The sequence below is a fragment of the Mus musculus genome, chromosome 5, assembly GCF_000001635.26.
Source record: "Mus musculus strain C57BL/6J chromosome 5, GRCm38.p6 C57BL/6J".
Taxonomy (NCBI): domain Eukaryota; kingdom Metazoa; phylum Chordata; class Mammalia; order Rodentia; family Muridae; genus Mus; species Mus musculus.
The window spans coordinates 25222618-25799333 of NC_000071.6; the positions used below are offsets into that span (position 1 = coordinate 25222618).

Genomic DNA, 576716 nt, shown 5'->3' on the forward strand with positions numbered 1-576716 from the left:
TTAATATAGATACCCGTCAATGTAAAGCAGCATTAATGGACCAACTACCAAAACCTTACCATTCTGTTTGATCTGCTAAATTTCCTCACATTCTCTCCAAGAAAAAGTCGTCCCCTCATCTAAGCTTCTCTCTGGAGTGAACTTCACTAAGGCCCTATGGGACAGAGCTCAGCTCCACACTGGGCGGGGAGGAGCCCGGGCCTCGTGACGCCAGGCCGCGGGCGGTGACGTCATCCTCGGAGGCGAGGGCGTGCGTGCGGTGACGCGTGCCGTGACGCGAGGGCTCCGCAAGGCTGCGTGTCGTGGGCCGCGTCGCGCGCCGCGGCTCGTGCGGCTCGGCCCGGGCTGTGGCGGGAGCGGAGATGCCGCAGCCCGTGCCCTGGAGCGCCGCTATCCCGGCCTGCGGGTGTCGCGGTGAGTAGCCGGCCCGCGGCGCTTGACCCCGCGCGGCCTACGTCGGCGCCTGAGCGTGGGCTGCGGCCTGAAGGGACGCGGCTGCTGGAGCAGGCTTGGTGGCCTGGGAGGCCAGAGCTGCTTCCGGATTCAACAGCAGTGATGGGTACTGCGCATGGCCGTTCTCTCGGTGGCCGTAACCTCCAGCCAGTGTTGTGATTTACTAGAAAAAAATACCGATTTTATCTTTATTGCTGTTATTACGGTCAGGATTTAGACCGCGTCGGTACAGGAGGCTGGAAGACAGAAAGGATGCATGTTTCTTTGCAGTATGCTTGTTAAAAAAATTACCTTTTATGGTTTTCGTACACCCCAAACTAGTGCTTTAAATATAAATATAGGAAGACCCGCCACCTGTCTGTCAGATCTTGTCCTTTTACTTTGAGAGCCATCATGTTGGTTGGTTGCTTATCTTCAAACAAAAAATGAGACCCTGGAGACGCTTTCTAGTCCGTGGGCCCAACAAAACAGTTACTTCAAACTTATTTCTTCTTTTATTTGAAATAATGCTTTAAGAAAAACAGGAAGTAAGCCTTTCTTACCCTCAGCATGTGCCTGCCACGGAGCTCTGCAACTGAAATGTCACCATACCGTAGTCTATAGTTTTCATTTGATGGCCCTGGAATCAAATCTCTAACATTTCTGTGCTGTTTCTTGCCAGGTTTCTTAACAATTTTATATTACTATTTTTCTTGTGAAGTATAATTAACATGAAGTTTATTGATTATTTTACTAGTATAGTTGAATGGCATCGGGTACATTCACAGTGTTGTCTTAACAGGCAGTGCCATATATTTCCAAAATCAATCACTCAGGACAGACATTATAACATAGGGCAGGGACTCCTGCTCTTCTTCAGTCTCTCAGTTTACCTGGTTTAGATACTTCATTTGAATTGGAATCCATGGTCTTTCCTTTATCTGTATCTGTTTGAGGCTATTCTTGGTTGTCAACTTGACAACCAAAAATGGCTAGACACAACTGTGAGAGATTTTTGCTGAATTAAATCATTTGAAGTGGGGAGAGCATTTCTAATCTGTATCTTTGAGGTGGGAAGATCCACCTTTAATCTAAGGCCACACCTTCTGCTGGCAGCCTTTACAAAGGCTATGGAATAAGGAAGCCCCCTCTTTGCCTGCTTGCTCTCACCCATACTTGAAAGTCCATATTCCTTCACTGGCATTAGAGCCTGTTTGTATGCTGGATTCCAGTGTATGCTGAAGAACAGCCGAGACTTCCAGCTTTGTGGATGAGCAACTAGATTCTTGGACTTGACATCAGTAGACGGCCATTGTTGGACTTGCGGGAGTACTCTAATAAATCCCCCCTCTCTCTATATGGAGAAATCCATTCTATAATTTCTGTTACTCTAGAGAATCCTGGCAAATAGTTTCTCTGCTTTCTGTCTTTGGAATGTCTATGGAAGGTTTGAATTGCTTAGTTCGTGTTTGAAAAGCACTGACTGCTGAGTCTGATGGCTCCACTTGTCTGGCTTGGTCTCCAGTGACCTTTATGGCCTTTCATATTGCTTGTCAGCACATCTTCTGGATGTACCTTGGAACCCTTCTTCTTTTTTTTTTTTTAATTTTTTACTAGGTATTTAGCTCATTTACATTTCCAATGCTATCCCAAAAGTCCCCCATACCCACCCACTCCCCCTTTTTGGCCCTGGCATTCCCCTCTACTGGGGCATATAAAGTTTGCAAGTCCAACGGGCCTCTTTTTCCAGTGATGGCCGCTTAGGTCATCTTTTGATACATATGCAGCTAAAGACAAGAGCTCCAGGGTACTGGTTAGTTCATAATGTTGTTCCACCTATAGGGTTGCAGATCTCTTTAGCTCCTTGGGTAATTTCTCTAGCTCCTCCATTGGGGGCCCTGTGTTCCATCCTTGGAACCCTTCGGAAGTCTTTTCCTAGGTTCTTCTCCAAAGTTCCCAGTGTCCCAGAGGATCTGTTCAGTATCTGTTCTCTGCACCTGCTCTTCCTTTGTTACGTAAACCTGCTCTGCATTGGTTTCTCTGTAGCTTCAGCTACAGTTCCCGTGTGTCTTAAGTTTCTGTGTGAAGCCTGGGTTCCAATGTGAAGGCATTGCCCTATCTTCAATGTACCAGCTCACCTCTGACCCTTGTTCTGGGTCATCAAGACTTGAAAGCTTGGTGCTATAGCCTCTTCTTCCTTAGGTGACGCCATTCATGCTGACCAGTATAGGTAGTTAGTTGGTCTTTGTTTTACCTTCCCCACTCAGTTTCACAGCCCAAGGTCAAGCCAAGATGGCTTCTCCTTGTGATTGTTGTCATTAACTCCTTGATTCTAAACATTTTCTCCCTCTATCCTAAACCGTTTTGTACACAGCTGTCAGGACTTCTTCCCTAAGCTGGGTAGTAGAATTGCATAAAGACACTAGCTAGCGATTTTCATCCCACTTCCCAATAGGGTCTCACTCTGTAGCCCAGGCTGGCCCGAACTGTTGTCACATTCTTCCTGCTACAGCTTCCCAAGTGCTGGGGTTGTAAATGTGAACTACCAAGTCCAGTTCATTCCTGACACGTTTATTCTTAGTGGCAGAGCTCCAGTCTGTTTTCCTACAATTAAACTTCCACTAGCTTTAAAGCCCTTACAATTCACTGACCTGTAAGTCTTTCAGGTGAGGCTAGGAATATGGCTCAGTGGTTAAGAGGAAGTGGTGTTCTTGCAGAGAAACCTAGTTCAATTCCCAGTACCCATGTTGGTGACTTGACACTGCTTGTGGGTCAGACACCTCTGGACTCTGCAGACCGTGTGTGTGTGTGTGTGTGTGTGTGTGTGTGTGTGTATGTGTATAATTAAAAATAAAAGTAAATCTAAAATAAAAATGTTTGGGTAATCTGCTTCATTTTACCAAATCCCTGAACCTACTCATGATATTTTAAAAGGCTGCTGTGTTATTCAGAGGTCTTCAGAGAGGTGGAGCCAGGGGAATGTGCCCCTATGTACACACATGTGCATACACACAGTTATGTTCAAGAATTCTTAGGGCAATGCAAAATTCATTAGCAGTTCCTTACTGAGAAGGTAGGTGGGACTTTTTTAATGCTAGCATTTTAGGAAGTAAATGTTCATGCAACTTTTTTTTTTTAATTAAGGATTTTGTTTTGTAGTAATTGTAGACTCACGTGCAATTACAAGAAATATGAGAGGGACTATATATGCTTTACTGTGTTTGAAAGACCCCGAGAGGAGCCCCTCGCTCAGGCCTCGGGATAATAGCGGACCCCCAAGAACTCACAAGAGACCAAGCTTGATGCAAACCACATGAGGCTTTATTTGGGGAAAGCCAGAGCTTTGGGGACGACTCATATCCCACGCAGGGGTAGAGGAGTCGACCTCGAGGGGAAGGGGTCCCAGTTTTTATAAGCCCTCAGGGGGGAAAGGAGAAGGGGGGAGTAGGGGATTTCCAGATCTAAACAATGTCTATTCTCAAGAAATGGGTATGGGAGGGGTACAAGGAAAGAGTCTGGTGCAGGTGTAGCAACTCAGGATTGGCCCGGCTGTGGTTGCTGGGGAGATTTTCTGACTCTGTCTTAGCAACCAATATCACAAACACCTGGCAGTGAGGTGCAGCAGTGGGCACACACATGGGTTCAAGGAACCGTCAGAACATTGGCAGGCACACGGGTTCAAGGAGTGGCCAGAGCATTGTGCACCTCTATTTTTCTAAATCAGTGAAGCTACTTCTACTAACAATGAAATCTATTTTGCCAATTTCAGGGTTTCTGTGACCTTTTACATTCTGTCAGGATCTTTCATGTTCTGCTCAGTATTATTATGTAAAACTGTAGCATAACATAGCTACAGTATTGGTGTTGGTATAGTTAGTGGTCTGTTGCTACCGTGATTCCATACTCACTTGGCCTCTTTAAGAATTCTCTGATCCCTGTATCCCTAACCTCTGGCAGTCACTAATCTTTCTTTCATCTGCACAGTTTCATCATATCAAGAGTGTTATATAAGGTAATCATCAAGTGTATAATCTTGAGGGATTGGACTTGCTCATTCAGCCAGTCAGTCCAATCTTTTAGTTGGAAAAATGCCAGTGTAGAGTTTTAGCATCACCAACTAGAAAAGGAAAACTTGTTGAGGACTGACTTGTGCCTTATAGGGCTACATAGTATCCCTGGTCATTGCCAACTGTAATGTGACAACCAAAAACGGTTCCCAGGTATTGCAAAAGTCCCTGGGAGTGGCACATTGCTTTTCCAGATGCTGTGTGTTTCCCTAGCCCTTTGCTGGAGGATCACTGGAGTTACAGAATGAAGAGTAGACCTGGAGCTTAGGAGACAGGTCATGGCAGCACAGTTCTCTCTCCTGCACTGTGCACACTCTTCCACACTCAGCTGAGTATTCTGCTGTTCAAGTCCACACTCGCAAAGGTACAATGAAACCTGCATGGCTTTCCGTGGAAAAGTTAGTAAGGAAGACACAGTTGATACATTCAGACATAAAATGGACTAGAATCTGTGGTCTCTTACTCTGTGGACAAGAGTTAGCTAAAGGCCAGATTGTATATACGTTGTATATACCTACCCTCTGAGTCAAAGAGTTGAGCTGTGCAGACTTGAGAACAGTCATTCCATCAGGACTTACTGATTATTACGTCCCTTCTCGCAGGGGTAGAACAGCCAGGAGACCGCCACCTGAGTTTCTGGTTGCTGTAGACTATTGTAAGGGAAGGGACTCCATTTCTGCAGCAGTGGGAAAGCCATCACACTTCGTAACCCTCATTTGTGCTCTGTAAGGAACCCTAACAGATTCACTGGCTCCCAAGAGTGAATGCTGGTGGAATCGTGCCTCAGTTTGTCTTTGGGACCTTAGTAGGGAGGGAGAAAAATTATTGGCTCATATTTTCTTTTTAAAAAGCATTTTATTATGAAAAGTTCTAGACACTAAAAATCAACATTTGAAATCTTTAATGGTTCTTTTCATCTCTAGGCATTCATTTTTTATCTTGTGGATTAATTGAGTAATTTCAGATAGCATATGATTTTAGCAGGATAAAATCACCTCTACTTTAATGACCCCCTTCTTAAGCTATTATTTAATGTTGGAGTAGCTTTAGATTTACAGAAATTGTGATAATATGAAGCATTCCTGTGTGCTGTAATAGTTCCAGTGAAATGTGTATTGCTCCCAGGCAGCTGTAGACGCTCTACTGCCGTTTGTTCTCAGGCTGCTGCACCTGCTTACTGTCCTGCCTGTCTGTGTGGCTGAGGACTGCTGTTGCTGAGTGAAGAGCCATTGTCAGAGGATGCACTAGCAGTGACCAGCACTGCCTGGCCTGGCTCACTAACCTGCCAGCTCCTAAGCCTCGTACTTTAAGCTATTTTGCTGACGTGTATCCCTGGTTTCCTGATTTGTTGTTTTTTTTTTTTTAATTACTTTTTTCTTGTTTTGCTTTATTTTTGGTGTAAGTTTGTTTTCCTCTTAGCAGCATTACTTAGTATGTTTCTTCTGCATCTGAGCTATGTTAGTATTGTAGTACTTGTATCCTTTTTGGCTTAAAGAATGTTTTTAATAAGCTGAGCAGCTTTGAACTCTGTGTTCTACTGCTATGATGGCTATTCCTGGTTGTCAGCTGGACTACATCTGGAGTGTATTACAATCCAGAAATGGAGGACACACCTGTGAAACTGATCTTGAGGCTGGAAGACACAGGCTTCTGACCTGGATCTTGACATGGAGATATTGAGGCATAGCGGCCATGAAAAGTTGAGGCCCAGGCAAGGTAGTACATACCCTTAATCCCAGGAGATTGAGGCAAGAAGATCTCTGAGTTCAAGGTCAGCCTGAGACAAAGCAACTTCCAGGTGTGGTGATGCACACCTTTAATCTGGGCCACACCTTCTGCTGGAGGCCTCCGTAAGGACAATGGAAGAAGGAAGCTCTTTAACTCCTTGCACTTACTTGCCAGCACATCTGTTGGAATCTACTTCTTTAGGAGTCCAGCTCATATAGAAGACCAGCTGAAACAAATAGCCTTTTGGGACGGAGCAACTACTAGATTCTTGGGCTACCCATTGTTGGGTTAGTTGGGCTCTAAGTCATTACCATAAATTCTCTTAGTATAGTATATGGAGATTCATAAGTTCTATGACTCTAGAGAACCCTAAAACAACTGCCTTAGACTTCTGAATGCTGGGACTGTCAGCAGAGGCAGGGACCGAGGAGTCCTTGAGAGAGTTTTGTTGAGGTGATGCTGAAGTATTTGACATTGAAGAAGAGAATTTTGGGACAACCGAGCATGAAGCATAGGTGGGATTTATTCAGATTTATTATCATTTGTTCTCTTTCTTTCTAAAACAGGTTGGTCTTAGAAAGTTCGATAGCCTAGGTTGGTCTCAAACCTGCTGTGTAGCCAAAGATGACCTTTAACCTCTGATTCTCTCGTCTCCACCTCCCAAGTGATAGAGTGATAGGCATGCACCTCTATCTCTGATAAGAAGGACTTAACGTTGATGCACGGGCCTTACGGAAAACAGGATGCTTCCTATGTGGATGTGGGTGTCTTATGGGAGAGCCCCATGTGAGCGTCTTGGGCATAGCTGTGATTTGGGTGCCTTCTGAAGAAGACTCCCTGCAGCCCAGGCTGCCTGTGCTCATGTGCAGTCCATGTGTCTCATCCTTCCCACAGCACACTGGTCCTCTTCTCTTTCAGTAAATGAGATCCTGGAGTGAGACAGCCATTTCTGAGGTGTGCCTGACTGTATGTTAAGGTGATAAGATTAAAAGCATAGGTCAAAGGCGTGTAGGTCACAGAATTCAGAGTTGAAGGTTTGCAATCTTTGTGTGAGAATCTCAGAAAATAGAGTTTTATAGCTGAGACAGAAAGAAAGTTTAACTCGACAGTCATACATGTTTTGATTGTAAACATGATCTCTTGTTATTATAACACTTTTAAAAATAAACTTCTTATTTGTTTGGTAAAATTAGTTGAATTTTTACTTTTTTAAAAAAAAGATTTTTTTAATTACTATTATTCGGTGTATCTCCATGTGAATGTGTGAGTGCAGGTGCTGAGGAGACAAGTTAGATCTGTTAGAACTGTCTGACATTGGTCCTGGGACTCAAACTTGAGTCCTCTAGAAGAACAGCAAATGTTCTTTTAACTGCTAGCTTCACCTTAGCCCTTAGCATTCTTTTCTTCCTTCTTTCTGATTTATCTTTCTTTTATGTGTATGAGTATTTTGCCTGTATGTATGCTGGCATACCACATGTGTGCAGTGCCCATAAAGACTAAAAGGTGTTGAATCCCCTGTAACAGGGCTTAGAAATGGTTGTTAGCCACTATATGGATGCTGGGAACTAAACCCAGTTTCTCTGCAAGAGCAGCAAGTTGCTCTTGATGGCTGCTCCATTTCTCCAACCTCCATTTTGACATTCTTATTTGGAATACCTCATTAAAAAGGATTACTGCCTCAGTATATGAAGCCTTCACAGCTGTGTCAAAGGTTTTGCCTCTTCGTAGATAAAAGGCTTCAGTTAGATGGGAAGTGAGGGCTGCTCTCCCCTCATGTCTCCATCTTTATCTTGCCTCAGGATCATAATTTGCCATCATGCCCTGCTTGTTTTCTGTGAAGAGATTCACGAATACTGAAAGACCCCACCATAAGGCTTAGCAAGCTAGCTGCAGTAACGCCATTTTGCAAGGCATGAAAAAGTACCAGAGCTGGGTTCTCAAAAGTTACAAGGAAGTTCAGTTATAGATTAACAGTTAAAGATCAAGGCTGAATAGCACTGGGACAGGGGCCGAACAGGATATCGGTGGTCAAGCACCTGGGCCCCGGCTCAGGGCCAAGAACAGATGGTTCTCAGATAAAGCGGAACCAGCAACAGACACAGAAGCCCCGATAGACGTCAGTGTTAGCAGAACTAGCTTCACTGATTTAGAAAAATAGAGGTGCACAGTGCTCTGGTCACTCCTTGAACCTGTGTGTCTGCCAATGTTCTGACCAGATATGTGCCCATTGCTGAACCTTCATTAGACTCTTTCCTTGTACCCCTCCCCTACCCATTTCTTGAAAATAGACATTGTTTAGATCTAAAAAGTCCCACCTCAGTTTCCCCAAATGACCGGGAAGTACCCCAAACCTTATTCGAACTAACCAACCAGCTCGCTTCTCGCTTCTGTAACCGCGCTTTTTGCTCCCCAGCCCTAGCCCTATAAAAAGGGTAAAAACTCCACACTCGGCGCGCCAGTCCTCCGATAGACTGAGTCGCCCGGGTACCCGTGTTCCCAATAAAGCCTCTTGCTGTTTACATCCGAATCGTGGACTCGCTGATCCTTGGGAGGGTCTCCTCAGATTGATTGACTGCCCACCTGGGGGGTCTTTCATTTGGAGGTCCCACCGAGATCAGGAGACCCCTGCCCAGGGACCACCGACCCCCGCCGGGAGGTAAGCTGGCCAGCGGTCGTTTCGTGTCTGTCTCTGTCTCCGTGCGTGTTTGTGCCGGCATCTAATGTTTGCGCCTGCGTCTGTACTAGTTGGCTAACTAGATCTGTATCTGGCGGTTCCGCGGAAGAACTGACGAGTTCGTATTCCCGGCCGCAGCCCCTGGGAGACGTCCCAGCGGCCTCGGGGGCCCGTTTTGTGGCCCATTCTGTATCAGTTAACCTACCCGAGTCGGACTTTTTGGAGCTCCGCCACTGTACGTGGCTTTGTTGGGGGACGAGAGACAGAGACACTTCCCGCCCCCGTCTGGATTTTTGCTTTCGGTTTTACGCCGAAACCGCGCTGCGCGTCTGATTTGTTTTATTGCTCTTTTGTTCTTCGTTAGTTTTTTCTGTCTTTAAGTGTTTTCAAGATCATGGGACAGACCGTAACTACCCCTCTGAGTCTAACCTTGCAGCACTGGGGAGATGTCCAGCGCATTGCATCCAACCAGTCTGTGGATGTCAGGAAGAGGCGCTGGATTACCTTCTGTTCCGCCGAATGGCCAACTTTCAATGTAGGATGGCCTCAGGATGGTACTTTCAATTTAAGTATTATCTCTCAGGTTAAGTCTAGAGTGTTTTGTCCTGGTCCCCACGGACACCCGGATCAGGTCCCATATATCGTTACCTGGGAGGCACTTGCCTATGACCCCCCTCCGTGGGTCAAACCGTTTGTTTCTCCTAAACCTCCTCCCTTGCCGACAGCTCCCGTCCTCCCGCCCGGTCCTTCTGCGCAACCTCCGTCCCGATCTGCCCTTTACCCTGCCCTTACCCCCTCTATAAAGTCCAAACCTCCTAAGCCCCAGGTTCTCCCTGATAGCGGCGGACCTCTCATTGACCTTCTCACAGAGGACCCCCCGCCGTACGGAGCACAACCTTCCTCCTCTGCCAGAGAGAACGATGAAGAAGAGGCGGCCACCACCTCCGAGGTTTCCCCCCCTTCTCCCATGGCGTCTCGACTGCGGGGAAGGAGAGACCCTCCCGCAGCGGACTCCACCTCCTCCCAGGCATTCCCACTCCGTATGGGGGGAGATGGCCAGCTTCAGTACTGGCCGTTTTCCTCCTCTGACTTATATAATTGGAAAAATAATAACCCTTCCTTTTCTGAAGATCCAGGTAAATTGACGGCCTTGATTGAGTCCGTCCTCATCACCCACCAGCCCACCTGGGACGACTGTCAGCAGTTGTTGGGGACCCTGCTGACCGGAGAAGAAAAGCAGCGGGTGCTCCTAGAGGCTAGAAAGGCAGTCCGGGGCAATGATGGACGCCCCACTCAGTTGCCTAATGAAATCAATGCTGCCTTTCCCCTTGAGCGCCCTGATTGGGATTACACCACTACAGAAGGTAGGAACCACCTAGTCCTCTATCGCCAGTTGCTCTTAGCGGGTCTCCAAAACGCGGGCAGAAGCCCCACCAATTTGGCCAAGGTAAAAGGGATAACCCAGGGACCTAATGAGTCTCCCTCAGCCTTTTTAGAGAGACTCAAGGAGGCCTATCGCAGGTACACTCCTTATGACCCTGAGGACCCAGGGCAAGAAACCAATGTGTCTATGTCATTCATCTGGCAGTCTGCCCCGGATATCGGGCGAAAGTTAGAGCGGTTAGAAGATTTAAAGAGCAAGACCTTAGGAGACTTAGTGAGGGAAGCTGAAAAGATCTTTAATAAACGAGAAACCCCGGAAGAAAGAGAGGAACGTATCAGGAGAGAAACAGAGGAAAAAGAAAAACGCCGTAGGGCAGAGGATGAGCAGAAAGAGAAAGAAAGGGACCGCAGAAGACATAGAGAGATGAGCAAGCTCTTGGCCACTGTAGTTATTGGTCAGAGACAGGATAGACAAGGGGGAGAGCGGAAGAGGCCCCAACTTGATAAGGATCAATGCGCCTACTGCAAAGAAAAGGGACACTGGGCTAAAGACTGCCCAAAGAAGCCACGAGGGCCCCGAGGACCGAGGCCCCAGACCTCCCTCCTGACCTTAGGTGACTAGAGAGGTCAGGGTCAGGAGCCCCCCCCTGAACCCAGGATAACCCTCAAAGTCGGGGGGCAACCCGTCACCTTCCTGGTAGATACTGGGGCCCAACACTCCGTGCTGACCCAAAATCCTGGACCCCTAAGTGACAAGTCTGCCTGGGTCCAAGGGGCTACTGGAGGAAAGCGGTATCGCTGGACCACGGATCGCAAAGTGCATCTAGCTACCGGTAAGGTCACCCACTCTTTCCTCCATGTACCAGACTGCCCCTATCCTCTGCTAGGAAGAAATTTGCTGACTAAACTAAAAGCCCAAATCCACTTTGAGGGATCAGGAGCTCAGGTTGTGGGACCAATGGGACAGCCCCTGCAAGTGCTGACCCTAAACATAGAAGATGAGTATCGGCTACATGAGACCTCAAAAGAGCCGGATGTTTCTCTAGGGTCCACATGGCTTTCTGATTTTCCCCAGGCCTGGGCGGAAACCGGGGGCATGGGACTGGCAGTTCGCCAAGCTCCTCTGATCATACCTCTGAAGGCAACCTCTACCCCCGTGTCCATAAAACAATACCCCATGTCACAAGAAGCCAGACTGGGGATCAAGCCCCACATACAGAGACTGTTGGACCAGGGAATACTGGTACCCTGCCAGTCCCCCTGGAACACGCCCCTGCTACCCGTTAAGAAACCAGGGACTAATGATTACAGGCCTGTCCAAGATCTGAGAGAAGTCAACAAGCGGGTGGAAGACATCCACCCCACCGTGCCCAACCCTTACAACCTCTTGAGCGGGCTCCCACCGTCCCACCAGTGGTACACTGTGCTTGACTTAAAGGATGCCTTTTTCTGCCTGAGACTCCACCCCACCAGTCAGCCTCTCTTCGCCTTTGAGTGGAGAGACCCAGAGATGGGAATCTCAGGACAATTAACCTGGACCAGACTCCCACAGGGTTTCAAAAACAGTCCCACCCTGTTTGATGAGGCACTGCACAGAGACCTAGCAGGCTTCCGGATCCAGCACCCAGACTTGATCCTGCTACAGTACGTGGATGACTTACTGCTGGCCGCCACTTCTGAGCTCGACTGCCAACAAGGTACTCGGGCCCTGTTACAAACCCTAGGGGACCTCGGGTATCGGGCCTCGGCCAAGAAAGCCCAAATTTGCCAGAAACAGGTCAAGTATCTGGGGTATCTTCTAAAAGAGGGTCAGAGATGGCTGACTGAGGCCAGAAAAGAGACTGTGATGGGGCAGCCTATTCCGAAGACCCCTCGACAACTAAGGGAGTTCCTAGGGACGGCAGGCTTCTGTCGCCTCTGGATCCCTGGGTTTGCAGAAATGGCAGCCCCCTTGTACCCTCTCACCAAAACGGGGACTCTGTTTAATTGGGGCCCAGACCAGCAAAAGGCCTATCAAGAAATCAAACAGGCTCTTCTAACTGCCCCAGCCCTGGGGTTGCCAGATTTGACTAAGCCCTTTGAACTCTTTGTCGACGAAAAGCAGGGCTACGCCAAAGGCGTCCTAACGCAAAAACTGGGACCTTGGCGTCGGCCGGTGGCCTACCTGTCCAAAAAGCTAGACCCAGTGGCAGCTGGGTGGCCCCCTTGCCTACGGATGGTAGCAGCCATTGCCGTTCTGACAAAGGATGCAGGCAAGCTAACTATGGGACAGCCGCTAGTCATTCTGGCCCCCCATGCGGTAAAAGCACTGGTCAAACAACCCCCTGACCGCTGGCTATCCAATGCTCGCATGACCCACTATCAGGCAATGCTCCTAGATACGGACCGAGTTCAGTTCGGACTGGTGGTAGCCTTAAACCCGGCCACGTTGCTCCCCTTGCCGGGAAAAGAGACCCCCCACGACTGCCTCGAGATCTTGGCTGAGACACACGGCACCAGACCGGACCTCACGGACCAGCCCCTCCCAAATGCCGACCACACCTGGTATACAGATGGAAGCAGCTTCCTGCAGGAGGGGCAACGTAAGGCTGGAGCAGCGGTGACCACCGAGACCGAGGTAATCTGGGCCAAGGCGTTGCCAGCCGGGACATCCGCCCAGCGAGCTGAACTAATAGCACTCACCCAGGCCCTAAAGATGGCAGAAGGTAAGAAGCTAAATGTTTATACTGATAGCCGCTATGCCTTTGCTACCGCCCATGTCCATGGAGAAATATATAGGAGACGTGGGTTGCTCACCTCAGAAGGCAAGGAGATCAAGAACAAGGGCGAAATCTTGGCCTTACTGAAAGCTCTCTTTCTGCCCAAAAGACTCAGTATAATTCACTGCCCAGGACATCAGAAAGGCAATAGTGCTGAAGCTAAAGGCAACCGAATGGCGGACCAGGCAGCCCGGGAAGCAGCCATGGGGACTGACACAAAGGCCTCCTCACTTCTCATAGAGACCTCAACCCCGTACACTCCAGACTTCTTCCATTATACTGAAACAGATATAAAGAACCTACGAGAGTTGGGAGCCACATATGATAGAGAGAAAAAATATTGGGTCCTGCAAGGTAAACCTGTGATGCCTGACCAGTTCACCTTTGAATTATTAGACTTCCTTCACCAGCTCACCCACCTTAGCTATCAGAAGATGAGGGCACTTCTAGACAGAAAAGAAAGCCCCTATTACATGCTAAATAAAGATAAGATCCTCCACGAGGTGGCGGAATCATGCCAAGCCTGTGTCCAAGTAAATGCCAGTAAAGCTAAGGTCGGTCCCGGGGTGCGAGTAAGAGGACATCGACCAGGCACCCATTGGGAAATTGACTTTACTGAAGTAAGGCCCGGACTGTATGGGCATAAGTATCTTCTGGTGTTTGTGGACACGTTCTCTGGCTGGGTGGAAGCCTTCCCAACCAAGCATGAGACTGCCAAAGTTGTGACCAAAAAGCTTCTAGAAGAAATATTTCCAAGGTTTAGAATGCCCCAAGTATTGGGGACTGATAATGGGCCTGCCTTCGTCTCCCAGGTAAGTCAGTCGGTGGCCAAGCTACTGGGGATTGATTGGAAACTACATTGTGCTTACAGACCCCAGAGTTCAGGTCAGGTAGAAAGAATGAATAGGACAATCAAGGAGACTTTGACCAAATTAACGCTTGCAACTGGCACTAGAGACTGGGTACTCCTACTTCCCTTGGCCCTCTACCGAGCCCGCAACACTCCGGGCCCCCATGGACTCACTCCGTATGAAATCCTGTATGGGGCGCCCCCGCCCCTTGTTAATTTCCATGATCCTGAAATGTCAAAGTTTACTAATAGCCCCTCTCTCCAAGCTCACTTACAGGCCCTCCAAGCAGTACAACGAGAGGTCTGGAAGCCTCTGGCCGCTGCCTATCAGGACCAACAAGACCAGCCTGTGATACCACACCCCTTCCGTGTCGGCGACACCGTGTGGGTACGCCGGCACCAGACTAAGAACTTGGAACCTCGCTGAAAAGGACCCTACACCGTCCTGCTGACCACCCCCACCGCTCTCAAAGTAGACGGCATCGCTGCGTGGATCCACGCCGCTCACGTAAAAGCGGCGACAACCCCTCCGGCCGGAACAGCATCAGGACCGACATGGAAGGTCCAGCGTTCTCAAAACCCCTTAAAGATAAGATTAACCCGTGGGCCCCCCTGATAGTCCTGGGGATCTTAATAAGGGCAGGAGTATCAGTACCACATGACAGCCCTCATCAGGTCTTCAATGTTACTTGGAGAGTTACCAACTTAATGACAGGACAAACAGCTAATGCTACCTCCCTCCTGGGGACAATGACCGATGCCTTTCCCAAACTGTACTTTGACTTGTGCGATTTAATAGGGGACGACTGGGATGAGACTGGACTCGGGTGTCGCACTCCCGGGGAAAAAAAAAGGGCAAGAACATTTGACTTCTATGTTTGCCCCGGGCATACTGTATCAACAGGGTGTGGAGGCCCGAGAGAGGGCTACTGTGGCAAATGGGGCTGTGAGACCACTGGACAGGCATACTGGAAGCCATCATCATCATGGGACCTAATTTCCCTTAAGCGAGGAAACACCCCTCGGAATCAGGGCCCCTGTTATGATTCCTCAGCGGTCTCCAGTGGCATCCAGGGTGCCACACCGGGGGGTCGATGCAATCCCCTAGTCCTAGAATTCACTGACGCGGGTAAAAAGGCCAGCTGGGATGGCCCCAAAGTATGGGGACTAAGACTGTACCGATCCACAGGAACCGACCCGGTGACCCGGTTCTCTTTGACCCGCCAGGTCCTCAATATAGGGCCCCGCATCCCCATTGGGCCTAATCCCGTGATCACTGACCAGTTACCCCCCTCCCGACCCGTGCAGATCATGCTCCCCAGGCCTCCTCAGCCTTCCCCTACAGGCGCAGCCTCTATACAACCTGGGACGGGAGACAGACTGCTGAACCTGGTAGATGGAGCCTACCAAGCACTCAACCTCACCAGTCCTGACAAAACCCAAGAGTGCTGGTTGTGTCTGGTATCGGGACCCCCCTATTACGAAGGGGTTGCCGTCCTAGGTACCTACTCCAACCATACCTCTGCCCCAGCTAACTGCTCCGTGGCCTCCCAACACAAGCTGACCCTGTCCGAAGTAACCGGACAGGGACTCTGCGTAGGAGCAGTTCCCAAAACCCATCAGGCCCTGTGTAATACCACCCAGAATACAAGCGACGGGTCCTACTATCTGGCTGCTCCCGCCGGGACCATTTGGGCTTGCAACACCGGGCTCACTCCCTGCCTATCTACTACTGTACTCAACCTCACCACCGATTACTGTGTCCTGGTTGAGCTCTGGCCAAAGGTGACCTACCACTCCCCTGGTTATGTTTATGGCCAGTTTGAGAGAAAAACCAAATATAAAAGAGAGCCGGTGTCATTAACTCTGGCCCTGCTGTTGGGAGGACTTACTATGGGCGGCATAGCCTCAGCAGCTTCATGCACTGCACTGACTGGAGTCAGTGCCCTAGAAAAGTCTCTGACCTCGTTGTCTGAGGTGGTCCTACAGAACCGGAGAGGATTAGATCTACTGTTCCTAAAAAAAGGAAGATTATGTGCTGCCCTAAAAGAAGAATGCTGTTTCTACGCGGACCACACTGGCGTAGTGAGAGATAGCATGGCAAAGCTAAGAGAAAGGTTAAACCAGAGACAAAAATTGTTCGAATCAGGACAAGGGTGGTTTGAGGGACTGTTTAACAGGTCCCCATGGTTCACGACCTTGATATCCACCATTATGGGCCCCTTGATAATACTCTTATTAATCCTACTCTTCGGACCCTGTATTCTCAACCGCTTGGTCCAGTTTGTAAAAGACAGAATTTCGGTGGTGCAGGCCCTGGTTCTGACCCAACAGTATCACCAACTCAAATCAATAGGTCCAGAAAAAGTGGAATCACGTGAATAAAAGATTTTATTCAGTTTCCAGAAAGAGGGGGGAATGAAAGACCCCACCATAAGGCTTAGCAAGCTAGCTGCAGTAACGCCATTTTGCAAGGCATGAAAAAGTACCAGAGCTGGGTTCTCAAAAGTTACAAGGAAGTTCAGTTATAGATTAACAGTTAAAGATCAAGGCTGAATAGCACTGGGACAGGGGCCGAACAGGATATCGGTGGTCAAGCACCTGGGCCCCGGCTCAGGGCCAAGAACAGATGGTTCTCAGATAAAGCGGAACCAGCAACAGACACAGAAGCCCCGATAGACGTCAGTGTTAGCAGAACTAGCTTCACTGATTTAGAAAAATAGAGGTGCACAGTGCTCTGGTCACTCCTTGAACCTGTGTGTCTGCCAATGTTCTGACCAGATATGTGCCCATTGCTGAACCTTCATTAGACTCTTTCCTTGTACCCCTCCCCTACCCATTTCTTGAAAATAGACATTGTTTAGATCTAAAAAGTCCCACCTCAGTTTCCCCAAATGACCGGGAAGTACCCCAAACCTTATTCGAACTAACCAACCAGCTCGCTTCTCGCTTCTGTAACCGCGCTTTTTGCTCCCCAGCCCTAGCCCTATAAAAAGGGTAAAAACTCCACACTCGGCGCGCCAGTCCTCCGATAGACTGAGTCGCCCGGGTACCCGTGTTCCCAATAAAGCCTCTTGCTGTTTACATCCGAATCGTGGACTCGCTGATCCTTGGGAGGGTCTCCTCAGATTGATTGACTGCCCACCTGGGGGGTCTTTCAATACTAGCGGGTGTCGGGCTCTTCCTAGGGAACGTTTGATGTCGGGAGTTGAATTTGCTTGGACCCTTTCCTACTCGGGTACTCTCCTTACTGCAGCTAGAAATGTACTCCATGTGTTCGTTCTTTTAGTTTTCCAGCACAGGTAAGGGCAAAGGGAATACTGTGTCTGGCATGCTGTCGTCACATGGCGATTTCACAGGCTGTGAGCACTGCACAGCTGTAAACTGTAACTGTATTTACTTGAATAGCCGAGTTCAGATGGAGCATGTCTCTTTTATGGAAATGGCTGAGAAATGCATGCTCTTTGACAGTTTGTATAACACGTATACTGATACAGAAAACAGCAGGAACTACTGAAAGGTAAGTTCTTAACATTTAAAGAGACATTTTAAACTTCATTAAGCATTAAGGGAATTTTGTACTGAGAAAACAGAAGGCTTCTCTCCTTAGACAGGTTCATCTCATTTGCCATGTGCTACAGGGTGTAGATTGTCCAGCCATGGATTCAGGTAGACACTCAGAGGAGACACGCTCTCTGATCCTCCACTGAGAGAGAATGTGCTTAGTGTTTGCATTTCCTCAAACCTTACACATTAATGAGAATAAAATCTCCATCTTTCCCTTCAGGGTGGCTGTAACATTGTTTTCTTTGTACATTTTGAGCTAGGAATCCCCTTTGTATTGAAGAATAGAAAATTACTGGCCTCTTGTGAAAACATGAATTTTTTACCTCGGAGCCCACCCCCTCCCATCTAGAGATTGTTCCCAGAACACTCCTAAACTTTTCACCCCAAAACTCCTCACCCTAAAGTTCGAACCCTCCCAACTAAAAACTGTTCCAAGAACATTTTTGAGATAAAGGCCTCCTAGAACAACCTCAAAATGAACCAGGTACTCCTTAGTTACGTAGGTTCCTTGATAGGACATGACTCCTTAGTTACGTAGATTCCTTTGGCAGAACTCCCTAGTGATGTAAACTTGTACTTTCCCTGCCCAGTTCTCCCCCTTTGAGTTTTACTATATAAGCCTGTAAAAAATTTTTGCTGACCGTCGAGACTCCTCTACCCTGTGCTAAGGTGTATGAGTTTCGACCCCAGAGCTCTGTGTGCTTCCATGTTGCTGCTTTATTTCGACCCCAGAGCTCTGGTCTGTGTGCTTTCATGTTGCTGCCTTATTAAATCTTGCCTTCTACATTTTATGTATGGTCTCAGTGTCTTCTTGGGTACGCGGCTGTCCCGGGACTTGAGTGTCTGAGTGAGGGTCTCCCCTCGAGGGTCTTTCAGTATCTGGGAGTAGGGAACGACTGTTGTATTCCATTGAACCCTTCAAATTCAATAGACTGCTGATTCTTCTTCAAGGGTTTTCTTACACTATGGAAAGTTATTTTCTAGCCTCACTTGTTAAGTGATTGCATATACTTTATAGAAAGGGTTTGAAATAAAGACAAGAACAGATAGAATTAGCAAAGATGCCACTAACCAGAGTCTGTTAATGTGATTTCCTGATAACTGCCAGTAGCAGTTGTTAACAGCAGTATGGAGATTAAAAATAGGCATCAGGATGTATATCATAAAGTAATACTGGGCAAGTTCCAAAGTTATCTTAAATATTTTCTTGTTTATCTATCTTCTAGGTTCTTTTTTGTTTGTTTGTTTGTTTGTTTGTTTGTTTTTTGAGACAGGGTTTCTCTGTATAGCCCTGGCTGTCCTGGAACTCACTCTGTAGACCAGGCTGGTCTCAAACTCAGAAATCCTCCTGCCTCTGCCTCCCAAGTGCTGGTATTAAAGGTGTGCGCCACCACCACCTGGCTTATTTTCTAGGTTCTTAAGGACAGGAGTGAGATGGCCAAGCATGCAGCACCCTCCTGGTAGCTTTTCCTTTAGAATTATTAAGTGATTCTTTTTAGAAGAAGATGTTAGGTTATTTGGTATGTTTTTATGCTGTGAACTCACGTAGGTGAGAGTTTAACAGGCAAATTCAGGTATATATACTTAAATTGTTACTTAATAAAATTGTCATTTTATTAAGATACACTTTTCTCCCTTCTGGATTCGACAGGAGTTGCAAGCAAGGGAAGATGGTGTGTAGGGTCTTGACCCTCTGCTGCCCTAAGTCTGCTTTCCTTTCTTACTTTCATCGTGGGCAGTGAGGCTAGAAACAACTCAGTTACCCTGTTTGTGGCTTGCTGTGCCCTGGGTTTTCACTGTTTCTTTAATCTCCCTGCTTTGGTCTTGCTTTTTTTTCTGAGGAATTTGTTTGGTTACAGCTTCATTTTTTTTTTCCTACAATGATTTGTGTATTTGAATATTTTTGTTTTGTTTATTGAGACAGGGTTTCTCTGTGTAGCTTGGCTGTCCTGGAACTCAGAGATCTGTCCTGCCTCTGCCTCCTGAGTGCTGGACGTATACACTGCCACACCCAGCTTCGAGTTTGAATTCATTTAGAATTTGGGTCAGTTAGACGACATTGTATTTTCATTCTGGTAGAAGGAGAGAACAGATTCCTCCAAGTTGTCCTCTGATCGCTCTCTCTCTCTCTCTTTCTTCTTTCTGTCTCTCTTTTTCTTTTTTCCTCTGATATGCATGCCATGCCATGCCATGTCATGTCATGTCATGTCATGTGAGAGTACATACACCATACACATTAATGTTGTAGGATTAACTTATTTTTGCTAAAAAGAAAGAACAAAAAAAAGCTGAATTATTGATCTCTAAATAAACTTTCAACCTGAAAAATTATGGAGAAAAACTGCCCTTTAAAGCAATGCAGTGGTATGTTTTTAAAATTATAAACAGATGTGTATAAGTACTGCCCTATAGCTGACACTTGTGTCCTATGCACAAGGGCCATTTGGTGTTATTTTTAATTGTTCTCCATCTTAATTTTGGAGACATAGTCCTCACTGAACCTGGAGCGCTCTGATTGATTGGGCTGGGCACCAGCGAGTTCCAGGGATCTGTCTGCCTTTCTCTGCTTTACCTAGCTGCAATTGTGTAGGACCACACCCTGCACAGTGACCAGGATCCAAACTGTGTCTGCATGCCTTCTCAGTGGACACTGACTGTGTCCGCATGCCTTCTCAGTGGACACTGACTGTGTCCGCATGCCTTCTCAGTGGACACTGACTGTGTCCGCATGCCTTCTCAGTGGACACTGACTGTGTCCGCATGCCTTCTCAGTGGACACTGACTGTGTCCGCATGCCTTCTCAGTGGACACTGATTCTCATTACCCCACACGCATCTGCTCACACTCTGCTGGTGTCTAAGATTTCACATTGAACAGAATCTAAATGTCCCTTAACTTTTTGAGCAGAAATATGCTTTTAAAAACTATCCAGGCAAGTAGTTATTGTTACCACAAGGCACCGATCGACATTTGGGTTTGAGAAGATGGAAGGATCCCTCTGTTCTGGGGTCTTACTTATGCTTCTGTGGGTGAGGTCTTTATAACAACATTGCTTATATTGTGGATATTCTGTTTATTGAGATGCTGTCAGCTCACAGATCTGGAATTACCATTCTGTTTGCAGCTTCTCATTTCCCAACCGCTTTCCTCAGTACTCTTTCACCCACTCAGGCACCCTGAATCACCAGTCTGGCCACGTGTTTATCCTAGTTCCTCCTCACCTCACACCTTCCTGCCTGGCTTTCATTTGCGATCCTTCCACTGTGATCATGCTATGTGTACTTTGCTCACTTCCTCCTCTTCTGTCTGAAAGCAGCCACCAAACCAGTGAAAGAAAGTTGCAGACTCAAACTGACTTCTTCATGGCGGAGCCTGTCAACCCTTCAACACTGACGTCCAGTTGTGACCGTTTTGGCTTTATTAGTCATTTACATTTTCACTGTAAAGTTTCTCACTGGTTGGTTGGCTTGGCATTAATTGACCTTACATATCTGCTTTGACCAAACTTCCCTTTAAATATGTTCAGCCTTGCGGGCTGGAGAGATGGCTCAGCGGTTAAGAGCACTGACTGCTCTTCCGAAGGCCCTGAGTTCAGATCCCAGCAACCACATGGTGGCTCACAACCATCTGTAATGAGATCTGACTCCCTATTCTGGAGTGTCTGAAGACAGCTACAGTGTAGTTACATATAATAAATATGTATGTACATATTACAGTGTAATTACATATAATAAATAAATTTAAAAAAACTGTTCAGCCTTGGACATTGAAGCCAGTAGAAGAAATAACAAAGATACAAAGCAAAGACTGTTACATGTACGCTGGACTTGTCATTTGTCAGAATAAATTAGATTAGAATTTCAGGTTTTCTGTTGGTTGCTTTAATGTCTAATAGCAGGCATGTGCTTGCTATGTACCTTTTCATATTTGATTGTTGATCTGTTTAAAACTGGCATCTCTGTTGCTTTTAAGCACTGTTATGCCTAGTTATAGAAATAGTTAATTTTATAAATGTCTCTCATGTACAGTGATTTGCCACCTATAATATGTTCTCAGTAATACTGTGGCTAAGGGAAATAGCAGCTGCTTACCAGAGTAGAGTAAATGCAGAGGCATTTTAGTGTTTGTGATCTGGGCTGATTTGGCTGTGAGCATGGAGCTCTGTGAAGATTCTGACAGTGTTCAACAAGTCCTACAGGTGAGCTCTTTGGATGGAAAACCTTTTCAGTCTTCAGGCAACCAAGAGGGGGAAAAAGGAATCAAAAATGAAATTGTGAATGAAATGGAAAGAACTTTCCTGTTTTCACCACAGAGACCGTTATTTAATATTAAGAATGTCGGGCTCCTTGAGTTGTCACTTGTACTTTGCCAGTAATAAATATGGCTATTGATCAGGGTCCTTTTTTTACTGTTGTTGAATAAGGTGGTCATGATTTCATGCAGACTGTTAGGTATTGTTTAACTCAAATTAGTAGTGATATGTTTAGAAATTCCTAGCATTTTGGCAAGCATACTGACAGTTGTCCTACACAGTCTTTCATTCATTTCAACAAATACTTATTAAATATTTTCTGTATGCCAGATGCTGCTCAGGAGACACTGCCAGGAATCAACATACCAAAGGCTCTTGCTCTAATCTTTCTTGTCTTTCATTATAGAATTGCTGAAGGTGATAAGCTAGATGAAGAATTAGCTGTGTGTATGTGTATAGGAAGACCAGGTGTGCTATTCAGTGTCTGAGTTGTGCTTTAAGGTACGTGCCCTAGAGATGGCACCTTACTGAGAAGGCCATACCAAAGGGGGAGTAAACAGGTAAAGGAGGCAGCTATGAAATCACCGAGGAAAAGAATTCCAGACAGTACACAGTCCTTAAGAGTATGATTGATGTACCTACTGACATGGATGGGAATTTATATCTAGGCCAAAACAAATGTCAACTGCCTTGATTTTGATATCAGGGTGTTAAAAGCCTCTGAAAGTGAGTGGAGAATTTCTCTGTAGACAGCCACATCATACTAAGGCCATCTTCATGAAAGGGTAGGTGTAATGGCTATTCCTGGTTGTCAATTTGACTATATCTGGAATGAACTACAATCCAGAATTGAAAGGCTCACCAGTGACCTTAATCTGGAGGCTGGGAGATAGAAGTTTCTGACCTGGATCTTGGTATGGAGATCTTGAGGCATAGTGGCTATGGATTCCAGAAAATTAAGACAGGGAGATCTCAGAGTTCAAGGTCATCTGGGATTAAAGGTGTGGTGTCACACACCTTTAATCTGGGCTACACCTTCTGCTGGAGACCTACATAAGGACATTAGAAGAAGGAAGTCTCTCTCCTTTGCCTGCTTGTCTGGTGAGACTGGGCAACTGCTAGATCTTTGTGCTTCCATTCACAGCTGCTGCTGACCATTGTTGGGAGTTGGACTGCAGACTATAAGTCATCATTAAATTCCTTTACTACCCATAAGTTCTGTGACTCTAGAGAACCTTGACTAATACAGTAGGTTTTTGAAAATGCAAAACTATCTCTTGTGTTTTGCAAATTGTATCTTGGGTATTCTAAGTTTCTGGGCTAATATCCACTTATCAGTGAGTGCATATCATGTGTGTTCTTTTATGATTGGGTTACCTCACTAAGGATGATATTCTCCAGATCCATCCATTTGCCTACGAATTTCATAAATTCATTGTTTTTAATAGCTGAGTAGTATTCCATTGTGTAAATGTACCACATTTTCTGTATCCATTCCTCTGTTGAGGGACATCTGGGTTCTTTCCAGCTTCTGGCTATTATAAATAAGGCTGCTAAAAACTATCTCAATAATGCAAGTTATTGTCATTGCTCCTGGCTAACTTTTAGAACTTGAGTGATGCCCTATTGCTCAAGACAGTACATTTTTGAGTCATAGAACATGGAGAAATCAGCTGGTACTGACCTGGAAACTTTATCCCACTGGCTAGCTTTCATAAAAGTGTTGAAGCTGCTTTATGTGCTATTGAAAAAAAAGAGGAAGGCCTGGCGTGGCTTGAGGAAAACCATCTTTAAACGTCAGTTTTGCTACATAGCTGGTGTGGGTCAAAGCAACATGCCTATGGCCTGACTTCAGCATCCCATGGCCTTCTGAACACGTTGTACTTTTGTTTTTATTGCTGTTTGCTTGTTAGTTGCCTGCCCCTGAGCCAAGATATTAGGCAGTTAAAATATCTTTCTTAGTTGAAACTCAGTGTTTGTCTTAAAGGTCGCTACTCTGCTTTCCCATGATGCAAATCTGTGACTTGTTTTTCCCGGTAAAGCCTTCTCGAACTTTCTTCCAGAATGTTTTCTTGCGCCTGCATTTTTCCCGTACGTATTTAGTTTAAAAGGTACTCCTGGCTGACAGCGGCTCATCAGTCCTTCACAGCCATTCATTTTCAGCATCCTCTTCTTAGTATTGCCATTTTACTTCAGCTTTGAATTACTTTTGTTTTTAACTTGATTTGTGAACTGTCTAGTAGTTCTTGTTTGGCAAATAATTTAGAAACAGAGCTGTTTACCATCTAGGTTGAGGGCATAATCTTGTTCAAGCAATTTATGGTTCACTCATTAACTTGCTTGGTCTGTTTTTTAGGGGGTGATTTTAATTGACTATAGAAATAAGTAATTTATAAGTTGTATCTCATGCAGACTCCATAAATTCATGGCCTTTTAAAAGGTATCATTTCCTTGTCCTTAGCTCACATGTACTATTTTCTGTGTGCTGCTGTTTGTTATGATAGTTGGTTCTGGCTTCGTTTTACATGAAATCCTAAGGAGAGAGAAAAATAGAATTACTAAAACTCTATTTGACATAACTGTTAGAACTAGAATAGGCTCTGGGATAGGTGAAGCCTTTGAATAGAAAGTAGGATTATCCTTTTCAAGTTGTTTATGGGGGTTTTGTTGGCTGTGTTTGAGGTTTTTGAGGAAGTGTATTTGCTTTTAGTTTTGAACTAAGGTCTGAGTTATAGGCCAGTCTTGGAATCCACTGGTTGTAGACCAGGAACTCAGAGTGTCATCTTGCCTCAGCCTCTCAAGTGCTGGGGCTATAGACACGAGACAACATTCCTGCTGTCTTGAATACATGGCCTGCGATGGGACATGCAGTACTTGTACTCCCTTCCTGAAAGTTAGAGCTCAAAACAGTGACCAGACTGAAAGCAGCCCAGAGCAAAGGGGAAGGAGTGTTCATTAACCAGCAGGCAAACATGTCAGCTATTTTGTTCTTCTAAATGTTAACACATTCTGTATTTTTTAAATCTCTGTTAACAATGGGTAGGGTGGTTTGGGAATCGGTGAGTGCATTCAGTAGCTGATTGAGGAGTGTTCTAGGTCTAACATGGCTATCTTTCTTTTTTAGGAAACTGAAAATGGCCTTTGAGCTATGCTAGGTCTATAATGGGAAGCATCACAGTTCGATATTTTTGTTATGGGTGCCTTTTTACATCTGCTACCTGGACAGTTCTGCTTTTCATTTATTTTAACTTCAGTGAAGTGACTCAGCCCCTTAGGAATGTGCCCATCAAGGGGTCTGGGCCCCACGGGCCATTTCCCAAAAAATTCTACCCACGTTTCACTCGAGGTCCAGGTCGGGTATTAGATCCACAGTTCAAAGCAAACAGAATCGACCGTTTGATGAATAATCACATTGAAGATCCAGATAAAGGCCTCTCAAAATCTTCCTCTGAACTAGGTAAGTAATCAGGTCTGTACTTTTTAAATTGTGTGACACCTAAGACTAGAAGTGTGCCATTGTTCCCATAAGTAACAGAGTTGTAATTAAATCTGTACTGGAGCTGCTGACAGGGAAGATGGTTGAGCTCTGAACCCAGAGATCATAGGCGACCCCCCCAACCCCACACCCCAGTTTTTTGAGTTGGGGTTTCTCTGTGCAGCCCTGGCAGTCCTGGAACTTACTCTGTAGACCAGATTGGTCTCAAACTCAGAGATCCTGCCTGCTTCTGCCTCCCCACTGCTGGAATTAAAGGTATGGGCTACCACTGCCTGCCATAGGAACCCTTTTTATATAAAAGCTTATGTGTAAATTTTTGTGGGGCATGGGTATAAAACTGGAGACTACTGTGGTTAATTGGGATGAAATAATCTATTGCTTTTATGGAACATTTTCAGTATTTTTCCTCCGGTCACAGATAAATTTGTCTTGTGATTGTAATAAGATGTTAATTCATTTTTGTTAATTCATTTACTTGGATTTTTTTTTTTTTTTTGAGACATGGTTTGTCTGTGCAGCCCTGGCTGTCCTGGAACTCACTCTGTAGACCAGGCTGGCCTCGAACTCAGAAATCCGCCTGCCTCTGCCTCCCAAGTGCCGGGATTAAAGGCGTGCGCTACCACGCTCCCCACTTTTTTTTTTTTTTTTTTTTTTGCGATAGGGTCTATGTATACCTAGCTGGCCTGGAACTCACCCTGTGGTCCAGGAGAGTAATCTACCTGCCTCTGTCTGAGTGCTGGGGTTAAAGGTATGTGTGTCAACGCATACAATGTTCTTAGCGTAATGGTTTGAGCAGGTATTCAGGGTTCAGGCACACTTGGTGTGCATTAGATTGATAAGTATCTGATGTTGGCCTCAGCTTACTCATTTAAAGCCTGAACCTACAGTCAAGTTGAAAACTGTGGTTGTGTAGTGTGATGATAATGGTGAAGCCAAGGCTCTGGGGAGACCATCGTATCGCAGTGGGTGGTGTGATCATCTTTTTTCAGAGTAACTTCACTCTCTTTCAGGTATGATTTTCAATGAACGTGATCAGGAATTGAGAGACCTGGGCTACCAGAAGCACGCCTTTAATATGCTCATTAGTAACCGCTTGGGATACCACAGAGACGTGCCGGACACCAGGAATGCAGAGTACGCTCCTTATTTCTTCCCTTTCTAAATCTTTTTCTTCTTCAGTTTTGGAGACAGGGTTTCTCTGTGTAGCCTTGGTTTTTCTAGTAGATTAAGATTATTATTTTTCTGTATATATTAATACTGGAGATTAATATGGCAGCAATTAGTTCTTGACCAGCTTTTCCCCCAAGTAACCACACAGAGACCTTTTAATATTTCCAAGCGTTGGGCCTTAGCTGGGCAGACAGACATTCAGCTAGCTCACCTCAGCTAAGCGGAGCCTAGCTCCATCCAGCCATGTGGCTGTGCCTTCCAGGCTGTGGTTATGCCCATCTTCTCCCGTGTGCCTCCTGGCAAAAGGCCTTCCTTCTTATTCTTAGAGCTCCAGTCTCTCTCTTAGGAAGTTCCGACTTCTACTTCTCCCGTGTGCCTCCTGGCAAAAGGCCTTCCTTCTTATTCTTAGAGCTCCTGTCTCTCTCTTAGGAAGTTCCGACTTCTACTTCCTGCCCAGCTAATTGGCCATTATTATTGGCTTTTTATTAAAGTCAATCAGAGAATGCTTTGGATAGGTTAGGAAGGACAGAGACAATTTCACACAGTATACCCCAACACTTGCTCTGTAGACCAGACTAGCCTGGAACTCAGAGATCTACCTGCCTCTGTCTCCTGAGTGCTAGGATTAAAGGTGTGCACCACCATTGCTAGACTGGAGTTTATTCTTTAAGTTGATAACTGTTGTTGGTCAAAGCCACTTATCAAGAAGTTACTATGTCCATGAAAGCTCTTATATCGTCTAAGAATTCAGTTTTCTTAAATCCTTTTTACACTATTGGGTAAAAACTAAAAATTTTGTTGAAGACAACGTTTTCTTACTGTGTTTCCATTGTAAAACCTCATTGAGAGGCTGCACTAACCTAGCACTGCACAGGCAGTGACTTCACCACCTCATTAACTTCTCCACCCAAAGGAAGAAACCACGCCTAAAGGTAAAATCATTAACATAATGTAAAGCAAAGAGTAAACCAGTGCTTTCTAAATGCTTAAACGTCACTATAATGTAAGATAGAAGCTGAACAAGGTAGCAAGAAATTACCTAAGACATTTGCTTCATAAAATACCAGCTTTTCTTGTTTTGATTGTTAAAGGTGTAGGAGGAAGTCCTACCCGACTGACCTGCCAACTGCTAGCATTGTCATCTGTTTCTACAATGAAGCCTTTTCTGCCTTACTGCGGACTGTGCACAGTGTTGTGGACCGCACACCGGCCCACCTTCTTCATGAGATCATCCTTGTGGATGACAGCAGTGACTTTGGTAAGTGATGCTAGGAATGGTCACCGTTCATGGGCTCTTACTCACTGTGTGATGAAGCGACAGCTGGGCTACAGTCTATCCATTGCTATAGGATGATTTTGTAATCTGTCTACAGTGTTATTCAAATATGCCCTGGGGGAATTTCCCTTTGGTTTGCTTTAAAAATGTCCATTATGAATGAAGCTCCAATTCATAGGAGCTTAAGAAGACTTCCACTTGCCCTTCACCCAGTTTCCCGTGTTGGTTGTGTTTCCTACTTAGAGTACAGTGTAAAAAGCAGAGCTCCATAGTGGACAAGTGACAGTTTATCTTTCATGAGTGCTGTTAGCACCAGCACAGCCCTGAGAAATACACTGCACCGCCCAGCAGCCCCTGGTACTCCCCTTAGAGCTGTACTCTGCCTTTGTGCCCCTGAAATCCTTCCCTGGCATCTGGTAACCTCTGATTTTTGTCATTTCAAAAGTGTGATGCAAATGGATATGCAGGTTGTCCCCTTTTCAGATTGGCACTTTTGACATGGTACAGTGTGGTAAACCACACTGTAGAGTAAGTCTGCTACACCAGTTATTTCCAGACTAGAGTGAGCAGCATTCAGAAAGCTATTAGATGTTACCTGAATGCCAGTTTTCTGAGACTCACTATGTATTTTAGGCATCTTTTTTTTAACTGTAGATTTTTGCAAAGAAAAGTTTTATACTGTTTTACCCCTGTTTAGCTCTCAGCTTCCTTCAAGGTGGGTGGGATCCATTTTTACAGAGACGGAGATACAAAAATAAGTGACCTAGCTGGGTGTAGTGGTACATACCTTTAATCCCAGCACTCTGGAGGCAGAGGCAGGCACATCTCTCAGTTCAGGGCCAGCCTGGTCTACTAAGTTCCAGGACAGCCAGGGCTACACAGAGAAACCCTGTCTCAAAAACAAATAAAACAAACAAAAGAAGAAAAGAAGGAAAGAACGAATGAAAGAAAGAGACTTCCCAGAACCTAATTTGAATAGTAGAGTTAAGATTATGCCTAGTCGCCTGGCTTCCAGCTGTTTCCCTTTAGCACAGCACTGCAGGCACAGTGATGGGTGGCCCAGAGAGGCATTTTCCATGTACTCAGCATCATTGGACCGTCTACAGCACTAGCAGAGCTGTACACTTAGGGGCTGATGAGCGAGCACAGCACTCATGAGACCTGGGTAAATAGAGAAACTTTATGGGCAAAATTTTAGAAAAGTTCATAGACACCAAAACTTACCATTTTTGTTTGTTTTGGGTTTTGAGGCAGGGTCTCTTTTTATAGTCCTGGCTGTCCTAGAATTTGCCACACAGACCAGGCTGGCCTTGAACTTACAGAGATCTGCCTGCCTCTGCAACCCTAGTACAAGGGTTAAAGGTGTGTACCAGCACACTCAGCTTGTAAAGACAAGAACATCTTTTTTATAGTCTAGGTTGGCCTCAAGTGGCTTTCAGGGCACTTGAACTTACAACAGTCCTCCTGTCTCAGCCTTGAGTGCTGGGATTGCAGGCAAGAACCTTCACATTTGACTTCATTTCAAACATTTTCTATGGAAATATACGTCTAAGGCTGCAGTTCCTCATGGCTGGGCTCCAGCTTTGCTCCTGGTTTCTCTTCCACAGAGGGGACTAGGATGCTTTATAGTGAGGCCATCTAACACATTTCTTTGATCATGTGTAGATTTTGGCACACATGGCAGATCCATTAGAAATAGAAGATGCTTGCTGTATGTCTTGTGTGGTGTAATAATGGAACTGTCCATTTTAGATGATTTAAAAGGAGAACTGGATGAGTACATCCAAAGATACCTGCCTGCAAAAGTCAAGGTCATAAGAAATATGAAGCGCGAGGGATTGATCCGAGGACGAATGATCGGAGCAGCCCACGCTACAGGTATATCCACGCTGTGGCTCTGTGGTGCTGGGCACCTACAGAGGTACACAGAAAGCCATACAAGACGAGCTACTGTTCTGTTGCTTCGAAGAGACACCATGTACAAGGCAACTTAGAAAAGAAAGCATTTAATTTAGGGCTTATGACTTTAGAGGGTTAGGCCATGCGTGACAGCAAGCAGGCAGACATGGCACTGTAGCAGTAGCTGAGAACTTAATCTGATCCTCAAGAAAGAGGCAAAGACACAGCTAACGAGGCCTGCCGGGGGCCTTTGAAACCTCAGAGCCCACCTCTAATAACACACCTTCTCTGACAAGGCTGTACCCCCAATCCTTCTTAAACAGCTCCACCACTGGGGACCAAACAGTCAAACATGAGCCAGTGGGAACCACTCTCATTCACACCCCCACACCACATTTTCATTGGCTGTTGCCCAAAGGAATGAAGAAGAGTTCTGTCTGAAACGATTTTATAACTGCCTTGCTGCCCCAAAGCACAGAGTACAGAGATCGCTGCTTGAACCCTCACTGGCCTTTTTCTGTAGTGGCCTCTCAGTTAATTATTGGCCTCTCAAACAGGTTTCTTATCTTGCTTGCTTACATAAGTAGAAAAGTCCAAGCCAACATGTAACTGAACTTTTAAAAATTAAATATAGAAACACTTAATCTCCAAACTACTTGACTTGAATTATGCTAATAACTGTTAGTGTGGAGTGCACATCTCTGGAGTCAGTATCAGGATTCCACTTGGTAAATCAGATTGATTCCCACACTGGTCCTGGGAGGTGTTCAAGCTTCCATCATCCACCATATGCTAATCTCTCCCTGAAAAGCAAAGAACAGGTGCAGCCTTCTGCAGAAGTCACACGAGTGACTGCCTTTCGTTCCTTTTGGTTTCTTTGATTTGGTTCCAGGCTGGCTTCATTCTTGCTCGATAGCTGAGCCGGTCTTTACCTGTGGCTCCTGCTTCTGCCGGTGCTGGGATCACAGGCGTGCACCACCACGCCTGGCTGCATCACTTCCTTCCATACTTACCTAGAAAGACAGGGGTGGAAGATTGCCATTGCTGACTTCCTCTTATTGATTATGATAAGTTACTCATGGACATATCAGAAATCATGAGGGCAGTTTGACAAGTCCTTACTGGAGTGGGTCCCTCATAGTGGTGTCACTTACTTCCTGCTGTAAGCGTCTCTGTTTCAGAGTCCCCACCCCCCCTCCACAGCCCAGTTGAGTACTGGGCACTGCCAGTCCACTGTAGCATGGCCTGTTTTACTTGCTGGGCTTAGTTGGGACTTCACTTTGGGAATTTTGTCTTTTTCTCTAAAAACCTACCAAGACCTGAAGCAGCAGGCATTAAGGAGAACAGCCTTTCTGCATCCAGTGCCTGGGTCTGCATCTCCAGGGTTTCAGCCAAAGACTGAGGAAGTTGGCCCTGCTGGGTCATTAGAGATGGTGAGCAAAAGACAGCCGAGGAGCCTTGGGAACTATGCTGTTGGCTCCGTTCAGCTATGGCATAGGATTTGCCAGGGTCAAGCCGGTGTGAGGTCACTACTGCCTGTTTGGTGTGGCCAAGTGGAATCTTACTGCATTCAGTTAATTAACTTGTCCTCATGGAAAAAGCAGTCCTCCCAGGGTTAGGGAAGCTTTGAAGACAGTTCTTGTTATGGAAGCCCTGACCTCATTTCCTGTTGAGCATGGCTGGTGCTCAGGAGGATGCCTTCTCCTGCATTAGGTAGCAGCTGGATGTTATGTGTCCTCATTTAAGTGGACAAACAGGCAACTATGTGACTAATTTGCTGTTATCACTGAAAACTTTGGGGTATTTTTGTCAATAATCAATGTTTTGAGAAGTCCTGTCAAATCTATTTTTTTTTCAAGAAAGGGTTTCTCTGTATAGCTCTGGCTGTCCTGGAACTCACTTTGTAGACCAAGGCTGGCCTCAAACTCAGAAATCCGCCTGCCTTTGCCTCCCGAGTGCTGGGATTAAAGGTGTGCGCCACCAAGCCCGGCCTGTCAAATGTATTTTGATGCTGCTCTCTGGTAACATTTCAGGTTTCTCAAGGAAATTTGGAGTTATTCAAACCAACAGTTTTTAACCTTGCTCACATTTATCAAAACTCAAAGAGAACAAGATGAAGTTTTTATCATTTATATCTTGCTAATGGACTCCTTTGAGCCCTGTGGGAAGTGGTGAGAAGGGAGCTGGAGGTAGCACATGGAGAAACCCAGGGAAAGGTAAAGTGTATGGAAGGCAGCCCACTGGGATTGGCACAGCAGCTGGAATTCCACCCTGCAGGCCTCATCCTCTTTCCAGAAAGCATAGTGTAGTGGTCACCAGTTCTCAGTGACACTGAGCCATCGGTGACAGTAATGGTCTCTAAGGCAAGAATGAACTAAATAGATACATTGAGTAAAATGACTAATAAAAGTGGACTCTGCACAGCTGGCCACTGTCCCTGCACCAGAACACTTTGGGTCTGCCTGTCAATAGAAGAGCCTCCTGAGTTGCCTGACAGCTTGTTGGGGCCGTGCATGTAGTTTGTGCCCTCTCTGAGGAAAGTGTACATTTCAGAAAAAACTCTTGGCCATAGGACTTCCCCTGAACCCTGTTGGCAGTGCAGAGGGTGGTTTCTTGGTGGGGGTGGTCATGGTGGCCATCCATAGCCTGTATATAACATGTCCACCCACGTTGGTCAGCTGTACTTTGGTCAAGTGTGAAGCGTCACTCTTGTATCTTCTCCCTTCACCTCTGCAGGAGAAGTCCTGGTGTTCCTGGACAGCCACTGTGAAGTGAATGTGATGTGGTTACAGCCCCTGCTGGCCATTATCCTTGAGGACCCACACACAGTGGTGTGCCCCGTGATTGACATCATCAGTGCAGACACACTCGCTTACAGCTCATCCCCAGTAGTTCGGGGAGGTTTCAACTGGGGGCTGCACTTCAAGTGGGATCTAGTTCCCGTATCTGAGCTGGGAGGCCCTGACGGCGCCACGGCCCCAATAAGGTAAGAGCAGTTGGAAGAATCCCACTAGCCTTTCTTTAGAAAAGAACAGTATATTAAAGAAAAGTGATTCTTAGTAAGGGGCAAAGGAATGACTAAATTTACCCAGCAAAAACAATTTTAAGTCTGGCAGTGGCGATGCACACCTTTAATCCCAGCACTTAGGAGGCAGAGACAGTCAAATCTATGAGTTTGAGGCCAGCCTGGTGTATACAGCATTACAAAAGAGACCCTGTCTCAAAACCACAACACATTTTGGTTTTGGTTTTTTGTTTGTTTGATACAGGGTTTCTCTGAGTAATAGCTCTGACTGTCCTAGATCTCACTCTGTAGACCAGTCTGGCCTCCAAGTCAGGTCATCTGCCCCTGCCTCTCGAGTGGTGCTGGGATTAAAGGTGTGCACCACCGCACCTGGCCCAGTGAGGTTTCTTACGTGGTGTAGGTTTGTATGAGCCCAGGCAAGAATCAGTCACTGTCAGTTGCCTGTGAGTGCTGTGTAGCTGGTAGGGGCCGTGAATAGGTAACTGTTGTCTGGGGTACTGTGGGCTCTGTGTGCTGTGGTCTGTATCACTCATCTCCAGGTCATCACCAGAGGCTGCAGAGATCTGCATCTGAGACCACAAGTGTATTAGATTCCAAATGTTTTTTTTTGCATTTTAGAATATTTGCATCCCTGTGATTGGATATTCAAGATGAGACCCAAGGCGTACTGCAGTAAACTTGTGCTTTCACACACTTTCTCAACAAGAAGTCACATCTGTCTTTTTTGTTTTTGTTTTTGTTTTTTAATTTTTTCCTATAATATATTTTGGTCATATTCTTTCTCTTCAACTCCTCCCAGATACCTCCTTACCCACCCAACATCATATTCTTTCATAAAAAATAAACACACACAAAAAAACAAAGCACACATGAAAATACACACACATACCCAAAGAATCTGTTTTGTGTTGGCCAATTATTCCAGTGCCTGGGGCCTGCTTTGGGTGTGGTTGATATACCAAGTGTCACTCCATTGATGAAAACTTGCCTTTCCCTGACAACTGTCAATTACAAATACTGTCTTGACTGTCTTATTTTTGATTCCTTTGAAAGTCCTTTTTAAAAAGCGTTTTCCAGATATTTATAAGTAGGTTTTGTTGTTTTAAAGACAGATGGGGCTCATGTCATGTAACTGCCGTACCTGGTTTATGTAATACTGGGGACTGAAACTAGAGATTTCTGCCTGCTGTAAACTCCCTTACCAGCTAAGCCCCATCCAAGCCCATGTGTAAATGTTTCTAAGAGCATCTACTTTTCTCCCAAGCTTTCAGTCTTGCCTTCTGTCTTGAGTGTATTGAATAGTTACTTTGAAGTCCGTTTGATACCTTCATAATTAAAACTTCTTTACGTCTCCACATTATTGTGGGCTGTTTCTCTTTTCTGTGATTTAGCTCCCGCATTGCGTGATTCCTCGTCTGTCTGTCCTTTTGCTAGACATTCTGGAGTCCTTGCTGAGTGTGCTGCCTCTCTTCTATAGGCTCACCAGGATTCCTGAACTCCAGAGCAAGGGCTCAGAAGCCTGGAAGTTGGGATTAAGCCTTTAGGTAGTGTCTGCTGCAGCTTTTCTTATTGCAAGACAGCCGCAATCTAAGCTTTAATGGCATTGTCCTTTGCTGGCAAGCTGCTGTGGGGGATGGAGGAACCCTCATGTATTTTAGCAGTTATCAGCATCCCTGGCCTAGAGCAGATGTTAGCACTAGCCTCCACCCCACCCACATGCCAGGCACAATGACTAAATATGTAGAGTTCTGAAAATGCTCTAACATTACAGATGTCACCGCTGGCACAGCCATCCACTTTGAGAGCCACTCCTGATGTCTGTCTTACTCAAAAGTTTGAGATTTTTTTGTGGTAGGTCCTGGAGTCAATTTTTGTTCCCCTCTACCAGGCCCTCAAAAGGAATTATAGTCATTGCCTTTGGTTCCTTTCAAAGTCAATTACAGTAAGAAAGGTACCTCAATACTTAGAACATAACCTTATGCCAGATACCTCATATAGCCTCAGCAATCCAGAAAATTCCAGTGTGTAACCCAGCCTCTTCCCTATTAGACGACCATGTTTCTTTCTTATCTGTTATCCTCTGTTGTTACCTCTTTTGTAATGACAGCTAATCTTCTGTGCCCCAGAGTCTCAGGGACTTTGTAAATAGTTGGTAACTGGTCCTATTGAATGAGCACAGGCTGTGGTTCTTTTCTAGGTCACCTACAATGGCTGGAGGCTTGTTTGCCATGAACAGACAGTATTTCAATGATCTTGGACAGTATGACAGTGGCATGGATATCTGGGGAGGAGAAAATCTGGAAATCTCATTTCGGGTAATTTTGATTTTGTGTGTGATCTGTTCCTAAATTGCTTGTAGTAGAATCTGATAGCAGTTCAAGGGCAGAGAGAGCAGGTGGGCCCCGCAAACCACTCTGAATCTGTAAGCATGGCTGTTTGTAATTTAGAAACATACCACAGTTTTTCTCCATAACCTTTCAGGTTGAACGCTTATATAGAAATCAGTAGTTCAGCTTTCTTTCCTAGCAAAAGTAAGTGAATCTCACAAACGTTAAGTATGTATTCACATGACATGGCATGACATGACATGACATGGCATGCATATGGAGGTCAGAGGACAGTTTGCAGGAAATCGTTCTCTGCTTCTACCACGTAGGTCTTGGGGATTGAGTCTAAGTTGTAAGACTTTTCTGCACGTGCCGCCCTGTCTCTCAGCCCTGGAACCAAGTTCTTACGCGTGTGCTCTTGTGCCCATGTGGAAGCACAGTGGATAGGAGCTGCCCTCTCCTTCTGCCATGTGGGTCCTAGGGATTGAACCTGAGTCACGAGGCTTGGTGGCAAGCCGTTTTACTCACTGAGCCCTCTTGCCAGCCTTAGAATCAAGTTCTTTTGAATTTAATCACTCTGTATAGTTTATGTTAAAAATATTTTTGCTGGGGAGCTGGCTCAGTGGTCAGAGCACTTACCCTGCAAGGAAGCGTAAAGGAGTCTGGATCCCCACAGCCAAGGTAAACGCCAGGCTGGGCTGGCTCCTCACTGTAACTGGAGCCTTGGGAAGCAGAGCAAGCCGGCTAGTGCGAGCCGCCAGACAGGGGAGCTGGGTGTGACTGAGACCCTGCAGCAAAGGTATGAGGCAGAAGAGAGACAAAGGAACCACCCCTTCCCCAGATATAATTTTTATTTAGTTTACGTAAACGGGTGTTTTGTATGCGCGTATATCTGCACACCAGAAGAGGGCATCAGATCCCATTAAAGGTTGTGAGCCACCCATTTGGTTGCTGGAAATTGAACTTAAGACCTCCGGAAGAGCAGCCAGTGCGCTTAACTGCTAAGCTACCTCTCCATCCCAAGGTTCCCAGTATTCTTAGGCCTCAGTGTTCACTCTCATGTATGGCATGCGCATTTGTAAGTTCAGATGTTCCTTGTCCTTAAATCCTTAAGAGCAACCAAAGATGATAACATTTTTAATTTCAGAAGGACCTAATTTGTAGGTGCCCCCCACTTTATATCTAGTAAGATAAGCATCTGTAAGCTGCATAGCCACCATTCATAAAGGGTCAGTCATGAAGATGTGCGCTGCTTCGGTCTGACAGCCATCCTGTTTGCTTCTGGCTAGATCTGGATGTGTGGCGGCAAGCTCTTCATCCTCCCTTGCTCAAGAGTAGGACACATTTTCCGAAAAAGGCGACCGTACGGATCTCCGGAAGGCCAGGACACCATGACACACAACTCCCTGAGACTGGCACATGTCTGGCTGGATGAGTACAAGGTGAGTGAGTCTGGCCATTGCTTTGCTGGTGCCTTCCTGCCTCTCTTGCCTGAGTCTCCTTGGCTGACCTTCGCTGCTAGGCTGTTCCTCTCTGGGCTTCTTCTCACCAGGATTCCCTCAGGTTTGGTTTTCACTCTTTTTGACATTACAAGCATCGGAAGCAGTTCTGTGTGTGTTCTGGACCTCACTGATCGCTCAGCGTTGCTTTCCCGTTTCTATACTACCTCCTACAGCTTTGTTTTCTCTGCAGCCTCTTTATCATGATTTACATGTCAATTTTGGAGCATTCTGTCACACCAGAAAGAAACGCTGTACGCTTTAGGTGTCACCTCTGTCCACAGCCCTAGACAATGGCGTATCTGTCTCCTGGCTCCCTCCACAGTCTCTGATACAGCTTTCACATGTTTGTACCCTTTCCTGTGGCTTTCACTGAGCACTTGTGTTTAGCCTGGCCTGGGTTGCAGCTGTTCTCGGCACTTCACTACTTCCTATTGCTCAGGGATACTCTGTCCACCATTTTATGGGTATTTGGGTTGCTTCCATGGATGTTTGTTTGTTCGTTTGTTCATTCTCATCCTCTCTCTCTCTCCCTCTTCCCTCTCTCTCCCACTCTCTCTCTGGTTTTTTGAGATAGAGTTGATTGGAGCCTTGGTTGTCCTGAAACTTGCTTTGTAGACCAGGCTAGCCTCAAACTCCCAGCGACTCACCTGCTTCTGCTTCCTGAGTGCTGGGATTTACCATGAACAGGTTGCTGTGATTCGTTGTGTGCAGTTGCTATTGTCATTGGTCTCCATCTCCATCCTTCAGCCTTCACGTTCATACATGCACAAGCATACCTGGCTAAGTACCTGAGCTCTGGCTTTGGAAACAAAGCTGACTAGGGGAATGTAATCTGCAGCCCTAGAAGGTAAATGGCAGCAGATGCCCAGGCCTTGACGTGCTGAGGAGGAGGAAGCTGGGCTCCAAGCATGCCAAGGCTGTTTGTCTCCTCCCTCTCCTAACCCAGAGCTCTGTGGAACTCAGCTCCTTGTATATTATTATTCTCTTGTCATGGAAGTTGCCAAAATGGAGAGTAGAAGGCCTTTGTTATGTGGGTTTGAGCAGGGGGACCTTGAGAGAGAGAGAGCTCTGTCAATGATCCATGCCACATTTCCTTGGGCGCTCTAGTGTCAGCTCATCGGATGGCTCCTTTTTCCTCCCTGATGCTGATTTTCCCAGGCAGCAGTGTGAGCAGAGTGCTGCGCTGTACTGCTCTCCAGGAGCGCTGCATATGACACCCGGCAGCATCTTCTCAAATCGACCCCAGTCATGGAAATGATCAAATTCCACTCTCAAGTAAAAGATTGGAAGAAAAAAAAGTCTTCAGGACTTGGTCGCCTCTAGTCCCAGTAGAGACAGATGATGTTAAGGCCAACCTTGTCTACATAGTGAGTTTTAGTTCAGCCAGGGATATACAGTGAGTCCCGGTTTCAGAAGCAACACACAATAAAAGCCGTTATAAGCTGTAAGTGTGCCACTAGGTGAAGTGTATCAGTGTTTGGAAAGACTGCAGAGCCGTAGACCAGCGTTTCCAAGTGACTAGTACGTGTTTTCTAAGTCTTGCACGTGTAAGAAGATCATCCAAAGAGAACACAAAGCCAAATGTGCATTTCACTGGTATGATTCTTTTTTTTTTTTAAACATTTATTTATTTATTATATGTAAGTATACTGCAGCTTTCTTCAGACACCCCAGAAGAGGGAGTCAGATCTCCTTACGGGTGGTTATGAGCCACCATGTGGTTGCTGGGACTTGAACTCGGGACCTTCAGAAGAGCAGTCAGGTGCTCTTACCCGCTGAGCCATCTCACCAGCCCTACTGGTATGATTCTTTTTTTTTTTTTGGTTTTTCGAGACAGGGTTTCTCTGTATAGCCCTGGCTGTCCTGGAACTCACTCTGTAGACTTTGTAGACCAGGCTGGCCTCAAACTCAGAAATCTGCCTGCCTCTGCTTCCTAAGTGCTGGGACTAAAGGCGTGCGCCCCCACGCCCGGCTTGGTATGATTCTTATTTACTGTGGTAACTATGAGTTATAAGTTAGGCGTGCTGCTGTGTGGTGGTGATCCCAGTGCTGGGGTGGCTGAAGCAGGACTATTAATTAGAAGCCAGTCTAAGCTGCATGTTTGCACTGTTCAAAAAAAAAAAACTACAAAAAACTGTTATTGTATTAAATATTTAATGCAAGAATAACTACAATTACTTGTAATAGGAATTTAAAAATATTTCTTCTGTCTCAACTACATTTTCTCATGAGGCTGTATTTTTAAAACAGTGAGATGGCTCAGTGGCTAAAGTGCTTGCTGTTCAAGTCCTGAGTCTTACCTAAAGGTGGAGAGAGCCAGCCCCACAGAATTGTACTGACGGCCACACATTCTCCAAGGCACGCGGCCCACATCACCATAATAGCACTTTCTGATTAAAACAACACGGCAACAGGGTGATGCATGTGAGCCACCTAATAAAAACCACAAGGTTTTGTATTGAGAAAGAGTTTCTCTTAATTAAAAACCTAAAACTACATTGAGGTCTTTTATTTTTTATTTTGGTTCGTGGTGATGTTTTTGAGAGTCTAGACTGGCGTGCAGCTCCCTCGGGAGAGCAGGCTGGTTTTGAAGTCACAGAGATATGCCTACTCAGCCTCTCTAGTGCTGAGGTTAAAGGGGTGCGCAGCCATGCCTGGCTCAGTTTTAATTGTTAACAAGGTCAGGATACATAGCTAAGGATCCTGAATCAACTCATGTTGAGAGTAGGAGATTAGACGCTAGAGTTTGCCAGTCACTCATCTGATACATAGTCTGCTGACTTAGAGTTTCCCATTGTCTTCTGTGAAACGGAATTTATTGAGTTTATGTTATGGTAGTGACATTAAGAAAACCCAGGACTCCTCACTGAATATATATTTCTAGCAAATTTCATTCTCTTTTAAACCTAGGAGCAATATTTTTCCTTAAGACCTGATTTGAAGAACAAAAGCTTCGGGAATATCAGTGAGCGTGTTGAATTGAGGAAGAAACTGGGCTGTCAGTCATTCAAGTGGTATTTGGATAATATTTACCCTGAGATGCAGATACCTGGCCCGAATGCCAAACCTCAGCAGCCCGTTCTCATCAACAGAGGACCCAAGCGCCCCAGAGTCCTGCAGCGTGGAAGGGTGAGCTGGCAGTCTTGAGGGCTCCCTGGGGAGGAGGGGCAGGGAGAGATTGGGGTGCTGTGATAGTAGAAATGGAATGTTCTCTTTGGGGCCTTCTTTCTGCTTGAGTAGAAAAGCTTAGAGATCTTAAACGTGTTTGCGGTTTTCACTAAGGGCAAGGGCCTTACTTACCTGTGCTCCCTGCCTTGGAGGGACTGAGACCTTTTGTAGGTTGTGCTGTCTTCCAAGAGCAGAGACACAATCGGGAACACAGGCAGTGTGAGGCCCGAAGGACCCTTCCCAGGGATAAGCAGGAATGCAGCAGCTGTTCCTGTCGAGACTCAGCTCTTGGAGCCGACTGCAGACAGAGACTGAGGCGACAGTTCATCAGTGTGACCTGTAGTAAGGTTTCACACCAGCACATGGCACTCCTGAGGTTAGCAGAAGGCACACCAGACCCTTTCAGTCAAGTTTACAGCTTAGGGGGCTGCCCTCTAAGTTACATTGTCTAAGTCATTTCTAAAACTGGCTTTCTGGAGGCTGGGGAGATGGCTCAGTTGATAAAGCACTTTGTAGCCCAGTGTGGGGATCAGAGTTTCGGATCTTTAGGACCCATGTAGACACTGGGCAGGTGTGGTGGTCTACTTGTAATCCCAGTGCTTGGAAGGCAGAGACAGGATCCTTAGAACAAACCCAGCTGATGAGCTCTGGGTCTGGGAGACCCTGTGTGTGCCTCAGTGACCAAGGTGGTGGTAGGGAATCTTGCATGAGCATGCACACACAAAGGTGTGCTCGTCCACACCTGTGCAGACAGCACACACACTGCTGTTCTTATCTCCCTCTTTAACTTCCTAAGGGCATAGCTCCCAGCTTTTGTATTTTAGGAGAACTGAGCCTAGTACTTTTCTCCTCATTTATAAAGCCCCAGACAACTATCTAGGAGTTTACTGGGTGTTCTAAGAAAAGGCAAATATTTTGTGCCCATATAGTTGATAACCTTTCCAGCATAGAGCTTTCCAGATCAGCATGTACATAGGGTTTTGTTCTTTAGTCCAGGCTGTCCACATATTCATGATCTCCTGCCTCAGCTCCATGACTGCTTGAATGACAGGCCCAACTCACCATGCTTGGCTTTATTTCTTCATCTTCATCTTAGTGCTGCGTGGGTGCTTTCCTGGGACTGTGGACAGCACTTCCCACTCTGCCTGCATGGGAGGGAGTCCCAAGGGCACTGTCTTCTTTTGCAGCTCTACCACTTGCAGACCAACAAATGCCTGGTGGCCCAGGGCCGCTCCAGCCAGAAAGGAGGCCTAGTGCTGCTTAAGACCTGTGACTACGGAGACCCAACTCAGGTGGGTCACACCTCCCCGTGCACAGTCACCCGGGGGAAGGGAGCACCGTCCTGAAGGTTAGAGATCCTTGACAATGGCTGCAATGCCACTAGTGGTTAAGTGGCAAGGGAAGTGCTCTTCTTCAAACCTTAAAGTCCTCAATAGATGAACCAGAGTCAGATTTTTCTGACCAGTTTATGGCTTTTAGGGGACACCACAACAGAATTTTGATTCATTTCATCCACTTAATTTCACTTAGTTTGTCTTTTTAATATTAAAATGTAAGCAGATAATTTATTTTGATTTGTTACTGTTCAGGCTGGCAGCATAACCTAACAGTGATTTAGACCACAGGCGCTGTCAGGACTGGCCTGTGATGGCCATTCCATTTTAGAGTTAGCATTGGTATCACATAGGAATAGAAGGAAACACTTGGCCATTTGATAAGTAGAATGTATACCTGGATATTTCTAGAATAGACTGCTTAAGAAAAATGGTTAGAGCACACACACATGGGGCAGTCAGTTTTTGACTCATGTATGGAACTGAGGATAGCAGGTGTCTTTCCCCACTGAGCCAGACCAGGCACGAGTTAACTGGTTAAATGTGCTTTGTTGTTACACTGATACTGCTGCTCCTTGCATAATAAACAGTGCAGTTCCTTGGCTGTACTGGCTTCAGGTGGCCAGTGCAGGGCCTGAAGCAAGACTGGGTGTTCTAGCACCTGCTGCAGAGTGTCTCACTGAAAAATACTTACCCTGTTTGAGGCTGGAGCCTGAAACCAAGAGCATTTGCATTTACATCCAAGGGAAACCCTGCTTCAGGGTGACCCAGGTAAAATCCATCATCTTGCAACAGACATTGCTACCTGAAATGGGGTGTGGCACTCTGCAGAAGGTCTGGGCTAGAACAGCTTATGCACACCACTACCCAGCAGATGGGCAGTGGTAAAACATCAGCTTGTCATGGTCTTGCCCACACCTCCTGAGCTCTCTGATGCTTTACAGGGCTGTGACCAGACTCTAAAACTGGAAACAATTTACAATGATGTGATCACTTAAATTCAGTTAAATCAGTGGGCCACTGCCTGGGTTCCTTTGGAATAACACTGTGTTAAGGTGGCCGAGAAGAGAAAGAGGAGTGGCTTGCTTTGGCCTCAGTTTTGGAGGGCTCTGATCATGGCTGATGTTCACGTGTGTGATGTCATGAGGCCACAGCAAAGGGGGCAGTTGTGGAAGCAAATGACAGAGGAAGCTCTTCAAGGCCTGTTCAAGAGTGAAAGGGAGAGAAGGGCAGCACTTCAAGGACTCCCTAGTGACCCAGGGGCAGAAGGCCTCCTTCACCTCCCAATTGACTGAGATGGTTGCGGTGGTGCTGGGGCCGACCAGTGTGTCTGCTTGTGGAGACTACACGGAACACACTGAAGCCTTATCCAGGCCGCTGCAGTACCTAAAGCAGCACTTGTTCTTTAAAGTAATTTTTTTGCTTTTCTTACTAGGTCTGGATTTATAATGAAGACCATGAATTGATTTTAAACAACCTCCTTTGCCTTGACATGTCAGAAACTCGCTCATCGGATCCACCCCGACTCATGAAGTGCCATGGGTCAGGAGGATCCCAGCAGTGGACCTTTGGGGTGAGAAGCTTGCTTATAAACAAGGTTCCTTGTTTATAAGGAGGACAGGAACCTGGGCTTTATCTAGTCCTGATGTTCCTGCATCTTCCCTGCATGCTACAAGAATATTTGTTTTTACATAAAAGCAAGTCCTTTTTCTTTCCCCTTCAGAAGAACAACCGGCTGTACCAAGTGTCCGTTGGGCAGTGCCTGAGAGTTATGGACCTGATGGATCAGAAGGGCTACGTTGGCATGGCGATCTGCGATGGCTCCTCCTCTCAACAGTGGCGTCTAGAAGGTTAAAGGTGGGCCCTGGCTGGACACAACATAATTCACCTGGTTTTGTCATGCCTGCCATAAATCAAGGTGCTTTAAGGTTGCTGACTGCAGCAGACAAGAACCTTGGTGGAGGGCGACCATCTCAGGAGCGCCACTGGGATTTGGGTTTACTTCCGAGCTGCTGTTAAGGGATTCTTGTTTATCCAGGGAAAACAGAAAATAATTCTAAAGAGTTGGGTCTACAGAGTATAAACCCAGGAAGTAGGCATTTGTATTCATATTTATGTTTTTCGCATTCTCCCTTGGAGATGGAATTGTTTCTGTCCAATCAGGAACTTGTCACAATTTCCTTTCATAGAGGACTTCATAAGAGATTTTTTTCTATTTCTATCATGCCTAATGTTCCAAATAGATTTTAAAAACTGGTTGAGTGCATATTACTTTTAGCTTCAGAAGATATCATGTATATTTAAGAGGCATTTAACTATTATAAATTATTTTGATGACTTAATATTGTCTGTCTACATTAAATAAAGGATCTTTTTGATCATTTAACTAGGATGTTTGACTCTTCTATCTCTGTCTTGCTTTGGGGCCAGCCTATTGTCTGGATGACTTGGGAATATAGCTGATGGCCTGTTAAGCTAGACAGCAGTTGCAAACTTCAGGAAGTGGCAGTTCCTTAGCTTGACCTGAGTGAATTTGGATACACCAGTTTGCCTGTGAAACTCTCTTTTCAAACTCCTAAGTGGAAAGATCTTAGAGAAAAATCTCCCTGTTGTAGACTTCAAAGGTCAGCTGGTCCATTTAGGAAACAAAAGGCAAGAAGTGGATTTAAACCCAGCAGTGACCACATTGAATGCCGTGTTACTGAACACAGGAGTGGGTTCCTTCAGAAGAGTGGATAGAAAGGCAAGAGCAACTGCAGCTCCGACAGAAAGGAATGGATGGGCAGGCGTTACTGTGAATGGACATAATCCACATATCTGCGTGATGGAGCTGTGTTAACATGGAGGTTTCAGCAGGGAGTGCTATTAGAGGTAGAAAGGGGTCTTTCATCCACAAGAAATAATCCCAAACATTTCTATAGCTAACAGCTTCCAAATACATGCTGCCAGAACTAGAAATTCCAACAAACATATCTGCCTACAATTACGGTGAGACATTTCAGCATGCCTTTTAAAACCTGACAGACACCTTGACAATACATACTATTGCTAAGTTGACCTGGTTGGGAAACACTCCACTCAACACCAGAACCCATGTTCTCATGTATGTCAGGTCCACGTATGTCTATGTCAGGTAAACTACAGTCCAAAGTATCAAATAAAAATCAACTATAAGACCTCTAGATAGTTTGAAACTGATCCACTTCCACTTGTGGGTAGAAGACAAATGAAAAAGGTGGTTGAAAACAGCCGAGTGTATGATATGCTAACAAATTCCTTGGACAATTGAGATTAAATCTTAAAATCCTATCTTAGATAGAAAAAAGTACATTTGAAGCTCAAGGTAGAAGTAAATATGAAATGTCAGAACAGAAATGAAATAGGAAACAAAATTATTCATATAGCAAGCTGGCTTGCCAGTGCAATTGATAGTCCTCTAGTTAAGATGAGACTTGGTGGGATCAGGAACGAGTGGCAAGCAGCCCGAGGGCAGAGCAGAGTGCAGCCCTGGAGAGGTGGGCAAGCCTTACACACACAACCACACTATTCCTGCTGCTCAGCCAAGGGGCTCAGAAACACTGAGGGCAGCACTTAAGATGTCCACAGCAGCTTTCATTTATTATCCAAAGTGGAAAAAAAGTGGCAAGAACAGTTTGGCAGGATATGGTAACTCAGCAAAAACGCTGCCTGGAGAATGAAGAGAGGTAGGAAGAGCTTGTCACCAGACCTCTGAGCCAGGAAGAACAGCACAGTATATATCCACCAAAGGGCTTCGTGAGACCCTCTGAAGAGTGTGGGAAATAATCCAAGGGTCCTCACCAGATGACAGTGTCCACTCCTGTGCGCTCAGTTTAGGCTTCTTTGACATAACCTTCCACAGCACCAGTGGGACAGATGATCCACCAGCCGCCAGCTCATACAAGTGTGCTCATTTGTGTAGAGTTCTGGCAGACAGCTTATTTGTTGTACATGGAGCTAACCATTACCTATGAAGTTAAAAGTTTAGTCTACATAAAAGTGTTGGTAGGAGGAGGGGAGAGCTGGAAGTGGAAGGAGAAGTCCTCAGCCTGGGCTGGAGAGATGGCTTAGCAGTTAAGAGCACTGACTGCTCTTCTGAAGGTCTTGAGTTCAAATCCCAGCAACATGGTCCGTAATGATATCTGATGCCCTCTTCTGGAGTGTCTGAAGACAGCTACAGTGTACTTGCATATAATAAATAAACAAATCTTTAAAAAAATTAGTCCTCAGCCTAAGAAAGGACATTTATAGGTAACCTCATGCATATGAGAGTTTTGTACAGAAGGCAGGATCCCTGTCTTCTGTCTCAACTCGGGAGCCTTTTGCTTCGGACCCTAGCCAGGACAGTCCAGCAAGAAGTCAGGCATGGACTTGAGAAATGAAGCAAGAAAAGTGTCTTCATCTGCAGAATGTGACCAAGTACGGAGAAAAATAGGAAGTCTTCCACAAACTGTCCCTGGTCACAGTGCTGAAATTTCACTATGTTTCAAACCCAACAAAACAATGCATACCCAGCTATCCATTTTGTCATTTGCAAGTGAAATATTTAGGTCAGGCAGCATGGTGGCATTCACCTTTAATCCCAGCACTGGGGAGGCAGCGGCAGACAGATCTTGAGATCACTGCTACCCTGTCTATACAATACGTTTCAGGCTAGCTGGGACTGTAGAATGAGACAATATATAAAAACACGGATTCCTCCAACCTCCTCCCCAAACAAAACCACCTCACCAACCAATATTTAATCCACTACTTGAAATAAACAACACATTATTATAAAATTGGCTTCTCTTTCAGGATTTCACCCAGCTGTAGCCTGATATGGTACCTGGTGTGTGTATCCACATGAGGCTTCCCCTCCACCCTCCACACACTGGGAGCACACACAGGCCACCACACTCACCTGTTCACTGATGCCAAGCACCCTGCCTGCTGAGCCTCCCTGATGCCAAATCTGGAAGAACTGGTTCCATCTGAACAAAACTGGACCTTATTCCCTCTATCCTCCACTGAACCTGAACTCATTTCAAGACCAAACTTGAACTTAGTCAAGACAGATCTAAACATAAAAGGTAAAATGAAAAAAGGAAGAAAATGCAGAGGACTGCCGTGACACCGGAGTAGACAAGGATTTGCCAAACAATACAAAATAGTTACACAATGGGACTTAAGTTCCTGTTTAAGACAGAATGAGAAGGTGGAAAAGTCTGAGACATGTATTTGGTGTATATACAACATTTGAAAGCTAACAGTTCAATCCCCAGTTTTGTATATACAGTTCATCGTACAAAAAGGTGCTCAGAGTTAGTCTCTGATGCCACTTTACATGCATTAACAAGAAACGTAGAGACTGTGACACAGGCTACAGAGTAAGGCTTAGGCCTACCCACCAATACTCACAGGAACCAAAGCAACCAGCAAATAAGAACGTGACAGGATAAGAGACAATATTACGCGTGGTGGCGCACGCCTTTAATCCCAGCACTCGGGAGGCAGAGGCAGGTGGATTTCTGAGTTCGAGGCCAGCCTGGTCTACAGAGTGAGTTCCAGGACAGCCAGAGCTATACAGAGAAAACTTGTCTCGAAAAACCAAAAAAAAAAAAAAAAAAAAAAAAAAAAAGAGAGAGAGCAAGCTAATATCACATTAAAAGAAAGAACGTAAGTTAACTTCACTGGAGGTGAGGCAGAAGCATACCACAGCTAAAGCATTCAACTATGACTAGAAAGGCAAGAGACAGATTGGATTCCCACAGCCTCCCTCAAGCGTAGTCCCACTGACTAGGAGACCTCCCAGTGGCACCAAATCATTTGTTTGTTTTTTTTTTTTTGAGACAGGGTTTCTCTGTGTAGCCCTGGCTGTCCTGGAACTCACTCTGTAGACCAGGCTGGCCTCGAACTCAGAAATCCTCCTGCCTCTGCCTCCCAAGTGCTGGGATTAAAGGTGTGCGCCACCACCACCCGGATTTTTTTTTTTTTTTTTTTTAACCATATTCCAAGTAGCACCAGACTGGGCCAGAATCTCCTACACATGGGTCCAGGCAGCAGCTTTCTTCAGACACAGGGTACTGAGGACCGAAGGACAGCAGTTCTAAGAGACAGGTGAGATGTCTTTTCATACAAAATTCAGCCCAGAGCCTAGGGGCAGATGGGTGGGGTGGCTTTGAGGAAAGTGAGTCCTGGCTGTGGCTTCCACAGGGACACTGGGCTGAATGTACTGCTAGCCTCCTGTGCGTCAGTCTTAGAAGCAGTATTTGGGAAACGGTCATCATACTGGGTGATTTGTAAGAGTCCAGAAGGAGAAAGCAGGAGAGCTGGGGAGAGGTGGTGGTAGTGGGTACTGAATGGCTCAGGAGTTTGTGACCGAAGCTGGGCATACCTCCCAAGAGGAATTTTTAAGACTGCTGGTAAAAGTTCCATTGAGGAAAAGGAAGCAGGGTACTTATGGCTGGCTGTGTTTTGTGGTTAGCATTAAACCGAGTTTAAAGAATTCTCTAGAAAATAGTTTTCCAAAACTTGAATCCTGTTCTTCAGAAAAAAAAAAAAAAAACCTTTAAAAATCAGCCCAAGAATGCTGCACAAGGAGATGCAGATGCGTGTACAGGTCTGGTAAGACCTGCCTGCAAACCACGTACAAGCTTAGCAACCAAGATGGGGCAGCAGACAGGGCTGGAAATAAACCAGAGAATGAGATGAAGTGCGGAGAAGCCAGATTCCATCTTAGAAGGGCAATCCCAAGGCTTCACCATGGTGCTAGGCTCCCCAGCTGATGGCAGGCTTGGGTCCAGAACACTCAGAAGCCGCAAGCACTGCCAGTGGCTCATGTGGCGAGGGGGTCATCCTGCTTCACCTGTCTGGTATCCTCAGTACTCAAGCAAAAAGTTGGATACTGCCTTGTCAGATGAGGGGAGGCTTATCCCAGGAAAGCAAGGGTTAGCGACACATTAAAGAACAGTGGCCAACACTCAGTATAAGGAACTTAAAAAGTGAGCCAAAGTGAAACTAACCTGGTGTTTCCAGTAGAGACAGATGCTGGGCTCATTGTACCCCAGTACAAGGTGCCAAGTGTGCAACCAAAAAATTACACGTAGCTGACCAGCTTGGAGCTGCAGTCTTAGGGCTGCTCCTGTTTTCATGAGTCACTGTGAGCATTCAAAGCTGGAACTCAGGTGGCCATGGAGGATAGCAATGCAGGCCTGTGGACAGATGCTGGCACCGTGCAGTCTTCTGGGTACATCCTCTCCCATGCTCTCTCTGCCTGTATTTAAGTGACTAGACTTTCTTTCCCTTTCTGGCCTTGAGTCAGCACTGTTCTAGTAAAACAAAGGCATTCCTTCCTTCCCTCAGCATCTGATGGTGAATGTGCATTTGGAGGCAGAAAGGATATATGGCATCAGGCAGGAGCTCTGAACCCTCCACATGGAGAAAAAGAAAAAGAAGGGGCTTCTGGGGATTTTTTTTTTTTTGAGACAGGGTTTCTTTTTTTTTTTTTTGGTTTTTCGAGATAGGGTTTCTCTGTGTAGCCCTGGCTGTTCTGGAACTCACTCTGTAGACCAGGCTGGCTTCGAACTCGAGACAGGGTTTCTGTGTGTAGCTGTTGTCCTGGAACTTATTCTGTAGACCAGGTTGGCCTTGAACTGAGAGATCCACCTGCCTCTGCCTCCCAAGTGCTGAGATTAAAGGAATTTTGATTGTTAATAGCGTTCTTCATTCCTAAGAGAGGGTCTTGTTTACATTTATGTAGCCCAGGATAGTCTTAAATTCATAATCCCCCTGCTTCACAGAGGATTCAAGGTGTGCCACATTGCCTGCCTCTTAGCAGCTATTCAATCTGACAGATCTCTACCATACAGAGGAAAACAGAAAAGTAGCTTAAAGGAGGGAAAATGAAACAAAACCAAAACCTGTCTAGGTGGCCTGGCAGCAGCACACACCTGTTGTCCTGGCTTCTGAGGAGACAGATGAGGAGGTGAAAAGGCTGCCTGGGCTTGGGCAGCACAGTGAGACGTCATCTCAGACACAAACCAATGCACAGAGTTTAAACAAGCAAATAAACATGAAGAATGATCTTTAATCTGCTGTACTCCACCCTAATACAAGTTCTCTTCCATATTTCACTGCGGGAGGGGAGCCCACAGCCAGGGAGCATGGCTGAATTTACATCCAAATGTCTAGACTAGCAATTCTGAAAGATACCAAGCAGAACCAAACTCCAAACATGACCACAGCCCACAGAGAACACAGTGCACATTCTATAGATGTAAAATATTTTATTTGTAAATGGTGATCTTCTAAATCTGTGTCCACAAATTCCAAAACCCATAACACTCTGTATACTTCAAAAAATTCAATTTTTGCCAACATTAGATACTATTATACAGAACAGAAAACAACCAAACTCGGCAGGACAAATACTGGTAGGATGTCAGAGTATTGTACAAGAGAAGAAAAATATTCAAGAAACAAATTTCATACAGCTATTTATCAAGAGAAAAATATATACAATTGATTTATTCTGTAAGATAAAAATACATCATGCCATATACATTACAAGCTGAGAGCTGAGTCACTGAATGTACCCACAGCTCACAGTCCACTCGAATTGTGCACACAAAAACTTCATTTTATACTTAGCCTGTGAAGTGTCAGTACCAGAATTTTTAAGTACAAAATAAAAAGCTAACCTGGTTCAAATGCTGATTAAGTTTCTACAAGCAAACACAAAACAGTGTGGTTTTTTTTTATTAAAGAAATGTAAACAAACAAGTTCATACAAACACATTTTAAAATTACATCTTCGAAAAACCCTATTGCCAGAGTCCTGCAGCTGGGAGCATAATCACACCTCTCTTTCTCCCCATCTCTCTTTTTTTTTTCTTTTTCAAATTTTTATGTTAAATAGAAGGCTAAGGAGTTGGGTTAGGTCCCTGCTACATGACTCTATGTTTACATGATTCTGTGAGGTTGGAAACAAAGTTCTAATCAAAACTACTTTTGCTGAAGAAAAAATTCAGCCTCCATTTGGGTTGTGTTTAAGCCGTTATTCACAGTTATCACAAATTGTAAGCACAAAAAAACCTGACTGAAGAAGTAGGGATGCAACAATATAATATGAAACATTAGTTTAAATCGCCAACAGCTATAAAAGTTGTAGTTGTAGCACACGCGCTGCTGTCAGAAGTTAGGTGTAGAAAACAAGCACTAAGAGACAGTTTCCAAAAAGCCCAGGAATACCGGGGCAAAATTTTGGTTATTACATAATTATAATGGCATATTTAATAACACAAAATTATATTGTAACATCCCTACCACGGTTATAAGCACCCGAGCTGCTGCAGCGCCTGGTAGCATTTGGTCAATAACTATTTTTATACTGTTTTTCTCAAAATATTTACATATTTGTACAAAGTAACAGGGTTTGTTAGTTCTGCAGGTAACAGCAGCAGCTTGGCTTTCTTCTAACTTTTATTTAAAAATAGCTTCATTCACTTATTCAATAATAAATACAAAAAGTTTCTCTTATTTTACAGAAATCAAAAACTACAATAAACTGACTCATGGAATCAAGTATTCAAATGTATTTAGTGCAAGTTATTATCCCTTAGCTCTATCCCTAAGGAAGTCATCTCAGTACATTCCTTGATCAGTGGTGTCCACTTTAGTTAAACTGAGGGCCTGCCCCTGTCAGTAAGGCGTGGCCAGCACTCTGGACAGCCCCCTTCGCTGGTGATTTCAGTCTTACATTCATAGGAAGGCCCCCACCCTGGGGCAGGGCAGCCACCGGCTCTTTGCCCCAGTAAAAGTTTCTCCTTAGTGAGACTAACAAAACATAACAAAACAAAACCCACCCACAAGGAAACAAAAGGAAGGAAAGAAGAAAGAAAAAAGAAAAAAAAAGTGCTGGACCATTCTGTGACTCTGCTGACCTCAGTGTGCAGCAAGGCAGCCTAGCCGGCTCCTCTGTGCTGAGCATCCTTCAGACAAGGCTGAGGAATCAGAGCTCCCAGAAGCTGTTTCTTAAAAAGTCAGAAAACAAAAATATCTTTCTGTCTGCAAAATCCAATGAAGTGTTGAATCGCCTCTTCCTAGGGACGAGCCACCCGGTGAGATAGCAAGGAATGCATTCAGTTCATCCACTTCCGGCAGTTCACCGCTCCACAGTGACACGGAATCTTGTGCTGGTCATCTTCAAAGTCAAACTTATAATCATAGCAGAGCTGCCCATGGCAAACAGACAGTGTGAGACAGGGCAGTGCCCCGTTCTATCCTCTATTTCAAAACCAGCAAGCAAAACAGACACAAGCCAAAGCAACACTGAGTTTGTTTAGGTCCCATAGAACCTTGAGGCGGTGGGGTATCCCAGAGGCAAGTGAAACTACTGTTGTGGGGTGGTGATCTGGTGTGCCGAGCCTCTGACTTCTCATAGTGTCCTCTCCACCACTTTGGGTAAGATGAGGACCAGTACTCCCTCAAACCGTAGATGGCTCCTTGGTTTGGACAGAGATGAACCTGCCCTTGTCAACATCATGGCTTTCCCCTTGTCCACCTTTTCCTCTGAAGAACCTGCCTCTATTCAAAGATCCTATAGCTAACTAGAATTTGTCACCATAGAGAGATAGAACACTGCAAATCTACCATAAAAGTGATTGGGGCTATGTCCAAATCCCCGTCATTGTTTTTACTACCAACATCTGTACTTGGCCTAACATCTTTGTGACTATAACATAGAGTTTACATTGTTAATGTTTACCTCCACCAATCCCAAACCTGTCTTTAGACAGCATCTAGAACCTACCGATACCTCATGTCTCACCAATTAATGCACAAATTGAGGACTTTCTTTGGTCCTGTGGTGGCAAAAGTCAATCCCATCTTAAACTCAGTGGAACACGATGGAGTTCAGGGTGTCCTGAATCTGGTTTTTAACCATGGCTCAGGGTAAGCTAGTGTTCCCCTTAGAGAAAAAGCTGTTTGGATCAGCATTCAATGGCTGTAGAATTCTTACTCAAACTCCAGGCCACCCAACTGGGTGGCTGGAAAGCAGCATGACTCCCTCCAAGTAAGCTTTACACCCTGTTCCCTCGACCCCATAAAGCCAAGGGAGGGCAAACAGTCAATCTCTGGGTCTTTCCAACTCAAACATCAGCCACTATCTGGAAGACTGCACAGGGAGCAAAAAACTTGCAGCCACTGTGGAGCAGCTGCATTGGGAAAAGAATGCACTGCCTTCTGTTAGGTGTTTGCTGAGTAATAACAGGATTGGCAACTCTAGAGGATGCATACAAGATGACACTCAGGGGAGATACTAGGCTGCTCGGCAGGCCCTGTCCTAGTCACATAAGGATGTTCTTAATTTTAAAGGTAAGTTCTACAAAGACCAAGTAAATAGATGTGGTCTCACACTGTCTACACAAGACTAGAGCTTCATCACAGTGGGCACATCCAGGCTTCCTGACACAGCAGACTTCCCAAGAGCTTTGTATTGGACACTAACTCCAGATTTAGAGCACTACATTCAAGGTGCTGATGCCATGTGTGAAAGCCAGAGCTGGGACACGTAAATAGGACAATTAAGGATAATAACCTGAAGAGCTAGACCAAAGTCATCTCTGTGAGATACTAAGAAACAAATGTCTCGTCCTACATAAAACATTTTAAAGACAAAACAAAAACATACTATATATATATATGAATGATGTGAAATTTTCTAAGTGTGCATATGAGCAGGAACATATAGCTCCCCAAATTTGTGCCTACAGTCCTTGCAATAATATATCATGTGAATATATCAAGTCCCTGTGATTGCCAGAACTTTGACAGGAACCATCTTGAAAGGAGCTTATCAGACTGTCCAGATTAAGGGACAAAGAAAGGAGGATGCTAAGCTACTTGGTACTATATGGTGGGTTTCATGTGGCTTTATGATCTACTACAAGGAAGAAGCCGGCATTTGAATGTCTGAAGTAAGATAAACAGACGGCAAAGCCCTGGGTTGAGGCTGAGACTCTAAGAGTGATGTGATGGAAGCCGCAGTCAGGAACTGCCACACCCTGGTACAGATCTCAGCAAGCCCTTCCCCTACTTACCTCTTCTCCTTTCTGTATCCTCCGGTTGGAGCTGATGATAATCTTGTGTCCTCTCTCAAAGGTCACGACTTCAGCCACACAGTTAGGGGCACAGGAGTGGTTGATGTATCTGTGGGACACATCAGAAAACTCAGTGTGAAAACAATGAAGAGCTTCCCCTGTACAGAGGAAACTATGGCTGCTTCTCTGGATGCGTTAACAAAGCAAGTATAAAGCTCCGCTGCCCCTCCCCGAGCAAAGCCCTCTGGGCCACAGTCTCCTTCCTGCCTCACCTTGCAGGCCCTCCTGTGAGTGTGGCGTCAATCACGTGGTCATTGTCCATGCGGAACATGTACACACCCCGGTTCTAAAGAGAAGGCAGGTAGTCAGTCATCGGTGTGGTCTGAATGACTTCCCCTCACGTTCAGTCTGTGCTGGGAGCACCCTGGTCACATTCCTGGGCACCCTACCAGACACAGCTGATGCATTTGCGGTGTGTCCCACTGGCTGCCTGTGCTCAGTTTATACAGTACCTGAGACTCATAAAGCTTCTCCTTCCGGTTTGCAACCTCATTTCGAATAATTGTTCCAATGTACTCGATGACCATAGTGTGTTTTTCAATGTCTCTAGCAGCATACAGGCCCAGTCCCTAAGTGGAAGGAAAAAGGATTGTAAGTAAACATTGCAATATCCCCGACAGACCTTTAGTCTCTTCATCAAAATGCACTGCCCTTGCAGTCTTATGAAAAGCCATATTTAAGGTTTAGTTAAAAACCCTAACAACACAGCTCCTTTCAGCTTTAGCACATTACACTGTTCCCGTGTCCTTTTCTACACTGTCTTTCGGCCTGGCTTACTGCGATGACAGTGTAAGTGTTAACTGTCCTTGGATGACTGCAACTTGGATGTCCTTCCCTTCACTCTGGAAAGACACCACAGGAAGGACCTCATTACAGGCGGCCCTTAGCACTGATCATCCCTCCCACCAGCACAGCAAGCTAAGCTGCCCACTAGCGACTCCCTACACCAGCAACAGTAAGTGGATTAAGACAATCTCTACAAGTGCTATGTGGCTCGGGTGGGCAGCTGCACTCTCCACTATGCCTGCTCAATTACCACCAAGCCCCACACAGTAAGCATCCAATACAATAGGAAGAGGGAGAGGAACTATAAGGAGTATGACTACTACAAAGTTGTTTCAGATTTGACTGAGTTTCCTAGAAATAGCAGAATACAGCAAAACAGAAAACATTACTTTGTTCTAGTATCAGGAAAGGTGGGAACAATTCAGTTTTTGAAGTTCTTCCCAATAAAAAAATTCTGAGGTGAGAGAAATGTACAGGATACATTCCCAGCTCTTTTTAAATGTTTTGAAATAAGATCTCACTAAGTTGTTCAGGCAGTCCTTAAATTTGTGATCCTTCTGCCTCAGCCTCCTGAATGGCTGGGATGACAAAAAACCTGTTCAGTTGAACACACTGAAGCCTTATTTGGCAGCTTAGACTGTCCACACCAGTGCCTGGTAAATCTATACTATCTTAGAGGTGGCAGTAAACACAGATGTGGGGAAATACTTTTAAAAAAGCAAATAAATACAATGTTCACAGATAATCTGCATTTTATTGCCCTAATCTGGGTTTGTGCTTTCAATTCTGACCAGGGAAGAAACTATGGTGAAAAGGAGGGATGAAAATCAAGTCCTCCACTCATGGAATCTGCCAGAGGCTTCTCACTAGAGCGCATAGTAAGTCAACTGTGCCGGCATGTTTGCTGGTTCCAGGTGTGACTCAGATGTGAACAAATCAGAACATAAAAACAATGTGAGTGCACATCAGTGCCATCTGGGCCAGCGTAACAAGCACTCCAAACTGTGTCTGAGAACCTATGGCATGGTAATAGCAATGGCTGCAAAGGATATTGTATGCAAAATAGCATTACAATTATTGGCTGTATAATAAAATAAAGTTAAAAAAATGGAAGTTCATTGTATAGATAAAATACTAGAAGAACACAACCTAAGTGTGTATACAGAAATGATACAAACTTGTATGCTTGTCTATATAAATCCAACCAAACAAAAAAGCCAAAAAAAAAAAAAACAAAAAAAACTTTGTAAGAAAAAAAGATACTGGAGTTCTGATGGGCATGTTTCATACTGGAAGACACCTAACCCTGCAAGCTAGTACAAACTGAAATATGGACAAAGGTCATAAAACATATAATTTTCAAAAAGGCAAGTCCAAAGGCCAGTCATGAGAAGACAGCTTCACCAGCAGTCAGTGTCAGAGGCTGGAGAGATGGCTCTGTGGTTAAACTGCTTCTTTCTGTTCCAGGGGAACTGAGTTCAGTCAGCTTACAAAGCATACAGCAGCTTACAAAGCCTTTGACTCAGCTCCAGGGACCCAATGCTCTCTTTTGGCCTCTGTGGACATGCATTTTCACACAGGGTGCATATTCACATGCAGACATAAATATAAACGAGAATATATTCTTTGAGAAAGATCTCAGTGTCAGAGTATACCTACGAAGCTGACAACTGTAAAAAGGTGAGAACACCTCCTACACAAGAGAAAACCAGAATAGAGTCCCAGACTTCAGGAGGAAGCCAGCAATTACGGCCTTTTGGGAAAATATGTTATTAAAAGAAAAAGTAAATATAGTTTTAGATAGAAGCTTTACTTTTTCGATTATGCTCCATAAAACTACAACTATCAGGATGGATACAAGACTATTCCTATGGGACACTGATGGCACGGCATCTGCTGTGAGACCGCCAATGGCCGTGCAACGATGGGATTGCACTTCATCACTGTGAAGCATCACACAACGTACTGAGAATGTGATGGGAGACTCAGGTAATGCGAGCTCTGTGTTCCTGGGGGAAAGTGAGCATAGATAATATGATTCTATTTTCATAAATGTGTCCATGCATGTGTCCCTAAGATATAAAAACTACCACCATTACCACAATCACTGAAGACAGGAATGGTGAGAGGACATGACAGAAAGCCGAAACTCTCAAAGACCACTCAGGAGTGTCAGTGAAGACAATGCTCACTGCAAAAGCCTGGCAGCCTGAGGGCAAACACGCATGGCAAGGAGAACACTGCCTCCTGGAACTGTCCTCCACCTACGCATGTGCATGTGTATGTATGTACAGTAACAACAATTAAAAAATGGCTCAGTGGTTAAGAACACTGACTGTTCTTCCAAAGGTCCCGAGTTCAAATCCCAGCAACCACATGGAGGCTCACAACCATCCATAATGAGATCTGATGTCCTCTTCTGGTGTGTCTGAAAACAGCAACAGTGTACTTACACATAATAATAAATAAATCTTTGGGCCGGAGTGAGCGGGGCCGGAGCGAGCAGAGGTCTTGAGTTCAATTCCTAGCAACCACATGGTATAGCTCACAACCATCAGTACAGCTACAGTGTACTCATATACATAAAATAAATAACTCTTTAAAAATAATGATTGAGGTTAATTATAAGCTGAAGACATAGTCAAGATCCCACTAAAAGCATTCCTCATGAGTGGAAACAGGCACAGAATGAGCAAGCTCTAATATCTAAAAGGCAAGTGAGGAGAGAAGCAACTGGAAGTAGCAGAGACAGGGCCCTAACATGTCCACAGAATCTGACAGAGGGTCACCTCAGAGAAAAAGGCTGTGAAACAAGACGAAACAAAGTGATCAAGAGCGAAGGGCTTGTAACTGGTTGTTAAAATGTATAAGAAAGATCATCCAGGTAAAGTAGAAGACATTTCAGAAGAGCAAAACAAGGAAACCATAAAGAAGGCAGCTGTCCACCTAGGTCATGACACTGGCTGAACTCCTTCAGAGCTGGGTCTCTGGAGGTGGGCAGGCTCCTGGTCTGTCAACCTCAGAACATTTTTTCCTTCCAGCCCCTGCTCCCAGGATGTTGACTCTGAGACTACCTATTAATAAATACCTTGCCCACAAGCTTAGCTCATTCCCCAACTAGCTTGTAGCTTCTTTAACCCATTCAAACTATTCTATGTCTACCACATGGGTCGTTACCTCTCCTCAGTCCCAGCCTGCTTCTTCCTCAATGTTTCCCCCAGCATCTCACTCCAATCTCTTTGTAATCTCTCCCTGCATCTCCTTTTATTCACTCACTACTTGCCAGAATCCTCTGCCTTCCTGCCATTATCCCACCTCCTATTTCCTGCCTCAGCTCATTGGCCATCATCATCACAGGTGATGCTCAACCTGAAGTCACAGTGCTGCAGACTAAAAGGATTCATCAAGAGAAAAAATGATAAAGAGAGCCTGATGCCAGGCACGTTTGCAAACTGTCTAAGAACAAGATTCTTAAAGCGACCGGTTAGGAGGAAAGCCATTGTACTAAACTTGTAAGAATTGTGATTGTTGATCTAATTTTTACTGTACGTACAAACTGGTTTCCAGGAGGGGCTGGAACTTGGAAGAGGATGGGGTGAAGTAACAGAATTTTATCGCAGGGTAGATCTGAAAATACTGAGGCTGATTTAGGGACGGATAGACACTATTTAACAACATGAGTGTGGGGACTGGAGAATCTGACAAAGTAAGAGCTTTACAGTTCCAGTCTTTGACAGGAGAGTTTCTGATTAGACAGACACACATCAACATTAAGACCACAACTGAAGACTACAGGTTCAATTTTAAATGCTTTGTCAATGGGCAGCCTTACATGTAAATACTTGTACTGGCTGGTTTTGTGTCAACTTGACACAGGCTGGAGTTATCACAGAGAAAGGAGCTTCAGTTGAGGAAATGCCTCCATGAGATCCAGCTGTAAGGCATTTTCTCAATTAGTGATCAAGGTGTGAAGGCCCCTTGTAGGTGGGACCATCCCTGGGCTGGTAGTCTTGGGTTCTATAAGAGAGCAGGCTGAGCAAGCCAGGGGAAGCAAGCCAGTAAAGAAAATCCCTCCATGGCCTCTGCATCAGCTCCTGCTTCCTGACCTGCTTGAGTTCCAGTCCTGACTTCCTTCCTTAGTGATGGACAGCAGTTTAGAGGTGTAAGCTGAATAAATCCTTTCCTCCCCAACCTGCTTCTTGGTCATGATGTTTGTGCAGGAATAGAAACCTGGACTAAGACAATACTCCTAGAATGTCTATCAGAAATGTTCAATGATTTCACAAAAAGGCAGTGCTAAAAAGATATAGCTTCCAAATCCAAAATGGCACATGAATTTATCCAATGTTGTTGAAGACCTCTGTCTTCAACCCTGATCTGACCCAGCTTGCTCTATCTTCAAGTGCTGGCATTCATTTTAACTTTTAGCTCAGTGCATGCAAAATCCAGTGCAGCCTGTTTCTCCACAGCCTTTAACATGATATAAAGATGTGGATTCCCAAGGCCTGCTTTCTACTTGAGGTTCAGCACCAAGTTCTAAGGCTACAAACTAGAGTCCTCATGTGAAAACCTGACAAGGTGGAACACAACTCTCAAAGCATGATTCCAGGGTTGGGATTAACTCAAATCACAGTACCACAAAAATAAACAAAGAAACAAATAAGCAAACAGACCTGATTCTCTCTCTGCGCCCAATGTGCAGTAGCTTTTCCTACTGGACATCAGCATCTTGAGACCTAACTCAACTTCCTTCCTTACCTGGATCCGAGATCGGGCCAGATACACATTAGATTTCCATTCAGTCTTCATTCTCCGGTACTGTGATGACTTGGAGTGGACAAACTGCTTACTGTAGGGTGCATTCAGCTCTCCAGTGACTGTGCTCTGAAATGACTTTGAAGTGCTGGTGCTATTCAAGGTGTGAGGCCTACAGATGACAATGTACCAACAGGACAATAAAAGGACAACTGAAGATACCTCTGAATAATGTGAAAGCCACGCCAATTAAAAGCCTTACTGACAGACACAGAAAGCTGCCTAGCAGAGACACAGAGCATCTTCTGAAGTTGTCAGGCACATACACAGCCAGAGACAGCAGGGTTTGTAAGCAGCAGACAAATCAAGCACAAACCCCACTAAGGTGCCTAGAAACCCTGGGCTGTACTATGTGAAGATGAAACAAGATACCTTAACACAAACCTCTTGACATGGGCGCTCATTTTAGGTTCAGAACGGGCACAACCTGTGGGGTTCACGGCAAGGGGAAGCTCCATGAGAGGATTACGGCCATATCGGAAGGTATAATTTTCACATGCCTCAACCCCAGGAAGCTAAAGAAAGGAGAAAGAGACACAAAATGGTAACTCATCTGGCCAAGGATATAATTTTCAGCCAGGCCCAGGGTGAAAACAATTTAGATATTTTTTGCCCCCACAGTCAGTGACCTATTTAATAATGAGGCTACACTCATAACTATTTGAATATTGTATAAATCCAATTTCAAAACAAAACTTGGTAAGCCCAGGCCACCTTTTCTTGAGGAGATTAACTCTTCCTGCATTAAGAATTCCTGCATGTGAGAGTTCTGATGTTTCAGTTTACAGACAGGAAGAGGTGGTCACAATGTAATAATGACTGTCTGGATGTCTAGAACTCAGAGCAGCTGGGGGTCATCTCAGTGGTTTAGTTTCTGGATCTCTTCTCCCTTCTGTACAATGTGATCATGACACAAAGCTGTCACTCACTGTTCCAGCAGTTTTGGTGGTAAATTAAGGTCTACTTGAAAGTAACTGAGATGTTCAAAGTTTCCTTTATATTTATTTTTTAAATTATTTTTCCATTTACTCCTGCATGTGTTTGTGTAGAGAAAGGGCGAGTGTTCCAGTGTATACATGAGTGCTGTGTGAGCCTTTGGAGACTAGAGGATGAGCCGTTGGACCTGGCTCTTTACGTCCACCATACTGGACTTATTAGGCTGCCAGGCTTAGTGGTAGTGCCTTTACATGCTGAGCCACCTCACCAGCTTGGTCTTCTTTTCTTTTTGTAGCTTGAAGAATCCCACCTAGCCCTCAGGCTTTCAAGGCCAGCATTGTACCACTCAACTAGAGCCTTAACGCTCTTCTTACTTTTTAACAATTCTGAGATAAGAGTCTCAGCAGGTTGCCCAGACTGATGTCTACTTAGATATCTACTTCCACCTCCTAAGTGTCTGAGATTACAGGCCTTCATCTCCAGGTCTGGCTCTAGAACATAGTTCTAGTGAATACATTTCTTTATTGTTCCATTTGACAAATGCACCTACACTCAGAGAAGATACTAGTCAGTACTGCTGCAGTGGGACCACCCACCCCTAGGACAAGGGCAAGAGAAAATCAAGAAAAGTTAAGAAAAGGGGAAAAAAATCTGCAAAAAAAACCAGGACTTCAGCAGGTCAGGGGCATCTCCTCAGACACATGGTTAAACAGGACAGATGACACTAGCTGTCCTCTGAGAAACTTGATACTAAGCTTGCCAACTGATCACCCACACTCAAGTTCCATGTCCTGGAAAGTAGGAAGGTTTCTATAGTAGCACTGTGAACATGCTGGATTAGAAAACAAGCCCATGTTAGACTATAACCGGGACACTTACTGATTCAGCTATCCGTGCTACTGCAGAGACAGTCAGGCCAAACAGGTCTTCTCCTTTCAAATACGCAGGGAAAAGCTGCAGCATTTCAGATTTTTTTCTCACACAAGCCACAGGCTCCAAAATTTTATCCCAAACATCTACATATGAACAAAAAAAATAATTTTTACGATGAATTTCCTTTCAGCTAAACAAAAAGAAGGACCGGGCACAGTACAAAACCAAGAGAGGATAAAGAAGAGTCACTCACAAAGACCTACTAGCTTTTAAATAAAATCTGGGCAGCAATGTAACAAACACGTTTGTCAAATGGCAGCAACTTATTTCAAAGACTTGATGATATCTGGGGGAAAATAATGCCACCATAAGGACATCAAACAGTAAACATGAAAGAAATTAGTGAATTTAATTGGATATGGAACAAAAGAAAATACACTATTAGAAAGGAATAATTCAATTAGCAAGGGCTACAGATAGGCATTCCCCCAGTTGAGAATTAAAATACAGACTGGGTAGTTTCTTTGGAAATACCTTTGGACTGCTCCATATGTTTTTAAAAACTATGAAAACATTTAAAAAGCAGCTCTTTAGTACTTTCTACATCAGTAAACATGAAAATAAAAATGCCCAGTAGTACAAAATGAAGTTTGTAATTCCCAGCTTTAAATCCAAGCTGAATAGGACAAAATCATGCAATGCTTTGGATTTGGTCCCTGCTTTCTGCTTCTGACCTTGAAGGGAGTTCCAAGGTATCACTTCTCTTCCTCAAGACTCTGCAGAATAGAATATAGAATCTGCAGAGCAAACAAGGTGCACTAACACAGCATCCAATAAGGTGTACTAACACAGAGGTTTAAGATTTGCACCGACAAGTAAAGGTTCTTCATGAAACCATCACATACAAAACAGAGACACTGACATGGAACACCACCCACTGGCCTGACAACAGCACACAAGTGATCCTACCTTTAGGTGATGAATCACTTAAGACCAGGTCCTCATGGCCTTGCTCTACAATCCTGATGACAAACACAGGCCGCCCATCTTTCTCCTCAATGGAGCACAGGTACCGGCAGCGTCGGTTGGCATAGCGGGTGCTCCAGTATAACCGGCTGGCTTCATAGCCCACTGGGAAGAGTGCTTTCGGAGAGTGGAATGCTTGCATCTGTTGTGGAAGCAGCTGGCCAATGGTGTGGAAGATGAGGCTCCCAACACGAAAGGTATGGTCCCGCTCTCCCCGCTGCACGATACTAGCAATCTGCCGCACCTCATCTCGTTGCACATAGACCCTCCTGAAGACTGCAAAGTAACTTAACTGTTGCTCGTGGATTCCCTTTGGTTTGTGCATGGGGCAAAGCATTGTTTTGTCCTTAAAAAACATGCATTGTGCTTTAGTGGCGCAAGTAAAATGATAAATGTTGGTACATCGGAATCTGTGACATCCACTGGTGGCACCTGTCTTATGACAGAAGACACACTTCATTTGTAGTCCTCTCCTCAGCGCTAGCTCCACATTTATTAAGGCACCAGCCTGTGTTTCATAAACCTCTGTAGACCACAGAGCACAGTTCAGGTGGACCCAGAGGTCCAGGTCCAGGTTGAGCAGCCGTGCTGGCCCATCTGTCAGCCCGTCCCCTTCCTCATGACAAAAGCAGCACTTCCGACAGTCTTTGGGCACAGGGTCAGGTTTAAGACAAGTGCCCAATTTCTTTAGAAACTCATCTATTTCATCCTCACAAGGTGGCTTAAAGGTCCCCTTGGGGATGACAATATGAATGCTCCATTTCTTCCACTTCATTCCTCTCCACTTTTTATTCAGTGGTCTACAGTCTTCAAGCCCAACAGGAACAGTCCTCAGCCGAGGCTTTAACTTGACCGTTACCTTAAGCTCATCAGGCTTGGACTCGACTTTGGCTGCTTCAAAGGCTGGAGGGAAGGATATGGGAGGTGATGCAGGAGGGGAAACCTTTTCCTGGAACTGAGGGAGACAGTGCACATCCAAAGTGGAGATGTTGTTGCTATACTGGTGAAATGCTTTGGAAGGCTCCTTCATAGGGGACTGTGGCAGTGACGGAAGGGATTCCTGGGCAGCAAAAAGAAATCATGAGAAAAGGGAAGGATTCACTTGCCAGTAAAGCAAGTCTACTGATGGAGAGAAGCTTAATAGTCTATGACTTAAGGGGCAGGCACAGATGAGTAAATGTTTAGGCATAGCAAGTTGACCTTGAACACTGAGAATGGTTATTTTGCAATAACAGAAGCTGATAAAGGTAAAGGGCAAGGCTCCCGTGCCTCTCTTATACACAGTCACAATCTGGAGACGATTCTCTTAAACTTTCTTGGGAGACCTCCCCTTCCCCAATCAATGATTTCAGGAGATCTAATTCAATTTGTACAACAGATCTATTCAATTGTACAACAGATAATATACAACAGAGCACAGCAGCATCACCCACACAGGGGTTCGTCTCTACATCTTGAATGTTAGCCTTGGGCTTTATCAATTGCCATGAGAAACAGAGAAGAAAGGAGTGCCCTGTCAGCAAGCGAGTCACCTGAACACTCCGAGCCTCTCAGCTACGACCAGGTACTTCAGGAGAACAGTACCAGCACCTCTCAGCTTTGGGATAGACTGTCATGCCTCTGCTCATATGCTCATCCTGAAAGGTGGCTCAGGATTAAATCCAGAGTGGGCCACCCCATGCATTATTTTAAGAAACTACATGAGGAAAACCCATACTCTCTAAGAATAAATTTTAATTAAAAACCTAAATTTGTTTGTCAATTTGAATTTTACTATACCAGGGACTAATACACGTCGTAAGTGTTTTGTTTGGTGAGTACTATTTTGTGAAAGGCATATTAATGAAATCACATTGAAGCAGTGAGTGACAACTGGCAGCTTTACAGGAAAATTTTTCCTTCAAAATACATCATTAAAAATGCATCATGTGAACAACTCCATTGTTAGCCATACTGACACAATCTGCATGCGACTCCACAGAAAGCTGGACATGCACACGATGACTTCTCTTACAATTAAAGAATACACATAATTTTCTTTTTTACAAACCTTCCCAACTGACCAATAAAACAAAACTATTAATATTTAATGAGTTGTTCGTAATTAGTATAATGTAAGATCTGAGTACCAATTCTCTATTTAATTTCACACTCTTAAAATGTAGTTGAGCTAGGGGCTGGAAAGATGGCTCAGCAGTTAAGAGTACTTGCTGCTCTTCCAGGTTCCCAGCACTCATGTAGTAGCTTATAACTAGTTGTTACTTCAGTTCCAAGGGATCCAATGCCCTCTTCTGCCCTCAAGAGACACCCGTACACAAGACATACACACATACTACACACACACACATATATATGTGTGTAAATAAAATTAAAACTAAAAAAACTTTTAAAAAGTTTTTTCTTTAAAAAAATAATCTATATGTGACAGCATAAAGTTGAAATCCTAGCACTCTGAAGTCTGAAACTTTTAAATTTTTTTTTATTTTCTCAAAATAAAAACAAGATAGATACACAGACATTCCTGTGTGCGTGTGCGTGCATGTATGCATGCATGTGGTGGTAGTGGGGTGTCAACTCAGATTAAGGCAGAAGGATTATGAGTGAAAGGCAGCTCAGTGAGACCTCAATAGTAAACACTAAAAGAGGCATAGGATATAACTTAGTGGTAAAGTAGTTGGCTAGCATGTATTGGGTCCTACATTCAACCCTCAATGCCACTAAATAAATAAATGCGTGTTAAAATGTAACTTGAAACTTTCTACTTTTTTGTCAAATAGGGTATTTAGTAGGGAAAAATATAGCTGAAGGCTATATCAGGCTTGTCTGTCAATTTGAGCACCATCTTACTAGTGTTTTCCTATAGGACTCTTGAGGAGGGGACTGTAGCCCCAAGGCAGAAATCCCTCAATATACTTTGGTTACTTTACCTTGTTGTCTGAGTTTTTTGCTTGTGCAGCTGATGAATAAAGAATAAAGCAGTTATTACTACAAAAGACAATATCCTTTTCCATCCTTTTGGTGTTCTCTCGGGAACCCTGAAAAGCAAAGGGAAATGTGTGGGACCTCAGTAAGACACATGCTAATTAAACTAGTACCCTGTGGACTGCTAATCTTAGGTGACATTCAAAAGTGAGTGCTCTATATCCTCCAACTGTGAAGACACTGTCCCAATATTCACCCTATGATAATTTTCCACCTAAAAACCAATGCAAAGCTGGGCATGATGGTGCATGGCTTTAATCCCGGCACTTTGGAGGCAAAGGAAGGTAGATCTCTGTGAGTTGAAGGCCAGCCTGGCCTAGGACAGCCAGGGCTAAATAGAGACACAAATAGTTTAGAAGGGGAAAAAAAAAAAAAAGAAAAAACAACAACAAAAAAAAAAAACCCCAGAAACTACACTGTCCATATCTTACTGTATTCTAAAAATGAACAATTTAGTAGTCTGCTATAGCTGTTTGGTTTGAAGCTGAGCCCATCTACTACATGCTTGTCTATCATATCCCATGAAGCACTTTGTCTTGATGCAGAAGTCACTGGCAAAAACAGAAGTAGGACGAGGTCATGGGAAGAATAGTAAAGTACCTTGTTCACAAAGGTCAGATCCTTGCATGACTTCCGCACACCACTTCCAAGAATAACCACCTTACAGTGGCAGCACCACTGTGGTCGGAGCGACGCACCTTCTGCTGGACCATGACTAGAGTCTTTATACCCAGAAAGACCTAAGGAGTGGACTTTTGTTAGCAATTAAAACTGACCAAAGATACAGGTAGCACACAATAGAAAATGAAACTATGTAATCGATTACAACATGGATTACTTACTTTATATTTTTTTGCTTTAATAAAAATTTTCTAAGCTCTAGTGGCAGGGAATCTAATATTTGACAATGAAGTTCAAATAAAGGAAAACACCCACTCCCAAACAGCTGAAAAAGGAGGCTAGCACTAAAGAATCAAACAAAAGCAAAGCACCAAGATCCTCAAATATGTACAGTGCATCAAGAGAGCACAGATCCACTTCCTGACAGGTAAGCTGATACTGCAAGTTCTATGGGAAATAAAGAGCAATGAGTACAAATAACTTATGCGATTTACAGCATCAGAGAGAAGTGAAAGCCAAGGTATACTGTGAACAAGGCCCAAGGGCTCAGAAGAGCAAGTCTACACTGAGGGAATCTCCTGGGGTAGAGGGGTGGAGGTCAAGGCAGAAAATGGCAGGAGAAACAAGAAAGAGGCAGCCAACAGGTAAGATTACAAAGACTTTAATATAGGCAAAAAACTTTAATATAGGCAACTTTCAAAAAGAGTTCAAAGATGAGAAACAGCCAGATTCTAGTATAAGCTTAGGGAAGACAAAAATATGGCAAAGAATCCAGGGATGAGGAGGCAGTGAGGTACAAGGCTGGCACATAAGATGCCAGTGAGCAGAAGGAAAGCAACTTCATGGCAGGTGTAAGGAAGATGTGCTGATTCTCAGAATGGGCACCCAGGCATTCCTGTGGGAAGAAATACGCCCTACAGAGGATGTGCAAAGGCCGGAGGTAGTGTATGCAATAGCAGCTAAACAGAACAGAACAACAATGCACTATCTATGGCTTCATCTGTACCACATGGAGCAGGCTAGTTGGGGCAAGTGGCTCAGGGGTCTGCAAGCTGAACAGCTTGAACAGAGAGTTAGACTCAGTCTTGTTGCCATAGGCCAGAGCATAGAAATGCACATCACACCACAGAAAACAACAGCCAGAGCAAGTCAACTTAGCAAAGACTACACACCAACACATTGTTAAAAAGTAAATCAAAATTTTAGAATGAGCAGGCTTAACTTTTTAACAGAGAATGGATTTGGGATTAACAAAAAGCTCACCATTGCTTGTTGGAGGAAATGGTACATTAGGTTGCTTCAACCGGTAAGAGGTTGCTAATCTGGGAGGATTTGCAGATCCTGGTGGAGGCCCACGAAGAAGCAAATGCTGCCGATACTCCAAACTTGGGTTTACTCTGTGGCTACTGACCAAACCCATGGGTGGAACATCTGGAGCATTACTAACCTCATAGCTGTTAGGAATTCTCACGTGAAGAAGGTCAGAAAACGCAGCAACAACGCTGCTAATGTTCTAAAACAAAAAGTAAATACCATGTTACTCACCTAGAAGAAGAGTGCATCACTTAGGATAATGCTATCTTCATGATACAGTACAAAAGAACCCAAATACTTTTATATAAACTTCAATAAATTTATTTTCATGAAGTAATATACAAAGCCTTCATAAACAGAAATCTTCAGAGTTCCAACTGGCACTGGGATCTATACACAGTAAACGAGCTATTCTAGTTACCTCAGTATCTGTAGGCCTAAAGCTATGATCACAGGAAATGAGTAGGCCTAGCTCTGGCTAAAAGGCCAATACGGTCTTCAACAGTGCAGCTAAGGCTCTATCTGCTGACAACTAAAAGATTTTTATATATATACATACATATATATATATGTATGTGCACACACACACACACACACACATATATAAATTAAACTGTAAGTTTGATCTCCAATAAAATATCTTTATAAAACTTGGGAGTTTTTAAAACAAATAAATCTTTGATAGATCATTAGTGCTGTTGGCATAAGATGCCTGGAGAAAGTTTCTATCGCTTTTGTAGACTCTATTATTGACTATGGTTTTCTCTCACTCACTCTCTTTTGTTTTGTTTCAAGACACAGTTTCTCCGTGTAGCCCTGGCTGTCCTGGAACTCACTCTATAGACCAGGCTGGCCTCGAACTTGGAAATCTGTCTCTGCCTCCCAAGTGCTGGGAGTAAAGGCCTGTGCCACCACTGCCAGCTTGACTATGGTTTTCTAATGGTTAACTTTTATTTTTATTTTTTCATGAGTGTAAACTAGTGTTTATTAAGGGCATGGGGAGAGGAGTTGAGAGGTTAGTAGAGGCAGAGAAAGGCGGGGGGGGGGGGGTGGAGAGGCCTGCCATGAGCAAGTGGAGAGAGAAGGAGGAAGGGAATGGGTAGAGAGTAGGAACAACAGGAAGGTCTCCACTCTCTTGCAGGAAGGTTGCAAGAGCGGAGCAAGATAGCAAGAGCAATGTTTAACTTTTATAACGTGGACAGTTGTGGAAATGCTTTTTTTCTAAAATTCTCCAAAGCACACACCCTTTTACAAGAGCACATGAACTCTCAGCTCCAGTTTTTGCTTAGCTGAGACCCAAATAAACCTCATACTGAATAGTACAACCTGGATGTCTGGAGCAACTCCCTTTCCTTCTCTGTTCTGCTCCCTGAAATGTTTCCTTGTAAATCACTGACAGAAGTTTAAAAATGGCACACAGTGCACAGCGTAAGTGATGCCGTCCTTTACCTCAGCAGCTGTAGGATGCAGAGTGATCGCTACAGATATAAGACCCGATCTGGGACCATTTGGGGATGAACCAAAAGGTGAAGTAAAAAATAAAGTGCCTGGCTCAGTTTTGATGTCATTTCTTCTTGATTCTGAATCTGAAAGGGGAGAAAAGAATATTCAGAGCTCTCAAAGTCAAAATATTTACAATAGTAACTTGTTAGATTAAGCCAAACGTACTTTTCCCGGATATGCTGGGAAGAATGGGGATGATGGGGGACGGCACAGGTTCTGGAGGCTCCTCTTTCACCAGTGACAGATCTGGGTACTTGTTCACCTCCACACCAACCACACTCTCAGGAGAAGAGGAGGGGACGAAACTATCGGGAGTGTCCCGGTCACCATAGTGGTCCTGTATCCTGAAAGAGGAGGAGCACATGCATCACAATGCACAATTCCACTGGGACTTCTCACCAGCCCCACACATGGTACCACAGCAACGTCCTCTCGACAACAGCAACAACAAAACAGCAAATGGAGCAGTTATTATGCTGCTATGAAAACATAGTAAATGGGCTGACCTATAAAACAGTACAAATGGCTATTCTTTCGAAAGAGCTGTAGATTGAAATGTAAAGACCTCCGAGAGGGAAGTACTCCAGACTCCGCCATAGCACGAGAAACTGACACCTCTGAGATGAAGAGGGAGGCTGTGCTGACTGGTCCAAGTTTATATTCAAGTCAGCCTCCATGGAGCCACAGATACATCTATTCTGTCGCAGCTGCGTATAGTGGCAAGATGAGAGAAAACACAGCAACGGTGGTGGTGTTGGCACTTAATTCTCTTAACTAATAAGCAGTGAAAAACAAAGAAGGGAACAGACCCCCATTGTTTCAGTCAAGGCTCTAGTTCACTAGAGAGATGGTGAGACCTCAAGCTACAGTTTCGGAACATGGCTGTGGACCTTCTATCTTCTGTTTCTCCTGCTCACATTGAAGGAGACCTGGAAAAAGTTGCTAGTCCAGGGATTAAACAGACACCTGTGCTAGATCACCATATGTGCACTCACAAGCTGGAAAGAGCTTCATTCTATTGACATAGCTAGGAATTCTTAACTGTAAGGTAAGAGAGAAAGAAGACCCTATATTCCAAACCCCAAGTGAACTTCCATGTCGTTACAGAAACATCTATCCTGTTGCTGCTGTGTACAGTGACAAGTTTCCCCATTAATAAATTAAGAGACTTAGATTAAATGGACATCTCAGAACAGAGGGAGTTACCATATTTTCCACAAAGGAATAAAATTCTAAAGAAGTTCATACATACTATTAACTAGTTGGATAGCAAATATATCTAATAAGGGAAGCTGATTCTCCCAGTAAGATTCTTGAGGGCAAAGAACTAATAGAAATCAGTGGTGAGCTTCCTGTAGCTTAGAGCTATTCTTGTCCATGATACCTCTGGTATCTATGATGGCTGATCTCTCATTTTCGATGTCTGTAAGTATCAATAAATCCAAGAAATCACACAAAGAGTTTAGAAAATAAAACCTCTGAAATATTTTATGTAGACATTTTCCCATAACCATTAATGTCTATTTGATTATTATGATATATATACTGCTTAAATTATATAAGGCTTTAAAAATTCACAAACTAATTTCACTTCAATAGTAACAATGCATTGGACAGTTAATATTCAAGAGCACTTTATACCTTAAATGCCTTTAAATACTATTGTCAAATTCTAAGCACATTTTTAAAAGAATCAACCTCTAGAGCTCCCTGGTACTAAATCACCAACCAAAGAAAACACATGGTAGGATTTGTGGCTCTAGCTGCATATGTAGCAGAGGATGGCCTAAGTCGGTCATCAATGGGAGGAGAGGCCCTTGCTCCTGTGAAGGTTCTATGTCCCAGTATAGGGGACTGCCAGGGCCAGGAAACGGGAGTGGGTGGGTTGGGGAGCAGCGGGAGGGGATAGGAGATTTTCGGAGGGGAAACTAGGAAAGGGGATAACATTTGAAATGTAAATAAAGAAAATATCTAATAAAAAAATAAAATGAAAAAAAAATCCAAACCAAACCAAACCAAGCAACCAATTTGTAAAAAGTAGCTTCTGATGCTGGGAGAAATGGTTCAGTGGTTGAAAGCATGGGCTGCTCTTGCAGAGGACCGAGGTTCAATTCCCAGTGCACAGGGTGGAACATCAATTGCAGAAATCCAATGTTCTATAGTATAGGCTTCTGTGGACACCAGGTATGTGGTGCTCAGATACATATGCAGGCAACACACATGTATGCGCACGCAGGCATGCATGCGCACATTTAAAAAGTGGTTTCTACCTTAATTCTTCATGATTATTATGAGGCGGTGTTGGAAGTGAGGCAGGAACATCCACAGTCTTCGGGCCTTGAGCAATAGCTCGAGCCAGCAAGTCATCCTGAGGTCTGAAAGGCAGCTGAAATGGCTTCGGTCCTAAAGCTCTGGCAACTGCAAGAGCAAACAAATAGAATCAAAGTATGTAGAACAGAGTAGATACAGAGGGAACAGTTCAGTTCTGCAGACACTTCAGTATACACATAGCTTTCAAAGGTAGATACTTCAGAGCTGTAAGATTTGGATGCTATTGTCATACCTTCATGGCTCACCAACACGCCAGCTTTTCCAGCAAGTTCTTCAGTCGTTGCAAAACCATTTGCCATCTTCTGGCAAGCCATAGGAGGTGGTGTAGGAGGAAGAGAGGCAGGGGGTGTTGGAGGATTACTTAAATTATTCTGCTGCAGGAGACCAAAAAATTTTAAATTATATGCTACTGAGCAAATATGCATTGACCTTGCTAAAACCTAATTCTGAGAATTTTTAGCACAAGGAAGCAAGGCTACAGGAAACATAATCTAGAGGCATCTCCAGTTCCAAATGCACAAGAACAAAAATATATATACACAGGGCCACGAGGTTATCAAATACAATGCTGTTACCCATTTGCCTACTTGGCCCAGCTTGAGCATTCAGCTTTGAAATGAAGAACCTAATTTTTGTTATACTTAATTTTGTATAATTGTTCTCAAGTTTCATCATTAAAATAACCAATAAAAAGCAGTTTTAAAATTGACTAAGTTGCAAAAAGTAGTTAAACGTTCCTTTTTTCTATTTTTATTAAAATATGAAAATACAGCATTTGTCTTTAACCTAATTTACATCTCAGATATGAGAACCTGGACTGTCCAAGATCTCTAAAAGAAGCAAAAAGAAAAAAAATAAGACTAAAGTTATCAAATATACTAACAAATACAGTTCACTTTCAGTTCTCTCTCTCTCAGCCTTACATATGCCACTGTTTGTCATTTATGGCTTGGTCTCCCCAAGGACTGCTGGAATCACCTGTAGTAACTACACAGAATACTGTAGTGCAAGGGGAGGTTACAAGAGTAACACTGACAAGCAGCCTGAACTGAGGAAGGCTAGCTGAAGAACAGGGCCGTAAGTACAGCAAAGGGAACTTGGAGACAATTATCTTAAGAACAAAACAAAAGCCACCAGGAAAACAGACACTCACATATTTCTCAAAATAATTGTTTTGTATAGGACAGATGCAAAGTGAAGTAATCTTATGTTATCATAAAAATATTTAAAACGTAGTATTACCTTGACTAACTTATGCTATTTTGGTAACCTAAGAATTAGTGCATAATTTCAATTAGCACCTAAATTATTTAATGAAATATATTAAAGTTTTTAAAATTCATTTTCCAAGGTAAAAGCTAACCATACATTTTAGTCCCACTATGTACCGTCAATTCAATTCATTTTAAGAGTTAACAAAGGTTACAAGGAAAAGTGTGTTTCCTTTACTATAGAAAGGATATAATGGATATTTTCTACCATTTGCATTCTCATCTCTTGAAAATTTGAAGCATACATGTTAGAAATACTTGACCAGATATATTTTTAATCTTTTAGCTGAATCTAAGTTTCAGTGTATCTTGGAGACTTTATGTAAACTAGATGCAAAGCTAAGCCATACTCCCCAGTTGTGGGATGCTCTCCAATCTGAGGCAAGGCAGCACCCTGGCAAAGAGACATACCTTGTAGATCAACTGAGAATAGTAGTCTGAGACCCCTTCAAGGGCGGCACTGCCAAAAGTTCCTAGAAGTCGAGTCCCACTATTAAATTGGCCACTGCCATAAGGAAGAAAGTGCGCAAAGTTCACTCCAATGATCGGTTCCATTAGAGGGAGCAGAGAGAGCTGCTATTAAAAAACACATTTAAAAGTAATGTACATGATTAACAAACATGGAAGTGTTTCTGGGCTTTCTAAGACCTGAAGTCAAATAAGGATTGTGAAAAATAAGACTTAAAAATCTCAAGATTCAAAATGCTGGAAACTACAGAAATCTCTGGGATATACATCAAATAAGTTTTATTCCCTCTGTTAAAGAGATGCCATCATGTGCCTCATAAGAAAAACATGCTCTTTATTTTTGCTCAGTAAGAACCAGGGTAAGAATGGAGGCCAAGCACCACCAATGGGAACAGAGATGGGGAGGTGTGTCCCTCTCCATTTTTGCTTGCAATGAGCTATGAGAGTTTAAAATGAGAGTCCATGGCTGCATTTCTTTGGGTTCAGAGTCACAAGAAAAGGGGGATACAAAGGTTCCTGGTGTTGAGGCTGCTCCATCTGAACATATGTAAATCTTGACTGACCATCACCTACCAATCCACCTACTAGAATGTAAATCTCCAATGCCAATAGGATAAAGTGTGGGTTTGCTAGCAAACAGAGTCTATTAGGTTCCTTGTCCTTTCTCCCTATTTTAATTAGAAACTAATTGTAATAAGGTGAAAATCTCCATTTCCTAGGATTGAAAAGGCAACACTTGCTCTCTCCCCTCCTGGAAGTGGCAAGGGCTGTTCTGACAGCTCACCTGTTTCAAGTGGGTGAAGGAGTCAGAGCTGGAGTACATAGCCTGCTTTTCCTCTTCATCCTTCTTCCTTTTCTTTGAGCGAGGTGCTGCTTTTTCCCCCGTCCTTTGAGTCCGTTTGCTTCGCTGTTTCTTGTTTTCACTTGCTCCATCTGTTTTTGGCAACTGGCTGTTGCCACCTCCAAAACCACCTTGCATTTGAGCCCCCAAAGTTTGCTAATGTAATTGGAAAGGTTAAGAAGTAAGTAACTTCCCACATGTTTGATTCTTAGTTCATGCTAGACCAGCTCCAACTTGTGACTCATATTTCTAACATGGCATCCCAATTTAAAGGGGGGAAGTTACAGAATGAAGTTGTTTTCTGAAAATAACTGTTCCCTCTTCCCTCTGCATTAAGGTATATTAAAATATGAAAAATAGCGCCAGTCTCAGCAACCAGGAGATTGCAGAACTAGAAACAAGAATGAAGTATAGCTCCTCACTATCTAAGCTGAGACCAGGGAAGCACCATGCCAGATGAACGAGCAGCTTCTGAGCTGTGTTTTTGGCAATTTATTTCCCCTCCCCCCATAGGAACTAAGACCTGTTGCAATCTGAGATGTGAAGCTAATTCACAGGTTCCAGGAACATCTTAAGCTCATGCACCAGAGGTAAGAAAAGAGCAGCTAGAAAGCTCGAAGACGTCATACTGGCCCCTCAAACTAGTGTCAAAATCTATGCTTGAATGAAAAACGTAATGGCTACGTACACAGATAATAGCAAATTAATTTTTCCTTTGCTTTTAAAAATGATTTATTTATTTAATGTGTTTGAATATCTTGTCTATGTGAATACAATGTATAGACACCATATGCATGCCTGGTGCCTGTGAAAATCAGAAAAGAGCACTGAATCCTCTCAAACTGGAGCTACAAATGGTTATAAGCCACTATGAGAGGCCCTCTGCAAGAATCATTAATTCTCTTAACCATTAAGCCATCTCTGCTCTAGGTCCCTTCCTTTCCTTTTGCTTTCATGGTCACAAAGATGTAAGAGTAATACAGGCCTTGAAAAAGGTTTTATCTAAGTCCAGAAGTACCAATATCAAAACACAGGAATATTTTTCACGCTTTCTTATTTCTAAAACTATTATTAATGGTTTGCTAAGAACAAGTATAATTGAAAAACTTAGTGAAACCATTTAACTTTTAAGTGTTTTGAAAATTAGATTTTCTGATTGTTATAAAAACATCACATGGGTGGCAAATTATAAAGGAAAACAGGGTAATAATTTTAGCCTATGAACCATGTGGTCTGTGTGAACTATGGGTTCTGATACAGTACTGCAAAAACAGCTGTATAATTTTTATAAATGAGTTGGCCATGGTCCAATACAACTTTTAAAATTCATGAACAAATTTAAATTTCATATAACTTCATTTATTAATAATTACTACTACTTTTTCTTCTTAGCTCATACAAAGGGAGGAAGTTGAAGTAGGCTTATATTGCCTCTGCCTGGGTAGAACCCTGATTCTCCAAGAGCAGTATCAGAGCAACACAGCAGCTCCTGGGACTGATTAGAAATGCAGATTCCCTGGTCCAGCCTACACAATGAACCAGCAATGTCTGTCTTAACAGGCTCACCAGATGACTATCAGCAGGCCTACAGCACTGAGTCACCAGGGCAATCTCGCTGAACAGTGCGTTCTGATTTAGGAACACAGCAGCACAAACAAATCTGGTATGCTCTCAAACCACCCGGGGACCATGGATGCTGATGTCCTTAAAGACATGCAACTTTTGTAATTGGCTTATGAAAGACTGAGCAGGCAAGCATGTTAAGTTTGCATAACTCAGCCACTTTAGACGCTTTACAGATAGTATCTCTAACTTTTATAATTATTCTACAAAGTAAATCCAGCTATGTTTCAAAAGACGAGTATAAAAGATCACAAAAGATTTTGAATTTTTTGTTTACTAGTTTGTGTAAAAGTTTCACTTTGTAGCTCAGACTGCCCTTGACCCTGCAGCAATCTTCCTGCCTCAAGTTCCTGAGTGCTGAGATTACAGGCAGGTACCACCATGCACAGCTTCAAATGGTTTGTTGTTTTAATCACAAGGATCAAGAGCATACACCTCATGCTCATTCTAATCTCTTAGCTTCTGCTTTCTATACTTGACACGTGCCTGCTTCCCTGTGCCATTAAATAGTCTTGAATAACACAAATTGTAGTATGGACATGCTGATGGTAGTTCTTATGTGAGTCAAGCCCCCGCAACTAAGAGGTGAACGCATGGGCATCCACACATCTGTGGTTGGTCAAGTTCAGGAAGCTCATTACAAGATTTCAGAACTAAGTTTCACAAAGAAAAAGACATTAGAAAAGGATAGGAGAAAAGAAAGAGTTGCAGCACATGGGGCACAGAGGGCACTGTGGGCACAGGGCTGAGGGCATTCAGTATTCCCAGACACAAAACACCCTGGAGTCATCAGCCAAGGACTGGACCTGGAGAGCATATTGTAACAACTAGAAAAACACAACCACAAGATGCACTGTTTGCATGCACGAGACTCTCAAAGATTAAAGAGGAAGAAGAGACCATAACTGCCAATTAGACAAAAGTAACAACTGCGAGAATGCTCAATCTCTACTGAACGACAGGAGACAACAGAAGAGAGGAGAGCCAACACTTGCAAAACAACAAGTCTCATTATTCTTAAAATTGCAAACTTAGACAAGTAAAACTCTACTGTACTTCAATTACAATGTAAAAATTATAAAACCAAACTGAGCAGCACCCCAGGGAAGCTGTGTGAATGCACTAATAACCACTGATACTTATGAAAGACAAGGAGCAAAGCAACAAGCAGACCTATTCAAAAGGCAGAGAAACTCCTGGTTGTGAAACATCTTAATTAGGTTCACTGAAATGGGGGTCACTCTGTATTCAAAGTGTGTATTTAAAACTGTCTATAAATACAAATGGAAAGAAAATCCAATGTTAACACTTAAAATGGGTAGAATATCGATACATAGAAAACTACAAAGATGGAAATAGTATCCACATCTAAAATCATGTTATTTTTCTGACACAGTAAGTTCCCAATAAGAGACATCCCTGAGAGTACTCAAGGAAAGTAAGACAAGTACAGGAGCTGTCTTCTAAATTTTAGAGAGGCTAATAGAAATTATGCACTTATTTATAATAAAGATTCACACATACTTCCTTTGCTATAGTTAGTCCAACTTGGTTATGATAACCAGCTGAAAGGCACACATAATGATTCATGTTTACTTTATATAACAAGCAAATGAGTCACTCATATATTTTGTAAATATAAGTAAAAACAGGGTTCTACAGAAATAAAAACAAAACAAAACAAAAAACCATGATTCTTTGCACAAGAAAGTTTAAAATTAGAAATTTGTTGATACTAATCTACTGCGATAGCTTAAAAACAGATACAGCTGTTTTCACAACTGACACTTACCAATCCTTCTGCTGGACTCTGCTTCTCAATCAGTTTACCATCCTTTGTAGAACTTTCATCTGAAGATAAAGTGCCCTCAGGTTTCTGAGTTAGAAGGGAAGAGGCCTTCTTATTTTTTAACAAGTGCTTCAATAGCTCATTTCCTGTATCTCCTTTGGTAGTAGGGGTTCCGACAGGATGGGAAGGACACTGTATTGAGGAGACAGGACCAGCTACAATGTCTTTGATCTTATTACCAGTTTTCTCTTCCACTTTGGTATCCTCCTGACTTGGCTGTGTCTCAGCCTTTTCCAACTTTATTTCTTCAGTTTTGTTAGGGGTTTCCACGGAAGGCTTGTCTGCCTCTGCATTCACATGTGTTTGTTGATTTGAAGTTTCTTTTATGAATTCACTGTTGGGAAGTTTGTTTTCTGACTCTATGCAAGGCTGGCCTGCTGACACATTTGGAGTGGGTACAGGCACTGGCTCCACCGGCTCCTGTTGTCTTTGCTGAGGGAGCTCACTGGGTGAGCTCACCGCAGGAGTGGAGGTAGTTTCTGAGAGGCCTGGGGTTAGTGGAGCAGCGCAGTCAGAGTGGGGAGTTGACGGTGCTTTGCCGGATTCTGCATCATCATCTTTTTTCTTTTTTCTTGTTCTTTTCTTTTTCCCCTTTTCTTCTGGAATTATGTCAGAATATAACTGAATGAGAGACTGGCTGGATCCTGAATAATTCTGTCCCTGTGTTACAGCAGGGTCTTGGCCACAAGGGACATTGCTATTAGCTACTGGAGACGTTCCTGGTAAAATTGGTGTGAATGGAGGCCTCAGTGGAGACTGCTGAAAGCTGGACCCAGGAAGATTTCCATGTCCCGGCTTAACAGAATGAAAGTTTGGGCTCCCACCAGAAGCAGATGGTGAATCTGGAACAAAGGAGGGAGGCCCTACCTGCCTTTGCTCATTGGTTTGCATGAAAGTTTGGTTTGGGGGTGAGTTAACAGACCCTTGTTGGACATTCTGCTGCTGTAAAACTGGCCCTATTTGTTGCTGGTGTTGTGGAGACTGCTGAAGGGGTCGTGGAGGTTGCAAAAAGTCACAAGGTCTGTCAGAACCATAGAATGGCATCTGGGAAACAGGTGTCCTGTTGGCTAGCTCAGCACCCATCAGACAATGCTGCTCCATCTCCATCCGCTGCTGCAGAGCTCTCTGTCTGTCTACTTCTTGCATCAGTTGAACTCGCTGTCTTTCCTGCTGTTCTCGTAAGCGTTCCTTCCTCTCTCGCTCTTGAAAACTTTCACTGAAAGGATTGTTGTCATCAAATTCCACTCGAGGTGGTGGTCCATTCTGTGGATTTGCACTTGACACTGTCCCTGGGGCTGGTGTACAAGTTTTTAAAGATAGTTGGGCAATTGGGGGCTGAATTCTAGGAGGATTAAGGGGGAGGTGAGCAGAAGCACTGTTAGATTGCCATCCAGGTAAACTGGGCATTCTCGCAGGGCTGGTATGCCCTGAGATGACTGCTGTGTGCTGCTGGTGCTGAAGCTGCTGTGGCACCATGGGAAAGTTGGGTTGGCTCATGGTAAGTGAAGTGGCACCTGGAACTAGAGGTGGCTGGGGCTGAACCCCTGGCATGAGGATGGGAGGGGCTAGGGCACACTGTTGCTGCTGCTGCTGCTGTTTGATCCGATAATCTTCAATCAGCTCAGCATGCTCTTTCTGTTGTTTCCGAATCTGAAACAATGAAGTAATAATTACTCACACATATACAAGGTAGGCACCACACCAAAACACTGGCAGGTAATTTTTGGCCTATGAGCTGAATTGGATCCCTGGGGCCCACATAGCAGAGGCAGACAGCTAACTCCTAAAACTTGCGACCACATGTGTACTGTGGAACATCTGAGCATGTGCACACAAACAAAAATGTTAATTTTTTTCTTGTAAAAGTTCTTTGCATATTAAATATCCACAAAAGTTCAAGCATGAAAGTCACATGCTATTTAAACTATAACACATCTAGCAGTAAAATAAAAAAAAAAAGACAGTTATGTGTGATGCCAAGGAAGTGACACGAATTCACAAAGTTGGAATAACTGATATCTGTAACTAAGACTATAACCATTTAGTAAGATGCCATTTCTTATATACACAAAATGACACATTTTAAAAGAATTTTTAGCACACATGACATTCCCTCTCTTAGACTAAAAAGATTGACAAAACTTACAAAACCCTAAATTTGATTGGGGACACATTCAAATTATAATTTCTGAAAATGCCTAAGCTCTGAACCTCTTGTCTACTTGTAGCATTACTATTCGGAGTTCTTTATAACTTACAACTTAAAACAAAGGGAAAGTTTAAGTTCTGGTGTACAATTCTATGAATTATTAGCACACAGATAAATTAGTCATATAATCAAGAAAATGTTCCAGTATAAAAAAGTTCCCCATGTCTACTCTTTAGAATCAAAAACCCTCTTCCTGTCTTCCTCATAGTTACTGCTAATCTCTGTAACTGTCATTTCAATGTTAATTAAGTTATTGGAAATGACCCCTCTTTGCTCAATGTAATACTCTCAAAATACAAGCTGTATTCATGTACCAGCAGTTTTATTATTGCTATGTATTTTTTCTGATCAAAAACAGGTGCATCAAACTTTATTTAATTGTCTTTGGTGGGACGTGGTACCTTTTTTCCTTGTCCCTCCTTGAGATGGAATTCACTGTGATACATATGCTGGTAATTATACTCGTGAACCTCAGCCTTTTCTCATAGCTAGGATAACAATGAGGTGCCCCTGTTCCCAGCCTATCTTAGTTTTGGATGACACTGGATAAAGCTACTATAAACATTCATGAATAAGCATTTATAAGAGCTCTAAGGCAATAATTCATTTAGGGAAATAACTATAATTGAGTTCTGAACTCATCTTGCACAGTTCATTTTAAACTCTTTTTTTACAGTGACTTTAAAGCTTTATAACTTTTTGGCCTTCGTGGATTCATATTTTGGAAATAAGCCCCCTTTCAAGGTATTCCAAGTTTCTTTCCTCCCTCTTTTCTTTTGTGAAACTATTCTGAAGGCACTCAGAGGGAACTTGGTCTCTCAGCCATGCTAGGCAAGCACTGTGCCACTGAACTACAGATCTTACCTTCATTTCAGTGGTGATTCTTAAGAGCAAAGTAAGAAATAAACATAGAAATATGCTATAACAAAGACTGACAGAGTGATTCAAATGCTATAACTGAACTTTCATTAAAAATTAGAGACCAAAGGATGAAGGAAAGATAAAACATGGAGGTAACCAAATACTTGCCAGATCTGATTCTTGTTTCAACACTATCTCTGTGAGTCTTATCTTCAAGAAAGCCTTAGTTTAGCAAATGATGTGAGAGCATGTGTACTGCAATGATTTAATTTTTTCTTTTGTTCTTAACAAGCAAATTAACAAACAAAACAAAAAACCCAAAATAAAAAAAGACAGGGTCTAACTGTGTATCTCTAGCTATCCTAGAACTCACTGTTTAGACATGGATTGCCTGAAACTCATAGAGGTCTCTGCCTCCTAAGTGCTAAGGTGGTGCAGTGTTTTACTAGTAGTAAGGAGACAATCCAATCATTCCAGGGTCACAGAGAGTATATAAAACAGTTCTGACCCGGAGTTGTGAGAGTCAGTCTCTTCAGTGGCAGCAAGCATCACTCAGTCAGGAATAGGCAGCCACTCCCTCAGTTATTAAGAGGTCTTCCTAGAGGAGTGTAATTTGCATGCTATTTAATAGCAGAAACCCAAACCCTGAGGCCCACTAATACAGCTCTTCGGCTGCAGATGGCTTCCACTTTACAAACCTGTCTATTACCTGCTCAAGCTGTTTCTGAACCATGCTCTGCTGCTCAGTAACATGCTTGAGTTGCTCTGCGTCCTCTTCTGGGAACTCCCGCCCTGCCTTCTTGGCTGTGCGCTGTTTAGCTGAAAGAGCCTTCTTAGATTTTCTGTGTGCACCAATTTGTTCTTCGAGATACTTCTGCTGCATCTGAAGCAGCTGCTGAGTCTCCTGTAGCCATTCTTCATACTGCTTACGCTGAGAGTCATCTGAGGGAAGAACCAAAATTCAAGTGTGTTAATTTTTCTAGGTAGTCCAAGATTATTAAAAGTTAAGCAAATTCATTTGTAAGAAGACAATTTTATTGTGAATATTTTAAAGAAAAATTGAAAACAAAATTCTAATTATTAGAGTCCTTTATAACTATGAAGTATCAGCTTCTAGAAAATTGTATTTACTCAAGAAAGCCAGAGAATGCTCAATTAAAACACTAGTTAACTTAATGCTTGTAAGTTCTGCAACTCCAATCTTCCAAAAGAACCATCAAATTATCTAATCCATAAACCAAACTGTTTAAAAATGTTGTATTTTATTAATTCAATTGTACAGACTGAAGAGGCAAGGAAAATATATCCCAGTAACATCAAGAGCATGGATTACGTAGTCATTTGTAATCAGTCATGCTGATTTCAGTCATGCTGATTTCTCTAAGTTTACAAAGTCTTCCCTACATCTTTGTAGTGGAGGAAAAAGGAAACAGGGAGATGAAACCCAGAAAACTCTAAAAAGAAGCACTTGGAGGTCTACATTTTATAAAGAAAATATATTAAGTTTAAAACACTGGTAACTTCCATTAATTTTGTAATTTCTAAGTCTACAGGGGGAAGTGATAGCTAAGCAAGCAAAGCCTTCTCATCTGTCCTGGACGGATTATATCTTATATCTCTCCCCATTACATCTTATCGTACACTGAGATCCCGTCCTTGTTCTCCCAGAGCACATTATTCCATTGATGCCAAGTCCCCAAAAAAGGTTAGCTCAGGTAGTAAAAAATTGAGTATTCCTTTTTGACTATAAAACAAAGAAAAACACAATCCTAGAAGGACATTAGCTGAAAATAACATCAATGATAACAGAATATTGCCATACATTAAGATCCAACCAAATCCAATGGGCACAATACAGCCAGAAAAAGCCAGTTGGTCATAGTAGTTTACTTATTTTTAATACAAATGTGTATTCAAATTATGATCATAATTGATGCGGGGGAATTTCAAAAGGTTAGACTTTGGGTTTGTTCCTAAACCCAGAAGTTCCAGTATATGTATGAAGGTGCAATCTAGTGCACTAAATTTGAAGGGCTTTTGTCAAGAACAGGCTTTTTCACAAGGTTTCAGAAGTTCTGCTTCTGGTAGAATGAGACCTACCGCAAGGAAAGCCTTTCTGGTTTCTGGAACCAGGAGAGCAGAGGTGAGCAAAATGAAAGATAATGGTGAAAAAAGTTAGCTAAACAGTCTGAAGATTTCAGAAAGGTTCAGTTTGAGGGAACGTTAAATGCTATCCTGAACCACCTTGGGACCCCTAAGGACAGCTAGAAGGGTTCAGTGGCCTCTTGCACACTTGACCTTCACACCATGCTACAACCCAGCTTTTAAATATATTCCCTTTGTTTTTCCCCATTTAGTGTCCTCGTTATAGGCAGACTGTCATGAAAGCAAACATGGTTTAATGCTATATTGGGAAAGAGGTAAATCTATTTTAAAAAAACAACAATGTTGAAGAAAATAGGGAAGATGGTTTTCCTGTATTAAAGTATTTATTTCTAACTAGTTCCTCATGCACAGCGGAAAAAAGCAATGAAAACACATGCCTTGCTGTAAAGATGCCTAGGACAGTGACCTCTGATAGGAGAGGTATCATCTACACTAATTCCGAGCTTCAAAACAACACAAATATAGTCAAACAAGCAATCCCCAGAAAACAGGTAACTTATTAGATTTATACTTACTGACAAAGCCTGGACCAAAATTTGGAGGATTAGGCCTAGAAATCTGATGTGTTATACTGCCATCCTAAAATAAGTAAAATTTACAAATATGTTTAATTCCATACTTCAACTTAAGGGGGGGAAAAACTTCAAAATGAAGGAAAAAAAATGAAAAAAAAATTCATTTTATTCATAAACACATGTTCTACATTCACTAAACTATACTATATCACAAAAAGCTAATTATAACAAGAATTAATATAGTATACATATAAAAGAAAATGCACTCATTATAATGTTAGTCTTGTGTACTAATAATATGCCTTGCTTCTTTCATGGTGTTTGGATAGCTGATAATTTCACAATTTCCTGGCCAGAACCTGATAAATAGAATCTTTGATTCAAATTCCGTTAGACATGAGCTATTATGTTCAACAGCCAGAATATGGCATGTTCAGCCCTATAGTAAGTACTGCAGGGAAGCTGATGCAGCATTTGATAGAGCACAGTTAAAAAGCTCAAGAACTTGCTCAAAGTGCACACTGAATTCACAGTCAAACTGAGAACTTAGAAAACTCAGCTACAACACTTAAGCCTTTCCAGTATATCAAAGGGTGTTTATATTCTTAATAGGGAAAAAGCATAAATTATCTGTATAGTAAATATAAATGATAACTGGCAGAATATAAGATAATTCCCAAAGCACACAGATCAAGGTACCCCCCTATACCAGGCAAACATATGTTTTAAAAATCAACATAGAAAATAGCACATGAAAAGAGTTACTGTTTCCAGACTTCATAACATGAACATAGCATCAATGTTTAAACTTGAGCTCATTATAGATGCTCAATATTAAAAAAAAATCATCTCAAGGAATAATTATACCTAATAGAATGATTACAGACATTTTCCACTACTGTTTCCAATAATTATACATTTTAAATGTGATGGATTAATTCCAATTAGCAGGATATGAAATGTCTTTCGAGAGTTAGAAATGAATATAAAGCCAGAGCACTTCGCTTCCTTCCAAGTGACTTTCTATCATTAACGTGTGCAAGTCCTTTGCAGAAATTCTCGTCTTTAAATCTGTCTTTATTTTACACAGCAACAACACATCTTTATTTCACTGTGTTGCCAGAAGATCAGCTCCTATTCCTTTCTAGGAGGGGCTTCATTATGATTTGGGTTTGGTAAGACATAGTAGGTCCATGTGTCTTCCATAAACCAGTGATTCGAGCAGCATTACCTGAGCTACAGCTTGTGGCACTAGGGTCTGGCCGTCATTGTTTTGTGTTCCAGCCACTGATGGGCCCATGAAGGGGAATCTGTAAAGAAAAGCGCACAGCATCAACTGATGAGCTCAGAACAAATCACACAGGTACCTAACACTCCTCTCTTCCAGGGGAGAGAAGAGTAACACTGGAGACTTCCGACAACTGGCTTCTGGATGCTCAACAGACCTCTTCTCAGTATGCACTCAGTACCTTCCCATTACTATGGATGACCGCTCAGAATGGGTAGGCCACTATCTTCATAGGGACCAGTAAAGCTGCATAAAAAGCCAGCTAAACTATTGCAGAGCTTGGGCCCTCATAGGTTTCAGAAAAATAATTTTTATGATACGTTTACAGTGAAAAATCTAGCTTCAATACACAAACAAGGAAGTTTTTTTTCCTAGTTGCAATCTTTATTAAAAATGGATAGACTAAGCTTGTTATTTCATGAGAAGTTGATGGAAGAGGAATGCCACAAGTTCGGGACCAGCCTGAGCTACATAAGAGTTTCAAGCCAACTTGGACTATAGACTAAGACATTGGGGGTGAGAATAAGGGGTACTACTTAGCTCTTTTATAGTCTAAAACAAAAATATCTCAAATAATTCCACAATTCTTGTACGCATTTGTATATAATGATTATACCAAATTAAAAAAAAATGAAACTAGTGATTAATCTCTATAGTTAAATCCATTTGGTGAAACCTTATTAATTCTAATTAAACTAGTAACTGGTATAGAATCATTATGGCTTATTTGAAAACATGTCTGTCTTATTAAGCCACTGAATGCTTTAACATATTAAGATATACATAGGAAAAAATTTTTTAAAAAAGATATACATTGAACACAATTTCAAAATAGATCCAAAAATATTATAAAGAAGCATTTAAATGTTATTAGACTTTAGAGTGTATACTTGTGATTTTTTTTTCCCTCAGAAGTTTGATTCATTAATCTCCCTTCTCCCTACTACAGCTCTGGTACAAAATAATCCCAATCCGATTAATGCTTGCTCTCTGCCATCATCATGTAACACACTACACTAATCTCAGAAGGCACTACCTTAGTTCTGCAAAGAACTCAGAATGGTCTCCAGTACACTTAGCATGTGGCTGATAAAGCATTGCATGTCTAATGAGCACAGACACTTATGTTGAACATATATGAGATGCTGAGAGTTCTGATTCTGAGGCCCATGAAAACAATTAAGGATCAAACAAAATCTAGCATTTCCTTGACTCTGAGTATCAAGTTAAAATACAGTATTATTTATTATTTATCACAGTATTATTTATTAATACTATACTCTCACCAGTAGGAAACATGATTTTCCTACAAGTGTTGCACATTCATAGTAGGTAATTACCAATCTTTACCTTGTTATAAAATATAAAACTTAGAGCTAAGTTTGTTAATGCATTATGATACACACATATCAAGAATATAATCAGAGATTATTAACTATGTTACAAATGTGGTCTATTTCTTTTTGAATTTGTATTTTTATTACCTGTATATCTGAAAAGAATTTCAAAGGTTTCATGGTTTTAAGGTTAAAAAGGCTTATGCCATAAAGTTACCTTGAGGGAAGAACAGTGCTAATAAATCCAGCTAGGTAGTAAAAATCTTTACAAATCACTATCTTTACTTTGACATCAAAAATGTGTCTTAATCATACTCAGTGTATTACACAGTTCCCTAAAGCCTATGTCTATATCTTCAACTTATACAATTCTATATTAAATTCTACAATCATTTGCACTCCCTATTATAATTTTTCAACAAGATCATCACAATAAATTGAGATCAGAAATCAGAAACAGCAATACAACACAAAGATCATTCAAGGTACTTGTCAAAAATACAAGCATTCAGACACCATTCCTAGAAAATCCCATTCACTAGGTCTGTAGAAAGGTATAGAAACTGCATTTAAAAGTGTAGTGATGGGGGCACACAAATAATCCTTAAGTTAGAAAGTGATCAAGATTCAGCACTTCACTGGGGTACACAGCCACTGTAACTTAACGATTACTCATCTCTAATATCTCTCTTGAACACACAATTTCCATTTTTCTGTTAGATGTTAAAATTATCCAACTATCCCAGTCTCAGTATCCAAATGTTCCATAAATTACTGTTTTGCCTTTTCTAATTCAAAGTCATGTTGGGACAATTTCATTTCAGAGCTAAATTGATAATTTCCTTAACCACTGAAATTCTTGAATGAAAATCTTAGGCTAACACTTCTTTAAATAAAAAAGTAAACACACACAAACAGTTTGGATTTCCTCACTGACCAAGTCAGTCTTCCTAATGTTTGAGTGGTATATTATTCTGTTTATTTTCCCTAAAATGAAAGGAAATTAATTCCCTGCATTCAGCTGAATTGAAATACTCTTTACAACCAGAAGGTAGGCTTTTGAGGAGCTCTAAGAAGTAGGGGTGTTTTTATGTACATCTACATGCCAGGAAGAAAAAAAAAGCACTTCTACCTACCTGCTCATCACCATTGGTGGCATGCCCAGACTGTTCTGTGCCATCACTTTATTTATGCCTTTAAGGGCTACCATTTTCGCTTTCATTATAGGATCTGTAATAGCATCAAAATCTAAAGAAGAAATGTATTTTGACATTACTTACTTCATAATTTAAGTTCATGGCTCAAGATATATGAAGTGGTAAAATTAAGTATCACAATTACATAATTTATAAATTCTTATACCTTATTCAAGAATCATTATATGTTTCTACACCACATAAGGGAATCTAGAAATGGTAGCTGCATTTTAGGTGTCTATAACTGAAGCATACTTTAAAACAAGTCTGTCAGTCTACAGGGGATCACAACAGTGATGTTCAGCAACGAGAGTCCCAGTGGCTCAAACCTTCACAGTGCCAATTAGAATGATCTTTTTTAGTAATGGACTGAAAGGAATGAGAATTTACAGTTATTTCCAATACTAAAGAATCCCTCTAAATTAGTTATCAGTTTTTAAAAGAAATAAAAAACTACCAATATCTCCAGGATATACCTACAAAATAAAAGTATGAGGATAGTGAGAGCATCTCTTTGCATACATATAAGTGGGAAAAAAGAGTCAAATAATGGAATTTGTACCACATGTTGATACAATGCTTTTTGTTATTAGTTAGAAAAAAATACTCCTCAGATATATGCCTGCTGACTTAATTCTTCTAGGCAAAGCACTGAAGTGTTTGGGTTACATGGACTTGTGTTTTTATTAAAACTAATAAAACAACAAAAATAAGTTGAAAGATGTGTCTGTGGGGGATTAAAAAAAAAACCCTAAAATGCAAAAAACCTTTACCAAACACTTGTGCACAAAAGAACAAGAAACTTTATTTCTATCATAATTTCCTTACATTTATTTCTCATAACAATTGGCAGATAAAACTAAAACCACCATCAACACCATATAAAGCAGAACTGAGTGAGGTAACAATTCAAGGTTATCTTAATTTTGACTGACCTGGAAGGAATCTAAAATTCATCTTTTCATTGTAAAGACCCGAGAAGACAGAAAATTCTCAGATTACACTGATCCAAATGTAATCTCAATAATGAAAATTTACAAGCATGCTGCATGTACTCAGATGCCCCCAGTAACTTATTTTGAGACAGAAGGAATTTCCTACCAATGTTAGGGAAGAATGGTTCTGACCGCTGACGAATCATGGCTTGCATTTGTCTTTGCTGTTGCTGCTCCTGCCTCTCTTGATCCAAAAGATCTTGTAGAAGCAGAGGCTGTTCCTCTAGAAGGAGGGGCCTCTCTCTGTTCTGCTGGGCTAATGTTTGAGGAATCATGAGCTGCTGCGGTCCAGACATGGTGCTGGACTGATTCGTGAGAGGCACAGTTTGATTTGTAGGTTTCCCTGTCCCTAAATTATGGTTCACTGATGATTGGCCCTGAATGAATCCTGGATTTACTGGCACACCCTGAGAAAAAGCATGGTTTATCCTAGGGACCACTGTTACATTAGAATTCACGGTATTATCCAAAAGAGGGCTAGGTGGTACTATTAAAGTAGGAGGCAAACTTGACCCATGAGTGGATGGTGAGATGGGCAGACTTGGTGGGGAGGACCCTGAAGGCCTAATGTCTGAATCATCACACTTCTCATTAGAAAGTAAACTCGAGAGAACTGGAGTCGATCCTGTTATGTCACAGGAGTTCATCACATCCCGAGCAGGCAGAGGAGTGGACCCTTGAATGGCACTGACAACAGGCCCAGCATTCTCCTGGTTACATCTTTTCTCAAGCATATCTTGATCAGTAGTCAATAGAGCAGTCTTTCCTCTGTCACTGTGATTGGTCTGAGCAGAAGCAGCCTGTGAGCACGCAGTATCCGCATCACCTCTACTGTCATCATGGTTCTTAATCTCACTCTGTATTTCTTCTTTAGAGTAGGGAGACAGGGCTTCTGTCTTTATCTCACTGCTAACACTGGACTTTCTCTGTGGCAAATCCTTATCTTCAAGAACCATAGTTTTGTCTCCTTGATCCCTTGTTTTTGGTTCAACAGATGCACACTGATTATCTAGCTTATCATCAATTGGAACATTAAGGTCTAATTCTTCATTGAACATGCTTTTTTTATCCCCTAAGTCAAGTTCTGGATCTGTGTATGCAATGATATCAAATTCACCTGACCTTAGGAGGTCATCCAGGTTAGGGTCATTAGTTTCCAAATTGTCTAAAGTGTCCAGGTCATCACCCTTGCCATCCTCTGTGTCTAAATTTAAATTTTCTAGATCTTCATCATCCAAATCTTTGACTTCAACCCCCTCAAGATCTTTCACATCCAGTTCTTTCACAGAAGGATCATCAGAGTCTAGTTTTTCTTCCAGGCCAGCAGAAGACTGACCAGCTATCTCTAAGTTATCTGGTGATGTTTCAGCTGGGGTAGATGTTGACAAAGGTGCCTCAGAAAATTCACCACTTAAAGGATGATTTAGGGGCCTCATGACAATAGAAGATTGGTGAGCAGGATGACCTTGCTCTTGCTGAGAAGGTGGGACCTGCTCTAAATTTGGATGCACAGGTAGCTGATTGGATAGACACTGGGAAGGCTGTCTTATGGGGTCTGTGTGTCTAGGGCCAGGAAAATCAGGTCTGGGAAGGAAATTTCCATGCCTTGGATGTGAAGGTGACTCTATAACACTGCTAGGAGAAGCAGCAAATGGCAACCGTGACCTTCCATCAGGGGCTCTATGCCTCAACTCAATAAATGCCTGGCCTAGTATATTATGTTGCTGAACTGGCAGACCCTGTGGTGGGAAATGCTGAGGAAGCCCAACTGGATTATTTAATGGTGGGTTATTTGAAGGTCTAGGCATTTCCATAGACATTGGTCTTCTTATGTGTGGAGGAATTCCAGATCCTTGTATTTGCTGAGGCACATGGAAGCGATCTTGGCTTGGCATGGGACCATGGCCAGCTCCTGGAAATCCAAATCTAAAAGCCAGAAAGAACCAACAAATAATTAAGAATGATAATTTAGAATTGAGATGAGAAAAGTAAAAGAAGTATTAAGTTACTCTACAGATTATAAAAAAAAAAACTGTTAGTAAGCTCAATGATAGTGAAAATAGGAGTTGGAAGAGAAAAACATGATATCAAAATACATTATACACACGTACACACTATATATACACACACACATAAACAACACTTTATTTATTTATTTTATTATTATTATTATTATTTTTTTTTTTTTTTGGTTTTTCGAGGCAGGGTTTCTCTGTATAGCCCTGGCTGTCCTGGAGCTCACTTTGTAGACCAGGCTGGCCTCGAACTCAGAAATCCGCCTGCCTCTGCCTCCTGAGTGCCGGGATTAAAGGCGTGTGCCACCACACCCGGCTATTTTTTTTTTTAAATAGACAAAACTAAAAGTGTTTGCCCTGTAAATGATCTGAGTATGACTCTCAGAACACATAAAGGAGAGAATTTACTCTACAAAGTTGGTCTCTAGCTACCACGTGTGTTTTGTGGCTCACACACTCAAGTAGAAAATTTCGAAAGAAAATGAAAGTCAGACAGACACTGCCTGGACTTGTGGCTTAGCCACTAAGTACTTACTGAACAAGCGCAACAACTACATTTTATATACCCTGTACACATGCACACAAGCCAAGCATGATGGTGATGGCTATAATCCTAGTGGGGTGGAAAGGGAGACAACAGCATCCTTAGGATTGACTGAAAAGCTAGCCTTGCCACATCAGTGAGTTCTAAGTTGAATGAGAGATCTTATTCCCCAAAAATATAGGGTAAAAAACAATAGAAGAAGACACTCAGCATCTACCTCTTACCTTGCACATGTATATACACATCCTATACAGACACACAAATTTTTTAAAGTGCACAAAACAGCAATGGGTATAAACTACAACTAAGGTGGAATAAAAAAGGAACAGAATATAACAGACATAGGTGTAAGATTAAACTGTGTGTCCTCTAAAAAGCACACGTTAAAGATTATTCTCCTTATAAGAATAGTAAGAGTGCCTTGATCATACATGTTGGCCCACCCTACAACCCAACTGTATCAGTCTCTAAAAGGAGGCATCTTTCCAATCTGCAACTCTCTACAAACATCTTACAATTCAACTAAATTGAATAAAATGCATCATTATCATCTAACATATTATTTTAAAGAATAAAATGTATCATCATCTAACATATCATATGAAACTTCATTAGGATTTAATAGCTACATTTTGGAAGCTATGATTGGGCAGGTAAGATTATGATGTCAGAGCTAGAGAAAGTACCCAAGGAGTTAAAGGGGTCTGCAACCCTATAGGAGGATCAACAATATGAACTAACCAGTACCCCCAGAACTGTGTCTCTAGTTGCATATGTAGCAGAGGATAACCTAGTCGGCCATCAATGGGAGAAGAGGCTCTTGATTTTGTGAAGACTATATGCCCCAATAGAGGGGAATGCCGGGGCCAGGAAGCCGGAGTGGGTGGGTTGGGGAGCAGGGAGGTGGGAGGGTATAGGGGACTTTCAGGATAGCATTTGAAATGTAAATGAAGAAAATATCTAAGGCAGGCGGATTTCTGAGTTTGAGGCTAGCCTGGTCTACAAAGTGAGTTCCAGGATGGCCAGGGCTACACAGAGAAACCCTGTCTCAAAAAACAAAAAAAACAAAACAAACAAACAAAAAAACAAAAAGAAGGAAAAAAGAAGAAAAACCATAACAATTTCTTGCCAAATAGTAATGGTATTTGTCCAGTTCCTTCTTCCAATATTAACTTAAATATAGCAGAAAATTAAAAGCATTACCTGAATCCATGAGGCCTCATGCCCATACCAGCAACCTCTGGAGGATAGGGTCCACGCTGATCTTTGGGGAAAACTGCATATCTAGGTCCTAGTGGAGGGATAACAGGTGATCGAGTGCTCCCAGGATAGGGAGGTGGAGGTCGAGTGAAAGCCTGGTTGATGCTCTCTGGCTGCCAGTGTGGAAGGGGCACTGGGTGAGGTACTACTGCTGTATCCTGAGGCCCCTTCTCCTGGCGACTAGCAATCTTCTTCTGCTGTTGTTGCTGGAGAATGATTTCACGCAGTTTCTGCCGCTAAATGAAAACAAAATTGCTGGGATTTATAATTAAACATTTTTTTAAACTCTTAACATTTCCATTATGTGACTACATTCACATTTAAAATTTCAAAGTTGTTTTAAAGCTTCATTTAACCATTAAACACACAAACAAAAAATTACAACAAAAACTGGTGATTTGGATCTTTTTCCATGACCGAACAACTACCATTAAAGTAAGAGTTTTTATATTTAAAGATCTTCCAAAAAATTCATGAAGAATAAAATTAGATCCAGGTTAAATCTAAGAGGTGTTAATTTTACCATTTTCACTTTTTCCTTGTATTTAATAAACTCTACAGAATAACTTAAGAAGAACTTTAATGTATGTGTAAATTACCATATGACTTAATGAGGAGCTTCCACAGATAATATATTTAAAACATTTGAAAACACTGCAGCATTTACCTGTCTCAGTTTCTCTGTGTCAGCTTGAGACATGTTTACAGTGTTCTGTGTATCAGTTCCTCCTGAGGTTGGCACGGGTCCAGGAAGCTGGGAGACACTGGAGAACTGCTGCCCTTGGGAGCTTACAGGAAGGTTTGAAGACGTGCTAAAGTTTCCCTCTGACCCAGGAACTGGACGGTCAACAAGATCGTGAACAACTTGACTAGTTCCGAAAGACTCAGAATGAGGCCTGGGAGTCACTGGAGGCTGATCATATGGATCACGAACAGCAGATGAGGAAGCATGAGTGAATGTGTCTATACGGCCAGGCCCAGGTGGCCTGGGAGTCTGGGAGCATGTATCAGGTGGCCTTATCAAAGGGCCAGGTAAACCTGGTACTCGGTTTTGTGCTGCTTGCAAAAAAGGATCCTGGTTTGGCATGAGGGCTGGTCTTGCACTGGAGGGCCTAGTAAAACCCTCTGAAGTCCTTGGCCTTGGTACTGCTGGTGGCTGAGAATAGGGAACAGAAATTCCAGGTCTTGGAGGCCCAAGATGATGAGTATATGGATCAGTGTGTCTCTGATTTGCCACAGATGAAACAAACATGTCTGTCTGTGGAGAAGGCCTGGGGGTAGGTGGCTGCTGACTATATGGATCAATAGTGTTAGGCCGGGGAGTACCAGGAGGTTGGGAATAAGGATCTGGATTGGATCGAGCTGTTCCTGAGGTTTGGGAATAAGAATCTATAAGAGGGCGTGGAGTTCCTGGGGGTTGTGAATATGGGTCCTGAGATGCTGACCTTGATATGGTTCCAGGCTGAGGAAAAGCCCTTGAAGCATGAGTAAAAGATTCAGTCATTGCTGGGTGTGGAGTTAGGGGAGGGTGGCTATATGGATCATTTGACTGACTATGAGAAAAATTATCTACTGGCCTTGGTGTCAAGGCAGGCCTTTCATAAGGGTCAACAGAGAGTCGTCTTGATGTCTGTGACACAGATCCATATGGATCCTGAGATGGAGGAGGGTGCAGTGGGGTCTTAAAAGGCCCATTACCCAATGGGGCAGGTGTCAATGACGGTCCTGCATAGGGATCAGGTAGCCGTTGCCTTTGAAAGGCATCTGTTCTAGGAGATGGTTTAGTAAAGTGATCACTGGTTCCAGTTGTTAGAGGACCTTTTGTACTTTGTTCTGAAATCACAGGGGACCTAGGCAGGCTAAAAGGTTTTGAAAACTGATCTGTCATCATGGGCCTAGGTGTATCTGGAGGCTTTGCATAGGGGTCACTGTTTGTCATGGAGGAAGCACATAAGTCTCTGGCTGGGGATGGCCTTGTGGCTGATGTTTCATTCATATGAATGGGCCTAGGTACTGAAGATAAAGGCACACAGTTTTCCACTGGTGTAACAGAATTTCTTCTTGGAAAACTATGTCCACCAGGAGGTGGTCTAGGAGTACCAACCATTTTTGCATAAGGATCCACTGGAGATGGTGGTCTGGAATGGGATGATCCAGGTGAGAACATCTGTGGAGAAGGTGGCTGAGAATTCTGGGACTGAGAAAGACTTTCCTGAACAGGTATACGGGATGGGGTTGAAGGAGGGGGTGGAGGTTGTGGTTTGACAAACACACCATCTGAAGGTGTGGAAGCAGGGGTACCAGGCAGGTGTTTGGAGAATAGGTCTTTATGGAATGTCTGTGCAGGAGACACATTCCCATTGCCAGCCTGAGGTGTCAAGGGACTCTGTGCTCCACTACTTGGAGTATCTGAACCAGGTGCTACCAGAAGGTGCTGAGAAGCAAGCTGCTGCTGCTGCTGTTGCTGCTGCTGCTGCTGCTGCTGCTGCTGCTCATTCTTCACTTGTTCCAGCTTCTGTGTGGCTTCAATTTTAGCTTGTTGCTTACTTTTCTGACGCATTTGCTGTTAAGATAAGAAAAAAAAGAACATATATCACAGAAAGTTAATCAAGTGATGTCAGTAGGTAGCAGATTATGTCCTATTGATGCCTATAGAAGTATATTATGAACAATATTTCAATAAGTATCTAAAGCCAATTTGAGTATATACATTACCAAAAAGAGAAATCTATTTCACCACTTATCAAATTCTATTAAGAGATACATTCTAAAATGATATAACTACCTCCCTTCCCCCAAAATCAAAAATGCAATTTATAAAGCAAATCATCCGAGATGAGATGAGACTGGGTGTGTTCAGGGTAGTATGGCCCCAGACAAGAACAATGAGACAACAACAGGAAATCAAATGGAAACAAATTAGGAAGGAAGAAGATAGTATATATAAGTGATCCCCAAAATCCCAGAAGAGAACTCCTATATCTTATAAACAACTTTAGAAAAATGGCAGGATATAAAATTAAAATCAAATAAATCAGTAGCCTTCCTTTATATAAATGATAAACAGGCTGAGAAAGAAATTAGAGAAACAACTCCCTTCACAATAGTCATAAATAATATAAAATATCTTGGTGTAACTCTTACCAAGCAAGTGAAAGATCTGTATGACAACTTCAAATCCCTGAAGAAAGAAATTGAAGATGACCTCAGAAGATGGAAAGATCTCCCATGCTCATGGATTGGTAGGATTAACATAGTAAAAATGACCATCTTACCAAAAGCAATCTACAGATTCAATGCAAGCCCTATCAAAATTTCAACATAATTCTTCACAGACATGGAAAGAATAATTCTCAACTTCATATGGAAAAAAAATCCAGGATAGTCAAAAAATTTCTGAAAAATAAAATATCTTCTGGGGAATCACCATCCCTGACCTCACCTGACCTCAAGTTGTACTATAAAGCAACAGTGATAAAGACACAGACAGACTTATCAATGGAATAGAATCAATGGAATTAAATGGAAAATCCAAAAACAAACGCACACACGTATGAACACTTTGATCTTTGACAAAGAAGTGGAAAACATACAGTGGGAAAAAAAAGCATCTTCAGTGAATGGTGCTGGTCTAATTGGTGGTCGTATGTAGAAGAACAAAAATAGGTCCATATTTATCACCCTGCACAAAGCTTAAGTCCAAGTGGATCAAGGACCTCAACAAAAACTAGAAACACTGAATCGAATAGAAGAGAAAATGGGAAAGAGCCTGGAACTCATTGGCACAGGGGGAAATTTCCTGAACAGAATACCAGTGGTTCAGGCTCTAAGATCAACAATTGATAAATAAGACCTCATGAAACTCAAAAGCTTCTGTAAGATAAAGGACACTGTCAATAGAACAGATCAGTAACCTACAGATTGGGAAAAAATCTTCACTAGCCCCACATCTGATAAAGGGCTAATATCCAAAATATATAAAGAACTTAAGAACTAACCTCCAAAAAACCAAATAACCCAATTTAAAAATGGGGTACAAAACAAGAATTTACAACAGAAAAGAAGTGTTTAGAGAAATGTTCAAAGTCCTTAGTCATCAGAGAAATGCAAATCAAAACGACCCTCAGATTTCACCTCACACCAATCAGAATGGCTAAGATCAAAAGCTCAGGTGACACCACATGTCTGTGAGGATGTGGAAAATTCCTCCCATTGCTGCTATGATTATAAGCTGGCACAACAACTCTGGAAATTAATCTGGAGCTTCCTCAGAAAATTGGAAATAGTTCTACCTGAAGACCCAGCTATATCAATCTTGAGCATATATCCAAAAGATGCCCACCATACCACAAGGACACATGATCCACTATGTTTATGGTAGCCTTATTTGTAATAACCAGAAACTGGAAACAACCCAGATGTCCCTCAAACAAAGAATTGACACAGAAAATGTGGTTCATTTACACAATGGAATACTATTCAGCTATTAAAAACAAGGACATCACGAATTTTTCAGGCAAATGGATGGAACTAGAAAATATCCCCTGAGTGAGGTAACCCAGACACAAAAGGATATGCATGGTATAAACTCCCTGATAAGAGGAAATTAGCCACAAAGTACAGAATACCTAGGATATAACCCAAAGACCATAAGAAGTTTAACAAGCAGAAAGGTACAAGTGAGGATGCTATAATCCCATTTAGAAGAGGGAAGAAAATAATCACAGAGGCAGAGGGAGGGAGGGACCTGGATAGAAGAAAGGGGAGTGGAAAGAGGGAACAGGATCAGGTATGATGGGTGAGGGGAAGTGGGAGAGGAGAGAAGCCCAGAGGGCCAGGAGAATAAATGAAAATATACAGCCTCAGGGGGTTGGAGGTGGGTGGACCCTCTAGAAAGTACCAGACCTGGAAGACACTCTCAGGATTCAATAGGGGTGACATTAGCCCAAATGCCCAACAATGGGGAGAGGAAACTCAGAGTCCACTCCAGTAGACAGACAGAGCCTCAAGTGGAGGGACTGGGTCACAAACCTACAATAAAAATGTCTGACGCAGAATTGTCTAAAAGGGACAAAAATGGAGAAGAGGCCGAAGGAAAGATGGCTCAATGGCTGGCCAAACTTGGGATCTATTTCATGGGGGTTGGGAGGAGCACTAAGGCCTGACACTGATGCTATGATGTGCTTATATAGCCTGGCATGGCTTTTCTCTGAGAGGCCCAACAAGCAGCTGACTGAGACAAATCAGATACTTACACCCAACCATTGTACTGAAGTAGGTGGCCCTTATGAATCAGGGGAAGGATTGAAGGAGATGAAGGGGAGGGTGACCCCATAGGAAGACCAGAAGTCTCAACTAACCCAGAACTAACTCCAGGGAGCTCCCAGAGACTGAGGCACCAAGCAGCAAGCATGGGCTGGTCCACGACTCCTGGCACATATATAGCAGAGGACTGCCTGGTCTGGCCTCAGTGGTAGAAGATGTGCCTAATCCTGGAAAGACTTGAAGCCCCAGGGAAGGAGGAAGTCTAGCAGGGGTTGGGGCTGGGGAGTAACCTCTTGGAGGCTAGGGGGAGGAGGAATGGAATGAGGAACTGAGAAAGGCAGGACTGGAGGCAGGCAACAGCTGGAATTTAAGAAAATAAAGTGATAAAAAAAAAATCATCCAAAATTCCAATACCTGTCTAAACTTCCATTCCTGTTCATGCTCTGATTCTCTCTGCTTTAAAGGATCTTTAAAAAGATCCGAATCGATGCGTGAGCTGGGATCGATGCTGTCTTGCTGTTGTTGCCTCTTCATAGAATCGTTTGACATCTGAACTTTATTTATGCGTAAAGCAGCCCTGTTATCTCTGGCTTTTTGCTTTAACAAAAAGAAAAATAAAATAATGTCCTATTTTTAAACTATAAAACTTGTGTTAAATATTTGAAGCATCACTCTTGAAAACTTACTGACTCTGCTAAAAAGGGACCTGGACAGTAACCAACCTTCTATACAGTGCATGCTACTAACAGGTAAAGACATTTCTATATATGTACTTGAATTACTGCAAGAAATCACATATACATACACACATATATATATGTGTATGTATGTATGTATGTATGTATGTATGTATGTATGTATGTGTATATATATATATATATTTTACACATCAAACACATCATTAGGATATGGAAGAATTAGATGTCCCTCAATTTAAATAAGAAAATAGCAAACTGATCCCCAAACTAAAAAAGCTGAGCCGGGCATGGTGGCACACGCCTTTAATCCCAGCACTCGGGAGGCAGAGGCAGGCTGATTTCTGAGTTTGAGACCAGCCTGGTCTACAGAGTGAGTTCCAGGACAGCCAGGACTACACAGAGAAACCCTATTTTGAAAAACCAAAAAAAAAAAAAAAAAAAAGCTGGAAATCTGAAGCTTACCATCAAGGCAAATTAGAAAAAAATATTGTATCATTACAAAATTTAAGGTAAAACAAACCATAAAACTATCCTTCACCGCCACCGCCCCCCCATTAGCTCTACTCAGAGTTATCATTATAGCTGAAAAATTGGTGCATGGAAGGTCAGGTAAACAGCAATAGCATTTTTCACAACAACAAGGCTTTAAGGCTTCAGGCCCATCTCCTTACAAGAAAATGATTCGCTATCTGAATTATGAATTCTGTACTCATTTCAAACTATGGTGGTATTTCAGAACTCTCTCACATACACAAAAAGAAAACCAATCTCATCTTCAATAGCAGTACTTACTACCTGTTAAGAGATAATACAATCTCAAGGTGAGATGAATTAACTGAAACCTTAAACACTCTGATCTGTTACATAACTTTAAAAATGATATGTTCTTTAGTGAAATGAGTTATTTATATAACTTAAAGCTAACTGCTAGTTTTTTTAAGTTTTAACAAGTATTTTCTTTTCATTACCTAATAAAAATAAGTTTCAAATATTGTGCTTAAAGATCTAACACATAGGAATTATTTAAATACCACATATGGTGCTCTTTCCTGAGAGCTGGCTTTTCTCCACAACTTGGCAATTTGTTTCACTCGAGTAGTCCAATCTACAAAAGCACAGAAGACACACTTTCAGAAAGATGGTTATGCAGAGTTGTAATAAAAACTACTTATGAACTGCTTATCATCTTATTCAGATCATATTTTAAGACAAAACAGGTTGAGTATCAATAATATGAAAATCAGAAATCTGAAATGACCTAAAATTCAAAATGTTTTGAGTTCTGAATGAAATCACAACTGGTGATTTAGTCTTAATCTAAACAAGGCACAATCAAAACACTACAATGTATAAGATATAGATGAAACAAATGAAGAACTTGCTTGGCCTTGGATAACATGTCTAAGACAGTTCCATAACGGGGAATGGAGAAAGAGGTGGCATGGTGGTTAAGATCAGTGGCTGCTCTTCCAGAGCATCCAGGTGTGAGCCCTAGCATCCACATGGAGGCTCATAACCATCTGTAACTATAATTCAATAGGCTCCAATGCCCTATCCAGCTGTTCTGTGTTAACCAGGCTTGGAGGGGAAGGGTTCGTGATCTCCCATGGCTAACTGATGACTTCTAGAGAAAGGAGAGTCAATTTTCCTTAGGGGTATGACCCCTAGGAGGTACTCCATGTTCCAGTAGATAGGTTTTCCTTATTCTAGGGAGAGATGAAGTATCCACGCGCTGGTCTTCCTTCTTGATTTTCTTGTGTTTTGGAAGTTGTATCTTGGGTATTCTAAGTTTCTGGGCTAATATCCACTTATCAGTGAGTGCATATCAAATGACTTCTTTTATGATTGGGTTACCTCACTCAGGATGATATCCTCCAGATATATCCACTTGCCCAAGAATTTCATAAATTCATTGTTTTTAATAGCTGAGTAGTATTCCATTGTGTAATGTACCACATTTTCTGTATCCATTCCTCTGTTGAGGAACATCTGGGTTCTTTCTAGCTTCTGGCTATTATAAATAGGGCTGCTATGAACATGGAGCATGTATCCTTATTACCAGTTGGAACATCTTCTAGGTATATGCCCAGGAGAGGTACTGCTGGATCTAGCGGTAGTACTATGCCCAGTTTTCTGAGGAACGGCCAGACTGATTTCCAGAGTGGTTGTACAAGCTTGCAATCCCACCAACAATGGAGGAGTGTTGTTCTTTCTCCACATTCTCGCCAGCATCTGCTGTCACCTGAATTTTTGATCTTAGCCATTCTGACTGGTGTGAGGATGAATCTCAGGGTTGTTTTGATTTGCATTTCCCTGATGATTAAGGATGTTGAACATTCTTTCAAGTGCTTCTCAGCCCTTTGGTATTCCTCAGTTGAGAATTCTTTGTTTAGCTCTGTACCCCATTTTTTAATGGGGTTATTTGAATTTCTGGAGTCCAGCTTCTTGAGCTCATTGTATATATTGGATATTAGTCCCCTATCAGATTTAGGATTGGTAAAAATTCTTTCCCAATATGTTGGTGGCCTTTTTGTCTTATTGACAGTGTCTTCTGCCTTACAGAAGCTTTGCAATTTTATGAGGTCCCATTTGTCGACTTTTGATCTTACAGCAAAGGCCATTGCTATTCTGTTTAGGAACTTTTCCTCACTTTCTCCTCTATAAATTTTAGTGTCTCTGGTTTTATATGGAGTTCTTTGATCCACTTAGACTTGAGCTTTGTACAAGGAGATAAGAATGGATCGATTCACATTCTTCTACATGATAACTGCCAGTTGTGCCAGCACCATTTGTTGAAAATGCTGTCTTTTTTCCACTGGATGGTTTTAGCTCCCTTGTCAAGATCAAGTGACCATAGTTGTGTGGGTTCATTTCTAGGTTTTCAATTCCATTCCACTGATCTACCTGTCTGTTGCTGTACCAGTACCATGCAGTTTTTAGCACAATTGCTCTGTAGTACAGCTTGAGATCAGGCATGGTGATTCCCCCAGAGGTTCCTTTATTGTTGAGAATAGCTTTGCTATCCTAGGTGTTTTGTTATTCCAGATGAATTTGCAAATTGCCCTTTCTAACACAGTGAAGAACTGAGTTGGAATTTTGATGGGGATTGCATTGAATCTGTAGATTGCTTTCGGGCAGGATAGCTATTTTAACTATATTAATCCCGCCAATCCATGAGCATGGGAGATCTTTCCGTCTTCTGAGATCTTCTTCAATTTCTTTCTTCAGAGACTTGAAGTTTTTGTCATACAGATCTTTCACTTCCTTAGTTAGAGTCACACCAAGGTATTTTATATTATTTGTGACTATTGTGAAGGGTGTTGTTTCCCTAATTTCTTTCTCATCCTGTTTATCCTTTGTGTAGAGAAAGGCCACTGATTTGTTTGAGTTAATTTTATATCCAGCTACTGTGCTGAAGCTGTTTATCAGGCTTAGGAGTTCTCTGGTGGACTTTTTAGGGTCACTTATATATACTATCATATCATCTGCAAAAAGTGATATTTTGACTTCTTCCTTTCCAATTTGTATCCCCTTGATCTCCTTTTGTTGTCGAATTGCTCTGGCTAGGACTTCAAGTACTATATTGAATAGGTAGGGAGAAAGTGGACATCCTTATCTAGTCCCTGATTTTAGTGGGATTGCTTCCAGCTTCTCTCCATTTACTTTGATGTTGGCTACTGGTTTGCTGTAGATTGCTTTTATTATGTTTAGGTATGGACCTTGAATTCCTGATCTTTTCATGACTTTTATCATGAAGGGGTGTTGGATTTTGTCAAATGCTTTCTCAGCATCTAATGAGATGATCATGTGATTTTTGTCTTTGAGTTTGTTTATATAGTAGATTACGTTGATGGATTTCTGTATATTAAACCATCCCTTCAAACCTGGGATGAAGCCTACTTGGTCATGATGGATGATGGTTTTGATGTGTTCTTGGATTCGGTTTGTGAGGATTTTATTGTATTTTTGCATCGATATTAATAAGGGAAATTGGTCTGAAGTTCTCTTTCTTTGTTGGATCTTTGTGTGGTTTAGGTATCAGAGTAATTGTGGCTTCATAGAATGAATTGGGTAGAGTACCTTCTGTTTCTATTTTGTGGAATAGTTTGAGTAGAGTTGGAATTAGGTCTTCTTTGAAGGTCTGATAGAACTCTGCACTAAACCCATCTGAGGACAGGAAGATCTTGAGGTCAGCCTGGTTTACAAAAGTGAGTTCCAGGAAAGCCTGGGCTACATACAGAGAAACCCTGTCTCAAAAAAGCCAAAACAAACAAAAACAACAACACTTTCTAGTATACATTTCAAAACAAAGGCACAGATGGCATTGAGGAGAAATTGAATAAAATCATAGGTATTTTAACATATCCACTACTAACCTGGGAATTCTTCCTTTAAATTGGGGAAATTAATATTTGTGTAGAGAACTGGTGCTACTGTTGCCATCTCACCAAGAGCCTCCTCTTTCTCCCACTTCAATGTGCTCCTCTGTGCATTTGACAGGGTGTCATTTTCTCCTTCCATACTTGGAGTTGTTGGTGCCCAGGAGCTGTTAGGATCACTTGCAATTGCATTAAATGCTGGACTTTTATCCCTGGAAAAATAACAAAACACTTTCACTTTATAAACAAAGTAACTTTCTATGCTCAAGTACTACTCTACTTAGGATTTGTTTCAAAATAGCTTTAAATATGCTTGATGTCCATAAGTAAAATTTGTAGTAAATATAACAAATACTAATATCATGCATAATAATTTAAAAGACTAAGAAAGAACAAGGGGTAGTATAATTCATTTCCATAGAAAGTTTAAATACCTGACATCAGTATAAGGGGATTGTGCTATAGCAGGGAAAGTCCCCAATCCACTTCCAGGAGGCAAAGAATTATGTGGAAGGTGAGGACTGGGTCCAATAAGGCCATTCATGAGTGGCATCCGGGAAAAAACATCTTAAGGAAGGAAAAACAATCATTTATTTTTCAAAGTATTCATAAGTGACAAGTGGCTCAAATATTTCTAAATAAAACCTTTTATTTTAAAGTAATACTTTTTTCAGTGATATACTATAAAATACAGATTAAAGGGTGATGTGGTTAGGTAAAAAGTTTTAAAATGTGGTCTCTAACAATCATACTTCACTAAATATAGTATATTATATAAACATTTTTACAGTCCAACAGCTCTAAGTTTTAATTCCAAATCTGGAACTGAAGCAGAACTGATTTCTATTTCAACTTGTAAAATGGAGGTAAAATGTACAGTGATTAGAGTAATGTCTATTTAGCTCTCAGGACATAAACTTCCTGGTAAGCTACTAAGTACACATTGTTACAAAAATAATGAGTTATAGTTTTGCCCTCTCACTACTTGAATTTCCAGCTTCCACAAACATTTTCAACTCTCTTTCCAAATACTTTATCATCTTCTTTTTTATAACATTAGGCAAATGACAGAATTACTTGTGCCCTCCATCTAGTGTGTCATTACTGTGATCATCCACACATGTAAACTATGTAAAATAAGCCGTCTTTTCCCAGCCTGGAGAGAGGTGCAGGAGCTGGATCTCATCTTCTAAAATGTGGATTCCAGGACTGAATTCAGACAGAGCTTTACTCACTTAGCCGCCTTATACACCTTTAAAGGTACTAAATGAAAGCTAGACAGATGGCTCAGTAGTTGAGAGCACTACCTGCTCTTGCCCATCACCCACATGTCAGCTCACAAGTATCCTTAACTCCAGCTCCAGGGGATCTGACACCCTCACACTAACATATATGCAGGCAAAACACCAACACACATAGATATCTAGACAGACAGACAGGCAGGCAGGTAGGCAGGCAGGCAAGGAGACTTAGATGCCTTTCAGATAATTAGGATAAATAAAAGGTTGGTGGAAAAACATGCTCACCATGTGGCTATCTATCAGCAATGCTACATTTAAGTCCACCATGCTTGGTGCTTTTACTATGTGCTAAGTACTGCTTTGTGAAGTCTTGCATGTATTAACTCTGTAGCTTCACACAAAAAACAAACAAAAAACCAAAAACAAAACAAAACAAAAACATAGAAAATGTAGAAAAGATTTTCAAGCTTACACGAGTAACCTTGAAAGTAATCTCTCCTTTGCTACTTAAGTAATTAATTTTAGAGAGAGGTACTTGCTAGATAGCCCAGATTAGTCAGGGCAAAAAAGGAAAAATATAAGCCTGGTAGTAGTGGTGCACATCTTTGATACTCCAGCACTCAGGAAGCAGAAGCAGTTGGATCTCTGAATTCGAGGCCAACATGGTCTACAGAGCAAGCTCCAGTACAGCCAGACTACACAGAGGAAACCCTGTCTCAAAAAACAAACAAAACAAACAAGCAAACAACAATAAAAACATAAATGTGAAAAAGACAGCAAGGAACATGTAATCATAGGCCTAATGTAAGTCAGATGGGTTAAGCACAGACTTACTTCTATTTCAGTAAATACCTCAGGATTCTATATTCAGCTAATATAATTCTTTAAGGAAAAAAAATCTCATAATTATAGTTTGTAACACTAGAAACTATAGTTTGTAACACTAGAAAAATAGCATGCACTCTTTTATCTATGGAGTTGACTAATTGCAACTGCCTATAAATCAGAATGAGGTGTGTGTAGTCTATGTCTACCAAAATAAAAGCCATGTATTTCACACACACACATAGAATGGTAGAAGGAGGAAAGTATCCCTTTGAATATGGTTTTAATGCAGCCTGTGAGAAATATTGACTAATATATTTGTTAATTGATTTCATTTTATTCTTTCTCTTCCATGCATTCAATAGATAACTATTTATTTTTCATGTATACATGTGTACACTTCTGTGTGGATGCATGTGTGCATATGCATGTGCATATACATGTACATACAAAATGTGGAACCCAAAGATGTCCAATACCTACCTGAATTGCTCTATATTTTATTTATTGAATAAGGGTCTCTCCCTGAACCCAGAGTAAACAAATTCAGCCTAGTTTAGACAACAGGCTTCCTCTGGTAACAGTCCCCTGAACCCTGGCTGGCTCCACCTAGTTTTGCTTCCCAAGGGCTGAGAATAAAGGTGGGCCTTGTGGCCCACCATACCTCCTTAGCTATTATGTGGGGACTGTCTGTCTGAACTCTGGTCCTTATACTTGTATGGCAACTGCTTAATCCACTGGCCCATCCTTCTAGCCCCATTATTACAACTCTTATTTTCAAATTGATCTCCAATATTGACAATAGAATCCTACCCAAACATAACTTATCACATCATTTTATCATCATGTATCTTTCTTGGCGCGGAGAAGCATGGATAAAAAAGGCTAACTTAATTGCCTCTGGTCAGTATTCACAGATGTCAACAACCTAGCACTAATATCTACTTCTACTTTGATCTTCATAGGCACTATCTACCAACCTCACCTCTTCATTGTTTGTTAGAAAAAAAATGAAAGTTGTCCTTCTTGAATATCTGTCAGATGACCACACTTTACCTTTAAATTAGAACTTCTACGATTTCAAACATGAACACTGAAATCTCGCTGCTTTATGCAACTCTGCTTCAATTATTCTTCTCTATAAGTCAATGATATTCTTAAAATCTGCACTCTTAACAGTACAGGCTATAGGCTCAGAAGGGTGTTCAACCTTTTGTCTTAAATTACCTAACCGTGCTCAGTTATCTTTTAAATCATCTCAAAACTTTTTTTTAAATAAGATTGCACAAGAAGTTGTGTAATGCTCTAATAACCAAGGTTTTCATGAACTAGTATATTTGTAACTGATTTTATCTCCAAAATATGTACTTTCAACCATAAAATACATGAAGAAAAATTTTATATATTCATCAGAAAAATACTGAAGAATTCTTAATTATTTAAAAAGCATGAAAAACCACTTGTGTGATGGTTCTCAGCCATCCCAATACTGTGACCCTCTAATACACTCCTCATGTTGTGGTAACTCCCAACCACAAAATTATTTTCACTGCTACTTCATAACTGTAATTTTGCTACTGTACTAAGAATCATAATGTAAATATTTTTAGAGATAGAGGTTTCCCAAAGGGGGTGGGGACCACAAGTTGAGAAATAGTAGATTAAAGCAAAAAGCAGTTATTGCAAGTGTTTTACACAAATGTAAATTAAATGTTTATTATGGCAAACCTCAAGGTAGATTTGCGTTTAATAACTAAACTGGTCAAAATTCAAGCATTTCCAGTATTTATGCTATGCAATTTTTTTGTGTACAAAAAAAAAAGGATAGTAAAGAGAATTTATTTGTCAAATTTAATTTCATATGAAAAGCGGTAAAAGTTTATAAAGGTAACATTGAATTGCACAATTCAGTGCACTAAATCACTAACAAAGGACACACAGATGTTATCCCTTTCCATTATTAACACATACATTTCTGTAGAATCCTAAACTCCTTTGTTGGGGAGTTGATATCTAGAGGGCTAAACCTCTCTTTCAAATACTCCTATAAATCTTATTTTTGATTATTGTATTTTAGCCTTTGAAAGAGGAAAAAAACTGAAGTCTTGAACCTATGTTTTACTGCAAATTGTTACTAGTAGGGTAAAAGAACTTTGGGCAAACAAAACGAGCAAATTTCAAAAAAAAAAAAAAATTCAGGAATTTAACAATGGGCAAAAGCCACTGCTCGACTCTGAACTTAGGTTCTGTGGTGAGCAGGACTAGTGTTCAGTCTCTGAGGAGATCATAACCACCCCAGAAAGCATTTATATCTGTGCCACATACTACAAATGAAAGCACGTTTCACCTCTGAGCAAGTAACAGTAAAACGGAGTCCAGATGCATTGAGTACTGTTGTTGAATGGAGGGCATGGTCACCCTTGCGGATGAGCAGAATGAAAAGTGAGCTCTGGTGGGCCTGTGGTAAGAAGAGAGACCAGGCCCCCTTACAATCTCTCAAGATGAATCATGGGAGTTAGCCAATTTCATGGAGTGTGACTAGAGTGATTTTTCAATCATTACAAAAGTTTTTTTTTTCATATAAGTTTGTATACGTGGCTCTGTGTGTGTGTGTGTGTGTGTGTGTGAGAGAGAGAGAGAGAGAGAGAGAGAGAGAGAGAGATGCTGACACTGGGAGATATATCAAATAGTAAAGAGCTTGAAGAGCATAGAAACCTAGGCCTGGAGGCAGTGAGGGTGAGAAGGCTGAGGGAATAAATAAAGTTACTGCTTGTTGCCAATTCTCAGCACCTGAGTTAGATCCCCAAGACGGAATGACGAAAGGAATTAACCTATTCTTGCAAGCTGTCCTGTTTTCCACATGTGCACTAGAATGTATGTGTCCAAACAGCTATAAACACACATAATATACATTTTAAAAAGTTAATGGGACCTTGAAAATGGGCCACAGTAAGACGGTTCAGTGGGTAGAAGCCCTTCTGGCCAAGCTGGATAGCCTAAGTGATTCTCCGAGAATCATGGCAGCCTTGATTCCTGGACATTACCTTCTGACTTCCATGTGCATATCAGGGTGTAAATGCATAGCATATACAAAAACATTTTTGCTTGTGCACACACACAAGCTTGAGCACATATATCCTACACATTCACTAATAAGTAAATAAAGTTGGGCACTGTGGCACTCTCCAAAAAGTAGGTAACTCTTGAAGAACACTGCATGAGATTGACCTTGAATGCACATTGTCACACACACCTGCAAATATACATACAAATAAAATCATGCTTAGAAAGTAATAGAATACCCTGATTGTGCATTGGCAATAGCTGTGGTGGAGGGGGAGGCTGTGGTAATGGAGCTGGCTGAGTGGTAGCAGGGCTAAGTACAGCAGTAAACAAGTCTTCAACATCCTTTCCTCCAAGCTCTAAGTAAAATAATCACAGAAATAACATGAAGATTATTAAGGTCATTCTAAGGGGAATGCCATTTTTTATAAAGTAAAACAAGAGAATAAAAACATACCTGGAATTTTATATAACTTTCCAAGAATTGCTCCTAAAATAAAAGGAATATTAATGATTACCTATTCAATATGACTTATAAAATATCATTTAATTAATAGAAAAATAATTAAAGCAAGTCCAAACACAAAATTGCATGCAAAAAGCTTTGAAAGTCATATTTACTCAAGTCTTTTAGAAAGCCTAGATGTAGGGTAAGTATTTTACCATCTGTGACCATTTTGTCTAGCTCAGGACTGAGGATCCCATCTAGCTGCTCTTCAGTTAATGGCCGTGAACTCTGACTGACACCTGGCTGAGGCAATGAGGAGGCATCAGCAGTAGTGGGGCCGATATCTAAAAGAACAAGTTAAATAGATGCAAAGGTGAGTCCAGAACATGCACAGAATGGACAATAGTGCCTATATACTATATTTACAACACTGTGATGTAAATGAAGCCGGTACTTCTAAGATTCTGGTAGTACTTTCAATAGGCCATTACTAAATTTAGCTACAATGTACCTATAAGTTTATATGATACCCAAAGTTATCTTTTCATCAAAAAGATAACTTTTAACAAATTAAACTCCTGTAAGAGGCCATTTCATGAATAACTTCTCTAACATGGAAAATAGCAGTATCATTGTGCACGTGTGAAACAGGAATGAAAGTTTCAGTAAAAATTAATTCAAAGAGGTACACACAGTATTAAAGCTTAATAATCTTTTAAAACTAATTTCAACTACAAGTTATTTTTAAATATTTTATAGCTAAATTCTAAAAATATAAATTATGTTCATCACCTTATAACATCTAGTAACAGTAGCCTATTATCTACTTTTTCATATTTTCTTAATACCATTAGTCTTAAATTTTAGTCTGTTTTTATTTAATCTTGTATTAGAAACTATTATTCAGGTAATTTGTAAACTACTATACTATGCAATATGTAAGACTAAAACCATTCATTAAAATGATTAAGGAAGTCATTGAGAGCACTATGCTTTAGCTGTACACAGAAAGGAAAGTCAAGTCTGGATTAGTGACACATTAGCACTGCTAATAACCACACATGCACCTCAAGCTGCTCCAGCTGAGACACTACTAACAAAGATCACTACTTCTACTCAGAGCCATCCACTGCTCAGTTCTTACCCAAAGGGAAGGGTGAGCTCCCAACCTGGAAAGTGCATAAATCAAGACCTACAAGACCCAAACCAAATAAAATGGTTGATTACCACAGAAGTGGGAAGGAAGGGAAAACACACAAAAAGAGAAAGTGCAGCAAGACCTTTAAGGCAACATGCCTTAAATCTGATGCAATTAGAAAGGTGACAGAAATGAGCCAACTTGCTATCTCCCCTCCTCAAGCCAGACACTCAATGAAGAACTGGCTTCTTTGACACAGTCCACCAAAAAAAAAAGAAAAAAGGAAAAAAAAAAAAAAAGAAAAAGAAAAAGAAGAAAGAAAAACACCAAACCCACTAGTGTTACTAGAAAAAATAAACGTGTTCCACATCCATACACCTTCGCAAATCACAGAACAGAAATCAGGCAAACAGTATTCATGTATACCTGAATGATCAACTGATTTTGCAAGATCATCTGAGATTATTCCAAGAATGTCATCATCTGTGTTTAAGACTTCAGAAATATCAGCTAATGGGTCATCAGCAGTACCTAGATATAGTAAGTATATAAAAATTAAGTATTTTCCTAGACACAAAATTCTAAAATGTCCTAAGCATCTAGACTACAGCAGCAGCTGAGGCAAGTGGCACTGGTAAAATTAAGACCATAATGACTTGAAAGAATTAAAAGCAAAGGTACTTATATTTTGATTAACAAAACATTAAAAATCCAGATTTTGTTTTCAAGGCTGATGTATTTTGACAAAATGAAATAAAAAATGAAGACTTTAATAAAAATAAAATCAAAATCTTATAAAATAAAAAGCAACTCATTACTTAAGTGACACAACTAAGAATGATATCTAGAAAAAACAGGACAATTTAAAAACATGAAAAACAAACAGTATTTTGAAATTTCTAGTAACACACAAGCCAGTTTCTTCACTAAAACTAATTCTTTTTCTGTTTGTTTGAATATTTATTACTAGTTCACTAAAAGACTGTCTTAATACCAAGGAACTGAGTCTACTGACATTGTCCAAGCCACTGGAACAAGATGGAACTGTTAACAAATGACTTGGATGTACTCTCAGGGCTCACTTTCTCAAAAATAACAATGAGGTAGGAATAAGTCAGGCCCTGAGGGACCTATTTGAAAATACGCAGAAAAAAAAAAATTTCCAGAAATGACTGGCCACAAATAGATTTTGTTACATTCCGTTTTTGCAGTCTTCACTTAATTTTTGTTAACATGCAAAATTATGATTTTCACTGTAACATTTTCATATATGTGTATTATGCTTTGCACACATCAAAAATGTATTATGTGCTCATGTCACTGCCCCACCAGCTGGCACTTTCTGTCTCCATCTTCTCCCTTATGCTGTCTATGTACATGCATCATACAGACACAATTGTATGAGCAATATTCAATCTAGTTCCACAAGAGAAAACACAATGTATTTGTTATCTCTCCTTAGTTTTAGACTCCTTTCTAGCCCTACATAAACCCCACCTACTTTCCTGTCATATACATGCATGCGTTGTTTAAATGAAAATGCTGGACTGAGAAACAGAAGTGAGATTTGTTTTTCACTCTCTGGTGTTATTTTGCTTAATATGATTTCCAGTTTCATTTATTCTCCATTATATGTATGTGAATGCATACCTGCATCTCTTTTATGTTTTCTTTATACTGTCAGCATCTGTTGATGGACATTTGCCTACTTCTGCATCTTTGGTATTATGAGACTACATTAACATGAATGCGCAAGTTCTTTCCGGTATACACTGAGTAGAGGCATAGTTGGATCCTATACTAGTTTTGCGTTTCTGCACAAACCCCCATGATGATTTCCATAGTAGTTGGACTAGTTCCCATTTCTGCCAGCAGTCTCTAGTTCCACTTCTACTATATCCTTGTCAGAGAACGCTGCTGTTTTCTTAAACACAGTCATTCTGACTAGAAACAGGTGGAATCTCAGCATACATCAATCTGCATTTCTGGCTCTACCTCTCATTTTATGAGACAGGGTCTCATTGGTACCTTTTGCTGTCCTGGAACTTCTATATAAACCAGTCTGCCCTTGAACTCACAGAGATCTGCTTGCCTCTACATTCTCTAGTGCTGGGTTAAATAGCTGTGCCAACATACTCAGCTAATTTGCATTTTATAGATGGATAAGGATGGTGAACATTTTTCATGTACTTATTGATCACTGATATTTTTTAGTTTGGAAACGAAGTCATTTCCCTGTTGATTGGGGGGTGGGGTTATTTTTAGTGTTTAGTTCTTTATGGAGTCTCTATGTTAATTCCATCAGATACACAGCTGACAGTGATTTTCTCCAACTCTACTATTTCCTCACTCTACTGGGCGTTTCCTATTCTGTGAAGATCCATTTTTATTTCACACAGTACTACTTGTCAATATAGATTTTCTGTGTTATTAGTGTCATTTTTCAAAACTTCCTTGCTTATGCCTCTATAAAGTATCTTCCTAGTAGCAGACCATTTCAAGTCATACAGTAAGTTGTTTGATCAACTTTTTTTTTTTTTTTTTTTTTTTTTTTTTTTTTTTTTTGGTTTTTTGAGACAGGGCTTCTCTGTGTAGCCCTGGCTGTCCTGGAACTCACTTTGTAGACCAGGCTGGCCTCGAACTCAGAAATCCGCCTGCCTCTGCCTCCTGAGTGCTGGGACTAGAGGTGTGCGCCACCACGCCCAGCGTTTGATCCACTTTTAAGTGATTTTTCTACAGTACAAGTTGAAAATTGAGTTTCATTTTCTACACACAAATACACAGATTTCCCAGCATTATTTGTTAAAAATGTTTTCTTCCACATTGTTTTTTTGGACAATTGTCACAACTCAGGTAATTGTATTTGAAGGGGTTGTCTGGATGCTGTTTTCCTTTCTGCTGTTGAACGTGACTAAGTTTTGTGCCAAGATCTTATTTCTGTTGCTCTGGCTCCACAGAGCTGGATCTGGTACTGTGGTGCTGGGTAGCTCCACGTCAGCACTGTTGTGCCTGCTGTGTTGACTGAGCTGCTGATTCGGAGGCTTTGTGCTTTTAGCTGATTTCTTTCCTAATCTTGGAAGAACTGCCCTGGGGCTTTATTAAACAACGCAAAGGTCTACAGACTTTTGGGAGTTAAGGACATTTTCACAATATTAATTCTGTTCATCTATGAACATAAGATATCTTTCCTTTTACTGGTGTCTTCACCAGTGTCTTTCTTCACTGTAAAGGTCCTTTATCTCCTTACTAGGCTGATACCTGTGTATTTTTGTTTTAATTTATTGTGATCAGGACTAACTAGATTCCTGACTTACTTCTCAGAAAATTTGTTATTAGTAAATAGAAAAGCTACTGATTGTTGTGTGTAGATTTTGTTTTCTGATACTTTGCTTAATGTATCAAATCTAAAGCCTTTTAGTAAAGGATTTAATTAATGATGAATAACATTTTTCCTATTTCTGATTGTTTTTATTTATCTTTGTTTCTCTACTTAACATTTCAAGCATTATATTGAATAAAACGTGGAGACAGCACGTACTCTTACCTGCTACCTACTTCAGATGGACTGCTTTCAATTTAGCAAATATAGTATGTTTACTAGTTTTCCTATTAAAACCTTATAATGTTGAGGTCTGTTCCATGTTTAGTATCTTCATGATTAAGGAATCATAAAGAGATGTTGAACTTTGCTTTCTATGGTATGTTTAAGTTGCCAATGTTCTATTGATTTGAGAGGTGCTGGTGCATATCTTTAATGCCAAAACTTGGGAGGCAGAAGCAGGAGATCTTTTTGAGTTTGAGGCCAGCCTGGTCTACAAAGTGAGTTACAGGACAGCCAGGATTACATAGAGAAACTCTCTCTTGAAAACCAACACCACCACAAAAAAACAAAACAAAACAAAAACAAAAACAAACCACTTTTATCATCACTAATTTGGTTGGGTACTTTGGATCGTCTCCCTCTTGTTTCTGATTTGGTTAAGTCTGTCTGTGCTCTCTCTTCTTAAAAAATTACATTTAGCATAGGGGAAGAGGGGACCATGGACATGTCTCAGTGTGAGGAGAGCAGAGGGAAGCTTGCAGGAATTGGATCTCTCCACCAACGATATGGCTCTTAGGAATCAAACTAGAGTTATCAGCTTAGCAACAAGCAAAGGTAAGAGAATCTCTAGAGCTGGAGGCCAGCCTGGGCAGTCTACATAGTTAGTTATGGATCAGCCAGAGCTACATACTGACATTCAAAACAAAATAAAGCCATCTACATTTAGGGTTACTATTGAGAGGAGTTTTTTAATTCAATTAATTCTGCCAAATGTTTTCCTGACTGGTCCCATTGTTGGTTCTTATTTTTCCATTATTTAGAGACCTTAAAACAAAGGACAAAGACCTAAATAAAACAAAGACAGTGAAGGAACATGGAAATCTGCTATAAAGGTTGTGGGAAGAGAGCACTTGCTGATATAGAAGTACATGAAGGAATGAAGGTAGCAGATACTGCAAGCCTGGGCAGTTCTCAAAAACGTGGTGAAGATTAGGCTGTGACGGTTCAGGGGAAGTATAGGGATACTGAAAGACATAAGCAAAACAACGGGGAGGAAAAGGTGCGTGGAAGCCACTAGAAGTCTGCAGATCATGTGCAGTGTGATCAAGAGGTAATACAAGTTACCACTGCATGGTAGAAAAGGTGAAGTAGTTGAAGTTGACTTTGGGAGTCAACCGATGGATAAGTGGAAAATGTGAAAAATGAAAAGAGGATTGATTATTCTAAGGATTTTTAACCTAATCAAGTAGTAAAACAGTGGAGCTCTTAGTCAGGTTTTCACTCTTAATTACCTTAGCAACTCAGCTAAAGACATTTAAAAATGTTAAGCTTTCAAGTCTAATTTAACAAAGGTAAAATATTTTTTAATGGCATAAAAATAACACTTTAGGAGCTAGATTGATGGCCTAGTGATTAAGAGCATGTTTTTTTCACTTGCAAGGGACCCACGTACAGTTCCTAGTACCCACATGGCAGCTAACAACCAACTTAGTAACTCCAGTTCCAGAAGATCCAATGGCCTCTTCTGGCCTCTGTAAGCAGTACATACACATGGTGAACAAAACATACAAGCAGGTAAAACATCTACATACATAAAAGTAAATAAATCTTGAAAATATCTACATACATATATAGAAGTATATATACACACACACATACATATATATATATATACACACACTTCATGGGGCTAGGAGATGATTAAGAACACTTGACTCTTGTACTAGTCTGAAGCTTGCTTATTGGTGGCTGCCAATAAGCCCTGGGGGTTGGTTTAAGGTGGGGAGTCTTCCTATCTCCACCTTCCCATGCTGGGATTACAAGCATCTATAACAATACCAAATTCTTTGACATGGGTTCTAGAATCAAAATCAGGGCCTTTAGCTTATAGGGCACTACTTAATGAATAAGCTCTTTTGTTTGTTTTAAAGTAATGAAATTCTAATTTATAAAATTATATCATAAATTTTTACAAGTCCATCCCTAGGACCAGAGATGGTTCAGCAGGTAAAAACACTGGCTGCTGCTCTTCAAAGAGACCAGGTTCAATTCCTAGCATCCAAGTGAAAGCTCACATGCATTTTAGTCTCGAGGGATTTGCGCTCTCTTCTGGCCTCCATAGACATCACTTGCAAACACAATGCACAGTTCAGTTAAAACATCCAAACACATAAAATAAAAATAACATTTTTTTTTAAACAAGAAAAGTGCATCCTTGTCTGATGGCTGAATAGGCTACATGAAATAAAATATTCAAAAAGGCATTTAACTTTTCATATAAAGGCAAAACGTAGCTCAACTGAAAAGAAAATAATTTAAACTTTGAAATGAGTGCTATTCTCATCTTCTAAGTTCTGCTTTACTGAAAATTATCACATCTTAAGAAGTTTTGTGGAAAAAACACTTGCATCAAAACCTGCCCCATCACCTTATCAGACGTTATCCTCACAAAATGCAAGGGCAAGTAACTTCAATTTAACTCTTCACGTGTCATAATATTTATAAAATATACTTTGAAATACTCAGTAATTATACAATGCCAAAAACATATGAAGTGAGTACTTAAAAAAACCTAAGATATTTTTTTGTTTGAACTTGGTAAGACTAAACAACAACAACAACAACAACAAAACGCTGTATCTTTCCATCCTTCTTTATTAATGATGATGTAGAATTGTTGTTTGTGTGCCTATGAGAAGGAAGATTGCCTGCATATATTTCAAGGAAATCAAATAAAAAGTAAAAGTTTGCATAGGTATCTAGGACAGCCCTAGAGACACAAAGCTCTTTGGGTACTCAAGTACATGAAATCAGTACTTGAATTTCCAGATGTAAAAGTTACAGCACAAGAAAGTTAGCTGTGTTTCATGACTGGACAATGCTGGGTACAAAAAGCTTTAACCTAATACCTAAAGCCATTATTCAGTACACTATTATTTAAGACTTCTTTCTAAAAAGAGTGTATAAAATTAAAGATCAACAAGCGGCAAAAGTATGCCACGATAATATCACACTATAATTGATAAATATCTAGAAGAAAAGACAAACGCTGTACTCATAACTCTTACAAATCCAACAAAGCTCTTAGAACCTCTTGATAAAATACTTAAACACATGTGTCTCCTTTCTTTCTCTCACTTTATTTCTTTCTTAACGAGGCCAGGATCTCATGCTCCACAGATTGCCTCTGAACTCATAACATAATAGAGTACACCTTGAACTTGATTCTCCTGATTCCTTTTCTCAAAAGGAATACAGTTTATGAGGTGCTGGGGAGCAAACTCAAAGCTTCATGCATGACAGCCAAAGATTCTACTAATTGAACTGCATCTTCACCCTCCTTCATAACTATTTTTTTTAAAAACACTGTACAAGCAAATGTGTGTGTGTGTGTGTGTGTGTGTGTGTGTGTGTGTGTGTGTGTGCGCATATGCTTGTGAAGAGTGGAGGACAACCTCAGGTGAGCTCACCAATTAAGCTAGAATGGCTATACAGCAATACACAGGGAGCCTCCTGCTTCTACTTCCTCAGTTCTGGGATTACAAGTAAACACTACCACATCTGGCATTTTTATATGGGTTCTCAGGATAAAACTCAGGTCCTGTCACTGCAACACAAGTTCTATTCCTACAAAGTCATCCCCCAGCTCTCTCTCTCTCTCCTGACTTCTAATAGTCACTCCATTTACTACATTTACATGGTGGTTCTCAACCAGGAGCAACTTCGTTCAACAATGATGTAAGAATAACTGGAGATATACATTTATATATTTAGGGTTTTCAGAGACAAAGTCTCATTGTGTAGCTCTGACTACCCTAGAACTAACTACATAGACCAGGCTGGCTTGAACTCACAGACAGCTGCCTGCCTCTGTCTCCCAAGACCTGGTATTAAAGGCATGCACCACTATGGCCAGCTAGAAGACATGTTTGATAGTCATGATCTCATGCAGTCATAGGTGATGATAAATATAGTGGCAAGGCACTGGAGCCCCTTTTTATAACAAAGTGTCAGTAATGAGAAACTGTATGTAGACATACTACTACATCTACAAACAATTCCTGACTGTCGGCATTCATTTTGCAGTTTTTGACACATTAGAATTTCTTTGGGTTTTATGACTAATCCTGTTCTTGATAAAGTATAAACTGAAAGTTTTCTCTCACAACTACTGATTTGGTGATTATTACACGAGTAGGTTAATTTGGCAAGTCTTATATAACTTTCCATTAAAAAAGGCTACATTTACTGAATATAAATTATACTTTAATAAAGTTGATTTGAATAAAGCATGAGGGAGGTCAAACAGAAGTATTTAATTTGGCAAGTCTTATATAACTTTCCACTAAAAAAGGCTACATTTACTGAATATAAATTATATTTTAATAAAGTTGATTTGAATAAAGCATGAGGTCAAACAGAAGTATTTATATGAGTGTTATAGTAACTAGAAAGTAATGGCATGTGGCATAAGGAAAATACCTGTGAATTAATCTACATACCCTGAGTTCCAGGTTTTGCTGAAGTAGAAGATGAACTCAGTAGCGGATCTGAGGAAGGATCCAAGAAACCTGTTTTAAATGAAAGCTGAGCTGCATCTTCTGACAGATTATCTACACTCAGCTTGTTTTGTCTGCTGGTATCTAGAAGATCTTTTCCAAAAAATGCTTCCTAAACAAAGATGAACACATAAAAAAATTATTAGTTCTAAATGCTATAAAGCTAACATCATCTTGTCATGATTTTGACAAGAAAATGTTTGCATTTAACAACATAAAAACTGAATATAGAAATACACCAAGATTCTGTCAATTCTGTATACATTGTGTTAAATTAAATTTGATAGATTTCTCAAAAACCAAATTAAACAAATAAAAATGTAATTGTGTTGAATGTGTTTCAAGAAACTGCAAAATAATTCTATGTTTGGAGACTCATCTACAATCACATTTTAAAACTCACGCACAGTGTCACTGGTTCTTTAACTCATAGCACAGGCAGTTTCATGACTGTTATCAGTATTTGTGGATTATCTACTACGAATACCACAAGATTCTGATCCACTACTGTAGGATCTGCACAGCTCCAGTGTCTGCAGTAATCATGCTGCAGCATACAGCCACATCAGAGGACTGGACTGATACTATGAATCCGAGAAACTTTAGACCATGCATGAACATTTGCAAGCTACGAAAGGCTGCTTGCTTTTATTTCATCTACTCAGATGAGCACTAGACAGGACAGTGCTTCAAAGTGAGTTCTTCGAACTCCTCAGAACAGAGATCAACAGAGAAAACAAATGGAGGACCTCAGGACTCCCCTTCATTTGCTTCAACCCAGAAACCCTGAATTAGGATATTTTCTACTCTGTGACCTTTCTAGATAAAGAACTTCAGAGAGTTTGCAAGAGCTAGTATCATTTATCATTTACTTGCCACACACACATAAAGAGAAGGTTCACAGGTACTTTTTTCCCCATAACACTTTAAGTAAAAGTGGCACCAATCCATAGAAGGTAGGTGGATAGATATTCATGCTACAAAAGGAAATGGGGCAGTAGGTTGCTGTTGCTTACAGCACTGGAGGTAGAAGCTGGAAGTTGAAACTCAGACCTCATAAATGTTAGGTAAAATCCCTAAGGTATATCCACAAACCCAAATGCAGATTTTTAGAAGGACTAGTGAGATAACACAGCAGATAAAAGCATTTGCCACGAAGCATGGCAACCTCAATTCAATTCCTAGGAATTACACAGTGGAAGAAGGAACTGACTTCTGTAAGTTGTCCTGTTTCTACATGTATGCCGGGGATACACAAGTACATGGACACTCATGGACATGCACAAGCACACATACACACAATAAACAAGTATTTCGAAGCATATAGACACATATTAACAAAGAAAGGTTCTGAAGAAGGTTGAAAGATAGGTTCAACAAAATGTGCAAATGAAGACTTCTGTAAGAATATAAAATATACAAAATTTCTGAGGTGGCAAAAAACATATAGAAAATGTTTGTGGCTGGTTTTATGTCAACTTGATACATGATACAGCCATTTTGAAAGAAGTAACCTTAATTGAGAAAATTATCCCAGCCCCACCAAATTGGTCTACAGACAAGCCTTTGGTGTATTTCCTTGACGGACTGATACGGGAGAGCCCATATCACGGAGAGAAGGGCCACACAGTGGCACTCCCAGTAGCCTTGAGTGCTATAAAAAGACAAGTTGAACAAGCCATGGACTATAAGCCAGTAAGTAGCACCGGGATGCTTCTGCTTTGGCTCTTGCCCATATGCTCCTGCACTGACTTCCCTGAGCAACGCAGTGTGACCTGAGGCTTAAGCTGAAATGAACTCTTTCCTCCCCAGCTTGTTTCTGGTTATGGTGTTTCATTAAAGCAACAAAAACCCTAACTAGAACAATGTTAATGGTCCTAATTTTAGAAAGGAAATGGGAGGGATGAAAAGTAGACTAAGTAGTGAAAATGCTCACTGCACTACTGTGTAGAACTGAAAAAGAATCCCTAAAATCCATGAAATACCAGCAAAATAGCACATGTCAGCAATCCCAGAGTTCCTATGTCAAGATGGAAAGCAGAGACGGGAGAATCCTCATGTGCTCATGAGCCAGCTAGTAAGTTACACAAAGTTAAAACAGTAGACAAGAAGCACCTGTCTTAAACAATATGCAAGGTCAGGACCAGCATCTGAAATGGTCCTCTGACCTCTCTCTATTCTAATGCCAATGGTGTGTGTATATGTATCTGTCTGTTTGTCCCTCTCCTCTCCTCTCCCCTCCTCTCCCCTTTCTCCCCTCCCCCCCTCTCTCTCTCACACACACACACACACACTGGACTGAATGAAGTCTGCCAGAGATCTTATATCTTACTCAAAATTTTCAGATTTTTTAGAATGAATAAGCTATCCCACTATCAAAATAGTATTTGAAAATCTACAAGGCTACAATCTATAATAATGAAGAATGCTGAAGACTATAAAATGTATTTGATATTTGGATATCAATCGCTGGTATAGTCTCTTAAGTATAAACTTCAACAACAAGATTGCCATTAATAATACTTTTAATGACTCATCATGACTTTAATATTTATCTATAATATTCAGATGAATCTCGTAAGTTTTTAAGCTTTAGAGTTTATATTACAGAGAAGTGTCATTTGAGCTCAGGCCTGAATGATAAGAATGTTCCAGCCATGTAAAGAGTAGAGAGATCCGTGAAGAAATAAACTTGATAATAAACTTGACATGGCTGATGAACGGAGAAAAGTGAACCACGGGAAGAACAAAAGAAGGAGTCAGAAGGGATACTTAGGGTCATGCAGAGTGTGATTTAGAGATTAGACTTTATTCTCAGACGAGTGGGATGAGCAGAGAAGTGACTGAGTTCTATCTTATGAGAAGATCACGCTTGGTCTGGATTATGGCTCAGCGGTAGAGCATTCATCTACTCTGCATTCATGCAGACGGCTTGGGTCTGATCCCAGCATGGGAAAGGAACCCACATCTCCTGGTGAAGAACAGGTTGTGAAGTGTTGAAGAAACAGAAGCTACTGCCATGCCCCTCTGCAGTGATTCTATTTGGGTGACTCTAGTGAAGGGAAGAAGTAGTTGAACTTTAGATTTTGTCTTTTTAAAGATCTTCTGGATGTGCTAATGAGTTTGACTGTATGAGAGAGGCAGGAAGATAAGTGAAAGGAATTTGTGGTAGATACTCATCTGAGTATCTATAATATTCAGATGAATTTGGTAAGTTTTTAAGCTTTAGAATTTATATTAAAGAGAAGCTTGATATGGTTTTCATCTAGACATTATTAGTGACTTCAAGAATGAACTATGACCATAAGAGTACAGTAGGCTAGGGGCCCTTACAGACACATGATTATAAATACATGTGGTGCATATGTAGATCTAAGAGACAACTTGTAGAAGTCGGTTTCCTCCTTCCCCACTGTGGTTCCAGGAACCAAAGTCAAGTCATCAAAACTAAAAACAAGAAGAGCATTTACCTGCTAAGCCATCTCACCAGATTAAGGTTCAATTTTTCTTAGAAGTTCCTTTAAAACCAGACATATTAGCTCTTGACTGTAATTCTAACACTACAGAGATAGAGATAAGAAGATAAGGATCATCCTTGGCTATATATCAGTCAATTTGAGGCCCATCCAGGCTACATTAAAACTATCTTTAAAAATAAAATGCAAGAATTAATTAAACAAACAGCACACACACACAAAATGAAAAACAAAGAAACATATAAACAAAAATGCAAAGAAGGAAAGAATGACCAAGTTATTTACATGCTCTTTTGCAAACAACTCGCTTCCAAATTCTGATGGTCAGCTAAAGGAGCTTCCTAAATATGGATTTCATGTAACAAAAAGATCTATTGAAGGAACAGACCATCTTCTCAGTAAATCCAAAAGAATGTCAAGTGTGCCTTCTATTATGGTTATTAAAAATTAAGGAACCTAGTTCATTGATATGTCACCTGTCTATATTTGAAAGCTAACACAGAGCTGGAAATGGAGAGATGGATCAGTGGCTAAGAGAACTTTCTGCTCTTCCAAAAAGTCCCAACATCAATATGGCGGCTCACAACTGTATGGAACTCTAGTTCCGGGAAATCAAATGCCCTCTTCCTCTCTGTGGTACACAGACACAGAGGCAAAACACCCATCGACATGAAATAAAAAAAAAAAAATTAGCATTTTACTTTATCGTGTTAAAAACACACAATTAAGCTCTTTTTGTTATTATTGTTGTCAAATTGTTAGGACATTTTAAAATGCAGGCTTAGTGGTTAGGGATGTACTTCAGTTAGTAGAGTGCATGCCAAGATGCATAAAACCCAGGGTTCGAAGACTAGCAAGGTAACAAGAGACTCTACCTGTACGAATGAATGAGAGGTTTTCTTGTAATAGAGGATTACTTCATCCATTTTGAAAAACAGATTAGAGAAATATATATATTATTTAAAGGGCCAACTGATTTAAAAAAAAAAAAAAGTCCAGAGCCAGGTATACTGGTGCATATCTTTTATTCTCATCACTCAGAGGACAGAGGCAGACAGATCTCTGTGAACTCAATGGCCAGCCTAGCCTAAATAGAAAGCTCTGGGTAAGCCAGGGATTCATAGTGAGGCCCTGGAGAAAGAGAAAGATCAGAGGAAAAGGAGAGGAGAAGGCAGGCAAAGAGCAAAGAAGGGCATAAAGACAATCCCCCCAAAGAGGAGTATTTTTTCTTTCCTGAGGAGATGATTCTGAGTAAAATGCTTGTTACTGCATGAGAATCTAGGTTTTCTAGGTACCAAAGTTAAAGCAACAGGGTATATAACTCAGGGCTGAGTGGATATAGGAGAGTGAGCAGAGATAGGTAGATTCCTGAGGCTCATGGCAAGCCAGAGAGGCCAAAAGAATGAGTGACCTCTATGGTGAATGATGAGACTCTATGGCAAAGAAAGAGATGGTATGTTGTGAGATGGCACAGCAGGTAAAGCATTTGCTGTATAACCATGAAAACCAGATTCCACAGTGGAAGAAGAGAACTAACTCCCAAAAGCTGTTGTCTGACATCAATGTTTATACCTTAGTAGACACCCACATACACAGAAATAATAATAAATAAAAGACCGGAAAGTATTTATTAAAGGAAGAGATCAGATGTTAATTTCTAAACACATATGCACAAGCTTCCTTGCTTACTTATCTCTAACACAGACCTAAAGGCTAAGCTCTCTAACTAGCATTCAGCCAGTAAGATACTAGTTAGTAGTCTAGGGACTGAGGAGACAGTTCAGTAGCTAAAGTGCTTGCTGTCAAACATGAAGATCTAAGTTCAACCCTTGGGATCCATGTTAACAATTCTGGTGGCCAATGCTTGTAAATCTAGTGCTGAGATTACGCCATGGCCCTACTGGCCAACTATCCCAGCACAATCACTGAACCCCAAATCACAATGAAAAAAAAATTAAAGGAGGACAGGTTTGGACCAACCTTGAGGTTGATCTTTGACCTCTACTTACAGTAAATGTGTGTTCACATCTACACTTCTACATACATACAAAAAATGAATGTCAGTAACCTAATTACTAAAGAAGAAAACTAAGCAAGTTATGTGGTAATTAAAAATGTATTTTATGCCGGTCATGGTGGCCCACACCTTTAATCCCAGCGCTTGGGAGGCAGAGGCAGGTGGATTTCTGAGTTCGAGGCCAGCCTGGACTACAGAGTGAGTTCCAGGACAGCCAGGGCTACAGAGAAACCCTGTCTTGGAAAAAAAAAAAGTATTTTATAAGGCAAAAGATTTATATAAGATCTGAAGATTCTTTGGTTTATTTGACTTAGTTCTCTCACTAATTGTGGTAAGCAATTATTGAAGTGATGATTTTGGGCTACTGAGAACTTTTTCAATAAAATTAAATGCAATAAATTCTATTGATAAATGGAAATATCAATAGGAGCTGGCTTGCGCATGTGCACATATATGGATGATTTTAAGTAGTATTTCCCATCCTGAAAGTATCATTGTTATGGCCAACAGCACACTTAGCAGTATGAACATGAAGATCTAAGTTCATCCCTTAGAATCCATGTTCAAAAAAGTAAGAAAGCATAATATTTATAAAGAGAGAGAGAGATAACATATTTTCTAAAGCTGGAACATAGCTCAGTGAACTATAACTGCCTGTGGCTACATGGTTCTGGCACTGATCCCTAGGACTGCACATATGCATATACATATATACACATATACATATGAATATATACACATGCCTTCACGAGAAAGAAATATCAAAGCACACCAAGAACAAAACAGATATTCATTCTTAGATGGAGCCTGGTAAATGTCATTTATAGGAATCAGTGAACAATTATACAGAATGAGTAGGATGTTAACAAAAACAAGCAGTTAAAAAAACCTCAATACATTTCCTAAGTTTGCAAACCACATAATAAATATAAAGCAAAATATTACTTGTAAATAAGCAGGAAAGGTTTCTTCAAGCTTATTTTTCCTTTTTCGGTATCTCTTCTTTATTTTGTCAGTGTTCTCAGCAACAGAAACAGGCTCATCAACTAGGGTATCTGGTAACTGCTCCCTCCAGCCTGAAATAAGAGCCATGTTTATAAATATGTGGTACTTGCTTTCTAGAAAAATACAGTAATTTCATAGCTTACCAGCATGCATAGTTATGTATAAACAAATAAGCTCTTACATTGTACAAAGATCTTAAAGCACATTTCTAAGTTTTGAACATCTTTAAAATTCTATTTCTTACCTCTCTAGTATTAGTAAAATTCCTACAATTCCTACAATTGTTTTGGGGGGACTTAGGGTCTGGGGTGGTGAAAAGTCTCATTAGGTAGCCCAGGCTGACCTGGAACTCATTCATAGACCTGGCTGGCCTTGAATTCAGAGATCTACTTACTTCTGTCTTCCAAGTGGTGGGATTAAAAATTGGAGGCTTGGCTCCAATTGTTTCAAAATAGCTAGCATTTGCATGCAAAGTAAAAACATGACTTGATAAACAGTATATTTACAAATTTCATAGGATGAAAACACCAGATATTCAGAACTATGAGGAGATGGCTACTCACAAGCTCCTAAAGAAAATTCAGTGGATATGGATAGCACATTTTCTTTTAACAGCTAAAGCCAGTTTGTTAAAGAAGTACAGCCACACCAACTCAATAGATCACCCCGCAGGATAAACAGCAAGTAGTTATCACATCATGGAATTTGTTTTTTAGCTTTTCTACCAAACATCAAACACTTCTCCTGAGAACTCAAAAGAAAAAGAAACAATGGCTGAGAGTTTGTTGCAATAAAACAAAACAAAAAACACCCCTGAGTCTGTGTAACACAGGAAGATGAAACTGCTTGAAGATCTAGGATTTTAGCTAAAGTAGCTCTAGGAAAGTAGGACCTCAGCTTGAAAGTAAGAGCTGAAAATTTCTGAAAGAAAACATCTTCAATTAAGTTCTTAAAATTTCTAAACTACCCTATGTACACCAAACATCATTGACTAACCCCTGTGAAAGCATGAACCAAAATGAATCTTCACTTCATTAAAGGGGGAGAAAAAAGATCTAAACAGAAAATGAGCCCCTCCCCACAAAAGGACTTTCTAGAGGAGAAATAATTAAATAAGCAAATAATGTATGCCCTCCACCTAGTAGACGATTAAATAATAAAGCAGACGCAGAGATTGGCAAAATCTTCAAACAATTTATATTCCAAATCAATTACATGAAGAAATAAACAATAGCTGAAAGCAGATAGTCTAATATGAATATAAAATAAACATCAAAAAGTTAACAGAAGAGTAAGAAACAATATTTGAAATTTAAAAATTCAATGAATGAATTTGCTTTAGTTTTACTAGGCATAAATGAAAATACTGAACTAAAAACCAAGTCTAAAATTTTTTCTAAATACTTGAAAACAGAGAAATTCTTTAAGTATTCTTAAACCCATATTAGGTTATATCAAAAATAAGTCTTCCTAAATTAAAAAAAAGTCATTAAGGTTTCAAAAAAGTACTAACTTGCATATGAAGGATGTTTTAAGGCATGCTGTGTTATGCATGCTGGAGGACTTTTTGGTTTTGGTTTTTCAAGACAGGCTTCTAATACATTTACGTAGCAGTGACTGACATGAAACTCCCTCCATACACCAGGCTGGCCTTGAACTCAGATCTGCCTGCTTTTGCCTCCTGAGAGCCAGAATTAAAGGCATGTACCACCGCTGCCTGGCCAGAGCACTCAAACTTATACAAAGGGCTATCTTAAACAAAGACTTAGCTTTCTTAAGCAAGGTTAACAAAATGTACCAATGTATTTATAAAATATAATAAAATAGATTTGTTGGGCAATTAAATAGCCTGTAAGTTTGATCGTATATTAGGTCAATAAGGCAGGTAAAGAGAGGCCTTTGCTAAAGTAGGCAGAGAGTATCTGATACAACTGAGTGAGTTAATTCTTCTACTCTTCTAATATAGCACAGGAAGCATCTAACAGAGTGAGTGGTAAGGCCTTAAAATGTCAAAGCAAAGGTGAGGAGCGTAGACCATCATAGAATGTGAGCTTAGCACCAAAGCAATAAAGGGAATGTGGGGAAATGGCATGTGTGTGTTAAGTGTGGCACTGGCAAGGCTGAGGCAGTATATTAGTTTGAGGTAGCCGTGGCCCATGTAGGGAAATCGCCACGAGGCTGAACTAAAAGACCAGACTCTATCTTTTCCTCCCTCCCTCCCTCCTTCACTCTCTCTCCTCCCAACAAACCCAAAACAAAAACAAAAAACTCAAAAGACTATATTTTATTAGATTGAAACCATAATGCTGCATGTAGCATTATTATGGTAGCGACCACTCATTCCAACGGAGTATCAATCCCAAGGAGTTAAACCAAAGAAAATTGGCACATACCATCATCTCTGCTAGGTAACTGCTCAGAAATAGAGCCGGAAGAATCTTTTCTAACCACAGATCTTTTGGCTTTTCCTTGTCCTGTTCGACTTCTTTGTCGTACCATAAATCCACCAATACCTATATAAAACAGAAAGTGCACAAGTGATAAATAATTCTAGAATTCTCTAGTACAAAGAATGACTTTGTCTTTAATGGTGAAGTTTTTTCAAAATTCAATTGTATGTTTAATATAAATTAATAATCTCTTTTCATGTGTATGAGTATATGTATGCAGGTCTGAGTCTATGTGTAGAGGCATGGGTGTGTATGGGTGTGTGTGTGTGTGTGTGTGTGTGTGGATGGGTGTGCATGTATGTGTGTGGAGGCCAGAAACTGGCCCTGGATCTTATCCTTGATCTCTCTCTACCTTATACACTGCAGCAGAGTATGTCACAGGATTCAAAATGATATCATGAATAATTAAGTTCCTTTAAAAATTTCCAGATCATTTTTATGTATGTGTATTTGTGTGCTTATGTAAATTTATATGAGTTATGTTAGTAACCCTTGTCTCTGACTCCTTAATAAATGGATTATAGTACATGGTGACCCGACTAGTTTTTATATGGGTGCCGAGTACTTAAACTTTGCTCAGTCTTATGCTTCCATAGCAAGCACTTTACCTGCTGAGCAATCCCTATATCCTTGCATCTCATTTTTGTGCAAAGTAGAGAAGGCTGGAAGTAAAAATAAATGTCAAAACCAGTGTTATTATATCAAACATGAAATACAACTTGCCAGTATATGGAAAGAACTACTTAGATTTCCTGTTCTAGACAAGATCAAATTAAAAACCAAATAAAACAATAGAGCTTGAATATTAAGGAGCTGATACGTCTCTTTCCCTTCCATAATTGTTAAGTTACACTTCCTGAGAACAGCACAGCAGACCAGCATGCACGGTGAGAATGAAAACTGAACTAAAATACACTAACCCTCATTGATCAATATGATTTCAGTGGTGCTGCCTAGCCTTCCCATGTGAGAAAGGCCAGAAGTCACATGATACACGAAGCTAGGAACACAGAATTCTACTAACTCAACTCAGGTAAGTCATTTTACTTTACAGTACTGTAATCCATTAACTGTCAAATAGCTATAATACATAGTAGCTCTTCCCATATCATAAATATAAGCAAAATGAAATTGGTAAAATGCTTAGCAAATTTTACAGCACCAAATCTCATAAGCTTTTGTTGTGATCTTCTTGTCCAGTAAATTGCTTTATAATGCCCCCAAATAAAGGGATGTGGATGTCACCCACATGTGATAGATAAAGCAGCTTAGACAGAAAACATCATTCTAAAAGATGATGTTCTAAAAGAAATATGCTCCACCTAAAAGCACAAATATACTTGGAAACATAATAATTAAAAAGACATAATATCAGAGCTATTCACTAAGAGTCCTGAAGAACACAAATGCAAAATTCTGACAGAGATTGCATTAATCTAATGCTTTATGACTAAAAACAGACATCAATAAATGTGGCCTACAACTTTTGGTGAGAGACTTCAATACCTTTTTTTAAAATAATGAAAAATGCTTTTTTTTCTACCAATGAAATATACCAGAGAAGAAAGATTTACGGGCAGAGAGGTGGGTCAGTGGTTATAAATCTTATAATTCTTGCAGAGGACTTGAGTGTGGTTCCCAGCACGTACATGGCATCTCATAGTTCTAACTCCAGTTTTACAATCTCGGGTACACTCGCTCACATAAGCTCACACATACACATAAATAAAAAAATGAACTAAAAAAATGAGAATGGTATCAACTGCACTAGAGATTCAATAAGACAGAAGAACCTTGTTTTGTTCACATTTAAGCCTATATAATTACTGAAATAAAAACATAAAACTATTCAAAATGAACGCTTAAAAGAGGATTGATGAAGAACATTATTTATGTTCAACCTTTAAAGCGACTGATGAAGAAAATACATGAATTGCTTTAAAAGCTGAACATAAATAAAAACCAACTAATAAATGGTTAACATTTGGGATAATGATTTATTGTCAAGTAGTTACACTTTCAATGTAAAGGATCCATCAGTCCCATGTAAGATGCTAAACATAGCCCCAATTATAAGTCATCATTATTATTGTTCCAAATGTTATTATTGGTAAATTAGCAAAAGTTTTGTTATACTGAATTATCTACCTCGGGGCCTAGAGAGATGGCTTAGCAACTAAGAACACTGGCTGCTCTTCTGAAGGATCCTAACAGTTCGCAGCACCCACATGGCTTCCAGGGTATCTGACACCCTCTTATGGCCTCTGTGGACAGTAGGCATTCACATGATGCATTTACATACACACAAACAAAACACTAATACACATTTCAGTAGGGGTAGGGGGAGAAACAGAGACAGACAGACCGAGAGAGAGACTAGTTGGTATACTCTACCTGGTCTGTATGGTTTTCTTTTCCTCTTTTTTATGGCATCTGTTCCTTCTATTCCCTTAGTTTCATCATCTCCAGCTTCCCGCTCAGGACTAGATTCAGATTTTCCATCACAATCCATAAGTTCTCCTTCTAGAAAATGTAAATATACAAAGAAACTGCATATTCTATCAAATACAGAAAACTTAAAAACTACAAAAGAAAACAAAACAACAACAACAACAAAAAAAAAAAAAACCAAGCAAAGTAAAACATCACCAAGCCATTCTAATAACCTGCACTGAGAGTGGCTGAGAAGTAAAGAGAAGACAGTAGGTGCCCAAGGATGGGGTGGGAATCATCCTGCCTGTGTTGTGTTCCCAGGGAGTGTGTGTGGCATAATGACCCAGGCTCAGGCAGCCAAATCTCTGAGTTCAAAACCAACACAGTCTACACAACTAGTTCCTGGGTTGCCAGGGCTACACAGAGAAGCCCAGTAAGAGGGAGGAAACAAAGAACTCAAAAGGATCACTTTCTTGTTTATTTTAGTTTGTTTTTGTTTTTAGTAATCTTTGTGTTTAACATCAAGAATTAAGACTCAAGATTTAGCCAGGAAGTGGTGGAGCACACCTTTAATCCCAGCACTTGGGAGACAGAAACAGGTGTATTTCTGAGTTTGAGGCCAGCCTGGTCTAAAAAGTGAGTTCCAGGACAGTCAGGGCTACACAGAGAAAACCTGTCTCGAAAAACCAAACCAAACAAACAAACAAAAAGATTCAAGATTTATGTAGTTAGTCTACTGATAAGACTTCAAATTTTGTCATATAATATTCATTTAATAAATACCCCCAAGTGATAAAACATGATTAAAAATGATTATGGCTTTATTTCTGAGTAAAATGAAAATAATCACTCCAAAATAAACACACCAAATGTAGTCATCTTGGAAATAAACATAAATTGTGTTATATTTAATGTTGCTATTAAAACTCTTTGTTACATCACAATTTCAGATAGAAAAACCTATTCTATTCCGATCAAAGAAAATGTTTATAAATCAACAGTTTACAAAGTTTAGAGGATGGCTTATGCTGACAAATCAGCAAACTGAAAAGAATCGCTCTGAATGACCTACCTTATAAGCTACACAATCATACTGCTCTTAGAGATTTCAATCACAAGTCATTCCATATGAGAAAATATGCATACACAAATCTAAGAACACTCAGAGAGGAAGTGTCCCAAGAAAATTAATGAGCATTACCTCGACTATCATCCATTTCACCATCTCTTGAATGTTCTGACTGGATGTCTGGAGGGGTCTGAAGGACAGCCACACTATTCTGATTTATAATCTTCAATTTCAGTTTTGGTTTTGTGCGTTTTCTCCTGGGAGCTGTGACTGTGAGGCTCTGTAGCTGACTCATCCCTGACTCGGTCAGACACACACCATCCTGGGTGTAGGTCTTAGGGGGGTCTAAGATTACAAACCCAAGGACACACATTGAAGCTTTCATTTTAAACTGACTGATAAGTTGATTAATATTCCAAAATCTACACGGCAAAAAGATACAACTATATACTTATTCAGCAATTATCTACAAAATGCACAAACTGAAGATGTTCAGTGACACTGAAAACACTGATAACTTTTTAGGACTACAGGAATGTATGTTAACAAAAAAGGGGGTGGGTTTACTGAAAGCATCTTGGCTTCCATGAACATGGGAAGAAGATCCTGGAGCTAAAGCTGCTGCTGCAGCCACTCAAATAATAAGCTTTCTCCCAGTGAAGTCCAAAACGTAAATAAGAGAAATGAATATACTTCAGAAGCCCATTTGGAAAACCAGTATCAATTTGACCACCTACAAAGAGTGTTAAACACTGTAAAAACCTGCATCCTTAAGTACAATGATATACATGTATTCAAACCCATTAATACACTGTTTTGTGTTCTAGCTTAAAATACTAATAAGATCATAAATTCTGAAGATAACTTTTAATGTGAAAACTTGTTTATTAAAATAATTTCAATATAATCCAAATGTTTTTATATCCAAATATTGTAAAAATATTGGTTAAAGGATAAATCTATCATAAAATGTCATGTCATCATTCTAAGTTATCAGAGAACAAATTGTAAAATATTAATTAGTACTAAATGAGTGCTTAGTTAAACAGGCTTTCTTTTTCTCCTTACTGACAACTAAGCAAGCACAATACCCAGCTGAAGTGAAGGCAAGCAAGATACTAACAGTTAATCCAAAGAGCTATTATTTTCATTATTTCCTGAAACTTATAGGAATACTACTTCATCAAAATGGGATATGAACATTTTATATATTAATTCTTGATATTAACATCAGACAATTCACTTAATTTAATTTAAGCATCAAGTCAGTTGTTTAAGAATTAAAAGAAAAACATTTCCAATTTTACCTAGCTCTTTCACTTTTGTGACGATCTGTGCCACAAGAGAAGAGTCGCAGCAGTCTGAGGAAGGCACTGAACAGAAAAAGAACCAATCAGGAAATGTTTGAGAAAAAAAGACTTATACAGAATTAATTTTCAGTTGCTGTACATGTATCATTCAACAAATGTATGAATACAACAGGATGTTAGTTCTTAATGCGGGGCGGGGAGGTGGGGAGAGCGTTTGTGTATGCCAACCAAATAGTGTACCCAGGTGCTCCATCCCAACCCCAAAAGCAGCTCTTAGTTTTTCAAAGGCATTATTTCATGATTTAATTTTCAAGTGCTTTTTGAGACAAGGTGTCACTATGTCGCTGAGCCTGGCCTGGTATGCACTGTAATACAGACTAGCTCAGCTTCACCATCCTGCTGCCTCGGCATCACCAAGCACTCAGATTACTGGTACCCACTATTATCCTCAGCTTCCAAAACAAGAACAAAACAAGGAGCACTGAGAAGAAAACCAGCAGAGACTGAATGGGGGATTTCTAAATACAATAATCCAAGAGGTTAAACCTTGAGAGCAAAATTATATTTTACATCTAATTTGCATATGCTTCATTTTTTCATTATACAACCATTTAAATAAAGTTTGGATAGGAAGTATATTATAGTACAAAACAACTTCTTTTTTTTTATTTTGATGAATATCTAATTTAAAAATATTTATAACATGATAATCAGGATATACATATAAGTGTGTGTATATATTTGTGTCTATATATATGCATATATACACACACACACACACACACACACACATATATAATTCTTTTTTTTTTTTCGTATTTTCAACAATTACATTTCCAATGCTATCCCAAAAGTCTCCCATACCCTCCCCTCCACTCCCCTATCCACCCATTCCCACTTTTGGTCCTGGCATTCCCCTGTACTGGGGCATATAAAGTTTACGTGTCCAATGGGCCTCTCTTTCCAGTGATGGCCGACTAGGCGATCTTTTGATACACAAAACAACTTCTATCTCACAAATCAAGGAGACACAGGGCAGCAAAACTCACAGTTTATGTTACTATCTTACCATTAGACACAGGCATATAGGGTCTGCACATGCTACAATCAAAACCAATGTCTGCTACATTTTCCACTTCCTCCTCAGTATTTAAGTTTTGACAAACTGCATGCATCCACCTAAAACAAAACACATTTACACATTTAAAAGAAGTGAGTATGCTTGAAACTGAACTCCTTTTAAAATCGTAACAGGAGATGACAGTCCTCAAACCTAAAGCCCCAAGTCTCAAATGTCCCCTTTTCCCCCTAACTATGACTATTAACCCACAAGATCCATCCTTGCTCTGATAAGTCAAGAAAAAGGAATGAGAATAAACACTAAGGAGAAAGCATATGCATGCTGTTAGGAGGACAGCATCCAATGGTGAGCAAATGCTGAAAGACAAAGATAGCAATGCAGCTAGTCAGATCAGGCAAGAATACAGAAGAGTACAATTAAAATTGTGTGTGTGAGAGTGCCACCCACTGCATCTACCGAGCAACAGATGTGCTGCATGTCAAGGAAGAGGACCTTGCTTTAGAGCAGTTTGTAGCCGATTGCTACAAAAACTACACAACTTACTTACAAATAATCCTGCACCACCAATGAGTCAAAGGTGACACTGTACATTCAGTGCTAAACTGCTAACAATACTGATAGAAAAACAACAGAAGCAGTCTGCACATACTAGTTAGGAAGATCAAGATCTTAAGTTTTAGGGGCGAAATAGTGAGAAAAAAGAAGAATGTAGGGAGAATATTTTTAGAATCTACCAAAAGACTGAGAAATTCTCCACAAAAATGTGTATGTGCAAACACTAATTATGTATCTGATTTCAAGGGACTGATAAATCACCAAAAGACCCCCAATTGAAAGCCTGAAGTGTCTAAAATTTAAAAATTTAAATAGTAAAGTAGTCCGGAAGCTTCTAATAGACTAAAAATCTAGAAAGCAAAGTTTTGTTCCCTAAATTTATAATCCAGCAAAGTAATTTTCTAAGGTTTGTTACTACCTTTGAGAAACCTGCTTTAAAGATAGCAAAGGAGGTTAAGGGGCGCAGTACCTATCACACTGTCTACACTGCAGAATGAGGTCCTCTTCTCTGTAGTTCCGACAGCAGACAGGGCAGGAAGACAGGCTGGCACAAGGAGCACACTGTGTGTAATTGTTCTGCCATTCACATCTCAAACCTGCAGATGTTGCTCCACAGTGTCTGCACCAAACACACCTGAAACCCAAAGCCCAGTGAAAGTATCAAGTTTATTTTCGTATTAAAGTGTAAAAATCTGAGAAGCTACAAGTGCACAGAATGAGAACAGAAGTTCAGAACTTGAAAGACTGACAAAGTAACATGAATCCTAGGGTACCATTTGCATTTCCAGCCTCCTTTGGGAACTGTCTGCAATGGAGGGTCTAGGCAGTAGGTATGATAGCTTATGTCACAGTCATCACATAGCAAGAGTCTTCCAGGGTCAGTTGCCTTCCCACAGGCCTCACACACAGTGCACTCAAGACATCTCCAACCTTTGCTAAGAACCACTTTAGTGATCTGGAAAAAGAAAATAAAACCCATGTGATTGCTTTATGTATTTAACTTAGAATCATTTTTGTTTAACTAGAACATTGCATGAATTTCCACTGTGCGTGAATGCATACATGCATACATACATGCATACATACATGCATACATACATGCATGCATACAGAACAGGAGCAGGTAAACATTACTATGCCCAAATACTTAATAGGACAGACACCACATCTGCACACTTTTAGGCACCCACCTGATTAACATAACCATTTGAGTCATACTTCTCAATGCTTCAGATTTAATTCCATTATTTTTACACATATAATGATTGGATTTTAAAGTTGAATAAGCTGCCCTACTACTATTGACAGGATTTTAAACAACAGCAATGAAATCTTTATACATGGTATGTCTATGAATGGGATTAAATGCTTCTGGGTTACAGTATGGCTTTTCTACTAAATAAGCTACCAAACAGTTTCTCTGCAATCAATTGTTTCCCTACCAAAAAGGGGGGAAATTATCATAACAAAATACTAAAATTTTATGGTCCTTCAGGAATTTTAGGTCATAAGGCTGGCACTTACATAGCTCATCTTTACTCATTTATTTCTGTCTGAAAGACCTGAATCGGCAGGATTTTTGAGACTCTCTACATCCCTAATAAAATTCTCAAAGAAGCTATACCATGAAAAATTAATGTGAGGAAATAAACTTTTCCTTTTTTGTTCTGTTTTGTTTTTGTTTTTTAAGACAGGGTTTCTCTGTGCAAATGGACCAGATAAGCCTGAAACTCAAGATATCCTCCTGCCTCTGCCTCCCAAGTGCTGGGGTCACAGGTGTGTATCAGCACTGTCCTGCATGGGATCAACTTCAAAAGCATATATTTCCCAGTGACAACAGAATAGGAAACAGGAAAGGTATATAGAGAAAAGAACTATGAGATCTCAGATCATGAGGAATGAGAAAGCCTAAAAACTACTGAGAAAGAAACAGAATTCATTTAAAAGGAATTGATGTCTATAAGAATGTCTTTATTTGTTGCAAAAGTACAAAGGTTCATAAGCACAAAACTTTCCATCTACCCCAAACGTTAAAATACAGTCGTACGATATCCATTCTTATGCAGACAACTACTAAGCATAATAGCTAACCTAGCTACGTGAGTCATTAAGTAAAAAGGCAGACTGTCAGTCACACACATGAGGAAGAAATTTAGCTCAGCTAGAAATATATGGAATGGAGTAAGAATATGTTCCAAGAAAAGGGCAAAGGACTGTGTGCAGGCAAGTTAAGGATGTGCAAGGGACCACATGTCAGATGCTGTGGGCAGATTAGAGCAAGGCAATACAGAACACTACCCCAGGGAAATGGCATTTGAGAAATTAATCTGATAGGATGGTGTATGTGCAGTGGGCTAAAAACAAACAATAAAATAAGAATAGAGAGTTACTCATGATTATGGTCTTCTTGCTATTAAAAACCCAGAAAAGACAAAAGCCACATTTCCTTACTTAGAATTACAGTGAACATTTTCTGCATGATAGCCAGTATTTTTCTGCATCAACTGTCCAGTGACACACTACCATAAAATGTAATAGGAAGGAAGGAATTATATACCTGAATTTACAAACCTGAATGTGATTATTCAGAGTAATGAGTCAGCAATGTCAGACACTGCTCAAGCTGTGACACCAGCTTACTACTTAGAACTAGAGAATGACCCACAAAATAAGACCCGTGAAAAGAGTAAATGAATGCTACAGATATAGAGCTTAATAAGACTGAGGTTTTGATGTTTAAACACATCTCCTTATTACCTTGATTAACATATTAATTTCATCTAAATGTCTGAAATTACCAAATTATAATATATTATTTACCATATGAAGGGCCCAGAAGAAAAGCAGAGTGGAATAGTACAGTAAACTGCATGGTAACCACAAAAAGCTCATAGACCAGGGACTATCTAGAGCAGCTCTGCCAAGTGCTCCTCAGGTCAGAGCCACTTTCAGAGCCCTGCTGCTGCTAAGAGCTAATTTGTTGAATATACCTTAATTTATTCACAGTTGTACAGTATTTTAGAGACCGTATGACATAAATTGACATCACCATAGTAACATTAAACAAATAATGTTTCTATTTTTTTGTATTTTAAAATATTCCATTTTGATTTATAAAATAGTAAGTGTTCTATAGCTGCAACCCATACAAACAACAACACACTCTATCTCTTTGAAGAGCATTACTTAGGGGTTTTAGATCTAAATATATGAGAATATCAACTTCAGAATAAAGGCTCTTTGGAAAGATTAAAAAGTTCCATGGTTAATCTACAATAATTGCTATTGCCACAATAAAAAATAAGCCTGGAAGATGTGCCTTGACTATTTCTCCATATACCTTTGTTTCTTTATTACTGTGTGTGCATATCCATCTGTGACTATGTACACATGTGCACCGATGGAAGTCAAGGGATGGGGCACCCTCACAAATCAGCTCTCTCTTTAAACCTTTATGTGGATTCCAGGGTTGAACTCAGGCATCTCACCATCACCTTTTGTTTCTCCAATTAGTAGGACTTTATATAGTATTATGTTCTGTCCAAAATAATTATCAATACTACAAAAGACACCACACATAGCTAGAAAAGCATGTATTTAAATGCTACCTGACTGTAATTAGCTAATAATAGGTTGGGTTTTATTTTTTTAATGCTTTTTTTTAAAGATGTATTGATTTATTATGTATACAGTGTTTTGCCTTCATATATGCCTGCATGCCAGAAGAGTGCACCAGATCACATTATAGATGGTTATGAGTCACCTGTGGTTGCTGGGAATTGAACTCAGGACCTCTAAAGAGCAGTCACTGCTCTTAATATCTGAGCCATCTTTCCAGCCCCCTATTTTATATTCTTTATATAAGTTCAATTAGTTTAGTTGAAAATGGAGGGGCTGGAGAGATGGCTCAGTAGTTAAGAGCACCGACTGCTCTTCCAAAGGTCCTGAGTTCAAATCTCAGCAACCACATGGTGGCTCACAACCATCCATAATGAGATCTGATGTCCTCTTCTGGTGCATCTGAAGACAGCTACAGTGTACTTAGATATAATAATAAAAAAATCTTTGGGGAGTGGGGAGGGTATGGGGGACTTTTGGGATAGCATTGGAAATGTAAATGAGGAAAATACCTAATAAAAAAATTGCAAAAAAAAAGAAGAAAAAAGAAAAGAAAATGGAAATGGAAATGGATGGGTTACTTAAAAGAAATCCACAGAAGTTCTGGGTAATATCTCTAAATCTTAGCTTTCCTCCAAAAACTGCTATCATGGTAGTCAAGGGAAATGGCTATATTAAGACATCATTGGGTTCATAAAACTTTACAATCACATCTTGAAAGGAATCATATTTGATTTCTTCAATAGTTTTCTGGAGTCAAATCTCAACACATTTGAATATGAAGACACATGAAGAAATAGTTTCTCCTATGCATGTATAACTTTTTTTAAACTGGCATTAAATAATTTGGGATTTAAATGTTTTGATTCTGCATGAAATATATAGTACTAACATTGTTCTTTAGATATAAGGAGAAAATGTATGTGAAGAAGGGCTGAGGAACCTAAATGTGGGAGAGACATGGGCAGTCACACGAATATAGTCAAGAACAACAGAATGAAGTAAACTAACCTCTCAGTATATAATTATAAAATAAACTGTTTTAAGAGTAAATATCTACATTTTATGCCTTTCCAATACACTGCCAGGATAATTTGCATAAATCAAGAACACAGATTTTTAGGAACTAATTTATCGGAGTAACACTTAGAAACAGTATTAAAAGTACTAAAATACTGCCACATATGCATAATAAGAACAAATACTTGATTTAAATATTGGCATATTATATATAATAGATAATTAGTCTTAAGAACTGAGACAACCATATTAGTGATAAAACAAAATAAAAACTCATATGCCTCTGCTAGGACTAGGAATATAGTTTGAAGGGCAAAGACCCTGGGCACCATGCCTGGTAATCTAAAGCGATCCCTAAGACCCACATAGATGGTTAAAAAAAAGAGAGAGAGAGAAAACTGTTGGGCAGTGGTGGCCCACGCCTTTAATCCCAGCACTTGGGAGACAGAGACAGGCAGATTTCTGAGTTCGAGGCCAGCCTAGTCTATAGCATGAGATCCAGGACATCCAGGGCTATACAGAGAAACTCTGTCTCAAAAAACGAAGAGAGAGAAGAGAAGAGAAGAGAAGAGAAGAGAAGAGAAGAGAAGAGAAGAGAAGAGAAGAGAAGAGAAGAGAAGAGAAGAAGAAAAACTCCTACAAGTTATTCTTTGACTTCCAAATATCCACATGCACATGTTCAGAGACACACAAACATGCATGCACACGCACACATACATATGCATGCATATACAAAGGCACACATGCACATAAGTAAATAAATTCTTTATTAAAAATACTTTAACTCATTTAATCTAAGCACATTTACCTTAATACTGACACAGTATGGATGGTAACATTGACCACACTGTGAACAGGCAAGTAATCTTCCTTCTGCTCCTTGGCCGAAACTGCCACAAACTACACACATATCCTGAAAATTAATAACATGTAAAGCTATTTTAAATTGCAGATAGTGCTAAGATCACACAGATTTTAAAAATATATTCTTAATTAGCATAGTATTATAGTCTAACTGGATGATATCTAGGCAGATGGTATAGATTAAAATGAAGAAGAATTGAAAAACAGAAAATTTAAGTTCAAACCTGCTGCAAAGTGAACTTGTCACTACTAGAAAACAAAACAACTGTATTGTGCATAGAGTTTTCTTCTTCATCTTTATTTGATGAAATATCTGCAGCAGACACCTACAAAAAGCAAAAACACCGAACATCAAGCTATGTTACTCACTTGTAGTACTTACTTTTAAATACTAACTTAACTGAAAATTCTTATCCAAATACAGATTTTGTCCATGTCTAGACTAACAATTCTACATAGCATTAATTGAGAAATACTTTGACTCATAGTCAGACATGGTGGTGTACATCAATAATCATTGCACTAAGAATCCTGAGGCAGGAGGATTACCTTGAGACTAGCCTGATTACACAGCAAGTCCCTGTTTCTAAAAATTACGTCATGATCATTTTTTTTTTAACTCACACAGTGATTACTTTAGATGTACAAGTGCCAAAAATAAGGTCAAATGAAAACCTTAAAGTCTGTCTTCAGTAATAATTATACAGAAATTCTAATCATGAAACTATAAATTTATAGCATATGTAAATATATGCATATCACTTTTAGTGCCACTTGAGAACAGCAATGTGATTAGTTGAAACTAGAATATACTATAATACACATAGGAGTCATCAAAGACTCAGTACCAGACTCAGAAGAATATAAAAATAGCTAGTTATCAACCTTATATACATTACATGAGAATATGGTAATGATTCAAATATAGGAGTCATAAGGCACATTAAAATTAACTTTCTTAGTTCACTATAAGTTTTTAAATGTAGCTCCCAGAGAGTTTTAAATTGCATATGTGGTTCCTACTCATTGCTACTAAATGCGACTACTTTAGAATATTATTATCATTGGTTTATCAAAATGACAGTATTAGTAGAACAATTACCAACCGAGGGTGCTCATTTCTGAATTTAATTATATTTCACCAAATCAACTAGGCAGGCACCATGCCCACACAAAAGCTCTGATTTAGATGGAGCAATAGGGAACCAGGAGGCCAATCCTAAAATACTAAAATATGATCCTCTGCCCTTAAAAAACTAGAACCTACACTGAACATGCTATAGTCAAGGTCAAAACATATATACTAAAATACTTTTATTGGGGAATGGCTAAAATTTTAACTAAAAATATATTACTGTAACATTTTCAATTTAAATCAGATTTAATCAATAGTATTAATGCGATGTTATGGTCATGGCATAATTAACAGCAATTTAATGTCTTAACAACTGCTGATGACTACAGCTACAGGGGAAACCATTAAGCAACCTAATATTTAATCCTGAGGCATGACCAAAACTTTTGAAACATTTAAACATGTGAACTGGCATCAACCTGCATCAGTCCCAAGTGCTAGGACTACAGACATGAGCCACAAGAAATTCAGAGCAGTCATGCAATGAAGAAAAGGGCTAAAAGAGAAGCTGGGAACCAGAGGACTTCAGCGATTCCTGGGAGACTGGAAGAGCTCGAGGTCTTCAATACCTTGATTGTAACTTGATTGTGGTTTTCAAGGGCTAAAGTATGCATGCATGTGTCAAATATATGTACCCTATATCAATTATGTCTCAAAAGTCTATTTTGAGTTTGACTGTTTTGAGACAGGGTCCCACTATGTAGTCCCTGCTAGCCTGTAACTCACTTGTAAATAAAGTAGACCACAAATTCAATGCTTGAGGCCTCTCAGGTGCTGTGATAAAGGGTGTGAACCACCATGCCCAGAAATAAATCAGTTTTCAATTTACTTCATATAAAACACAAAGGACCAGAATCCCAGTTTTCTTGGTTCTGGTTAGTAGTAAAACTGAGTGATTTCATGCTTTTTGAACTTAAAATGGCATTTTAGAAAGTGAAAAAACAGTATTTCAGTTAAATAATAAAGGTTCTAATAAAGTATTTGCCAATATTATACACACACACATATATACATATATATACACACACATATAGATATGTGTGTGTCTGTGAGTGTGTGTGTGTGTGTATTCTGTTGCTGTCTGTCTGTTTCTTACGTTTTGGCATCCTGGAACCTGGAACTCTCTATATAGATGAGGCCAGCTTTCAACTCAGAGATCTGTCAGCCTCTGCCTACTGAACGCAGAGATTAGACTGCAAAAGCACAGCCAAATCACATATATTTTTCAATGCACAATTAAGAGAAACCTTAAAACGTGTCAATCAGTATTTCTCAATCCAAAATAGTCATAAAATCTTGGACATCGCTGGAATCTGTATTCATCTACAGCCTTTCTCAGGCATTTTTTTTCTATAGGTCTCTTAATATAGCAATTGTAATAAAAAAAATGAGGGTTGAAGAAATGATGGCTCAGTACATAAGACTACATACTATTCTTGCAGAGGACATGAATTTAATTCTCAGCAGCCATGTAAAATGGCTCACAACCACTTGTAACTCCAGTTCCAGAATTTATGATGTCACATTCTGAATTCCCAGTGCACCAGGCACACACATACAAAAAGAAAAATATGTAAAGAATAACCAAGATACAGTTCTCAGAACTCAAAAAGCTCAACAAGCTGAAGTGCCCAAGTAAGGACACCTCAGTCCCACTTAGGAGAGTAAAGAAAGCAATCACAAGTTGGGAGGGAGGGAAAGACCTGGGAGGGAAGTAGTGGGAGGGAAAGGGAAACCCTGATCTGGTATTGGGTGAGGGAAAGGACTGAAGCCCTGAGGGCCAACAGAAAGAATGGAAACAGGCAACTTCAGGTTGGGAGCATCCCCCAGAATGCACCAGAGACCTGGGAGGTAGGAGATTCCCAGGACTCAAAGAAAGGGACCTTAGATGAAACATAGAGCCCACCTCCAGCAGGAAGACAGGATATCAAGTGAGAGATGGGGTTGCCATCCCACAGTCACATCTCTGACCCATAAATGTTCCTGTCTGAAAGGACTACAGGGATGGAAATAGAGAAGAAGCTGAGGAAAAGAAAGTCCAGCGACAGGCCCAAAATGGGATCCAGCTCAAGGGGATGTCCCAAGGCCTGACACTATTACTGAGGTTATGGAGAGCTCACAAAAAAAAAAGGATCTATTGTGTCTGCCCTCCAAAAGACCCAACAAGCAGCTAAAAGAGTCAGAGGCAGATATTTGCACCCAACCTATGGACAGAAACAGCTGACCCCTGTTGTTGAATTAGGGAAGGCTGAAAGAAGCTGAGAAGGGCGATCCTGCAGGAGGACCAGCCGTCTTAATTAATCTGGACCACCCCAATATCTCTCAAATACTGGATCACCAAACAGACAGCATATACCAGCTGTTATGAGGCTCCCAACACACATACAATAGAGGACTGCTGGGTATGCGTTCATTCAGAGATGATGCACCTAACCCTCAAGAGACTGGAGGCCCCAGGGAGTTTAGAGGTCAGGTGGAGTGGGAGCAACCACGTGGGGAAGAAGTATGGGAGGTGAGCAGATGGAGGGTGGGTGGAGGTACGGGGTGGGGAATGGAATACGGAGTGTAAAAAATAAATTAAAAATAAAATAAAATTAAAAAAAATATATTCATATACATGAAATGAAATAAATATGACATTTAAAAAGGAATCCAATAATAGTATATTTTTAATTAAAAAAAAAGAAAACACACTAAAAATTCACTCTTGTAGAAGGTTTGCATATAAAAAGATATCAAAGAAGAAAGAAAGAGAAGGAAGGTAAATCAGAAAACGAAAGGACCTAAGCAGACTTCCAAAATAAAACACATTTTATCAAGCAGAGACACAGTAAGATGTAAAGGGATGAGACTACTCCTGGGACTCTTAGGATGGAAACAACTTGTTACAAATGAGAGTATCACCATTAATTGCTACTGGAATAATAAGAGCAAAAGTCTCACCCCAGGTAATACAACAGCTCCAATTCCACTCTTTAGTTTAGACCTGCCTCTGCCACCTCGTCCTGACAGCCCAGCACCACGAGGCCTCCGCTTTCCTGGAAATCCAGACCCTCGGCCCTGCATAACAGATACAGAAGTTAACATTTCATAAAAGCCCAAAAGAACTTTTAAATCCAGATATATCAGTGAAATAAAACATTTTATTAAGTATTACACAAATATTTATCTTTTTATATAATTAGATGATACATATTAATAGAGCAGACTTACTATTTCTATCTTATATATGTATCCATAATTTAGAAATAAAACTACTTAAAGCTTTAGAATCAGTGTTGCATCTATCACCATGAGTGCTTCCTATCAGCCGGCCTTTCCCACTATTTTTGACTTCCTTACTACTTTATTCTAGGTGTTTAGAGTAACTATCCTTACACAGACATGTACAGACTCTCTTCAGTACAAAATGGTTATCAAGAAAAACTATATCCTTGGAGAGGAGAGTAACAGGAACATTTACTGAGCACTTAGCATGCATTGATTTGAGCAATATTTCTTCTCAACAAACCCTCAGGGTATCTCCACTTTAAGGATAATTGTTCTGAGGGTAACAAGTGTAAGTGACTTCTTAAGGTCCTCAGTTAGCAAGTGGCCCACCATCCTTGGTTGTTTATTCTTTATTCTGAAATATTACAAGGTAGCAAAGTTTATTTTTACTTCTGTAAAGTGGCATTCTTCATATCATGAAAATGTGATCAGTACCCTTTATTATTCAATAGCTCTCACATGAATTGAACATATCTAATTCATTTTAACATAGTATTTAAAAGTACTTGAAGATCTTAATAAAATTGGCATAATGACAAAATAATAAACCTTAAAAATAATGTTTGAAATGGGAATAACTTATCTATATCTTCACTAACATAAGAAAAAGTCATTCAGGAAAATCTGCTAAAATTCCTGAGATCTTAAGCTGTAGGCACCAACCAATATTGGTCATATTCAGATTTATTGCTGACTGGAAAAAAGTTTGCATCTTAGAAGCAACTTAAAAACTGACTTAGAAGAAGTCAGGAAAAAATTTTTTTCTTCCTTATAACAGATGAAAAAGTATGCCACCTTTTCACCTGATGGCCTTCATCCATTTCATAAACTGAGCCCACTTCCTACTGAGTAGAACAGGCTCAGGGTCAAAACTCTATGTTTATGTCGGGAGACTAAAGACATCACATGAATAAAGGGAAGGGACTTGGGCTTTCCCCTTCAGTTTAATTAAGTGCAAACACCTTCCAGCTCCAAGCTGCCTCTCCTTGTATTCTCACCCTGTTCTTTGGGTCCCTTGAGAGTCCTTAGCTCTGAACAAAGGATAAACAGGGTAGGACTGCACTGGACAAGTTGCTTTCAATAGGAATACAAGGGTGGCTTGTGGCAAGGAGGATTATGGGGAAGAGTTAAAGGTATAATTAAAAATTAGGGCTGGTGAGATGGCTCAGTGGTTAAGAGCACCGACTGCTCTTCCAAAGGTCCTGAGTTCAAATCCTAGCAACCACATGGTGACTCACAACCATCCGTAACAAAAATCTGATGCCCTCTTCTGGAGTGTCTAAAGACAGCTATAGTGTACACACATATAATAAATAAATAAATAAATAAATAAATAAATAAATAAATCTTTTAAAAAATTAGGATTACAATAATCTCTTAGTTCATTTCCCCTAACATCCATAGGTACAGACTGATAGTAAGTGAAAATTGGCAGCATTTGCTACAAAAGCATTTTTTAAAATCATGGTTTATTTTCTTAAATTTGGTATAGTGGCACATGGCTGTAATTCCAGCACTTGGGAATCTGGGGCAGAAGGATTTAAATAGAATTCAAGGCCAGGTTGGGCTACATAATGAAACCAATCTCTAATCAATCATCTAATTAAAATGAATTAACTAAAGTTATGCCACATTACCTTAGATGGCTACAGTTATCTGGATAAGAATAAATGTGCCCTTCCAATTTTAATAGAAATTAAGAAAATATACTCTGAAAGTTTTCTGAAACCTTTCACTAGTCTAACTTAAATAGCTCTATCCTAGAAACAACTAAATAGAGAGGATAAGGGAAAATCACCTTCTTCAGTCAATAAAGTATTCTGACTTTGAGATTATTTTTTGAACTTTTCCTGCTTCAAACCATTTCACACTACTTAACATTAAGAACTGAGAGAGCATCATTAGCTCATAACATGGGAACATTCTGTGACTATGAGGTGAACATGCACAATGAAGCTTCCTGACACTGTAGTACATTTCCTCTGTCTGTATGTAATCGATTCAATTTATGATACAATAAATGAGCAAGTCCCAAATTACACCTTATTCTATGTGACAAGAATTTTCTCTTCAAAGAAATACTTATAACAACAACAACAAAAGAAAATCATTCAAAGAAAATCAATTAAAAATATATCTTTAAATGCTACAGTTTAACTTCCTCCTCATTAAAATCTTTAAAAGAAAAATGTTAAAAAGTGGCTCTGGAAGCTGAATCTTAGAAAAGGTTTAATATTTAACACCCAATAGAACAAAACAAACCAGAAAGAAATGATACATGAGTGTAAATGCAGTTTTATTTACCACTTTGATGCTCCAAATGGCACTGCCAGAAAGCTGCCTGGGTTTAAAAATTTCCCGGCCTTCTGAAGTGTCTGGGGCCCAGGAAGGCGGGCTCACTGTGTTATGGTTACTCCAAGCCCCCTAGGGTATGGCAGGTGAGAAAATAGATGTATAAAACTCAGCAACATAAAAGATCAAAGCCAGCAACTAAAACATTTTAGGACGGCAAAAGTAAATGCAAAGGTATGGAAAATTAGGACAAATTGCTTTAAGTTTGGGAAAATAAACATCACCTAAAGTGACTTTAACTCAAATGTTTGCGAGCATAATTTACATTAAATATTTAAGTAGAAAAATCATACAATAAGGTGAAATAAAAATCAAGGTTCATATAGCATGACTCATGAACTATAACTACAGTACAAAAATAAATGTAAAAGTCAGTCACGGTCCAAGAATTAATACTAGAAGAAAACACTCAGGGATTATACTCATCTAACAAGTATGTCTGTACCAAAACAGGGGAAGAGACAACTTTAGAGAGTGTTGTATTCATTAGTATAAACACTCAAACCAGCAGGCTAAAAGACATGCTCAGATGAGGGCATGGATGTTGGATGATTTTTATTGATGTGAATGATATCTTAAGAGTAAGTATACCCAAGGAATTAATTTGAATAGTTAAGAGATTATTAAAGCAAATTGTCCTAATTTGCAAATTAAAAGACTAAGACACCTAATATACAAGAACCAATGTCTCATAGTTAAAATAAAATGAAGGCATTTTACTTCCAAGGAACCACACTGAGCAATCTCAACTAATCGATGAAGCTAAATGAAGAGCAAGAACAATGTTTATTCCACCAATGTAATAGTTTAAAGAAAAACAGAAGAAATGTCAAACAACAAAGACCTTATTTTGAGTAAAGCAATTTAAGAATCTGTATGATTATTTTACCAGTTAAATGACAAAATCTTAAAACAAGATATATTGTACTTACCATGTGTCTAGAACATTATCAAACTAGTAAGAATACCAGTAATAACAAAAATGCAATCAGCAATTTAAACAACCAAAAATAAGAGATTGACCACCAACTCACAATGAAGAGACAGTAACAGTTAATGATGTTTAGAGGGGAAAAAAATTAAGAAACAGAAAGGAAAAACTAATTGTACTTCTAACTCAAACTAAGCAGCCACACGTCTTGAGGCCAGCACCATCACCAGCCTCTATCTGTGTCTTACTGTGAGTCACTTCCCTAACCACACTTTACCCAAGTGCAGTTAACAAGGACACAAACTTCTCAGCATCACTCCTGCTCACTGCAGCACTTCTCATGGCATCTGGGTCTGTGCCACCATCCCTGCATTAGTCAAGGGGCCATAGGAGGTCCATGTTGCTCAAAGTTCATTCTCTGTTCTCATTTTCCTCAGGACAGTTGTAGTAGTACACCTCCCTCCATGATTAGTTCCCTCCATTTCCTATGCAAGCTCTTCCTCATTCACTCCTAAAGCCCTCATATTTCCTAGGAACCGAAGCCTAAATCCTAAACACTATTTACAGTGAACGTTTGAAATAGCATATTGGAAACAGTTCTACATTCATTTTCTAGTTCTAGCTTTTTCTAACATCTTCAAGGAAGTATTTAATTTTTTTCTATTTCCTTAATACATCCATCTTTTTAAGAAAAATAAACTTCTATAGAGGTTTGAATGGGAATGGCTCCTGTAGGCCCAGAAACGTATGCTGAGCATTTGGTATCTAGTTGGTTAAAGTGCTTGGGAAGGACTAGGAAATATGGCTGAGAAGGAGGAGGTGTGTCACTGGGGGATAAGGTTTTCAAAAGATTTGCACCATTCCCAGTTGCTCTCTCTGACTCAGCTTGTGGATTAAGATGCAAGCACTCAGCTACTGCCCCAGTGCCATGTCTGCCTGACTGCTCTCATGTTCTCAACCATCATGCTCATGGACTCTAACCCACTGAAACTATAAACCTCAAATAAACCCTTTCTTGTATAAACTGCCTTGGTCATGGTGCTTTCTCAAAACATCAGGAAAGTAACTAGACAACCTCTAACAGGTGTCACAACCAAAATCTCTCCTATAGTTGGTTTGTTTGCTAGTCTTTCTCAGTTTTATAATGGCATCTAGTCTTCTGGTCAAAAACATGTTCTCTGCCCTTCTGATCTGTTTTCTATCGACCCTTCCACTCAAATCATTAGCAAACTTAGAAGAATTGATCTCATTTGTCTCTGGCCATTACATTCCCCTCAGCACTTCCACTGTCAGCATCCAAGTCCTGCCTGCCACTGTCTTGTACACCATCTGCTCTAACAGCCAGGTATTTCTGCTTCCTTCCACCCCGTTACAGTCTCCTCAAGACTTTCTCTACCCAGCAGCTAGATTAATTCTAAGAAATATAAATCTCACCTAACAAGAAACTAACCTATTTTGAACCCTCTGATTGTGCCTCAATTCACTTAAAAGGCAAACCTTTCCAGCTGCTCCCCAACCCCCACACACCATATATATTTTCTCCTTGTCTGTGCAATCTTCCTGCCCTTCAAACATACTGTACTATCAACAGTCAGAGCCCAACTGACACAGCTACTTCCCCCTTCCAATCCCAAAAACTGGATGGCTGCTTCTAACCCTTCAGGTAAGGCCGTGGGTACCTCCTTGTCAGAAGGTCTTCACCTAGCACCATAAGTGAGCCTGTATTCCTTACTGGATCTGTAGGCTTCTCTGGTTATAGCACTGAGATCCTCTGCACCCTATCATTCTATTCAGCGGTGAAGTATAGGCAAGCTTCTAGCTCAGCCTAGTCGTCACTACTTCCACTCCCTTTCACTAGAGATAATTCCTTAATGCACACATTGCATACCTACTATAAATTATCATAAAAAGTAAAACTTCAAGATAAAAATAATGTTAAATTTTTTCATAAATAAGAATTTTCTGGTGATTATGTTTTATTCATCATAATTTACATTAGTTTTGATGCCAAAATTGTATCCCATTTCAAATAGTATTTACATTTCATATAACATGGATGAACAAATTAAAGAGCTTACAAAACCAAGAAAATCTGGGTGTCAATACAGGAATAATTAGGAAACTACTTGGCTGCTATGAAGAATTTATATAATAAAAACTTGATAGTTGCCTAATGAATTTTAATAAGTGTATAATCATAGGGCATAAGAAGATAGATTATATTCAATTTTAAAAGGAACTAATGAAAAATCATGTATGTATTCTGACAAAGAAAAAAATTACCTAATATATCTTTAGACCTTAAAACTGAAAATACTGTTGTAATTGTCAAAATTCAGTTATGCATCATCCTTTAGACCCCAGCTTTGAAGAATAAGAACTTAACATACAGCACTGAGAAGAGGTGAGCTGCCACTGACAGATACATGCTTGCCTTCTGCATTATGTTCTGCCTACAGGTATCATCACTGCAACTACCTGGATTGGACTATAAGCACAAGAACAGGTTATGGGGTTTTTTTCCCCTATTTTTGTTCTTTATTGTGTCAAGTGTTCTGTTCAACAACTACTAAGCACTATTTTTCTCTTCCATTATATTTTTGCATGCATGTGGGCATGAAATAATTCATCAATAAACATTGCACTGTACAATCAAACACACTAAGCTCATCCAGTTGTCCCAAATCTTAGATTTCCTTACCTCCAAAAAAAAAAAAAAAACCTAATCCACAATACAATGCTACTACTATTAAGCTATCTACAACTAGAATAAATAGCAATAGTCCAAATATAAAACATTAAGGAACTGAAAATTGAGAAGAACTACATAGAACCCAGCTGCTTTGAAATCCAATAGAGATTATGGATAATCTGCAACAAAGATTGAACTGGCTACAAAGAATACAAAAATTATAAATATATAATGTAGGTATTTACAGGGCTGTATGATAGAAAAGGGGGACAATGATAAGTGGAAATAATATTATGTCCAGCTTTCTATTTAAAGTCAATCTAATCTCAGCTTTAGGAGGCTGTAAAAGTAAGACAAGAATACTCCAAGTTTGAGGACAGTGTAGGCTCTAGAGTACCTTACCACCCACTTACCTCCAAAAAGGGAAGAGAAGAAAGCAAAGAAAAGAGAAAAACAAATACAGTAAATCAACACTATTGCCAGGTGACTCAAGGGATGAACAACCAGAGAGGGTGTGGAACGTCACAGGCAAGTTCACACTTCTAAATAATAAAAGTTGCCAGATGTCTTTTGGTAAACATACTTGCTCAATTATGCAGATGATATTATAACAATACCTTGTCCTTATGACTTATAGCAGTCTTTTTACATAAAACACCTGTTCTCTCTCTAAAAACCCAAGGTCAGCCTCAAGTGGTCTCACAGCCTTTAATTCTGCATTGGAAAGAAGATGGAGAAGGATCTATCAGTTGAATGCCAGCCTGGTCTACATAGTACACTCCAGGCCAGGAAGGGTTATAGCATGAGATCCTATTTCAAAGAAAGAACAATAAAGCCCAATTCTAATCAGATTAAGAAATTAGACATGATTGTGATTGATAAGGCACTGTTAGAGTAAAGTCACCCAGTTTAGTATTCAATAGTTTCTGAATACAATTATGGCTGCTTTAGCCAAGATTGAGGGAATAGCTTTAGAACCAGCACAAGGAAACAAAAAGTTTGGTGTTTCTAGTTTGCATGTGCCTTCAGCTCAGCATTGCAAAGGGCTTTATACATATACATGCAACACACACACTTTTGAAAAAATGATTTAAGATTACTGTTATTTCAGAATTTATAAACTAAAGCAGACAAGTACATGCCTATAACCCCAGCACTTAGGAAGCAGAAGCAGGGCAGGATGATAACCCTAAGCTCAAGGGCAGCTCTGGCTATACAGAAAGATCCTGAATCAAGAAGCAATTTTAAAAACCAAGAAAAACCAAGCAAAGGACTGTGGGATGTGAAAAATAAAACAGGCTGAAAGGTAAACAGGCAAGGGATTTGAGCAATTAGAATCTTTCCATCCTACTTCCCACAACTTCCTAAAAAGCTTTTCCCAGAGTATTCTGTTCAGCACATTACAAAACTAACAAACAAAGCAGAGCAAAGAAAGCAAAGCATCCATCTCTATCCCAGTCAAACGGGAGCCTCAGAGGCTGTTTCAGTTAGCCTAGGGTGGAGCATGACATAATGCTGGAGACTCACATCCGTAATCCCATCAGTCTTGAGGCTAGAGGTGGAATAGAAGGAGTTGCAGGCCAACATGGGCAATAGTCAGAATTCCTCCCACAACTGTTTATACTGTTTATAATGCAGTATCTTCACAGGATGCAAAACCATAGGAACCAATATGAGACAGAGAACTATATAACTGTTATACAGCTAACTTAACAAAACAACATGAAGATAGGAGGTAGAAGGAAGTAGTTTGTGAAGAGGAAAAAAAAGCCTCATGGGATGATAGAAGCTAAATGACAAACAACATATTTAAGACACACAAAGACATGGAAACACACACACACAGGGCGAAGGGCAAGCACAATGTCCTGAGTTTGATCACTGGCACTCTCTGACCTATATGAACAGATAGAAAGACACACACTACTGTTCACTGAAAACGTCTTTCCCATAGAGCAAGAGCTAGTCCCTTTGCCTTTGGTGTAATTTAACTTTAAAAAATAAAAAATACATAGGATTTATTCAGGAGACAAATCAGTAAAAGCAGATTTTTTTATAATGCCTTTACAGCTCCAAAGTTAACTGTTTAATATTAATATATTACCACTATTGAAAAGTCAAGTAATTACTGGGATCAACTTAAATTATAAGACTTACAATTCCAAGCAAATACTACAAACTAAGTTCATCCCTACTGTTTGATATCAGAAAGCAGCCATTATGTAGAACAACAAATAATTCTAAGCAGGATTATCTTAATTTTAGTAGTCTCACTTTAATGTACTTAGAAAGAACTGTAATTCACCCCTAAAATATAGAATCTATATTACTTGAGAACAATGACAAAGCCCAACAAAGAAAAGCAGCTTAGACTCCTAGCACAGGGAAGGCTCAGAGTAGGATGGTCAATCCACAGGGGTCTGAGCCCTACAGTAAGAGCTCTGGAAGCACACAGTGTGCAATTCAGGTCAGAGTGTCTACCTATCACATTCAAGAGGTGTCCCTTACATGCTGTAGAACAGCAGCACATTTTAAGACTGTTTTATTTAAGATTACTGAAGTAAATCCTATCTTGAAAAATAATTTTACAAAAGACAGCATTTATATACAGAAACAAACATCAAAATGAGAAACTATTCAGCATAAAATTTCTATTTGTGAGGTTAATATAATACATATATGTCAACAATAAATGTATTGCAGGGAAAGTAAATGTTATTACCATAGACATAATCTTACACTGTGTTTTTAAAGTTCTAAGATTACTTTGGAACTAAAACCATCTTTAAAATTGTTTTCTATAGATACTATAATCAAATAGATCATATTTTTATATCCTGAAGTTTAATAAATTACATTCTCAGTTAAGAGCATATTTTTTTAAATAATGCACTCCTTCCCAAACAGAAACATTAAAACTGAGTTCTATGGATGAAAAGTCAACCAAAGCTAAATGTATCCTTCCCATTTTAAATGATATCTGCAATATCTTTTCTGTCATCATTAACATCACCCTACCTGTTTGGACCGGGGTCTACCAGGAGAAAATTTTCTTTTGGTAATAGCTGGTTTACCCATGCCAATTTTTGGAGTGACTGAGATGTATGTTGTTGGCATGATGCTTCCAGCAGCAGAGTTGAAAGCTGGAGGGTAACCGTGCAGCATGTCACATGAAGGCAAGTCTGAACAAAGTGTGGAGGAAGAAGACACATCTGCCTTGTTCAGGTCAGTTGCTGAAGAGAATGTTGATTCTTCCTCAGCTGGTAACTCTACATATTTGTCTCCTTGGCATGAACTATCTTTGTCACAACTGTCAACAGCAAGAGTCATTTCAAAATCCACACATCCTGTGGAGAATTCAGAATTTTCCTTCTGTTCCATTTCTTCTTGTACTCTTTCTGTCAACAATGGTTCCTTACAAGATAAGGACCTTTCGCTGTGTGGGGACAGTAAGGCTTCTGGTGCAGCAGTCTCAGGAGCTGATTTTGGAGGGCTTAGTTCTTTAGATGCCACCTCAGAGTCCTCTGACAGCAGCAGGTCCTCTTGTGGCACAATGGTTTGGTGTGGAAGGACTTCGATGTTTTCTGTCACTTCCATTCTGTCTTCATTTTGATCTTCCTCACAAACATGTCGCCCTTTAGAAAGCATTTCCGTTTTCTCAGTATCAACCTCATGAGCAATCTCATTTGCCAAATCAGGATTCATTTTATTGTCAGATGATTCTACAAAATTTACAATATGGGTGGCATTAACTAACATGCAAATTACAAAATGTCTAATCATAAACATGATTATCTGGTTAAACTACAACTTTGAAGGTATTCAAGAAACAAAATTATTGAAGTAATTAAAGCAAAAATTCCAAATGATTTGTGAATTAAAATAAATTGTGGGCCTTTTAAGAACACGGCTTTGTAAGATCCTTAAAGTAAGTAATTTCTGGTTAAAAACAAAACAAAACAAAACAAAGAGAAGAGACTCAACTAATATATTTATATTATACCCATATGACACATTTATAGTTTAAGCACCTACAGACTAAAAATAATGCATGGAAAGTTAAACTTTTTAAAGCTAGTTTTAAAAAAAAATCAACAATACTAAGTGAAGTGGCAGACTTTGAAAAGGGAAACTACATTAGAACATAAAGGTAATCTGTCCACGCAGCTGTGACACTGCTTCTGGCTTCTGATAGGATTTCTGCCACACTAGGGATCCCTCTGATTATTACCTACACACGTTAACCTAGCCAAGACACGGCCTGGATTATAATACTTGTTTATCCTCATTATCACTACCTTAAATGCCAATCTTGACTAATCTATTAATATGTCAAACACTGAAGTATGTATGACTGGTAAACTTTAAATCAGACTTCTAATTTATTAAAGCTAGTTGTGGTGTCACATGTCTTTAATCCAGCACTTGGGAGACAAAAACAAGCAAATCTCTAAGAGTTCAAAACCAACCTGACCTACACAGTAAGCTCTAGGGCAGCCAAGGCTACAGAGTGAACCCTGTCTCAAAACACAAACAAACAAATGAACAAAATTTAGCCTGGTCTGATGACAGGCTATGAATGAAGATGAAAGAAAAACTTCAAGTAATAGATCTGTTATACTAAATGTCCAGATCATAAATCCTTCTTAGACAACCAATTCATTGTGACTCTAGCTGAAAAAAGTTTCTTGGCAACTATCTTATAACCCAATTAAATTGCACAATCTGAACATATAGCTTACCAGAAGTAATGAGACCAACTGTGTCAGGGCTTTCTAGTGGATTACTTTTCTGGGGCTCTTCAGTGTACACTTGAACTGCTAGCAATAAACAACATATTACAGGAACCTTTAAGTAAGAAGTCAACATTTCTCTAATACCACTGTCTCTACAGTAACTGAATGAGTTTTACTATAAAATGCCAATTTCCAAAACGAGCACAAACATACTTATTATATTAGTAAGATACAATTTAGTAAGATACAATTAGGAATCTGATATAACTTATTTTATCCAGTTAAATCTGTATAATGTATAAATTTCCATGAGTTGTAAAATGTGACATTAAACATCTTAAAAAACTCCAAGACGTTATGTATTCAAATTATGTAATTTAATACAAAAGTTCATCTACAAAAGAAAAAATTTAGAACAGCTCATAATTTAATAAGCAATTTCCTCAAATATAAAAGTTTACTAATTATACAAATTCAGTAAAGCTATTATCAATATTGTAAAAACTTAGTTGAAACATCTTTAAAATACCCTCAAAAAGCACTACTGAGATAACTTAATATAATAAAATTTCCAAAATCTTTGCAAGAAATACCTAATCTATAATAAATTTATTCACAATTATAAGAAGATAATAGATTACTTTTTAATGAAAATTACTTGTTCCCTAAACAAAGTTCATATTTATTAACAAGATTAGATTACAACCGAATATGGATATGCCAAAGGTGATTATTTTTTTCCTAAGCATCCCCTCTGTACTACTGAGTCACATCTCCAGGTCTTACAATGCTCCTCTTTAAACAATTTCCAAGAAGATATTTACATACTACCTATTTTCTTCAAAACTATAGTCTTACCATCTGGAACAATTCCAGGTCTGCACTGGTGATCACTGACATCTTTATTTACTGTCTGCTCCAGAAATACCACTTCATCTTCAGTACCTTCAATTTCCATTCCACTGGCATAATCTTAACAAAAAACAATTCATTTTTTCTACCTCAGCACAAGTTTTTTGCTTCCTCTGATAAATTATTAGAAGCAATGCAGATTTGACTTTGTTAATCACAAGCATATATATTTACAGTTTCAAATGTGAACATTATAAAGCATTACAAGTTTGAGTGTGTGAATATTTAAAAGAAGCTTCACAGGTTTTAGATGTGACTACTACATTTATGATCCAAGCGCTTGGAGGCTAATGCAGAAAGTGAATGAGTTCAAGGTTAACATGGACTACACAGTGAGACTTTTTCAAATACAAAAGAGGAAGGAGAGTTGTGTGAAATTGAAAATACAATGGGATTTGATACAAAAACTTCATTATAAATTAAGGAAACTAATCAATATATTGCTTTAAAAAGTATACACACACTTTATTTTTTTTTTACCTGTAGGTAGTTCAGGCATCTCCACTTCATTCCCTGGATGTAAGGGATCTATCTCAGCTCCTAAGTGTTTACAATACATGCAGATATAGTCTTCTTTGAGCTGAGAATCCAATTCCTGATCAGTTGGTTTGTCACATTCTAAGTGAACCCATCTGCAGTGATAAGTATATTTAAATAAAAGCCTCTAATTTAAAGCCAAATTAGTACCTGGGGAAAGTGAAGTCAATTGCTTAAAAAAAGAGAATGATTGAGATGAGATTAAAGATGAGAAAAAGACACCATTGTATACACCAGCAAGATTTTGCTGAAAGGACCCTGATATAGCTGTCTCTTGTGAGGCTATGCCAGTGCCTGGTAAACACAGAAGTGGATGCTCACAGTCAGCTATTGGATGGATCACAGGGCCCCCAATGGAGGAGCTAGAGAAAGTACCCACGGAGCTAAAGGGATCTGCAACCCTATAGGTGGGACAACAATATGAACTAACCAGTACCCCCCAGAGCTGTGTCTCTAGCTGCATATGTAGCAGAAGATGGCCTAGTCGGCCATCAGTGGAAAAAGAGGCCCCTTGGTCTTGCAAATTATATATACCCCAGTACAGGGGAACGCCAGAGCCAAGAAGTGGGAGTGGGTGGGTAGGGGAGTGGGGGTAAGGGTATGGGGGACTTTTGGGATAGCATTTGAAATGTAAAATAAGAAAATACATAATTTTAAAAAAAGATGAGAAAAAGATGGCTATCTGGGTTAGAAACTGCCAAAGGATTTCAAAAAGATGATGACACTTAAGGACATAATTACAGTGTCATTGACATATTTTTCCTTCCTTATTTTTAAACTACCTTCTCTTGAATTTTTATCCTAGTACTCATTTTTGATCTTGCCTGTTCTTATCTATTGCCTATCTGCTTCTTTATGTCTATCAGATTCATTAAAATTAACACTAAAAATTTGCTGGGTATTTGTGAAGCATGCTTTTAATCCCAACCCTTGGGAGGCAAAGGTTGGAAGAACTCTAAAAGTCTGAGGCCAGCTTGGTCTACACATCGAGATCTAGGCCACAGTGAATCTCTTTCCCCCCTCCCCCCAATAAAGGCATATTTCTAACCTACAACAGCACTCTAGAAAAGGGGCTGCATGAAAGACAAAAGGCTAGAAGCTTAACAACACAGTAGAGCAACTGTTCACAAGAAGCAAAGAATCAACAAAGCAATTCAATGGAGCAGCTGTGCCTTCTTACCTCTTACACATATTACAGTGCAGCATATCTTTCTGTAACTCTGGATGGTAACACTTTCCACAAAAAGGACATAAATTATCCTGCTGTTGATAACAAGTGTCACATATCAAACAGTTGTGGTGCCACTGAGTACTAGATCGTGTGCCACATTCTATACAGATTCTGCAATTCTAGACCAAGAAAAGTAAAAACATAAAAGATATTATACATTTGTTAATTGCAGCTCTGATGTAAATATTTTGGAAATGAACAAAATCTTTGTAGATTATTCATTACTTGTCACATCAATTTATTTTTGAAAAAGCAATTTGTCTTGAATGGTGAATCATCTCATACAAACTGCACTGAAACCTTGAGAAAGTTTTAAATAGAGATTAAAGATTCTCAGGAAAGCAAACACGTAAGAAAGAAACCACAAACATTAACAAGCCAAATTTCAAGGATAAAATATAATCTAGAAACAAGGTAGCAGTCAGTCTACCAGGGCAGACACACAACGAAAACTGATTTTCCTTCTCCCTGAAGTCAGCAATTGCCAATAGCTCTTCAGCTCGGATGAGAGATAGTAATTCTACTTCTAAAAATTTATGTGGCAATTTCTCTCAATAATTCAGACATCTACATGTGCACAAAGTTACATACTTCTGGAGCATTCTGTAATGAAAGACTTCATGACAGCTCCTCTACATGTTGGGTTTTTTGTCTGGATTAATGTTGTGCAGGTCTTGTGCATGCTGTAAAAACTGCTGTTAGTTCATATAATATACTCTGCTGTATGTGGAAAACCTTGTAGCTGACTTAAATCTTTTACCCCAGGCCGGGCATGGTGGCCACGCCTTTAATCCCAGCACTCGGGAGGCAGGGGCAGATGGATTTCTGAGTTCGAGGCCAGCCTGGTCTACAAAGTGAGTTCCAGGACAGCCAGGGCTATACAGAGAAACACTGTCTCGAAAAACCAAAAAACAAAACAAAACAAAACAAAACAAAAATCCAAACCAACTAACAAAAAAAAAAAAAACACTTTTACCCCTCTTCCCAGGCTTGGGAGAAGAGGGTAATAAGCATAAAGCTTGTTGGGAAAAAGAGAACCTGGACTATAAAGAAAAAACTAGTTAAGGCACTGTTGGTTCAAAGAACAGAGCATACTTCTTCTGCATGCTAGACCCAGAATAAAAATCAGAAAGAAGCCAGACTCTATTTTAGTCCCCAGATTCAGATGACCACGGAAAGAAATACACGGAAAGCTGAGAAACGAAAGCTAAGTGTGGCAGATCCACTGGAGCTGACTAAAAGCCAGTGAAAGGCCATAGATCCAGGAACTTATGAGATGTACAAGTTAGTCTCTACTTAAGAAAGAGGACACAAAGCTGAATGTATAAGGAAGTAGAGAGGATCCAGAAGGAATTGGAGAAGTGGAGGAAATGTGATTGTAATACATTGTATGAAATTCTCAAAGCATCTTAACAGAGGAGAAGGGAGAGACCAGGGAGTAATTTCAGCAAGACATGGCTCCTTATCTTACCACTGTGCATGGCAAAATGCTGCTGCTGCATTATTCCATTTACTCCTTGTTAGCTTTGGAACTAAAACAGCCAGGACTACACAATGAGATTGTCTCAAAGTAAATCTTTTCCATGGCCAAAAGAACTATTACAAGTCAAAAGACAAACTGACAAACTAATAAAAACATGTACATCAAACAATACATGATAATAGCCTGTATTTCTCTAAGAACTCTCAAAAGTGCCAAAACGTTTACTAACAGACCAAATACAGAGGTAAAAATTGACTCTTAAAGATGAACAAATAATTTAAGAAATGATCATGTTCACTCATCCGCTACCATGTGAGGCAAACATGCAACAGCTGCATCCCTGGCACAGCTGCTGCAGCAGCTCTCTCAGTTTTGGCACGGCAAAATGCACAAATCAAAACTAGACACACATACAATCCACAGGTAGTAATTCTACTTCTAAATATTTATGTGGCAATTTCTCTCAATAATTCAGACATCTGCATGTGCACAAGGTTACATACTTCTGGAGCATTTGTATTATGAAACACTGGAAACCTCTTGACTAACAAAGCACAAGAAACTGGTCAAATAAACTGCAGCATAAAAATACAGCAATCTCTGAATTGATATAATTTCTATGTTAAAAAACTACAAAGAACTGACTGAAGAATTTCCAATATTTTTACATAAAAGGGGCATATGCAAGCAATGTCTATAATGTGCTTTTAGTGTAAAAAGAGGAAGTAAGAAAACACAAATGAAGGATAAGCCTAGAAAACAATGATGTAGGCTACTTACAAGAGATTAGGAGAACCAAGGAACAAGTTCTAAGAAGAAAGTAGTGACAGTTCTCTCAATAGACATTTGGTAAAAGTTTTGGCTTTTGGAAAGAATGTTAAAATCTTATATACTATTTTTGTAAAAATCTGAAAGAAAAGAAAGAGGAATAAAACCCAAACAACTCATTTTTAATGAGAGACTAAATGAAAGCATATATGATCTTGAATTCAGAGTTCTTACAATGACAGAAAATCTTTACAAAAGAAGAAAGCAAAAAAAAAAAAAAAAACAGGATGAATCAGAAAGACATACAAGGGCAGTACTCCCCACTGTGTGTACATGTGAGTAAATACTCATGATCATGTAAATCTATGCACACATGCCCCTTTCTAACTTCATCTGCTCAAAGCAAAATATTCATATGGTCTTAAAGGTGTCTCTGCCCCTACCGTTGGGTTATTAGATATAAAAAATAACATAAAGGATGGAGGGTGTTAACCAGGCAATTTCTACGGAGACGGAGACGCATCAGTGCATCCTGCTACTCTAGCAATCTAAACACAGGAAATAACAAAGACAAAAGGAAGACATTTCTATGTTGCAGATGAGAGGGTCAGGGAGAAGGGCTGAGGGTCAAAAGACAAGGGCTTCAGAAAAATCTTCAGATTAAAGGAAGCAAACAAAAGAGATCCAATAAGCAAGTAGACTCTCTAATATTAATGGAACCTGGAACCTACTTGGGAAAGGAGAGTATTTTATGTGACATTAATTCACGCAGCAGAAATAAAATAGAGGGTAACACAGATAAACTACTATACTGACATAAGTTTCTGGAGTCACAGAAATACTGTTTATGGAAAAATATTCATTTAGGGGACAACATGTCCAGCAAGAATATTTTTTATATTCTTGTATACTGAAATATCCAAATCTGAAAGGGCATTATGTAGGTAACTTAACTGTCAAAAGCTGAATGCAGAATGCAGTTCCTTTGCAGAAATCAATCAGATGGTAAAAGAAAGGTATAGACAGAATCAGATAATCAGAGAGAGCACCTGACATTTTCTTCTCAAAAATGTTAACAGCCGTGGGGGTGCACACCTTTAATCCCAGCACTCGGGAGGCAGATGCAGAGACAGAGGTAGGCGGATTTCTGAGTGCAAGGCCAGCCTGGTCTACAAAGTGAGTTCCAGGACAGCCAGGGCTACACAGAGAAACCCTGTCACGGGGGAAAAAAAAGAGAGAGAGAGAGAAAGAGAGAGAAAAAAAAAAGAAGGAAAAAAAATGTTAACAACAGCCGAATCCCAGTTGAATGGGCAGCATGATGCTTCCAATTTGTCATTTAAAATAATTATCAAGTAACTTTTTAAAGAAATGTATAATATATAAGCAGAAAATTCTTAAAAAAAAAAAAACAGGGAAAGATACTCATCTAAATTCTGGCATACAGCAGATTAGAGGAATGCCCTTGTTCTGTTCTAGTAGAATGCACCTCTTCTAGATTAGAACCCCCTAAAAGGAACAGCCACTTGCCTTGGTGAGGCCATACACAATGAACCTTCTAATGTTAAACACATGAACAGATTATAACTAAAAACTATAGAGAATGTTTAAAAAAAAATAGTATCATGAGTTGCTCATCTTTCAAACAGCCCAGAGAATAAACCTCCCAAGAAAAACTGTGACAGCAATGAGGGTGTGTATTGTAGTGGCAGAGTGCTTTCTGTTATGTGTAAAATCTCCCAGATTCAATCCCCAACAATTAAAAAAAAAAAAACAGCTAAATTATTATTAGCTTTTATGCTGATTGTCATGCATAGGCTCTTAAAAGAACCCATCCTGCTGGGAAGCAGTGGCACACACCTCTGATATCAACACTCAGAGGCACAGGCAGGCAGATCTCAGGGAGTTTGATGCCAGCCTGGTCTACAGAGCAAGTTCAAGGACAGCCAGAGCTACACAGAGAAACCCTGTCCCTGATCCCTATATATCCAGTGGTACACTCAGCAGTACCTCAAGTAACTGTCATGCTAGATGAGGATGGCAGAACATGATAGGGATCAAATCTAGGAGAATGGGGCAAAAATAAATTTGAGAAGGGGGGAACATTACACAGAAAATTTATTAAGATAATGAAAACAACAAAGAAGATAATATTTGATAGCAAGAAACAAAAATTATGTAGTTGTTACTAGGTCTAGAAAGAAAACAAAGAACTAAATATACATAGGTAAATATTTAAAATATTAGAAATAAAACAACAAAAACACTTCTCCCCAAGGCTCAGTGACAAAAAATGTTTCAGCCATAACTAATCAATACAGAGCCACTGTCAGGTTCTGAAAATAAATCATAAGAATTACCAAAAAGTAAAGATCCAAAAGTCCTCTCAAACAAAGAGAATGAAAATTAAATTCAAAAGTAAATACAAATAAATGATTAAATGACGTGTGTGTATGAGAAATGAAGAGAGTATAGATTGACACAGAGAGAGGAAAAGAGTGGACACGGAGAGAGAGGGGAGTGTACACACGGCCGGGGGTGGGGTGGGGGTGGGGGCAGACACACAGAGAGGGGAGGAGTGTGAACACACACAGAGAGCTGGGAGAGAGCTGACACAGAGAGACAGGGAGGAAATGGAGACATGCAGAGAGAGAGGGAGAGAGAGTCAAAACAAACACAAGCACAGAGAGAGGGGAGAAGAGGAAGAGGGAGGGAGGGAGGGAGGGAGGGAGGGAGGGAGGGAGAGAAGGAAGGAGGAAGGGAGGGAGGGGAAACGCAGCAGGCTACACCCTGGAATAGATGCTCCCCTCCCACTGTCATGTGGGTTCTGGGGATTGAACACAGGTCACCATGGTTGCAATGCAAGTGCCTTTACCCACTAATTCACCTGATAAGCCTTGAAAAAAGTGTTTCTAGAGTATAAAGTCTGTGATAGGGTAAAAAAGGTTCTTTCAAAAAAAATTGAATTTTTTTTAAATAGGTAAACAAAGATTCAAAAACAAAAAAAACTTCAAGTGTTGTACACTTGGAATTTACAGAAAGATATAAATTCTTTCTTTCTTAACATGTAACACAAGCTGACCTTGAACTGGTGGTTCTCCTGCCTCATGCAAGCACATTATCCCCATGTTAGGTAAAACGTATTTTGGCAATGAAAATATAATAATAAGGTTTATAACTTAATTTAATCAAGCAAAAGAAGCTAACATTTTGATTTTTACTAATCTAAACAGCTAAGTACTAAGTCATTTAAAATGTACATCAAAAATGTACAGAACCAGAAGGCTGTAGAATAAAATGCTAACGAATCACACTCAGTTGGTAAACAGGATACCTGCTCAAGTTACCAGGTAAAGGCCCAAAGGGAGCAGAGGTAGAGGTGGTGGGCAATTAACAGCGTTAGGAGTTTTACACTAATAAAACACTGAGCCAATCTGTTTGCTAAGGTAAAGCCAAACATGCATGTATAGTTAAGGGAGGGAAACACAAGAAGAAATTGATAAAACCAATAAAAGTGATTAATTTTATTAATTTTTTAATCTGTTAATCAAAATATGCAGTAAAGGGATTTTATCTATCAAGAAAGTAACAAACACACAGTGTTAAAAGCTACTATTACAAGTGTGTAAGCATTTGCTTAAAAGCCAAAAACCACCCCACAGGCCTGCAATCCCAGAATTCAAAAAGCAGTGGTAACCTGTAGCTTTACCAGCAAGTTCTAGACCAGCCAGAACTACATACAACAAAAACCCTACACCAACTAAATTCTGAGTAAAGTAAAAGTATAAACATACTACAGTACATTAGAGGTCAGGTTTACACAGTTACAAATTGGCTTGGGGTAACCAAAGTTTTAATCAAAGGTAAATTGATAACCTTAAATATTCTGTTTCCATCAGAAAGGAAAGAAAATAAATTTTGAATTCACCTTTGTATTTCAGAAAGGCTGTAAGGCAAGTAGAGGCATGTAGTGAAGGTCAAAGTATAAATATTCCATGCCGTGTGTTTTTCTCCTTAACTGAACCACCAAGAGAACACGGAAGAGGCTGGAACCCTCAGACTCCATCTCCCAGGTAGCCACAGATGAGTGGAGTTACTAAAAGCATCTTGTTCTCTGGGTGATGAGCCCTTCTGTTCACACTACACTGCTCACATCTCAACATTTTCTGCTACTACCTAATAGCGTTCACCGGGGCTCTCTAGACCATTAGATAGAACGCAGCCTCCAACGCTGCCCAACGCGAGAGCTGTTTCCCCTGTGCTTCCTTTACCACACTTATGGCCTGAGCGGCACCCTCAGCCTTCTTGTCTTCTGAAGTGTGAAAAGCACTAGAAGCAGTTCCAAAGTGGGCACAGGTCCAAAGAGGTCTGCTCAAGGCAGCTCAGTGTCTTGCTCCCACAGGCCACTGCTCCCTCTCCAGCTCTGTGTGGTGGAGCCCAGAACATTCACCACCCCAGCAACCCTGTGCCTTCAATTTCAGGTGCTGCCTCCATAGCGTCACTTCATCCCCTACACAGGAAAACCGCCAGAGACACGATACGCTGGACAATAAAGCAAGGAGCAGAGAAACAATAAGGCCTTTCTTAGTGGGCCAACAGGCCAAGAACATGTGGCTGCAGGAAAATCACAGAAGACAGCTCAACCAAACCAAATCAAAAAACAAAAACCTAAGAACTGGAAATTTTTACAGAAACATTAAAGTTAGTCGGCATCATGGTACACCTGTGATCCCTGAAGCAGAAGCTGAGGCAGCAGAAACACTAAGCCAAACTGAGCTCCCAAAGGAAGATCCTGGAGGAAACGGAGGGAGGGAAAAATACTAAAGGGGAGATATAATAATCAAAATTAAAATAAAATGCAATGACTAATGTCAGGAATGCCACAATGCAGACTAACTACTATGCCTGCATATTTATGTTAATCCTGAGTGCTGTCAAAGATGTAAGAAATAAGTTTTGTTGTTGTTGTTTTAAATCATGACATAAAGATGTCTCCACCTCTGGATAACACAGAATATGTACCACTGCAGTGTCATAATCTTCATATCATACTCCTGTACTGCACATACCTGCTCACAGCAAGTAAACTGCAAACAGCACATCAACAAACTTCAGTGCAGAACTGTGAAAAGATAGCTTGATAGGCCATTTGTTACAGATTTCATTATTTAATGGAATGAATTTGAGAACAGCTTTTATAGAGTTGTTACAGACTTAAGTCTAACAGGCCCATTTTAAACTTCGTCTAGCTTGCTCCTGATGAAGTGCTGTGTCACAGATGTTAATGAACACAAATTTTGTTGCTTGAAAAGAATTAGTACAGCTCATATAAATAAGATTAAATGACCCTTGATGGAGCTCATGGTAACTGCAAGGAACCCAACACTGGCATCTGCATCTCCAGAAGGCCTCCAGTCAGACTGAGACTAAGAGATCAAACTCAATAAAAAAAATGTGTGATATATGTCAGTCATCTTGGTTTGTTTCTGGGAACAGCAGATTGTTGCAGTTGACAGAACAAAACATAGCACTGAATGGGAACCCTGGCCCATAATCAATGAGATGAGTGCCCACTGTTTCAATTATTGTCCATGATGGAAAACCATGTTGTGCTTGGAAAAATCACCAGAGTTTCAGTTTCCTCATATGTAGAATGACCCTACTTCAGAAGGTAAGTTCTTTCATAAAACATCATACAAAAAGTTAGTTGATAAAAATCATACCATATTTTCGTACCTGTCCCAATTTATAAACAACCCAAATGTTTGCCAATAGATAGTTTAGTAAAAACAGAAAAGGAGAAATAAAGGAGTGTGTGTGTCTAAAAACAATTATATTGGGTCAAAAAGGGTCCCCCTCCTAAAGAATATAAACTATTTAAAAGCATTCCTACAAACTTCTAGAGCGTAAACAGTAATGAATAATGAGAAAAGCAAAGCTACCTGGGAAATAAGAGAAGAATGTGCAAAATCAAGAAAAGCTTTCCAAGAGGCGTCAGGAAGCCTTTTCAGATAATGAAAAGGGTGTACTCCCATGATGGCTCCATAGTAAAATGCTTGTGTCAAATTACAGACTTTTAAAATATGCAGCTTCTATATATCAATTATATATCAAGAAAATTTAAAAGCTGTTCTTGTAGGAATGATGATAATAGATTTGAACAGGAATATGGTGTCAGTTCTCTATGCAATACATATAGAGGATATCTAAAAACAAATTAGGAAATCACTTACTTTGCATTTCCAGCCATTGGTTGGCACTGATTTCATAACAGGTTGAAGACAAAAAGTATGGTACCCTTTGTCACATGTATCACATACCAGCATCTTGCTATCTTCTCCCGATTGTCTAAAAAATAAGATAGCATTATCTTTAAACTTTTGCGTTCTCATAAATATGCATGAAAACAATCCTAAAACTTGCACAATCCATAAACACAGTGTCTCTTTTGTGTATAGAATATTAAAGAGACTACCCACTTCATGAATCCAGAAAGATCATGCTACTTAAAGCTTTCTCCTATGGTTAGCGTCCCTTCGTCACTGTAGACTCCTACAGAGGAGGAGGTGGTACAGCAAAACTCTCTCATCATAACATTTTGGGAGTGGGGGGGGGGGGGTTATGGGGACTTTTGGTATAGCATTGGAAATGTAAATGAGCTAAATACCTAATAAAAAATGGAAAAAAAAACCCTAATACTCATCCTTTAGGGGGAACTACAACTGCTAGTGATGCCGTGTTGGCAGGGTGAACTGGAAAGACAACTGCACATAACCAAAGAGGACCAAGCCCAATGTCAGACCTTCCATTTGTATATATACTGCTATTTTCTAACCTATACCACCCTGAATCCAGACTTCAGGTATAAAGTGAGAAAAAAGATCATCAAAGACTACTGAGTCCCAAACAGTGTACTGGTTCAAAACCTTAGAATGTCCTTTAAACAGTACGTGCTAAATATTTTAAGAAAAATGGGCCTTAAAAAAAAGAGAAGAAAAAAACAAACAAAAAACAGGGGCTAGAGAGAGATGGGATCCGATGCGCTCTTCTGGTATGTCTGAATACCTCTGATCACCTGGACCTCATCAGCCCCTTTTCACCCCAAGGGTTTTATACACACCATCCCACACTGGTGATGGGGATGATAATAATGATAATCATCATCATCATCAGGGCTGACAAGATGGCTCAGCAGGTAAAAGCACTTGCTGCAAAGCTTGATCACCTGAGTTCAATCCCTGGTGCCCAAAGAAATAAAAGGATAGAACCAACTCCACAGCAGTACAGTAATGCCCTCTACTACACACACACGCACACGCACACGCACACGCACACCCAGTGAGACGGGGGTGGAGGAGGGAGAGGGAGAGAGGGAGAGTTTGTGCATGCTGGCCACTATTGCTAATAAATGAAATTCTAAACAATTAATAAAAAGAAAAAATATTGTCATGAGTTAGAATTCAAAGACTTTCTCTAAACACTGTTTTGCACCAAAACTGGGTACTTGCTCTGCAAAATAGTCTCTCTTGATACTTAGCAACTTATTTCTGATTCTCAGATACTAAGAATTTAAAAAATATGAAAATTAATGGACTCTTTTTGAAATTTATGAATCAAACCCAAGTAAACAAGCAAGATGTATCTCCAAGGCCTCCAGTGGTTACTCAGTTTAACAAACTCTACCATGTTTTACCTTTAAGCACTTCCACTACATGAATAAGCTGGAGGCCATTCCTCTCACACCTCTTCTCAAGAGACAATAAATACACATACGAATTATCAAGTAAATGTTAACTGATCTTCTTAGATTTTAGCAAAGTATGAAAGCAAACAGTTTGATTTACTTTGTGATTCTGATTCTGACTGTTCTTCTGAAATAACCTGTAAATTAGACTTTCCAGAGCAACTTTAGGCTTTACTTTTGCCTAGTTAAAAAATGCTGTGTTTGCAACCATTTATGTATCACTAAAGATGCACTCTCAAAATGCTACACTAACTATATACTTGCGGTGAGAGAATTACAGGAGAGTGGAGAAATGGCCAAGGGATGAAATACAATAGATGAGAAAGTATAGCTCCAGATGCTTAATTTCCACACCATGCTTTGTTTGAACTATACGGAATAGAATCTACTTAGAAGATGAACATCAAGATTGTAGCAAGACAGTAGTCAGTAGAAATTGACCATCCTAGATTTGGAGGCTCAATGTTTATAACTTATTTCTACAGTTACTGCTTCATTATCCTATTAATTCCTCTCAATAAAAATTTTTTTCTAGTCTTTATTTTAAAATATCATTTATTAATAAAGTGTTAGCACAGTGAGTTTTGTTTAGATATGCTTCAAAATAATAGAAAAGTTAGTAAATGCTAGTAGACATACATGGTGAAATTAGTGTGACTATAGCTTACAGTATAAAGAACCTTCATTATAGCTCATAAACTTTTAATACGTAACAGCAGGTCTCACTGAGACTCAACACATACCCTTGAGTTGGAATGAGAAACTTACTTGCAGTTCTGGCACACTTTGCACTCAGGACACTGCCAACCAGCACGCTTTAGTGGAGTAACAGCTATATCCAGGCACATCCCATGGTAGTGCTGACCACAAGTGGTACAAAAGAACTGATCTAAAAGATCTCCCGGGCTGTCACACACTGCACAGTTTGCATCTTCCTTTGCTAAAATTAACAGCAAAACAATAAAATTGTATTATAATTTAATATTTTTCTAACTTAACAGTTTAAAATTACTTGAAGGGAATTTACATGAAATCTCTCAGACATTCGAAGTTATCCACATTTTGCCAAGTCAGAATGAGGTTTCACTTAAAACACTCTAATGTATTATAATTAAAGTATAACCATATGAAATTTAATCACGTAATTTTGCAAGTATTTTTGCTGATGCTCTGTACATGCATTAGAAAGAACAAAACAAGGAACTAGGAGGGGGAAATCAACACAGACACTTGTAGTATTAAAATTAAGTATTTTATTCATATTAAATTCTTGTAAACTTAAAATCAAAAATACAAAATAACAATGTTAATATCAATTAGATTAATGTTTTTCTTAATTGAAAACAGACTATTCCAACAAACTTAGGGGTTTTCTTAATACTAGAAAATATCTTATGTATAACATTATTGCTAGAAGACATATATATACACATATATATGTAACACATACATATATATGTATGTATATACATACACACACATGAATACAATTCATAGACTAATTATATACTCAACCAGTTACAAAACCATTAAAATCAACATACTTATAGATAACACCCATGACTAAAATGGATTATGACAAGGGTTTACTATATAAAACAAAACAAAAAAAGAATAAATTGTGCTTTCAGCCAATATACAACTAAACTTATGCACATTATAATATAAAAAGAGAAACAAGGAATTCTAAAAGCATACCCATGCTAATAATGTAGATCTTCTATTATAACAAGTTTAACAGATCAATGTCTCCTATTTTGTCCAAAGTTGGGCCAGTCCAACCTAATCCACTCAGCTAAAAGTACTTTCTACCTTTGCAAATCAAGCATCGTGAAAACTAAGTGGTAATCTATTCCTATTACATACATTAGAAGTCAAGAACATCTTCCTGTTGAGGGTTATAATAAATAGATTTTGTAAATCATAGCAGTCTCTGTAATACAGACTTAATTGTTTTAACAGTCTTTTAAAAATGTGAGGACAATTCCTAGAATAGAGGAAATACAAAAGAAGTCCAGGGGTCTGGACGGCAGGCTGCACCTTACAGAAAGTCTAGCTACATAACCGCCTCATACCTGAAGCCACCTTAGAAAGGTTACAAAAACAAAATCACATGAAATCCAATAGTTACGTTTTAGACTGCATCTTATTAACATTTAGCAAACTGTACAAGGCTCATCACTCTTACATTTACACTACCCTTTCCACGGCAACTCCTCAGCTTCTCCTTACGGTTCCTACAGCATATGGTAGGGGCCTGTACCTCCTTTGTATGACTTTGAATACTGGAAATCTTAGAACCCATCTTCATCTTTCCATACAAATTCTGCAACATTTCTGCTGCGCATGTAAAAACTCCTTTGATGTTCATTAAATGCTGATGCTCTAAAATCTGTATTATCATCCATACACTTTCATAAAACTCAACCATTTATTATCAAGCCTTATGCAGCTCAACTCCAAATGTTTTAAAAAATACTAAAACTCAACACTTCTAAAATAAAATTTATTCCTTTTTCTAAAAAAAGAATGGGGGGAAAAAAAACCAGAAATTTTAATATCCTTTTGCTAACAACATCTCCCTATCCTAGGACACTTCACCAGATCCAAATTCTTTCTATTAAATTATCTATATACTTTTCTTTGGATTTTACAGTTTAGCCCATAATAGTTTCTTAGTATTACAATAGCTTCTAAGTAAACTCAACCCTCCTTATGATTCTATTCTCTCTAAAACATCACCTGGATACGCAAAGCACAATTTCAAAATCTTAGTGTAATCATTATGTTCTCTTAAATTAAGAATTAATCAAGAGGGCCAGCAGGATGGCGTAACCATCAAAGGTGCTTGCTGCTCAGATTGGCTGATGTAACTTCAATTTTTGAAGCCCAGAAAAGAGAGAACCAACCACAGCACAAATATTCTCCTGGCTCCTCTCTCTCTCTCTCTCTCTCTCTCTCTCTCTCTCTCTCTCTCTCTCACACACACACACACACACACACACACACACACAAACACACACACACCACACACAAACACACACCCCTACACGAATGCCACACATACACATGCACATAAAATAAACATTAACTTTTTAAAAGAGCCAATCAATGGATCTAGAGATGATGGCATATGACTGTAATCTCAGCACATAGAGGTGGAAGCAAAAGAAGCAAGACTCCATGATTGGCCTCATCTGCACAGCTAAGGCAGAGTCAGTTTGAACTACATAAAACACTTCCTTATAAACTGTAACAGGGGTACCACAATTTATACACACACATGTTGGGAACAAAAAAAGGGGAGGGGGCCTGGGGAAGGGAAAAGGCCCACACCCCACCAGTTTTCCCTATCCTCTGGTCTGTCAGGAGTGGGAGAGCTGCCATACACTTTCCACTCATCCCTGGGTGGGCATTCCTCTATCCCACTCTTCAGAGGGTGGCCAAGGGGCAGCCCTACCTGGGATTCCTGGAGCTACCTTGCTAAAGCCCAGGGTTATAGGAGAGAGGGATGAGGGAAGAGGTTCCCAACACCTGCGAGGGTGCGCACAGCCTTGATGAGCAGAGACTCTCTATGGTTTTAGAGCTTTACTGTGGAAATGCAGGGAGAAAGAGAGAAGGTAGTGGGGAGGCTAAAGAGAAAGAGAGAGTAAGAGAGAGGAGAGGAGAAGACAAAGAGAAAGGAGAGAGGAGAGAAGACAAAGAGAGAGGAGAGAGGGGATGAGAGTGAGGGGTAAGAAGCAAGAGAGACAAGTAAGAGATCAAGGTAGGGCTGAACAGCCCTTTCTATGGTCTTCACTGTTGCTAGGTAACTGGGGAGTTGTTTAGCCTGAAGGTCAGAAGCTTGGGCCATTGGCTATGTAACTACTGACCATGCTTCTCTTGTGGGGGCTGTTGGGGGCGGTAACTTAGGCAGGAGCCAGAGTTCCAGGAGCATAAGGGAGCGCCTACAGTGTCATGTAGGTGAATTATCACCACCACTCTCAGGGTTCAGACCTCAGCTCAACTGGAGACCAGCCTATAGCCCAATGCCCCCCACACACACACACACACAAACAGATAAATCTCAATACCTCCTCCTTTTTAATCTAAAAGAAAAGATGGAATTTAACTTAATGTTCCTTTTCCCTGTATACTTTGAAGAAACTTCTATTAAATAACTACAACACAATAGTGTAAAGCCTTGAAAAGATAGGGAGCTTATCTTTTCTGCTTTGTACATCCAATAACCCAAAATAAATCAAGTCTTAGTCAAATGTATTTTAAGATGAAGGCTCACTTTTCAAATTACTTTTAAGTGATTAAATTTGTCAGGCACTTTAAATAAGTGATTATTTTAAAAATAGAAGTGTAGTAGTAATCTCATTTTTAATGGAAGATAAGGTATTTTCCTTAATATTAAGAAAGTGCTAGAGTCCGCAGCTGTGGCAGCAGCACAAGTCATTGGTGGATAAGCTTTTAGGAAGTTTCTTCCGCTCTTTGACAGAGTATTGGTGGGAAGGGGTGCCGCCAAAATGTAACCAAAGGTGGCATTATGCTTCCAGAAAAGGCTCAAGGAAAAGTGTTGCAAGCAACAGTCATGGAGGAAAGGGCGGAGAGATTGAGCCTGTCAGTGTGAAAGTTGGAGATAAAGTTCTTCTCCCAGAATATGGAAGCACCAAAGTAGTTCTAGACAACAAGGATTATTTCTTATTTAGAGATAGTGACATTCTTGGAAAGTATGTCGACTGAAATCACTGTTGAAATGGTGTCACGTGAGGATTCCCATTCCACTGATGCCTGAACTATTTCATCGTGTAAATAATTTCCATGCCTCCCTTTTATAACAACCAGATGATGCCTAAACTGACAAAAAAAAGTGCTAGTATGCACCCATAAATAATTGCCCTTTTAAAAGTGAATCTTTGATTTTTGTCTCTTTACTTTTTTTTTAAATTGGGAAGCAATTGACATCAGATATTAATTTTAGCTTGATACTGGGTTTTCAAAATACTGATTAAAAATCTGTAAAACTGCCTAGCATTTGATATTCTACAGCTCTAACTTGGCACAGTAGATACTGACTGCCAGATACGTATAGTCCAAATTGAGATGTACACTAGGTATAAAATGCATATGGAATTCTAAAATCACAGTAGGAAAACAAATCAAGTATCTAAAACTTTTGTATTGATTACATGTTGAAATACTGGTATTTTTAAAGAAGGTAAATAAAATAATACATGCTATTAAGTATACTAAAATTATTTATATTGCTCACATTACATTTCTATCACCAACACAATACTATACACTCAAACTCACAGATCTCACTATTTAAGAGAGTGCTGCTTATTTTACACTATTTTCTCAGTAACTCCTTCATGACCATCTTTAAAAAAAAAAAATCAAGACTACAATGTTAGCAAAAAGCAGTATGAAAAATAAATGCACAGCCATTCATGGCTTTCACACATATGCTACGGGTACAAACCTAAATTCTTGGAGCTCTCTGACCTTTCTTCTCAGTATCCTGGATAACATCCATAATTTACTTGTTCTTCAGGGGATTACTTGATAGGCAAACCACAAGAAAGAAGGCAAATGGTATTGTCATATCTGCAGCTTGGGGTTGGGGTGAAGATGGGCAACAGACATGACAGAAAAACGGATTGCCACTGATTAGCCAGTCTACCCAACCTGTAAGTTCCTGATTCAGTGAGAGACTTGTCTCAAAAGATAAGGTAAAGATCAATGGTGGAAGACAACCACATCAATCTCTAGCCTCCACTATGCAAATATGCCCACATCCTCAAATCCATGGGGGCGCATGTGGCAGGTGATTGTTAAACATTTACAGAGCAGTGTTTAAGATTTCCAGGTTTTATGCCTGTGATTTAAAGAGAAGGAAAGAAAAGGAAAGGAAAGGAAAGGAAAGGAAAGGAAAGGAAAGGAAAGGAAAGGAAAGGAAAGGAAAGGAAAGGAAAGGAAAGGAAAGGAAAGGAAAGACAAGCCTTGCCTTGCAGGGTATGTTTATACTACCAGGCTGCTACTTTGACACAATGTTTTACTATTTTCTCTATAACAGGTAGTGTCCACTTCTCTTTTACTCCCAGTATGGAGTGAAATCCTAAAGTAATACTATGAACCAGATTAAATACTCACATTTTATTTCCTTATATTAATTTTTGGAATGGTCACCAAGTGGGAATTTTGGGAAAGGGGGAGTACCACCCTCACTTACCAATGCTCTCATACTGCTACAATCTATACTTCCCTTGCCAAATTTCCATACTTTGGAAGAAGACACAGAACCAATGACCTCAGTATTCCTCTTAACTTTACGTGCCAGCATGATCTCTCATCATCACAATGTTAATGACAAGTTATGTCATCAGTTCTTATAGTTCGTAATTTTACATGCTGACTGAACTCCAGCAGTATACATAAAGAACGTGATCATCAAAAGAAACAATGGCACAATTACTTAAATTTCTAAAAAATAATTAACTACATAAATAATCTCATAGCAATAACTGTTTACTTTTCTCTTTAATAGGCATAATGCAAAACATTATTAAAATTTTAAATCAGTTATTAGTTTAAACATAATTTGAAATTAAGAGTTTGCTTAGCTATAATTTAAGTCTGTATAGTAAATAAATGCATGATTATATTATAAATAAAATATAACTCTGACTATAGATAAAATTAGGTACAAAACAATGATAAAAAAGTGAGTCAATGATCATGTTAATCTAGCTATCTGGAATTACTCTAGTTAAGCCTGAAGTAGCTATATTTGTATTTCTTAAACCTCAAAAGATAGAAAAAAACATGTCTTAAAAACATGGTTAAATACATGCACAGAGATAGGCATGAATTAAAAGATTAATAAATACATTGGTAAGATGTACATAAAAGTTAACAGGCAAGAAGTCATGTAGGAGAGAATGACTAAATAACCATGAAGCCTTCAGAAAGTGAAGTGTGCATGCTCTTCAGCTAGCAAATGACTCAACAGGTAAAAACCCTTGCTGTGCAAAGCCTGGCAACAGAATTCAACTCTGGAACCCATCTAAAGATAAAATTTAAAAATCTGACTCTCACACATCATATGCACACATACCTGACATATATACAACATAAACTAAAATTTTCTAAGCAAAATATTGCAACAATAGCAAAAATCCAGATCTTTGGTTAGTGATAAAGTAAAAAGAAATTATAATGTTCTGTGCTCATTAAAACTCAAACATGAACATTTTCTTACTATAAAACACTAGTGGAAAAGAAAGCAAAAAGCAGCACTGCATATTAGAGATAAGCAAGATGGATGGGCTGTGAAGCAGCACTAGAGATGTCTGTCCCACAACCAGGTATAGAGAGTCCCTGAACAAAATGCCAGCAAGTATGTGATGCTCCTAGAGATAATATTCTCACGAACACTGGAATCAACTTTGCATCCCCCCACTGACAGTAAAAGATACTGATCTCCATACACTCAAACTCACTCTACAACAGCTCCTAGATCTCACTGTTGAAGAGAGTGCTGCTTATTTTACACTATTTTCTCAGTAACTCCTTCATGACCATCTTTTCAAAGAAACACAGCAATGTGAGGTGAAAGACTACAATATTAGCAAAAAGCACTATGAAAAATAAATGCACTATTCAACTATTAAGTGAATTGTTCTTTTCTTTAGAAATGTTAAAAAATACTGTATCCTCTCAGTATGTCTTCTAAAATGGTTTAAAACTGTTTTTTAAACATAAGAATTTAAAATATGCAAATGCTGAATTTTAGAGAAAATAACCATTTTTAAAATTAATACCGGTAAAATTACTGGTCATAGCTTTCCACTCAAAACCACACAATAAACCAGGTTTAGTGGCACGTGTCTATAAGAGCAGCACTTGGAAGGCAGAAGCAAGCAGGTCACCTTTGAGGGTTAGGATAGCCAGAGCTACACAGTGAGACGCTGAGGAGAGAGGGACAGGGGAGACCCACTAGGACTGCATAATATCTTCTGGATATCAATTTCTTCTTTCAGCTTTTGTTTTTTGTTTCGATTTCTTTCCCCGTTTTCTTTTTTAGCCCTGGCTGTCCTGGAACTCACTCTGTAGACTATCCAGACTGGCTTAAAACTTAAGATCCGCCTGCCTTGGCCTCTCACACACTGAGATTGAGAATTTCATAGTATTCCCTTTTAATACAAGTAAAGTAACTCTCCAAATTCACATGCAAACTTACATCTTTCAGGAGCTTGGTCGATGTGTTCTGGACAGAGAAGGAAGAAGTGACTAAAGTCCTGAAAGGTGCCAGCCCCTGCAGCACATGGGTAATGGTACATCTGGGTACACTTCTCTTCACAGCATTTGATAGTGGCTCCAAGGTGTTTGCAAAATGCACATCGCTGGAAAGAGAAAAAAAATGACTTTTCAAAACTTTGAGGAGGGGTAAGAAGACATGAAGAAATATATGTACCTTACTAATAAAACAATCTGTGAAAAAAAAAGATGCAAAAACACCAATAAAATACTCTCAAGCCAAGTATAGGAATGCATCAAAAAACATCATCCACTATGGTAAAGTAGGCTTCATCTCAGGGATGCGAGGATGGTTCAATATACAAAAATCCATAAAAGTCTTGGAGAAATCAGGGATATAAGTGTATACCTAAAGACAATAAAGTATACAGCAAGCCAACAGTCAACATCAAATTAAATGGAAAGAAACTTAAAATAATTCTACTAAAATCAAGTACAAGGTTGTCCACTCTCTCCCTATCTATTCAACATAGTACTTAAAGTCCTAGCTAGAGCAATAAGACAACTAAAGGAGATCAAGGGGCTACAAACTGGAAAGGAAGAATTCGAGGTATTACTATTTGAGATATGATATGGTAGTACACATAAGTAACACTAAAAAGCCTACCAAAGAACTACAGCTGACAAACACATTCAGCAAAGTGGCTGGATATAAAATTAACTCAAAGAAATCAGTAGCCCTCGTGTACACAAACAATAAACAGGCTGAGAAAGAAATTAGGGAGACAACACCCTTTATAATGTAATATATCACAAATAATATAAAATATCTTGGTGTAACTAACTGAGCAAGTGAAAGACTTGTATGACAAAACTACAAGTCTCTGAAGAAAGAAACTGAGGAAATAACAGAAGGTGGAAAAATTTCCCCTGCTCTAGGATCAGAAATCAACCAAATAGAAACAAAGAACAATACAAAGAATCAACAAAACCAAAAGCTGATTCTTTCAGAGAATCAACAAGATAAACCCCTAGCCAAACAAACTAAAGGACTCAGAGACAGTATCCAAATTCACAAAGAAAGAAATGAAAAGGGAAACAAATCAACAGAAATGGAGGAAACTCAAAAAATCTGCAGATCCTACTACAAAAGCCTATACTCGACAAAACTGGAAAATCTAGATGAAATAGATGGTTTTCTAGACAGATACCACGTACCAAAGTTATATCACAAGCAGGTAAACTATCTCAATAGGCCCATACTCCATAAGGAAATAGAAGAAGTCAATAAAAACCTCCCAACCAAAAAAGGCCCAAGGCCAGACAGATTTTGTGCAGATTTCTACCAGACCTTCAAAGAAGTTCTAATGCCAATATTCATCAAACTATTCCATAAAATAGAAACAGAAAGAACACTACCTAGTTCATTCTATGAATCCACAATTACTCTAATACCTAAACCACACAAAGACACAACCAAAAAAGGAAGTTCAAACCAATATCGCTTATGAATATCAATGCAAGACACAACCAAAAAAGAGAAGTTCAGACTAATATTGCTTATGAATATCAACACAAAAATAAAAACTAAATGAACTTCTTGAAAACTGAATAGAAGAACACATCAAAACCATCATTCATCACGATGAAGCAGGCTTCATTCCAGGGATGCAACACTGGTTTATATATGAAAATCCACTAATATAATCTACTATATAAACAAACTCAAAGACAAAAATCACATGATCATCTCCTTAGATGCAAAAAAAGCATTTGACAAAATAAGACACCCCTTCATGTTAAAAGTATTAGAGAAATCAGGAATTCAAGGCCCATACCTAAACATAATAAAAACAGTTTACTGCAAACCAACAGCCGATATCAAATTAAACAAGAGAGATACTTGAAGCAATCCCACTAAAATCGGGGACAAGACATGGATGTCCACTCTCCCCATATCTATTCAATATATTATTCAAAGTTCTAGCTAGACCAATAAGACAACAAAAAGAGATCAAAGAAATACAAATTGACAAAGAAGAAATAAAGGTATCACTATTTACAGATGACATAATAGTATATATAAGCGACCACAAAAATTCTACCAGAGAACTTCTCCAGCGGATAAATAACTTCAGTAAATTCTTCCTTTATACAAATGATAAACAGGCTGAGAAAGAAATTAGGGAAACAACTCCCTTCACAATAGCCACAAATAATATAAAATATCTTAGGGGTACCTCTAACCAAATAAGTGAAAGACCTGTATGACAATAACTTCAAGTCTCTCAAGAAAGAAACTAAAGAAGATCTCAGAAAATGGAGAGATCTTCCATGCTCATGGATTGGTACTATTAACATAGTAAAAATGCCCATCCTACCAAAAGCAATCTACAGACTTGATGCAATCCCCATCAAAATCCCAACACAATTCTTCAAAGACATGGAAAGAGCAATTCTCAAATTCATCTAGAGAAGGCAAAAATACCTAGAATAGTGAAAACAATTCTTAACAATAGAAGAATGGCTGGGGGAATCACTATCTCTGACCTCAACCACACACTTATGGACACTTGATCTTTGACAAAGAAGCCAAAAATAAAGAATGGAAATAAGAAAGCATCTTCAATAAATAGTGCCGGCTGTATGTAGAAAAAATGAAAATAGACCCATATTTGTCACCTTGCACAAAGCTCAAGTCCAAGTGGATCAAGGACCTCAACATAAAACCAGATACGCTGAATCTAATAGAAGAGAAAGTGGGAAAGAGACTGGAACTCATTGGCACAGGGGTAAAATCTTCTAAATAGGAACTCCAGTGGTTCACACTGTAAGATCAAGAATGGATAAATGGGACCTCATGAAACTTGAAAGCGTCTGTAAGGCAAAGGACACTGTCAATAGGACAAATCAGCAACCAGGAGACTGGGGAAAAAAAATCTTCACTAACCCCACATCCAATAGTGGGCTAATATCCAAAATATATAAAGAACTCAAGAAACTAACCACCAAAAAACCAAAGAACCCAATCAAAAAATGGGGTATAGAGCTAAACTGAGAATTCACAACAGAGGAATCTTGAATGGCTGAAAAGCACTTAAAGAAATTGTTTAAAGTCCTTGGTGATCAGAGAAATGCAAATCAAAACAACCCTGAAATTACACCTTACACCAATCAGAATGGCTAAGATCAAAACCTCAGGTGACAACACATGTTAGAGAGGATGTGGAGAAAGAGGAACACTCCTCCACTGCTGGTGGAATTGCAAACTGGTACAACCACTCTGGAGATCAATCTGGAGGTTCCTCAGAAAATTGGAAATAGATCTACCTGAAGAACCAGCAATATCACTCTTGGGAATATACCCAAAAGATGCCCCATCATGCCACAAGGGCACATGTCCTATTATGTTCACAGCAGCCTTGTTTGTGATAGCCAGAAACTGGAAACAACCCAGATGTCCCACAACGGAAGAATGGATACAGAAAATGTGGTTCATTTACACAATGGAATGGTATTCAACTATTAAGAATGAGGACATCCTGAGTTTTGCATAAAAATGGATGGAACTAGAAAATATCATCCTGAGTGAGGTAACTCAGACCCAATAGGACATGCATGTACTCACTAATAAGTGGATATTAGCAAAGAAAAAAAAAAAGTACAGAACTCAAAAGTCAATAAGCTGAAGGGCCCAAGTGAGCACACCTCAGTCCCACTTAGGAGGGAGAGGAAAGCAATCACAAGGGGGGGGGGGGAAGAAAGGGAGGGAGGGAGCTGGGTAGGAAAAGGGACAGGAAGGGGAAAGGGGGATATGATGAGGTATTGGAGGGGGAAAACAGGAGTGAAGCCCTGAAGGCCAGAGTAAAGAATGGAAACAGGCAACCTTGGGGGGTGGGAGATAGGGGAACCCTCTAGAATGTACCAGAGATGAGGGAGGTGAGAGACTCTCGGGACTCAAAGGGAGGGACCTTAGATGAAATCCTCTACAGTGGGGAGAGAGAACTTGTAGAGTTCACCTCCAGTAGAAAATGGGGCATCAAGTGGAGGGCTGTGGTTGCCACCCCACAGTCAAAAACTCTGACCTATACTTGTTCCTGTCTGAAAAAACTTCAGGGACAAAAATGGAGAACAGACTGAAGGAAAGGAGGTCCAGTGACAGGCCCAAATTTGGATCCAGCTCAAGGGGAGGCTCCAAGACCTTACTGATTCTGAGGTGTGCTTGCAGACAAGAGCCTAGCATGGCTGCCTTGCAAGAGGCCAAACAAGCAGCTAAAAGAGTCAGATGCAGAAGTCAAGGACACCTGTGGTCAAATTAGGGAAAAGCTGGAAGAAGCTGAGGAGGAGAGCAACCCCCATGGGAAGACCAGAAGTCTCAACTAACCTGGACCCCCAAGATCTCTGAGATACTGAGCCACCAACCAGGCAGCATACACCAGCTGATATGAGGCCCCGGACACATATACAGCAGAGGACTGCCTGGTCCTCAGTGAGAGAAGAAGCACCTAACCCTTGAGGCCCCAGAGAGTGGGGAGATCTGGAAGGGTGGGGGTTGGAGGGGACATCCTCATGGAGACAGGTGAGGAGGAATGGGATGAGAAACTGTCATAGGGTGGGTCAGGAGGGGGAATAAGGACTGGACTGTTAAAAAAAAAAGAAAAGAAAAAGATTAATGAATGATGAAAGAAAGAAAGAAAGAAAGAAAGAAAGAAAGAAAGAAAGAAAGAGAGAGAGAAAGAGAGAGAGAAAGAAAGGAAGGGGAGAGAGAGAGAGAGAGAAAGAGAGAGAGAGAGAGAGAGAGAGGGAAAGCAAGAGAAAGAAACAGAACACAAAAACCAAAAGCACAGAAGGCTTTCCATGCTTACTAATAACAACAATGAATGGAACTATATTAAGGTCATTACTCAAAAGCCTTAAACTGGCCAGATGAAATGATTGAATGAATAAATGAATGAGCAGGACTCTGATGGATGTGTACCACACAATTAACTAATTTTACTGGTAAAGAATCACATAAAATGAAAAGGAGTGTGAAACAAAGCTAAACCTCACGAGCAAAGAGAAACCTGATGGAGTAACACTCACCTATCACCTCAGATAATAAGAAGTATAAGGAAAAGCCAAGGGTTAGGGAAGTCTGGTGGATGAAGTGCTGGCTGTGCAAGTCTGAGGACCAGAGTTTGCACCCTTGGGACCCACATCAAAGCTGAGTGGGCTTGGAGACCAGCCAAGCAATGAAAGCAGAGGATCCCAAGAGCAGCCTGATGAGCTAGATTAGCAGCATCCGTGCACTCTGGGCCCACCTGATGTCAACCTCTGGCCTGCACACATGTACACATACATACACTAACACACATAAATACACTCATATCACATATACAAGTAAAGGGATTAAAAGAGAGACTAAGAAGGGCAGTATAGGCCAGAGAACTGAACATGTATATTCTAGGATCAACCACTTGCCAGGTCACAAATCAAATCTCAATAATTTTTTTAAACTACAATTATATGCTGTATCTTTCTTAAAGAAGAACAGGAAAAACCATGGAAAACATCCAAGTACATGGAATTATATAGTGGTAATAAGTGAGTAATGGAAGACACTAAAAGGAAATTAAATTATTGAAACAAATGAAAATTAAAATAAAATTTGTGTGAGACAGAAAATGCAGTACTAATAGAGAGGTTAGCGGTCCTGAGTACATACACCACAAAACCAGAACCACAAAATCAAGGAGATGGAGAAATAGGTCTTGCTTATGGAGAGAACCCAAATTCAGTTCCCAGCAATCACTTTAGGTGGCTTACAACCGCTATATAACTCCAGCTCCAAAGTAGCAAATGTGCAATGTGCTCTTCTGGCCTCTACAAGCACCTTCATACTCATGGCAGAGACAGACAGACAGACACACACACAGAGAGACAGAAACAGAGAGATAGAGACCAGGTGGAGGAAAAGAGAGATCTCAAATAAAAAATTTGATAATGTACTTCAAATTGACAAGGGGGAAAAAAACAACTGAAAAGTAAAAAGTAAAAATTCTAACAAAAAACAGATAAGCAAACAAAAGTAAGTCCAATGAAACAGTGCGTACTTTTTAAAGATAAAGACAGCTGAAAACTACTAGAGACAATGACTATTTAAAAAGAGAGAAGATGCCAGGAGTAGTGCATACAACTTTTAGTCCCAGCACTCAGGAGGCAGAAGCACTCAGACCTAACTGTCATGCATTAGACCTCTACTTTAATTTGGTTTGGTTTGACCTGGGTTGTTTTTTTTTTTTTTTTTTTTTTGTCTTCTTTTTTTGAGACAGGGTTTCTCTGTGTTACCTTGGTTGTCCTGGAAATCTCTGTATAGACCAGGCTGGACTCAAACTTATACATCAGTCTTCCTCAGCCTCCCAGGTGCTAGAATTAAAGGCATGGGCCACATTTGTGGGTTTTTTTGTTTTGTTGTTGTTATTGTTTTCTTTTGTTTTGTTTAAGGTCAAGACAATGAAAAACTGAAAAACTTCAACTGTAATTAGTAATATGCTAAAAAGGAATTCAAAGTGTGGATCTCTGCAGAATCAATTCCACTGCAGTAACTTTACATAACATGAAAATAAGTTGGTATGGTGTTATTTACCTCCACTCGAAATTTTATTTTTAGACCCTAATATTTGAAGTTCATAGAATTTTCCTATTGTGAAATGTTACCCACCTTTTCATTTTCTTTAAATATTTAAAAATATAAATGCCAGTAGCTATTGAGCCAAAGGACAGAATTTAAAAAGAAGCCATAGTTTGTTATTCCGAGAGTTCACAAACAAAAGTATTTGTTGAGGGTGGCAGGAGAAGGCTGATGGCTAAACAAAGGCCTTTGCGATAAGCCTTGAGTTTAATCCTCTGGGCTCTGTGTGGTATAAAGAGAGAACCAATTCCTGCAAGTTGTCCTTTGACCATCACACCCACACACTTGCTAGTGAGTAAACACTTGCATACACATGCACAAGTAAATAATAAATGCATGCACTCATGCACAGACAGGCAGTGAGATAGACAGACAGATAAATGCAATTTTAAAATGTTAAGTCTTATTATAATAGGTCTGAGGTTACTTTTGTCTTTCCTCTCCTTAGATGCCCTAAATCTCTTTTCAACATTCAGAATTTCCATCTCTCCGTTTTGTTTTGTTTGTCTAATATACTGAAAAATGCCTCAAGGTAAAATGATGGTAATATTTGTCCTACCTATGTATTGCTCAGGCTACAATATGGTTGGGAGTATGGAGGGTGTCTATATTGTCTGAAAGTAATTTATAGTTTTAAGAGAAGAGATATACTCCCTTATCCACCACAGTCATAATCTAGCTATCCAAGTATGATCACACTAAGCAAGGTACGTAAACTTTTCAGATGCTGACAACTTATACAATTAAATGTAACATCCAATTTCTAAACCAAGCGTTCTGGCTTAGAAGGAGGAGGGTATTAAGAGATGCTCAGGGTGGAAGGCAGGCCATTCATATACTAGATAAGCATTTGCAACTGAACTATAACCTAGTCCCCTTTCCACTTTTAATTTTGATATGGGAGTTCACTAAGTTGATTGTTAAACTGGCTTTGAATTCACTCTGAAGCCAAACTGGGCCTGATTTTGCAACCTTCCTACCTTAGTCTCCTCAGTAAATAGAGCTATAAGACTGTGTCACCACACTATTCTTAAATTGACAATTACTCATACCATTCAATAATTTGAGTCTATACTTCTGAAAGCCTTACTTATTGAAACACAGTTCCTATAGTCAAAGTCTCTAGCTTTCATGTTATTTTCAAAGATCTATGTCACTTCTCCATTTACTTATCCAAAAGTAAAAGGAATTTATAGATGACAGGAAAGATCTCGTGGGGAGGGGGCTGCCTTCACAGATGGGAGGTAGCTGTTGTACTTATACTTGTGAGCATTAAAGGTGCACCAAAACAAAGGGGAAACTTTTAAAAACACAGACTATACGTTACTTTGGGATATTGCTAAAAAGGTTAAATGAACTGACAAATGGAATGAACAAAAATATTTTCACCAACATACTGAACATACTTCTTCCATATTGCGAAAATTTATATTAGTTTGCTCTTTTAAAGTCACTACGTGTACTAGGCAGTGATGGTGCAGGCTTTTTAACACCAGCACGCGGGAGATAGAGGGAGGTGGATCTCTGAGTTCAAGGCCAGCATGGTCTACAGAGCAAGTTCCTGGTCATTCAGTGCTACAAAAAGGAACCTGGTCTCATAAAACAATAAATAAATAAAAGCCACTACATAAAGCTGGGCATAGAGGCAAACACCTTTAATCCTAACACTTGGGAAACAGAAGCAGGGGGACTTCTGTGAGTTCAAGAAGATGGATGGATGGATGGATAACCACATGAACACATAAATATAGTTAGGATCCCCATTTCAAAAATTGATCTCTTTTTATTTAAATGTGAAATAAGTTTTAAGCTAACTGAAAAATAAACTTGGTATAAATTAGCAATTTGATGAGCATTTTCTATTATAGTACTCATTTAATAAATAATTCTCACAAGTGAAATTTTACACTGGAAAATATTTAGAAGATTGTAGGACAGGGCTAAGGATGTTTCAAGTCTGGATTCTATCCTCAGCACCGTACAAATACTGAAAAGGTACAGGCACAGGATCAGATATTCAAGATCATTCTCTACTACATATTAAACTCTAAAAAACAAAATGAAACCAGAACAAGCAAGAAGGAGGAGGATGAAAGAAGAGGAGGAGGAAGGAGGAGGAGGAGGAGGAGGGAGGAGGAGGGAGGAGGAGGAGGGGGGAGGAGGAGGAGTCCTCATTTAAATACTTGTTTCTTCTACTTACTTCTGTGCTCCCTGAGACAACAGCTTTGTCCACGTTTACTAATAATGGTTCTTCCATTTGGCATATTCCCAGTGACCACTCTACACATCGATGATGAGCCCAGCAAGTGCCTAAAAGTAAGAAAATGAACAATTTAATAAACACTAAAGGTATTAATGCAACTTGGTGGGAGTGGTTCATGATTCTAATCTCAGTGCTCAGGAAGCTGAAGTAGGAGGTTCCATTCAAAGTCTACCAGTGCTATAGTTATGAGTTCAAGGCTAATGGGGACTACAGAAGAATAATTATCTCAAAAAACAAAGATGTGCAAAAATACAATGTATCCTCATGTGATTCCATTAAAGTAGCCTTTCTCCAACTGACCCTTACTGTGACTTGGGGGTGAGACTAGCTAATTGGGAACCTCTCGGGAATGCAAAATTACAGGGCATAATTAAGACCCACTAAATCAACATTTCTTGTAGTGCAGCCCAGTAATCTTTGCTTTAACAAGCCTTCTGGTGATTCTGACGTACACAGATGTTTGTAAATTAGTAATTACTTCTTCCACAAGCAAAAGTCCCTTAGTTGTTTTATTTAAATACTATTCTATTTACTGTCCTTACATAAAAAGAAAAGAACTGTTTAATACGAAGCTAATGACGGGGGGGGGGGGGGGGGGGGGGGGGGGGTATTTTCCAGGCAAGAACAACCATCTGATTGAATTCTCCGTTGGACAACACTTGGCCTACCATCAACCATCAGTTCAACTACAGCAACTGACTCAATTCCCACTAGAACCACATTCTGTGAATCACCACACTGTTGCAGTAAGTAAACCACTTGAAGCAAAGACCTGAATTTCACACCCACTGATAAAAGGCCTGGCCTAAAATGCTCCCTATGTTTTCACCAGGCTCTTTAAAGCTTTTCTTTCTTTCAACTGTCAAATACCTATGGCAATCAAATGCTTAGTCAAACAAACTTATGACACATTTTGTAAGTGTCCTGCTTGCATGATCCTACTTATTTCTAGAATTTACCACTGAATAAGCACCAAGTATAAATGCTTCCAGAATCAAATGGAAGCTGTTACAGAAGAGAGGTCCCTACCTGTGGAATCAAATAAGGCTTGGACATCAATGGCATCTGGAAGGCCAACCAGACTGAGTTCATCCCATAACTTGCCCGCCTGGTCCTCACAGGCTGTCTGGGTGCTTACACTTACACAAGAAACGGCACTCTGCTGGGGAGGTCGTTCTCTAAAAACAAAATTAAGAAAGATAAAAACTGTAAAAGGTAACTAAAAAAATCATTTTATTTTATAATAATGAGTACAAAGTATGTCAAATAAGCTTTAATTACTAGGTTACAGCCACAAAAATTTCAAGAATTCATCTGTTCTTGTTATTCACAATATTAAAGTGGGTGTTACATTATTTTATGTAAGCAAGAGTTTAAAGGGCTCTCTCAATCATAGGAAATATAACAATTATAGTTATAAATTCATTTTTCCATTGAAAACTAACTCATTCTATCCAGGAACCATGTTTTAACAAATACAATGAAAATTTTTTTCAGTTTTACATATAAAGCATATGAGGACATTTTAACATGCATTATCTTAACACAAAGCTGGCAGGTAACCAAACGTACAGACTATTTCCCAGGAAAAATGAAGAGCCATTTGAGTGTAAACAGGGAGGAAAAAAGGGAATGTGTGAACTGTAGCTTTCTCATGATCCTGATGTGTCAGCAGCTGGTCATGAATGATGCTGAGTAATCTCAAGACTGCACCTCACTAAGTAAAAGGAAAACAGGCCCTAGAGGCATGGGGAATAAGAAAGATAGTATATAAGAGATAAAAGTGAATAACAAAGTTGAATTAATTGTTTACCACATGGAAGATTTGAGGTCTGGCAAACAACAACACTTTGGCTATTACCTAATAATTAAATAATAAATACATTTAAATAATAAAGACATTTCTTATATTCAACATTAAATATGTAAAGTAAAATAATTACCACTACAATATCTCTCAAATAATCTAATGCTTAAGCTCGTGGAATTTTTTATTTAATCACTACTGGATATAATACTAAACCTTTTATACCTCAAATTATTGGAAGAAAAAAGTATTACCATAGTTCAATAGGTACATTTAATTATCAAATATATTTAAAATAACTGGTAATTTCAGCTTAGTTTTAGAAATACATTAAGATACTAAAAATACTGTGCTAACTTTAAAATCTCATTTTTGTGAATGTCTACGGGAAATTCTTTTTGATCTCCATTTCTACAAATACATTCTTCATTGCTATCGTTATTTTATTGGGAGAAAGAAAGGTTAAAGTAAACTCCACATTGTGTTTAGCATATTTTAATCACAAGAGCAAACTGAACAACAAACAAAATCAGTGGGATGACCAAATAGTCTATCACTAATCAGTTTCTAACCAAAAGCTCAGTCAAATTCAGCATTCAAGTGTGAAATAGGTTTTATGTGTATGACATATCAGATGTCTGTATCAACTCTAAGGATGACAGCAGATCTTTTAGGGAAGAGATCAAAGGAAGCCAGTTGAGAGTTGGAGAGATGGCTAAGCAGCTAAGAGCACATACTACTCTTACAGAGGACCTGAGTTCAGTTCCCAAAAATCCAGTATCAAGTACTGTATGATTACCTCTGCTCTCCAAGCAGACACATAGCAACACACAATTAAAAATAACAATTTTAAAAAGAGAAGCCAATTGAAATACACACAAAATTTCAAGCTATAAAGATCGTATGCCCCAGTACAGGGGAATGCCAGGGCCAGGAAGCAGGAGTGGGTGGGTTGAGGAGCAGGGCAGGGAGAGGGTATAGGGGACTTTTGGGATAGCATTTGAAATGTAAATGAAGAAAATATCTAATAAAAAATAAAAAGCCCTAAATGAACTAAGAAGAATCATACTAAAAACTATTTTTATCAAATATGCTTGAAGCCAGGATCAGGAACCCACATATTTAATCCAGCACTTGAAAACAAAGGCAGATGGAGCTTTTTGAGTTTGAGGACAGCCTGGTCTACACAGAGTTTCAGACAAGCCTATGCTACATAGTAAAACCTTTTAACTAAAAAACAAAAACAAGAAGATGAAAATTAATTAGCTATTTATACTTCATTAGTAGCATACATTTATAAATATTTAAAATCATTACTAAAGTAAACCATCTCCCCTTACAAGATTGCCAAATATTCTCAGTATATACTAATAAACTTATCATTATTTAATAATGAGTACCAATTACATACAACTTTTGTTAAGCTACATCTATTTTTATAAAATTATCCAATCTCTTAATTTTTATTAAAAATTAATGGAAAATCATTTATAAGTAATGAAACCCAATTCCATTTTCCACATAAGAATATTATAATTGTCTTTATCCAAGACAGAACATAGAACTATTAAGATATAGCCTGACCTACTCCACTCTATTTGCTAACTACTGATTATAAGCTTGCTGAACTTTTGGTGATATTAACATGTGAGAATTAAGGTGAAAGCAAAAATAAAGTTCTTATGCATGATCTAGCTTCAAAGTAAAAAAAAAAGTCATAACTATAAATACAATGCTTATAAGTTTTCTTAAATAATTCTAATATCAAATTCGTTGAAACTTTATTACTTTCCACTTCAAATCTTCAAATATCAGCACAACAGTGCTATATAGTCACTTAAATTTCCATAAAAGACAAGAGACTTTTGGAAAATTGCACCGTCACTCTCAAAGTATAGGATTCTACAGCTAAATTATTCTTTTAATTATTTGTGTATTGTGTGTATGCTGAGTGTGTATGCACACAAGTGTATGAGAACTTGTGTAACTCCAAAGAGGGCATTGGAATCCCTGGAACCACCACATGGACACTGGTTTTTTTTAAAGTAGGGTGTGTGTGTGTGTGTGTGTGTACACGTACACTTGTGTATACATGTGTGAAGGTACCCGCAGAAGTTTAGAAGAGGGAGTAGATACCTTCAAATTCCTTACTGGTGGCATTGAACCATTTAACCAGAATACAGAGAAACAAAATCTGGTCCTCTACAAATATCAGTAAGTATTTTATCTGCTGAGATATTTCTCTAGCCTCTTAAGCTAAATTAATTTTAATATTTTTTTCAATTACGAATACTTCTATTTCCTTAACTATCAAGTTCACATATTAAAATGTCCTTAATACATGACTAGAAAACAAACAAACAAAAACACTCTAAAAGCACACTCCACAAGAGTTTTAGGTAACTACAACATGTCTATGAATAAATACATATGCATACACATAGCTATGTAAACTTTTTTTAAAGATATCTTCAATGATAGGAATGGAAAAGAAAGAAAGGCAAATAGGGAGGTAACATAATTATATTTTAATCAAGTTATAGACCAGCTCAATACACTCCAAAACACATGTATTCATAAACTGAGAATGAAAAAAATAAATGACAAAATGAATGAATGGCAAGAGGGCTATGAATAGAGCCAGCAATTCTGGTGTGGGTACAATATTGCATTCTTACAAGTAAAAGCTGGTAGGCATGAAGGAAAGGAAAAACTACTTTGGTATATTTTATCTTTCTTGCATTTGAAAATTCCATGAGCACTCCCCTAGTATCTTTATTTCATTTTTCTTCCAGGGTTTAACTTTTGTCGCCATACTAATTTTGATAGGTAAGAAGAATGTAGAATAAAATGACTGAACAAATAACCGTTTGTTGGGTTAATGGTAAATCAGCAAGTACTGCATGGATGTGTCAAACACAATAAAAGTTTGTTCAATTATAAACTGATAAGATCCAAAATAAGTTAGAGGTCAAAACGGCTTACTTTCTCTGTCCTCTTTGTTTTCGTGGAGCGTAGTTCTGTATTTTCTCACAGGTCCCACTACTGTTGTCATCAATGTCCTTGTTAGAAGGTTGATCTTTCCAAGGTAAGGTAAGTCCAGGTGTTACTCTGAATTGTTTCAAGTCTCCTTGTCCTAAGGAACTTTTCTCTCCACAATAACAAAAAGCGCAGAGCTGTTCACTGGTGAGGAAGATAGTGGGGGAGAAAAGTAACTTTATGCAATGACCTTGGTTAATTTTTAAACTTAGTTTCTAACTATATTTCCATAATCTATACTATGAGAATAACCAAAATAAATAACAACTATATATTTGCAATTCTACTTTTCTATAGTATAATTTCTTTCAAGATTTATTTTTAATTCACATGAAGATATCTGCAGGTTTCCATGGATGTCAGAAAGGGGTACTGGATCTCCTGGAGCTGGAGTTACAGGCAACTATAAACCGTCCAACATTGATATTGGGTATTGAACCGGGGTCCTCTGGAAGAGCAGCAAGAGGTATTAACCATTGAACCACCTTTGTAGGCCCTTTGGGGTGCTTTTAATCATTTACTTATTATTGTAGGACTAAGGTTCAAACCCTGAGCTTTAAATACATGATACACAAGTGTTCTAGCACTAAACTAACCCCAAATACCACAAGACTATTTAAAACTCTGAGGATCGAGGGTAGATTCTCATGTATGAACAGTATTATGAGTGAGCCATTGTCTTTGCCTTCTACCTTGTTGAAGATAAGGTTTCTGGCATATTTCCTAGTGTGTGCACCAGGTTAACTGTCTACCAGTTCCAAACGGTGTCCTGTCTCCATCCCCCATAGGAGAACTGGGATAACAGAATGCTGTGTGACAACATCTAGATGTATGGGTTCTGGTGATTCAAACTTAGGTCCTGACACATGCGTGACAAGCACTCTACTCATTCAGCCACTCCAAGATAAAACCTAAGTATTAAAGCTAAGTATCCATCTCAAAAGGAAATCTAGATATTAAATCTGACAACCACATTCTTGGGCTCTGTAAAACCTATGCTAACAATATTTATTTACTACTTTATAAACATCCTTTATGCATGTTATATGTACCAGTATATATAAAGAAAAATAAAAGTTTAGTAAATTTTTGAGTTATTAATGAATTGGGGGACTCAGGAGACAATCTGGATTAAATAGGAAGAAAATAAAGATTGTGTGGTTAGTTTCTATGAGGATGTTATAGCAGATACATGCCATTATCTATCTGTCCAGCAAACTATCTCATAAAGAGTAAGCCATGATGTGAACTTTTTGTGAATTAAGAGCTTCAGTTTAAAAATGTAAAGATATATTAACTGCAATAGACATACAATACTACTGAACAAAATTAAACTACAGGGGACAAGTGAAAATGTAGAAATGGGAATATTCTGCGCTATCTGCTCAAATCTTGAGTCTATTCAATTTAAAAAGAAACTATTACACTTAATAAGAGACCTTGCACATCTTCTCTTCTATGATATTCTTCTTATACTAAATATGCATGGGTGGATACAACCAACCAACCAACCAACCAACCAACCAACACACACACACACACACACACACACACACACACACACACACACACACACACACACGTTTATGTGATGGAGAGGATCTCAGTGTATAGCCATTGCTGGCCTGAATTCACTATATAGATTCTGCCTCCTGGTCCCAGGATTAAAGGTGTGTTCCACCACATCTAGTCACACTTGTACTTTTTAATAAAGGCAAACATTCTAAAACATATGGACCTGCAAAATCTAATATATCAGAAATGATCAGTATTATACAAATAGGAGTCCTTTAATACAAACTAAAGTATATAAAAAAATGATAATAAAACATAATGAAAACTTTGTAAAATGAAGCTAAAATTCTAATCAAAAGAGCAGTTATTCACTTACAGAAATTAAAACTTTAGATGTTGATAATTTAAGTTTTCTGTAAAAGAGGTCGCCTGAATTTAAATGAAGACAATGACAAAAAATTAAAAGAAAAAAAATTAGGATCTGGAAAGATGGTTCAGTGGTTATAAGTATTTATTGTTCTTGAATTTAGTTGCTAACACCCATATAGTATATCACAACCATCCACTGCAAAAACACAGTAACACACACACAAACACACAAACCACGTGCATAAAATAAAAAATGTTTAAAAGAAACAGATTGTGGTGATACAATGGAAATTAATGAAATAAAGATGTCAAATAAAAAAAAAACCTGAACCCAATTACTCAAAAATATCTCTGGGAAGGACTGGAGAGATGGCTCAGCATTTAAGAGTGTTGATTGCTCTTTCTGAGGTCCTGAGTTCAATTCCCAACAACCACATGGTGGCTCACAACCATCTGAAGAGAGCAAAAGTATACTCACATACATAAAATACATTAATAAATCTTTTTTTAAAAAACTCTTCAAGGGGCTGGCGAGATGGCTCAGTGGTTAAGAGCGTCGACTGCTCTTCCGAAGGTCCTGAGTTCAAATCCCAGCAACCACATGGTGGCTCACAACCATCCGTAATGAAATCTAATGCCCTCTTTTGGAGTATCTGAGGACAGCTACAGTGTACTTACATATAATAAATAAACAAATCTTAAAAAAAAAACTTTGAGAACAAAGTTGGCAAAGTGCAAATTAATTTCCTTTAATAAAGGAAACAACTATACAGACAACAAAAAATAATGGTTATTCTTGCTACTTCTTTTTAATATAATGGCAGAAATACTAAGCTAACTTAACTTGGCAAGGGAAATAAATAAAAAGCATCTTTTAAGAAGAGAAGTAAAATTATTTATATTTGCTGATGATAAAACCTAATTAATATGCATATTCAAAACTCTTGAAGGCTCTACCCAAAAACTGTTAGAACTGAATATTGTCTATTGTCAAGTTACAGGACACAAAATCAACATACAAAAACCTGCATTTCTGTATGCTAATAAGCCAGTTGAAAAATCAGAAAATAATCTCCATCACAAAAGCCAATAAATAAATAGCTTATGTAAATTTAGATGAGTAATAGATTTATAGAGTTGGAACTACATACATGTAAAGAAAAAAATCTTAATCTAAAAAACTAAGTTAAAAAGCAAATACAGTACACACGCCTATAATCCTAGCCCTCAGCAAATTGAAGCTGGAGAGTTACAAGTACTAAGCTGGCATGGTCTAACAAGATCCTGAAGCAAGATGACAAAGTAGAGAGAAGAAAATAAAGCTAAATCGGATCCTCTTACTTCAAAGCACATCACAAAGAGATTATAAAACTATGTCACCAATGGAACAAGATAGGAATCTAGGAAATAAAGCCACACATTTACTAACAGTCTATGTTTGCCAGAAATGGCAAGAGTACACAATAAAGAAACAGGTAGTTTTCAATGATTAGTGTTAGGAAAACTGGAGAACCATATATAGAGAAATAAAACCCTTGTCTAATACCCCATGCAAAATTCAACTCAAAATTGATTAGACTTCATAATGAGATCTAAAATTAGTAAAACATAATACTATTTTTTTAATTCAAGACAGGATCTCTTTGGGTAGGCCCTTCTGTCCTAGAATTTGCTCTGTGGACCAAGTTGGCCTCAATCTCAAGAACTCTACCTGCCTCTGCCTCTGCCTGTGATTTAAGGCATAGGGTACCACTGCCTGACAAAGTACTTTTATTTTGAAAATATTTAAACCTCTCAAAATATTGGTGGAAAGTGAACTAAGGATAAAACAAATACTGGATACTCTTCACCTAGGTTCACACTAGAGTTAAAGAATTCAGAAGTTATTACAGTAAGAAGGTGGTCGAGGAGGATGCTCTCACAAAATAATAACTCCTGTGACAGATGACACAAAGCGTCCAAGAACTAAGGCAGAAGGTGGATAAAGTGTCTTCACAAACCATGGCAGTTAAACCTGAGGACAGACCATGCCTTACAGACTATCTTACTGAATCAAAAGGGACCTCGAATGCTAAATATAACTAAAAATTCACATTTAAATAGAGTAGCCATTAAACTTAGTGAAGACCAGATATGACTTAGATTTGATACTTTTTACAACTAAATAAGACTATGGAAAGATAATGAGAAAGAGAAAGGAAGTAAGAAGATAATTAAAGTCTCATAAAGACAACGGCTTCAACCAAGTAGGCCAAGTCAAGAGGACAGGAAATTGTGGGTTAATCAAGTATGAACTATGAAGAAGATACAAATCACAGATCAACCCATAAGCAACCAGATAAATATTGGTATTATTTGTTGAAAAGGAGAGCAGAGGAAGAGGTGGAATAAAGAGTAGTCTGTGGCCCTCTAAAAAGGTGAATGAGGTATCTAACACATGTCTATATGGAAATGTTAACTGGGAAGACAGCAGAATTTGGATTTTAGGAATTAAGCCTCACTAGAAATATGAATTTGTGGCTCATAAAGACACAAGCAAAGCTTACAGCTGTCAGATTAGATGCCCTTCCCTGAGAATTAAAGAAAGGTAGAGGCAGACATACTTAACAACCCTCAAAACACAGAAGAGGAGGAGCAGCTTCATAAGATTTTATAGAGGATAAAAAGAAAAGGGAGGAATACTAAAAGCAAAATAATGAAAACAAAACATTTTAAAAGGCTGAGAACATTCAATTATCTAATATTTTCATAGTCTTATTCAGGACTTCATAATAGAACTTGAAAAATATAAGCCATGAAAGTTGAACTACATACTAATAGGTTGTAATACCCCAACTTTAATTATACTTTTTTCTTATCATAAATAAAAAACAACTTTCATCCAGCAGTGGTAGTGCATGCCTTTAATCTCAGCACTAGGGATGCAGAGCAAGGCAGATCTCTTGAGTTCGAGGCTATCCTGGGCTAACACAGCCTTGTCTACAGAGAGCGTTCCTGACCATCCAAGCTTAGGGAAGAAAACAAAACAAAACAAAAAGAAAAGAAAACTCACTTTTACCATTGTTATTTATTTATTTATTTTGTGTGTGCAGCACATATGCACACATCACAGTCAGAAGACGTTCTACTGCAGTCAATTCTTTCTTTTGACCAAGTGGGTCCTGAGAATAAAACCTGAGTCATCAAGCTTAACAGCAAGTGCCTTTATCTTCTGAGCCATCTCACCAGCACCACTTCTTTACACAGTTTTTACAATTTTTGTTTGTTTGTTTATTGTGAATGGGGAGGTATCCTTTCTTAAAGAATGAAGAGGGGTAAGATTACAAGTGTGTTAAGTGTGTACATATCAGAAATTCCTTTCTTAAGGTTCCCATCAACTTTTTTAAAACGTGTTTAAGCATTTTATCTACATGTGTGCCTAGGTATCCACAGAGGACAGAATGTCCTAAAACTAGAGTTGCAGTTTCAGTCACCATGTTAATGCTAGGAACCAAACCTGGTTCCTCTGATAAAACTGTCTCTTGGCCCCCGCCCCCCAAACTTAATTCTTACTTTAGGAGCTCTTGGCTACTTCTTCAGTCAGGAAGCATACTGCCATCCAGATGCTCATCTAGAGTGACTAGAGCACTATCCTAGCATACTCCCTGCTATCCAGTCACCAAAGTCCATAGCATAGTCAACATCTGTGCCAACATCACACAGGGGTGTCAAACATAAGGTGACTAAAATGATAAAGTCCCACCCAGGTCCAAGCCCTGTCTCCAGTCAGTATACCACCCTTTCCCCTGTCGGTGTCTCTAGTCCAGTTCTAACCTGATTTTGGCTTCTACGCCAACAGAGACCAGGGAGTTTGCAGATTCCTCAGACACAGACCGCTGAAGAGCTGAGACTGGCTGTTTGCTGCTATCCACTTCTGTTTCAGCATCCTCTTCCACAGATTGTTCTTTGATTTCTGCTTCACAGTAAACAAGAGGATATAAAGAGTCATTTTGAGTTCAATTACTGAAAATTTTACCTACAAAGAATATATAATAATGGAAAAAATAAAACAAATGACAACACTTCAAAAATATGAAAAGTCCATATACATAATTAGTGTCAGTTTGCTAATGCAAAACAGTCATCAGCATCATGTAAGCCGTGGCTCACTGTGCCTTGAGGTCAACGTACAATTGACTTAGAGAAGGTTCACATTAGAAATAACTGTTTAGAACCTTATCTTCAGGATTGGAACAGTTGATCTATACAATAAGTGTATTTTGATGTGGTTCATTTTTTAAGTTTCTTCAGGTTTTGTAAATTGAGACTATTAATCTTATATAAATGTTATGCATCCTAGTCACTTTTAAAAGCTAAATACTTGAACAGACAGCTCCTTGATTCTGCTGTCTTTTAAAATTCTCCTCAGGACTCTAACTCCAGAAACTGTATACATACTTTCTTGGAAGCATTCCTGTGAGACTTTTAATATGCATGGTTGTTTTGACTGTATGCATGCAGTGACCTTGGAAGCCAGAGGAGGAGCTAGATATCCTAGATTGTAGATACAGATGGCTGTGACCTACTATGTGGGAATTAAACCCAGGTCCTCTGCAAGAGCCAAATGTTCTTAACTCTTTAGCTATCTCTCCAGGCCCTGTGAAGCTTTTAAAACACCTCTACCCCCAAAATGACTTTTCTCTTTAAAAACAGAAGATGTCTATTGTCTGTCATACTGCATTATCAGATTAAAGAGATATTCCTCCTCCGCCAAAGCTCCTGACACAATTCCCCATTAAACAAATCCTTGTTTTCTAATTGGAAATTTATTTAGACCTTTCTACACAGTCCCCGAGTGAAAAAACAAACCTGTAGACCATGTCTCAAGTATCAATTTAATGACCTGATGGCTACTTAAATATTATATTAAAGGCATTTCTCATTAATTCATCTGTCAAACTGTTTCACCATAGGTTTCATAAAATTATCCATGAGGATCAAATGATTTGAGTCAGACAAGGTGTCACATGCCTGTAAACCACAGTTCTTGAGAGGCTAAGAGCACAATCTTTAATTCATGGTGAATTCCAGGACAGCCTATACTATATAAACTTCACCAGAAAGTAGGAGGAGGAAGGGGGAGGGAGAGGAGAGGCAAGGAAAGTAGAGGAGGGGAGGGGACGGGAGGGACAAACAGACATGAATGAATGAATAAAATATCTAATAATCTAATGTCTCCTCAGTTTATGTCTTTGACTCGCAAATGCAAACACAAGCTTCTAGCTGAAAAGTTTAATTATTATCCAGGTTTCAGCAATCTCCTCTGGGTCTAATAACCTTTAAGCCTACATATACGGTATTACCTTCTTCTCACCAATATCTGAGATCATGCTTTACAATACTCTAGACATGGCCATCTTAGCATACTTGAAACTTCATCTCATACCTCTCACACCAGTATTTCAATTTTACTTTTATTATTTTTTTGAATATCACCTAAAGTCAACATGAATTTTAGTAAAGTATTTGGAAGAGAAAAATGAATATAAATTCTAACAAAATTAGTGATATGAAGTAACAACAGACTGTATTTTCATAGTTCAAACATCACTGTGCCTTTTCAATGATGGAAACAGAAAAAATGGCCATATTTTATAAGACTTATCAATCAAGGTATTCTGACTACCCTACAGACAAATTTTGTTTAAAAAAAAGCATCCAATCAACAAAATGTGTATTCATATCAAATATAAAGAGATTAACAATGCAATGATCACAGTGAAATTATACATTTCTATGTGATAACTGAACCCATGACTAGATGAATACATCACAAATGAGAAAATACATGCACCCTCAAATAAATACATAGACTGAAAGTATGTTAAGAGCTTGAAAGATGTACAAGATAAAAAAGCATAATGTCCTGTCCACACAAAAATTATCATTTTGTGCTCATTCTCATAGCTTTAAGTGGGTTCATAACTGGATCAACTAGAGACCCTCTACACAGACAGCTAAGCATGGCAGTTGCTTAGCAAGTCACAAGACTGGAAGCAACTGTGCCATTTCTCTACCACTAAAAGAAAACAATCTGCTCTTGATAAAATTGTATTTCTCTTTCCCATGGACTTAAACGGACCTAACAGCTAACCCAAGCCACAAAGCAATGAGAGCTCTAAGTGGCAAAGAACAAGGATGGAAGAAATCTGGGCTCGTAAGCAACCACAGAGACCAATGAAATCTTATCAAACACAACCTTTCATGAGCAACACACAAAATGAAGGTCAGGTAAGCTATCTTGGTGGATAAAGGCCTTGATGTGCAAACTTGATAACCTAAGTTCAAATCCCACATGGATGGAACCCAAGATGAGAAGAGAAAACAGATCTCAACAAGAGCATACTGTGGGACCAAAGAGGGAGAGAGGGAGGAAAGGGGGAGGAAGGGATGGAGAGAGGGGAAAAGGGTAGATCTTTTTTTCATACTTTGAGAGAAAATTCATTGTATATAACCTACTGCTATATTTTTGGAGTTTCTATCACAACAGTTCAATTCAAACTCTAACACAGAAATTATTATCAAGAATGGGGAACTGATATAACAAAAAAAAACTTTAAAATTTTTTAAATGGTTTATCATGAAACATTAACAATGAGATATTAAAAAGAAAGCAGCTAGTCCTTTTTATGCTGCCATCAATATGTGATGCGACCAGAACCTAAGTAGTGACTTAGAAAGCCAACACTAACCTCAGAACTTTAGAGAGATACCTAGAAGTCAGAAGTTACTTTATGTTGCCTGCTCTCCTCAGTTTTCCCAATAAGAGAGAAAAGAATCCCATTCTTTTAGCAACTCTCTGCATCTGTATTATATGCAAAATACTAAACAATGACATAATTCTTCAATCTGTGGGATATACTTAGTGCACATATTCTTCGGGGTGTGAAGAAGTAAAGCTGAGAGGAGTGTACACATAAAATGGGCACAAGGACAATGCTTTAGAAGCTGCAAATATGAAAGAATTTACCCTGTGGGTAGGTTTGCTTATCTTTAAGAAATAGATTCAGGCTGGGCAGGGGTGGCACACGCCTTTAATCCCAGCACTTGGGAGGCAGAGGCAGGTGGATTTTTGAGTTCGAGGCCAGCCTGGTCTACAAAATGAGTTCCAGGATAGCCAGGGCTACACAGAGAAACCCTGTCTCAAAAAAACCAAAGAAGAGGGGGAGGGGGAGGGGGAGGGGGAGGGGGAGGGGGAGGGGGAGGGGGAGGAGGAGGAGGAGGAGGAGGAGGAGGAGGAGGAGGAGAAGAAGAAGAAGAAGAAATAATAATAATAATAATAATAATAATAATAATAATAATAGATTCAGAACCAGTTCTAATCAACAATGTTAGCAATCAAGGCTAGCTCTGTGTGTCCTCTTTCCCAGGCCAATGGCTCTATCCAGGATCCTAACATGGACTTGCTAAAGAAAATGAAGGACTGCTAAACGTGGGTTTTATTCCTGATTAGATTTTTCTGGTTTGACTTTTTATTTTTAATCAATAAAAAGAAATTTTCTAACTGCTTCCTAGAAAGCAAAACCTCCAATCACAAACCATAACAATAGGTTCCCCTAAATGTTTCTATCTTACACTCTTCCTGTGTAGAGTGAGTTAGATCTTACTATCTGCCCCACTCAAGGCAGGATGCCACACACTCTGTGACCAGTATTCTTCTCCTAGTCCTACTCTTCAAAAATTGTCAGTTTGGCAGTAAGAAGTGAAACATGCCATGGTAGTTGGGATGATATCAACTAAAGATTAAACCTGTGATCTCATTCAGAGCACAACTGGATAAATGACTGTGAAGATCAGTGATAACTTATGAAATATTCCAGCCAGCATTTGTATAATGGATAAACCAGACACTAGCTCATTTAATTGGCCACTTTTTACTTTTCATAGGGTTTTAAATGTTCAGTTACATGCAGTCCAATTTGTAAAAGACAGAACTAACAATTTTCATGTCTGAAACTGAAGAAACAGAAAGGAGAATTTTCATATCTGAAACTGGGGGCGGGGGGGAGAACATGAACAATGTCTCAGCCTGTAAAGCCCTGCTAAACAAGAATTAAAACTTGAAGTCAGATCTCAAGAATCCACATCAAAAGCCTATAATCCCATCATTTGGGAAGCAGAAATAAGAAGATCCCTGGAGCTCATAGCCAATTGGTTGTCTGATTTAAACTGACCCTGTCTCAAAAATCAATGTGTGGGTGTGCCAGGTTAGTGATGCATGTCTTTAAGCCAGTCTGCTCTACAAACTGAGTTCCAGGACAACAAGAGCTACATAGTGAAACTCTATCTCAAAAAGACAAGATAAAAAACCAGGGACCAAGTATGGTGGCACACATACTTTAATCAAAGCACTTAGGAAGCAAAGGCACATGATCTCTTTGAGCTGAAGGCCGGCTTGGTCTGCATTAGGAGTTCCAAGACAGCCAGAGCTACACAGTGAAAATCAGCAAGCAAACAAGTAAACCAATGTAGCCATCAACAGAGTAAACCACTGGACATCAACCCCCTGTGTATATCAATCATTACCTCCTATGGACACAGTTGTTGCCCATGGATGGATACAGTCACCTCCTACAACGGTTAGTTTTAATTATCAATTTGATACAACCTATAATCATCTGGAAAAAGTCTTGATGAGGAATTATCTAGACCAGGTTGGCCTGTGGCCTTATAGGTAGGGGATTATCTTATTTAACTGTCCATTGTATTAAGTACCATTCCCTAGAGAGAAGAAAAATAGCTGAGGTGCTAGAGAGATGGTTCGGTGGTTAAGAGCATACCGCATCAAAACATGGCAACTCGCAACCACCTATAACTCCCATGCTGGGGCCTAGCAAACACAGAAGTGGATGCTCACAGTCAGCTATTGGATGGATCACAGGGCCCCCAATGGAGGAGCTAGAGAAAGTACCCAAGGAGCTAAAGTGAACTGCAACTCTATAGGTGGAACAACAATATGAACTAACCAGTTCCCCGGAGCTCTTGACTCTAGCTGCATATGTATCAAAAGATGGCCTAGTCGGCCATCACTGGAAAGAGAGGCTCATTGGACTTGCAAACTTTATATGCCCCAGTACAGGGGAACGCCAGGGCCAAAAAGAGGGAGTGGGTGGGTAGGGGAGTGGGGGGGTGGGTATGGGGGACTTTTGGGATAGCATTGGAAATGTAAATGAGGAAAATACCTAATAAAAAATTAAAAAAATATATAACTCCCATTCCAGGGAGTTTTTTCGACTTTTGAGGACACGGGGCATGTATGTGCTACATAGACTTACATGCAGACAAACTATGCATTCACATAAAATAAAAATAAATGATCTTTAAATACAAGTAAGCCAAATCATTAATGAAAAATATATTTCTAAAAAAATAAGAAAGCTGTGAGCAAGCAAACAAGGATACACTCTTTCTTTGCTCCTGATTGTGGATACAATGTCTACACAAAGCTCATGCTCTAGCCTTGACTATCCTAAAACAACAGACAGTAAGTTGGAATTGTGAGTCAAATAAATCCTCTTCTTCCCTACGTTGTCCTTAGTCGGGGTATTATCCCAACAACAGAAATGAAGCCAGACACTTCCCAACTTTAAACCCAGCCTAAATAAAAATACTCAGTTCCACTTAGTCACAAAATTCTCTATAGCCAAAAGGGGAGGAGGGAGCGCCTAATTAATTTTCTAGCCACTAGGTGGCACATGTGCCATGTAACTAGACTACAGTAGAACCTAATTCCCAATAAGGAAGCTTCTAAAAGAACTTAAGTATCTATACTTCATGAAATATCACTGGTTATATGGCATTTAGGAGATACAAAGAAAATTAAATCTGACCTCTAACTTCATGTACTTATACATCATTTCAACCCTTTAACACCACCACAACTCTTGATGAACCCTAAAGAATTAGGTTTAAGACAAGAGAAAGTTTAAGTCAACAATGGCTTAAAAATCTAATCATCCACAACAGACAGACATCTTTAACTCAGCCATGGACCATAGGACCATGACAAGTTAATGAACTTTGGTTTGTTTTCAAAATCAAATAGATAATGCCTCCTAAAATAAAGCTATCCTTCAGATCAAAAAATATAATGCATGAATCCAAGTGTAAACATGAAGTTGTTATTAAGTATGAGTACACAGTTGCTATTCTGGCTGTACACATTCACGCAGTATGGTCTATATAGTCTTGCTCATCTCACCTACAGCTTATCTTCCTCATGTATACTAAACAGCTACTCAATGAATTGTACCTGTGGCTCTTGATGTACGACCACAAATTATCTAAAAATAGTTTAGGGTGTAACAGAAAGAACACTCCTGACTTCTTTGTGCTAAGAAGTTAACACTTCATTTCTTTTTAAAAAATAATTTAATTTTTATGTTTATGAATACACTGTAGCTGTCTTCAGACACACAGAAGAGGCATCAGATCTCATTAAAGATGGTTGTGAGCCACCATGCAGTTGCTAAGAATTGAACTCAGGACCTCCAGAAGAGCAGCCAGTGCTTTCAACCACTGTGAGCCATCTCTTTAGCTCCATATTTCATTTCTTTATACCAACTATTTATAACAAGATTATAACTACATACAATATACTGTATACAAATAAAGTAGATACCTAGTCTTCATAAATCTCTCTCAGGGGGCTGGAGAGATGGCTCAGCGGTTAAGAGCATTTACTGCTCTTCTGAAGATCCTGAGTTCAAATCCCAGCAACCACATGGTGGCCCACAACCATCCATAGTGAGATATGGTGCCCTCTTCTGGGTTGTCTGAAGACAGCTACAGTGTACTTACATATAATTAATAAATAAATCTTTAAAATCAATCAATCAATCAATCAATCTCTTTCAGAAAGAGAAAATGGTAGCAGGAACAGTAACTGACATGACAGAAGTATGCTTATTTAAGCTGGGAATGTAGCTTGGTTAATATAGTATTTGCCTAGCATACAGAAAGCATTGTATTTAATCCTTAGCACCATACTAAACCAGCCATGCTTATTGCCCCAGCACTCAGGAGGGAGAGTGAATTTGAGCCTAGCCTACGGCCCTATCTTTTAAAAGAAAAAAAGGAAAAACCATGGGGGTGGGGGGAGTGTGCTGGGGGGAGGGGGTCATGCATGGAGACTGGAGAGATTGGTCAGAGGTTAAAGCAAAAGCTTCCAACCACCTGTCACTCCAACTCTGGGAGATCCAGTGCCTCTGTCATCTGATGGCAAATACACTCATGTCCACATACTCAAACACAGATAACACAAACACATATAATAATTAAAAATAAAATAATCATAATGGGCAATAATAGCATATGCCTTTAATCCCAGTATTCTAGAGGCAGAGGCAGGTGGATCTCTATCAGTTTGAGGCCAGTATGGCCTATGTAGTGAATTCCAGGACAGCCAACACTACATAAAGGAAACACTGTTTAAAAAAAAATTTAAATAAGATAAATTTTAGTATGTGCATAGTATAATGAGGTTAAAGGAAGAAGTAGATAGTGTGCTTAATAAGAGCAGAAGCCCAATGATATGAAAATTGACTAGCAGATCTCTGACTCCCCACTTTTAAAAAAAGGAGCAGTCTCTGCCAGAGGATATTCATTTTAAAAATAAGGATCAAGAGGCTCAGTCAGCAATGTGATCATCATGCCAGCATGGATTCAGATGGCGAGTACCCACAAAAAAAAGCTAGGGGTTCACCATCTGTACATCCAGAACCAGGAGGGAAGTGACAAGTAGACTCCTAGAGAGAATAGACACTCAACACAGAAAAATGACTGTCTTCAGCTGCACTAAAACTAATTAATTGTTAAGGAATTCCTTAAAAAGTGAAATGAAGAGCAGCTGAAGAAGATAACTGGCACTGACTTTAGATTTCCACGTGTACTTTACTGTGCAAGAGCACACACTAACCCCACATATATATGTACACACCCTTATAAACACATATCTTCCCATATGACAAAGAATCAAGTCTCAAAGTTGAGCTTCAAAGCCTGGGTTTGTTTGTACACTTTTTCACTGCAGGCACCCTCTAACACGAATTTTGTTAACAAGATTATTGGGACTGCTTTCTGAGGAATCATTTTTGTACTATAAAAACTAAAATAAATACTGAAAATACAAGTTTTACTCTCATTCTTTAAGTACTATCAAATAAGAGAAAACACCTAAGTTAAAGGAAATAAAACACTTTTACTTCAACCAGTTACAAAATAATTTCCTTAAAAAGCAAAAAAATTCTTACGCCAGGTGTGGTGGTACATACCCATAAACTAAGGAAGTCAACGCTAGATTGGACTATATAACAAGTCTGGGCCTTCCTGGCTTAAACCATAAAACCTGAATGAAGTCTACAAATGTATTCAACAAATTCACAGACATTAGAGCATATTTGACTATAAATGCCTCTTATAAAATACATCAGAGTTCAAGCATGCCCTCCCTCACCACACTATACAGTACATTACTGGAAAGCATCCTACTTTGTAATGAATTTTAAAGACTGACTTAATCAGAGGTCCTAGATTCTGGGTAGAAAAGAACATATCTTTATTTTTAATAACCTCCAAATATTGAAATTAAAAAAAAAAAGAAGAATACGAGCTGTGAGAAAGAAAATATAAACTGAGAAGACTGTTGCCACTGTCTAGCCTAATTTGCAGAATTGTAAAAACTTCTTGAGCGGGGCAGTGGTGGCGCACTTAATCCCAGCACTTGGGAGGCAGAGGCAGGTGGATTTCTGAGTTCGAGGCCAGCCTGATCTACAGAGTGAGTTCCAGGACAGCCAGGGCTACACAGAGAAACCCTGTCTCAAAAAACAACAACAACAACAACAACAAAAAATCTTTAGAACACTCAGCAATTTAGGACTACATAAAGGGACAGTATCTCAAATGCAAAATGTGTAAGTAAATGTTTTTAAAACTCTTGATTAATCTACAGTTAGAGGTTTGCTCATTGCATTATGTATTTGCATGTGTGTATTTCACAAGTGAAATAATTGTCAACACTGATACAAAAGCAGGAAAGAACTTTACCACAATAGAAGGTTTAAGCTGAACTTGGAAGGGATTAGGAAGATGACTCAGTGGACAAAGTGTTTATTAGGCAAACATGAGGACTGGAATTTGGATCCACAGGTCCTATTTAGCATTCAGGTAGTCATGGCCATCATATATGCAAACAAGCACACTTATAGGTGTGCATGATTACACATGTGTGCACACACAGACACATGCACACAGTTTTGTATTAATACACAGTCTATAGGAAAACCAGCAATGGGGGCTATATGACATGCTAAGAGAAAATAAAATGTTCAATTAAAAGAGCTAGCTGTAAAAGATGGCAAAGCATGCAATACTGCTAATTGGGAGGCTGAGAGAAGAGAGATCTTGCCTCCCAAAGTGGAGAAAAATAAACAAACAAACAAAACCATAAAAGGCAAAGGACAGCATCATCAGTTACAGCCAGAATTGCTATGGGTCTAGAAAGATAGCTGAGTAAGGTTAAGAGACTTAAGAATCTTTGCATACGACTAAAGTTCAGCTACCAGCACCAATGTTGGGTGACTCACAACCACCAACATAACACCAGCTCAAAAGAGGGATCTGATGTCTCTGGTGTCTTGTGTACATACTGACACAGACACACATACACATAATTAAAAATAAAATTAATCACTTCTCGGCCTTTTGTCTAAGATTAAGTGTAAAAATAAAATTAATTATTGAAAGACGAATCACTTTCATCATATTTAATATAAATGTACTAGTTGTCAAATGGATTAAGAACATGAGCCAACTATATAGTGCTAAGAACAAACCTACTTTGAAAAAACACATGTAAATTAATAGTAAATAAGTGAAGAACTATATCCTATACCCACAGTATACTGCTGATGAGAAGGCAAAATGGTACAGACACTTGACACTACATGGGGTATTTACAAAACTAAACAATTCCAATCATATAATCCAACAATTATGCTACTTAATATTTATCCAAATTGGTTTAAAATATGGCCACACCAAAAACCAAAATTCTAAAACAAAATATGTTGTCTGTAGGTCTATGTGGTAAACCTTTGAAATTATCAATAGGTGGATGATTTAACAGTGAAAGATTATTTAGTGACAGAACAGTCATCGAGACATGCACTGTACATAACAATTTCAAGCCAAAGAAAGCTAAAGCAAAAAGACTGCCTTGAGTTTGAGGCCAGTGTCAGGTATGTAATAAGTCCCAGGCCAGCCTGGGCTATGGAATAAACCATTCCCACAGAAAACATGGGGGGGGGGGCAGGGATGGAGAGGGAAAGGGAGGAAGAGAGAGTGAGACCATAACATATCATAATATATGATAGCCATGTTAGATGCTCAGTGCCTTATTTACCAGCATGCACAACAGGTGGCTCACAGTCACCTGTATATAACTCTAGCTTCAGATAATCTAACCCATTCTTCTAGCCTCTGAAGGTACTCATACACATGGCACATGCACATATGTACACATACACACCGACACACCCACACTTTAAAAATCTAAGGTAAATTATAAACATAACAGACATTTGCATATTATACCATCCATCACCTCTAGAATACACATTCATTGTCTCTAGGACAGACCATGTCCCAAAACAAGCATCAGAAAACAGAAAAAATAAAATAAATAAATAAGGGTGTAGCATGAATTTTCCTTACTACAGTGGAATAAAGCTTAAAATAAATAAAAAAGAAAATTTACAAGTTATTTACAATGAAAATTTAAATTTTTCTTGAGACAATGAAAACAGCAGAGAAAAACCTAGTGGGTTCAGCAAAAGAACTAAGAGAGATTTGTAGCAACCAGTACCTCCCCATCACCAGAAGAAAAAGAGAAACAAAAAACTAATTAGGGTATTCATGTTACTAGAAACAAGCAAACAAGCAGAACAAATCAAACCCCAAGATAGAAGGAAACAAACCCAGACATCAGAGCATAAAATAATAAAATAGAGACAAGAAAGAGAAGGGAATTGGTGGGGGGGGGGGAGGAAGTAGAGAATGGGGAGGAGGAAGGCTGCAGGCTCATTGGCCCCCACCACCAGGACAGGCAGGGGAGAAAACAAGAGTAGGAATGTTGCCACAGCTGACAGGCCTGGTGAGTACAGCTGAGTATAAGTACAACTAGATTCCATCCAAAAAAGACATACGAATGCAAAGAAGGGGAGAGGGATGGGGGGGGGGAGGAGAGGGGAGGGGAGGGGAGGGAATCAAAGGAATCAAAGAATATAGAACAAGAAATGAAAACAGATATATTACACAGCTGACAGCAGAAAAAAACATTACTAGGACTATTAAGAACAACTTCATGGGGGAAAGAAACCTAAACATATAGTCGGCTAAAAGTGAACCATGATAGAATATCACAACAGATCAATAGTAAAAATTAAATGTTTCTCAATCAGGGAAAAAAAAAATCTATCAAGGCCTAGAACCAAACTTTTAAAATAAAACAAGTATCAATTTTTTTGAAATTACTTATCAATTCTAAATGGGGGAGGGGGGGATTCTTCTAGGTTCCTTTTATCAGACTTCAATTGCCCTGTTTTTTAAAAAAGTATGGATAAGAAACATTAGCATACAAGGCACTACAAGTCAATATCACTAAAAAGCATACATACAACATTTCTCAAAGGTGGGTGAAGGTGACCCATGCCGTTGATCCATATAAAGGGTACTGTGATCCTTAACATCTATGCACCAAACACAAGAGCACCCAAGTTCATAGAGGAAACACTGCTTCAGCTTAAATCAGCTTAAATGACCCTCACACAGTGATAGTGACAAAAATTAAAGGAAATGCCACAGCTAAATGACATTATAAACCAAATGGTCCTAAGAAATATTTACAGAACATTTCACCCAAACTCAAAAGAATATACCTTCTTCTTCTTAGCACCTCCAAAATTGACCGCATACTTGGACACAAAGCAAATCTCAACAGATACAAGAAAACAAAATAATCCCCTGTGTCCTATCCCGACAACATAGATTAATGCCAGATATAAAAAACAGAAAAATTACAAACTCGTGGAAAATGAACAATTCATCACTGAATGAAAAATGGGTCCGGACAAAAGTTAATAAAGTTAGTAACTTTCTAGAATTGGATGAAAATGAAAGCAAAACATGGCCCGTGTTATGGGACACAATTAACTGCCTACATAGAAAGAGAGCGACATCTGGTTTTAGTAGTTTAATAGTACATCTGAAAGGCCTAAAACAAAAAAGAAATAACACCCAAAAGGAGTAGATGGCAAGAAATAGTCAAATTTGGGACTGATTCAATAAAATTGGAACAAATAAAAAAATCAATATAAAGAATCAATAAAACAAAAAGTTGGTTCTTTGAGAAAACCAGTAAGACCACCACACCCCTAGCAAAATTAATTAAAAGGTGGAGAGAAGATCCACATTAACAAATTAGAGACAAAAGATCAGACCTAATAACAGACACTGAGGAAATCCAGAGAATCATAAAGATACATTTTAAAAACCTGTACTCTACCAAATTGGAAAATCTATTTGAAAAATAAATAATTTCTCAATATATATACTACCTAAAATTTTTGAATAAAATCAGGTAAGCAATTGTTTAAATTGCTATAATCCTTTGTTAAATATAAGCTGTAATTAAACCTACCAACCAAAAAGAACCCAGGGTCAGGTAGCTTTTGGCAGAGACTTCTATCAGTATTTCAAAAAAGAGTTACCCCAATATGCCTCAAATTATTTAACAACAACAACAAAAATCCTTTTATGAGGACCCAGTAACTGCCTAAACCACATAAAGAACCTAGAAAGAATGAGAATTATACAATGATTTTTCATAATTAAACATAGATGTGAAAATTCCCAATAAAATACTTGCAAACTGAATCCAAGAACACAGCCAAAAGATCATCTACCATGATCAAGCAGGTTTCATCCCTGCAATACAGGAATGATTAAACATATGCAAATCAATATATACTCACCATATAAAAACTAACTGGAATACTCTCTCCATACCTACTGAATCCAGTACTTGAAGTCTTAGGGAGAGCAATAAGAAACTGAAGGAGATAAAAAGGATATAAATAGAAGGAAAGAATTGAAAGTATCTTTATTGTAGATGATATGAATAGTGTACTTTAAGTGACCCTAAAAGTTCTACCAGGAAACACCCATAACTGATTAAACACGTAAATAGCAGGATAAAAAAATTTCACTAACAAAAATTAGTAGCCTTCCTATGTACAAATGACAAACAGACAGAAAAAGAAATCAGGGAAACACCTTTCACAATAGCTTCAAATAATATAAAATATCAGTAACTCTAACCAACCAAGTGAAAGATTTGTATGATAAAAACTTTAAGACACTGGAGAAAGAAATTGAAGAAAAGACTATCAGAGAATAGATGTCCCATGTTCCCATGTATTGGTGTGATTAATAAAGTAAAAGCTATCCTACCAAAAACAATGAACAAATACAATGCAACCTCCATTAAAACCCAATGCAATCCTTCACAGAACTTGAAAGAACAAATTTCAGCTTCAAATGGAAACACAAAAAAATCCCAGGATAGCTAAAACGTTCCTGAATAACAGAATAACTGCAGGAGGTATCACCATGCCCCATCTAAAACTGTACTTTTATAGTAGTAAAAACATCATGGCACAAAAAAGAGACAAGTCGATCTATGGAATAGAACTAAACAACCAGAAATAAGTACACACCTATGGACAACTGATTTCTGATAAAGAAACCAGAAGAAAACACTGAAAATAAGACAGCATCTTTAGCAGATGGTACTGGTCGAATTAGGTGGCTGCATGTAGAAGAACGCAAATAGATCTACTCATTACACTGCAGAAAACTCAGCTACAGACAGATTAAATAACTCAACATAAATATCTTCAATAAATGGTGCTGGTCTAACTGGCTGGATGAATGTAGAAAAATGAAAATAGACCCATATTTGTCACCTTGCACAAAGTTCAAGTCCAAGTGGATCAAGGACCACAACATAAAACCAGATACACTGAATCTAATAGAAGAGAAAGTGGGAAAGAGACTGGAACTCATTGGCACAGGGGGAAATCTTCTAAATAGGAACTCCAGTGGCTCACACTCTAAGATCAAGAATGGATAAATGGGATCTCATGAAACTCGAAAGCTTCTGTAAGGCAAAGGACATACATATTCAATAGGACAAATCAGCAACCTACAAATTGGGAAAAAAAATCTTCACTAACCCCACATCCAATAGAGGGCTAATATCCAAAATATATAAAGAACTCAAGAAACTAACCACCAAAAAACCAAACAACCCAATCAAAACATGGGGTATAGAGCTAAACTGAGAATTCACATCAGAGGAATCTTGAATGGCTGAAAAGCACTTAAAGAAATTGTTTAAAGTCTTTGGTGATCAGAGAAATGCAAATCAAAACAACCCTGAAATTACACCTTACACCAATCAGACTGGCTAAGATCAAAACATCAGGTGACAGCAGATGCTGGTGAGTATGTGGAGAAAGCAATCCTCCACTGCTGGTGGGATTGCAAACTAGTACAACCACTCTGGAAATCAATCTGGAGATTCCTCAGAAAATTGGAAATAGATCTACCTGAAGACCTAGATATACCACTCCTGGGAATATACCCAAAAGATGCCCTACCATGCCACAAGGGCACATGTTCTATTATGTTCATAGAAGCCTTGTTTGTGATAGCCAGAAACTGGAAACAACCTAGATGTCCCCTAGATCAATGGATACAGAAAATGTGGTTCATTTACACAATTAAATACTACTCAGCTATTAAGAACGAGGACATCCTGAGTTTTGCGTGAAAATGGATGGAACTAGAAAATATCACCCTGAGTGAGGTAACTCAGTCCCAAAAGGACATGCATGGTATATACTCACTAATAAATGGATATTAGCAAAGAAAAAAAAAAGTCAGAACTCAAAAAGGTCAATAAGCTGAAGGGCCCAAGTGAGGACACCTCAGTCCCACTTAGGAGGGAGAGGAAAGCAATCACAAGGGGAGAGGGAGGGAGGGACCTAGGTGGGAAAGTGGACAGGGGTGCAGAGTTGGGGGGGTGCTGATTTAGTATTGGGTGGGGGAAAAGGACTGAAGCCCTGAGGTCCAGCAAAAAGAATGGAAACAGGCAACCTCAGGAGGTAGGAGATTGGAGGGACCCTCCAAAATGCACCAGAGACCTGGGAGGTGAGACTCCCAGGACTCAAAGGGAGGGATCTTAAATGAAATGCCCAATAGTAGAGCCCACCTCCAAAAAAAAAAGACAGGGCATCAAGTGAGAGAGGGAATTGCCATCCCACAGTCAAAACTCTGACCCATAAATGTTTCTGTCTGAAAGAACTGCAGGGATGGAAATGGAGAGGATCTTGAGGAAAAGAAGATCCAGCAGCAGGACCAAAGTGGGATCCAGCTCAAGGGGAAGTCCTAAGGCCTGACACTATTACTGAGGCTATGGAGCACTCACAAAAGGGGGCCTATCATTACTGCCCTCTGAGAGACCCAACAAGCAGCTTAAAGAGTCAGATGCAGCTATTTGCACCCAACCAATGGACAGAAGCATCTGACCCCTGTTGTTGAATTAGGAAATGCTGAAAGAAGCTCAGGAGAAGGGCAACCCTGTAGGGTTGCTCTAGCACTTTCGATTAAACTGAACCCCCAAGATCACTCAAACACTGGATCACCAACCAGGCAGCATACACCAGCTGATATGAGGCCCCCAACACATATGCAACAGAGGACTGCTGGGTCTGGGTTCAGTCAGAGAAGATACACCTAACCCTCAAGAGACTGGATGCCCAGGGGAATTTAGAGGAATGGTGGGGTCAGGAGTGGGGACATCCTCTTGAAGATAGGGGGCCGGGAGGAGTTATGGGATGCTGAACAGTCAAGAGAGTGGACCAGGAGGGTAATAAAATCTAGAGTATAAAAAAATTTAAAAATATTATTTAAAAAATACACTGAATCTGACAGAAGAGAAAGTGGGGAATAGTCTTGAACTCATTAGCATAGGAACAAAACAATAGTACAGGTAGTAAGAGCATAATTAATAAATGGGACCTCATGAAACTGAAAAACTTCTGAATGGCAAAGGATACTGTCAGTCAGACAAAGTGGGTAGCCTAAGGAACAGGGAAAAAATTTTACCAACTCCATGTCCAATAGAGATCTAATTTCCAAAATATATAAAGAACTTAAAAAAAAACAAAAAACAACAGATCTCATGTAAACAAATAACAATTTTTAAAATGTCATACAGATCTAAACAGAAAATTCTCAAAGGAAAAACTCGAATAGCTGAGAAACACTAAAAGAAACACACATAGTTATCAGGGAAATGCAAATCAAAATTACTTTGATATTTCATTTTACTCCAATCATGATAGCTAAGATCAATAAAAACAAAATGATTATCATGCATGGAGAGTAAGGGCAAACACTCCTCCATTGCTGGTGAGAATGCAAAGTTGTGCCGCCATGATGAAAATCAGGGTTGGGTTTCTCAGGAAGACAGGAATTGATCTACCTCAAGATCCAGCTATACATTTTTAGGTGTATACCCAAAGGATGCTTCATCCTACCACAAAGACACTTACTTGCTTAACCAGTCATTTCTGCTTCATTCATAATAGCCAGAAATTGGAAAAAACCTAGATTTCTATCAATGGATGAATGGATAAAGAAAATGTGGTACATTTACTCAATTGAGTATGATTTTTTTTTAGAAAAGAAATATGTATTTGTTTTATTGACATCAGGCATAAACTTATGTTAAACAAGTAAACCCAGTGAATAGCACCATGGTTAAGACTCTAGCTAGCCTGTTTTACCAAAACACCTTACAATTTAGTAAGTCAACAAGGGATAAAATGTCTTACATCTGTGATCCCTAAATACAAAAAAAAAAAAGATTGGATAACTAACCCTGCATAGTTATAAATCTGATTTGTTCTACTACAACCAGACCACACACACAACGGGTTCTGCATATATACTAGAATGAATGACAAAGTCTTAAAAAGCTGTAAGAAATACATTTCTAAACTAGAGAAGCTACAAAAAAAAAAGGATATGGAAAAAAACTAAACCCAAGACTTCCCTCTTATGTTCAAAGAAACAGACTTTCAGTAAAAATATATACAATATTTACAGACAAATACATTGCATAAGTTTTCTTAAAAATTGAGGCTGTTCAGTTTTGTAACTAATTAGTGAACCTTAAGTCAAGTACTATTTGGCCATCACTAGGCTAATAAACTTAAGAATCATCCAAACCAAGCCAAAGTAGACAGGTCTAAAAGTCCTGAGCACTTGGACTTTGTCAAGAAGCATACCCTGGACTGCTCAGAGGGTGCCTCCCTTCACATTCTTGTACAGCACTGCAGCTTCTAGTCATTGTTTGGTGACCTGTAGGTTACCAAATCCATTTTACACAAGTCACCAATGTGGTTAATTAGGGCTTCTCTCTCAACACTCTAAACACAGTAATGGATATTTATTGAACTCTGTGATTCGCCTGATGACTGGCCCCTCTTCCATCTCTAGACACAGATATCAAACCTTTCCATCCACCACTTTCATTCATTCTAGAAGTCCTCCTCCATGGCATCTCAAACTTTGCTGAGAGGGAACTCTGCTTCATTCAGACAGTGACTCCTCCAGAGGGTGCACTTTTCCCATGTATTTATTCTTGTTAGCGACAATCCTGTAGCGAATTTCTTTTTGCTATGTTGCTACAGTAGAACTGGGCAGCTTCAAGTCCACCTTCATAAATACATGTTTCAGATGCATGTAGTTTGGTGGCTGGAGTTTTAAGAGTCCCCTACTGCACTCACAAGGATATCTTTTCAGATGTGCCAGAACAGCCCCTACTCCAGTAACACCCACAAAAGCCAGCAGCGTATTTCTGATGCCGCCTTCTAGGTCCTGTGCGTGGAAGAACTCCACAAACCCATCCCAGCCTCTTTGTTTGACAAGCGAGTCCCATTTCGGCCTTACAAGGATCTGTGATACTTTCTGCTAATGGTTCAATGCAACTTTCTTGGTTTATGCTCTTTAAGTGTTTGGCCACAAAGGCACCAAAAGAAATGAGTATGAATTGGTAGTTTGGGTTTTTTTTAAATGTGATCATAAAATTCACAGGTAGTAAATGGTGAGAAGCTAGAAGCAATCCCACTAAAACCAGGGATTAGACAAGGCTGTCCACTCTCTCCCTACCTATTCAACATTGTACTTGAAGTCCTAGGCAGAGCAATTAGACAACAAAAGGAGATCAAGGGGATACAAATTGGAAAGGAAGAAGTCAAAATATCACTTTTTGCAGATGATATGATAGTATATATAAGTGACCCTAAAAATTCCACCAGAGAACTCCTAAGCCTGATAAACAGCTTCAATGAAGTAGCTGGATATAAAATTAACTCAAACAAGTCAATGGCTTTCTGTACACAAGGGATAAACAGGCTGAGAAAGATATTAGGGAAACACCACCCTTCTCAATAGTCACAAATAATATAAAATACCTTGGCGTGACTCTAAGGAAGTGAAAAATCTGTATGATAAGAACTTAAGTCTCTGAAGAAAGAAATTAAAGAAGATCTTAGAAGATGGAAAGATCTCCCATGCTCATGGATTGGCAGGATCAATATAGTAAAAATGGCTATCTTGCCAAAAGCAATCTACAGATTCAATGCAATCCCCATCAAAATTCCAACTCAATTCTTCAACGAACTACAAAGGGCAATCAGCAGATTCATCTGGAATAACAAAAAACCTAGGATAGCAAAAACTCTTCTCAAGGATAAAAGAACCTCTGGTGGAATCACCATGCCTGACCTAAAGCTGTACTACAGAGCAATTGTGATAAAAACTGCACGGTACTGGTATAATGACAGACAAGTAGACCAATGGAATAGAATTGAAGACCCAGAGATGAGCCCACACACCTATGGTCACTTGATCTTTGACAAGGGAGCTAAAACCATCCAGTGGAAAAAAAGACAGCATTTTCAACAAATGAGCTGGAACAACTGGCGGTTATCATGTAGAAGAATGCGAATTGATCCATTCCTATCTCCTTATACTAAGGTCAAATCTAAGTGGATTGAGGAACTCCACATGAAACCAGAGACACTGAAACTTATAGAGGAGAAAGTAGGGAAAAACCTCGAAGATATGGGTACAGGGGGAAAATTCCTGAATAGAACAGCAATGGCTTGTGCTGTAAGATGGAGAATCGATAAATGGGACCTCATAAAGTTGCAAAGCTTCTGCAGTGCAAAAGACACCGTCAATAAGACAAAAAGACCACCAACAGATTGGGAAAGGATCTTTACCTATCCTAAATCAGATAGGGGACTAATATCCAATATATATAAAGAACTCAAGAAGGTGGACTCCAGAAAATCAAGTAACCCCACTAAAAAATGGGGCTCAGAGCTGAACAAAGAATTCTCACCTGAGGAATACCGAATGGCAGAGAAGCACCTGAAAAAATGTTCAACATCCTTAATCATCAGGGAAATGCAAATCAAAACAACCCTGAGATTCCACCTCACACCAGTCAGAATGGCTAAGATCAAAAATTCAGGTGACAGCAGATGCTGGCGAGGATGTGGAGAAAGAGGAACACTCCTCCATTGTTGGTGGGATTGCAAGCTTGTACAACCACTCTAGAAATCAGTCTGGTGGTTCCTCAGAAAATTGGACATAGTACTACCTGAGAATCCCACAATACCTCTCCTGGGCATATATCCAGAAGATGTTCCAATGGGTAACAAGGACACATGTTCCACTATGTTCATAGCAGCCTTATTAATAATAGACAGAAGCTGAAAAGAACCCAGATGCCCCTCAACAGAGGAATGGATACAGAAAATGTGGTACATGTACACAATGGAGTACTACTCAGCTATTAAAAAGAATGAATTTATGAAATTCCTAGGCAAATGGATGGACCTGGAGGGCATCACCCTGAGTAACCCAATCACAAAGTAACTCACACAATATGTACTCACTGATAAGTGGATATTAGCCCAGAAACTTAGGATACCCAAGATATAAGATACAATTTGCTAAACACATGAAACTCAAGAAAAGAACAAAGTGTGGACACTTTGCCCCTTCTTAGAATTGGGAACAAAACACCCATGGAAGGAGTTACAGAGACAAAGTTTGGAGCTGAGAGGAAAGGATGGACCATCTAGAGAGTGCCATATCCGAGGATCCATCCCATAATCAGCTTCCAAACGCTGACACCATTGCATACACTAGCAAGATTTTGCTGAAAGGACCCAGATAGAGCTGTCTCTTGTGAGACTATGCCGGGGCCTAGCAAACACAGAAGTGGATGCTCACAGTCAGCTACTGGATGGATCACAGGGCCCCCAATGGAGGAGCTAGATGGATCTGCATCCCTATAGGTGGAACAACATTATGAACTAACCAGTACCCCCAGAGCTCATGTCTCTAGCTGCATATGTATCAAAAAAATGGCCTAGTCGTCCATCACTGGAAAGAGAGGCCCATTAGACTTGCAAACTTTATATGCCCCAGTACAGGGGAATGCCAGGGCCAAAAAGTGGGAATGGGGGGGGGGGGGGATGGGGGACTTTTGGGATAGCATTGGAAATGTAATTGAGGAAAATACCTAATAAAAAATATATATATATATAATTCACAGGTAAGTTGACAAGAGAAAATAATCATCTTGAGTGAAATTACTCATACCTAAAAAGACAAATAGTCACTTATATGTCGATGCTAGCCGTTAAATCACTGATATAAGCAAGCTTCAATCTGTATAGCCGGGAGGGGGGGGGGATACTCTGCAGGAAAGGGAAATTGAATACATATTTATGGATGGGTAGGGAAGAGATTGGAACAGGATGATCAAATAAAAAGAAGTAAAGGAAGGGAAGGAGGGACAGATAAAGCCAAAAGCCATTTGAGAAATTGTATGAAACTTAATACAGTAGACGCTTCTTACACACACACACACACACACACACACACACACACACACACACACGTCAGGGCTTTAAAAAAAAAATTACAGGACCTTAGTTTGCCTTTAATTCCACCACTAGGTGGCAGAGGCACGCAAATCTCTGTTATTTCCAGGCCAGAGAGAGCTACATAGTGAAACCCTATATCAAAAAAAAAAAAAAAAAAAAAAAAAAAAAAAAAAAAATTACAAGTACTTTGTGTATATATTACAGCTTCTATGAGCAAGTGTGTAGTGTCTGCACTCTCCATCTATGTGCATTTCTTTTGCTCTTTCTTAGGCTTTTTCTTGTTTGGCTGTTTTGTTCTATTCCGATTTGTTTGCTTTGTTTTATTTTATTGCTATTCTTTAGAGGCTTGTTTGTAATTCTGAGAGATAGAAAGCTTGAAGATTAGGTATGAGAGGGGAGATGGGAAGGAACTGATAGAAGCAGGGGGAAGGGAAAACATAATATATTGCATGAAAAAAATCTATTATACTTTTTAAAAAAACAACATAGCTCAAATTGATCAACACATCAATTGAATGCAATTTTCTATCAAAATATGAACAATTTTCTTCAAGGAACAAGAAAAGTTAATAACAAAATATATAAGGAAAGACCAGGCATGGTGGTGCATGCTTCAAACCAAAGTAGAGTCAGGTATATCTCTATGAATTTGCCCCTAGTCTGGTACCCATAGGGAGCTCCAGGCCACACGGGGCTATATATGAGGCCCTGACTCAATAAATGAATGCCTTCAGAAGGTAAAACAATCCTGAAACTGTGGAAAAGCAGATAGGGGTATAGAGGGATAGGGACACATGACCTAGAAGAACTATAATACCTGACTTTAAAATATACAACTCGTAGGTAGGGTGTAATTCAGAACTTGAGAGGGATGGAACTAATACTGTAAGTTCTAGACCAAACTGAGCTATAAACAGTATCTCCTCACACACAAACTTTTTAAAAAAAAGGAAAGGAAAGGAAAGGAAAGGAAAGGAAAGGAAAGGAAAGGAAAGGAAAGGAAAGGAAAGGAAAGGAAAGGAAAGGAAGATGCTCCACAAAGTGAGCATGCAATGCAGAAGAAATAAAGCAGGCCCCTAATTCTAAACATGTACAGTTGGGTCATATCATTCCATAAAACCCAAAACTTTGTAACTATTAAAAGTGCAGAAGCGCTTCAAAAATCACCCCTCATCACAAAGACATCTTTAGATATGGAAAGCCCATGGGGAGGAGGGGGGAAAGAAGACACCAAGAACAACTAAAGCAAAAACTTAACTAATAAGGTTTCTAAGAAAATCTGTCCAAGAAAGGAAACCATCAACAAGATGAACAACCTGCAGAATGGGAAGTGAAGTACAAATTATTCATTAATAAGTGATATACTTGCAACATATGTAAGACATTCAACTCAAAAGCAAGAAGAGGGTGTGTTATATGACAGAGAATGTCTAAGAAAATATCTCATCATAGAAGTAAAAACCAAAACCACAAAATGTCATCTCATCCTCCCAAGTAGCTATAAAAAATAATAAGACAAAAATGACTGGTGTTAAGATAAAAGACTGTCCTCATATGCGCTGATAGTAAGAATGTAAATTAGCCCACTTAAGACTGGAGAGATGGGTCTTCCAGTCTGGACTGGTGCCCTGAGTAGACCTTGGGCACTAATTCTGTAGCCAGTCCCACAACTCCCAGAGAAGACCCACTCCCAGGAGCTCTTACACGCCCAGGACCACAGGACCACAGGACCATAGGATCCCTGGATCCCAGAATCCCAGGAGTTTTGCCACACCAGGATCTCAGGGTCCCAGAGGTAGCTTGACTCCCAGGAGCTCTGACACACCCAGGATCTCAGGATCACAGAATCACAGAGACAGCTGAACTCTGAGGAGTTCTGACACAACCAGGATCACAGGAAAGACAGACTTCAGTCAGATATAGCAAAGGCAGGTAGCACTAGAGATAATCAGATGGTGGAGGCAAGCATAAGAACATCAGCAACAGAAACCAAGGTTACTTGGCATCAACTTGGCAAAACTCTGATTTAAAAATCACATCTCATGATGATGATAGAGGATTTTAAGAAGGACGTAAATCACTCCCTTAAAAAAATACAAGAGAACACAGGTAAACAGCTAGAAGCCCTTAAAGAGGAAACACAAAAATCCTTTAAAGAATTACAGGAAAACACAATCAAACAGGCGAAGGAAATGAGCAAAACCATCCAAAATCTAAAAATAGAAATAGACACAATAAAGAAATCACAAAGGGAGACAGACAACCCTGGAGTTAGAAAACATAGGAAAGAGATCAGGAGTCATAGATGCAAGAATCACCAACACATACACGAGAGAATCTCAGATGCATAGAAAAGAATGACACAATATCAAAGAAAATGCAAAAAGCCAAAAGCTCCTAACCCAAAACATCCAGAAAATGCAGGCCACAACAAAAAGATCAAACGAAAAGGTAAGGCTAATAGAAGAGAACAAAGATTCCCAACTTAAAGGGCCAGTAAATATCTTCAACAAAATTATAGAAGAAAACTTTCCTAACCTGAAGAAAAGAGATGCCCATGAACATACAAAGAAGCCTATAGAAGCCCCAATAGATTGGACCTGAAAAGAAATTCCTCCAATCACATAATAATCAAAACACCAAATACACTAAACAAAGAAAGAATATTAAAAGCAGTAAGGGGGAAAGGTCAAGTAACATACAAAGGCAGGCCTATTAGAATTACACCAGAGACTATGAAAGCTAGAAGATCCTGGACAGACGTTATACAGACCCTAAGAGAATACAAATGCCAGCCTAGGCTACTATACCCAGCAAAACTCTCAATTAGCATAGATTACCTAACCCTAAACTTAACCCTGATTTTTTTTTTGGGGGGGGGGGGAGAACCGAGTTCTGGGTGCACTTCCTACAGCTCAAGATATTTCATGACAAAACCAAATTTACATATCTTTCCATAAATCCATCCCTAAAAAGGATAATAGATAGAAAACTCCAACACAAGGAAGAAAGCTACACCTTAGAAAAAAAGAAGAAAGTAATCTTTCAACAAACCCAAAAGAAGATAGGCACACAAAGATAATCCTACCTCTAACAACAAAAATAACAGGAAGTAACAATCACTTTCCCTTGGTATCTCTTAACATCAATGAACTTAATTCCCAAAAAAATGACACAGACTAATAGACTGGATAAGTAAACAGGACCCAGCATTTTAATGCATACAGGAAACGCACCTCAGTGACAAAGATAGACACCACCTCAGAGTAAAGGGCTAGAAAACAATTTCCAAGCAAATGGTCCCAAGAAACAAGCTGGAGTAGCCAGCCGTTTTAATACCAAATAAAATCGACTTTCAACCAAAAGTTATCAAAAAAGATAAGGAAGGACTCTTCATATTTGTCAAAGGAAAAATCTTCAATTCTGAACATCGATGCTCCAAAATTCAAGGGCAACCACATTCATAAAAGAAACTTTACTAAAGCTCAAAGCACACATTGCACCCCACACAATAATAATAAGGAGACTTCAATGCCCCACTTTCAGCAATGGACAGATCATGGGAACATAAACTAAACAGAGACACGGTGAAACTAACAGAAGTTATGAACCAAATGGATCTAACAGACATTTACAGAACATTTCATCGTAAAGCAAAAGAATGTACCTTCTTCTCAGACCTCATGGTACCTTCTCCAAAACTGACCATATAATCAGTCACAAAACAGGCCTCAACAGATACAAGAAGATTCACATAATCCCATGCACCCTATCAGATCACCATGGACTAAGGCTGGTCTTAAATACCAACAAAAACAATGGAAGACACGCATACACATAGAATCTGGTTGCTCTACTCAATGATGACTTGGTCAAGGAAAAAATAAAGAAAGAAATTAAAGACATTTTAGAATTTAATGAAAATGAAGACATGTCATACCAAAATTTATGGGACACAATGAAAGCAGTGGTAAGAGGAAAACTAATAGCTCTAAGTGCCTCCAAAAAGAAACTGGAGAGAGCTTACACTATCAGCTTGAAGGCACACCTGAAAGCTCTAGAACAAAAAGAAACAAATACACCCAAGAGGAGTAGAAGGCAGGAAATAATCAAACTTGGGGCTGAAATCAACCAGATAGAAACAAAAGAACTATACAAAGAATCAACCAAACCAGGAGCTGGTTCTTTGAGAAAATCAACAAGCTAGATAAACCCTTAGCCAGACTAACCAGAGGGCACAGAAACAGTATTATATTTAATGAAATCAGAAATGAAAAGGAGATATAACTATGAAATATATCTTAAAATAACTATTCTGTTTGTTGAATATTAACAGTTGAAAATATTAAAATCATGTTCTACACACACACACACACACACACACACACACACACAAAGACTGGAGAGATGGCTCAGCAGTTAAGAACGCCGACTGCTCTAATCCCCAGTACCACAGGGAAACTTATCTATCACCCATTTCAGGAGATCCAACACCCTCTTCTGACCTCTGAGGGCAACAGGCTTATACAACGTACACTTACATACATGGAGGCAAAATATTTATAAACATAAAATAAAAATCAATAAATCTTGAAAAATAGTTCAGTTATTATAGAAAACCTAAGTAATGTTCCTGAAGGGGGAGGGGGGAGCCACATGGTAGGGCAGTGGTGGCGCATGCCTTTGATCCCAGCACTTGGGAGGCAGAGATGGATCTCTATGATTACAGGCCAACCTGATCTACAGAATTAATTCCAGGTCAGCAAGGCTACACTGAGAAACATTTTCTTGAAACACTGAGACAGGGAAGGAGGGAACGTGGGAGAGAGGGAGGTAAGGAGGGGGCACACCAGCCTCATGCAGTTGCAAATGCCCAATCCCATATCTCTATAGTTCTAATACTGACATCAAGGATCACTTGACCCTAAGTGCCTGTGCAACAAAGCAAAAATCCTGTATTTCAAATAAAAATAAGTATATCGATCAACAGAATTATAAATAGAATAACCATATAATCCAGCAAACCCATTATTGGGTATATATCCAAATTAAATTAAATTAATACATAGAAAAGGTATCTATTCTGTTATTTTAATAAGAATACAATCCACAAATAGCAAAAAGAATCAGCCAATGAGTAATAAACAGATATACATATAAAATGGAATAGTATAGAAATAAGAATAAAAAATAAAGATCAATGATAAATGTTTCAATGGTTAAGAGCAATGGTTGCTCTTGCAGAGACTTAGGTTCAGTTCCTAATACCTACACAGGGGGTTACAACCATTTCCAATTCCAGTTCTAGAGAACCCAATACCTTCTTCTGGACTCCACAGGCACTGCACTGGTACCCAAACATACACACAGGGAGAGCATCTGTACATGCATAATAAAACTTCTTTTAAATAAAAACAAACTAGCCAGCCATGGCTGTGACTCTAGCTCTCAAGACGGGAAGACAACAGGATCACAAGTTTAAGGCCAATCTTAGCTATATAGTGACCTGAAGCTAACCAAGACTATAGAGCTAGACCCTGTAACAGAAAAAAATATTATTCCATCTCCAGAAATGTGTGTGGAAATGGATAATACTATGTGAACTAGTATATAAGTCAAAAACATTAAAAAAAAATACCCAATTTAAAAAGAAGAGAGAGAAAGACATGATTTATTCTTCCTTTCATTCCCCCTGAATTTCAGCATCATCTGTCTACAGCTTTTTTTTAATTAGGTATTTTCTTCATTTACATTTCCAATGCTATCCTAAAAGTCCCCCATACCCTCCCCCCCACTCCCCTACCCACCCACTCCCACTTCGTGGCCCTGGCGTTCCCCTGTACTGGGGCATATAAAGTTTGCATGACCAACAGACCTCTCTTTCTAGTGATGGCCGACTAGGCCATCTTTTGATACATATGCAGCTAGAGTCAAGAGCTCCGGGGTACTGGTTAGTTCATAATGTTGTTCCACCTATAGGGTTGCAGATCCCTTTAGCTCCTTGGCTACTTTCTCTAGCTCCTCCATTGGGGGCCCTGTGATCCATCCAAAAGCTGACTGTGAGCATCCACTTCTGTGTTTGCTAGGCCCCGGCATAGTCTCACAAGAGACAGCTATATCAGGGTCCTTTAAGCAAAATCTTGTTAGTGTGTGCAATGGTGTCAGCATTTGGAGGCTGATTATGGGATGGATCCCCGGATACGGCAGTCTCTAGATGGTCAATCCTTTTGCCTCAGCTCCAAACTTTGTCTCTGTAACTCCTTCCATGGGTGATTGTTCCCAATTCTAAGAAGGGGCAAAGTGTCCACACTTTGTTCTTCGTTCTTCTTGAGTTTCATGTGTTTTGAAATTGTATCTTATATCTTGGGAGCTTGCTGCCAAGTCTGATCCCCACAGTTCATATAGAAGGAGAAAACTTCCCAAGTTGTACACACACACACACACACACACACACACGCACGCACGCAGGCACGCAAGCACGCACGCAATAACTTTTCTTAAAAAAGATAAAGTAGGGATGGAGATATGGCTCCGTGGTTAAGAGCACTGACTGTTCTTCCAGAGGATCCAAGTTTGATGGCCAAAACAGCCACACTAAAACAGACATCTACCTATAACTCCAGTACCAGGAAATCCACCACCCTCTTCTGATTTCCTTGGCTACCCTGTGCACACACATATATATGCAGGCAAATCTCATACAAACACAAAAATTTTTTTTAGAAAAGATGAAGTAACCTTTCAATTTTTTCTAAGAAACTTTATGAGATTATTTATACATCAAGATAATACTCAGGCTGGAGAGATGGCTCAGCAATTAAGAGCACTGACTGCTCTTCCAGAGGTCCTGAGTTCAATTCCCAGCAACCACATGGTAGCTCACAACCATCTATAATAGCATTCGATGCCCTCTTCTGGTGTGTCTGAAGACAGGTACAATGACTCATAAAAATAAAATAAATAAATCTTTTAAAAAAAAAAAAGGATAATACTCATCTTGGTGAACAGCAAAGAGCAGAATGCTGTCCAGGTGTCACACACACGTGGGAAGCACAGCTGGCAGACTACCCAGTCATCTTCTACTCAGGCCATGAGGCCAACAACTTACTAAATCATGAATTTGTTGGATTTTGGAATGATTTTTGGTATTTTACTTATCTACTCTTGTGGGTACACAATGCATACCTGTATGTTAAGATATCGGAAGGCTGAGTACACAGAAGTTTACAGATTAACCCAGGACTTCATAATACCATTCACTAATGAAGCATTTTCCTCTATATTCATATTAAACAAAGCAGATTAAACATATACTTAATGGTTCACAAGTCAGAAATATACTAAAGACATAAAAAAATTGTATTTGTTTCAATAAAAGACATTCATGTATACAAAATAATTCAAACTAAATAAGCACTCAAGGGAAAAACTGAGAAAGCAACCTTAGTTTTTCACTCTATCAATACACATCAAATAATTTAAGCAGATGGATGACTTGAGAGTTTCATATACAGACAAATGCTAACACAGACATTTCTATACAAACGCTATGTATAGTGTATAAATAAGTACAGATGATTATTTTGTCAAAACTCTCATCAAAATCCAATACCTGTCTCCACAATATTTTCTGTTTCCGTCGTCTCCAGTCCATCCATGCTGTCCTCATCTTCCACTGTAGATTTTCCTCTACTTCGAGGCCTACAGCAAGAAATTAACTAATTAATTAAGCACATAAAATCAAATTATAAAATTTTTGCTTGGTTGTTTTTTGAGACACTCTCACATATAACCCAGCCTGGCTTTGGACTCCTAATATTGCTTCCTCCTCCTCCTCCTAACTACTGAGATGTGCACCATGGACTATCACACCCAGATAAATGTTGAATTTTAAGACTTAGATCTAAATACCATATAAAGCATACTTGGCAAATACAGCAAATAACATTTGAGCTTTCTCTTGCATAATAACACATTAAGTAATAAAAATTATTTTCTTCCTTAAAGCCTGAATGTAAGGACAAACCCATGTTAATAAATATCTTAAGTTTGGAACTACTAATTCAGGATTTTGCTTCTTTAAAGTGACATTTTCCAAAACTCCCTCTATATCCATTATTAGCTTTTGTATTTCTAATAAGTTATTTACAAAGTTCAGACTCTTAAAAGGCTGTAGTCTACATTTAGTAAAATTTAAAAGTGATACCTGAAAATTCCATTTACTAAAAGCTTATGTGATTGGGCCAGCAAGATCATTCAATGGGTAAGGGTACTTGCCTCCAACCCTGAGGACCTGAGTCAACTCCTGGGGACCCACATGTTAAAAGGAACAAAAGAACCCTGCAAGCTGTTCTCTGACTCCTACATGTGCACATGAATACATAGAACCACAGAAATAAGTCAAGTGTAATTTTTTTAAAAATTAAGTAGATTTAAAAGAAAAACAAAAACAAAAAGTGGCCAGACTTGGTAGTTCAAACCTTCATTTAATCCCAGCTCTCAGTTAGATCTTTATGAGCGTAAGGTCAGCCTAGTCTACACAGCAAATTCTAGGGCTACATAATGTGACCCAAATTTCTTCCTTAATTAATTAGTTAGTTAATTTTATCAGTATAATAATATAGAATAGAAAAGATGAGAGCAATCAATACAGCTTAGTAGTAGAGAATTTATCTAACATAAACAAGGTCCCAGGTTTAATCACCAACAGAAAAAATAATTATTTAATTAAGATCTGAAAGAGCTGCTCAGTGGACATCTTATTCATCAACTGCAACAAATACCATGGTTTTCTTCTGTTTTTAATTCAGAGCCAAAAACTAACACTTCATTTACAAAAAACAAACAAACAAACAAAAAAAACACACAAACTTGATTCCATCCAAGCACTCTTTTAGGTATATTTATTAGCCTTTGATCAATGGTGGTTCTCAATGGTAGGGAGCAGAGTTGATTTCTCCCAGAAATTATCTGGCAATGTCTGAACATGTTGTTTGTTGCCCCAATATGGAGTGCAGAAGCTACTCAACTCAGTCAGTAGAGTCTGGTAGTGCTGCTAAACACACTACAACACAGGAGGTGCCTCTGCCAAGAAATCAGCTAGTTCACCAGGTCAACAGTTTAGAGAACAGGGTCTAGTCTCTTGTCTATATGCAGCAACTACTAAATATATGAGTTCCATTTTTCACTTTATTTTTATGATAAAATAGAAACTATAAAATATTAAAAGATATTTAGGGCCTGAGTTCAGTTCCCAGCACCTACATTAGGAATCACACAATCTGATACACTCTTCTGGTTTCTGTGGGGATCCACACACAGTGGCATAAACACATAGACCCATACACACACGTATGAATTTTCTTAATCACAAGAAATATAAAGGTCTATTGTTCAAAAGAAATGCTAAAGTGGACTAGACACTCCATGAGTCTTAAGATTTGGTTCAAGAAATAACCTCCTGGTATTTTAAGCTGAAAGCTTTAAGCAACATTTGATTGGTCCTTCTGACCTCTTCATAGTAGTACATTGCATTTTGCCTGTTCTTTGGGTGGAACTATCTCACACAGCAACGATTCCATTGTATTCCCAGTACAATCACCTGAAACTTTCCACTACCTGGCTTCTCTTGCAGAGTACCTATATCTATATCTCTCCTAAGCTATCTTACCAATTCTGCCTTTGATTTCAGTGGTCAAAATCCATAAAGGGTCAGGAAAAAAAACAGCTCAGAGGTTAATGGTCACAGTCACCAAGCCAGATGACCTGAGTTGAGTTGCTCACATGATGGAAGTAGAGAATCATCTGACCTCTACACATGCATAGTAGTACATACCCATGTGGCAACACAAATATTCTAAAAATGAGTAAAATGCAAGAAAAATCCCTAAAGTTATCTACAGCACAGCAAGGAAATACCCAACTCCCAAGTTTAACACCTAAGGCCCTTTTAAACAAATGATAAGTTTGGCTTTCCATCTCCCCCCACCCCATGTACCTCTGGAAGATCCTTCCCTCCTAGATGACTTATGAAACATAAAAATAACCATTTTAGATGGAAAAGATGAGGATGTTTTCCTAAAATTATACAGCTTCTACAATTTTCAAGATGAGTAAAAAAGATAATTTTCCCTTTGAAATGAAATCTGTAATGCCAAGTTTGGTCTGAATAAAAATGGACTTAGTTACCAGAGAGTGAATTGCTTTGCAAGAATTAGAAGGATTAGGAGATGTGGCCTTCTTGGAAGAGGTTCAAAAGCCCATGTAGGGCCCAGTCTCTCTCAACCTCTCCACCTGGAGAATGTAGTTCTCAGCTACTGCTCTAGCACCATGCATGCCACCACACTCCCTGTCATGACAATAATTGACTAACCCTCTGAAACTGTAAGCAAGCACAACTTAAATGCTTTCTTTTATAAGTGTTGCCGCCTTGGTCACAGTGTCTCTTCACAGCAAAGTAAACTGACTAAGTCACCAAAGCTTCATGTCTCTGGCATTGAAGGCTTGTTTCACCATACCAGACATTTATTCTTAGTAAGAACAGAAATTGCTATAATTATTCTTTAGTGATATTTGTCATTATTAAAAGTCATTAGAGAAGCTGGAGAAATGACTCAGCATTAAGAAGAGCACTAGATGCTCTTCCAGAGGGCCTAGGTTCAATTCCCAGAATCCACATGACAACTCACAACTGCCTATAACTCCCATTCCAGAGGATCCAGTACACTCACACAGACATACATGCAGGCAAAACATCAATGAACATACATACATACATACATACATACATAAAAACACCTTTTTAAAAGTCATTAGAATTTGTATAATCTTTGGCCCAGGAAGGCAAGATGAGAATTTATCATGAATAAATAATAAAGCAAACAAAGTCATTAAATGAAGGATTTTCATTTGAGCATTGTATTTGTATTGGTTTGAATGAGAAATGTCTCCTATAGACTTAAGCATCTGAAAAAGTCTCCAGGTAGTACTGTTAAAAACTTATTATTATTATTTTATATCTTTAAAAAAAAAGTGTAGCCTTATTGGAGGAGGTGTGTCACTGGAGGTGGCTTCGTGAGTTCAAAGACTGGCACAATATCGGGTTAGCTCTCAACTTTACACTTGTGGCACATGATGAGCTCTAGACTTCCTGCTCCAGCTACCAACCTTCCCCATCATGATGAATTCTAAGCCTCTAGAATAGTGGATCTCAGCCTTCTTATGTTGTGACCCTTTAGTACAGTTCCTCATGTTGGGTAACCTCCAACCATAAAATTATTTATTTTGCTGCTACTTAATAACTAGTTTTGCTGCTGTTGTTATAAAACATAATATAAATATCTGATATACAAACTCCAACGAGGTTGCATCCCACAATTGAGAACCACCACCACCCTAGAAGCATACACCAAGTAAATCCTTTCTTTTATAAATTGTCTTGGTCATGGTATTTTATCAGGGCAATAGGAAAGTAACTAATACAGTGTTAAGTTTCAAAAAATAGATATGAAAGACCTGCAAGATAGTCAAATGGTGAAGGTACCCATCACCAAGCCTGACAAGCCTGACAACTTCATTTTGATGTTTAGGAGGCACAGGGTAGAAGACAATCACCTCCAGCAAGTTATCCTCTGACCTCCCATGTGAGTACCATGGCTCATTTGCCCTCCCCACATACACAAAAAACAAATTAACTGGAATGTAATTTTCAAAATGATAGGGTACCAGCAGAGATTTCTCCCTGTCCACCAAGAAAAGACTATTCAGATGAATTATTTAATTATTTATTATGTTGATATTCAGCATCTACTAAAATCATATACAACTACAGTTAATAACATATAAATCTTTTATGACTATTCTCCCTATGTGAAGAGAAGCAACTTTTTCTGCATGTTTTCTACACACATACAGTGTGTGTGCTTATGTGAATAAACATACTGTGTGTGTGTGTGTGTGTGTGTGTGTGTAAAACATACCAAGTAAAACCCTAACATAACGGTAATAATGTTTTCCTTGGACTTGCAAAGTGGATCAGTTGATTAAAGGTCTTTTGCACTAATATCAACAATCTGAACTTGATCCCCAGGATCCGTATATTAAAGAAAACCAATTCTAACAAACTGTCCTCTTACCTCCATGTGTGCCCTAACAGGCATGTAGGCATGCATGCGCACTCACACTCACACACACACAGTCAGGAAGTAAAATTTATCTGTGCATCTATGGAAGTATTCTAGAGTGGGGACAGAGGGGCACACTGGGTTAAATCATGGTATCTTTCAAAGGCTTACTGGGGAAATAAAAGTCCAGGGGCCTACGTGCCCCTTTTACTGCATCTATCACTTCTGCCACCTGCTGGCATTAGACTCCACCTTCTGAGGCCTTTCTTTCAACCAGGACTGAAGACTCTTCCAAGCTTTCTCCCAAGCTATGGTTAGGGACTTCTAGGTCTAAGTCATTCAGTTGTCTAGACTTGGAAAATGGTTCTTGACTCTCCGGTCTACAGATTATCACTGTTGTATTAGACCAATCCAATATAGTTTCTATTAATATGTATTATGTATACTGATTATACTGATTCCGTTCATCCAAAGAAGAACCTATCTAAACCTATGAGCATTCTAAAATATCAAACTACCTCCTAAGAATCAAACATTGTCATTAGCTACATTGAGGACTCTCTCACGTCATTAGTTACACAGTTACTAAACCAGAAACCCTAGAAAAAAAAATGATGAGAGAAAATGATGGCCAAGGATGAGAGACTTGCTCTAGAGCAGAGGGGATTCTATGAAACATGCTAAGTATAGACTGAGGTGGAAAGATAGTTTAAAAGTGTGTGTGTGTGTGTGTGTGTGTGTGTGTGTGTGTGTGTGTGTGTGTGTGTTTTAAGTGTATGTGAATTAGAGAAGATGAATGCGTAAGCTTGATGTTTTCTTCTTACTAGAAACGTAACTTTATTTAAGATGGGAGGAAAGTATTGAGGATATTGTGCAAGCTAAACAAATGATCAGTAAAGAGCCACAACCCCAGTTCCTAAAAACAAATGAAATTTCTCCCTGATATATTCTGCCTCATCTGTTGAAAAGGGATAATGGTATCTATCTCATTAACACATGTCTATTACTACAGTTTAGTATTCAGTAGTTACCTACACTTATATAAATTTTTATTCCTATTAGTATGGTAACATAAAAAACATTGATACTAAGACAACAACAGAGTCTCCTTAACAATCAATGCTTTTTTTGTTTGTTTTTTTAAAGGTTCATAATTGTGTGCCTTTATGTATGCTTGTGTACCTCTGGCATGGTGCCCAGAAAGGTCAGAAAAGGACATAGGATCTGCTGGAAATGATGTTACAGATGGTTGTGAAGCATCATGTGGGCAGCAGAAATCAAACCCAGATAGATCCTCTTTAAGAGCAACAAGTGCTCGCTAGGCCAGCTATCCATTCCCAAGTCACTTTTTAAACAACCTCAGTTCAAGCCCTGCCAGTGGTCCAACATTAAAAAATAATAAAATTTAAGATTATAGAAGGCATAAAGGGAAGAGAAAGAAATGAGAGAGGAAGGGGAACACCAAAGAAAATGAAGTCTGTATAGATAGTTTAAAGAAAGAAAGAAAGAAAGAAAGAAAGAAAGAAAGAAAGAAAGAAAGAAAGAAAACCACTTCAGTCCTGCCAGCCTCCCCCCCGGCCCCCCCCCCCCCGCGCCCCAACACACACAATCATGTTTAGTTAGTGTACAGGTTGCTGTGGAGGCCAGAGGCATCTGATGCCCCTGGAGCTGTGATCCATTGGTACTAGGATTTGAACCCAGGTTCTCTACAAGAGCAGTACACAGCCTTATCCGTGAGCCACCTCTCTAGCCCAGTACATTACTTCTTACATCACACTTAAATATTGCAACGTCTTTCCCCAACCTTCAAAACTAAATCAAAACTATTCCTTAGACTGACTTAAAATCCATACTACTTCTACAGTTTCATCTCTTGTCTGGTACCAGGCTTGCTAAACTCCTGGTAAATTTTATTCCTTCCATTACAAACTCACTCACGCCCCTCTCACCCAGTCCCAAGATGGCAGACCTATTGGTAAGGCCGGAGAGCAGACTGCCTGCCTGAAGAAACTACAAGAGCAAGAAAGATATACAGCAAAAAGTGGAGTTTCATAAAAGGATGGAGAAAGAGGTGTCTGGTTTCATCCAGGACAGTGAACAGATCAAGAAAAAGTTTCAGCCTATGAACAAGAAAGAGAGAGTGGAGCATACTACATGATGTGGTAGAGGTAGCTGGCCTCACATCCTTCTCCTTTGGAGAAGATGATGACTGTCACTATACCATGATCTTCAAAAAAGGGTTTGCACCCTCAGATGAAGGGCTAGACTGCTACCGTCATAGAGAGGCATGGGACCCCCCCAGAAGGCTGAGGAGAAGCAGAAGCTAAGGAGTTAGCTCAGAAGCAGGAGGAAGATGCAGCGCAGCAGGGAACCACGGTTGTGAGTCTTCCAGCAACTACAGGACAAGTATTGGCAAAGGAGCAGCCAAAGATGCAGCCTACATGCTACAGGCCAACAAGACCTATGGCTGTGTGCCTGTGGCCAACAAGTGGGACACATGCTCCATAGAAGAGGCCATGAATGAGATCAGAGCCAAATAATGTCTGCAGCAGAGTGGGGAAGAGTTGTCAACTACCTCCTAGGCATCCTACCAACTTGCTTTAACCTCCAGCAAGGCAGGGGCACGGATGGACAAGGCTGCTATCAGGACCCATCCTGGAGCTCCATTTCTAAACTATGAGGTCCTGCCAGGTGCCACTCAGGCTGGAGGAGAAGTAGGTGCTTATCACTGCTGGAATCTGGATGTATGGTTAGAGAGAGAGAGAGAGAGAGAGAGAGAGAGAGAGAGAGAGAGAGAGAGAGAGAGAATGAATGTGTGAGTATACGTGAGTAAATGTGTGAGTGGGTATTTAATCTGCATTATTCTCTATTACCCTTGGAACTTTCTTCCCCATGGGCCTGGGGTTACTTTACATTGAATAGATACTGTTTGACAATGAGCCCGCTCCCCCCTCCCAAAAAAAAAAAACCTCACTCACGTGGTACAGCTTTTGCACAAGCTACTCCCTCTGCCTGCAAAGTACCTCTATTTCCTCCAATAATCCCTCAGCAATCAAATAGGTAGAAATCAAAACTATAATGCTTTTCTGACTTTTAAAATCCTTACTTTTTAAAGATAACATTCTCAATTACTTATAAGTAACACCATGCCTGGTTTGAAGTAATGCAAGAGGGCAGGTTGTGGTTGTTTTCTAAGGAGAAAAAGAAGGAACACCTGGAGCTGGATAAGTATGGAAGTGGGGAGAATCCAGGAGGGGATGGGGAAGGAGAAACTATGATCAGAATATATTGTATGAAATTTCAAATAAAAAAATAATTAGGGCTGGAGAGATATTCAGCGATTAAGAGAACCGACTGTTCTTCCAGAGGTCCTGAGTTCAATTCCCAGCAACTACATGGTAGCTCACAACTATGTCATAATGAAATCTTATACCCACTTCTAGTACACACGTGTACATGCAGTTATACATTAAATTTTTTAAAGCACACAAAAATATTAATTACATGCCTATAGTATCTATACTTCCTTCCAGCTTACCAGTGTACTAAAAATACAGTGCAAGATAAAACAAAATTCCTAAAACTAGGCCATTTTTTTGGTTTGTTTGTTTGTTTGTTTCCCCAACACAGTATAGGGTTTCCCTGGATGTTCTGAATTTCATTTCGCAGACCAGGTTGGCCTTGAATTCACAGTCACCTACCTCTGCAGTGCTGGGAATAAAGGGACATGCCCCCATGCCCGGTCACTGTACTTTCTAGTACATATGAAAATCTCTATGCAATACATCATTTACTTTCTTTAGAAAAAAAAAACTATTTTTCAATAATATATTTTATCAAAAGTAATAATAAATGAACTAAAGCTGGTGTGTGTTGTTGTTTTAGGTTAAGTGATGACAGGATAGGGGATTCGTTACATTATTCTCTACATACTTACATATAACCAACCATTTTTTTAAGATAGAAGAGTTTCTAAGAGTAAAGGGAAAAGGATATCCTTAGGAAGGAAGGTGGATAATTTTTAACAAGGATAAAGGAATCACCAGTGGAAAGTCTCATGAAAGAAATTATTGCAGCAAAAAGACCTTTGCTGAAAAGTATCAGCAGAATAAAGAACTCAGACAGAGCTTAGCGGAACTGTGTTAGTGCAGAGCCTCCAGTACATTAAAACACAAGTCCTATGAGAAGACTGCCTCGTTCAAATTCTGGCTCTACAACTCTCTGGAACTCTTTGTTGAAAAGGAAAACAGGAGTAACAACCTCCATTCAAAAGATTTCATAACAACTAAACGTGAAGATGCTTACACAGTTTTTCTAAAGTGCTGCTTCACCTAAGTTCTCATTGTCTTCATCTAGACTACAGACAGAACAGGCTCTCAAAGGCCAAGGAACTTGTGAACTCTCTTGGGCATTGCACAGATTACACTGACAGTCCAACTGGCTTTTTTTCCTCCTGGGCATACAGCTGATTAACATTTTTGTGAATTTCCCTTACATGTGATTGAGATGAAAGCACTACTGACAGGAGACTCTTATCCACTCACAGTACTTGTCCCAAACCTCCCTAGAATATGTAACTCCATCACCTCGTCTCTTCGTGGCAAAGTCAACACTTGAACCACCTTTTCACATTGAGTGTTGACATCAGAGATCAGGCCAAGTTCTACATGACTAAGTTAGTTACCTAGCATGGCTCCAACTAACAGTTTTCTTTGTGGATTCATCATAACAATCAACATTTTAAAGAAAGGGAAAATAACAAATTCAGGAATTAGCAAGGCATAGTACCACAGGCCTGTAATTCCAGCACAGACTCATACCAAGACACCAGAGTGGTCTACCTAACAAATTCCAAGCCAGTCGGGGTTACACATATAACCCATCTCAATAAGAAAAGAAGATCAAGGAGATTACTCAGTGAGTACAAGCACTTACTACATACACCTGACCAGTCTGATAATTCTCAGAGCCCATAAAAGTATCCCGTTAATCCAGGACTCCTATAGTGAAAGATAGGAAGTAGAAAAAGAGAATCACCCAGAAACTGGTTTATGTAGCTCAGCAGAAAAAAAACAAGAAACAAGGTGGAAGGCAAGAACATTGCCCAAAGTTATTCTCTGATTTGCATGTGTGACCCACACAAAATATTTTAAATATATGAATGACGGGGTCCCTAAAAAGCCATCGCTAGGCATGGATTTTACTACATAGACCAGAGAAGACAAAAAATTTTAAAGTAAAAGTAAAGGGGGGGAAAGGCAAGAAATGAAATAAACAACAACAACAAAACTACAGTCAAGCACGCAGTCATGCATGCACTGGGAGACTAAGGCAAGAAGACCACAAGACCATTCTGGGCTAAAGAGTGAACTCAAGGTGCACATGTGAATAGAGACAGTATTACAAGAGAATGTTTAGTACAATCCCACTTGTTTTGTTTAAATACCATTTTTAAAAAATTTTTATGTTATGTGCTCTGATGTTTTGCCTGCATGCATGTCTGTATGTCAGATCCCTTGGAACTACAGTTGTAAGCATCCATGTGTGTGCTGGGATTTGAACCTGAATCCTCCTGAAGAACAAGACCATGTTCTTAATTACTAAGCCATCTCTCTTAGCCCTCTTTGTCAGGTATGGTGTCATATATCTATAATCTCATGATTCCAGAGCTTGAGGAAGTAGTATGATAAATTTAAGGACATTTGAAGCTACACAGCAATACTGCTTCCCAAAAATAATATTGACCAAAAACAAAAAGCTAAAAACATTCTGTTGTAAAGTACTTGGCTGGCATGCATGAAATCCTGGGTTCTATCCCAGAAGCCACATAAAACTAAGCATAGTGGTCGATACATGTAATACCAGCAGTTAGCAGGAGTAACAACATAAATAGTAAAGACAAGCTCAGGATACATGAAATTCTTTCTCAAAAAATAAAAAAGCAAATACTCCTATGTACTCATGTTTCATTGCATACAGCATCTTATCTACAAGCCAGAAATGTGGAGACAGAATGATCAAATGATCACCACCGTACTTGTGATTTATACCATTTGTTAGTTTATGGTAAACGCACACAACATGTGTTAAAACACTTTAAAATAAGCCAGATGTGGTGGCATACATCTTTAATCCCAGCGCTGGAGGCAGAGACAGGTATATCTCAGAGTTCCAGGATAGACAGGGCTACACAGAGAAATAATAATTATTAAAAAAAAACTTTAAAGATATATGATTAATAATAATGTTAAATGATCAAAACCAAACTCCCAAACTCCTATATTATCATCTTGTGAAGTGAAACATCAAGGCTAAGGGAAAATATTAGGATGTTTTATAACGAACATATTATTTAATCAATCTCATTAAAGTGGATGTATTTATACTTAAGTAAATATATGTTTTAAATTCTCTTTTAGGATATTTTAATGTGTATGAGTACTTTGCTTACATGTGTATAGGCACACCATGTTCACGTCTGGTACTCAGGCTGGCCTTGAACTCAGAAATCCGCCTGCTCTGCCTCCCGAGTGCTGGAATTAAAGGCGTGCACCACCACGCCAGGCTAAAACCTGTCTCTCTTTAAGATGCTTTTCTGAAGCATTTTGTCCAGGCAACTCAAAAGAAGAAAAATGGTATCAGAAATACAGACAGTAAGTTTTTTTCTGAAAGATAGAAGCCCTAATGCTCAGGTACCCTTGGATGTAACTTTATTTAAAAATAGAGCTGCCTTTAAGGTAAAATGAAGTTAAAATGGACTTAAGATGTAGTCTGATGGGGCCGGGGAGCAGGGCTAGAGAGATAGCTCAAAGGTAAAAGTTATTTGTTGCTCTTGCAGAGGAACTGGGTTGGTTCAGTTCCCAGCACCAATATGGTGGTTCACAGCCATCCATTAACCTGGTTCGAGAGGATCCAACCTCTTCTGACCTTTATGGGCACCTAGCACAAAGCTAGTGCACATACATACATTCAGGCAAAACTCTATCTAACATAAATAAAATGAATAAATCTTATCTTTGTAAATTAACAACAACAAAGAAGAAGAGAAGAGAAAGAAAGAGAAAGAGAGAGAGAGAGAGAAAGAAAGAGAAAGAGAAAAAGAGAGAGAGAGAAAGAGAAAGAGAAAGAGAGAGAGAGAGAGAGAGAGAGAGAGAGAGAGAAAGAGAAAGAGAAAGAGAAAGAGAAAGAGAAAGAGAAAGAGAAAGAGAAAGAGAAAGAGAAAGAGAAAGAGAAAGAGAAAGAGAAAGAGAAAGAGAGAGAAGGAGTCTCAGGGCTGTTGAGGTGGTGGCTCAGCAGGTAAAGGCACTTGTTGCCAAACCTGTCAACAGGAGTGCAATACTCATGACCCACAGCATAGAAGGAGACAACCAACTCCCACAAATTATCCTCTGACTTCCATATAGGTGTGTGAGCATGAGCATGCATGCACACACACATACAAGTTTAACAAAATGACATCACAATTCAAACAAACAAACAAACACAAAAAAAGCAAGACCATGTCAACACACAGTAAGAATACAGCTAATCTGCAAACCAAACTGAAAAGCCTAAAAAGAATGAACTCAACTGATTTGGATTTTCAGCTTCCAATAGTGAAAGAAACAAAGAGGGAGGTTCTATTATTTTAAGTAGCTACTCTGTGGTAATTTGTTAGTACCACAAAGGAACTGGTGGAGGCAGAACTAAAAAGTACTCTGTTAGATACTTTCCTGAGGACTTGAGGTCTAAGTTCAGAAGTACACACCAATATGACGAGTAACCCTCATACTAAGAGGAAAATGGTCACTACAGAAACTACAAACAACCAATCGGGCATATGAGTTAGGGGGGTGGGGGGTAGTGAGGAGGGAGGGAGGGAAATCACAAGCACAGGGTAACAGACACTTAAGACTCCTCCCCATTTTCTATCAAGAAAATACAGGCCCAGAAAGTAAATGGCCATGGTCAGTTTGAAAGTGGAGCCAACTCTCTCAGATCCTTCCCACCTCTGATAGTTTAATCTTAACTAACAAACAAAACAAAAATAAGGAAGCTCAAAAGGAAAAACAAAAAACTTTTTTGATTCTGAGATATGGAAAAGTAGCTTTGGCTTTATTATTACTTATATAAATTCATCCAAATGGGTTCCTCCACATTTTGAGTGAGTCACTGTGGCATAACTAGTGAGGCCTTGTCTTGCAATAACACTAAAGGAGGAGACTTAAATTATATGGAAACGACTGAGGGGGCTATATATAGCACAGAGACTACTTCATACACATTCTAGTAACAGGGAATCCTCCAGAACTCCAACTTCTTATCTTATCAGCTCTTCAGTGGACTGGTCCATATCCAAAGACAAGTTAACTATTGCTCAATTCTGCTCCGTGTCTCCACTACACATATGCACTCTTGCACACACAGATGCACACCGTGATATTCGGTTAGCTTAAAACAAAAACAAACACCAGGAAAGAAACAAACCCCATGTCCCCCTCTGCCACTCCTGCCTAGCTTTCACATGGGCTCTGAAGACCTGGGCTCTGGGCCTCATACTTGCCCATCAGGCGTTGTATCCACTGAGGCATCTCTGCAGTCTCAACTGTAACTATGTAAGACAAAGTGTAATACAAGGGTAAAGAAAATAAAAACGTATAATGCCTTACATCTAGTCAATAGCAAAACTTCATTGAAAATAAAAGTCTTCCTGGGCTCAAGCCCCAACATTCAGATGAAGGGGAAGAAATCTTATTTATCATTATTATACTCTCTCCTCACCTGGAAAAACATTTCTCTGGGCAAATTGGTAAGAAAATAATACATTATATATAAGGCACATTAAACTGATCTCCCTCCAAATCCTCAATCAATCCTTCCAAAAAAAAAAAGAATTCTATGGGACTAGAGAGATAGCTCAGTGATTAAAGAACAGCTGCTGCCCTTCTAGACAATCCAAGTTCAGTTCCCAGCACCCACAACAACTGTCTGTATGTAAGTCTAGCTCAAGGACTTACAACACCTTCTGGCTTCCACTAGCATGTCTGTAACATATGAACATACATACATGGAACAAATAAGTAAGTCTTGGGGGTGGGAATTCCATATGAAAAAGGACATAAGTAAGTGGATATATTTTAAGTTGTGGAATATTGTAACTCTAGAAATTTTATGACATAAACCTAAATTAATTTTCTTAGATATGTGTTTTTAGCTGGACAGTGGCGTCTCACACCTTTAGCTCCAGCACTTGGGAGGCAGAGGTGGGTGAATAGCTGAGTTCGAGGCCAGCCTGGTCTACAGAATGAGTTCCAGGACAGCCAGGGCTACACAGAGAAACCCTGTCTAGCCTAACAGTGACAGTACACACCACTAATCTCAGCGCTCTGGAGGCAGATATGCGGGAACAGGCCAGCTTAGTCTGCAGAGAGTTTTCCAGGAGCGCCAAGGATACAAAGAGAAACCCTGTCTCAAAACAGCAGCAAACAACAAGCAAAAAAAAAAAAAGGACAGGACAGGACAGGAAAGCGTTTTTTAAGCTCACAACTCAGAAGTTAGAAGAAGTCTACCAGGTAAGTATACCAACGTGAATACTGTCTATGCACAACAGTGTCCAGAACAGGAAAAGCTTCAAAGTAGTCACTCAATTGAAGTCATGACCTATCATACAAATGTATTAGTGAGCTACATTATTTGAATAAGACAAAAGGATAACTTTAAACATTCTTTTTACTAAATTTCAGGTATTTCCTCTTGGCCCCACTTGTCCATTTACCATTCACCTGGTTAGTAATTATTAATAATCAATACCTATTCAAAGGTTAAAATGATGAGCTTCGGACCACTTCATTACTTTTCCCCTTACGTGTTTTAAAGGCATTGTGCTCAGTGTTCCATATGCATGACCATTAAATGCTCTAGGCTTAATGAACTTGTCCAAAATGTTCCATTCTGATACACATACAGATACATACCGTGTGTGTGTGTGTGTGTGTGTGTGTGTGTGTGTGTGTGTGTATCTAAATAATAATTATGAAAGATTATTTACAAGTCACCACAGAGTAATGGCCAACCCAACAAAAACCCACTTCATTATTAGTGACCCAATCACATATCCTCCTAGCTCATATTTTGTTCCTTGTTATAGAATACACCTCCCATATGAAGCTGATGTACACATTATGGCTTTCCCAGCCTCAGTTATACCTACTACATGGAAGCACGCCTAGTCGAGGCCCCACAAAGATCTGAGAGAAAAACTTATAAAGGCTTCAGTAAATGTTTATGTTCCAAATGAAAGAGGTATGTGAGCAATGCCATCTTTCTGACAATGACTGTTAATGCAAATCCTCTTTTTCCTCACACCCTCTATCAATAATATTCCATAAATCCTTAGAGCTGGTCCTGACAACATGAAGAATCACTTCAATATGCCTACTTCTCTCTTCCTCTAAACCCTCTCTCCTGGCTGCTTATGGTTCTCATAATAGTAAGCCTGCTTCTCCCGTATCCTCTCATTCTCTTCTCAACAAAGCTGTAGTATGAGCATTTTTTTTCCTCCTTTAGGGTGCTAAAGGTTGAACCCAAGGCCTCACCTATACCAGGCGCTCTGAAAGGAACATTTTAGGTCACTTCTCTGCTCAAAAGCTCCCACAGGCATCTCTTCCCACATAAAAGTTCTCCCAAGGTCCTACATGGCCTGACTCCCAATACTTTGCTTACTTGCCCTTTATCACACTGTTCAGTCCTGATGCCTCTTTTCAATTCAGTTCTATGAAAAACTCAAGCACAAGAGCCTTTTTGCATTCATTGCTCCCTATGCTAATCCCCCACATCCACACCAGCCTCTGCACTCTCACAGTCGTCCCTTTTAGATTCAGTCATCTTACTGAAACCTCCCTAATCAGCTTACTAACCCAATACTGCTCGCTGTTCTTATCCTGTCCACTACTTTATTATTTCAACAATAATTAACATTTCATACATAATGAAATGTTTACCTATGTTAGTTTGTCTTCTCCCTCATCCTCATCAAGTTCCATTATCTTGTTCTCTATTTCCCATGGTAACATTATATTTTTCATATATTATAGCTGCTGAATAAATTTATCTAGCAACCACCAATATGGTGAGAATGAAAGGAACCAGAAGGGGGAACATATCTAAGTCTGTGACAATTTCATATGCTACTGAATTATATCTGTGAGGAAAATTTCTACTTGTTGAAGCCATTTTTTTAATTAAGGTTTCTGACATTTGACAAGACCTGAATAAGAATGTGCAGGAAAATAAATACAAGTGAAATATGAACTAGTGGGGATGAAGTATGAAGTGTTTGTATAGTACCATGCACAAAGTCTTGTTTAATTCCCATCCTACAACCCAGAAAAGACTACTGTAGGGATGTAGCCCAGTGGTAGCATGCTTGTCTGGTATGCATGAAACACTGGGTTCTATCCCCACACCCTAAAAAACTGGGTATGGTGGTACATGCTTATAATCACAGTACTTGGAGAGTGGAGACAAAGACGGAGATATCACAGTAGGTAGGATGATAAGGAGCTTGCCTTTCAATTATTAAGAACCTAAGCTGAATCCTCAGAACTCACATTTTAAAAAAGAGGACATGGGGCCTGGTGATGGTAGCACACACCTGTGATCCCAGCCTGGTCTACAGGGCTACAAAAAGAAACCCATGAGGTCCTTTGAATATGCTTGACCCAGGGAGTGACACTATTTGGAGGTGTGCCCTTGTTGGAGAAAGTGTGTCATTATGAGTGTGGGCTTTGAGATCCTCCTCCTAGCTGCGTGGAAGCCAGTATTCTGCTAGCAGCCTTCAGATGAAGATGTAGACCTCTCATCATCTCCTGCACATTCCTGCCTGGATGCTGCCATGTTCCCACCTTGATGATAATAGACTGAACTTCTGCACCTGTATGCCATCCCTAATAAAATGGTTGCCTTATTCATGATGTCTATTCACAGCAGTAAAACTAACCAAAACACCTTGTGTCAGGGAAAAGGAAAGGAAAGGAACAGAACGGAAAAGAAAGGCTGAAGCAATGACTGAGTAGTTAAGGACTGAGTTCAGTTCTTAGCACCCACATTAGGTAGCTCACATCTTAAGTTCTTCTGGCCTCCACAGGTACCTACATGCATGCACACACAAACGTAAATGCGCGTGCACGAACACACACAAATAAATGTAAAGAAGGTAAAAATCAAATAGGGAAGGTGCTTACTTGTTAATACCAGCACTAGCAAGGGAGAACTGAGAAGAGCCCATTACTGCCTACCAAGGACTAGGGTTCCAGACATGTGTACACATGGTTTTTATATGAGAGCCAGGAATCTGAAGTCAAATCCTCAGGCACTTTACCAACTGAGCTATCTCCTTAGCCCCTTATGGTATTGTTATTGGTTTTGCTTGTATCAGGGTCTTCCTCTGTAGCCATCACTGACCTGGAACCCACAATCCTCTGTCAGCCTCTGCAGTACTAGAATAACAAGTATGCACTAACCACCACACACAGTTACGTTTTAATTTTACACATGAAATAATCATTCTATTACCCATATTCACTGCCAACAGCAAAGAAACAATAGTTTACTCTGACAACTGTTCACTCCTCCTAACCTCTGCAAGTCATCTTTATATGCATTTATCTGCCCACAACCCAGTAAATGATACTGTGATCCCATTTAAAGCTGAAAAAACCTGCTACATGATCTTATCAAATGGCTACTAAGCAGAAAGACTAGGATGAGAATCTGACTACCAATGCCAGATTGAAGTGGAAACTTAAGGTTCTTTGGAAAAGTCAATTGTGTCAGATGCTGTTTTGCTGGAGCAAACAAGTAAAGGAGTGTTTTCCTGAGTGGACACGGGTGAAAGGATGTTTTACTAAGACAGACTTGTAAAGAAAGGTTTGTTTCACTGAAGCAGACACAGGAGAGAGAATATTCTGCTAAAGCAAGAATGTGAAAGGACACATGAAGAAAGATTCTTTGTTAATGACAGATTCTTATTAGTCTGCCTTGCACTGCATAATTGAGCTCCATTTGTTGAGGCTCCATTGAGAGAAATGCACCAAAAACCTTCTGGTGGTGTCCTGAAGCTTCTTGCTTCCACATACTTGGGCTGATTGGCTAAGTGATGTCATCTAAGACGGATGCATGAGCTGAGGCAAGACTGGTGGAGCACATGTGATGTTTGGAGGGAGTATAAATAGGATTTAACAGACTGTCACTTCTTGGTCTTGCTTCTTTGCTGATCATCTCTTTGTTGAGAGAGACAAGGCAGAGAACTTCTCCTGGTGTCCCTGCTGGTCCAAATCCCTCCTGCTGACTTCTTGCCCATTCAGTTGAAGCCTGGCTGTTCTTGCTAGGCTGTGTCACCACTGCTACTGTCCCAACACTACTGAACTGGACTGCCAATATATCCGTGAAGCTGACAGTTTGTGAGTGGATCAAGGTGCTGCTGCTGACCTGTGAATTGAACTGCTGATTTCCTAACAATGCAGATGGGATTTGCTCCAACGAACCATTCCTAAACAGGTCCACTTCTCCCATATCATAATGACCTTTCTTTTCCACTACTTCTGGTGAGTGGTGGGCTAGAAGGAAGGTTAAAGCATTTAAGAACCACCATAATAAGTAGACACTGAAAAGAAATTAAAGCTACTCCACAGAAAAACATTGCCAGCCCACAAACATCGTTCTGTCAAAAATGAAGTGTTCTCCATCATGCTGCTTGTTCCACTTATGACCTTTGTCTTAAAAACACTTGTATTATCTATCTAACTATTTATTTTTGGGGGAGGAACAGATGTCATAGCACACATGTGGAGGTCAAAAAAAAAATTAAGGAAGTCAGTTCTCTCCTACCATGTGAGTGCCAGAACAATTCTGGTTGTCAGGATTGGCAGGGAGCACAAACCTCAGCCTCCTGTGTACTGGGATTGCAGGTGTGCATTCCTACCAATACCCTGTTTTGGGTTTTTTTTTTTTGGGGGGGGCCATGTGGAGAGGAGTATTAAAGACTGAAGTAGGTCCTTGTACACGTTAGGAAGAGCTCTCTCAATGAGCTACATTTCCAGCTTTCCATCTACATATTTTGACTATCATTTCATTTTAAACTTTTTTTTGTCAAGGTTTTTCTTTCAAAACTGCTGCTTGAATATTATTTGTTTTATGTCATGGCTCAAAAGTCTAACCAAAAAGTCATAAATGTTAAGGCCTGGTTAGATGGCTCAGTAGGTATGTGCACTTACTGTGCAAATATGGGGATATGAATGCAAATCCCCAGGACTCATGCAAAAAAGTGAGCATTTCTTCTCCTTCCCTCAGATGCTGCACACCATCCCTTACTCGGCTTCTCACCAGACTTTTGGAATCAAGCAATTCCTGGCCAAGAAACAAAAGCAAAATCATATTATTCCCCAATGGACTCATGTGAAAATTGATAATAGAGGTATAAGGAGAACCAAGCTCACATAATGGCATGACTGAGGAGCTCAACATTTTTAGCCTCTTTAAATTTGGGGTCTGGTTTGCTATTTATTTGTTCCACATGACCTCTAACTGGCTTGTTCAGTAGTAAAATACACAACAACAACAACAACAAAAACAGCTGGGCATGATCCCACAATGACTGTAACCCTAACAAAGAGGATCCTGGGAGCTCACGAGACATCCACCCTAGCTAACGTGGCAAGCTTCAGTGAGAGATCCTGTCTAAAAGGGAATACAGCAGAGTGTGAAAGAAGATACTTGACCTCTTGTTTGTTATTTGTTCCACATGACCTAATCAAAAAAGCAACTTGTCCACAGATGTGAAAAATGGCAATCAAAAAAGCAACTTTCAGGGCTGGAGAGATAGATGGCTCAGCAGTTAAGAGCACTGACTGCTCTTTCGAAAGTCCTGAGTTCAAATCCCAGCAACCACATGGTGGCTCACAACCATCTGTATTGAGATCTGATGCCCTCTTCTGGTGTGTCTGAAGACAGCTACAGTGCACTCACATACATTAAAATAAATAAATAAATAAATAAGTAAATCTTTTTGTTTGTTTGTTTGTTTGAGACAGGGCTTCTCTGTATAGCCCTGGCTGTCCTGGAACTCACTCTGTACACCAGGCTGGCCTTGAACTCAGAAATCCGCCTGCCTCTGCCTCCCGAGTGCTGGGACTAAAGGCGTGTGCCACCACGCCCGGCAAATAATTTTTTTTTAAAATAAGGGGGAAAAAAGCAACTTTCTTTTCCTCACCTAACCCATTAAAAATCTATTAGCAGATCTTATCATTGAACCCTTCCAAACATTTAAGATCATTTCTCTCCTTGACCACCACACTAACCCTACACTCGATCTACCAAATCAACTATTTCAACATCCCTACTAATCTACAAGGTTAAAATGCTCCAATAAGAGCAATTATATAACCAATTTCATAAATTGATGTCAAACATCCCAGTTCCTGGGGCTACAGAGGTGGCTCAAAGGCTAAGAGTATTTGCTGTTCTTCCAGAGGATTCAAGTTCTGTTCCCAGCATATATGTCAGGCAGTTAACACCACCTATTACTTCAGCTCCAAAGAATGGCACCTTCTCTGGCCTCTGCAGGCACCAGCACAAATGTGCTGGACAGTCAGGGAGACAAGTAAATAAAAATACAAATAAACTGTTTAGAAAAAAACAAACAACTTCTACTCATCCATGCAATCACATGATCAGTTCCCAGGCATGCAGCCATTGTATGGTCAGCTCCTCACCATCCAGGCCAAAAAAAAAAAAATCAGCTTATCATTATACATGCAATCACTGTATGAGGAGGACCCTGTGTACCTCCCAAATATGACTTCCTATAGTGCTCCTATTACAAAATAAAACTGGCTTTTTAAGACATGAGTGTCTCCTGAATATGGCACACCCACTCTGTTCTGTGGTCCTCACAATGAGCTACATGCTCTTATTAAATAAAATTACTCCCGACTGTGCTGAAGAGATGGTTCAGGGATTGAGAGCACTTACCGCTCTTGCAGAGGACTCTGGTTCAAATCCCAGCACCTACATGGAAGCTCACATCTATCTATAACTCCATTCCCAGGGGATCCAATGACCTTTTCTGACACCAGAGGATACCAGGCATGCAGATGGTGCACTTACATACATGTAAGCAAAACATTCATATACATAAAATAAACTGAAATAAAACTTCTCACAGCTACCTCATCCACCAGGAAATACAAGTTCAATGTCATCACACAACAAGCTTTTCTGAAATCTAACATTTATCAGATCACAAACGCTGTTAGTACATTACCATATGTACTTTTGCTTATAGAACTTACTATATCTGAAATTAAATTTGTTGTCTCTCAGCAATCAAATATTTTCTCCACAAAGACAGGTGCTAGAACCCCAAGTGTCTAAAATAATCTAGTAGATAAAAAGAGCTTACAACATAAAGCACTGTGACCTAAGTTTGATCTCTGAAAGTTGTCCTCTGATCTCCACTTGCATGCCATGGCACCACTCAGGCACCCAAACTATCTCTGTCACATACACATACATCACCCTATTACTATTACCACCACTACACACACACACACACACACACACACACACACGACAATTTTTTAATTTACTAAATAAAATAGCATAATCATTAGCTTAAGTGAGATTCAATTTTGTACCCTTGATCAAATTTTTTTACATGTACTGGTGTTTTGCCTGCGTGTGCACAATGTATGTGCACTGCCTGCAGATACCAGGAGACAGCCTTGTCTTATTCTACTGGAACAGAAGTTACAGTTATGAGTTGTCATGTGGATGCTGGGAATCAAACCTGGGTTCTTTGGGATAGCAGTGAGTAAACCATGAGCCATTTCTCCACAGCCCCACCTGGATACATTCTGAGAGACATGAGAGATGTTTTGATGGTTAGTGTTAACTGTTATCAACTTGACAGACTCTAGAATCACTGAAGAGATGGGCTTCTAGGAATACGAATGAGGGGTTATGCCAGTGATTGTGTTAACTGACGTAGAAAGACTTGCCCATTGTGGGTGATACCGTTCCCTAGATAAGGGATCCTGGACTCTAGTCTAAAGTATAGAGAGTAAAACTGAACAGGTTTATCCATCTCTGTTTCCTGATTGTGGATAATAAATGACAGGATGCTTCAGTCTCCTGCCTTGATTTCCCCACCAAGATGTAAAATATTATACACTAAAATAAGTACTTTCTCCATTAAACTGATTTAGTCAGGGTATTTTATTACAGCAATGGAACAGTAACTAAGATAGACATATATGAGCTAAAAATGGAAAGATGCTCAAATAACTGTGACATACAAAAGGAAGTAAAAAAGTTAATATATGCTACATTATCAAGTTAGAGTAGAATGAGTATTAGTATTCTTGTGTAAACACAAACAGAATAGGTATGGGGTATAGGCGTTTTAGATTTATCTCTAAGCTCTTTGAATATTTTAACAGGATATATTTTATTTATAACTCTTTTGCGATACTGTCCCTTATCTCCTATGTGTTGTAAACAAACAAACACACAAACAAGCAAAAAGTCCAATATGGTAGGTACTCAATTTTTGATTGTTTGTACTGTTTATGGTCCAAGCATGGAGCCTAGGGCTTCCTCAAATGAGAAAAGCACTGTACCACTGACTTTCCACCCTCAGCCCATTTCCTAAACATTGAGAATTTCTAAGCCTGCTGTTGTCATTTTTATGGCCTAACGTTCTGAAATGGTGGATAACTAAATCTCTAAAAGTTATTTATTTTTGATTGTAGGTGCTGAAAGAAAATTATCTGATATAAGTAGCAGATCAAAAATGCTAGCATGGTGCACTGCACTCGAGTCAGAGGCAGGTACAGTTCTGTGAATTTAAAACAAGCCTGGCCTACACAGGAAGAGTCAGTCAGGCCAACATAGTGAGACTGTCTCAAAAGACAATCAAACATTCATTTACCTTTTTTAAATAACAGACCATTTCAACAACAAAAGAAAAATCAAAGCTGGGCGTGGTGGCCCACGCCTTTAATCCCAGCTCTCAGGAGGCAGAGGCAGGAGGATTTCTGAGTTTGAGGCCAGTCTGGTCGACAGAGCCAGGACAGCCAGGGCTATACAGAGAAACCCTGTCTTGAAAAACAAAACAAAACAAATCAAATCAAATCAAGAAAAAGAAAAAAAAATTGTTTAAAAGTTTTGAGACTGTCTCAAAAAAAAAAAAAAAAAAAGGAAGCAAAGGAGGAGGCTGGGTATCATAGGATGTAGCATAATCATGATACTCAGAAGGCTGAGAGAAAGGAGCTGCCACCCAAAGTACACAGTTAAGTACCAGCACAACATAAAACCTTATCTTACAAACAAAAAAGAACATCTAGACAATGTTAAGAAATTTCAATTTAACAAGGTAAGACAAAAGTTATACAGTAAACCTATAAAGAGTATCATTTAGAGGGTAGAGCCCTCAAAGCAGGAGTTCCTGATCATTTTTGACAATATTTTAGGCTAGCTTCAGCAACAAGAGACTCTCATATAAGTAAGTGAATGAATAAATAATAAAAGGCTCCCTCAAAGGAACTTGAAGCTTTTAGGGATAACACATATCACCCCCAAAAGAGTGAATCACTATATATATCAGCCGGATGGTGGTGGTAGGTGGTGAGGCCAGCCTGATCTACAGAGCTAGTTCCAGGGCAGCCAGGGCTACACAGAGAAATCCTGCCTCCCCTGCCCCCCCCCCAAAACAAAAAACAAAAAAAATCATATTATTTGACTCTCCTATGAATAGTACATAAAAATGTTAAAATTATCCTCCAACTTTTAACAGTTAGTTAACTCAAAAATGAAATTAAGGAGTATAGTTGAGAATATGTTCTTATCAGCACTGTCAAATATAAATGGTGAGCCACATCTTTAATCCCAACAGAGGGATTAAATTGGGAGGCAGAGACAAAAGGACCTCTGTGAGTTCTAAATAGTGGGTGCCAGAACTATATAAAGAGGCCCTGTCTCAAAAACACACAGAAACAAAAAAACTAATAAGGAAATTTTAAAGAATTTTCTGCTTTCTTAGTTATGTTCAGCTTTTTCTTTTGTTTTTTCCTGATATATAAAGCAGTTTTTGTAGATAACAACTGGAGAATGGCTATACAGCAGCATGTGCTAAGATATTGTTTCTATTTATTTATTTTACATATTTATAGATGAGTGTTTTGCCTGGAATATATGCACGTGCACCATGTGTGTGCCTGGTGTCTTTGGAGATCAGACAATGACATCATATTTCCTAAAACACAATTGGTTGTTAGGTACCATATGGGTGCTGGGAATGAAACCTAGGTCCACTACAAGAGCAACAAATGAGCCATCTCTTCATCCCTGCTGAAGAGCAATATTCTATTAGTGGCAATAAAAATTTTTTTTTAAAAAAACATTGAAAAACACACTGTAATTATTTAATTCTGAGGGCTTGTTTGTTTGTTTAATCAATATCTGTAAACAAATGAGGGCAACTGTTCACAGGGAGAACAGGTTTACACTTTATCCACAAGCAGCCAATCACCTATGCCTGCCTTTCAGTCACAAGGGCACTTTTCTACTTATAAATATAACCAAAAAACTACACATGTGTGTGTCTCAAACTTTCCACAAAGGATAAAAGAGGGGCTAGAGAGATGGCTTAAGATGGGTTATGAGTGCTTGCTCCTTAAAGCCTAATGGCCTGAGTATAAATTCCCAACATCCACGTAAAAGTCAAGTATGGCTCCACACGCCATACCCCAAAATGGCTGGTAGGTGGATCCTGAGAGGGCAGTGGCCATCCAGCCTAGCCAAAAAGGACATATTACTTCTAGTTCAGTGAGAGACCTTGTGACAAGAAAATAAGATGTACAGCCACTGAAGAAGGTAACATCCTGCTCTAGCTTCTACATGAATGCATGTGTACACTGGCAACACTTAAATGCATGCCCACACCACATACAAAACCCAATAGATACAAACAAGTATAAAAGTATTTAATATGTTTGACACCTAAATGACTTTTTGTTACTGTTACCATTAAAGCATAGCAAATAAAAGTGATTCAGGGCCAGGCTGTGGTGGCGCAGGTCTTTAATCCCAGCAGTTGGGAGGCAGAGGCAGGTGGATTTCTGAGTTCGAGGCCAGCCTGGACTACAGAGTGGGTTCCAGGACAGCCAGAGCTACACAGAGAAACCCTGTCTCAGAAAAACCAATAATAATAAAATAAATAAGTAAATAATTTAAAAGTGATTCAGGATTCTATTGTCTGCCTGCCTGCCTGTCTGCCTAAGAAAAGGTTTAATATTAATATTTAATATTACTATTTAATATAACAATCTTTCTCTTTTAGACAGGGCCCCACATGGCACAGTCGGCCTCCAAACAACTGTTATAGTTAAGGATGACAGAATTTCTCATCCTCCTGTTTCTATGACTTTAGTGCTAGAATTTAGTGTCCTGTATGTCTTTGTTACTTTATATTTTATACAGGTTTAGAGTTGAAAATATGTATACAAGGTAACTCTACAACTGGGTATTGTGGTCCACATCTTCCATCTCAAGACAAAGGCAGATACTCAAGTTTCAGTTTTCCAGAGCTACATAGTGACACCCTGTCTCAAACACAAACAAAAGTAACTTTACAATTACAGTAATAATGATTTTATAACACATACACTTGCATTAGAAATAACAGTAATTTATTTAAGTATATATACTTTAGAGCTGAGGATATAGCTCAGTTGGTTCAGCACCTGCCTAACTTCACAAAGCCCTAGGTTCAATCCTCAGCAGGTATGAGGGCTCATACCAGAAATTCTAGCACTAAAGTCATAGAAACAGGAGGATGAGAAATTCTGTCATCCTTAACTATAACAGTTGTTTGGAGGCCGACTGTGCCATGTGGGGCCCTGTCTAAAAGAGGAAAGATTGTTATATTGAATAGTTACCAGAATTTTGGGGCTTTTTGTTTGTTGTTTTTAAAGATTTTATTATTATTATTATTATTATTATTATTATATCTAAGTACACTGTAGCTGTCTTCAGATGCACCAGAAGAGGGCATCAGATCTCATTACGGATGGTTGTGAGCCACCATGTGGTTGCTGGGATTTGAACTCAGGACCTTTGGAAGAGCAGTCAGTGCTCTTAACCACTGAGCCATCTCTCCAGCCGTTTGTTGTTATTGTTTTTAAAGGCAAGCTCTCACTTTTTTTTAAAAGGCTAGCCTGGAACTCCCGAGAAATCCAGTGTCTTCTGCCTCTGAATCCTGGGATTAAAGGGCCAGAAGCTGAGTAGTTACATTTTGAAACTGTCTTGTTAGAATACCTTGTTTCCAAATCAACAATGCATACATAGCACACACAGCATGCACTTCAGTTTCCTTTAGTTATACTTTCAGAAAAATGGCCAAGCTAAGTTTATGCATGTATGCATGTTTCAAGGTACAATAAAAAAAAAAATTGGGGGTGGTTCTTGGTTTTTTGGAGACAGGGCTTCTCTGTGTAGCCCTGGCTGTCCTGAAACTTGATCTGATCTGTAGATTAGGCTGGCCTCAAACTCAGAGATCCACCTGCCTCTACTTTCCAAGTACTAGGACTATGGGCATGTACCACCACCACTTTAAATTCATTTTTGTAAATAACATATTGCAAGGTTTTATATGGTGGAGAAATGTAACTAGTAAATCTGGAATAATAGTTCAGTTGTTCACGTGCTTGTCCAGTGGGGTAGTAGTGTGTCTGAAATCCCAAGGCTGCGAAAGCAGAGAGGAGGACCCCAGAGCTTGCTGGCCGGCCAGTCTAGCTAAATCACTGAGCTTCAGGTTCAGTACCTGTCTCAAAAATGAGGTAGAGAGGCTAGAAAAAGGATCAGTGAAGCAACTGACATACAAGTATTAGGACCTGAGTTAAAAACTCTAGAACCCATGTCAAAGTCAAGTACAACTGTTCATCTAGTAGATAGGAGACAGAATTCCTGGAAGCTCATGGGCCAGCTAGCTTAGTTTATTCAGAGCAAATAACAAATGAGATTCTGTCTCAAACAAAGTAGAAAGTTGTCCTCTACATGGGGGTATTCCCATATCTATACACATGTCCATATATACATGTGTACACACACACACACACACACACACACACACACACAACTAATGCCACCTGAGAACAGACTAACAGCCCTCTATATTGCCTCACAAATTTTACTGTAAAAGAGAATATATGGGGCTGGGAAGATGTCTCAGGGGTTAAGAGCACTGACTACTCTTCCAGAGGTCCTGAGTTCAATTCCCAGCAACCAAGTGGTGGCTCACAACCATCTGCAATGGGATCCAATGCTCTCTTCTGATGTGTCTGAAGACAGACAGCTACAGTGTACTCATAAATAAGAGATATAAATCTTAAAGAGAGAGAGTGTGTGTGTACATAGAGCATGAGAGGTGGCTCCGCTTAACAACACTTCCTATCCTGAGTTTGGGACCAGAGTGGTCTACATAGCAAGTTCCAGCATGTGGCAAACATTGAAACCCTGTCTACATACATACATACATACATACATACATACATTTCTAGTATCTATTGTGTTGGCTTTATAAAAATTTTTTAAATTTAAAAAATATTTTAAAAAGACACAAATCCTGGGACTAGGGATAGTTCACTTGGTGGACTGCTTAAAGCACTTGGGAGACACAAACAGGAGGCTCAAGAGAACTGTCTTTGTTATTGCAGTTTAACAGAACCAAATGCTCATCAGTAAAACTGCTGAAAATCCTTAAGCTTTTGATGATATAACTCAAAATGATATAACATTTTTATAAATGTTGTGTGACTGTGCTACATTACTATTTATGTTCTAAATAAATGTATACCTTTTGGGTCTTTTCACTTTATGTACCATGTATATACATTGTCTGTATAGCCAGAAGACGACCCTGGGATTAGCATTAAAGACAGTAGTGAACCTCCACGTGGGTGCTAGCAATCAAGCCCTGGTCCTCTGGAAAAACAGCAAGTGCTCTTGACTGCTGAGGCATCTCTCCAGCCCCAGAAGTACATATACACACATACCTCATCCATAATTGGAATTGAGGGCTGAACTTAGTGATGAATGCCTGTAATCCCAATAGCAATCAAAAGGTTGATGCATTAAGGTAACAAATTTTGATGCCAGCCTTGGCTAAACAATGAGTTCAAGGCCAGCATGGGATATATAAAACCATGTCTCAAAAAAAATTAAATAACCAGAAAGATTAATCACATAACCCAGCCAATCTAATACCACTTGAGAAGAAAACTTTCAGCATCATCTTCCAGCATAATAAGGCAGGCTCTCCATTAACTCCTACCAAGCTTGTCCCACAGCAGCAGCAGGAGCAGCAGCAACACAAGAAAAGATAAAACAGGCATGGCTTAACAGTTAGCAAAGTACTGGCTGCTCTTCCAGAGGACCCAGATTCAATTCCTAGCTCAGTAACTCCAGTTCCAGGGGATCTGGCATCTTCACACAGACATACATGCAGGCACATAAAAGTAAATAAAAATTTTAAATATATAAATAAAATGTTTGATAAATACATAGCTATTAAGACCCCTTTAATCCCTGCATCCAGAAGGCAGAGGCAGGAAGATCCTGAGTTCAAGTTCAGCTTAGTCTAAATATTCCAAGTTCCAAGTCAGCCAAGACTAAATAGAGAGACCCTGTCTCACAAAAACAAAAAATTTAAAATTTAAAAAGTCTCCTAGCAATGCTCTGACAAGTTACCCTACAGCTATGAGAATCCGAATACACATACAAGGGGCAGGGCACACGCGTGTGCACGAGCACACTCCACACTCGGAGAGGAAAGGGGAGGAAGAGAGAGGCAAAGGGAGTGAGGGAGGTTGGGAGGGAGAAAATAATAATAAGAAAGAGGAGGGGATAGATTGAAGGAAGCTCCATTAAAGAAAGTAGATCCGACAGACAACAGCCACCTAAAAAAAGTGGAATGGATTCCTCTAAAGCCCAGATCTGGAATCCTACTTCTAAGAAGCCAGCAGAGACTGCCTGCTTGGTTATTAACTCTTTGCTAACCATGTTCTTTCCCTCTCTGCTGTTTAAATCAAAACAAACCAAGAAGTGCAGCTTATGGTTTTATAATATTTAAACTAAAGAAGTTTGTTGGAAGTCCAGGACATTAAAAAAAAAAAAAAAAAAAAGGGAAACAACTACATCTTTCCATCATCTCGCTTCACCAAGTGAGCACTTTACTGAGCTTAACCCCTTCAGTAAATTCTTCCCAATCCACTATTATGAAGTGAGAAATTCAAAGTGATCTTTGATTTGTACCACAAACACCCCCGCTAGGGTTTTACTCTGCTACAGCAGACTCTTCCAGTTAACAGTGGAAGCTTTTCACTTTAAAAGTCTAAAATTCTATAACTAGCTTTTTCTTCTCCCTCTTATCTATAGATATTTATCATGTTGTTAAATAAAAGGTTTGGGGAAAAAAGCATACTTTTCCAAGCTTTAAAACAAACATCTACAACTACAACAATTATCCTTCTGTTCAATAAACAGTTTTTCCACCTTTCTTATCCTTAATGAAGCTGGCCAAATGTTTTATTGCTCCTAGCACTGATACCAAGAAAAAAGGGGGAAGGAAAAAGAAACCTGATATTGTCTGCTTTTGTTGCTCTAATATCTAATAAACTAGCTTAAATTATGACTTAAATAAAGTAATCATGTCTTATAGTACCAAATTCTTTTAAAATAAAGGAAAGTTTTAAAGATTTGGGGTCAGGCTCTAACCTCCCACGCATGCCAGGTAAGAATTGTCTTCATTTGGTGCAGGACTCTGAACCATCCAACCACTCAGAACCCTCACTCCTACAGACTATCATCACTTTCCACAAAAATATTCTCATCTAAAACATTGCAATTATCTCACAGAACTTCAGAATAATAAAATCCAAGGAGTTAAGATTTAAGACAAAACCAAGACAGCAAGCAGACTGCTATAGAGCCACTAACTGTACTGACAGATGCTTATAATACATAGAGAATAGGCCCAGGACAAACCAGGCTTTGAGTTATATGAAAGCCACTGCAAAAAAAAACAAAAAACAAAAAAAAACCTATTTTTATTATTATGAAAAAAATTAAAATGTCATCCCAAAGAAACATCTACAATGAACTGGGAAATTATTTTAATGTGTTCAGAAAACACAATGCAAAACTTTATACTCCTTCTTTCCATGTGACATAATCATTCTTAAATAAAAATAAAATCCTACAAGTTTGAATCAAAAGACTTTTTTCCTAGTTAAATAAATTTACACTAGTCATCTAAAACAAGTATATTACAAAAAAAAAAAGAAAGGTTTTAATAGAAATAGAAACTGGTGGTGGAGTGTGGTTACACATACCATTAATCCTAAAATTACCTAAGTAGAGGGGCAAGTGCATCTCTAGGTTCAAAACCAGCCTGGTTCTATCAATCGAGTTATGTCAGATCTTTTGCCTGAGCCATATAGTGAGATCCTATCCCTTTCAAAAAATAGAATACAATAAACATAAACACACACACACTTAGGTTGGAGAGATGGCATAGCAGTTAGTAAGGCTAACCCCCTGAAACTCCAATTCCAGGGCTTCCAACCTCCAACATCCTGTGGCCTCCACGAGTACCCAAAAATGTGTAACATATTCATTGCCTTCCTCCCCCCCCCACACACACACACACTTACTTAAACATTTTAGACTTTTAAAACTAGAATTTAGTAAAAATAATTCATATGAGAGCTCAGATAAAGGGACTTGCTATCAAAGCCTGATAAACCAAGTTCTGTTCTTGGGTCTCACATGGAAGAAAGAACCAACTCCCTAACCTCCATACAGATGTCCAATATACAATTAATAAAAAATAATTTTAAAAATCTCTATTAATAGACTTCCTCACACAATCACTTTGGTTTCATGGCATTCTCTATGACACAGATGAAGATGCTGCACAAGGGCATGTTCTGTATACCAGGATCTCGTCAGCAGCAAGATTAATGACTGCTGACCTTCACCACCTTCTCCCTTCTCACTCATGCCATGCATGGTTCCTTTCTCCTTCTCCTCCTCCTCCGCCAACAAACTTGCCCAAAATTCTCAATGTTACCTACAGACAAATAGTACAGACATCTTTAAGTAGATTAAGTCAAATACTTAGTGGAAACTTGAGGCTGTACTTAGCAACTAGAAACAGACAAGAAGAAAAGGAGAGTTACAGAAAAGCAGGGCACAGATGCTAGAAGCAATAAATAACATGTTTTATCTGTGACTTTCCAAACATTTAACTATTTTTTTTTAAATTAAAAGCATAAAATAATTAAAAGTTGGGCCAGTTAGGCAGCTCAACAATTAAAGGCACCTGTTTGTTGCCAAGCCTGAAACTTGAATTTAAACCCTGAAATCCACGTGGATGAAGGAAAGAACCAACTCCACCAAGTTGTCCTTGACCTCTACAAGTCCCCAACACACACAAATAAATTTTTAAAATTAAAAATTAATGAAAGTTAAAACTACATGTGTGTAGCCAGGCATGGTGGCGCATGCCTTTAATCCCAGCACTTGGGAGGCAGAGGCAGGCAAATTTCTAAGTTCGAGGCCAGCCTGGTCTACAAAGTGAGTTCCAGGTCAGCCTGGGCTATACAGAGAAACCCTGTCTCGAAAAAAAAAAAAAAAGAATATGTTTGTGTGTGTGTGTGTGTGTGTGTGTGTTCACATGTGTGTGTACATGTTATAGAAGAGCCTAAAGTTGGCAAGCAAGTCAACATAGAAACCAGAAGAGTAAAGGCAGTCAGACCTTTTGAGTTCCAAGCCTGTAGGTATTCTAATGTAAGGTCCCATTCTTTGAAAAGTTTAAAGGATTATTAAGAAAAAGAATTTCTCAATAAACTAGGAAACCATATTCATTAAAATACACACATTACAGGCAAATTGCCACTAATTTTGGTTGTCCGCCAGAACTAGACAGTAAGACCCTATTGCTGAAGATACCACATGTTCTGGTTGAAGAACAGTTTAAAAAAAGAAAGTTAGAGCTAATATCAAAGTTCCTTTTCTGCTGCACAGGCTACTAAGGAAGCACTGCCACCAAGTCTTCAGTCAGCTATGGCACCTGCATGCTATACTGCTACCCAAACATTATGGATGCACTCACTGGAATGGAGGTAAGCAAACGTTTTCTCATTGAATTTGAGGCCTGCTCCACATCTAGTACTATAAAATAAAGCCCATGATGGAAGAGATTAGAGGCCCTAATTGGGGGAGTGACTAATGTTTTGCTAAATGGACATGTTCTGTCAATCAATATGCCCTCTAAATATGCATGCTTGTGCTCACAAATAAATGCTGCTTTTAGCGTTCACCAGAGAAAACTTTTTGCAGTGATGAAGGCAAACTACCGAGACTCATAACCGATCAATGTGCAAAGAGGATAAATGACTACTGAATGATGTCACAAATGGAACATCTCTCTCTATTACCCCCTCCAAGGCTTAGGAAATATCAACGAAGACATTCCTGAGTAGAGGGAGTAGAGTGTTGTGGAACACTATCTTTCAAGCATGACATAGCAGTTGTACTCTTAACTCACAGCAGCTGTGTTAATTGAGCAAGACCTGCAGAAGACTGAGGTCTGTCAGCATCCTGCCATGGAGACAGGAAAAGCTCATGAGGTACACTCTTGCCCAGTGATCAGTTAATAGTTGCTGGGAAGCAGGGGGGGGGGGGGAAACCTTTTCTTTAGTGGTGTAACTCTACATTCATCTCTTGTAAGCAACTCTAATGAAATTAATTGAGTAATCAAAAAAAAATACATGACTATAGAAGAGGAATTAGGAAGAGGAAGGAAAAGATACTGGATCCATATGATAAAAATGTTACATGGATGTATGTTTGAAGTTGTCTTAGTCAGGGTTTCTATTCCTGCACAAACATCATGACCAAGAAGCAAGTTGGGGAGGAAAGGGTTTATTCAGCTTACACTTCCATACTGCTGTTCATCATCAAAGGAAGTCAGGACTGGAACTCAAGCAGGTCAGGAAGCAGGAGCTGATGCAGAGGCCATGGAGGGATGTTCTTTACTGGCTTGCCTCCCCTGGCTTGCTCAGCCTTCTCTCTTATAGAACCAAGACTACCAGCCCAGAGATGGTCCCACCCACAAGGGGCCTTTCCCCCTTCATCACTAATTAAGAAAATGCCTTACAGTTGGATCTCATGGAGGCATTTCCTCAACTGAAGCTCCTTTCTCTGTGATAACTCCAGCTGTGTCAAGTTGACACAAAACTAGCCAGTACAGAAGTGTCATAATGAAACTGGGCATATCTAACTCCACACCACTAAGGAGGCAGAGGCGGGTGGGATATCACTGTGAGTTTGAAACCAACCTGGTATACATGCACAGTAAGTTCCAGGTCAGCCAGGGCTACACAGAGAGAAACCCTGTCTCAATAAACTAAAAGGGAGGAGAGAAGGGGATGGGGAGAAAAGAAAAGGAAGGAAGGAAGGAAGGAAGGAAGGAAGGAAGGGAGAAGGGAGGAGGGAGGGAGGGAGGGAGGGAGGGAGGGAGGGAGGGAGGGAGGGAGAGAAGGAGGGAAGGAAAATGTCATGATGAAACATTATTATTAACTATGTGTATTTTTTTACATATACACACTCAGTGGGGCTGGAAAGATGATTCAGTGCTTAAGAGCACTAGCTGCTTCTCCAGAAAACCTGGGTTCAATTCTCAGCACCCACATGACAGCTCACAACTGTCTGTTTTAACTTTGTCGTAGCTGATCCAACAACCTCTTCTGGCCTCCAAGGGCACCAGTGATACACATAGTGCATAGGTATATATCCAGGCAAGAATGCCATGTTCAGGCAAAAGACTTATACATAAAAACAAAATTAAACTAAAATGTTTGCAGTATTAGGTATGGCAGTGCACACTTTAATCCCAGCACTCTGGAGGCAGAGACAGCAGATCTGTGAGAGTTCAAGGCCAGCGGGGTCTACAAAGTGAATTCCAAGACAGCCAGTGCTGCGTAATGAGACCCTGTCTCAAAAAAAAACTAAAAAAAGAAAAGTTCACCGAGATGGTTCTGCAGATAAAGCCTGAAGAACTTTGTTCAATCTCTGGGACCAACAAGGTGGACGAAGATAAAGGAATCCCAGGAGTTGTCCTACACACTAACATCAGCACGCACAAACACTGACCCACACATGGGCATGCTCACACAAAGTGAATGAACACAGTAACTTTTTTTAAAAAAAGATGAAGAAAAGTGGGCCAGAGAAATAGCTCAGTTTTCCTCTGACCTCCACGGATACAGTACTCCATGGGACATGTGCCCACACACGCAGCAAGCACAACACAATAATGAAAAGAAAACAACCAGAAAGGAAAGAGCTGAGAAAACAGATCAAAAGAACTGTTTCTCTATTAAGAGTAGCATAGAACATGGAAGCACACACCTTTAACCCCAGCACTAGAGAGGCAGAGGCAGGCTGATCTCTGTTGAGTTTGAGAGCAGACTGATCTACATAGTGAGTTCCAGGATAGGCAAGGCTACAAATAAACCCTGTCTCCAAAGAAGATAAAGATTATACATACATACATACATACATACATACATACATACATGTGTGTGTGTAGTTTGGTTTGGTTTTTCAAGACAGGGTTTCTCTGTGTAGCTCTGGCTGTCCTGGGACTCACTCTGTAGACCAGGCTGGCCTAGAACTCAGAAATTCCCCTATGTCTGCCTCTCAAGTGCTGGGATTAAAAGCATGCACCACCACTGCCCAGCTCTAGTTTATATTTTTAATAATTAAAAAAAAATCCTGGACATAGTGTTGCAGGTCTTTCTTTAATCCCAGCACTTGGGAGGCAGAGGTAGCTTGGGTCTACATAGTGAGTTCCAGAACAGCTAAAGATACACAGTAAGATCCTGTCTTGAAAATAAACAAATAAATAAGTAAGTAAGCAAGTGAGAAAATTTATATCACAGTACAATCCTAAATTAGGCTCATCCTTTAAAACTGAAAACACTAGGGACTGGGGAGTTGACTCAGCAGTTAAGAGCACTGTTTGCTCTTCTAGAGGTCCTGAATTCAGTTCCCAGAAACCACATGGTGGCTCACAACCATCTGTAATGGGATCTGATGTTCTCTTCTGGTGTGTCTGAAGACAGCTACAGCATACTCACATAAATAAAATAAATAAATAACTCTTTAAGAAAAAAGGAGGGGAAATTGAAACACTACTTTAACTGAAGTTCAAGTCACTCTTACCAGGTATCCACAGAGACCTTGAAAGATGTAGCCTATTCTGTATAGCCCTGGCTGTCCTGGAACTCACTTTGTAGACCAGGCTGGCCTGGAACTCAGAAATCCACCTGCCTCTGCCTCCCAAGTGCTGGGATTAAAGGCGTGTGCCACCACCGCCTGGCTAGATGTAGCCTATTCTTAACAGGTAGGGGAAAAAAATGCCCTGATCTGGATTAGAATCAACAAATATTAGGATTGGTAAATACAATGGGACTTCATAGACATTTGATTTAAAACTCTAGTAATAAGGAAAGTCTAAACAATTCTCCTAAACCCATCAATACATTCTTTGCTTTGCTTGTTTACCCACAGCAACAAAGGGTCATCAGTGAGATCACAAGACATCTGGTAAGCACACAGGCTACTGGCAATGTCTGCAGACACAACAGCTCCTGTCTATCCAGGAAGAAAGAGATAAGGAGCTCAACAGACAGGCAAGATGGCTCAGCAGGTAAAGAAAGGCTTGCCATCCAGCTTTATAATCTGTCCTTTCAATCCCCAGGACTCATGTGATGAAAAAGTACCAACTCCCACAAGAAAAAGAAATTTTAAGGAAAAGAGAACCAAGCATGGAGGCCAACACCTTTAATGCCAGCATACTGGAGGCTGAGGTAGGCAGATCTCTGTGAGGAAAAGAGGGAGAGGGAGAGGGAGAGGGAGAGGGAGAGGGAGAGGGAGAGGGAGAGGGAGAGGGAGAGGGAGAGGGAGAGGGAGAGGGAGAGGGAGAGGGAGAGGGAGAGGGAGAGGGAGAGGGAGAGGGAGAGGGAGAGGGAGAGGGAGAGGGAGAGGGAGAGGGAGAGGGGAGAGGGAGAGGGAGAGGGAGAGGGAGAGGGAGAGGGAGAGGGATGGAGAAAAGAGAAGAAAAGAAAAGATAAAAAGAGAAAGCGGGAGCGCCAACTGCAGCTAACTCCAGGGGTAAAGGGTTACTGAAGAGCTAGTAAGTAGACACTATAGAAAAGACATATGAGAAGTAAGAGCAATGTAGTCAAGGGTAAGTGAAGACAGTTCCTAATACAAGCCACCTCGGGAGAAATCCACACTTCATCAACAGGCTGCTGAGATGGTTCAGTGGTTAAGAGCAAGTGCTCAGGACCTTCTGGAAGGTCCTGAATTCAATTCCCAGCACCCACATGACAGCTCACAACTGTCTGATGCTGCCTTCTAGTGTGTAGATATATATAGACAGTGTGCCCATATACATAAAATACATAAATAAATTTTAAAGCACAAACCAAAGCAGTGCCCAAATCTTTTTAATTCCTAATGAGACTACTGAAACTGCAGTCGCCATGTAGAAGCTTATGATATGATCATCTTCCTCAGCTGGATCCTGATTTACTTCATAGTCTGTTCCAGGTCTCAAAATACTAGAACACACAGCTTTTTTAAGTATATTCATTTAAGTTATATTTTTTCAGGTAATTTTTTTTAGGATTTTATTTATTATCATTGCATATGTGCCTCTCTGTTTCACAACCTGCATATAAAGGTCACAGGACAACTTTGTGGAATTGGTTCTTTCCTTCCACCTTTATGTGGATTCCAGAGAACAAACTAGTTGCCAGCTTAGTGCCTTTATATAGAATCATCTCAATAACCCCTGTGTTATTTTTAAGTTATTATTTGTGGGGAGAAGGGTAAACAGTATGTATATGATGTGTGAGCCCACATGCCACAAGCATGTGTAGTCAGACTTCCAGGATCAGTTTGTTCCTTAAACTTGATGGGTTCCAAGGATCAATCTCAGATCACCAGGAACAAGCAATTTTATCCAATGAACCATCATCTTGCCAGCCCTAAATAAATCATGTGTAGGGGGTTGATTTTATTTTTGTTGGGGCGAGGAGGGTCAAGACAGGGTTTCTCTGTGTAGTCCTGGCTGTCCTGGAACTCAACTAGACCAGGCTGACCTCAAACTCACAGAGATCCACCTGCCTCTGACTCCCAAGGACTGGGATTAAAGGCATGTGCCACTATGCCTTGCTAAATATATTCATCAATATTTAAGGAACTGGTGTTTGTGAAATTTTAGGACACTTATCACCTTATCTCTATTCACTTTCAATATACTTTCCTGGGTAAAACAGTAAAAACGCACTCGTGTAAATCTATTAGCCACAATCTTTTTTTTGTTTTTTTGTTTTTTGGGGTTTTTTTTTTTGTTTTTTTGAGACAGGGTTACTCTGTATAGCCCTGGCTGTCCTGGAACTCAGAGATCCACCTGCCTCTGCCTCCCGAGTGCTGGGATACCCACAATCTTTTGAAATAGGACAATACCCATTAAAAGAAGAAAAAAACATGCACTCCAGGCTGGACAGATGCCTCAGCAGTTAAGAATACTGGCTGCTCTTCCTGAAGTCCTGAGTTCAATTCCCAACAATAATGGGACCGCTTCTGGCATCCAGGTGTGCATGCAGACAGGGCACTCAAATACATAAATAAAATTTTAGCTGGGCAGTGGTGGCACATGTCATTAGTCCCTACACTTGGGAGGTAGAGACAGGAAGATCTCTGAGTTCAAGGCCAGGCAGAGCTATACAGAGAAACCCTGTCTCAAAAAAACCAAGACATACAAATATACAAACAAACAGTGTCCTTTGATCATCTGTTGAGTGCTTTCCTAGGGAAAAAAGTAATAATGCTGTTCTTATTTCCTAAAATGTCTAGAACTCAGCTTTGAGGAAAAACAACGCACATCACCTGTACATCCAAGATGGACCTCATTCAGAACACTTTGATTTTAGAGTAAATTTACTTATCTAATGGGCAATGTATGGAGCCCTTCAAAGTTTTGGATATGCTTGGAGTAGAAGTCACTGACCTCTCTCAAACTGTAGAAAACTCATACATCTAGATTTATTTACACATTCTTCCTTGGAAAGAGAAGTATAAATAGAGAAACCTCTAACCCCCAAAAACATTTGGAGCCACATTTAACTGACACAAACTATGGTGATAAAATTCAAATCAAGTAATTTTCTTCTCTACCTGCTATTCTACTCTGGCGTATCTAATAAACAGATGAATTGCTTACTATATATCAGACACTATCCTAAGTACTTACAATTCCAACCTATGACAGGTGCTACTAACATTCTACTTAGCAGATGAAACAACCACAGCAAAGAAGTCATTTGGCCAAGACCAACACAGAAGGTCTGTCTGAAAAATGTAAAACTTCTCAAATTGAAATATGGCCATCTGCTTGTATATACACTTCCTACTTCTATTAACTATGTGTCTTTCTACTTAATGCTCACCTGAATCAGAAAAAGGAAAATCAAGTGATTTTATAGCCAAGGATCCATCTTCACAGGCTCAGTGGCTAAAACTTGTAATACAAGCACACACTAAATTCCATACCAATCTGAGTATAAGATCCTAGTAAAACCTAGGTTTTTAATTCATTTGGTGATCTGTCTCTCTCTCCCTCCCTTCCTCCCCCCCCACCTCTCTCTGGGGGAATGGGGTGGGGGTGATTACAAAACAGGATTCTTCTGTGTAGTCCTGGCTGTCCTGGAACCAGCTCTGTAGAACAGACTGGCCTCAAACTTAAAGGGATCCTCCTGCCTCTGCCTCCTGAATGCTAGGATTAAAGGCATGAGCCACTACCACCCAACTTAAATTACTTTTTTTTTAAAGTTCATCTTTCTAGTCTGACAACTATTAATACACAAAACTAGAATAATTTTGTTGCTGAAGCTGCCTTTTTTTTTTTAAGTGATACGGATTAAACATGGGGCCTTGCAATGCTTGGCAAACATTCTACCACTGAGCCCAAGCCATTAAAAACAAAAAACAAACAAACAAAAAAACATGAATTCAGCTTGGAATTTCTCCTGCCCCGGCCCTGCCTCATACTAAATTCACCATCTTGTCAAATCACTGACCTATCTGCTCAGCCCCTTGAAACAAAAACAAAGACAAAAACTTCCCTATTTTGAGGTAAGATCTCACTAAGTTGTGCAGTACAGGCTAGTTTTGAACTTGTGAACCAGATGGTGGTGGCACATGCCTTTAATGGGGGGGGGGGGGGGGCTGTTAAACAAAGGCAGGTTTGAGTTTGAAGCCAACCAGAGGTTTCAGGACAGCCATGGCTATACAGAGAAACCCTGTCTCTAAATAAATAAATAGAATAAAATAAATAAAAAACTCCTAGATTGGCTTGGGGCTTTTAAAATTAAATATCAAATAAGTATGCTGATGGCACGATCCTGTGCTACAAAAATCCTGGCAAATCTACAAAACTAACAGCATTAAGTGGGTTTTAATAAAATAAAAGAAACAAGATCCATAAACAAACAACTGCACTTTCTATATACTCACAATAGTTTATAAAGACACATTTTAAGAAGAATTAAGAAGCTGGGTGTAGTGGCACACACTTTTAACCCCAGTGTTCCAGAAGTAGAGGCAGGTGGATCTCTGTGATTTGGAGGCCAGCCTGAGACCAGGTTAGTCAATACCACAGTAAACTCCAAGACAGCCAGAGCTATGTAAAGAGACCTTGTCTCAAGAAAATAATAAGGGCCAGGCGGTGGTGGCGCACGCCTTTAATCCCAGCACTTGGGAGGCAGAGGCAGGCGGATTTCTGAGTTTGAGGCCAGCCTGGTCTACAAAGTGATTTCCAGGACAGCCAGGGCTACACAGAGAAACCCTGTCTTGAAAAACCAAAAAAAAAAAAAAAAAAAGAAAGAAAGAAAGAAAGAAAGAAAGTTCTGGCCTCCACAAGTAACAAGCAGGTACCTGGTACACAGACATACAGGCAGGTAAAATACTCATACATATGAAAAAAAAATCATTTTTAAAAATAGTATAAGAAGGAAGAGGAGCAAGAAGAGGAAGAAGGAGAATGAGAAGAAGAGGACAGAGAAGAGTAAGAAGGGGAAAAGGAAAAGGGAAAAAGAGAAAAGAAAAAAAGAAAAATCACACACAATGAGGACCAATCCAGTAGTGTACCTCTTTAATCCCGGGTAGACAGGTAGGCAGAACCCAATGCCTTCAAGGCCAGCCAGGGTTACACCGTGACCCAAAACAACAAAATCAAATGAAAACTATCTTTTTGCTTTTTGCTTTTCAACAGAGGGTTTTCCTGTAGTTCTGGCTGCCCTGGAACTCTCACCGTAAACCTGAGTAGGCTGGCCTCAAACTCAGAGATCCAGGAGAAGGGGCATCATTTCTCCTAATAGTATAGTAGCTGATAAATTGCCCATACTCAAAAATAGACATCTCACCCACACCTGTGCAAGCAAGTGACTACATTTTGTGACCACAAGATATGAAAGTAGGAAGAGTATTTGTTAAGAAGAAGGTGAGCGGGGCTGGAAAGATGGCTCAGCGGTTAAGAGCACTGAGTGCTCTTCCAAAGGTCCTGAGTTCAAATAACAGCAACCACATGGTGGCTCACAACCATCTGTAATGAGATCTGACGCCCTTTTCTGGTGTGTCTGAAGACAGCTACAATGTACTTATATATAATAATAAATAAACCTTTAAAAAAAGAAGGGAGCATGAACGGGGAATGAGATGAAAATAGAGTTTACTTAGGACACTGCTAAAGGAAAGGAAAGGAAAGGAAAGGAAAGGAAAGGAAAGGAAAGGAAAGGAAAGGAAAGGAAAGGAAAGGAAAGGAAAGGAAAGGAAGCAAAAACAGAAGTTACTTCAATAGGCTTTTTTTTCCTGTGCTAAAATCAAACTAAGCCCCTCATACGTGCTAAGCAAAGATCCATCACTTAGTATTAATAATCAAGCAGCAGAATCACTAGTTATGGTTTTACTGCCCCACCAAGATGATTTTTCTAACAGATATGTTTCTGCAGTTTAATATCCTCAATGACTCTCTATTGTCCATAGTTTAAAAAAAAAAAAAAAAGTAAAGCCCCAATTTGATCCCTTCCTTCTCCTTCCAATATAAGGACTGTGTTTATTTAAAACCCGGGGCCATGGCTAGATATGTCTTTGCAACTATGACTGTCCTAAAGCAGCTCCTTTACTTGTAAAACTAGGTCTGACAATTCTGCCATAGTGACTAAGTGTGGAAAGATGTGACTTCCAGAAAACACTACAAGTACCTATCAAACACCAGCCACATACCAGCTTCTCATTCCCCCACAGACCCATCACCCGGTTAGTTCTCTTCAGCAATATGTTGTCATTTAAGATTTCAGAGAGCCAGGTATGGTGGGTCATACCAGCATACTTGAGACTGAGGCAGGAGAATTTCATCACGATCACATTCAAGGCTGGCTGGACTACAGTGAGAAACCTTGCCTTTTTTTTTTTTTACCTTTTTATTGATTCTTGTGAATTTCACATCATGTACCGAAATCTCATTCATCTCCCCATTCCTCCAAATCTGACCTCCACCCTTGTAACCTCCTCGCAACAACATAGAACAAAAAGATAAAAAATGAAAATCTTAGGCCGGGCGTGGTGGCGCACACCTCCGCAGTTCATGGAGTAGATGCTGGGGTGGGTGGTAGCTGAGCTGATAGCCCACTAGGCCAACTCTCCCACTTTGCTCAGGAGAGGATGGGCAGGGCCTGCTTCCTTACCTGCAGCTGGCAAGGGACAAGACAACTCTCCCGTGCCAATGCCACCAGGGCCAGCTCCACAGGCATGAGACCTTTTCTTAAAAAAAATAGGAAAGGGGATAGGAGAACTTCCAGAAATAAGTATTTGGAAAGCAGAGGCAGGTGGAGCTCTGTATCAAGGTCAGCCTGGTCTACAACGTTGAGTTCCAGGACAGCCAGGGCTACACGGAGAAACCCTCTCTCAAAAAATAAAAATAAAAAAATAAAACAAAACAAAAAAATCATTAACAGGGCTAGAATCATGATGGGCTCAGCAGTTAAGAGCAATGGCTGCTTTCTCCAAGAGTCCTCAGTTCTTTGTGCTGTCTGCTACTTCGAGTCATTTTGTATTAGCAGACAACGAATTTCCACAGTGTGAGGAAGGACAGGTATTTTGTCTTATGCTGACCTCTCTGATACAGTGCTCCTTAGTTGACTTTTCCCAATATCTTCCCAGGGTGATTGACAAAAAAAAAAAAAAAAAAAAAAAAAAAAAAGTAAACTTGGCTAATAGTAACATATTTCTTCAGGAACATACTTAGGGGGAAAAAAAACCAGATTTACTTTATTTATTCTAGGCAGGGTCTCGCTATGATTCCCTGCCTGGCTTGGGGTCATGTAGACAGGATGTCCTCAATCTCACAGCAATCCTCCTCCCACCTTTGCCTCCAGGTGCTGGCATTACAGACCAGTGGCACCTAACTAGGAAAAAAAATAAGTCACCTATAATTTCACTATAATACACAGCAATTATAATATTTAACTCTTTCCTTCCACATGGTGGGGAAAGGGGGGGGGGGCTGAATCTCAACAATAAAACCTCTGTAATAGTCAAAACCCAGGTTTACAAGATGTCTCAGTAGGTAAAGGCACTTGCTACCAAGTGTCTGACCTGAGTCTGATACCTGGGACCCACATGGTAGGGAATGAACCAATGCCCACAAGTTGTCCTCTCTGTCATACCACACACATGCTGTATCACATGTATATCCAAACACATGCACAATAAATAAAATTGCTGGGCAGTGGTGGTGCACACCTTTAATCCTGCACTTGGGAGGCAGAGGCAAGAAGGATCTCTGAATTCAAGGCCAGCATGGTCTACAGAGTGAGTTCCAGGCCAGCCAGGGCAACACATATATAAAATAATTTTTTTTATTATAGTCCTAGCTTCCCTTACAGCCACATTGGCCATATGACCACTATGACTATATTCCACTTACAGGTTCAAGCTTAAACATAGGGTGCCTTTAAAATATTTTTTCTAATTTATTATGTGTCAGTATTTTACCTGCATGTGTGTATGTATACTACATGCATGCCTAGTACTCCTAAAGGTCAGACGAGGGCATCAGACGCTATGCAGCTGGAGTTATGGTGGTTATAAGTCACCTTGTAATGGGCAGAAATCTAATTTGGATCCTCTGCAATAATTAGTGCTCTTAACTGAGACACACACACACACACACATGCACACGCTCTCTCACTCTCGCTTTTTGAAACAGTTTTTCACTGTAGACCAGGCTTGGCCTTTAAGAACAGGAGATCCTCCTGCCACTGTCTCCTGAGTGCTAAGTTATCCACACAAACAGTTCTGTTTTAAATGGCATTTTAAAGGGTTAATGGTCTGTACTCTCCTCTACTCTTCTTCATGATGCTCTAGTGGGCATCATGGAATCTTAAAGTGCCATACCCTAGAAACACAAAGGAAGAGGGTCTCCAGTAGAGTGACTGCAGTGAAAAGGTACTTACTATTCACAAACTTAGCTCCTATCCTGCAAAATTTGATGTGAAAAAGAAATACATACTAGTTCAAGACTCTCATGTTCTAAAGTTTCTATTTTAAATGGGGGGAGGGTGGACTAGAGAGACAGACGCAAGCGATGGCATACATCTCTAAACCCAGTACTAAGGTGGCAGGGACAGGTGGGTCTCTGTGAGATCAAGGCCATGCTTATCTACATAATGCCCAGTTAAAACAAAGGCAGGTATTAGAGGGTGAAGGACTGACTAGCCCTTATTCACACACCCTGTAGGTGGCAACAGAACCAGAATAGAACCTAGACCTCCCAACAAAGTACAAATGGTTCACTCTATCACAGGTGCACAAGTCAAAAATGTAAAACCCTAACTTTTTTTGGGTATTCAAAATTCTTTTAGCTATTAGGAACTATCTAATTACAGACCAGTCTATAGTTGTGTGTGTAACTATTTGAAGGGAAGGAAGGGAAGGGCTTGAGACAGACTCTCATGTATTTAAGGCTGGCCTTCCTCATATTGGAGCTGTAGTACAGAATGACCTTGAACTTCTGATTCTCTTGCCTCCACCTCCCCAGTTGAGATTACAGTCACTGCACAACACGGGGCTTCATGCATCTTAGGCAAGCACTCTATTAACCAACCTAAAATCACAGTCCTGATAACAGCATTTTTTAAATACTAAACTCCTCAGTAATAATCCATCTCTACATCAAAATACCTTAGAAGTAAGGGTCAAAGTAGCAAGAAGCCTCATTTAACTATCTCAGGGAAAGACCTTTTAAAAACAGAGGTCATTATCATTTGTATCAGACATATTTTAGTCCCTTAATCCATAAAACCATCTCCTTTCATTATTTTTATTACATCTGCTTGTATCTGCTTATATACTTGTGTGTGTGTGTGTGTGTGTGTGTGTGTGCGTGCGCGCGCGCGTGCGCGCGCCAAAGTACATGTGTAGAGTTCTTTTTCTCTTTTTCTCCCTCTACCATGCGGATCCCCTGAATCAGACTTGGTAGTAAGCACTTTTTTACCCACTAAGTCATCTTACCAGCCTAGTGTACCATTATTACTATTACCTGTTGCTGCTAACAAACCATATTTATTCATAATTTCACAATTTTGGTTGGGTTCAGCTAGGTGGTGTCTCTACTCTTATTAGTGATTGCTTTTGTACTATATTAGACCAGAAAGTCAACTAGGACTTGAACCCTGCTGAGCCTCTGGAATAGTCAGTCTGGCAACCTCTCACTCTCCACAGATCTCCAGCAAAGTCTAACCCAACTCCTAGAACTGCAATTACTTAGGACTCCCAAAGTGAAAAAGAAAAAGCTGAACCCAAACCTAATCAAGTGTCATTACTACTGCCAAACAGGACTAGACAAGACACAACCATAGGGTACAACAAACAAATTGACTACATGGCCCAATGGGGTTACTAAGAACAGCAGAGACCATCTCTCCCTTTAGTACTATACAGATACCATCTTGGTGTGTATATAACCCCCACATACTTTAAGCTGGCCTCAAACTCACAGAAATCTGCCTGCCTCTGCTTCCCTAGCCCTGGGATTAAAGGCAAGTGCTACCAGCACCCAGCTACCATGGCATTTTTAGTACTATAGTTCTATAGTACAATTTGAGTTTGGGCATGGTGATACCTCTAGCAGGTTACTTCTGTTTTTGTTTTTGGTGCTATGTAGGACATCCCCAGTCTCAGTTCCCTCAAAAACAGCAAGATAGCCAAGGAGGCTTTTTAAGAAGGATCTGTCCACCTCTGCCTCCAGAGTACTGGGGTTAAAGGCATATGCCAACACATTCCAGCTCAGATTAAATATTCTTGCAAGTCACACCTAGCCTAGAGTGCTGGTGTTACAAAGTTTTAATATCAGCACTAAGGAAGAAGCAGGCAAATTTGAGGCTAGCCTAGTCTATATATTGAGTTTCAGGGCAGCCAGGGCTATATAGGTGGTGGTGGTGGTGATGATGGTGTCAATTTCAATATGCAATAATAGGTATATCATCTGATATAAGTCTAATTGGAGAAAAACACTGATACCATAACCAAATACTTCAACTTTAGTAGCACTAATTATGAAAGATTTAAGATTTCATGTGGTCACTTTTAAACATAATTTGATGGTTATATCAAAGATGAAATGCATTACAGTTTCAAAGCTATGTTGAGATGTAGCTCAATGCCACAATGCTTGTCTTCCATGCAATAATACTCTGGCATTGGGAAAAAAAAATCCAAGTAACAAGAAATAAAGGTCTTTAATCCCAGCACTCAGAAGGCAGAGGCAGGAGTTGGAGGCCATGCTGGTCTACAGATTGAGTTCTAGGAAAGGTAGAGAGTTACACAGGATTTTTAAACCCTGTCTCAAAAGAGAGAGAGAGAGAGAGAGAGAAAAGAGAAAGACATTTTTTGTTTTGTCCTATTTTTACTAGGCTCCACTAAAAGATAGGATTAAGAACAAAAACATATGGACTACAACGACAGTCAGACTACTTTGCTTCTAATGTAATAGGTTACAGTTAAACTTAGGAAGCAAACATTGCCAACTACAAAATATATAAGAAATGAAGCCAGCAAGATGGCTCAGTATGAACCAGGCGTAGTGGCACATGCCTTTAATCCCAGCACTCGGGAGGCAGAGGCAGGCAGATTTCTGAATTCAAGGCCAGCCTGGTCTACAGAGTGAGTTCCAGGACAGCCAGGTCTATAAGGAGAAACCCTGTCTTGAAAAACCAAAGAACCAAGGGGGGGGAGGGGAGTTTGAATTCCCAATTCCACTGTTGTTTAAACAAGAGCAGGGCCTCTTATAGCTCAGGCTAGCCTTGAACTTATTCCACATCTTCAGCTATAGCTCAGACTGAAATATTTATATATAAATAAATAAATAATAAAATATTATAATGTTTATTTATAAATAAATAAATAAATGATAAAATAAAATCATTTTTTGTGATAACATTACTAAATACAGAGCTTTCCTTGGGAGTTACTACTGTTCTTTATAATGAAAAACATTCAGTAAAAACCCTGCGTTGATCCTAACCTGATGGCACATGGCTTTAATGCCAGCACTTGGAAGGCAGAAGCAGGTGGATGGACTTGTATGAGTTATAGGTTATCCTGTCTATGTAGCAAGTTTCTAAGTCAGCCAGCGACAGTAAGTCCCTGAAGGGTGGTGAAACCCTGCCTCAACACTCTCTATATAAACACATCACACAAAGTCACACGAAAAATAAACTAATTTAAAAAATATTAATTACTGGTTTTTCCTCAAAAATTTTTAAAGTATTAACCTTTGCCAGGCATGGTGGCTGATAACTTTAATTCCAGCACTGGAGAAACAAAGGCAATAAATTCAAGGCCATCCAGGGCTATATAGTGAGACTCTGTCTCAAAAGCAAAACAAAACAAATTACTAACTTTTTTTAATTCAGGAAGTATATTACAAAGTGTATAAACCCTTCCAAACATTTTTCTATACACAAAATCAACACAAGTTTGAGCTTGTGTACTTTTTATAGGATAAAGTCAGCATTAAACTTATAACTTCACAGCTCCTAAAAAGGCCAACATACCAACAGGCAGCCTCCCACACTGGTTCACACAGATTTTTCTCTTTGTCTTGATTAAAAACTGTACAGTAGGGGTCAGAGGTATAGTTCAAGTGGAACTTTCTAAAATATGAGGCCTTGGGTGCATTCCCATCAGGAGAGGGGAAACTGCAACGCAGACCACTGCTTGTAAGTAGGTTCGGGTACATCATCACATCCTTAGTTACGTACGCTGAGCTATCCCTGAATACCATTCCTACATCCCCAGATACGTGTTGAGCATTTCTTCTATCCCCTAGCTATCCATCTATGCCAGAAACTTTTACACTCCTCGGTAGTGGTGAGGACTTCTTCCTTCTCTGCCACATCTCCAGTAAGCTGCCCTTTGCCTTTGCTGTGACATTGTAACAGCAGCACATATATTACTGCCTGCAGGTAGCATATCTCTTCATACTTTTTATCTTAGTGGTTTTTCTAAAATAGCCCTTATTAAATTACAGGTGGATCTCCCTGAGTTCCAGACCAGCCAAAGCTGTAAAACAACACTAAGGATGCAGGAGAGGACCAGGAGTTTGGGAACAGGCCTGGACTCTAGATCATCATCTCAAAACAATATGACTAAAACAAGAACAACCAAACGTTTTTACTCACCATTTTTTTTTTCCAAGGCAACCATCATTCAGGATCTAACTATGACTCTGTAGCACATCTGAAATGCCTTGATAACCCTAACTATACTACAACTTTATCTCACTCCCTATTATTAAGCCTCTGCCTCCATTCTCCAGAAAAACTCTTAACTTTCCTCTGAAATAAATATATTCATTCCCTTGCTCTCCCAAACACAGTCTCACTTTCTCATCACTCTACTTGGCTAAACCTCACCAACCCTTCAGGCTTTAATGCAAATACTACTTCTTGTAACCCTTCTAGGACTCCATGTAGCTGGTGACTTTTCTCTTACAGAGTTAACTGTTCATGATATTTTAGCATGTTCTGTAAGTGAGTGATATGTGTCCCCCTAAAAAAAGCTAAAATGTCAACAGAGTCAGATGTGTTGAACATGCCTGTAATTCTAGAAGTTGGGAGGCAGAGGCACATGACAACTTGAAGGCCAGCCTGGTATACAGGTCAAATTCCAATTACTGATAAAATGATAGTCTTTAAAAAAAAAAAAAGTGAGCAAGGGTCTGCAAGATGGCTCAACCAGTAAAGGTTGGCCATCTGATTTTGATTTGATCCCAAATCCCACATGGTAGAAGGAGAGAACCGAGAACCGATTCCTCCTAGTTGTGCTGAGAACTCTGTGTGTGTGTGTGTGTGTGTGTGTGTGTGTGTGTGTGTGTGTGTTGGCTCAGCAGCTAAGAACACTTGTTCTGCAAAGGACCAGAGTTTGGTTGCCAGCACTCACATGGTGACTCACAACAATCTATTAACAAGGGAGCTGATGCCTTCTTCTGACCTCCTCAGGCTCAGGCAGGCATGCATGTGGTGTAAACATGCACACAAATCTAAAAAGGTGTTTTTAATTTAAAAGTAAACAGAAAGCCTATGTCATCTCAAACTGTGTTTTATACAGCTCCTTCTGCCCATAGCAGCAATAGCAGAAGCAGTGAAACATCCTTTACATAAAGCCTTTCCTAACATATTAATACAGAAGAGCTGCGTCATGCCTGCTTCTCTAACCTGTGCTCTTAAGTCTTTCTCATTCTGCAAGAGATTTAGAAGTCCAATTTCAGGATGTAGAGATAGCTCATACTGAGAGAACCTGCTTCTCTTGCAGAAGGCAGAGGCAGACAGATCTCAGTAGTTTGAGCCCAGACTGGTCTACACAATGAGTTTCAGGCCAACCACAGATAAATAGCAAAACCCTGCCTCAAGAGATTAATTAATTTAAAGTAAAATTAAATAAATCTTAAAAAAAAAAAAAAAAACACTTCAGATTCTTCAGGAAGCTATGGCACACACCTTTGATCCCAGAACTTGGAAGGCAGAGGCAGGCAAATCTCTTGAAAATTCAAGGGCAGCCTGGTCTACAGAACAAGGTTTCAGGACAGCCAGTGCTACACAGAGAAATTCTGTCTCAGGAAAACACACACACACATACATACATACACACATACACACACACACACACACACACACACACACACTTCAGATTCCAAATTCATGATTGGTTTTCCTGCTAAATATTTCATACCCACTACCAGCACACATTGATATATGAGCCCACTGTTCAAAAAAAAATCATGCTTATTTTACTTGATAACTTTTTAAAACTTATCTTACCAAGAAATTCTAAAACTAGTTACTGGGTATAAACATGATAAAGAACATATTATAAGAGAAGGAAGGGATTAATTAGTTCACTAAAAACAACACAAAGAAATATTGGCTAAAGGCACTTTTCATCTCACTGGAACCTACTTGGTAGGTGAGCCTACTCCCAAGCTTGTCCTTTCACCTTCACAAATAAACCAAGGAATGCATAAGTCCACATCTATACACATCTGTGCACACACATATAAATAAATGCAAATGTAAAAAAAAAAAACCACATCCATTAGAAAGTTTATTCTGTGGCATCAACTTGTTGCCTAAGAGAGTCACAGATGAAAAGCCAAAACATGACACCCTCTCCAGTGCACTACACCCACCCCCTCCACCAGGAAAGCATACAGAGAGAGCTTCTAGTGCTCTGTGGGTTTTTAAAGGATGCCGCTTGCTTGCTTGCTTGCTTGCTTGCTTGCTTGCTTGCTTGCTTTGTTTTAAGACAAGGTTTCACTGTGTAACTGGTTGGCCCGGAACTTTGTTATGTAGACCATGCCTATCTAGAACCCAGAACTGTTCCATCTGCCTCTGTCTCCCAAGTGCTAGGATCAAAGGTGTGTACCACCACAATAAATTAAAGATATTATATGTATGAGTATTTGGCTAAATATATGTATGTTCGCCTTACAAACTGCCCAACATGGATGTGGGAACCAAATTCCTGTATCTGGAAGAGCAGTAAGTACTCTTAACCACAGAGCCATATCTCCAGTGCAATCTAGTGTTCTTCATGCCGAAAGACTGACCGTATTTATTTTGGAAGGTCAATGAAGTTCCAAGAAAGCTCCTTAGTTATAAGCTTTCATCGACTTAAAGGATATAAAGGCTGGACAGCCACCATCTAATCAAAGAAACCTGTAGCCCAGAGAATAACCTATAATTTTACAAAACAGAAAGCAGGTAATGCATCTTATATATAGTCTTGTAATCAATTTGTAACTCTGCAAGTTGACTACACATTGCATCACAGAATTAAGTGAATAAGTGGAAATTGTAATAAGTCATTTAAAAATGAGAAATTAAACTATATAGACACTTTTAGATTTGCATGGACATCTGTCTGTTAACCTAATATATTAACAAGCAATATGAAATTATGACTAAAAACATCATATTCTTAAATATTACATATTCCTAGGAATAAGTCAACAGTAAACTACAGTTACTGTTACAGTTACAGTTGGCCAAGTTAGAGAACAATCTCCCCAACAGGAAAGGGAGGCTGATAATCTTAGATCCAGTTTTCAATTAAATTAAAACACTTAAGAGCATCCTATGAACCAAAGATAGATAGGTGGAATGGATGGATGGATGGATGGATGGATATGATAGGATATATAGTATATATTATATACAAACCCCACTTACCTGCTAGCTTAAAAGTATTAAAAATTAAGAATTATTGTTTGCTTAGCATGGCTGTGCAGGCCTACAATGCGTGCTCTGGGAGGCTGAGGAAAGAATATTCAAATGCTAGGCCAGCTCAAGCTACATATTGAGTTCAAGGTCAGCCTAGGATATATAATAGGCTTTATCTCAAAAAAAAAAAAAAATGAGGGAGAAAGGGAGGGTTGGCTGGAAAGTAAAGAGTAGGATAGGGTAGGTCAAGATAGGAAAGGAAAGACTACAAATCGCTATCATATACATTACATACTTGCATAATCTCAAAAGGTATGAAAGTGATCTGGGGGACGTTTTATTCAGTAGTGAAGATCAATTGTCTATCACTTATTTCAAATTGGCAGGTATGAGAAATGTTAGAGAAAGAGTCCTGCAAATACAAAGTAACAACAGTTAACAGCTGCACTGCAAGACACCCTTGCAAGACACCATCCATGTTCCTATTTTTCTGTAACAGTGACACTCAGCTGTCTCTCCAATAACAGTAATTGCCCTCTGAAAAGTGATTCAGGGCACAAATTTGACTCAATAAGGGTTGAAGACAGTATCTCAGAAATCCTGTCTCTGCCACCTGCTGCTCCAACATTTTTGTTCACCCTGACATCAATTCTGATGACAAAAAATATGGCAGAACACTTCCTGGGCTTCATACAGAAGTCAGGTGTGGTAGTTAACACCTTCTTAATCCCAGTACGAAGTCTGTCAAGTCTGTAACATCCAAAGCCGGCCTGCTCTACAGAGTGGGTTCAGGACCACAGACAAACCCTCGTTTTCCTTTTTGTTTATGTTTTTGTTTATGTTTATGTTTTTTGTTTTTTAAAAGCAAAACTAACACACACACACACACACACACACACTTTCTCTCTCTCTCTCTCTCTCTTCAGGAAAAATTTCTTTTAACGTTAACAGAATTAGACCTGCACCCTATACTGTTTTACCATGGGGCAAAAACAGTGCCTCAAGTAAGGATTATGAACACTCAAAATAACTAAATAGTTTGAGTCTTTGCAGTTAAGAAGAAATTTCAAACAAATGTAAATTTCACTGTGAGTTACATTTGACATTTGTACAACAGGAAATTCCTGTGTGTGTGTGTGTGTGTGTGTGTGTGTGTGTGTGTGTATGTGTATATATATGAATATATATATGCTTTTTAAATCCTGCCTCAAAAAAGTAGTATCTTTTGTTCAAAATATTTGCTTTTCGATAGTTAATAATTTTAATATAATTAGATTTAATGTAAAACCCATTAACTACATACCCTATGCCTTTTAAATGTGATAAACAATAACAACAACAACAAAAATTCAGCTAGCCAAAACTATAAAGACTTAGCCGGGTGATTGTGGCGCACTCCTTTAATCCCAGCACTTGGGAGGCGGAGGCAGAGGCAGGCGGATTTCTGAGTTCAAGGCCAGCCTGGTCTACAGAGTGAGTTCCAGGACAGCCAGGGCTATAAGGAAAAACCCTGTCTCGAAAAACCAAAAAATAAAATAAAATAAACTATAAAGACTTGATTTGTTTACTTAATAAAAATTCAAACATAACAATCGGGCATGGAAGCATATGCACCTTTAATTCCAGCACTCGGGAAGCAGAGGCAGGCAGATCTCCATGAGTTCTTTGATTTCAAAGCCAACCTGGTCTACAAGTACCTGGCTAGCCAGAGCTACATAAAGAGAGCCTGTCTCAAACAAACAAACAAACAAACGATATTAGCTTTTGTTTCTTCAGTGCACTCTTTGCAATTCTACACTATTCATTTACTACAAACCTAAATCACATTTGTTACACATCAGTTTCACCTTCTGGGTCCTCACTAACTACAGGCTCTTTTCCTCATGGATACTAATATGGTGTAGAGATACACAATCAAAAACCTCTTTGCTTTCCATTTCACACATTAGTTTCCACTTACATGTTTCCAATACAATTAGAGATTCCACTCCCTTCAAACGTTTTCTAATTTTAAAGAATTTAAAAGTTAGAAGCTAATTACCACTACATTTTACTTCCTTGTAAAGAATTCTGTGTTGCTTTTCAAATCTAAAAAAAAAAAAAAAAAAAATCTAAAACAGAATTGGCCAGAGTGTTCTTAAGACTACACTGTCATTCTTTAGGAAAATGTTTAACTTCTCAAAAGGCCATTTTTTCTTCATTAATAGTGCTAAGAATTAAAATAATTAAGTGGCAATAACTTAAGTGAACCTTCCTCCCGGTTCAAAGGAGTTGCACTAATACACCTTAACTCATCTCAATGGGAAGCACACGGTGTGTGCTCAAGCATTTGCAAGTGCGTGACCCTAACAATGCAAAAATGAGCGCTTGTATGTCTACTCTCTCAAAAAAGAAGAATTAAATGCAAATATAAAACATTTACTTACCTCAAATTAAAGTATAGTAAGATTTTTTAATGTGTTTTGTTTTTTCAAGACAGGGAATTGTCTGTGTTGCCTTGTCTGTGTTGCCTTGTCTGTCCTGGAACTCCCTCTGTAGACCAATTGGCCTTGAACTCCACCTGCCTCTGCCTCCTGAGTGCTAGGCTTAAAAAGATCTTACAGGCCTGTGCCATCATGAACCCTCTTATGAGATGCAGATGTTTTTCAAACAGTGAAATGGGAATGAATCGAAGTAAACTTCTAATATGGCTTAATCCCATGTTGCTTTTTAAAACAGTATTTATGTCAAACTGACCAAGTCCAAAGTTACTCAAAACTCCACAAAACGTCTCCAAATTCCAGTCAAGGCAGGCATAATGTTATCTTATGCAGACCATCACCTTACAAAGTAACAGACAAAATAAACTCGCAACTTTGTATCACAAAGAAGCTAATGTAATAATGTATACATCCTCTATAAAGTGTTTCTCTCAAGATTTTTCACAGCTAGGTAAGAGCTGGCAGGTGATAAAATATACAGGCGACTAAAGGCCCTGGAACATTTAGTAGTAAAAAGATAGCAAACCCTCTCCACCACCCACCCCAAATACACTGTGTCAAGAGCTTAGTGGGTTCCGAGAGGCCAGGGTGCTTGCTTGCTATGGCTCAGTTAACACTATTTTTGCTGCAACCACCAGACACAACAAATGAATGCACGTAAACCAAACAAACAGCCTATCCATAAATGTGCTGACTTCTTCCTGCAAGTCCCAGCGCACCCTTCCACCGCCAACAGTTCAATGAGAATATCATACAATGAAATGAGTAAGCAACACACGCCATTCTGCAACTTTGAAAGACGGTCACCAATCTTCCGCAGCACCCCGAAGAGCCACTATTGCTGATCAACTAACTCATTGGCACTAAAACGGTTTCCTTAATTTTCAAGCCAAGTTGCCGAATAACCACTTTTTAAGACAACACTTCTTGCCCAGTTCATCCACCCGGCACAGTCCTCACGGACGCTCAAAAACAATCGAAAGCCATTGCCTGCCCAGCTGGAGTTGAAGTTACTCGTCCAGCGACGTTTAAAGCTGTCTCCCCTAAACAAAGTGCTCTGGGCCGTCAGCGCCGCGGAACCCGGCCGCGTTCCCGAAACTCCGACTCGCCCGCTTACACCTGGGCCCGTGCGATCCCGAGCGCCGGCTGCGGAGCCGGGCGGTGCGGTTCGGGGCGGTGGGGGATGGGGAGGACAGGCTCGAATGGCTTCCTAATGTATCATTAAGAAGCAAAAGCACCGGTCTGGGAGCAAGAAAAGTTAAAGGAGCCGCGAGCTGACAAAGAGCGCCGGCCGCCGCACCCGGACCACCCGGCCGCGGCGTTTGACAGCTCCGTCCCTGGCGCCCACAGCTTTGTGGCTCCGAGAGGCCGGGCCGGCAGCAAGCTGGGCGTGCTCGGCGGGGCGTGTGCGGACGCCGGGCTAGGCCCTGGGGAAGCCGCCGGGCGGTTCTCCCAGAAGCGAGGCCGAACTCCAAAGTAAAGTGCGCGGCGCGGCCGGCGGGACCTGCGCGGGCGCCGCCGAACCGGGCCGCGCCTGGGCCGCCCCGCCCCCACCGGGCCGGGGGCCTGACAGCTCCGGGCCGCGCCGCCGCTGGCCGCCCGCCTGGCTCCCTCGCGCTCAACTTACTTCTTTCTGGCTCTCTGGAAAGGGGAAGCGCCATCTTTGCGAGGCCGGCCCCGAGGTCTTTTGTCTGCGGCTGCGGGGCTCGGGGCCGGGGCTCCGGGCTCCTCGGGGGGTGCTGGCGGCGGCTGCTGCTGCTCCGCGCTCCGGTCCTCCTCCGACGACATCCTAGTCACCAGGAAAGACACATGGATCCCCGTCCTCCTCCTGGGGGGCTCCTCCCGCCGCAGCGGCCGCAGCCGCCGCCGCTGCTGCTGCTCGAGTTGCTCCTCCCCGGCTCAGCCTCTCGCATTTCCCGCAGCCCCGGGAGCAGCAGCAGCAGCAGCAGGTACCGGGAGAGGCGGCAACATGGAGCTAGCAGGACACGCACTCACACACATCGGCGCGGGCGCGCGCACTCGGCGCGCAGGGGCCGGCGGGGGGCGGCGGGCAAGCGGGCGGGGCGGGCGGGGCCGGCCGCGCGGGGCGGGGCGCCGCGGCCAAGGCTGGGGCCGGCGGGGCCGGGCCGGAGGGCGGCGCCGAGCGGGGCGGGGCGGGGCGCGACGCGAGGGGCGCGGGCCGGGGGCGGCCGCAGGGGTCTCCGCCCGGCCCCTCCCCCAGGCCGCCCGCGGCGGGAGGAGAAAGGGCCGCGGAGGGGGGCGGCGGGCCGGGCCGGGCCGGGGCGGGGCCAGCCACCCCTCCCCCGCGCCGTCAGCCCGTCAGGCCCACGCCGCGGCGAAGTTTTGACAGCTGCTCCAGTTGTTGTGGTGGGTTCCGGGGTGGTGCGAGCGCCGGCCCCTCGGTCGCGCGCTGGCGATCGCTCCCTCACACACTGCTCGCTCACGGCGTTCCCTGTGGCTAGCTCCCTCACGCTCGGTTCAACGCACGGCTAGCTCTCGCTCTTCCCTATCGTTTGCCCGCTCTCCGGCCGGCGCTTTGCTGCCTCACGCTCAGGATCGCTCCCTCACGCTAGCTTTCGGCCCCATCAAGCTTGGCTCCCTCACGCTGGGATCCCTCTCGCTCGCTCGCGAACGCTCCCCCACGCCCGCTCTCTCTCTGGGGGCAGCAAAGGAGGAAGTTTTGCGGCTGTGCGTTCACCACACAAACAACACACGCACACGGCAGTGGCCGTCGCGCGAGGCCTGCACCCGGGTCCCCCGGGGCGACCCGCACCACAGACCTCTCAAACTCGCCGCCGGCTCGCCCACACACAGGCGCCTCCCGCCCCCGCCCCCAGCGCGCTGCTGCCACTCACGGGGCTGAGTCCGCGCATGCGCCCCGCGCTACCCGGCCGCCGCCGCTGACCTCACCGCCCCTCCCCCGCCCGCTCTGACGCGGCGGTGGCTGCAACTCGGGCTCTGGCGGGCGCTAAGCTGCGGACCGGGCATCCGGGATCAGGGTCCAGCCCGGCCGGAGGAGGGGGGAGGGATCGATGTAAACACTCCGGAGCGTGCACCCGCGTGCGGTGCGCGCACGTGCGTCCGCGACCCCCTGCGGGCGTGGGCCGCTCCAGGCCTGGCGGAGTCCCACGTAGGCTTCCCTAGTGCGGCGCAACCGTGGCAGGACAACGTTAGATCCTAACTCCAGCTGTAGTTTCTCCGTCCGACGTCATGTTTTAAACACCGTGAGACCGGAGGCTGCCGTACAAAAAACCAAGCGGACAGGTTGAGTGGGAAAAAAATGTCTCTACACCGAGAGAAATGCATCAGCGTGAACGTTGTGTGTGCTCAAGATTTAAAAATGGAAATACTGCTAAGCTGTTTCCCATTAAAAAAAAAAAAACGATTCGTTAAAAATGGGGCCAGAATTGCCCAGGACGCCGCGTTTCGTTTGCACTATGGATTGCCTTGTAGGAGTGAGAAATAGTAGAGATGGGAAAACGGATCTGTGGAGCGGCGTGGAAGGCTTAGAGTAGCCTGTCAGGCGCTGAGCTGCTCGGAGCCTGGAATCCGAGCGCACTTTGCGATCAGTTCTTTCCATTCTCAACAGTTTCAATGCTGGGCAAAAAGAATACACTTGTTTCTAGAGGTCCTGTTCACCTTCCTGCCACCCAATAGCCAGGCTATTAACATTGAACTGGGCTTCGCATCTGGATCAAACTTTGATCGTCTAGTGCATATTATAGCTGTAATCATTTGTTTGTTTGTTTATTTGCAGTGGCTAAAGTTGAATCGTTGAATCATTTGAATTGATTGCAAGTTTAATCCCTTGCAGGCCTTTTCAGCTTTATTATATGTACAGTCAAAGGAAGCTTGGAGCAGGGAAGAAAGCTGCCATATGAAAGGTAAGCTACAAATTAAAAGGAGAGAGGAAATTGGGGTTTCTAGACAAATTAAATTACTTGTCGTTGTGGTATATTGAACCCAGAACTGCACACACAGCTAAGCTAACACTCCACCACTGAGTTTTATCCCTAGACGGAATCGTTTTTAAAGATTTTTTTTAAGAAATGTTTTTTGTTTGTATTCGTGTCCGCATGAGTTTATGTACACCATGTACGTGGAGATACCTGAGAAGGCCAGAAGGTGTTCAGTCCCCTAGATTGAGGTTACAGGCAATTGTGAGCTGCCATGTGGGCACTGGAAATCAACTCCAGTTTCCTGCAAGAACAGTGCTCTGAATCGCTAAGCCAGCTCTCCAGCCCCTGGACCTGGCTTTTAAATATAAACTTTTAAAATAAAGCCTTTTTCTTTTGATACTAGAATAAGAAAAGTATTCATCTAAAAAAATTAAACGTTATATTATTGTTGCTATGGTTAAAATAGAGGAATGGGCATGGAACCAGGTATAGTGGCCCATACCTTTAATACCAGGACTAGAAAGACAGGCAGATGGATCTCTATGAGTTTGGGGACAGCATGGTCTGCATAAGACAACCCAACCAAGACTACATAGTGAGACCCTGTCTTTCAAAAAAAAAAAAAATTAGGGCTATACATAATGAAACTTATGATACTTGGCTTCAGGTGTGTAGTTATTCATGTAATTCATAAATTAAGAGATGATAGAACTTAATAAAAAATTGTAAAATATAGCTCAAAATCAAATGGGCTTGATGATACAACCCTATAACCCAGTACTTGGGAGGAGGAAGCAGGAGGATGAGTAGTAGTTCAAAGACATTTCTCACTCTGTAGTGGAATGGAAGCCAGCCTAGGAAATGCATAGCACCCTATCTCAAAAATAATAATACAAAGACTGAAGAGATGGCTCAGCCCTTAAGATCCTGTACTGCTGGTGCAGAGGACCTGGGTTCCATTCCTAGAATCCAGATAAGGCAGTTCACAGTTACCTATGACACCAGTTCTGAAGGAATCTTTCTGCTGCTGTTGCACCTGTATTCATGTGCATAGACAGACACATACACATACAAACAAATCCTAGAAAGGTAAGAGGTAGGGGTGGGTGGCTAGTAAGCTCAGTGGCTAAGAGCATTGGCTGCTCTTCCAGAAGACCCAGGTTCAGTCTTGCCCATGGAGGCTCACTACTCTGTAACTTCAGTTCCACGGGATATGACACCATCTTCTCACCTCCGTGGACAGCAGACATGCACATGGTGCACAGACAAACATACCATAAATATACATTGTTTATTAAAGAGATTTAAAAATACAAGATTCAGCCGGGCAGTGGTGCACATACCTTTAATCCCAGCACTTGGGACACTGAGGCAGGTGGACCTCTGTGAGTTTGAGGTCAGCCCGGTTGGCAAAGCAAGTTTCTGGACAGCCAAGATTACAAACAAAAGAAAAAGAAAAAGCATAAACCACCAAAATATGGATGCTTTGCACAATTGAACTTAGTTCGTATTTTTGAAAACATGAAATATTCTACATTGTTTTTGGTATGTCATTTCTATTTTTGCATGTGTTGTATTAAATATAAACATTTTAGGGGAAAAGGAAAATTTTTATTAAATGAGTTTAAAAACACAAGATTGAGCCAGGCAGTGGCATACATACCCTTAATCCGAGTACTTAGGAGGCAGAGGCAGACAGATCTCTAAGTCTGAGGCCTCAAAGTGAAGCACCAGAAAGACTAGAGGGAAGCTCGATGTGGTGGTACCCATACAATCTTTCTGAACAACCAAGCCAGGTATAATAATGCATGCCTCTAATCCCAGGGCAGAGGCAGTCAGAGCTCTGTGAATTTGAGGCCATTCAGGGTTATATAGTGAAACCCTGTCCAAAAAAAAAAAAAAAAAAAAAAAAGTCTCCATTCTAATAAATATATTTTCATCTTTTTCTTTTTCCCATTTCTCTTTTTGAGATTGATCTCAAACTCACAGAACTCAAACATGACCTTTATGTACCATCATGCCTGTCCTAACAACGCATTATAATATATGTACTATTTTTAAAATGTAACAGATATAAAATAACTATAGCAGCCACCTCTAAAGAACTGCTGTGCAAAGGTCTTTTCATTTTCATACCACATTTTTCTAAAATATTGCACTCTTTCATGGCACAGCTAGTACTCTCTTAATCATACATAAATAAATATATACATATATTTTTTATGTGCTGGAGGATGAGGAAAAAACATTACTGGCAACACAGAAAAAAAAAATCTCAGGAAACAATAAGCAGGAGTGATTCTCCAAGAGTCTCACAGCGCAGGGACTCCATTCAAATTCATAATCCAGATCCCATCTTCCCAACTGATGATTGATAGATGCCACTGAGTGTCTTTGGTAAAGTGCAATTTGTTTTGCTTTTAGTGAATATGAAAGCATCCATACGGCTCTCTACAGGTCCACCATGACTGCTGTCCTGTTTTTCCTTGAAAGCTGAGTCTAAAGTTCCTTGAAGAACTCGTTACATTCCTTGTTTATCCTGGGTTTGTTTGCTTTGCAGTCAGTGCTGAGGACCAGACCAAGGGCTCTGTGCATGTTGGGCAACTGTCTACTGCTGAGCTCATATCTTTTTGTATTGATATGTTTACTGTTAAAGTTGCACTTTGCTAGGGATGTAGTTCAGTGGTAGAACCCTTACATAAGCCAAGGACATAAATTCATTCCCATCACTGGAGAAAAGATACGTTATGTGTATTACTTTGCATAAGATATGTCAGTAGGGTATACACATATGCCTATGTATGTACATTTTAAGGAAGAAGCAGAAGAAAATAGAGCATCTTCAAAAGGGAATGGATTGGAGACATTGCTCAGTGGTTAAGAGCACTGGCTGTTCGTGCAGAGAAATAGTGTGTGATCCATCACCCCCATGGCAGCTTGCAACTATCTTTTAACTCTAGATCTATGGGGTTCAATGCCCTCTTTTGGCCTCTGAGGGCACTAAGCATACCTTTGGTGCACAGACATACAAGTAGTCAAACACTTAGACACACAAAATTTTAAAATTCATAATCTTTTTTGTTCATAAGAGAGAGACAGGGTCTCATCGTGTAGCTCTTTTTTTTTTGTCCTAGAACTTGCTATGTAGACCAGATTGGCCTAAAATTCAGAGATCTGCCTGCTTTTACCTCCCAGAGCTGGGATTTAAGACAAGCACAACCACATGGTAAAATACCCTGCCTCCATCTTTGGCTTAAAAGCCATTTTATAGTAAAGACAAACTAGATTCATTTCTGTTTATGATTAAATCTTTGCTTCTCAAGGATTGGGCTATGTCCCACCTGTAACCTTAGCTCCAAAAGGTTCTGTAGTGCCTGTTCCAGGAAATGACAACCATGTCTTTGTTCAAAAAGTTGTTAACGACCATCTTGTAACACTCACTTTGTTTCAAAAGGTTGTATGCCTACCTGTTGTTATGCCCACTTTGCAATCATGTTTCTGTTTCAGGAAGTCATTCCGGCTAACCTGTTATGCTTGTGTTCTGTTCCTATAACCTCATCTATTTTGCCCTCCAAATCCCACATTTGAAACCCCCTACCCATGGACTATAAGACTTTGTCTTCCGCCAGGCGTGGTGGCGCATGCCTTTAATTGCAGCACTCCAGAGGCAGAGGCAGGCGGATTTCTGAGTTCCAGGCCAGCCTGGTCTACAAAGTAAAGACTTCGTCTTCCTCACATCCAGTGCTGACATCGTGAACCCTGTCTTACAGGGAGGCAGCCCATGTACACAAATAAAAAGGCTTGATTTAATTAATTGCTTGTTTTAATTAATTTGGTCATGATTATTTGAATGGCTGGTCTTTCTCCTCTATTCTTTAGGATTAACACATACCCAGTTTCATATAAACCTTTAAAGAGATGAGTAATAGAGTTAACCCTTATCTATAAATTTTGAATTTAGGGTACTGGAGAGATGGCTAAGCGGGTAAGAGGACTCCTCTTCCAGAGAACCCAGGTTTAATTCCCAGCACCCACATGACAGCTCACAACCATCTGTAACTCCAGAATCTGACAACCTCACACAGACAAAACACCAATGCACATAAAATAAAAATAAATTAAAATTATTTTTAAAAAGTTTTGAATTAATATTGTTTAATCCTGTGTACAAAACCATTTTTCCTACCAAGACAAATATGAAAAGAGCAGTAGGCAATTAAAAAATAAACATAGAAAAGCATACAAGTAGATGAAATATTTACATCTATTATATATAAAAACATAGTTTTAATGTAAGATTTGATAGAAGGGTCGAAGACATCCCAGCAGACAGCTCTAACAGAAAGGTAACCTGGAAACACTGCCAGCAAGCGCCCTACAGTAAAACAACAACGGATGACTAAGACAGGACGCGGTCTCGTTCTCTCCTCTCCCTCTCCCACATACTTTTCTAGGTTTATCTTTACAAACTCCAGAGACTGCTGAATCTTCATCTTCTCCTCTTGCTGTATCTTTGTCTTCTTTTCTCGTAGGAAACCAGGCTTGTTGGACTAAAGACCCTCAATGATCCATTATGACATACTTAATAGAGTCTGCAAAGCATGTTATTTCCAAAAAAATAAAAGGTCACATCCACAGGACATGACTTTTGGTTTTTTGAGACAGGGTTTCTCTGTATAGCCCTGGCTGCCCTGGAACTCACTCTGTAGACCAGGCTGGCCTCGAATTCAGAAATCCACCTGCCTCTGCCCCCTAAGTGCTGGGATTAAAGGCGTGCGCCACCACTGCCTAGCTAGGTCATAACTTTTGGAACCACACCAGTATAACCACCAAGCAACATCCTTCTTACCAGATCAAAATACATACTGTCAAGCGGGATAAGGGTATCGAAGTCCAGAGGCTGCACTGACCGCTTACCTATCTTTGCATACACTATATATAGTTAGAGAATGTGCCTAGCAGACTATCAATGCACAGGCTTCAGGGGTGCCTTGTTTTTTTGCTTTTGTTTTTTGTTTTTTTGAGATAGGATATTACATGTCCTAGCTTTCCTAAAACCCAGGTATCAACTGGCCTTAAACTTCAGTGCTTCAAACTCGAGGGCTTCCTACCTCTACCTCCTATGTGCTTAGTCCACAGGCCTGCCACCCTGGACCACATCTTTTGACATTAAAAAAAAATTATATCCAATCTATTTCTCAGAAGAACATCCCCTTCGAAATAAAATTGAGATATAACAGTTTTACAATTATTTTGACCTATGTAGAGACAGATACAACAAAATAAAACAAGAAAACAAGTTAAAATATAAGGTAGTTGGTAGAACGCTTGCTTCAAGTTCATGGACACTGGATCTGATTTCCCTCACCAAGTAAGTTCTTAAAACTCATTGGAGCCTGATTTAAGAAACTGACTTAGGAGTCAAAGACAAAGATCAGTCTTACCACTTTCTTCTGTGCTGTGCCTCACTGAGGAGAGGACTTTGTAAGGAAACTGTGTGGGGGTGGGGAGGGAGGCTAGGAGGGTGTATGATATAAATAGGGGCTGGAGAGATGGCTAAGTGTTTAAAGGCACTTGCTGCTCTTCCAGAGGACCTGAATTTGATTCTCAGGACCCATGCCAGACAAATTGCCACCTTCTGTAAGTCCGGCTCTAGGGCGTTGATACCATTGACCTCTCTGGGCATCTGTACTCCCATGCACATACCTACGTGCCGTGCAAACGTATGCACAGTTCACACATGGGTTTTTGAATTGTTTTGGTTTTTTTCCAGAGTTTTTCTGCATAACCCTAGCTGTCTTGGAACACACTCTGTAGACCAGACTGCCCTCAAATTTAAAGATCCTCCTAAGTGCTGGAATTAAAAGTGCACACATAATTTAAAATAATAAATAATTTTTAAAAATAAAATATAATAAATAAATAATAATAAATAATATAAATGAATAAATAAAATGAATAAATGATGAATAAAGTAAAATAATAAAAAATAATTTAAAATAATAAAAATCAAATCTTATGAAAACAACTAGGTTCTCTGAAGAAGAAGCAGAACTCACAACCCTCCCCCCCAAGTTAGTGTTTGGATTCCTTGGCCTAGCACAGAGTACCCCAGAAAGCCCCTCTGTCTTCCACTATTAAGCCAGCTTTGTGCTCCTCCAGACTTGGTCAATGGCTTTTGGTTCCAATCAGGCGATTCTGGCTCTCCTTGTCACCCTATGACCCTTTGCCTTTCACCTAACCAATCCCTTTTATCTAGTCTGCTGCCACTTAAGATGATGTTCACCCTTCACCTCTGTCTCCACAAGGATAGTCCTGTTCCTCTGGATGGGTGTAGAGCAAGGCATCCTGGTCTTTGTCTACTCTAAACCCCTTTTTGCCCAAGAAAGTGTGTATCTCTGGCTGGCCTGGAACTCACTGTATAGGCAGACTGGCCCTGAACTCACAGAGATCCACCTGCCTCTGCCTCTCTTAACCGCCTCTGGTTGTTTTTTGAAGCAATGTTACATTGTCTCCAGCTTCAAACTTGAAGCTAGGTTGTAACCAAGAATGGCCTTGAACTCTTGGTCCTTTTGTTTCTATCTTGCCAGTGCTGGGATTATAAACCTGTGCCACTCCCCAGACTACTATCTTAAAATGAAATTTTTTTTTTTAAAGTCAAATATTCTAACAGTGTAATACAAGTTGATACTTAATGCTGGGAAGACAGGTAGGAAAATGGTTAAACTCTTTGATTGCTGTAACTAAACCTCTTTTTTTTTTTTTTCCCACAAGAGAAGAGAATTTTGCACAGTAAAAACACTGCAATTTATAACATACTATAGTCTCCAGTGTGAAGTGTTTCAGTCAGCTTCCAATGGTGTGGCACTGCATGATGGCATGTGTAGAGTATGTCTCATGTTCTGTGTTCAAAAGCCCAGGCTGCAGTTCTCTGCCAGATATAGAACTGTCAGAAATGACTTGGGGCTAGAGGGGAGCCTCAGCAGTTAAGAATACTTGTTGCTCTTCCAGATGACCAGAGTTCAGTTCCCAGTCCCCACATCAGACAACTCACAACTATTTGAAACTCCAGCCTCAGGGGATCCGCCTTTTTGGACCTCCTCTGGCACACTTGTGTGTGTACATACACACATACACAAATGCATAAATACAAATAGAACATTTTAAAAGCAAATTCCTTGGATTCACTGCCCTTTAATTTTTTTTAATATTCCTTTTTAGTTAAAACTACATTGTGCATGGTGGTGGTAGCACACTCCTTTAATCCCAGCACTCAGGAGACAGAGGCAGGCAGATCTGAGTCCAAGGCCAACCTGGTCTACAGAGTGAGTTCCAGGACAGCAAAAGCTACACAGAGAAATCCTAGTTTGTTTGTTTGTTTGTTTGTGTGTTCTTTTGTTTGTTGGTTTGTTTGTTTGTTTTGGAGACAGGGTTTCTCTGTATAGCCCTGGCTGTCCTGGAACTCACTTTGTAAACCAGGCTGGCCTTGAACTCAGAAATCCACCTGCCTCTGCCTCCCAAGTGCTGGGATTAACGGCATGCACCACCACCGCCTGGCTGAGAAATCCTATTTTGAAAAAAAAAAAAATTATGAGTGTGGGAATTTTGCCTGCATGAGCCAAAAGACAGTGTCAGATTGTCTGGGAGCTGCTATGCAGGTGCTGACAATTGAACCCAAGTGTTCTGGAAGAGCAGCCAGTGCTTTTAACTGCTGAGCTAGCTCTCCATCCCCAAATCTTTGGTGTTTGTTGGCTTGCTTGCTTTTATTTTTTGAGAGAGGTTCTCTTGATGTAGTCCTGACTGTCCTCAACTTACTGGGCCTCTACCTTACAGAGATCCTCCTGCCTCTGCCTCTGCCTCTGCCTCTGCCCCTGAGTGCTGGAATTAAAGTCATGTGCCAACACTCATGGCCATGATTTAAAAAAACAAAATAAGCCGGGTGGTGGTGGCACACACCTTTAATCCCAGCACTTGGGAGGCAGAGGCAGGCGGACTTCTGAGTTCGAGGCCAGTCTGGTCTACAGAGTGAGTTCCAGGATAGCCAACGCTACACAGAAAAACCCTGTCTCGAAAATAAATAAATAAATAATAAAAAATAAAATCAGAACTAATCTTGGTTCTTTTTATATATTTTTTATTAGGTATTTTCCTCATTTACATTTCCAATGCTATCCCAAAAGTCCCCCATACCCTCCCCTACCCCCACTCCCCTACCCACCTACTCCCATTTTTTGGCCCTGGCGTTCCCCTGTACTGGGGCATATAAAGTTTGCAAGTCCAATGGGCCTCTCTTTCCAGTGATGGCCGACTCGGCCATCTTTTGATACATATGCAGTTAGAGTCAAGAGCTCCGGGGTACTGGTTAGGTCATATTGTTGTTCCACCTATAGGGTTGCAGATCCCTTTAGCTCCTTGGGTACTTTCTCTAGCTCCTCCATTGGGGGCCCTGTGATCCATCCAATAGCTGACTGTGAGCATCCACTTCTGTGTTTGCTAGGCCCCCTAATCTTGGTTCTTATATAATATTTCATTTGCTTTATGTGTATGCGTGTTTGGCCTATATACATGTATGTGATCCATGTGGGTACCTGAGGAGGTCAGAAGAGGGCATAAGATCCTGTGGAAAGGTGAGCTGCCATGTGGATGGTGGGAAAAGAACCAAGGTCTTCTAGAAGAGCAGTCAGTGCTCTTACTGCTGAGCCAACTCTCTGCACCCCGCCCCCCACCCTTTGATCTTCAGTTGTTACAGTTCAGAAACCTTTTACTCTTGCCATGTTCAGTTATATGATCCCATGTGGAGGACATAATCCACAAATTAAGAAGCTGGGGTCTGAGGATAGTGGGATGGCCCAGTGGGCCAAGGGACTTGAAACTGAAACTGACAGGCAATTCCTTATTGCCTCAGTAACATTCAGGAGGCTGTGTACCCGGTGTCACAGTTCAGAAGCCTGTTGCTAGCAGACTCTCCAAAATCATGAGGTCACACACCTGTAATTCCAGATCTCATGAGGCTGAGGCAGAGGAGTTTTGATCTCTAGGCCAGCCTGAACTACAGAGGAAGTATAAGGCCAGCCTGGGATACACAGGAGACCAGTAAAGAGCACTTGTTCAAAAAGAAAAAAGACAGGCATGAGTGGTACACACCTTTAATTATACAGTAGGGAGGAAGGGGTAAGTGAATCTGGGTAAGTTTAAAGATCAAACACTTAGCACACTTGTACACACCTTCAATCCAGCACTTTGGAGTTAGAGGCCAGAGATTAGAAGTTCACGGTTATCTTCAAATACCTAACAAATTGGAGGCCCATGCTATATGAGACTCTCAAAACTTAGAGAGAGAAGAGAGAAGGAAAAAAATGTAAGTTTTATGTTTTGGGTGTTTTGCCTACACTTATGTCTATGCAGCACATGTATGCCTGTGCTCTTGGAGACCAGAAAATGGCATAGGAGCCCTGGGAACTAGAGTCAGAGACAGTTGTGAGCCGCCACGTGTGTGCTGGGAACTTAGCCAGTCCTCTACGAGATCAGCAAGTATCATTAACTGTTGAGTCATCTGTCCAGCTCCAAGTAGGTTTGTTTGTTTGCTTGCTTGCTTGCTTATTTGATTAAAGGGGGGGGGGGAGATGGGGCTGAAGAGATGGCTCAGTGGTTAAGAGCATGTACTGCTCTTCCAGAGGACCTGAGTTCAATTCCCAGCAACCACATCAGGCAGCTTGCGACTGCCTCTAACTCAGCTCCAGAGGATCTGACACTGTTGACCTACAGGAACACCTGTATACACATATACATAGAGAGAGAAAGGAAGTCAAAATAGTTGCCCATGGACCAGCAAGATGGCTCAGTAGGTAAGAGTGCTTGCCTGAAAGCCTGATAACTTGAGTTCTCTCCAAAGCCCACATACTAGAAAGAAAGAACAAACTCTCAATTTCCCCAAGTTGTCTTCTGACCTTCACACACACCATGTATGTGTGCCTCCTCACACATAAAACAGAAAAATGTAAAAAAATATTGTTTAATATAGTAAATTTATATATTATATAACTATGTATAATTATATGTGTTTAATGTATATTTAATTTAAATATAGCATATCATATATAATGTATTATATATCATATATTTATATATTAAAACACTATATAGAACTTTACTACTATGTGTATACACACACACACATAGTAAAACACACATAATAAAGTTCTCATACTTACCTGGCTGGGGAAATACCATGATCTTAAATATCTTAAATTGGTTTTTCAGAGTGATGCTCATCCATTCAACTGGAGATATGCTGAATTCTGTGATTTCCCCAAATTCAAGAAATTCAACTGCATTATTTGTAATAATGGGGAACTATGTTAAAGCTCTTCCCTGTTACAGAGAACAATAAAGAGTTGTCCACAGTCTTCAGATAGTATGTCCTTAGAAGCAGTCTCTGAGCTATGAAAACACTGACAGGAAAAAGATTATAAAAACAGAAAAGTTGTATATATGTGTTCATATATCCCATTTTCAAAAACCATTTTTAAAATGAGGAAAATACCTAATAAAAAATAAAACCATTTTTAAAATGTGACTATCATTATTCATGCATATAATAATTTGTACATGAATAATTCATATTCATGCATAAAGTAGCAATGTTTATGAAGAAGTAGACAGTGAGATGGGGTCATAGGTCAGGTGATAGTGTGCTTGCTTGGTGTTCACGAAACCCTGGATTTAACAGCAGCATGCCATAAGCCAGGCATGGTAGTGGTCACCTGTGATCTCAGTGCCAGGGAGATGCGAGTAAGAAGAGCATAAGTTCAGAATCTTCACTGGCTTCAGTCTGAGACTTTATCTTAAAACAGTCAGGACTTGCAAGATGGTTCAGTGGGTAAGATGCTTGCTGCTAGGCCTAATGACCTGAGTTCCATCCCTTTACCCAAGTGGGTAAAGAAGAAAACCAGCTCTCACAAGTTGTCCTCTGGTCTTCATACACACATAGACACAAACAAAATAAAAATATAAATATAAAGAAAAAAACAAACAAGCCAAGTGGGGTGGGGTGTGGTGACAGACACGTGTCTATAACCCTGCACTTGCTGATTAATGTGGGAGAATCACAAGTTCCAGGCTGTTTTAGTTTGCTTTTTTGTTGCTGTGATAAGAATACTATCCAAAAGCAACTTAGGGGAGGGAAGGGTTTATTTGGCTTATACTTCCAGGTCATACTTCATCACTGAGGGAAGTCAGGGCAGGAACTCAAGCACACATCATAGAGGAAGCCACTTACTGGCTCACTCTAATAAAACCCATGCCCACAAGTTGCCCATAGTGGACTATGCCCACCTCTCCATCAAGCATCAATAAAGATGATATCTCACAGACATTGAAACAGAATCATCTGATCTAGGCAATTCTTCATTGGAGTCTCACTGTATCAAGTTGACAATAAAAAATAAACAGCATGAGCCAGACACAGTGGCACACACCTTCAGTCTCAGCACTCAGGAGGCTGGCATAGTGGACCTTTGTGAGACTGAGGCCAGCCTGGCCTACATTGTGAGTTCCAAGACAGCCAAGATGATTTAAAGAGACCCTGTCTCAAACCAAACCAAACCAAACCAAACCACCAACAACAACAAAACAGAACCAGCATAAGGCCAACCTGAGTTATATGAGAGACCCTGCCTCAAAGGAAAGTAGTAAATGATGGCTGGCCTGGGCTGGGATTCCCAGCGACCTTTACCGCTCTACACTGTGCATGTTTGTCTTCTTTGTGTTGTGCCATTTTCTTTGTTGTTGTTGTTGTTTTTCAAAGAAGGAAATTGAAATACAGCCCAGCACTCGAGGCAGCAGCTGCCACATCCCTGCAAATCCATGGCCAACCAATTCCAGTCCAACCAAGAGTATCTCATGAGAACCTGTCAATAGATATAGATTGATTAGATAGATAGATAGATAGATAGATAGATAGATAGATAGATGATAGATAGTGATAGGTAGATAGGAGGGAGATAGATAGATAGATAGATAGATAGATAGATAGATAGATAGATAGATAGATAGATAGATAGATAGCCAGTCAGCCCAGGCTGGGCCTAAATTTGCAATCTTCCTGCATTATCTTCTGAACTGGGATTACAAGTGTGAACCACCAAGCCTTTTTATTATGTTAAAATTTCCGTGTGTGTATGTGTGTAATGATATGATGATATGTGCATGGTTCTTCAAGTACCCAAAGACCAAAGGTAGTGGATCCCTTGGAACTGCACCTAGAGGAAGTCACTAGCTGCCAGCTGCCAGATGTGGGTTCTGAGAACTGAAGTCAGGTCCTCTAGAAGAGCAGTAGAAGACTTTGCTCATTGAATTTACATACACTCTGGTATTTTCCTCTTTTCTTGCAACAGCTCTTTGGTGAGAATATTAAAACTATGGCCACCATCCTATTACAATCTATGCTGCTGTGGTTTCCAAGTTCTGATTCTCTCAGGGACAACTGCCAGTAAACATAGAAAATGTATGACGTTGTGACATTCCTCCAACCTCAGCTGACTCAGTCTTCATCCCACCAGGGGCTCTCTCTCTCTCACCTATCAAAAGCTGGGTTCATTTCCTATAAATCTGTGTGTTTCCAACTCTTGCCTGTGTGCTCCACCTGGTACTGATCACAGTGGGTCCTCAAGAAGTGTCTGTTAGATTGCATCATAGACATCATTACTCCACCAAAGCCAGCAGGAGTAAAGGCCAGAAAGGGCCAGAGGGAGGCTTCATGGCTTTCTTTTAAGCAGCTTTTTGTTGTTCTATTGCCATTTTGAGATAGGGTCTCTGGCTAGCCTGGAACTCACTCTGTAGACCAGGATAGTGTTGAGCTCATAGAGACCTTCCAGCCTCTCTTTCCCAAGGGATGGGACTACTGAAGTGCAGCATCATGCCTGACAATGAAACAGAGTCTCACCATGTACCCTTGGCTGGCCTGGAACTCACCATGTAGACCAGACTGAGTCTATAGAGATCTGCTTGTCTTTGCCTCTCAAATGCTGGAATTAAAGGTGTAGACCACCAAGGAGAGTGGGCCTTGTACCTTGCTTGAGCAGCACAGTAGGGCTGGCCCTGGTGGTGTGGGTAAGCCATGCCCAAGGGCATGAGAACAGGAGAGCTGGCCCTGCCTCTTGCTGGCTGCAGCACTGGGTGAGCTAATCTGGGCAGTGCTAAAGAGATTGTCCTGGTGGTGAGATCTAGCAGATTAACCAACTCAGCTACCACCCAGGCCCAGATCTAGGGCTTTGAGTTAGCCCACTCCAACATCTATCCCATCTACAAACTGCTGAAGCTTGTGTAGGGGCCAGTCCTGTAGATCCAAAGTTGTAGGATCTCCATGACACAGGACAGCAAGAGAATATTCTAGAGGAATCCCAGTGACAATCCAGTACTGACAGTGTAGCAGAAGCCAGAGGCCTTGAACCAGACAAATGACTTACTGCAATGAACATTTGCAAGTAAAGATGCATGGACAAAGGGCTATACTATGTGACAGACTACAACACACTACAACTTCCATGATTGTTTGTTTGTTTGTTTGTTTTTCTTTTGCAGATCAGGTAGCAAGGGCTGAGGATGGAGTTGCAGGGACAGGGAGATGAGTGGGATTGGAAATGTCTGATGTGAAATTCATATTTTGTGGATTTCTTTTGTGTTTTTTATGTGGTGGCAGTGGTGGCACTCACCTTTAATCCCAGCACTCCATTGGCACAGACAGGTGGATCTCTGTGAGTTCGAGGCCAGCCCGGTCTACAGATTAAATTCCAGAACAGCTAGCCAGGGTTATACAGAGAAACTCTGTCTCAAAAACATAATTAAAATTTTTTTAGGGCTGGAGAGATGGCTCAGTGGTTAAGAACACTGACTGCTCTTCTGAAGGTCCTGAGTTCAAATCCCAGCAACCACATGGTGGCTCACAACCATCCATAAGGAGATCTGATTCCCTCTTCTGGTGTCTGAAGACTGCTACAGTGTACTTAGATATAATAATAAATAAATCTTTTAAAAAAATTTAAGCTCTCTCTACACCCAGCTATAAAAAGTTTTTTAAAAGATGTGGGCCACCATCCTCAGCTTCTTTAAAAGTGGTTTGTTTGTACCAGGCGTGGTGGCGCACGCCTTTAATCCCAGCACTCCGGAGGCAGAGGCAGGCAGATTTCTGAGTTCAAGGCCAGCCTGGTCTACAGAGTGAGTTCCAGGACGGCCAGGGCTATACAGAGAAACCCTCCTCCCAAAAAATTGTTTGTTTGTTTGTTTGTTTGTAATCGTGAGTATTGAAGTGTGGGTATATGCAAAAGAGCACAGGTGCTTACGGAAGCCGGAGGTGTCCTGGAGCTTGAGCTATCAGTAGTTGTAAGCTGCCAGTGTGAAGACTAGGGTTGGATTTAGCGTTTTCTGTGTTTTGTTTTGTAAGATAGAGCCTTGCTGTGTAGCCCCGGCGGACTGGAACCTAAGACAATCTTTGAGCATTTTCCCGCCAGGGCAGGGAATAGAGGTGTGCACTTCATTCTGCCATGCTGTTTTGTTTGCTGTTTTATTTTGTTTTGTTGGTGGGGACAGGGTCTCACTGCCAGCTCTGGCTAGCCTGGAACTCCTATGCAGCTATCAGGCTGCCCCTAGACTTGTGGCAATTCTCTTGTCCTTGCCTCTGGGGACTGAATTTAGGTCTGTCAGGCTTGGTCTGTGTTTGGGGAGTATTTTGTTGGTCTTTCTGTTTCCTTTGCCTTTTGGGATGGACATTCTCAGTCTATAGCCCAGGCTGGCATGGAGTTTGTGATGGTCCCACAGTCTCCAGGGACTGGGATCACAAGGATAAACCACACAGCCAATTGTGTCTTGTTTTATTGTTAGTTCTGGACTTTCTTTGTTTTGGGTTTTGGTTTGATTTTTGATTTTTCAAGACAGGATTTCTCTGTGTGACAGCCCTGGCTATAGATCAGGCTGTCCTTGAACTCACAGAAATCTGCCAGCCTCTGTCTCCTAAATGCTGGGATTAAAGGCAAGTGCCACCACCACCCAGTACACCACCCAAATCACCAAACACCATGGCATTTCTGGTACTATAGCTCTATAATACAATTTGAGTTGGGGCATGGTGATAACCTCCAGCAGGTTACTTCTGTTTTGTTTGTTTGTTTGTTTTTGTTTTTGCTTTTGTTCTTTTGGTGCTACATAGGACACTCCCAACGTCAGTTCCCTCAAAACACCAAAGACAGTCTTCGTTGGGAACTAGAAGTGTTTCTGAATTTTCAACAGTAAAGTTATTTTGGTTTGTTGGGTTTCATTCCTGCTATCAGGGTCCCTCTGTGACTTCATTCCCTATCTCTGGTTCCATTTGTTACTTTGTGACTTCATCAGAGGGACAGTTTAGCTCCTGTGGGTCAAGTCCCAGGGGCCTCGCTTGTTCAGACTCAGTTTTGGAGATGGGTCTGGAACTGAACTCTCTGCGCTTCATCCTTGGGCGCAAAGTGGAGGCCCACTTCCGGTTGGCTTCTGCAGGTAGCAAGTGATGTGCATTTGACTTCTGGAGCAGCATCAAAGACAGATGCCAAGGTGTGCCTACTGCCATTTCCAGAGTGCTTCTAACGGTTAGTCTAACCCATGGCGGTCTCCCCACCCTCCCGGGCCACACAAACCAAAGTTCAATCAGACCTAGAACTTCCCCAGCGGCTGAAGCCAGGCCTAGAGAAAACCCCTGAATCTCAAGGAGAAGAGCCATCATACATACTGAGGGCCACAGCTGCAGCTCAGACCCTAGCCAGTATCATCCGGTCTTGTTATGGTCCCTTTGGCCGGCAGAAGTTTCTGGTGACTGCCAAGGGAGAAACAGTTTGTACAGGTCATGCCGCTGCCATCCTCAAGGCTCTGGACCTGGAGCACCCAGCTGCCCAGTTTGTTCAAGAATTAGCCCAAACCCAGGTAGAGAACGCTGGGGATGGCACGGTCTTTGTTGTTCTACTGACAGAAGCCTTGCTGGAGCAGGCCCATTACCTTCTGTGGGCTGGCCTAACTCCAACCCAGCTCCGGGAGGCCTTTGCCACAGCCACAGCAGAAGTTCTGACCGCTCTGCCTTCCCTGGCCATCCGCTCTCTAGGGCCTTTGGAAGATCCTTCCTGGGCCCTCTATTCTGTGATAAGTACTCACACCCTGTCCAACTCAGATTATTTAACCAAGCTTGTAGCTCAAGCGTGCTGGGTTAGCAGGGAGCCAAATGGCAGCTTCAAGCCTGAGAGTATTGTCGTGTGCGTACTTCAGGGTGGGAAACTGACTGATTCCCGAATTTTTCCTGGAGTAGCAATAGCGGGGAAGCTGTGTGGACAAAAGACTGAGGTCCTTGGTGATGCTAGGGTGGCCCTGTTCAATTGCCCCTTTGGTCCTACAAATCCATTTACACTGGCCACACCACGTCTCTCCAACCCGGAAGAACTACTAAGATTTCGGAAACAAACTGAACAAGTGGAAAAGGAAATAGCCCAACTAGCCATTATGGACATTAACGTGGCAGTGGTCTTGGGGGAAGTTAATGAGAAATCGGTGGACCAGGCTAACTACTGTGGCATCATGGTGATTCAAGCCAAGTCCCGAAAGGAGATTGTCTACCTGAGTGAGAAGCTGGGCACTCCTCTGCTCGGCCGGGTCCTTCCTCCCCTGGAGCCAGGGAAGTGCCACAAGGTTTACAGGAAGGAATTTGGAGATACTGCGGTGGTAATGTTTGAATGGGAACATGAGATTGCACCTTTTCTCTCAGTGGTCCTTAGGGGACCCACCATCCAGGGACTTCGGGTTGCAGAGCAGGCTGTCTACTATGGCATTGATGCATTTTCTCAGCTGTGTCAAGATCCCAGACTACTGCCAGGAGCAGGTGCCACAGAGATGGCTCTGGCAAAAATGCTGGTAGACAAAGGAAGCCGACTGTCTGGCCCCAACGGTCTGGCCTTCCAAGCATTTGCTCAAGCCCTGAGTTCTCTGCCTAAAACCCTGGCAGAGAATGCAGGCTTAGCTGCCCAAAGCGTGATGGCAGAATTGAGTGGATTTCACCAAGCTGGGAACTTCTTCGTTGGAGTGGGAACAGACGGCTTAGTAAATGTGACTCATGAAGGTATATGGGACATACTGAGGACCAAAGCCCAAGGGTTACAAGCAGTTGCTGAGCTGGTGCAGCAGCTGGTGACTGTGGACCAAATTATAGTGGCCAGAAAGACTCCTTTGTACAGACAGATCACAGACCCCACCTTGAATGCAAAGGTATCCTCACCCCTGAGAGCAAAATTCTTTGGAAAATATGTATAGCGGCACACTAAATAAAGAATGGTCAGGATTGCAAAGTGACCTCCAAAATACAGATGTTTTCCTTTTCTGTCCCTCATGTCTGGGGCTTCTAAAGCCCCTTCTTTCCTTCCTTCCTTCCTTCCTTCCTTCCTTCCTTCCTTCCTTTGGGTTTTGTTTTTGTTTTTGGGTTTTGGATTGATTTGGGGAATTTGGTTTGTTGTTGTTTTATTTTGTTTGATGATAATAGCCCTGGCTATTCTGAAACTGGCTTTGTAGACCAGGTTGGCCTAGAACTCTCAGATCTGCCTGCCTCTGCCTCCTAGAATGCTGGGATTAAAGGTGTGCACTACTACACCTTCTAAAAGGTGTGTGTGTGTGTGTGTGTCTGTCTGTCTGTCTGTCTGTCTGTCTGTCTGTGTCTGTCTGTGTCTATGTGTGTCTGTGTGTGTGTGTTGCTGTGTGGGTATGGGTGAGTGCATGTGTGTGCAGGAGGGACTCACTGGGGTCAGAAGAACGTGTTCTATCCCCTGGAGCTGGAGTTGCAGTTAGTTGTGAAGGGCATGTGAGTGCTGGGAATGGGACCCAGGTCGTCTGGAAGAGCAGCCGTGCTCTTAACCACAGAGCTGTCTCTCGATCTCAGCACATGAAGTCAGGCTGCAGAACAACAAAGATGAAGATCTGTACTTCCAGCAACTGGGAGATGAGTAGAGAAGTCAGAGCAGTTCGGTGTGAGACTCAGCTACATAGTCAGTTTGGGCTATGTAAATAAGATCTGTTTCAAACACGAAACAAAATAACCTATCTCTCCAGTGTTAGAGAAAGGAAGAGCACAAGTTCAAGGTCACCTTCAGCTACTCATTGAGAACAGATATGACCTTGACTCAAAGAAAGAAGACCGGAGAGGGAGAGATTCTTTTTAGTAACTTATCTTCATTCCAAGTCTTGACTTTTCTGTTAGCAGTTTCTCTCCATCCCACCTTACATCACTTACAGTAACAGTAAGTGCAAAGATGCAGTCAGTCCTAGCAGAATTTTAAATTAAGTACCTGGATTTTGGGGGTGGGAAAAAAGAACAATCACCTTTTCTGAATATCCCTTCTATAATATCAGTGTGTGTGGGTTTATGTCTAGACAACACTGTAACATTCTAAAAGCACCAGTTCCAACTGAAAACAGTGGCCAGTCATTCTCTAATTTTTTTAAAAAGAAGACAGTATTTTGAGGCAATTTTAAAAAAAAAATACAGGAAAAAGAGCCATAACCAAACTAATTTAAGTTGTATTTTTATTGATTTGGGGGATTTTTCTTATTTTTATTTATTTTTCTTATTTATTTATCTACATATGTATGTGTATGTATGTATGTATGTATGTATGTATTTATGTATGTATGTATTTTTAGAAATAGGTTTTTCTATGTAGCCCTGACTAATTTGGAACTAGCTCTGTAGACCAGGCTGCCCTCCAACTCACAGGCATCCACCTGCCTCTGGCCCCTAAATGCTGGGTTTACAGGTGTGCCCCTACTGCCCGGCTATAGAATATATTCTGATTATGGTTCCCCTTACCTAGTCCTCATCTTTTTTTATCAGACATCTCTGGACCAATGAGATGGTTCAGCAGGGAAAGATGCTTTCTGCCTAATGACCTGAGATTCCCCTAGAACCCACAAGATGGAAGGAGAAAACTGACTCCCACAAGCTGTCCTTTGAGCACCATGTACTTGCTATGGCACATATGTGAGCGCGCGCGCGCACGCACGCGCACACACACACACACACAGAGACAGAGACAGAGAGAATAAATAAATAAATAAAGCCATGATTGCTTTGCAACAATATGAAGATGACTCCTCATTTTAGTTATAAATCTAAGATTCTAAAGAGTGGGATTACAGGCATGCTGCAGCACACAAAGCTCTAAGTCTTCAGGCGTGGCATAGTCATAGAACACACATTTCCCCCAAGGGACATTGATATCACACAAGAGCAAAGGCCACTCCACACTCCCACTGAAGGTCCTTGTGCATGCTGGGTAAATGCTGTAGCCTTCTCCACCCTGGCCGTGCCCCTGTGCTCTCAGGTTCTTTAGCCTGGGCTGATGGCCATCTCCATCTGGCAGCCTGCCCCTGAGCTTTCTATACTTCATGCTCGATCTGAGAGGCAGCAGTGTGAGCATCAGTTATCAGTGAGGACTGAGCTATCCCCAGTGTCAACCTGTGGGGCTGATGGACAACTTAGACCTTGAAAAGCAGTGGCCTAGGCAGCAGTTCTACATCACTGTTTCTGTCCATCCTAGAACAAGAGAAGCAAGGCCCTTAGTAATGTCAGTGTCACCTCCCAACACAGGACTCCTAGCACTTTTCCTGGCAATGGAGAAGTAGACCAGAGCTTCACCTCAATTGGGCTGAGCCCCTTCTGCTTCTGGAGCTATAGGATGGAGGTCTCTTCCCAAGGCCTCAGTTCTCAGGCCTTGGCTGCTGGCTGGTTCCAGTGTCTGATTCGGACGCTTTAATTCCATCCCAGAAGTAGCAAGGCCCAGGGTTCATCCCCATTCTGGTGGACCCGCCGGAGCCTCCTAGGGTCACTCTCATGCCTGCCTTTCTGTAAGCTGCTCTGATGAACTGAAAGGAGATGACAAGATGCAGAAAAACAGAGCAAGAAAGAAAACGTCTAGTTAGGAGAAGAGGGAGACGGGGAGGCTGACCTGGTGGGGACAGCGGCCCATTTAGGTAGTGGAATGTGTTGTCTCCAAACCCTTCCTCCACAAGATCCTTGCAGTCCTGAAGGAAAACATGCATTCCAGGTGGGAGTGGGGTGGGGAGGGGAAAACAGCACACTTTAACATGGAAGAGGAGGTAGAGGCTTGCCCAGTATCTAAGAGGATCCTTCCCAAGAGTCTCTCCTTTTCAGGTCTCCTTTTCAGCATCTTTTGCCTGGCCTCACATGCTAAGCACTCTTGGCATATAGGCCAAGGGCTTGTGAAAGCCAGAATTCAAAAGAACAGGGGTTATAGATAGCACATAGCTCTGTTGTTAAGAATACTTGCCTAATGCTGGACTTTCTGAATTCCAAACCAGCTTGATATACATAGCAAGTTCCAGACCTCAAAAAATTAGATTGATAGATAAGCAAATCATGGGAGTAAACAACCACTTTTTTAAAAAATTATTTTACACTGTAGCTGTCTTCAGACACACCAGAAGAGGGCATCAGATCTTGTTGCAGATGGTTGTGAGCCATCATGCCCTTGCTGGGAATTGAACTCAGGACCTCTGGCAGAGCAGTCAGTGCTCTTAACCACTGAGCCATCCATCTCCCCAGCACCAACAACCACTTTCTGATTGGATCTAAGTCTACCTCCACAAGATAAAACTCATACCTGGCGCCAATACCTGGCTAAGAACTTGTGGCGAGACAAGTCCTACAGGAGAGCCTCCTACTGTTGTTACATTGCTATATGGAACCTAGTGAGTCACTACACAAACAGACCAATGCACGTCTCAAGCCTCTTCTGAGAAGCTGCTGTTTGCAGCAGACGGTGGTTAACAGTAACCCACGACTGGCCAGGTGCACAGTATTCAGCCCTAAAAGGAACATCTGTCCAACACTGCCAAGGCTCAGGGATCCTTGCAGAAGAGGAGTGCTCCACGGGGACATGTGTCTTCTGGACATATCAAGATGACTGCAAATAAGGAACTCACCATAGAAACTGTAACAGCTTGCACAATATCTCTGAAAGCCCAAGGCAGACCAAATCCCAGCATGGATAGGTAAGCTAACCATGAAACCCTAGTCCTACATGAGGAGCTACTGATGGTTGTCAGCACCTGGGATAGTCAGTGACCGTCCTCTAAGAGTATAGCTACTGTTAAGTAGACCACCCTCGAATGGAAAACCACACAGCCAAGACTATGGGCAGCATAAAGTAGTCTTGAATTTTTTTTAAAAATAAAGATTAGTGGTCAGAGGTAGTAGCACCTGCCTTTAATCCCAGCATTAGGGAGGGAGAGACAGGCAGATCACTGTGGCTTGAGGCCAGCCTATGAGTTTCAGGATGGTCAGGGCTATGTAGAGAAACCCTGAAAAGAAAAACAAAACAAACAGAAAACAGAGCTTTGTAGGTAGGACAAAGCAGGGTGGATTCTGGAAAGACTTAGTTGGAAGATAATGATCTAAATATGTTGTATGAAACTCAAAGAACTAAAAAAAATTTTTTTAATGTCTTAGGGCTAAGAAGATAGCTTAGTCATTATTGATTCCCATGACCTATGCTTAAAAAAGAAAAGAAAAAAAAAGGACAGTTTTAAGGAAACAGCATTTTTCAGACTCCACAGGTATGGTGGTTTGAATAGGAATGATTCCCATAGCCTCAAGTGTGTGAATACTTGGCCCACTATTAGTGTGCCACCGTGGGGGTGGACCTTGAGGTCTCCTATGCTCAAACTCTGCACAGTGTGGAAGAGTCCCTTTCTCCTGCCTTTCTGATCAAAATGTAGAACTCTCAGCTCCTCCAGCATCAAGTCAGCCTGCACCCTGCCATGCTTTCCACCATGATGACAATGAGCTAAACCTCTGAACTGTAAGCCAGCCCAATGAAATGTTTTCTTTTATAAGCGTTGCTATGGTCACGGTGCCTCTTCACAGCAATGGAAACACACACACAACACAACAGGGCATAGGCATATATGAACTTAAAGATTGTGACAGTATGTACAAGATACACACACATACACAGAAACACACACACCTCTCCAGTCTTGGCTTCCATTGTTTACGGACTGCAGAATACCAATGGGCAAGGACCCTTGCTGTGGCTGCTTCCCTGTGTTTATCCTCTTGGCAGGCACCCCAAGTTCTGTGCTAGCAATTCTCTTTAGAAGAGGATAAGTTATGTCAGACAAACTCAAAGATCCTTATGAAGACACAAAGCATCACTTCTTATTTCGTGCCCATGTTCATGTTGATTGTAGTCCAATATTATTGTCATTGTTTACAAAAGGCAACCGAACTATGGCAGTATTTTCATTTTGATAAAAGCTTGCAAAACTACTTTTGATGATTTTTCCATTAGATTTTCATCTCATCTGTTCTTGCTTTGATTGTTGGAACTTAGTAGAAATGTTTCAAAATATACACAAATGTCACTGAAATTAGTTTTTAAAGAGAATGTAAAGCCTGCGTGGTGGCGCATGCCTTTAATCCCAGCACTTGGGATTTCTGAGTTTGAGGCCAGCCTGGTCTACAAAGTGAGTCCCAGGACAGCCAGGGCTATACAGAGAAACCATGTCTTGAAAAACCAAGAACAACAACAACAACAACAACAAAAACCACAAACCAAAAAGTTCAAGGTCATCTTCAAGTGCAGGTGGAGTTGAAGAACAATATGAGAAACTGTCCCAAAACAAGAAAATGGGGCTAGAGAGATGCTTCAGCAGTTAAGCACTGGCTGGCTCTTCTTGCTGAGGACAGGTTTCAGTTCCAGCACCCACACCCACATGGTGGCTCACAACTCTAACTCCAGTTTGCAGGGGATATGATACCCTCTTCTGGCCTCCTCAGGCACAAAACATGCATATAATGCCTGTACATACATGCAGATAAAACACGTGATGATATATATATATATATATATATATATATATATATGTATATGTATATATATATATATACATATATATATATACACATATATATACATATATACATATACATATATATACACATACACACATATATGTACATATGTATACATACATACACACACACACACACACACACACACATATTTGAGACAGGGCTGCTCTGTATATCCCTGGCTGTCCTGGAACTCACTCTGTAGAACAGTGTGGCCTGAAACTCAAGAGATCCACCGCCTCTGCCTCCAGAGTGCTCCAGATTAAATGTGTGCACCATTACTGCCTTGCATTTTTTGTTTGTTTGTAAATCTTTCTTTTAAAAGTAGCAAGAAGGGGCTGGAGAGATGGCTCAGCGGGTAAGAGCACTGACTGCTCTTCCAAAGGTCCTGAGTTCAAATCCCAGCAACCACATGATGGTTCACAACCATCCGTAGTGAGATATGACACCCTCTTCTGGTCTGTCAGCTACAATGTACTTACATATAATAATAAATAAAATAAAATTTAAAAGTAGTTTAAAAAAAAGTAGCAAGAAAATAAAAAAAGAAAGAAAAAGGAAAAGAAAGAAGGAAGGAGGGAGGGAGGAAAGAATAAAAACTCAGATGGAGGATGGCTAGAAAAATAGGTTCCCATGCTTCTGTTTGCCAGGATGACTGAGTGACTGGAAGTAGATTGTCAGCCTGTTGACTGAGCAGGGTGACAGAGTCCTTTAGGTGAATTATACAGTCACATGGACTCTGAAAATAGTTATCTCCCACAGCAGGAAGCAGAACTATTCTACAGGCTCAGCAGCCCCCATCCCCATTCTCTCGTTAGAATCCTTAGAAAGGAGGGGACAGAAACTCAGCTCCCCACGGTCACTCTCAACAGCCTGAAGAGGCCCCTTAATCTCTCAGGGATCACGACTCAGGCCAAACTGGGATTTGTGGCTTTGATACAGAAAAGAATTCCAGGCCCAGTTGTTTTGAAGCAGAGTTGGAGGGTTTTTTTTTTTATTGTTTGTTTGTTTAAGATTTACTTCGCTGGGTGTGGTGGTGCACACCTTTAATCCCAGCACTTGGGAGGCAGAGGCAGGCAGATTGCTGAGTTCAAGGCCAGCCTGGTCTACAGAGTGAGTTCCGGGACAGCCAGGGCTACACAGAGAAACCCTGTCTCGAAAAAAGAAAGAAAAAGAAAAAAACCAACTTATTTTTATTTTTTGAGTTTTTTAAGACAGGGTTTCTCTGTGTATCCCTGGCTGCCCTGGACCTCACTCTGTAGACCAGGCTGGCCTCGAACTCAGAAATCCACCTGACTCTGCCTCCCAAATGGTGGGATTAAAGGCATGCACCACCACTGCCAAAAACCAACTTATTTATTTCATGTATGTGAGTACACTGTCGCTGTCTCCGGACACACTAGAAGAGGGCATCAGATCTCGTTGCAGATGGTTGTGAGCCATCATGCCGTTGCTGGGAATTGAACTTAAAACCTCTGGAAGAGCAGTCAGTGCTCTTAACCACTGGGCCATCTCTCCAGCCCAGAGTTGGAGAATTTATTAAAAATATTTTTTAATGGGGTAGGGTGTGATGGCTCATTCCTTTAATCCCAGTACTCTGGAAGTAGAGGCAGGCAGGTCTTTGAGTTTAAGGACAGCCTGATCCACAGAGTAAGTTCCAGGAGAGTCAGGGCTGCACAGAGAAGCTGACTTGAAAAACCAAAAAAAGAAAAAGGAATTATTTTATGTGTATGAGTGTTTTTTCCTGCATGTGATGTCCCTTGGCCATCCAAGTGGCAGAGGGGTTGAAACGGGATACACCCAAGTTTCCTGCCTCCTCCAGCTTCTTCAGCTTTCTCCACCACAGCTCCATCCACCATCTCTAATGTTACAATTTCCTTTTTCTTGGTAACTCTTTTTAGGAGACTAAGCCATCCACAGGAAGACAAATCACAAAATACCCTGTAACAGGTTGCCTCTTCCTGAGCTTAACATGTCCTTTTAAACCAGGGGCTCAGAGAGAGACAGCCCTGGTGTGTAGCTATTAAACCAACTCTGGTCCTAAGAGCCTTCCTTCAAACCCACTCTCTTGGGGACACCCAGGGCTACACTTGAGCAGCAGGCATCCATCACCACCCTCGCCGCAGGTCTAGATGGTGGTTGCCTGCAGAGGCCAATGCAGGTACTTTGTTAGCATCAGGGCAAGCTTACCCACTGAATGCACTTGACCCTCCCCTCCTCAGGATACCACAAGTGAGTTCTTTTCCCAAGTCTGGGCAGAAACATAATCTCCTCCAATTCTCACACCAACGCTGAACATAGTCAAGTCCAGTATTATTAGCCCCACTTGATAGAGGAAGAAACTGAGACTTATATGTGGTTGGGGGTGGCTGGCAGTTCCCAAGCCTGCAGGAGGAGGAATACCTGTGCAATGTGACCCCGCAAACCCTTCCAGGTCTAAGCTGTGTCCATCCTTCAATCTGATTTATCTGGAATGGCAATGCTAGCAGTGAGTGTCCTTTAAGAACCTGAGATGATCCCGTTGATGGCAGGCTAATTCTCCTAAACCGTTAGTTATACATTCCATTATCCTAGTAGCCCTCCAGGACAGGAACATTGCAGGGCTCAAAACCTATCCCGATCCCACAGTAGGCTCTCTGCCCTGGGGAGACCACGTGACTATCCTGCACACAGCACATACCGGTCCCACCCTGTTTCTACCCTGCCCCAGGGCGTGATCTGCTCAACACTTCCCATTCCCCAGGGCCAGGGAACTCTGGCTCAGAATGCAGGAAGCTGAGCACCTTTGAGCCAGAGCTGGACTCAGTGCTTGCTGAGCTCACAGGAGATCCTAGGTCAGCCCCTAGCTGGGAGCAACCAGATGACAGCAGACTTGGATGGAAAATGTTAGCTAAAGGGATGTCCACAGAAATTTTATTTAGAATTTCCACTTTTATTGAAAGTTAGATTGTTTTCATACAATATATTCTGATCACATGTTCCCCTTCTCCCACACACACCCTAACCCTCTCCCCACCTCCCCATACCCACAGGATTCTTTTTTGAGATGGTTTGGTTTGACATGTTTGTTTTTATAAACAGGGTCTCGTGTAGGCCAGGCTGGCCTCAAATTCACATGGCTACTGAGGCTAGCCTTGACCTCATGACTGACCAGCCTGCTTCTACAAGCCTCCACACCTCAGTTTGGGACTGGGTAGTTGTGCACAAATACAAGGGCATGTCTTTACCCTTAAAACTGACAGACAGACCAAGACTGGCATCACAGAGACCCAACGTTAACCAGCAGTCACCAAGCTCATCCTGTATGTTTGGGGCACGCAGGTTGGTGCTACATTTAAACTCCAGGGCAGCTGCTCTAAAACTGTCCTAGCCAAAGCCTGTGTCATAGAAACACCAGACAGGTCCAGCCACTGAGAGAGTGCTGGAGTGGGGGAGGAGAGAAGAACCTCTTTTTACTGTGTTCCTGCCCTGTGGGATGACACTTATAACCACCTCCAGGGCAGCAGCTGGGATCCCCTCCCCCACTGGAACCAGCATCCAGCAGAGCCTGGAGCTGCCCTGGGGAAAGGGGGGCTGCCTGCCAAGGATCTGCCCACCTGGGGCCACCGCCAGGGCCCGGCCCGAGCCCGGGGCCCAGTCAGACTCTGCAGTCTGTACACAACCTGAAACAAAGTGGGCAAAAGGCTGTCCTTGAGTCCACATGCCTTAGTTCTTACTCTGCTCATCAAGAAATAACAGGAAATAAAGTAAGAAAATGAAAGAATCATAAACTGTTTACAAGAGTAGCTCCTCTCCCAATTCTTGTTCACAGGTGTGTCTACACCATGGGGTCCAGCCAATAGGAAGACTGGGTTGCCTGTTGACTGGATCCCATCTCATGGAAGCATTTGTTTATCCACTAAGCATTTGCTAAACCTGCCCTAGCAAATAGAAAGAGCCCAGCTTGGAGGGAGAAGGGGAACCAGCCATTTTAAGTAAACAAGAAGGCTTCAGATGGTGCAGCATGCTTTGAAGGAAGTAACTGGGAGAGGACAGAAAGTACCTGGTTGGGGGCAGGGAAAGGACCCATTTCAGATCAGCTGACACTGAAGGCTGGCCTGAGAAGTCAGAAGAGATGCAGCTCCACACACAAGCCCCGAAGCCTCAAGTGCAAAGTTGGAAATGGGAAGCCCTGAGGGAAGGTTCTCAGTGTGCCTGGACTGCGCAAGCTAGGCACCTACAGAGCTGGGCCTCCCCCAGCCAGGATCCCGGAGCTCTGCAGACCTCGGGATGCAACCTAAAAGGCCACTTCTGTCAACTGGAATGCCTTAATGAGCCTGACAGGGCAATCTGCGGAGCCTGACCTGCATGCACACAAGATCATCTACTTTAGTAATTTTGAAAAAGTCATGGGTGTGGAGAGGGAGTGGCAGAGTAAGTGGGTCAGGGTCTTCTGTGGCCCAGGCTGGCCTTGAACTCCTGATTTTACTCCAGCCTCCCCAGCACTGGGATCTCAGGCAAGACCACCACACTCAACAGCTGTTTTGTTTTTGAGCTGGTTTCAAATAGCTCATACTGACCTTGAACTCCCCATGAGGCTGGCCTTGAATTCTTCCTGCCCCCAAATCCCAAATGCGGAGAGTACCAGAATTACCACAGTGGGGATTAAGACAACCCCCAGAAGACAGGGTTTCAATGCACAGCCCTGACAGGCCTGGGATCTGTAACCCTTCCTCTGCTCACCAGCAAAGGCTAGGCCAGTTTCAAATTTCAACTAAATTTCTCTTGGAGACTACATTGCACTGTGCAGTTTTATCAGTTTATTTCTTCTCTCTCCCCTCCCCCTCCCCCCCACCCCTTGGTTTCTCAGTGTAGCCCTGGCTGTCCTGGAACTCACTCTTGTAGACCAGGCTGGCCTCAAACTAAGAAATGCGCCTGCCTCTGCCTCTCATGAGCTGAGATTAAAGGCATGAGCCACCACTGCCCAGCTTATTTCTATTCTCTAAAACGATTTAAAAAAGCTAGCTCAATTATAGAAAGTACACATGTAAATTTTAAATGTCAATATTGCATAAACAATGGAAATTTGACTGCTACTCAGGAAAGGCAGCCTATTATTTTTGGAGTAACAAATTTGGTCACTTTAGGAACTAAGTCCTGGGACTGCAAAGATGACTCAGGTTCACAGCTCTGGCTCTTCCAGAGGACTTTAGTTCAATTCCGAGCACCCACAAGGTAGCTTGCGACTGTAACTCCGACTGGAATCTAACATCCTTACACAGACATACAGGCAGGCAAAACACCAATGCACATAAAATGAAAATTAATTAAAAAAATTCAATCCCAGGGTGGAGAGATGAAACCTTCTGCAGAGGAGCCCCCAAGTTAGGTGGCCCACAACCAGCGGCTCCAGGAACCCAGCGGCCGCCCTCTCTGGCTTCTGCAGTCAAACCCCGTACCAAGGAACTAGCGAGTTCCAAACCAGTCAGAGATACAAAGGGAGAGGTGAGATCCTGTTTGAAGAAACCTCCAAACCTAAGACACACCCAAAGAAAAGCACTACCCCCACCACCATCAACAACAAAATGTTTGAATGATCTGGGCCGTCCAGTTCCTTTCTGGAACCAAAACCAGCTAATATTGATATTGACGTTTATCACTTAACCCCTCTCCCTGATTTCGAAATGAAGTCTGTTCCACTCAGCCGAATTTAAGGAGAGGTGTGAGGGAATGAAGGCGGTGTGCGTGGGGGCTGGGGAAGAAGGAGTTGAAAGGGGCGGGGTGCGGCGGGGTACAGAGGCAAATGTAGATCGCTGCTACATTGAGTTTGGGACCGGGACCAGGTATCGAGGCCCGGGCTCCCAGACCCAAAGAAAGCAGGAAGAAACGCAGCAAAGAGGGAGGGAAGCCGACAGAAACCGGAATGCCCACGGGAACAAACTCAACAGTGACCAGCTGGAATCCACCGCGGACCATAGGAGGCAAGGCGCCTGGCGCGAGGGGCCAATAGGAGGACGAGCCGAAAGAGGGGCGCTGCAAGGCCAACCCGAGGACCAGCAAGACTGGGGGCGGGGCCTCTGGGACGAAGCCAATGACTGGGAGAGCGGCCTGGGACGCGTGGCCAATGGCAGGGCGAGCTGGGTTGGGGCGTGGCCCCTGGTTTGAAGCCAATGGCAGGGAGTACAGCTTGGGCGAGGCCAGTGGGAGCTCGAGGGTGGGGGAGGAGCCAGACCCGGAAGACAGTGGGGGCGGGGAGCCGCGATGACAACCTGTCAAGTCCACTTCGGGACGAACTAGGTCACGCGCTTCTTGTAGCTCCGGCGCCCCCGCCCCGCGAGGCCCTGCGGGTGGCCCCGGGGCCGGGCCGCACCGCTTCCTCTTCCTGCCCGCGGGGGTGGGGGCGGGGCGGACACCTGCCGTTCGCCGGCCCGCTCCAGCCTTCGGGCTGCCGAAGGTCTCCTAGCCTTCGGGCCAGTGCCCGCCGATCCTCCGGGAGCCAGGTCCGCGATCTCCGGCGCCCGCCGTGGGCTCGGGAAAGCGCACAGCGCACTACTTGTCGCGGAGGGATCCGGCCCCTGAGTTACCTGTTCTCCACTCGGAGCTGACCTCGGTCCAAGGGCCCGCAAGTCCGCCTCACCGAGAAGTAATACAGGTTCGGATCCGCGCCGCCGACCTCACAATGGCGCGGGCGTCCAGCCACTGTCACGCAGCATCCCGTGCGATTATTCGCCCAGAGCCTCACTGCTTAGGGGACCACGGCGGGGCCCTTCTCCCTCTCGCTCATTCAGAAGATGAGAACGTCCCCGCACGACACAACGACGCTGTTTTAACAATACCCAACTAACTCTGCTCTTCCAAACTGCACACACTTAAAGGTGACATGGCCACAGACGCTGGGTTGCAATACTACGCTGGAATTCTGCACTAATTATTTAAAAGCTTTCTTACAGTACTACAGCGAAACGACCGGTTACAAACCTTTCATTTTCGTTCGAACACCGTACTCTAACCAATGGATATTTTGTGAATACTTCTATTCAGTATCTCTAGATTTTTAAAAAAAAAAACCCAAATGTAAAGAAAGACATTACCAAATGAGTGGTTCATCAGTGAAATAATTTGTTTTGCCTTTACATTTTAGCCTTTTTGGAAGGCACATTATTTGCAGTATACACAGATATAAATTTTGTACATTTAAAATAGCCTGTATAGCCTTTTTGTCGTTCTTTCTTGAAGCCCCTCCCACTCTGAAGATTCTTTCGCTTCTATTAATTTTAAGTCTGGTTAAAAAAATAGTGCTTGAGGCCATCCTGGTCTACAGAGTGAGTTCCAGGACAGCCATGGTTAAAAGAGAAACCCTGTCTCAAAAAAACCAAAACAAACAAAAAAAAAATAGTGCTTAAATTAAACATAAAAACAATTAGCATTTACATTTGAATAATGCTTCTTCATGTTTATTACCATGTACATTACTAGGAACTGGAAGTCCAATCTTGTAAAAAATTAAAATTCAAGACAGGCCTTTATAGTGAGGTTATTGTCTTTTCATTATAACTCATTTTTTACAGCCAGCTAATTTTCCAGAGGGAATTACTGTTCCTATCTTTAGTCAATTTGGTTAAGAATTCTTTGCCTTTAAATATATAAAAATGTTTGTGTATGATTTTATTTTTCTGTGAGAGCATTAAGGTTAGAGGACAACTTGTGGGCATGCTATTCTTTTACCTAGGAATGGAACGCATTTCCACCCTGTGACAGGGTCTCATGTATCCTTAGATAGCCTGGAACTCACCTGTATAGATCACATTGACTGAAATTTCAGAGATTCCTCTGCCCCTCTATTCCTGGGATTAAAGGTGTACAACACTGCCACCAGCATTAAAAATTGTCTTTATACGTCTCTGGTTTTTTTTTTTTTTTTTTTTTTTTTTTTGGTTTTTCGAGACAGGGTTTCTCTGTATAGCCCTAGCTGTCCTGGAACTCACTTTGTAGACCAGGCTGGCCTCGAACTCAGAAATCCACCTGCCTCTGCCTCCCAAGTGCTGGGATTAAAGGCGTGCGCCACCACGCCCAGCACGTCTCTGTTTTTACATTACCTATATGTAACTGTCCACTGAGGCCAGAAGAAAGTCGTGGATCCCTGGAGCTTGGGTTAATTCCAAAAGGTTGTACGCCAGCTTTTGGTACTGGGAAGTGATCTTGGGTCCTTGGAAGAAGCAGCAAGCACTCTTAACCCAGGAGACAGCCTCCTGGCCACACCTCCCTTTTGTTTTTAATTTCCAAGATTTTGAAGTCTTTTCCCATTGAAGGCTGTTTAATTCTTCCATCTCCTTGGGAATAGAACCCAGAACTTGCCCATGCGCAGTGCGCTGGTCATTCTTTACTGTCAGTTAATATTAAGCAGACTATACAACTACAAAGGTTTTCTTCCTTCAACAAAAAAAAAATACACCTTGATATTAGCAATAAGCAAAGTCAACAGTGTCAAAAACATGAGTATGAACTCCTGTCATGGACTTATCCCATTGGTATTACAACTTATGACTTATCCCATAGGTATTACAATAGGAAGTCATGTTAAACTTCTGACAACTTGCTGTCCATGCTCTGCTGGTACTCTCTCCAGCTCTTCATGACTTTTCTTGCCTTCTTCCCCTGATCAGAAGTGAGATGTTAATTTGTGATCTCCTATAACAAGATGACCAGTGTGTTCTTTTCTGCACCCATAAGTCTCAAGAACTCTTGTTTTCTTTCTTCATTGCCCAAGTCTGCTGCCTCCCAATTGCTAGGTACAAGATTACCGCCGGGGGAAGCTGAACGCTTCACCTCGTGCATGCATATGAGACTCCTGGGCAGCACTCATGGCAGCTGGGATCCCGTCGGGGGAAGTGCCAAACATATCCTGTCGCAGTTTTCCTCAAATGTAACACCAGCAGCCCTCACCCAGCAAGCAGCTGGCCCAAGCAGCGCCACTCCAGAACGCAGAGCCCCTCCGGGCCTTCTCCAGCACAGTCCTTTTGTTTTATTTCTGAGATAGGGTCTCAGATACCCAATGATGGCCTTGAATTCAGTATGTATCCTAGGCTGGCCTCAAGTTTTAGAGACTCCTCTGGCCTCAGACTTCTGTATTGCTGAGATAAAGGCCTATGCCACTAGGCACAGCTTATTTTTCTTAAACGTTTTAATGCAGTGTGTCATTTTAAAACTGGCCAATCACGTAAGAAAAACTACTTGGTGTGAGCAAGGAAGAGCTGCCTCCCACCCCCTTGCCAGCTGCTGCAGGAGGGAGGGCAGCCCTCTTGCCTAGGCAGCACCTCCCTTGAGAGCTGGTAGAGCTGGCGCTGGTGGTGTGCTGGGGAGTCAGGCCTGAGAGATAGCGTTCTGGAAAGCTAGCCCTGTCCCTTGAAGCCGGCTGCAGGCAAGGGAGCTGCCCTTCCCCCCCTCCCTTTTTTTTTTTTTTTTTTTCCCCCTGGGCAAAGCAGGAGAATTGGCAAGCTGACCAACTCAACTAACACCCACCCAGATCCAGGGGCTTTGGGTGGCGCACGCCTTTAATACCAGCACTCGGGAGGCAGAGGCAGGCGGATTTCTGAGTTCCAGGCCAGCCTGGTCTACAGAGTAAGTTTCCGTGACAGCGGGGAGGGGGGGTGGGGGGGTGGAGGGGGGTGGGGGGGTGAAGGGGGGGTGGGGGTTGGTTAGCTACACAGAGAAACCCAGTCTCAAAAAAAAAAAACCAAAACAAAACAAAACAAAAAACAAAAGATCCCCACCCCAACATCTACTCCTTCTGTGAACTACTGGAGCTAGTGAATGGACTACAACCTGCAGAAACTGTAGGATTTCCATGACAAGGGGCAACAGCAGGATATCTGAGAGGAGTCCTGATAAGGATCTAGCACTGATAGTGTAGCCTGGGGCCTCGAACCAGACCTCTGACTCACTACAAGGAACATTTGCTGGTGAAGCTGTTTGAACAAAAGGGTGTGACACCCAAGGCTTCTACTACAAGATTTTTTTTTTTTTTCAGGAGAGATTGCAAGGGCCGAGGGCAGATACCGAGGGACATAAAGATGAGTGGAGCTTGCTGGGCAGGGGTGGCGCACGCCTTTAATCCCAGCACTTGGGAGGCAGAGGCAGGAGGATTTCTGAGTTCTAGGCCAGCCTGGTCTACAAAGTGAGTTCCAAAACAGCCAGGGTTACACAGAAAAACCCTGTCTTGAACAACAACAACAACAAGAGTGGAGCTGGGGTCCATGATTCACAAAGAATCAATAAAAATAAAAGATACTCCTTTCATTTATCTCAAATACGAAAAGCTAGAAATAGGGCCTGTGTGATCCTAGAACTCAAGAGGCAGAGTCAGTCTAGGATCCATATCTGGTTCTGAGCTAGCTTGGACTAGAGTGTAAAACCTTAGACATTGTTTCACGAGACAAAAACTACTACCATTCAAGTAGACATTCAAAGACAATTGATTTCTCACCAAAAACTAAAAGAGGACAGAATCAGAAAGGTTCCAGGTTTCTTACAGTGTTTTGTGAGCATGTCATTCGTACAACCAAAGGAGAGAAACTACGGTGTGGAGGTGCAGCTTGGGGACCAAATGCTTCCCTAAGCATGCAAGAGGCCTTAGGTTTGGCCTCCAACATGGGGCAAAAGGGAAAAAGGAAATAACATGAAATCATGCATGTACCATGAGTTGGTTCTGGGAAGGAAATGAAAAGCTAAGCCAGAGCTGTAGGTGCTACTATCTCCAGATTTCAAAAATATTTTCCAAGTGGCCTGAAGGGGACCGGGAAGGAAATAAGACCCAGGGCACACAGAGGCACAGGTGTCATGTCAGTACAGTGTAGAGATGACTGCCACATCCCATCTTCCTGTGCCGTGCCACAGTCCTCAGAGGATACCATGTTCCAGCTGAGAGTCTCTGGGGCTTGAGACAGGGTCTACACAACACCCCAGGTTATTTGTTTCAGGTGTTTATGGTTTTGGTTTTGTCCATTTTTTGAGACAGGTTTCTTTGTGTTTAGCCTTGGCTGTCCTGGGACCTTGTAGACCAGGCTCGCCTTGAACTCAAAGAGATCTGTCTGCCTCTGCCTCCCAAATGCTGGGACTAAAGGCATGTACCACTACTGCCTGAATCCCAGGCTATTGAACTGTATATTATATGGGCTGATCACAAACTCACAGTGATGCTTCTGTCTCAGTTTTCAAATTGCTAAGATCAAAGCCAAGGTGAGACCATGCCCACCAAACCCATTTCTACCCTGAGTCCTCTCAGTGCCAGGAATTGAGCTTAGAGCCTCATGAATGCTAGGCAATCTCTCTAGCACTGGACTCTAGTCCTAGCCCAAGCCTGGTTCCTTCTCTGGCATCTTCTGTCCTCTAATGGTCTTTTCTCTGAGCCTGTGTCTTTTTGTTGCTGTTATCCAGTCATACTTAATTGGGGTATTGGAGCTCATCATTAATGACAGCTTTTCTCTTCCTTCCTTCCTTCCTTCCTTCCTTCCTTCCTTCCTTCCTTTCTTTCTTTCTTTCTTTCTTTCTTTCTCTTCCTTTCCTTTCCTTTCCTTTCCTTTCCTTTCCTTTCCTCCCTTCTTTTTCTTTTCTTTTCTTTTCTTTTCCTCTTTCTCTCTTTTTCTTTCTTTCTTTCTTTCTCTCTCTCTCTTTCTTTCTTTCTTTCTTTCTTTCTTTCTTTCTTTCTTTCTTTCTCTTCCTTTCCTTTCCTTCCTTCCTTCTTTTTCTTTTCCTCTTTCTCTCTCTCTTTCTCTCTCTCTCTCTCTCTCTCTCTCTCTCTCTCTCTCTCTCTCTCTCTCTCTCTCTCTCTCTTTCTTTTTTTGAGACTGGGTTGCATTAGCCCTAGCTGGAATGAAACTCACTATGTAGACCAGGCTGGCCTCAAACAGCAATTTGCCTGCCTCTGCCTCCCTGCTGCTAGGATTAAAAGCATGCACCACCACACTCAGCTAGTGACCTCATTTTAGCCAGTTACCTCCTTAGAGATCCTGTATCCAAATACTCTAATATCCGGAGGTTAGCTTTTGAACAAGTTGAGTTTAGGGAGAAGGCACAAATCTCTCCATAATTGGATGTGATGGGCTGGTAGGAAGGTGGCTTACTAAAGACATGTAAGTTGTTGCCCTTACTTACAAAGCTGGACTTTGGCTGCCAGATAGGAACCTGCCCTGAGAGAGTGAAGAAGGGCTCTGGAGAGATGAGTTCTCTGGAACTTTTGGCTGATTGACTACAAGTCCTGTAGGACTGAGGTGGAACGGAGGAAGGGAAAAGAGGCTTCTCTCTGGACTTAGGCTGGAGTCTACTAGCAGCTTGGAAGACACAGAACCTAGCAGAACTAACATGTATGTGCTCTTATAGAAGAGACAATATTCCTTTTAGAATGAAAAAAAAAAAAAAAAAAGAAAGAAAGGAAAGGAAAGGACATGACTGTCCCAGGTATGGTGGAGGAGAAAATATAGTATAGATAAAAAGGAAAACACAGCCAGAGGTAGATACATCTGGGCAAGCCCAGAGTGGTCATGACCCTGAGCCAAATAGGGAGAGGGGGAGGGGAAGGGAGAGGGGCTCAAGTGCAGAGTACCAAGGTACAAAAAGGGGCAGGTAACCAAAGGTATCTGGATTATATAGGGAAAAACCTCTGGGAGAAGGGCAGCCCAGCCCCTAGTCTGGAAAGTTTATGATAGGGGCTGAGGTATGCCAGCCATACTGTGGAACAGGTGGGGACTGAGGAATGCTGGGAGAACCTGGAGGCCAGGTCCACTTTGATAGTTAAATAGGCACCTCAGCCGATTGTCCCAGGTTTGAAGTTTAACACTTTTATATAGTTGTTTGGTTTTGGCTGTTTTGTTGTTGTTGTTGTTGTTTTTTGAAGCCTGTGTTTAGAATGTAGACCAAGCTGGCCTTTAGCTAGCAGAGGTTTGGTTACAATCCCCCCTCCCCCCAAATACTGGAATTAAAAAGGCGCCTGCCACCACAGCTTATATAGGACTGTTTTAAATGAGAATGTTAAATAGGGGGCTTGGGCACTGGCTCAGAAAAGAGCTCTTGCTGCTCTTTTTTTCAGATCTGGTTCCCCACCCCCACAGTAGTTAGCTCACAATTGTAACTCCATCTCCAGAGGAACCCATGCTGTCTTTTGGCCTCCAAGAGACCCCCACCCTAATCTCTCCCATACACATATAGACACATAAATAAAAGTAAGTGTGGAAAAAAAAAAGATTAGGAAGGCAGGAAATGTATCTACGAGCTGGACATGTTGAGCTTGTACTTAGAGCCTGACTCCTCTCAGACATTTTCCAGGAATTTCACAAACAGGACTATCAGCTTTTGCTTACAGTAAAAATACCTGAACTTGATTGAGCAGGGCTTGTGACCTGGGGTGTGACCTTATCAGCAGGGACCCACCCTATGACCTCATCTTAGGTCTTCAGCCACCACCCAAATCCAGGGCTCTAGCCACTGTGAAGCCTACAGCCACCCTTGGGTGCTTCTCACTCGTCCTCTGGCACAACCCTTTCTAACCCCACCCCTGCTCCCCGGGTTAAGCTTGTATTAAACTCCTCACCTGCAAGTACACCCGTGCTCGGCACCCCCACACTGCTCCTGAGTCTCTCTGCAGTGAAGTCCACAGAATGGCAGCTTCACGTGAAAAGAGAGAACTCTACGCACTCAGGCACTGCTGGGGAGGTGGAGCTAGCTCTTGCCCTCCCTACTGTTAAGAAAAGGATCAAGGATGTGGTGACTCACACCTGTCATCCCAGCACAGGGAACCTAAGCAGGAAGGCAATCTCAAGTGTAAGGCCAGCCATAGCTAGAGGAACACCCTGCCTCAAATAAATAAATACAAGTAAATAAAAAATTGGCGGGTAAAATTTCTGTGCCTTTAACTCCGGTTGAGTCAGGAGGATCAGACGTTCAAGGTCATCTTTGAGGCCACCTCGGGGTTAAATCAGACACTACATCAAACAACAAAGAAAGTAGCATGAAGGAGGTTGAAGGATTTTCCTACATGTTTCCTTTTCCGAAACACTAGGGATGGCACTAAGGGACTGGCACAGCTAGGCTGGTGCTCTCAGACTGAGCCACACAGCCAGTCATGGCAGCATACAGTTTGTCAGTCTCCAGTACTCAGCAGGCAAAGGCAGGTGAATCCGTGAGTCCTAGGGCAGCCCATGCCAAGTTGTAGCAAGACCCTGTCTCAAATATAATGCAATAAAGTAATAAAATATTAACAAAACCAAAACCTTGTTTGGTATTCTTTGCCATGAGGAGGTCTCTAGTCTGTCTCATCCTCCATCCTGGTCTCTGCATAGCAGCCACATCTGGTAAATGTTGGGGTTCAGGAATCGCCGCACAAACCATATGAACACTGATCTCAGTTAAGCAAGAATAGTTTATTGAATGCACATCTTAATACTGGTCAGACCAGGAACAAAGCTCAGAATTATCCGAACTACGACAATAGATAGTTTTTTCTGTTAGCTTATAAAGGAAAAAAAACCCCACCAGGTCAGCTGTGACTCAAGCCATTTTAGACATAACAGTTCATATTGACCTTTAACTTGATGGGTCCTACGTGAAGCTTGTGGGATTTCCTAAGAGTAATAAACCTCATAAAACATAAAATAACAGGGATGTGGTCAGCATGAGTTAAGCTGTGACTTTTTTGTGTTGTTGACTAGCAGGCAACAATATGAAATAAATGGAAGACATGGAATAGCATTGCTACAGCTGTGTGGGGGTGGGGTTCAGACCATAGCAGTAAACTCTCAACAGCATACCTGTTCTGCTGTGTGTGTTCAGTGGTCAGAGGACAACTTGTGGGAGTCAGTTCTCGTCTACCTTTCATGTGTCTCAGAGATAAAACTCAGGTCTTCAGGCTCCGGAGCAGGTACCTCCTTAGCCATCTCAATGGCCACAGACTCTTTGCTCCATGTCATCTTAAATATTTCTTCATCCACTGGTCATGGTGGATTTTAAGCATTTGGAAGGCAAAGGTGAGAGGACCTCTGTGACTTTAAGGCTAGCCTGGTCTATTCAATGAGATCCTGTCTTAAAACTAACAACAAATCAAAACCCTTCACATCATTTCCTGTGTGAAGGAATGGTGCCCTATCGTGCCTGGCTAAGGTTGGCCCCACTGCCAGGCTCCATCTGGGCACTTTGCCCACAGCTCTGGCCATGCCCTTGTCTCCCAATTCAATTCATCTCATTTGTCTTCCCTTTGTAAAGCAAGGCCTGACCCACAGAGACCCACAGAGACAGAGAAGCTTCGCTTTACAAAGCTGTGCCCATTTCTGTGAGTGAAAGGGTCTGAGGACCATTTACTAAGTTAGACCTGTAGAAATCGTTCCTAACCCAGACCAGATAACTAACCTGCCAGGTCAGTGAGCTGATGCTATAGAGTTGACTGTTTATGCTAAACAGGTTCATATTGGACAGAGAAGAGAACCCACTAAATAATTGGCTGACAACAAGGGGAACAGCTTGGAGAAGACCAGCTAAGTCTGGGTTCCTCAGAGATGGCTGGGAACTTGGATGTAGGAAGTGTTTTCTCCACGGGCAGATCATGGACCACTTTCCACACGTGGATGATTTTCTCAAGCAGGACGAGACAGACATCAAGAACTAGGGGCAAGTAGGAGGACACAGTGAGGGCTGGGGATGGGGAGGAAGAGACAGCAAGGACTAAGGTGAGAAGGACATGGTACCTTGGGTGTATCCCCTGCACCAAAGGGGAAAAGTTATAAGATGATCCTCCAGCATTCTCCCCTGGATATTTCTCGAGCTTAGGTGGAGATCCAGATGCTAAAAAAAATCAGTGTTTTTGTTGTTGTTGGGTTTTTTTTTTGTTGGTTTTTTTTCGATTCTATGAATGCAAGCTTTATTATTAATGTACCTTCTCCCATAGACAGACCCCTGCCCCAACAAAGACGTTGAAAAGTCAGAAATCCTATGACATGCCATCTCTGCTTTGGTACCCAGAAGAGAGCTTGAGCCTCTTCAAGGCTTCCAACGCTTCAGGGAATCCAGGGTCATTCTGAGAGCACTCCTTGGAGTTCTTCTGCCTGGCGGTCCTTCTTGTTGTACAGTAGTGACAGTGCGTTATCTAACCCTTGTAGCCCATCAAAAACCATCTGTGCCTCATCTCTCTTTGATGCTGAGTGAAGAACCAGGGTCTGATGACTTCTTACCACCGTATGAACTCCTCAGTCAAGGCCTGCAGAGTTTCCTCCTTAGGGTAACGGTCTGTCTCGAAGGGCTTTCTTAGCTTCTGCAAATGCTCATAGGTCAACTTAAAGGTTCTTCTATCCTTTAAGTACAGATAATGAATTGTCTTCATCTCAGTTTCTTCCATCATGGCGGCTGCTCACTTGAGTTCCCTCCTTCAGTTTAAGATCAGTGTTTTTAACTTTGAAACAAAGTCTTAGTTTCTCACTCTGTATCATAGTCTAGCCTGGAATTCATTATGTGGCTCAGGCTGGTCTTGAACTCACAGTGATCTTGCCTCAACCTCCCAAATGTACCAGGTTTGTGTCATCAGTCATCTCTCTCCTCCCCTCTCTCCCTCCCTTCTTTTGGAATAGTATCTGACATTGTAGGCCTAGATGATGATGCTCTTAAACTCTCAGCAATCCTTTCGCAGCCTCTCAAGAGCCAGGGTTACACCAGGCATGACCCATCTTTAGTCTAGATGGATTCAACCCTCAAGCCTAGCACAGACAGAATGCCCTGTGCTCTGGCCTAGCCTCACAAATATAGCTCTAAATCCTCATTACAGAAGTTTCTTTTTCCACCAGAGAGATACTATTTCAGAGATCTGTAATTGGCCATATGCAGAGAAAGTGACAGTGAGGTGCCTAGTCTCAACTGATATAGGGCAATAGGGCACCTACACCTAGGGGAGAAGGGAGGGACTGGAAAGACTCTAACAGCCACAAGTGCAAGCACCTGTGGTGATGTAATGTCCTCTCTGTAATAGGGAAGTTGCACCTTTGAATTTCCAACAATACAGTTGCCTGGACAAAACCACACCAGCTGACTTGCCAACACTGTATGTGTAAATCCCACATGGTCCTGCCCCTAAACAAAGAGCTAGCTACAGGTATTCAGTAGCTGCTAAGAGAGGGAGAGTCAGTCTCCTTAGGGTGAACTCCCACATAGGTTGTTCAACCCCAGGGTAAGGTCTAGGCACATGCACATACAAGCAAAGTAAGTGGGCAAGTTGTGTGTGTGTGTGTGTGTAAGAGAAAGAGAGAGAGAGAGAGAGAGAGAGAGAGAGAGAGAGAGAGAGAGAGAGAGAGAGAGAGAGAGAGAGAGAAAGTTTTCTCCTGCACTCCTGCACTGGAAATGGCCGACAAAGGACCCTCCTCCCTGTTTCTAGATTTAAATTTTTTTTAAAGATTTATTTTATGTGTGAGTACACTATAGCTGTCTTCATACATACCAGAAGAGGGAGTCGGATCATATTACCGATGATTATGAGACACCATGTGGTTGCTGGGAATTGAACTCAGTGCTCTTAACTGCTGAGCCATCTTTTCAGCCCTAGATCTTAAATTTTTATGTGTATGAGTGTTTGGCCTTCATGTTTGTGTGCCATGTGCATTCCTGGTGCCCACAGAGGTCAGAAGACTCCCCTGATACTGGAGTTACAAATGGTTGTGGGCACTGGGAATCAAAGCTGTCTGTTTGTTGGGGATGGTTCCCTTCTAAAGTGCTGTATTGATGTGAGGCAAGAGGGGCCTTCCACACTAACAGGAGGTCTCGGATTTGTTTTTAAGCATTTATTTATTCTCTCTGTCTCTCTGTCTCTCTCTGACTCTCTCTCTGTCTCTGTCTCTGTCTCTCTCTCTTTCTCTGTGTGTGTGGTGTGCATGAATATATATGCATACCCCAACGCCATGGTGCATTTGTGGACATCAGAGGACAGTTTGCAGGAGTCAATTATCTCCCTAACCCTAACCAAACCTAACCCTGGGGATTGAACTCAGGTCACACCTCCAACCACTGAGCCATCCCTTCAGTTCCTTTCCTCAGGGTTCTCAGTGTTCATTCCCCAGCCCAGCCCCCTTTTTACTAAGATGTTTTGTTAGCTTGCTCACACAACGTTCTCAGTCTGTGGTCTGAAGACCACTGGGATCCTGGAGACTTCTTCAGGGGGGTCTGGGAGGCCCTCCCTTTCTCAACTTCTTATCCATGTGAGGACAGATTGTGTTCATATAATTCAACCAGAATGTCACATGCAATTAGAGCCAATGCAGATATGAGACCCCAGCTGTCTTTTATTAAGCATAGCGTAGAGAGATTTACAGAACACCAAACCAATACCAGTCCCTGAACTTTTTTTTTTAAAAAGCATAAGCTGGGCATATTAATAGATGCTAGTTGTACATGAGACATGGAGGCAGGAGGATTGGGAATTTAGGTCAGCTTCAGCTACAAAGTGAGTTTGAGGCCAGCTGGGTTACAAGAGACTGTCTCAAAAAAAAAAAAAAAAAAAAGAAAAAAAAAAAGAAAAAAGAAAAGAAAAGAAAAGAAAAAGAAAAGAAAGAAAGAGAAAAAGAAAATCAAAGAATGTCCCAAGAAACCAATCCCTCCCCACCCCCCCAAATAAGCAGACAAAAAATGGTTTTGTTTCTACATGAGTGCTGGCTCATCAAGTAAAGGTGCTTCCCAGGCAAGCACAGCAGCTTCCAGAAGCCATGTAAAGGTAGAACAACATTGACCTCTGACCCCCGCCCACACGTGCATGCACACATTCCATAACAGCAATAATCAATAAATTAAATCAATCTGACATGAGTGTATTGTTTTTGTTTTTGTTTTCCGAGACAGGGTTTCTCTGTATTGCCCTGGCTGTCCTGGAACTCACTTTGTAGACCAGGTTGGCCTCGAACTCAGAAATCCTCCTGCCTCTGCCTCCCAAGTGCTGGGATTAAAGGCATGCGCCACCACCGGCTGGCATAGTGTTCTTTTTTGAGACACACTTTCACTATGTAGCTGTGGCTGGGCTAGAATTTGCTATGTTCACAAAACCAGCCTCAAACTTTTAATGGTGTTTAGTCTCTGCCTTAAGAGTGCCATGTGGGGGCTGGAGAGATGGCTCAGTGGTTAAGAACACGGACCACTCTTCCAGAGGTCCTGAGTTCAATTCCCAGCACCCACATGGTGGCTCATTACCATCTGTAATGGAATCTGATGCCCTCTTCTGGTGTGTCTGAAGACAGCTACAATGTACTCATATAAATAGTAAATAAATAAAATTTTTTTTTCTTTAAAAAAAATGGGGGGGGTATGGGGGACTTTTGGGATAGCATTGGAAATGTAAATGAGGAAAATACCTAAAAAAAAAAAAAAGAGTGCTGTGGGATGCCATGCCGGGCTCACCCCTATTTCTTTAAAAGGAGCTGACAAAAAGGCGAGAGAGATGTCCATGCTTAAGAGTGCTTGCTGCTCTTCCAGAGGACGCACTTGGATCTCAACACTGACATGGGGGTTGGGCTGACAGTTGCACGTAAACACATCTCTAGGTGATCTGACAACACCTTTGGCCTCCAAGGACATCTGTAGTCATGTGTGTACACTCATACATAGACAAAATACAGATATGTAACTAAAACCATACTTTTTTTGTTGTATTTTCTTGTATGTGCTTTGCCTGCACGCATGTCTGTGCACCATGAGCATGCCCGATGCCATGGAGGTCAGCAAAGGGCACTAGATCCCCTGGGACTGCAACTACAGATGGAGAACTGAGCCTCCCAGGTGTGGGTGAGAGCTACAGCTGCTCCTAACCTCTGAGCCATTTTTATAGAAAGCCAGATGGAGGCTAGCTAGGGCAACATTAACAAGCCAAGTGCAACAACATATACCCATAATCCCAGCACTTAGAAGGCAGAGGCAGGAGGATCACTGTGAGTTTGAGGCAAGCTTAGTCAACACAGTGAATTCTAGTGGCCAATCTGGACTACAGAAAAATAACAATTTATTTATTTTTTTATTTTTATTTTACTTTAAGTTTTGGTTTTTCAAACAGGGTTTCTTTGTGTAGCCCTGGCCCACCTGGAACTCACTATGTAGACCAGGCTGGCCTCAAACTCATAAAGATCCACCTGCCTCAGCCTCCTGAGTGCTGGGATTAAGGGTGTGCATCATCCCTACTGCCTTCTGTCTCTATTTCTAATATAGTATACGTCTGTTTGTTTTTTGTTTTTTGTTTGTTTGTTTGTTTTATTGAGACAGAAACTGAGACACAGTTTCTCTGTGTAGCCCTGGCTGTCCTGGAACTCACTCTGTAGACCAGGCTGGCCTCGAACTCAGAAATCCACCTGCCTCTGCCTCCCAAGTGCTGGGATTAACAGCGTGCGCCACCACTGCCCTGCAATATAGTATATGTCAACCATTATGACCAGCATGACTAAATCTCCTTTGGAACACTACCCTTTTTATGAGTATTTAAAGTTTTCTGAAACCAAAATTTTAGAAGCCTCTGTGAGGAGACTTTCCTGGAGCCAGAGGCATGCGCCCCACCGCTGATGCCTATTGGCTGGGCAGAATCTCTGTGAAGTAAAGGAGGGCTTCATTTCTGGCACAGTCACAGCAGCAGTTCCTGTGGACAGCACAGGGCTCCTGTGGTTGCTCTCCAGATTGCTGGCCCCCATGCTTCAGGATTACACTCCCTGACTAGAATGGGATCTGCCTTTCCAACTTCTTCCCTGGTGACTCTGGTGGACCTGGCTCAGAGTTCTCACGCTGGGAATTGATCCAGAAACCACAGCTTCTATGATTTTTCCAGTCTAATTTGCCAGCTCCATTAAGCAATTTTATTATTTTTTCAAGAAACACAAGTTGGGTATTAAAAAAAAAAAAAAAAAAAAGCCTGAGCAAGGTGTGGCAGTGATGCCTCCTGCCTGTAATCCCAGTACTTGAGAGGTAGAAGCAGAAGGACAGGAGTTCAAGAGCATCCTCAGCCACAAACAACCAGAACAGGGAAACTCCCATGAAGCCTGGTCCTGCCCTGTTGAACGTTCCCGGCCTTGCTGACACCTAGGATTTGGCCTCCCCCCCCACCCCCCCCAATCCTCCTTCTCCAGTCACAGCCTGGGTGTGTGCAGTTGTGTGTTCTACTCAGCGCTTGGCTCTGGGGTTCCTGGGTTTGTCCAAGTAACCCTCCAGCACCAGCCCGTGCCAGGCCTGAGGGCGGGGCACTTAATGTTTGCTGGCACAAATTTTGAATAGTGTGGAACTAGAGTAAGTGACTAATTCCTTTGTTCAATTAAAAGATGATCCTGGATTGCTGGGGATGAGGCTTGGCAAGGGCTGGAGTGAGGCTCAGCAAGCTTGGGGTTTAGTGCTGGTCAGCAGGAGATCTGCCTCAGACTCACAGGAGAGCTGCCCAGCCTCTGTCCCAGCTCTCCTGGACTTCACTTCCTCCTAGAAGCAAGCAGCCTTTGCTTTAAATGCGTCTTATTTCGGTGCCCTGAGTAAGACAGGCCTTAAGCAGATGTACATCTTTAATCCTAGCATTTCGGGGGCTAAGGTAGAAGAACTAGCCTGGGCTATATAATATGTAGCTAGTGCTACATACTGAGAATCTGACTGTTAAAATCAAAACTAGCTGGCAAGACAGCTCAGTTGGTAAAGGCCTCTGACGAAGGCTGACCATCTGAGTTCAATCCCTAGGCCCCACATGATAGGACACAGCCACCCTCTGACCTACACACCTATGCCATGACCTGTGCCTCACTCCCCATAAGCATACACATGCACACATGCTAATAAACATAACAAATAACAGGCCTGGGTGGGATGCTACATTCCTTTAGTCTTAGCATCCAGGGTTCAGAGGCAGGTGGATCTCTGGGAGTTTGAAGCCAGTTTGGTCTACACAGTGAGCTCCAGGTCAGTCCGGGCTGCAGAGTGAGACTCTGCTAAAAATAAAACAAAACTATAAATTGGGAGTGGGGGAGAAGGCATAGTGGGCAAAGTGCTGTCTTCAAAAGCATAATAAGTATGTAAAGTAGGCCAGGTGTAGCCATGCATGCCTTTCTCCCCAGCACTGGGGAGGCAGAAGCAGGCAGGTCTCCTGTGAGTTTGAGGCCACCCTGATCTACAGAAAGAGTAGATCAGGACAACCAGTACTACACAGAGAAATCCTGTCTTGAACAACAACAACAAGAATTAAAGTTGTATGCTTACAGTCATAGTATAGAAATTTAAGTAATTCAACAAAGTTTAAAAAAATATATAAGCTGGGTGTGGTGGCGCATGTCTTTAATCCCAGCATTTGGGAGGCAGAGGCAGGCGGATTTCTGAGTTCGAGGCCAGCCTGGTCTACAAAGTGAGTTGCAGGACAGCCAGGGCTATACAGAGAAACCCTGTCTGGAAAAACCAACCAACCAACCAACCAACCAACCAACCAACCAAACAAACAAACAAACAAAAAATATATATAGCCTGCCTGCATGGATGGTTAACTCTTGCAATCCAGGTACGGGGAATGTAGAGAGATTCAAGAACTGGGGTTTTGAGGCTAGCCTGGGTTACATAGTAAGACTCTGGTACAGACAAAAACCATAGTAACATTTTCTCAACCGAAGACATGGATGCTAGCACTTCTGTAAGTAGTATTATTCTACAGAATTTTAAAATAGATCTTGGACCACTCATCTGGTCGGGGGAGGCACCACAATCACAAAGCTCTAGTGATGGTTTGAATAGGTTTGGCCCCCATAGACTCATGTGTTTGAATGTTTGGCCCACAGGGAGTGACATTGTTAGGAGTTGTGGTCTTGTTAGAGGAAATGTGTCACTGTGGGGGTGGGCTCTGAGGGTTTCTAGCACTCAAGCTCTGCCCAGTGCAGAAGAGACAGTCTCTTCCTGGTTGCCTTCAAATCAAGATGTAGAACTCTCAGCTTCTTCTCCAGAACCATGTCTGCCTGCAGGCTGCCATGCTTCCTTCCCACCATGATGACAATGGACTGAACCTCTGAACCTGTAAGCCAGCCTCAATTACATGTTTTCCTTTATAAGTGTTGCCTCGGTCATGGTGTCTGCTCACAGCAATGGAAACCTTAACTAAGACAGCTCCTCCATTGTATTTGGGATGTGTTGACCCTGCAGTCTTGAAAGTTGACTATATAGTTTGTGGTGGTGAGGAACTTCAGTTTTACCCTTCCACGTGTGCATAAGTGTGTTTGCAGGGACAGGGGCTGCAGCAAGTGGCTCTGAAGTTTTAAAGTGATTTCTGATCTTTTGGAGGACACAGGTTCAGATCAGGCACCCAACAGGGAGTTCGCAGCTCCCTATAACTCCTGTAGCCACAGTCAGGGGACCTGATGTCCTCTTCTAGTGTCTCCGAGAACACACACACACACACACACACACACACACACACACTCACCACATACTCCCCCACACACACACATACACACTCACCACTCACATACATACATACACACACACACTCACCACACACACATATACACTCACCACATACTCACCCCCACATACACACTCACCACATACACACTCACTACACACACTACACACACACATACATATTCACTACACACACATACACACTCACCACATACTACACCCCACATACACACTCACCACACACACATATACACACACTCACCACACACACACACACACACACACACACACACAAATAAAATACATCTTTTGAAAATTTATATATTTTGCAACTCCCGTGAATAATCCCGGCATTTGGAAGGCTGAGGCAGGAGGATCACTGGGATGCACACTGAGTGAGTTCCAGGCCTGTCTGCTACAGAGTAAATCTTTTGTCTCATTATGGGAAGCCACATGTGCCATTGCAGGGTGGCGCTGGCTACCTCTGGCCACCACGCATACATAGGCAGTAAAGTTTTTTGCCAAGATGAGGTTTTGAGAATTAACCAATCAGATGAGAGACAAGTTAGCCAATCAGATGAGAGACAAGTTAACCAATCAGATGTGAGACATGCAAATTAGGTGGTAAGCATAACCCATGCATAACCAATCAGGGTGTGAGACACGCCTCTCCTAGGCCTATATAAGCAGCACCAGTTCTGGGCTTGGGGTCTCTTCCCCTCTGCAATCAAGCTCTCCCAATAAACGTGTGCAGAAGGATCCTGTTGCAGCATTGTTCTTGCTGGCTAGTCGGGCGCGCGCAAGCTCTCATGAAACCAAAACCGTGAAAGGCCTACCCAAACACAAAGTCAGGAAAGGAGCCATACAAAACCAAACCAACCAAGCAGACAACTATGTTTTGGAGACCTTTCCATGCCAAAAACACAGAACTGCTCTCTTATAGTTCATGTGCCTGTGGAGGTCAGTAGAATGTGTCGGGTCCCCAGGAACTGGAGTGACAGATGCTGTAAGCAGTCATGTGGGTGCTGCGGGGTGCTCTGTAAGAGCAATGAGTGCTCTCTACATGCTGAGCTAGCCTTTATGTGTGTGTGTGTGTGCATATGTATATGTTGATTAAAAATTTTTTTTTGGTTGTTTTGGTTTGTTTGGCAACACTTATAAAGGAAAACATGTAATTGAGGCTGGCTTACAGGTTCAGAGATTCAGTTTGTTTGAGACAGGGTTTCACTGTGTAGCCCTGGCTATCCTGAAACTTACTCTGTAGACCAGGCTGGTGTTGAACTCTGAGATCTGCCCACTTCTGCTGCCTGAGTGCCAAGATTACTGGTGAGCACCACCATCACACCTGGCTTTTTTTAAAAATTAAAACCATGTATTTAATAAATAAAAGATTTTATACTTCCTTGTATGTGTATGCATGTGTGCACGTGCAGGTCAGAGGACAGCTGTGTGCAGTTTCTTTTCTCTTTCCACCTTTACATGGGTTCTGGGGATCAAACTCAGCTGTCAAGTTTGCTTCCTTTTGCTGTGATAAAGACCATAAGCAACTTGAGGAGCTCCTTGGGAAAGAAGCTGGCTTACAGGTCTGTCTTCTGAGTGCTGGGATTAAAGAGGTGCTGGCATGCTGGGCTAGTGCCTGTCTGAAGGACATCCTCTACTGAGGTAATAGAGTGAAGCTGAGGTCATCAGGGTTTACCCCACCTATTAGGACTCCTATCTTATTAAAGAATGGTAAATTTGGGCACAAAGATGGACACAGAGAGATGGTATTGCAGATACATGAAGGAATAAGTCATATACAAACCAAAGAGAAAGGCTTGGAACCAGTCCTATCCCATGCCACGGCCTGCTACCCATGTGATCCCCGTAGTGAGTTCCACACTCCCTTCCTCTGCTTCACAGTCCTGGCTCTCCAGTATGGTCTAGACAGACATAAAATATTCTGTACAGATGATGTGCCAACCATCTCTCTGTGCAGTTTGTACCAGGTTCAAAAAATAAGCATAGGGTTTAGAAACAGTGTCAGGTAACCCAGTGTCTTAGTTAGGGTTTTACTGCTATGAAGAGACACCATGACCAAGGCAACTCTCATAAGGACAACATTTAATAGGGGCTGGCTTACAGGTTCAGAGGTTCAGCCCATTATCATCAAGGTGGAACATGGCAGCATCCAGGCAGGCATGGTACAGGAGGAGCTGAGAGTTCTACATCATCATCAGAAGCTGCCAGCAGAATACTGGCTTCCAAGTATTGGATAAGAGTCTTAAAGGCCACACCCACAGTGACACACCTACTCCAACAGGGCCACTCCTTCTAATAATGCTACTTCCTGGGATGAGCATAGACAAAGCATCACACCCAGGTTGCTCTTGAACTTGCTACTTAGCCTAGGCTAGCCCTGAATTCCTGATCCTTTTACCTCCATTTTCCAAGTGATGGTATTATAGCTGTGCAGCACCATGCTGGGCTTGCCACCTGAAGCAGCATGTCAGAACTCACAACAGTGAGATACAGTTTCCTTCCTAGACTCAAGGGGTACAAAGTAGCATGGCCAGTCTCACATGGGGTCATTGTGCCAGGAGTCAGAGTTGTAACAAATGCCTGAGAGAGGTGCTTTGTAAAGAGGAAAGATCAGTTTGAGTTTAAGTTTCAGAGATTTTATTTATTTGTTGGTGGGCTCTTGCTTTTGAGATAGGGTCTTCTGCAGTCCAGACTGGCCTGGAGCTGTGTAATACAGGATTGCCTTGAACTTCCGATACCCCTGTGTCCAATCTGCCAAGTATTGGGATTACCACACTAAGTGTGTGTAGTGCTAAGAATCAAGTGTGCACTCAAGGCAAGTACTCTATCCACTGAGCTATACCTCAGCATTTATGTGATATTTTGTTGCTGTTGTTGGTTTGTTTGTTTTTTTTTTTTGGTTTTTGAGACAGGGTTTCTCTGTGTAGCCTTGGCTGTCCTGGAACTCACTTTGTAGACCAGGCTGGCCTCGAACTCAGAAATCCACCTGCTTCTGCCTCCCAAGTGCTGGGATTAAAGGCGTGAGCCACCACGCCCGGCGTTGCTGTTGTTGTTACAGTTGGCATTGCCAAGGTCTGTCTTCCTGTTAGACTACAGTAGAGTTGGGGTTAGAGACCATGTCTGGTTTTGCTCAGCAGTGTTACCAGCTTCTGCTTGCTATAGCTTGGTGCGTAGTCACTGCCATACAAACATGGGCATCTGAGTTTGGAGTCTTAGAACTAGGTTTTTAACAGGGCATGATGTTGTACATCTTTAATTCTAGCGCAGGAGAATTCTGGATCTCACTGACCAGCAAGTCTAGCTAAATTAGCAAGCTGTGGGCTTAGTAAAAGGCTGTCTCAAAAAATAAGGTAAAGGATAAGGGAGGCACGCAGCTAACTTTTGGTTTCTGCTCACATGCATGCATACTTATATGTGCACATGCATCTGGGTGCACAGACATATTGAACACCCTCTTGTTGAATAAAAGAGTGAATGAATCTCCTTTTTCTTGTCTTAGTTACTGTTCTATTGTTGCCAAAAGTCACAATGAACAAGGCAACTCTTTTCTAAAAATTATCATTGTTATTACTTTTATTTATTTATTTTTTTACAATCCAGTCGTTACCCTCCTCCCAGTCTGCCCTCATCCCATTCCTCCTCCCCACTCTCCAAGGAGGATGTCTCTCCTCCCTGCCAGGCTTTCCCAATCCCTGGGGCCTCAGTCTCCTGAGGGTTAGGCACGTCTTCTCCCACTGTGGCCAGACTAGGTAGTCCCCTCTGTATATGTGTCAGGGGCCTCGGACCAGCTAGTGTTTGCTGCCTGGTTGGTAGCTCAGTGTCTGAGAGATCTCAGGGGTCCAGGTTAGTTGAGACTGCTGGTCTTCCAAGGCAACTCTTTAAAAAGAAAGCATTTAATTGGGGGATTTCTTACAGTTTCAGAGGTTTAGACCATTCCCATCAGGTGGGCTCATGGTGGTGCTCATGGTACTGCTAAAGTAGCTGAGAACTACATCCTGATCAAATAGCAGAAATGGTCTTTTGAAACCTCAAAGCTGACCATAAGTGACACACTTCCTCTGACAAAGCTACACCTTCTAAGTCTTTTAAAGTAGTGCCACTCCTTGATGACTCAGCATTCAAATCTATGAGCCTATGGAGGTCATTTTTACTCAAAGCAACACATTCCACCCCTGACCCCCATAGGCTTGTAGCCATGTCATAGTGCAAAATGCATTTGGTCCAACTTCTAACGTACCCACAGTCTCAAGTCTGTTTAAAAACCTACAGTTCAAAGTCTCCTCTGAGACCCATGGCAATCTCTTAACTGCAATCCCCCTTAAAATCAAAGTAAAAAAGCAGATCACACACTACAGTGGCATAGAATATACATCACCACTCACTTCAAAAGGGAGAAAGGGAGCATAGTGAGGAAATACCAACCAAAATAAGCCTGAAACCAGCTGGGCGAACGCCAAACTCTTCATCTCTACGTCTGATGGCTAACGCCTTCGTCTCTATGTCTGATGGCTAAGGCCTTTGTCTCTATGTCTGATGGCGAGGGTCTTCATCTCTATGTCTGATGGCTAAGGCCTTCGTCTCTATGTCTGATGGCTAAGGCCTTCGTCTCTATGTCTGATGGCTAAGGCCTTCGTCTCTACGTCTGATGGCTAAAGCCTTCATCTCTACATCTAATGGCTAAGGTCTTCATCTCTACGTCTGATGGCTAAGGTCTTCATTCTATGTCTGATGGCTAAGGTCTTGTCAGACCTTCAACTTTTTTTCCCACTTTGTTGACTGCAACACACCTCTCTTTCTCTTGGACTAGAAGAAAGGACAGAAGTTTAATTACAAGAATTCATATTAGGGCTCACAACTCTCTGTAACTCTAGTCCTGGGGATCTGACACTCTCTTTTGGCCTCTCTGGGAACCAGTCACAAAGGTGAGATACATGCTGTCAAAATACCCATATAATTAAAAAAAAAAAATCACGTGTGTCTGTGTAGGCATTTGTGAGCCTCCCAATGTGGAATCAAACTCATGTCCTCTGTAATAGCAGTGTTAAACCACTAAGCCTTCATATCTTGCTTTCTAAATCAAAGCAATTCATCCATTGTTAGCCATTGTGTTCTAAGCTCTTTGCTCAGTTTTAACTTATGACTGAACTTAGTTATTTTTTTCCAACAACTAATTGTCCACTATAGTCATTACACTATGTAGACCAGGAAGCCGAGACTCAGGGGCTCTTGACATTTGCTGACAGCAGCCCTTCCCAGAGCTGGCCAGTTTATCCCACTATCTTGATGCCTCTTCTTAGGTAAAACAAATGACTCACACTGGAGGTCTCCAGACCAAACTGCTCCAAAGCACCCACTCAGAACTCTGGCTCAGCCTCCCCTGTCCAAGACAGAAGCTGGGATAATTGCATAAGAAATGCTTTCATTAAGCTACAGCCACAAGGACTTAAAGAGTACATGGTAAACCCTGTGACAGACAAGTGGGTCTTATTGTCACTTGCAGATGTGAATCTGGAGTCAGGAATATCAGCAAGCTCAAAAGCACTCTGCTTCCTGTATCCATTTTCCCTTTCCTCCCTGCCTTCCTACTGCTCATGTCTAATCCCCTTTTAAAATGGATTTTGTAGCTGGTCAGGCAAAACTGAAAATATTATAGATACTTGAGCCTATTACAATGATTACCCAAACAAATGGGAATTCCCCCATAATCTCATGATGCTGGGGGAAGGAAAGGATGCCAGTGGTGTGTGTTTGCGTATGTGTGTGTGTGTGTGTGTGTGTGAGTGTGTGTGATATGAGTGTGTGTGAGTGTGTATGAGTGTGTATATGTGTGTGAGTGTATGTGTGTATGAGTATGTGTGTGAGTATGTGCTTGTGAGTGTATGTGTGTGAGTGTGTGTGAGTGTATGTGAGTGTGTATGTGTGAATGTGTGTATGTGTGTGAGTGTGTGTGAGTGTATGAGTGTGTGTGAGTGTGTGTGTGAATATGAGTGTGTATGAGTGTGTAAGTGTGTGTGTGTATGTGTGAGAGAGAGAGAGAGAGAGAGAGAGAGTGTGTGTGTGTGTGTGTGTGTGTGTGTGTGTGTGTGTAGGGGGCACTTGTCTCCTTAAAAGAGATTTCATACAGACCTAACAACCATCTCACAGGATGAGGCTGGACCCAGATACAATGATAAGCAAGACTAGTCCCCATAAACACATATGTTTGAATATCTGGTCCCTAGTTAGTAGAACTATTTGGGAAAGATGAAAAGGTGTGGCCTCGTTGGAGGAGGTGTGTTGTTGGGGGTGGGCTTTGAGGTTTCAAAAGCCCATGGTATTCCCCGTTCTCTCTCTGTCTCTGCCTCCTGCTTGTGGATCAAACGCAAGCTCTCAGTAACTGCTCTAGCACCTTGCTGTCTCTTTGCCACCTTGCTTTCCTGTCATGATGGTCATGACTCTGGAAACAGAAGACCCAAAGTAAATGAATTAAAATAAATTGCCTTGGTCATGGTGTCTCTTCAAGACAAATAGAAAATAACTAAGAAGATAACTGTAGTCAGTGGCGGGCAGGACTAAGCCCTGGCCAGGATTTCTTAAACGTGCATATTGATCTAATTTCAGGGTCAAAGAAGAAAGGGACTTTGCTAGATCTTTTTGCTCCTCTTCCCAAGGTAATAACAAAGAATAGATTTCCTTTTCTGTTTTCTCTATCTATCTATCTGTCTGTCTGTCTGTCTATCTATCTATCTATCTATCTATCTATCTATCGTTTCATTTTGTTTTCGAGACTATGGTGGTTTGAATGAAAATGATCCCCATAGGACTATACAGATTGGTACTATGCCTTGTTGAAGGAAGTGTGGCCTTGTTGGAGGAAGTGTGTCACTATAGGTGAGTTTTGAGATCTCAGACATTCAAGCCAGGCCTAGTTGGCTCATTCTCTCTCTCTCTTGTACCTGTTGATTCAGATGTAGAACTCTTGGCTCCTTCTCCAGCACCATGTTTGCCTGTGTACCATCATGCTTCTTGCCATTATGATAATGGACTAATCTTGTGAACTTGTAAGACAGCTCTAATTAAATGCTATCCTTATGAGAGTTGCCTTGGTCATGGTGTCTCTTTACAGCACTATAAACCTAAACTAAGAGAGTCTCACTGTGTAGCCTGGGCTACATTGGTACTCACTATGTAGACCAGGCTGGCCCTGAATTCACAGAGATCTGCCTGACTCTACTTTCTGAGAGTCGGAATTAAAGGTGTGTGGCACCACACCTGCTTGCTCTCTGTTAGATCCTGCTATTTAATCAGCCTGATCTGGGGAGCCCAACCTCTACAGTTTCTACCTGAGGAATGTCACAAACTGTCACTTGGCAAAATTAAAGATTCAGCTTCCTCTCTCCAGGTAAGATCTTGGAACTCCTGGAGTGCCTCTCTATGCAAATGAGGCATTCCCAGTACCTTAAGCTCCAGCCAATGATTTATGTTTACCCTGAAAACCCCTTCCCACTCTCCAAGGTTCACATATAGCCCTTGTTTAGCCCAAATAAAGTGTGTGTGTGCACAGGCTGTTTGTTTCCACTGAATATCATGTAAGAGAGCATTTTCATTGAACACCACTATAAAAGCTTTAACACTGAAATCCCCAGAGAAGGCCTTCTCCTCCATCTCTTCTGTTAGAAAAAAATCTATCCAGAGAATCACTCTCCAAAGATTTCCAGACAGCTAGACTCCTGTTACAAAAATTTCTTAAAAGGATCTGCTCTGCTATCTCTCTCTCCTAGCTCATCCCATGTTGACCAACTCAGTCATTCATTCTTGACCATCCCACAGATCAGCATTCCATGACCTTAGCCCTTTGACTCTTTGGAAGAAACAGCAAACACATTGTTTTTTTAATTTTGCAAAAGAACTCAGAGATTAGTCTGCCTTTGTTAAGCATAGACAATTAGCTGGGTGGAACCAGGCCCTGAAATTACCATTCCTACCTAGTCTGGGCCTGAACCTAAACTCCCTCTGTCTCAGGCTGACCTTGAACTCAAGAATCGACCTGCCTGTAGGCATAAACAAAAAACTTAGCTGGGGATCTAGGCTTTTGACAACCACTCCCCAAATCTCTTTATCTTGATCCTTACTATCTTTCTGACACACTGGCTTATAGTGCAGCTGCCTCTGTTCTTTTAGATCTGCGAAGCTGTTTATACAATTCATGTTGCATCCTGAACTCACCAGGCTGGCCTTGAACTCAGCAATCTGCCTGCCTCTGCCTCCCAAGTGCTGGGATTAAAGGCGTGCGCCACCACCCCCGGCTTACGTTGCATCCTTATATTTTGCATAGTTGAGAATTACATATTTTTGATTTCATATTTTCAGAGTTCTTTCCTACAACCTGAGGACTGTTCTAAAGGTCTCAGTATTTGCCATTTTGCTGAGACACAGACACACACACACCCTTGCCTCCCAGACTCATGCTGCTTCTAATTATCAAGGTGTCATTAACCTTGGTGATGAGAATATTCCCCAAAGGAGGAACATGAAGTAAAAAAAATAAAAAAATAAAAAATTATACAACCAAGCCTCATGCCCACAGCAACCATTGTGAGGCTCATACCCTGCTGGTTCTTTTCAGGGGCTAGAACCATGTCACAATGTCCCTGCCATGGCCAAGGAGGGCTCAAAATTTTCTGAGAGCACAAAGAAGTCATGGTCCAGAAATAGACTTTGTGTAGGCAGCTGGACTTGGTGATGTGTACGAATTACCCAGGTGCTACTGGTTTTGAAGGCATGAAAGGATCACGGAGAGCAGCTGAGGCTTGGCACTGGGACAGGCTAGGAAATGACATTGGTGAAAGTGCAGCCTCAGTTGCAATAAAAGGCCCAGGACTCAAGGGGTCAGGCAAAGAAGTTGAGGCTTGGCACCATGGAGACAGCATATGAAAGGCTTTTGGTGAAAGTGGAGCTCAGTTGCAGCTGAAGACTCCAGCATATTCGGGACGCTGGTACCATGAGATGACCGCTAAGAATTGAAGCAACAGTGGAATGGAGTCAGCCAGAGCCTAGAGTGCTACAGAGGGCAGAGCTGGAGAAGTGACCCAAGACCTTTGGGGGAGCACAGAAGATCATGTGTGGATCCTAGACACTGGAACAAGAACCTGTGAAGTTAAGTTGCCTTGGAGACCCTGAGATATTAGAGATGCCAGCGTCGTGGGATACCTGCTGAGGAAAGCTACTAACACGGAGTAGAAACAACAAATGTGAAAGGAGATGCTATCCAGACAGAGATGCCGCGTTTGGAGGTTGTCTGGCTGGGTTTGGTCCTGCTTAGGTCCAGTATTTTCTCACCATGATATTTTGGTAGTATATATTCCGTTATGTTTGAAATATGTGATATGCTTTTTTATTTTGATTTTATAGGCATTACAGTTAAGAGACTGCATGAATCTAAGAAGAGACTTTGAACTTTTATTTTTTTCCCTTTTTTAAAAATTGGGTATCTTCTTTGTTTACATTTCAAATGTTATCCCCTCTCCCGGTCCCCTCCCCCTCCCGGAAACCCCCTATCCCATGCCTCCTCTATCTACCGGCTTCTATGAGGGTGTTCCTCCACCCACCCACTCCCCCTTCCTGCCCTTGCATTCCTTACACTGGAGCATGGAGCCTGCACAGGACCAAGGGCCTCTTCTCCCACTGATGCCCGACAAGGCCATCCTCTGCCACATATGTGGCTGGGGCCCTCTGTGTGTACTCTTCGGTTGGTGGTTTAGTCTCTGGGAACTCTGGGGGGTCTGGATGGTTTATATTGTTGTTCTTCCTATGGGGCTGCAAACTCCTTCAGCCCCTTCAGTCCTTTCTCTAACTCCTCCATTGGGAGGAGTTACAGAGACAAAGTTCAGAGCAGAGACTGAAGGAACAACCATCCAGAGACTGTCCCACCTGGGGATCCATCCCATAAACAACCACCAAAACCAGACACTATTGCAGATGCCAACAAGATTTTGCTGACAGGAGCCTGATATAGCTGTCTCCTGAGAGGCTCTGCTAGTGCCTGGCAAATACAGAAGTGGATGCTCACAGTCATCCATTGGCTGGAGCACAGGATCCCCAATGGAGGAGCCAGAGAAAGTAACCAAGGAGCTGAAGGGGTCTGAAACCCCATAAGAGGAACATCAATATGAACTAACCAGTACCCCCAGAGCTCCTTGGAATTAAACCACCAATCAAAGAAAACACATGGTAGAACTTGTGGCTCTAGCTGCATATGTAGCAGAGGATGGCCTAGTTGGTCATCAATGGGAGAAGAGGCCTTAGATCCTGTGAAGGTTCTATGCCCCAGTATAGGGGAATGCTAGGGCCAGGAATGGGAGTGGGTGGGTTGGGGAGTAAGAGGAGAGGGGGTAGGGGATTTTTGGAGGGGAAACTAAGAAAGAGGATAACATTTGAAATGTAAATAAAGAAAATATCTAATTAAAAAAACAAAAGAAGAAAACAATGACTTCATAAAAAAATTTCAACCTCCCCCCAAAACAAAAAAACCCTCCTCCTTTGGGTACCCCATGCTCAGTTCAATGGTTGGCTGCGAGCATCCAACTCTCTGTCAGGTTCTGGTGCAGCCTCTCAGGAGACAGCTATATCAGGCTCCTGTCAGCAAGCACTTCTTGGCATCCACAATATTGTCTGCATTTGGTGACTATATATGGGATGGATCCCCAGGTTGGGCAGTCTCTGAATGGCCTTTCCTTCAGTCTCTGGTCCACACTTTGTCTCTGTATTTGTTCCTGTGAGTATTTTGTTCCCCCTTCTAAGAGCTTCATATGGTCTGTGAATTGTATCTTGGGTATCAGCTTTTGGGATAATATCCACTTATCAGTGACTGAATACCACGTATGTTCTTTTGTTTCTGGGTTACCTCACTCAGGATAAGATTTTCTAGTTCCATCCATTTGCCTAAGAATTTCATGATGTCATTGTTTTTGATAGCTGAGTAGTACTCCATTGTGTAAATTTACCACATTTTCTGTATCCATTTCTCTGTTGAAGGACATCTGGGTTCTTTCCAGCTTCTGGCTATTATAAATAAGGCTGCTATGAACATAGTGGAACATGTGTCCTTCTTATATGTTGGAGCATCTTTTGGATATATGCCTCAAAATGGTATAGCTCGGTCCCCAGGTAATACTTGTTGTGATCATAAGAAGAGAAAGAGCTATCAAGATATGTTCTGGCTGGGTGTGGGGGAAGGAGGTGCCTCGGAGGGCCCATGCCGAGGCATCCCTTCCCCCTGAGGAACCAGACACACACTGATATAGTATAGAATAGAGTTTATTCAGGGCCTGAAGAGGGGAGTTAAGAGAATAGCAGAGGCAGAGAAAGGCAGAGAGGTGAGAGGAGAGAAGTGGGGGCCAGCCACGAGAGGAGAGAACAGAAGGAGAGAGGAGGGAACAAGGGAACAAGGGGGCAAGAGACAAGAGAGAGACAAGAGAAAAAGAGGGTGAGAGAGAGAGAGGGAGAGGAGGGGCCAAGTAGCCCCTTTTATAGGGTCAGACCTACAGACAGGTAACTGTGGGGAGGAGCATACCTGGCTACTGCCAGGAACTGTGGGGGTGGAGTTTAGACAGAATACCAACAGGAACTGCCAAAAAGATTTTCAGAGTGGTTATACCAGCTTGCAATGCCACCAACAATGGAGGAATGTTTCTCTTTCTCCACATCCTCAACACCATCTGCTGTCACCTGAGTTTTTGATCTTAGCCATTCTGACTGGTGTGAGGTGGAATCGCAGGGTTGTTTTGATTTGCATTTCCCTGATGACTAAGGATGTCGAACATTTCTTTAGGTGTTTCTAAGCCATTAGATATTCCTTAGTTGAGAATTCTTTGTTTAGCTCTGTACCCATTTTTAAATAGGGTTATTTGTTTCTCTGGAGTCTAACTTTGAGTTCTTTGTATAAATTGGGTATTAGCACTGTATTGGATGTAGGATTGGTAAAGATCTTTTCCCAATCTGTTGGTTGTTGTTTTGTCCTATTGAAAGTGTTCTTTGCCTTACAGAAAGAACCTTTGCAATTTTATTAGGTTCCGTTTGTTGATTGTTGATCTTAGAGCATAAGCCATTGGTGTTCTGTTCAGGAAAATTTCCCCTGTGCCCATGTGCTCGAGGCTCTTCCCCACTTTCTCTTCTATTAGTTTCAGTGTACCTGGTTTTATGTGGAGATCCTGGATCCACTTGGACTTGAGTTTTGTACAAGGAGATAAGAATGGATCAATTCTTATTCTTCTACATGCTGACTGCCAGTTGAACCAGCACCATTTGTTGAAAATGCTGTCTTTTTTGCACTGGATGGTTTTAGCTCCTTTGTCAAAGATCAAGTGACCATAGGTGTGTAGGTTCATTTCTGGGTCTTCAATTCTATTCAATTGATCTTCCTGCCCGTCTCTGTACCAATACCATACAGTTGTTTTGTTCTGTTTTTTTTTTTAAGATTTATTTATTTATTTATTTATTTATTATATGTAAGTACACTGTAGCTGTCTTCAGACACTCCAGAAGAGGGTGTCAGATCTTGTTAGGATGGTTGTGAGCCACCATGTGGTTGCTGGGATTTGAACTCAGGACCTTTGGAAGAGCAGTCAGTGCTCTTACCTGCTAAGCCATCTCTCCAGCCCCCACCATACAGTTTTTTGGTCACTATTGCTCTGTAATACAGCTTGAGGTCAGGGATGGTGATTCCCCCAGAAGTTCTTTTATGGTTGAGAATAGTTTTCGATATCCTGGTTTTCTTTTTTTGTTTTTTTTGTTTTTTTGTTTTTTTTTTTTTGTTATTCCAAATGAATTTGAGAATTGCCCTTTCTAGCTTTATGAAGAATTGAGTTGGAATTTTGATGGTGATTGCATTGACTCTGTAGATTGCTTTCAGCAAGATGGCCATCTTTACTACATTAATCCTGCTAATCCATGAGCATGGGAGAGTTTTCCATCTTTTGAGATCTTCGATTTCTTTCTTCAGAGACTTAAGATTCTTGTTATACAGATCTTTCACTTGCTTGGTTAGAGTCACATCAAGGTATTTTATATTATTTGTGACTATTGTGAAGGGTGTCATTTCCCTAATTTCTTTCTCAGGGTGTTTATCCTCTGAGTATAGGAAGGCTGCTGATTTGTTTGAGTTAATTTTATATCCAGCCACTTTGCTCAAGTTGTTTATAAGCTGTAGGAGCTCTCAGGTAGAATTTTTGTGGTCCCTTATGTATTCTATCATATCATCTGCAAATAGTGATATTTTGATTTCTTCGTTTCCAATTTCTATCCCTTTGACATCCTTTTGTTGTCTAATTGCTCTGGCTAGGACTTTGAGTACTATATTGAATAGGTAGGGAGAGAATGCACAGCCTTGTCTAGTCCCTGATTTTAGTGGGATTATTTCAAGTTTCTCTCCATTTAGTTTGATATTGGCTACCGGTTTGCTGTATATTGCTTTTACTATGTTTAGGTATGGGCCTTGAATTCCTGATCTTTCTAAGACTTTTTGAATGAAGGGGTGTTGAATTTTATCAAATGCTTTCTCAGCATCTAATGAGATAATCATGTGTTTTTTTTTCTTTGAGTTTGTTTATATGGTAGATTATGCTGATGGATTTCCATATATTGAACCATCCCTGCATCCCAGGAATGAAGCCTACTTGATCGTGGTGAATGATCATTTTGATGTGTTCTTGGATTCTGTTTGTGAGAATTTTATTGAGTATTTTTGCATCATATTCATAAGGGAAATTGGTCTGAAGTTCTTTTTCTTTGTTGGGTCTTTGTGTGTTTTAGGTATAAGTATAACTGTGGTGTTCCTTCTCTTTCAATATTGTGGAATAGTTTGAAGAGTATTGGTATTAGGTCTTTTTTGAAGATCTGCTGGAATTCTGCACTAAACCCATCTGGTAGTGGGCTGTTTTTGGTTAGGAGATTTTTAATGACTGCTGCTATTTCTTTAGGGGTTATGGGATTTTTTTAGATGGTTTATCTGACCCTGATTTAACTTTGTTACCTGGTATCTGTCTAGAAAATTGTTCATTTCATAAAGATTTTCCAATTTTGTTGAGTATAGACTTTGGTAGTAGGAGCTAATTTTTTTTTTTTTAATTTCCTTGGTTTCCGTTGTTATGTCTGCCTTTTCATTTTTTATTTTGGTAATTTGGATACTGTTCTTGTGCCCTCTGGTTAGTCTGGCTAAGGGTTTATCTATCTTGTTGATTTTCTCAAAGAACCAGCTTCTGGTTTTGTTGATTATTTGTATATTTCTTTTTCTTTCTATTTGGTTGGTTTCAGCTCTGAGTTTACTTCCTGCCCTCTATTCCTCTTGGGTGTATTTGTTTCTTTTTGTTCTAGACCTTTCAGGTGTGCTGTCAAGCAGCTAGTGTAAGCTCTCTCCAGTTTCTTTTTGGAGACACTTAGAACTATGAGTTTTCCTCTTAGGACTGCTTTCATTGTGTCCCATAAGTTTTGGTATGATGTGCCTCCATTTTCATTAAACTCTGAAGAGTCCTTAATTTCTTCATTTCTTCGTTGACCAAGTTATCATTGAGTAGGGCATTCTTCAGCTTCCATGTTTTATGTGTGCTTTCAGCTGTTTCGGTTGTTATTGAAGACCAGCCTTAGTCCATGGTGATCTGATAGGGTGCATGAGATTATTTGAATCTTGTATCTGTTGAGGCCTGTTTTGTGACCGATTATATGGTTCATGATCTTTCCATCACTGAGAGTGGGGTGTTCTAGTCTCCCACTATTATTGTGTGGGGTGCAATGTGTGCTTTGAGCTTTAGTAAAGTTTCTTTTATGAATGTGGCTGCCCTTGCATTTGGAGCATTGATGTTCAGAATTGAGAGTTTATCTTGGTAGATTTTTCACTTGATGAAAATGAAGTGTCCTTCCTTATCTTTTTTTGATAACTTTTGGTTGAAAGTCGATTTTATCAGCTTTTAGAATGGCTACTCCAGCTTGTTTCTTGAGACCCTTTGCTTGGAAAATTGTTTTCCAAACTTTTACTCTGAGGTAGTGTCTGTCTTTGTCACTGAGGTGTGTCTTCTGTATGCAGCAAAATGCTGGGTCCTGTTTACATATCTGGGCTGTTAGTCTATGTCTTTTTGGGGGAATTGGGTCCATTGATGTTATGAGATATTAAGGAAAAGTGATTGTTACTTCCTGTTATTTTTGTTATTAGAGGTGGAATTGTGTTTGTGTGGCTATCTTCTTTTGGGTTCGTTGAAAAAAGACTACTTTCTTGCTCTTTCCTTTCTTTCTTCCTTCCTTTCTTTCTTTCTTTCTTTCTTTCTTTCTTTCTTTCTTTCTTTCTTTCTTTCTTTTTTAAGATTTATTATGATAAGTAAGTACATTGTACCTGTCTTCAGACATGCCAGAAGAAGGCATCAGATCTCATTATGGGTGGTTGTGAGCCACCATGTGGTTGCTAAAATTTGAACTCAGGACCTCCAGAAGAACAGTTAGTGCTCTTACCTGCTGAGCCATCTCACCAGCCCTTTCTTGCTTTTTCTAAGGTGTAATTTCCTTCCTTGTGTTGGAGTTTTCCATCTATTATTCTTTGTAGGGCTGGATTTGTGGAAAGATATTGTGCAAATTTGGTTTTGTCATGGAATATCTTGGATTCTCCATCTATGGTAATTGAGAATGTTGCTGGGTGTAGTAGCCTGGGCTGATATTTGTGTTCTCTTAGGGTCTGTATGACATCTGCCCAGGATCTTTTAGCTTTCATAGTCTCTGGTGAGAAGTCTGGTATAATTTTGATTGGTCTACCTTTATATGTTATTTGAGCTTTTTAACTTGCTGCTTTTAATATTCTTTCTTTGCTTAGTGCATTTGGTGTTTTGATTATTATGTGATGGGAGGAATTTGAAGGCTCGGCCCACAGCGAATGGTACTATTAGGTGGTGCGGTCTTTGTTGGAGTAGGTTCAGACTTGTTGGAGGAAGAGCTTCACTGTGTGGGCAGGCCTTAGGGTCTCCTATGCCCAACTTTGCCCAGCGTAGAATCATAGGCTCATCCTGGCTGCCTAGAGAAGAAAGTCCCTTTTCTGTTTCCTGGTGATCAAGATGTAGAATTTTCAGAATCTCCGGCACCAAGTCTGCTTGCACCCTGCCCTGCTTTCCTCCATATTGATAATGGACTAAACCTCTAAAACTGTAAGCCAGCCCTAATTCAATGTTTTCCTTTACAAGGGTTGCCTTGGTCATGGTGTCTATTCACACAGCAATGTAAACCCAAACTAATACAGAAGGCTAGAGTGTAAAGGGAGGGGAGTCAGTATCGTTAGTCTACCTCCTGCTAATTAGAGGCGTTGAGTTTTGGGGGCAACGTCGATCTTCATGATTAGGATATCTCCAACCAGCAAACAGCAACTAGCAAAAAGCAATAGCAGCAGCAGCTGCACCCCTCTTGGGGTCTTGAATTTATATACCCTCTCAAACATCCCCAGAATTCCAAATATCACACGTCCACAAAAATTATCTGCTGCTGTCAAAACCATGCCCTTGCTAGAACATGAGTCAGATCATAGTCTGTTGCTGTGGACAATCTAAAGCAATCCCATATCCACTCCTGGCGTTAGAACAAAAACATATTCCTATAACATTTTTATGTTTTTGAGAGACCACAATTCTCACTACAATAGGCTGTTTATCAGTCTGTCAGTCTGTCTGTCTCTGTCTCTATTCATTTATTTGGGGCCTGCCAATGATAATTCCTGGGAAAAGATGTCTATGAAGACTGATTGATAAGAACTGCAGGGTTGTAGAGGTTGGGATGTTGCAGCTCCAGAGGCAAATTTCATAAGCTGCCTAGCTTCAGCCCCTTGAATAGCCATTCCTTGCCTACTTCTGTGTCAGAGCTAATATCCCATGACTAAAAGATAAAAACATGATTGCCTTGGTAAACCACTAGCTTTCATCAACCCAAAAGCAATGAGTGCCATCAGACAGCATCTGAGGCCTATAGAAAATCTCCCCCATCTTCCTGTATCCAGCTCTGATGTACCCACAAAATGTATTTTAAACTTTCTTTCTTTCTTTTGTTTTTGTTTTTGTTTTTTTGTTTTTCGAGACAGGGTTTCTCTGTGTAGCCCTGGCTGTCCTGGAACTCACTTTGTAGACCAGGCTGGCCTTGAACTCAGCAATCCACCTGCCTCTGCCTCCTGAGTGCTGGGATTAAAGGCGTGAGCCACCACGCCCAGCTTATTTTAAACTTTCATTGATTGATAACTTTCTTTGTTCTGTAAAACCATAAAACTTCATGAAACTTCTTTTACATAGGGACATGGAATTTGCGGTAACCTAAATCTGGTCCTTGTCTTTTGCCACTCAATTGTGACACTAGACTAAACTGTTGAATAGTTTGAAAGCTATGTTTTTCTATTGATATTAGGTGCCTAACATGGGGTCTATTAATGATCCACCTTTCACCAGAGGAGTCACCTGAATGTAAGTCAGGTGCACCCATGGGCCCATTGAGTTCAGGCCATCTGGTGTTATTCCCTCAAATGGATTGTTGGAGCGTTCTCTCTGGGGTTTTCAGACAGCCCCTAATGTCAGTGGTCCACTTATTTACTCTGAGCTGGTGATTAAGGGCTCTAACAGCCACGCTGGCCAGGGAAGCAGATAGGCAAGCTTCATTTGTCATCCTCTTCCAAATCCAGCCCCCAGTCGCATGCCCAACTCTAGCAGACCAACTGCCACAGTACCCCATTCCTCTCAGCTCCCATCTTCAGTGGATCATCAGATCTTGTCCAACATCCTTCCACCACCTCACCCATTTGTCTCAGCTGCAGACACCCCTGAGAACCTGGCAGCCATCAGCCAGAGTAATAGGTAGGCCATCTTTACTCTCCCCATTCTCCAAATCCAATACCCCAGCCCCATCCCTAGCTTTGTAGCAGACATGTGATGGAGCCTTTCTTCCCTGTCTGTCCCTATTACCAGTGATCTATTCAGAACTTGGGAGTTCACCCTGCATTTCTCCCTCCTATGGAATCTCTCAGCAGCCTTCCCTTCTAGCCCATCCCTATTTCTAAGTATCAGCTCCCGGTACCTAGAAACACATTCTACCTGGGAATGCCAGTATCCACACTGAGCAGGATCTCAGAATTCGCTACCAGGCAACACAGAGCTACCATACTCTCCTAAGAACTGAGGCAGCATTAGAAACCAAGGAATGGAACACCTACCAATAAAGATAAGAGCAGATATCAATAAGCACCTAGAATTACAATCATCACAAACCCAGATGCCATTGTGAAAACACAATCAATAATAGCCAGGAAATTATGTCTTCACTAGAGCCCAGCAATCCTACTATAGTACACCCCAAGAAAGGTAATGTAGCTGAGGCAGAAGACAAAGACTTCAAAATATCTATTATGGATATGCTAGTTGTCCTTAAAGAGGAAATGAATACAATTCTTTAATAAAATCTATGAAAATGCAAACAGTAGAATAAAATTAAAACAGTTTAAGGCTTGCAAGTTGAAGTAGAATCAATAAAACCTAAACTCAAGTAAAACTGTAAATGATAAATTTAGGACCTCAATAAGAAACCTTAGATAGAGCCTCACCACCAGAATACATATTATGGAAGAAAGACTCTCAGGCACTGAAGACAGACTAGAATAAATGAATACCTTAGTCAAAGAAAATGTTAAACAAACAAACAAACAAGCAAACATAATCCAGGCACAAAACATCCAAGAAATCTGTGACATTATGAAAAAAATTATAAGAAATAGAAATAGAGGAAGATGCAAAAAACACAGGTCAGAACTAGAAAATATTTTTAACATAATTATAGAAGAAAATTTCCCCAACCTAAAGAAGGAGGTGCCTATTAAGCTACAAGAGGCATATAGAATTACTAATAGATTGGACCAGACAAGAGATTCCCCATGGTATATAATAATTAAATAATTCAATATACAGAACAAAGAAAGAATAATAAAAGCTAAAAGGGAAAATATCTGATGTCATATAAAGGCAGACCTATTAGGATAACACTTATAAGACTCTTACAAGAATTAAGCCAAATATTCTTCAAAGTATTCCATGAAAAAGAAATAGAAGGAACACTGCCCAACTCCTTTTATGATGGCACAGTTACTTTGATAACCTAAACTACATATAGACCCAACAAAGAAAGAGAATGACAGACCAGTTTCCCTTTTTATACCAAATTTACAGCCAACATCAACCTAAATGGAGAGAAACTCAAAGGAAAGAAGCTAAAAAAAAAAAAAAAAAATCAGGAACAAGACATGGCTGGTCACTCCATACCTTCTGAATCCAGTACTTGAAGTCTTAGTGAGAACAGTAAGGCAACTCAAGATCAAAGGAATACAAATAGCAAAGGAAGAATTAAAAAAAAAACAAAAACCTCCATTTGCAGATGATAAGATAGTATACAGAAGTGATCCTAATGTTCTACCAGGAAACTCCTTTACCTGTGAACCATTTAAATAGCAGGATACAAAACTAACTTACAAAAAGCTATAGTCTTTCTATGTACAAATGACAGACAGACAGAGAAAGAAATCCGGGAAATGAGGCCTTTCACAATACCTTCAAGTAATATAAAATGTCCTGGGGTAACTCTAACCAAGCAAATGAAAGACTTGTATGATAAAAAACTTTAAGACACTGAAGAACGGAATTGAAGAAAATATCAGAAAATGGATAGATCTCTCACGCTCATAGACTGGTAGGATTTATATAGCAAAAATGGCCATCCAATCAAAAGCAATCTATAAATGCAATGCAATCCCACCAACTCTTCACAGAAGTTGAAAGAAAAATTTTCAGCTTCACATGGAAACACCAAAAACCCAAGATAGCTAAAACACTCCTGAATAATAGAAGAACTAAAGGATGTGTCATCATACCCAGTCTCAAATCGTGTTACAGAGCTGTTGTACAAAAATCACTATGGTAGATGGGTGGTGGTGGTACTTTCCTTTAATTCCAGTACTTGGTAGGCAGAGGCAGGCAGTTGTGAATATGAGGCCAGCCCAGTCTACAAATCGAGTTCCAGGATACCCAGGGCTGTTACACTGAGAAAAGCTGTCTTGGGAAAAAACCAACCAACCAACCAACCAACCAAACAAACAAAACCCACCAAAGCATTGGCACAAAAACAGACATATTGATAAATAAAATTTAACTGGAGACCCAGAAAGAAGTACACATCTATGGACCCCTGATTTTGATAAAGAAGCCAGAAGAAATAAATACAGAAAATAAGGTAGCATCTTTAGCAGATGGGGCTGGTCAAACTAGAGGGCTTCGTGTAGAAGATTGCAAATAGATCCTCATTCACCACCCTGCAGAAAACTCAGCTCCAGACAGATGAAAGAACTCAACAGAAAGCCAGATACACTGAATTTGACAGAAGAGAAAGTGGGGAATAGTCTTGAACTCATTAGCACAGGAAAAGATCTTCTTTTCAGAACAATAGTATAGACAGTAAAAGCACAATTAATAAATGGGACCTCATCAAGCTAAAACGCTTCTGAATGGCAAAGGACACTGTCAATCAGACAAGGTGGCAGCCTACAGAACCGGAAAAAAAATTACCAAATACCCATCCCATCCCATAGAGGACTAATATTCAAAACATATGAAGAACTAAAAACAAAACAAAACAAAAACAAGACTGGACATCAAGAACACAAATAACTCAGTTAAAATATGTGGTACAGATCTAAACAGAGAAATCTCAAAAGAGAGGTCAAATGGTGGAGAAGCATAAAGAAATGTTCAACATCCTTAGTCATCAGGGAAATGCAAATCACAACTACTTTGATAATTCATTTTATACCAATTGTAATGACCACAAAACAAGTGAAAGATAATATTGGTGAGAATGTGGAATACAGGGAGCACTCCTCCATTACTGCTCAGAGTGCAAACGTGTACAGTCACTAAGAAAGTCAATATGCAAGCTCCTCAGCATAATGGGAACTGAGTGACCTCAAGATCCAGGTATACCACTCTTGGGAATATACCCAGTCTACTATAGAGACACTTGTTCAACTATGCTCATTGCTGCTGTATTCAAAACAGTCAGAAGTTAGAAACAATCTAGATGTCTGTTGATGGATGAGTTGATGAAGAAATTGTGATACATTTGCACAATTGAATATTATTCAGCTATTAAAAATGAAATTGGGAGACCTTGGACAAGAACTCTGCAGCTAGTTCCACAACACCCAGAGGAAGATCCATTCCCAGGCACTCTAACACTCCCAGGATCATAGAATCAGAGATGATGAGGACACAACCTCTGCCCCAACACCAGAAGTAACTGGGACCAGTGGGACCCAGGCACTCAGGAAATCTGCCTGACTAGTGGCACAGGTTCCTTCCTGTCTGGGCCGGTGCCCTGAGCAGACCTTGGGTGCTAACTCTACAGCCAGTCCCACAACACCCAGAAAAATTTCCTCTCCCAGGCACTCTAACACGCCCAGGACCACAGGATCACAGGATCACAGGTTCCCAGAATCACAGAAAGACAGAGATAACTGAACTCTGAGGAGTTCTGATACAACCAGGCTACAATCAGATATAGCAAGGGTAGGTAGCACTAGAGATAATCAGATGGTGGGAGGCAAGCATAAGAACATAAAACAACAGAAACCAAGGTTATTTGGCATCATCAGAATCCAGTTCTCCTACCATAGCAAGTCCTTACACCAGAAAAGCAAGATTCAGATCTAAAAGTCACTTCTCGTGATGGTGATAGAGGACTTTAAGAAGGACATAAATCACTCCCTTAAAGAAATACAGGCAAATACAGGTAAACAACTAGATGCCCTTAAAGAAGAAACACAAAAATCCCTTAAAGAGTTACAGGAAAACACAACCAAAGAGGCGAAGGAAATGAGCAAAACCATCCAAGATATAAAAATGGAAATAGAAACAATAAAGAAATCACAAACTGGAGAGAGAAAACCTAGGAAAAAGATCAGAAATCACAGACACAAGCATCACCAACACAACACAAGAGTCAAAGAAAACTCAAAAGGCAAAAAGCTCCTAACCCAAAACATCCAGGAAATCCAGGACACAAAGAGAAGACTAAACCTAAAGATAATAGGTATAGAAGAGAGTGAAGTTCCATATCTTAAAGGGCCAGGAAATACCTTCAACAAAATTATAGAAGAAAACTTCCCTAACCTAAAGAAAGAGATGCCCACAACCATACAAGAAGCCTACAGAACTCCAAATAGATTGGACCAGAAAAGAAATTCCTCCTGACATGTAATAACCAGAACAAAAAATGCACTAAACCAAGAAAGAATATTAAAAGCAGTAAGTTAAAAAGCTCAAATAACATATAGAGGCAGACCTATCAGAATTATACCAGACTTCTCACTAGAGACTATGAAAGCCAGAAGATCCTGGGCAGATGTCATACAGACGCTAAGAGAACACAAATGCCAGCCCAGGCTACTACACCTAGCAAAACTCTCAATTACCATAGATGGAGAAACCAAAGAATTCCATGACAAAACCAAATTCACACAATATCTTTCCACAAATCTAGCCCTACAAAGAATAATAGATGGAAAACACCAACACAAGGAGGGAAACTATACCCTAGAAAAAGCAAGAAAGTAGTCTTTTTTCAACAAACTCAAAAGAAGATAGCCACACAAACACAATTCCACCTCTAATAACAAAAATAACAGGAAGTAACAATCACTTTTCCTTGATATCTCATAACATCAATGGACCCAATTCCCCCAAAAAGACATAGACTAACAGCCCAGATATGTAAACAGGACCCAGCATTTTGCTGCATACAGAAGACATACCTCAGTGACAAAGACAGACACTACCTCAGAGTAAAAGTTTGGAAAACAATTTTCCAAGCAAAGGGTCTCAAGAAACAAGCTGGAGTAGCCATTCTAAAAGCTGATAAAATTGACTTTCAACCAAAAGTTGTCAAAAAAAAAAAAAAAAAAGATAAGGAAGGACACTTCATACTCATCAAGCAAAAAATGTACTAAGATGAACTCTCAATTCTGAACATCGATGCCCCAAAGGCAAGAGCACCCACATTCATAAAGGAAACATTACTCAAAGCACACATTACACCCCACACAATAATAGTGGGAGGCTAGAACACCCCACTCTCAGTGATGGAAAGATCATGGAAATAGAACCTAAACAGAGACAGAGTAAAACTAACAGAAGTTATGAACCAAACAGATCTAACAGATATCTATAAACATTTCATTATAGAGCAAAAGAATATACCTTCTTCTCAGGACCTCATGGTACCTTCTCCAAAACTGACCATATAATCGGTCACAAAACAGGCCTCAACAGATACAAGAAGATTCACATAATCCCATGCACCCCATCAGATCACCACAGACTAAGGTTCTTCTTCAATACCAACAAAAACAACGGAAAGCACACATACACATAGAATTTGAACAATGCCTTACTCAATGATAACCAATGTCAAGGAAAAAAATAAAGAATGAAATTAAAGGCTTTTTAGAATTTAATGAAAATGAAGACACATCATACCAAAACTTATGGAACACAATGAAAGCAGAGGTAAGAGGAAAACTAATAACTCTAAGTGCCTCCAAAAGGAAACTGGAGAGAGCTTACACTAGCTGCTTAACAGCACACCTGAAAGCTCTAGAACAAAAAGAAGCAAATACACCCAAGAGGAGTAGAGGGCAGGAAGTAAACTCAGAGCTGAAACCAACCAAGTAGAAACAAAAAGAAATATACAAATAATCAACAAAACCAGGAGCTGGTTCTTTGAGAAAATCAACAAGATAGATAAACCCTTTGTCAGAGTAGCCAGAGGGCACAGAGACAATATCCAAATCAATAAAATCTGAAATTAAAAGGGAGACATAACAAAATATATCTTAATTATTCTTTTTGTTAAATATTAACATTTGAAAATATTAAAACCATGTTCTAAAAAAAAATGAATCATGAAATTGCAGGTAAATTGATGGAGCCAGAAAAAAAAATCTTCCTGAATGAGAGCACCCAGACCCTTAAAGACAACTATGTATGTATTCACTTAGTACAGTAGAAACTTCCTAAAATATATACATATATCAAGTCCATTTAAGTCAAATCACCAAATAATGGGGCAGACAAGGCCCCCATTGTTCGACACATCATGTTGCCATATAGCTTCTAGTTTCAGGAATGGGCTACATTGAATCTAGTTGATCAAAGTGTCCCATGGGAACCACCACACAATCGAGGCTGGTTTCAAGGGCATTGGTTGGTCTCCGCCATGGTAAGTTTCTCCTGCTGAAGACAATATCTACACAACTCACTGAAAATGGAGACATTGAAGTGGTGCCTGCATGTAGCCATCACTCCTGTCGATTAGTGTTTCTAGTACTGGAAAACACACTACCAAATGAGAAAGGTAAGCATCAACCCAGCTACAAACCCTCAGATCGATAGGTGTGTCCTGCCTGCAAGACACACTGTGTGCTAGTGGCACAGTGCTTATGGGAGTATCCAACTATTGTCTGATTGGATTCAAGGCCTAGTCATTGAGATGGAACCCATAGCTGACACTGCTTGGGTTGCCAAGAACTGGAAGCTACATAGGCCAGGGTCATTGGGGAAAATAAGATGCTACTTGTGATGGCTGCTCTTGGTTGTCACCTTGACTTCATCTAGAATTTACTAAAACCCAAGTGGCTGGGTACATCTGTAAGGGATTATTTTTTTCTTAACTAAATCATCTAAAGTGGGATGACCCACTTTTAATCTGGTCTTTTGAGATGGAAAGATCCAACTTTAATTTCAGCTCCACCTTCTGCTGGCAGCCTGTATAAAGGACATGAAAGAAGGAAGCTTGCTCTTTTTGCCTGCTTGCCCCCATTCTCACTGGCAAGTCCATTCATTCCTTCATGGGCACTAGAGTCTATTTCTTTAGGATTCCAGCATATATTGAAGACCAGATGAGACAGACATCCATTTCCATGAACTGAACAACTACTGCATTTCTTGGATCTTCTGTTGGTAGACAGTCATTGTCAGACTGGCTGGACCACAGCCTATACGCCCTTCTAATAAATACTCTTTATATGCAGATTCATTCTGCCAGGTCTGTTCCTTCCCCAAAGCCTAACTAATACAGATTTTGGTACCAGACGTGGTTCTAGTGTAACAGAAGTATAAGGATAAATTTTTCAAGTATCTGGAATAGGATACCTTCAAGTTGCCAACATCTACAGTTACTGAAGCCTAAAAGCTCAGAGTGCACTGGAAGCCCAAGGTGTGAACTATTTTTAAGGAGACAAGTGTAGTTGATTTTCCTGATTTACCAATTGTGAGAGGCAATGGATTTGGTGGCTTTGCATATTAAATATTTGACAATTTGTAGAAAAATAAGGAGAATGCTGCGGCTGGAGATCAGTTGCTCCTGGCATCTCTGAATTAATCCACAGTGGAAAATAATGAGCTCTGTGATAAAATTAATCAGCTTCCAGAATCTTCAAATAATGGTGGAGGACAACAGTGAACTCAGAAATCCAAGCTGACTGGCTCCAGATGCATGTAAGGAGCCTAAAGATTTCTAAGTGTGCCCTTGAAGAACAGTCACAGAGCACAAGTTGTAGAAAATCAAACCAAAGCCCTCATTGCAAAGCTAGCTGAATTACAGCAAAACTTCAAGTCATAGCCTATGTGGATGTCTGAGGTTAAAGTAATGGTATTAATTGGTAATTAATTGTCCTAGGGTTTCATTTGCTGCCATGACCAAGGCAGCCTTTTTGTCTGTTTTTTAAATTAATTAATTAATTCATTTTGCATCCCAATATCAGCTGTCCTCTCCTCCCAGTACTCCCTCATGCAGATCTTCCTCCTATTCCTCTTCACCCTCACTACCTCATTCACCCTCCGCCCCCATCCCACTTGCACATCCTCTCCCACTGAGGCCAGACAAGGTGTCTCAGTTAGGGGAACAGTATTGGCAGGCAGGCAGGCAGGCAGGCAGGCAGGCAGGCAGGCAGGCAGGCAGGCAACAGATTCAAGGATAGCCTTTGCTCCAGTTGCTGGGGGGCCCACATGAAGACCAAGCTACACATATGTTACATGTGTAGGATGCCAGGAGCAACTGACCTCCAGCCGCAGCATTTTCCTTATTTTTCTACAAATTGTCAAAGATTTAATATGCAAAGCCACCAAATCCATTGCCTCTCACAATTGGTAAATCAGGAAAATCAACTACACTTGTCTCCTTAAAAATAGTTCACACCTTGGGCTTCCAGTGCACTCTGAGCTTTTAGGCTTCAGTAACTGTAGATGTTGGCAACTTGAAGGTATCCTATTCCAGATACTTGAAATATTTATCCTTATACTTCTGTTACACTAGAACCACTTCTGGTACCTAAAATCTGTAGAGGGTGGGGGCCAGGTCCAGCCTGTACACTTTCTTTTGTTGGTGGTTCAGTCTCTAGGAGCCCCAGGGGTCCAGGTTAGTTGACATTGTTGGTCTTTCTGTAGAGTCCCTGTCCTCTTAGGGTACCCTAAATCCCTCCCTCAACTGCTCTACAAGACTCCCTGAGCTCCATCCAATGTTTGACTGTGGATCTCTGCATCTCTTTCCATTGGCTGCTGGGTGGAGCTAAGGCAACTTTTTCATAAAGGACTGTAGCTTATAGTTTTGTCTTTCTGCTTTGTGTTCTTGGCCAGTCCCATGTATGCACCCACCCAGGAGCTATCTTTGTATCCACAGATGAAAACCACACATAAACACCAGTTATTCTTTAAGAGCCTTGGTTAACTCAAAGAATGGACATTCCTAAATCTTCCCCTGCTATCCCAGGACCAATCGGGGATTGGTCACTTACCCCAAACTCACATGGTTGGTTGGCCTTTTACTTATTGTTGTTCCTGTACCCCCTTCTTTTCTCTCCAGTCCTCCCAATTCTCTTTGTGTCCTACTTCCTGCAACTCCCTTTGTCCTGCCCACTGTTCAGCCATAGGCTGCTGACATCTCTATTGATAGATCAAAAACCAATTCGGGGCAAGGATCTTCAATCTCAGAAAACACAGATTCCTGATCAAAACATCAGAACCGCCCTCTACACCTCACCTTTTCTGTCCAATTAAAAAAAAACAAAAAACAAAACACTTCTCTCAAATATAAATTGGGCAGAACCATAACAATCAGGTAAATTAAAAAGTGTGATATACAATTAACATCCAGTCCACCATATTTATCAATTAGATAAAGTACTCTACCATCATTTCTAACTTGCACCTGTGTCTGAACTTGACTGAATTAACAAACTCATTAAGCTCTTCAGTAGTGTAGCACATCTACAGTTCTATCCCTGAATTATTTAGAAGTATTGAGAAGTATTTGTTTAGATTTTAGCCCTGTAACTCCATCTGAAAGCCATGCTTTCTATTCTATATCATGTCTTTAATGTGAAACAACTTAAGTTTGCTTATGGGACTATAATTAGTCTTCAACCCCATCAGAAATCTGAGAATGAATTAAATATTATCTGAATATATAGGAAGCACCAAACATAACTTCTCAAACTTAAACAAATTGTAGAGACAACCGACTACTGGACAACACCCTAATTTCTTTTTTTTGTTGTTTTGTTTTGGTTTTTTTTTTGGTTTTTTGTTTGTTTGTTTGTTTTTTCGAGACAGGGTTTCTCTGTATAGCCCTGGCTGTCCTGAAACTCACTTTGTAGACCAGGCTGGCCTCAAACTCAGAAATCCGCCTGCCTCTGCCTCCCGAGTGCTGGGATTAAAGGCGTGTGTCACCATGCCCGGTCCTAATTTTTTATAATGTAACATTTGTCTTTTGCCTTTTGGCCCAGGATTATCTGACAGACCTTTGTAAAACAGAATTATGAAGAACTGTTTACTCTGTCTTGGCAGAGGTATTAGTTGATTATTCCATATAGTGTGTCCATTTTGGACAGTATTTTGTCTGTAGGTGAAATAGGCAAATTCTGTCTCATGGCTACCTTGTCATGATAAGCAACCTCACCTGGAGGTTCAGATGTGTAATGTCTTCTTTGAACTGTGAGGAGGGTACAGTGAGGAGCAGACATGACTCTAGTCAAGACTTCTAATAGCACTGAAATGATTAAATGTCAGATTTTGTGGATTTAAACTCTTATAAAGGACAGCATTTAATTGGGGCTGGCTTACAGTTTTAGAGGGTCAGTCCATTATCATCATGGCAGGAAGCATGGCAGCATGCAGGCAGACATGATTTAGGAGAAGATGAGAGTTCTACATCTTGATATGAAGGTAGCCAGTACAGACTGTCTTCTGCAGGCAGCCAGGAGGCTTCAGGACTTGAAGATCAGGGCCACAGACTAGACTTGGGAGCTGACTGTGACCATGAGATTGAATCCTACAGAGATTTTAAGCCTGAAATCCACAAATATCTGTACCAAGTTATTTCTCCAATCAGGATTTATGGATAGAGGATTTCCTTTAGAACATGTCTTTGCTGTACATTTATCCTGTCCTCATTGGTTGGGGTAGACAACCATGGTGAAGGACTTGACTTGCCTTAACACTCATGTCTTAATTTGACAACCAGGATGTCTGTTATCCATGTACATGACTCTGCCAGGTAGGTTGTCAGTTCCCAGGGAGGTCTTGGGAACTTAAAACTTTACTCGACTCCTACTCAATTTGGAAGTCTTATTCTAAATGGATTCTTATATTGGATTCTTATATTCTTATATTATCTCTCATATGTTGGGGTCCATCATAGAGTCAGTTTGTAAGTGCAAAAATCAGAAAAGCTCATACACAGGTGCAGACAGTGCTGTGGGTGATTGGGTCCAAGATTTTTGGGGCCAACTATACAAAGCAGTGCTAACTGACCTCTATTGTGATTGGTTTCTAAGAGCCCCAAAGCATAGAACATAATAGCTTATGCAATCAACTCAAGCATGAGAAAGTTTCCTTATACCACATAAAATGGCTGTCTGTCTAGTCAGGCAGCAGTTACCCAGGCCGTAACACCTATAACCAGACTTAAGGGTAAAGATGCTCCTAGAGGGGAGATAGAAACTGTATTCCATGAGGAGACGTGCTACACTACTGAAGAGCTTAATGAATTTGTTAATTTAGTAAAGCAGAAATCTGGGGAATATATGTGGGAATAAAATGTAAAAAGTGTGGAATAATTGTGCAAGCAACACACAACTGGATCAAGCTGAGTTTATTGATATGGGCCCACTAAGTGTAGATTCTAAAGTTTAATCTGGAAGTTTTCACAGTTAAAAAAGTTATTAAAGCCAAGTGGTGGTGGCTTATGCTTTTTAATCCCAGCACCTGGGAGTGTCAGGCTGATTTCTGTGAGTTAAAGGCCAGCCTGGTCTACAGAGTGAGTACCAAGATAGTCAGGGCTATACAGAGAAACCCTGTCTCAAAAACCAAAACCCAAAAATTATCAAATGTTTAGCTGAAGTTGAAAAAGAGTTGGAGATGCCTGATATCTCTTGACTTAGTGTTGAGGAAGGGAGTTTAAGGCTCAGGGAAATTGTAGTGCAGTGGGTAAGCTGTATAAAACCTTATCCTCCACAATGGAAGGGCCCAGAAACATGTATAGATATTTATGTTTTCCTTCCTCAGTCATCAGTGGTTATATTTAAATTTTAGAAACTAAGACAATATTGCACAACAGATATTGCTGTCTGTTCTACATGACCAGTTGCAGAACGGAGGATTATAACTGACATGAGTGTTTATATAATATTCTAGTAAGAATGTGTTTGTAGCTGGGCAGTGGTGGTGCATGCCTTTAATTCCAGTACTCAAAAGGCAGAGGCAGGCAGATCTCTGTGAGTTCAAGGCCAGCCTGGTCTACAGAGTGAATTTCAGGACAGCCAGAGCTACACAGAGAAACCCTGTCTCAACAAAACAAAACAAAACAAAACAAAACAAAACAAAACAAAACAAAACAAAACAGAATGTGTTTGTATAGATATTTATGTTTTCCTCCCTCAGTTATCAGTAGTTATATTTAAATTTGAGATACTAAGACAATATTGCACAAAGGACATTGCTGTCTGTTCTAAATTAATAATATATTTGCAGTTGGATGGGGGATAGTTACATCATGTTAGATGCAATTATGAACTGGTTATTGCTTTCATTTGGAAGTTAAGCTTGACATAAAGATATAATTGTGTGTCAAGTTAATGAGGGGTGGGCTTGTGTTGGCTATTTAGAAAAATGGGGAGATCTAACTAAAGATAACCTGGCTAAGCCAATCCCTCAGTGGGGAATATTCACTACCTCTGAACTGGTTTATCATGAATGCTTAAAAAAGGCAATAAACTTTTTAAAAAATCATGAACAGGTAGCCTACGAAATGATCTATGACATAACTGATAAGATTAGTAATTCATAATAATAAAGAGTTCTAAAAAACTACATGTGAGTTAAAATGAGACAATTAAGTGATAAGAAGTTTATAGTTACATCAGATCTAAAGATAACTTCTGAAAGAAACTGGCTCCTTAATCTCCTTCTCTGACCTGGCTTATCTCCCATCTTAGGGTTTTCCTTGAAAAGCTTTTTTTCTTTTAACTCTCATTTTTACATTAAGATGTCTTTATTATACACACTACTCCTAAAATCCCTTTCAGCTTCAAGACCAAAAAATTCAGTTTGGCCTGTCACTGGACTTTCTTTTCCTCAGGCTCCTCCCCATTTTCACCCCTGTAGTTCTTTCAGACAGAAACAAATATGGGTCAGAGTTGTGACTGTAGGATGCCCCTCCCCCATTTGATGCCCCGTCTTTCTGCTGGAGGTAGACTCTATAAGTTCTCTCTTCCTATTGTTGGGCATTTCATCTAAGGTCTCTCACCTCCCAGGTCTCTGGTGCATTCTGGAGGGTCCCCCCAAATTCCTACCTCCCGAGGTTGCCTGGTTCCATTCTTTCTGCTGACTCTCAAGGCTTCAGTCCTTTTCCCTCACCCAATACCAGATCAAGTTCCTTTCTCCCCCACTCCTCCCCACTCCTCCCTCCCCCATCCACTTTCCCTCCCAGGTCCCTCAATCCCTCCCTACCTCTCCACTTGTGATTTCTTTCTTCTCCCTCCCAAACTAGGCGTCCTCACTTGGGCACTTCAGCTTGTTGACCTTTTTGAGTTCTGTGGACTGTATCTTGGATATTCTGTACTTTTTTTTTTTTGACAAATATCCACTTATTGGTGAGTACACACCATGCATGTCCTTTTGGGCTTGAGTTACTTCACTCTGGATGATATTTTTTAGTTCCATCCGTTTGTACACAAAACTCAGGATGTCCTTGTTCTTAATAGCTGAGTATTATTCCATTGTGTAAATGAACCACATTTTCTGTATCCATTCTTCTGTTGTGGGACATCTAGGTTGATTTCAGCTTTTGGCTATCACAAATGGCCACTATGAACACAGTAGAACACGTGCCCCTGTAGCATGGTAGGGCATCTTTTGTGTAGTATATTCCCAAGAGTGGTGTACTGGCTGGTTTTGTATCAACTTGACACAGCTGGAGTTATCACAGAGAAAGGAGCTTCAGTTGAGGAAATGCCTCCATGAGATCCACTGTAAGGCATTTTCTCAATTAGTGATCAAGGGGAAAGGCCCCTTGTGGGTGGGACCATCTCTGGGCTGGTAGTCTTGGGTTCTATAAGAGAGCAGGCTGAGCAAGTCAGGGGAGGCAAGCCAGTAAGGAACATCCTTCCATGGCCTCTGCATCAGCTCCTGCTTCCTGACCTGCTTGAGTTCTAGTCCTGACTTCCTTTGATGATGAACAGCAGTATGGAAGTGTAAGCTGAATAAACCCTTTCCTCCCCAACTTGCTTCTTGATCATGATGTTTTGTCCAGGAATAGAAACCCTGACTAAGACAAGTGGTATAGCTGGGTCTTCAGGTAGATCTATTTCCAGTTTTCTGAGGAACCTCCAGATTGATTTCCAGAGTGGTTGTACCAGTTTGCAATCTCACTAGCAATGGAGGAGTGTTCCTCTTTCTCCACATCCGCTTCAATGTGTGTTGTCTCCTGAGGTTTTGATCTTAGCCATTCTGATTGGTATAAGGTGTAATCTCAAGGTCGTTTTGATTTGCATTTCTCTGATCACCTAGGACTTTGAATATTTCTTTAGGTGCTTCTCAGCCATTTGAGATTCCTCAGATGTGAAATCTCGGTTTAGTTCTGTACCCCATTTTTTGATTGGGTTGTTTGGTTTTTTATATTTTGGATATTAGTCCTCTATGGGATGTGAGTCTTACACCCGTTCGCGACCGGCCAGGAAAGACGCAACAAACTGGAATCTTCTGCGGCAAAAGCTTTATTGCTTACATCTTCAGGAGCCAGAGAGAAAGAGAGCAAGAGAGCAAGAGCAAGAGCAAGAGAGCAAGAGCTCTATTGCTTACATCTTTAGGAGCCAGAGAGCCAGAGAGCAAGAGAGCAAGAGAGCAAGAGAGCAAGAGAGAGAATGGCGAAACCCCATCCCTTTTAAGGAGAATTATCCTCCGCCTAGGACGTGTCACTCCCTGATTGGCTGCAGCCCATCGGCCGAGTTGTCACGGGGAAGGCAGAGCACATGGAGTGGAGAACTACCCTTGGCACATGCGCAGATTATTTGTTTACCACTTAGAACACAGGATGTCAGCGCCATCTTGCAACGGCGAATGTGAGGGCGGCTTCCCACAGATCCCCCTTTTCTTTTAATAAGAGCAATAGGCCACCCATATTAATGAGAGTGGAGATAGAGGTCAAATCCCCAGTGTGCAGGTAAAAGAGCCGTACATGTAACCTTCTTCCAGGCTCATCACCCAGAGGGGTCCTGGTCTGGTCCCGTGTCGTTTTTCCTGGGGAGAAGGACACTTGGACACTCAACCTTCTTGAAAGATGACATGTCTCCCTAGAATAGGCTCATATATGCCGCAGAGCCCTTCTACTGCAGTGCTTAGCCGTGCAACTCTCTCGGGCTGCTGAAGCACACTCACTCTATCCCGTGCAATGAGACTAGCCTCGTGGGGTGCAAGAGCTGAATGGCCAGCGACCTATTGCTTAAGCATAGATAACCATATATCAGGGGAAGCACCATGTTCTAGAGCTGCAAGTGTCTGGGCAATATCCACCTTGTCTCTCCTAGTTTGGGCCTTAAGCTTACAGACCAACCAGAGAAGCAACACTAATCCACAGCAAAGTGTATCTCCAAATAATATCAATCCCACCCATTTTTTTAAAGAAGGAAAATGCTGAGGAGATCCAATTGGGTAATCCTTTGGTCAGGGACAGGTCTAAGCACATGGAGTTGACCTGAATGATGGCAAGTCTCAATTCCCGAAGGGTCTGTTCAAATTCAGCCGTCCAATTCTGTAACATATACTGAGAAAGACTTTTTGACAAATTAGCTGCCCTAGTAAATTTCTCATACCGAATGGAAGTAACGCACAATCCCAGAAACTTTTGTTCACATCCCAGCTGAGCTATTTGCCATAATACATCTAGTTGTTCCTGGACAAGATCTATGCGTTGATTAATTTCTGCCCATGGAGCATTTTTGGGATTGGAGGATGGCGGCCGCTAAGCCTGCATTGGTGAGAGGTCCCCCAAGCTCCCGACAAACCCTAAGCCAGTCTTGTAAACCTTTGTTCTTTCTTGGGGCTATGGCCGCTCGGCACTCCTGTGTGGCTTGCTCATAAATGAGCTGTTCTACCAGAGGTGCGGCTTGCTCTGAATCTCCAAAAATACGCTCTGCTGCCTCTGTCATTCTGGCCACAAAATCTGAGAATGACTCCTGGGGTTTCTGGACGATCTTGGTTAGTTGTCCAGTGGCTTCACCTGCTCGGGAGAGCGCCTTCCAGGCCCTAAGAGCCGTGGAGGAAATTTGGGCATAAGCTCCCCAGTGGTAGTTTGTTTGATCAGCAGTATAAGCTCCCTGACCCGTTAACAAGTCAAAAGTCCAATCTCTCTGCTCTGGAGTCAAAGCAGCAGCATTTGCTCGGGCCTGCGCTTGTGCAGCCGGTTGCCATAGAGCTCTCCATTCCATATATTTGCCCATACTAGGGAGAGCGGCTTTTGCAATCATTTGCCAGTCGGCAGGAGTTAGTGCCATGCCGGCAAGCCTGTCTAACTGCACCAAGGTAAAATTAGCATTGGTTCCATATTTACGGACCGACTCGGCAAGCTCTTTAATCTGCACATACTCTACCGGAGCGTGGACACGCCCACCAAAGGCTCCTTCAAAGACCGGAAATGCCTGTTGCATTTTCCTTTGTTCCTCTCTAGGAATGAACGAGTCTGCGCATTGCCTCTCTGTCCACTGCCTCTCTGCGCAGGGCTGACGCACTACGCAGGGCGGGGCCTCCGCATAGGGCAGAGGTGCACTATGACCTTGAAGCCGACTGCCTGGAGGCCGGGCAGCATGCTGGCCTTCGCCAGCCGCTTTTGGCTTTTTCCTTAACTGATTAGCTAGCATTTTATCTGGCTGGTACTTTTTTCTCTCATAACGAGCTGCTTCCTCCTCCAAGTCTGTTTCTTCAGAGGAGAATTCTTCATCTGATTCAGAGCTACTAAGAGCTGGCTCCTTGAGCTCATCTAGTGATGAGTATAGGCTCCTTCTCCTAGAAACCTCCGCTGATTGATCTTTTTTCTTTTCTTTTTCCTTCTCCTTCCTTCCAATCTCTCCCCAGGTATTCTTACCTGACCTAAACTTTTCCTCGGGTTTAAGACCCTTGGAAAGGCCTGTATACTTATTTTGTGCACCATATTTCCTCTTTGCTCCTACTCTCTCTCCCCGCTTTACTTCTGATAGATTGCCCTGAATTTCATCCAGAATTTTCAGCCCTGCCTTAACCACTTGATAACATGTGAAAAGGAACAAAAAGGCTCCTAACACTGGAGAAAGTTCAAGGCCAAACATACCTTGTAAAGCTATTTCCCACTTTACTTCTGATAGACTGTCTTGAATTTCGTTAGAAAGTTCAAGACCAGACTTACCTTGTAAAGCTGTACTTACGGGTACCCTGTTCCCCAGCTGAAGAGTTCTGAATTCACGCAGTTGAATCCTTCTCAACAGTCTGTGTTGCGGGAACACTTCATTACCACCGTTCCCCAGCTGAAGAGTTCTGAATCCAGGCTGAATCCTTCTCAACAGTCTGTTTTACGGGAACACTTCATTACCATGACCCGCAGTTCTGGTTCCGGAATGAGGGATCTTCCTTGCACCGGTGATGGTAACCGTCCTGGGTTTTCTTGTCCTGGGTTTTCTCGTCCCAGGTCTTCTCGTCCCGGGTCTCGGCACCAACTCTTACACGCGTTCTCGCGACCGGCCAGGAAGAACACAACAAACTGGAATCTTCTGCGGCAAAAGCTTTATTGCTTACATCTTCAGGAGCCAGAGAGCAAGAGAGCAAGAGAGCAAGAGCAAGAGCAAGAGAGCAAGAGCTCTATTGCTTACATCTTTAGGAGCCAGAGAGCAAGAGAGCAAGAGAGCAAGAGAGAGAATGGCGAAACCCCATCCCTTTTAAGGAGAATTATCCTCCGCCTAGGACGTGTCACTCCCTGATTGGCTGCAGCCCATCGGCCGAGTTGTCGTCACGGGGAAGACAGAGCACATGGAGTGGAGAACTACCCTTGGCACATGCGCAGATTATTTGTTTACCACTTAGAACACAGGATGTCAGCGCCATCTTGCAACGGCGAATGTGAGGGCGGCTTCCCACATGTGAGGTTAGTGAAGATTTTTCCCCCCCAATCTGTACGTTTTCGAGTTGTCTTATTGACTATGTCCTTTGCCTTACAGAAGCTTTCAAGTTTCATGAGGTCCCATTTATCAATTCTTGATCTTAGAGCATGAGCCATTGGAATTCTATTTAGGAAATTTCCCCCTAACTTGGTCAGGAAAGAAATTAAGAAAGAAATGAAAGACTTCTTGGAATGTAATGAAAATGTTGACACATCATACACAAACTTATGAGACACAGTGAAAGCAGTGCTAAGAGGAAAGTTCATAGCACTAAGTGCCCTGATAAATAAACTGGAGAGATCTTACACTATCAACTTAACAGCACACCTGAGAACTCTAGAACAAAAAGAAGCAAACGCACCGAAGAGGAGTAGAAGGCAGGAAATAGTCAAACTCAGGGCAAAAATCAATCAAATAGAAACAGAAAACTGTACAAAGAATCAGCAAAACCAAAAGCTGGTTCTTTGAGAGAATCAACATGATAAACTCCTATCCAAACTAACTAAAGGGCTGAGAGGCAATATTCAAATTAAAAATCAGAAATGAAAAGGCAGACATAACAACAGAAACCAAGGAAATTCAAAATATCATCAGATCCTACTATAAAAGCCTATACTAAACAAAACTGGAAAATCTAGAAATGGATGGTTTTCTAGACAGATGCCACATACCAAAGTTAAATCAAGAGCAGGTAAACTATCTAAACAGGCCCATACCACACAAGGAAGTAGACGAAGTCATTAAAAAAAAAAAAACCCAACAAAAAAAAAAGCCCAAGGCCAGATGGATTTAGTGCAGAATTCTACCAGACCTTTAAAGAAGACCTGATACCAATATTCCTCAAATTATTCCATAAAATAGAAAGAGAAGGAATGCTACCTAACTCGTTATATGAAGCCATAATTACTCTGATACCCAAACCACACAAGGGCCCATCTAAAAGAAAGAACTTCAGACCTACTTTCTCTTCTCTTAGTGTCGCTTCTGTCTCCAACCAGAAGAAAAGAGCTACGACACAGCGTTCTTCTCAAAGCAGTTTATTCAGGAACCTTTCAACATGCAAGCAGGAATCATCCTCCTTACAGCCCCCAATCGCAATCCCTTATATAACCCCTCAACCATGCCCCATCAGCCCAGTCCGCATAATCTCAGTTCATTGGCCTTCATCAAATGGCCTGATCTTGCGTCATGGTGTGCCTGCGCAGCTCTCACGATGGACGTGGCTTTTTTTCAGGTGTCTGAGGAAGTCAGGTGCAAGTCATAAGACTTGGCTGCAGTCCCGGGCGCCATCTTGGGACTACTGCCACACCCGCTCCCCACATCTTAGATTCAGTGTGCCTGGTTTTATGTTGAGGCACTTGATCCACTTGGACTTGAGTTTTATGCAGGGTGATAAGTATGGATCTATTTGCATTAGTCTATATGCAGACATTCAGTTAGACCAGCACCATTTGTTGAAGATACTTTCTTTTTTCCATTGTATGGTTTTGGCTTCTTTGTCAAAAATCAAGTGTCTGGGTTTCTTTCTTTTCCTTCCTTCCTTCCTTCCTTCCTTCCTTCCTTCCTTCCTTCCTTCCTTCCTTCTTTTTTCTTCCTTCCTTTCTGTCTGTCTGTCTATCTTTCTTTCTTTCTTTCTTTCTTTCTTTCTTTCTTTCTTTCTTTCTAAGTAACCCCGGCTGTTCTAGAACTTTCTCTGTAGATCATGCTGGCTGGAACTCAGAGATCTGCCAGCCTCTGTCTCTGTACTGGTGGGATTAAAGCTGTGTACTGCCACTCCTAGAGATTCATATCTTACCCAGGTCCATGTAAAGGACAACCCCGGGTATCTTTTAGACATTGTCATTTTAGAAACCTATACTAAAGCTACAAAGACAGTCTTGGAGCTCATGGATAGGCTCACACATAAACTGTTTTTGGTTTTGTTTGTTTGAGACAGGGTTTCTCTGTGTAGCCCTGACTGTCCTGGTACTCATTTTGTAGACCAGGCTGGCCTTAAACTCACAGAGATCTGCCTACCTCTGCCTCCCAAATGCATGTACCACCACTGCCCAGCTGACTTCATAGATAATCTTAATGTGTCACTTCATAATGACCTACTCTATGAATTACTTATTTCTATTCATAGTTAAAAGTATTAAAGTCTTTATGATTCTATCCTGCTCTGGATGCTTCTGCCTATTATAATGACTTAAATATTTAACAGAGGATTAATTTTTTTAAAGATTTATTTATTTATTTTATGTATGTGAGTATACTGTAGCTGTACCGATGGTTGTGAGCCTTCATGTGGTTGTTGGGAATTGAATTTTAGGACCTCTACTTGCTCCAGTCAACTCCTCTCACTCAGGTCAACTCTGCTCGGTCAGTCCCTGCTCGTTCTGGCCCAGAGATTTATTTATTATTACATAAGTACACTGTAGCTGTCTTCAGACACACCAGAAGAGGGCGTCAGATCTCATTACAGGTGGTCGTGAGCCACCATGTGGTTGCTGGGATTTGAACTCAGAACCTTCAGAAGAGCAATCAGTGCTCTTAGCCACTGAGCCATCCGACCGGCCCCCAATTAACTTTTTTAAAGAAAACAAAAATGATTACTGGATTTTTTCTGTGTATATATATATAACTGTTAGCTGCTATCTAAGATGCCATATTTGTTCTCTGTGTTTTAGATGCAGACTCCTGAGTGTTCATTTAAAATGACCTCATTAAATTAAAAAAAAAATTGTATCAACAATATTAAGACTAAGGTATGCTATAAAAATATTGTAAAAAACTAAATATGATTGTAACTAAGTTGATTATACTATAAATGTTATAATAAGTTTTAAGGTCAAAATGTAATACCCTGTGAAAAAATTAAATCCCAATTCTCTATAACAGTATTTTTTAAATGAATTTTTTTGTTGTTGTTTTTTTGTTTTTCGAGACAGGGTTTCCCTGTGTAGCCCTGACTGTCCTGGAACTCACTCTGTAGACCAGGTTGGCCTTGACCTCAGAAATTCACCTGCCTCTGCTTCCTGAGTGCTGGGATTAAAGGCGTGCGCCACCATGCCCAGCGAATATTTTTTAAAACTGATATATTTTTATTTTGTGTACAGCGGTGTTATGCCTGCTTGCACGTATGTGTATAGGATCTCCTGGAACTGGAGTTACAGATAATTATGAGCTGCCATGTGTGTTCTGGACATTGAACCCAGGTCCTTTTATAGAGCAGCCAGTGCATTCTGCGTCCTCAAGGGTATGTTCTTAAGTATTGTGCTATCATGAGGAATGTTTACCAAAAAAAAAAAAAAAAAAATCACAATAATTTAAATTAACAAAAAACTACTGAAAACCAAAACTGTGGGTTTTTTTTTTTTTTGTACTATTTTACTAAATAGACTTTAAAATCTATGTTTAGATTTTGGTTCTCTGTTTTCCTATGTAGACAAAGACTACTTTTTAAGTAGTCCTTCATGGCTTCAACCATAGAACAATTCTGTTTAGAGAGTTAGTCCTAGATAGAGCATTCCTGCTCAATTTCATAGTGGTTATAAAAGCAATTTTATTAGACAAATATTTAAATCTGTGTATAAAGTTTGATCTACTAGATAAATAACACATGGTAATTGTAGAAGACTATGATAACTAAATAACATAGTATTTTAGCTATGACAACTAAGATTGTAAATTAGAGTCCTCATCAAAGGATAAAGAGAACCAGATGGTTTCATCAACTGAGAAAAAGAAGAGAGCATATCAAAGGTACCACTCAGATGCACATGTAAAACTGTATGCAGGCTCCAACTCACTCTAGACTGTGAAACAGAAGCAGGGACCGGTCTCGTCGTCTGAGGACACATTCGTGTAGACTTTAAAATGCTCAATGACATTGCTCTCCAATACCACGGACAACAGAGCACCCACCCTGAGTAAGTAACCATTTCTCTCACTTTTTATCCTTCTTTAATATGTTTATAATTAGATCTAGAATTTTTAATGATACTTAGTATTCCAACTGGTACCTTTCTAAGTGGTACAATAATACTAATCTTGGTGTAGTGAAGTTATTAATGATGATGTTATGTCCTCTTATTGATCATATTATTTGTTATGACTGTTGGTTTATCCTAAATCCCTATCTCATTCAAAAGTAGTTTCCATTTTAAAAGGTTCAAGTGTTTTCACTGTCTTTTAAATATGCCTTCTACATATATATCCTTATCACTCAGTGTTTGGTTAAAACAACAACAATAACAACAACAACAACAACAACAAAAATGTAGCTTTTAAACTTTAACTCCATCTACCCTAATAGGAGATACCCAAAAGTTTGGAAAGAAGTTGACTCTTCTTATCCAAGTTATAAAAGACATGAATCTGTGATAACAACATTCATGTTTTATAACTAAGCTCAGAAGTTTTTTTTTTTTTTATTAAAATAGTTTCTAAGGGGGCTTGAGAGATGGCTCAGCAGGTAAGAATACTAGCTGCTCTTCCAGTGGACCGGAGTTCAATTCTCAGCAGCCACGTGGCAGCTCACAACTGTCTGTAACTCCAGTTCCAGGGCACCTGAAGCCCTCACACAGACATGCATGCAGACATAACACCAATACACATTAAATAAAAATAACTAAACAATTAAAAAATAAATTCATTCTAAGATGTCCTACAGTATAAATAGATGGATTTTTAAAAAATTAGACAAAAATGGGAGTGTACACTACTGAGATGTCTCCCAGAGTCTCATTTCCTTTTAAATACAAGTATTTAGTTAAATATATCTAAATACAAGTATAATAGCTCAGAGTGCAAATAACTGGAAACACAGGATAAAACAGATAATCTAGTTTTCTAAAAAAATATGTATTTTCAGTTATTTAAAATGCATGTTTCCTTCGTCTGTTCCCTTCACTCCACTGAGCTAATTTTCAGTGCAGCAGTTCCATTATATGCCAGCGTACGTGTGACCGATAGGGAGTGGGTAAGGACAGCAAGTCAGGTCTGCAGCAGGGTGCTAATAGTCATGGGAGGATCCAGGAGTTTCTTTCTCTTTTCTATTTTTTCTCCTTTCCTTTCTTTTTTCTATTGATTTTTGAGACTAAATCTCTATGTAGCCCTGGTACTCTGATGTAGACCAGGCTATCCTTGAACTCGAAGAGCTCTGCTTGCCTCTGCCTAAGCTCTGGGATTAAAGGTGTGCACCACCATGCCTGTCTCAGGAGCTGCTGAGCCTGCTACTCAGCCCCATCTGTATTAGACCCCAGGAATGAGCTTTCTAGCTGTGGGGAAACTTGTAATAGCTAATGAATAGTGTGTGGATCCCCACATGCACAAAAGGTGTTGTTTGGTCGGCAGGGGGAACTGTCAGTGAGAACTCCTGGAAAGAAGTTGTCTACAGAGACTTACTGACTGACTGGAACTGCAGGAATGTAGAGAGGCTGGGATGGCTCCAGAGGCAAATTGCCTAATCCTGCCTAGCTTTATTCCCCAAATTCCTTGCCCATCTCTGTGTCAGAACTAATATCCAGTAACTAAAGATAAAAACATTATTAACCATTAGTTTTTACCAACCCTCAAACTAAAAATGTCCTTAAGAGCATCTGAGGCCTATAGAAAGGCTTCACCCATCTTCCTGAAGCTGCTTCTCTGATGTGCCCACCAATGCAGACTTACGATTGAATAGGCTCACCCCTTCCTAGTTCTTTCTGATCTCTGACTGCCTAGTTCAACTCAGATGATCTGTCTCAAACTCCTCTCCAAGCTGACTGTTTCAAACTGGCTTCTTTCAGCTTCTCCTGAATTGCTCTGCTTGGCCTCATACTAACTTTGGCAATCTGTTCTAATCTTCTGTTTCCTTCCCATTCTCTGGCTTGTTCTGTATTCACCTGTATCTAGCTTATTCTCTCTGCAACCTGTCTCTGTACAACTGTCCTGGGAAAACAGCCTCCTTTTCTTTCTCTCTGCACTGCTTTCTTAAGTAGCTTCCCCTTCCTCTTTCTTCTTGTGAGAGTTGGTGTCTTAGTTACAGTTTTACTGCTGTGAACAGACATCATGACCAAGGCAAGTCTTATAAGGACACCATTTAATTGGGGCTGGCTTACAGGTTAGGAGGTTCAGTCCATTATCATCAAGGCAGGAGCATGGCAGCAACCAGGTAGGCATGGTGCAGGCACAGCTTAGAGTTCTACATCTTCATCTGAAGGCTGCTATGAGGAAACTCACTTCCTGGCAGCTAGGATGAGGATCTTAAAGCCCACACCCACAGTGACACACCTACTCCAACAGGGACACATCTTCTAATACTGACACTTTCTGGGCAGAGCATATACAAACCATCACAGTTGGGCATATTCTAGTCTGTCAATTCTTTCTGATTTGTCACTTTGTCTGCCCTGCAATTGGACATTACTTTCAAACATGGGGGCTTCCTTCTACCAACTAACTTTACCTTCATTGTTTGGGATTAAAGCTGTGTATTAGAAGTGTGTCTGTATTCCAACCAGAGGGATTAAAGGTGTGTGCTAAGGGTGAGCAGCAACACAACGAGAAACAGAGGTTTTCAGTAAATAACATGGTCATGGGGTTCACAGTGTGATCAACTACTCTGCAACAGGATCCCTCCTTCCACAACGCAGGTTCCGGGGATTGAACTCAGGCTGTCAGGGCTGGTACCAAGGGCCTTTACCTGCTGAGTCATCTCACCAGCTGGAGTCAGGACTCTTGAAGCTATCCTCAAATGTGTGACTATATCTGGGGCCAGTTTTGAAATTCTGACCATTTTGCCTGAATCTCCTAAGTGCTAGAATTACAGGTGTATGTTACCAATTCAGATTTATTTATAACCTTTTTTACCCAAGTCTTTAAGCATGTCAGCCTGACTATTATCTAGCCAAGAAAAGGGATTTTAGGGGTAGTATCCTTCTATTAGATAACAGTTTCTTTATTACAAAGCATTTTCATATCACAATCTTTTTTTGATGTAGTAGGGACTTTTTTGTACTGGAGATTGAGCTAGGACCATGTACATGCTAGGCAAGCTCTACCACTGAGATATAGCAGCATCTTTATCTCAGTTTGGAGGTTAAACTGAGATCATGTCTTACTTTTCTTGTCTGAGTAACCAAAACTCCACACTAAGAGGCAACTTAAGGGAGAAAAGCATTGTTTGGGCTGGATATTGTAAGGGGGTGGTCTAGCAAGGCAGGTGGAGTCCATGGTGGCGGGAGCTTGAGGCTAGGCTTGCTTATGTCTTACAGATCAGGATGCAGATAGCTTGATGAGCTTCTGGGTAGGGCTCCAACCCATACAGCCTACTTGCCTGTGACTCACTTCCACCAGTGAGCCCCATCTCCTGAAGGTTCGACAGTCTCCCAAAATAGCACTATTAGCTTCGGATTCAGTGTTCACTCAGCTGCAGTGGACATCTCAAACTCAAGCTGTACACTTAATCCTGTCCTAACTGGACATTTGGGCAGCAAAGAGTCAGGAATAGTAAGAGTGGGGGCTCTTCCACTACTGTTTGCTAGTCTGAAAAATACTCCCAAGATATTTTCCTGTTCCCTTTTTAGATACATGAAAAAACCAGGGTAACGGAGAGTAATGCAACCTCAGACCATGTTTTCTGACCTTGTGCATATGCTTGCAAACTGCCCTCATTTCAGCATTAATGACAAGTGCTGGGGCCAAGGTCTCTGCATGGTCATCTGTTGCTTCCATTAATGTTGGTCTTATGAGGGTTTGAAACAGGACTGATAGGAACCAGAACCCCCCTGACAAATCCAGGCTTCTCTCTTTGAAATCATTTGCCATGGGCTTGTGGAGTGCTCTTGGTGATCACGTAAGAGCAGGGGCTTGGGAGTAGGCTGGAGAGATGGCTCAGTGGTTAAGAGTACTTAACTGTTCTTGCAAAAGACCTGTGTTCAGTTCCCAGCACCCACGTGGCAGCTCATAACCAGCTTTAGCTCCAGTTCCAGGGGATCCAACAATTTTTTTGGCCTTCATTGGCACTGCAAGCACGTGGTACACATGTGTACCTGCAGACAAAGCACTCACATACACAACATAAAATCTTTCAAAAAGAAGAATTTATGTCTGTAATTTAAGGTATTGTGATACTTGAAATATAGCTTCTCTACTTACTAGTTTCTTTTTAAAACTTTGTATATTCATACATATATGACTGTTTTGCCTACATGTATGTATGTGTAGATCATGGATGTCTAGTGGCCTCAGAGGTCCGAAGACAGAATCAGGTCCTGTAACTGGAGTTACAGAGGGTTTGCTCTGTGATTGTGAGTGCTGGTAACTGAGTCTAGATGTTGTGAAAAACCAGCGAGCACTCTTGATCTTTGAGCCATCTCTTTAGTCCTGTAATAAAGGCTTCTCTTTGGAGACAAGGTCTCACTATATGGCTCTGGATGGCCTGAAATTTGCTATATAGATCATGCTGGTCTCAAACTCTCAGAGAGCTTAGTTCCTCTGTCTTATGTGTGTTGAGATTAAATGCATGCCTACCAAGAATTTAAAAAAAAAACAAAAACTAAAGGTACTTCCAGTTGTCTTATTAAAATCAAGAACCAGATTTTATAGCAAGTGAAGATTCTAAATGGAGACTAGGCCTCTATTCAGCAGCAGTAAATGACAGATATTTACTAAGGCTAATATTTCAAATGGGAATTTCTATCAAAGGTTCTTGTATTCATTTTCTTTTTTGCATGTGGTAGTTTGAACAAGTGTGGTTCCCATAGGCTCATACGTTTGAATGCTTGGTTCCAGTTAGTGGTAACTGTTTGGGAAGGTTTAGGACACATGGCCTTGTTGGAAGAAGTATTTTCCTGGTGATGGGACTTGAAATTTCAAAGCCTATGCCAAGAGCAGTGTCTCTCTTGTTGTCTGCAGCCTATGTATCAGGATGTAAAGCTTTCAACTACTGATTCAACACCATTCTTGTCTGCTTCCCACTATGATGATCATGAACTATCCTTCTTAACTGGAAGCAAACCCCCAAAGACATGTTTTCTTTTATGAGTTGTCTTGGTCATGATGTCTGTGGTGGTTTGAATATGTTTGGCTCATGGGAAGTGACACTATTAGAAGGTGTGGCCTTGTTACAATAGGTGTGGCCTTGTTAGAGAAAGCCTGTCACTATGTAGGCAGTTTTTGAGGTCTCCTATTGCTCTGGCTCCATCTAGTGCAAAAGAGAGTCCCCTCCTGTCTGCCTGCAGAAGATAGTCTCCTCCAGCCTGCCTTTAGATCAAGATGTAGAACTCTTGGCTCCTCTAGCATCTAGTCTGCCTGGATGCTGCCATACTTCCATTATGATGATAATGGACTAAACCTCTAAACTAAACTAGCTCCAATAAAATGTTTTTATTTATAAGAGTTGCCTTGGTCATGGTGTCTCTTCATAGCAATAAAACCCAAAGACAGAAGTTGGTACCAGGAGTGGGGCATTGTTGTGATAAGCCTAACCATGTTTTTGTTTGGAGGAATGTAGACTTTGAGACTTTTGATTATGAAAGTAGTGGAATGCTTTAAGTGGGACTTACTGAGCTGTACTAGTAGAAGCACAGAAGACAGTGGTGCTGAGGGTTATTTAAATTGTGTGGGTATGGCTCAAGAGGTTTCAGAGAAGAATTTTAGTATGTGGCCTAGAGTCTGTCCTTGTAAAGTTTTGGTGAGTAATATAGCTGCTTTTTGCCCTTCTCTGAACAGTCTGCCTGAGGCTAAAGTGAAGAGTTTTAGATTAATTGTATTGACAAAGGAAATCTCAAAACACCTTCCATGGGTGATTGTTTCCAATTCTAAGAAGGGGCAAAGTGTCCACACTTTGGTCTTTGTTCTTCTTCAGTTTCATGTGTTTTGCAAATTGTATCTTATATCTCGGGTATACTAAGTTTCTGGGCTAATATCCACTTATCAGTGAGTACATATCATTTGAGTTCTTTTGTGATTGTGTTACCTCACTCAGGATGATGCTCTCCAGGTCCATCCATTTGCCTAGGAATTTCATAAATTCATTCTTTTTAATAGCTGTTACAGAGACAAAGTTTGGAGCTGAGACAAAAGGATGGACCATCTAGAGACTGCCATATCCAGGGATCCATCTCATAATTAGCCTCCAAACGATGACACCATTGCATACACTAGCAAGATTTTGCTGAAAGGACCCAGATATAGCTGTCTCTTGTGAGACTAGGCCGGGGCCTAGCAAGCACATAAGTGGATGCTCACAGTCAGCTATTGGATGGAGCACAGGGCCTCCAACGGAGGAGCTAGAGAAAGTATCCAAGGAGCTAAAGAGATCTGCAACCCTGTAGGTGCAACAACATTATGAACTAACCAGTACCCCAGAGCTCTTGACTCTAGCTGCATATGTATCAAAAGACGGCCTAGTCGGCCATCACTGGAAAGAAAGGCCCATTGGACACACAAACTTTATATGCCCCAGTACAGGGGAATGCCAGGGCCAAAAAATGGGAATGGGTGGGTAGGGAAGTGGGGGGGAGGGTATGGGGACTTTTGGGATAGCATTCTAAATGTAATTGAGGAAAATACGTAATGATAAAAAATATTAAAAAAATAAAAAAAGGAAATCTCAAAACAGCCTAGTACAACCTCTGTCCTGAAGTTCATTATTTTAAAGAGTTTTTATTTCTTTTATGTATATAAGTATACTGTAGCTGTCTTCAGACACACCAGAAGAGGGCATCAGATCCCATTACAGATGGTTAAAAGCCACCATGTGGTTGCTGGGAATTGAGTTCAGGACCCCTAGAAGAGCAGTCAGTGCTCTTAACCACTGAGCTTTCTCTCTCCAGCCCCTGTGGTTCACTTTTACAAAGAGTGTTTTGATCAAGCATAGCAAATTGAGAAGAGGAAAAAAATGTAAAATGTATGATTAAAGGGTCACCAAGAAGTGGAATAGAGCCAAATTGTGTTTAAGGATATTAAATGAAATTAAAGGAGTGGTGGCCTCAGGGCAAGATCCCACCCAGATAAGCTTGTTGTTTATCTGTTACCAGTTGGACAAGGGATGCTTATATTATGTTCAGCATTATTATGACCTGGTTATTATTTTCATTTTAACATAAGGTGATAGGGTTGTGTGTCAAATTGATAGAGGATGGATTGTGATGGCTATTCTTGTTTGACAACTTGACTATATCTGGAATGAACTATAATCCAGAACTGGAAGGTACACCTATGATCCAGATTTTGAGGCTGGGATACCCAGGCGTTTGATCTGGATCTTAAGGCATAGTGGTCATGCCTATAAAGATCTTGTGAAAAGGAATTAAAGGAAAGCTTAGGTCTAGGCATGGTGATACATGCCTTTAATCCCAGCACTCAAGGATTGAGGCATGCAGATCTCTGAGTTCAAGATTAGTCTACAGAGCAAGTTCCCGGACAGACAAGCTTAGGCAGTGAAGAAAATAATCAGAATCAGAAAACCAGTGAAGATGCAATAGAACAAGGAGGCCCCAGCAAACATCAAAACTCAGCAGCTTCAGCCATGTAGCTTTAGAGCCAAAAGTAGAAGGGGTTACTAGAACAATCGATGCTGGTTAGCTGGAGCTAAGAAATTAGTGGTGATTAAGAGACAACATCACTGAGGTGAAATCTTATGGGAAGTGTTTTCTGAGAGCCCAAAGAGAATTGTGTTCCAGATTTAGACATCATGCTAGCAACTGAACTTGGGAATGCATAAGAATCACTGCTGTGTTACTGCTTTTGAAGGCATGAAGGGGTCATAGAGAGCAGCTGAGGCCTGCCACTGTTAATTGGACAGGAAAGGCCATTGGTAAAGGTGCAGCCTCAGAAGCACCCTAGGACTGAAGGAGTCTTGCAAAGAAGGTGAAGCTTGACATCTAAAGAGAACCTATGAGAGGCTATTGGTGAAGCCCAGTTGCAGTGGAAAACCCCAGCATATTGGAGATGGGTGTGCCCTGAGAACAGCAGCAGCAATGGAGTGGAGTCAACTAGAGCCTAGAGTGGTACAGAGGGCAGAGCTGGAGATGTGATGACAGCACTTTGGAGGATCCCAGAAGAGCATGTGTGGATTCAGACACTGGAACATGAAGCTGTGAAATTGAAGTTGCCTTGGAGACTCCAAGATGTTAGAGATACCAGAGTTGTTGGATACCTGTCAAGGAAAGCTGCTAACTGGGAGTGGAACCAGCCAAAGGGAAAGAAGTTTGTTTCAGTCAACAAATATGAAAGAAGTTGGACATCACACTTGGAGATTCAGAAGAGATTGTCCTGCTGTTTTTTGGTCTGCATTGGTCCAGTATTTCCTCACTATGATGTTTTGGAATGGTAATGTATATCCTGTAATGTTGGAAGTATGTGATCTGCTTTTTGATTTTGATTTTATAGGGGAATTACAGTTAAGAGATTGCATGAATCTCAGAAGAGACTTTGAACTTTGGATTTTTAACACTGATGAGGCTGTGATAGACTATGGGGACTTTTGAAGTTGGACTAAATGCATTTTGTATAATGGTATGGCTAGGTATGCCCTCCCTGCAAATAGACTCATATGTTTGAACAAGCCTATGGGTGTCAGGGAGTAGAATGTAGTGGTTTGAATAGGTCTGGCCCCCATAGATTCTTGTTTCAATGGTTGTCCATAGAAAGTGGCACTATTAGGAGATGTGGCCTTATTGGAGTAGCTGTGGCCTTGTGATGTGATGCCAGCACTTGGGAGGATCCCAGAAGATCATGTGTGTCACTCTGGGTGTGGGCTTTGAGATGACCCATGCTGAAGCTCTGCCCAGTGTGGAATCAGAGCCTCTTCCTGGCCTAACTATGAAGGACAATCCTCTTCTGCTACCTGCAGATGAAGATACCTAACTCTCAGGTCCTCCAGCGCTATTGTCTGTCTGGATGCTGCCATGTTTCTCACCATGATGATAATGGACTGAACCTCTGAAACTGTAAGCCAGCCCCAAATAAATGTTTGCCTTTATAAGAGTTGTCTGGGGCTGGTGAGATGGCTCAGTGGGTAAGAGCACCTGACTGCTCTTCTGAAGGTCAGGAGTTCAAATCCCAGCAACCACATGGTGGCTCACAACCATCAGTAACGAGATCTGACTCCCTCTTCTGGAGTGTCTGAGGACAGCTACAGTGTACTTACACATAATAAATAAATAAATCTTAAAAAAAAAAAAAGAGTTGTCTGGGTCATGGTGTTTCTTCACAGCAATAAAATGAAGACACACATGCACAAAAATAAAAATAAAACAAATCTTAAAAAAGTACTGAGTGTGGCAGTGCACATGGTAACCCCAACGTTATAAGACACACACAGGTGCATTCTGGGGAATTCATAGTCAAAAAGCACAGTGCCAAGGATGAGGTAGAGGCTCAGTGAGAGACCCTGCCTCAGAGCCTAAGGTGGAGGGCCAGCCAAGGACGCAGTGCATAAAAGCTCCGGTTGCCAAGCCTGAGTTTATTACTGGGAATGAAAGGACCACCAAATTGTTGTTTGGCTTCCACACACATGCTTGCTTGAGTGTTTATACATGTCCATTCACATAGGCAAAATGAATAAAGTGTAATTTTTTTCTTTTGGTTTTTGGAGACAGGGTTTTAATTTTAACTTTTTCAAAACCTATTTTTAATTATGGTCTTTAAACCTCCCTTCTAGCCCACCAGCTACCAGCAGTAGTGGAAAAGAAAGGATACAGGGGAAGTGGAAAGGTTCTTTGGAGCAAATCCCTCTGTGTTGTCTGGAGATCGGCAGTTCAGTTCACAGGTTCGCAGTGACAGCTCGATCCACCCGCAAACACTTCACGGATACACCAGTAGTCCAGTTTGGTAGAGTCAGGACAGTCTGCAGTGGTGACACAGCCTAGCAGGAACAGCTGGGCCTCAGCCTCGGCACAAGTCAGCAGGAGGGACCAACAGGAACACCAGGAGTTCTTGAAGAATCGAAGATCAGTGAAGACGAGAAACCAAACCGAGAAACATAACAGTTACCTCTCTAGGCAAGCCCAGCCCCAGCCTTCGTCCGTGGAGTCCTTTTTGTACTCCTTCCAAACATCATGTGTCTTCCTCAGCACGTGTGCCTGTCTCAGCACGTGTGCCTGTCTCAGCAGAGCAAGAAGCCGCAAGAACCTCTAGAGAAGTTTTTAGGTGTATTTCTCTCGGTGGAGTCCCGACAAATGGAACTCAACAGTGAAATGTCAACATGTGTGTTGTTAGTGAAGGATCCTTCATCACGTGTCCTTTCATATGTTTGTTTTAGCAGAACATTCTTTTTTTTTTTTTTTTTTTTTTTTTGGTTTTTCCAGACAGGGTTTCTCTGTGTAGCCCTGGCTGTCCTGGAACTCACTCTGTAGACCAGGCTGGCCTCAAACTCAGAAATCCGCCTGCCTCTGCCTCCCGAGTGCTGGGTTAGCAGAATATTCTTATACCTGTGTCTGCTTCAGCAAAACGTCATCCAACACAACTGGGCCTTAACTTCTGGGCTCAAATGTTCCTCCTTTCTTCATGTCTTGCCAAGCTGGGACTCCCTGACCCAGCATTGGTAACTTGTTGTTAGATACTACATATTTATCTTCTCTTTTTAAAAAATTGTTTATTAGATTTATTTATTTTATGAATGTGAGTATGCTGTCTTCAGACACACCAGAAAAAGGCATCAGATCCCATTATGGATGGTTGTGAGCCACCATGTGGTTGCTGGGATTTGAACTCAGGACCTCTGGAAGAGCAGCCAGTGCTCTTAACCGCTGAGCCATCGCTCCAGCCCTAATATTTATCTTCTTGTGCTGAATATTCCTACATTACAAATAAAAATCCAGGGCTGAAGCTGTAGCTCTGTGGTAGAGTTCTTGCCTAGTATCCATGACAACCTAGGTTTGATTCCTAGTACTGTAACAAAACAAAACGATAACAACAAAACAACAACAACAACAATAACAAAGCTGCAGTTCAATCCCTGGGGCACACACAATGGAAAGAGAGAATCAAGTCCCAAAAGCTGTCTGCCTTCCATATATGTGCTGTGATGTACGTATGTCCCATGCACACACACATGTGTGTGTATATACATACACACTCTCACAAATAAACACATAAACAAACAAACATAATAATAAAACTAAGCAAACAACAAAAAGGAACTATTAAAAACATGCGACTCAGAGCCGGAGGGATGGCTCATCACATTCGTTGCTCTCACAGAGGACTTCAGTTCTTAGCATCCACTTGGCAACTCACAACTGTCTGGAACTCCAGTCCCAGAGGAACTACCGCCTTCTTCTGGCCTCTGCTGGCACTGCATTTGCATAGTACACAGGCAACCCCCATGTACATAACATACAAATAAGTAGATAAACATCTCTAACACCAATAGCACAAACCCGAACCGGGGCTCTTTCCAGGTGCTTCTCATCCTGGTGCTCAGAGCTTACAGTAAGTGTTTTTGATCTTTTCTCTCTCCACTTCCCTGGGTCTCCAGTCTGTGACACAGCTGAGTTACTAGGGAACAGTTTGGTCCTTTGGAGTCTCCTCAGGCAGGATATGGCTGCCCTTCCTCCACACCTGAGGCAGTTCGTCTCTGTGGTGGGTTTGTCGGTGCCATCAGCTAGAGAGAAAAATACCACAATATTGAGATAACACATAGGTGATCTGGTAGGGCCCCCAGGAAAGGCAAGTAGAGGGAGGGGGGGGGGTCATTCGAGGGTAGGAGCTCACAGACACCCAGGGCAACCTAGTGTGATTCCTTTTCATGACCCCACAGCACAGCAACAGCAGGTCTAGGAGATGGCTCAGTCAATAGAGTGCTTGCCATGTCTGATGATTAGTGCTCAATGTCAACTTGACACACACAGAGCCACCCGGAAAGACGTCTTGCTAAGGAGTCAGGTTGGCTTGGGGGAATGTCTGTGGAGATTGTCAGGTGAATGTGGATGGCGCCATTTCCTATGCTCAATCCAAACTACCCAGTAGGCAGTCGAGTGCAGGCTCTCTCTCTCTCTCTCTCTCTCTCTCCCTCTCCCTCTCCCTCTCCCTCTCCCTCTCCCTCTCCCTCTCCCTCTCCCTCTCCCTCTCCCTCTCCCTCTCCCTCTCCCTCTCTCCCTCTCTCTCTCCCCCTCTGTTAAGCCACAGTCCCACTATATATTTTTGGCTAGCTTGGAACTCTCTACATAGGCCAGGTTGGCCTGGAACTCACAGCAATCCACCTGCCTCTGCATCCTGAGTGTTGGGTGGTCCACCAGACTTGGCCTCCCTTTTCTAGGAAGGGTGATTGGAGGCTGATTTGGAGCATCTCATCACCTGCAGCTGATTCTAGGCGTCACTGATACACAGAGACACTCAGTGGGAAAGCTTGGGTTTGAACCAGATCATTTTCCCTCTTCCCATGAGAGCATAGAAGAGAAGGCAGGTCCTCACTATTAGCATCTTAGTGACAGATACTAAATCCAGATGCCCATAGCTTCTGAGAGCTCGTGGCAGTGTTCAGGTAGGCAAATATTTAAGAACATCTAGACTTAGGGCTGTTAAAAGGAATATTAACATTGAAATAGAACTATAAACTGAATTTTAAAAACAAAGAGAAAAATGTAGACAAAAATCACTCTAAGGGATCACTATTTAATTTCAGAAATGTTCTTATATTTTATAACTTGGTATTTTGCATACCTACACGCAAGCATACTCATGTGTATATATGCCATTCTCTCTCTCTCTTAGATTTGGCATCTAAGGCTATGAAAAAATAACATTTATATACAGGGCTCAGAGCTCCAGTTCTACATTGGAAGTTAAAAAAAAATCACACTCTGACAGCATGCTCTGTCTTTGGCACTCTGGTAAGAAAACCAAGGCTGCCTGCCAAGGCTATGGAACCCCATGAAAATGGCTTCATCTAGCCAGTTTGGATGTCTGAGGGGCTTGGCTGCCAGGATGCAAGGTGTGTGGGCTGTGGCAACAGAAGGAGCCCACCATGCTCTTCCTCAACTGCTGCATGTGGCCTCTGTTAGAGAAACTTAAAAAAAATGGTTGGTTGAGTCAAAATCTTATGTAGCCCAGGCTGACTTCCAGTTTACTCCATGGCCAAGAACGACCTATTGCCTCAACATCTTGAGTGCTGGGATTGTAGACATGCCCAGTTTATGCCCTGCTGGAGATGAAACCCATGTCCTCTTGCAAGCTAGTGGCATCAGAATATTGGGGTATCTTTGAGAGTGAAGCCTTCCTTGAGGAGCCAGGGTCCTGGAATATTACTAGCCACCAAAGCTTCTGTGAACCAGACCTGGGCTTTAGGGTCCTCTCTCACTCCAGAAGAATGACAATTACAGCCCATGGATGGTGAGATTTGTTTGTTTGTCGAAATTTTTATTATAGATTCTTAGGTAGGAGTTTAAAAGAGAGAGACAGGGCTACAAAGATAGCTCAGAGGCTAAGAGCATTGGCTGCTCTTAAATAAAGAGGACTCAAGTTTGTTTCCCAGCACTCACATGGAAGCCCACAACCATCTATGACTCTAGTCCCAAGGGGTCTAATCCTGCTTCTGGACTTTGCAGGCATCAGACATGAATATAGCACACGTCCATATATGCAGGCAAAACATTCATCCTCATATCGTAAAATTTGAAAGAAAAAGAGGGAGAGAGAGTCATGCTATGTAAGTGAGAGATAGAGGTCAAACGACCACATGGCAAGGAGGGGAGTTTGTGAGAAAGATCAGGAAAGCCCAGGGAGGCAGAGAAACACACTCTGGTCAGCGTTTGAAAGACAAAGCAGAAGAAAAGCAAAAGCATAAGAATTCAAAAAAGTGGGAGGACCCAACAGAACCCCAGGCAGCTCACAGAGACTGCATCAGGGGCAGGAGGAATTCTGGGAAGGAAAAGTACATCATCTCATTAAAGGGATAATGATCCTGCTTTCCTGCTTAACACACTTCAGGTGAACCTACCTTCGCAGAGTGGTCTCTTAGCTAGGACCTGCTTTACTGGAATGCAGGTCTCTATTCAGGACACAGAGTTGACTCTCTTAACCAGAAGGAAACAGTTTCTTAATGGCTTATAGTGTTACTATGATACTAAGTAAGTATTATACCAACTGACCTACATCCCCACACTGCTTTTGTTGTTTTTGCTATAGAGTTTCACATAGCACAGACTGGCCACTAACTCACCATGCTTCTGAAGACAGACTTCCAACTCCGGATCCTCCTGCCTCGCCTCTCAAGTGTTGGGATTACAGTTGTGCTCTGCCACTTGGGGCTCTAATCAGAGCTTACTTTGTTATTTATTTTTGAGACAGGGTTTCACTGTCTGGGATTAAAGGTGCAGACTACCATAGGCATTGTGCTTCTTTGTTTGTTCATTTATCCTTGCAGGACGAAGGTGGAGGCCATTTTTGTGGAGTCTCTTCTCTCCTTCTACCTTCATGTGTGTTCCTGGGACTGACTGGGTCACCAGGCTTGTGCTGCAAGCAGTTTTCCTGGCTGAACCGTCTCACTGCCTTACTGGAACTTTAGCAAAGCAAACCCTCTCTTTCCTTTCTTTTAACCATGGCGTCATGTCCTCACTGAAATTTCCTGTTTTACAGTTTTACTGCTGGATGCTAAAGGAACATGTATCTATGTAGATTTTCAATCATGTCAGTTGCACTGATATGTAGGCACCAGGCTATCCTAGCAGGTGGGCCTCTGGGAGGTTTACTTTGCTGTCCAGGGTGCTGACACTAAGCTGCAGGAGAGCAGTGACTCATGGGCTAGAGATGAAGCTCAGAAGTAGAGTCCTTTCCTAGAATGCTTAAGTCCCTGGGTTCAATCCCCAGCACCCTATAATCCTGACATGGTGGCCCATACCTCTAATCCCAGCTCTCAGGACTAGAGGCAGGAGGATCAGGAGTTCCAGGACATAATGCTTGCTGTACGTCAAAGAGCCCCTTAAGCAGGAGGCAGGCACCTCTCGGCCTGAGGCCTTTCCCTGGTACAAACACCACACTTTGTATACATACTTGTTTGCTCTCTCTCTCTCTCTCTCTCTCTCTCTCTCTCTCTCTCTCTCCCTCTCTCTCTCTCTCTCTCTGTGTGTGTGTGTGTGTGTGTGTGTGTGTCCTCTTTGTTCCTGAGAGAGGGTCTCACTATGTACATCTAACTCTACTGGAACTCATTATGTAGAGCAGGCTGGCCTTGAACTCAGAGCTCCTCCTGCCCGTCTCCTGAGTTCTAGGATTAAAGGCATGTGCTGCCACACTTGCTTGCTGTGGTTTTTCATGTCACTCTCCTGTGACATACCATGGTAGAAATCCTCAGTTTCAACCTTCCACTCCAGGAAGCCCTTCCGATTCGCTCTCAGTGGTACTACAGCAGCTATGCCTTCAGGACCAGAGAGCTTGTGAAGCTGGGGGCTTGGGTGGCTCAGGACTGGTCTTTGTCAGTCCTCAGGTGCTTATTACAAGGACTCAAGCTGGCCTGTTCCTGCTCCAAGACTGTACTGCCCCCTCCCACCCCCCACCTCCCAACTGTGACCTTCTGTGTAGCTCAGGGTTCACAGTCCATCTCTCTGGAGCTAAATTCCTTATAGAATTATGGTGCAGGTTTCTCCAGATCAGCTAGCCACTGCCCCTCCTGGTAGAAATTCGAACAGCCACTCAACTATCTGAAAAGAAGTGACGCTGGAGGTTGATACAATAAATTGTGAATTTTAGGCAAGTGTGGGCTACCTGATGAGACCTCATCATAACCCTTCTTCAACTCATAAAGGGAGAAAGTGGCTGATCCTTTCAGGATCAACTGCTAAATGTCACCCCTAGTCAGTGTTGTCACCTGCTGCTGTTGATACTTTAGCTAGCAGACAGTAGCATCAAGCTCCTAATGACCTCGGACAAGGCCCTTGGTTACCTGCACACTAGGCACCTGGCTTCATGTGAAAAAAATTAATTCCAATAATAATGAGAATACAAAGATTAACTTTTAATATATATTTTTAAAGATTTTGAGCCAGGAGTGGTCCCTGCACACCTTTAATTCAAGTGTTTTGGAAATAGAGACAGATGGATTACTGTGAGTTTGAGGACAGCATGGTCTACATAGTGTGCCTCAGAAACAAAGCTTTAGTTTTATTTATGCATATGTGTGAATACTTGCAGGTATGTTTGTGCCTGGTGCCTGAAGAACTGTAGTTACAGAGAGTCACATCCTGCTATGACATGGGTGGTGGAAATTGAATTGTAGCTCTCTGCAACTCTCTCTCTCTCTCTCTCTCTCATGCACGCACACACACACACACACACACACACACACACACACACACACACACTCCCCTTTTGAGACAAGGTGTCACCATGTAGCCTAGGCAGGCTTTGAACATGAAACCCTCTTGCATTTTTTTCAAAGTGTTATGAGGAGTCCTTTCATGTTCAGTATAGATACACTGTTCCAGTGTTTTTTTAAAAAAAGTTTTTGTATGTCCCTGTAGAGAGATCAGAGGACAGTCCTTCTCTGTCACTGAGTGGAGGCAGATCTCTCATTCCTGTTGTGTGCTCCAGCCTATCTAGCTCTTGAGCATCCCTGAGATTCTGTTGCCATTCCTTCTATCTCATAGAAAGAGTGCTGGACCACATGTAACGTCTCACCAAGCTTCTGATCCAGCTTAAGGATGGAACTCGGTCATCAGGCTTGGGCAGTGATGGCTTCTTCCTTCCTCCCTCCCTCCCTCCCTCCCTCTTTTCCTCCTTCCCTCTTTCCCTCCCTCCCTCCCTTTCTTTCTTCCCTCCCTCCCTCCTTCCCTCCCTCCCTCCCTCCCTCCCTCCCTCCCTTCTTCCTTCCTTCCTTCCCTCCCTCCCTCCCTCCCTCCCTTCCTTCCTTCCTTCCTTCCTTCCCCAGTCAGATCCTTTGTATAGTCTTGGATGCCATGGAACGTGCTCTGTAGACCAGGTTGGCCTCTAATTCAGAGATTTGCTTGCCTTTGCCTCCTGAATGCTGGGGTTAAAAGCATGCACCACCACCTGGCCTGCCCCAATCGTTTCCACCTCTGATTGTCTGAGTTCCTTCATGTAAACGCTAGTGGTAGGAAGGTCCACTGTACTCTCCTCTCCTTGATGTCACTATAGGGAGGATGCTTCTGAAAGGGTGTGGGTTTGTCCCCCACCTCAATACTTCAAGTGTCCACTCTCAAATTCCATAGGGCTGCTCCTAACAGCAGCTGGGACAATGAGTCTATCACCCCTACCATCCAAAGGCATTACAACCTGCAACCTTCTGATACCAACACCCAGACCCAGCCTGGAGAAAGGGTGCCCTCAGCAGTTTGGTGGGGGTGGAGAACCCTAGCGCAGGGCCAGCAGCCAGAAACTTGGCAGGTGCTTTGTTACCACACGGAACTCAACTGACGAAGCAGAAATTTAAAGACACAATTACCCAAAACTTAAAGATTCAGCAGGCTTGGCAGTACATAGTTGTCACCCCAGATCTCTGGAAACAGAGACAGGAGGATTATTGCAAGTTCAAGACCAGTTTGGACTACGTGGAAAGACTGATCTCTGGGTTCAACCCCAGTACTGCATAAACCGGGTACCATGGCACATGACTGTAATGCCTTGGGAAGTGGAAGCAGGACAACCAGCAGATCAAGGTCAGCCTTGGCAACGTAAGTCTCTGCCACAACCAGCCATATAAATCAACGAGCAAATAAACTCCTACCAGCACCACCAGCACCACCATCAACAGCATCAAATCATCAGCAAGAATTGAAGCTCTTGACTACAGAGGACCCACCACAAACATGCTTCTCCATGTCACCAAGTAGGCTGCAAACCCCTCAAAAGTATGTGGGATCTACTTATTTAATCTTAAAGGCTGTTTTACACATAAGGAAGAATCATAGAAATATGAAGCTTGTTCAAGATGGCTAGCCCTGAGTGGGCAGACCAAGGCTCCAAAACAGCAGTTTATCCAGAGCTGGACTTCCTCCCCTGCCTTCAGATAAAGGCTCTCAGCAGACTCTTCAGGACAGGCAGAAACTGGAGTGGACAGCTAAGTTTCTGAGAGTCAGCTAGCCTGAAGGCTCCTCACTGTGTCCCTCTACTCCCCTGCTTGGCTGGCACTTTCCTAAGGCAGTGTCTACCAGTTTAGGAACTGTGCGTGTGGTGGCAGCTGGAACGGGTGGTGCTGGTTTGGGTACTTCCTAATTAACTCAGGGAACACAAAGTCCCTTCTGGGTTTTGAGGCCCTGGTCCAGCGTGTTAAGGAAGGACTTAGTGAGCAGCTCCGAGTGTCAGTCAGACCTGAGGGAACCTTCTGGAACTTTACTTGAATTCTCAGTGCCTGTACTGGCTATCTTTTTAAAAGCAGACAGGATCTTTGAAAATACAGTCTCAAAAGGATAACTGATTCCCTGGCCCCTGAATCATCTCATCTGCTGTAATAGTAGTTTTCATATGAAATTAACTAGAAAGTAATGTCATGGGCTGGGGACAAAGCACAGGTGGTCTAGCAGGCTTGTTCTAGGTTTGTTCTAGTTGTTGATTCCCAACAACTCATAAACTGAGTGTGGCTCATGTCTGTAATCCCAGCACTCAAGAGGTGGAGGCAGGGGGATCAGGATTTCAAAGTCTTTCTTGGTAAGTTCAAGACCATCTTTGGCTGCTTATCAAGTTGGAGATCATCCTCAGCTACATGAGACCCTGACTCAAGACAAAAACAAAACAACTGCAAAGTAAACACTTCAGAGTATGTGGTGTGTATGTGTGTGCGCGCGCATGTGAGCACCAGACTTCCATGGATTCTGTGATGTCCCTCTGACATCCTCATTACTGGCCTTGTGACTTTGCTGAATAGCCACCCAACTCTAATCTTATTTCTTTTCTGACAGGAAGCCTGTCAGCTAGCAGTTCCTCTTGTTGTGGGCCAGTCAAAACCAGTTAGATCCAAGATGGCTGCCAGACAACTTGTTACTTCATCATAATTCACTTATATGCTAAATGACACACCCTCTAATAGAAAGATAGTTGACATGCCCTGGACCAGAAGAACCATAAAAGCAAACAGATCCAGGGATTGAATCTGGGGAAATCTTCACTTATCCAGGAAAAGAGCTGACTGTCCTCCCATCTGTGAGCACCTCCAGCCCTCTTCTTTCTTCATACCCTGTTGATTCCACTCCAGTGTCCCCAGCAGTCTGAACTGCTGAGCAGTACACCTGCATCCCTGCCTCTCCCATTCTTGGCATAAAAGGTGTAGTGAGCCATCACCAACTGCTTGGAGCTTGGTATATATCACTATGTAATCTCGAGAGGGGAAAAATACCTGGTTTGTCAAAATTTGGTAATGTTTCTGCTTGGGCAACACTTGACATCTTGCCAGTCTGCTCTTGCAGGATGGAAAGAGCCCTGCATGCTTCTGGACACACACCATCTACCGAATGTGGTTAAGGGTTTACGTGGCCATCTTTAGCATCGTTGTAGTTCAGGACAAGATGAAGGACTGCAGTACAATCAACCACCTATAGCTCAGCAAGCCAAGGTGCTGAGAAAGTGCCTCTCCCTGCTGAGTCACTGCCTAGCTAGCTATGACTTCAATCCTTCCCTAGGTCCTGGGGGGGGGGGGAGACCCACGCTGATCTGACACTCACTACGTAACCAAGGTTACCCCGAACCCCCGATCCTCGGTGTGCTGGGATTATAGCTCTGCTCCTCCACACTCAATGTAGACTTAAGTTTCAGGTGAGGATGCTGCTGCCCAGCATTTCAGTCCGGATCTTTTAAAGGGAGGCCAACTGAAATGGCTGAGATTTGTTTCTTATAAGGATACCACATTTATTTTACATTTTAAAGGTTTACTTATTATTTTAAACTTTTTATTAATTCTTTGTTGATTCACATAATACCCCCCCATTCCATTCATCTCCCAATTCCTCCAAATCTGCCCTCTATTCTTGCAAACTCCCCTCCCAAAGAAAACAAACAAACAAACAAACAAACAAACACATCTCTCCATGGAAGCTGCAGTGTATCACTGTGTGTCCCACAGTAAACCGCTTTGCCCACACAGCTTTTTCTGGATTGTTTTGGCAAATGCTCATTGCAGTGAGTCATTGGTCTAGATTGAGGTCTCTGGCTTCTGCTTCACTACCTTCCAACCCTGCATCCCCACCAGGATTCTTCCTAGCTATCTGCCGGTTGCCCCTGTATCATGGGGGCCATGCAGCCTTGGTTCTGCAGAACCAGCCCTTTGACATGCTCCCAGCACTTCACAGCTAGAGTAGATGTTGAGGTGGGCCAACTCAAAGCCCTAGATTTGGGCCTGGGAGGTAGCTGAGTTGGTTAGCCTGAAAGTCTCCCCGCCCCCAATTTATGCCCTTGGGGCCTCCTCCTCCTCTCCAGCACTGCCCAGGTAAGGGATGGGGCCAGCTCTGTGGAGCCCTCAGATGCCAGCATGGCCCCAGGTGGCAGCCCAACCAAAAATGTTCCCATGGCCTTTGATGGTACCATGGGCCACGGACATTGACACAGGGTCCTGCTGCTGTAAAGTCACAGACCCAGAAATGGTGTCACCTCAGGTGGTATCTCAGGCTGCTCACGTCAGGCTGTTCCTCACTACCCTCGGGTCTCCAGCTCTGCCTCTGTTCATTGTGTACCCACCCATCTGCTTCTCTTTCTTTTCCATGTCTCCATTGCTTACTTGCTCCTCTTAGAGGCTCCCGGGGCCTCTGGCTCTCTTCCTCGTGGCACCAGGTAGGGCTCATCTTGGGAGTGCTCAGCTTGCCTGTGCTGAATGGCTTTTTAAAAAAGACTTTAATTTTTTTTAAAATGTGTATCAGTGCTTTGCCTGTATGCATAGGTATCCATTATGTGCATACAGTGCCCATGGACGCCAGAAGAAGGCATCAGATTCCATGGAGCTAGAGCTACAGACATTTGTGAGCTGCCATGTGGGTGCTGGAAAATGAACTCATGTTCCCTGGAAGAACAGCCATGCTCTTACCTGCTGAGCCCTCTCTCCAGGCCTCTGCTTCATGTTTTCACTATGTGTGCCTGTGTGTCTGTGTGCTCATGTGAGTGCAGCTGCCCAGTTGAGACCAGAATGGAGCATTAGATCCCCTGAAGCTGTAGGTGGTTCTCGACTGCCTGGCTTGAGTGCTGGGAGCTGGATTTGAGTCCTCTGCAAAACCATCGAGCACTTTTAAGCACCAAGCCATCTCTCCAGTCCTCAGGCTGTCATCTCTTTCTTGAGAATCTTCAGAGACTGTTGTGACAAGATACTGAAATAGTGGTGTAAAAAATACTGAGAACTTCCAGAGTGAGGATTCAGCTCCTGGTCTCTTCGGGGTTCATTTGAGGACACCCTGGGGGTTGTCTCTGGGGGGATGGAAGAAAGAAGTAATCTGACTTAATGGGCTTAATTAGTATAAGGGTCAGCACAAACTGAGGAATCTACCGACCCTCCTGGGCACTGAAATACTATTTTGTGGAGTTGGGCTGCACACACACATATTTTTGTTTGTTTGTTTTTGTTTTTGAGACAGGTTTTTGTTGTGTAGCCCTGGCTGCCCTGGAACTCCCTCTGTAGAGCAGGCTTGCCTTGAGCTCACAGAAAGCTGCCTGCTTCTGCATCCCAGGTGCTGGGACTAAAGGCATGCACCTTTGCTGCCTGCGCTGCTGGTCGCCCCTGCCTCTGACCACCATCACCCAGCGAGACAGACAGACAGACAGACAGACAGACAGACAGACACACACACACACACACACACACACACACACGTTTAATCCAAGGCCAGCCTACAAAGCAAGTGGTAGGCTAGTGAGGACTAACTACATGGCAAGTCCCTGTCTCAAGGAACAGAAATAAAACAAACAGCAGAAAAGCTCATCCCATCGAGCCGCAAATTGTATTCTTCTTGGAATTTCTGGTCACCCCTCTCCATCGCTGCCATTGTTAACTGTCCTTACAGTTTGATTTGTGTGTGTTAGGATGACCATGAGTTCCAGCCTCCATCTTCCAAGTGCTTAGGCAAGCCAGCCTCATAGAGGTCTTGGGAGGAGTTCAGATGCAAGAAGTTTCTCCAAGTCTCTCCAGTCTGAAAGTGCCTGGCCTTCTCTCTAGGCCATGACTTAGTTTTTCCCAAGTGTGACCTCTGGAAAACTCTGCAGCTATAGATGACGTGCTTCTCAATAGGCTAGTGTGGAGGTCAGGTCAAGCCAAATTCTACTAAAACTTAAGACCAGAGCTTGGTGTCCATCTGGTAGATTACTCGCCTAGCAAGCTGCAGAGCCAGGGGACATCCAGCCATGAGGTCATCGGTGGTAGAGTGTTTGCTTGCCACCCACAAGGTTGTAGGTTTTGTCCTGGTCCTGCAAGAAAACAATATATAATTTAAAACATATAATGCTAATATATATATTTGTATGGTGTATATGTGTGTCTGTATGTATGCATGATGTGTCTGTGTGGTTGTTTAGAGGCTAGAAGAGGATGTTGGATGAATTGTCTGACATAAATGCTGGGGACTGAAATTCAGGCCATCTGGAAGAGCAGGAAGTGGTCTTAACTCCAGAGCCACCTCTCCAATCCTGAAGAAAGGATTTCAAAAGTCAAAGTGGACATGACAGAGGCCAGTGAGGTGACTCCACAGGTAAAGACACTTACCCTGTATGCCTGCTGACCTGAGTTCAGTCCCAGAACCCACAGAAAGGTGGAGAAGAGAGCTAACTCCACAGGGTTGTTCTTTGACCTCTATATATGTGTGCTGTACAGCATAAACACCCTCTTCTCCATACCACCCACAATAAATAAGTGAAAAAATTGTTTTTGTTTTTGTCATTCGAGACTGGATTTCTCACTCTGTAGCACAGGCTGGCAGGAACTCAGAGATCTGCTTGCCTCAGCCTCCCAAGGGCTAGGATTAAAGGCATTCACCACTACCACCCAGATAAACAGAAAAAAAAAAAAAAAGAAAGAAAAAAAAAAAAACAACCAAAAAAACCGAGGGTCAGGAGAGATGACTCATCAGCTATGAGCATGGGCTGCTCTTTTAAAGTACCTGGATTTATTTTCCAGCACTCACATGGGAGCTCACAACTGTCTGTAACTCCAGTTTTAGAGGATTTGATACCCTTTTTGGCCTTAGAGTGCACCAGGTGTTCATGTGGTCTACATACATAATACGTACGTACATGCATCCATACAGGCACTCACATGTATACTTTTAAAATCCTTTTAAAAATTGAGAAGATTGGAAAAAGTAAAAGAGGAGAGAAAACATAAGCGGAAGTGTCATGGACCAGCATTCATTGGAACTCTTGTTTCACAATAGAAAGATGAAGGATGACTCAGTGGGAGGGACTGTTTAGAAAAGAAGTCGATTTACTACGGCTTTGCTTTCCCTTCCTGCTGCCAGGAAGGCTCCTGTGAATCCTGGGATTCACACAGAGGCGTCTGCAGAAGCCTTCGGATCACGTGTAACAAAGCCCCATCTGTCTTGCCCTCTCTGAACAGCACTGGCGCTTAGTTCTCTTGTAAATGTTCTGGCAGCTTCATTTCCGCCTCCTGCTTGTATTATCTGCAAATCACAACTACAAAATACTCTCGAGCTATTTTCCATCCTCCTTAGTAGTAAGCAGGGAAGAAATAAACAACATTTAAAATGCACTAATGCAAATATATATGCACGAGAATATTTACTGTAATTGCAGAGATTGGAAACAAATGTTTATTAACTGGCTCAGGCCAGAATACTAATTTAGTAATAATTGTTAAGAGAAGTAAAATACAGATGTGTGTGTGTGTGAGAGAGAGAGAGAGAGAGAGACAGAGAGAGACAGAGACAGAGAGACAGAGAGAGAGACACACAGAGAGAGCACAGAGAGACAGGGATCTGACATGCAAGGTTGTATATGAAGAAGAACAAGTTTCCAGGCCTGATGGCTCACACCTGTATCCTTGGCACTGGGGAAGATGAATTGACAGCATTGCTTTGAGTTGGGGGCTAGCCTGGACTCACAGTGAGTTTGAGGCCAGCTGTGGCTGCAGAATAAAAACCTGTCCACCCTGCCAAAACCACTCAAGTTAGAAGCAGGCAGATCTCTATGAGTTCCAGATGCTACATAGTTAGTTTGGGGGCATTCAGGACTATATAGTGAGACCCTGTCTCAACCCCGCCCCCCCCAACAATAAACAAATAACAACCAGGCTAGAGGGACAACTCACTGGGTAAAGGTACTTGCTGCCAAGTCTGGGGACTTGAGTTTGATTCCTGAGACGCACATGGTAGAAGGAGATAATTGAGTCTCCAAATTGTCTTCTGACCTCCAAGCATGTGCTGTGACTTCTATTCTCCCCAAATCCCTTCCCTGAACCCACAAATTGGTTAATAAATGTAGTAAAACATTAAAATAAATAACCCAAACATACACTAGAAAAAAAGACTAGTGGGAAAAGCAGTGAATAGTCTAATCTCCAGAGAAAACCGGCATATGTTTTTTGGTTTTTGGGTTTTCTTAGATTTATTTATTTATTTTACACATATGAATACACTGTAGCTGTATTTAGACACACCAGAAGAGGGCATCAGATCCCATTACAGATGGTTGTGAGCCACCATGTAGTTGCTGGGAATTGAACTCAGGACCTCAGGAAGAGCAGACGGTACTCTTAACTGGTGAGCCATCTCTCCAGTTTTACTGCTTATCTCTGCACAAGGACAACTGTGGTCACCTAGGTATGCGTAGAGGGCAGTGAGCTGATGTAGGGGGAGCTGCTGTTCCCCTAATTGGTTCTTGATTTGGTCAATAAAGAAGGCAGAAGCTAATGCTGGGCAAAAGGAAAAAGGTGGGACTTCTGGGTCCCAGGAGGAGTTAGAGCAGACCCAGGGAGATAGAGGGGAGAAGTCAGGCCAGGTTTTGGAATGACAAGTACGCAGCAGCCATGTAAGGTCTTGTGGCAACCAGAACCTGTGGCCTCCGCAAGTCATAATCTTTTTCTCTAGCTAGTTGTGGTCCAAGATTGAATCCCATTATCACCGAAAACAAACCATAGCAAAACACCCAAACAAAACCAAATGGCAAGAAACCCTCATTGTCTCAGAGAGTAGGAAGTCCAGGGTCCACGTGACTGGGATGTGCCGTTCAGTGGTTCTCAGCATAAAGACTGGGCTGCAACACCTATACCTGATGGGGTCACAGAGTCTGCTTCCCAGTGGCCCATGACGGGGGTCACAGAGTCTGTTTCCCAGTGGCCTGCCTGCCAGGCTAGTGGCAGGACAGGTCTGCTTTTTCCACATGGCCCTCTCACCACAGGGTCAGAATGGACGCAAAACAAGGAGAGAGTCACACGTTCCAGGACCACTGCTGTGGACCTCACAAGGCAGGACCGTGACACCATGGGCACCGACATTGAGGGGTTGTCACTGGGGCCCATCTGGAAGGCCGGCTGCCAATGCCTTTGGTGGTAATTTGTGAGAGGACCTCAGGCAGGAAGCTCCTAGGGCTAGAGGTATAGGTCAGACTGGACTCCGTGGGCTAGGGCTCAGTGGGAGAGAGTTAATTGGCCCACAAAAGCCCTTCTCCCAGGACAACTCATCTGCCAGGCTCTGGCCCGAGTCCTAGAATCGGGCTGCTCTCTTTATTTGAGGGGGGGGGTGTTGGTGTTTACGGCAGATGTCTGGGTCTCCCATCATTTCTCTCCCTGCTTCAGAAGAGGTCAAGGAGATGGGAGAGGACATGGACAGGTGGGTCCTAAAAAGGCTGGTTTGGACCAGTCCTGATTCAAAGGCACCAAGATCTTGGAAAGGAAGCTGGCGGTGCGCCCTTAGAGAGAGCTGGGTCCAGCTTTCCTCCTTTGAGGAGCTCTGCACCTGATTAACAATTCTGCTCAAGATGGATTAAGCTGCTGGAGCCTCTCTCCATTTAGGAGTGCCAGCTCTCTCCTCTTTGTACTCTGCTCCAGTCCCACCCCCACCCTCACTCCCAGATTGCTTTTGGGGCAACTTTGAGTCCAGCATACATTGGGGTTCCCCTGGAAGGGCAGAAGAGGCTGACTCCCCTCAAGGTCAGAGATGAGGAGAGACAAGGGCCATGATTATGAGAGGAACTCAACTTTGGAAGCCTCACTGGGGAGCTGAGGACACAGCTCAGGTGCTAGAGTGCTGGGTTAGCATTACAAGGCCCTGAGTTCAACCCCCAGCACCAAATACACCAGACATAGTGTCAGACAGCTATAATCTCAGCACTGGGAGTTGGAGGGAAAGGATCAGAAGTTCAAAGCCATCCTCAGCTACATACTGAGTTTGAGGCCAGCTTGGGCTACATGAAATCTTGTCTCAACAAAACAAAACAATATAAAGCAAAACAAAACAAGTGAATAAACCAACAGGAGCCTTATGGGCCCTTGACTCTGGAGGGTCTCTTGTTTTTCTCAGTAAATTTCATCCTGATCAAATTTTCTTTCAGGAGACAATCCTTATTTCTGTTTAACCTTCACCAGAAGAAGAGAAGTAGTCAATGTGGCAGCCAACCGAGGTGGCCTAGGACTGTTGGTGTTGAAACACAGTCACCCAAGCCCAGAGACTGCCATCTGCTTCCTCTTCCTTGTGTCCTGTCCCCCTTTCCAATGACAGCAAATCCTTGGACTAACTCTAGTTACAGCTGTTACTTAAATGGAACCCAAGTTTTGTTTTTTGTTTGTTTGTTTGTTCCTTCCCTTCTGGTAAGAACCTGGCTTTAAAATTCTATCTATTATTATTTTTTAAAGATTTATTTTTATTTTATGTGTATGCATGTTTTGCCTTCACGAGGCTAGGCACACTTGTGTCTGTACCTGTGCTCAGAAGAAGATGCCAGATGCCCTAGAATGGAGTTAAGGACAGTTGTAGGCTGACATGTCATGTAGGTACTAGGAACTAAGCCAAAGTTTTCTCCAGCCACAATTACTTATACGTCTGTGTGTGCATGTGTGTGTGCACGTGTGTGCGTGTGTGCATTGTAGAGGGCATGTTGGCCACAGCATGCACATGGAGGCCAGAGGACAGCTCTGTGGAGTTGAGGTCTCTCCTTCAACCTTAGGTTTCAGGAACTGACCTCAGGCTGACAAGTTTGCATAGAGAATGGCCTCACTCCCTGAGCCATTGCCACGGTGCCAGAGCAGACTTGTAAAACCATTGGTTACTTATCTGAAAAACTGCTTTCTTGTTTGGCAGCTGTTCAGATGAGCCTTCAGCCAAACTGGTTCATTCCAGTATTCGAGGCGCAATGGTAGAGGCGAGCCATGTTCACCTGTCCTTCAGATACTGCCCCAGCATTCCCACCCACTCTCCTCTTGGCTCCGCCTTTGCTTCCTGTCTCTCAATCCTCCGGCTTTCCTCTGCCTGCTTCCAAGTTGTTCTCTATTCAGCTGAAATCCAAGGATCTCCCTCAGAGAACACAGCTCATGGTGGGCTCCTCTGACTTAGCTGCCAAGGCCTCCGTGGCAGCCTAGGCCCCAGCACAATGGGCCTTTATGCCCATCTCTGGCACTCCCTCCTGGCCCCAGCTGCCCCCATGCTCTGGTTTTCCTTGGTCTTGAGGATTTTTTTCCCCCATTGATTTAGCCACTGCAGCACAAGGAATGGGAGGAAGGGCTCTGGAGACAGAGTTTGCTGCTTGGCCCTGGTATGACATCACCAGGATTCACCAGTCACAAAGGGCAAAGACTTTGTGTTCCTGGTTAGGGACAGAGATAGTCTCGCTCTCTCTCTCTCTCTCTCCCTCCCTCCCTCCCTCCCTCTCTCCCTCTCTCTGAATGTCATATCACCTACCCCAATTCAAACAAAACAAAATAATCTTGCTGTAGAAGCTAGGGTGTGTCATACCCTTTTGCCCAAACAGCTTCATGCGCAAATGTTCACTGTGGTGAGTCATTGGTCTGGTTGGAGGCCTCTGGCTTCTGCTACACTACCAATCCTGGATCCTCACCAGGACTCCTCTTATCCTGTTGTTGCCTTGTGTCATGGCTATCCTACAGCTTCGGTTTTGCAGGTCTGGCCCCTTCATGTGCTCTAGCAGTTCATAGATGGGGTAGATGTTGGGATGAGCCATCTCAAAGCTCTGGGTCAGGGGCTGGGTATTAGCTGAGTTGGTCAGCCCAAGAGGTATCCCATGCTCTTCTGCACCCATGCCACCAGGGCGAGCTCTGCCCTGACAAGGGGCGGGGCTGGCTCCTGGAGTGTTCCAGCAGGTAAGGTGTAGGGCCAGCTTTCCTACCTTGCCCAGGTGTGGGGAGCAGAGGGGGGATGCTGGGGGTGGGGGGTCATGCCCTCAGGGCAATCCATGCCCCCTACCACCAGGGCCAGCTCTAGCGTGCTACCCAGGTGAGGTGTGGAAGCCTACAACCCTTGATACCTATCAGCCTAGGACAGGTTTTTCTTTTTCCCCTCTCCTCCCTTCTTCTCTCCTTCCCTCCCCTACTCTCCCTTCTCCTCCCCTTCCCTCTTCCCTCCCTTCTCCCCTTCTCTTTTCCTTTCTTTCACTATGTAGCACAGGTTGGCCTCCAACTAATGCCTCAGCCTCCTGAGTCTGGGATTACAGGGAAGAGTCACCAAACCCACTTTCCCTAGCCTAGGAAATTTCTAAAATTCTCGGAATTGGAGAGTGGAGGAGGTCACAGTTCAACTCCAGCTTAGGCGTGAGGCAGAAGTGGACATCACTCACTCAGGAGAACATCTGCACCCTTGCAGGGGTAGCAAGGGTGTCTGAGAGCTGCTGCTATGAACAGTGTGAGATATATTTGTGTGACTGGACTTCATGTTGAATTCTCATGTCTCCTGGAGAAGACGCAGACATCAGCAGAAACAAGGGCCACCAGACCAAGGAAGGTGGGTTCAGTGCCACCTGGCTTTCCCTCATCAGCAAGCGCCTGTTTGAAGGTGCGGGTGGTGGAGGCTGTGTGGGAATGGGTGCAGGAGGCTTGGATCCGCTGCAGTTGACAGCCTGTGGAGAAGGGCAGTGGGAGTCCATGTTCAGGTTCAAGGGATGCTGTCCATGAACATCGAGAACACGGATGTAACCAAAAACCATCACCACTTCCACGCATGGGTTCTCTCTCTCTCTCTCTCTCTCTCTCTCTCTCTCTCTCTCTTTTAAAGGTACTTTTTACCTTGCTTTTTAATTTGATGTGCTTTGGTGCTTTGCTTACATGTATGTCTGTGTGAGGATGTCAGATCTTCTGGAACTGGAGTTATTGACAGTTGTGAACTGTCACATAGGTGGTGGGAACTGAACCAGGGTCCTTTGGAAGAACATCCAGTGCTCTTAACTGCTGAGCCATCTCTTAGGCCCTGACCCATGGGTTCTAACCCAGGTCTGGGATCTAACAGTGCTGGGCTCCTGTACTGCTGTAGGTGTATCTGGTGTTGATCAGCATCTGTGTGCTGGTGTGCAGTAAAACATATACAGTAGGGCACCTTGGGACTGCATACTTTCAATCCCAGCTCTAGGGAGGCTTAGATCACTTCAGGTTCCAGGTCAGCCTGGGCCAAAAATAAGGAAACCCTGCCACAAGCAAGCGAACAGCCAAGAGGCTCAGGAGTTCCAAGCCATCTTCACTTACATGGTGAATTTGAGACAAGCCTGGGCTGGGGCCCTGTCTTTAAAACAATGTATGCTGGGACACAACACATCTTTAAGCCCAGCCCAGGAGGCAGAGAAAGATGGGTTTCTGTGAGTTCAATGCCAACTTGGCCTACATAGCAAGTTCTAGGGCAGCTGAAGATACACAGTGAGACTCTGTAAAGGAGAGAGAGAGAGAGAGAGAGAGAGAGAGAGAGAGAGAGAGAGCTCCTCATTGTGGTAATCCCAGAAGGCTGACGCAGGGGGATCGCTGTGGGTGTGAGACCGGTCTAACTCCAGTGAGCTCTCACTGTACAGAGTTTAGCCACATGGGCTATAGAGTGAAACCTAAAATAAATAAAATAAAAAAATAAAAAAGTGCATGTATACACAGCTTGAATTATATTTTATTTATATAGTAGTACCCATGAGGTCAGAGAAGCACTTGTAGGAGGGCTCTTTATCCTTCCAATATTTGGGTTTCTGGGGATAAACTTTGTCAGATTTGATGGCAAGTTCCATCTTGAAGGGCATATTTAAATACACCTGTCTTAGCAGCGGGACATCCCTTAGTCCTCCAGACATGTGTGTTCTGGTTCCTCCCTGGTGAACTTGAACTTGTTACCCATTGCAGGGTCACAACCTGTTTCTGTGCTCACTTGTGTCTGTGTCACATTTTAAAGCATGACCCCAGGTAGGCCAGGGGCCACATTGTGCCTGGCAGACATGCTTGCACGGAGCACTGTATCACAGCTGCTGACGGTCTGATTCAAAGGCCAAGTGTGAACGCTGGTCAGGCTCCTAGACTTACTTTAAAATCGAACTAATTAACCATCACAGGCCGTCGTGCTGGGAAAGTTCCTGAAACTGAAGTCACACGAAGCTTTCCCAGTTCCACTAGTGCCACACACATGCCTTCCTTTCAGAAAGCAGCAAATTCACTTAAAGATTGATGGGATTTTGGAATTGTACTGAAAAATATGACCTCATTAGTAAGTCATGAGTCAGGACTGGGCTGTTAGACATACGCTTCTGTGTAATTAGAAGTCAGGGCAGGGAGAGCTAATAATGGCATGGAATAAAAAATTAAAATACTTTCCCTTTATACTTTCTAGGCTTCTCTGACATCCTCCTTTTGCAAAAATCCAGAAACAAATCTCATTCAGGAAGGTCTTATCGACGGATGGAGTGAGGGCACAGAACAGGCGCCCTTGCTTTGTGGGGTGTGAGAGGGGAGCAAACACTTGCTGGCTTTGCCATGCACAGGGGGTGTTTTCTGAAGGCATTTATTACCTTGCAGATAGCGCACAGAAAAAAAGAATATGCACATTTATTTTAATCCATTCATTATTAGTATTATTGTTATTTGAGACAGCACACAGTAGCCCAGGCTGGCCTCAAATCTGTGGCAATCCTAAACAAGTGAACCTAGCAACATCTAGGGCTGGGGACCTGGCTCACTGGGCAACAGTGCTTCTGCTGGAAGCTGGGCAGCCTGCGTTAATCCTTTAAACCCAAGTAAGGTTGCCTATTGCACTAGTTCACACTGCAATCCCAGAAGTCCTCCAAGCAAGGAGGGAGGTGGAGATAGGACTCACCCAGGAGCTTGTGGGCCAAGCAGCTTAAACTCCACCTCAAAACAAGATGGAGGCTCTGGAGAGATGACTCAGCCATTAAGAGCAATTGTCCTTTTGGAAGAAGTGGGTTCAGTAGCCAGTACTTACATGGCAGGACTCATCTGGTACACATTCATATAAATACAATAAATCTAAAGATGTTCTCTCTCTCTCTCTTGTTTTTTTGAGACAGGGTCTTTCTATGTAGCCTAGGCTGTCCTCAAACTAACCTCTTGCCTTTTCCTGAGTGCTGCGATCACCATGTCCACCATGCCTTGCTTAATCTTTTTCAAATAACTTAATTTTTGGTTTTATTCACTTTCTATATTTTATTTTTCTTCTATTTCAGTGACTTATGATTTTCTTCTACTCCATTCTACATTTTCTGATCCTCCTGTTGTAACTTTTGAGACAGATGCTCTAGCCATGAACTTTCTTCTTTAACGCAGTACTTACAGTTGGATATTTCTCACCTCAAATGCTTTAGCTGTGTCTCATTGGTTTTAGATGGGGTTAAAGGGAACCTTCTCATCCCATTCTGGGGGTCCTGTGTGAACACAGCCACACACACGCATAGACACACACACACACACACACACACACACACACATTTACCTCTGCGGGCTCTCTGTGTCAGGGAACTGCCTGTAACTCCTGTACTAAGGAGGCAGAGGCAGAGAGGCAGAGAGGCTGAGAGGCTGAGAGGCAGAGAGGCAGAGAGACTGAGAGGCAGAGAGGCAGAGAGGCAGAGAGGCAGAGAGGCAGAGAGGCAGAGAGGCAGAGAGGCAGAGAGGCAGAGAGGCAGAGAGGCAGAGAGGCAGAGAGGCAGAGAGGCAGAGAGGCAGAGAGGCAGAGAGGCAGAGAGGCAGAGAGGCAGAGGCAGAGGCGATTGATTGCAAATTTGAGGCTCCATCCCAAGAAACTTGGCCATTAACAGAAAACAAACAAAGGAAAGAAACTATCCTTACAGAATTTAATAGCTGAGAACACTAGGTGGGAGAAGTCTTTCTGGACACCAGGGTGGGGGGGGTGTGGGAGTGGGGTGCAGGGGTACTGTGGCTCCTAAGTCATGTTACCTGACTTTTCCCTTATTTGGAGGAGGCTATGAGGTAAATTAGGGTAGGGCATCTTTGGCCTTTTGAAGATCACACCTGCACCCCAGCAATCACACCAGAGTGCATTCTGGGTTTACTAGAAAAAAAGCTGGATTTTTTTTGTCAAGGACCTTTGGTCTTGACAGCAAAATAATCTCTCACCCTCCCTGGGCGTGTGTGTGTGTGTGTGTGTGTGTGTGTGTGTGTATGTGTGTGTGTGAGTGTGTGTGAGTGTGTGTGTGTGTGTGTGTGTGTGTGTGGTGTGTGTGTGTGTGTGTGGTGTGTGTGTGTGTGTGTGTGGTGTGTGTGTGTGTGTGTGTGTGTGGTGTGTGTGTGGTGTGTGTGTGTGTGAGTGTGTGTGTGTGTGTGGTGTGTGTGTGTGTGTGTGTGTGTGTGTGTGTGTGTGTGTGGTGTGTGTGTGTGTGTGTGTGTGTGTGTGTGTGTGAGTGTGTGTGTGTGTGTGTGTGTGTGTGTGTGTGTGTGTGTGTTAGTCAATTGTAAAAGGGAGAAGACAAGCCCGGCGAGCTTTCTTAGGGGAGCCCCTCCCTAAAGGCTTCCAGGAAACAGAGAGAGGAAAATCCCTGGATAATCTAATTGTTAAAGTGGTTACACATAAGTTAAACATTTCTCAGACATCTGACCTTTCTGTTTTCTAAACTAACAATATAAAACTTATATTTCTAATGGAATTGTTATTATTTGTTTAATTTTAACATTTTATTTCTCTTTCTGTGTGTGTGTGGTATGTGGTGTGTGTTGTTTGTGTGTAGTGTGTGGTGTGTATGGTGTGTGTGTGGTGTATGCGTGTGGTATGTGTGTATATGTGGTATATGTGTGTGGTGTGTGTGTGGTATGTGTTTGTGTGGTGTATGTGTGGTATATGTGTGTGGTATATATGTGCGTGCATGCACACACACTCATACATGCCCATAGAATGGTATATATGTAGAAGCCAGAGGACAACGTGTGAGAGTTGGTTCTCTCCTTCCAATGTGTGGGTGCAGGAGCCTGGACATGGGGCTTAACAGTCACTAGCCTTTATCTTGCTTTCATTCCGCACAGGCCTGGAATCATCGTGTGTCTTGGACTGGCCCCAAAGCTGTGGCAATCCTGCCTCAGCCTGCAGAGTACTGGGATCTTAGTCAAGCCTGTTTTAACATACAGTCTTCTAGTTAGCGCTGCTTCCAGAGGCCTGAGTCAAGCACCTTCTTTGTGGTACTTCTGTGAATTTTTTCTAGGGGCTGAGACCTAGCTCACTAGAGAGCTTGTATAGATAAGCAAGTCCCAGGTTCAATCCCATTACTCCAAAATAACAGCTTGATTAAAAAAATAAAGTAGGCTGGCTGTGGTGGCACACAGCTTTAATCCTTGTTCTCAGGAGGTGCAAGCAGGCAGATCTCTATGAGTTCAAGGTTAGTCTCATCTACATAGTAAAGCTCTGGGCCAGCCAGAACTACACAGTGAGGACTTGCCACCCCCACCTCCAAAAAATAACAACAACAACAAAAAAAAAACAACAAAGCCAGAAAGAATAAAGTGAGTATGGGCATTCCTTATCTCAACTTATTTAAAAGGTAAAGAGTAGCTGGGCAATGATGGTACATGTAGGTAGATTTATGAGTTTGAGGCCAGCCTGAGCTACAGAGTGAGTTCCAGGGGGGCCAGCACAGGCAAGGGTATCTACAGGTCAAGGCTAGTCTCTGCTACAGGTCACAGTTGGCCTCCGTGACACCCTGTCTCCAAAAACTAAAACAAATTTCTCTAGTTGGGTGAGTCTCTAGAACTTAAGGTAGCATTTATTAAAAGGTTCTTCCTTCAGGGGCTGGGGAGGTGGCTCATTCAAGAACACTCTTGGGAAGTGGGCGGGTAGGGGAGTGGGGGTGGGTGGGTATGGGGGACTTTTGGTATAGCATTGGAAATGTAAATGAGCTAAATACCTAATAAAAATGAAAAAAAAAAGAACACTCTTGCTGGGCAGTGGTGGCACATGCCTTTAATCCCAGCACTTGGGAGGCAGAGGCAGGTGGATTTCTGAGTTCGAGGCCAGCCTGGTCTACAGAGTGAGTTCCAGGACAGCCAGGGCTGCAGACGTAGGGCACAGAGGCACACTCCTGTCCACTCAGTGCGGCAAGCGAGAAGGCTGAAGATCCCTGGGGGTCATGGTCAGCTAGTCTAGCAGAATCAGCTGGCTCCAGGGTTAGTGAGAGCCCCTCGCTCAGAAACTACGGTGGGGAGAGATTGAGGGAGGCTCCTGATACCAAAATTCTGATATTTACAAGCATTGTGTATAGATGCATATACGTGCACACATATGTACACACACGCACAGACATGCGCATGCATGACACACAGTATTCTTCCTTCAGAGAGTTTGTATTCCAGGGAAACTGAGCCTTTACTAAAGCAAGAGTGGCTTTCTGGGCACAGTCCACCTTTGTATGTGACTTGAGGAGCTAGAAGAAGATGTCTACTCCAAACTCTGTTTCCTAAGCTTCTCATTTGCGATCACCACACAGAGCATCCTGATAGCACCTCCAGCCTGTGGAAGGCCCATTCACCCACAGGGTCTGCCACATGCCTTAACAAAGGGCCTCAGGCCTACCCAACCGTGAGGGGTGCAGCAGCACAGAGCAGAAACTTGTGGGTGGGATGGGCGTTAAAGCAAAAGCTGCCCTCTGTGTGTCACTCAGAACTCAGGCTCCACCCCTTTGTTCTATCTCCAAGACCTGGACTCAGAGATTCACAAGTTAGCAAGTTTTTTGGTTTTGTTTTTCCTTTTTGTATTTGCTCTAGGCAGGGTCTCACTATACAACCCAAGTTGACCTCAAGCCTGAGGTGCTCTCCTGTCTTGGCCTCTCTAATGCTGGGTGGTACCTAAGACAGGTGTGAACTACCACACTCAGCCCAGCACCAGCTTGAGAATCTTTTCGCGGTAAATATCCACTTTGTTGCCATACTTTCAGTGCTTGGGAGGCAGCAGACTCAGCATTCATATTCACTGTCAGCTAAGCTCTCAGCCAGCATGGGCTATATGAGATCTTGGTTCAACAAACAAACCCTTCATAGGTACTTGGTTTGGGGACTCTTTCTTAAGATGGTGTGCCGTTTAGGTTAGAATTAGAATAGAGTTGGACACAGTTAACTCTTGGGGCTCTAGCTGCAGTTACACCTGTTATTTCCAAGTGAATGAGATGTCTGTCCCGAGTCTGCTGGAAGAAAGTGGGCAACACATGCTAATGGGGTGAAGCAGAAATCACAGAAATGTGGAAAGGGAGGACTCCTGAAAACATGGCGCTGTGAAAGCTAAAGGGCGAGAGTCCTCAGATTGCAGGCTGTGAGACACAGAGGGCCAGGCCACAGCTGTAGGCCACTGCAGGGAACATGGCTTCTGCTAACAGCTTACTCTCACAGTGTGCTTGTTTCTGGGTTTGCATGATCTTGTTTACCAGTGGTACAGTTGCCCCAGAGGGCCCGGGGCTCTGGGCCATAGTGATGAATGTAGTTAGAACAATTTTCATCGTATGCCATTCTCTAGAGGGCAGATCTGGGGAGGAGGGCTGTTTGTTTTCTTCCCTGATGACATTTTCACGTTAGATGCTTAGATCAAAATGAAGGAGAAGGCTGAGGGCAAAGGCACAGCCTAGAATCCCAGAATTTAAGAGACTGGGATTATTATTAAGTATTTAAGGGGCAGGAGAATTTTGAGTCTGAAGCGAGCTTGTGCTACATAATGAAACTCTGCTTCAAAACAACAAAAAGGGAATAAGGTGGGGTTGGGGGTACAAGAAAGTGGGGGCACTCGTGGTGTCAGTGTGTGAGGAAGGGCATTGCATTGAGCACAGGTACAGCTCTGTGCAAAGTGCTTCCTAGGGCTGGGGCTGGGGCTGGGGCTGGGGCTGGGGCTGGGGCTGGGGCTGGGGCTGGGGCTGGGGCTGGGGCTGGGGCTGGGGCTGGGGCTGGGGCTGGGGCTGGGGCTGGGGCTGGGGCTGGGGCTGGAGGACTGGAGCTCAGCTGTGAGGTACTTCACCTGTGAGCCCCAGTGCAGTTTATGAATTCTCTAGGTCTGACTTTGTGCAACCACCTCCTTGAGGCAGGCCCATTATGTGAGTGTAACCATACCACAGTCAAGTCCTGACAATCACAGGCTGGCCCGGAATCCAGGGTGGGTTACCGTGTAATGTGACCACACTGAGAAGTCACAGTGGAGAGGTTTAGCTGGGATTTCATATCTCTGTTTAGTTATCTGGATCTATGCCTTAACCATGGGCTAGACCATTAACTACCTATGTTCATAGAAAACGAGATTACTTTCAACTAATTTATCTTACTATTTCTCCAAATAAACCACCCGGCTTGCTAATCTACGATCTTTTAAAAATTATTTTTCAGACTGATAGAAAATAATTTTATTTCAAAAGTAGCAACCAGAGAGATCTTTGAAATCCCAGAGGAGAGTCCAGGGTCAGGGTGGCTCTGAGTAACACCAGTGTTCCCCTCTTCTTGGACACCCCAATACTTCCCAGGGAGCATGTCAGCCTTGCAGAAGAGTGGAGGGCTGGCAGTTGGCCAGGCAGCTACAGAGCTAGGAAGACTTTCATATCCTGACTCTGGAGGGATAGAAGGAAGCCTTAGGGCCTAGTGCCCAGGCCAGGGCTTCATGCAGCAGCAGCCATTCCCCAGCCTCCACCCCTAGTCCCACCTCCCAACTCCCGGGGGTGTTTAAGAGATACTTCTTACATTAGGATGGAATCATCTATAACAGTCACACTTTGTAATAAATGAAACTACAGTCTGTCCTCCTACTCAGAGAGAGTCCATACTCCTTAAGCAGAGTCAGTCCTGAGGAAGACTGACCCCTCCCCCACCCTCGGGCCATCCATTCTCCTCAGCCATTGTGATACCCTAACCTCAAAGTGACAGGGATAAAGTTTGCCTAAAACAACCCCATTCTAAGCTCTTCTTTAGTCTTTTGTCTTAAGTTTTGAATAGAGTCTTATGTAGGACTAGGCTGGTCCTGGACCCACTATGCAGCAGAGGCTAGCCTTATACTCATTTATATGAGGCCAGCCCTGAACTCACTCTGCAGCTGAGACTGGCCCTAAACTCACTCTGCAGCTGAGATTGGCCCTAAATTCACTATGCAGCTGTAGCTAGCCTTGGACTCATTATACAATTGAGGCTGGCCCTGGACTCACTATAGCTGGCCTCCAACATACCAAGAGGCATTCTGACTGCCAAGTGCTGGGATCACAGCCACGTAGTACCAAGTCCAACTTCTTCCAGTCTTGTCAGACTTGACAAGCAAAGATTTACTTAGCCAGGCCTAGTATTTGGATGCATGAAATCCCAGACCCTAGGGAGACTGATCCAGAAGGATTGTGAGGTCAAGTCCTGCCTGAACTACAGAGTGAGTTCAAGACCAGTCTAGGCAACTTAATGACTTTGTTTCAAAATAAAATTTAAAAAGGGGAACTGAACAAAAAAGCCTGGTGTGGGTGTTGAGATTTCTTGGATGTCCAGGTACTTGCTGAGCAACTGTGACAACATGAGTTTGACTGACTCCAGGAGAAGGAGAGACCAGATAGGAAGCAACATATTCAAAACCACAAATCAAACATTTAAAAGGGCTCACAACATAGCTCAGGAGTCAACAACTTGCCCGAATTTGCAGAGCTCTGGTTCATTTGAAAACTTGGGATGGGGGTGGGAGTGGTGGAAAAACACAACATTGTGTTGTTTGTTTAAGATATGGTCTTGGGGTTATTTAGATAGCTTAGTAGGTAAAGGTATTTGCCACCAAGCCTGAGAGCCTGAAGGATTCCCGGAACCCACAATGGGAAGGAGATAACTGGTTCCCGAGTGCTGTCTTCTGACCTTTGCACATGACTTGTAAATGTGTGCCTCCTACCAAAAGAATGTCAAAAAAGGAAAGAAAAAAAAAAAGACATCACTGGCCTAGGAAACTCTCTACATAGCCAAGGATGACCTTCAGTCTTCCATTCTCCTGCCTCTATTTCCCAAGTGCTAGGATTGCAGGTGTGCATCACCAAGACAAGTTTGAGCCATGCTGGGAATTGAACCCCCAGCCTGAGCATAACAGCCAGGCAGATACAACTGAGCTAAATCTCAGCCCAATATTCTGGTGAGACAGTAAAGTAATTTTATGCACCCCAAAGTCACTGTAACAATATAAACAGGCTGCCTCGTAACTAGTGACTATCTCCTTGTGGTGGGAGAATGATAGTTTTAACTTTTTATTTTAGTCTACAGGTTTCTCTCTAAATTCAACATAAAAATTTAGTGATAGGAAAATGTCGTTTGTAAATAGAAATGTGTAAGCAGAACACTTTGGAGTGGAGACCCTACAGGGACTAAGGTAGAAAAAACAGCCCTGGTCTCTTGGTACCTTTTCAGAGTCCTCAGGGGTGGGTGGGCTTGGGAAAGCCGTGATTATAGCTTTTGCTTATCATTATAGCAGAATTCCCAACACACTGCAATGGTTTTTCTGTGAGGAAGGCTGTTGGTGAGGGAATTGTAAGGAGAAATAGCTTTTTGTTTTTTCTTAAATTTGTGCATAAAAGTCTGAGACCTGAGTGTGGACTCTCTGGAGAGAAATTGGGGTACACTGTGTTTCTGCTTGTGACCAGTCTATCGAAAGGGTTAAGACCCTTATTTTGAAGTTTGTGGCTCAACTACTTCCACGTCTACTCCCTCTGTGGGAACAGAGGGGTCCTCAGGCAAACTGTACTTTGTAAGGAGATGTGGTTAACCTGGGCTGCAAGACAAAGGGATCTGGTGCGTTGGTACCTCAGCATAGACACCCAGAAAGGACTGGCAGTTCTCTGGAAGAGCCTGAGGCAGCAAACACACACACACACACACACACACACACACACACACACACACACACACTCACACACACACTGTGTTCCCAAAGATCTCCCAGGACCCATTTGCACTGCCTTGCTTGACCTGAGTGGGAGAGTGAGAGAGAGTTGCTTAACCTTTCTCTTTGCCCAAGGCTCCTCTTCTCCCATGGCATTAAGAGTGCACCTGCATTGCTGGGCATGCTTTTAATGCCAGCATCTGGTGGGCAGAAGAAACCCTGTCTTGAAAATTCAAAAACAGAGAGAAGAGGAGAGAGGGAGAGAGAGAGAGAGCAAATATAATAACCTCTTTTTGAGACATAGTCTCCTGTTGCACAGGCTGGCCTAGAACTTGGTATAGGGCACGGCTTCAGCCACTTAAATACAGCAATCTAAAGTCATTGTGGTGGTGTGTACCTCTGATCTTAGCACTTTCGAGGCAGAGGCAAGTGGATCTCTGTGAGTTGGATAAGCTGGTTTACATTCCAGGCTAGTAACACACATTGAGTCAGTCTCTCTCTCTCTCTCTCTCTCTCTCCCTCTCTCTCTCTGCAGGTCGCGGGAGAAGATGAGGCAGGAAGCCGGAAGTTTGATTGTGCACCCCACACCACTGCCAGGAGCTCACTGTAGGACCCCGCTTCAGGGGTTGTGTGCCTCAGTGTGAGGTGCCTATAGACCTGCCAGGAGTTTGGCTGGGGGCGGGGGCCAGGCCTGCACGGAGGCTGGGGACAGTAGATTCTAGCTCTTGGGCCACTGAATGCCTCTGAAGAACTGAGAACGAAGTGGGGACCTGTGGGTGGGCCCTGGTTCGGAGCCGAAGGGAAAGGGGCAGGAGTGGGGCTCTGGCTGGGTCCCACAGGGAGGAGAGAGTCTGGCTTGCTCTGAGGGTAGCTTGGCTTGATTTGGTTGGTGGCCGTGGCTGGAGCGCAGGGAGGCATCGGTGCAAGAGAGGTTAGAGGTTAGAGGCTTGTTAGAGGAAGACCTGCTCCATTGTTCCAGCACTACCGATCCTGATGAGAGGGTCCATGGTTTTAAGGCGTTTATTGTAGAAAGGCAAGAGAGGGAGAGAGTAGAGAAGTAGAGGCCAGCCATGGCCATGTGGAGAGAAGAGGGAAGGGAATGGGGAGAGACGGGGAGCAAGGGAGCGAGAGGGACTAAGAGGGTAAGAGCAAGAGATAAGAGAGAGAGGATGGGGCAAGCAGCACCTTTTATAGTGGGCCAGCCTACCTGGCTATTGCCAGGTAACTGTGGGGGGTGGAGTCCAGACAGAATACCAGGAGCTTGGGGCATTGCCTATGGTCACACACCTCTCTGCACGGGGGCTGTGGGGGGCGGGGGGCTGTGGGGGGCTGTGGGAGGCTGTACCTGCGACAGGAGTCAGGGGCCCAGGAGGCGTGGCTGAACACCTGCCATCCCTTATGTTTACCAGGGTTCAAGGCCTGTGCTGGACCGGGGACCAGGCTGCCTGTGTACAGCTCATTGCCTCCCCCCTCCCCTTTTTGGGGGGAGTCCTGGCAGAGTCACCATTATTACATGAGAAATTAGGTTCTCCTCTTGGTGTTCTTAGACTCATTTAAGAATGGACTCAAACAGAGGCTCAAACACTATTTTCTTAGACTGTACAGGAAGGATCCCAGGGCAGATAAGCTATGAATCTGAGCAGCCATCTCGGGGGGGAGGGGGGAAGGAGAGGCAAAACCAGGCAGTGTATATGTCAAGCCAGCCTACAGGTCAGCCACAAGGCAGGGAGTGATCTTTAGAGAAACAGTGAAACTGGAGAAAACAAGAAAAGTCATGCTTTCTGGCATCATTCTGAAAAGCGGGCAGACCTGGCTGAAGACTGCAGCTCTGAAAGCAGATGAACTAGATAGAGGCTGAGGTTCTGGGAAGAGAAGTAGATTATCTCATGAAAGAGCTAATTAGGGGCTGGAGAGATGGCTCAGCTTTCTGTTCTCACAGAGGACCTGAGTTTGACCTTAGCACCTATATCAGGAGGCTCACAATGAGTGCAACTCCAGCTCCAGGGCATCTGACAGCTCTGGCTTCTGAGGGCACCTGATAGACTCTGAATCCACTCTCTCTCTCATACACAGAGAGAGGGAGGGAGGGGGAGAGGGACAGGGGAAGGGAGGGAAAGAGGTCAGTCAATCAGGGCTGAAGAGATGTCTCAGCAGTTGAGAGCACTTGATGCTTTTCCAGGGGATCCAAATTTGGTTCTTAGCATCCTTGTCAAGATGGCTCACAACCAAACATCTATAACCCAGTTCCAGGGGGATCTGCCACCTATGGCTTCTAAGGGTGATCACACACACACACACACACACACACACACTTAAAAAAAATATATATATTTTTTGTTTGTTTGTTTGTTTGTTTGTTTGTTTTGTTTTTCAAGACAGGGTTTCTCTTTATAGCCCTGGCTGTCCTGGAACTCACTTTGTAGACCAGGCTGGCCTCAAACTCAGAAATCCTCCTGCCTCTGCCTCCCGAGTGCTGGGATTAAAGGAGTGTGCCACCACGCCCAAGAGATGGCTCAGTCATTAAAGGCTAGGCTCACAACCAAAAAATAAAAATAAATTTTAAGTCAACTAACTGATCAAGATTTGAAAGGATTAATTATTCCTTCCCTCGCTTTAGCATGGTTTAAGGTGAACTCACCTTCCGATGGGCAGCCCCACTTTCCTGACAGGTGATTGACTGGCCGGCCCAGCTAGTTTATTCTCTTGATCAGGACTCTTTGCTCAGTGGGCCTTGATGGATGCTCTCACACTAGCAGTGTTCTGGCACAAGAGTCAGATCTGAAAATCGGTCTCAGCAGATGGGCCTGCTGATTAGCTGCTTCCTGCTTTGGATTGCACTTGGCCAGGAGACCAGCATCTTTGGCTTGGGCTTCTCCATCAACAGTGGTCTCTTCTCGACTCTGGCATCTTCCCTCTATTCTTCTCATTCTCTATCACTTACTCAGCCCCCGTTTCCACCTGGGTCCTAGCTCTTCAAGCTAGAAACCTGACCTTCCTCAAAGTCCTACCTTCCACCCCAAGGGCCAACCCAGCCAGCCCTGGCTCCAAGCCCACATTGCCTCTGTCCACTCCGTTCACATTTTATTTTATCTACCTGTACACATTATGGATTAAAGGCCCAACATAAGGTGAAGACACTTCATCTAGCCCACCTTAACAGGTAGGGAGCTAGCCTTTAGTCAGACTGATAGAGCCCTGGGTATAGGTTCCCACAGTTCCATCACAGGGACTTGAGCAGCCCACCACTAGATGCGTAGCTGAGGAAGTGAAGACGTAGCTGGGAACCACAGCAATAGATGAATTCTGACAGCATTACGTGCAGGGTTTGTTAATGGAGATTGAAGCCAGGTTCGTGCATGAGCCCAAGGGTATCATTTCCAATGACCAGGCTGGGCTGGGAGAAAGCTGAGCAGGGGGGTATTTGCTGCACACGTCTGACAATTCAAGTTTTGATCCTTAGACCACAGAAATGCTTGATATGGTAGTGTGCGTTTGTACTCCCAAGATCCTACTCTAAAAATGGGAGGCAGAGACAGGAAAATTACATGGACGTTCCAAGGCCAGAAAGCCTTGGAGTACACAGCACAGTGGCAAACAAGAGAAACTCCATTTCAGATAAAGCTGAAAGAGAGAAACAGCATCGGAGGTGCCCGCTGACCTCCTGTGTGCCACAGAAAGCGTGTACCCTCATACTACATGTACACAGATGCACCACAGACCTGCACACAAACACAAGTAGTTCTTTTTAGATTTATTTGTGTGTATAAGTGGGTTTGCTTGTTTTAATTAGGGAAGAGCAGAACACAGTACCCTACTACCACAAATTATGCAGCTGGGCTTTCTGCGAGCGAGCGCACGTGCGTGTGTGTGTGTGTGTGTGTGTGTGTGTGTGTGTGTGTGTATCACAGGCACAGCACAAGCAGAGTGCACTGGCTCAGTTTCACCCCAGGAGAACCTTTGTGATCATGACATCTCACCAGGTAATACATGCATGAGTGCCTGTCTGCATCTATCTATGTGCACCATGTGCATGCCTGGTGCCAAAGAAGCCAGAAGAGGGCGCCAGATCCCTCAGAACTGGAGTTACAGATGTTTGTGAGCCACGATGTGGGTGCTAGGGGCTGAACTCAGATCCTGTGCAAGAGCAACTGATGCTTTTAATCATAGAAATTAATCACGCCTTTAATCCCAGCACTAGGGAGGCAGAGGCAGGCAGAACTCTGAAATCAAGGCCAATTTGGTCTACGTAGCAAGTTCCAGGACAGCCAGACCTTCATAGAGAAAACCTGTCTCAAGACAAACAACCCCCCAAACACACAAATGAGAAATGCATTGGAGAAAATTAATACTAGATAGAGATTATATTGTGGATGTTAAGAGATAAAAAATTCCCTGTGTGATACACACCTGCCTGCATTATTTGTTGGTTCTGTAGTCATCTCTGCCAGGAGCCTGCTGGAGGCTGCTACCCAACAGCCCCATTAGCCACCCCTGAATCTGTAGCCTGAAGCTCCTGGCTGGAGAGCCTTCCTTGAGGCAGGCTGGCTCCCGCCCCACACAGCTTCCACTAACGGGGTCTGACACAGTCCATGTCTTCTTGCTCAGCGCTGCTGTTCTTGGGTGATGGGGCCTTCGGTTAAACGGTTCAACTGATGTGTATCCTTGAGGACTAATACACTATTTAAGGAGGAACAGAATGATTTCAGGCCAAGTCAAATGAAAATATAGACAGAAACAACAGCCTAGGCCTCAAATATGTGAGACAATATTTTACAAAGCAAGCACTCCCACAAGTGAAAGCTAGAGTCCATCAGAAAGGCGAGGTTTGGATTTACCAGAGAGCAGAGATAGTGTTAGCAATTGTTCATTTTAAGTATTTACTTTCTGTGTGCACATGCAAGCATCTGATTTTTGGAACTCGAATTACAGGTAGTTACAATCCCCTGGATGTGGTTGGTGGGAACCAAACTCTGGTCCTCTGCAGAAGGAGCAAGTTCTCTTAGCCACTGAGCCATCTGTCCAGTTCTAACCCCTACCCCACACATTACTTTAGACTTTATTTATTTGAGACAAGGTCCCATGTCGTTGTGGCTGGTCTTCAGCTCACTGTGTAGCTGCCTCCACCTCCTGAGTGTGATAAGGATTTCTAAATCAGGTGAAGTGATGCACACTTGCAATCCCAGCACTGGAGAAGCTGAGGCAGGGTTACCATGATTTGCAGTCTTGGCTAGAGTTTGGCTCTGTGTTTAAACAACAACAGCAACAATGTGAATGTCTTAAGACTGGGAACCTCAGTGTGATGTGCTCTTGCAGATCAATCAATTGAGCCAGAGAGTGTATCTGTTACATAGGACTGAAGATATGCGGAGTGGAGGCTGAGACATGAAGAACACTGTGAGTTTGTGAGTTTGAGGCCTTACAGCCAAGCAAGATGGACCAGAGTTCAGCTCCCATCCAGTGGCTCACAGCTGCCTGTAACTCTCTTGAGAACACCTGTATTCAAGTGTACGGACACTGTCTTAGTCATTATTCTATACACTGTGACCAAGGCAACTCTTATAAAAGAAAGCATTTCATTGGGGCTGGCTTACAGTTTCAGAGGTTCAGTCCATTATCATCATGGCTTGGAATATGGCAGCAAGCAGGCAGACCTGGTGCAGGAGAGGGAGCTGAGAAGGATCTATAACCTGATCTATAGGGAGAGAGGAGAGAGAGGGGGGGAGGGGAGGGGGAGGGGGAAGGGGAGAGGGAGAGGGAGAGGGAGAGGAGAGGGAGAGGGAGAGAGAGAGAGAGATTGGGGCCTGGCAGGGGCTTTTGAAGCCCACATCCAGTGACAGTCTTCTTCCAACAAGGCCATACCTCCTGATCCTCCTAATCCTTTTAAACAGTTCCACTTCCTGATGATTAAACATTCATGAGCCTGTGGGGGCCATTCTATTCAGAACACCACAGGCCCAGATACATACGTGAACTAGTTAGCTAGCTAGCTCATGTATTTATTTTTTATTCTTTGAGAGTCTTCAATTTCCTATGTAGTTGGAGCTGGCCACATCTGTCTGAAACTGTATCTGTGTTGGCGAGTTGTATGTGTGGAGGCCAGCACTTAACCTCTGGATCACACCCTAGGCCCGCCCACCCTGTTGTTTTGAGACAGGCACTCTCATGGGCTTGAGGCTCGATGATGTGAGACTGACTAAGCAACCAAACCCCAGGCATCTGCCTGTCTCTGCCACTCTGGGATAGGATTACAACCCATGCCGCCTGCCTGGCTTTTCCATATGGTTCTGGGGTTAATCTCAGGACCTTTGAACTTACATAGCAAGCAGGTTACCAAGTGAGCCTCTTCTCAGAGGCTGAGGCCTACTTAGTTTTATTCTTATTTCTTCTGGACAGTAGCTCACAATGTAGTTGGACTGTCTGTGAATTTGAAACCATGTCCCTGCCTTAACTTCTACACTGTTGAGATTAAAAGAATGGACCATCATGTTTGGCTTTGATTTTTTTTCAAAGAAAATTAATTTTATTTCTTATTGTTAGTGTGTAGTATGTGCACAGGTGTCACTCAGATGCCAAGGCGCTTGTGCGTTGGTGGAGATGGGATGAGAACTGTTAGTGGTCAGATAGGTCTCTTCTTCCACTGAGGTCACTAGGAGTTCATGGTTACCAATTGAGCCATCTTGTCAGCACAGGTCTGGGCTTTTGAGTTTCAGATTTTCTTTTTAGTCTGTGTGGTGGTTTGTATATGCCTGGCTCAGGGAGTTACACTATTAGGAGGTATGGCCTTGTTGGAGTAGGTGTGGCCATATTGGAGGAAGTGTGTCACTGTGGGTGTGGGCTTTGAGAGCTTCCTCCTAGCTGCCTGAGGATTGCCAGTCTTCTAGCAGCCTTCAGATGAAGATGTAGAACCCTCAGCTCCTTCTGCACCATGCCTGCCTGGATGCTGCCATGTTCCTGCCTTGATGATAATGGACTGAACCTCTGAATCTGTAAGCCAGCCCCAATTAAATGTTGTCCTTGTAAGAGTTGCCTTGGTCCTGGTGTTTGTTCACAGCAGTAAAACCCTAAAATATTCTGGAAGACATTGGACTAGATTAAGAGATACTAGGACAAATTTTGGCTTATATTGCATATCACAGTTTGAATAAAAATGTCCTCCACAGGCTCCTGTATTGAAGGGTGGGTCGCCATCTGCTGGGCTGTTCAGATGTGTTGGATTGTGCTGGCTCAGATTTCATGAACAGGTTAATCCACTGATGGACTCATGGCCTTATTGGTTGGAGGAAGCAGGTCACTGGAGTGTGGAGGTCATTGGTGGACTTGCCCTGTTCTTGCCCCATGTCACACAGTCCCCACCATAGTGTCTTTCCTCCCCACCGTCCTGGAATGATTGTGGACTGAAGCCCTCCACCCAGGAGCCAAAATCTGTCCTTCCTTTAAGTATTTTCGTCAAGAGGAAAAATAAAATGAAAGTCTGACATGGTGAAAAGGGAAATTCTGAAGAAAGCAGCTTTAAAGGAGTTTTGCAAAATAGAGGGCAAAGGCCAGGAGGGAGGCCAGAATCCTGCTGAGACCTGGGATGTGAACTCTGGCTACGTCTACCCTTTGACCTAACCCCTCTGGAGAGACTGACAAAGATATTGTGTCCAGAGGCTCAAGACACACATCACGAGGTTGCCAGCCTCCTCTGGTTTATGGACATCTATGCTCTGTTTGTCACATAGTCACTCACGTCTTGTAAACCCTGCTTCCAGCAGCCTACGTCAGCTCCTGCCCTGTCTGCCTCAGAGCCATGGAACTCTCTCTCCACACCGCAGCTCCCAAGACTCACGTAAGGTCCTCTTACTTGTGCAGGTTTTGACTTGGGATTGATCAACAGCAGTTACACTGGCTGCTGTGTGGGCAGCATGGAGCGGACATATGTGAGGAGTGGGGACGCAGGAACCATCATGACGTGGCTGGGGGGGGGGAGGGGGATGGAGAAAAGCAGATTGACCTGGGATAAACAAGTCTTAAGAACTGTTCTGATTGGACCTGAAAATGGTCTGCAATCAGGGAGGAGTGGAGAATCATGCTTAACTCTGGTAAGAACAGGTTGTTAGGGAGGTGGGCAATCAAGAGTTTTACTCAGCACTTGGCACAGAGATGAAGGCATGCTGACAAATCTGGTGCACCAGGGAGGGACCAGACAGAGGTGGGGCCTTCAGGTCTCCCCTGGGGATGTACAGAGGACATGGGGGCAGACGGAGGGACATGACCTCCTGGGGGAGTGGGCTTCTGCAGGAGCAAAGGTCTGATGGCATTCCCATCCTAAAGGACACAAGGAAAGCTGAGCATCTGGTGCACACCTGCAATCCCAACACTGGGAGGAGAAGGCAGGAGAATTAGGTTCTCGGCCATTAGCAACATAGTGAGGACCTGGTGTCTTAGGGTTTCATTGCTGTGAAGAGACGCCATGACCAAAGCAACTCTCATAAAGGAAAACATGTAACGGGCTGGCTTCCAGTTTCAGAAGTTTAGTCCATTATCATGGTGGGAGGCACGGCAGTGAGCAGGCAGACATGGTGCTGGAGGAACTAGGCATTCTACTTGATCCTTAGGCAGCAAACTAAAGCCACACTGGGTATAGTTTTAGCATAGGAGACCTCAAAGCCCCACCTGTAAAGTGCACACTTCCTCCAACAAGGCCTCCTAATAGTGCCACTCCCTATGGACCAGGATTCAAACACATGAGTCTGTGGGGGCCAAACCTATTCAAACCATTATACCTGGTTAGTATTTTGTCGTTTGATACAAGCTAAAGTCACTGGAGAATAGGGAACCCCACTTGAGAAAAATGTCTCTACCAGATAGGCCTGTAGGCAAACCTATAGGGAATTTTATAATATAGCAGACCGAGCCAGCTAGTAAGCAGCACTCCTCCATGGCCTCTGCCTCAGTTCCTGCCTCCAGGCTCCTGCTTGAACTCTTACCTGACTTCCTGAGTGATGGAATGAGCTGAAAGTCAGCAAAGTGTAAGATAAAATAAACCCTTTCCTCTTGGCTTGGTCGTGGTGTTTGATCACAGCTACAGAAACCCTGACAATGGTGGGCTTGTAGCCAGTCTGGGCTACAAGATACTCTATTTCAAAAGAAAACTAAAGCCTGGGGTGGGGGTGGGGGTGGGGGTGGGGGTGGGAGTGCTGGGGAAGCAGGTCAGTGGTCGGGAGCATTGCACCAGGTGTGGTGATGAACACTTTAATCTCAGCACTTGGGAGGTAGAGGCAGGCAGATCTCTGTGAGTTCATGACCAGTGTGTTAAGCATAGGGAATTCCAAGACAGCTAGAGTTACATAGAGACCTTGTCTCCAAAACAAACAAACAACAACAACACCCTGTAAAACAGCACTGGCTGCTCTTCCAGAGAACGTAGGTTTAGGCCCCAGCACCTGCATGGTGGCTTACAAACTGTTGCTCCAGTTCCAGGGGATCCGATGCCCTCTTTTGCCTCCTCAGGTACCAGGCACTCATGTACTGCATTTACATACATGCAGGGAAACTTATTCATTGCAATAAAATAAAAATAGGTGAAAAAAAAAAGGGAAAACTTAAGGAAAGAAAAGGAAGAAAGGAAGGAAGGCAGGCTGGAGAGATGGTGCAGAGGTTAAGAGCAATGACTACTCTTCCAGACGTGCTGAGTTCAATTCCCAGCAACCACGTGGTGGCTCACAACCATCTGTAATGGGCCAATGCTCTCTTCTAGTGTGTCTGAAGATAGCTATAGTGTTACTCATATATATTAAATAAATGAATTTTTAAAAATTTAAAAAGAAAGGAAGGGAGGGAGGGAGGGAGGGAGGAAGGAAGGAAGGAAGGAAGGAAGGAAGGAAGGGGGCAGCAGGGAGACGACTTACTCAGCCAAGTACTTGCTGTGCAGGGAAGAGGCCTACGTTCCACCCGCAGCAGCCATGTTTTTCCTTAAAGGCTAGGTATGGCAGTGTGTAACTGTAATGCCAGTGCTGGGAGACAGAGACAGGGGGATCACTGGAGCTTGGTGGCCAAGTAAGAGAACTCAAGGCTGAGGGAAAGACCCTGTCTCAGAAAATAAGGTGGGTGGTTTGGTGAGCTGGCTCAGCAGGTCCAGGCTCCAGACACCAAGCCTGCTCTAGGGACTCCTGTGGGAGCGCAGAGAGCTGATTCCTGCAGCTCATCCTCCATGAAGACGTCAGGCTCATGCACAGTCCTCTGCTACACCACACACAAAATAAGTAAATACCTTTAATAAAATTATAACTTTTATTCAATATATGAATCACGTATCTGACAACTGTGTGTCAGAACACAGTCCGAGAGTGGAGCCATGCTAGGGGAACCCCAAGAGCTTGTGAGAAAACTCCAAGAAACCAAGTCTTGCGACCCCGGTTTCTTCAAAGAACACAGGATTGTTCTTGGAATGTGTTCTTGCGACCCTCCCAGGTGTAGTGGAGGAGTGAGTTGCCTCTAGATTATTCATTACAACTGACCATCGCTATTTGTTATATGTTTTTGTGGAAACCATGTTTTTTGCTACCTGCAGCTTGTCCTTGTGATTGTATGCTTTACTCAGGGGACTCTTTGTAACTCTCAGAGTGTAAATTCTCTGATGCTCTGAATAAAGTTGACTGTTGTGTGAGACTTTATTTAGTCTGCCTCACTTTTAGGCCTGGCTCTTCCTGATTCATGCCACCAGCTAAAGCAGTAAACACTTGTGACTTTAAAATAAAATTTAGAAAAATAAGATGGAGAAGCAATTAAGGAAGAGGGCAGCACTGACTCTGGCTTCCGTATGCAGGTGGACAGATGTATAATGAATAAATAAATAGAAAAAAAAATTTTAAGAAAATAAAGCAGTTTTTGTCTTGTTTTGTTTTAGTTTTTTTTATTACATATTTTCCTCAATTACATTTCCAATGCTATCCCAAAAGTCCCCCATACCCTTCCCCCCACTTCCCTACCCACTCATTCCCATTTTTTTTTTTTTTTTTGGCCCTGGCGTTCCCCTGTACTGGGGCATATAAAGTTTGCAAGTCCAATGGGCCTCTCTTTCTAGTGATGGCCGACTAGGCCATCTTTTGATACATATGCAGCTAGAGTCAAGAGCTCCGGGGTACTGGTTAGTTCATAATGTTGTTCCACCTATAGGGTTGCAGATCCCTTTAGCTCCTTGGGTACTTTCTCTAGCTCCTCGATTGGGAGCCCTGTGATCCATCCATTAGCTGACTGTGGGCATCCACTTCTGTGTTTGCTAGGCCCCGGCATAGTCTCACAAGAGACAGCTACATCTGGGTCCTTTCGATAAAATCTTGCTAGTGTATGCAATGGTGTCAGCGTTTGGAAGCTGATTATGGGGTGGATCCCTGGATATGGCAGTCTCTAGATGGTCCATCCTTTCGTCTCAGCTCCAAACTTTGTCTCTGTAACTCCTTCCATGGGTGTTTTGTTCCCAATTCTAAGGAGGGGCATAGTGTCCACACTTCAGTCTTCATTCTTCTTGAGTTTCATGTGTTTAGCAAATTGTATCTTATATCATGGGTATTGTTTTAGTTTTTTGAGTCAGGATCTCATTTTGTGCCCTGGGCTGACCTGGAATTATAGAAGTCTGACAAGCTATAGGTTTTGAAGAGAATACAGATATAGCTGGCCGAGAAGGGAAAGAGGGGATACGTGGACCCCTTCACCAAGAAGAGACATGACTCTTCTATCCACCTGTGTCCTCTGGACCCATTCCTCTGCCTCTGCCCCAAATGCCAGTCCCATAGCCTCTCTCATGGGCACCATTATTATTCCTTTATATCTCACAGGCCTGTAAATACTTAGCTTCTTTCATTGTTTTAGTTTCTTTTGTGTCAAGAGCAACTTAAGGGAAGAAAGTCTATTAAGCTCACAGTTGCAGAGGAGTCATAGCAGTGGGAACCTGAAGCAGCTGCTTCTATTCCGTCTACAGTCAGAGGAGGCCTCCTGGTCTGCTCACTGTCCCCATGTTCATCAGTCCAGGATCCCCACCCACGGAACAGAGCCACCCACAGCACGAGGGGCTTCTCACTCCAGTGTAATAACAATACCTCACAGAGGCTCTCAGAGGCCCTTTCCAAGTGATTTCAGGTGACTTTGGGGCCAACAGGCCATGGCTTAAAGTGTTTGAGTGTGAAGTTGACAAGGTGTAATTGTTAGTGTTAACGGTCATCTTGAAAAACACCTCTCTCTCTCTCTCTCTCTCTCTCTCTCACACACACACACACACACACACACACACAGTGGACACACACCCATCTTTGAGAGCTTATAGTTCCTAGATTTGCACATGTAGGCAGCTAAGAAGAAAGGGGAATCTTGCAAGCTGCCAGAGGCAAGCACTCATATTACATCCAAAGGAATGAAGACAAGAGGGACTCTTAACAATGGGTGGCCTATGAGAAGACAATGGAGTTGGTTATCAGCCAAGTACTGGGGAAAATATCCTTGTGTGTGTGTGTGTGTGTGTGTGTGTGTGTGTGTGTGTGTGTTTTGCAAGTAGATCTCACTATGTACCTCTGGCTGGCTTAGAACTCATTATGTAGACCAGGATGGCCTCCAATCCACACAGATCTACCTACCTCTGCTTCCCATTCACTGGGATCAAAGGTGTGAGCCACCATGCCTGGTTTGAAAATATTCTTGACGTTGAGTGTTTTTGTTCTCACTCTTCCGTTCATTGCTAAGAGTAAATGGCAGACATTCTTGGCTCTCCCAAGGCTATGAGGCTTTGTGATTTACAGCTCCCCTCTGCAAGAATGCATTCTTAGGCATTCTCCAACGAGAGAAAGAAGCCAGTCTTGGAAGATTAATTGTTCCAGAGAATGAGTATGTGCTAAGAAATTAGCAATTCCCCAAATAACTACTGCTAGTAAACTGTTTTGAGGCTTTGAAACTGTACCCTGATTGGGCATGGTGATTCATGCCTATAATCCTTGCTCTTGGAGACTGAGGAAGGAGGTAACAGAGTTGATAGCCTGGGTTATACAGCAAGAAAACATACACCACACAGGGCTAGGGAGATGGTTCAGAGGATAAAGGTGCTGCCAATCCTGAGCTCAAACCCTAGAACCCACATGACAGAGAAAACTAGCTCCCATAACTGTCCTCTGACCTACCACATGCACACAAAATAATAATAAATAATAATTATAAAACAATGTTTAAAAAGTCCCCAACTGCCACCAATACACCAAAACACCAGCAAACTCCAAACAAAGCCAAAGGTATAACCTGCAAGCTCGGGAGAACCAAATCACAACACCCAGACCCAGCTTTCTGTCCCTTGCTCTGCAGACCTGGTCCTCGGATGCAGCACAGGCCCCCAAACAAGTCCTTCCTAACTGCTTGCTGCAGAGTGAACAAACCTGCCAGTGCACAGGCTTCCGGAATGCCAGCTTTTCCACAGAGCCACACTTGCCCGCTCTGGGAGGGCCCTCGGGCTGTGGTGGCCCTGGCTGGGTTAGGGGCAGCCAGAAAGGTTCTGTTCCCTGCCAATTCTAGAGGCAAGTTTGGCTTGTGCTCCTTCCCAGGACTTCTGGGAAATGTGCCTCTCTGTCTGGCAACCCTGCCCTGTCTGAGGCCAAGAACTCTCTGAACAAAGTGTCTGCTGCTCACACAGAGCGATGGGGAGGACAGCCTCCTGTCTGGGGAGCACACTTCCTGTCTGTTTCTTGCCAGGTGTGACTTTCTTTCTGCTTACTCCAGATCAGATCCAGAGACTTAACAAAGCAAGCAGCCCACCCCCTTGTTAAGCCTGAAGAGGAGTCATAGATCACAAGGCCATGGGACAGAATGTCCTTGCTTCATCTGGATGACAGTAGAAGCCCGAGTCTTCAGTGAGCAATAAGGTGGTGGTAACTACACCTTATATTTCAAAATGTGTAAGATATTTCAAAATATAATATAATATAATATAATATAATATAATATAATATAATATAATATAATATACCACACCTTGTATTTCAAAGCACAGGGCAAACAGGAAACCATCAAAGCGGGAAGCCATGCCTATCTTTCTACTGCTGAGGGTGGAGCAAGGCCAAGTGGAGGGCAAAGCCCACTCTCTGTTTCCTTGAAAACAGTGCAATCTTTTAGAAAGTGTGTGTGTGTGTGTGTGTGTGTGTGTGTGTGTGTGTGTGTGTAGAATTGTAAATCTGCCTACTGATTTCTAAGATGACTTGGATTTCCTGAAAAATTCAAAACCAAGCTGAGACACAGAGGATCGATCCTGGCTGGGCTACACGTTCATGGTTGATACAAATGGCCAGGCCGCTTTCCTTGCAATTCCATCTTTAGGGTTCATCTACTTCTGTTTGTTTTAGGAGATGGGTGTCATGGAGCCCAGGCTAACCTTGAATTCCAGATCCTCCTGCCTCTTTGTCCCAGGATTACAGAGGTGTGCTACCATGCTTAGTGTATGTGATGCTGGGGACTTTGCCCATGACTCTGGATGCTTGGCATGGTCTTTACCACCCCGCCCACCCTGCCCCCATGACAGCTCCACTTGCTGTGCTTCAGCTGTGACAAGTTCTCTGCTCCTACTGCTCCAGGGAACTTGGCTTTCACACGCTGCTATGGTCAAGCCACTGATTCCTGAGGGCACCAGCTCTTCAGCAGATATTTCTCCAGGGACCATTGTGTGGCAAACAGTGTTAGACAATGAACAAAGTGGAGATCACACACAGCTCCCCCAGCCTCCCCCAGGCATGTGAGGGGGAGACAGGCAGTAAACATGTGAAGAGTGCAGGAGTGGAATCATTCCAGGTGTGGGCAAAGCTGAGGAGACATCTGAGAGACTAGGACAGCCACCTTGGAGGTTCAAGCTAAGAACAATTAATGACAGGAGAAACAGCAATTCCCCCCAAGTCCTGAGGCTCAGCAGGACTCACCATGTCTGAGGGATGGAAAGATTACCATGGCTGGGGCTTGGTACATGTCAGGGTAAACCAAGTCTGGAAGGCTGAGAGGACAGGTCACACAGGTCTTTGGATTTTTTTCTAAGTACTTTCATCTAAACCCAACAGAAGGCATAGACGGCCCATGAGGCACGGCAGGGATAAAGGACATGGGCAAAACCATGGGTGTGAGCTTTTCAAAGACTTAATGTTTTTACACGGGTTCTCATTATGTAGACCAGGCTGGCCTGGAACTCAGAGATCTGCCTGCCTCTGCCTCCGGAGTGGTGGGATTAAAGATGCGTGCCACCACTGCCCAGTGTCAGGCATTTTGAGGTGTGAGGCTTTAAAAGAAAGAGATAAGCTCCAGGAAGGACTAAGACATACCGAACATCAGAGAGGGCTGGGGAGGGGGAGCTGAGGTTAAGAATATCAGCATCAGCCATGAACACTATTCTGTTGGTTCTCAGGGTAAAGCTTAAAGTGTTGCTAAGAAACTTTCTGCCCCCTCTCTCCTAAAAGCTTTTTTTTAATGAGTTTGTGGGTCAGACTTCGAGTATGCTGCATGTGTGCAGATGTGCAGAGGCCAGAAGAGGCCATGGGGTCCCCTGGAACTGGAGGTACAGTTTCTGAGGCACCATGTGGATGCTGAGAGCTGAATTCAGTGATGCTTCCTGTTTAATGCCCGAGAGCAAAAGCAACAAGAACTCTTCCCTGCAGAGCCATCCATTGCTCCAGCCCTGTACACGAGGTTATACGATGCTCTGAAAGTGCCTTGCATGGGATCACAACTGCAATGTTGAAGAAAAACCAAGTTCCACCAGGGTTCCACAAGGTTAGGACAAAACTCTGGATTCTTTAACTATAAGGGGGATTTCTGGAGAGATTCCTAGAAATAAATGTTCTGGAGCAGGGACAGAAGAAAGGCCTTGAGTCAGTGTTAACTATGTTGAAATTCTTTATTTTTAAAAAGTATTTACTTAGTTTTATTTTATGTATTGTGTTTGCCTGCAATGTATATATGGGTACGTGCAATGCCTGGCACCCAGGGAATCCAGAAGATGGCATCAAATCTTCTAGATCTGGGGTAACAGATGGTTCTAAACTGCCAGGTAAGTGCTAGCAACAGAGCCCAAGTCCTCCGCAAGAGCAGCAAGTGTTCTTAACTGCTGAGCCAACTTTCTAGCACAGTTGGAATGGTTCTCATTGGGCAAGAGGCTTTATCCAGACTCCAGGGTCAGGTGCTCCTTCCCTCTCATGTCCTAATTTCATGTCCTTGTATCTTGCCTCCGTTTTAAGGAAGAAGATGAGGTGGCCTCAATTATAATTTGTGTAATAGGTGCCTCTCCAACCTATTCAGAAAGGGAGCATCCCGCAGTTACCTAAGAAAAACATTGTTTGATGTTGAGGAAGGAGCTCAGTGGTGGAGGCCTAGCCTAACCTGTGAGTAACCTTGGGTGTGTGTGATCCCCAGCACAACTAGCCCCTACAAGGGGGAGGCTTGTGATTGTCTGAGCTGGAAGGGTTTGCCTTGGGGCCACAGGGTACAAAAAACTACTGGGAACTTTCAAAGAACCCCCTGGGGTTGTTTTCAGTGTCTGAATTTAGGCTGTACTCTGTACCTTCTCCCTTTGCCTTTTCCTTCTGAAGCTACTACAGCTCCTGGGGGTGGGGGTGGGGAATGGGTGCCACTCAGGTTCACCCCCATGGACCTCACCTGTGTGTTCTCAGAAGGATCTCTGGGGCTCACCTCATTACCGGTCTCACTTGCAGATGTCCTTCCCAGCTCTACCCTGCCCTCTGTATGCCCCCTTTCTCCCATTCACTCCTTTGCTTCCCTTTAGGAACCCATGCAAAACTTCTCCAAGGTCATGCTTGGACCCCTGTGCCCTCTCCCTGTAGCTCTCCTTGCAGGAATGAAGAAACTCAAGGAGAGACTGTGCCTCTCCATGTAGCTACTGGACTATTGAAACAATGGACCTCAAAGAGCTGGGATTCCCTCAGGAGCCTCATGCTGCAGGAAGAAAAGACTTCCTAGTCTGGTGTCAGCTAGAGGAGACCATGTTTCCTAGGAGGAGAGTTCACATAGTTGTCATAGTGGCAGATCTCCTTCAGGAGAGCTGAGACAACTATGAATCACTGATGGGCAGGTCCACACCACCCAGACAGCTTAGTCATGAGAAACCTTTTACCCTCTATTGAAACCTAATGTGCAACCCTGGCTGTCTGAGAACTTGCTCTGTAGACCAGGCTAGCCTCAGACTCACAGAGATCTGTCTGTTTCTGCCTCCTGAGTGCTGGGATTAAAGGCTTGCCCTACCACCGTCCAGCTGAAACCTAATTCTTAGGTCTTAATGTCAAGATGCAGGAGATGGGCTCAGGGTGTGCTTGTCACTAGGCCCTTTCATCTGCTCCTCATTCCAGTGTGACCACAACAAGCTAAATTGACCCCTCTGTGCTTTCTACTTCTCCTTGTCTCCTGAATTGGCTTTTGGAGGCCAGGTGGTCATGCCTAGCTTGTTAGGGCTGCTGGGGCCCAGGCTCTGACCCTAACTCCAACACCCTAACTTTGTCTCCTGGCTGTGTGTCTGGTTACACAGTCAAGGCAGAGCTTCTGATGTTGGCTGGGCCACAGAACCTCCTTGTCTCTACCCTCTGTTAAGAGTTAATGGCTGTCACCAATCACCAAGTTCAATAGTCTTGGTGATGGTGTGTCTGTAATCCTAGCACTTGGGAGGCAGAGGGGAGGGGAAATCTCTGTAACTCAATCCACACCCAGGGCAGAGGAGAGACAAACAGAAACAGACAGACAAAGGAATACAGAGACATGGGGTGGGGGAGGACGGGGATGGGGGGAGACAGAGAAAGGCAAAGAGAGGAGAGAGAGAGGCAGAGACAGAGACAGAGATAGAGAAAGAGGTGAAAGGGAGAAAGAGAAAGAGAGAGGGAGAGAGAGAATAATCTTATCAAGAGTACACTGGCAAATGCCTTTAATCCAACCCAGCACCTGAAGGCTCTGACCTCAAGGCCAGTCTGAGATACAGAATGCCTCTGCCGCAAAAGGCAAACCAGGAGCATAGGAAGCTTAATGGTGAAAGAGCCAGATGTGCAACCCCGATGACCTGGTGTCAATCCTGGGAACCATGTAAGAAGATGGCGCATGACTGTGACCCAGCAGTGAGATGGCAGAGATGGCAGACCTGGCAGGGAGCTCCTGGGTGAGTCTGTAGAGACTGAAGTACAAGAGATGCTGTGTTGCCTTGCCTGGCCTCAGCAAGGTAGATTGTGAGAAATGACTCCTGAAAATTGTCTTCTGACCTCCATATTTACTCCATGGCACACACACACACACACACACACACACACACACACACACTAAACAAACAAGCAAGTTTATAATGATCCAAGAATATCATGTTGGGAATAAATCCTGTGTCATATTTCCTGGTGTTTTGGGGGTGGTGGTGGAGAACTCAGGGCTTCAGCATGCTAGGGGTTCCTCCACCATTGAGCTGTGTGTACCATCTACCCACTCCCTACAACCAGAAGAGGAGAAGACTCTTAGGTCCAAAAAAATATCTCCACCTGCCTCCTTCCCTTCTCTTCTGTCTCCACTTCTTCCTCTTCACCCTGTAGCCTGGACCTGGCTGGTTTCTGTTTGTTTGTTTGTTTGTTTTTGACAGAGTTTAAAGTGAAGAAAACATCCTATGCCATGTTTTGGTGATACTGTGCCTCACTCAACCATGCTTTGTCACCTCTAGACTTGTGTGTGTGTGTGTGTGTGCGCAGTGTGAGTGTGTATGAGTGTGTATGTGGTGTGTGTGTGCAGTGTGAGTGTGTATGACTGTGTGTGTGGTGTATGTGTGTGGCAAATGAGTGTGTGCAGTGTAAGTATGTATGAGTGTGTGTGAGTGTATATGTTGTGTGTGAGTATGTGTGGTATATGTATGAGTGTGTGTTGTGTGTGATTGTGTATGTGTGTGTACGTGTGTGAGTATGTGTGGTGTATCTCTGTGTGGGAGTGTGTGTGGTGTATGAGTGTGTATGTGAGTGTATGTATGAGTGTGTTTGTGTGTGCACAGTGTGTGTGTGCAGTGTGAGTGTGTGTTCCACATAGTTCACAGGACAGGGTACCTACAGAGTGCCAAAGGGCCTCACTACTGAGATCACTGCTCAAACACTGGCCTGCTTTTCTACAGGCCAAGGAAAGTCAGCCAGGCAGACTGTGGGTCAGGGCTTCTCCACTCTCCTAGCCTGCTGTGCTGAGAAGTTTAATCAGTTGGACACAAGCTAGAGTCTTCAAAGAGAAGAAATTAAGGAAATGCCTTCATAAGACTGGACTGGAGGCAAGCCTAGAGGGCATTTTCCTAATTAGTAATGGACGAGGGAGGACCCAGCTCACTGTGGGTGGTGCTATCCATTGGTCTGGTGATCCTGGGTTCTATAAGAAAGCAGGATCCTACCTCCAGGTTCCTGCCCAACTTCCTTCAGTGAAGATCTACTGATGTGGAAATGTAAGCCAAACAAACCCTTCCCTCCCAGATTTTCTTTGGTCATGGTTTTTCATCATAGCAATAGTAATCCTAACCAGGACACCAGCCATGTAATCTTGGGCCATCGATCTTTGGCCTATATTTCTTTCACTTGTATAAAAGGGAGATTTAAAAAGACGTGAGCTCATGTTTGTAATCCTACCTCTCCAGAGTCTGAGGCAGGGGCATGGCTATGAATTTGAAGCCTGCTGGGCTATATAGTGAGTTCCAAGTAAGCCTGGGCTGCATCACCAGATCTAACTCAAACAACAGAGAGACCTCGGGAGAGCCATCGTGGTTTTGGGGGCAGCTTGGGCTAGAGTGAGGCCCATCTCACTGAGTAAATCAAGAAATTAAAAAATAGGAGCTGTGAGTGAGGCCCCTGAAAGATTAAAATCATGTAAGAGTTCTGTGAATCACGGTCACCCAAGGACGAGTGACATCTAGCCTCCTCACCCGTGACTGTCACCACACATTTGTCCTGACAGATTTCAGAGCAAGCTTTTTTGGCATCAGGGTCTCACCTGCTGAATCCCAGGGTGTCTTGAGACAATTGGACAATCGGAAGTCCAAGCACAAGTCCCCTTAGTAACCTCAAGAGCCCATCTGTGTTTAATTTTGCCAGCAGTGATCTCAGCAGCTCCGGTACCATTCCCACCCTGACAAGAAAGGAGAAAAAGTAGAGAAAAAAAAGACATGGGCTATGTTCGGCTGGCATTTACTCGGCAGAGTGATTAATCAATTAATTATTCCATCACTGTGCCAGTCAAGAGCATTTCTGAGTGTTTACCATATGCCTCCAAGTATTGCTGGATGGCTGAGCAGCCAGGGTAGGAGTCATGTAAGGAAACAGGAGCTGGGGAGCTGGCAGAGACACACTCCCACATGGGCCAGGTGCCAGCCTTGGGCCTAAGGACCCAGCTGGGCATCCCACCTTTCACTCTTGAATATTCCTTAGATCCAAAGCATCCCTAGGCTGGCTGTCCCTGCCCTTCACCTTTTCCTCCTAGGGCGACTTAGTAACAAGAGTTTCCCACCCAGCCAATGCAATGATTATTTACAATGTTTTTGAGAGAAATAGTCCACATATGCTGGATTGGCCTTGGACTTGTAACATCCTGATGCTGACCCCTGACCCTCCCTTTCCTCCTTCTAAGTGCTGGGGTTGAAGGCATGCGCCACCCTGCCCAGCTTCTTCCTTGTGCGTCTTGCTCTTGGGGTAGGAGTGTAGCCGCTGGGTGCTTGCCTGTGGTCCCCTCTGTGGATGAGGAAGGCCAAGTGGCGGAGCAGCTCAGCAGAAACGCTGCTCCTACTGTTCCCGTTCCTAATGGGCTGGCTCTGTTTGGATTTTTCTCCAGGATGTTGCTGCGCACATCCCAGTTTCCAATGCTACAGGGACCCTGGCCCGACCTGGAATATAAAGTTTGTTTGCCGTGGGAACCACTGGCCTCATTCCCCCAAGTGGTTCCTTGGTGGAGTTGTTGAGAAATGGTAGGCGGTTTGCCCTCATCAGCAGCCTTCTCCTGGGAAGAGAAGATACAGGATCAAGGCAATATAAAGTCTTTATTAGCCAGCTGGTGACAACATTGGGTGTTTGAGACCCAACTACAGAGCTGAGTGTTTCTCAGGGTGAGCTTTATTATTATTATTTTTATTATTATAATAGATTTATTTAATTAATATATGCGTGCTCTATCTGCATGTACACCAACATTCCAGAAAAGGGTATTGGATCACATTCTAGATGGTTGTGAGCCACCATGTGGTTGCTGGGAATTGAACTCAGGACCTTTGGAAGAGCAGTCAGTGCTCTTAACCACCGAGTCATATCTCCAACCCTCAGGGTGAGCTTGTAAGCACAAAAATCACATCCTGGATTGACACACCTTGGTTAACCAGAATAGTTAGCCACAAGCAGAACTACCAAAGTCAAAAAAGCAGGGTTGTACATTCAGGGCCTTTCCCAGACTTTGATGGATTAGGTCTTTGTTCTCCTTTTGGCAGGTGCTGCTGTCTACATACTGGGTTCCAAGGCCTGAATGGCACCTCCATCATGGTGTCAGTTGTGCTAAGGTCTGGGTTCTGTTACACCATTGCTCACTTTTGCAAATGAAGAGGATGTGCCTCTTTCATAGCTGAATTCCATTCTCCTGTCCTCATGTCCCCATCCCAAGTATTATGTCTTCTCTTCCCACCTATACCCCATGTTGGATATTATGATCTGATGCTCACTATGTAGCCCAGGCTGTTCTTGAACTCATGGCAGTCCTGACTCCGGAGAGCTGGGACTACAGGCACCCTTCATCAGGCTTTGAACCTCCAACTTCTTTGAAACTAGCCTGGGAACAAATGAGATAGGCCAGGGTAGAAGGGACTTGACACCAAGCCTAATGAGTTTAGTTCAATCCCTAGGACCCACATGGTGAGGGAGAAAACAGATTGCACAGATCGCATCCAGTTCTCCCCCAACCCCAAGTAAATAAATAAAAACATAAAAATGTAAACTCCAACCTCACCTCTGTATTTCTGTTGTACGTCTGTTCTGTTCATGAATATTACAAATGGCTGTTCTTTGCCTGACTGGGGTCAGGGAGGGCAATAATTCTACTGTGGTGACATATTTATGTAGTTTTCAAAATGATCCTGCCCTTTGCATTAGGAGGGAAATGGTTACAACATGCAGGGTAGAAAGCAAGTTCTAAAACAATCAATTGGTCTGAGAGGCCTGTGTCAAAGGAAGCAGGAGATTATCATTATTATGTGTTAGTTTTATGTTGAAGAGACTCCAGCCAAAAAACAGCAAGATTAGGACTCGTGCTGTAGTTTAGTTGGTAGAGTATTTTCCTAGGATGCATGAAGTCCTGGGTTCGATGCCCAGCACTGCTGTAACCACATGCCTGTAACCTCAGAACGTGGGAGGCAAGAAGAAGTTCCAGGTTGTTTGGGCCAGCCTGGGATACTTGAGACCCTGTTTCAAAAAAAAACAACAACAACAACAAAAAAAAAAACAAACAAACAAAAAAAAAAACCAAACCAAAAAAAAAAAAAAACAAAAACAAAAAACAAAACAAACAAAAAAAAAAACCAAAGCAAAACAAAACGAACAAGATCCAGTCAATTCACTTCTCCCATGCTAATGCACACCACCAACTCCTTCCAGCTACCAAAGGCTCGGCAGTCGAGAGGTCCCCGAGCGTGACCCCTGGGCCTCATTCATGCATCTCCAGTCAGCCACAAGCCTCCAACACCCTCCTGTGACAGTTCTAACTGTGGCCTTCAAGAACTTGTTCAAACAAAGTTGTGCAAACTCTTAGCCCACATCCTTTGTTTATAAGGAAGATGGTTCTCTGTGGATTTGTGGGACTTGAGAGATGGCTCAGTGGTTGAGAGCACTTGCTGCTCTTGCAGAGGACCAAAGTTTGGTTCTTGGCACCCATGTCAGGTGGCTCAGAACTACTTGTAACTCTAGCTCCAGGGGATTCAACGTCTTTGTCCAGTTTCTAGAGGCACCCACACATACTAGCACATGCACCCTCTTGCACGCATATAAATGAAAAAAAAAAAACATTCTAAAGAAATTAACTCATTCACTCCCTAAGTTCCTTCATGACTTTTTTCTTGTTTATTTTTTATTTTGAAAATTTTATTTACATATTTGTGTATAGTGACAATTTGGGAGTTTTGGTTTCTTTGAAAAACACAGAAATATTACGGGAGTATGCTTTTATTTTAATCCCAGGTATGGGATATGGGACTGCTTCAAATTTTCCACAGTAGCTGACTATGATTTGCCTCGTGCTCTAGCAGGGGTGTGATTTTTGTCAATTGCAGATGGTTATTGTGATTGTGTGACATTTAAAATTCTGAGGACTTTCAGAGAGTCTATAAATGCTAGGGCCCCAAGAGGTGTGTGGGTTGTTGGTTGGTTGCTGTTGGTCAAAGTTTGTTAAGTAATTATGTGCAAAGAAGAAATTAGATATCTTGACAGCAAAGATCCTCTGATGAACTTGATGGCCCTAATCAGAAGGAAGTAGTCTGCTGATGACATCACCTCCTTTCCCTTTATCCTTTTCCTCTCATGTCTAGTGTTAGGGGCTGAAAGGGTACAACACGGGCTGAGAAGGTGGAAGAAAGAAAAAGGCCACAAAATAGCAAAGGACAGCTCTCTCTCTTTCTCTCTCTCTCTCTCTCTCTCTCTCTCTCTCTCTGTGTGTGTGTGTGTGTGTGTGTGTGTGTGAGAGAGAGAGAGAGAGAGAGAGAGAGAGAGTTTGTCTATGTGTTTATGGGCCATACAGTCTTAGTTTGGGTTTTATTGCTGTGGAGACACAACATGACCATAGCAGTTCTTATAAGGGAAAAGACTTCATTGGGGCTGGCTCTCAGAGGTTTAGTCCATTATCTTCGTGTCTGGAACCATGGTGGCATGCAGGCAGGCATAATGCTGGAGGAGCTGAGAGGTCTACATCTGGATCCTCAGGCAGCAGTGCCTCCAACTAGGCCACCCTCCTAATAGTGCCACTCCCTATGGGCCAAGCATTCACACACATGAGTCTAGGGGCCATTCCTACTCAAACATGGTATAGATGAGGAGCTCAGGGGGCAACTCGTAGGAGTTGTGTCTACTTCTGCCATGTGGGTTCTGGGGTTGTCGGGGAGCACCTCTACCCACTGAGCCGCCTCAGCAGCCTTGGATTTTTATTCTACTTTTTTTATTTTTTTGCTTTGATGAGGCAACCCTGTTTCATCTATAATAAGACTTGAGGAGGGGCTATAAAATTTCTCCAGTGTCTTTGAGTTGGGTCCAACCATTGAATTCTGTGTGGATCTCGACTGATAGGGTTGTGCTTATATAATGGTAACAAGCAAACATCTCTGTTTGGTTAATTGGGTTTTCTACCTTTTCCTCACAGAATGTGCTGTGCTTACAGCCTACATCCTGTGCTGTAGTAGCTCACCTACGATTTCTCATGTCTTTTTATTTTTTTTAAAGATTTTTTATTTATTTTATGTATATGAGTACACTGTAGCTAGCTATCTTCAGACACACCAGAAGAGGGCATCGGATCCCATTACCTATGATTGTGAGCCATCATGTGGTTGCTGGGAATTGAACTCAGGACCTTTGGAAGAGCAGTCAGTGCTCTTAACCACTGAGCCATCTTACCAGCCCAATTTCTTATATCTTAATGTTACTTAACTTGATTTTTCAAGTCCCCGATTCCGAATCACTATATTGTACCATCCTGCTAACTCCAGTCGACCTTACCGCCTTTCCATAGAAGCCACTTGTTTTATCTGCATGTAGTTTTTCTTTTTCTTGGGCCTTTACTACTTTTTCATTTATCCCTCCGGCTTTATGGCCCTGGTTGGAACATGTCGTAGCCTGTTGAGTAGGAGCATTGATAGCACACAGCCTTGCCTTGATCCTGATCTCAGGAGAAGGAATTTCCGAGTTATGTCTGATGTTAACTTGTGCACAACACATGTTTGAGATGGTTTGTGTCACCTAGGCTGACCCTGAGTTCCTGATCCTTCTGCATCTGTGTCTTATGGGTGTGTGCCCTATTCTATTCCATAGCCTTGTTGCCTATGGCTCATGCAAAGCAAAAAATATCAAGATACTACTCCTTTCTTCTCTTACTTTGGCTAATAGTCCAATGTGAATGTTCTGTGTCATTTTCTGGTAAGACGGAATGAGCTGGCTTGACTTTTAAGTTTTCTTCCCCACTGACAAAGAGATAATCATCGTCATAAATTAAGATCATGGGCTTTAGGTGAGACTGAGATCCTATGTTCTATACAGGGACTGTGAAATGGACCACTCTCAAAGACAGAGACAGGTGTGTGGACAGCCCCAAGCTAGGACCATGGTCATGTGGCTCTGTGCTACTTGGAGAGGGTTTTAGAACGCTTCTGAAAGTCCCAGGTCAGGCTGAAGACAGTGCTGCTGGTAGAGGAGAGCAGCATACCTGTGCTCCATCACTCAGGAGACAGAGATGGGATGTGAAGTTGACCCGTGCTCCACCACTCAGGAGACAGAGATGGGATGTGAGGTTGACCTGTGCTCCATCACTCAGGAGACAGAGATGGGATGTGAGGTTGACCCGTGCTCCACCACTCAGGAGACAGAGATGGGATGTGAGGTTGACCTGCACTCCATCACTCAGGAGACAGAGATGGGATGTGAAGTTGACCCGTGCTCCATCATTCAGGATACAGATGGGATGTGAAGTTGACCTGTGCTCAATCACTCAGGAGACAGAGATGGGATGTGAAGTTGAAAGTCATTTTTGGCTACACAGGGCATTTGAGCTCAGCCTGAGCTAGAGAACCTGTTCCTACAAAGTATGAGGCTCACATTTCCTTGCAGTCATGCTTTCCCGGGCCAGGTGACTTTGCACAATCCTCCATCTACACTCTTACACTATCTGGGTTCTCATAACATCTCACACAGGCCCAAGCTCCAGGGTAGCCCTCAGCTTCTGGGACTGGGGCTGGGCTCTATGCTTGCTGAAGGATTCTCATGAGTGCATTCCATAGTATGGCAAGTTATTGTTCAGTGGACAAACAGGTATGTGTGGGTAGATGGCAGTAGGTATCACTTTTTTATACTGAAATCAAAGACTGAATTTATGGTATAGTCTCTGGGTTTTTAAAATCATATTGATTTGTGTAGGGAGGGAAGATGTGAGGAAATCAGGGGACAATCTTCAGGAATCCGTTCTTTACTTGTCTGTGTGTGCTCCAGGGACTGCACTAAGATGGACAGGCTTGTCAGCAAGTGCCCTTTCCTGCTAAGCCATCTTGCCAGCCTACAATCTGTTTTTTCAATGGCTGACATCACATAGACATTCTCTTAATCTTGATGAGCTAGTTTTTTTTAGATTTAAAGTCACAGTATATTCTCCTTTAATCTAATGTTTAACAAATACTATATCATGGAAGAAAGTTATTGGTATATAATGCATTTCACTTTGTCTATGAATCAATCAATTGATGCAGTCATCCGAGTGTACAAATTTTCTGTGTAGGATAAACTACCCAAGTTACTGAAATGAGGTCTAAGATACAGTCATGTCCCTAAGGGCACTATGGAGATACTTCTGCTAGGGCCGGGGGTGTTGCGGGAAAACACTTTGAATAGTCTTTGTTAGCCATTGCTGGAGGAACTGCTAATTAATTAATTAATTAATTAGCAATGAGCAAATGGCACCCAGTGAGGAAGTGTGGCTTAGCTTCCAAATGCTAATTATTGGTCCCTTTATGGAACCGAGACATGTAGGGCAGACTGTGGCAGGATCCCAGATGAGCTGGCACCCAGACATGAAGAGAAGGCTGCAGTTCTCATTTGTACCAGCTCGAATGCCAGCTTTTATCTAGTGAGATTAATTAGAACTTTGAGAAGTACAAGTACGAGCCATAAAATATTAACATTCATGTCACTGGTAATGCGTAAGTGCCCTGAAATAGCTCGGGGCCATTTTAGGGTATGGCTGCTTTGACTGGTAGGGAAAAGTTTGGTTTTCTGCTCTTTCAAGGGAAAGCTCTCCTGTGGCCTGCTCACTGGCTTGGAGATTCACCAGTTGCTGCCACCTTTCAGCTGGCCTTGCCTAAGTGTGCTTATGCACTTCTGTGATGGGTGTGGAACCACAGCCATGACTCTGCAGAGGCAAGATGCTGCTGGCTGGTCCTCCCTTCACATCACTTGACTTCCATGAACCTGCGAGCTGAGTGCTTCCTGGACTGGTTCACTGCCTTGTGACTCTGCACGTGTTTTTTCCAGGTATTCCTTGCTGTTCCATGCACATGCGCACGCGCACACGCACACACACACACACAAACGCAAACCCAGTGAAGGATACACTGAAGAGCTATAGCATAGGATAGGACAGAAATAAAAGGCTCAAACCATAGAGGTTTATGGGCACTTTTAAACACATGGGGGGTCACAGCATTTTTAAGGCACCAGAGATGCCAAAGCCAGACCAACTCCTGTTGTAAGGATCCATGCTTCGCAGAAGAATGACACCCCAGACTCACATAGGATATAAATGCAGAGTGATTTATTCTGCAGAAGTCCAGCATGCTGGGGTCTCCCATTACCAAGATAGAGAGACTCTGAAGTTCACAGGTTCAATTTAAAGCTCCTTAGGGGAATCCCGAGGTAGGTTGGCTTTGTCTTACTCTATCACAAAGGACATTCCGTTACTGGGGCGTGGGGGCCAGCAGGAAACTGCTGACCCATTGTCCTTGCTTCAGGGCAGGTGATAGGGCAGTTTCTGACTGGCTGCTCAAAGCCAAGCCTGTATTTTTAGGTCTAGTCTCCTTAACTGTTCATTTGAAGCCTGTCATGGAATCAGCCTTCTCACTGTGTTTGCTGTGGATGCAGGAGGCAGCCCAGTCCTAGGTCAGGTTAGCAGAGGGATGAAAAGGCAGAAACTCACAGCTGCTTGAAATGAAGTCAGTGATCTCACAAACATGTGCCAAATGTTTTATGCCAAACAGTTTTCAGTTGTTTGAGATGGGGTCTCATACAACCCAGGATAGCTTCAAATTTGCTACTACCCCAAATTAGCCAGCAGCCTGAACCTCCTCCTCTATCTCCTGAGTTCTAGGCATAGAGGCAGATTAGCATTTTACATAGATTATCTTCCAGCGTTGATCATTAAATATGGAACTTGGGACACCTCCATTAGCCCAAAGGACTGCTATTACTTCTGCGCAGTAACTGGACTGCTGAACACTGGGGTCCCTGGGTCCAGCCAGCCCTTCCCAGAGCCAACCCAGCTAGCAGGAGTCTATGTGGGTCCTGAAGCTGTGGAGCACTGGGCTTCTTTTAGGACTTAGAATATCTGAGGATATCAAGTTTCCTGCGTTGCCGCCCCATGCTTTTGAGCACGCGCAGTGTCCCTAGGTGTTTTTAAAAAAATGTGTTATAGTCTCAGAGATAAGCAGGAGGGAACCGCAGTAAGGAAAAGTATCAAAGTATGCTCAAAGAACCTAAGTGTAAAACAAACAAACAAAAACAAACGTATTCTAATTCCAGAGATAGGCAAGTGGGAACAGCAGTAAAGTGCTGAAGCTTTGCTCAGTCCCGAATGTAGTTCAGATGCGGAAGATCTATCTCGGGATGATCTCTCAGCAAATGGGGTCCCTTTCTTCTTACACTGATTTGGATAGGCTCCCTGAGTGTCCTACTGATGGTCAGAGAACATTCTCAGCAAGCAGATCCACTCACTAACGAAGGAGAGAGGATGAATCAATGCAGTCCCACGGACAAAGCCTGGGCCTGGAACTCAGTGCGCTCCGCCAGTCACTCTCCAGCCGCACTGCTAAGACAGCCGAGCGGGGGCCCACAGCTGTGTGGTCATGTGGACGGTCTGCCTGAGCTGGACGCTGCGTTCCTTCCTCAGCTCCTTCCTGGAGATCAGATACACCTGAGAAGGAGCAGCTCAGGGGAGGAACGGCTTATTTTGGCTCAGGGTCAGAGGATGCAGCCCCCTGTGGTGGGCAGGACAAAGGGAAGAGTGGCCTCCAGCTGCTGCCCCAGAGCGAGGCAGCTGGCCACAATGCTTCTGTAGGCAGGAACGGGGCTACTTACTAGTGCTCTGATCGTCGTTTTTCCTGCTCTTTTGTATTTATCCTGAGACCCCAGCCTACAGGACGATGCTGCACACTTTGGAAGTGGGTCTTCTTCATTAACCCTCTCTGGAAGCCCTCTCCCAGAAGTGTGCCTCCTATGTGATTCCAGTCAGGTTGACAGCGAAGGTGAGCCATCACCACTGTCTTTCTTGGTTCTCATTGAAGTAATTCCTTAGGCAAGAAGATGGGAAATAAACGGACCGCTGTCCCGGAAATATGAAGGACTGGGGGAAACATTTTCCTAGTGGCTTGGCTCCCTGCAAGCCCCACACGGGTGGGTGTGGGGTCCTTAAGGGTGCACGTAAGACGTTTGGGCCATTACCTGGCTCCCTCTCGGGTCTCCTTTCTCTCCCACAGCTTGCCGCAGAGCTATAATGAAGTGGCCAGGGTCCTTGAGGCACAGGCATCTCCTCACTGCATGGCTTCCTTAGAACAGAGTCAATTACTGGCCTTTATTCCATTCTGTCTTTACAAATTAGCTGTGAGGTAATGCGTCTTTGGGATGGGAGAGAGGGTCCCCATGCGAGGAGACTGATGGAGAGCAGAAAACATAAGTCAACACTATTTATGGTACAGATGGAAACTTGAAGGCTTACTGTGTGCTCAGCAGCTTGGAGGATTCAGGTGCTGTCTTAGTTAGGGTTTCTATTCCTGCACAAACATCATGACCAAGAAGCAGTTGGGGAGGAAAGGGTTTATTCCACTTACACACTGCTGTTTATCATCAAAGGAAGTCAGGACTAGAACTCAAGCAGGTCAAAAAGCAGGAGCTGATGCAGAGGCCATGGAGGGATGTTCCTTACTGGCTTGCTTCCCCTGGCTTGCTCAGCCTGCTTCCTTATAGAACCCAAGACTACCAGCCCAGAGATGCTACCACTCACAAGAGGCCCTCCCCCTTGATCACTAATTGAGAAAATGCCTTACAGTTGGATCTCATGGAGGCATTTCCTCAACTGAAGCTCCTTTCTCTGTGATAACTCCAGCCTGTGTCAAGTTGACGCTCAAAACCAGCCAGTACAGGTGCATACTTTTTTGTTTAAGATTTATTAATTTTATGTATATGAGTGCACTGTTGCTGTCTTCAGACACACCAGAAGAGGGCATCAGATCTCATTACAGATGGTTGTGAGCCACTATGTGGTTGCTGGGAATTGAACTCAGGACCTCTGGAAGAGCAGACAGTGCTCTTAACCACTGAGCCATCTCTCCAGCCCCAGGTGCATACTTCTAACCCCAGGATTTGGGCTGTGGAGGCAAAGAAGATCAAGGGCATCCCTTCACTACACAATGAACTTGAGGCCAGCCTGGGTTCCAGAAGACCATGGCACAAAGGTAAACTAAACAAACATGAGGCTAAGGAGTGGCTTTGGATAGGAGCACATGTTCTTGCAGGGGAGACCCAGGGTTTGACTTCTATGGGCACCACATGCATGTGATAAAACATTTATACATCACACACAGGACAAATAACATACACTAGGTATGATGACATACATCTGTAATCCCAGCACTTGAGAAGGATCAGATGTTCAGGGTATGAGGCTGGAGAGATGGCTCAGTGGTTAAGAACACTGGTTGCTCTTCCCTAGAACTAGAGTTCAATTCCCAGCAGCTACAGAACAGCTCAGAACTGTTTGCAACTTCAGCTCCTGGGGATCTAACACCCTCACATACAGAGACATACACATAAAACACCAATGCATATAAAATAAATAAATCATTTTTAAAAAAAGAAGTTCAAGGTCAACATTGACTATATAACAACTTGCAGGCTAGCCTGGGCTACTTGAGACCTTGCTTTAAAAAAACAAACTAACTAAAAGTATTCTTTCTACTCCCATAAAGTTTTCATAGGAGTTTTAGAGGTAAGGCAGGGGCAGGAAAGCAATGGTGGCCATTGGCAGAGGGGAGTGAAGGCTAAGAAGTGGCTCTGGGTAGACAAAGACAGTCCTGTGCCCTTGAGACAGGAAATGAAAAGCTGGGGGGGGGGGGTCCAAGTCTGCAGGTACTATACCAACAAACACTCAGAAAATGAGCTCAGGCCTGTAGTTCCAGCCACAAGGGAGGCAGAAGCGGGAGGACCTGTGCTAAGGTTGTCTGACCTACACAGTGAGCTCTATACATAGCTATATAGCAAGTCCCAGTCTCAAAAGACGAGCAAACACCGGCCAAACAACAACAACAAAAAAACCTCAACCCAGAAAAAGAAAACTATAGACCTCCCTCTTCTTATTTTTCCTGAACAAGGCTGCATAGCAACTACTTATGTGTTTGCCATATGAAGTTGAGTATTGCCCTTGCATGATCTGTAAAGAATTGTGTATGGGTTCTTTGAATTTGTGAATTGCCTTTGATAGGATGGCCATTTTTACTATGTTAGTCCTACTGATACATGAGCATAGGAGATCTTTCCATCTTCTGATATCTTCTTCAGTTTCTTTTTTCAGAGACTTGAAGTTTTTAATCATACAAGTTTTTTACTTGTTTAGAGTTAGTTACCCCAAAATATTTAAGGCTATTGTGAGGGGTGCTTTTTTTTTAATCCTTCTCAGCCCGTTTGTCATTTGTATATAGGAGGGCTACAGGTTTTTTTGAGGTAATCTTATATCCAAACACTTCAAATAGGTGTTTATCAGCTGTAGGAGTTCTCTGGTAGAATTTAGGGGATCATTTATGTATACCATCATATCATCTACAAATAATGATACATTGACTTCTTCCTTCACAATCTGTGGCTCCTTGATCCCCTTTAGTTGTGCTATTGCTCTGGCTAGGACTTCAAGTACTATGTTGAGTAGACATGGAGAGGTTGGACAGTCTTATCTTGTTCTCGATTTTAGTGAAATTACTTTGAGTTTCTTTCCATTTAATTTGATGTTGGCTATGGGCTTGCTGTTAAACTGCCTCCTACTATAAATTGCCATGTCCAGCCTTGCAGGCTATGAGGGTCAGCACCAGTCTTATTGTGTCTTGTAATAACATGACATCCCTGGGAGGCCTGCTCTTTGTTTGTTTACCTGGTTTTGAAGGGAAGAGGAGGAGGACGGGGAGAAGTGGAGGGAGGGAAACTGAGGTTGGGATGTAATGTATGAGTGAAGAATAAATGTTAAAAGAATTTACTTAGCTGGGCAGTGGTGGCACATGCCTTTAATCCCAGCACTAAGGAGCCAGAGGCAGGAAGATCTCTGACCTCAGGCCAGCCTGTTCTACAGAGTAAGTTCCAGGACAGCCAGAAATACATAGAGAAACTATCTCAAAAGACAAACAAACAAACAAACAAACAAAATTATTTATGTAGTGTTTATATTCTGTTAACCATTTTCTGTATTCTAGGGATGATTTAAAGTATACAGGAACGGGGCGGTAAGATGGCTCAGTAAGTAAAGATGCTTGTCACCAAGCCTGGCATCCGGAGCTCAGTCCCCAGGTCCCACATGGAGGAAGGAGAGAAGTCACTCCTAAAAGCTGTCTATGACTACTGTGTTACCAGCCCCCACGCCATAAATAAAGGAATAGAATACATTTACCTATACAGGACGATGAGCATGAGTGACTTACAGACTCTCAGGATCTGTGTGAGGGACATGAGATCGCAGATTCTGATAACCTGGTGTGTGTGTGTGTGTGTGTGTGTGTGTGTGTGTGTGTGTATGTGTGTGTTGGATTGGGGGTTGTCCTAGAACAACAACCTCATGAAGCAACTGAGGGACCGTGACCCCTTGTGGGATGCTGATCCCCACTTGAATGTAATACAAATTCATGGTCTCTTTAAGCTCCCATGGGACTGAGAACTGTGTGACAGCCCCAGGGAACTGCTGTTATCCTAGCAGAGCCAAGTGAAAAAGGCTCCAAACTTCCAAAGGCTACTGGAGTGGGGTCAACACTGAAGGTGCAGGACTTCTCTAGGCCCAACCATTCAGCTTCAGAGAAACAGCTCTGCTGAGACACTCATTCCAGACACAAGTCCACAGGGCTCAGCGTGGGGCTGTGGGCATCTGTTTGGTTGCTTGTTTAGCTTTCTCTTAAACAGGGTCTCACTATGTATGTGGCCTAGGCTGTCCTGAAATTCCCTTTGTAGATCAGGCGGTCCTAAAACTCAGAGCTCCATTTGCTTGTGTCTCCTGAGTTCTGGGATTAAAAGTGTTCAACACTTGGCTTGTGTGATTTTTTTTGGGGGGGGGTGTGGGGGTGTGTGCAGATTCCCACTGTAGAGCTAAGGCCGGCCTACAATGCTTTATGTAGATACCTCCAGCCTCAAACCCACGATCCTCCTGTCTCAGTTTCCTGAGTGCTGGGATTGCTTGTACTTTGTTCAGAGGTTGTCTGGGGATTGTTCCACTGATCTAATAGAACAGAAAGGAGGGGGCATTTGTTTTGCCTTTCCAAACATGAAGTGTAGATAATTATTTACTGGAGAATCATAGCCAATGCACCACTATCAGATAATTAAGAAGTCAGTTCAGCATCTTTGGAGAATCCCACCAGACACTCCCCCGCCCCCCAAGAGAAAGGCCATGGGGCACACAGGCGCCCCTCCCCTCCTGAAGGGAGAGGCAGATTACATTGGGGGGGGGGGCATCAACCATAGGCCACCTGTGGGTGGGGGAGGTCCTTGATACATTCCACAGGGCGGGCCTACTGACAAGGGAAGTCCTTGCCACCTCATTCCCTAAAGACCAATCAGTTTAAAAGTCACACTGCTCTCTAAGGGTCCACTGGAGATCTCATACAGTGGACCCTTAGAGAATGTGGTTGTCAATTTTGGTTTATCTCATCAAACATACTTAAGAGAAGATGGCAAGACCAGAGCAGAAGAACAAACAGACGGATGGACCCATTCCTCAGTATAACCATTTATTTAAAAGCAATAATTCAGATTGCATATGAGCTAATAACTGGGCTTTTAATAGCTGACTTATCTTCAAGTTAATATAATTTTGGTGGTTTGTTCTTTCTGAACATCTTTGTTTCAGGAGTCTTCAGCTTTGTGCATTAACTTTTTAAAAAAGTTTGGTAAAGATCTTTGGTTTTCAAACATCTTTGTAAAACTGAACTTTCTGTAACTTCAGAGGTTTTCCAGTTCCTTCCCATTGTCTTCAGAGGAAAGTATCTTTTGAGGTTCATTAAATGTACTGCTTATATTCTGGATAATTCCATATTTGATCTTGTCTAGGATGCACAAGAATTCTTCCTGTCAATGTACTCATAGAAAGCGATCATATTTATGTGAGTAAATTCAGGGGATTTGGGGAACAGCTTACATGAGCTTTAGTGAAAAATCATTATGTATGTTTTCTTTATATCATAAGATTCTAAGAAAAATTACCAAGTGAAAGGAAAAACACAATAGTGAATTTGCATAAGACATCCAAATAAAAGGTTAAAAATATGTTAATGATGAAAAAAAAAGTCACACTGTTCTGCCAATCACAATGAGCTTAATGGCTGCTGCTCTGAAAACTGTATAAAAACTCACTGAACAGGGGTTGCTGCCTCTCCTTCGGGTGCAGGGCAGTCTCAGCATGTTGGAACAATAAATTCCTCTTGCTTTTGCATTGGTTCCCAGCTCCGAGTTGTTCACTTGGGGGTCCCCGGTAAGCTAAGGCTCATTAGAGTCCTACAATACCACAGCTCCAAGCAAAGCTACCACTCTTGCGGTGACTCTTGGTATCTGCTCAAACCATGTGGTGAAATGCCAGAGGGAACCTTACAGCAGACACACCAGGATCAGTGTTAACATCACTAAGTCAGGCACTGATTTATTTTGTGCCTCTAAAGAGCCCAAAGCAGCTCACAGTACCACATACAAAGTATCTCCCAGAACAGAGCCCCAGACCCTGCTCTTGAGTGGTGCTTCAGCTTATTTATCCCTTGCTGTGGTTCCCTGTTTGCTACCTCCCAGACTGGTGGTGGAAGCCACTGAAGGCCACTGGGAAGATGGGCTCAAGAGAGGTGGCTGGATTAAAGTTATTAGAAAGGGACTTCCGTGAATGAATCCCAGTGGCTTATAGAAGACAGACCAGAGGGCACACATACAAACACACACACACAAATACACACATATACACAAAATGTGTGCACATGCAACAGACATATACTTGTCATACATACACATTCACACACACACACAAACAAATCCTTTAATGCCCTAGGTCACTCTGGTACTGACAGCCACAAGGCTATCAATTGTGAGCTCTGAACCTTTGAATAGAACCATAAGCGTAAGCAAACCTCTCTCTTTAATAATGTACCCAGCCAACGGCACTATTTTTTTTTTTTTTTTTTTTTTTTTTTTTTTTTTTTTTTTGGTTTTTCGAGACAGGGTTTCTCTTTATAGCCCTGGCTGTCCTGGAACTCACCTTGTAAACCAGGCTGGCCTCGAACTCAGAAATCCGCCTGTCTCTGCCTCCCGAGTGCTGGGATTAAAGGCATACGCCACCACGCCTGGCCAAGCGGCACTATTTTATTAGTGACAGCAAATTAAGTAAGAGAAAATTCATGCCAGGGAGTGGGGCTGCCACTCTAACAGTACCTGCAAACCTGAAGTGGCTGTCCTCCCCACCCGGTCTGTGGGAAGGGTCCTCTGCACACAGCACAGGCTCATTACCTAAGCCCATCTTGGACTGGAGCTCCTTGTTCTCTGATGCAGTTCCAACCCACAGTGCTGGTGGGGAGTGCAGTGGGGTCTGCAGGAATCTGGTCTTGCAGGGGAGCACAGGAAAGAAAGAGCTTGAGGCTGTGGTGGCTCCCACCATGGTTTTAAGAGGACATCTTTTTTTTTTTTTTTTAATTAGGTATTTTCCTCATTTACATTTCCAATGCTATCCAAAAAGTCCCCAATACACTCCCCCCCCCACCCACTCCCACTTTTTGGCCCTGGCGTTCCCCTGTACTGGGGCATATAAAGTTTGCAAGTCCAATGGGCCTCTCTTTCCAGTGATGGCCGACTAGGCCATCTTTTGATACATATGCAGCTAGAGTCAAGAGCTCTGGGGTACTGGTTAGTTCATAATGTTGTTCCACCTATAGGGTTGCAGATCCCTTTAGCTCCTTGGGTATTTTCTCTAGCTCCTCCATTGGGGGCCCTGTGATCCATCCAATAGCTGACTGTGAGCATCCACTTCTGTGTTTGCTAGGCCCCGGCATAGTCTCACAAGAGACAGCTATATCTGGGTCCTTTCAGCAAAATCTTGCTAGTGTATGCAATGGTGTCAGCGTTTGGAAGCTGATTATGGGATGGATCCCTGGATATGGCAGTCTTTAGATGGTCCATCCTTTCGTCACAGCTCCAAGCTACTCTGTGACACTTTCCATGGGTGTTTTGTTCCCAATTCTAAGAAGGAGCACAGTGTCCACACTTTGGTCTTCGCTCTTCTTGAGTTTCATGCGTTTAACAAATTGTATTAAGAGGACATCTTACTGTGGTGTTGGAGCCTGTAAGGAGCTGAGAGAGAGAGAGAGAGAGAGAGAGAGAGAGAGAGAGAGAGAGAGAGAGAGAACATTGGCATAACAGCCATGAGAACCCACAGAGCTGCAGGAGCCAGGTTTCAGGAGATATCACACCTATCCACTGCTTCAGAGAATGTAGGGCTGGGGACTTTAAGATTTCCAGTTGGAGGGGCTGGAGAGGTGGTTCAGAGGTTAAGAGCATTGATTGCTCTTCCAGAGATTCTGAGTTCAATTCCCAGCAACCACATGGTGGCTCACAACCATCTGTAATGAGATCTGATGCTCTCTTCTAGTGTGTCTGAAAACAGCAACAGTGCACTCATCATATATGTCAAATAAATAAATTAAATCTTCTCTAAAAAGTTAAAAAAAAAATCCAGCCTGTCGCGCTGGGTTGTAGTCTTGCTTAGGACTGATTGCTTCTGCCTGCTTTAGTTTTCTCTCTGCCACGGGAGTGCTTGCCCTGTCTCGGTCCCACCACTGCACTGTGGAAGAAGAGAACTTGGTTTCGGTTTTGTGAGAAGTCTCAGCTGGGAAGAACCTACCTTAATGCTCAGAGGACACTTTGGACTTGGATTCTGAGTGACATGGAAGGAGTCGGGACTTGGTGACCATGGAACGCTTCCTGCTCTGGGAGGTGAGCATGAGCCTTGTGGGAGGAAGAGGCTGAGATTTCATTTTGTCCGTGAAGAGCTCAAGTTGGGGAGCCTGGTCCTCAGCGAGGGGAACTGGGAGAGGGTGGGACCTGTTAAGAGGTGGGGCCCCGTGGAATGCTTTCAGGTTGTTGGGATGCTGTCCCTGGAAGTGACTAAGTAGTTCCCTTGCAATCTGTAACTCACAAATGGATTCCTAGTTCTGATGAGAGTTGTCCTAGGAAGAGCAAGACTGGCCCTGGCCCTTCTTCACTGTGACTTTCTGTCTGGCCATAGGATCACTTCCTCTTGTATGTGCTTTCTTGCAATGTCATCTCCCGTGGGGTGACACAGTGGGGTTCCCTGTCAAAGCTAGTGTTTGGCACTTGTCTTAGTCAGGGTTTCTATTCCTACACACACACACACACACACACACACACACACACAACCCCCTTCCCCCCCCCCAAAACCCCACAAAACCCAATCAGGACCAAGAAACAAGTTGTGGAGGAAAGGATTTATTCAGCTTACACTTCCACACTGCTGTTCATCACCAAGGAAGTCAGGACTGGAACTCAAGCAGGTCAGGAAGCAGGAGCTGATGCAGAGGCCATGGAGGGATGTTCTTTACTGGCTTGCTTCCCCTGGCTTGCTCAGCTTGCTTTCTTATAGAATCTAGGACTACCAGCCAAGGGATGGCATCACCCACAAGGGGACCTTCCCCCTTGATCGCTAATTGAGAAAATGCCTTACAGTGGATCTCATGGAGGCATTTCCTCAACTGAAGCTCCTTTCTCTGTGATAACCCCAGCTGTGTCAAGTTGACACACAAAACCAGCCAGTACAGCACTGTTAGGCCCCAAGACCAGAAGCTAAACAAACACAAACCTGTGTTTTTTTAGTAAGTTGCCCAGTCTCAGGTACTTCAGTGTGGTGACTGTGGGAAGCCACATACGCCATTACAAGATGGCGCTGGCTACCGCTGGCCACCACCCGTAAGTTTGGGTAAACAACCAATGTGCACATGTGCATAAGGGTTTCACGCCACATCACAGCCCATCCCGGGGAATGTAAATGAGGTACTGAAAGCACAACCAATCAGGCATAGACATGCCACTCCTAGGCCTATATAAGCAGCGCCAGTTCTGGGGCTTGGGGTCTTTGCCTTCTCTATCAAGCTCTCCCAATAAACATGTGCAGAAGAATCCTGTTGTGGCAACTTCCTTGCTGGCTGTCCACAGTGACAGTCCGTCTTATTCAAATATGAAGATGAAGGAACACACAAAGAAGACTGTGAAGCTAGACTTCAATAGAATGACCACTTTTCCACACAGACTAAAACTAGCAGGAGCTTGGTTAGATCCTGATGCAAACCAACAAAAATAAAAATGAGTGTAGCACAAGCATTGCGGTTATACTTTTAAAAATATCGTGAACCATATGCACTAAAAAGAACTTCTAAGTAAAATAGAATTGTCTAGGATTTGTGTGGACACTTTCAAGGCAGAGGTGTGTGAAGTGGCTCTGAGAGCAAAGACATCCGCTGCCCGACAGCTTGAGACTGACTCCCAAACACCACAGAGTAGAAAGACACCCGGCCTTCAAGTTGTTCTCTGACCTCCATAAGCATACACCTCTCACCACACATGTGCTGGGGCATGTACACCCCTCATACATGCCAAATAAAATAAACAAGAACATATATGCTGGAGATCTGTAAGGCTCAGTGGGCAGTGCTTGCCATGTCTGTGTGACCACTGTTTTTCACCCCCCGCCCCAGAACCCACAGAAGTGCCAGGTTGGCATGGCATGGCAGCCTGCCTGTGACTCCATCGATGGCTCAGAAGATGGACATGGGATCCCAGGAGCAAGATGGCTGGCTAGAGTAAGTATGCCATTGAGCTTAGTAGGGTTCAAGTGAGAGATGCTGCCTCCAGAAGTGACATGAAAGAGCTACTGAAATAAAAAAATGTTAAGGTCTTTCACTATAACAACAACAACAACAACAACAACAAAACCTACAATAGATAAGTTGGAGGTGTCAGCAGTAGAATGGCTGTCGGGTATTTACAAGGTCCTGGGTTTACTCTTTGGCTGGGGGTGGGGGGTGGGGAAAGGAAGACAGGGGCTACTTTTCAGGAGTGAATAGCGCTTAGTTCATAAGATTGAGGACCTGAGTTCAAATCCCCAACATTCATATAAAAGCCAGGCATGGGGCTAGGTAAGGTGGTGAACTCTTTTAGTCCAGTGCTGTGGAGGAAGAGGCAGGTGATCTCTGAGTTCCATGTCACCCTGGTGATCTCTGAGTTCAAGGCCTACATGGAGAGTTTCAGGCCAGCCAGGGACACAGTGAGAGACCTTGTCTCAAACAAACAAACAAACAAACAAACAAACAAAACAACAAATCAAAATCTAAAACCTAGCCAGGCAGTGGTGGCACACACCTGTAATCCCAGCACTTGAGAGGCAGAGGCAGGCGGATTTCTGAGTTCGAGGCCAGCCTGGTCTACAGAGCGAATTCCAGGGCAGCCAGAGTTACACGGAGAAACCCTGTCTCAAAAATTCAACAACAACAACAACACCACAAAACCTAAACAACTAGGCCTAGAAGTAAGCGCCTGTAAGCCCAGCACACAAGTAGAAACAGGTGCACTAGGGCTCGCTGGCCTGGCAGCTTCTGGTTCATTAGGAGACCCCGTCGCAAAAAAAAAAAAAAAAAAAAAAAAAAAGAAAAGAAAAGAAAAGAAAAGGAGGTGCTGGAGATTGGAGGAAAGGCTTGTACGTGCACAGCACCCACACAAACACACACGGCTCTTCTCTCTCTCTCTCTCTCTCTCTCTCTCTCTCTCTCTCTCTCACACACACACACACACACACACACACACACACGCACACGCACACGCACACGCACCGGAGATGGGAAGAAGAGAGCGTGGAAAATGAGGTTAATAACTCATTGTAACTATTTGAAGTTTTGAGAAAGTCATGTAACTTTTCCCCTAATCTTGGTTTGGTTTTTTGTGAAGTGTTCCCTATCTCAGGGGGGCAGGGTGGTGCATGTCTCTTTTCATCATGGAGAGTCACACACTTGGAGGAATTCTGTTAGGTCAAGTCTAGGGGAGGCCTGGGAAGCTGGGGGTTAACATTTTGTCCCTGGGAGCTGGGCTTTCCCACAGCTGCCAGCAATTAGGCTAGCTGGCAGCCTCCTAGGAAAATCCTGCTGCCTGATTAGGACTAATTGCTAGCCAGCATCTAAGTCCCCAATCGATAGAGATGGAAATCCATTAGGGAAAGCCTGGGCAGGCAGTGAGGCTGCCTCCTGAGAGTGTGTGGAGGATTCATGCACCAGTTAACTAGGCTCCTACATGGCACGACTCCAGCTGCACCCACCCTGCCAGCCTTGCTGGAAACCAAACTGTGTAACACTCTGGAGGTTCCCCTTTCGTCACCCCGATTAGGGCTTGAATAAAGAAGCCTGTTTTTGCCCCCAAATGACACAGTGACCTGCCTTCCCTTAGCCCACTTCGTTTAACATTTTATGTGTTTATTTTTGGTATTTTTGTCATATGTCTGTGCAGAGGCCAAAAGAGGGCATCCGATTCCCTGGGACTGGAGTTACAGACAGTTGTGAGCCATCAAGTGGGTGCTGGAAACGACCCGGGTCCTCTGGAAGAGTAGCCAGTGCTCTTAACTGTTGAGCCATCTCTCCAGTTCCTGTTCCTTTACAGAGTTTTTGTCCTTAAACTTGCAGTAATCCTTTTGCCTCAGCTCCTGAGTGCTGGAATGTGGCAGGGAGAAAGATGGCACCGCAGTACCATACCCCTCCCCCTCCTGAGCAGGGCCTTGTGGAGCCCAGGCTGACCTTGAACTCTTGATCTTCCTGTCCCAGCCTATATGCTAGAGTTACAGGCGTGCACCACCATACCCAGCCTCATTAAACGTAATTTTTGCCAGCACTCGGGAGGCAGAGGCAGGCGGATTTCTGCGTTCGAGGCCAGCCTGGTCTACAGAGTGAGTTCCAGGACAGCCAGGGCTACACAGAGAAACCCTGTCTTGAAAAAAACCAAAAAACCAAAAAAAAAAAAAACCAAAACCAAAACCAAAAAACCGTAATTTTTGTTAAAATGTTTGTTAATGTGTAGTTTCCCCAAGTTAGTACTGTCCAATTTGGACTTGTAGTGCCCTGAAGGTGTTGCAGGGACCTCCTTGGACTCCCTGGAGGGCTGTCCCCTGGCTGTATCTGGAAGGTGTGTGGGAGAGTTCCTACCCATCCTGCCAGCTTCTGCCTGAGCTGGACTGAGGATGTGCAAAAAACGTGGAAGCAAAGTGATAAACCTCAGGAAGCCCTCCGGAGAAAAACTTGCCAGCAACTCAATTCCTCCCTCCTTCTAGCTGTAGTTTGAATATTAAAGGTCCCCCATGGACCAGTGTGTTTGAAATGCCTGCTTCCAGCCTGTGCCACTTTTTTTTTTTTTTTTTTTTTGCGGGGGGGGGGGGGGTTGCTTTTAGAACTTTGAGAAGTTAGAGCCTGTCACATATAACAACAGCAACAACAACAATACAAATCCTAAACAACTAGGCATAGAAGTAAGCGCCTGTAACCCCAGCACACAGGTAGAGACAGGTGCACCAAGCCAGGAGATTTCCAGGCTGCTTCGCCAGTGTTGCGTGGTGCCTGCACTGTGCCTTCCTCATTGTGGTGGATGGGACCCCCTTTAACCACGAGCCACCGTACACATTACGCTTTCTTCCTGTCAGCTGCTTCTTCATGTCACTGGCCAAGTCTAGAAACCAGCACTGGTCTTCTCACACTGCCACTTCCTACATTTTCCTTCTCATCTGCTTCCAACGTGAATTTCTTGCAAACAAGGTGTAACTCATTCGTTTCCCCAGCGGAACCCTAGGTCTGGCGGAGCAGCAACAGTGGTACCCGGTACCGGAAAGGTAATTGTTCCATCTTTATCTGTGCTCTTTATCGGAGACTCAAAGCTGACAGTTTATAGTCCATCCTGGAGGGAAGTCAAGGCAGGAGCTCATGGACAGGCCATAGAGGAGGACCGGCTTGCCTTCTATGGCTTGCTCAGCCTGCTTTCATACACAAACCAAGGCCACCGGGTCCTCCACACCAATCATGAAAATGCCACGCACACTTGCCCACAGGCCAGTGTGGGAGAGACATTTCCTCAACTGAGGCTCCCTCTTCTCAGATGACCCCAGCTTGTGTCAAGGTGACAGACAACCAACCAGGACAGAAGCCAAGGCAGGAACCTGGAGGCGGAGAGCATGGAGGACTCTGCTTACTGGCTTGCTCTCCCTGCTTGCTCAGCTACTTTTCTCATCCAGAGCCGGCCCACCAAGCCCCCCCCCCCCATAGCAATTAAGAAAACGCCCTACAGACATGCGCACAGGCCTTATGGAGGTGCACCCTCTGCTAGGTCTTCTCTGACATGCGCACAGGCCTTATGGAGGTGCACCCTCTGCTAGGTCTTCCCTGACATGCGCACAGGCCTTCCCTTCCTGGGAGGATCTAGGCTTGAGTGGTGAAGGAAAAGCAAGCGGGTGGCACAGGATGGGCTGCTTAGACTTACTATGTCTGCTCTTGTGCTTTAGTTTCGCAGTTAGTGTGGGCGAATTCTGAACACCCAGAACCTCAGAGTTCAGAAACCATGGACCTCGCTTTACAGGAAGCCCCTGCATCTCAGAGCTCTGGCAGTGAGGCAGGGTAACTCAGGGGGCTGAAGGGCTCCCAGCCTTTCACTTTCCTTGGGGGGCACAGCTCCCTAACTATTCTCTCACTCTCCGTGGTGGGGCACACTCCCTAACTATTTTTTTGCTCAGCACTGATTCCAGTTTCCTTATCAAGTCTTGTAGTTTTATCTAATGAACACAGAATCTTCTTAAAAGCCATGGTTTCAGACTAGAGTGATGGCTTGGTGGTTAGGAGCACTTGTGGCTGGGGCAGAGGGCCAAAGTTCCATTGCGAGCATCCACATTGTTGCTCACAGCCATCCTTAACTCCAGTTCCAGGGAATCTGACAACCTCTTCTCTCACCAGGCACAAACATGGCACATATATGCATACAAACACATACACACACACACACACACACACACACACACAACATATATATGCATATACACACATGCAGGTAGAACACTCATGCACATACAAAAAGAAATGAAAACAACAACCAAAAGCCATGCTTTCCTTTGCAGTAAATAGGATTCTAGATTTGAAAATGCTCCACCCACCCTGTGAGGACAAGTGACACCAGACTGAAGCACTGATGATAAACAATATTACAGGAGGGACCAGCAGGGGACAGCTCAGTGAATAAAGGCTCTTGCTGTGTAAGTGTGGGACCTGCGTTCTAATCTCGAGAGCCCACAGAGAAGCCGAGGGAAGAGCATTTGTAATCCCAGTGCTGCTGTGGGGAGATGGGAGTCTGAGAAGGAGATTCCTCAGAAGATCTGGGGCCAGCTTGAAAACAACCTATCTCAAACAAGATGGAAGGTTGTCCTTGGATCTGCACACAAGTGCTATGGCATGTATGCTGCCACATGCACACAGGAATGCACACATACACACACACATCATGTACACATGCTCCTCTTTTCTCACCATGTATACACACGTACACACACCATCTATATACATGTGCGCACATACACACCATGTACACATGCTTCTCTCTTTCTCACCATGTATACACACGTACACACACCATTTATATACATGTACACACATACACACCATGTACACACACACACAGGTCCTTGAGAGGCTGAGGCAGGATGATCGCCACAAATCTGAGGCAAGACAGGGCCACACAGTAAGTTTCAGGCCAGCTTGGACTACAGTGGAATACCTTGTATAACAAATTGGTTGGGGCCAAGGATGTAGAGGACCTGAATTCAGATCCTAGAACTCTTATTAAAAAGCTGGGCAAGGTAGTGTGCGATTATAATTCCAGCATTGGAGGCAGAGATAGAGGATGTCTCTCTAGCCAGGCAGCCCAGGCTAAATAGTGAGTCCAAGCGAGAGACCCTGCTTTTCTCTTAGGGAAAACATATACACAAATGAGTTCTTGCCTCCACCACACACAGGTGCACCTCACCACAGGAACACACACACACACACACACACACACACACACACACACACACAGAGGTGTGGGGAGAGGAATGTTGGACATGCTTAAAGGGGTTCATTCTTCCTACCTAGAGGGCAACTTCAAAACTCAACATTTTAAATCCTGGCACAGCACTCCTCGACGTTTAACTGAAGACAAGTGTTACAAAAATTCCTTCCCAGGTCCCCCATACCTCCCCAAAATTCATTCTGGGCAACCAATGAATTCACTCGGCTTCCTAATGAAGCATAGGTGGAGGGTCATTTCTGGGTGTCTGTGAGTCACACTGCAGTCTTTACCCAGCAGGGATGAGGGCTTCCCCATAGCACATAGAGCCCCTGTGCTGGTCTTTCTAACCTATACACTCTAGCCCTTTCCTGAGGTCAATTGTGTTTTCTTGATTGAGACAGGGTCTTATCATGTAGTAGCGCGTGATGGCTTGGAACTAACTCTGTAGACCAGGCTTGCCTCAAGCTCAGAGATCTGCCTGCTTCTGTCTCCGGAACACTGTGATTAAAGGTGCGCACCACCCTACCAAGCCGTATGATGTGGCTTTTCAACATCTGAGAGAACACTGCCTACTTCATGTGGCCAAGTGTTCTCCATAACATGGTGTGTTTAGGTTTAGCTCTCACATGTAGGATCTGAATTACCTTTACATTTGCAAACTTCAGAAAGGAGAACGTTTCTTGCTGCAGAAATGCAGTGAAGTATTCCAAAGGCCCTGGGAACCCTTGTCTGTGAAGTGAGGATAAAAAAGCGATGCTTACTGGTTTGACTAGTTTCTTTTTTATTTTTAATTATGGATGAGCACGTGTGGTATGTACACATGTGTACAGGTGCTGGCAGAGGCCAGAAGAGGGCGTTGGAGCTCCTGGAGCTGGAGTTAACAGGTGGCCATGATGAGCCTTCCCAAGTGAGTATGAGTACTCATTGCCAAACTTGGGTCTTCTGCAAGAGCAGAGTCTCCAGCCCCTTGTTTGACTCATTTCAAATGAGGTGAATTTGTTTCTGCAGAGAACCTAAGAATCCCTTTTCTAATGGCGATCTGCTTGTCCATTACAATACCTCATTGTTCTAAAGGAAGGTGGCTGAGTCCTATTTTGCATGGTAAAATAGCAGCTCTGTGGGCTAGTACAGAAACAAAGAGGCATCTCTAGAATAGATCACAGAGCAGCCTCAGAGTCTGGGGCACCACATTGCCCGTGGAATCTTTAGGAGCCATCAGACTAATTCCAGAGCACCGTCCAGGAGCCTGGAAGAAAGGCATAGTCCCAGGTCCTGGGTGTGAAGCTAAGCCGTGTGCATTTGAGCAGGAACCCGGGCTCATTTGCACAGCCACTGAGCTTAGGACTACTGCTGCAAAACAGCAAGACCTGAACCCCAAGTGCCCACGTGGTCATGAGTACTTTGTCCTAGGAAGTATCTGGATCGGGATTTACGGTCACATAGCAAAGCAATCCCTTCTGATCTGTGTTAGGTCACAGCGACTTTAACTACTCAGTCAAGGGCTATTTATTATATTCTTCTGAGCCAGGTTCCAAGACACGTGTTACATATACGAAGATGTGTATTTTACCCTTAGTTTCTATAACTTAGTTTCTAGACAGGCTAGCCTGGAGAGAGGAAGTGGTCCCAGATATCGTGTTGGACTTGTCCTTCAGTGCTGAAGTTCCGCGGTGTGCCGCCCACCACGCACCGCCGTGCCAGCTTCCCTGGAGGATAGAACCCAGGGCCCCCAGCACACCGGGCAAGTGCTCCAGCACTGAGTCATAGCCCCGCCTCTAATACTTTAATTTAATAGACCTTATTAGATTTTAGCATGAAGAGTAGGACATGTTGCTTTAATAAGCCTCTCACTCACCCAAATGTGAAATGCATGTTCTCATACGAAACCAGGTTTGTTCTCTCTCTCCGCACCCTGCTCTTCATTAGATGAGTCCAATTTAAATGGCACATTGAACATTTAGAATAGTTCCAGAAGCGCTCTGCTAAACACATGCAGCTACAAAGCTGAGCACAACATTGAGCACGGGGGGAGGGGGGGGGGGAACACACGACAATTGTGGGCGTGGACGGCTGAAAACTGCGGCTTGCGCACGTGCACGCGTGCGCGTACACGGAGAACCCCACCCTCGTGATCTCAGGGCAATCGAACAGTGTCGCTGGCCAGAAACAATCTGCTTCCTAACTCTCCAGCCAACAGCCACGACTGACTGAGAGCCTCCTATGCAACAAAGCAACAAACTCGGTGGAAGCTATAAAAGTATAGGATTGAAAACTAGTTCTCTTGGAACTAACTGGGAGGTTAGCCAAGTGAGTACACAAGTCTCAAATGGAGGATACTGTTAAGTTTGCAGGCGTTAGCTCTGTCAAGGAGGATCAGAGAGGCCTCAAAGGACATGAAGGATTTGAGCCAGGCCGTTTATTTAGTTTTGTTTATTGAGTTAGGGTCTCAGATAGCTGAGGCTGGCCTTGAACTTGCTCTGTACCTGAGGCCTCTTGCCTCTACCTCTCAAGTGCCGGGATTCAGCCTTGAACAGCTCAGTAGACTAAGTTAAAGAAAATCATAGAGCCCATGATTTTCAGTCCTGAGGGAGACAGTCGCTCTCATGGGTCGCTCCTTTAGAAATGTTTTCTTGTGAGTTTGGGGTATCTGGGATTTGGGTCTGAGGTCTAGATCTGTCACTGTCCCACGCAGGCATTAGCCACCACATAAAGAAAGCCATCCACACTTGGACGCTGCTTAGCTGATCAAGGCATGGGAACTTCCTCTGCTTCCCTGGGGAGATGCTAGTGAGTTAGTCTCACTGCCTCACCCTCCCTCATGGCTTTGGCCAGGAGGAATGCTAGCTGAAAATGACATGGAGGTGTGCTCCTCACTCCCCATATCGTCCTGGTTCATTATGCCCTCTGGGGCGTGCTCTTCCTATAGGGGGAAGGCCTAACCAACGCTGCTGGCAGATGGATTATCTAAAACTATCAAGCAAAGCTCTCTGGCCCGTCCTTTTCTAGATTGCCAACAGAATAAATATCCAATAGTGAAAGAGGGAAAATAAAGAAGTAGAGATTTAGAACAGCTAGGCATATTGTACCAGTAGCATGTTTTGCTCCTGTTTAACAGCAACCTGGCTTAGAAGCAAAAGTCGAAGTAAGGGTAAAAGAATAATTTTGTGGGGATTTTCCTATTTATTTATTTATTTATTTATTTATTTGAGATAGGGTCTTACTATGAAGCAATAATTTTGTGGGGATTTTCCTATTTATTTGAGATAGGATCTTACTATGAAGCCGTGGCTGTCTTGGAACTGGTCTACACCATGGCTGACCTCAAACTAATAGGGATCCGGCTTCCTCAGCCTCCTGAGTGTTGGGATTAAAAGCATGTGTCACCATGCCCAGCTAATTATTTATTTTCAATTTTATGTGTATGGGTGTTTTGCCTGCATGCATGTCTGTCATCACATGAATGCAGTGCCCAGAGGCCAGAAGAGAGTTTTGGATCCCTAGAACTGGAGTTATAGATGGCATCTGTGGTTTTGAGAATTGAATCCAGGTCTTTTGCAAGAGCAAGTATTATTAACCACTAAGGCAACTCTCCAACTTATGAACATTATTTTAAGATTTTTTTATATTATATATTTAGTGTGTGTGTGTAGGTGTGACCTACCATCCATGTATGATAGTCAGAGTGATGAAGTTGGGCCCTGAGGGTGTGACCTACCATCCATGTATGGAAGTCAGAGTGACAGAGTTGGGCCCTGAGGATCGAACTCAGGGAATCAGGCTTGGCTGTTAAACCATCTTGCAGGCCCAACATTTAATACAAGAAAATCTGCGTGCAAATCCAAGTGCTCACATGGGGACATAGGAAAGATGACTGGCTCAGGCTTGAGTTAGGGGAAGCCAGCAACAGCTCTTTGGAGAAAGGGACATGCCAGTTGGGTCTAGGACTGTATACAGGTCTGACTGGAAATCACCCTTAAGAGAATGACTGCAAATAGATGAAGGACTGATGTCAGATATTTTTCTCAAAATGATTCCATTTAGGTAGAAAAATACATGCTAAATTATAAGATGTGACAGACTGAGGTGTTCCGTTTGTTTTTTATTACTTTATTTTTTATTTACCACTGAGATTCACATAACCTAGGTTGGCTTGGCTTGTTCTTTTCCGGAGTGTGGGGGTGCAGGTGTGTGGGGTTGCTGGTGTTGGGGTGCAGGTGTGTGGGGGTGCAGGTGTGTGCTGCTTGCTGAACTTGCTTTATGCTGTGTTGGAGATTGAGTTCAAGGCCTGGGGCAAGCTAGGTATGATGTCTACCAACTCAGCAGCTTTGTCTTAGTCAGAATTTTATTGCTGTAAGGAAACACCATGACCAAGGGAACTCTTATAAAGGAAAACATTTAATTGGGGTGGACTTACAGTTTCAGGGACTCAGTCCATTTTCATGGTAGGAAGCATGGCAGCCTGCAGGCAGACATGGTACATGGTATTGAGAGTTCTACATCCTGATCTGCAGGCAGCAAGAAGGGAGGAACTAGACACTGGGACCAGCTTAAGCATCTGAGACCTCCAAGCCCACCCTAAGTGACATACTTCCTCCATAAGGCCACACCCACTCCAACAAGGCCACACCTCCTAATAGGGCCACTCTCTACTAGTTTATGGGGGCCATTTTCTTTCAAGCTACCACAAACTTGATATAATATTTTAGAAATTACTTACTATCATATGTGGTATGTGTGTGTGTGTGTGTGTGTGTGTGTGTGTGTCAGTCCGTCCGTGTGTGAGCACTTTCAGGCTATTTCCATATTTAACACTGATATAATTCCAGGCTAGTACAAAGCTCCCTGAAACATTAAGTAAATTAGCACAGAGAAGTTAGCATTCCTACACCAAGCAGCTAATGTCCTGTCAGAATATGACAGAACTACACTTGACCTATTGTTTTGTCCTCTTATAAGAAATTCTGGAAACAGCCAGTGGAATAATTGTTTTTAATGAATCTAAAGGAGTTATTTTTAATTCTGTGACTGTGTGTGGATTGGTGTGTGTGTGTGGGGGGGGGGCTGTGGAGGGCAGAGGCATGAAACCCCCTAGGGCTGGAGTACCAGGCAGTTATGAGCTGCCTGTGTGGGTGCTGATGACCGAGCGTGGGTGTGAGAGCATGTTCACTCTCTCTAACACTCTCGAAATGGCTTAAACCATTATAATGCTTAAGAAAACCTGAAAGAAGAATTTATGAAATTCTTGGGCAAATGGATGTATCTGGAGGATATCATCCTGAGTGAGGTAACCCAATCACAAAAGAAATCATTTGATATGCACTCACTGATAAGTGGATATTAGCTCAGAAACCTAGAATAGCCAAGGTACAACTTCCAAAACACAAGAAAATCAAGAAGGAAGATCAACTCGTGGATACTTCATTCCTCCCTAGAATAGGGAATAAAATATCCATGGAAGGAGTTGCAGAGACAAAGTTTGGAGCTAAGATGAAAGGTTGGACCATCCAGAGACTGCCCCACTCAGGGGTCCATCCCATAATCAGCCACCAAACGCAGACACTATTGCATACACCAGCAAGATTTTGCCGAAAGGACCCTGATATAGCTGTCTCCTGTGAGGCTTTGCCAGTGCCTGGCAAATACAGAAGTGGATGCTCACAGTCATCTATAGGATGGAACACAGGGCCCCCAATGTAGGAGCTAGAGAAAGTACCCAAGAGCTGAAGGGGTCTGCAACCCTATAGGTGGAACAACAATATGGACTAATCAGTACCCCCCAGAACTCGTGTCTCTAGCTGCATATGTAGCAGGAGATGGCCTAGTCAGCCATCATTGGGAAGAGAGGCCCCTTGGTCTAGCAAACTTTATATGCCCCAGTACAGGGGAATGCCAGGGCCAAGAAGTGGGAGTGAGTGGGTAGGAGAGCAGGGGGGGGTGGGGTATAGGGGACTTTGGGGATAGCATTTGAAATGTAAATGAAGAAAATATCTAATTAAAAAAAGAAGAAAACCTGAAAGAAGATGTAACAATAGAGTTAATATCATTTAAATTTTTCTTTGTTCTTTAAAATGCCTGCAGTTAACATGCATTAACAGAATTACACAATAACAGAATACACAATTATTTACAAGTTGGAAAAAGATGGTCTTGGTTTGTTTATTTAAGACAGGGTGTCATTGTGTAGCCCGGTCTAGGCTGGACTTTGTATCACCTCCTTAATCTTCCCTCCCAAGTATTGAGATTACAGGCAGGTGAGGCTGTGCCTGACTAAATGAGCTTAAGTAGCAGTAACAGTTCTGGGAATTTAATCTAAGGAGTTAAACATAGTTGTATGAAGAAATGTTTACATGAGTTGTACTGACCCATGTCATCCAGAAAAATAACACAAGACCCTTCCATGTGAGCAATGTGTGATGTGTGAAGTGGGGGTGCAAGAGAGAACGGAGACAGCTCATCTGAGCCTCAGCTAGGTGCAACCCCTTCAGCAGAAGGCAAAGCAGCCCTGCTGGATCTGTCCCAGCTGCAAGGGCTTTCTAAAAGCTTGCAAACCTCATGACTCCCTAACTTGCAAAGCCAGCACCGTGTGGCTGGGGCTGGGGGCTGGGGGCTGGGGGCTGGGGGCTGGGGCTGGGGCTGGGGCTGGCACGTCCCATTGCCAGCTTCAGATGTGTTCTCTCACCCACTACGGCTAGAAAGGCCTTAGTGTGCTTTGGTGGCTGACCCTGGGGACACATCCAGAAGCAGTTGCTTTTAAGCAGAGACACCTTCAGTGGTTATTTGAGCTGGATCTCTGCCCCGTTTGGATGAATGTGCATACTTATAAGTGTGCATACTTACATGGGTGGTGGTCTTTCCTATAGTCCCAGTGCTTGGCCTGCCTCTGCCCTGTCTCCCATTTGAAGCTTACTCTCCTGGGCATTGCAGGTTTCCCTCCTCTTTTTGCTCCACCTGCTGCTCTCTGTAGACCTGGAAAGCTCGAGCAGACACCACCACCTCCATACTGTGCTGTCTTGGAATTTCCTCCCCCAAACAAGTTAATCCCTCATCTTTGAATATGGCCTCACTTGAGTGCTCACGTTCTGGCAGAGTGCAACACCTGTGGCCTCTGGTCCAGTTCCTGGGGGAGCTCACTGTCTCCTTGGCCACCTCCTGAGCTGGGAATTCACCGGCTGCATTTCTCCTGGCATCCTGGGCTTTTGTTCCCCATCAGAACAGCCTGTTAATCTAGACTGATGGTATTCTATTTCTAGCCCTTGGTAAGAGTCTGTCAAAATGCCCCTAAAAAACAAGCTCAGAGGCCACAGCCAGGCAGTCACACCGGTGGCCTCATTTTTTGGTCCAATGTGTAGGAGTTACTTTCTCACCTTTGCGACCAAAGCCCAACAAAAATCAACACAAGGGAAGAAAGGTTTATTTGGACTTATGGTTTGAAGGAATAGTCCTTCATGAAGAGTGTCAGTCAGGGGCTGGTGAGAAATGGATGCTCCTGTAACCAGCCCTCTCTCTCTTTTTGTTTTTTTGTTTTTGTTTTTTTTGTTTTTTTTTTTCAATCTAGTCTGGCACATCAGTCCATGCGCTGCCCACATCTGGGGGGAGTTCACCCCTTTCAGTTAAAAGTCTCTGGAAACATCCTGATAGATACATCCAAGGTATAGCTCTGAGGTGATTCTAAATTCTTCCAAATTCTAGGATTCCAAATCTTATCAAGTTAGCAATCCAAATCAACCATCACATCTATTTTCATGAACAACCTAAACCTTTAGGTTGCATTCAGCAGTAGTGGTGCAATCACAATGTTTCTGTACTGGAGACAGGGGCTCACGCATCCTAAGCTGCTCCTGAACGTCTTATGGAACCCAGGATGACATTGAGCTCCTGATGTCCCTGTGTCCCACCTCCAGTGTGTAACACATGCTTATGGAAGACTAGAACCCAGGGCTTAATGCATGCTAGGCAGATGCTCTACCAACTGAGCTACATCCACCACTCAACCTCAGAGCTTTTTAAATTAATTACTAACTACTTGGTGCTGTGAGATCACAGGGGAAAACTGTCTCAAATTTAAACTTATATGTACACATTTGTTACAAATATGTGATTTGGCAAAAGCCAATAAAATATGATCAAAGTAGTAGTATAGTAAATTAGATTAAAATTTCATGGGGAGGAATAGAAATAAAAACTAGAACTAATATAAAATTCTGACTGTTAAACACAAGCTTTACCTTCAAAATTTACTTTGAATTTTTTAATGTGGCAATATACATGTGTGTTTACTGTGTTAATCATATTAAATGTGGTAAGCACACATACATCATTGTACAGACAACTTAAGAATCTTTTCATCTTGTAAAGCTGGAAATACACACCCATCAAACAGTTCCTCGTTTGCCCTTCCTCCAGTCTGTGGCAATCAACCTTCTTTCCCTCTTCTGAAAGGTAGGTCTTGTAGGGTATATTTCATAAATATTTTATTTTAAAATGTTAGTATGGGGGCAGGAGGGATGGCTCTGCGGCTAACAGTGCTTGCTTCATAACCACTAGACCTGGAATGTGGGTCCTAGCACCCACATCACAAGCCTGGTCTCCCTCATACCTATAACTGCAGCTCCAGAGGAGGATAGCTGGCCATGCTGGCTCCCAGCCTGGCACAGAAAATGCAAGCTCCAGATTCAGGGAGAGACCTTGCTCAAAGCACAGGTGGGGAGTGGTAGCAGAGGACGATGGTGCCTTCTGGCTTCCAGGTGCACAGAGGCACAGATATACACACACGTGTGAGTGCAGAGACACAGTCACACAACAAACAAGTATGCTAATATGCCAGGAATTAAATAACTTGGCATAGAGTAAACTAATAATGATAAATTTAAAAAAGTGAAAGGTTTGAGTGAATGTATAATTTTCCAAATTTCTTTTAGGGAGAATGGGTGTATGGTGGTTAGAATATGCTTGGCCTGGGGAGTAGCACTATTAGGAGGTGTGGTCTTGTTGGAGAAGTATGTCATTATTGGGGTGGGCTTTGAAAGAGCTTCCTCCTAGGAGACTAGAAGGCAGCTTTCTTCTGTTTGTCTTTGGAACAAGATGTAGAACTCTGAGCTCCTCCAGAGCCATGTCTGCCTGGACACTGCCATGCTTCCTGTCATGATGCTAATGGACTACTCTGAACCTGTAAGCCAGGCCCAATTAAATGTTGTCCATAATAAGAGTTGCCTTGGTCATAGTGTCTCTTCACAACAATGGAAACCCTAATTAAGACAGGGAGTAATAAAAAAACCTCAAGATCTTACCTCGGATTCTGCTTTACACATGGGATTAAATGATACTCACGTAATGCATCAGCAAGAATCAAAGGTCTTGGTATCAGACCTGGTTGGCTGGCCTCCAACTCAAGGCAATCCTCCTACCTTAGCCTCCCACATGCGGGGATCTCAGGCACCCATCACAGTGTCCAACTCAAGAACTGCAACTACTAATACCCAAGTATCCATTCCAACCATACCCTCCCTTGCCTACAAATTTTATACATGAGTCTTAGTGTTCTAATAGAGACACCATGACCATGGCAACTCTTACAAAAGAAAACGCTTGACGCTTGCTTACAGTTTTAGAAGTTTAGTTTATCATTGTCAGGATTAGGAGCAGACAGGCAGACATAGTGCTGGAGAAGTAGCTGAGAGTGCTACTTTGTGGATCTGCAGGCAGCAGGAAGAGAGTTACATTGGGCCTGGCTTAGGCTATTGAAACCTCAAAGCCCACCCTCCAATGACACACTTCTTCCACAAGGCCATAGCTACTCCAACAGGCCATACCTCCTAATCCTTTTCAAGAAGTGCCACTCTCTGAAGACAAAGCATGCAAATACATGAGCCTATGGGGGCTACTGTTTTTCAAACCACTCCTACCTATATTTAGATTTTCTTTTTTTTTTCAAAAAAAATTTACTTAACATTTTATTTTGAACTTATTTTTAGACTTATTGTGCATGTGGGGATATGCAAGTATATGTGGATGTAAGCCACTGTGTATCTTCCTACATTATTTTCCCCTTTATTTTTAATCAATAATCAATTAATCAATAAATTAAATTTATGTGTATAAATATTTTGCCTAAATATTTGTCTGGATGGCACTGGATCCCTGGAACTGGGGTTATAGATGGTTATGAGCTGCCATATGTATGCTAGCAGTTGAACCCTGGTCCTCTGTAAGGACAACTATTGAGCCATCTCTCTAGCCTCTCCACTTTACTTTCAAGACAAAGTCTCTCTCACTAAAGCTGATCTCAACATTTTGGCTAGACTGGCTGGCGGCAAGCTGCCAGGATCTGTCTATCTCCCTTTACTTCCACAGCTGGGGATACAGAGGTGTGTCACTGTGCCCAGCTTTTAAGTGGGTGCTGGGCACCAAACTCAGGTCCTTTGCTTGCACGGCAAGCACTTTACCCACTGAGCCTCCTCTCCCAACCTTACTCATTTTGATTTTCAATACTGCATTTATAACCTTATCAGGCATACCGTGTATACTATAATTTATCTATTGTATGTTAGATTTTTGTATAATGGATTCAAATAGATAAGCCTTACTCGATAATATAACTGCTGTTTTAAGTAAGATAAACTATATCACCCATAAGTGACACTAATAACGACTTACAGAGGAAAGGAGACTTTAGAGGTCACCTAGTCAGAAGAATGGAGAAGAATAAGTCAGGGCACGGTGATGTCCATCGAATAATGCTCCAGGAATCAGAAATTGTATTGTAGATGTTAAAGACTAAATAGCCATCCACAAACATTCCTTCAGCTTTCACAGGGCTCCCTTAAGAATTTCTGAAATAAATGAATAGAACCCAGTGATATAAAACTCAAATACTGTTATTTCTACATCGTCCTGGATTACATGTTCATTTGCTCCTCAGAAGAAAAATCACATTTTAATTTCTTATATTTTATTTATATTAGAGTGGGCACTTTGATATTAATTCAAATATCTACCCACTAAATACAAAATGTTAATGTAATGTTAAAATCAAAATCTAAATCAAAGCAAGGGAATATTACATTAAGGTTTCCATGGAAACACTTATTACACTTGCCAGCTTCTGAACTGCAATAAGGTAGTTTAGTATCAAGCTCATATCAAGTACAATTTTGAAAAGGTTTGAAGATGTATAGGTTAATGTGTGTCAATTTGAGACTTCAGATGAAACATGCTATAAAGCACCAGGCTGAAGATACGCAAAACATTATCCTGTATTCTTCATTTAGACAAACCTACCCGGGTCAGAGCCACACCACCCAAATTCTAAATGATTCATTGGCTCCACAAAACCCACAGCAGTTCCCATCACAGCTGAAACCCGGCCTCTCATCTTGAAACATTCAGAGGCAAGCGACTTGCTTCAAGGAGAATTTCAAATCACAAATAACAAATTCTGTTACACTAGGCAAAAATATAAATTTGCCAGTTCATATAAATGAAATGCCCACAAATTGAATACTTCAGATTCATGGGTGCTCCCCAAACTCTACCTTTATGATGGATGGGCCTGCTTGTCTTACAACCTTTAATTGTAGAGACTACTGGACTGAAACCCCCCTTTTTAAGTTTAAAAGATATAATTAGGTGGGGACTTAGGGAAAATATAAACACGTTAAGAGTCCATTAGTAGGAGTTGAGTAGGCAAAACAATGAGCATTGTACATGATTAGACTGATACTGGAAAAAAAGGCAGTGTGGTAGTGCTCTCTTGTGATCCCAGCACACAGGAAGCGAGGCAGGAGGATCAGAGGTTCCAGGTCATCGTGGTGACGCAAGGACAACCTGGACTACAAAACAAAACCCAAAAACTCCGGAGATGGCAGTGCCGACAGAGCAGGATTTGTAAGTGGGTACCTGGGGCTGGGTAAAGAGGGCTGGGGGTGACAACTAATGGGTGTGGAGTTACTTTAGGAACGGGTTGGCTCAGTGGTTAAGCGTGCCTGCTGCTCCTGTGGGGTTCATTTCTCAGCAGCCACATGTTGATTCAAACACATTGTAGCTGCAGTTCTAGAGCACCTACCCCCACTTCTGGCCTCCATGAGCACTGCATGCACACAAATGAACACACACACACACGAACATTAAAAACTTTCTAAAAGAAAATACTCTAAAATGAAATGCTGTATAACTTAGAACCCTAAAGCCATCACAGAGTATACTTGCTTTGTTGGTGCCAGGGACTGAGCCCAGGGCCGTATACATGTTAGGGCCGTATACATGTTAAGTGTGCCCTACCACTGAGCTACACTGTGATTAGTGTATTTCAAATGCATGAACTTTATGTAGAGGAAATGCATCTACAAGGCTGTCAAAAAGCATTTTAGCCAGCATGGCAGCAGTCCCACTTATGGTTTGTTATCATTAGATTTAGGTGTTAAATAAAGATAACTTTCATGTTTGAAAACACCTTTCTAGAAGCTAAAACTTTATGGAAAACTTGCCAAATTTTGTTCAGATATCAATTTATGTTAACAAATTCTAAGTTACATTTTTTTTTTTTTTTTAGTATTTACTTTTTTAAAATTTAAATTTGTTGTTTTCAAGACAAGATTTCTCTGTGTAGCCCTGGCTATCCTGGAATTTGCTCTGTAGACCAGGCTGGCCTTGGGCTCAGAGATCCACACAGCCCCTGCGTTCTGAGTGCTGGGATTAAAGGCATGTGCCACCACTGCCCAACTGTATTTTCTTCTTTAAAAAGGAAACTATTTTTTTTTCAGATTGTAATTACATTATTTCCACATTTCCTTTCGCTCCTCTAAATCCTACCATATACTCACCCTTGCTCTTTCAAATTCATGACCTCGTTTTTCATTAATTGTTGTTCCTTACACATATGTACACACAAAACCTGCTCGTATGTACAATGTTACTTGTGTGTGTGTTTAAGGCTGACCATTTGGTATTGGGTAAACAATTGGTGTGCTCTTCCCTGGGGAAGGCTAGGCCTGCTCCAGGCGTTCCTTAGTTGTCTGCAGGGTTGGGGACTCAGGGGTCTTCCCCATCCTCTTTAGCATGTCTATGTTGTTGTTCTTGTTCAGTTTAAGCAGTCATGTTGGTAATACTTCATAGGTGTAACTTCTGACATTATACAATCTCTCAGTAACTCCCCGATCTTCTTAGTCTTTCTTTCTACCCTTCTGAATGACCCCCAAGCCTTAGGGGTCATCGGGACTGGGCTCCACAACTCAACGTTTTGATTGACTGTAGTTTTCTGTAATGGTGTCTGTCCATCGCAAAGAGAAGTTTCCTTGATGAGGGCTAAGAACTGCACTTATCTGCTTGCATAAGGACACACATAAGTACTTAGGAATCATGCTAGTTTAATAAAGAGGTATTGTAGGTTCTCCTCCAAGATCCAAGATCACTAGCTCTGGGAAGATTGCTAGATTTCCAGGCAGTTTCTCAGTTGTTGAGTGGGTCTTCAATTCAACTAGATAGCTGTCTGTGGTTACCACCAAGGTATGTGGCGACACACCCCATTAATCCCAGCACTGGAGAGGCAGAGGCAAATGGGTCTCCCTGAGTTCCAGGCCAGCCAGCCAGCTTCACTGTACTGAAGGCATTCTCCTACAGTATCCTATACAAACGTTCTGAGGTTTATCCAGTGTTTGAGCAACCTGCAGCTGTGCTTCATTGTGGGAACACTAACATGTCTATCACTCTACTGACGTGGTTTTGATTCATTTTTTCCTTGCTGTTATTAATAGTGCTAATCAGCATATTGCTGCCTTTCCCAGTGCACAGCATCCATTTCTCAAAGATAGATGGTTAAAGGGTTCATGGATTTAACTTCCTTTGCTGTGGTTCTCCATCCCACCAGCCATCAATCGGGGTTATTATTTCTGTCATCAGTGTATGTGATGACATCTTATTGAGATCTTGATGTATATTTAACTTTTTATTTTATTTATGCTGTATGGGGAGGGGCGGTGAGCATACCAGTGAGTGTATGGAGGTTGACTAGGTCTCTCTCCACCGCGTGGGTCCTAGAGATGGAACAGGGTGGTGGTTAGTGCTTTAACTGCTGTGCTGCCTTCTGAACTCTTCATTTGTATTTTTAATTACTGATGACATTGAACCTTATTTTCATATTTTTAAAATTAATTTTTATTTTATGTATGAGTATTTGCCAGCATGTATGTATGTGTATACACATGTCTGATGCCCACAAAGGCCAGAGGGTCCCTGGGAACTGGAGTTACAGATGGTTGTAAGCTGCCATGTAGGAGCTGGAAACAAACTTGGGTCATCTGCAAGAGCTGCTGATGCTCTTAAATCACTGAGCTATGTATCTAGCCTCACTAATTAGAACATTTAATGTCACTCTTTTAGCTAGCAAGTTTGTTAAATTGCCAATTTTTTTTTTTTTGAGACAGGGTTTCCCTGTGTAGTAGCCCTGGCTGTCCTGGAACTCACTTTGTAGACCAGGCTGGCCTCGAACTCAGAAATCTGCCTGCCTCTGCCTCCCAAGTGCTGGGATTAAAGGCGTGCGCCACCACGCCGGAAGCTAAATTGCCAATTCTAATCATCTCTGTACAGATAATTTTGGGTTTCCAGTACACAATCATACAATCTTTAAGTAACAACGTATTTCTTAGAGACGAGGTTGAACACACCTCACACGCTCTAGACAACCTGTTCTTCGAGCTAAGCCTCTCAGCCCAATGATGACCACTTGTCCCTTCCTCAAGCATTGTAAAATGTATTTGTGGCATATGTTAATTATACATAATTATTTTTATAATTTTTTAAATGATTATTTTTATTTTATTTTATGGGCTTTGTTTTGCTTGCATGTATGTTTGTGTGAGGGTGTTGGATCCTCTGGAACTGGAATTATAGACAGCTATGAGTTGCCATGTAGGTATTGGGAATCGAATCTGGGTCCTCTGGAAGAGCAGCCAGAGCTCTTAACCACTGAGCCATCTCTCCAGTCCAATTATACAGCTAATGACATTTCCTGTTGGGAGTGGAGGAAGCTGTGGGAACAACGTCCTTAGTGAGTGCGCACTGTTGACAGGAGCACGGCCACATTGAGGACTCCTAGGTCGCAATCCCATAAAATTGCAAAGCCATTACCTGCATGGACTAGGCTCAGCAGAGACGACAAAGCTCTCCTTGGGAATGGTTAAGGATGACTGCCTAGTATGTGCAAGGACTAGTCGCCTACAGAGACTCTTCCCAAGATATATAGTTCCTTGTGCTGTATCTAGTGAGAAGAATGATGCTGCTCCCAGCTTCACAGGATATGTCCTTTCTTCATTCCCTTGCCATAGTCAGGGTTCCAGGATTCAAGCTGCGTGGGGTGGTGGCGATTTCCAATCACATATATAATGTGTTTTGTTGGGCCAATTTTATTTGGTTTTGATTTTTGAGACAGGGTCTCTTTACATAGCACTTACTGTCTTGGAACTTACTATCCAATCACACAAATAATGAGTTTTGATCTGCCACCATCGCCCTCCCTTAGCCCCTTCCCACACCTTCTGAACCCCGTTCTTTCTTACTGTTTCCCCATCCGGCTTTTATTCATTTTTCAAAATTAATTGAACAATCTGTCTCTTCTCTTAGCTGTACCCAGTTGAAGCACTGACAGGGAGTCCTGGATGCAGTAGGATAATGGAAGCATTATTTCCAAATTGTTTAGCCCATACCACATCAATCCAGATATTAGAGTCTGTTTTTGTGGTCTTGCATTCTGCATTTGTCCCAACAGGACTGATATTTGGGGTGTGCATGTAGACCCAAGTTATCATTGTGGCTAGCCTCGACAAGCTGGAAACTGAATCAACATACACTATACATAGCACAGGGGTGATTTCCACATTACTACACAGGAACCAATTCCCAATAACCCACAGCCAATGGCAAGTATCTACCATGTTAAAAGCCTACCTTTCAGTGAATAGGGTACAACGTACCTGTAATCGCAGTACTCAGGAGAGTGATGCAGGGATACTATAAATTCTAAGCAAGCCTGGACCAGTCTCAGCTACATAATGAGACTCTGTTTTAAAACAACAGAATCAGGGCTGGAGAGATGGCTCAGGGTAGATACACACTGCTCTCGTAAAGGACCTGCGTTCAGTTCCCAGCATGCATACCAGGCAGATCACAGCTACCTGCAACTTCTGTTCCAGGGGATCCAACCTCTTCTGGACCTTGCAGGCACACACACTCACATGGGCATATACCCCTACACTGGCACATATACACACGTAATTTGAAAATAAAAATATATTTTGTAAAAAAAGCAATAAAACATGTTTCCTACTCTGGAGATTAATTTGGTCTTCAGGGACAGTATTAAGTTGGGCCAATTTTATTTGTTTTTGATTTTTGAGACAGGGTCTCTCTACATAGCATTGCTGTCTTGGATCTTACTGTGTAGACCAGGCTTGCCTAAAACTCAGAGCTCCACCTGTTCCTGCCTCTCAAATGCTGGATTTAATGCCTGGCAAGCTGAGGCAAGTCTAAAGGGACATGTCCGTCAGCATTTCACTCTTAAATGATGTTTTTACTGTAGGAATACACACACACACACACACACACACACACACACACACACACACACACACACACACACACACGTTTGATCAGTTCTAGAAATTATCTTCAATTCCACGGCAAGTTACCATTTCCTGTCAGTGAGCTAAAAATGTAACTAAAACCCACCTGAGATAATTTTAAATCCTCCCCACAGTCACTGTGCAAGCACGCACAAGCTCACACTGTGCACAGGTGAGGTCAGAGGACAACTTTCCTTTTCTCCGGCTTTTTTTCCAGCTCTGGCTGTCAGGCTTGGCAGCTGAGCCACCTCAGCAGCTCGTCAGTCACCTGTAGGCAGAGGTTTGTTCTGCTCAGGCTTTCGCGGGTTTTTGGTCCATGGCCTATCGGCACCATCGCTTTTTACTTCTCTATTTCTCTGTGTGTGTGATGTTTGCATGTGTGCACGTGATGTGTGGAGGTGTGTGTTGCAGGAGCTGTTTCTTCAGTTCAGTTTCTGTGTCATTTGACTCTAGATCAGCGGTCCTCAACCTGTGGGGTCAAACAACCCTTTCACAGGGGTCCTGTGATTTCAGTTATCCTGAATATCAGTTATTTACATTACGTCTCATTACAGTAGCAAAATTAGTTTATGAAGTAGAAACAAAATAATTTTATAGTGGGGGGGGGGTCACCACACCATGAGGAACTGTATTAAAGGGTCACAGCATTAGGAAGGGGGGGGAACCACTGGTCTGGATCATTTTCACACTGTGTTTACACCGTTTTCTGATTTATTTGAGCAAGGGTCTCAAGAAGTTACCCCGAACTGGCCTCTAGCTCTTGATTTTCCTGAGTGCGGGGATTACAGGTGCGCACCAGGACAACCAGATCTTTTCTTGTAAGGGGAAAGCTAACAATCTGAGGTCACCTTCATAGTAACCTGACTTAAGTTAGCAATATTTGTCATTCCTATTTCATCTATCTGTCCCAAACTTTAGATTAAAAGAAAAAAGTATAATATAATAATAATCTTCAAGGTGACTCTTCCAGCCAACTAGAGCAGTCTGAGTTTCTCCTTGACCCCTAGGGCACCACAGTTCGGGGTTCAAAAACAGTGAGTGGGCTGTACCCTCCAGAGTGACCACATTCATCCTTGTCAAGGGACATCAGACACCTGCCGTCTCCCAGAACATAGTGACCCACTAGCTTCACAGCTCTCTGACACTTTAAATATGTGTCCCAATTTTACCCCCTCTCCATTTTAGTGAGGTTATCAAAAACTATGTAGTCAGAGCTAGACATGGTGGCACATGTTGTTACCCAGTATTTGTACAGCCTTTTGTTCCATTAGAAAACAAACAAACAAACAAACAAACAAACCCCTTTCTGCCCCCACCAAAAAACCACCACCAAACCAAATCGAACAAAATAAACCCAAAACACTACATACTCTCTGGGCAGGGACGTGGTAGCTTACACCTTTAATCCTAATACTTGAAGGCAGAGGCAGGTAGATCTCCATCTACAAGGTTCCAGGCCAGCTAAGGCTACTTAGTGAGACCCTGTCTCAAAAAGACAAACAAAAGAAAACAAATAAGTCTACACGTACATATTCAGCTATTACAGGCAGTGCAATTCTCCCTAAACGCACACGGGGAAGAGTTTAAATAAGCAACATAAGCCTTGTAATACTAGCATTAATGGCTGTTGGCGGGTATTCTGGGCTAATAGTGGCTGTTTGTCATTAATTTCTTAGTAACGATGTGTTTTCCATTGGCTTTCCGCACTATTCAACACCTCAGGGTTTCTTGCGTATTTATGTGTACATCTGTGCAGGCAGGCACGTGATTAGAGGTCAAAGGTCAACCTCAGACATCATCCCTCAAGCACCATCACTGTGGTTTGAGGCAGGATCTTTCTCATGGGTCTGGGGCTCAGCCTGTCTCCACCTTCCCAGCGCTGGGAATGGGCACTGCCATACCTGGCTTTTTAAATGGGTTCTAGGGATGACACTCAAGCCCTCAGGGCCACACAGCATGCAATATACCAAGGCACCAAGACAGCCTTGACTTCTGGAATCATTTTTCTCCCTCTAACAAAGCTTGTCTAGCAATGGGTGTGTGTGAATGTGGGCTTTACCGCTAAGGGCTGAAATCAAGACATACAGAAGGAAGTGAAAGGGTAGAGCAACTACTGTGAGTGGAAGGCCAGCCTGGGCTACATGTCACCTGCCTCCCTCCACAAACAGGCTCCGTGCTAGCTCAGGTCTCTTAAGTATCTTTCAAAAGGAATGTCTGGACTAAGCATGCCTTTTTATAACAAGGTTCTTACCATGGCCCTAAGGTCAGGTAAGGACTCCCCCATCCCCTGGTAAGTAGGATCAATATTTTAAGACCTGTAGCCACTCACTTATATTATTCTTTTGGTCCTATCTAGCATCCTGCATCTGCTATCTATATAATTTATAACATACCTCTTCCTTCTCTTTAAGCCCCCTTCTCCCCACAGGCATTGGAATTTCCATGTTGCTCATTAAGTTCCATTAGCATAACCGTTAGTTTAAAAGAAAATTTTTTTATCAATCAGTATTCTTAATTTCATCCATCAGGCCAGACAGCAATCTTTCCAAGTTAACTAAGTCTTTGGTCTGGCACATTACTATGCAATTGATAATTTAGGTTACAATAGAAACTTGTTATGTTTTAGTCATGGTCCTGAATAACCCAGTCCATTAAAGGATAGGGAAATCACATCACATCAAGGGTAGAGCTCTGCTAGGCCCTGCAAAGCTGCTTGTCACACACTTTACCAGGCTATAGGGCTGAGAGGGGAGAGACTGCCTTGCACGTCTTCTATGGGAGAACAGCACTGTAAAAGTGACAGATTCCATACAGGAAATTACGAATAATTAATAAATTATTCCTGCGTGACATGTAGAGGTGCATATGTGTAGTTCTGAGTTTGACCTCTGAACCCCACAAGATGGCAGGGGAGAACCAATCCTGAGAGCTGTCCTCTGAACTCCACACCCTTGCTGGTACACACAACAATTTTTTTAAATGAAAACAATGAAAATATGAAATATAGAAATGTTTTAAATTGTATTAATAAACCACTTTATTAAAGCAGCATAATTCCTCTGTGCATTGTAAATATACAAAGATTAAGTATAGCTCTCATTCCTCAACAAAGAAATGTCTCTTTGCCACAGAAATCATTACAGAAAACCACAGAGATCAAGATGAAGGGAACAAGCGAGCATGAGATGCCCGGCCCATCATCTGTCTACAGTACATCCTGCATCAAGGCTCAGGGCTGTAGCATCTCAGAAGGGGCGGAAAGACTATAAGAGCCAGAGAATGGGATGTCTGCTGTAAGACTGGCTCCTAGAAATGCCAAACTATTTTTTAAATTATAATAATGAGCCAAGCAGACCAGAACTCATCTTTAATGCCTGCAACTAGGAGGGCAGCCGGAGCTACACAGTGAGACCCTGGGTTAAAAAGTCTTCCTTCTCACTGATTAGTCTTTGAGAAGAGTTAACTGGGGAGCATGATACCCCGAGGGAAGCATTACTGAAGTAACTGGCTGTCCACCTTGCAGTGGCTGAGGAAGTCAGGAAGTCAGCTCCTACCTTCTCTGCTTAAGGACTGTCCAACCCAGGCTGGGCGGTGGTGGCGCACATCTTTAATCTCAGCACTTGGGAGGCAGAGGCAGGCGGATTTCTGAGTTCGAGGCCAGCCTGGTCTACAGAGTGAGTTCCAGGACAGCCAGGGCTACAGAGAAAAACCCTGTCTCAAAAAAAAACAACAAAAGGACTGTCCAGCTCAGCCCGCAGGCAGGCCAGCAGGCTCTAGGCACAGAACACAGCCTCAGAAGCCCTGGGGTAAATACAAGCAGGCCCAGGGACACAGGTAGGGCACAGACAGCAAGTTACATGGCTGTGCCTTCATAGTGAAGAACTTTAGTCTCAGCTTCTCAACAGGATGCTTTTTAACTCATAAACCTGTGGTAATGAGTGAACAAAGCCACAAGAACAAAGGGAAACAGGATCGTTTGTGACATAGGCATTAACAGGTTTGAGAATAGCAGTTAGTCTGAACTCACATGTGGGCCTTTCCCTGGGTCAGAAGATGTAAAGGGATTTTCTAAAGCCTTCTTCCTACAGGTACTCTGTGCCGGCTAGTTTTATGTCAGCTTGACACAAACTAGAGTCACCAGAGAGGAGGGAGCTTCAGTTGAGAAGATGTCTCCATAAGATCAGGCAGTAGGCATTATGATCAATCGTGGAGCAAACCAGGAAGCAGCACCCTCCATGGACTTTGTATTGACACCTGCCTCAAAGTTCCTGCCCTTCCTAAGTTCCTGTCCTGACTTCCTTCAAATATGGACTACAATATACAAGAGAAGTGTAAACCTTATAACAAACCCTTTCCTCTCCAACAGTCTTTTGCTCACAGTGCTTGGTCATGACAACAGTAATCTTCACTAGGACACCTCCTGAGCAGTGCCAAGTCTCCCTCAGCGCACAGCTGGAAATAACAGCCTAGATGTTCCAAGGCATCTAGTATAACTCTTCAGATCTATCAATTAGTGAGATGAACATTCCAAAATGAACTTCCGAATTCGAAAGTGAGTACATCATTTCCCTGTGTGTGAAAAATTACACAGAACCCCAAATCATAGACATTCATCTTCAAGTGCAACTTATCAGAATTCTCAGCTCCAAGGAGCAACATTGTTTACCTGGCTACCTCAGAGGCAGAAATGTGATGAAGACTTGCCTGAACTATAGGACATCCTTGGGACAAGGGGAGCAGGTAGAAAGAAGAAAAATGGGCGAGAGGAAGGAGGAAGACTCGAACATTCTAGTCTCATCTATTTACCTAGCTATCTGTTTCCTGAGTAGCTCTTTGAAGCAGGACCTCATTATGTAGCTCTGGCTATCCTGGAATTCACTATCTAGATCAGACAAGCTTTGAGCTCACGGAGAGCCACCTGTCAGCACACCCAGCTCATTCCAGTTTCCTGAGGGAGGCAGATGAGCTGGTGGCCCTGTGTGTCTTCCTTTGATTAGAGTAACAGCTCTGTGCACTCTCTCCAGCCACAGCCTCTAGGAGCCAAGGGACCAGCGGTGAACCCTTCCTAAAGTATGCAGAAAGTGACCTAGTCTGAAATGTGTATCATGGTTTGAGCTTCAAGACAAGCTCGGTGGAGTTTAGCATGTTCTGACTGACCTTCCACACCTTGAAGGGGACAGAACAGCTTCGAGTTTTTCTGTACTATTTAATTTCCCCAGAATTACAAACTTTAGAATCAAACCACTTTAGCCTATAAAGGACTTTTAAAGACTTGCCTTAGTGCACCTAAAAGCCTTTTTGATGATAGAGATCAACAAAACTCCACCCCACTTTCTCTGACCATAAAACTGTGTTTTTTTAAACTGTTACTTTTTAAATGACGTGAAACTAATGAGAACCGGCTGCTCTTGGCCTCGTCGTCCCTGGAGAAGATGACCCTGTGCTTCACGACCCTCTGCCAGGCCTTGCAGAGATAGGCTCTGTAGCCCATGTCTCCATCGCATGGGTGCTTGGAGGAAGAAGGCCCGTCTGCAGAGTCTGAGCCTTTCTGCATTAGACTCTGCGTTGTCGCAAAAAGCAGCAAGCGGTACTCAGTGACAAGCCGCTCTAGGAGCTGAGAGCACTTCTGCAGCGTTGACTCCTGCAGGGCCACACTCTCTCCTCCACTGACTCGGTCTATCCAGTAAAAAGACGACAGGCTGTCCACAATGAGAAGGCAGAGAGAGGGGCGACTGCAGAGCAGGGCTTCCAGGGAGTGCAGCGTGAGCAGTAACTGCATGCTGCTGCTGCAGTACGCCAGGAACAACCTGGCTAGGCACAGCTTCATGGCTTCCTCGGAGCTTTGCGAGAGTCTGTGTTCAAGAACTGTCACGAGCCGTAGCATGTCAAAGTGGTAATCTGTATCAATAAATAAGACTTCTATTTGCAGTCCACCCTCTGATTTTGGAAGTATACATCGGGCTGTTAAATGATAAAGCATTTCTGTTTTCCCCGTTCCTTCTGGACCATGAAATTCAAAAATATCACCTGTGTAAAATTCAAAAATGTCAGTCAAGATGCAACAATGAAACAGTGGGCCACAGAACAAGCCTTAAAGAACTTTACAGAGAGGTTTATTGGAATATGAGCTAAAAAATCTAATTCCCCTTGTTAAAATGGACCTAAATAGGCAAATGCAAATAAATAAGGAAATTCTATGGCATCTCTGAGAAAAGACCAAGGTTTTTGTTGTTGTTTGCTCTGGTTAGTACAAACTCCCTGAGATGGGCCCATATGACTCAGGGGCATCAGAACCTGTGTTGTAGTGGTTGAACCTGACTGAATTCAGGTCCCAGAGCCCACATAATGCCGATGCAGTAGCACTGTGGTGAAATGGGGGTGCAGACAGGAGAACCCCACTAGCCTGTTTTACATCTAGGGATTGTCCTCTGACAATGTGTGCCGAGGTTAAGTGCACACATATACAGATTAATATAAAACTGGCTTGAAGGACATAGTTAAACACACAAAAGCACAAGATAGAACCTGTTAGCAGGCTTCCGTAGTCTCTCAGGAGCCTAACACTGGTAGGAAAAGCCACGTTAGCAGCTATGTAGCTGATGGCCAACCTTGAGCATCACTGACTGGATTAGAAAGTGCCTGGACAGTGAGTAATACCTTGGGGCATGTCTGGGAGACCTGCTATTGTGACAGGTCAATCCCCCGGTGACCTCATATGATGGCATTCTTGGGAAGTGGGAAAGTAGGTGAGAGTTAGCTGGAGGAAGCAAGTGACTGGAGCTGGCTCTCTGGAGAGTACCTTGCTCTGGCTGCTTCCTGACCTCAAAAGTGAAGAACAGTCTTTCCTAATGTTCTTACCGTAATGGTAGTGCTGAGGCCAAGTGACCTCTGAAACCATGAACCAAAGAGGATGCTTTCTCTTTAGGTTGTTGTATCCTAGTGATGTGAAAGCAACTAACACATATCTGACTGCATTTCCTATTGCCATCTTAAAGGCTGGTACCGCGTATTCTAGCCCCAGGACTACAAGCCTTCCTAACACACATCGGCATATTGCTCTCCTAAGATCAGGTGTCTCCCTGAAGAAGACAGATCACAACGGTCCTTTAGCATGTCCTTGGCACTGGACAGTACTTCTAAAAGCGGGTCCATAAGGTTCCCAAAGACCATACACTAAGAAACGCCCAGTGCTGGGGATGGAGTGATGGCTCAGGAGATAAGAGCACTTCCTGTACTGGCAGAGGACCCAGGTTTGATTCCCAGCACCCACATGGCCACTCAAAACTGTAACTCCAGCTGGGCAGTGGTGGCACACGCCTTTAATCCCAGCACTCTGGAGGCAGAGGCAGGCAGATTTCTGAGTTCGAGGCCAGCCTGGTCTACAAAATGAGTTCTCAGACAGCCAGGGCTACACAGAGAAACCCTATTTTGAAAAACCAAAAAAAAAAAAAAAAAGAAGAAGAAGAAGAAGAAAAAACTATTAATTCCAGTCCTAGGTGATCCAAGAAGAAGAAGAAGAAGAAGAAGAAAAAACTATTAATTCTAGTCCTAGGTGATCCAACACAGGCTTCTGACCTCCATGAGTGTTACACATACATAAAGCAGACATGCACACAGGTAAAATATCCATACACACAAAATAAAAAGGGGGAAAGGTAATAGAAAAGAGAAATGCAGCTGTGTATGGTGGTACACGCCTTTCAGTATTCCAGAGGTAGAGGCAAGCAGAACTCTGTGAGTTCAAGGCCACCCTGGTTTCAAGTCCAGAACAGCCAGGGCTACAGAAAGAAACCCTCTGGCAAAAAACCAAAGGAGTGGGGTGCTGATATAAGTAATACATTATAAGTATAAAGTAGGACTCTTGCTTTGGCATGAATTAAACTGAAAAAAATTTTTTTAAAAAAAGCTTAAAGTTAAATTCTTAATTGAGAGACCAAGTTCATGGCTAATGTCACTTCTCTGCTACAGATTAACAGTGAAGTAGGCAGGCACAGATCAGCTGTTCCTAACAAATATCACATCTATGCTGTCACCAAGGTCTTCTAACTAAAGCCCCTGCTGATATGTTTTAAGATGAAATCAGAGTAGTTTTACTGATCTTATAAACATGTACCATTTGTTCCTTAATATAAAAAAATGTTCAAATGGTATCCTTTGAAGTGGGATAGTTCTTGTACGTTTATATGAAATTATGATCTCATGTTTGTGAGCTGTTACCAAGAAAGCTAGCACCCTTGTCCAGACAAAGTGCTGATCATGGCAATCTGAAGTTAAAAAGAAGAAGAAAAAAAAAAAAAAAGAAAGAAAGAGGGAAGAGAAAAGGGAATAAAGAAAGAGAAGAGGAAGAGGAAGAGAAAACAAAAATTCCAGAATTTGGAAAGCTTAAACTGACTTGGCTGGGGAGATCTGGATGGCTTGGTCCTGACAGCTGCTCCTCTTGGATGCTGGGAAGAGCTGGAGTTAACAGATTGAGGCATGAGCCTTTAGAATACTTAAGAAAAAAACCCAAAGCAGTCACCTTGGTACCAGCCTAACTGTGTAGCCAACACACTGAATTTACAGATCACAATTTCTAGTTCTGAGGACTTAGAAACTGGGCTCTGCAGTAAGCAGTCTCCATCTGCAAATGCATTAAAAATGATTCTACAGCCAAGGATCTTACTGCAACTTAAGCTTCCTATAGTAGATGCTGGAAGCGTTACTAACATAGAAACCCCAGTCTTGGGTCTGCCAACCGAGCTCTTGTTTAGTTTTACAGTAGATGTAAATAAATGTTAGCACGTGGTCTTGGTAGTAACTAAACATGATGGTGTTTCTCAAAGTTTCTATAATATTTGAATGCAAAGCCCCACTATAAACCCTTTCCCTAATTCACAGTCGGTTTCCTACAGCCCAGCTCATCAATACAAACACATGTGAAATGGCATGCTCTCTTATAAAGTACAGGGGCAGCTGACCTGCTGTACCAGCAAGACCAGAGTCCTTTAGGCTGAAGGAAACGACAGCAGCTGATGACAAAAGGCAAACAACAGAAGCAGCACAGGAAATGTCAGTATGCAGGCAGCAGGAAGGGTGACAGCATGTCTACGTCCATGGTGACCAATGAGCAGCTGTGCCCATTGGAGCTGCTGAGCTTGACCTCCTCAGCTGTCAATGCTGAGATTACAGGTGACAGCCACTGCACTCTGCTTATCCCTCCAGTCGCTGATGGACAATTGTTTGCTCCCACCTCACAGCTGTTCACATCATATGGCAGTTGTAGTTCCACTAACGTCTGCGGAAGCTCTGCGCTGCTCTCAATGAGGACTGCACCATTTCCCTGTCTTAGTAGAGATGTGTGACAGCTCTAGTCTCCTCATAGCCTGTCAACACTTAGGATCTTGCTTTTGTTTTAAATAGTGTCATCCTATGAGTATGAGGGAAAAGAACATTTTATAACCATGAGGGGTCAGCCAGCAAGAAGGCATAACAATCATAAACCTATATACATAATGCTCAAAGCCCTAAACATAGGAAACCAGATAGACAGAACTAAAGGGAGAAATAGAAACAGGCAGAAATGTCAATAGCTTACTCACTATAGAAAATGGGGTAACAGCTAGAACAGGCTGGCACGAGTACAGCAAGAGCGGCAGCGGTTACACCAATCGTCAGTCAGGAAGCAAGAGCCACCAAGACAGCACTTGGCCCAGGGACAGGAGAATACAGCCTTCTACAGTGCAAACGGTGTGCTCGAGATGAATAAACCACGGCTCAGGCCACAGCCCAAGTCTCAGTAAATTTAAAAGGCCTGAAATCAAAGCAACATGCTTTTCCCATCAGAAAAGAACAGGGGGAAAATGACAATCTATAGCTCTTTTTTTTATTATTATTTTTGAGACAGGATCTTGCTATATACAACAAACTGCCTTAAACTTTGTCCTTCCTGCTTCAGTCTCCTGAATGCTGGGACTACCAGAATGTACCAGCATGTCTGGCTGTAAATCTTCCTGACCTTGGATTAGGGAATAAGAGTCTTGTACACGATACTAAAACATCAGCAAAGAAGAGACATTAGGACCTCAACAAAGTTAACAGTCTTCAGAGGAATCAACACAGCCCCGACAACAGTGGACAGGCGCACTGCAGCTTCATCTCAGGGAGAAACATTGTTCATCTAAAGCAAGGAAAGCCAAACAGGCAATAAAAAGGAAACTTGGTTTTAAAATCAGCAAATATGACATTTCCTCTAAAAACACAGGCAAACTGTGAGTGAGCTCAGGTAGAAACAGGCAACATCATCAGCCACCAGGGAGAGATAGAGCAGAGCCACAATAGGGTGTTACTCCAAACTGAGCAGGGTGCTGTAAGCACCGAGACACTGGCAACTAGTCCTAGCATGTGGGGAATTTGGAACCCACACTTCACTGATGGCTATGAGAAAAATGTGAAGCACCTTTAGAAATCACTTTGGTTGTCTACGAAGATGAACAGCACACAGCTACTTATAACCTAAAATCTCCCTCGTGGGTGTCATCCAGGGAACCCAAACCCCATCTATCCACAGAAAGACTTGTACTGAACCCATGGCAGCACTGCGCACAGCTCCTGAGTCATGGTGATCTCACACAGTCAGACTATTCCCCATGACAGAATCAGTAGTTACTGGACTTGGTAGTTGAGAGCACTTGCTGCCCTTGCAAAGGATCCAGGTTCTATTCCTAGCACCCACATTACAGCTCACAGCCATCTGTAACTCCAGTCCCAAGAGTTCCAATGCCTTTTTCTGGTAAGGCAGGTACCAGGCACCCAAATGGTTCATAGACACATACACTGGCAAAACACATGCATAAAATAAATAAATATTAAGTGGGGAGGAGTGTACTACTGATACATGCTACAAAGACAGATATGAAAGTCTAACTTAATTACATAAGACCTCCAAAAAGGGCAAGTCCACAGAGACTGGCTGTGGTTGCCTAGGGCTGACCACTAGGACAGATGAGTTTCATCCTGGGATGACAGTTACACATCTGTGTGACTATACTAAAAACTCAATTATAGACCTTAAATTCTATATATTACACTGAAACTAAGCTTAAATAGTCAACCTTCCCTGTAAGTATTCCTAGTATCATACATAGTTAGTACCTATTTTTCCTGCTTGAGAAATACTAACAGAACAATTGGGAACCCAAAGCCTTCCTTATAGCTCTGCAAACTTCTAAGGAAAAAGAATGAAAACTAAGCCAAGCAGAATTCCCATGAACAATGAGCGCTGGGAAAGAGGCCAGCATATGCACTGAAGATGCTGTCAGACTAGGGAGGCTTGGCGCCCCCTGTGCTAGTGTGCCTCACACACACACTACCTCCTCCTAGGGCTATGTGTGGCCATGGCTATGCAGGAGATCAAGTAACTATTCGAGGAGGGTCTTACAGACCGCCCTGTCACAGGCTCTGGTTATTTTACCGTGCACTGGTGAATCTTCATCAGCAAACAGGTTGGGTTCTAGTTCTTTCAACGAGCTTCTGCCTTCAAGTCGGGCAAGGAGCTTACAAAAGAAAGAGGGGGAAAATATTACTTAACTGGACACAACGTTCTAGAAATTATTTATGTAAATTCCCAAAACCTGAAGATTTAGAGGAAAATATTTAAAAAGAAATACAACTTAGGAGAAATATTATATTTATGTTTAAAAGATGCTATTGCTTATGTGTATATGTGTGTATGTCATGTGTACAGAGGCGACTGAGGCCAGCAGAGGGTGTTGGATGCCCTAGATCTGGAGGTAACCGTGCTGTGAGTACCAGTGTGGGTGCTCTGCAGGAGCAGCACATACTTTTAACTGCTGAGCCATTTCTCCAGCCCCTGCTCTCAACCCCCTTCTGTACAGCATGCTGCTTGGCTCTAAGACTGCAGTCCTGCTAGCAGTAAGAATAAATTCATTTAATGTAAATTCGAATCAAGCCGGTCTTTGGTTTCTCCCAGAGGATCTGAGGCCACACCAGAGCCCCATTCCACCGAGAGTGCCAGGTGTTAGACATGGAACTACAGGGTTTAACATTAATATGGTGCTGCTGGGTTTTGGTCTTGCTTTGATCTTTCCCTGTACTATGATTACAGGCCACAAGAGAATGGATTATGGGCTACTACATGGTTTCAAGCATTAGCACAAACTGGGCTCCCCGTTGCAGTAGGGTCACAGATCCAGATGCAGCTGGGCTCATGGGCATAAACCAGGGACATCTGCCTAGCACTCGGTGACAACGGGGGCCATGGACATCAACACAGACTCAGCTGCAGTAAAACCACAGAGCAAGTCATGGCCCTCTCCAGCAGCATGGACACAACATCACCATGACCTTGGGTGGAGTTCAGGTCACTCAGCTCAGTAATGCCCACAAGCAGCATGGCCCACGAACATCATCATGGCTCCAGGCTGCAGCACAGGCCATAGACATCTGAGTGGCTTTCAGCAGTAACGCAGAACACGAACATCAACACAGATCCAGCCACAGTAAGACCACGAACCTAGGCATGGCTCACAGCAGCAGTACAGGCCTGGGCATGACCATGGTAACAATGCAGGCCACTCACATCGGTGTGGCCCCTAGCAGCCAGCCAGCATATCTTAACTGGCAAGCTCCAGGTCCCAGTGGCAGACCATGCCTCAAACAATGTGGACAGCTCCTGAGGAACAAGACCTGAAGCCAACCTCTTGCATAGACATGCATGCACACATTTGTGAAAAGAAAGGGAGGGAAGGAAGGCTTTAAAAGTAACTTTTATTCGCCTGAAGTAATTGTCCTCTCTGAGGCTTGTAGCCTCAGTCTACTAACCTAGGCCTTGAAGCTTCTAGTCTTCATTCATCTAGGCCTAGAATGTTTTCAGCTTCTGAGACGTACTGCAGAATAAGCTCACTGTTTCTTTTTCTTTCTGAACTCTGGCTGGCTGGTGCAACTCAGCTGTTCTGGCTCAAATTCCTCTCCAAGCTGACTGATTCATTCTGGCTTCTCTTTCTCTGCCACTCCAGGATTGCTCTGCTTGACCTCAAACTAACTCTAGCAATCTGTTATAATCTTCTGACTCCTTCTCATTTTCTGGCTCCTTCTGTCTTCATCTATGTCTAGCTTGTTCTCCCTCCATAACCTGTCTCTGTGTAACTGTCCTGGTAAAACTCCCTCCTTTCTCCCTTTTCCTCTCTCTGCATTGCCCCTTCAGTAGCTTCCCTTTCCTGTCTCTTCTCATGAGAGATGGGCATATCCTATTCTGTCAAATCTTTCTCTGATTCATCACTTTGTCTGCCACTCAATTAGACTTTCAAACACGGGTGTGTCTTTCTACAAACTACCTTTACCATATATGTTTGGGGATTAAATGTGTGCGCTATGGCTGAGCCACACCACAATTAGAAACAGCTTCTTTTCAGCAAATAACAAAATCTTGGGGTTCACAGTATGATCAAATATCCTGCAACAGAAGGCAGGCAGCTGGAGTGGACAGTGGGTAAGAGTAAGAAGAGTTGCCCTGATGTGGATATGATCAATGTGGAAGTTTGGCTTTATCACAGATAGTCTCTAAAAGCGGAGGATGTGCTGGCTAGTTTTTACATCATCTTGACATAGGCTAGAATCATCTGGGAAAAGAGAACCTCAATTAAGAATCGTCACCACCAGACTGGAATGGAAGCAAGCCCATGAGGACATTTTCTTAATTAGCAACTGATGGGAGAGGGCCCAGGCCTTTGTAGAGGGTGCCATTCCTGAGCTGGTGGTCTTGGGTGTTATAAGAAAGCGGTCTGAGAGCCAGAGAGATGGCTCAGTGGTTAAGAACACTGACTGCTCTTTTAGAAGTCCTGAGTTCAATTCCCAACAACCACATGGTGGCTCACAACCATCTCTAATGGGATCTGATGCCCTCTTCTGGTGTGTCTGAAGACAGCTACAGTGTACTCATATACATATATAAATAAATCTTAAAAAAAAAAAAAGGAAGAAAGAAGCAGGCTGCACAAGCCATGGGTAGGTAGCAAGCCCGTAAGAAGCACCCTTCCTGACCTCTGCTGTCCCTGGATGATGGGTTAGATGATATAATACAAGCTATGTGAGGTAAAGACGAAATAAATGTTTCTCCCCAAGTTGCTTTTGGTGAGAGTGTTTCATCACAGGACAAGAGACTAGAGTTAGGCATGGTGGCCCATGTCTACAGTTTCTGATGCTTGGGAGGTTTAGGCCGGGGATCTTAAGTTTCCAGTGTTGCCTGGACAATACAGTGAAATTCCATCTCAAAAATTTAAAATATAATGTAATAAAATCAGAAGACTAATTCTTTACACATGTGAAATTAGACTCCTCAGCCACTTCCAAAATTCAACTGCCCTTCAGGGCATAGACTCAGGCTTGGATCTTGAACAAAGCATTTGTCTATATTATACAGAAAGACAACTGTTACTCCAATACGACATGATTAAATCCCAGAGTTCTAAATGTATTCCCAGAAGGACTGCTGCTTTATAATTACCTTTTTAAAGCAGCCATTTCATAAGGCTAAAAAGAAAAATAAATGCATAAAAGTCAAGTGAAGCTGTAAGATTTACCTATTTAAACATGACATTAAAAAGCAATGTATAGAGACAAAAATTTCAACTTAAGTTAGCATTTCATTGGCTATATGATTAAGTTTTAAAGGGTACTTCAGTGATGGCTCAGTAGGTCATTTGAGGTTTAACTAGAATCTAATCTCTTTGACGAAGAATCCGAAAACAACCCAACTCTATTCTAGGAACCTAAGGTCAGGATGTCCTAGCTAACTTATCTTAGCTTTCCTTAAAACTGTCTGTCTGTGCAGGAACTCTTTCCAGCTAACTGTTCATCTTAGCTGCTGGTCTGCATGGGACCCTGCGCTTAAGCGTCTCTAAAAACTACTTGCTTCAAAATGCTTACTCTTTGGAACCCTCCTGAGCTGCTAAGGGAGGTGCCTGGATGAGGTCTCTGCTCTTCAAAACCCCGTGTTCTGGACTCTCCTGGGTGGCTATAAACTGAGTGTTCATCTCTAGTGGGCTATCAGTAACAAAAGGAACTTGATCATTTTTTAAAGTTACATTTATTGTATGTCCACGTGTGCACATGCAGGTTATGTTATGGCCCATGTGTTAAGGTCAGAAGGCAGTCTGCAGAAATCACTCTACTCTTCTACCACGTGGGTCCTGGGGCTCAAAGTTGGTTGTAAGGCTTCATGGCAAACCCTTTACCCCCTAAGGGTCTTGCCAGCATCTACCCTCCTTTTTTGAGACAGGGTCTCATGTAGCCTGTGCTGACCTCAAGCTCACTCTGTAACAGAACAGCCTTGAACTCTTGCCACCATGCCTGGTTTTATGTGGTGCTGGAGATCAAACCCAGAGCCCTGAGCATACGAGGCTAGCACTCTGCCAAGTGACACACCAGCTTTGCAGGAACCTTGGATGGCAGAGTGCTGACCACTTTCATTGGAGAAAAAGTCTGGATACAACCTCCCATCCTCTCTGTATTACTTATCTCACTGCTGAGACAAAAAACACCCGACAAAGCAAGTGTCAGGAAGGGAGGGAGGGAGGGAGGGAGGGAGGGAGAGGGTACTATTTTGTCTCAGTTCTGAGACACAGATCACCATGTCAGAGGGGGGAGGCTGATCACATGGCATGCTCAGTCAGGAAGCAGAAGAGAACACTAAACACTTGTGCTCATTCTGTACGGGATCCCAGTCCATAGGATGGGCAGAGCCTGCATCTAGGATGAGTCTTCCCACCTCAATGAACCCAACCTAGGAAATCCTTTATACACAGGACCAGAGATTTGTTTTCCCGGTAGCTTTTAAATCCTTTCGAGCTGATAATTCAGATAAACCATCCTGATCTTCCAGCTTTCCCTAAGGAAGCAACGTTCATTTGTACATGCTCCCACTATCATAACGGTTTGTACTATAAACCTAAGGTGTCCTGGAACTCAATATGTAATATAGGCTGGCCTCCCATGCCCGGATTTCAGACATGTAGCACTGGCCTGGACAGAGGTCTTCTAATGGGTATTTTAAGAGCAAGAATAGTCTCCTGTGTTCAGCAGTATAAAGGTTGCTGGCAGAGCTGATGGCAGATTCCATGGCTGGAGCTAAGGAAGCAGAGCACTCTAAGGGCACAGACCACTCTAACAGGCAAAGAAATGCAGGAGAGGGCGGGGCACCACAGGGTAACATCTTGGTTTTGCTTTTATCTTGTTTTAAGCTGTGATTCTGGTGGAAAAGACCAGGAGAACGAAATGCAGAAACCAAAACGTGGTGGTTCTTCCTGTAACTCTAGTACTGAGGAGAAAGAGGCATCATGAGTTCAAGGCCAGCCTCATCTATGAGACCCTGCCTCAATAAAACAAAAACAACAAAAAGAAGTGCAAAAGGAAATGGTCATGGGAGAAGCATAGCAAAATCCTTTCCTCTTCATTAGAAAAAAAAAAAAAGTGTTTTCAAGACAGGCAGTCATAGTGCATACCTTTAATCCCAGTACTCAAGAGGCAGAGGCAGGTGGATCTCTGTGAGTTTGAGGTCAGTCAGCCTGGTCTATGGAGTGACTTCCAAGACAGCCAGGAGTATACAGAAAAAACCTGCCTTGAAAACAAAAAATAACAAAAACAAAATAATGTATTTCAGGGGCTGGAGCAATGGCTCTTGCAGAGGGTTAAGGTTCAAGTCTTACTACTGACATGGCAACTGAGAACTGTAACTCATTTCCAGGGAATCTGATGATCGTCTGGGTTCTATGGGCCCAGGCATGTACGACGTATACACATATGTACAAGGCAACAATTTATATAAATAGAAAAGTTTGTAAGTCTGTGATTACACAAAACTAATTATTTTTAAATAAATGCTATTTTGTCTTACTTAATATCTGTCTATGACAAAGAGGCAGCTCTGTAGCTTCTTTTTTCCCAGTGAAAACCAGACACCGTTATCAATATTTATTGTGTATTATGAAGTTGCCATGTTCAGTGCATTTAGAGAAAAGCCTGGTGGGTGACCTGGGAGGGAAGTGAGAAACAGTATTGTGGTGTGTGTGTGTGTGTGTGTGGTGAGTGTGTGGTGTGTGTGTGTGTGGTGTGTGTGTGTGTGCATGTGTGTGTGTGCGTGTGGTGAGTGTATGTGTGTGTGTGTGTGTGTGTGTATGGTGTATGTGTGCGTGTGTGGTGAGTGTGTGTGTGTGTGGTGTGTGTGTGTGTATGGTGTATGTGTGCGTGTGTGGTGAGTGTGTGTGGTGTGTGTATGTGTGTGGTGTATGTGTGTGTGTGTGTGTGTGGTGAGTGTGTGTGGTGTGTGTGTGTGGTGTATGTGTGTGTGTGTGTGTGTGTGTGTGGTGAGTGTGTGTGGTGTGTGTGTGGTGTGTGGTGTGTGTGTGTGTGTGTGGTGTGTGTGCATGTGTGTGTGTGTGTGTGTGTGTGTGTGTGCGTGTGTGTCCGTCAGGCTGGGTTTACACAGGGAGATGCGTACTCCACCTATTTCTTAAAGCTCGCTTCCCAACATTGTCTTTGTTCCGACTCTACAGAACCACTGGCTGTTCCCCTAAAGCAACCTTCTTAACGCTTCAACCCCGTAGCACAGTTCCTCCTGCTGCAATGACTCCCAACCATACAATTATTTTTGAAGCTACTTCCTAACTGTCATTTTATTACTGTTATGAATTGTAATGTAAATATTTTTTGAGATAGAGGACTGCGAAAGGGGCAGTGACCCACAGGTTGGAACTGCTGCCCTTGCTAAGTTCAGACCATACCTGAGCTGCTCCCTCCTCAGCAGCAAACCACTGAACAGTCCTTACAGTGCCAGTTCAGGGGCTGGGAACGGTAGCTCTGGTGGCAGATCCCATGCCTAGGAATCATGAAAGCCTGGATTCCATCCTTGGCAGTGGATAACAGGGCACTGTAGCACACACTTGTAATCCTAGCATTCCGGAGGCAGGACGGTCAGAAGTCGAAGGTTAGGGGCCAGAGAGATGGATTTCAGTTAAGAATGGGTTTTGCTCTTACAGAGAACATGAGTTTGGCTCAGATAACTCAATTGCTAATAACCCCGGCTCCTGATCATCTGACACCTTTTCCTCTGGCCTCCAAATTCATCTACACACATGGGTACATACCAACCCACAGACACACATTCATTTACATAATTTCTACAAATAAATAACTAGGACAAGGTTATACTCAGCTGCACGGCAAGCTCAAGGCCAGCGTGAGCTACCTGGATCCCCTCTGAATACATTTAAGTTAGCTCCTCCTACAATTTGTCTTACCCTCTTTTGGAGAGGCATGCTTTTACCATATGCTGTATATTTTACAGAAGCTTCGATTATTACATTTTGTTTTGTGAGAGAGGGTCTCACTATAGAGCCCTGACTGGCCTGGACCTACCTATATAAAGGCTAACTTCAAACTCATAGAGATCTGCCTGCCTCCGCCTCTTTAGTGCTAGGATTAAAGGCGTGTACCACCATGCCTGTTGATTAATTTTGTTGTTGTTGCTTCTTATTCCCAACTCTTGGCTGACAGTACTCGAACAAGTAACACACGTTAACGTTTAACGGTTCCTGAGTGAAATGGCTTGCGTGGCTCTGGAGAGATAGACGACAGGGGTATTCTGGGATACAGAAGGCCGGATGCCACAAACAGGTTAGTTAGAGGTGAAGCAAGCTACCTAAATTTAGAAAACGTCTACTGATGCCTCAACTGGTGGTCCTCCCTTCCCCAGCTCCTGCTGCACGGCTCGCCATCCCTGACCGGTTCACTGGCGGCTGTCGCGCCGCCCCACGGTGGCCCTGGGCGCCGCTCGGCGACCTCCCCCTGTAGTGCGCGGCCCTCCCGTCGCCCCGCGGCTCTCACCTCTGTCCCGGATTCCGCTCTGCGAAAGTCGCTACACATCGCCCGGCCAGCTCCGCGGGTTCAACCTACCCGCCAGCAACGCCATTTAGCAAAAGCGCGAAAGACGCAGCCAGTCAAAGCAATGACCCTGTGTGCGCGTGCGCACTGTGCGGGCTCGGAGCCAGAGAAGCCGAGGGCATGCGCAGTAAAGCTGCGGCGCCCTCTTGGTGACGCCAGTCTCCTGCGTTTCCTTTAGTCCTTATGGTCCTTATGTTATCTTCAGTTACTCATCTCGACGGGTCTTTATCAGGCAAAATTAACATGTACGTGATTTCTAAATCTTATTTAGTTTTTTGTTTTTGTTTTTTAGAGACGAACTTCCTATGTAGTCGTGGCTGTCCTGGAATTCACTATGTAGACCAGGCTGGCCTCGAACTCACAGAAGTCTGCCTGCCTCTACCTCCTGAGTGCTGGGATTAAAGGCGATCACCACCACTGCCCGTGCTTACTTGTTCTAAAGAAACTTAAAGTACATCTTCCTGCCACGGTTGTGTATGCCTGTGATCCTAGCACTCGGGAGGCTGAGGCAGAGAATCACCAAGAGTCGGATCAGGCTATAGTTTGGGCTGTAGTATGAGATTGTGTCTCAAAGGTACTAGGACAAAAGTTTACTGATTTGGGCTTTTGGTGTGTCAGTGGTCCCAACAACTCCTGAGGCTGAAGCCAGATAATAGTTCGAGCCCAGGAGACTACTCTGGGCAGAACAGCATAACCAGATTAACAGGAGAAGTAACACCGTTACTGAGCAAGCTCGCTCTTCTTGTCCTTTCTTGAGGCAAAAGCCTATGACTGGCTGTGGTATTTATAGATAACTGGGGTGGGAAGAGAAAAATGTATATTGAATTGAAAAGAACTGTGGAAATACACTGAGCCTGTGAAGTTTTCAAGCTCTTGGTTTGGTTAGGTTTGTTGTTTGCCTTTTGTTTGTTTTCTTTCTTTCTCTCTCTCTCTCTTTCTTTCCTCCTTTCTTTTCTCTCTTTTCTCTCTTTTCTTTCTTTCTTTCTTTCTTTCTTTCATTCTTTCTTAGATATTTTCTTTATTTACATTTCAAATGCTATCCCCAAAGTCCCCTATACCCTCCCCTCGCCCTGCTTCCCAACTCACCCACTCCCATTGTCTGGCCCTGGCATTCCCCTGTACTGGGGCATATGATCTTTGCAAGACCAGGGTCTCTCCTTCCATTGATGGCCGACTAGGCCATCCTCTGCTACATATGCAGCTAGAGACACAGCTCTGGGGGAGGGGTACTGGTTAGTTCATATTGTTGTTCCTCCTATAGGGTTGCAGACCCCTTTAGCTCCTTGGGTACTTCCTCTAGCTCCTTCATTAGGGGCCCTGTGTTCCATCTGATAGATGACTGTGAGCATCCACTTCTGTATTTGCCGGACACTGGCATAGCCTCACAAGAGATAGTTATTTTCTTTTGTTTGTTTTTCTCAAGTTCTAGAAATACAGGCCAGCAGCACTCCTATGAGATTCTAGGCATTGGCACTTTAGTGCATGCTAGTTAAGCACTCTTGCAGATGAATTATATTCCCTGGCCCATTGTGTTAAGATCTTGGGTGGAGGAAGGAGTGGAGAGGAGAATAGTTTTCTTAACTGTTGCCTGTCAAACGCCCACTGATTAGATAGATAGAATATTTATACTCTGTACATCTCTGAGTACAAATCTTATGTGTACAGTACACATGAATGTCTGTACAAGACATACTACCACGCATCAGATTTGAACTTTTCTAGGAGCGTGTCACAGTAGACATGCCTGAATGGAGTTTACAACTTACTAGGTCAGTTGCTGGAACTTTCCTGAAAATTCCCTTTCCAACAGATTTGTAGGTTGTTTTCTTATGAAAAGGTGTGAGGTTGGCTCTGTGTCATTTCTCTGTCTCTTGTCATATTCTTGAAGAATTATCTGTGGTGGCTAGTTTATGTCATCTTGCCATAACTAGAATGTTTTGAAAGTTGGTGCCTCCATAAGATTTGACTGTTTTCTCTCTCTCTCTCTCTCTCTCTCTCTCTCTCTCTCTCTCTCATCCTGTTGTTTTTTTTTTTCTAAAGACAGGGTTTCTCTGTGTAGGCCTGCTGTCCTGAAACTCATGTAGACCAGGCTGACCTCAAACTCATAGATTTGCCTGTCTCTACCTCCCAACTGCTGTGATTAAAGGTGTGTACCACCACTACCACCAGCAGCTAGGGAATTTCTTAATTAGTGATTGATGGAGGGGGGCTCAGCCCATCGTAGGTGAGGCCATCCTTAGGTTAGTGGTTTTGAGTTCTATAAGAAAACAGGCTAAGCAAGCTATGTGGAACAAGCTGGTAAGCAGCACCCCTCTATGATCTCTGCATCAGCTCTGATGAACTTGAGTAAATTAATTTGGAATCATTTAATACTAATGCTAATCATTTAATACTAAATATCCTTAGGAAAAAAATCTCTAAGGTTATCAGTGTATATATTTCTTTGAACCAAAAACTTCCTTTCATAATTTTTTTCTTTCTTTTTTTTTTTTTCTTTTTCTTTTTTTTGAGACAGGATTTCTCTGTGTAGCCCTATCTGCCCAGGAAATCAATCTGTAAATTGGGCTGGCCTGAATTCTTCTGTCTCCCAAGTACTAGGACCAAAGGGTTGCACCACCACATTTGGCTTTTCCTCTCACAAAATTTAGAAAACACTGACAAAATATTTAAATTTCATACCTAGGCCTATTGAACTTAGGCCCTGGTTCTTCTTCCTAGCCCCATGCTCCCAGAAATAAGACTCAGACTCAAAACATATTTACAAATGTCTTGGCCATATAGCTAGCCTCTTCTCTGACTAGATATAAGTTAAAATCTCTCATTTATTCTAGCCTACATTCTGCCACGTGGCTGGTTACCTGTGCTAAGTTAAGTCTCATCATACCTTTCCAGCAAATCTCCTGCCTGGCTTTATCCCAGAATTCTTTCTTCTCCTGGATATCCTACATCACATTTCCTGCCTGAACCATAGGCGCCATAGGCTTTTAATTGACAGGCATTGCATCCATACAATACACAAGATATTCTCTGTACAACTCCCCTTTTGAGTCCAATAAAAGGCTCTTTTTCCTTAAAATATAAATTGAATGAAATTATAACAATTATTAAACAGTTATGGAAATTAGAAGGTTTGATATATATTTACATTGTCCAGTCCATAGTATATGGCAACTCAAAGTGTTCTATCTCAGTGAATTCAGAGTTCTGTATCTAAATAATTTTGTATCCTAACTTGTGTTATTAACCTAAAAACATCTTCTTACACCTAAAACATCTTAAATCCTAAATGATTTAAGCTTATAGTAAGACTATGACTATCTTTTTGTTTGTTTTGTTTTGTTTGTTTTTGTTTTTTTGAGACAGGGTTTCTCTGTGTAGTCCTGGCTGTCCTGGAACTCACTCTGTAGACCAGGCTGGTCTTGAACTCAAAAATCTGCCTGCCTCTGCCTCCCAAGTGCTGGGATTAAAGGCATGTGCCACCACGCCCGGCTGACTATCTAGTCTTAAACCCATCAGAGACCTGAGAAAGAATAAATATTACCCAACTCTGCAGGAAGTGCAGGGACACAGCTTTCAGAAATTATAGAAATGACAGAAACAGCTGATTGCCAAGACAGTTCCCAGTATTGTCTCTGTAATATTGGGGCATCTATCTTCATTCAGCCCTCTTGCCCAGAATATCTGACAGATCTTATGTGAAGCAGGATTTATGAAGGACTTGCTTACCCTGTCTTGGTGGAGATTGGCTATTGACTTCCCTGTGTCCATTTGTCCTTTCTGGACATATTTCTCTGTAGTTGAATCATGGACATTTTCTTTGCCCAGTGCCTAGCTTATCACAATTGAAGCAATTGTACCTGGAGGTTATTGATGTTCATCATTTTTTTGAAGTGGAATGGGGATATTGTCAGGAGCTGACTTGTCTCATAGTCAAAAGGCAAAAATTATTTTGTCTTTAGTAATAAAAATAATTTCAAATGCCATATTCTGTGATCTTTGAAGTTTTTGAAGACCAACTATCTATCTATGGTATATCTGAAGTTTCAAACATTATATATTCTTAGCTGTCTACTATGTGAATAATCTTGAAAAAAATTTTAATATAGTTAACAAAATTAGTGTCATGTGGTGGTTGGAATATGCTTAACCCATAGGGAGTGATACTCTTAGGCAGTGTGGCCTTGTTGGCTGAAGTGTGTCACTGTGGGGGTAGACTTTGAAGCTCTAACCAGTGCAGAAGAATTAGTTTTCTTTTGGCTGAAGTCAGATGAAGATGTGGAATTCTCAGGTCCTCTTGCACCATGCCTTCCTGGAAGTTGCCATGATCCTGTTTTGATGATAATGGATGATACAGGACCTCTGAACCTGTAAGCCAGCTCCAGTTAAATGTTGTCTTTTATAAGACTTGCATTGGTCATGGTGTTTCTTCACAGGAATAGAAACCCTAGTTAAGATATATCTATCTGGCCTTTCCAAATTGGGCCCTGCAGAATGGCTCCCACAAAGAAGGGTTATGTTAAGAAGAAGGGCCATCAACGAGGTGGTGACCCAAGAATACACCATCAACATTCACAAGCGCATCCATGGAGTGGGCTTCAAGAAGCATGCTCCTTGGACAATCAAAGAAATCCAGAAGTTTGCTATGAAGGAAATGGTGACACCAGGTGTGCATATTGACACCAGGCTCAATAAAGCCATCTGGGTCAAGGGAATAAGGAATGCTCCATCGCATCTGAGTATGTTCGTCCAGAACACATAATAAGGAGGAGGAGTCACCAAACAAGCTCTACACATTGATAACTTACTGCCTGTTACCACATTCAAACTCTACAGACGGTCAATGTGGATGAGAACTAACCTGCTGAATGTCAAATAAAGTTGCAGAACTGCCAAAAAAGGGTATATCTAATATGAAAATGAGTTTGATTGTCTAATTAGTAATTTGTGTTCCTTAAATATTCCCAATAATTTATAATAACAGATGTCAAAAGAACTAGAACTTTATATTTCATCTTTAAGAATTATATAAGTAAAATACTTTACATACACATTATGTGCATGAAAAATAATCTTAAATTTGTATCAATATACAAAAATCTCTACCAATGTAAGCTTATGGCTATAAAATGTTTTCTTATTTAAGAGTAGATTCAATAATCTACCCCTATTTGTCCAATTTCTTATTATATTTGCATATCCCCCCTTTTTCTTTTCAACTTTCTTTCCCTTACCTAAGAAAAGAAGAAGGGTAGAGAAGAGGAAAGGAAAGAGAGAAATCTCTGAGTCTAATCTCCCTATTTAGTTTCCTCCCTGTCCAACACCATAATTATTTGTAATCATCCCCTAAAATGACAACACACTTATAATTTATAAAACGATCAAACCCATCGGTCCCAACTTAAGGGACTGTGACAACAATCTTCTTATAATTGCTTCCTGCTGAATTGGGGCAAAGAATTCTGGTTTGGGGACCTAAGAAAATTAGAAAAAAGGTTAGTTTTAAGAAAATTAGCTGTAGCATTTGTTGCCCAGTCTCTGTGTGTTGAGAAAGTTTAGGGCTTAATTGAAATCCTGACTGGAACAGTCTGAAAGACTGGGTGAACAGAGGTCATCTGGAAAGCATTAGCAGTGCTTTCTGACGCTGTACCAGAAGAAGTCTCTGGAAACAGCATCAGTCTGAGGCAGAATCGATTAGGGAGCTAGAACAGCAGGTCTCAGGATCTCAGAATCCTCTAGGGTATATCCTGTCAGGGCTGCCCTCTGGTTTTTTATTCTGTAATATATAAACCTTACAAGGAATACATAGTTCTACAAAGACATTTGTATGGAATGTGCCAGGTACACAGATAAATTAAGGATGATTTATTTCTTCCTCTGTTTGTGCAGATGAAAGACAACTGTCTTTCAGAATTAGTTTGACCATATCAACAAACTGCAATATAAATTTCTATTCGTGCCATATGAAAAGATGGTATGTAATAATAAGTCATGAGAATTCTGTAGCCAATAAGATGTATTGGCCATGAAAGCTAAAGTTATGGCTGGAGATTATGTATGTATGTATGTATGTATGTATGTATGTATGTATGTATGTATGTATGTATCTATCTATCTATCTATCTATCTATCTATCTATCTATCTATCTATCTATCTATATCTGTGTGTGTACCAGTCACTTTCAGAGTTGTTTTAATAGAGGGTTTAGTAATATACATTACCAGTGCATTTGGTCCTTTTGATTTTTTCCTGCCTGCAGCTGAGATCTTAAGGAGTTCTCTCTCCATCAAATCTGATCCTTATTACTTTGGGAGCCCTTTTCCTCTTTCCTATTAACACAAACCTAGAATTTCCCTCCCAAAATAGCGATGTCCTTGGTCCAGCAGCCCAAAATCATCAAAAGTACAGGCTGGTTCAATCTAGCAGTCTCTTTTTTATTTAGCTCTGTTCTATTTTGACCTCTCTCATAGAGGATTTGTAATACCATCATAACCATAGAACTTATAATAATATTCATTTTGAGGATTAAAACAATTTAAAACTAATTCAATTTTATTAAATTATTAAGTTTATTAAATTAAATAAAATTGAATAAATTAAACTTAATAAAATTTATTAAATTATTAAGCTCAATAAATAAATTATTATTTATTGAGACCGGGTATCTCTGTGTAGCCCAGGCTGATTTTGATTTGTTCTGGCCTTGAACTCACAAGGAACCTATCTGTTCCTGCCTTTGTCTACCAAGTATTGAGATCAAAGGACTGGGTTTATTTATTTATTATCTATGTATCTTTGGAATAATTTATATCAATTCCCACTTCTTTTCCACTTCTTTGGATATTAACATCTATGTGGATAAATATACCTCTATTCCTTTTTCTCTTTATATAAATCTGTGTGTGTGTGTGTGTGTGGTGCATGCACGTGCATGTGCATGTTATGCTTGTGAGTGTGGACTTGTCTGCACAGCCAATGCATCTTTGCCTTCCACTTTGTTTGAAACATGTCTCTTTGTTACCCACTGCTGTGTATACCCAGCTAAGTGGTCCACAGCTTCCAGAGATTCTTCTAGCCCCAACCCTAACTCACTGTAGGAGAACTGAGACTGCATCAGGCTTTTACCCACTAAGCATCTCTCCAGCCTCACTAGCTCAGAATCAGTTTGAGGATCCCGCATTCTCCCTACGTGTCACACCTCTTCAGTCACTTTCCATCTGACAGGGCCTCTCATGACAAACACTGGTGAGTGGTATTTTAGGACATACCTCCTTTCCGGTTAGCCTGACAGTATCCCAGTGCTGTGAAAAGACAGGACATCCAAGGCACCTCTTACAAAAGAAAGCATATACTTGGGGCTTGCTTATGGTTCCATCATCACCGTGGCAGGCAGAATGGTGGCTCACTGACAGGCATGGTGCTGAAGAAGTAGCTGAGAGTTCTATGTCAAGATCTCAGGCAGCAGGAAGAAAGAGATTGTGGGCTGGGCATGGGCATTTAAAACCTCAAAGCCCACACCCAGTGACACACTTCCTTCAACAAGGCCACACCCAGTGACACACTTCCTTCAACAAGGCCACACCCAGTGACACACTTCCTTCAACAAGGCCACACCCAGTGACACACTTCCTTCAACAAGGCCACACCCAGTGACACACTTCCTTCAACAAGGCCACACCCAGTGACACACTTCCTTCAACAAGGCCACACCCAGTGACATACTTCCTTCAACAAGGCCACACCCGTAATCCTTCTCAAGTAGTGCCACTCACTGATGACTAAGCATTCAACTATGCATCTAAGGGGCCATTTCTGGTCAGACTCCACAGTGACAGACTTAGTGATGCATCTGTGGAGGAAAGAAAGCCACATGGTGGTCAGCCTCCACAGTGACAGATTTAGTGATGTGTCTGTGGAAGAAAGCCAAGTGGGATGATTTTTTTTCTACTCCTGACGTTGACTTGGATGACTCTAAGGTAGTTCATATTTTTCTGTCTATGCTCCACATAACATTCTGCCGCTCTGACCCCACTCACTGTAGCATCTGTGGGTGATGGCTTTCCTAAAGAATTATCCTGGGGTCCCCAAATATTTGTTCTCTGACCCAACTTTCTTTCAATGTTTCCAGCTAAAGGTTCACGTAAGCCACACTTTCCTCTGCTTCCTTACTTTATCTTCAGACAAGGTTCTACTTTGAAGCCTGTATTGACCAGGACTTACATCCCTTCTGTCCCTTTTGTCTAGCTTTGTAACCCAACCTTGTTAAGCAGGGCTTCACTGCACAGCTCAGATTGCCTGTAGTCTATCATGGAGCTGAGGCTGAGCTCAAATTCATGGCAATCCTCCTGTCTCAACGCCAAAGTACTACTAATGATAACACACACTGTACTTTAATAAGACTCATCACCTAAGTTACATGAGAAACTTATACTCCAATGTCTAGGAATGCATTCAAGGATAGACTAGGCAATAAAAAGTATATCAAAGTTAAAATTTCATTTTTATACTTTGTAAATATAAAATTTATTTTAATAAAAGGAGAAAGGCCAGCAGAAAAGAAATAACCCTTCCAGATGATCCAATGGGCTTGAAAGCTGTGAGTGTAGTACACATTCATTGTAAACTTCTCCTAGGAGGGGCAGGTCAGGTCACAGTGACTGGGAGACTTTGAAGAAGATGGGTACTGGATGGCTTTGAAGCCTTGTGAGTGAGAACCTCCAAGGCAGGAAGAAAGAGGCAGCTTTCAGGCTAGTCCACAGGTTCTGGTGCGGAAAGGCAGGAGCAACCCTGTAAATGACCATTCTGTCCAACGGGTCTCAATGGATCCACCTTGCTGCTCAATGGATATGGCCAAGTCCATACGCTGGGCCCTTAACAAAACGATCTTTGAACATGTGGCTTTGGAACATGTGCTCTTGCAAAGGCCACTGAGAATCAGGGATATAGAATCCTTGGGGGTGAATAAAAAAACACAGAATATCCTTTGTTCTATGAAGCTGCATGAAATTAGAGATGATTAGTGCCAGTGAATGGCTCAGCAGATAATGGCACCTAAGTCCATATCTAAAACCCATTGTGGAAAGAGAGGCTTGACTCTCAAAAGGTGTCCTCTGACCTCTACACATAAGCCCCATGTCTTCTCTCAACCTTCTTTCTCCATCTTCTCTATGCTTATGACAAGATGGAATGACCAAGATGACTTGTAAAGGAAAACATTTATTGGGCTTACAAAGTAAGAGGGTTAGAGTCCATGATGGCAGAGCAAAGATATGGTGGCAGTAACAGATGAGAGCTCACATTCTGATCCTCAAGCCGGAGCAGGGAGCACACTGGGGATGACCTGGGTCTTCTGAAACCTCGAAAACCTATCCCCAGTGACACACCTCCAACTCAGCCACATCTAATCTCTCCAACATTTATACCAACTGGGGACCAAGAATTCCAAAAATGATCCCATGGAGACCATTCTCATTCTAACCACCTCTCTCTTTCTCTGTCTCTGTCTCTCCCTCTCCCTCTCCCCCCACCCCCCTCTCTCTCTCTGTCTCTCTCTCTCCCTCTGTCTGTCTGTCTGTCTGTCTGTCTCTCTTTCTCTCTCTCTCTCACAGACACACACACACACACACACACACACACACACACACACACACACACACACACACAATATGTATTGGACCTTTTATGTGACCAAAAACAAGTTTAAAAAAAATATAAAGTGTGATAAGATGGCTCAGCTGGTAAAGACACCTGCTGTCCAGGTAGCCTGAAGACCTAAGTTTAATCCATAAAACCCACATGGTGGAAGGAGAGGAGTCCTCTAACCTCCATATGCTTGCTAACAAACAAACAAACAAACAAACAATAAATGTAATTTTAAAATTTTAAGCCAAATACCCATAAGTTGCTGATTGGCTTGCTTACTGTTGTGTGGTGACTGTGTAGCTAGATACAGCTCCTCTAGGACTCACTGTAGAAGGCAGGTCAGTGGAGCTGAGAAAGAAAAGCAGCACTGTTCAGTAAAACAAATACTCACCAGAGCATGGTGCATCAAGAAGACAGAGAGCTGGGACCTGCAGCTGGGACCACACCCTTATGACACCTCAGAGGTGTGGTTTTGCCAGAGGAGTCTGGTGTCTGAGGCAGAGGTCAGCACCACAAAGGCCCAGAGGCAATCTGGCAACCTCTGAGACTGATGGGCAGACGCAGCAGTGCCTGAACCTCAGCTCTTACACAAGCTCTGCTTTTAATTGTAAGCCAAAATTAAAAGAAAAACTTAGGCTAGGTATGGTAATGCACCCCTCTAAAGTCCCAGACACTTGGGAGGTAAAGGCAGAAGGGTACAGGAGTTCATCCTTGGCTATACACTGTGTTTGAAGTAAGACCCTGTCTACAAAGAACAAAAACCAAAAACCACAACCAAACAATCCATAAGGGTTAGCGGGCTGGTCTATCGGGTAGGCCTTTGCTCCTGAAGAACCAAATTTGATCTCTGAAGCCCACTCCCACACCCACACATTTACATAAACACACACTTACATAAACAAATCAATTGATGCATATAATTTTAAAACACACAATACATATCCACATATATATGTTTTATTTTCAATTTATAGATGACTATGCATGTTATAGATGCCAATAGATGTATACAATATGAAAAAACTCAGGCTAGGCACTCAGTACTCATGAAGCAAAGGCAGGTGGACCTCTGTGAGTGCCAGATAATTCAGGGCTACTTTGTAAGAGCCTGTCTCAAAAGCAAAACAAACCCCTCAATACACACATGTACACACCATATGGTTATTGTCCTTGCCTGCCTGCTTGCCTATGCCATAACTGGGCCTGAAGGTCAATGAAGGACCCAGCTCCTCCTGAGCTAAAGTCTCATTTCCTCTTTAATAATTTACTGGCAGGCCCTCAGAACTGTGATTCAGGGAGGTTTTTTGTTTTTGTTTTACATCATGATGTATGTATATAATAAAGATAAAACCAGTCTTATGTGATTTATAGACTATGCTAGGAAATACAAAAGGAGCTCACAGCATCTTCTGGTGATAAAATGCAACGAAGTGCTTAAAACAAAACAAGTCAACAGCCAAAGCTTCACATGGTTGGAGGTACAACATCAGCACACAGGAGCCAATTGACATGGCCCCAAGTGCCAGAGCCTGGATGATCTGATCAGCACAAGTGTGCTGGATCATGGCCCAAAGGGTAAAATAAATATACATGATATCATACTGATAAATGGAAATGACTGACTAAATGAATAATTGGGGGTGATAGACAAATCTTCATACAAGGCTTTCAGACAGTTCGTGTAGATTCTCACCATGGAGAGTAGCTCCCTTCTCCTTCTGTATGAGATACACATCATGACTTCCTGTCACAGAATTCAGTGCAGAATGAATGAAGAAGAAAACGCAGCATTACAGAGGAAACCTGGGATGTTAGTTACTATTCTGTTGCTTAAAAACAAAACACCAAAACAAACCAAAAAGCCCACATTGACCAAAGGCATTCTATAGAAGACAGAGATTATCTTGACTTAAGTAATAGACAGAGACCTCTTTCTGGGGAAGACACTGCATGGTAGGAGGAGGCTGAATGATCTCATTTTCATCCTTACAGGAAGCAGAGAGCACAGGAAGTGGACAGAACAAGGCCATGATCCTTCAAAGCCGGGTTTACTGTTATATTTCCTCCAGCAAAGCACAACCTGAACTAAAGGTTCCATAATGCCCTTAAAGAGCACCACCAATGGGGGACAGAGTGTTTAAATACCTGAGTCCTCGGGGGACTTGTCTCACTGAAACCACCATACCTGAAAAGCTTATCACAAGGTTTATCATAAGGTGGCACAACGGTAAACCATGCTGATGTGTGGATCCTGGGTAAGGTGGGATGGGGCTTCCACCTAACCTCTGTGGGCTCCTTTTCAATACCCATGACCCCAATCTATTCATGAGAAAAAACTTCAGGCAAATCCCAAGGAAGGGCCATCCTACAAAACACCTGACAGTGTTGTGCAACTCCCTGTAACAGGAAATCTAGCCAGGTATAGTGTACCCCTGCAGCCCCAGGATTCACCACTTGACTCTTGAACCCACTCTAGTTAGCTACATTGCAAATACCAGATCAGTCTGAACAAAACCTATCTCCAAACAAACAAAACCAGTCAATCAAGGAATGTCTTTGCGTGCATCACAGCAAGAGAAGACCAAGAAGAGTATAACACAACTGGGCTAGGAACCTTGGAGACATTAGGAGAATACCAAAGCAATCAGAATAAAAAACAGACTTTGAGAACGGAGATGAGGTAGGTGCGGCAGTGCACACAGTAGACTGAGACATGAGCCTTGTCATCTTGGGCTATATAGTAAGACTTTGTTACTAAAAAGTACTAATATTTGTGTATTAAATGCAACAAATAGATCATACAAAAATGCTAATATATGAAACTGGTTGCCTGATACATGGGAATGCTTCCAGCTGTTTTCTAAGTTTTTCTTTCAATATAATTTGCTTTTAATATTTATTTATTTTTAATTTTTAACCTTTATTTTTATTTTGTATGTATGGGTATTTTGCCTTTATGTGCATCATGAGCCAGAAGAGGACCTTGAATTCCCTAGGATTGGAGTTATAGATGGTTGTGACCTGCCATGTGGGTGCTTGGAATAGAACCTTGGTCTTCTGCAAGAGCAGCAGATACTTTTAAGTACTCAGCCATCTCTGTAGCCCCATAAAATTCCTCTTTAAGTGAAGTCTACCAGAAAGTTTTGGGTCTGATTGAGATCCTAGCTTAATGAAGAAGGTAGAAGGACACTGAAGGGTGGTTCTCAGCAACAATCTTCAGCCTACAAGTGCACTCGCTCCCCCATGTGTATGCGCCCCCACACATGAACAATAAAGTCTGTTAGGATGTATACACATAAGCAACACTAATTCCAGCCCTAGGGATACAGAGGTAAGAGGAGGTAGGCTCTTCACAGCTGCAGAACAAGGTAGAGCCTTTGCTATAGATGCCCTGCCTTGAAAAGCCAAGAATCAAAACAAAGTTCCTGGATGCGGTGAAGCCCACCTGTGACCCCAGAATTTGAGCATACTGACAAGAGGATCAAGGTTATTCTTGGATGCATAGTGATTTCATGGCCAGCCAGAGCAACGGGAAATCCTGTCGGAAAAAAAAAAAAATGGATGATGACTCAGTGCTTAACATTGAGTATTGCTTTTGCAGAGGACCTGAGTTCAGTTCCCAGCACCCACACTGGGGAAGCTCATAACTGCCTGTAACTCCAGCCTATTTTTTTAGAATAAGAAAATAAACAAAGCTTTAAAGGCACCCAGTGAAGCAAAAATAATAACCTGTCCAATAGTGTATATACGATATAGGAAATGTAAGGATATAAAGATGCTATGTGTAGTGGTAATTGAGTGTTTCCATCCTTTGTATTAGACAGGAGTTGGGCACATGTGTGACAGAAACCATAGTACGTTTATGGCTGTGTTGGAGACTCCAGATGGTGTTCCTGTTAAATGACTAAAGTGTTCCATATGAATTATAAAATCCTTATACATTACACATTTTTAACCACTGGTGGCAAAGGACTCATTTTTACCCATTTAACTCACTTTAGACGTGAAACTTTGTAGTTGCTGCTAGTCTTCCCTGATTGCTTGTCAAGTTGAAATAGGTAAGTTCTCCCCCTGCTTGATCTTAGTATTTGAGATGGATAAATAATTGATCAACATAGAAATTGTGGCAATATATTTAGCTTCTGCTCAGCACTATACTATTTTTAAATGTCCTCAGGCATCAGCCCAGAATGTTCATCCAAAGGCTGTCAGCCGCAAACTGAGAAACGAAGAGACAGGCTTGCATTGGGATTGTGAGACTCGAAACACCAGGAGAGCAATGGCAGTCAGTCTCACTACCGCTTAAAGAGGCAGTCTGTAACTTTAATTTTTTTCAAACACCTATTTTTAGATGGTTAATTGCTTTAATCTCCCTTTTAACACACCACTCACCAGAGGCAGTGGGAAAGAAAGGATGTGGGAAAAGTGGACCTGTTTAGAAAGGTCCTTTGTAACAACTCCCATCTGTGTTGTCTGGAAATCAGCAGTTCAGTTCACAGGTCAGCAGCAGCAGCTTGATCCACCCGCAAACACTTCATGAATACATCAGCAGTCCAGTCTGGTAGAGTCGGGATAGTAAACACGAATCAGCAGTGGTGGCACAGCCTAGCAGAGACAGCCAGGCAGCTGGAGGGAATGGAGGGACGCCAGGAGAAGTTCTCAGTCATGCCTCTCTCGGAAATGAAGGTCAGTGAAGACTCCAAACATCTCTCCCCAAACATCACGTGCAGTCCACAGGTCTTGCCTCAGCACGTGTGTCTGTCTCAGCTGCTGCACTTTGCCAATCAGTCCAAGCCTGAGGAAGCTGCAAAAAACTACAACAAGCCACAGCACACCATTAGAAGTTTTTTGGTGATTTTCTTTCTACGGAGTCCCAACAAATGTAGCTCAACTATGCAATGTAAGGCAGACCAATACATGCGTGTTGTTAGCAAAGAATCCTTCATCACGTGTCCCTTCACTTGCTCGCTTTAGCAAAACAACATCTCTCCTGTGTTTGCTTCAGCAAAATGTTTCTTCACGAGTCTGCCTTAGCCTCTCATCTGTGTCCATTTCAGGAAAACACTCCTTCACGTTTGCCCCAGCAAAACACCATCCAACTGACTTTTCAAAGAATCATTAAGTTTCCACTTCATATCCCCATTTCCGTTTAAGAATTATCCTTTTCTCTAACATTAACAATATATACACAATAGAAATAATTATAAGAGCCATCACATTTTCAATAAATGACTTATGTACAATATAGTCAAACAATAGTCTAACATAATGACCTTAAATTTCTATATATACAATAATAAAAGAAAAACCTTAAATTTCTATCAATATATAATGATTAAACAAAAAACTTACATTTCTATCAATGTGGAATATAATAATTAAACAAAATTTATATTTCTAATAATATACAATAACTAAGCAAAGCAACCTATCCCTAGATGATAACAACTATAACATATCAAGTGACCCTCCCACCCCCCACCCCCCGCAACACACACTTACAACTTACAGGATTAGAATGATGGTCTTCTTATAAATATATTTGTTTCCTGATGAGTTGGGGTGAAGAATTCCTGTTTTGGGCTCCAATGAAAAAAGATGGTTAGTCTGAAAAAAGCTAGCTATAGCATTTATCGCCCAGTCTCTGGGTTTATCAGTCTCTCTGTATTGATTATTTTTGGGCCCTAAGTGGGGAAAAAGGTTAGTCTGAGAAACACACTAGCTGTAGCATTTATTCCCAGGCTCTGTATTTATCCAGTCTCTGTATTGTCTGTCTTTTTGAGATTGACCACTTGGGCTAGCCCTTTTGAAGTTGATTTGCATGCAGTTTTTCGAAGAAATCAGTAATTGAGACAGTCTGTGAATCACTTGGGCTATTTGCTTTGTGAAGACACCCATGTCTCAAGTGATAAGAGGTTTGCCTTGGTCAGATCTGATTTTTCTAAGTTTTGTTCCTAGCCATATTATCTCATTGCCTGTAGATACATAAGTATAACCACATCCCCATTTTAACAATACTATTGCAGGTCTCCATTCTAATGTCAATGCATTGGTTGGCTTAGTTCCTCAGGGTTTTTTTTTTTTTTCTTTTTTTTTGATAACACAGTGTTTCTGAGCTGCTGTTCCTTTTTCACCAACATTAAGAAAACTGAGAGTTAACAAAGCATTATTTACACTGCCCCTGGGGGTTTTCACGGTTTACTTTTTTTTTTTTTTTATCGTAAATGTGTCTCCCATAAAACCATAATCTCTTTCAGGAAAGAATCTTCCCAATTTCAACAAAATCCAACTAGGAACAGAAACTTCAAAATTAAGATGATGAAGAAATATAATTGAAATGTTTGAAGTGGGGGTCAAATGCATGGCGGACAAGCAGCCACATAACAGAGGGAGCTATAGAGAGAAAGTAAGGAAGCCCGGAATGTAAGGGTGTGTGTGTGTGTGTGTGTGTGTGTGTGTGTGTGTGTGTGTTAAGGAAAACATACTTGTAAAAGAGATAGAAAAAAAAAAAGGAAAACTTTTTCGGAGCAACCCGGGCTGGCTTAGGATGCCAATGGAAGTGGATTAGCACCACGGAGGCTTTGGGAGGTGGGCCTTTACAAGGTGATTGGCTTATGGGGAGGGATCAGTGCCTCCCTGCTGGGCTGCATCAGGTGCTGAGAGAGAGGGTTGTTGTCAAGGGAGGTCATTTTACCTGGGAGTGAACTTTGTTGTGTTGGAGCTGCTTGGCCTTCTACTTTTGTACTATGGATGGTTCAGGACACATCCCTGTCAAAGTGGCTGCTCTGTCTTGGGAGTCCAACATCTAGAACCAGGAACTAAGTGGGCTTCTTCCCTTTATGATTGATCTAGGGTCTGGTATTCTTAAGGCCGGAGATGGCGGTTTACTCACTGTGTGTTTGATGGTCTCCAGCTGGTGGGGGTGTTTGGGGGTGGGTGGTTAGAAGGTTTGGCTTTGCTGGAGGACGTGGGTCGCTGGAGGTGGGCTTGACAGTTTCGAGCCTCTCCCCACTTCCTGGTCACTCTCTGCTTTGTGCTTGAGATGTGTCCTTTTTTAGCTTTTGCTCCTTCCACCATGCCTGACACTTGCTGACATGCTCCCTCTCCTCTCATCGTTACATCCCAACAGCAACTTCCCATGCCTCCTCTTCTCCTCCTCTCTCCCATTTACTCCTCCTTCTCAATTTCCCTTCCTAAAAGGGCAGGTGCCCCAGGGATATCAGCCAAACATGGCCTAGCAAGTTGCAGTAAGACTTGGCACCTTCCCTCATATTAAGGCTGAATGAAGCAATCCAGTAGGAGGACCAGGGTCCCAGAAGTAGACAGAAGCATTAGAAATAGCCCCCGCTTCTTCTGTAAGGAGTCCCATAGAAACACCAAGCTACACAACTATATCACATACACCGACGGCATAGGTCAGACCCATAAGGGCTCTCTGATTGTCGATTCAGTCTCTGTGAGCCTCTATGAGCCCAGGTTTATTGATCCCATGGGTTTTCTTGTAGTGTCCTTGACCTCTCTGGCTCCTTCAGTCCTTCCTCCCCCTCTTTCACAGGATTCACTAATATTTGGCTGTGGGTCTCCACATGTGATGGACTCTTATCCCTCTGGAACCATAAGCCAATATAAATTCTTCCTTCTATAAGTTGCTTTTGGAGGAATGTGGAAGACTTTGGAACTGTGGACTAGAAAAGTGGCTGAGTGGTGTGTTCTGGTAAAAGCCTGGAAGACAGGCTGAGGAATGCAGATGGTAGAAGCCCAGCTTATGAGGTTTCAGAGGGGAACAAAGACTATATTAGCAACTGGGCTAGAGGCCATCTGTGTGATTTCAGCAAATAATCTGGCTTTGTTTTCATACTCCCATGCCAAATGAATGGGCAAAACCATTGCTTACGGCCTCCCTTGCTGTCCCACAGGGCACTGGTTTCCCTCCCTCATATTACATCAGCAATTCTCCAGTCCTCCATGGCTAGAGAGAAAACAGCGTGTTATTGGAGATGTCTTCCCAGGGTCTTTGTTTGAATGGTGCCTTCCATTTCCACCCTTGGGGAGCTCTCTAGGGAAACTCTTTAGCAATTCAGGTTTGTCATACAGTCAGGGTACCAATGACAGATACTGAGCACTGTTAGCGAGCTTTGTAAGCTGAGCACTACAACCCTCCCTGCCCACCTAACAGTGTCTGCCATGCAATGGATGTGCCTGGGAGATGGCTCAGCAGGTGCAGGTGGTTGTCAAGTAAGCCTGGCAACTGAAGTTTGATCCCTGGAACTTACACAACAAAGGAAGGAGAGATCAGACTCCACAAAGCTGTACTTGGACCTCCACTGATGATGCCTGGGCTAGCTGGCCCATGAGCCCCAGGGATAGCACTCCTGCCCATTTCCCCACTATTGCCGTGCTCAGTACTTTTTTGTGGGTTCTTGGGGTCAGGTACTCATGTTTGGGTGACAGGTAATTTACCCACTGAGCTACCCCCCTAGCCTAGCCCTGTAAGTTTTTACTGTGTTATAATTCCCTCCAAAGAACATCTTCTTACATTTTGTTGTTTTTCCAATAGTTCATCCTTGTGGGGTTATTTTTCCACTTTCAGAAGATGAGTGACTCAGGTCCTATTAAAATTTCATTCCTGTAAGATAAGCATGGTAAACAAGATGTAGGCGTTTAGGAAGAGTAATGCCACTTTCTGTTTATTTTTTATTTATTGGCAAAGATGTTGTTAAAGTACTTTCTAAATGACTGGGGAGCAAGGCAGATGGCCAGTGAGGATAAAGGGAAAGAATGGGCAAGCCACAAGCTGCAGAGTTAACCCTGAACAATGAAGATGAAAGAGACACTCTCCAGATTAGCTGAGTGGCAGGGCAATCCCATTTTCAGCATTTATGTGCCCTTTGTTCCCTGAAGCAAAATTCTCTTTATGCAAAGAATAAAGTAATCAGGTACCTCATCAGGTGGGATGGAGCTAAGCTTTCACTCCTTCCAGGTCCTGGGGTTGCACAACCAGATGTCACAGCAGGAGTGTAGGCAGGACCAAGTTGAAAGTGCAAACAAGACAGGTGACTCAAAGAAGGCCTACAGCAGTGGTTCTCAACCTGTGGGTCGGGACCCCTTTAGGGTGGACAGACCCTTTTTCTGGGATTGCCTAAAACCATTGGAAAACAGGCAATTATAGCTTTGGAGTAGCACCACACATGTGGAACTGTACTAAAGTGTTACAGCATTAGGAAGGCTGAAAACCACTGGTGGGATGTAATGAGCATAGTAAAAAAAAAAATGCATTTTAGATGTGTAAAAATAGCTTAGTCAGGATCCCCATTACACCAAAGCTGTACCTGATAACCAGAACCCAGTGACATTACTCACTAAAAATAACCAGACACAGTGCCAGAACCCCTGATGCCCTCTTACTCAAGATAACCAGACACAGTCTTAGAACCCCCTGCTGTCCACCAGACAGTATAAAAACAGAGACCAAGAATAATGCTGGCTCTGACATCTGGAGAGACAACACCTTGATCTGCCCTGTGGCTGGAGAGTCTCCCCCGGGATCCTGGTCCTCAATTCAGAGACTTCTGTTAGAGATTGGACCTGACTTTCATCTAAGATATGTCTCCCAGCTGAGCAGCCTTCGGGAGTTAGGGATTTAGATGTTGTACTGGCTAGTTTTGTGTCAACTTGACACAGCTGGAGTTATCACAGAGAAAGGAGCTTCAGTTGAGGAAATGCCTCCACAAGATCCAGCTGCAAGGCATTTTCTCAACTAGTGATCAAGCTGGGAGGTCCCCTTGTGGGTGGTGCCATCTCTGGGCTGGTAGTCTTGGTTCTATAAGAGAGCAGGCTGAGCAAGCCAGGGAAAGCAAGCCAGTAAGTAACATCTCTCCATGGCCTCTGCATCAGCTCCTGCTTTCTGACCTGCTTGAGTTCCAGTCCTGACTTCCTTGGTGATGAACAGTAGTTTGGAAGTGTAAGCTGAATAAACCCTTTCCTCCTCAACTTGCTTCTTGGTCATGATGTTTGTGCAGGAATAGAAACCCTGACTAAGACAAATTGGTACCAGCAGAGTGGGGTATTCCTGTGACAACCTGACCATGTTTTGGGGAGGACTGTGGAAGGACTTTGGAACTTTGGGCTAGAAGATCCATTCGGTGTTAAGAGCTCTGTCTGATGTTGTGTAGGAGCTTGGAAGATAATGTTGAGAACACTGCAGAAGATGGAAGCCTGGCTTGTGAAATTTCAGAGGGAAAATTAAAGACTTTCAGGGCCATTGCTACTTTGGAGTTTGATTATTCTGTGGTTCTGGTTAGCTGGGGCTGAAGAATCAGCTGTGATTAACAAGATACCAGAACTACTAAAGCAAAACCTTTGCATTACTGGGACTATTGATGCTGGTTAGCTGGAGCTAAGAAATTAGCAGTGATTAAGAAGAGACCAGCATCGTTGAGGCGACATCTTCTGGGAAGTGTTTTCTGCAATCATCCGATTCACACTGGACTTGTGAGGGAAAATCTATTCAAGTTGCCTCAAAGTTCATCAGTGACTCCAACTTCAACTGAACCACCACTGTATGCTGTTTAATACACCACCAGCAATACAACTCTAGATGATGGGTTAGACAGTGGAGTAGCATAACTGACTGACCAGTCTTTTTTATACATCACTGTCAGAAGATATATAACCTGACAACTACATTAACTGACACATATTAGAGGAGAATTATAAACCAAAGGAATGAAGGACTCCACTAATTATCAATGATATCCTGACCATTTTTAAAACCAAAAAATCTGCTTGCAAAATGATGAAGAGTTTTTAGAGCTGTGATACCACGCATGCACTCCACAACAATGAAACAATAGATTTCCCAGTTCCTCTAGACATGCACGCCAGAAACATTACACACTTGTTTCCTCCCAGAATATGGAACATTGTTTCTCAGTCTGTTGAAATTCCAGCCTGGATTTATTCTGGTCACCAAATTGATTATGTCAACCTAACACTGGATGACACATGATACAACTTCCAACCAGAGGATGCCCTGACCCCTTTGTGCCAAGGTATCACATAAAAAAGGTAGACTGCAGAACTTACATTGGTAGAAAACTGTAGATATGGATCTTTCCACATTGGAACCTTGGAAACACACACACCCAGGAGTTCCTATTATTTCTATGTTTCTTCAACTACCATAGCCAAAGTAATGGGGCATTGGAGACTTTGTGGTCCATAAGCCCATACTCAATATTTCACATGCAGGAACTCTGCACAGAGGGCGTCAGTTTGATGAGGTATACGTCTTCCCCATAACTTGGAAATCCTGTGGAATCAAAGAAGGGAGCCTATCACTGTGCAGCATTGATAGAGAAAGATGGGATGAGAACAAATTCCTCACAGCTCACTATAAGGCAAGGTTTGTCAACTCCCTTAATTACCTACCAGTGGTTACCAGAGCACCCATGACAGTGCCTGATCCTAGCCTACCTGAAAGCCTTACAATTACACCTAGGATCCTGGTGACTGGCTTACGGGGTCAGAGGTTCAGTCCATTATCATCAAGGCAGGAGCAAGACAGCGTTCAGGCAGGCATGGTGCAGGAGGAGCTGAGAGTTCTACATCTTCATCTAAAGGTTCCTACAGAAGACTTGATTCCAGACAGCTAGGAAGAGGGTATTAAAGCCCACAGTGACACATCTACTCCAACAGAGTCACACCTCCTAATAGTGTCACTCCCTGGGCCAAGCATATATGACCCACACATGGATTCTGAACACGACATTTACTCTTAGCTTATACAGACAATATAGTGCCATCTAAGCTTTATCACACACACCTGTTGTCTAGGAAACTTGAGGCTGGTTTTGTTATACCCCGATTCTTTCCTTTGGACTTGGCCTAATATAGAGAATGCCTACTACCCAGAGGAACATAATATCTCACTTAGGGCCAACACCTTTGTGGCCACCCACCTTCTGTCCCAATGAGCTCCAAATATCAGAACTGACCCCATTGTTCTTTGCAACTCAACTCACAGACCTTTGCAATGGAGTCTTTATACGTGCTTCCTGAAGGCCTTCATCCTCACAGGTGACATCTGTGACACCACGATGGAAACCTTGAGCTCTCCTTTTTATTCTGCAGAGCCTGGTTGTCTGACTATATACAGTGCTACAAGAGTGGCAGCTCACTTCCCAGGACAGGTAAACATGTCTAAGATCTCCAGCTTAACTTCTGAAGAGAGTTTTGACTCGGGTGTCCTATATAACAATGAATATGAAGACGACTTGCTATGAAAGGCTAGGGAAGCCACTAATGACATTTCCACTGTTCTCTCCTTTAACATGCCACAGATAAAATCAATGGATTATGAGATTACTAGGGATATTAAGATCTGGGAGGACAGATTGACAGAGTCCAACATTTAGCAGCTGTATTCAAAGCAGACACTATTGTCTATACCCATAAAGTTAGAAAGCTTAAACCATGTGCTCTTTAGTTGATGTAGGGTATTTAGACTTGATTATACTTACTTCCTCACACGGAACTTATTCCACAGAATAAAGGAGAGCTTCTGGCTTTTTGTATACATTATATTGACCCTTTTGGTCTGTAAATTCCTTATGATTGTTTTGGGCTTGTTTAATAAACTTCATTTTAGAAGGAATTATGACAATGAGTTCCAGAGACTACTATCACAGCAGAAGGAACAAACAGCTATGTATGAGTCTGGCAGATGCTTCTGTGCAAACGGTGACTGGAAAAACTTCTTTATGAGATGCTTTGTTTCCATGGTGACACCCCAGGCCAGGAATATTACATTCTAGATTCTTGGTCCTATCCCACCAAGTAATTACCATTTTTCACAGAAGAGATGGTCTGTGTACATAGGTCTTAGACCCAAGATGGCCATGTCTGCAGGCTCATCAGACTTCCTGGTGTTTTATAGTCTTCATTTGCCTTTAATAATATTATCATCCACAGAACTGAGAAACAACAGTGGAAGCTAATGAGGCTCACTGGACTCTTAGTTGTTCTTCTCATTAATAAAAAAAAAAAAAAAAAAAAAAAAAACCTGGCCCAGGACCATGACCTGTATGCTCCTACTTGACCCTGATCAAGTTAGGATGGTGCTCAACTATGACTGGCTTGGCTCAGAGTCCTACAGCTTCAGCTTTCCTATGCCCCCCTTTACTTTACAACATTTTTGTTTGAAAAGTGATTGCATTACCTTTAATTTCTGAATGTGTTTTCAGTGTGGTGTATACCAAACCTAGAGAAAATATAAATTTAGAAAAATACATAAAGGCCATAGGGAGTGGCCAATGTCCTGCAATCTATATTTTATTGCCTCAGATTTCTTTTTCTTCATTTATTGTATGCTTTCTCTTTTTCCTGTTGTGGCCCAAATTTGTAAATTGCTGTGAAACTGTTAATAATTCTTTTATATGGTACTTACTTATTGGCACAAGGACCAGGGGATGGAGTGTCATGAGCACAGTAAAACTGCCTTTTAGGTAGACCAAGGCTGCACCTGATAATCAGAACTCAGCGACATCACTCACTCAGGGTAACCAGATGACACAGTCCTAGAACCCCATGGTGCCCACTAGACAGTATATAAATGGAGAACAAGAGCAATACCTTATGTTATATTAACTATGTGCGTCTACTATCTTGCTCATGATATGGGCTGACTCAGTTGGTAAAACACTTTTCTTGTAAGTACCAAGACCTGAGTTTGATCTCTAGAACTTGCTAAAAACAAAACAAAAACCAGTCAGGCATGGTGGCATGTACAGAAAAGTCCTATTGCTCGAGAAGCAATGACAGGAAGAGTCCTTGGGCTGCCAGTGTGACCTATTTGGAGAGCTCTGGGAGAATGGGGTACTGTTGCAAGGGAAGTGGACTCCATTCTTGAGGATGACCTTGAGGTTGTCCTCCAGCCTTCATAGGTGTACACAGGTGTACCTCCATCCAGGTGAACCCGCACTCACAAGCAGAAGTATTGGAGCTGAGTCAGGGTTTCAGACTGAACACTGCTGTGTGCCTGGGCCAAAGTGAGGCAGCCAGAGCGGGCTCTGCTATGGTGGCCCAAAGACCCTGACGGATCAGCAGGTTATGGCATCCAGGGGAGGCCAGCCCACCCAGTCAGTGTGCTAGCAGCTAGAGGAGTTTGATGAGCTATGTAACTGGGGCATTGTGCTTTCATTTCCTTCGTGTCCAGAGCTGGCAGCATTTTGGAGGTGACTTGTCCAGAGGATGCAAGGGTTGAGCAGTTCACACTGGACTCTGTGGGCAGAGAGGGAAGTAAGACTGCAAACCTGCCTGCTGAGGACGCTCGCCTAGGGGAAACCAAGCCCCAGGGTTGCCTCCCTTGGCTGACAACTCCTTCAGGGCAGGAATAAGGCTTCTCAAAAATATCTCCCAGGGAGAAGGATGGGAGGCAAGTATGATCAAACTGTGCTGAATGAAGTTCTCAGAGAAATAATTAAAGATATTTTAAAGCGATAAAAGTATCCTCCACCATGTTGATTTGGGACTAAAAGATTTAAAAACACAGCACAAGTAAAAAGCAAAGATGGAGTTGGTGGCTATCCCTGCCCTTATAACAATGGCCTATTGTGGGCTGCTGTGCCTCTGAGGGAAGGGAACAGGCCAGAATAAACCCACCTGGCTTCCCCGGCCACCCTCCTCCTCCTCCTCTTCCTCCTCCTCCTCCTTCTTTTTCTTCTTCTTTTAATTAGATATTTACCCTATTTACATTTCAAATGTTGTCCCCTTTCCTGGTTTCCCCTCTGAAACCCCCCTTTCCCTGCTCACCAATCCACCCATTCCCACTTCCTTATCCAGGCATTCTCTTACACTGGGGCATAGAACCTTCACAGGACCAAGGGCCTCTCCTCCCATTGATGTCCAACAAAGCCATCCTCTGCTACATGTGCAGCTGGAGCCATGAGTCCCACCATATGTATTCTTTAGTTGATGATTTAGTCCCTGGAAGCTCTGGGGGTACTGGTTTGTTCATATTGTTGTTCCTCCTATGGGGCTGCAAACCCCTTCAGCTCCCTGGGTCCTTTCTCTAGCTTCTTCATTGGGGACCCTGTGCTCAGTCCAATGGTAGGATGCAAGGATCCACCTCTGTATTTGTCAGAGACTAGTGGAGCCTCTCCAGAGACAGCTATAACAGGGTTCTGTCAGTAAGCTCTTGTTGGCATCCGCAATAGTGTCTCTGGTGATTGTATATGGGATGGATCCCCAGGTGGGGCAGTCTCTGGATGGTCACTCCTTTAGTGTCTGCTCCACACTTTGCTTCTGTAATTCCTCCCATGGGTATTTTGTTCCCCTTCTAAGAAGGATCGAAATATCCACAGTTTGATCTTCCTTCTTCTTGAGTTTCATGTGGTTTGTGAATTTGTATCTTGGTTATTCCGAGCTTTTGGGATAATATCCAGTTATCAGTGAGTATATACCATGTGTGTTCTTTTGTGACTGGTTACCTCACTCAGGATGATATTTTCTAGTTCCATCCATTTGCCTAAGAATTTCATAAATTCATTGTTTTTAATGTACTCCATTGTGTAAATGTACATTTTCTGTATCCATTAGATCTCCCATGCTCATGAATTGGCAGGATTAATATAGTAAAAATGGCTATCTTGCCAAAAGCAATCTACAGATTCAATGCAATCCCCATCAAAATTCCATCTCAATTCTTCACAGAGTTAGAAAGAGCAATTTGCAAATTCATCTGGAATAACAAAAAACCTATGATAGTGAAAACTATTCTGAACAATAGAAGAACTTCTGGTAGAATTATGATCCCTGACCTCAAGCTGTATTACAGAGCAATAGTGACAAAAACTGCATAGTATTGGAACAGTGATAGGCAGGTAGATCAATGGAATAGAATTGAAGACCCAGAAATGAACCTACATATCTATGGTCACTTGATCTTTGACAAAGGAGCTAAAACCATCCAGTGAAAAAAAGACAGCATTTTCAACAAATGGTGCTGGCTCAACTGGTGGTTAGCATGTAGAAGAATACAAATCAATCTATTTTTATCTCCTTGTACAAAGCTCAAGTCCAAGTGGATCCAGGATCTCTACATAAAACCAGATAACTGAAACTAATAGAAGAGAAAGTGGGGAAGGTCCTCAAACACATGGGCACAGGGGAAATTTTCCTGAACAGAACACAAATAGCCTATGCTCTAAGATCAAGAGTAGACAAATGGGACCTCATAAAATTGCAAAGCTTCTGTAAGGCAAAGGACTCTGTCAATAGGACAAAAAGGCATCCAACAAATTGGGAAAAGATCTTTATCAATCCTACATCCGATAGAGGCCTAATATCCAATATATACAAAGAACTCAAGAAGTTAGACTCTAAAGAACCAAATAACCCTATTAAAAATCGGTATAGTGCTAAACAAAGAATTCTCAACTGAGGAATACCGAATGGCTGAGAAGCACCTAAAAAAAATGTTCAACATCCCTAGTCATCAGGGAAATGCAAATCAAACAACCCTGAGATTCCACCTCACACCAGTCAGAATGATAAGATCAAAACCTCAGGTGACAGCAGATGCTGGCGAGGATGTGGAGAAAGAGGAACACTCCTCCATTGCTGGTGGGATAGCAAACTGGTACAACCACTCTGGAAATCAGTTAGACGGTTTCTCAGAAAATTGGCCATAGTACTACCTGAGGACCCAGCTATACCACTCCTGGGCATATACCCAGAAGATGCTCCAACATGTAATAAGGACACATGCTCCACTATGTTCATAGCAGCCTTGTTTATAATAGCCAGGAGCTGGAAAGAGCCTCTCCCGCTTCTAAAGGAACAAGCCACTCCCAGCAGCATCTCTGAGTCTAAGAGAGCAGAGTGTCCCTGGCACGATCTCATCCTTACCCAAAGCTGGAGTTCCTCCCACAGATGCCATGCGTGGTGGCTCAGGGCTCTGGACCAGAACTCCAGAGGCTGAGACAGGAGGATTGGGAGTTACACGGGTTACACAGAGCGACTTCTCAAAAAACAAAACAAAACAACCAAAACCAAAACCAAAACCACCACCACCACCACAACAACAAAAAACCCCCAAGAAGTCATGGGTGGAGGAGAGAGGGATGGAGCAGGGAAATGGGGACAGGACCAGTAGAGAGGGAGGAGAACAAACAGGAATCTGTAACAAACAGAGCTAGCTTCCCTGTGAACACTGCAACCTCTGCTCTGATGGGGTGGAGCTGGGGCTTGCTGACTTCCTGCTTAGCCTAGAAGACCCCCAGGTTCAGAGAGAGAGACTGCAGAAAGTGAGAGAGGACACCCAACACCCTCTTTTGGCCTCTGAGCACAAACAGGTAGGTACACCTGCACACGCATGTAGGTATGCTCACACAGACATATGCATACAGAAACATACACACGCAACTTCACTGTTAAGAAAAAAAACAAAAAAACAAAAAAAAACAAAAAGCAAAGTAAACCAAGACTGGCGATGTACCTCAGAAGTACAGTGTTTGTGGCATAGGCAAGTCCCTGGGTTTGAAACTCTGCACTGAAAAATATGAATACATTAAGTGTTTGCCCATATGAACTACTGGAAGTCAATGAGCTACCACAATTAATTAAGTTTTCTTCCTCAGAGTGATGTGAGTGCAGCTGCCTTGAGATTTGTATTCATCAAGTAATTTGTGCTTTGACATAAGGATCAAAGCAGACTAACTCAGGATAAAAGAATTTGAACCGATTTATTAAAATGCATGCAGGATGCAGAGAGGTGGCTCAGTGGTTAAGGGAACCTTGCGGAGAGGTCTGGCATTTGCTTCCCAGCCCTCACACCAGGCAACTCACAACCACCTGGAACTGCAGCTTCTGAGAATCTGTGGGTACTGCCCACACAGACCACGCACACATGAGCTAAAAACCCAAACAAACTGCAAACCAGCAAAAGAACAAATACCTCAACTGCCACGATTGGACACAGGTTCTGGAGCTGCCTCTTGCTGAGCCATTTGTGCTTCTATCTCCTCACAATGTCACACTAGTGTTTAGTGAGCAGCTTCCACATGCCTGTTGCGATGGTAAATGCTATGTATAGATGATCTGTGTCATCTACACATATAGGTTAGCCCCATTTGAGAGGTATGAGCCAAACTCTTAGGGCATAGCTACGATGTCAAACAGCACACAGCCTCAAGACCATGAGTTGGAATGCTGATGTAGGTGCCCTGAGCTGCACATCTTTAAACGAGCTGGATTTGCCATTTTAGCTATAATCCCCTCTCCGATGCTGGCCCCAAACTCAAGGTCTTAGCCTCTGATGTGCTGGGATTGCACATGGGATTGTTCTAACTTGTCTCTTCAGACAGAAATATGGAGATTTTCCCAAGGTCCCTGGAACTGCCTGAAATGTCTTAGGTGCCACTCTTTAGGTCAGCTGAGTTATTTACGTCTTGGGGGACTCTGACTCACTGACCTGGAGATCCTGTGGCACAGTGTGACATTCATGCTCCTTTCTCGAATACAGTACCTTAGAGTCATCTGTGTACACAAATGATTCTCCTGTGTATCCTACACACCAGAGGGGCTGATGGAGCTCTTCTCTGTGTCTCTTAGGAACTCGGGAGTATCCCTAGAAGACTTGGCTTTCTCCAGAAGTGAGAACCAAAGGGCTGGTGACTGGTGGCACAGAACTGCTCCCGAGATCTGCTCTGATCTCAGATGGATGCACCTGGAGAACAGCACCTTTCAGAGCTCCTTCCTTCCCACTTCCGCTTTCCTTCCGCCAGTAAAGGAAGACCGCTGAGCCAAAGTATTCAGACAGAAGAAGCTTGCCTACCATCTGTCAAAGTCAGTGACCAAGGTTGTATTGTCCCTGGCGTTCTCTTGGATCCCTTTCTCCTTCCTTCCCTCCCTCCCTTCCTCCATCAAAGCTCTCAAGCTCTTCTTCAGCCATTTACTGACCTGACTTTCCATCTGTTTTATGACCAGGATTTGACCCTGGGTTTGATGCTTATATGATGGCAATTAGAAGTATCTGCACTTTTCTTTTACAGGCTTTCCTGAAGCTAATGTATAGAAGATTAAGAAGTATTCCTTTCATGCTTCCCCAAGTCCTAAAGAACAGATGACTGGCCAACACTGCCTCCTAGTGTCTCAGCTCGATGCTGCCCAGAAGGGTGGATGTGAGGGCTGTTTGGGTTCTAATGCTTATAATATTTGGGTTATAATGTACTCACTGTACAAACCTATGGATTACAAAGTTTAATCATTAAATAAGTGCCAGGATCCCAAGAAATTAATACTTGACTTTTCAGGGCCAGGATTAAAATCCAATGCCAGAGCTCACCAGCCTTCACCAGCCTACACCAGCCTTCACCAGCCTACACCAGCCTACACCAGCCTTCACCAGCCTTCACCAGCCTACACCAGCCTTCACCAGCCTACATCAGCCTTCACCAGACTACATCAGCCTTCACCAGCCTTCACCAGCCTTCACCAGCCTTCACTAGCCTTCACCAGCCTACACCAGCCTTCACCAGCCTACATCAGCCTATACCAGCCTTCACCAGCCTGGAGGCAGGAATGAGAGGCCAAGTGGGAAACTACCACCCCTCAGGAAAACATTTCTCTCTTCGGGCTTTAAAATGTCACGTGCACCCCCAAATGCTTCTGAGGACCACACCAGGGTCTGAGGTGCTAGTTTGTATTTAAACAATTCAAAATGGGTTGGGGACACAGAGGATGCTGAAGGTGTCACTCGGTTAGTGAAGGGCTCTCTTGGCACCCATGGAGTCCTGGGTTCCATCATTGCACCTTAAATCTTCCGTGCACACCTGTGACCCCAGCACTTGGAAGAGAGAAACAGGGAGATCTGCAGTTCAAGATTGCCCTCAAGCTCATGAGCATCTCATCCAAACGGTCCAAGCCTGAGATACACAGGTCTTATCTGCTGATGAGCAAATGAACAAAGACAAGTTGTTTGTTTGCTTGCCTTGTGGATTTTAAAAACAACTATTCCGAGTGAACTATGCTGCAGGGTTGCTTTTCACTTACATGCCCCACTGGACCAGAAGTCTTGTTACAAGACCATCTTTAGAGCCCTGTGATTCTGTGTACAATGTCTTACATCAGTGGCTCTTTTTCTTTGTTGTTGCTGTCGTTGGTTTTTCGAGACAGGGTTTCTCTGTGTAGCCTTGGCTGTCCTGGAACTCACTCTGTAGACCAGGCTGGCCTCGAACTCAGAAATCTACCTGCTTCTGCCTCCTGAGTGCTGGGATTAAAGGTGTGCACTGCCACCACTGCCCGGCACATCAGTAGTTCTTAACCTGTGGGTCATGACCCCTTTGAGGGTTGACATATCAGATGTCACAGGGTTCGAATATCAGGTATCCTGCATATTATATATTTACATTTATGATTCAAAACAGTAGGAAAATTATAGTTATGAAGTTGTAACAAAAAATAAATTTATGATTGGAGGTTACCACAACGTGAGGAAATGTATTTAAGGAAGGTTGAGAACCCCTGTCCAACAATAAGGATGTGGCCACACTTGGCTCAAGACTGTTTGCTTCTTTGAGATTCCTCATGGATTGTTGTTTTGTCCTGAGACTGCAGGTTATGTAGCTGTTCCTTTGGTGAAAGAAACTGCCACCTCTGCCCCTCTTCTCTGCAATCTGTTTCCTTCCCACACTCTGGGCTTGGTGCTACATTAGGCATTGAGCCAGGCCTGGATCCAGCATGTGGGAGGGAACTAGAAGAGAGATGGGGGTAGCAGTGGCAGTTCAGTTCTTCTTTTCACTCCCACCAAGGTGCTGAGACCAGGTCTAAGCATTACCTTGGGAGGTCTCCTGCATGGACCCCATCAGTAGTGAGGCTCGCTTATGTTTCTATTTTCATAATTTAGTGACCCTGCCCAGTTATCAAGTTTCTTATTATTTACTTATTTATTTATTTGGATATGTTTTTTGGTAAATGTGTGGAGAGCAGAGGACAACCTGCAGGAGTCCATCTATTCATTCCTTCCAAAACGTGTGTTCTATGGGTTGAACCAGCTGAACCATCCCACCAGCTCCCAATTGTTTTCTTGCTGTGTCTAGTTTATTATTAATTTGTGTAACTTTTTGAGACAGGGTCTTGCTATGTATCCTTGGAAAGGATTATACTCATTTTGTAGATCAGGCTGACCTCAAACTCATAGCAATTCTCCTGCCTCAATAAGTGGGTTTAAAGTCATGCCTGTCCCTGGATGTATCTTAAAACCCTCAGCTTATTTGCTAACAAACATAGGTGTCAGTCATAAAAGAGCCAGATGCTAACTGCTATCTGATGTGGGCATTGATTTGAACTCACCCTTGCCTTTAGACAGTACATGCTCTTGTCCCCTTCATTGTATTTCCCCTGCCCTCTACTGCTTTCCTATCCCACTGTCCACCCACTTACCATCCCCTCCGCTGTTCTGCTTATAAGACTGCACCGAGTGCTGTGTGCACTGCGAACTGCACCCCGAGTGCTGTGTGTGTTGTACACTGCACACTGAGTGCTGTGTGCATTGCACTCTGTGCACCAAGTTCTCTGTGTGTGTTGCACTCTATGAATAGATTCTGTTCATCTCCTTTCACCTGCTTCATGAATCACGTGGCTAGTGGTGTCTTCATACATCTGCCACTTGAGAAAATGGAGGCCTGTAAAAGTTTGAGAAACCTCACTCCAGTTTGCATTCCATTTCTGCCTGCCTTCCAATCTTGTGACATCCTGGAATTGACCACCAACATGTTAGGCCCTTTGATTGTCCCTAACCTGAAGCATGCCTCCTTCACTCTGTCCATCAGAGCATGACACTAGCACTGGGCATGTGGGACCGGGTTCTTTCTTTGGTCTCTATCTAGTTACCCTACTTGCCTCTTTGACTAGCATGTCCTCAACCCCAGCTCAAACATATTATCTCTCCACCTCCTTGGTTCTAATATTTCACTTCTCCACCCACATACACAAGCTGAAAAGCAAAATTCTCCTTGTGTCTTGTTTCTTTTGCTACAATGTGGGTCATCTTAAAAGTATCCTTCATGGTTGCAGGAGTAGTAGCCCAGAGGTTTAGAGTTCTGACTTCTCTTCTAGAGGACCTGGGTTTGATTGCTAGCACCCTCATGGTGGCTTACAACCACTGTAACTCCAACTCAAGAGTATCTTAATGCCCTTTCTGGTCTCTGAGCTGGTCACGGCACACACATGACAGGCAAAACACTCATTAAAAACACCAAATTCAATCAATCAATCAATCAATCAATCAAATCAGTCAACCTTTGAAGAGAAACCCCCATCCTTTATGAATCCCTGGTCTTCTAGAGCTCATAGCTGCACTTTCACAGACACACTTCTCCCTTGAGACAGGGTCTCTTGTATCCCAAGCTTCTCAGAACCTGCTCTGTAGCAAAGATTGAGCTTGAATTTCTTGTCCTTCCTGCCTTCTTCCACATGCTTGGCTAATGGATGTGCACTACCATATCTGCTTTATGAGGTGCTGGAGGTCAGCTCAGGGCGCTGTGCATGCTAGGCAAGCACTCTGCTGCCCAAGTCGCACACCAGCCCCAGCCCTTGGCTAGTGCTAACTTTCACCTTCCTGGTTTACTTTAGCCCATCTTAGAAATGACTGTCAGAACCACCTCAATAGCTATTCAGTTTAAAACATCTCAGTGTTTGGTCTCCTGCTCCCCGGCTCACCTGGCTTCTCTTAGGAAACCCTCCTTGAAAGTGAGCAGGACCTGCGATAACCTGAAGGCTTAGCCGGTGCATGGATGGCTTGGTAAGCAAATGTAACTGGATTTCACAAGTTCTTCCATATGGGTAGCCACAGTCTCTCTCTCTCTCTCTCTCTCTCTCTCTCTCTCTCTCTCTCTCTCTCTCTCACACACACACACACACACACACACACATACACACACACACACACACACACTCACACACTCACCAGACATCTGTCCTTTGATAGAATTTGAGGTGCATATTAACATTTTTTGCAGCCCAATAATGAACATTTCCAATGACCCGAAAAAAAACCCCAGTAACCCAGAAACAACTGCTCAGTGTCTGCAATGAAAGCAGGAAGCTTTTTAATGACTACAGAATCACTTCTGGAGAAGTTGCCTTGGGGCCTCTGTGAGCAGTAGACAGATTCTCAGAATTGAAGCTTTAACAGAAACAGCCACCACTGCCCTCCTTGGTTGGTTGGATTCATTAAGCCATTGGTTTCCAGCGCTTTTGTTGGTGGTTGAGGTGCCCTGAATGGCACCTTTCTCCTGTTACCCGTGTGATTAGTTTGAGATGACCTCATGCAATTCTGACACAGTGAGACTCATGCTGATGTCATCAGATCCTGTTGGCTGCCTTGGTGCCTCCTGGCAATCAGCACCTGCTCTGTGCATCAGCAGAGCTGCTTTCATGGCTTTCTTTCTAATGACGCCCTTTCTTGAGTGTACAAGGACCTTTGGATTTAAGTAAATTGTCTGTGTTGATGTATTAGGCCTTTAGTTCTTAGTGTCTTGGATACAAACAACTTGTTGAAAACTAATCACTCCCCTTTTCTACCAAGAGGAATTTTCTAAAAATCAGTTAAATTTCAGAACCAATTCTTGCTGCTTAGATGATGTAATTCAATGCCATTGCTTTGAGCTTTATTTTACTTTAATTATGTGTATGTGTGTGGGTATGTGCACATAAGCACATGTGCTCTTAGAGAAAGGTGACAGACTCCCTGAATCTGTGAGGATCCAGGCTGGAGAGATGGCTCAGCGGTTAAGAGCACACTGGCTGCTCTTCCAGAGGTCCTGAGTTCAATTCCCAGCAACCACATGGTGGCTCATAACCATCTGTAATGGGATCTGATGCCCTCTTCTGGTGTGTCTGAAGACAGATACAGTGTACTCATATAGGAAATTGTGAGCCACTTGATGTGGATCCTGGGAATCGAAGCTCCTTCCTCTGCAAGAGCAGTAGCACTCCAAACTATTGAGGTCTCTCCAGAACCAGCTTTTTGGAACAAGGTCTCACCATGTGGGCCAGGCTGGTCTAGAACATGCAGCAATCTTCCTGCTCCAGCCTCCCAAGTGCTAGGATTGTATCTGTGAGCCACAGTGCCATGCACCAGTCAGTTCCAAAACCTGTGTGTCTCCCCTCATCCCATTAGAATACTCTCACTTACCTTCTGGTTTGATCATGTGCACTGGCCCTGACATATGCCCACATACTCACACAGAAACAGACAGATACAAACAAATAAAAGCATAAAACTGAAAGGACTAGGATAGCCCAAACCATGGGTTTGATACCCAGGTCTGCATAAACCAGGAGTCGTGGCTTTATTCTGGTTGTAATGTCCAGCATGGTAAAAACAGTCATGGTAGGCTGGGAAAGAACTACACACTTAATCCTAGCACTTGGGAGACAGATGTAGATGAATTTCTGAGTTTGAGGCCAGCTAAGTCTAGACAGTGAGTTACAGGACAGCCAGGGCTACATAGAGAATCTCTCTCTCTCTCTCTCTCTCTCTCTCTCTCTCTCTCTCTCTCTCTCTCTCTCTCTCTCATACACACACACACACACACACACACACACTCTCTCTCTCCAGGAAACAAACAAACAAACAAACAAACAAACAAACAAGGAGATATACATCTTTAATTTCATAATTGGGGAGGCAAAAGCAGGAGGATCAGAAATTTGAGACCAGTTTAACTAAGTAGTAAATAATAGGCCAGCCTGGACAATGTGAGATCCTGTCTTAAAAACAGCACAAAACAAAAAACACACAGAAAGTGTTAATAAATGAAAATAAATTTAAGGAATTAATAACTGCTGGATATGACATGAAAACACACATAGTATGGTGGAGAAGAGAGACCCTGAAGAACAAAGATGCCCCTGGATTTTACAATGTCCTTGGTCTATCTGCTGGCACTTGTCTGTCACTGTGTCCTCCCATGTGTGAGGGCTGCTTACTTCTCTTGTGCCCTGCCATCCTTGTCATTCTAGTCACTAAGAACTTAGATTTTTATTAAAAACTTACTCGGTTATAGTCAAGGCAAGAAAGTTACAGGCTACCATGCGTATATGGCCAAATAAGAGTCCTTGATTTAGGCTGGCTACTGAAAGCAAGTTCTTGTCACAAAGAACTCTTGTTCCAAAGCTTAGGGCTACAGTGTTTATAAAGAAAAATACCACAAAACCCACAGTGACACCGAGGCATAAGTCAGGGGAACCTGGTAACACCTGTTCTGGTTATTCAGTTATTCAGTGGACATTTCGGTTATAAACCTGGGCCATAATCAGAGTCATGGTCCCTAGTGTGTTGCAAAGGTAGACATAGCTGTCCAGGGGGTTAGGAGCTAAAAAGTACCCGAACAGAGACAAAATGAAGTTGGGGCAAGACCAGAACAAGATGGCGTTGTTACCTCAGTCACTTTTCACTAACGTTGATATGGAAGTTTAACAAGATCAAGATTTTTATTTTGGTGTTGATGACTCGGGGGTTGGGGGGAGGGGTAAAGTGCTTGTCATGAAAGGCCAATGGCTTTGATCCCTGGAATCCACTGGAGGGAGAGAACCCAATCCCCAAAGTTGTCCTCTGACCTCCATATGGGCACCAGGGCACACATGTGCCAAACAGATAAAGTAAAAATACTTTGGTCGGGTATGGTGGCTAATGTCTATAATCCTAAGTATTTAGGAAAGTGAGACAGGATGGTAAGTTTAGGCCAGCCTGGGGTATATAGTGAGTTCCAGGGCAGCTTGGGCTACAGTATAAACCTTCTTATACAAACAAACAAACAAACAAACAAACAAACCAAAACACCAGAAGTTGGCGCCTGAGGCCAGTGGGCAGAGGGCCCGCCTACAGGCTAGGTTCCATCTTTAGCACTGCATAAGCGCGGTGTGGTTGTACAGGCCTGTAATTCCACTTGGGAGATGGAGGAAGGAGGATCAGAAGTTCAAGGTCACGCTGACTCACTATTTAGTGAATTTGAGGAAAACCCTGTCTCAAAACAAACAAACAAGCAAGCAAGCAAGCAAACAACCACAAAGACATAAAAATCTCCACAAGAAACCCAAGAAAAACCAACCAACCAACCCGAAACAGGACAAAAATACCAAAACAAAATAATTAAAAAGAAGCTGTAATAAGAACCATACAGACTGGTTGTGAGCGCTCGTGCTGTGCTGGCTACAGTGTGATAATCACTCACCTCGGCTGCTTACTGAGTGTTCGCTTGCTTGTGCACTGTATTCTTGTGCATCGTACTCAGCGCCAGCAGTGAAAGCTTACACTGACAAATGTGTCATTGATTTCCATCATTCCCCCATTTAACCTCATGACCTCCAAGACGTACCAACGGCAAAAGTACTGTTTCCCCTTTCTGACATGCAACAAGATGCAATCAGGGTGAAAAGCCTTGGTTAACGCCAGTTTTCCAGCTAATGACCCAGATATGTCAAGATACAATCATTTCTGTCATCTTACACACACTGCTTGAGAAGAATTTGTTGTTATCAGTGATAGAATCTTTATCACTGTACACCATTGGTCAAGTGTGTAAGGGAGTAGGAATGTAGCTCAGTTGGTAGAGTGCTTGCCTAGGGTGCATGAAGCCCTGGGTTCAATCTCCAGCCACTGCATAAACTGGGTATGGTGGCACACACCTATGAGCCCAGCACTAGGAGGTAGAGGCAGGAGGATCAGAGGTTTGGTTATCTTTGGCTATGTAGAGATTTAGAGACCAGCCTGGAATACATCAGAAAGGTAGGAAGGAAGGAAGGAAGGAAGGAAGGAAGGAAGGAAGGAAGGAAGGAAGGAAGAAAGGGAGGGAGGGAGGAAGAAAAGAAGGAAGGAAGGAAAAGAAATAAAGTTTTTGAAAGATACTTTAAAAGTCCCAGTCAGAAGTTGGCAAGAAGCCTCAGTGGGTTAAACCTAAAGTTCTAAGTTCGATTCCAGGGTCATGATCGAAGACAGTCTCTCTCTCTCTCTCTCTCTCTCTCTCTCTCTCTCTCTCTCTCTCTCTCTCTCTCTCTCTCTCTCTCTGACAGGGCCTCATGTGTTCCAGGCTGGACTATGTAGCTATGTAGCTCCCTATGATACCATGTCCAGAATAATGCATTATGATAAATCACTATTAAAATTTTATTATATCTATCCCATTCAGTATGAATGTATGTGTGTTAACGTGAGTGTGGAGGCCAGAGGACAATTTGTGAGACTCAGCTCTCTCCTTCCACCGTGTGGGTTCTGGGTATGGACCGCAGGCTTGATGGCCAGTGCCCCCTGCCGAGCCATCCTGCTGGTCTCTGACTTTTGACACCATGCAATACACACACTTTAAAATTTCCCCCAGTTGGGCTGGACAGATTGCTCAGTGGTTATGAGCACTGACTTCTTCCTAGCGGTCCTGAGTTCAATTCCCAACAACCATGTGGTGGCTCACAGACATCTGTAATGGGCCAATGCCCTCTTCTGGTGTGTCTGAAGAGAGTGGCAGTGTACTCACATATATAAAATAAGTAAATAGGTCTTTAAAGTTTTTTTTTCCCAGATATAAGGTATCTTTTCCCACAAATTTATTTTCTAAGAACTCTACTAAAAATCAATATTCTTCTTCAAACACTGTTTGGAATGGATGTATGTGCTTTCAGTGAGAAGTATTGGAAGATTAGTTGAATATTATTCCTCTCCTGAGAGGATTTTCATTAATAAATCAAATCTACGAGTTTTCTATTTGCTCATCTAAGAGCTGACAGCCATCAGTTAAGCATCTATCAGCACGGCTGTGAGGACAGTGCTTATGAGTCACTATCTTTAGTTTTCTTTTCTAGTGGACTGACTGGGTTGCTACAAAGAATGAAGAAAAAAAAAAGACATGCTATATTTTTATTTAGTTGAGTATTTAAGTTTCATATTTTGAATTTCACAACCTTCCACAGCTATTAATTTAAAATTAGTTTTCAATGATTAAGTGCCTTCAGATAGCCTCTAGATATTCTCATAAATCCTGTGATAGTTACATGTCTTGGTTCTGAGGCTTATTAAGTGGAATGATGTCTGAAATTATGAGGAATTTTCCTCGAAGGTGAAGCTGAGGCAGTGTAATAAAAGAAACAGGGAATTAACGTGGGGCCATAGCTCAGTGCTTTAGCATGTACAAGGCTCTGGGTTCCATCCCAGCTCTGAGAGCAAAAGAAAAGGGGGAGGGGAATCTAGTTCATGTGCTGCTTTTTAATATCTTCAAGAGCAGATTATTTTAATAAATGATCAGTTAATTTGTGGTTAACTGATCATCCTACCCCAGACAATAACTGACAGGAACTGGTGGATTGTACACCTGCCAGTCTTCCTTGCAGAAGGGGATGCGTGAGGGCTAGAATGTGGCTCCAGGGTACTATGTTCACATTGGCAAGCACAAAGCCCCAGGTTTGATCCCCAGCACCATGTAAACCAAGCTAGGTGGCATGAGCCTGTAATCTCAGCTCTCAGGAAGTGGACACAAGAGGACCAGAAGTTCAAGAGAGTTCTGAGGTCACCTGGGATTCTATGAAACCTTGTATCAAAAACAAAGAAGGAAAAAGAAGGGCGAGGGAGAGGGAGGGAGAGGAAGAGGAAGAAGGGGGAGGAGGGAGAAGAAGAGGGAGAGACTATAACCTGGGGTCCTTGATTATTGTTGACTGGCAGGGAGGAGATGCAGGAAGGTTCCTTTTGGTGCAGGCAGGGGACAAGATACTTCTCAACCATCTTTCTCTCCAGGAGTTGTTTTGTTTTGTTTTGTTTGTCAGCATAAGAAATCTATGCTGGACTTGCAAACTTTATATGCCCCAGTACAGGGGAACGCCAGGGCCAAAAAGTGGGAGGGGTGAGTAGGGGAGTTGGTGGGAGGGTATGGGGGACTTTTGGGATAGCATTGGAAATGTAAATGAGGTAAATACCTAATAAAAAGTATATATATATATAAAAAGAAATCTATGCTTCCCTCTGACAACGCCTGCTGGTGCAGTTTCATCTGACCCCATGCTGGGAGCCCACCGGAGGTAAAATGCTGAAGGACCCTTGCTACTGGAAAGTGAAGAAGCAGGGGTTCTAGTACATTCTAGTTCACTACAATCTTGAAAATGTTCAAAAGTGACCAATCAGTCTGAAATGCTGGCTTAAAAAGGGCAGCCTTTATCACACCAAGCCTGGCCTTCCCTAGGATGGAGTGAGAATTAGCTTTAGAGGGGATATGGAACACTGTAGAGCCTTTTCAATTGTAGTGAGACTAAGCTGTTATCTTCTGAGTAACACAGTAGGTTGTGAAGTATTTAGAACATATTATTAGGCTGATAATCACCCTGAGAGATGATTTAGTGGAGCTTAGCATGAGTCAAGGCCCTCGCAGGCCCACTATCCCCACAGCAGAGTTGAAGGCAGGAAGGATTCTGAAAACACAAGAAGGCACCCCTGCCATGGCCCCTTCCTTTCCTCAATGTGTGTACACAGGGTTAAGTGGCTGCAGAGACACTAGACAACATGAATGCATTTGATCTACACAAAGGTCTCTGTAGGACACTTAGGGCAGTGAACACCAGTGCAGGATGCTTTGGAGTCTTGCACACAGTAATATATGCTTCTTATTTCTTAATGACAAGAAGTCAGAAAGCAAACTGAATTTGATACCAACCTTTGAAGAAGTGTTTCCCTAAGATACGGATCTCATGAACTACTGAAAGGTAATTACAAAGCAAATGTGTCTTTGGTCTATTAATGTGTGAAATATGATGCACATTATTTTAGAATAGTAATTACTTTATTCTTTCACATTTTATCTCCTGTATCTGTTTTTGAATATTGGTGCTGTAGTACATATATTTACGTATATGCTATATGTGGCCGTCTTAGTTTGGGTTTTACTGCTGTGAACAGACACCATGACCAAGGCAACTCTTATAAAGGACATTTAATTAGGGTTGGCTTACAGGATCTGAGGTTCAGTCCATTACCATCAAGGCGGGAGCATGAGAGTGTCCAGGTAATTGTGGGACTGGAGGAGCTGAGGGTTCTATATCTTCATCCAAAGGTAGACAGGAGAAGGCTGGCTTCCAGGCAGCTAGGATGAGGGTCTTAAAGTGACACACTTCTTCCAACAAAGTCACACCTACCCCCAAACGCCACACCTCCAAATTGTGCCACTCCTGGGGCCAAGCATATTCAAACCACCATTTGTGTACAGTGGAAACACAACATTACTTTGTACAGCAGTCTGAGGCTGTACACACTTTGAAGGCTGGTGTCTATGTGGTGCTCCTTAATTCCTGGAGCTGACTCTGAGTATCTACATCTGGCTTAATGGTTTTTGGTTATTTGTTAGTTTAGTTTGTATGCGTGATATATGTGTGTGCCGTGTTTGTATGGACATGTGTGTGTTGAGGCTAGAGGCTGACAATGGGTGTATTTCTCAGTCATTATCTACCTTATTTGGTGAGACAGTGCCTCACTGAACCTGGAGCTCACTGATTCTGACCAGCAAGCCTCCCCAGTGCCAGTTATAGGAGCACACTTCTGAACTTGGGATCGGAACTCAGGTCTTTGCCTTGGACTAGCAAAGGCTCTGCCCCTGAGTCATCTCCTCAGCCCCTTGGTTATTTAGTTTATGGGCAGGATCTTGGTGAGCTGTTCAGGCTGGCCTTGACCTCCTGGATTCAGGTGGTCCTTCTGCCTTAGCCTCCCAGGTAGCTGAGATGACAGATATAAGCCTATAAGTTCTGCATTGGACTTCAATAATTTCATTGTGTCAAAAAGAAATACGGGAGAATGGCAAGGTGTTCCCCAAGAAAGCTGCTGATTTAACTACATGTGTGCTCACGCTTGGTACCAGAGGGTCCTACTCCAATTTCTGTCTGTTGGAGTCCGCCAAAAGACCCTCACTCACAAAGACCACAGAGATTGACATTGCTGTAAACCGCAAGAGGATTTTTTTTTTCCCAGACAGGGTTTCTCTGTGTAGCCCTGGCTGTCCTGGAACTCACTCTGTAGACCAGGCTGGCCTCAAACTCAGAGATCCACCTGCCTCTGCCTCCCAAGTGCTGGGATTAAAGGCATGCACCACCACTGCCCGGCACATAAGAGGATTTTTATTGATCCAACACGTTGGGGACCCCCCTCTCAGCATGCAGGCAAGAGGAGAGACCCCGGATGAACAACAACACACTTTTTATACCTTGTAAGGGGCAGCAGGGCTAGCTGGCTTATTCTCATTGGCGTAGCAAGTAACCCTTTCAGGCATTGGTTGGTTTGCATAAGGTAAACTACCTTTGGCCTAGTCCCTCACTCTGCCTGCCCTTATGGTTTTTCTCGGAATTTAGTGGGAGGCAGGGCAGGAGAATTTTTCTGAGAACTGTTATTTTTGTTATGGTTATTTTTCTGAGAACAGCTAATCTTGTTTTGGCAGCTGTAGACTTTGTCTGGTCATTTTGACCACTAAAACTATATAGTTTGGAAAGTCCCTTCAGAGTTGGGGGAAGGACTAAGTGGTCTTGAATTTATTTTGGATTTTACATTGCCTACCTGCCTTTGATCTTCAGGCACTTCTGAAACCTCTCTGGGACATGGTTCCCTTGACTATGAGTTTGCACCACAGCCAACCTCAAAAAGATCTATCCTTCAAGGTCACATAAAGCCGACTTTACAAATGAAGACATGAATGAGTGCCTCGATCTTCTGCCTTTCTATGATCCCACCCCTGACATTTTTCTCTGTGTGTGAGACATTCCCGTGCACACCCAGAACAGTGGCAGTTGTTGGATGTGTTTGGCAGTCACTTTCCTCCTGTGCCTCTGTGAAGGGGCTGCATTCACATTCCAGTGCTGACTCTAAGTAAATCCAACTGCAGGTTAGGTGCCTTGTACCAGATAACAGGTCAGAGGCAGAGTGTTTGCAACCTCAGCTTCAGGAACTGCAGTAGCAGATTTAATTAACAAAATAATTAATTAATTCAGATTTTCCAGTTTATTTATTTATTTATTTTATCTATTTATTTATTTTTAAGACAGGATTTCTTCATGTAGCCCTGGTTTTCCTGGAATTCCAGCTGTGGACCAGGCTGGCCTTGAACTCACAGAGATCCTTTTGCCTCTGTCTCCCAAGTGCTGGGATTAAAGGTGTACAACACCACTGCTCAGCAGATTTCTCCTTTTTTAGATGGAGTCTAGGCTGAGCTGGAACTTGCTTGTAGATGAGGCTGGACTGGAACTTGTGTCAAGCATAACATGTGCCAGTTAGAGGAGCATACCACTGAGTTTGGCTCTTTACATGGGTGCTGGGATTTGAACTCAAGTTTTCACCCTTGACTAGCAAACACTTTGCCCATGAGCCATCTCCCCAGCCCCTTCATTATGTAGTTTTAGTTTTAGAGTGTTTGCAACCTCTAAGTGTTTGTGGGAGTGTCTCACATACACATAGACAAAAGCCAGGGGTAGGATCGTGGAGAGGTGAAAGGTGGAGGGAGGTGTTTGAGGGAGTCTCTCTCTCTCTCTCTCTCTCTCTCTCTCTCTCTCTCTCTCTCTCTCTCACACACACACACACACACACACACACACACACACACACAGGCCAGGGGTAGGGTTGTAGAGAGATGGAGGTTTGTAAAGTCAGCTTTGTCTGAACCTGAAGGACATACCTCTCTACAGTTGGCAGTAGTCAACCTCTGCCTCCTGAGTGCTGTGATTACAGGCATGACTCACCACATCCAGTTCTATGGAAAGCCTAAGATTAATGCCTCCAGTAAATAATTAGAACCAATTTCTAGACTCCCTTATTGTTTTTTGTGTTTGTGTCCATGTATTCCAGAACCTTCTAACAAACAGACAACATTGCAAAACATGCCAAATAAGGAGATGTTTGGTACATGCTGTGTGTGTGTGTGTGTGTGTGTGTGTGTGTGTGTGTGCGGGGGTGGGGTGATCTTACAAACCTATCCATTTTAGTTTGGGAATTTTCAGTTTTCTAATTTGTCAGCTGCAGATAACCCCAATGGGGACTATAAATGTAACTGAATTACAGTGTAGAGCCTGCTCTCTAGGCTGGATAAAATTTTCTTGGTGATTTTCTGCCTAGGAGAAATCCTTTTTAATATCTCAGAATAAAATTCCTGAGGTTTGAGAGAAGCAGAAGAAGGCATGACTCAACTCTACTGTTTGGGTAAAAACATGCACATTTTTGTATGGTAGGGTCTCATTTTGTAGCCCAGACTTACTTTTAGTAAGTAACTTTTAGTGATCTTCCTGCCTTAGTGCTAGGATAACAGATGAGCGTCATCATATAGTGCTGAACTTCAGCCACCAACCCTAGGACAGACAAGCAGACATCCATGCTGTCAAATGTCACATACCTTATGTCTGCTCAGTGTCCTGCTGTGTCTACAAGGTCAGCACCCCCGCCCCCCAGCTGATCCCTGGTTTTGCAGATGAATGTAGTGAATAGCTAAAAATAACAATCATGGCCAGGGAAGCTGAGCAGATAAGCTGCACACATGAACACGAACACACACCTATGTGGCTCCAAGTCCCTACTTGGCAGTAGTGAGCCTCTCTCAAGGACACCCAGCATTACCTTGTTCAGTGATAATCTTTGCTTTTTTTTCTGAACTGAAAACAAGTGATCAGCCCTGAGTAGCACAAGTCCTCATGGTGTCTGGGGAACCTTTTGTAGGTGGGGGTTTGCTGGTACTTTTAGATCCTGAATCCAACATGGGTCTCTAAATTTGCCTTCTCTGTAAAAACCAAATAAATGTGCTAGTCTCAGGGGACCATGGGACCTCATGAAGTCACCCATATAAAACACTAAGTGGAGCCATGAGTGAATGTAAATCTCACATGGTCTCTTATATAGTACTATAACACCATGTATGTACACACACCTGTGCACAGATACACAGTATTCCAGTCTAAACATGAACCAAATTCCAAAAGTCTGCTTTACATTCCACACTTAGAAAGTATCTACCCACATACAGAATGCCAGGGGCTGTGGATGGTCTAGCATGCAGGAAGTACTTCAATGACTATCAGCTCGATGTAAACCAGGGGTTGCAGCATCAGCCTATGATCCCAGCACTAAGGAAGTGAAGGCAAGAGGATCAAAAGTTCATATAGAGAGTCTGAGGCTAGCCTGGGCTATAGATCCTGTCTTAGACATTTGTCCTGTAACTGTTTCCTCCATGTAGGTGTACCATGGCTATCTTAAATCAGAGCATGTGTGTTCATACCTCATAGGGAGAGACCTTGGTTCACAGAGCTCTGGAGCCTCATGGACTGCCAGTCCTGAGGTTACATGATAGAAAGAGTTAACCTGGGTGGCGCTCTTCACTGGAGTGGCTGCCTTTGAGTCTTGGTGCACCAGTAATAACCCAGTAAACCCTTGGCCCACAAAACTGTAAGTGGATGGAATCCTTTCTTTGGTCTCTGTGGACCATTTCCATCTAGGGTCAATAGTCTCCCTAGGTTGCCATAGAGCAACAGTGTACTATATAACCACAACTGCTACTATTTTTCAGGTAGATGCCAGCGCTTGAACGCAGGGCCTGATGCACGCTTGGCATATGCTTTGTCATTTTGTCATGCCCTGGCCTATCCCTAACCACTATGACTTCATAGCTACAGACACTGGCCTGGATTGTAGCCTGGCAGCCACAAGCAGGATGGAGATGAGGTGCCAGCCACCACACCATAGGGCTTTCTCCTCAGGAGCCCCTCAGCTGCCTTAAACTTCTGGGCCATAGGTTTCCTGCTTCCAAAATTTAATTACTCTCCTGCAGCAGTAATTAAATTTTCAGCCCCACTGGCAGTTTCCCAAACTTAAAAATAATAAATATCCCCTCTTCCTGCCTCCCTCCTATCACCCTGCATCCTCACTTACTGGCTCAGGAAATAGCAATTAATTTACAATTTTGTGTGTATGCCCTGCAGCCCCTGACCTTCCCAGAACTGTTTATGTTTGTAAAGGATAGAATCTAGAATTTCAGAGCAATTCTGAAATCTGAATCAGTGGGCTGTTAATCTTGACTTATTTTTTATTTTTATTTTTTTTGAGTTAGGGTTTCTCTGTATAGCCTTGGCTGTCCTGAAACTTACTGTGCAGTCCAGGCTGGCCTCCAATTCAGAGATCTGCCTACCTCTGGCTCCAAAGTGATGGAATTAAAGGCATGTTCTTCTATGCCCAACAATCTTACAAGCATCCTTTCAGGTTGATGTATTTGGGGGCTGACTACTCATGTCTAGAAGTTCATCTAGACCATTTTCTTTATCAACTCTTTCCCCTTTCTAGCCTGGAAGTCACGAAATCCTCCTGCCTCAGCCTCCAAGGACAGAGGGTATAAGCACGAAGTTCCATGTCTCTTTTGTGCAGAGATGGAGAGGAACCAGTGGGTTTTTGCCAGCTAGGCAAACACTCCACCGAACATCCCCGGCTGTTTTTCATTCCTTGTAAGAGGCCCATGAGGTGGATTAATGGGTAAAGGACACTTGTTGCTAAGCCTGATGACCTAAGTTGGACTCCTGGAAATCGTGGAGGGAGATGGAAGGAGAGAACCAAGTTTCAGAAGTTGTTCTTTGATGTGATCACCCCCTGCCCTCCACTACCATGTTATTAAAAAAAAAGGTCCAAGAATATTTGTAAAATTAAGACAGAGGTGTTGCAGGATATTTGATCACATTGTGAACCCCAAGGTTGTGAACTGGAAAAGCCTTGTTGTGGTGTAACTCAGTCCTAGCACATGGCTTTTACCCAAGAGCTTTCTGTAGACAAGAGTAAAATAAAGTCAGAGATGGTTTAAGAGGTGGAACAAGCAACCAGCTGACACGGAGTGAAGATAAGAAAACCCAGGAAAGAGGAAAGAGGGCCTTGGAGTTGACTGGGATTTAAGACAGGGTGGAGAAGGACAAGGGCTTTTTCCTTCTGGGGCATCTGTGGAGTAGGAAGGTCAGCTGGGCGCTTTCTCTGCTTCTCTGAGCTCGCAGGCTTTCAACACAGCATCTGGTTCCTGAGTCTTCACTTGGTAAAGTGAACATTTGGGATTTTGTTTTGAAAATCAACACAGAGGGACTCTTAAACACAAGAAGCTTGTGGAGCCTCTGATAGGTCATGCTTGGAAGACAGAGTCTGGGTCATCCATGCATCTGTGGGATATGAAGAGGGCACTCAATTCAGTGGCAGGAGGTGAGGCTCTGATGGCTGATGACTAAGGGACACAGACCTTCCCAGCCCTAAACTGGGACACCAATTCTGAAAAGTACAAACAAAATCTGGGGATAACAGAATGAATAATTAAACTGGGAGGTCTGCCAAGGTCTTGCAAGCTGGCAGAGCTCTGAGGAAGACTGGGAGAGGAAGTTCAAGGAGCTGAGAAAAGACAGTTGGCATTTCTACATCTCTCTCTGTCAGGACTTGACAGAGATGAATAACCTGATGCTTGCCAGGGTCAGGTAGGCCCTGGGGGTGGGGGACCAGAGCCATGAATAGTACCTGATTTCTGCTCAGCTTCAGATCCACATTCCTACCATTCCAGTGTCTCTCTGTGGCCATTGCCTCCCAGAAACGCCTCTCTGTACCCAAGGTCATGTAACTTGTACCAGTGTGTCTCTCATTTTCAATCCAACAGTTTCAGAGATCTTTGTTTATACCTGGGAGATATCTTTGGTAATCCTATGAAAGCATAATGTCTGTCTGAGCTCTATCCCTGGCCCTCTAGTTACTGTCTTTGTACCTAGCCTTCCCACCTCTGTCCAGACCATGTGAACTGGATATATAGACCATACAGATGCCCTGAGACATACCTGCACATACACAGAGAAATACACATACGCATATAGATACACAGGCAGAAAGCAGCACACAGAAATGCATAATACAGACATATGCACAAACACATATGCATGCATCGACGATACACACAAATATACTCCGATAAATGCAAATGGGCACTAGTGATTATCACAACATGAAACGTATAGAATTGAGAATGTCCAGTAAGCTGGGTGTGAACACATCTTCAATCCCAGCAGTCAGGAGGCCTCCAGGATCCTTTGTCTAGACCTTCCCAATACAGAGATTACAGATGTGTACCCCAGCATCTGACTTTTTATGTGGGTTCTGGGGATCCAAACTTAGGTCCTCATGCCTTACCCACTGAGCTCTTTCCCCAGCCTCCGTGCTACTTCTTGAAACATTCTAGAATGAACCTCTGCAAAGAGGGCCGGGGACCGATGCTGACCACTGTCCCCCCTCATCCATGACAGTGTTTGTCCCAACAGTCTTCATTGTCCATCTTCCTTTTTGAGTGTGACTCCCACCTTACCTCATAATAAACTCTACCTAGTGTCTACACTGGAAAAAAAAAATGTGGGTGTGGTCTCATGTCTCTAGTCCAAGAACTTGAGAGGAAGAGACAGGAGGACTGCTTTAAGTTTGAGGCTCCCCTGCTATACAAGTTCCAGGCCAGTCAGAACTATACGGTGAGACACTGTCTCAAACAAACAAAACAAGAAAAAAGAGAGGAAAGAAGAGAAAAAGAAGAGAAGGGTGCTTACTCATCCAAACCTGTTGCTTGTGACTGAGCAATGGCAAGCAACGCAGGCTTCAGCTTTTGGCAGCACACACTGTCCAGATCTCTTGGAGCCTAATTACACTGCTCAGCAGTTTCGCTCTGTATTGGCAAAGTGATTTTTCGGTTGGATACTACTCAGTGCAGAGCATATAGGGGATTGCCTTGTGGGAATTCATGGGCATTTCTTACTGGAAACAGAAAATATTAAAGAGCTCAAGAGTAGCAAAGTGAATCTAAAATCACACAGGGGCTGGGGCCACACCGCAGGCTGATACCTATGTGCACCAGCTGCTGAGTTTTGTAAGGATTTAGTGTTTTCCTATTTTCTCAGGAGAGCAAAATGAAGGTGCTCAGAAGGAAATAAAATTTTAATCTATGCTAATTTAAAACGATGTGCCTGGTATTCTTATTTGATTAAAAAGCTATTTGTAATAGGTATTCTGTGGGGATGTTCTCAAGATGAGAGGTGAAATGTACTGAAAGTGCTTTATAAATGAAGATACGGTTGTTGTAATATGACTCTCCCTATGAGCAGAGGAGGGGCCAGAAGCACCGCTTGGTACCTTGTAGCATCTTATTAAGATGTCGACCTCAGGCCACACCTCTGAATGCTGAGCACGGGTACAGGCTTACTGACTGAGAAGAGTCCGACGAAGCTTCAGAGTGTTTTGATGAATGAATTAAAGTGAAGTTGGAAGGGCGACAGCAAGGATGAAGTAGGTAAGAAGACTGAAGTGGGGTGGGGCTGCAGGACAGTCCTGAGGGTTTGGAAAGCAGGGTATGGCTTGGTCTATACAGACATGTCCAGGGTCATAATATGAGGTGAGACAGGATGGTAACTTAGTGGCAGATCATATATACTTCTGGTTTGGACCAAATTATATAATAAGCCTATATTGCGGAAGGCTTGGGGGAAGAAAACTGACATGTTATAGGAACTTTCTGTGTTGAGTAATGATGTCTGTTGTAGCAGTCCAATCTATCTAAAAATGTCTTTAGGGAGGTAGACGTCTGGAGACAGCAAGAATGACAAAGCAGGTGCAGAGGCTAGGACTAGGGCTGGGTCAGCTCAGCTGGGAGACGGTGTTTGTCTAGCATGCATGAGACCCTGGGCTTGATCCCTGGTACTGCATAAACCAGACACTCCTGTGATCCCAGCACTTAGGAGGTGGATTAAAGGCTGGAGGATTAGGAAGGAGTTCAAGGTCATTTTCTCACACACAACAGGTTCAATGCTAGTTAGCCTGGGTTACATGAAACCCTTCTTTTGTGAAAGAAGAGGAGGAAGAAACAACAAGAATGAAAAGGAAGTGGGGGTGAGGGGACTGAATGAGGGAGACTCTGGGGCTGGGTAGCTTAGGAAGAGAAAGGCTCAGAGGGGATGTGGAGGACCAGGCTGCAGCCTGAGTAACTAACTGCCCAGAGCAGAGACAGAAACAAAGCAGAGCTGTGAACACGCTCAGATCTCTGGATTATTTCCTAAAGTCTTGTGGCTCTGCTCTGTTATCAACTCCCTTACACACTCTGAACACTTAGCCAATCAACCCCTGCTTGGATCATTTTCTCCTGCCGTTGCCAAGACAGCAGGGAGGTCCATTGAGAGCAGTGGCAGGGCCTTCCTCTTAAAGGAGAATGCCAGATACTTTCAAAGGAACTGGGTCCTAATTTTTTGGTCATCTTTTCTCTCTTTGCATTCTCATGGCAACAGAGAACACCCAGCTGGATTCTGCCTACAGCTCTGAGATTTAAGGTTTATAGAGCTGCTGGGTGGGCAGTTTTTGAAGCAGCCCGTGGTTTTTGTGTTCTTTTTCTTTCTTGGCCCCTGCACAGCTAGTTAAGCAGAGGAAGTAGAATTATATTATTCAGCTACTCAAGGGCTAAGTTAGACCATTTCTAAGATTGGTTATTTTATTCTTGCTGTCTTCATATGCATATATACATGTCACTGGATGGTGTTTATCAATAGCTCATTTGAGAGACTAGTGCTGGGCTGATTCAGCACTCAGGATGGTGTGCAGGATGGTAGGTAAGGTGTGACATCTTATCTACCACAGAGGCCATGCACCACTCCTGTCAGTGCAAAGTCATTGGCAGGGAGAAGCATAAAACAGAGATACCTTTTCTGCAAATGAAAGCGACTTCAAACATTTCTCTCATTACCAGTTTAGTTCAGGCTACAAATGAGGTAGGCAGGTCAAGAACTCACAGGGAAACACATCCTAGGTTAACATGCATTTAGTAGCAGGAGTTTTGCCTGTGTCTGAGAGCACATACCTCCTTGGTGATACAATTATGCTTTACTTCTTCCAGAATGTGGGTGTTTTGCCCGAGGCATGATCAAAGCAGAGACAATGGCACAGGATTCCTGGAGCTTTCAATGTAAGATGGTGTGTCTTCTAAGCTTGCAGGTAGCTGCCTTCCTTTGCACTTCAGCACAGTGTGTTTTATGACACAGCTATCCCCTTTTCTTGCAAATCAAAGCACACTCTAGGCAGGTATTGGCTACCACAGACTTCAAAGGTCATGAGGCTCATCTCTAAACAGAGTGGTTACCTTTGACAATCATCATAGAACTGATGCCTACTTTTGGCATAGCTGGTATTATGGGTCGATCAGCATCTCCTAAAGAGACATGCTGTAGTCTTAACTTTGGTGTCTGTAAATGTGATCTTATTTGGAACATATATGCATATGTGCAGTAATTAATTCAACACAGCTAGTTTCCTTAGAAGGGGAGACACATGATCAGGGCCTGGGAGATGGCTGAGCGAGTACAGGAAACACTTGCTGTGCAAGCACAGGCTCTTGTACTTTGAGTCCTAGAACCCCATGTTAAAAATTTATGCATGGTGTGCACCTATAATCTCAGTGCTAGGAGGTGATGACAGGCAGATTACTAGGGCGCACTGGCTAGCCAGCCTAGCCTACCTGAGGAATTATAGGCCAGTGAGAAAACCCTGCCTCAAGAAAAAAAAAGGTGGATGGAATCTGAGGAATGATACCTAAGGTTGATCCAAATGTGGCCTCTATATGCATGTACATACATGTGCATGGACATCTACAAAGAGAGAGAGAGAGACAGAGAGAGAGAGAGAGAAGAAAACGTAGATGATGCAGGCAGAGATGAGAGTGATACATGCCCAAGCCAAGGCATCCAGGAGTGTAGCAGCTCCTGGTAGTGGGTGAAAGGCACAGAACAGAACCCCCTACAGTCTTTAGAGAACACAGCCCCATCTACACTTGACATTGGCTTCTTGAATGATGTAAGTATATGTATTAAGCCACTCCATTTGTGGTAATTTCTTTTGGCCCATTCACTAGAAAAAAAGGCATTGGTCAGTGCAGTGGTTCTCAACCTGTATGTTGTGACGCCTTTTGGGGTTGAATGACTCTTTCACAGGGATCACCTAAGACCTTCAGAAAACATTACAATTCATAACAGTAGCAAAATTACAGTTCTGAAGTAGCAATGAAAAGAATGTCATGTGTAGGAAGCCAACTCTAAGATGGCGCCGGTTTCCGGTGTGCCGTTGTCATAAACAACATCAGCGCAGGTGTAAGCCCGAGTCTGGCACCAACCCCTCCCGAGCAGGTGCATGCAAATTAGGTGCCGGCCAACTGACCAATCCCAGGGGGCCACGAAGCCTCTCCCTGTGCTGGGGTGCATATAAGCAGACTTCCCTGGGTCCCCGTAGCAGCATCGAGGCGATCCTGCAATAAAGGCTGTTGAGAAGAATCCGACCGTGTTGTGTCTTCCTTGCCGGCTGAGGTGGGGCGACAGTCATGGTTTGGGGTCACCATAGCACCAGGAACTGTATTAAAGGGTCATATCGTTAGGAAGTTTGAGGTCCATTGGGCTAGTGAAACAAAAGGGGAAACAGATGGGAACATTGCTTCTTCAGAGTCTGGTCTCTATCCCTCTTGGAAGGGGATTTATCATTACAGTTTTGCATTGTGGAATTTCAGTAGTGATGAGTAGTGATGAGGCGATGCCTGAGGACCAAGGCCAGGGTGCAGGGTCTGCTGGGGCAGAATGCCTAGGTTCATGAGGATTCCACAGAATTGCTGATGGGTCTCAGTTACAAAATGAGATAACATAATTTGCTCATTCTAAGGTGTCTAGATACGTTTGTGTTCTACTGGCTGTCCACATCTATTTTATTTTTGGATTATTTTTTTTTGAGAGAGGGCCTAACCCTGTAGCTTAGGATGGCTTTGGATGTTTTATCCTTTCTCACAAGCCTTCCAAGTGAGGGGAAAACAGGCACAATCATAGCACAAAAACATCTTTGATAATCTTCAGGGCTAGTGGTGTCTAGAGGAAATTGCTGAAGTCTGAAAATCTTTTTCCTATCAGTGACTGGAGCGGCCATCAGTCCCAGTAAGTCCTATGCAGAGTGGACAGTCCATGGAAAGGCACACTGTGTACTGGGCAGCTTCAGGTTTCTGTAACGCTTCCTCCTTGTAGAGTGAACAGGACATTTGGGCTCTGGGGTTATCCTGGCTTTCCGGGTTTCCTCTCTCAGAAGTACACACAGCTCATATTCCTCTTCTATCTATACTCTGGGTTTCAGTTTAGACTTCATGGCTTTGGAAAACATCTACTTGATCCAAAAGTCGAGGTCAGGGGTGCTCGAATGGCTTTCTGGACATCTTGCATTTCTGCACCTAGCATTTGTACTACAATCGCCTGATCACTGGTGGCAGACTAGAGTCTAGGGCAGCAGTTCTCAACTGTGGGTTGAGACCCCTTTGGTGGGGGCCACATATCAGATGTCCTGCATATCAGATGTTTATATTAGGATTTACAACAGTGGCAACACTACAGCTATGAAGTAGCAATGAATTGATTTTATGGTTGGGGGCGTGGCAAGATGAGGATCTGTATTAAAGGGTCACAGCATTAGAAATGTTTGAGAACCACTGTTCTAGGGCCAGATCCTGTGAACAACTTGCTTACTGTTTGTATTTTACTTTTGTTGCTTTAACAAAACACCTGGCAAAGGCAATATCAAGGAAGTGTTAATTGGCTTGCAGTTTGAGCATGGCATCCTTGCTATGGCAAAAGAGGTATGGGACCCCTGGCCACACTGTGCTTGCAGTCAGCAAAGATGAGTGCCCCTTCTCAGCCAACCTCCTCTCCCCTATTTTCCCTGGGGCCACAACCACATTTAGGGTGGGTCTTCCACCTCAATTAACACAATGTGGAAACTCCCTCACAGGCATGTTTGCTTCTAGGTGTTCTAGGTCCTGTTGACTTGACATCATTATTAATCATCACTCACACTGTTAAAGCATGACCAATATAATAAGTGTACATTAAGTAAATGATGCTAAAGTACAGGGCATTGCCAACAGCCTGTAGTGGGGTCTTTGTTGCTTTGGTCCAGGCTTCAAAAACAGACCGACTGACAGACAATCGAAATGGGCAGGGCATTGGTAACATGCACGGAAGGAAAGATATCTTGCTTCTAGTTCTGGGTCCCATTTGGGAGCTTCCATCCTCTTTATCTGTCTTCTGTTTCTCTCTCTAGTTCCCCTGAATATTGTTTTAGGTTTAGGATTATTTGCTCCCTTGCATGCAGGAAAAAAGAAAGAAAGAAAGAATTACCCAAGGGCTGGCAAGATGGCTCAACCAGTATGAGCACTGACTGCTTTTCCAAAGGTCCCGAGTTCAAATCCCAGCAACCACATGGTGGCTCACAACCACCCGTAATGAGATCTGACACCTTCTTCTGGTGTGTCTGAAGACAGCTACAGTGTACTTACATATAATAAATAAATAAATCTTAAAAAAAAAAAGAATTACCCAAGAATGGTCAACTAATCTAATTCTTCTCCTGTGGAAAATCCACAATGCTTTAAGTCCCAGTAAAGACCAAGTGAATTAATACATCTCTAGAAAGTTCCTTTGGCATCACAGTCAAGAACTTTAGAGGCTAACATTTAGGGTGCAAGTGGGGTTTCCAGTAGGTAGGTGTTTTCCTTCTTAAGTCTCCTTTCCACAATGATGCTGGATAATCACCCTATCTTTGATATTAGAAAATATTTCCTAGTAATATTGATGTGGCATTGACTAAGGTCATTTATTCCTTAAGCCTAATTATGCATATGTTGATTTTCTCCCAGGATACATTATGCAGTGCTCTATCATAGAAAGTCATAAGTATTTTTCTACAGTGAAGGTTATTTATTCGTTCAACATTCAGGTGATTTTTATCGGAGCACCAAATGTGTTAAGCATGAAGCCCTGCCCTAGGAGAACCTATAATTCAGGAGAGGTGAACATCTACTAATAAGTACCCAAACTAGCTTTAAGTGTTAGAAATAAAATCAAGAGATTGTTGGGGTAGAGAATAAAGTGAACATTGAAGTGAGAATTAAGAGGAGAAAGGGGCTGGAGAGATGGCTCAGCGAAGAGCACTTGCTGCTCTTCCGGGAGACCCAATTCAGATTCCTGGTGCCCATTCACAGCTGTCTATAACTTCAGCTGCATGGGATCCTAAGCCTCTGGCTTCCAAGAGCACCTGCTCTTACATACATGCACACACCAGCAGACATAGCGACAGATAGACACACAGCCAATAATCTTTAAAAAAAATTGCAGCTAGATAAGCCGGCAGTGGTGGGGCACACCTTTGATCCCAGCACTAGGGAGGCAGAGGCAAGTGGGGCTAGCCTGAACTACCTACCGAAAGAGTTCCAGGGCAGTATGGGCTACACAGAGAAACCCTGTTTCGAAAACAAAACATAACAAAACAAAATTGCAATTTGTAAAAAGGAGAGAAGAGAAAGAATTCAGGCCTCGCAAATGGGGTCATAGTCACCTTATGCATGTTAAAAATAGACTCCAATCTCTTCCACTGCAGGATAGATGCATAGGCTAAAACGCCGGGCTGCCAGCACTAAGGATGGCTGACAAGAGGGCGGAGCGTGCGCGTCCCCGATTGGCCAACTGTAGAGTGACGTCACGAGGCAGAGCCTCTGGGCTCCCGGCAGCTCCTGGGTGGGGAGCGGCGCTGCCTGCGACCCGGCACCTTGGCACTGGGCACCCAGGGGCACGCTGGGGCTGGTGGGGACGGAGCGCCTCGTGGCCGAGCATGGCGGGCTCGCTGCCTCCCTGCGTGGTTGACTGCGGCACCGGGTAAGAGCCGCGCCCCACGCGCCCACTCACGCTTCGCTGGGCGTCCTGGAGCCATTTCCCCGCGGGGTCAGACGGCAGGAGGAGCGCGGAGGGATGGTGCACGGAGGGATGGTGTGCTGAGGGACAGAGCTCAGTCTGAGGGGTTGGGGAGTTTGAGGGATAGAGCTTAGGTGGGGTGGGAGCTGGGGGACGGAGCTCAATCTGAGGGCTTAGAGAGTTAAGGGATGTGGCTCTGAGAAGATGGGGTGCTGAGGGCATGAGGCTGCGGGGTTACCGGGTGGGCTGCACCTTGCCGGGATGTTGCTGCAGATACTTTCTCTGCAGGGCTTGCACCTGAGAGCTCAGAGTAGTTCCTCTCCCCCCCATCCCCGGGGTGCTTGTCACCTGTCCTCATCCTGTGCACTCACGCGCGCGCGCGTGTCACCTTTCCCTACTGATGTACCAACCACCTACTCGTGGAGATGTTTACACGTGCCATGTCAACTTGACACCCAGTCCCCTTTCCCACTCTGCTCTTTTCCACTCTGAAATGGCACAGCCTAGCCCAGCTCCTGCTTTGGTTTGCATACACTTATCTTTGCTCTTAAAACACACACACACACACACACACACACACACACACACACACACACATTAAAAAAAGACTAACATTTTGAAAAAAAAACAGCCCTCTCCTTTTTGGGGAAGTAGATAACTCTTTTCTTTTTTGAAGATGTTAATTTTTCAGAAGAGACCTTAAGAATGGCTTATGCTGTCAGGCTTAGCTAATTTTAGGAAGGTGGCAGCCAAACCTCCAACCTGGGAGTTTGGGAGTACCTGCTGGCATTGCTGACAAAGTACTTCATAAATAGCTTGCAAATAAATTTAGCCTCTTAAAATGTTTTTCAAGGGATGGTAATCCTTTGTCACCGAATAGTCTGTGGCATGTTCTCTTGCAATTCTTTCCTGTAGAAAAATATACTTGGTTTGGTTTCCTTGACAACCTTGTGGGGGTGTCTTCTAATTTGCTACAGTCCATCTCCTACTGATGTGTCTTTCCTTTTGTTGCTCCGGAACCAGCAGTGGTTACAGACTGGAAAACATGTTCTATTTCTGCTAATTTTTCTTTTGGAAATAAACGTTATAGAGAAGTTTTGTTGCCCTGTATTTGAGAAGTTGCTGACTTCCCTAGACTTGCTCAAATCAGTATGGCTCTTGTGGACCATTCCCCCATGTGTTGGCTCCCCTTACTGTCTCACTCTATCTGCCACTCCCTTCAGTCTGGAAGTGTCAGCAATGAGGGCAATATGTAAACATTGTTTTTATGTTAATGTCTGCATGTGAGAACTTTGGCTTTGTGTTGCCTAAACTGCTGAGACTTGAAGCTCTCTCTGCGCAGTGTTAACAGTAAAGCAGCACTCCCTGGGCCATCTGTGCTGTATTTCTTATTAGTAAGCTGACACCGTATCCATTGTTCTTGCTATAATGATCTAAAGAGTGCTCAGTCTTGACCTTTTGGGGTCAGTGACTGATGTCACCTTCACCTTCAGTAGATCGTCATGGCCCAAAGCTGTGCTTCAGGCTAGCATCTTTAGGCTGTCAGAGGCTCTGGACTCAGTGACAGGGACCTGGGGTTTCCTGTGGGTGTTTTCTGCCACTGAAGCCCCTGTGGCTATCACGAGTCCCCAGTGTTCAGTGTGTGAGCAGAAGATGACTGCATAGCCTAAGCGTTCCAGCTTCCATGTATTAGTGATTCTTGCATTTCTTGTTTTGGATTGAGTTTTACCTCAGAATAGAACTAAATGTAAAATGCAGCTAAAAATAACAAGGACTGAGGAACATAATAGACTTGGGAGATCTCATTTTAGACTGAGTTTTACCTTAGAATAGAACAGTGCAGCTAAAAATAGCCAGGATTGAGGAACAGAATACACTTGGGAGACTCATCACGTGGGCACTACTGATGAGATGGGCAGGTTTTTGTTTTGTTTTGTGTTGGTGGTGGTAGTAGACGTAGAACCTGGGGATCTTGTTAAGTGGAGCCTCTACCACTGAATTGCACCCTGAGTTCCAGTCTTGTCTGTCAGTGTGCCCTCTCTCTGCTTCCCTGTCTCACTGTCTGTCTTTCTCTCTCTGATACCCACCCCCTCTTAAATAGAGTCTTCTTGTTGTATAACCCAAGCTTGTACTGAACTTGGAGAAATCCTCCTGCCTCAGCCTCCTAAGCATTAGGATTGCAGTTGTGTGCCCACATGCTCATCTGGCCTGTGTTTTATAGTAAATACATTTCTTTTGTGACCTCAAATCCGATGAACCCCGAGACCAGATGAGTGTACACAAGTATGCTGGGGACAAGATAGAAACAGACAAAGGTATCTGTGAGACCCACAATTAAGTTTCAGCTTTTTAAAGGATGAATAGGCTGCCGAGCTCCCAGAGAAAACGCCACCAATTCAGTCTCACGTCTCACCCAAATGTTTAAAGTAGTTTTACATAGTCAAACTGACTTTGAAGCAATTCCAGGTCCCTGAGAACCGGGAGAGAACAAACTCCAGGCTGCATCCCTCCAGTTTCAGCAGCTTTGCACACTGTGTCCTCTGGACTCCTTAATGTGCCGCTCTTACTTTTCTGAGCTGCTTAAAAGAAGGTTCTCGGCACCTCCCTCTTACAGGTCAGTGTCTGCCTTCTGAGCGAGAGCAGGGATTCACATGATCACAGACCAGTTATTCAAGTCAGAGATGTTAACATGGATGCTGCAGTGCTGTGCTGTCTGCCATCTGCACTTGTGAGCAGTTTCGTTTCTTGTCTTTTTTGGAGTCTAATCCTGTCTAGCATTGCCTCATTATATTTGGTGGTCATGTTTTTAAGGGGATGGAGTGAGGTCCTGTTATGTAACCCCTGCTTCAGCCTCTTGACTATTGCATGTCCTCCCATGCCTGGTCGCTATGTTATTTATAGCTCATGTCTTCTGGAAGAGTTCCTTAGTCTTTTTTTTTTTTTTTTGTCTTTCAAGATATATCCTTTTGATAGTTATATATATAACAAGGATATAACAATATATATATATATTGCCCCTCGATTTTGTCTGTCTGGTGTTTCTGGTAGATAGAGGTTGTGCAATTTTGTAAGGGTTGCCATAGAATCTGTTGCTCTTCCCTTGTGCATTTCATCAAAAAGCCTAGCACAGCATCTACCTCATTCCTTTAAAAGTGTGTTTGTTTGTTTGTTTGTTTGTGGAGACAGGGTTTTTTTGTGTAGCCCTTGTGGGTCTGAGGCCTCTCTCTCTCTCTGGGTGTCCAGACCCGCTGCACACTGGGCTGGAAAGATGAAGCAGAGTCCAGATGGGGCAGGATCCTGGTTGGCTCAGAGCTAGTGGTGGGAGTTGGGAGAGAGAAGGCCTCCTTTCTTCAGGGATCCTAGTGCCATAACTCTCTTCGGCCAAGGCCTTCTCTGATGGTCTTCAATGAACCAGCTCTTTGAGACAGTCTCAGCTTGTGCATATTTATTTGGAGTGGGTTTGTAACCATACACTTTATTCAGGAGAACCAAGGGTTATATAGGTTTGGGGAAGAGGATAAGAGTATCCAGGCAAAGGCCACAAAGGCTTAAGGTTCTGAGATGCCTCATCAACATGGGGAGGCATTCCAGGAATCTTAGGTGCAGTCTTCATGGCAGTCCTTAGCTGTGGGATCCAGGATCCTCCAGTGAAGAGGAAGCCGGGCTAACAAAGGAAGACTACCATTTGCATCAAGCTCAGGGTGCTCTAGTAATGTCAGACTTTGACCTTAGGAGCAGGGTTTCTCAATAGCTTTGGCTATTTGGCTGTCTTAGAACTCACTCTTTAGACCAGGCTGGCCCAGAACTCAGAGATCCTCCTGCCTCTGCCTCCCAAGTGCTCAGATTAAAGGTGTGTGACACCAAAGGCCAACTTAAAACATTTTTAAAATTAGTATGTATTAACTATACATAACCATCAGTTCTATGATGACATTTTCACATGTGTATAGAATGCATTTCAGGACTGAGGAGGTAGCTCAGCCATTAAAGGCTAGGCTCAGCACCAGAGAATCAAGAGTTCAGCTTCCAAAATGTGGCACACCTCTCTTGTCCCCTTCTCACTCCCTCCTGCTAACTCCTTCGTCTTTTCAAATAGCCCTACTTCTCCGTGCATGCGTCTGTGGTGGTGGAGGGGGCAGTGAGTTCCATAAAGGTTGAAGCACGGACACCTTACTAGTGGCTACACCACTAAAGAAAGTGGCCCTCCCCACTAATTCTGTAGAAATCCTCAGAGGAGTGGGCTGCTGAACCCGTTCCTTCCAGGAGAAGAAGGCAACTGGTCCAGTTCTGTGTAGTTCTTGTGCAGGGAATCATAGGTGGTATGAGCTCAAGGGTACCACTGCTATGCCATGCCTGGAATTCAAAGACAGACTCAGCACCATTCCATTCCCTGCTGGCTCACTCTTAATTTTTTTTTTAAAAAAAGATTTATTTATTTTTTGATGTAAGTACACTGTTGCTGTCTTCAGACACTAGAAAAGGTCATCAGATCTCATTACAGATGGTTGTGAGCCATCATGTGGTTGCTGGGAATTGAACTCAGGTCCTCTGGAAAAGCAGTCAGTGCCCTAAATCACTAGCTCTCCAGCCCCCCACCCCCAACATTATGTCCACTTCTGTTTCTGACTTGTTCCCTGAGCCGTGGAGCGGGCAACATAGATTCCCAGTTGTGGTTGGTCATTTAGTAGTCATTTATTCTAAGAATTTGGACAGGCTCTGTCCAAGCGACTGGAGACCACTGTAACAAAAGAAACTTCTGTGGGCACCAGTGTCTGACACAGACAAGACCTGTGATGTCTCCAGCAGGAAGGCCTTCGCTCTGGCGGATATCCAGCATGCTGTGATTGCCTGTATTGCTTAGTGAAGCTCAGGGGCCTTCCTGACCAACACATGGGGAGCTAGCTTACCCCTGGCCCTCAGATTTTCATTCAGTAACTTAGGGCTCCTGGGAGTAGCTTCATCTTCTCATGTGAGCTACCTTTGCTCAAACTCCTTTGAAATTATTTTTTTAATTTTAAAAAAGATTTGGTTCTTTTTATTATGTGTGCAGGTGTTTTGTCTGCCTCTGTGTGTGTGCACCATGTGCGTGCTGTGGCGATCAGAGGAGGGGGATGGCTTCTCTGGAACCAGTTACAGATGCTTGTTAGCCTCCATGTGGCTGCTGAGAACTGAAGTCTGATCCTCTGGTAGAGCAGCTAGTGCTCTTAACCAATGAGCCATTTCTCCAGCCCCAACTTTTGTATATTTTTTGAGACAGGATTTCATTATGTACACCTAGCTGATGTGGAACTCACTATATAGCCTGGCTTTCTCTGTAACTCATAAAGATCCACCTGCCACTCGATCCCAGTGCTGAGATCATAAGGCAAATGCTGCCATACCCAGCTCATTTTAAAATTTATTTATCAAGTATTAGATTTTCTTAGGGCATTTTCATACATCATTAGTTCTGGGTTGGACCTCTCCCTCCTCCCCTATGTTAGCCCTCCCCTCCTCCCCTATGTTAGCCCTCCCCTCCTCCCCTATGTTAGCCCTCCCCTCCTCCCCTATGTTAGCCCTCTCCCTCCTCCCCTATGTTAGCCCTCTCCCTCCTCCCCTATGTTAGCCCTCTCCCTCCTCCCCTATGTTAGCCCTCCCCCTCCTCCCCTATGTCAGCCCTCTCCCTCCTCCCCTATGTTAGCCCTCCCCCTCCTCCCCTATGTTAGCCCTCTCCCTCCTCCCCTATGTTAGCCCTCCCCTCCTCCCCTATGTTAGCCCTCTCCCTCCTCCCCTATGTTAGCCCTCTCCCTCCTCCCCTATGTTAGCCCTCCCCTCCTCCCCTATGTTAGCCCTCTCCCTCCTCCCCTATGTTAGCCCTCTCCCTCCTCCCCTATGTTAGCCCTCTCCCTCCTCCCCTATGTTAGCCCTCCCCTCCTCCTCTATGGTTGGCTCTCTCTCATCTCCCTTATCTCTCTACCTCTCTTTTCTTGATTAGACCCGTAAACATTCTTCTTCTACGTGTGTATCACATGGGTTCTACTGCCCGCCTCACCAAATAATCTTTCCTCCTTTCTCATGGGTCCTATATACACTCCCATGTAATACATATGTACAAATTAGAAGCTAGGACTTACATTGTAGAGCTCGTGTGTTATTTGTCATTCTGTGCCTGGATTGCTCCACTTCATATAATATTTTTCAATCCCATACATTATAAAGCAATTTTTCTTTTTCTTTATGGTTGACAAAAGTTCCATATGTGTACCACCTTTCTTTGTCTATTCATTAGTTGATGGTTATCTAGGCTGTTTTTCTTAGCTTGTGAATACAGTGGCAATAAACATAAATGTGCAAGAATCCCCGTGATAAGATTCGGACTTTTTTGGGCACATAACCAGGGGTGGTATAGCTAGGTCATGGAAGTCTGTGAACCTCCACACTGATTTTATGGCGGCTGTGTAAGTTTACACTCCCACTAGTAATGAATAAGGGTTCTCTCCTCGCATCCTCGCTGACACTTGTTATCATGTTTTCTCATTAATAGCCATTCTAACTGGACTGAGATGGACTCTCTTCTAGACCTTTAAATTTTATGTGTATGCATATATGTATGTGTAGTTTTGCCTGCACATATGTGTGTGTACCACATGTGTGAAGTGTCTGTGGAGGCCAGCAGAGGGCTTTGGATCCCATGGAATGGAGTTATAGATGATTTTGGGCCACCATGTGGTTGCTGGGAACCAAACCTGGGTCCTCTTCGAGGTGGGCAGGTGCTCTTACCTTCAGCGTGATGGCTCCAGCCTTGTTCTGTATGAAATTTAGTGTGGTACTGGAATGTGTTAGAGGTTGTGTTGACTTCAGAGATTGCTGTGACGTTCGTCCTTTCAGTGAGAGTAGGGGTCTTTCTCCATGTTCTGTTGTCTTCCTCAGTTTTTTTTTCTCTTCATTGTTGAGGACTAGGTGTATTCCCAGGATTTTATTATTATTTTTGTGGTCATGGTGAGTGGAATTATTTCCCTGCTTTCATTCTCAGTAGTTTTGTCGCTGGCCTATAGGAAAGCTGTTGATTTTTGTATGATAATTTTGCATTGTGCCACTTTGCTGAAAGTGTTTATCAGCTCTGTGAGTTTTCTGATGGAGTCTTTAGGGTCTCAGAGACCCTTTTATTTCCTTCTCTTAGCATTCTAGCTAAGGCATCAAGCACTGTCTGCAGTAGGAGTGGAGAGAGTGGAACCCTTGTCTTGTCCCTGACCTTGGGGGAATTGATTTCATAAAGTGTCCCGTTTTAGCATGAGTTGGCTTTAAGTATGTTGGTAAATGGTCTCTCCATTTTTGATATTTTTGTGTTTTTTTATCATGAAGGGTATGATGGTTTGCATGTGCTGCCCAGGGAGTGGCAATATTAGAAGATGTGGCCCTATTGGAGTAGGTGTGTCACGGTGGGTGTGGGCTATAAGACCCTCATCCTAGTTGCCTGGAAGTGAGTATTCTGCTAGCAGCCTTCAGATGCAGAACTCTCAGCTCCTCCTGCACCATGCCTGCTTGGACGCTGCCATGCTCCCACCTTGCTGAGAATGGACTGAACCTCTGAACATGTAAGCCAATCCCAATTAAATGTTGTCCTTATAAGAGTTGCCTTGATCATGGTGTCTGTTCACAGCACTAAAACCCTAACTATGACAAAGGGATATTGTATTTTGTTCAAATCTTTTTCTGTCTTTGTTTAGGTAATTGTATAATCTCTGTCTTTAAGTCCATTTTGTGATATATTTCTTGATTTATGTGTATTAAACCATTCATGCTGTGTCCAGAATAAAGCCAACACCGCTCATCATTGTGAATTATTATTCTTTTAAATGTGATCTTGAATTCTGTTTGCAAGTATTTTATTGAAAAACGTTTTTATCTATGTTTATCAGGGAGATTGGTCTGTAATTTTTATGTTTGTTTGTTTGCTTTGTCTTTATCTGCTTTTGGTCTTTGACTTCATGAAATGAATTTAGACATATTCCTTTTCTATTTTATAGAATAATTTGAAAAGGATTGATTTTAGTTTTTTTTAAAGGTCTGGTAGAATTAGTGTATTTCTTTAGGCCAGTCTGATTTTTTTTTTTCTTTTTCTTTTTTTGAAGACAGGGTTTCCAGGCTGTCCTGAGACTCACTTTGTAGAGCAGGCTAGCCTGGAATTCAAAGATCTGCCTCTGCATCTCTAGTGCTGGGATTAACCACCACACCCAGCTCCAACAGTGATATCTTAATTACTATGCTTATCTTAGATCTTTTAAGATGGTCTCATCTTGGTTTAACTCTGATTGGTCATCTGCACTAGAAGTCCAGCTGCTTTTTTTTTTTTTTTTTTTTTAGATTTTCTACTTTAGTGTAATACAAGTTTTTAAGGTTTGTCCTTATGATTTTTCCAAGTTTCAACTGGTATCTGTTATTTTCGATTTCATCTCTAATTTTTATTAATTTGGATTTTTTTTTCTCTTTTTCCTTAGTCTGGCTAAGGATTTGTTGATCCTTTTTATATTTTAAAGAACCATTTTTAAAATCTTGTTGTATCAATTCTTTGTATAGTTTTTTGTTTGTTTGTTATGTTTCTATTTCCATTAATTTCTGCCCTTATTTTTAAAAAAATTTTGAAAGATAAAAACAAAATCATATTTATTTACTTGGGATCAGTGCTTTCTGTGGTGTGAACATGCACCACGGCACGCGCACACCACGGCACGCGCACACCATGGCACGCACACCACGGCACGCGCACACCATGGCACGCACACCACGGCACGCGCACACCATGGCACGCACACCACGGCACGCGCACACTACGGCACGCGCACACCACGGCACGCGCACACCACGGCACGCGCACACCATGGCACGCACACCACAGCACGCACCAGGGCGCACACCAGGGCACATGCACACCAGGGCACGCGCACACAGAACGCATATGGAGGTCAGAGGAGAGTTTGTTTGTGGGATTCTGTCCTCTCCTTCTGTTGCGTGGTTCCAGGGGATCAAATTCCGGTGGCAAGACCTGCTGAGTCATCCCCGGCCCCTTCTGTTCTGACCGTAACTATTGCTTTACATCTGCTGCTTCTGATCTGACTTATTCCTGTTTTCCAAGGCTATATGGTACACGGTTAAGTTGTTTATTTGAGACCGCTCTGATTGAAGCGGAGGCCCTCCTGGCTGTAGGCTTCCCGTCATGATGGGTTTCATTGTGTTGCAGAGGTTGTTGGTATGCTGTTTTCATTTTCATTCAGCTCCAGAAATTTTAAAATTCTCTTCTTGATTTCTTCAGCAAACTGCTCATTATTAGACTTTGTCGTTTAGTCTCTGTGGTTTGTGAGTTTTCTTTGGTTCCCCTTGCTGCTTGAAAGTCCTCATTGCCCTAACCAATCACAAAGGCACCCATACCCCTAGAGGCAGAGCCAACCAATCAAGGAAAAGAAAGGAAAGTCGCCCACTCCCACCCTTACAGCTTTAAATCAGCTCTGTAAAGCACACACTGGGGTCTCCATTCTCAAATGGGGAGACCACTGAATGCAAGGAATTAAATGAATGCCCTGTGCTGTTGCATACTATTTGAGTCTGTTGATCATTCTTCAGTGAATCATGGACCCTGATACTATGGTGTTTATTATTTTTTGTTAGATGACCTGTCAGTTGGTGAGATTGGAATATTGAAGTCACTGTGTTGGGGTTAGCTTCTGATTATATATCTAATAGTATTTGTTCTACGGAATTGGGTGCTCCCCATGTTCAGCGAGTATATGTTTAGAGTTGTGCTCAATGCTTAGTTATTATGGAATTAGTTATTATGGAATTAGTTATTATGGAATTACATTTTTGAAAGATCTCTACTGATGGTGCTGGACACAGACTCAGCAGTTAAATCAGTGTTCTATAGCCAGGCGGTGACGGTGCACAGTGGAAGGCAGAGGCAGGGGCAGGGGCAGGGGCAGGGGCAGGGGCAGGGGCAGGGGCAGGTGGACCTGGGAGTTTAATGCCAGCATAGTCTACAGAGTGAGTTCCAGGGTGGCCAGGGCCACACAGAGAAATTCTGTCTTGAAAAACCAAGATATATTATACTGTTCTTGCAGAGAACCTGAGTTTAGTTCCCAGCACTCATGACACACAATCACCTATAACTCAAGCTGCGGGGGACCTGATGCCCTTTTTGGCCTTGTCAGACACTGCACTCACACGAGCACCTCCCACTCCCACACATGTGTAATTAAAAATAAAAATAATAAAGAGGGTCAAAAGCATATACTGCTATTACAGAGGACTGGAGTTCAATTCCCAGCAGCTACATGGTGGCTCACAACAGTCTGTAGCTAGGATACAGTCTGACACCTTGGACACCTATACACACAGACACACACAGAGACCCACATAGACATACATACACACAGAGACACACATAGAAACACACAAACACTCACAGGCACAGAGATGGACAGACGACAGACAGACAGACAGAAATACACAGACACAAATATACACATATACACAAACACATGATTTAAAAAAAGACTTTAAAAAAATCCTCACTGAGTAGTTCTTGGTTGAAGTCTATTTTGTCAGTGCTAGAATAAAAACTCATGCATCTTTCCTGGCTCCATCTGCTAGGAATACCTTTCCATCCTTGCCCCCGAAGATGGTGGTGTTGATGGTGAGGTGTGTTTCTTAGAGGCAGCAAACAGATGGATCTTGTTTTAAAATCCAGTCTCCCAGTCTATGTCTTTCAATTGAGGAACCGAGACATTAGCACTTAGGGTTACTATTGAAAATTAATTGTTATCATTTTTCTGATTTTGTAGTAGTTGGTGTTTTCCTAATTCTCATTTGTTAATCTACTGTTCCAGCATATTTAATGATTTCCCTGTAGCCACTTTGATGGGTTTATCATTCTCTCTGCTCAATAATTTCTTTTGGAATACTCCATAGAGCCTGTTTAGTAGTCACAAATCCTACTAATCTGTTTTCTATTATAGAGTGCTTTTCTCCTCGGTTATGACAGTTTTGTAGTTCTGTAGTAGTTAGTTATAGATAGATTTATTGTAGTTAGTTGGGTTGGCAGCTCTAGCCTTTAAGAACTTGAAAAGCATCATGGTAAGCCCTTTTGACTTTTAAAGTTTCTGTTGAGAAAGCAACTGTTATTCTGATGGGCCTGTCTTGATATATGACTTGGTGTCTTTTTTTTTCTTGCAGCTTCTAGTATTTTATTAGAATGTATTATATATGATGTTCTTTATATTTGGTATTTTAACTCTAATAGGGAGTTTCTTTTCTGGTCCTTTCTATTTGGGCCTCTCTTTACCTAGAGTTAGGAATTTTCTGCTATAATTGTATAGCAAATATTTTGTATGCCTTTGGCATGAAGTTCTTTTTTTATGTTCTTAGTTCATAGAGTTAGTCTTCTTATGGTGTCCAAAAGACCTTACATGGTCCACTCACCTGTTGAGAGAGAGAGAGAGAGAGAGAGAGAGAGAGAGAGAGAGAGAACATGTTTGCAGGTACCCATGAAGTCAAGAAGAGGACATCAGAGCCCCCTGGAGCTGGAGCTATAGGTAATTGTGAGCCATGGACTCAAACCTCATCCTTTTCAATAGCAGTAAGCACTTTTAACTGCTGAGCCAATTCTCCATACCAATTTGTACATTTTTAAAAATATATTTTTGTCCTTTGAGCCTTGAGATCTGGTCCTTTCTCTGACCCATTCTGTTGTTTGGACTTTGCACTGCTCTTTTTACTTCATGCCCACATGTTTCTGTCTGGTTCCCTTCTGTATTGTATTCCATTTCATGCCCTGTATTCAGCCCTCAGCTATCTGTGTTTTCATCTGTGTACCATGTGTGCTGATGTCACATCCCCTGGAACTGAAGTTACAGATGGTTGTGAGCCACCAGGTGGGTGCTGGGAATCAAACCTGGGTCCTCTGGAAGAGCAGTCAGTGCTCTTAACCCCTGAGCCATCTCCAGTCCCTGCCTCCCAGGCTGTGCTTTCTTAACATTTATTCAGAAGTTTATTCACATCTTCAATTCTTTTCTTTTCCTTTATTAATTAAAACATATTATATGTGTATGAGTGTTTTACCTGCGTGAATATGGACCACTTGTGTGGTGCCTACAGGGTTAGAAGAGGGCATCTGATACCCTGGCTGTGGGCTGCCATATGGGTGCTGGGAATCAAACCTTCCAGGTTTCTGGGAGGGCAACTAATACTGCTAATTGATGGCTTTTTCCTCTTCCTCAGTGATGCAGATAGTGGCCAGATTAGATCAGATTAGACCAGGCTAAAAGTAGATAATAGCAGGTGTATTAGGAGACAGCTCTGGATTGGGTTCACTGATCTCATGGGTAGAGGTCAGCGAATTCACACATCCAGGCTAATAGCAAGGGGGGTTTATGGGTGTTGGGTTTGGAGTCATGGCATGTGAGCTAGAAGCTGAGACTGTGCCCGTATGTGGTCCCTGGGCGGGCACTCTTGGGTGGGTTGCCCGGAGTTTTCTCTGTGTGGGCGGGGTCGGGGGAAGGAGGGTCGATGGGGTTTCCCAGCTTGTGCAAGGGCTGAGCAGGGCTCCAGCCGAACACCAATCATTGAGCCATCTCTTGCTAGCCACCATGTCTTAGTTTCTTTGAACGCCTTTGTCATCATTCTTTAGAATTCTCCATCTGCAATGACATGTAAGTCACTCTTACTGGGTGAACATGACTTTAGGATTGGTAGAGTTTGGAGGAGACATTGTCTTCATCTTTTCATTGAAACTTTGTGTGTGTCTGCTTAAGTTTGCTTAGTTGCTCTTCTTGTTTCAGTGGAAGTGTATATACAGTGTTTTGGAGGGACTAAGTTCTAGGTAGGATTGAATTGCTGTTTTTCTGTTAGACTGGTGGTCAGGGCACCTGGCTCCATCCCATCTCCTCCCTATGAGGAGTGTCTTTAACAGCTGTCGATCCAGGGGTCCATCGCTGTGAAAACAGAGCGGTAGGCAGCTATGGAACATTTACCCCTGCAGTGACCGTCATTGCAAGGAGGAAAGAGACACTGATTGTGCTGTGTGTACTAACTTACCAGCTGTTGTGGGGAAATGGAAAGAAAAGGAGAACAGATAAAGCAGAGAGGAGCACATAGAAGGTAGAGCTTTAGTGAAAAGACAGTGTTGGAGGATGCTGGGGAGCCCTCTCCGTGGAGAAAGGGCCTGCCTGGAAAGCACAAGGACCACAGATTGGATTCCTAGCATCCAGAAGACGGTAGGCATGGCAGCTGCCTGTCGTGGCAGCACTCAGGAGGCATAGACAAAGAAGGGATGCCTGGACAAGCTGGTTACCTAGGCTAGCTAAACTGGGCAAGCTCTAGGTTCAGCAAGAGACCTCATTACATAACATGGAGATGACTGAGGAAGACATCCAGTGTTTACATGTACACATTCATACAAGCATATGTATATGTTCACTTTGGCACAGAAGTATGCCTACAGCTACAAATATGTACACACACACACACACACACACACACACACACACACACGCACACAAAAAATCAAGTCGGGTGGGGGATGGAGGAATTCTGGCTAAAGATGGAGTTAAGAGGTAGAGATGTTAGATAGCAGAACAGTTCCTGTCGGTGGAAGCTGAAACACAGGGACTCTGCAAACTAGGCCAGACTATGTTCCTTGGGAGTGGAGAGTTCAGATGGAAAGAATGAGGAAAGAGAGGGAAACAGGCAGTCTAGAGCACGAGGAGAGAGGGGCCAATGTGGCCTGCCAGAGTGACACTGGGTTGGAGAAGCTGTGTGTGTGTGTGTGTGTGTGTGTGTGTGTGTGTGTGTATCTGTGGTCTTTTGTGCACTTTATATCTATGTGTTTCTGAGATAAGTTCGTAGGAGTGGGATCTCTGGGTGGAAGGCAAGCTGAGGTTCTCTGCAGGAACGGTCGAGTTGCTGCCTGTGCCTGCAGACTCGACACAGCCTGCTGGCACAGTGTGTGATTTCTACCAATCTGGAAGATGCCTAGTGCTATCTCTGCCTAGCTTTAACTTGAATTTCTTGCGAGGTAGGGGAGCTAGGAATCTTTTCATATGTTCAAAAGCCTTTTGTGTGTCTTTGTATCTCCACTTCTGTCACTGTTTTTCTCTGGGTTTCGGTTTTCTGAGTTATTTTTAGAAGTTCTTCATATATTAAGATTCACGCGGGGGTGGGGTGCCACAGACACTCTCAGATTCAGTGATTTGCTAGGAAGGCAGAACAGAACAGTCTGGGGAGGGAACTGAGGGACCTGGGGGAAGCAGATGCAGGCTTCTGAGTCTCCCCTCCTCCTGTAGGAACAGGATTGTGCACCCAGGCCTCTCTGGTGAGTTATGACAGCATTCTGCAGGGTTCTCACAGCAGATCCAGCTGGACACCAAGTGCCCAGGGCTCTCACTGGAGCTGGTCATGAAGTCCTTTTCCAGGACCCACGTGGCGCCTCACATCTCTCTAACGCCATCAGGCTCTAGGGGATCCAACTCCTTTTCTTGGCCTCCAGGGACGTCAGGCTCACAAGTGGTACACAGACACAGAGGTGCAGGCAAACACCCCGACTCATAAAATAAAGATAAATAAAAGTTAATAATAACAAATATTCAAGTCTCAGAAGAGCTCCTCGTAAATTAAGTTGTTGGAGCCATATAGCTACCACTATGGTTTAGGGACTGTAGGGATCTTCCTAAATTGTCTGTCAGTTCTTAGATACCAGCGACAGGCCACACTGGCAAACAGGCCTATCTTAGATGTGGGCTCAGGCCTGTTCACCCTTTTTTTTTTTTTTTTTTTGCACTATGTGTGTGTGTATATACTTATATACACACATACATACATGAATATACATATATATATATTTATTTTTCTTAATTTTTTTTTACCATGCACAGTAGTTACATTGATCCATCTTTTCTTCTTTGATTTTGAGTCAAACAAGAAAAGTTTTGTTTTTGTCATTTCCAGATCTTATTTTTTTAAAATGTTATTTAAAAATGTGATGTTATTTGGAGCTGTAGCTCCGTTGGTAGAGTGCTTGCCTGGCCTGCATGAGGCCCTGGGTTTGACTCCCTAGCACTTCACAGTCAGGCATGATGGCAGTCGCAGCACTTAGAGTGTAGAGACAGGAGGATTAGAAGTTCAAGGCCATACACCACCACGTAAGAGTTGAAGGTTGGCCTGGACTACATGTGTGAGACCCTGTGGAAAAAAATATTTATTGATTTTCATTTAAACTTCAGTTCTTCTGGAGTTTAGTCTGTAGTTTGCTATGAGGAATAGAACCATTTGGCTCGGCTCCTTTTTCTCCCATTGGCCGTTCTGTGTATCTCAGCATCACTTAGGAAACAACACTAAAGCACGTGGCTGCCAGGTTGCCTTAGCGCATGTCTCTACCTGTTTACTGTGCACTTGACCTTGGCTGCATACAGTGGGGCGAGAGCCTTCTAGGCTGCTGAAGGTTTGACCCTGCCCTGCCAAATCTTTCAGGGGTTCCTTCTTGTCTGTTATGCCAAATGAATCTTTCTTTTCTTTTTTTTTTTTTTTTCGGTTTTTCGTGACAGGGTTTCTCTGTGTAGCCCTGGCTGTCCTGGAACTCACTTTGTAGACCAGGCTGGCCTTGAACTCAGAAATCCGCCTGCCTCTGCCTCCCGAGTGCTGGGATTAAAGGCGTGGGCCACCACGCCCAAATGAATCTTATATTCAACTTCTCCAGGTCATGGATAAAATGCTTAATTGAAGTTTTTGAGATATTGACTTTCATTGATGAGTATCATCTGGTACTGTTGAGTCTTCTTATCAAGAACATCGTATATTTCATATTTCAGCTCTGTCCTGTCTCTCAGAGGCGTTTCGGTGTTTTCAGGTGGATTCCCACTCCTCCTCCTAGAGCTGGGATTATAGCTGGTCTGAGCTGGTCTGAGCATGAGTTTGAGGCTCATCTTGGCAGTGTGACATGAGCCTGTTTCAGAGAAAAAATAAAAAAATATGAAAGCAACTCTTGGGATTATAGGCCTGTGCCATCACACCTGGCTTATTGCTTAGATGTCCACGTAGGTATCTGATCCTTCCCGTCCTCTGCCCTGCTGGGATGAACCGGGGCCACACATGCTGGTTAAGTGCTGCACCACTCAGCTATTCCTCATCGCTCTGCTTTTATTCCTTGTCTGTTATAAATAGTATTTTCTATATAAATTTTAATCCTTTCTCCATGGCCTGCTCATGTTGAATGTATTCTGTGCCCTGAGCTGGGCTTTTGGTTCCTTCGTGTCTTGAATACATAAAGCCCAGTCTTGAGTTCCTGATTCCCTTGCCTCAATTTCTTAAGTTTTGGGATGTAAGATACCGTGCCTGACTAGCAGCTGGTGTTTCTTTTCTATTTGAGACAGGGTCTCACTGTATAGTCAGGCTGTCTGGTAATTCACTATGTAGGTCAGATGTGCCTTGAATCAACGAGATCCACCTACCTTTGCCTCCTCCGCTGGGATAGTGTTCCACTATACCCAAAAGCAACTGTTTTTTTTTAACATTAAAGTAGGGTGCTTTTTGGTCTACTCTGTTTGCTTGTGTGTGTGTGTATACATACATGTGTATGTGTCTATAAATACATGTATTATACATTATAAATATGACAGATATAAAGTATATATACATACATATAATAACAATAGGAAAGTATCTGTCAATTTATATTTTTTGGGAATATTTGTACCTTGAATGAGCATTAGGTATTAGATATCCTTGTCCTAAACGGACATATAACATATATACTACCCACACTCTGCAGACATCCCCCTGTTGGGGTCCTGCTTCCTATTGTGATTACTCTACAGGGTCATCTCTATAAAAGAGGAAAGACAACGCTGCTGCCACAGGCCAGGTGGCGACCCAGCCGGAGACCTACCCTCCATCTCCTTGGACCTGCCTGGGGCAGTAAAGCTGCCTTTGTCCAGACACGCCATCTGACTGAAGACTTCCTAGACAAACAGACACTGAGACCAACAGATAGCAAACTTGGGATCCTCCAGCAACAGATGAACTCTCTTGCCTGAGCCTAATGGCTACCGAACTTGGGGAAACTTACACGATGTCTATGTAAAACTGATGTTAATACCCTTATAAACTGTACAATTCACTGAACAATTAATAATCCCTTGTCTTCCTAGCCCTCACCCCTTGTTATCCCCCTGGGTTATGTTTTATTTTATTTTGATGCATCACTCACCCCACCCAAAATTTCTACTATGCATAACACAGAAGACAGCCACTCCAGGGTTGCCTCTCCTTTATAAAAAGAAGAGGAGTTGTGGGACAGTGGACCCTGCCAGGGAGCTTGGTAAGGTAGAGCGGGTCTGAGTCCTCGTTTCCCAGGTACTCACCTGAGACAGAAGGTGCCTCCTTGCTCCCTGCCAGATACTGGCCTGGAATACGTGCCACACTTCCCACAGAAGGAAACATGACCTGTAGTCTTGCAACCCCAGGTAGAATTCTCCATGCTAATGAGGTAATCTAGAGGCCCTGAGTACTCCATCCGGTTCACCTCCCCAGTGACATGTCCCACACTCCAGCAGTGGAGCGGAACTTAGACCCACATTATATATACAGATGTAGGGGATAGTCTCAGGTAACCCAGGTTGTCTTTGAATTCTTGTAGTTGTTGAAGATAACCTTGAACTTCTGATCCTGGTGCCTCTCTCTCTCAAGTGCTAAGATTACAGATGTGTGTTAGTTTAGCCAACATGTGCAGTGCAGTATATTTTGACACGAAGCTTTGTCCTTTCGTTAGCATTTTATTTAGATTATAACAGAAGTCTAAATGTTGTTGATTTTGTAGGTTGTGTGACTGCATGTATGTGCATGTATGTATGCATGAGCGTGTGTGCAGTCTGGCAAGGCCATCCTCTGCCACATATGAGGCTGGAGCCATGGGTCCCTTCCATGGGGCTACGGGGCGGGGTATCTGGCCAGTTGACACTTTTGCTCCCCCATGGGGCTGCAAACCCCCTCAGCTCCTTCAGTCCCTTCTCCAGTTCCTCCATTGGGGACTGCACACTTAGTCCAATGTTATCTGCAAGCATCTGCCTCTGTATTTGTCAGGCTCTGGCAGAGCCTCTCAGGAGACAGCCATATCAGTCTTCCATCAGCAAGCCCTTCCTGGCATCCACAATAGCATCCAGGTTTGGTGGTTGTATATGAGATGGATCCCCAGGTGGGACAGTCTCTGGGTGGCCTTTCCTTCAGTTTCTGCTCCATACTTTGTCTCCCTATTTCCTCCTATGAATATTTTGTCCCCCCTTCTAAGAAGCACTGAAGCATCAATACTTTGGTCTTCTACTTCTTGAGCTTCATATGGTCTGTGAATTGTATCTTAGGTACTCCAAACTTTTGGGCTCCACTTATCAGTGAGTGCATACCATTTGTGTTCTGTTGTGACTGGGTTACCTCACTCAGGATGATATTTTCGAATTCCATCCATTTGCCTAAGAATTTCATGAAGTCATTGTTTTTAATAGCTGAGTAGTACTCCATTGTGTAATTATGCCATATTTTCTGTATCCATTTCTCTGTTGAGGGACATCTGGGTTGCTTTTAGCTTCTGGCTATTATAAATAAGGCTGCTATGAACATAGTGGATCATGTGTCCTTGTTATATGTTGGAGCATCTTTTGGGTATATGCCCAGGAGTGGTGTAGCTGGGTCCTCAGGTCCAATTTTCTGAGGAACCGCCAAACTGATTTCCAGAGTAGATGTACCAGCTTGTAATCCTACCATCAGTGGAGGAGTGTACCTCTTTCTCCATAACCTCGCCAGCATTTGTGTCACCTGAGTTTTTGATCTTTGCCATTCTGATTGGTGTGAGGTGGAATTTCATGGTTGTTTGATTTTCATTTCCCTGATGACTAAGGATGTTGAACATTTCTGTAGGTGCTTCTCAGCCATTCGGTATTCCTCAGTTGAGAATTCTCTGTTTAGCTCTGTTCCCCATTTTTAATAGGGTTATTTGGTTCTCTGGAGTCTAACTTCTTGAGTTCTTTGTATATATTGGATATTAGGCATCTATCGGATGTAGGGTTGGTAAAGATCTTTTCCTAATTTGTTGGTTACTATTTTGTTCTATTGATAGTGTCCTTTGCCTTACAAAAGCTTTGCAATTTTATGAGGTCCCATTTGTCTATTCTTGATCTTACAGAATAAGCCATTGGTGTTCTGTTCAGGAGATTTCCCCCTGTGCCCATGTGCTTGAGGCTCTTCCCCACTTTCTCTTCTATTAGATTCAGTGTATCTGGTTTTATGTGGAGGTCCTTGATCTACTTGGACTCGAGCTTTGTACAAGGAGAGAAGATTTGCATTTTTCTACATACTGACTGCCAGTTGTGCCAGCATCATTTGGTGAAAATGCTGCCTTTTTTCCAGTGGATGATTTTAACTCGTCTGTCAAAGATCAAGTGACCATTGGTGTGTTGGTTCATTTCTGGGTCTTCAATGTTATTCCATTGATCTACTTGGCTGTCATTGTACTAATACCACACAGTTTTTTTTTTATCACTACTGCTCTGTAGTATAGCTTAAAGTGAGGGATGGTGATTCCCCTAGAAGTTCTTTTATTGTTCAGAATAGTTTTCACTGTTCTTGCTTTTTTTGTTATTCCAAATGAATTTGCAAATTGTTCTTTCTAACTCTGTGTAGAATTGAGTTGGAATTTTGATGGGGATTGCATTGAGTCTGTATATTGCTTTCTGCAAGATGTACATTTATACTATATTAATCCTGCCAATTCATGAATATGGGAGATTTTTCCATCTTCCGAGGTCTTCTTCAATTTCTTTCTTTAGAGACTTGAAGTTCTTTTTGTACAGATCTTTCACTTGCTTGGTTAGAGTTACACCAAGATATTTTATATTATTAGTGACTATTGTGAAGGGTGTCGTTTCCCTAATTTCTTTCTTAGCCTGTTTATCCTTTGGGTATAGGAAGGCTACTGATTTGTTTGAGTTAATTTTATATCCAGCCACTTTGCTGAAGTTGTTTATCAGGTTTAGGAGTTCTCTGGTGGAATTTTTGGAGTCACTTAAGTATACTATCATATCATCTGCAAGTAGTGATATTTTGACTTCTTCCTTTCCAATTTGTATCCCTTTGACCTCCTTTTGTTGACTAATTGTCCTGGCTAGGACCTCGAATACTATATTGAATAGATAGGGAGAGAGTGGGTAGCCTTGTCTAGTCCCTGATTTTAGTGGGATTGCTTCGAATTTCTCAAAATTTAGTTTGATGTTGGCTACTGGTTTGCTGTATATTGATTTTACTATGTTTAGATATGGGCCTTGAATTCCTGATCTTTCCAAGACTTTTATCATAAGGGGTTTTTGGGTTTTATCAAATGCTTTCTCAGCATCTAAGAAAAAAATCATGTGATTCTTTTTCTTTCAGTTTGTTTATGTAGTAGATTACGTTGATGGATTTCCATATATTGAACCATCCCTGCATCTTGGGATGAAGCCTAGTTGGTCATGATGGATGATTGTTTTGATGTGTTCTTGGATTCTGTTTGTGAGAATTTTATTGAGTATTTTTGCATTGATAAGGGAAATTGGTCTGAAGTTCTCTTTCTTTGTTGGGTCTTTGTGTGGTTTAGGTATCAGTGTAACTTCATAGAACAAATTGGATAGTGTTCCTTCTGTTTATATTTTGTGGAATAGTTTGAAGAGTATTGGTGTTAGTTTCTTTTTGAAGGTCTGCTAGAACTCTGCACTAAACCCATCTGGCTTTGGGCTCTTTTGGTTGGATACTATTAATGACTGCTTCTATCTCTTTCTGGGTTATGGGACTGTTTAAATGGTTTATCTGATCCTTATTTAACTTTGGTACCTGGTATCTGTCTAGAAAATTGTCCATTTCATCCAGATTTTCCAGTTTTGCTGAGTATAGTCTTTTGTAGTAGGATCTGATGATTTTTTGGGTTTCCCCAGTTTCTGTTGTTATGTCTCCCCTTTCATTTCTGATTTTGTTAATTTGGATACTGTCTCTGTGTCTTCTGGTTATTGTGGCTAAGAGTTTATCTATCTTTTTGATTTTTCTTAAAGAACCAGCTCCTGGTTTAGTTGATGGTTTGTTCCTTTTTGTTTCTACTTGGTTGATTTCAGCCCTGAGTTTGATTATTACCTGCCATCTACTTCTCTAGGGTGTTTCTTATTCTTATAGAGCTTTCAGGTGTGCTGTCAAACTGCTAGTGTATGCTCTGTCCAGTTTCTTTTTGGAGGCACTCAGAGCTATGAGTTTAGCACTGCTTACATTGTGTTTGGGTATGTGGTAGCTTCATTTTCATTGAATTATAAAAAGTCTTTGATTTCTTTCTTTATTTTTTTCCTTGACCAAGTTATCATTCAGTATAGTGTTGTTCAGCTTCCACATGTATGTGGGCTTTCTATGGTTTTTTTATGTTATTGAAGACCAGCCTTAATCTGTGGTGATCTGGTAGGGTGCACAGGATTATTTCAGTCTTCTTGTATCAATTGAGACCTGTTTTGTGATCGATTACATGGTCATTTTTGGAGAAGTTACCATGAGGTGCTGAGAAGATGGTATATTCTTTTGTTTTAGGATAAAATGTTCTATAGATGTTTGCCAAATCCATTTGCTTTATAACTTCTGTTAAGTTTCACTGTACCTCTGTTTAGTTTCTGTTTTCATAATCTGCCCATTGCTGAGAGTGGGGTGTTGAAGTCTCCCACTATTATTGTGTGAGGTGCAATGTGTGCTTTGAGCTTAGTAAAGTTTCTTTTATGAATGTGGGTGCCCTTGCATTTGGAGCATAGTTGTTCAAAACTGAGAATTCTTCTTGGTAGGTTTTTCCTTTGACCAGTATGAAGTGTCTTTCTTGTCATTTTTGATAACTTAGGTTGAAAGTCAATTTTATTTGATCTTAGAATGGTTACTCCAGCTTGTTTCTTGGGACTATTTGCTTGGAAAATTGTTTTCAGCCCTTTACTCAGAGGCCATGTCTGTCTTTGTCACTGAGATGTGTTTCCTGTATGCAGCAAAATGCTGGGTCCTGTTTATGTATGCAGTCTATGCCGTTTTACTGGGGAATTGAGTCCATTGATATTATGAGATATTAAGAAATAGTAATTGTTGCTTCCTCTTATTTTTGTTGTTAAAGATGGAATTATGTTTATGTGGCTATCTTCTTTTTGGTTTGTTAAAAGAAGATTATTTTCTTGCTTTTTCTTGGGTGTAGTTTCCCTCCTTGAGTTGGAGTTTTCCATCTATTATCCTTTAAAGGGCTATATTTGTGGAAAGATGTGGAAATTTGTTTTTGTCATGGAATATCTTGGTTTCTCCATGTATGGCAATTGAGAATTTTGCTGGGTATATCAGCCTGGGATGGCATTTGTGTTCTCTTAGGGTCTGTATGATATTTGCCCAGGATCTTCTAGCTTATATAGTCTCTGGTGAGAAGCCTGGTATAATTCTGATAGGTCTATCTTTATATGTTACCTGACCTTTCCCCCTTATTGCTTTTAATATTCTTTCTTCATTTAATTCATTTGGTGTTTTGATTATTATGTGACGGGAGGAATTTCTTTTCTGGTCCAATCTATTTGGAGTTCTGTAGGCTTCTTGTATATTCATGGGCATCTCTTTCTTTAGGCTAGAGAAGTTTTCTATAATTTTGTTAAAGATATTTACTGGTCCTTTAGCTTGGGAATCTTTGCTCTCTTTTATACCTATTTTCCTTAGGTTTGGTCTCCTCATTGTTTCCTGGATTTCCTGACTGTTTTTGGTTAGGAGCTTTTTGCATTTTGCCTTTTTTTGACTGTTGTGTCCATGTTTTCTATGGTATCTTCTGCACTTGAGATTCTCTCTTCTATATCTTGTATTCTGTTGGTGATGCTTGCATCTATGAATACTGGTTTCTTTCCTAGATTTTCTATCTCCAGGGTTGTTTCCCTTTGTGATTTCTTTATAGTTTCTATTTCCATTTTTAGATTCTGCGTGGTCTTGTTCAGTTCCTTCACCTGTTTGGTTGTGTTTTCCTGTAATTCTTTAAGGGACTTTTGTGTTTTGTCTTTAAGGGTTTCTACTTTTTTTTTACCCGTGTTCTCCTGTATTTCTTTAAGGGAATTATTTATGTCCTTCTTAAAGTCCTCTATCATCATCATGAAATGTGACTTTGAATCTAAGTTTTGCTTTTCCGGTGTGTTGGGGTATCCAGGATTTCCTGTGTTGGGAGAACTGGGTTCTGATGATGCCAAGTAGCCTTGGTTTCTGTTGTTTATGTTCTTGCTCTTGCCTCTTGCCATATGGGTATCTCTGATGTTATCTGGTCTTGATGTCTCTGACTGTGGCTTGTCCCTCCTGCAAGCCTGTGTGTCAGTACTTCTGGGAGACCAGTTCTCTCCAGAATGAATTTTGGTATGGAGTGCTGTGGCACAGGTTCATCTCCAGGGCATAGGCGGAAACCTGAATGATCCTGTCCCTGGCTGTTCCGTGGTTCCTGTGTCCTAATGACTCTGGGCTGGTCCCTCTTGGGCCAGCAATTTGAGCAGAAGTGGTGGTCTTACCTGTCCTCACATGTGTATCAGCACTCCTGGGAGACCAGTTCTCTCCTGGCAGTATTTGGGTATGGAGTGCAGTAGCACCAGATCAGCTCCAGGCACAGACCTCAATTATTTTTAAAGTTTTGTTTTGAGACAGAGTCCTGCTAAATGGTCCTCATACTTACTATGTAGTCCAGAAAGACCTCAGACTTGTGATCATTCTACCTTTGTTGCTAGTGCTGGGTCAACAGTGTCTGTACCATGCTTGGCTCAGGTTGCAGTGTAATGGCATGGTCACTGTGTCTAGGTAGTTCTCAGAAGTGAGCAGTGATGGAAAGGCTTAGTAGCTCTTCTCTCTTCTTCTAGTATTTGGTTGGGGGGGATTCTCTTACATCTAATTAATAGCCACATAGTCATCAATAAGTTTGCAGAAATATATTCTATTTTGTAGCTGGGTCTTTTGTGGGATAGAAAGATGTCTCAGTGTTAGGAGTACTTACTTTTCCAGAAGACCGGAGCTCTGTTCCTAGTGCCCACATGAGGTGGCTCGTTCTCAGCGGCCTCTAATTCTGGCTCCATTATCTGCCTCTGTAGGCAGTGCACTCGTGCCCAGTCTCTCTGATTCTCTCTTACACACACTCACAGTTAAATAAAACTAAACTGTCTCCTTTTGAGTAGTTTTGGACCTTCATTGTCACAATACAGCCACTCATTCCCCCTTAACTACCTTAAAAACTTAATTATGAAAGTTGTCTAAATTACTAGTAGCTTTTTTTCTAAAAGCACATATCACAAAGCCTTCCAAAACCAAAGGTTTTAACTACTCTGTTGTCCATATGGTGTTATAGATATATAGTCATATGACTGTCCTTGTAACTTCCCAAAATGGACAAAGCAAGTAAAGAAATAGAGACAAAACATCTGAAATTCATATGTATTTCAGGACTTTCACAGTAAACATGCACCCACATGTGGGAGGGTACTGAGATGTGGCATTTCTGCCTTCCTCTGAGTGGCTCCATGTGTCTCAGCATTAGTGACAAGTCTCTCGAGACCCCGTCTACAGTTCTTGCTAGATAGCTGGGATGCAAATCATGAAGAGGCCATTGCCTTTTCAGACAGGTTCATTTCCACAGTGCCAAGTGGCAAAGCATTCTGGGCTGAAGGCAGAATCACTTCTCCCAATGCCCTGATGGACTCTTTGAAGCTAGGCGTCCTGTGAGGAAGACCTGCTTCTTTCTTAGCAGGAATAGCTGATGTCTGGATAGCTGTTTCCCTTAGACCCTTTACATCCTACTATGCACCTTGGACTCTGATGTGTTCAGAACAAAGGTTACAGAAGAATTATAGCTGAAATATACTGTACCTGTGGTGTCAGTGAATTCTTATCTTCTTTCTCTAAAGGATGCCTTAGAGGTTGCAGGGCATTGTATCTCACATCTCTGTGAGGAGGACAATAGTTTTGTTAAACAAGTAGGAGGTCCAAGAGAACTGTTCCCATTCAGAACTGAATATTAAGTGGAAAGGACCCAATATGAGACCTGCACATAAAAATAAGTCATGTGCTGCACACACACACACACACACATGCACACTCACATGCACACACAAGCATGCATGCACATACACAAGAAGATGGGTGTCTCTACAAGCAAAATGACAGATATTCTTTGGAAGAAAGAGTGCTTTAGAAATCAGAATAATCTTAGAATCATCCTTAAAACATTTAGACAGCATAGGTGCAAAAAATCGAAAGATCAAAGAAACAAGAAGATTGAAATGAAGATAAAAGAAGATGTAAGAGACATTTATAAGGAGTGAAAAAGTGATTCCATGGACCATTGAAACAACTCAGCAAATAAAGGCCAAACCTAAAGACCTGAGTTCAGCCTCTGGGACCAGCATGGTTGAGGAAGGGGCTGGGTCCCTCCAGCTGTTTCCTGATGTCCTGTTGCATGGCATTGTTCTTGGGAAGATGGGAACACTTACCCAATATAGGAACTGATCAAAGTATCATTGTAGCAGCAAATTAGGTAAACTGCTTTGTGTTTCCTGTAGGTCACACTCCCAGACACCTACCAGAGCCCTCTGAATTTGTGAATGAAACACACACACACACACACACACACACACACACACACACGCACACACACACCAGTTAATTTTAAATGCCTTGCTAGCTCAAAGGCTGGGCAGTTCTAATCCTTCCCTCTGCTAGCAAACACTCCCCTCTGGTACTTCTGAGTTAACATCTTTTCAAATCTGTATTTCATCTCTGCTACTCCAAACACAATTGGAAAAGTGGCCCGTGTGGCCATTTTCCCTGATTCTCACATGTTGGTGGGCCTTTAGGTCTGATCTTTCTTCTTCTCCGTCATGGCAATCTCTCCTTCCTTTCTTCAAGTTCCTGCCAGCCATTGGCTGTTGGCTCTTTATTGATCAATCAAAACCCAATTGGGGACAAGGAATTTCGGTGTTTGAACACGCAGATTCCTGGTTTTGGGGGCCAGATTAATTCAAAACATTAGAACAAATCTCCAACATACCATTGAGATCCCTACTTGGTGACCCAAATGGATTTTATTGGGGTTACTTACAGGAACATGGATGAGGGGTTACGTACTATAGCAGAAGTGACTCAAAGACACCTGCATCACCAGAGCCCACCGAGCTTGAGTGACAACTCACGAAAGCTGGAAACTTGGCACACATGCACAGCCTAGCAGCAGTGCAGCAGGTTGGTCTTTGGCTCTTCTAAGCACCTTGGGTGGTCCTTACAGCTTATTCAAGGTTGGAGAGGGAGAGGTTTCATGAATCTGCTCAGTTTCAGGGACTTTCAGTAACTTTTGACTTGTTTACTTCTTTAGCTTATCAACCTTCCTGGCAGGATAAAATGTTTCATTTCTCTTTAGGACATTCAGCATCTTAAGGAGCTTTTCTCTAAGATAGGTTTTATTTTGGAGAAAATTACTACACATGTGCACCCTGGGAAGCATAGTCTACTTGTAAACACACACACACCACCCCTAAATAAATAAATAAATAGATAAATAATTTTCAAAGTCATATAATTACTGGGGAGGTTGGATTACCTTTCTGGTATTATTAGTAAAAGAATTTTCAAAACCAGATATAGTGTTGCACGCCTTTAATCCCAGTACTCAGGAGGCAGAGGCAGACAGATGTCTTTGAGTTCAAGGCCCGCCTGGTCTACATAGCAATTTCCAGGATAGCTAGGGCTATGTAGATAGAACCTGTCTCATAAATGAATGAAAGAATGAATGAATTTAAGATTGGATCCTGAGTTTGAGAACAGTTTTAATCACATTTAAAAGAAAAACCCCAGCGGGGCCGCGGGGTGGGAGTGGGGAACGGGCAAGCTCCACACCTGCCTAGAAGAGGAAGATGGAGAACAAGAAAAGAGCAAGCCATACCAAAGTCAGCCACACAGGGGACAGACAGCCATACTGATAGGAAGTAAGGTTTCTGAGAAAGAATGAAAACCCTGGAGTACTAGAAAGCAGATTTTGTTTTTGTTTTTTCCCCTGGGACAGTCTCACTGTGTAGCTCTAACTAGCCTGGAGCTTGCTGTGTAGACCAAGCTGGCCTGTAGCTCACAGAAATCTACCCGCCTTTGCTTCCCAGGGCTGGGGTTGCAGGTGTGCATCAGTACTCCCACTTAAGGGAACCCTGGTTAGATTCTGTCCATCATCTAAAGACACAGAAAAGAAGAAAAAGGACAAGTTAGGCTTTTCTGAATAATTGAGAAAAGTGGGCAGGCATAAACCAACTACATAGCTGCATCCCATAAATGCCCGCACTGAGAGCGGCTATCTCAGAGGGAAAAGCATAGTATCTCATTAAAGGGAGAGGCATTACTCCTGTTTCTTTAGCACGATTTAAGGTGAACCTGTCTTCCTGAGGTCTGGGCCCAGCTAGAATGCCAGGTCCTCATCTAGGCTAGAGGATCCTTCTTTTGACCAGAAGGAAACAGCTTTTCCTTAATGGTCCTTCACTGCCACAATAAGAATTTCAGAATGGGAAACAATGTCACCATTGCTGCTGAGGTCTCAGTTTCATGAGGACAAGCTTTGGGAAAGAGGCTCTGAGATCTGTATGGTCTAAGGGGTCTGAGGAATGAGCTACTGTAGCCATGCTTTTTATTAAGTGTATAGGAAGCCAAAGTAAAGAAATAAGAAGTGATAGGTAGATGGTAGACAGACAGATAGATGGATGGATGGATGGATGGATGGATGGATGGATGGATAGCAGAACATGATCAAGTCAGGTGCTTCAAATATTCACAGAAATTGATAGCCCCTCTAAGGTAGTCAGCTGGAGTGGCTGACTCAGAGTGTCCCCTCATGTGTGATGATTCCAAGTAGAAAACAAGCAGTAACAGAGATGACATCATCAAATCAGGTGCTGTCAGCGGGAGTTCCCAGTGAGCTTTCTTTCCATGTTCTCCTTGGGGCTCCACCTCTGCTTCTCCTCCCCACTGACAGCCCTTTTATAAACAGTGGTCATGCTTGTCGGAAATGGTTTACTTGTAAGCTGTTCTCAAGGACAAATGTTTTTATTCTTGGGCATTTTTACTGTCTTCTTCTCTCCTGTGTAGTTAGTGAGGCCCATCTATCCCCAGACAAGAAGTCTTAGAGCACATTCTAGACAAACATGCTTGGGTCATCTGCTTCCAGAGCCAGCTTTCCAGTGAGCTCAACCAGCAGTTGACCGAATCTAATGTACATTACAGAGCTAAAGAGCTCTATCACAGTCAGGGCTGAAATGTCCGTGTAGTTGCATATATAGATGGGCTCATTATGAACTGGTTATGAGTTCACTGAACGCTCATTAAAATGGAGACATCTCCTGTTGAATTACCCTGGATGATGAAGAAGGAACCACACACACAGCTAAGCAGGAAATCTTCCCTGTGCTGCTTAATACTGATCACCAACCTGGCAGGATGCAGAATCGTTGAGGAGGGCAGAGCTTGTTCTCTGGGTTTGTCTGTAAGGGAGTTTCTCAGGTAGGGCTAATTGAGATGGGAAGCCTTACCCTAGCTGTGTGAAGCACCATTCCACAGGCTGCACAAGACGGAGAAAGCGAGCTGCAGGCCGTCAGCAGTCACGTCTCTGTTATGTAACAGGGATGCCCTCAGCCCAACTGCCTCATGTGCCTGCTGGTGCCCTTTCTCTGCCATGACGGACTCTGGAACTGGGATCCTAAGTAAAAACCTCCCTTAAGTTGCTTTTGTTAGTTACTTCCTGGTAGCAGCAGAAGGGAAAACTGAGACACACTTGCTACAGGCAGATGCTTCACCTATAACGGAGCTGGTAGAATCATGTTAGTCTGAACTTCTGAGCTTGCCTAAAGGTGGTGGAGCAGTGTGCCAGAGTGACAGTGTGATCTGATTGAAATGCCACTAAAGTGCAGCTTGATGACACCCTCAAATGTGCAAAAGTTCAGAGTTGTGGCATTCATAAGCCTCACTGAAAAGCCTCCGTGGGGGTTAACCTAGCCGATGGAAGGCGGATCAATGAGGAGTCTACAAATGGAGGGGCTGACATGTGAAAATGCCACCTTTAAAACGGAATAAACTGACAGAATCAACAGATGGGAAGAGGAAGAGGGTTGGTGAGACTGGATGGGAGATGAGAGGTAATGAGGGTGATGACTGCCTAAATATATCATGTACAAAGATGAAAATGTCATCACGAGTCTCATGTATAATACATGCTAATGAAGATCGTTCAGAAGGTCACAGGACAGCAAAAATCCCTGAAAGGCCAAGCAGTAGGTTAAGACTGGCAGAGAGTGTGGACAGGAGATGCCTGCTCTGTGCCTCCTCCTTTACGGTGCATGGAGGAAGACTTGTCTTTGACTTTGGTCACTTGGGAAGGCTCTTAGTATACTTGTCACCACCTGTGCGTGTAGACTTTTGAAATCGGCAAAATGGGAGTAAGAAAAATAACTGAGCAAGAGCAAATGATTTCGGACATGTAGACATGTAGCTCCGTGGTATGGTGCCTGCTTTATTTAGCATGTATGAGTCTCTGCTTTGAACTCCAGCACTCTCAAGTGCCTGGACACGCACACACCATTGAGCAAAATCAAAAGCAAAGGGAATGGCAAGGAATTGTAAAGGATTAAAATAAAGGCTAATTAAATAAAGGTCTTTAATTAACGGTCTTTCATTAAGATTTAGCTACCAATGGCTTATAGGTTGAGTACTTACTGTTCTTCCATAGGGCCACATTTGGGTCCCTGTACCCGTGTCAGGTGGCTCACAACTGTCCTTACCTTCTTCTGGTTTCCAAGGGCACCTGCATACACATGGTGCACATAATTGCACACAGGCACATGAACATTCACATACATAGAAATCAGTTCCATTTGACTTGTTATGTGTATGTATGTGGGGTATGTGTGGGGTACCATAGTACCTGAGGAGGTCAGAGGACACCCCTTGGTTTTTCCTTCTGTTATGTGTGTCCCAGGGTCATCAGATATGTTTACTTCCTGAACCACCTCAGTAATACTAAATACTACTTTTACCACTACCACTACCACCACCACCACCACCACCACCACCACCACCACCACCAAAACAATTAAATTGGGGTTGGTTATTTGTAAGTCAAAATCATTCAGGAAGCAAGAGGGTGGTCAGAAATACACAGCTAGGTTGAAAAGCGATGGGTCAGAGGTAAAGAGCACTGGCTGCTTTCCTATAGGACCAGGGTTTCATTCTAGCAGCCACATGTTAGCTAATAGCTGTACCTCCAGTTCCAGGGCCTCTAATGCCCTCTTTTGGCCTCCACAAGCTCCAGGCATTTGTGTGGTGCACAGATATGTATGCAGGCAATACCCATACACATAAAATAAAATAATAAAAAAATGGACAAATTCAGACTGAAAGAGAGCTATCTGAGTGCTTATACTATCTGAGTGCTTAGCCAAAGCTTTGAACGAATGCTTCAAACTGAAATTGGTTGGTTGGTTGATTGATTGATTGATTGATTGATTGAGGTAACCAGAGCTCAATACCAAGGCCTTGTGCTTATGAGTCTTCAATTAAGCTTTGTCCCACCTCTAAACTAATTCAGAAGAGTATTATGTAACAGCATGCCTTGCGTCTTGTCACCGATTCCAGAGACCCTTTTCTCCAAACGCTGCTGAGAATCACCTTGCATCCAGAGAGTAGCAGACATTGGCGTGGGAAGGTGTTCTCAGCAGGGTCCAGGTACAGAAGTGACCCAGTGCATCATTGTTCCAGCCTCACAAGGATTTGTGTAGTTGCTGAGGCCAGAGCTCCCGAGGCTCTGGGTGGATTTGGGTCTGTTCTGCAGCTTTTGCTGCTGCTTCCTTCTGTCTTAGCCAGTGTTTTATTGTCATGATTTAAATATAAGGACAAATTAAGTAGATTAAAAGATTAAACCAGGTCTGGTAGTTCACACCTTTAATCCCAGCATTTGAGAGCAAAGACACTCAAATCTCTGTGGGTTCAAAGCCAGCCTGGTCTATGTAGTGAGTTCCAGGACAACCAGGGCCATATTGTGAGATCCTGTCTTTAAAAGCAAAGCAAATAAATTTAGGTAAAATTAATAAGTTCGAACATATAGTAACTCTTTGTTCCCTAAACAGACACTGTAGTTTTTTTATAAAGTGACTTTAGGAACATCTTAAGAACTGATTGATTGTGTATTTTCAATGTAGTGTGAGAAATTAGGTGTTATTTAAAAACTCTACCATTAAGATCAGATAAAATGTGAAATCTTAGGTGGAGGTTGGAGCAATTCTGGTTGAAATTTAGGGACTGAGCCAGGACTTTACAAGGCTCTCACTCAAAAGAGCCTTCTTCAGGATACAGTTGCCGAGTCCTGTGTAAAGATGGGTAACAGTTTTAAGATGTAACATTTCCACTTTGGAACAGAAAATAATTGAGCTTACATTGTCACCTTCTGCTCAAGACACATGGTTGTAGGAGGAATTTTGAGTATATCGAAGTATGTTCAGGCAGCTAATTCTCCTGACTTAGCAGAATTAAGTCTCCATGTGCTATAGTGGCATTTCCGAGGAAAAAGGAGAATCTGTCCTAGGAGTGTTTAAAATGCATGGGGCAGATAAGGATACAGCGCAGCTATGGAAGAGATGGCAAGACTAGGATAGAACGCAGACGTGGGTGTAGGAGGGGGAGTCAGACCTCAGGGGATACTTTTTTCTTTTTTGAGACATGGTCTCATTCTGTAGACCTTGCTGGCTTGGAACTCACTGTGGAGACCAGCCTGGCCTGGAACGCTCCACCTGTCACTGCCATCTGAGTGCCAGTACTAAAGGTATGCGCCACCACACCCAGCCCCTCAGTGAATACCTTTGCTTTTGCTTTTGAACCTGGAGGGCACCTTCTTCAGAAAGCAGAGGCGTAACGTTGGTGTTGTGTTCTGAAGCTGTGGCATGTATGCCATCCTTATCTTTCCCCCTCTGCCTTTCCAGAATCGTGGAAGGTCATATTGAATGAGCAGAGATAAGTTAGCTCTTGAGTCTGAGAATGGTGTCTGTCTCTGGCATTGGTGCTGGCTTTTGAATGGAAGTATTCAGACACACAACCAAGGGCTTTTAATACAAAACTAACTAGTTTCTTTCTTCCTTTGTTTCTTTCTTTCTTCCTCCACCCTGCCCCCCTTTTCTGAGTCAAGGACTCACTTCAAGTCTGGTCTGGAACTTATTGTGAAGCCCAGGTTGGCCTCAAACCCAAGTCAGGGACCCTGCCTTGACCATCTGAGTGCTGATTACAACCATGGCTCATTTTACCCAGTGAAAGTTGATGATCGTTCATGCTTCTGACATGTTTAGGAAAACCAGGTTAGCATAGTTCTTCCTATGAGATCAAAAACGTATATGACACCAGAGATAAAATACAGAATCCAGTATGTGGGGGGACTTTCAAAGTTGAAATATAATGAAGGTGCCTTAATGAAAAGCTGTGGTAGATAAGATCACCCAGGCTGTGTAAGTCTTTACAGCTCAGAAGGTGTATGTTTCAGTGCACTGCATGCATGCTGGTGGTCCCAAGGCTCATGTCAGTGTGGGTGGTGATAGTTACCCTTACGATGTGTTTGTGTTAGTATGGTCCATGATATTCACACACACGACAAAGTCCCCTGATAGTGCATTCTTAGAATGGATCTCTGCTAAGTGCCTCATGACTGTATAGCTCAAGATCAGCAACACTGAGTAAGTCATCAATATATGCAAGCAGATGTTAATAGCAGTGTGTAAACAGTTCACAAAAGTTGGTTTGTAGACACTAAATTCTGTTGGAGACTGTCTAAATCAGGAAAAAAAGTGTATAACGAATACTGTTGAGTAGCAAAGATGACATCAATGAGGAGATCGTGTTTGCTTTTTGAATTAGAAAATAGTTCCAAAATGGTAAGTCTAAGATAGCAGCTTCAGGTGATGGAGTGAGTATAGAGAAGTAATTATTTCCCTGCAGTCATGTGACTAGTTCTGAGACTTGACCTCAGTTTTGCAGTGCCGTGAAACTGCCTCACGTCACAACCATATATTAACTACTTACAGTTATATCAATTATACTAGGTATCTGTTTATGATAGTAACAACAAACACTCCTTTGGATTGTGGGTTGCCATCTTATTGAATGGATGTAAGGGGTTTAGTATACGAAAAAAAATCACTGTTTTGTAGTTTTTTTTTTTTTGTCTTGCTGTTGTTATAGTACTACATTGAATTTTGTATGTGTGTGTGCATGTCTGCATGCAGAATGCTTTTATAATGTCAAATTCCTAAACACTTACTGGATGTACAATAAATGGGCTTTACACGCTGAACATTTTGATAGTGTGAAGTGCTTCAGCTTCTCATCACCACTACTGCAGACCCTACTCCCACCTTCAATATTAGCCACATTTGGTTTGTAATACATTCCCAGATGGACTTAGCAACATTTGATGTTTATTTAAAAATACCGAGTCTTCCTGTATTAGGGTGCGTCAGTGCCTGCTTGTGTGTATGGAGAGGTCTTCACACATGTTAAGGTCTTCACACATGTTAAGGTCTTCACACATGTTAAGGTCTTCACACATGTTAAGGTCTTCACACATGTTAAGGTCTTCACACATGTTAAGGTCTTCACACATGTTAAGGTCTTCACACATGTTAAGGCTGGTGCTCTGGGGTTGTGGCATTCCCAGTGAGATTTTTCATTCAGCAGCTGTTCTTGGTACTTTTTGTCTATTTAATAGCTGTCCTCTTATTGAATTCATGGTTGCTTTTTGTTTGTTACTTGATTTTTTTCAGGTATTCTATAATTCTATAATATAATACAATACATAAAATATAACATGGAGTATATATAACATATATAATATAGTCTATAATCTTATAGAATATAATATTATAATTATATACTCATAATTCTATAATGGTTATAAAGTATAACATAATTATAGAATATATTGTATGATAATCACTTACAAATCATTTTTGTAGGGATGCCTCTGGGGCTTAGAGTACTCTTCTAAAGGTCTCAGGTTTGGTTTCCAGCATCCACATGGTCTGTAACTTTAGTTCCATGGGATTCAATGCCCTTTTCTGACCTCTGCAGGAACTGTGTATACCTGGTGCATAAACATATGTGCAGGCAAAACACTGTACATGATTAATAAACATAAATAAATTCTTAAAAATATATTTGTTTCCTCTTTTCCAACATATATTTGTTAGAGATGGCTTTTGGCTTTTCGTGTGGTTTGTAGTACTAAATTTCCCCCAGAAAGGGTTAAACCAGAGCAGCAGCTGTAGTTTCCTTGGCTGACTCTTGGCTTCAATAGAGAAGTCTCTAGACTTCTTTAGTTTGAGAATGTCATAGTTTGAAAGATTCTTAGCCCTAGTCACCTGGTGTCTTAGGGTTTCATTGCTGTGAAGAGACATCATGACCATGGTAACTCTTATAACGGAAAGCATGTAATTGGGGCTGGCTTACAGTTTCAGAGGTTTAGTTCATTATCATTGTAGTGGGAAGCATGGCAGCAGGCAGGCAGGCAGGCATGGTGCTGGAGAGATGTCTGAGAGTTCTACATCTGGATTTGCAGGCAGTAAGGATTTCTTTTCACAAGTTAGAATCTTAGCTGGGTGGGCTCTTTCCCTGAGGTCTCTGAACCCTTTATTTTATTTAACATCAGGATTTTTCTGTAATCTATTTATCTCCTTGAACACAGGACTCAGCTCTGTTCTACTTCCTGGTGCCCCCTTTTTCCTTGAGCTGTACATTTTACATTTGTTCTTGTTTAGTTTGCTCCTTTTTATTATTTATCTTTGTTAGAGTCAAAACTAATAACTACATGACAGAGTCAATACTAGGCTGTTTTGAAATTTGCTCTGCCAGCACAGTGAATCCACAACCCTTCAGTTGTGGTAGAGCTCACCCTGGGGAGTGTGGCATAAATAAGGTGGCCCGAGGGTGTGAGCAAGGGAGGGCTGTCCCAGCCACTTGTCTGCTTTGCAGTGTTGTTAGCAAGGTAGAGATGTTCTCCCCCCTTTGCCCTTGTTACTACAGTGGGCAGGAGAGCTGGCCCTGATGGGGTCATGATTGCTAGCTGGAGAGCTGGTCTGCCCCTCACCTGCTGCAGCACTTGGGAGAGTGGGTTCTGCACCTCAGCTGGGCAGCAGGGTGGAGCTGGCCCTGTTTGTGTCACTGGGCAGCCCCACGGGTGTGAGATCTGGAGAGCAGGTGGACTGAGCAGCTCAGATACCCCTCAGGCCCAGATCCAGGGCTTTGAATTGGCCCCTGTATCTACCCCACCAATGGACTGCTGGAGTTCGTCAAGGGGCTGGACCAACAGATTTAAAGCTGCAGGATCTCCATGACACAGGGCAACAATAGGCTATCTGAGAAGACTCCAAGTGAGGGTCCAGTGTTGATAGAGTAGCAGAGGCCTTGCACCAGACCAGTGACTCATTGCAGTGAACACTTGCAAGCAAAGAAGCATGGACAAGAGGGTATGCTGTATGACACACTGTGACAGACTACAGCTTCCACAATAAGATTTTTTTTTCTTTGTTGTGGGTGAGGTTACAAGGGTGGAGGTCGGTTATGAGGGGAAGGGGAGAGAAGTGAGATTACAGTGCATGATATGAAATGCACAAAGAACCAATAAAAAGTAAAAAAAAAACATTATTTTTTCTGAAGGGTCTCATGTCCTAGGCTCGCCTCAAACTTGCTTGCTGTACAACTGAAACTGAGATGGCCTTGCACTCCCAGTCTTTTCTTACCTCCCAAGTGCCAGGATTATAAGTGTGTGCATCTTCTACCTGGCTACTTTTCAAAATTCTAAGTTCCTATATATTTCGAACATCTAAAAATGATAGTAAAATGGTAATGAGATATATAAGCACAACATTATATCATTTTTATGTATGTCATCTCCATAGTATCATTGCCTTAGCTGTGATGAGGGGAGTGGGGAAATCTGATATAGAGAGGTAAAGAATTTTCCTTGGATTTGGCGAGTCATGGGTAGGATTTGAATTCAGGCCATCTGGTGCCAAATGACATGGTCTCTTTTGTTTGTTTGCTTGTTTTTGAGATGGGTCTCTCATTATATAGTCCTGACTGTCCTAGAATGCACTATGTAAACCAGGCTGGCCTCTGCCTACTAAGTGCTGGGATTAAAGGCACCCACCACTACAAAAGGGCATAGTCTTAAATAACAATAAAAAAATTCTTGATTAAAAATATAGCAAACATGAATGATACTTAGTACCTACTGTTAATAAGTACCTACACATTACCATATTTTGAATCCATTTTGAATCTGTTACATGTAGTGAGTAGATCTTTCCCTGTCTGAACAGCAGATCGTAAGAGTACGACCCTCCCTGATTTCATCACTTTCCTTTTTGTGATCTTCAGCACCTCCTGTTAAGCTTCTGTCTAGCTCACAGTAGCTCAGCATCTGGCAAGAATGCTATAAGCAGGTACTTAGGAAATTCTGCTCTGTAGCCAGGTAGTACCCCAGGGAGCTGAGATAGAGCCATAAATGCCAGACACTCATGGAAGAATGGGTTTTTAAAAGTGACTTAGGTACAAGGGCATAGTTTTTTGGAGTAGGTGGTGAGTGAGTAAGTTGGCTTGTTAAAAAACATAATTAGAGTTGATGATTTAGTGATACCTGGCTTACTTCCTGGTTCACTAAGCTTTTTAGCCTTGGGCCAGTAACTCAGTTCATCAGGGCATGCCTCCAGGAGAGATCGAATAATGTTGGGGATGAGTTGATTGTCACTGGGACCTTGATTTGCTGTTTTCCTGCCTCAGTTTCCCTGCTGTGGACTGTAGCCTGAGCCACCATACAGTGCTGGTCTTGGACTTTCAAGTCCAGTCTGTGTTGTCTTCATTCTCCAAAGCCTCCAGGCTCTGAGTGGTCTAGAAACTTATTCTCCTATGGGTCTGTGATCCCTGACATGGGAGACTATGGACCCACTTGGTTATAAATGCCTGTGCCCAGAGCTGAGGTATGTAGACTCGTAGGGGCTTCAGATGGGCCTTGGCCTAAGCATCTTGGCGTCTGGCCTTTCCCTCTCCTGTGGTCTGAAGAACTCACACTCCATGGAGGATGGACAATAGGTATGGTACAAGGGCAGCCAGCTTATGTGTATTACTTGATATGTTTTTGAAAATACCAAAGCCAGCATATGGTAAAGTATGTTTTTTTAAAAAAAAATCATAAAATTAAGAAGATTTAGAAATATCAAGTGGAAGCATTTAATATCAAACACCTTGAAATAATCTGTAAATGAGAACAAATTCATTGTTCCTTTCTAGTCCCAGGGAGGGTTTTGTCCACTCTAAGCAAAGGCTGTTTGCACCGAGTGCTGGGATCAGCCTGGATCAGCTGAGATGGGGCCCTCAGACTCCTCAGCTCCCGAGACTGCTTTTCTGTGTACCCTTCCAGCAGATGGTCCGAGTGATGTTTTACCCTCCTCCCCTCTATAGTTAGGAGATTATCGATTGCTTTTGGAATAGAAAGTAGTATTCTGGCAGTTGTTTTCGTACAGGCTTTAGAATCTATCAGAGTATCTTGACAGAAAGTGGGCTTCTTTCTCCTGAATGGAGATGGCAAAGAGATGCGCCTATCGAGTGATCCTCAGGAGATGGCAGGAGCTGTGTCTACACATATGCCACGGCAGTTTGAGAAGCTTCCGTAGTCAGTCCAAAAGTTTAGGACGTGAGGAAGTAAGTCCTTTGCACAGAGCCCGCGCTGGAGGCAGCTGCAGCTTAGGCGTGGGTTCTTTTCTGCATTTCACCAGCTCTTTAGTTTGGGTAGCTTAGCTTTTCAGTGCCCCAGTTCTCAGGTCTGCAAAACTGGGACAACTGTATCTTCTTTGTGTTCTTGTGAAGGTCAGAAGAATGTGACAGCTCGCTGAGAGTCAGGGGTCGGAGGTATAGACACGAGAATTATTTATGCTTCTATTCTGGACCAACAAGCCAATACTGTAAACTTTGCAACTACTTTCAAATGATTCTCAGGCAGCACAGTCTCTCTCTCTCTCTCTCTCTCTCTCTCTCTCTCTCTCTCTTTCTCTCTCTCTCTGTGTGTGTTTTTTACTTCAAGGGAATATTCTAGGCTTGGTGAGCTTATAATGACAGCATGAGTGGGGTGTGGTCTGGAGCGTTGCCGTCTAAACCTGTGTTGATGACTTTGTGCTTTTAGGTACACCAAGCTTGGCTACGCAGGCAACACTGAACCACAGTTCATTATCCCGTCATGTAAGTAAAGCTCTCCCTTGGGTTCTCAAGGCTTGTGTCCCTCAGCTTTGAAAGCAGCCCGGTTCTGTGTATCAGGTGTCATAATGGTTTTAGTGGCATCTTGTAGACCATCACCCACTTCCTGGGAAGGGCTGCTTACTCTGAGCATTGCTATGGGAGGTGACTGTCACCTGGACTTCATTAGCAGCATGCTTGTTCTTGAGCCCTTCAAACTCCTTTCTTTGTCATTGGCTTTCTAGTTTCACCTCCGGAGGCTACCAGGGGGCCTTTCACTGTTTTCTAAGTGTTCTAACTGCCTGGAACTGTCTCTCTAGTTCCTTAAGGCTGATCTGTAATCATAAGGAAACAGTTTCATGGCCTGGCTGAGTGTCAGTCCTCACTGTTGAAACACTTTTTGTTCATTTGTTTGTTTGTTTGTGGCAATGAGAGAGGCCTATGGTTACCCTTCCCATGCCATTTAGAAGAGTTCTGTTTCTTTAACTATTCATCAGCCTAGGGTAGTGTACTTAGGTGTCATGCCTTGGGCACAAGCTCACCCTACGTGTTCTTTATTGCCCATGGGCATCTCTCTGGAGGACTAGTTGGGTTTTAGAGGTAGACTTCTCTGGTTTGAATCCCAGAGACAGTTTGCCCAAGGGAAAAGGGAGCAAACCCATATTTTGCTGCTGAGGTCCTAGGACCCAGCTCAGAAGGAGAGCTTTGTTACACTGTATTCAGGTCAAGGTCAAATGCTTTATGTGGTTACTGTGAAGGTTGGATCACTAGACAAGTGCACTCCAGATTCCTTGAGGAGATCTGTGCCAAGAGCTTCAGTTCCGTGCCTGAAGGAGAG

The 576716-nt window shown here is 42.3% G+C and overlaps 5 protein-coding genes, 6 long non-coding RNA genes, 1 other non-coding gene and 3 pseudogenes across 49 annotated transcripts in view; 11 read left to right on the forward strand and 4 right to left on the reverse strand.

Moving 5' to 3' along the window:
* Positions 1-254: 254 nt before the first annotated feature.
* Positions 255-43301, forward strand: Galnt11 (polypeptide N-acetylgalactosaminyltransferase 11). 3 transcript variants are annotated; one of them, NM_144908.4, is made up of 12 exons: positions 255-414; positions 24837-25169; positions 26219-26342; positions 27470-27636; positions 29407-29532; positions 32290-32539; positions 34776-34893; positions 36195-36347; positions 39318-39536; positions 40763-40867; positions 42345-42482; positions 42633-43301. In NM_144908.4, the coding sequence occupies exons 2-12, from the start codon at positions 24875-24877 to the stop codon at positions 42762-42764; spliced, it is 1827 nt and encodes a 608-aa protein (NP_659157.1). In that variant the 5' UTR covers positions 255-414; positions 24837-24874; the 3' UTR covers positions 42765-43301. The 3 variants fall into 3 exon arrangements, 2 of the variants coding, with proteins under 2 accessions (NP_659157.1, NP_001346819.1); NM_001359890.1 differs by lacking the exon at positions 255-414 and adding an exon at positions 23756-23803; XR_003955624.1 differs by lacking the exon at positions 255-414 and having other exon boundaries at positions 23715-25169; positions 39318-39951.
* Positions 43302-49177: 5876 nt separating this feature from the next.
* Positions 49178-276238, reverse strand: Kmt2c (lysine (K)-specific methyltransferase 2C). 30 transcript variants are annotated; one of them, XM_006535682.4, is made up of 61 exons: positions 275773-276238; positions 221203-221291; positions 192268-192409; positions 186517-186714; positions 182754-182902; positions 181662-181771; positions 172772-172934; positions 165307-165478; positions 163028-163142; positions 154496-154665; positions 153259-153410; positions 152725-152838; positions 151873-151950; positions 150149-150852; positions 143460-143579; positions 140829-140945; positions 136975-137076; positions 136695-136799; positions 132022-132203; positions 131718-131882; positions 130682-130791; positions 129610-129675; positions 128435-128647; positions 127195-127323; positions 124744-124863; positions 122291-122421; positions 115796-115964; positions 108179-108283; positions 107759-107806; positions 106830-106958; positions 106624-106656; positions 106406-106525; positions 101472-101604; positions 101035-101249; positions 97690-97763; positions 96375-96557; positions 91363-93258; positions 90639-90931; positions 86983-88802; positions 85822-85933; positions 83292-83370; positions 82061-82124; positions 80089-80321; positions 76253-77959; positions 72781-72993; positions 71940-72104; positions 70490-70631; positions 70197-70344; positions 68092-68270; positions 67873-68009; positions 66373-66622; positions 65089-65228; positions 64434-64541; positions 61450-62566; positions 60487-60623; positions 59044-59186; positions 58615-58783; positions 53523-53639; positions 53283-53356; positions 53011-53119; positions 49180-51141 (listed from the first exon to the last, which is right to left on the reverse strand). In XM_006535682.4, exons 1-61 carry the CDS (start codon positions 275931-275933, stop codon positions 51049-51051), a joined length of 14931 nt encoding a protein of 4976 aa, XP_006535745.1. In that variant the 5' UTR covers positions 275934-276238; the 3' UTR covers positions 49180-51048. The 30 variants fall into 30 exon arrangements, 28 of the variants coding, with proteins under 28 accessions (NP_001074852.1, XP_006535745.1, XP_011248068.1 ...); XM_017320820.2 differs by having other exon boundaries at positions 49405-51141; positions 151873-151947; positions 192268-192406; XM_006535683.4 differs by having other exon boundaries at positions 49405-51141; positions 192268-192406.
* Positions 168950-169388, forward strand: Hspe1-ps3 (heat shock protein 1 (chaperonin 10), pseudogene 3; annotated as a pseudogene).
* On the forward strand, positions 227681-228291 carry Gm18343 (predicted gene, 18343; annotated as a pseudogene).
* A 941-nt stretch (positions 276239-277179) lies between the features above and the next one.
* 4831440E17Rik (RIKEN cDNA 4831440E17 gene) lies at positions 277180-281856 on the forward strand. The gene has a single exon (NR_030700.1). It is a non-coding gene; the product is annotated as an RIKEN cDNA 4831440E17 gene (long non-coding RNA).
* Positions 281857-288247: 6391 nt separating this feature from the next.
* Positions 288248-288418, forward strand: Gm22656. Its single transcript, XR_003956103.1, has one exon. It is a non-coding gene; the product is annotated as a U1 spliceosomal RNA (small nuclear RNA).
* Positions 288419-293449: 5031 nt separating this feature from the next.
* Positions 293450-295410, forward strand: Cct8l1 (chaperonin containing TCP1, subunit 8 (theta)-like 1). The gene has a single exon (NM_198621.2). The coding sequence runs from the start codon at positions 293672-293674 to the stop codon at positions 295358-295360; it is 1689 nt and encodes a 562-aa protein (NP_941023.1). The 5' UTR covers positions 293450-293671; the 3' UTR covers positions 295361-295410.
* An 11990-nt stretch (positions 295411-307400) lies between these two features.
* On the forward strand, positions 307401-308849 carry 1700096K18Rik (RIKEN cDNA 1700096K18 gene). Its single transcript, NR_027388.1, has one exon. It is a non-coding gene; the product is annotated as an RIKEN cDNA 1700096K18 gene (long non-coding RNA).
* A 75900-nt stretch (positions 308850-384749) lies between these two features.
* On the reverse strand, positions 384750-408824 carry Gm46903. Its single transcript, XR_001784824.2, has 2 exons — positions 407658-408824; positions 384750-386427 (listed from the first exon to the last, which is right to left on the reverse strand). It is a non-coding gene; the product is annotated as a predicted gene, 46903 (long non-coding RNA).
* On the forward strand, positions 391851-404323 carry Gm42235. Its single transcript, XR_880895.2, has 3 exons — positions 391851-392085; positions 392784-392921; positions 403786-404323. It is a non-coding gene; the product is annotated as a predicted gene, 42235 (long non-coding RNA).
* An 8453-nt stretch (positions 408825-417277) lies between the features above and the next one.
* Positions 417278-425706, forward strand: Gm42234. Of its 4 annotated transcripts, none has more exons than XR_880894.2 (4): positions 417278-419012; positions 419477-419620; positions 424068-424338; positions 424714-425706. It is a non-coding gene; the product is annotated as a predicted gene, 42234 (long non-coding RNA). The 4 variants fall into 4 exon arrangements; XR_003955736.1 differs by having other exon boundaries at positions 417995-418046; positions 418700-421395; XR_003955735.1 differs by having other exon boundaries at positions 417278-421395.
* On the reverse strand, positions 437069-437746 carry Gm10062 (predicted gene 10062; annotated as a pseudogene).
* On the reverse strand, positions 467197-483180 carry Xrcc2 (X-ray repair complementing defective repair in Chinese hamster cells 2). Its single transcript, NM_020570.2, has 3 exons — positions 483061-483180; positions 475634-475715; positions 467197-470211 (listed from the first exon to the last, which is right to left on the reverse strand). The coding sequence occupies exons 1-3, from the start codon at positions 483097-483099 to the stop codon at positions 469496-469498; spliced, it is 837 nt and encodes a 278-aa protein (NP_065595.2). The 5' UTR covers positions 483100-483180; the 3' UTR covers positions 467197-469495.
* A 54143-nt stretch (positions 483181-537323) lies between these two features.
* The window catches only part of Actr3b (ARP3 actin-related protein 3B), a 90751-nt gene continuing 51358 nt past the window's right edge, over positions 537324-576716 (forward strand). The window contains exons 1-2 of one of the 4 annotated variants that reach the window (XM_006535713.4): positions 537325-537511; positions 575829-575884. In XM_006535713.4, coding sequence (XP_006535776.2) covers positions 537468-537511; positions 575829-575884 — 100 coding nt within the window. In that variant the 5' untranslated portion in view covers positions 537325-537467. Of the gene's footprint in view, positions 537512-575828; positions 575885-576716 lie in introns of all 4 variants that reach the window. The other 3 variants (NM_001004365.2, XM_030254498.1, NM_001310504.1) reach the window with 3 other exon arrangements.
* On the forward strand, positions 549447-554695 carry Gm42237. The gene is made up of 2 exons (XR_001784825.1): positions 549447-550791; positions 554386-554695. It is a non-coding gene; the product is annotated as a predicted gene, 42237 (long non-coding RNA).

Excerpts from the sequence above, each read along its gene's own strand:
- Cct8l1 (NM_198621.2), top strand. The coding sequence starts at position 293,672 with ATGGCGGTCTCCCCACCCTCCCGGGCCACACAAACCAAAGTTCAATCA.
- Xrcc2 (NM_020570.2), bottom strand. The coding sequence starts at position 483,099 with ATGTGTAGCGACTTTCGCAGAGCGGAATCCGGGACAGAG. Across the intron at positions 475,716-483,060 it reads GAGCGGAATCCGGGACAGAG|CTCCTTGCCCGACTTGAAGG; the intron begins GTGAGAGCCGCG and ends TTCTTTTGTAAG. Across the intron at positions 470,212-475,633 it reads TGAAGATTCACCAGTGCACG|GTGATATTTTTGAATTTCAT; the intron begins GTAAAATAACCA and ends AATTTTACACAG.
- Galnt11 (NM_144908.4), top strand. The coding sequence starts at position 24,875 with ATGGGAAGCATCACAGTTCGATATTTTTGTTATGGGTGCCTTTTTACA. Across the intron at positions 25,170-26,218 it reads AAAATCTTCCTCTGAACTAG|GTATGATTTTCAATGAACGT; the intron begins GTAAGTAATCAG and ends ACTCTCTTTCAG. Across the intron at positions 32,540-34,775 it reads GGCGCCACGGCCCCAATAAG|GTCACCTACAATGGCTGGAG; the intron begins GTAAGAGCAGTT and ends GTTCTTTTCTAG.
- Kmt2c (XM_006535682.4), bottom strand. The coding sequence starts at position 275,933 with ATGTCGTCGGAGGAGGACCGGAGCGCGGAGCAGCAGCAGCCGCCGCCA. Across the intron at positions 115,965-122,290 it reads CCTTTCCTGCTTATTTACAA|GAAGCATTTTTTGGAAAAGA; the intron begins GTAATATTTTGC and ends ATCTTTGTTTAG. Across the intron at positions 83,371-85,821 it reads CCACCAATGGTGATGAGCAG|ATTCCCCTTCATGGGCCCAT; the intron begins GTAGGTAGAAGT and ends TTTTCTTTACAG.